Here is a 493,275-nt window from a genome sequence, read left to right as displayed (position 1 = left end):
AGATCTGTTTCGAAGGATATCAATTTATGATGGATATCCATGGAGGATATATTTTCGAAGGATATCCATGGAGGGACCATTTAAGGTTGCTATCTAAAAAAGAGGCTAGGACAAATAATCCCCAGACAAATAATCCCGGACAAAAAATCCCCACAAATTAACCCCGGACAAAAAATCCGCGGACAAAAGATCCCCACAAAAAATCTCCACAAATAATCCCCACAAATAATCACCGGACAAATAATCCCGGGACAAAAAATCCCCACAAAAATTCCCGGACAGATAATCCCCACAAATTTTTTTGGACAAAATATCCCCACAAAAAAATCCCGGACAAAAAATCCCCAAGAAATATTTCTGTCGAATAAAGTTGTCAAATGAATGCTTATAATCCAAGGATCGTACCAAAGATGATAAATTTGGCCTAGGCTGTCTGTCCGTCCGACCGCGAATATTCCTCCGTCACTATACCAGGTAGAATGACAAATGAGGTGTCGAATGAAAGCTTTACTACGATCCTTGGATTATAAGTTTTCATTCGACACCTTATTTGTCATTCTACCTGGTATAGTGACTAAGGAATTATATTCGTGGTCGGACGGACCGACGGACAGATAGCCTTGGTCAAATTTTCACATTTTTAGTACCATCCTTGGATTATAAGCCTTCATTCGACACCTCATTTGTTATTCTATCTGGTATAGTAACGGAGGAATATTCGCGGTCGGACGGACAGACAGCCTAGGCCAAATATCTCATCTTTAGTACCATCCTTGGATTATCAGCCAAGGATGGTACATTATAAGGATTCATTTGACAACTTTATTCGGCAAAAATATTTATTGGATATTTTTTGTCCGGGATTCTTTGTGGGGATATTTTGTCCAAAAAAATTTGTGGGGATTATCTGTCCGGGATTTTTTGTGGGGATTTTTTGTCCGGGGATTATTTGTCCGGGGATTATTTGTGGGGATTATTTGTGGGGATTTTTTGTGGGGATTTTTTGTCCGGGGATAATTTGTGGGGATTTTTTGTCCGGGGATTATTTGTCCGGACCCCCTAAAAAAAACCAAGAAATTTGACAGAATCAACGGTACTGATCTGGTTGTTATTAAGAGGTAAGGGTTGAAGAGCTCATTTATTGTATAATGCCACTGTTTTATCTACATTAAAAGAGAGTAAATAAGAATCGGATCAGGTTTTAATTGTGAGTAGATCAGAAGTTATAGTAGTATGAAGAGTTGCAATATTTAAGTTGCTCCAAATAATACTGGTATCATCAGCCGAGAGAAAAAATTTTCCATAGATTTTTAAGCTAGTGATGTCATTGATAAAGATAAGGAAAAGTAGAGGACCCTATTCTGAACCTTGTGGTACCCCACATAAAATGTTTTTGAAACTAAATTCTGTATCATTTTTTGCTCTAACCAGTTGTTTCTTATTATCCAAGTAAGATTGAAACCAATTCAAAATAATACCTTGAACTCCGTAGAAATTTAGATTTTTTTATCAAAAGGACATCGCACACATCTTATGGAAAATATAATGTCACTCAAATTCAATAAAATTTATACCAATAGATTCGTTTTAAATTAACGATCAAATCTTATCATTGCGCCAACTCTCTATTTTCAAAAATAAGAGCAGAAATTGATATAAATAAATCTGAAATCAAATGGGTAGGTACATAAGTTAGAGAGAGAAAAAATATTTTAAAATACCCAGATTTTCGGTACTCCATAAATCAGCGGATTAGTTTCACTAATCCGCGTAGGTCCAGCGGGATTTAAGCTGTTATGAATAGCACTCAGAGCAATAATGATTGTAAACTAACATTTTATGAACTCCAAAAATGTGATTTCGATAAACTTTAATTGCAATTTGCGCCGTAATTAATCATAATCAAGAGTTGGTGCAATGATAAGAATTGATCGTTATATTAAAACGAATCTAATCGTATAAATTTTATTGAATTTGAGTGACATTATATTTTCCATAAGATGTGTGCGATGTCCTTTCGTGATTTACACAATCAACGCTTTGGCATAGTCACAAAAAACAGTGTCAGTGTGAAAATTATTGTTCAGTACTTGATACATCTCATCTAGTACAGAAAACATGGCATCAATGGTACATTTATTATTAAAAAAGCCGAACTGGTTTTGTGAGAAAATGTTGTTTTCAACTAGCAAGGACCTTATTCGGGCTTTTATGAGTCTCTCAATAATTTTGGCAGAGTACCGGTAGTAATGCAATAGGTCTATAATTGCAGGCATTAGATTTTTCACCACCCTTATGAAGAGGAAAAATGATAGCTCTCTTTAGGCACTCTGGAAATTTTCCTTTCTTAAAAGAATCGTTAATTAGTAAAATGAGGACTTCTAACATATTTTCTGTAAATCATACCTAATAGCAATGGTGGTATATTTTTCTTTTACACATTATTTTTTATTATTATTGTATGATTTTTCCGTGACACACTAGTGTCTAGGTGAAGTAGTTCCTTGTGCAGCTAAAGAAATAGTTAGTATTATGTTCTATATGTTTATTCATCCTATCTAGATCAGTGGTTTCGTCAGTGCACGCACCTTTTTTAAGACCTCTTCCTTTTATTCATATATCATGTCCTTTCAGAACGTTGGTTACGATCGCAGTTATCTTAATTTGTTTCACTGCTACCCTAAATAGCATGCCTGTATTAATACCATACCAATCTCGCAAGTTCTTCAACCATGAAGTTGAACTTTTCCTTGCAGTCCTAAGACTTAAACACTATTAAGTGGTCCTTTCGAATCCCACATTCCAACTCTCCCTTTTTAAAGACAGGAGATGGTTTCTAATAGTCCATTTGCTCACTGTCATTGCAAGCTTGAACGTCACATAGATCTACATAGATTTGTTAATAGTCCGTAGTGTCGTTTATATAATAAGAAGGAAGAAAGAATATGTCCTCTGTCAGTGTACAACCTTGATCAATTTTGGCAACTCTTCATATCGGCGCTTAACTAGTTGAACTAGGTGAAAATGATCCTTTTAAAAAAGTTTGTGCTGTCGTGACTCAACCACTCTATTAACCCTTTCATCCTAATCATCATCACCATCATCCAGCTTCTTCTCTTGTCCACTGCAGGGCATAAATCTCCTCAGCACGTCTCCAGGAAGTTCGATCGTATGCTAATTGCATCCGTCTACCATCTATTATTTTTATGTCATATTAACCCTTTCACTGCTGGCGAAATACCTATAGCTAACGCGACCTGGGTGCTAACTCGATTTTTCGCTTCATTTACATTGTAGTGTTTTGGTCGAGGTGGCCCCCAGGGCCGCCGCTAAACTGTTGGCCACCCGTGTGCAACTTTAATATTTGCCACCCCCTTCTTACACTTTAGTCGTTTCAACATAGGTACTAGTATTTAAAGAAATGTGCAGGATATACATAACATAATAACTTGTAAATAGATACTTGAACATTTAGACTAGTATCCATGATCCAAAGTCCATTCTATGTACATCTTATATCCTAATTTAAACATCCATTTAATTAAAATAAACTATGAATGGATAACATAAATACATAAAAAAACTAAAAACGGAGTTTTCGGGCTTTCGTTTCGGAAAACTTTTTGATAATGTTCGATACAATGACACACTTCATGTTCGATAGATAACGTTGCTGAAGCAGAAAATCGTATCTTGCTTCATTGAGGATCGCAAATAGTATTTAATAATTTTAAGTTTTGAAAACGACCGCTCATACGTACAATTATACCTAGTTAAATTTGGAAATGTTGATATAAGATTATTTTCGTAAATGTATTCAAGAATATCACTAGAGCTGTTTTTCTGTGGTAAAATATGGTTTTTTTTATTTTTAATTGGCTTTTGCATAAACCAATTAGCCAGATTTATTTTTTATTTATAAAATATTAGCATTTTTTTATGATCCAATATAAATAGATTGTTCAAATTCTCACACCCAAGGATAAATTTGTGTGTTTCTGTTTAGTGCATTTTTTATATGTATATTTTTTATTTTTTTTAATTATATTTTTTTAATTTTTATAATGCTTTATTTATGTAGTCTTTTGTTTAGTTTTAATTCCTTTTTTTTTATTGTTTGTTTTTGTTTTTTTTTTTATTTGTTTATCTTTATTTTACTTTTTTAACATATTTGTTTTACATTTTTTTTTATTTTTTTATGTTAATTTTTTCGTGAACACACCTACAATAATATTTTGTATCGCAGAATTGCTTCCAATGATGTTACTTTTTTACAATTTCATTTTTAAACGAATTAAATGATTATACAAACATTGATATAGGTTAATATTATTACTAAAAATTATACAATTTAGATTGGTTGGCAAACAGAAAAAATATGGTTGAATAGCTTTAATTTCTTCATATAAATTGATTGCACCAATGTCAATCTCTGGGCTATTTATATCTCTACGGGCTTGAGACACTTTCTCACAATTGGTTTTAGGTCCACCATCGTTTTTAACTTTAGTTATGCCATACATTACTCTAAAAATGTCTGCGTGCTGTTGAAGTAATTGGAACGGTTCTTCAATTGCTGCTATGGTAGCATCCAAAATCTTAAAATAAAAATTAATTTTAAATGACAATTGCGGAGATGATATAGGTTCATCAGTTCCTTCATACTCAAAATGCACTTTTCTTCTAATTCGTTCGGTAGAGGAGCCAGGAGGAAAATTTTCTTTAATATTAGCTTTTGTAGATATCTCTCTGGATTCATAGAATTATCTAAATCATTACTATCTAATTTTTTTAATTTATTTTCGTTTTAAAAAAAGTATTATCATCAGTTGCCTGCTTTTGACCGCCCCTGTGATCGGCCGCCCGTGTGCGATGCACACTTTGCACACATGGTAGCGGCGGCCCTGGTGGCCCTGGAATTGCTTTATCCATAGTATAAATCTAAACTGATCTTATAAAAACCCTTTTATCTACGTACTCAATATAAAGACAACTCGCTTCCGTCAAAGACAAACAAATACTAATACAAATACAAATCTAAACGAACGTTATGCATATCTGCATATTTATGACGCCTGAAACCGTTATTCGCACCTGACAGTAGTAACGGTATGACGTCTTTAGGCGTCATCAGCATTTAAAGGTTTAAAGGATTAGGTTCTGGTGGTCGACAGTCCTGCCTTCGATCTAGGCCCTTTAATGCAGGTCTTAAGAGAGCGGGAGCCGTGCGAAGCTGGGTATTGCGAACCTCACGCGATTAAGTTTAATTTATCACTAGGGAGTAGGTCACACATTCGGAGGAAATACAAAAGACCACTTACTAAAGGTGGTCAATAAAATCTATAAAGTCTAGTAATGAGCCGCTAACTATTTTAAGAGCGGGATAAAACGGTCAAAACTCCCCCCGCCTTCCAAGAGGCTACTGAACCTCTTGAATCCAGAAAAGAAGCTTTTTTTCAAATTTATTTTTTGGGCGCAATTTTGATTTAAAAATTTGAAGAAATTCAAGGAGATGTATCTTTTGAATACAAAATAGTCCGATTTTTTTTAGATTTTTTAGATATTGAAAATTGAGACTAGCAAATATCATTGAAATTTTCAATAATTTTTAGGTTGTTAATAATTTTTGTGTAACTTTTATAGTAATTTTTTCGTTCTATTGAATGGCTAAGAAAAATCGTTTTTACCATATTTGTCGTACATAACATCAAACTTCAGTTGCCAGTTAAACGTTTTTCAACATTTTTGCTTTTACATTATCAAATACTATTGTAAAAGTTCCCATTGAACTCTTTTACAAGCAAAACATTTGAAAAAACCACAATTTTTTATCTTTCTCGCACTTTTTTGTACTTTATTAAAATTCAGGTTTTCGGTGGTTTTCCACGTACTATTTTCATAAAGGCTATGAATCTTCATTGTTAAAATAATAATTTCAAGCCTGAAAATTCTTAAAATGCAAAAAACAGTTTTTTCGAAAGTGTTCCGACTTCTTCTGCTCTTAAACTTGTGGCTAAGGTGGCTAAAATGTAGTGGCTAAATGAGCGAATTTACGCGTATTTTTGATCGTACCCTTTAATTTTGTTTTCAGTTACCATTTACTTTCTTGGATAGTCAGAATTCGAAAAAATATTAGCTCCCAGCTTTACTCTCCGTTGTGGCTTGTTTTGAACGTTTTTCATCGGATATTGCTTTTCGTGCGCAAGCCTTAAGAGGCTACAGTAGCGTGTCACCAAAATAGAAAACGCGTTCCAAGATTACGGCATTAATTTTGAATATTTTCGAGGGATATTTGGCACACATATTCGTAATATAGCAAAGAATGGCTGAATTTTAAAAATATGTTAGTACTTATGTGGAAATTACTCTATTTCTCTAATCAAATTTCTCTAACTAAATACAATATTAATAAAAGAGCCTGTACCGCCATTAAGAAGCACAAAAAATACACTTTCTTCATATAAAATTTTTTAACCTGTGCCTAGATTTTATGCCACATTGGAACTACTAAAATTTTTTATTTCTAACAAGAAATCGAACATATTTTAACTGATTAGGCAACATATAGAAATAGTCACTGCCATTTGGACAAACCTGCGTCAGATTTCTAAGTGTATTAGCACGATTCTCTTATCTGTTCTGTTATCTGTGTCGATATCTGTTCAGTGCAGTACCTAGTGTATTATTTTAAGAATTCGTTAGTGTTGATCCATAGGGAAGTAGTGTTTATTTATAATAATTTATTATATTTTTGCGTAATAGAACTAAGTTGTTGGACTATTTGAAAAAATAGATTATTATTAATTGTGAGTTTTGTAGGTTAGTATATTTTACGTAAAAATATTTCGAATTATAATGCGAGTATATAAAGTTTTAGGAGGATTTTTTATTCCAGAAATATCATCAGAAGTTTAAAATATAAGTTTTTCTTACGCTTTTAATAAAATTTTCACCTATTTTGGTTTATTTCTATAAATGTTTATTTACTAATAATAAAATTGTTGTCTATTACTTCCATTTAGCGCGCCTATGAGTAAATTGTCACAATTATTGATCTTAGATACAGTAGGAAAAATGAAAGAATACCCATGCGTCATCGATGATATGCATACGAATCAAATCAAAAATTTCTAGTCAAAACAACGTCTAAACTAAGTTAATACTGTAAAAAACGGATGTGACTACTACCCCACCTTACGATTTTTCGCTACGTAAGTGTGTCAAAAATTTTTTGTGATGTTATTCTTTTTCTGATAATACCTATATATTTATTGGTAATAAATGTTACGTTTACTACCGTAATTTGATATAGATTATTAATACAAAAATTACGAGTAAGCAAATTTAGTATTATGAATTTCTCCTTGTTAAAGTTGCCGGACGTAAATAGTAACAGGAATTTAAAAAATGTCGCTTATGTCAGCTGCACTAAGTGACTTAAATGAAAGTAAACTTAATGAATGCAGATCATTTTGGTATCCAGATCATTTTCCAGACATGATCTGCAAATAAATGTACATTAGTAAAAATATACTAATCTGTAATTTTGTACACTATGATTGAAAAGTCAGAGTAATATGTACACGTTTGGCAAACTCATAGACAGAAGTTAACCATATTGACAGATGATTACCTACAAATTTTATTGACTTATTTTAATTAAATAAATACTTACCAAACCAAAAATACAATATAATATCAAAATAGCTTTTATAGGGGAGTGCATATATGTAGATTTTCACTTCGGAAAAATCAAACAAGATATAACTTTTTGTAATTTCATTAAGAAATGTTTAATAAACAACATATCAAAAAGTTCTACTCGAGAAGTGGGTGCTTCATTTTTTATTAAACAAATGAACTACGAAGTTTGATGTTTTTTTAAATAACTCCGAAAATATCAATTTTAGAACAAAACTGACTTGACCATTGAAAAATTCAGAAAATTCTACAAAAAAAATCTTATCTAAAGAATTTTCTAAAATTAAATCTGTATCTTCTATAATTTTTTATTTATAACGCCAAAGTCACCCTTCTTACAAACATTGGCGCACTGTAAACTAGCGTACGGCGAAGTGCTCGGTTGAGTTATTTTAATGTAATTCTTTAACTAATGGTTATAATAATAAGAAATAAAATGTATGGGGATAAGTACGGTGGGGGAGGAAAGTGAGCCTTACCTGAATTTTGTTTAAAAATGATTTAAAAATGTGTAACTAATACAATTTTTCTTATAAAACCGTCAATTTTGCACCACTTACCTTTCAAGCATCGCACTAAATGATGTTTCATTCAAAAACAATTTCAAAAATTTAATTCAAATGACATGACGTCTTATAAAATGTAATTTTTGAAATCTTCGTAGTTTTATAGAATTATCACCATTTTAAGACGGTATTACTCAAGTTTGAACAGATCTATTACAGTTGTAAAAGTGCTTTTTTAAAGCTTAGGATGTAATATTTAAAATGCACTAAATTATTTTACTAGAAATGAATTAGACTAATTCTTTTTGGGAAAATTAAGAAAGACAACAAAAATGTAATAAAAAAGCCGAAAATAACCAGCTAAAAAAATGTTTATATAAAGTGATCAAAACTTTTTTCTGTAAAACTCACCTAAAATACATTTAATAATAAACTTCAACAATAATAAATGTTCAGCAAAAATTTTTTTTTAGCTCTTATACAGTATGTCTGCGTAACTTGGAATCTATTGATAACTTTTTTATTATCAGTTTTACGAAAAAAGTTATTCTTTATAAAATACTCTGCATCGTATATATAATCTAAGACGCAATCATCAAATATCAAATTTAATGAATTTTATACGAGGTATGTAAAAAAATATGAATTTCACTCAAGAGTAAAGTTATCGTTAAATTTCACAATATCGAAAATTGTTATTAACACATTGCCTGCCACAAGGATCACCGGCGATCCTAACTAACAGATTACAATTGTGCCATTAGGATCACCGGTGTTACTTGTGCGTATTTAACTTTCAGAATTATTATAACGGTCGGCACTGTGAGGACGCTCAACTAGTTTTACTGTGGCACACTAGGAACCCATAGTTAACCTTATGTTATTTTGTTAGGCGCGATAATGTCGTAAATAGCTTGTAACGACAGTTGATAATAAGGCGTTGTAGAAACGATTAGTGGCATTCATTATCAAGTTTTTCTACGGAATTAGCAGTTTTTTTGGTGAGTTTGAAATTATATGAAGTAAGTATATGTAGTTTATTCGTTTTAAAATCTTGTTGCTTGAATATTTGTAAGGATAAACAAAATATTACAGTATTTATTTTACATAACCTCAAATGTTTTTGCTTACATTTAATTAATGAAAAATGGTGATAGTAAAGTTACTTTTTTTAATTGGAATTTGTCTTTCAGATCATGGATAATTTACCAAGTACAAGTAAAATGCAGCGTCTGCCAAATAAAAATAAAAAGTTGACAGAGGCGGAGTTGCTCAAATTGTTAGAGGAGGATTCTGATGAATGTGTGTTATCCGGTTCAGAGTACAACCCGAGTGGCGAAGAAGAATCTGATATAGAAGATGAATCTAACAGTGATTCAAGCTTATTAGATGAAAATGCACGACAATCGGTAAAATCTAACGACCAGCAAAATAATGACGATGAATGGTACGAAGTTGACTGTACTCATTTACGTCTCGATATACAGTTTCCTGGTAATGAATCATATGTCTATGATGATAGGTATCCTCAAAATAGAACCGAACTAACTCCTTTTCATGTATACAGAAAACTGATCGATGATGAAATTTTACAACTTATTGTAGAGGAGATTAACAGAAATGCTGCGCAAGTAAAAAATGCACAACGTTATAGCAGATCATCCAGAATTCATGCATGGAAACCTACCAATAAAGAAGAAATTTTAAAATTTTTGGGTTGTGTTATGTATATGGGAGTTGTCAAGCTTCCCAAAATTGCTGATTATTGGAGTAAGTCACCATTGTATAATTTTACTTTTATTTCTTCTGTAATGACTAGAAACAGATTTCAGCTTCTTTTGAGATTCTTGCATTTTGCTGATAACACGGCTGCTTTACCAAACGATCGTTGCCATAAAATTAGAAAATTATTTGAAATGACACAATTACGCTTTGCCCAACAATGTAATCCTGGCTCAATACTAGTTGTTGATGAAAGTATGATTCCCTTTCGAGGAAGACTACTTTTCAAACAATATATACCTTCAAAGCGTCACCGCTATGGCTTGAAATTCTTTAAATTATGTAATCCTGCAGGTTATACTCTAAAAATGGCTAATAAAGGGCAGGATTTATCGGGAAAAATTATACTAGATTTAGCAAACGACTATCTACAAAAAGGAAGAGTTTTAATAACAGATAATTACTATACGTCTGTGCCTTTAGCAAAACAATTATTAGATGCTAATAGTCACTTATTAGGGACACTACGTAAAAATAGAAAATATATTCCAGAAGATATACTTTCCGCAAAATTAAAAAAAGGAGAGATAATTGGAAAGGAACATCGTGATGGCATTGTAATAGGCAAATGGCACGATAAACGTGATGTCCTCTTCTTGACGACCAGACATGGAATCGACATGAAAGAGACAGGTAAACATAAGAAATATGGTGTAGCTATAATTAAACCTGAAGCAATTATAGACTACAACAAAGGAAAAGATGGTGTTGATGTCTCAGATCAACTCGCAAGCTATTTCTCACCTCTGAGAAAAAGTGTTCGCTGGTACCATAAAGCTGCAATTGAAGTTTTATTGAATACGGCTGTAATCAATAGTTTGATAATATATAATTCCTTCAACACACCAAAACAACAAGTTATCTCATTTCGGGAAATGCTAATCCTAAGTTTAGTCAATTACAGTCCGATGCCTGAGCCTATTACTACTGTAAAGCATATGCTTGTTACAGTTGACGCCAAAACTACAAACAATAGAAAGAAGAGAAAACGTTGTAACCAATGTTACACTGAAACAGTTGCAACAAAAGGCAGCAAAGAAGCTCAAAAGAAACCCAAACTTGTTTCTACATTTTGTAATGTTTGTGAAAAATTTTACTGTGTGACATGTTTCACTAAAAAGCATTAAGTTGTTCACGATCACCGGTGATACTAGTGGCACACACGTGTGTAATATGTTAGTGCAGTGCCATTAGGATCACCCGTGATCTTGCTATTTTTTTCAAAAAAATTTGTAAGAATATAAACTTACATTGTATTATTAACCATTTGTATGAATAAATATTGTTTTGTAAGCATTTTTCACTTTGGCACCTGGTGAACGTACCTAACACTCTTATGGTGGCAGCCAATGTGTTTTAAGAAAAGTTGTTTGGAATTAAAAAATTTGTTTTAGTGTTCAATTACATCCTTCTAATTAAAATATTGTGAACAATAAAGGCACTTAGCTCTTCAGAAAAATCATATTTTTTACATACCTCGTATAAAATTAAAAAAGTTTAATATCTGATGGTTGTATCTTAGATGCGAGATGCGAGATTATTAACACAATCAAAGAGCGCAAACTAGAATATCTTGGCCATGTTATGAGGAATGAACAGAGATATGGTTTGTTGCAACTCATTCTTCAAGGCAAGGTATTTGGAAAGAGAGGACTAGAGAGAAGAAGAATATCTTGGCTTCAAAACCTGAGAAAGTGGTTTAATACATCGACAACCGGACTATTCAAAATAGCAGCAAGCAAAGTTAGGATAGCCATGCTGATCGCCAACATCCGGAACGGATAGGCACCTTAAGAAGAAGTATCTCAGATTTTAGACCAGGGAGAGCATTTTATGAAGAATAACTTTTTTTCGTAAAAGTGATAATAAAATTGTTATCATAATTGTAATAAAATGATGATGATTATCCGTAATTTGAGAAAAAATTGAAAAAAATTTTTCAATTAGAGTAATGTAATTGTATATTTAAACATAGTTTTTAATTTCAAACAACTTTTCATAATATCATTTTTTGATATCCTGAAATATAAAGGTACTTTATTCTAACGAAATTCATATTTTTGACATAACTCGTATAAAATTGATAAAATTTGATATCTGATGGTTGAGTTTTAGATTTTAGAGCATTTTATGAAGAATAACTTTTTTTCGTAAAATTTTTTTTTAACATCCTTCGTTTATTGCAATCTGTCTGATCACAAACAATACCAATGATACAAACCAAAGACGTATGACGTAGATATATTAATATTATGTGACACATGACAGAAGCTCGAAACAAATGACAATCTATGAAAAGCCCTATTTTTTCATTTTTCCGACTGTAATGTCAAATAATCCCATTGTTGCCAAAGTTTCGCAAAACTTTCGAAAAAGGGTGTGCTACTATCTCCCGAAGTTATATTGATGAGGCGCTACTGTTGCCTCTTAATTGATAATGCATAAATAATAGTATCAAATAGTGATCAAAATGAATAGGTAATTTTTATCGGTTAATCGTAAAGTCAATAATTAACACTAATTCATATATGCAGCTGTAAAATATTATTATTAATGTTTTACTATTTTTGATGTAGGTACTTTATATGGATAAATAACGCATTATTTCTTATTATTATAAAATTCCATTTGCGCACCCATATTTTAAACTTAATTTTTCCGAAAACTATTATTTACGCAAAAAAATGTGAACAGTTTGAAGTCTTTCATTTTTCATGCGTAAGCGAGTGTTGCTAAGATTTTCTCTGGGAAATGTTTTTGAGTGAGTAACATACGAGCGTAGGCGAAAAATCTCAGACCAATGCATTTTAAATGCATTATTTTTTTTTGAATCATGAGAAAACTAATGAATATTTTTGAAAAATTTAAACGCAGAATGACAGATTACATTATTACCAAGGGTCGAATGTTCCTCAGGATAAACAGAAAGTTTTTTTTACTCTCGGCTAATTAGCAATATACAAGGAAAAGTTATTTACCAGCAATTTTATTGCTGTAATCGAATCTTATGATTGTATATATTAATAATATACGTATGCAAAGTTCGCAGATAGTGTGCTACTTTTTTTATAAACAATATGGCGACCGAAAATCATGTTTTTTTTTTCAATTTTTGCTCTATAACTCCAAAGATTTTAACTTTACACCAACAACATCCAAATAAAAATTCGTCGTAATTAAATTCTGCATAGAGACTTGTTTTCCCGATTTACTTCGACGAAAATTTTCCCCGGAAAATGCGGGATTTTCCAACAAAATCTTTAATTTTCAACTAAAATTTTAGATAAGTAATTGTTCATCTATAATTAAATAACTTGTAAATATAAAAACCCATTTCGTTTAAATTATAATTCCAAAAGACAATTCAAATTTAGTGAGCAGTTTAGCAACAATTGAATTGTTAATTAGAAATTTAGGGTCGCTATAATAATCACAATTATTATGATACATAAGAGTAACTACGATTTTTGTATAAAAAGGCACTGTACCTATCTAATGTACTTTACAGAATTGAAATTGAATATTTCAAAATTATAAACAATTTTTTGGCATATAAACAAATATATTATCTCGGGAAATATTAAATTAAATTAAATCATTAAAACGGAATTGGAAAAAAAAGCAGCAGGGCGCTTCTTTTAAAGAAAAAACGTTTAATTGTAATGAGTGGTTACTGAGATACAACCGGTCAAAGACCGGCATTTACGCCAAAGGTATAAACAATAGGATCATAATTTTCGAACGTTCACCTTTTTATTTTTGTCCTCTTTCTCCACACCAATTTTTATATCTTTAAAATACTCATAACATATATTATTATATTAAAAACTATCGATATAACGAGTGAAAATTGCCAAAAATAACAAAATTCCAATCAAAAATTAGGTTGGAGAAAATGTAATCTCAAAGTTCAAAATCGGTATACGCTAAAAAAATGCATTTTCTCGGCTTCTCATGGAGCAATTTTCTTCATTCTCTTTTTGTTCCCAAGTAACTCGAGTAGAGCCATCTAACTAACGCATTACTAAATGTTAAAGTAGCTTTTGTTTTGTTATAATAGATTGATTTATTTAAAAGAAAAGAAAACTACATATTTTTCCAGTTGTAGACTTTTTTTAGATAAACTTACAAGTGTACCTTTTAACGTTAGAAACACAAATATTCTCATTTGAAAGCTATATAATTATTTAAACAATCTTTATTTGAACAATTTAAAAATTTTTGTTATAATAAATAACTTAATTTATTATAACAAAACAAAAGCAACTTTGACATTTAATAATGCGTTAATTAGATGGCTCTACTCGAGTTACTTGGGAACAAAAAGAGAATGAAGAAAATTGCTCTATGGGAAGCCGAGAAAATCCATTTTTTTACCGTATAGCGATTTTGAACGTATAGCGATTTTGAACTTTGAGATTACATTTTCTCCAACCTAATTTTTGATCAGAATTTTGCTATTTTTGGCAAGTTTCGCTCGTAATATAGATAGTTTTAATTATAATAATATATGTTATGAGTACTATAAAGATATGAAAATTGGCGTGAAGAAAGAGGATAAAAATAAAAAGGTGACGGTTCAAAAATTAAGATCCTATTGTTTATATCTTTGCTGTAAATGCCGGTCAACTTTGACCGGTTGTATCTCAGGAACAACTCATCAAAACCAAACGTTTTTTCTATTAGAAAACGTCCTGCCACTTTTTTTCCAATACCGTTTTCATGATTTAATTTAATTTAATATTTGGTGAGATATTCTATGTGATTATGAGCCAAAAAATTGTTTATAATTTTAAAATATTTATGAAGCCGCTTAAATTGTCCAATTTCAATTCTGTAATATACATGATATAGGTACAGTGTCTTTTTATTCAAAAATCATAGTTATTCTTATGCATCATAATTATTGTGGTTATTAGAGCGACCGTAAACTTTTAATTAACAATTCAATTGTTGCTAAACTGTTCATTCAATTTCCATAGGCTTCTGGAATTATAATCTATACGAAAAGGGATTTTGTATTACCAAGTTATTTAACTATAGATAAACAATTACTTATCTAAAATTTTAGGTGAAAATTAAATATTTTGTTGGAAAAACCCGCATTTTCCGGGGAAAATTTTCGTCGAATTAAATCGGGAAATAGAAGTCTCTATGTAGAATTTAATTACGACGAATTTTTATTTGGGTGCTTTTGGTGTAAAGTTAAAATCTTTGGAGTTCTAGAGCAAAAATTGAAAAATCACGATTTTCGGACTCCATTTTGTTTATAAAAAAAGTAGCACACTATCTGCGGACTTTGCATACCTGTATTATTAATATATACAGTCATAAGATTCGATTTCAGCAATAAAATTGCTGGTAAATAACTTTTCCCAAAACTGGCCTATTCTCCTATAATCTGCACAGACTATTTGAATAAGATAATTGAAATTAAAAATCACGCTAAATTTTCTTTTTTTTTTTCACCCCGGTATCTTATTAAAATTAACATTATAGAAGTGTTCAGGGACTTTCGGACCTCGGTAATAATGTAATCTTTCAAATTACAAATTAAAGGGAAACTCCCCGTAGCTGGCTGTATACCCTAGTTATAAAATCTTACATAGAAGTAAAAACTTCAGTTTTTATAATGGTGAAGTAAAAAAACTACATTTGGACGACACTTTTTTAACAAAGTTTTAATTGGAAAGAAATCCTTTGTAAAAGGTATAAAATTTTTTTATTAAAAATCCCTTAAAAGGGCTACATCACAACAAAACGTTTTCGATTTTTATAAAAAAATCATCATCAGTGTTCGATAAATTGGATGCTAGCTGAGCCACAAAAGAAAAATATTTGGGTAAAAACCCTTTACATAAAATATAGATGCCTTAAAAGTGCATACTTCAGTAAAAAGGCCTGTGATGGTCACATGGCAAACAGGATAATGCCCTAAGGTAAGGTATACAGGTTTCCCAACACGTGGGATCCAAATTGAGTTGATCACATTTCAATGACTTAATGGCAACTCAACGCAACGCAAAGTTTTAATAATAAAATTTTACATATACGAGTCGTATAATTCCAATATCCGCTAACTCCACTTTTTGCATATTTTGAACTATCTTTGTTTTTAGATAGTCTGTGCATGTGCAATTTTTTAGATGTTATTATGTTCGTTTTGTACCTAAAACCACCAGATTTTGACTAAATTTGAGAGTAAGGTTAAGAATTTTTTCCAAAACCCGCCAGCTCCTTTCATTCTGAAGATTTCAATATGGCGGTATACCTAGTTCAAAACGGCGTTATCGAAATGCCTCCCACTTTTTCAGGTAAATATTTTCATACATGAAATGACTCCCAGGTACAATCGAAATGTCTCCGTTTCGTTAATCCTTTAGGCTGATATTTTGTCTATTTAATCTCTGTATAATGACACAATGTTGCCAAATCATAATTTAAATAGGTACGTACTATCTATTTTGATTTTTTAAATTCTTAATACAGTTAATGCATGATTACATATCTGGAAATTCGACATTTCTTCCACATCTTTGGGCTGAGCACTCTTCATCCTTGCAAAGAACCACAAACCCATGCGAAAGTTTTCATTCCAAGTAAAATTCTTCTTTCTGCTGCCCTCATCCTAACATTATTAATTTTATTGATATAATTTTACAATTTCAAATAAATACCTACATTAAAATGAATTCTGTTTCGACAAGAAAAAAAAAATGTTACGGAAAGTACAGCAAAAATAAACTTTCTAAATGAAAAAATTTTAGAATTAAAAAATGTAAAATAAATAGATTAGAATTTGTCAAAGTAGTATCATACAAATTTAGGAAAAATATTTTGTAATTTTATATTTCTATACACATTTTGTAATATTTTCCAAATAATCTTTTTGTAATGTTATTTTTAATAAATCTATAAAATAATTATTATATTTTTGTATTTTTTTGTCAAATTATTGATAACAAAAAATAATGGTTATTAAATATAATGGTTATAAAACTAATTATATAATGTATAAGTTAGTTGAAATTTATAAATACTGCCTAGTGTTAATAATGTTTAATACATAAAGGTTGAAAATAAAATAAATCAAATTTAATAACAAAATACCAATTTTGCCGAAAATTTACAAAGGGACGAAGATGTGGCAACGTTTCACCTTCACATAAAGATTAGAAGCATGTAATTTATTTAGAGCTTGGGAGGCAATTCGTATGTGACCATTTTAGCGACAGGTAAGAAACCCTTCTTCGGGAGGCATTTCATATGCGCCCGTTCAAAACTGTGTGAATATTGTTGTCCGTAATTTTCTTTTATTAATTAAAATATTGGAAGAAATAACTAAACAAGTTGAAAAAGCATGTCCTAATAAAAGAAGAAAAAGGAAAAGTCGTTAAATTTACTTGTAGTTATATCCAAAATTCGCTAATTCCCCGCTGGCATTCCACTGGTTAGTTTCAAAACCTGCTAAATCCACTTTATTATCTTCTTAGAGTACCGTGCCCAAATTTTTAGGCATGGGTAGCTTCCATAACAATTTGCCGATATCGTTCTCGATCTTGTGCGGCATGTAACAATTGATCTGCTGATAAGCCAGTCCATTGACGAAGGTTTCGGAGCCATGAATATTTCTTTCGACCAATTCCTCTTTTTCCGTCGATCTTTCCATTGAGTATTAACTGCAGCATCCTGTATCTGCTACCTCTCATTATATGCCCCAGATATTCAAGTTTTCTCTTTTTTATCATCTTCGTTAAGTCACCTTCGCCTTGACCTACTCTGTTTAAGACTTCTTTGTTTGAAATGCGTTGAACCCAAGATATTCTGAGCATTCTACGATACGATCACATCTCAAAGGCTTCTAATTTGTTCATCATGTTAACCTTCATGATCCAGGTTTCACATCCATATAGTGGTACCCCGTCAAAACAGCCCCGTCAAAAAAGCTCCGACAAAATAGCCCCGACATAATATCCCGCACACAAAATAGCTCTGACAAAATAGCCTGCAGACAAAATAGCCGCGGAATAATAGCCCGCCGACAAAATAGCCCCGATAAAATAGCCCCGACAAAATGGCCCCGACAAAATGGCCCCGACAAAAAAGCTCCCTTCAGAATTCATCATGAAATAATTCCTTAAAAATACATTTTTCCGGAAATGGTAATTATCCTCTATTTAGATGTCTATCTTAACTACATTAAATAAAAATTGTCTTTTCAGAGAACTCGAGTCCTGTCTTCGCTGCCTCTTGGAAGTTTGAACATTTAAGTTAAGCGAAAATTAATGTTTATTTATGATACAAACATTTTTTTCTGTTTTCGGGCAACAGTAAAATGCATTTTAAATTAAATAAATTAAATACATTCTTCGTTTTTGTCAAATAATTTAAATTAAAAAAAAGTTTTTGGACACCTTGTATAAATAACTATGTAATTGTTTATAAGAGGCTGTTTTAGCCGGGGCTATTTTAGCCGGGACTGTTTTGACTGGGGCTATTTTGTGTGCGATCTATTTTGTCGGGGCTATTTTGTTTGCGGGCTATTTTGTCGAGGCTATTTTGTGTTCGGGCTATTTTGATGGGGCTTTTTTGACGGGGCTGTTTTGACCGGGCTATTTTGACGGGTCACGCCATATAGTAATACAGGATACACATAACATTTTAGGAACTTGATTCTTAGTTGTAAATTCAGATGAGAGTTGCTCAGAATAGATCTAAGTTTCATAAATGCTCCTCTTGCAATTTCTATACGAATTTTAATTTCTTAATCCGGATTTAGTGTCTCGTTTATCAAACATCCTAGGTATTTAAAATGGTTAACTTTTGTTATTTATTCATCACTGACAATTAGTTGCATAGGGCCGACGTCTTGTTTACTAACCACAAGTAACTTTGTCTTTGTTGCATTTATGTTAAGTCCGTTATTGGAGCATTCTCTAGTGACTCGATCAATAAGGAATTGAAGATCTTCGATATTTTCAGCCATGATCGCGGTGTCGTCTGCATATCTGATGTTGTTAATAGTTTCTCCCCCGATTCGAACTCCACATTGTCCTTCCAAGGTTTCATTAAAAATTATTTCTGAATTATACTTTACTATACTTAACCTTTAACTACCCGCGCATCAAGTTATAACATAACTACACGCGTGGCGTACTTTATACGCCACAGAAGATACACTTAAAAACAGCGGAGTTGTTAATTTTTTTTTTTTGAAAAAATACACTTAGTTGTTTGTTATAAACCTTATTCGGCATCAGTGAATACTTGGAGTTCCTTCTCAGTAAGCCAATTGGGATTTATAGCTGGAATTATGGAATAACTGGATTCCATGATAAATAAAATAACTAATAAAATTTTTTTTGAAATGTAATTTTTTACAGGAGAAAAAGTATTGTTTATAAAGAAAAATATATTTTGTGCCATAATGACTAAATAACAATTAAAATATTTACTTATATTACGACTTATATTAATATAATCGAGGCGTATATTGTCCACCACCGGACACAACAAATAATAAACTGTAAATTACGATCTTCCCAGAACGCCGATTATAGCGAAACTAAAACCAAATTGTAAATCACATTCTAGTGATAGGTTAGAGAGATAAACAAGGTCAAAAATTAAATTTTTTAATATATTTGCAGTAGAATTCTTATATCTGGCGTACAAAATACGCCAGCGCGAGTAGTTAAAGGTTAAATAAATTTTCATCTTTTGTTTTGTTAACCAAGTTACGTATAGTCCGTCCGCTAAAACTTTTCCCATGAAGTTTTACTTGTATGTAAGATTTTAATGTAATCTTTCATTCTGCGTTTAAATTTTTCAAAAATACTTATAACTTTTCTCAGGATTCGAAAAAAAAACATGAATGCATTTAAAAACCTTTCTGTAAAAGTCAACCATATTTTTACTTTGTTGATATTCGTACCACATGCAGCTTAGAATTATTGTCTATGCTCTGTTTTTAGACCAGGAGGATTAATTCAAATTTACCGCGTCGTAATAATTGTTTGTAATTGGTCCAACCTCAGGCAAGTTTACTACACTGTTATGAAATTTTGACATTATTGACATTTATGAAAATTTGACACTATTGGCAATTCATAAATTACTTAAGTTATATCGGCGATTTTTTGTGTTTTTTTGCGTTATTCCTTTAATTTTTAGATTTTTAGTCTGCTTTTATATAAAAAGCAGTTGTTTTTAGAGCTCTTAAGCGACGTATTAGTATAGATAATATAATTTTTCTAGTGGCTTTCTTGGGTGTGGATATGTCTTTTTAGTTTACTCCTCCTGGTTTAAAAATAAAGCATAGTAAATTTAGTAATTATTTTTTTGCCAAATTAGTTACATTTTGACAGTTTAGAAATGACTGGTAATTACTTGTAACGTTTCAAACGTCACATCGTTGTTTTTTATATATACTTTTAAACACTTTTAATTATTTTTGGCCTTTATTTTCAGTTATGGTATTTAACTTTCGTTTACAATAATTTTCTTTCTTAATTTTCACTTTTATTCCTCCGTTTCTATAATTTCCTATTTCTATCTCCTATAAATGCTCTGACTAGTTTCTAAAGTCTCCTCGTATTCTACTCAGTGACTATATCTGCTTCGGCGCTGTCACATGGCGTTGAAAGCCCCACCAAAAAGAGAGGCTTCTTCTAGGATGAGTACTCGATACAAATTCTTTTCCAATTCTTTCTCCATAGAGAAAATACATAAAATATTAAGTTAGAATTATTTCGTAGCCAGGTCCTCTTGCCAACCTGGCCATTTGGGACCACTTAGAACCGTTTCCAATCAACTTTATGGCAACCTCCGAAGTTAAGGCTTAAAACCAGCCGAACACCACCCTAGGGTGCTGCAGCAGTCAATCAGCAAAGGGAAACCTGCCGAGCATCAAGAACACCACATGAGAAATCTAATTTGAGCTAACTAACACCCACGAAGCAGGAGAAGTCGGCCGAACATCCGTCGACTAGAGTCCACAATAACGGGAACTCCTAGGAAAGTTCAGTTAAGTCCATAGTTTCTTTCCTGGCTTGAGCATCGATCCCTGATACGCTGATATTAATTTTTAAGTTGTCAATTATTAATTTGGTTACATGATAAATATAAGCAATAAGATGTAATTAAGTATTTAATAGTTGAATAAAGAATATGTGTTGAAAACTTTTTGTTCCGTCAATAATTCCTAACTTCTTCATATTAATTATGCCGAACAACACCCCTGAGGGGTTTCAACTTGAAGAAGGGTGAGCTAGCCGCTTCATACTTTACAACCAAGTACACACGTGCTCATAGCAAATATTAAGAATAAACAAACATAAATAAAATAAAATTTCGCCAATCAATCTGTATTTAATTCCAGCATAACATAATGTATTGATATCATATAAGAAAATTATTTATTATACAAGTTTAACTCTTAACCACCGATATGCGGTATGTCATACCTTGCCAAAAATATATTTTGTTGTAACACGTGTTTTATAAAAGATTTCTAGAACACCATCTGTGTAACTTCAAGTGATAAGTAATTGTACCAGCTCCCAACTGCTGCAGTTTTAGTATGGTTTAGTCGTTGAGCTACGTTGACGTAAAATTTTATTGCGATATCACGTACCGCATGTCAGTGTCTATGTTTCTATAGTTAAAAGCAATCCAGTGTATTCTTTCGCTATTAGTATGGCAGCAAGTTCATCCCGTTGTGTCAATCTTCAAGTGGAAAGCACTATTTTATTATTTTTGAGTTACCAATAGTTTTCTGAGCTACCAAACAAGTTTTTTTCTAATTCAAGTTATACAAGATTTTGTAAGAACCTTCACCGTTTTTTTAAATATTTATGCATGCGTTCATAATTTTCTCGAAAAAATAAAGTTTATTTTATTTGGAGGATTATTTTTATTCTACACCAGTGTGAAAAATCAACATATTTATAGGAGATTGGAATGCGAAGGTAGGAGCAGAAAAAGTCGAATCGATCATCGGCCCATACGGTTTAGGAACCAGGAAGGAACGAGGCACACGCTTTGTGGAATTTTGCCAAGAGAACAACCTGATGGTTCTTAACACATGGTTTAAATTACCTAAAAGACTGTATATATGGAGGTCTCTTCAAGATTGCGAAGGAAATATTGTGAGCAACCAAATCGACCACATTACAATTACCAAAAGGTTCCTTAATGGTGTTCTAAAAGTACCCAAGCTGTGACATAAATTCAGACCAAAATCCTGTAGTCGCAACTGTCAGAATAAAACTTAAAAGAGTAGACAAGGCTAAACCCAGTCAGAGAATAGCATGGAGTAGTGCTGACCAAGGATAAAATGATAAAAACATAATATGTATAAAGACATGGTAGACACGCAGACAGAGTCTAAGACGTTGACTCCCACTAAAGAGAAGACAATAAAAGAAAATATTGAAGACATGTGGGGAAAAATTCAAAATACTGTCCTAAAGGCCGAAAACCCTAATATACAGAAAGAAAACCGTAAACAAAGAAAACCATGGATGGCAAAAGAAATATTACAAATTATAGAGAGGAGACGGATGGCAAAAAAAAAACGAAAACCTAACAAGATACAAAGAACTTAACAGGGAAATTGAGGGAAAGATAAATGTAGCTAAGGAAGAGTGGATGAAAGAAAAATGTAAAGAGGTAGAAGAACTGCAAAGGAAGCATAAAGATAGAGAATTACACAAAAAGGTTAATTAAAGAAGTCGCAGGAATATGGAAGCCTAAACATTTATCTATTGTAATAAACAAGAAAAACCAAACGGAATTAGAACCTGAAAAACAGAAAGAAATATGGAAACAATATCTTAAAGATTTGTTTGGTGATCAGAGAACAGAAGAGCCGCCACAAATAGATACAGATGGAAAACTAAATATTCTAACCGACGATGTTATGCGAGCAATAAAAGAGGCAAAGGACAACAAGGCACCCGGCGAAGATCTAACAAGAGCCGAACATTTTAAACATTTAAGTGATAATGCTGTCAGGAAATGAACCTACCTCTTTAACATTATATATAAACATGGCACTCTACCACATGACTGGCTAACATCCACATAATATATATAAAAATAATATATAATATGCTCTTCCTAAAAAAATAAAGCAAGGAAATGTGAAGACCATCGAACTGTATGTATTTTTATGCACGTAATTTATAACCGTATCCACAATAAGTGTGAAGAATACCTGAGTCGTTCTCAATATGGTTTTAGAAAAGGTACAGGCACCAGAGAAGCAATTATGGGATTCGCATAATTCACGACCTTTGACCGCATTAAACACGAAAAATTGATTGAGGTGCTAAAAGAAGTAGGGCTGGACGGACACGACATAGCTATAATAAGCAATAAATACTGGAATTACACAGGATGTGTTCGAACAGACAACGGAAATACCAATTATGTAAACATAGAACGAGGAGTGCGCCAAGGGTGCATTCTGTCCCCTCTACTATTTAACATCTATGCCGAACATATCATCAGGGCTTCTCTTGAAGATCGCCCTGAAGGTGTCAGATTCAATGGCATTATCATTACCAATGTAAGATATGCCGATGACACCGTATTATTTTCGTAATCAGAAGACCAACTAAAAATATTCATGAACATGCTATCAGAAGAAAGTCACATACTGGGCTTGGATATTAATCTTTCCAAAACCAAAATCATGGTATTCCACAAGAACCCCCATGAACAAATGACACCCAACATACAAATCAATGGTATCACCCTTCAGAGTTCCCAAAGATTCATATACCTGGGAAGAGAGCTAAACAGTCAGCTAGACCACTCAAAAGAAATTAGAAGACGCATTGAAATAGCAAGATCTGGCTTCATGAACATGCGTAAAATGCTCTGTAACCCCAAGCTATCAGTCACAATAAGATTGGGAACACTAAAGTGTTATCTGTGGTCTCTATTACTATATGGCTGTGAGAAATGGACATTAAAACAGTATGACGTCAACAAACTGAATTCTTTCGAAATGTGGATGTACCGTCGAATGCTAAAAATAAGCTGGACCAGCAGGATTACAAATGAAGAAGTACTGGAAATAACGAACAAACGTCCTCATCTGGTCAATACAATCAAAATTAGAAAGATGTCATACCTAGGACACATAATGTGCCATAGGGAATTTGAGCAGCTCCAGAGGTAATATTAGAAGGCAAAATCGAAGGTAAAAGGGGTATAGAAAGAAAGAGAAAATCCTGGCTCCGAAACATCAGAGATTGGACCCACACGACAGGGAATGACTTAATCCATCAAGCCCAGAACAGAGAGAAATTTGCCATATTGATCGCCAACCTCAATAGAGAAGGCACTTAGGAGGAGGTGAAAAATCATACATATATAAGGCATATCAAAAGCATCATGTCAAAAAATGCAGTGGTATCATACAAATTCATATTAAAAACAAAGGAGAATTGGCAACGGTATGACATACCGCATGTTAGAGTCTACGCAAGGAAACAAAACCTCGATAAATTTTTTATAGGGTCCACAAATTTCAATGTTATTTTTTAACATGTTCCTGCCATAAGAATGCCACATGTCCATTTTCAATAAAAAATCTCTAATAGTGTTCTATATATTGGAAAAAAATCCATTTTCATTTTGCAACTTCAAAGAGCAGTAACTTTTTTTTGTGCACATTTATAATAAGGTAAGTTAGGTTCAATTGAACTACTTTTGGTCCCAGAATATGTGATTTAACTTATGACCTGCTTTTTTGTTGCTCTCTGTATTGCTATCCTTTTTGTCTATATTTTTTAGGTACCTAATAGTATATGGCTTATATTAATGATTATAAATAAAAAAAATATTAGCGACCACTTTTACCTCCTCAACTTGATTTTTTATTTGTCTAACTAGTCAAACAACTTTCTGCGATGAATATTTAAAAACATTTACATACCGACGAGACAGCAGATGTATTAAGATTTATTGATAATTGCGTTAAACTGACACCAGTGAATCAAATAATTTACAGCAAAACATGGCAAAAAATACTAATTCTTTTATTGTTGACGGTGATAAGTCAGCTATGGAAAATACCAATGACATTCCAAAGAAAGTTACGGTTTTGGTCTACCATAGAGAATGTGAAGAATGTACATAATATTTCTTAGTATTTCTGCAAAATATAATTAAAACGTAAAACTTCTTATTTTAAATCCAAATCTACCATTGTGAAATTTTGTGATCTTCAATAATATATTTCAAAGAATCTAAGCACCAATTTTTTCCTGGAAGCCTTCTGTTATAAACTGGTCATACTGCAGCCAATTGGATATCTTCCATTCCTTTATGATACCCATTCCAGGATTCTGGAACCCTGTACTAGTACTAGTACACGGTCTAGAACCCTGTACTAGTATATGGTCTAGTGGATGGGTACGATATACTTGGAGTCACTTTCTTGCCTCCCAAGTTTGTTTGCCGCCTGTTAGCCAATGCCTCACAGTCATGCAATATATGGTTGACTGTTTCGGGTTCTTTGCTACAGAGTTTGAAGCTGAAGTCTTCATGAAACAGTCCCATTATATGCAGGTGTCCAGTAACTTTCGCATGTCCATCAGGGAAGTCTGTTATGATTCTGAACTGACTCCTACAGGTTTTCCGCACATCTTCAGCCCTACTAGCACATATCCATCCAATGACATGTGCCGGGTATATTTTTTCAGTGTTAGCTGTATTGGCTTCGGATTCAGGCTTTTTCTCAGGCGCTAGACCAAAGTATTTTGTAGCTGTTGCTCTTCTGACACGGGTATCCGCCTTTTTATTATCATATTATATTCCTCGATGTATGATATCTGAAATCCATACCAGTGTAACATTGTTATGTTACGCCAATCTATCAAGTTTGTGTTGACGTTCCCACAATAGCCTGAAGTATAACTTTAAAGCTTATGGGAGTTTTCATAGCTTCTTAGCTATCAGTTCGAAAGCTCTCAAGTTAAGCTCTCTTGGACACTGTTCTATAGTAATAGAAATTTGTAAATTTACATCGATACCGAATCTTCCTGCACCCGATCTTTCTGCAGTTTTAGAACAGTCCTTTTATCAGGTATAACTCTGCAATCTGGATCAAGAGTTTCCTCTATCCTATCCCTGTCCTGACCAAATGACCAGGCAGGCGGGCATTAAATACTGTACAAACTTTCCTTGCATCTCTTCCGTTACCTCCCAAAGGATGTCAAATGTTCAATTTCATATATTAAAAGAACTGGAAGTAAATATTATTGTAGCTAATATGCTCATATTTACAGTGACACGCACATTTGTCAAACAATAATATCATTTTCACAAAAACAAAAACTTTTAAAAGATTAGGTTTTATATATTGTAAAAATAAAATTAATAATTTAACGTACCTACTTGATTGGTACTGACCTAATGGACCGCAGACGTTCGGATTCAATAAGCATCTCTTTGTAAAGACAATGAAGTCGACTTTACTAAGTAACGAGACATTTACTCAACACACACTACACATAACTCCCCTTACCTAGTGATAAATTGAATCTGATTGCAACTGGCTGAATGACCAATGTCAATGCCATTAAGAAAACTTCCTTATTTTAATTAAATTGTTATGTTATTTCTAACATTTTTTTTTGTAAGAGTGGTGGGTTATTAGTAAAGTAATTTATAATACTAAATTATAATAATTTAAAAAGTAATAACTTTTTGGTTATATCAAGGTGTTTTTGGGTGACTCGTAGCTTAGTGAGTTTTACACTTTTTACTTGTCATACCTCCGTTATTAATAAATACCTATAATTTAATTAATTTTTTTTTCTTAGCTATTTGAAGCCACTCTAAATCCCAGCGGATTTGAATTGATTATTGACTAAAAAAAAGTATCGTAGTATGCCCTGGGAATTTAAATGAACATTTTAAATTAAATCGTTAGTAGGCAGAAGTAAACCTTTTACTAAATGATTTAAAAATAATTTGTGAACAACTAAATAGGTTACATTCCACTACTTAGACGTGCCAAACAAAAATTATTTTGAATTAAACTAATTGACACAAAAAGAAGAATGTATGTAATTTATTTTACTCAAAATACATTCTACTGCTGACATAAAACAGAAAAAAATGTTTATTTGATAAATAAACATTGTTCGTTGCTTAAATTCAATATTCAACCTACCGAGAGGCAGATGGGTGGCAGCTTGAACATTGAAATTAAGCGAAAAGAAATGTTTATTTATCAAAAAAACATTTTTTTCTGTTTTGTGACAGCAGTAGAATATATTTTGAATTAAATAAAATATTTACATTCTTTTTTTGTGTTAGTTAAGTTAAATTTTTTTTCTTGGACACCCTGTACAAATAATTATGTTAATATTTATATTACTGAATAGAGAATTGAATAACCTTTTAAATGAGCTAGCACACAACTCCTATTACCTATATAAAATTAAGCGGTGGAGGAAGTATAAGGGAGGGGGTTGACAATTGACAGATGTATGTACCGTAAAGATGTGTTCCCCTTAGATCAAAAATCGATATGTTTCGTCATTTCCTTAAAATCTAATAAATACTGCCAAATATCGAGGTGAGCGGTTTTCTTTAGCCCACTCTGTATAGTTTTTTTGTTAATACTCAATTCCGAAGCAAATTCTATCCTTTTGAACTTTTCTAATTGCTCTAATTGTTTCATCGATCTCTTTTAGAGATTTTAATAGAAAATTCCATTATGATACAGGTATTAAAATCATAATAATTGATAAATATTCAAGTATGAGAGCAGAAAATAGTTTTACAGTGTTATTCTTTCTATTATTAGCAAAACAAAAAGAAAATATTTAAAATGTTTATTATTTTGGTGGAAAAAAAATAGTAATAACAATAATATTATTGTATTAAATAAATACTCTAAACAGAAATTATAACAAAATCATATTAAACTGTCGTTTGATTTATTTCATTTATGTCATTTTTGAGACACAGTGTACATAAATACAAGTCCATAAATCGTGCAAACATATAAAAAGTGAATTTCATCCGAGATTACAGATTACCTATTAGCTATATACATTTCGCTAATCAAAAAAGTTGTATTTCCACTATCGTCATTCGCTCCTTTCAATGCAAATAAAAACAAAAATCTGAAATACCGCGTTTATCGTCGATGAGAGAGCATCTTCCTACCACGTTCGAAGAATCATTATTTTCCGAATCCTGTTTCCGTTTATAAAACCTTAGAGAGCTTCTTCGAATAGTCATTGTTTAAATAGCCAAGTTTGCAAACAGAAGGGGTTGCGTGATATAAAAATAATAATTGTTATTAATTAGTAATAGTTTTAGTGCTTTCTACTGTTTAAGTGAGTGATAACTTGACAACTTAACTGCAACGATGAGTATACAAAGTAAGTTTAATATTGTACTTTATATATTAATAGTAGAGAATTACATAGAAAATTGTTTCAAAGTTTAAAACAAAGATCTAAAATTTGTTTAATTTATTAATGTTTTGAATTTTGAGATCGCTTTCCGAATTGGAAATCGAAACGTTAAATAAACTTAATTTTACACTAAAATTGTGGCTTATTTCCAACATAAATAATTATATTTTATATTACATCGCGATACCACAAGAAAATTGTTTCAGAACAATTAGAAGAACACGTTTCGTGCACTCTCTCTACACATCTTCAGTTTTAACCATTCTTCAGGTAAAATATAGAATATAGATGCACAACAATGTCAAAGTAGGTAGTTCTTGTTAAGAAATAATTCAATTTATAATAAATATATAAAAGCTGTCACAGGGGTTGCGGTACCTATATAAAATTAAAAATTGTTGTTGACTAGTGATAGTTTTAGTGATTTTTATTGTTTAAATGAGTGATAACTTGACAACTTAACTTCAACTATGAGTATACAAAGTCAGTTTAATATTGTACTTTATATTAATATATACTACATAGTAGAAAATTACACAGATTATTTCATTCATAGAGATTCTGATCAATAGAAACCTACAAGAATAAAAATTACAGAGGTAATTTTTTTCGATAATTTCCCTTTACGTCAAATGCGCTTCGTTGCTATGCAAAAATGAACACTCTGTCACATTAATGACAATTAATGTTTTACAACTTGTCAAATAGTGCGCCATGAACATATTTAGCAAATGCTCAGGCAAAGATATCAATAAAATATTAGTTAAAATGATTTAAAAAAACAATTTTATTCATAAAATAATCTTACCGAATTACATTCGAGCTCTTAAAAATTATCGATTTGTTTTGCCCTCGTAACACTTTGGCATAGTTACACTCGGGTCGTGAAATTAAAACTGTCAAAGTGTCACTCGGGATACAAATCGATAATTTTAAAGCTCTCGTGTAATTACTACTGAAAATTTGTTTCTTACTTAGAAATCTAATGAAATTTATATACAGTAGGAAAAATGAGAGAATACCCATGAACGAACATAAGAAACACGCTGTATTTTCCTGTCACTGTGTCACACAAAAAATTGGCCAGCTCAAGTACATGTAATAATTATTATTACATGTACTTGCGCTGGGCAATTTTCTTTGTGACACGGTGACAGGAAAATACAGCGTGTTTTATATGTTCGTTCATGGGTATTCTCTCATTTTTCCTACTGTATTTGAAGTCATGTGAATAAAAATAACCAATTACAGCAACATTACACTGATAACAGATCCCATGGGCTGTTTTCACTTCGATGCTATAGATACGTATGAATGTCAGTTTTGACGTTTCACATAAATTAATATAAATTAAACATATCACGATTAGGTTGCGATAATGATGAGAAGATAAACGAAATTATCGAGTCAAGTACACCCAAAAATACTGTGTACAGTAAGAAATTTGTTTGGAAAGCTTTTATGGACTTTCGCAGTATTAGCAATTAATTGAGGCGCCCAGAGCAACAATGGCCTAACCCCAAAAACGAAGTTTTAAATAAATGCAATCTTTGCATTCGTATTTACATCATGCTTATGGGATGGCGCTACAAATTCTGTAGCTCCACTTAGCCAAATATAGAGATAGGTTTTGTAGACCGTTGTTAATCCGAAGATTTAATGTTACTGCTTTTATTGATATATTAACCAAAAAATAGGCCACTATTGCTCTAAGCGTCTCTAATACGGCGTCGGTCTACTTCCGAGCAAACAACTTTTGAAATCTGTTAATTAATTTTTTTTGCACAATTATCAATATCCTCGGTTTATTACTACTAATAATTTCTTCCAATATTAAAACAAAGATATGCAATGAATGTATCCTTCTTTGTTTGATCTTCGAATTTTCTTTCCAATTGCTTATATTGAAATACCTCAGGCCGTCATTAACTTCATGATTCCATCTGGTTCTAGGTTTTTCTTTCCTGTTTTTACCACCTATTGTAGCGGATAACAAGATTTTTTGCATTCTATCTTGGGTCATTCTGTGGACATGTCTTAAAAATCTAAGCCATTGTGCTTCTTAATACTGCAATTATATTAGGATGCTTAATAAATTCTGCTACCTCTTTATTTGTTCTTCGTATCCGCAGGTTGTTTATTATTTTTCCGCCAACATTCTCGAAGCATTTCTCTTTCCCATACTTAGTAGTCCCAACATTGGTCGCTCAGTTTTTGTCATAGTCCAAGTTTCTAAGATATACGTAACTATTGGTCTTATAGTTTTATACGTTTTTAATTTAGGTGCTTTGCTTATATTTTTGATTCCTAAGTATTTCCTCCCGAATACTTGGTTTAGTCGAAAATATAGTCCCCAGATATTCAAATCTCTCTGCCTGTTCAAGTTTATACATCTTTCCTTCACCCGTTGTTATAATTAAACATTGTCCCTTTTCAAATTGCTTGTCCGTTTAGTCAATACACTTACTTCTTGTTTCGTTTATATAGAGTTTCTTTTTCTTGAACTACCTATTCTAGTTGTTTCACAACCTTTTTTAATTACTTCTTCCTTCTGGACAGTATTACTATACATCACTTGCGAATGTCAAACATTGATGTATTTTATGATACATGTGACCAGATTTGTTAATAAATGAGCTTCTTTTATTACCAGAGAACGGCAGTTCTCGCAAGTGGCGCACACAAACACCCCCCTACTCGCGACACTATATAATACACGAAATTTTCGATTTTCTAAATCTGACTGATTTGACAGATGGGCTAAGTCTCATCTTAAAGTTCCGGAAAAGACTCACCCATTCATATATCAACAATCCATTTTGGTCCAAGCATGTGGATTTTACGGCCCTTTCTATTTAGACTCTGTTTTTCGTTCTCGTCCCCAAAACTCCCAAAAAATTCAAAAATTTAAGTCCAACCTTTGCGGCTTCTAATAGTACTGATCATTATCTTTCCAACGCATGTCTAACTTTGAAAATCGGTTATACAGTTCAAAAGTTACCGAGCTCAGAAGTATGACTCAATTTTTATTTAAAAAAGGGAAAATGTTTGTGGATATGTATGTGTGTTTGAAAGTTAAAACGATTTGAATTTTTTTTTCTGTGTATGAAGAAGGGGTCTGGGCCGATTCAGAACCGGTGTAGTTTGTGACTGTTGACCACCCATAAGCCAGCTATAGGACTTGGTAGGTACAAAACGGCATATTTTTTTGGGGGTATATATATCTTCGGATCAAGAAGAGACAGGAGAACCACAAACACACCAAATCAATAGTGTTGAGTTAAGCTTTTAAATGGTTTTCAAGCTGTCAAGATCAGATATACACACGGCTCAGTATAGTCGAAAAACTGAAAAACTATACTTTAAAAATTTTGGTTTTTCGACAATCCCTCAAAATTTCAGCCTACAAATTGCGCCAATAACTGAGCGTTTGTAGAAGGACTCTAGACGAATCTAACAGTGTATATGTCATATCCGGAAAAATTCGAATTTTTAAGTTATAGGCTTCATAAGTATGATCACATCTATTTCCTACGGGAAAAACAGTTTCTCAAGCTCAATAATTCCTGTAATAGCTTCAGTTATCATACTTGACCTTAAATCCATCAGATACTACTGGTAAATACGTTTCAAACTCATGTTTACTGATAAAAATCGGTTAAGCCTTTTAAAAGTCATTAAGCTACAAAAGTAGGTATAATCCAATTAACGATTATTCCCGAAATGATTTATGTAGTTGTAGTGATTACGACGCTAAATTTGATCTAGCAACGAGCAATCCGACGTCATTTACCGGTCATCTCAATATTTTTTTTCAATCTATTTCGAATAGAAAAAAATCTAGTGTACATTCGATGGACACTAGATCATTTGTGAGATAATGCAACAAAGGTGACCATTTATAAAGCTTAACGAGTAATAGAGGAACATTGCATTCAACTTCATACATTTAGTTTATAAATAACTTTAAAAACTCCTGATACAAAAATAAAAAACCGCTAAACGCCTTAAAAATGAGTGGCGCATACAATATTCCAGCTACAAAAGATCTGATATGAATATTACGTGGCGCGAAAATGTATTTTCATTTTGATGTAAAACAAAATTCTAGTTTTATTATAAAAGATTTTTCCATAATATTTGCTAAATTTGAAGTAAACGCGCCACAAAAGAGTTTTAAAATTCAAACTGTATCAAAGTTACTCTTTTGTGGCGCGTTTACTTCAAATTTAGCAAATATTATGGAAAAATATTTTAAAATAAAACTAGAATTTTGTTTTACATCAAAATGAAAATACATTTTCGCGCCACGTAATATTCATATCAGATCTTTTGTATTTTGTAGCTGGAATATTGTATGCGCCACTCATTTTTAAGGCGTTTAGCGGTTTCTTATTCTTGTTTCCTATACTACGTTAGATTTTATTGATGACAACGGGTCTCTTTTTTGTCGTACCCTTTCTCTCACTTCAAATTTTTCTATGAATTTATATTATGTATAATATAATAAAAGAAGTAAGACTATTATTTTAAATTTTACACAGATACTAGGATAAACAAACTTATCACTTCAATGAGGTTATAATATGTCAAGGAGAAAAACAGTGATAAAACAAATTAAATTTTTTATACAAAATGTTCTAGTATTGTTGTTGTTATTGTTGCGAATAAGCCTTACTTTAATAAGATTAAGTTTATTTGACATTTCAATTTCTACTTTGGAAATCGTTCTCAAAATAAAAAAAAAATTAAAAATTCTGACGAATTTTGTTTTTGTTACTTGATAAACATTTATTAATTATTTGATTTTATCTGACTGATTCATATTGACAATTCAAACATTTCTATACATTAAAAAATAATGTTTTTAAGATGATATTTTAATTATTTTTAGTGGCGTTTCTGGGACGACTTTATTACAAGATAGTTCATTAAATTAATCATTATAATATTATGATACATTCAATATATTAATAATATAACAAAATTGACTATTAACACTCACAGCATTTTAACACAGCCAGTTTTTGTCAAAAACTGTTTAACATTTTGCTATACAGCTCGTTCGTTTTTATTCGATATAAAATGAATAGTCGTCCCCTTTCTTTTTTAATAAGTACCAAGCATCGAATTCACAATTCAATTCAAATATTTTTTCTACTAAACTTGTGCTCTGTCTTAACTTTTCGATAACTATAACCCCTGGATTATTATCTCCAACTATTTCAGTATGGCCTTTTTTAGTTAATATTTTATTGACTTCTAACCTCTTTTTTGCAAGTGACATAATTTACCCTACTCATTAGACCTAGATATATATGTTACCAGCTAAACCCGATTTCAGAACAAACTAGTTTGGCCTAGGCCAAACTACTTTGTCCTAAACGCAATAGGATACTGCAGGACCCACTAACAGTATGGCCTAGTATAAACATAGTATACCTAAAAAGCCAAAATAAATAGATAAACTGAATAAAATACTCTGCAATTGGAAAATAATCATTTATTTATTAAAACGATAACGAATCGTCGTTAAAACTAATGGAAATTGGTAATACAAACAATCATATTATAAAAAATAATACGTGTTTTTTATAAAAGCAATAATTATAACTCAATTATAAAAATTAGTATTTATTTTTCCATGGAGGGTTTTGGTGACACTTATAATTGCGGAGTATAATTGCGGAGTAATTGCCTTTTTGCACTTACATCTGTTTGTGCAACAGTTTTTGTTCAAGCTGCATTTGACAAAACCTTGTCCGATCCAACTGAATCTATCTTAGCTGCAACCCTTGGCGATGTTTTAGAGATAATTTATCGAACTTTTTGGGGTATTAATGCCTCTTAAAGGTTTCTAATTATTTTAACATCACAATTAGACATTTGCTATCAAACTTTTTAGAGGTAGTAGATATAAACTAAGGCACTGAAATATCGTTAAGGATTGCAGGTACTTGAGGTTCAGTTGGATCAGGACAAGGTTTTGTCAAATATAGCTGCAACAAAAACTGTTCCACAAACAGATGCATGAGCAAGAAGGTAATGGTAATCCGCAATTCTAAGTGTCACCAAAACACTCCATGGAAAAATAAATAATGTTTATAAATCATAATTGAGGTATAATTATTATTGCTTTTATGAAAAACACTGATTATTTTTTATAATATGATGATTTGTATTAAAAATAATTGTCCATTATTTTAATGACGAGTCATTATCTTTTACTAAAAATGATTATTTTCCAATTACAGAGTATTTTATTCAGTTTATCTATTTATTTTGATATTGTAGGTATATTATAAAGGACTTACTAGTTTATCCTCCAGCGTCCTGGCGCGCTTGCTTATGCTGAGAGAGCCAAAATTTTAAATGGTAAGTAATAACGACAGAGTATCTAAGATAACTAAATTATATGACATTATTCCACAATGAAATCAACATCTAAAGGAACAAGTTAAGCGAAAAATAGATTTTTTATTTTTTACGGTTATGACACTATTGAAGTTAGGGTGCGATATACATACGTATTTAAAATTTCTGAATTGTGTTAAAACTAACAAGTAATATTTTACATAATTAAAGTGCCAATAAAATAAGTCGTGAAACTAAAAGTTACTATCATAGTGCAGCCGATATGTGAAACAATTGCACATTTAATGAAACAAGCATATAATTTGGATCACATATACTACACATATATAGGTTTAAATTTAGATATGAGGCCATCTCAGATTTTGCCTTTTACAAAAATGGCGGGCATTCAAAATGGCGACTATACATATGTGTTTAATATCACCATAACTCTTGAACGAAAAGTCCGACTTCAACCAAATTTGGTATATAGGTTCTTTTTTTGATTTACAAGATGGATGTGGTGAACCGGAAGAATCGGTTTACCAGAAGTGTTTTTACTGGTTGTTTATGTAAAAATATATTTTTTTTTCAATTTTTTCCCTCTGTATATATTAATTTTTCAAAAAAGTAATACCGCAATTCAAAAGAGCGTACAAATATTTTGTAGAAAATATTTTGAACTTTTTAGTTATGTTAATTACCATTTAATAAATGCATAACGTATCTTCACATGTACCTATGTGTGGCAGATTCGTGCAAATATTATAAGAATTATTGTGAATTTAATGGTAGAATCATATAATTTGGACCACATATACTACACACATCAAGGTTCAAATTTAGATATAAGGCCATGTCAGATTTTACCTTTTACAAAAATGGCGGGCATTCAAAATGGCGGCTATACATATGTGACTAATAGCACGATAACTTTTGAACAAAAAGTCTGATTTCAACCAAATTTGGTGTACCTATAATTTTTTCTTTTGATGTGTAAGACCAAGGTCTTGAACAGAAAGAATTGATTGACCAGAAGTTGTGTTTTTCCTAATTTTTATGTAAAAACATGTTTTTTTACCAATTCTTTCACCCTGTATATATTAATTTTTCAAAAAGGTAATACCGGCGTTGAGAAGAGCGTCAAAATATTTTTTAGCAAATATTTTGAACTCTTTATGTATGTTAATTACCAATTAATAAATGCATAACGTATCTTGACATGTACCTATGAACCTATGTGCGGCAGATTCGTGCAAATAATATAAGAATTATTGTGCACTTAATGCTAAAAGCATATAATTAGGACCACATACACTACACATACAAAGATTCAAATTTAGATATGAGGCCATCTCAGATTTTGTCTTTTACAAAAATGGCGGGCATTCAAAATGAATCTGCCGCACATAGATAGCTACATGTGAAGATACGTTATGCATTTGTTAAAAGGTAATTAACATAACTAAAAAAGTTCAAAATCTTTCCTAAAAAATATTTTTACACAAGAATTGTGGGTCGAAGAATTGAAAAAAAAAAACAACATATTTTTACATAAAAAACAGTAAAAACACAACTTCTGGTAAACCGATTCTTCCGGTTCAAAACCTAGATCTTACTCATAAAAAAAAGAACCTTGGTGCCAAATTTGGTTGAAATCGGACATTTCGTTCAAAAGTTATCGTGATATTAGTCACATATCTACAGCCACCATTTTGAATGCTTGCCATTTTCTCGGCAAAATCTGAGATGGCCTCATATCTAAATTTGAACTTTTGTATGTGTAGTATATGTGGTCCAAATTATATGCTTCTACCATTAAATTCACAATAATTCTTATAATATTTGCACGAATCTACCACATATAGTTACATGTGAAGATACGTTATGCATTTATTAAATGGTAATTAACATAACTAAAAAGTTCAAAATATTTCCTAAAACATATTCTGCCGCACTATCAGTTTTTCTACCGGAAACAGGTACAAATAAACAATTATATCGTTCACAGAGTTCAGTGGTTGATTTTCCGCAAAGGGTAAATAAACCATTAATTTAAACTGAAATTATATAAAAGTATTTTTAAGATATTACCATTACTATTTTTGTATTGTTGTTATGGCAATAAATCGTTAAACAAACAATATTAATTACATATTCTAACCATCCAGCTGGAAAAAATTTATTTAAATTGTTTCGGGTCGCGGATGCATAATGACAGAATATAGAACAAAGCATTTTGACGATTTTATATTTGAGTTCCAAATTCATATGGAAAATATTGATAATTTTTATATACAATCTTAGAGAATTTAGTGACCATTTCTTTAATCACTAAAGCGTGTGACACACACGCGAGTAAGTACGCGAACTTATGGCTCGACGACCTTTTTCGCGCGTGTGTCACAGCAAGTACGCGTACTTTAAGTCCGCCGATTAAGTATGCCGTCGATCCAACAAGTTTGAAATCTTACTCGTAACCCCTACGTGTATCACTGCCACGAGCCGCGAGTCTCGAGCCATAATGTTATTGCGTTTAAAGTTACACTTATATTTTCACTAATTAAGCAAATTGCCTAGAAATAATTCAATTGTTTATTGTTGAAAGGAGGCAAGTTATATTTTATAAATTTTGAGAAAACCGTAAAACACTATATAAGCTATACTAAATTATTTTTGATTATTTGTTTTTGAGTAAACCTAATTATTTATAGGCTGTTTTATCCTCCTGATGAAAATATTACCCTCTTATCTATGATATTTTTTTTTGTTTATGCCTACCTTGTATTAAATTAAAATATATCGTCTTTTTTATTAGTATTTAAAATATAATACGATAAAATTTCTAAATAGCACAAAGCATCTTCTTTTGACGACATCGCAATGAGTTATGAGTAAGTCTGCCGTGTGTCACCGACGGCGAGCCGAGTAAGTCCGCGATCTTTAAACCCGCGTACTTAAAGTTTGCGTGTGTATCACACGCTTAATACTATATAAACTTTTTGTTTACTTATTCGTTCTGAAACAGAATGGAGACAAATAAAAATGGGCCAGGGCATTTAGCACAAAATAAATCGATTGTTAAATACAGCGTCTAGAGACTTACAACTTTTTGCATTATGTTCGGGATGGTGTCAGGAAAAAAGTCTATGATATAAGAATGGGAGGAAATGCATAGCTGCAATTTCATCATCATCATCATCAATCAGCCCTATGCATCCCTAGGCATCCACTGCTGGATACAGGCCTCCCCTATTTCCGTCCACTGTCTTCTGTCCTGATTCAAATTGATTCAAACAGGTTACTCGGGGGGTTTTTGGGGAAAAAAGTGCGAAAAGTACTTAGGATCGGTATTACATAGTAATGGGAAATAATATAGAGATGCATGCATTAGAATTAGAGTTGGATGGATAAATTGGAAGGAAGCGAGTGGTGTGTTGTGTGATAGAAAGATACCAATGAAGCTAAAGGGAAAATTCTCTAATGCGGCAGAAATAAGAATGCTTAGATGAATGAGCGGAGCAACAAAACTAAAAAGGATAAAATTAGGAATGAGTATACATTGATGAGCGCGCTAATAACAGCAAAATATCGCAAAAGATGGAAAACATATTAAGTTGTGAGATAAAAGGAGATGAGACTAGTAGAGGTGGAAAATTTAGCGATAGAAGCCTAAAAATTTACACTATGTTGATTGATTCCCACCTTTAAACGTATCGGACGGGTTTGGCAACTACCTCTGTGGCAATAACAGTTTTAGTTGACACTCCTCTGATACGTCTAAAGGTGGGAAGCAATCAATATAATATAAATTTATAGGTTTCCATCGCTAAATTTCCCACCTCTACTGGTTTCATCTCTTTTTATCTCACAACTTAATATATTTTCTATTTCTTGATTTATTTTGTTGGTTATTAGCGCGCTCATTACTGTATTAGGGGTTGTCCAGGCCAGGGGTGATACAAATTGATGTCAAAATGAGGGAGCATAGGTTCAGATGGTTTGGCCATGTTCAGCATCGAGAAGCTAATCACTCAATACTAAAAATTGCTAAACTGCATGTTGCTGTAAGAAGTACTAGTGGAAGACCAAAGGATACGTCGGTAAAGGGGATTGATGTTGATATGACCCAAGATAGAACTAATGCAATTATGCAATCAAATTAGGGAAGCCGACGTTGCATAGCGACAATGGCAAACATAATGTTGATATACGCTGTGAGCTCGTAGGTAGAGGGGATAATGAAAAATTCGCGAGCGCCAGTAGTGACAAGTTTGTAAACCTTTACTGGAAATTTGCTTTTTGACGTTCTGCATTAAGAGTTGCATATTATAGCTTTTAAATGTCTCACGAAAGTTGTTGTATTAAAGAGTGTCGAAATACTGGTTACAATAGTAACTGTGTATTCTACAACTTTCCTGTCGCTAAGCATAAGGTGATTTAACGACAAAAATGGATTGATGCAATTAGAAAAAGTAAGTAAACACAATTTTAATTTTAAAACGGTAGAAGAGGAGCTAAAGGATCAGTTAGCACACTCTCGAATTTTGACGGTTTTAATTTTACAATCCAATCCTTAAACAAAATTTGAATGCGTGAAGATAACGACCAATCACAGCAAACGTAGGATGCCGTTAACTGGCATTCATAAGTTAATATTTAAGAAGTATTATAATATAATTATATTAAATTATTATACTTTTTTGTAGAATAAATTTTTTCTAATATTAGTTGTCAACATAAACGTCAAAACGATAAGCAAAATCTATGAATAATAAATTCTGTACTTACTGCTATTAATTACCGATTACAATCCAATTACTTCTTTACGTTGTAAATATTACACGATAAGAATCAAATAATAAGTTTGAAACAACTATTACTTGCTTTTCTACTGTCCTCTTTAAAATTCCGGCCGAAATAGGAACACTAGTCAACCATTAAATGGCGATAGCAGCCATACCAGCGAAACTCACAGAATATAGGTAACACTTTTTTCTTTCCAGAAAATTTCCGGTAAAAGTTATACTAGTAATCCTGTAGGTAGGTGGCGATACCAGCGAAGCTCGGAGCGGATAGCACAAGTGAGCTCTCTCTATATACATAACAGATCACGAATCTTTAAATGATCTAAGATCTTCTCAGTAAAAGTTAATGGAACAATGTAACAAACTTCCTTAACCGTTTGAAAAATTACTAAAATAACCAACACAGTTATTTCCTGCATCTTTGAAGCGATTCCACATGTTGTTACTTTGTTGAAATACCTAAAGAAGGAAAAGACTGCAACTGCAAATAGAACACAAAATTTATTGATAATGAGACATTCACTGAAAGATAAGCTTAAAACACAGTTCTAATTCAATGAAAATAACGAAGATATCTACACTTCTTAATATACTTACTCTTTTCTGGTATCGCCAGTATACTTTTGGTTTTATCAACAGCCTCTCTAATTTCTAAGCTTTATTAATCTGTTACAGTGATGAGTGCGCTAATAACCAGCAAAATAATGGAAAAGACCAGCATAATACGTTGTGAAATAACAACAGATGAAACTTGTACAGAGGTGTGAAATTATCAATCAAAACCTATATATATTGATAGATTTCCACCTTCAGACGTATCGAAGAAGTTTGGCATCTGTCACTGTTACAGAAGCATTTTATAAAATTCTCATGTGACAGTTTGACTCCGTCCGTTCCGTTATTTTGCTGGTTATTAGCGCACTTATTACTGTATACAGTGATGAGTGATGACTTGAAGAATATAAAAATGTTGAGTTCGCTACTGATTTGATTACATTTATGAAATTCATTTCATATGAAAATATCATTTCTAAAGCCAGTCCCCTGTATATTCTTCTTGGTTTCCACTATATTCGTACCAATCGCATCATCTTGAAGCAGACCGTGCTCACTTTTTTAAATACATATATATCTCATTTCAAGAGATGTAGGGTCTTCTAATATTGCCATCATTATCACCAGTTGTGATCATCATTAATCAGACAAAAACTCTCAAAATACATTGAAACTAAAATAGGAGACTACCAGCACGGATTTAGAGAGGGAATGTCAACAATAGACGCAGTTCACATAATCAGACAATCAATTGAGAAATGTTACGAACATGATATCAACTTAGACATCCTTTTCATAGACTTCAAGCAAGCCTTTGACAGCTTAACAAGACCCGACCTAATAGGAGACATGAAAAACCTAGATATACCAATGAAACTTATAAAGCTTACGAAAATGACAATGAAAGGATCGAATGCAGCAATAATTACAGATAATGAAACCGCCAAAAATATAGAAATAGCAAGTGGAGTACGACAAGGCAACTATCTATCAACGTCACTATTGAATGTCGCTATAGAAGGAACAAAAAGAGCTACAGAAATAAAAATTACGATTATAACATCGACGTCGCAACTTGTGGCGTATGCTGACGACATATCATTAATAAGCAGAAACCTAAATAGTTTAAAGGAAGAATTTACGAAGTTATGCAAAGAAGCGTCTAAAAGGGGTTTAGAAATAAATCAAAACAAAACAAAACACCTAACATGCTCAAGAAAATACCCAGTTGTGATAAGCTTAAATAATATTGGTGAATATGAATTTGAAAAGGTAGAACATTTTAAATATCTTGGAGTCTCAGTTAATGGAACTAATGATAGAAGTATCGAAATTAATGAAAGAATCCAGGCAGGAAACAGAACCTACTGGAAATACAGTAACTTCCTCAAAGATAAGAAGCTTACTCAGAATACAAAACTGAAAATTTACAAAGCAGCAATTAGACCAGTAATTCCATATGGTGCTGAAGTAATGATCTGACACAGAAAGAGGAAGAAAGATTGAGGATCCTAGAAAGGAAAATAATTCGGAGGATAGCAGGACTACTAGACTTAGGTAATAATGAATTTAGAAAACTCAAGAACCACGAAGTAAAAGAACTTCTGAAAGGAGAAGACATCGTCAGATTTATCAAGGCAGAGAGACTCAGATGGATGGGACATATAGAAAGGAGGAATCCAGAAGCCGTTATCAAGAAAATTTACAAATGGAGACCTGTATCAGACAGACCACGAGGAAGACCCAAAAGTAGATGGGAGAACCAGATAGTAGAGGACTTTAAGAAGATGGGAGTCAGAGAATGGGTAACTGGGTAACCAGAAGCAAAAACAGGAACGAATGGAGGAAAATTGTAGAAGGTGTCAAGTCGCACAACCAATTCTAAAATGTTAATGCGGATTGATTCACCTTGACAAACGAATCGGAAGAGCCCAAGAAGAGCGGCAATCACTCCGCTAGGAGTGTAGATGCCATGATGATGATTATCACCAGCTGTTTTGATTCCACTGCTAAAGAGGATCTTAAATATTTCCATTGCATTCGGTAACTTGAGCACCTTAATTCCAGTTGTGCTGGATTTTGTCTGGGTTTCCACTCTAAAATTTGATTGGCTCATCTTCCATCTCTGTCATTAGAAACATTCTCTTAACTGCTTTCGTAACACCGGTTTTTCTCCTCTTTGATTTGAAACTCTCTGAGGGATATGGTCACTTTGTTGGCTGTTGCTCTGAATAGTTGGAATGAACTACAGTTAAACCATTCTCTAAGGTTCCTCAGCCAGGAGATGCGTCTTCTTCCTTGGATCCTTCCTTGTATAATAATTCTCAGCATTTCATATTTTTCTCCTCTGGTAATGTGACCCAAATATTCCAGTTTTCTAGTTTTTATACTTTTCATAATTTCTAACTCCTTATTTAAACGTCGTAGCACTTCAACATTGGTAATCCTTTTGAACCCACTCCATTGGTGAACCCACTGAATTTTCAATATTCTTCTGTAACACCACATTTCGAACACTTCTATTCTTCTTATGTGTTATCTCTTCAATGTCCAAGCTTCCATTGCGTATAGCAATATGTATAGAAAATATGTAGCATCCTAGAGCCCTCAATCTGAGAGACAACTGAAGGTCTTTGTTTGTAAGCAGTGTCTTCATTTTTATAAATGCTTGCCTTGCAGTTTCAATTCGGACTTTAATTTCTTTGCTTTGGTCATTTTTGTTATCAACCCAGGTTCCCAGATATTTGTATGTCTGGATCTGTCGGCAGATGGACAAAAAGTTTTCTCGAGTGAAAACCCAGACAAGACGGCTTTCGAGATAGAGGACAATCATCAACAATATGGACAGATGACCTGACCAGAAGCAGATATGCCAAAATTGGATGCAAGCAGCTTAGGACAGGGATTTGTGAGGTAAACTACGCGAGGCCTTCGTTCAGCAGTGGACAATTATAGGCTGAATGATGATGACCTACCCATTGCTTTTTGCGCCACTTGTGTTTTATTAATTACTTTTCTCGTAAGGCCAATGTTTCTGATTCATACGTTAGGACTCTGAGTATACACTGATCTAATATTGTAACCATTAATAAATTGAAAACAGATTAACATGTCGATTTTTTAAAATTTATTTAATTATATACAGTACAGTTTTTGTAGATCCAAAAAACTAAATCTTTAAAAATACATTGCTCTTTTCCGATTTGAATAATTGTTAAATAATCTTTTAACTGATTTATTAAAAAAATTTACATTAAAATTATAAATAACTTTATATCTATAAATAATTTATGATAAAAATGTATTCGTATATTTTAAACACAAGATACAATATTTGTATTTTAAAAAAGTTGATAAATCGATTAAATTTACATTTTTCTAGAATATCAAAATTTACTACTACTTGGGTAAGATCTACTAGTTTTTACAGAATAATTCATTTTGGAAAGCTTTTGACACTAATTGTTAAACTATTAATTTTGTCAAACATTTTAAATGTAAGTAGCATATAAGATGACTAAAAAATGTTGAGGATAAAAATGTCTTAAGCATTTAATCCTACATTATTAGCAGAGCTTAGTGAATGAAAACCAGTTTTTAAATAGCCAATAAGAAAAACGTATGCCCATTAGATGTGTTTGTTGTTCTTGATTAAATAATATTTAAAAATATACAAGAGCGACAAACACCTCTAATGGGCATAATTTTTTTAGGCCCATTATGTATCTAAAATATATTTGTCCATTTTTTCTTTATATCTGTGGTAAAGAGGCTAACTGTATATAATCTTGTATTTGTAAACAAGACACGGGTAGGTCTATGATTTGCACTTCACTTTCTGCCTAATTCAGTGTGGCAAAATTCCAACGAAAGCTTGGTCTCGATAGGTACTTAGTTAGCAGTAAAACTAATTCAGAAGAATTCGCCGTAAAACGTAATCAAGAGGCATATTATATTTCAGTTGGTTCAGAGAGCGCCATAAACAACCTTACTAGTTTCACTCTCATTAAATATTATCAGAGAATGTATATACAGAGTGGGCCAAATAAAAGTGTCCACCTCGATATTTGGCAGTGTTTATTAGATTTTAAGAAAATGTCGAAACAGGTCGATTTTTGATCAAAGGGGGACACATTTTTACGGTATATACATCTGTCATTTGTTAACCCCCTCCCTTCCACATCCCCCACCCCTTATTTTTAAATAGGGAATAGGGGTCGTGTGCTAGCTCATTTGAAATGTTATTCAATTCTCTATTCAGTAATATTTACATTGGCATAATTACTTGTACTTGTCCAAGAAAAATTATTTTAAATGAAATTAATTGACACAAAAAGAAGAATGTATGTAATTTATTTAACTCAAAATACATTCTACTGCTGACAGAAAACGAAAAAAAAAATGTTTATTTGATAAATAAACATTGTTTGTTGCTTAAATTCAATATTCAACCTACCAAGAGGCAGATGGGTGGCAGCTTGAACATTGAAATTAAGCAAAAAGCAATGTTTATTGATCAAAAAACATTTTTGCCGTTTTGTGACAGCAATAGAATGTATTTTGAATTAAATAAATTACATAAATTCTTCTTTTTGTGTCAATTAATTTAATTTAAAAAAAATTCTTGGGCACCCTGTATAAATAATTATGTTAATGTTTGTATTACTAAATAGAGAATTGAATAATCTTTCAAATGAGCTAGCACACGACCCCTGTTCCCTATTTAAAAATAAGAGAGGGGGTTGACAAATGACAGACGCTTGTACCGTAAAAACGTGTCCACCCTAGATCAAAAATCGACCTGTTTCGTCATTTTCTTAAAATCTAATAAATACTGCCAAATATCGAGGTGGACACTTTTATTTGGCCCACTCTGTATATTTTCTATCTCTGAAAGAACTGAAACAAACCAAGCCTCCTAGTAACCAATCATGGCAAAATAACTCGATATGGATGCCGTAGCGACATCTGTCTAAAACAATTCGGTATAACAAAGTTTTATTTTCGGAGAAATAAATCCTCCACTGAGAACAAGCTTTTGGCAACGCCTTCGCGGTTTATATTACTTGGAAACCAAAGCTGAATGCAAAAGACACGGAGATGTCTATAATTTTCATCTTACTCCCTGGGTAATTCAGCGTGGCAAAATTCCAACAAAAACTTAGTCTCGATTTACAGTAAAAACTAATACAGAAGGATTCGCCGTAAAACGAAATCAGGAGGCGTAGATATATAATAAATAGTATCATACAAAAAATGGCACTTATACGGTATTGTCTATTAACACGTTGACGGGCAGAATGACAGAACGTCTGTAGACGTCTAATTTTCATTGATGTAATGTCACACAACGTCTATAGACGTCATTTTTAAAATAACGAGTTGTGACAAAAAATGTCACCTTACATCTACATATGCATATTAAATGTGACACGATGTCCATGGTTATTATGCATATTAAATGTTAAAAAACTCAACTCAAAAAATTCAACAATTTCCCTAATCTATTTTGCAAAATACAAAATAGTGTCACAACACTTGCTTATACATTTGGCTCACTGTCCGTCAACGTGTTAATATGAAATATGAGAGAAATTGCTCTTTGTGAGAAATTTTCAGTAAATTATTCTCGTGTTAATTTATAACTTGGTTATGGAGATGGTTTGACATATTAAACTAATAGTAAGTAAGTATTTAATAAGAAAATAACAAGTAACTGTACTTTCTCTTGTTCTTTTTTCTCTTTTTCACTCAATACTTTATGATTTGACAATTAACTTTCTTTGGAATAAAAAACAAGCTTTTTACAGAATACCCTTTTATTTTATTTGAAATTAGAAAGATTTCAGCGATTTTAAAATTTCTTTATGACGTCCGAATAATACGATTCAGAAAACTCTACAAAATAGGCACTTGTTTCTTCGATTAACTCTTAAGCCGATGCCGCACTGCAGGATGCTAGATGGTGGCTTGGTGGGTGGATTTTAAAGGTGGATGGTGGAGGGTCGCTGCATCCTGGACGCAGTGAAAGAGTGAAATGAAGTCAAAGTCAGTATCCAACTGAGGAATCGTCAGTATGCTGAGGAATCGTTTGTTTCATTTGTTACGTTACATTTGGTTTGCTTTTTAGCATATCGTTATATTAGAGGTACAACTCACTCACTAAACTTTTCAGAAAGTGGAGAAAAATCGACTTAAAGGCAAAAATTGTTTTTCTAAATTCACCTGACTTGAATATTGGATTTTTTTCAATGCAACTGCAAAGAATACATAAAACAGATATTTTAAGCCATGTTTCGTCACATAGTGGGTCTGCTGGGTCCCAAATTGCCCTTCTTTTATACACAGTACTTAATACGCTTTCCTCCATAGCGACGCTACTCGGATGGATTATCAAACAGGACTGATAATGGGTGGATAGACGCCTGGCGGACCACCGGATGGTTAGATGGTAGTTGGAGGCCACTGCGGCTACCGCCACGAATAATACAACGACGGTAGCCGCAGTGGCCTCCCACTACCATATACCCACCCGGTGGTCCGCCAGGCGTCTATCCACCCATATCAGTTGTGTTTGATAATCCATCCGGGTAGCCTCGCTATGGATGAAAGCGTAATAAGTGCTGTGTATAAAAGAAGGGCAATTTGGGACCCAGCAGACCCACTATGTGACGAAACATTTCTTAAAATATCTGTTTTATTTATTCTTTGCAGTTGCATTAAAAAAATCCAATATTCAAGTCAGGTGAATTTAAAAAACAATTTTTGCCTTCGAGCAAAGTCGATTTTTCTTTACTTTCTGAAAATTTTAGTGAGTGAGTTTTACCTCTAATATGACGATATGCTAAAAAACAAACCAAATGTAACGTAACAAATGAAACAAACGATTCCTCAGCAGTCAGTTGGATACTGACTTCTGACTTCATTTCACTCTTTCACTGCGTCCAGGATGCAGCGACCCTCCACCATTCATCTTTAAAATCCACCCTCCAAGCCACCATCTAGCATCCTGCAGTGCGGCATCGGCTTTAGTTCGTAATTTTTTTATTTACGATCCATCTCTTCAAATTGGGGAACATATAACAATTGGTGGGGGTAAAATTAGGAGAACAAGCTAGATAAGTAAGCAATTTAAAGCCCAACTCATGAATTTTTTCCATTGTCATAACGGTCTTGTGTGCCTTGGAGAAACAACACTTTTCTTTTGCATATAGTCGTTTCTCACTAAGTTCGTGCTTCAGTTGATCCAGTGTTTTACCCTTAGTTTTACCTTTTTGAAGATAGTCACTTAACATTTTGCGTTTGCAATCCCAAACTACCCAGGCAACCAAACGACGTTTTTAAAACGTAGATAACACGTCATAAAAATGACCAATTGACGTGTTTCTATGACGTAGTACTGACGTTGAAAATCACGTGTATTTGTCTCATCGATTTGACGTCATAATTGTGACGATTTTAAAACGTAATCGTATCTACGTTTTATTCACGTCGAGATTGTGACGATTTTCATACGTCAAAAAGATGACGACCTTTATACGTCGGTAAAATCACGTCTTTAATATGTACTTTCAAAAAGTGACCTCTTTCAGATGTTTCAAAATAGTATAAAAAATAGGTAACATGAAACCTATAGGCCTACGCCCCATGTGTCGAAGATATACTACCACTTGTTTAAGATCGCTTGTGCGCTAGAAGCAACATTGATTCTGCATGATTGTACCAGCTCTCACATTATAGAATTTTCACTAGTTATATATACCTACTTAGGTACTGTGTCAAAACTGAAACAACATATATATGAAACTAATAAATAATTTAGTAACAAATTATCCAGCATACTTAATATCTTAATTTAACGCTTAATTAAAAACAAATAAACATAACCTCAAATAGTCAAAAAGAATTACTGCAATAAACTAACTCACTAAGCAAAAATGCATAAAAATCTCTTAATTAACACGTTTCTTCAACTAAATATCTAAATGAAAAGTCCTATTTTATCACACAAGACACAAACCGCGTAAAAAATAAATGAGAAATTTCTTATGAACATTTAGCGTTATACCTAAACGAAATTGTTTGGAGTCAATACAAACCAGCAAGCTCCTCCCAATTTTGTGACGTCAGACTTAGGCTGCCTGAAATTAAAACGTTTTGTAAACGTAATTTTAACGTCATTAATCTTACGTATTTAAAATCACCTACAAAAGACGTCTATATGACGTAATGTTCAAACACGTGTTATATTCAACCAAAAACTGACGTTTCCTCAACGTTACATGACGTCACTTGGTTGCCTGGGTATAGTACACCTTTTAGATCCAGTGAGCCGTTTTTGACAGCTTCAGAGCGTTTTGGCTGGTTTCAGTACACTGCCGTAGGTCTAGTTTGTTCTGTGGTATGTAGTAGTGAAAACAGATTTCATCACTAGTTCCAACTGACGCCGACGTCAAAAGTCCCACGGATTGTGCATCATAAGGTCCAAACACTGCCGAGAACGGAATGGGACGTTTCATCGCCGCCGGTTCATCGCTGCTGATTCATCGCCAGTCCATTTCATCGCCGTTCGTTTCATCGCCAGTTAGTCAGTTGATTTTATATTATCGGAGATGACGCGACACGACGTTAAATTCAGTTCAAAACTTATGTCAATTAAACAGATAAAAAATATTATTATATTTAGTGTTCTATTTCTACTTCCCCTAAATTTTATACTAAATAGTACTAAATTTGTAGTGTTAAATGGCCTTTGTAGAAATAATATTTTCAAATTTATGTAGTGTTAGGTTCGGTTAGGTTAGGTTGGGTCATTTCCTAGAATTCCTAATTAATATTAAAAATAAATAATACATGTAACTGTCGAAAATTTGTCGGAAATTCGGAAATAAATCAGTTAGCGATTACCTGACTGGCGATGAATCGGCCGGAGATGAATCGGCCAACGATGAATCGGCCGGCGATGAATTGGCGGCGATGAGCTAGGCAATCCATCGACCTGTCAAAGATAAACCACGTGATCTTTGGTTGGCACACAAAACTGTTCTTAACCTAAACTCAATGTAATTATTGATTTTTCTTATTTGTTTTTTGTCCGATTTTGAGGTAGTATAGTACTTAAAGACATTCATTAGATTAACTATTTCATAAACTTTATGTTTTTGGTGATTTTGAGTGCTGACAACATGCCTGTGACTTGTATAGTAGTGAACTGTGGAAGTCCAACTGATCGGGATAATGTTAATTTTAATTTGTTTTTGTCCTGATTTTGAGCTAATATAGTATTTAAAGACATTCATTAGATTAACTATTTTATAAACTTTTCGTTTTTGGTGATTTTGATTGATGAAAACATGCCTGTGACTTGTATAGTAGTGAACTGTGGAAGTCCAACTGATCAGAATAATGCTAATTTTAATTTGTTTTTTGTCGTGACTTTGAGCTTAATATAGTATTTAAAGACATTCATTAGATTAATTATTTTATAAACTTTTCGTTTTTGGTGATTCTAAGTGCTGAAAACATGTCTGTAACTTGTATAGTAGTGAACTGTGGAAGTTGAGCTGATCGGGATAATGTTAATTTTTTTCGTGTTCCCTCTATTGGGCTTTTCATTCATAGTCATTTGTTTCGAGCTTCTGTCATATGTCGTATAATCCGTGTATAGTAATATTATACATGGATTATACAACATCTAACAGAAGCTCGAAACAAATGACAATCGATGAAAAGCCCTATTAGAAACTCATTTATGCTTCCTCACCTAACTAAGTTATCAAAAAAACGGAGGCACTGATGCTAGGAATTAAGGTTTTTATTAATATTATTACAATTATTTATATGTGACACTAACGTAACTAGTGACATTAATTTTAGGCCAATGTGAAAAACCTTATTAATACTAAATTTTAACATTTATCCCCTATTTTGTTAAAACAATATTATTTTGTTTTTAAATACATTCAAAATAAATGCCGTTTTGACAGGGAATTTGTTTTATTATTTATTTATTCTATATAGACCTGGATCCCGCGTACCAAAAAAAGTTGATTAATAGCAAGCTGAAAATTTATTAATAGCTTAACGGTGTCTAGTTCGACAAACTTTGATGTATGGGAACACTGGAACAGGGGAAGTTTAATGTGGAACAGGTTAAAAATTTGGAACGTCAGACTACGAAAATATTTATGTAATTTGTCAGATAAAACTTCCAATTAATTTGCTACCAATTCATTAAACTCTCATGCAAAAACCAGACTGGTGAAAAAATTACCAACTGGGCATTTTAATGAGTAGAACACGAAGACCATGTCAAACGACAGGAATCATGTTGGTTAGTAATAGCAGTCTGATTTTTGCATGAGAATTTAATAAAAGGGTAACAGATCAATTGGATGTTCTGTACGACAAAATATATGGGATGTTTTCGTAACCTGATGTTCCAAATCTGAGTTTCCAAACTGTTTCACAATTAAAACTACCCCTGTTCCAGTGTCACAATACATGAAAGTTTGTCCAACTGGACCCCGTTAAGCTGTTAACAAATTTTCAGCTTGCTATTAATCAATTTTTTTGGTACACGGGATCGGGACCTAATAGGTTTGTTTGTAGTACGACACAAACGATTAGCAACTGCTGCCAACCATCAGACGCATGAGCAGTTAACAGTTAGAGTTGTGCAGTTAACAGTTAGCATTCATAGATTACGAATGCGCATGTGTCTGATGGTTGGCAAGAGTTGCTGATCGTTCGACAAATAAACCTATCAGTAAGCACAAGTTTGGGATATCCATGGGTAGTAACTAACAGAAAGAGGCAGGATTCGATTTTTAAAACATTTATTTTAGAGTCAAAACATAGTCATACCTGAAACGATAAATGTATATTATCATTACAAGTTGATACTAATCACAAAAATAAATACACACTTAAAAACAAATTCATAATTACTCATGATGAAGAATTACATTATAATTGAAAATGAATAACCATTTTCATATCGCTGCAACACAATGCCAAAGCCGTCTTATATTTTAGTTCGTTTAGTGAGCGCAACAAGCACTCTGACCGAACAGTTTCAAAATTCATTAGTTTTTCATCAGAGAATGCATATGTTGCTATCTCCAAACCATGTAGTTGTAACATATGTACATGCACTGGGTTCTTCTTCGTCTGTGTTGCTGTGGGCATACTCAGCTAAAATTAGGATTGCTTCAATATGGCTGCAGACTTCACTATTACTGGCCATACGCATACAATATGCATTTGCTATGTCACCAGAACTGGCTATCACCCCACCCAAGCATTTAGTCATTTAACATTAGCTTTTTAGAAATGCTTCACCTAAAAAAAATATTTTAGCTTTTTGGAAATTCTCCAACTACAAAAATTTATTTTTATTAGAGTATTTGAGTTCTTTACAATGATTGAGAATATTTTATTTAAAATCAGACATTCATATAATTTTAGAACAAACAATCATGACAGTAATTCAAATATATGGCAGTAATAAATCATTTTCAGAGAATTATGGAGTTACGCAGTTTACAGATTAGGACGACGATATGTCTGGTTTCGTACAGATATATAAACGTAAATAAATCTAATATTTAAAACCCATTTATCCGAAAGACACTAATACTGTTATCCATATATTTCTTAATGGTGAATAAATAAAATAAAGACTTACCTTTCCAACAATAATATAGAAATCATCAAAACATCAATGTCAGGGAAACATCCTGGAAATCAGGAAATCATTAACAATTTTTACTCCAACTTTCAAATCAAATCCAGCTGTAAAATATTTACGTGCCTGAAGGCTTTTGTATGCTTTCATCTGCTGCTTAGAGTAGTAACTGTGAGACTCCACCAGATATGTATAAATATCTATAATAATAACTTGATGGAATGCACTTTACTTTAAAATCCAATTCTGACTGAATTGCGTATGGATCTAAATCCCCAATTATTTTCAGCTTCAAGCTTCAATAAATATCTAAAACAATAAAATAAATAATGTTGCAATAATTGCTTGCAAAATTCATTATTATTGATAAATATCGGAGCAAAATGAACAGTAAATAAAAATTGTTTCGCCTATCTTTCTCGCAATATCTGGAGTTTCCAATAATAATTTCCTTAAATAATCACTTTGCATTGTGGTAAAGTTTATAAAGTTCACAAAAAACAGCAAACGAAATCCAAATGAATCCAAAATAGGAATAGACAAAATACGAGGAAAAACAATGAAAAATAGATAAATACAAACATAACCCTTATCTATGAACATAACCTCTGTAACTTTGTGTGCTAACCAGAAGTCACGGGGTTTGGATTGCCTAACTGGCGGCGATGAAACATCCTAGACCCGCTGAGAAGTGTTGACACGATAAATTTTTTGAACCATTAGCAAGTTAATTTTTTCATATGCAAAACTTTATTCAAAAGATGACTAGTACACTATTTACTAATTCTTATGGTCTCTGCCCATTTACGCACCTTCACTTAACGATCAGTTAGAAACATTTCGTGAACTTTCTTCACATTTTTTAATTTAACTGGCTCGGTGGGTTGTCCAGTACGTGCTTCATAAGGTAGATACGATTAGGGCTTACAATACCGAGCAAAAAATTTCAATACCGGTATTTGGTATTTAAAATTTCAAATACCGGGATCCCGGTATTAAAACCGGTATTATGAATAAAAAATATAGGTTATATTTATACTATCCTCAGTTGTTATATCGACTTGTTATTAAATAATATACGAAACCTATTAAATTTTGTTTTGAAATGAGTAGATGTTCTTTATAACATTACATAGAGAGTAGGAATAGATAGATACAAAAAATGTGCAAATAGAAAAACTATATCTTTGAATCTTGGATCAATTTTGCTTATAATAGGATAGTACTTTTACTTATGAAATTTGCTATTTGTAAATTAATTTAACTTTAAAATATATTAATACAAAGATTAACTTACTGTGACAAATATTTTATATGGATTACTCTGTATTTAGACCGCTATATATTTTCAATTATTATTAATAATTCAGACAATAAGTGACCCTAATTTATACACCACAATACACAAAAAAATGAAAATAGATCTGAAAATGTAAAAACAATTCTGATTAATAACTCTTACGGCTTATTTGTAAAATAAAGTAGTCTAATTTTAAATATTTAAGAATTTTTATATAACTCATTTTATGTATTTGTATAGACGAGATTTAATAATTTAATTGTAGAAGCTGATATAACCCTTCGCCTTAAATTAACGACATTCGCGCTCTGGCAGGCCGCACATCAAAGAAACATGAAACGTAAATTACGTTTCATGGAAATAAACCACTGCTAAACAAATATATGTCCGGCCATTTATGAAACACTCCGAAAATAAAAATGTGTCATGAGCATGAATCACACTCGTTTCATTGGTAGGCGGACTTTGAGATTTGTTTAGCAGTGTTTTATTTTTATGAAACATGTTTTTCGTTTCATGTTTCATGTTTTTCGTTTCATGTTTCATGTTTTTCGTTTCATGTTTCTTTGGTGTGCGGCTTGGCTTAGAAAGCGCTATACATACATACTTGACTTGTATGTGTAATAAACGTGTTTAATAAATATTGTTTACAATGATATTCGTTGTATATATTCAAAAATAATTTCTTGGAATAGCAAACAATACCTTAGAAGAAAGTTTATTGTGCATCAATTCACTTTTTATAAATTAAGCTAATACCGAAATACCGGTATTTTTATTATAAATACCGGTATCGAATACCGGACAAAAATAATCCGGGATCCCGGTATTCAGGATCCCGGAATCCCGGTATTGTAAGCCCTATATACGATATTAGTCCATTCATTAACGGTGAAATATTGCAAAACCTTTAAATTTTAAAGAACCGCTTGGATTGACATGAAATTTGGCATACACACAGCTAACAAGTCAAAGAAAAAAAGTGATATTGTGCCGATATGTGCTTTTGCCCTGGGGGTGGTTTTCACCCCCTCTTGGGGGTTAAAAAATATTCGTCCAAACAAAGTCAGGAAATGGGTAAACTGGCTAATTTAAAGTAACTTTTGTTCTATAGAGTTTTTTCACTAAGTCAATACTTTTCGAGTTATTTGGCAGTGAATATGTTCATTTTTTCAACAAAATAACCACGCTTTTAGGCGGTTTTTCGCAAATAACTCAAATTATAAGTATTTTGTCGAAAAAGCATTTTTAGCAAAAATATAGCCTATAAAAAATTTAAAAAAAAAGTGAATATATCACGTTTTTTTATTTAGTAGAAGCAGAGCTATAGCTAATAAAATATAGGTTCATATTCGTCAAATTCCAAGTGGAATACTTTAACGTGAAATAACCAAAAATGAAGCACATTTCGGGGAAAACTCATTTAAACTTATTTAAAGTGTTTAAAAGAAGCTTCATTTTTGTTTTATAAAAAAAATTTCTAGCATCAAAATTAAACAAGTTACGCTCAAAATAAAGTTAGTCCCTTTTGGTTGTGGTAAAAAAATCGAGAAAATCACCCCCTAATTAGTATCTTAAATGAACTTAATCGTAACGACTTCAAAAGTTTCTTGACTCGTGTATATATTGTTTATATGATTTGTAAGTTTCATCGGTTCAAAGTCCTTATTATTGAAACGGCTGTAGTTAAAAGGGGTTAAACGAGTCACTGATCACGAATGTATGCAAATTTAGAAACACCAAATCTTGATCAAATTTTGTCTAACAAAAAAACAAAAAAATACATGATATTCAGAAAAGCAAATCTGACTTTTTTGAATTTCGAGACTTTTGGTATCTCTAACAATTTTTAAGTTATTTTGAAAAAAAGCATATTTTTCAAAATTTAAATTTTTAAAAATTTTATTTTGAAACCAAATTTTTTCAAAAATAAACACTTTGAATCGATGAAACTTACAGATCCTAGAAACACAATATAAGTAAAATAATTTATGGAGCGGCAACGATTAATTTCATTTAAGTTGCTAATTAGGGGGTGGTCTTCTTAATTTTTTTTTGCAAAAACAAAAGCGACCAACTTTATTTTGAGCGTAACTTGCTTAAATTTAATGCTAGAAACTTTTCGTAAAAACAAAAATAAAGCTTTTTTTAAACACTTTAAAAAAGTTAAAATGGGTTTTCCCCAAAAAGTGCTTAATTTTTTGGATATTTCACGTCGAAATATTCTATTTGAAATTTGGTGAATATGAATCTATATTTCATTGGCTATAACTCTGGTTCTACGAGATCCAGAGACCTAACGCGTACACCATTTTTTTTACTTTATTATAGGCTATATTTTTGCTAAGAACCGTTTTTTCGACAAAATACTTACTTTTTGAGTTATTTGCGAAAAACCGTCTAAAAATGTGGTTATTTTGTTGAAAAATGAACATATTCACTCGCAAATAACTCGAAAAGTGTTTACTTGGCGAAAAAGCTCTATAGAACAAAAGTTACTTAAAATTAGTCAGTTTACCCATTTCCGGAGTTGTTTTGGACATATATTTTTTCACCCCCAAGAGGGGGTGAAAGTCACCCCCAGGGCAAAAGCACACGTCGGCACAATATCACTTTTTTTCTTTGACATGTAAGCTATGCGTATGCCAAATTTCATGTCAATCCAAGCGGTTCTTTAAAATTTAGAGCAAAAACCGTGAAAGAATGGACTATATACGACCATTACGAAACTCATGGAACTATAATTTGACAATGTGTCTGAAGGAATACAAGCTCCATAATATTTATCCAGCGTTTCTTTTGTTTCTTCACCATTTTATTTCTCGAATAATAATATTTAATGGTAGATAGAATATCGTTTTTCTCCATAAGTCATTTTTCCTACAAAACATGTCAAAATGTATATTGCATATATGTAATACGGCTAAGGTATTTCTGAAGATAAGGAGGAATCAGTTCGGTCATAACCGACTTCCTTACTAGACATGTCAGTCAAGAGACAATAAATTGAAGATAATGGGGATATTGAATGAAAATCAAAGCTGCTGATTTTGTAGCAGTATATATTACATGCTACAAAAACATTAATACATGATGACACACTTTTTTTAAGCACCAAGTGACACGAAAATTATTTATAGTAGGTACTTGCCACTAGATCTATACAAGCTAGTACAGGGTTCTAGAATTCTGCAATGGGTATCATGACGATATTATTATTATTATTCCTCAAAAAACTGATTCTTGTATTGCATTCAACATTAATCCATTCTTTTCTCATGATTTCCAGTACAACTTGTATCATGTTCAGATAAGATTTGCATCGAATTCAAATCATTTGCAGTCAAATAATTCAAATAGAAAAATTAATAAAATATAATTTTTTTATTCCTCAACATTATGTTTACAATACATACTTATATTCCTCTGAAAGATTATAAAGGTATTTTAATACAAGCTCAAAAGGTTTGACAAAAATTATTGACAAACGTTGACAAAATGTGAGTTAATATTTTTCAGGTATATTAAATGTAACTATGCAAGGTGGACTGTAACAAGGACATTATGATGTCATTACTATTGCATTATTTAAGAATTTAAAATATGCAGCTTTTTAGCTACTACAATAAATCATTTAAGTATCAGCTCACTATATGAATGCATGTTTCTTATCTGTTCTACATAAAAATGTAATCAAATACGGTAATTGGTTTTTCTGAAGGTTCTTTGTAAAAATGGATACTGATGTGATAAATGATATGATTTTTACTTTACAACGAATACCTACGTATATCATGAATAGATAACACACTATTTTAATATATTTGAGAAATATATTACATTACCGTTGTTAGGTTAAATAAATCAGCAAAAACAGCAAGAGTAAGTGGCTTGCCTCCAAGAAACCATATGGAGAAACAAATATCTGACCACGGAAAGCAAAACGAAAGTATACAAGACAACAGTAAAAAAAATCCTAACATATGCAGCGGAGACAAGGACCCATACTGCCGTGCTAAGCCCAAAGGCGGTAACTGATTTTTTATCGAAAATTAGATTTTTGTATTTTTAGGTATGTTTCATTATATTATAATGCTTCTACAACTCCAAAGACTTTGTAAATATATTCTAGATACCCATTATAATACTTCTGCAACTCCAAGAACTTTGTAAATATATTCTAAATACCCTGTTCTACCCTAGAAATACAACAATCTCATTTTCGATAAAAAATCAGTTACCGCCTTTGGGCTTAGCACGGCAGCATACAAGAAAGACGAAACCACAAATCAACAATATCGAAATGAATGTATTAAGATCAATAGCGGGCATATCATTAGCCACAAGAGACAGACAAAGCAACAGAAATATACGCGAACAATGCAAAATTCGAAATATTAACAGGTTGATAAAAACAAGAAAAAACAACTGGAACGAACACGTAAACGGAATGGCACCACATAAATTAACGAACATTATTTGTAAAAACAACAAGCCGTATAGAAGAAGACCCATAGGAAGGCCGCCGAAAAGGTGGAATAGTCCAGAGAAATAAGGATTTTCTCAGGACACTTAAAGATCCAGGTAGCTGACTACTTTTCTGTTATTTTAGACCTATAGGAAGAAAACCTACCTGTTTCCTACCTAGCGTTCGCGTCCGTTTTTTAATTATTAACAATTTAGTGCAAAAAACGCGATTTTTCGATTTTTTGCACCCCATTAAAAAGCTAAATAGTTGACATAAAATTACAAAATTTTATTTTATAGAATTTTAAAAATCTTCAAAATACTGATCTTTGAATTAGGGATGGCGGTTTTTGACAAAACACCGGTTTTCGGTTATACCGGTTTTTTTGCTTACGGTTTAACCTGGCGGTCATAACCGGCCAAAAAAACCAGTTTTTATAAAAACCGGTTTTTGGTTTTTTTAATCCAATAGGTTACAAAGTTACATTTACAATATACTTTAGTTTGCGATACTCCATTCGACTCGATATCAATATGATCAAAATTAGTACTATCGAAAGAACATGTATTACTTTTAACACGTTTGTATATTTGTAGAATAGGTACATTTTAACTCATTTAATACTTCCTGTATGAGTGTATCGTTTTGAAAACGTAGCGAAATTCTTGGAGATTCGTATTCGTAATCAAATCAGAAATTCGATATTCATAGTCAGAGCATTATTTTTGGTAATCAGAAAAAGTCATTCACCCACTTTCAATGTCAAGAGTTAATTGTGAAAAATATATTATGCTTGCGTCTAAATCAACCAGATCACTTCTTATGTAAATATTATGATTACAAATACCTTTTCAAGGAAATATTATAATAAAACTTAATAATTGTTTTTGGCTGATGTGAGATTGCACTTTCAGTTTGCTTCTGTATTTTATAAAATAAAATAAAATTTGAATTATGGTTTTGTTTGGAATAATTACTTGAGAATAATAATTATGATTGGGATCCAAAATAATACCTAACCTAATCCTTATCACCGTAAAAACCTAATAACCGGTTTTAACTTTAAAAAGAAAAAACCGGTTATAACCGGGACAAAAAAAACAACCGGTAAAACCGGTTATTGCGAAGTAAAAAACCGGTTTTAGGTTTAAACCGGTAGGTTTTCCCATCCCTACTTTGAATGTTAAAAGTCAATTTGTTGCTTCGAAAATTGCAAAATAATTGAAAATTGATATTTGTTAATAACTTTTACTAAATTTAACTTAGAATTTTAGGGTTTCACATAATGTTGGGTATTTTGGTACTTAACAAAACCTAAAAATTTGAGGTCGATCCATTAATTAGTTTAAAACTTACTCTATTTGTTTATCCCAGAGACCATTATTTTGAAAAAACATCAGACCTAAAATGATGAACATAGGGCAATTCTGAGTATGCCAAATTAAAGTAGAAGGGTGATAACGCAAATTTGACTGTTAATTTAATAAATGTCTAGACAAATTGCGTATTTGTAATGTACAGAAAAATTACATACAAATTAAAAAAATAAACATAAAAATGTATTCAGTAGATACCGAGATATAGAAAATGACAATAGTTTAAGTTGCCTTTTTTAGTTTTTGAACTCATGCATTAGTCGGCTCCCAGCTACCTACCCCTTCACTTACCACGACTAGTCACCAATTGAACCACATTTTTAAAAATTAGTGTAAAATACCGGCTTCTCGAAAATGTAATAGTTATTTTCCTAACAAGTACAGAAAGTCATTTTTCTCCTCACGCGACTGCAGTTTGCCGAACGACGCGAAGCGGGAGTTCGGCAAGCAGTCGAGTGCGGAAAAGAGACTTTCTGCAAGAGTTAGGAACAATATTTTTTCTAAGAGTCTTTAAAAAATTACCAAATATTAATCAATTAATTTAATTAATATGAAAATACATACACAAAATTAATTCTTTGACAAGGTTGTCAAAACCAAACTAGTATCAAAATGTATTAAAAAAAGATAAAAAAATGAATTAATTTAGTCACTGGATGCTTTAAAATTTTTAAGGCACTGCAGTGAAAAGTAAAATGTCAAATTTTGGTAGCAAAGGTCAAAATAGTTATATTTAATTTATTAAAATTAATATTAATAGTACAATTACCCAACTTTGGGAGAAACAATCAAGTTCTAAGGTAGTTTTATAAAAAGTTATTAACAAATAACCATTTTCACTTATTTTGCAGTTTGCGTAGGAACAAATTAACTTTTTAACTTTAAAAAATCGGCATTTTGAAGGTTTTTCAATGTTCTAAAAAATTAAATTTTGTAATTTTATGTCACTTATTTAGCTTTTGAATCGGGTGCAAAAAATCGAAAAATCGCGATTTTTGCACTAAATTGTTAATAATTAAAAAACGGACGTGAACTCTAGGCAGGAAACAGGCAGGTTTTCTTCCTATAGGTCTACAATAACTAAAAAATAGTCAGCTACCTGGATCTTTGAGTGTCCCGAACATGGTCTAATTCTAGCTTATTTCCCTGGAATATAAAGACAATGTACAGTCAACATCAAGTGAAATAGCGAATAATAATACGTTCTGGGTTGTTATTTATTATTTAAATATTATTATCAAACTGACAATAGACGTAGTATATAATATATGTTTAATTTTTTTATATAGTACTTTTTAATAATACAAGTGTTCACAATAAGAAAAAAAACTGTATAATTAAAAACCCACAATAGTTGTATAATTTATAATGATATATTGGAATGTTTTCTTGTTGTATTTCACGAACCAACATAATAATAAACAAAACATCAATTTACAAAAGTACCTACATTATAAGTATTTAACTATTTATAACCGGATATGGTATTAAATAATTGACCACACGGAATAATATAACCAATATTTATAAACATCCAATATTTGCACTTATAAGGAAAATACTATAAACATATTTAAAAAAGGAAGGAAAACCATTTGAACCGGTTTTTTCTTCATTCCTGGAATTTTGATAAAAGTACGTTTTTTACTTTTTCGCATTTTGATTGATAACAGCATACCTACATATTTATTTTATTTAATAGTCCAGGGCGTATCTGTTTTGAGATGGACGTTGACAGGTGACTCTTTTTGTTACAGAATTTGCTTGGAAACAACTCATAATAATAATTGAGCTATCCTCCCACTCAAAAAGGTCCGGAACATTGTTTAAATAATCAAAATGTTTATTTAAAAAAATCCTTACGCGGTGGTACAGTATTATGGTTATGGTGGTACAGTACGGTTATGAAAGGTACAGTATTCTTCTAAATGTAAAAAAATCAACTTTCTGTCTGCTTTATTTTCAGTCCTGCAATATTTTGGAAAAATTAATTTTTTTTGCGAAACCTATATTGCACAACTTATTTTGCAGAAACTATTAAACCGATCTTAATGAAATTTGGAATATTATTTTATTGTATCATAAAGTTTTTCTGCGTGAAATAAGAAGGTCTCAGGTTTAGCATAAATGGATGAAAAAAGTAAAATACCAATACTTGTTTTTTTACGTTTTTTTTCGCAATTATTGCTATTTTGCAACAAGGGCGACAATGAATAAAATATTTGATGAATGCTATTTTGTAGAAAAATTAATTATGCAACTTTTATGTTAGCGCAACTTTTCTCGAAAATGAACACTTTTAAAGTTATAATCAAAAAACCAAGAAAAAAATCGAATTTTTCCTTCATTTTTTGACATTTTGATTATTTAAACAATGTTCCTGACCTTTTTGAGTGGGAGGATAACTCAATTATTATTATATGATTTATTTCCAAGCAATTTCTGCAAAAAAATGTGAGTCACCTCTCAACATCCAAATGTACTATTATTTTTACAGATTTTATATTTGTTTAATTTACTAAATATACAAAGAAATTTATTATATTGACAATTTACGGCATATAAAAAAATTGTAATTTTACGGCTTAATTACACATGTTTACATGTTTAGTAATAAAACATACTTTGAAAGGAAATTGTTTACATATTTTTTTTATTTTCCCAATTATTTTTATGATTAACCCCTAGAGTTATTAGCGACATACATATTATCATAATTCACAAAAAAAACAAACATCAAATTTTCTTTCTAAAATATATTTTTGGGGTGTTTTATTCGATTGTTCGATTTTCAGTTGTTCTATTTATATGCGTAATCAAATTATTTAATTGGTTTATTTCCACAAACATCGTACAATTTGTTGTTTTTAGATCCAAATATTAATACGAAAATAAAATTTCCATCAAAAATTATATTTGTCTATCCGTCCATCTGTCTGTCCTATCTTAGATTTAAAAAACTATTTTCTCCTCTTCTTCTTCTTTTTGTGCAGACATGACTCTGTCTGTTATTAAATGTGCCTCTAGTAAGTTATCGTTCCATCGTTTTCCTGGTCTTTACACTGATCATCTTTTTATTGGGGAACGACCTCTCGTCGTCTTTAATACTTTATTTGTTTTCATTCCACTTATGTGATCGTTCCAATCTACTCTTCTGTTTCTTATTCAGTCCTTGATGTTACCCTCCCTGCATCTCCGTCGTATATCTGTATTTCTAGCTATGTCCCAAAGTGTCTTCTTCTTGTAGTGCCTATCCGTTTCGGATGTTGGCGACCATCATGGCAATCTGTACTTTGCACACTGCTGCTCTGAAAAGATTTGTAGTGGTTGTGTTGAACCACGTTCGTAGATTTTTCAGCCAGGAAATCCTTCGCCTTCCTGGTCCTCGCTTTCCCTCTACTTTTCCCTGCAAGACCAGTTGCAGAAGTCCATATCTCTCACTGTTCCTCATGATGTGACCGAGGTATTCGATTTTGGCTGTTTTTATTTTGATTAACAGCTCTTTTTCTTTTTTCATTCTCAGCAAAACACCCTCATTAGTAATGTGGTCGGTATAAGATATCTTCAGGATTCGACGATAAAGCCACATCTCAAAAGCCTCAATTTTCTTGCAGGTGGCGTCTGTGAGAGTCCACGACTCAACTCCGTACAACAGTATAGGAAATATATAACATCGTAGTAATCTGACTTTTATGGGTATCGACAAATCATGACATTTGAACAACTTTGCCATTTTTTGAAATGCAGATCTTGCTTTCTCTATCCTACATTTGATTTCTATAGAATGGTCCCAATTTTCATTGACGTTCGTACCAAGGTAGGTGTATGTTTTTACTCTTTCTATTTGTTGACCATTCACACTGATTCGTCCAAATTGCTGTTCATTCTTAGAGATCATCATACATTTGGTTTTCTTAGTGTTTAGTGAAAGTCCGTATCTCTGACTGACTTCTGCGATTCTGCTCATTAACTCCTGTAGGGCTTCAGAACTATCAGCGAATACCACAGTGTCGTCTGCGTATCTTATGTTATTGATACATTCTCCGTTAATTCTAATTCCGGCTTCAACATCATCCAATGCTTCTTGAAAGATTTCCTCAGAGTAGATGTTAAACAGCAGTGGGGATAGTATACATCCCTGACGGACCCCACGTTTGATTTTGATATCGTCGGATTCTCCTGCCTCTGTCCGGATAGATGATGTTTGATTCCAGTACAGATTGCTGATAATCCTTAAATCACAGGTGTTTATTCCAATATTGGTTAATATCTCCATCAGCTTGTCGTGCTTTACTGTATCGAACGCTTTATGGTAATCAATGAAACATGCATAAATATCGCAATTCACGTCTCTACATCGTTGAAATAGCACTTGTATACTAAATAGAGCCTCTCTTGTACCAACTGCATTTCGAAAACCAAACTGTGTTCGGCTGATTTTTTCTTCGCATAGTCTATATATCCTTTGATGTATAATTTTTAGAAATAGCTTTAAAATATGGCTCATTCAGCTGATGGTTCGGAAATCACTGCAGGATACGGACTTTGTTTTCTTTGGTAAAGCAACAAACGTCGACTTCAACCATGCTTTTGGTATTACTCCGCTTAAATATATGTCGTTAAATATTTTGGTTAGGCGTTGAGTACCGTCGGTGTCAAATAGTTTTATGAGTTCAGCATATGCATTGTCAGGTCCAGGAGCTTTGCCATCTTTTAGTTGTGATATGGCTCTTTCCACTTCACCTGATGTGATTGGTAAGTGGTCATCACATATGTAGGATGGAGGTTGTTCGGATCTAGTATCATCAAAAAGTTCCTGTATGTATTTTGTCCATATGCAGATTTCTTGATTTCTGTCTGTGATGATATTCCCCTGTTGGTCTCGCAATTTGCTAGCTGTGTTGGATTTCTGAAGACCAGCTGCTTGTTTCACCTTTTTATGCATGTTAAACGTATCATGTTTTTGCTCTAACGACTCTATCTCTTCACACTGTGATTTTAACCAATTTTCTTTGACCTTTCTTATTTCAGTTCTTATTTGTCTCTGAATCGTGTTGTACATTATTTTGTTGTTTTTTGATTTTCTTCTTTCTTCCATAAGTTGTAGTATATTGTCGTTCATCCAACTTTTTCTCATCTCTTTCTTTTCTATTAGATGTTCTTCTCTGATGTTGTTAAAGGTTTCACATATATTTTGGAGTGATTCTTCGGCATTATATGTTTGCTCCACATTAATTAGCTTCTCTGAAAGAATCTGTGCGACTGTCTCTTTTGTTTTCTTATCTTTTAGTATTCTCATATCGCACTTTTTGTTGCTGTTCTTTTTTGCAACCTTCTTGAATCTAAACCTAAATTTACCAACAACAGGAACATGATCTGATGATACGTCAGCACCGGGGTAACCCTTAACCGATAGGCATCCATTACGGAATCTCTTGTTCACCATTAGTAGTCAATTTGATTCCGTATTACGTTTCCTGGTTGATCTTGCGGGGAGACCCAGGTGTACAAGCGTCTTGGTGGTAGTTTGAAGAATGTGTTTAGTATTGTAAATTCTTCTTCTTCTACAAACAGTTTTAATCTGTCTCCCCTTTCATTTCTCTGTCCTAGACCAAAATCACCTATGAATTCACCGCTTCTCCCTTTACCAATTTTCGCATTGAAGTCACCCATAATGATAGTTATATCTTCTTTTTTAAGTCGTTTAAGTGACTTTATCAACAACTCATAGAATTGCTCTAGATCTTCTTCTGGTTTATCGCTTGTGGGGGCATACACTTGTAATATATTTAATTTGACGGGGCTAGTATTCAGTTGGATTATTATTAATCTTTCAGAAATAGGTATAACATTTGTAACATATTGACGTAATTGGGGAGACACGATTATTCCAACCCCATATATATGTTGACCATCGTCATTTCCTGAGTGGTATACCATATGGTTGTCAACAATACAAGCACCACTATTTGGCCACCTCATTTCGCTTATGCCCATTATACCGATTCCGAGTCTGGTCATTTCTTGAATGGTATTATGAATTTTTCCAGCCTGATACATTGTCTTCACATTCCAGGTACATATTTTAATAATCAACTCTGCTGTTCTTAGAGACACTTTTCCAATTCTGTCACAGGGGTTTCGCTGGGTTACGACCTGGGAGGCCCTGTGGTCTAAAGGTGGATCACCTCCCCTGCCGAATCTTGGCTTCCGTATTCCATGATTAGTAACTATTTCCACTTTAGTTGGATTTGCCATGATAGCTTTTCTAGAGATGTCATCAGGGACCTTTAATGCAGTGGTTTCTCGTTGCCTTCTGCATTCTGATGCCGTTGACCACTTTCTTGGTTCTTCCGCCTTTGAGACCAGTTTCCCAGTCTCAGGACAACAGAGTGCCCTTCCATTTACCAGCTCGTCCGCCCGAAGCCGTTGGCCAGTAAATGGTGGATTGCTTATCCCGGCAAACACTCGGACGTCAGAGCCTCGTTAGTTGTCTAGCCGGATGTACCAGATGACCATGATCTAGATCACCATACGAGCAGGTGAGGTTGGCATTTGAACAGGAGAGGCTATATCTTACGCATCACTATCCCTTAACATCCCTTAACAAAGTGTCTTACCGTCGAATTTTCTAATGGTTTTTATCTCTAATTTTTCTAACATTCTTTTTATTCTCTCTGTGTCAAGTCGTGTTTGGGCCGCGTATGTATATATGGGTTTTGTGACTGTTTTGTAAATTTTGCGTTTCATTTCTTTTCCGATACTTTTATTTCTCCATATTGCTGCATTCAGGCAATCTGCGACTCCATTTTTGTTCTATTCGCTTGATCTTCCACATCTGTTTCGAGCTTTCCAAAGCTAGATGGTGTGACGATACTGTTTCCTAGTATTTAAACTCCATCCCATTACATGTATTATCTGACTATCCAGCTCTAATTTACATCTTAGTCTTTACATTTGCTGTTATACCCATGAATTTTGTTAAATGCCTTTTTAAGATATATAATTTTGTACTTATATCGGAAAAAATACTCCTCCTTCAACTTAATACCTACCCAATTACAACTAACCTTATCCAGATATATACCCCTACAGCTGACAAACTGGACGAGATAATTGAAGCATTTTATAATGAACTATCCAACACCTTAAAATGCCTCCTCAAAAAGGATTTAATTTTGGTTATGGGTGATCTAAATGCCAAGATTGGTAGGGGACAATCGGGAGAATTCATAGGGCAATTTGTACTTGGAGAAAGAAATTAGCGAGGAGACCGACTGGGTGAATTTGTGGCAGAAGAAGAGTTTGTGATTACTAACATTTATTTCAAGCTTCCTTACAGAAGATTATATACATGGAAATCACCTCAAGACACTCCAGGTGAAAATTCAAATAAATTACATCATGATTAATAAAAGATTCCGTAACAGCATAACATCAGTCAAGACATACAAAGGAGCTGATATCAAGTCAGACCATAACCCACTGATTGGCAAAATTAAGCTCAGGCTAAAGAAGGTTAGACCTAGTGTCAATCCAAAATTCGGCATCAGGCTATTAAAAGACCACAACACAGAACAGAGTGTAAAACGGTACAGAACAACTTGAATACCGTTATTCAATCGGATGTAATGGACCAGGAGATACAAAAAAAGTTGCATACAGTTTCACAAGACATTCGTGAGAAATTACTCAAACCACCAAAAATAAAGAAGAAATCGTGGATGACAAACGAGATTTTAGATAAAATGGAAGAGAGGCGAAAGTCCAAAGATCAGGACATGTCATTATACAAAAGAATAGATAACAAGATCAAAAAAGCAATTAGAATAGCTAAGGATACACGACTAAGAGAACAGTGTGCGGAAATCCAGCAATTGCAACATAAACACGATTCATTCAATATGCACAAAAAAGTTAAAGAAGCTGCAGGCTTATACAAACCTAGAAGAGTTGGGTGTTTAGCAGATAAGCAAGCAAACTACTGTTAAGTGTGGAAGAAAAACTAGACACGTGGAAGAAATATGTGGAGGTAACTTTTGCAGATGAAAGGCAGAATACCATTGAAGACACTGAATACCAAACAGGATCCCCGATTACCATTGAAGAAGTCACGTCAGCTTTTAAAACAACTAAAGATGGTAAAGCTGTATAGCCTGATCAGTTTTATGTAGAATTCCTAAAACTTGTGGATAAACAAGGAATAAAATGGATAACAAAACTGTATTCAACAAAATATACGTAATTGGAAAAATAACTCAAAGCTGGTTAAAGTCGACTTTCATAACTGTACCCAAAAAAGTAAATGCCAAAACATGAAGACTAAAGAACAATTAGCCTAATGAGCCACTTATTCAAAACGTTTCCGAAGGTGATACACGGCAGAATATATAAAAAATGCGAAGAACAGGTATGATGGACGCAGTTTGGATTCCGCGGTGCCTTAGGCACCAGAGAGGCCCTATTCGCTGTCCAAGTGCTTATGCAAAGATGCAGGGATGTTGGCTGTGACGTGTTTATTTGTTTAATCGACTACAAAAAGGCTTTTGATAGAGTAAAACATGATAAACTCATAAACATCTTGAAAGAAGCGGGAGTAGATGATAGAGACTTGAGAATCAGACCTATGAGGCAAGGATGCATACTGTCCCCGGTGCTGTTTTATATATGTATACTCTGAATGTATCTTCGGCAAGCGCTGGGAGAACTACAGGAAGGCGTATTAGTCAATGGAGTGCGTCTGAACAACATTAGATATGCCGACGACGCTGTAGTTTTTGCAGACAGTCTAGATGGTTTGCAAAGAATAATGTCGTGCATATCAGATATAAGTAGAAAATTACGACTTGATCTCAATACGAAAAAAACAAAGTACATGGTGGTCAGTAAGCGCGAAGTATTAAATACACAGCTTTTGGTTAACCAACAACTAATTGACATGGTCGACAGCTACACATATCTTGGCACCAACATAAACAGCCAGTGGGACCACTCAAGTGAAATAAAACAACGCATAGGAAAAGCGAGATCAGCAGCGTTCATAATGATGAAGTCTCTTTTCAAAAGCCACGATTTACCTCTTGCTACCAAAATCTCTATCATCAGATGCTATGTATTTTCTACGCTAATATACGGAGTAAAGGCCTGGACACTTTCCGAGGCTTCTTTAAGAAAACTCGAGGCATTCGAGATGTGGTGTTACAGGCGCATTTTGAGAATTTCGTTGGTGGATCGTGTGACTAATGTTGAGGTTCTACGTAGAATAGGCAAGGAATACGAGATTATTAACAAAATCAAAGAGCGCCAACTAGAATATCTTGGCCATGTTATGAGGAATGAACAGGGATATGGCTTGTTGCAACTCATTCTTCAAGGCAAGGTATTTGGAAACAGAGGACCAGGGAGAAGAAGAATATCTTGGCTTTAAAACCTGAGAAAGTGGTTTAATACATCGACAACCGGACTATTCAGAGTAGCAGCAAGCAAAGTTAGGATAGCCATGCTGATCGCCAACATCCGGAACGGATAGGCACCTTAAGAAGAAGAAGATATAATAAATATACCCTAAGAAACATAAATATGCCGTTGTGTTATATTCTCATAATTCATCTTGCACTTGTCTCATTATACCCGCCTTAAACCTTGTTGTTCGTCTACTAGTCTTATCATTTATTTAAGTCTGTTTGTTGTTTATTTTATTGTAGTCATCTCTATTTTGTCCTATTATTTTTTGGGTTATTTTTCATTGTTGTTTGGTCAGATCTGGTCCTCTGTACTTTAAGAGTTCATTCGGTATTCTGTCCTCTCCTGCCGACTTTATATTTTTTGAATTTCCTTACTGATCACTTTACCTCTCCATCCTCAACGTTTATTTCTTCGTTTGTCGTCACTTCTGGTGATAGTGGTTCATTTTCGGTACCTTTAGCAAATAGGGTTCGAAAGTAATCTGCCCATGTTAGACCGGGCAGTATCGTCGCCCCCGCTAGCGAAATTATTCCTATTCGATTTTTTTGCACAAACTTACTCAAAAAGAGGTCCTTATAACATATCCACAGGGTGCCGGGCGGTACCGTGGTCGAAAAATTGTTTAAACAATTTTTTTAAACAAATTCACAAAAATATTTTGTTCATTTCGAACAAAATTTTTTTAGATAAATTGGCTTATTCTGGGCAAAAAAGGTCTCTTTTCATTTTTTTCTAAAATTGATTGTTGTCGAGTTATATGCGATTGAAAATTTGAAAAATGCGAAAATGGACATTTTCAAGGCTTAATAACTCGATTAAACATTATTATTATGAAATTCAAAAAGTCACCAAATCCAGTTTCAAATCCCTTCTTCAGGTCCTGAAGAGATTTTTGTCATTATTTTATTAGAAAGCTGTGATTTTTAATTATTAACAATTAGCGCTATAATCAAGGATGCATCGTCGCCCCCGTTAGTGAAATTATTCAGATTCCATTTTTTTGCAGAAACTTACTCAAAACGAGGTCCTTATAACATATTCACAGGGTGCCGGGCGGTGCCGTGGTCGAAAAATTGTTTAAACAATTTTTTTTTAAACAAATTCACAAAAATATTTTTTTATTGCGAACGATTTTTTTAGATAATTTGGGTTATTCTGAGCAAAAAAGGTCTCTTGTGATTTTTCTCTAAAATTGATTGTTGTCGAGTTATATGGCCATTTTCGCATTTTTCAAATTATAAATCGCGTATAATTCGACAACACTCAATTTTAGAAAAAAATCACAAGAGACATTTTTTACTCAGAATGTCCCAAATTATCTAAAAAAAATTTGTGCGAAGTGAAAAAATTATTTTTGTGAATTTGTTTAAAAAAAATTGTTTAATTTTTCGACCACGTCACCGCCCGGCACCCTGTGGATATGTTATAAGGACCTCGTTTTGAGTAAGTTTCTGCAAAAAAATGGAATCGGAATAATTTCACTAACGGGGGCGACGATAAATCCTGGACTATAGCGCTAATTGTTAATAATTAAAAATAACAGCTTTCTAATAAAATAATGACAAAAATCTCTTCAGTACCTTGAAGAAGGGATTTGAAACTTGATTTGGTGACTTTTTGAATTTCATAATAATAATGTTTAATCGAGTTATTAAGCCTTAAAAATGGCTATTTTCGCATTTTTCAAATTTTTAATCGCATATAACTCGACAACAATCAATTTTAGAAAAAAATGTAAAGAGACCTTTTTTGCCCAGAATAAGCCAATTTATCTAACAAAAATTTGTTCGAAATGAAAAAATTATTTTTGTGAATTTGTTTACAAAAAATTGTTTAAACAATTTTTCGACCACGGCACCGCCCGGCACCCTGTGGATATGTTATAAGAACCTCTTTTTGGGTAAGTTTGTGCAAAAAAATCGAATCGGAATAATTTCGCTAGCGGGGGCGACGATACTGCTCGGTCTATGTTTTATTCTGAATTTGTTGTGCTTTTATTAGCTCATTAATCTCTTATATTTGCCCTCTAATCATTTAACATATTTTATTTGTGTTCCGTAGAAGTCGTGTTCCACCTATTTTGAGAAGCTCTGCCAGCGATCCCGTTTTATTTGTCTGAGTAAAGTATTAGTTACATTTATGATTCGTTTATAGTGGTTGTATGTCTGTTGTGTTTGTTGTGTTCTATGTTGTAAAAAGGCTTTCTTCTTTTCTTAACATTATATCTTCACTTTTTCTTTAAACCATAGTGTCTTCTTTTGAAGGAGAAGAAGCAGGGCCTATTTTACCACTAGGTCCGTGAGCGCCTGCCTCGGGCCCGTATTTGAATGGGGCCTAGAAAGATCACCAAACAAAACATGTTTATTACAATAACAAAACAAATTTTAAAAATTATTTTATTTTACGAACAGGCAATGATAAATGATAACCATAAGAGCTATAATTAAGTGGATAGGCGCAAACTTTCGGCTTCAATGCTCTTTAAATGCATTCATTTTTTCAAATCCTCAAAAAACTAATAAATATTTAAAAAAAATAGAAGCAGAATGAAAGATTACATTACCGAGGGCCGGATGTTCATTAGAATAAATAAAAAGTTTCTTTTGAATAAGATATCTATTTAAAATTAAAAATCACAATCAATTTTCTATTTTTTTTTCACCCCTGTAGCTGATTAAAATAAACATTATCGAAGATTTCAGGAACTTTCGGTACTCGGCAGTAACGTAGTCTTTCATTCTGCGTTTAAATTTTTCAAAAATACTTATTAGTTTTCTCAAGCTTCGAAAAAAACGAATAGCATTGAAGCCGAAAGTTTGCGCCTATCCCCAACAATGTTTAATTGTTTGAATATAAATTTTATTTATTGGTAATAAAAAGTTGATTTTCTTGTGCAACTATTTTTCTATTAAATAATTAATACACTTAAAAAAGTTATTATTATTATTAATTTATATTTAGGGGCCCGAAAATTGTGTAGTGCCTCGGGTCCGATTTGAAGTAAAATAGACTCTAAGAAGAAGAAAAAGAAAAAGAAGAATAAGAAGAAGAGCATATTATTTAGCTGAAAATAGGTCATCATTCAATTTTCCTATGACAACGTCTTAGATCATCAGTACAACGTGTTGGTGGACGACCTCTGCTTCGGTAGGCATCAGCTCTTGGTCTCCATTCCAGTATCCGCTTTGTCCATCTGTTATCTGTCATTCGAGCCACGTGACCTGCCCAGTTCCATTTCAGTGTTGCTATTCTCTCTACTGGATCAGCCACTCCTGATCTTTGTCGTAGCTGACGGTTTGAAGCATTTTACATGTCTGCTCTAATGGGATCAAGAATAAGATTAACTATATAGATACTTTGGGTCGAAATGGGGCTAAAGAAGAAGAAACAGGCATATAAAGCTTCTTGCGTACGACAGCTCATTTTTGTGCGGTGGCAGGTCGTGGAATCGTTAGGGGGGTAAGAGGGTTTAAAGAAGACTAACTACCAGATCCAAATAAGCAATGGATACTTACACAGACTTGAGGACTTTTCTACTATTTAAAGAAATTTGGACGCCGTTTGAAAAATCCTCAAATTCACATATCGAGTACTTACTGGACATATTCCGTACTTATGGGAACCAATTGAGGGACATTCACTTTAGATTCCTCGTTTGGGTTAAACTGGGCTATTAATTACCATCCTATGGCTTCTATGCCATTTCTTTTTCTTTACTTTAAAACTTATTTCACTGGTTAATAATTTTTCAAAAAAAAAGGGTTCAGAAATAAAAATAGGTACATTTTATAATGTTTATTTACACCTTTAGATATTATTTTTACTCTGAGAATAAACATGTTCTCAAACAGGAAATGAATAATAAAAATAACTTTATATTTTTAACAAGACTTTACCATGGACAATATAGATTTTACAATCTTTTCTATTTCCAAAAATACACAAAATTTATTATTACACATTATTTTTACATACATAATAACTTTTTAGAGCAGTGTTTCAAAACAAAGTTTGACTTATGCTGTCAAGTCAAACGTCACTGCCATCTTATCTAATTTACATAAAACTTTCCGAGAATCCATGTCGAAAACAAACTATTAAAATATTCAAAACCTTTACCAAATTAATATCCACTTGTGAATTTAATTAAAATAAATATTATTTCATACCTTTTTTAAAAACAAAATCCATCGTCACACGTCACACTTGGCCAAAATTTTTCCATTCAAAATTGGGGAAGACATTCAATCCTAACCAAACAGGAAACAGGATAAGTTGATACCAAATCAAAAATCTCATCCGGGAATCAGGAATTGAATACAGGACAATGACCATAACATCATAAAAATAGCAACAGCTACACAAAAGACAGGAACCGGGCACTTATTTACCGGCATACCAAACTGCATCACAATAATACTGTTTCACATGAATATATCCAACGTAATGCTGTGAAACTTTGCACCAATATTCCTTAATATTTATTGGACAAAACGCAAGTCCTTTACTTCGTTTACCATAACGAAAAAAGCCATTTCCAAGTCGGCAAGTGCGATTTTCTGCGAGTCTGTTGAGTTCTACCCAAAAAGATGTTCAACCTTCAAACATACTTTTAGAACTAACTCCTCTTTCTTCGTCGCGCAGTCACATCTCTAACGCGTAAAGCCTCGGCCGAATACATTGACCAATAGGCGGAGAGAACTCAACGATCTTTCAAAATTCACACCAATAATACTAAAAGATGCTTCGCGCTCAAAAGAAAGGGAAAAATACTCGGGACTTTCTAAGGAATTCTTCTAGAATAAGGAATGTTTTCACAAATAAACAGGAAATTTCCTAAGTTTTACAATGTTGTGAAATAAACCGTAATACTCAGAACCAGGGGCGGTTCAGAATATTTTAATGATATATAAACTCACAAAATAAATTAGAAAAATAGATATTTTTCTTGGGATAGGATATAAAATTAATGGATACTATTTACAAAACATTGTAGCGGAATTCCATCTGCTACAGGTTTACGATCTTGTGTCGTAGTGAAACGCCCAACATATCACGCTCCATCGCCCTTTGAGACACACGGATCTTTTGCACTGTTCTTCTTGTCATGGTCAAAGTTTCCGCACCGTAAGTCAACACTGGCAAAACACACTGATTAAAGGTTTTTCTTTTAAAGCATATTGATATGTCAGACGATTTGATAATATGGTTCAGCTTACCGAAGGCTGCCCAATTAGGGTGCATCGAAAAAATAAAAGTTGGAGATGTTATATCTAATAGCGTGAAAAAGTTGCTAGTGTTATTTTTCACCATATTAATATTTTTAATTTTTTTTAAGCGAAATTTCTGCCCCACCCCCCAACGACCTTGAATTTTATTATATATCTGATTTTTATGGAAATTTCAATTTATATTATTTGGAATAAAATATGTGCTAAATCGATCTAAGATCAATTAAAGAAAACTTAAAATGTTCTCAATTACTTTAGACGATATTTAAAGTTTTATTTGTTTTTTTAGTCTCCCCAACCCCTTTAAAATGTTCCGCTTCGTGAATCCGTGCGTGTAATTTTCAGTAGTAATTGCACAAGAGCTCTGAAATTATTGAATTATTGAATTATTGAATTGAGTGACACTTTGACAGTTTTAATTTCACGAGCCGAAGGCGAGTGAAATTATGTCAAAGTGTCACGAGAGCAAAAATTCTATATTAATTTCAGAAGTCGAGTGCAATTTGTTGCGATTATATCATGAATAAAACTGTTCAAAACCAAAATTTTATTGTAATTTATTTATGTAAGTACCATTAAACACACAGTTTTTATAAATATTTGACGATTGAAAGTCATCACTTTTATAATTTTTAAAACATTAATTGTCATTAATGTCACTGAATGTATTTTTTCGTAGCAACGAAGGGCATCTCACGTAATATACTTAACGACGGGAGATTATCAAAAATTATCGATTTAATTCAGATTTCTGTAGCTTTCTATTGGTCAGAATCTCCTATGAATGAAATAATCAGTAGTAATTGCACAAGAGCTCTGAAATTATTGAATTTTTCCCGAGTGACGCTTTGACAGTTTTAATTTCACGAGCCGAAGGCGAGTGAAATTATGTCAAAGTGTCACGAGAGCAAAAATTCTATATTAATTTCAGAGGTCGAGTGCAATTTGTTGCGATTATTTCATGAATAAAACTGTTCAAAACCAAAATTTTATTGTAATTTATTTATGTAAGTACCATTAAACACAGTTTTTATAAAAATTTGACGATTGAAAGTCATCACTTTTATAATTTTTAAAACATTAATTTTCATTAATGTCACTGAATGTATTTTTTCGTAGCAACAAAGGGCATCTGACGTAATATACTTAACGACGGGAGATTATCAAAAATTATCGATTTAATTCAGATTTCTGTAGCTTTCTATTGGTCAGAATCTCCTATAAATGAAATAATCACTTATATTTGGTGCGCTGCCTTACTTTGTTATTATTGTTGTTTGTAAATTAAAGATTTTTAAAATAGATAAATCAGGACCATGGGGAATAAAATCAAGATGTACTGTGGACCGCCCCATTTTTGGACAACCACCAAATATACCTGAAAATGTTTTATTGGAACACAAACAAGCGATAAAGTTTTTTGGTTGCAAGAGGATTAAAAGCTCAGCAAGAAAGAGCCAGAATTTTCTGGTATTGCCGAACAGGTTGCAATTAAATTGGAGGAAATATGAAAAAAGGCTTTAATTCCAATAATTTAACATACAAGAATTATTCAGCTTTTAAAAGCCTATCATGACAAATATATTAGACTTATGAAACCATTTAAGAACAGACAAACAGTGAATTTTCCAAAAATACAATTCAATGCTTTAAGAACGAAACTAAAACTACACGTTTCGATCTTGAGGCATGCAATTGTGACACTCTGATTAATAATTGTCTTTGTAGCAAATTTTAAAAAGTGTCTCTGGATGAGTGCGAATTTCTATTAAATCAAAGAGGTCCCAGAAAAATGGCGATAAGCTCGATTGATAGGGAAAACAAAAACAAATATAATCAGAGAGAACAACGGTAAAAGAAGAAAGTTACCGGCACAAAGACAAAACTTTAGCTCAAGTAAAAAACAGTACCAAGTTTTATGGTCAATCGATCGTGGAAGAACACATAACACTTGTGCATGGGCCAGGGTCCAAATGTTTCGGATATGGGTATCCGCTCTCTGGTATATGAGAAAGTATCAATTCTAACTATTGCATGTGACCAAACAGTCGTACAGTACTTTGCTCTACGGTATGGAGTCATGGACTCTTAAACAGAGGAATATTAAAAATCTTGAAAGCTTTGAGATGTGGTGCTACCGCCGTATACTACGAATAAGTTGGGTGGATAAAATTACAAATGAAGAAGTAATACGCAGAATAAATAACGAGCCAGAAGTTCTACGGAGTATAAAAAAGAGAAAACTTGAATACTTAGGCCACCTGATGAGAGGACAAAAGTACACATTCCTACAAAATATAATGCAAGGAAAAATCCAAGGACGAAGAAATCCAGGCCGTAGAAGAATGCCCTGGATGAGAAATTTGAGAGAGTGGTTTGGCTGTACCACTAACGAATTGTTCAAAACAGCAGTAAATAAAATTAGAATCGCCCTAATGATATCCAATCTCCGATAGGACAGGCACTCAAAGAAGAAGAAGAAACAGTCGTAAATACTGGAGCTAAGGGTGATATAATACGGCTGTTAGAAGAACATCTTAAAAAACCGCTTCAGTGGTTTATATGTCTGCGACATTCAAATGATTTATCCCTTGGACATCAAAAGAAGTTTGCCAGTGACCAAATCAAAAAACGTGAGGGTCTTCAAACTTTCTCCTATAAAAATTTTGATTCAAACGACTACGTTAAGTTAATTAATTAACAAGAATACCTTACAGAACCACATATATTCTCTAGATTTTCTAGTGACAATCTGCGAGATTTCTTTAAGAATTCTAACTTAGACCATTGTAACATTGAGATTGAGAAATATCACTGCCACAAACAATGTGTACAACGATGTGTCAAGCTTGTGACACAAGCTTATCTAGCAGTTTGTGGAGCGTATTTGAGGGATGGATTTATAAATACTCGAATTGATTCCAGAAAAACTATGTCTCGCTTTAATGCTAAATCGGAAGACATCTTCGAATAGATTGCTTTTACCATATTTTTTTGTAATATTCATATACTTACCTAATTTTGTACTTTGCTTTATATTTATTTTAGTATTAAAAAACTTGGGTAACGTCAGGGAGACGGATAAGTTAGGCTATTTTGTTAAAAAAGAATGTTTTAGTATACTTTTCTTAAGTAAACTTTTTAATCGCCTTGTGAAACCAGAAAATATTTTCCAATTTAAACCGAATTTATTTATTCAAGTTATGGTAGGGGAGCAAAGTATGCTAAATGTGCAGTCACTCGAGCGCTTTGGGGACCTATTGGGTTGTGAAGAGTAGGTCCTAAAACCAAAAAAAGTTAAGTAAAGTTTTCCATTTTAGTGGGCGCTTGCCATTTTTTAATTTAATTTTCCATTTCCGACAATGGTTTTTTCCGATTATAACGCCATCTATCCATAATTAGAAAAAATGTTTCGAATAAAAGTTACTTATTTTTACGTAAGGAATCCAAATCTACAATAAAAAATGAGGGCTCCTATTTAAGATTTTAAAATAACCCCCCACTCCACCCCCGTGGGGGGTTGTGTTTGGTGCTATTCGATAGATTTTTCAAAAATATTGAATAAGTGTATTTTACAGTTTTTCGATCTGATGTTCATTTCGCGAAATATCGCGGGATTCGTATTTAAAATATTAAATTTACCCCCCACCCCTCTCCGTGGGAAGTCGTGTTTGATATCATTCGATAGATTTTTAAAAAATATTGAGCACGTATTTTTTAGTTTTTCGATCTGTCATTCATTTCGCGAAATATTCGCTTTTTTCTTGTGAAATTTTGGGACTCAACCATTTCCTTACGCCCGGCTCAAATCGTCAGATTTTTTAAATATACACTCTTTTGCATGTACTTAACTTACCTTATCTTAATCTGACAATTTCAAGTTTTTTTAAGGATAGATTTTTTTTTTCGGGCCCCCCTTAACGAACTCCCCTGTGTTAAGAGCCAATATATGGTAGAGGTACATCTGCAGGGTACCAGGTTTCTCCCCATATGATAATCTGACACGCTCGAGTAACTGCAAAAATCCCCGCTTGGGCTCCCCTACCATTATATAAGGTATTACATTTTCCTTACAAGAAAAACTCGCACATTAATGTATTTTTTCTAATTATTAGTTGCCGTGGTGGACAGAAAATATTTTTTTATTTCAACGCAATTTTACTAAACTACTAATAGTGTATTAGGCAACTTTTGTGAACTATTAATTACATTTTCGTTTTGAAATAAAAATTTTTTTCGTCTGTTAACATTTTTTCAAAATTTTTAATTGTCTTGGGGGAGCAGAAGATATTTTCCAATTTCGAAAAAATTTTACCAAAATACTTAACAGTTGATTGGGCAACTTTTGTGAGGTATTACTTTTCCATCGCAAAAAAAAAATTTTCGCCTTTTTCGATATACCCTACTGCCCAAGTCAGTCTTATACGACGGAGTACCTCAACGGTTTGGTTGTCTTTTCCTACGCTCATGACCTAGGTATTTATAGGCCATTACCTGGTATATGGACCTTGTTCCTACGCATATATTTTCGCCGACTACAAGATTTGTCATCACCAGTGGCGGCTCGTCAGAGGAGGCAAGGGAGGCTTAGCCTCCTCATAAATTTTTTACACACGCGACACTGTTTTGTTTAACTTGAATCGCGAAAAACGACAAGCACTCTCACTATTATACAACGTGTAAATTCCATATTATCATTAAATATCCATACGCACGGAGCATTAGCATTAGAACGCATGATTGCGTCTCAGTTTTTTTATTATTATTGTAGGCAGGTCCCTGGGTTATCCCGAGATGCATGAACGGAGCCGAAAAGCCGGCCAACCTCCGTTGCTAATGCTCCGCGCAGCGCAGCAGGCGTTTAAGGAGACCCGGTCTCCTAACAGTGGCATCTACGGTGCCATCACACGCTTCCCGGAGATTTACCAACGGAGGCTAACTAGCTTCTCGGCTCCGTTGTCGTTGCGTGCATCTCGGGACAACCAATTTTAGGGTCCTGACTAAAAATAATGAAAAAACTAACAGTGCGAATTTTGTTATGAAATTTGGTATTTGGGGTTAGAATAATATTTGGAACAACTTGTTCAAATAACTTTTTCCGATATTTGTAACGCAAAGCAAAATATCGGTAGTTTATCATGTTTTTGGATTCGCAGTATTCCGCGTTTAGAATTAAAAAAATTCAGTTGAGTATCTTAAAAAATGTGAATCTTCAACCTGTATGGACTGCAAAACTTCAAATCTGTATTTATTTTGATTTGCATATCGCTCACTGATGTCTATAGTGGCACAACCGCAAAAATGAAGTTCTGAGATAATTGACGATGAAGTTTCGTGACATCATAAAATACCATTCAAAATTACAATTTATGGATAAGAGGTCGACAGAAGAAACCAAATACTTGTCAATGAATGGTTACATACTACTTTTTTGTCCATTGTATGAATTTCGAGAACTTTGATATACATATGCCAGTATTGAATTCAAGTTTTATAGTGTTTTGGCAAAGATGGTCGGTAGTAAGTAGTGGCATAAAAAGTTCATAAAATAAACGTTTTTATTTTTTAATTTGTTAATCATGTTTTTATTCGAAATAAAGATATACTATATGAACACAACAATATTTTTCTTACTAATAACTAAAAAAGAATTTTAAAATGATTATCAGTTATAGAAAAACTTTGTTTGTAGAAACAAGAATAAAAACGTGGAATGTAAGTTGATGTAAAATTCACTTTGACTTTTATTAATTATTGCATTATATCGAATAAGATACATTAGATCTTCATACTTTTTTCTGGAAATTGGAATTTTATTTTGATAGACTCTATTAATTTCAATGTCTTTAAAAGAGAATATTTTGTTACGACTTACGGTTCGTATTTCTTTGAACAAGTTGACCATTTTAAAATAAAATTCATTAAAGGAAGTTTTATACAGGAAGATGCTATGATTATCCTTTTGGATTTCCAGTATTGAAACATCACTTAACAAAGACTTCTCCCTAAAGACCTAAAGTATCTAATACATAAAGTCGAAATGAAAAACACTTTGCACACCCTTACTTTTGTACCTTGTTTAACAAAATAAAAAGCATTGTTATTGGTCCTTCCACCACTCTTTGCTACATTAACCTGTTCCATCAATGCAATTATAATGTTTAGCTGATTGGAAATGTCCGGTACATTGCCTACATTTTGTGATGTAACACGGATCTTTAACTGGTCTGGCTGGAACGTCTATCTTCCTGTTGTACATTCTACATTTGATAAGAATTTCAGAGGCCTTTAATTCTGTTTTGTATCCACTTCTTACATTCTTCTTCTTGTTACATTCTTAGTGAACTATAAGAAAAAGTAAACCTATACTGACACAACTTTGTTCTTTCGTGGCATAAAGTAAAGTATTTAAATTAAAGTAAATTCTATACCGACACAACCTTATATTTTGGTGACACAAAGAGTATGTTTTTGCCAAAAAATTCATTCCATACTAGCACAACTTTTAATGTGCCGGTATAGACTAAAAAATAAAATATTTTTATTGAAGGTTATAAAAATTAAAAAGTGGCATAACATTAGTTTTATGAAAATGTGCCGGTATTCCACGTAGAAGCAACAGAAACGCACCTAAAGTCAACGCCATATTAAATATGTGACAGTATAGTGCTGCCGCTCGAGCGAAATGGAGGGAAATATGCACGTGGTATAACTCTATCTAGGGGATTCTATGCAAGTTACCTTTATGCCGGTTTCTTTCAATTATAAAATGAAATTTCGTGATTTTTAGGTAGTGGTTATCACAAAACACCATTTTCTGAAAATGTGCCACTATAGAACTCAGTGAGCGATATCTACTTACAAAGATGGAATTGTTAACAAATAAACGACACAAACTTTAGTATTAAACTTTTACAATTAGACTAATTATTTTTAAAATGATATGATATTATGAAATTATGAATTATGATGATAATATTATGAAATGTAAATAAAAAATGGTCAAAAAATGGGGCCTTACATTAAATTTTTTGGCGCATTTTTTTGCTAGTGCAAATTTGTCTAGATATTTTAGAGTTAGGTATAGCCTCCCCTATTGTAAAAATCACGAGCCGCCACTGGTTATCACCTGGGTTTTAGATATATTTTTATTTTCAATCCCCCTTCCAGTGAGGAAAGGTAGAGATGATTTTTAAAAGTTCTTTGGCCTCATCTATCCTTTCAAGCGTTTCTCCGTTTATGTTTATGCCCTTGTCGATTAGTTTTGCCCTTATACATATATTCCAAAACCATAGTGAATAGTTTCGGCAATATGGTGTCCCTCTGACCTACTCCACGTTATATCGGTAATTTCTGGGTTTGACGATTACCCATTCTAACACTGGCTGTTGCGTTTTGGTATTATGTGCTTAATTCGTGACCAGACAACTCGTAACGCGACAATTCGTAACCGGACAAGTGGTAACGGACAACTCGTATTGGCGACAGTTCGTAACAGCGACACTTCGTAACGGAGAGAGTTCGTAACTATGCAAATTCGTAACGGACAACTCGTAACGTCCAAATTGAATTATTTTGTTTATTTTTGCTAACATGGAAACTACATAACTGTTATTACAGTTATAGTCGATTTGCTAATCAGAGACACAACTGTCTATACTACAATCACAATAAAGATGCATTAGAAATAGACAAGCACGAAGAGCACTTCCAAATCATGATTTGGGAGTGAAAGTAGCAACACTCGAACATTCAAAGTGTCTTGGTTTGTTTATTTTTATATAGTGCATTTTTATTGTGATTGTAATGTAGTGTAGACGGTTGTGTCGTGTCTCAGATTAGCGAATCTTTTTATGTTTCGTGTTATTAAAAGTTTTTAAACACAAACAAATATTTAATTACATACAAACTTTTAACAATATTTTTAAAAGTTTATCCCTCTTATTGTCCCTTAAATTTGCATATACCTAGACAAAGGAATATAAGTCATGAAATATTTAAGCCGACAACCGTCTTTAGTCCAGGAACCGAAGCGTTTCACCTCGCAATTTTTATACAGAATTGAATGATTTGCTTGAAAATTTGAGAATAAGTAGTGGATAGTTCAAGGATCAAAATCTATATGATTCCGAAAGGCGCTTTTACCATGGGGGTGGTTGCCATCCCATCTCGGGGGTGAAATTTTTTATTATATTTTGACCGCAAAAGTTGATAAAAACGTTCATTCTAAGCAAAAACTGTTCTATACATTTTTTTGATAAAATTAATAGTTTTCGATTTATTCGCTATCGAAAGTGTTAGTTCTGTATAGAAAAATCAATATTTTTCGATATTACGATTCACTCAATTTTTACCGTAGAAAATTTTTTTTTCAAAACAAGTTCTTGGGAATTATATAACCTACAATTTTATATCGAAACATTTTTTCGTATCTCTGACGCTAATCTTTCTATTCTGAAAAAAATGGCATTTTTTACCAAACTACAAAAATTCGTTATTCGCTTTTAACTCCAGTTTTTCAAAAACTAAGACAGTCAAACTTCTAGAATCTATTTATAATACATAAATAAATAAGAATGAATAAGTCCAATGACCAAAAACACCGCTAACTTACATTATTATGCTTCCAATTGGATTTCTCCTTTTTCTTTCAAAAAAATATATTGATGTTTTAACCGTAACTTTTTTATTTTTATCTTAGAAAGTTTGATGAAAATATAATTTTGTAGGTTTTTATAAGGCCTATTAGCCTATTTACATTAAATCTTTTTAAAATCCTCAGTCGCAAAAAGAGGTGACTTTGAAAGGGTTGGTAAAGGTGGTTTTTGCATGTTATTGCTGGATTTAATTGTCAATAGCTCACTCAATTTTTGCCGTAGAAAAAATTTTTGTAAGCCAGGTTCTTCGGAATTAAATAAGCTACAATTTAATATTCAAACTTTTTTTTGTATCTCTGATGTTAATTTTGCAATTCTTAAGAAGAGGCCATTTTTTCCAAACTACAAAAATTCGTTATTCGCTTTTAACTCCATTTTTTTAAAAAACTAATCATTTTAAGCCGGTCAAACTTCTAGAACCTGTTAATAATACATAAGTAAAAAAGGCCAAATAAGGTTAATGACTAATTTTAATTAGAGTGGTGATTAGAGGGTTGCTTGCGATCACTTTTTCGCTGAAAAAAAATGGGGACTGACATTCTTTTCATTATAAGTCACTTAATTTTTGAACTAGAGACTTTTTTGTATTTCTGGTGATAGATATTTTTAAGTGGTTTAAATTAGTTTGAACAAGTTTTCCTCGAAAAATGCATAGTTTTTCCGTCTTTTGACTTTTGAACTACAGTATTTAGCATTTAACGAAGAAGAGCCAATATATAATAAAGTATAGCTCAATTACTACTGGTCCTAAAGAAAATTTAAAAAATTTATTTTGTTCATTTTTTTTAAAGGTACATTTTTGTTAAGTGAAGTTGTTTTGATAAAACGAAAACTTTTGGAGTTATTAGCAGAAAACTTATTAAAAACATTGATTTTTTCGACATAATACTAACACTTTCGATAGCGAATAAATCGAAAACTATCAATTTTATCAAAAAAATGTATCGAACATTTTTTGCTTAGGATGAAGGTTTTTACCAACTTTTGATAAATAGAATTCCCAATAAAGATATAAATAATATATTTAATTAGAATTTAATAATGATTTATCGAAAATATAAATATTTATAATGAACTTGAACTCGACATGTATTTCCTAAATAATAAACCATGCGTTTTTGAACTATAGACTTTATATCCTAATAAACAAGGAATACACTTGCTTCATAAGTATGTAGTCACTAATAAATTTAGTACAGTGAAACCCCGATAAGTCGGCCTCCGATCACCCGGAAGTCCGGCTGACCCGGACCGATGTTCGTCAGACAAAACAAACATTTTTTGACTTTGACTCAGTTTTTTACCAAGAAATAAACAATACTGTTAGGTCTGGATCCCGCGTATGAAAAAAAAGTTGATAAATAGCAAGCTGAAAATTTGTTAATAGCTTAAGGGTGTCTAGTCGGACAAACTTTGATATATGGGAACACTGGAACAGGGGAAGTTTTAATTGTGGAACAGGTTAAAAATTTGGAACGGTCAGACCACGAAAACGGCACATGTATTTTGTCCGACAGAACAGACTTAAACTCTCCGAACAGAGATTAAACTCTCATGCAAAAATCAGACTGCTATTTATCACCAAATGGGAGTTTTAATGAGTGGAACATGTAGAATATGTCAAATGACAGGAATTATGACAGGTGATAAATAGCAGTCTGATTTTTGCATGAGAGTTTAATCTCTGTTCGGAGAGTTTAAGTCTGTTCTGTCGGACAAAATAAATGTGCCGTTTTCGTGGTCTGACCGTTCCAAATTTTTAACCTGTTCCACAATTAAAACTGCCCCTGTTACAGTGTTCCCATATATCAAAGTTTATCCGACTAGACACCTTTAAGCTATTGACAAATTTTCAGCTTGTTATTAATCAACTTTTTTTTCATACGCGGGATCCAGACCTATGTATACAACTGTACGCAGTTTAGACGTACTGTCCCGCTGTCCCGATTAATCCGACTTATCGAGGTTCCGCTGCACCCTATGTTTTTTGCGATAACCCTATGGAAAGAGCTTTTGCTTTTTAAGGCCTCTACTTATCATTGTTTATATTATGTTCATGTCAGTAGGTATTTCCAAACCATGATAAATGACGCATCTGCATTTCGCGATATAATTTTCTTTTTACAATAACTATGGAATACCGTATCACATTCCAAATATTGTGTGGCCCAAATACATTCTGTTAACTATTATGTTAGAATAGAATAGAAATATGCTTTATTGTCATGAAAAATTGTACAATTTTATCGACAAAGCTTATAAAAAGCCAACAAAACAATTTACTAAAATTACATAAATCGTCAATATATTTACAATAATAACAATAATAATGAAGTTAAACAGAATTAATCAATTGCAAAATTTAAGTAAATTGCAAATGCATAGTCTACCTAGTAATTAATAAGTTTAAAAGTTAAGCTGCTACATATGACACCCAATATAGACAAAAAATGATAATAAAAATACTACTTGTGCAAAGAGTACTGTAATTTCTTAGTTATTGATTAAGAAAATCTTCTACTGAATAATATGGTCTTTCAGATAGGTAGACTTTTGTCAGTTTACGGAATTTGGGGAAAGATGCTGCAGATTTAAGTTGTAGAGGGAGATGGTTGTAAAGTTTTTTTGCGGAATATAATATAGATTTCTTTATTAACTCAGAGGACGGGGTCGGCATATAGACGTCAAACGTAGAATTTCTCGTGAAGTAGTCATGATTAGGTCTTGGTGGAAAGACATGTAGATGTTTACGAATTAGGCAAACAGTTTCTAAAATATACAAAGATGGAAGGGTTAAAATTCTGTGATCTTTGAAGTAACTTCTGCAATGTGTTTTTCTTCTGAGGCCAAACAGATATCTAATTGCTCTTTTTTGTAATTTGAAAATAACATCGAATTGGGCAGCTGTACTAGAACCCCAAAAAGGAAGACCATAACGAAGATGTGACTCGAACAAAGAAAAATATGTTATTTTGGAAGATGCTAAATTGAGTTCATTTGAAACAGATCTTATAGCATAGCAAGCTGAGGATAGTTTCTTCCTTAACAAATCGATATGGTGGGACCATTTAAGGTTGCTGTCTAAAAAAATACCAAGAAATTTTACAGAATCAACGGTACTGATCTGGCTGTTATTAAGAGGTAAGGGTTGAAGGACTCCTTTATAAGACAATGCTACAGTTTTATCTACGTTAAACGAGAGTAAATTAGAGTCAGACCAGGTTTTTATTGTAAGTAGATCAGAAGTTATAGTAGCATGAAGAGTTGCAATATTTGAGTTGCTCCAAGTCATACTGGTATCATCAGCAAAAAGAAAGACTTTTCCATCATTTTTAAACTAGTGATATCATTAATAAAGATAAGGAAAAGTAGAGGACCCAATACTGAACCTTGAGGTACCCCACATACAATGTTTTTGAGACTAGAGTCTGTATCATTTGCTCTAACTAGTTGTTTCCTATCATCCAAGTAAGATTGGAACCAATCTAAAGAAATACCTCGAATTCCGTAGAAATTTAGTTTTCTTATCAAAATGTTATGATTTACACAATCAAAAGCTTTGGCGTAGTCACAAAAAACGGTGGCAGTGTGAAGATTATTGTTCAGTGCTTGATAAACCTCATGTAGTACAGAAAAGATGGCATCAGTGGTGCATTTATTATTTAAAAAGCCGAACTGATTTTGTGATAAAATGTTGTTTTCAACTAGAAAGGACATAAGTCGGGCTTTTATGAGTCTCTCAATAATTTTGGAGAGTACCGGTAGTAGTGCAATAGGTCTATAATTGCAGGTATTAGATATTTCACCACCCTTATGAAGAGGAATAATGATGGCTGTCTTCAGGCACTCTGGAAATTTACCTTTCTCAAAGGAATCATTAATTAGTGAGATGAGGACTTCTAACACATTTTCTGGGAGATTAGAAAAAATTTTTATCGATAGACCATCAGTACTACAGGAGGATTTGCTTTTGATACTATTGATTGTTTGGATCAGTTCAGATTTATCGACTGGTTTTATAAAGAATGAATTCGAGACCTTTCTTGAATTAGGGAGATAAGCAATGGGATCTTGTTTTGGCAAAATAGTTGATGTAATATTTTTACTCACATTAACAAAGTATTCATTTAGATTTTCAGGGTCTGGAAGGGAAATTGTTTTAGCAGTGTGGGTTTATTTCGAAGATCGTTTATTATGGACCAAGTTTCTTTTGCAACACTTTTTGAGCTTCCCAAACGGTTATGGAAGTAGTCTTTTTTAGCTGATTTTATAAGTTTAAGATAGGTTGCCCTGTACTTGGTGATATATTCAGTGATAGAAACGTTGGTAGTAAATTGCCTGATATAGAGAAGAGAACGCATATTCTTGGAAGATATTTACGAACGCATAAATTTAGGAAATTACGAAAGTTCCGGGTGGAAAAAATCCTGCCTAAACGTCGGGTTTTCGAGGAGGGTTTGCTCAAGATATTAAACTTCGTATAAACTGCTTCATGATCAGATAGTCCAGCATTAATAATTGTAGAGTGGACATCAAGGGGTGAAAAATTTGAGACAGTATAATCAATTATGGTAGATGAAGTTTTTGTAATCCTTGTAGGAGAATCAACGTGCATGGTTAGACCATACGATTCAAATATGTTGACGAAGGATATTTGTGTAGCACTAGCAGCAGCATAATCAATGTTAAAGTCCCCGCATAAAATTTTTCTACTTTTATGGGCAGGTCACCTAACAAATTTAGCAGGTTCTGAAAAAATAGTTCCACGGAAGAGTTAGGTGATCTATAAATGCAAATAATATAAAGATTAAGATTCTTAGTGTAAATTAACGAAAACTCAAAGAAGGCTTCACTTAGCAGAAAGTCATATTTTGTTACCGAAGAAAAATCATTGGTCGTTTATCATGTTTATCAATTCAAAGCAGTAAATTCAATCACTTAAATCCTTTTCTTCCCCAGGCATAACCTCATCCCCTGCAGCTTGAAGTAATAAGAATTTGACTATAAAAATTATCTTTTCATTCCACTCCGTCTTGTCACAAGTTTAGGTCTATTTCACTTTCTCTGACCTCTCTATCAATGCCTTCCCTCCAACTAAGTCCAGGTCTTCCTCTCTTCCTTTTACCTTATAATTAGTGTTGCCCAAATGCAAGACCAAGACGAGACTTGGACAGTCTTTGTCTTGGTCTTGCACCAATACACCTGGTCTTGGTCTTGGTCTTGGTATTGCACTCCCAGTCTTGGTCTTGGTCTTGGTCTTGCAGCAAGAGTCTTGCAAGTCTCGCAGTTACCCACTAGCATTTTGCTATTTATTAAATATTACTTTAGATCTTAGAACAACGTAAACGTATAGGTACATTTTCAGCTTGACTTAACATAGACATAGTAAAAACCAACCAAATTAATAAATGTCTAAACAACTCACATTGGGTGGGTTTGAACCCACGATCTAAACTATCCCTGCCTATAGTTTAACGTCTAACTAACTGAGCTATCTACCATGTCCCACGGGACGGGAGTCAGTCTGTTTTTTAATAAAAGTTTGCATTTTGTGTTTAATGTCCTACAATTTAAAATTTACCCCCCCCCCTCTCCGTGGGTGGTCGTGTTTAGTATCATCCGATAGATTTTTGAAAAATATTGAACGTATTTTCGATCTGACATTCATTTCGCGAAATATTCGCCTTTTTGTGAAACTGTGTGACTCACCCATTTCCTTACGCCCCGCTCAAATAAACTTACCTTATCTTAATCTGACGTTTTCGAGTTTTTCTAAGAATATATATTTTTTTCGGGCCTCCCTTAACGAATTCCCCTGTATTAAAAGCCAATATATGGTAGAGGTACATTTACAGGGTACAAGGTTTCTCCCCATGTGATAACCTGACGCACTCCAGTAACTACAAAAATCCCCGCTTGGGTTCTCCTACCATTAAATGCATCATTTTATTTCAATTTTTATAAGATATATTTTTGCTTGGAATATTTTTTTCGATAAAATACTTACTTTTTGAGTCATTTGCGCAAAAACCGTCGAAAAACGTGTGTTTTTTTTTTGTTGAAAAATTAACATATTCAGTCGCAAATAGCTCGAAAAGTATTGACTTGGTTTATTTGTAGATGAATAAAATAGAACAAAAGTTGCTTAGAATTAGTCAGTTTATTCAACCTTGCCTTATTTTGAACCTTTGTTTTTTAACCCCCCAAGAAGGGGTGAAAGGTGAAACTCATCCCCAGGGCAAAATCACACATGCATCGGCCAATACCTCTTTTTTGGTGAGTTAGCTATGTGTACGCAAACATGTCAATCCAAAATCCAAGCGGTTCTTTAAAATTTCAAGGTTTTGTATTTAACATTTTACCGTGAGTGAATGGACTATACAGGGTAGCCGGGCATTATCTTATCTAGTGCTTTTTCAGCAAAAAATTTTGTTTGGCCGATTGATCTAATATCTAATTGCACAGTCTGCAAAAAGTTTATAAGTAGGACGTTTAGTCTTTACGATATGGTATTATTCCCACTAACTGATAAGGAAAAACAATTGACTGGGTGTCCGTACATAACAGTGGATATGCTATTCGTTTTATATTTTTATCAACAAAGGCGACATTATATCTTTAAAAGTTTTAATGCGATATTCTTATACTGTCGGCGGCGTCACACAACACAAGCAGATTATTTTATGAAAGGTATTCTCAAAATCTAGTACAATTACTTTCGGAGCGAAGGCGTTGTCTGATATTAGGAAAGAATGAAAACAAATATTTTATTTTTACATTGTAATAATTGACCTCTGAGTGTTCTTATATGGATATTTTAATTCGGTATATATGTTTATCGTATTGTTCATAATGCGCATAAATCCAATTTTCCAAATTTTTGTTATATATTTTTTTGCGTCTCATTGTCTCTAAGCATATTAGGTCTGAATCCCGCGTATGAAAAAAAGTTGATTAATAGCAAGCTGAAAATTTGTTAATAGCTTAAGGGTGTCTAGTCGGAAAAACTTTGATATATGGGAACACTGGAACAGGTGAAGTTTTAATTGCGGAACAAATTAGAAATTTGGAACGTCCGAACACGAAAACGTCACATGTATTTTGTCCGACAGAACTTCCAATTGATTTGTTACCCTTTCATTAAACTCTCTTGCAAAAATCAGACTGCTATTTATCACTAAATGGGCATTTTAATGAGTGGAACACGTAGAACATGTCAAATGACAGGAATTATGACAGGTGATAAATAGCAGTCTGATTTTTGCATGAGCGTTTAATAAAAGGGTAACAAATCAATTGGAAGTTCTGTCGGACAAAATGCATGTGACGTTTTCGTGGTCTGACGTTCCAAATTTTTAACCTGTTCTACAATTAAAACTTTCCCTGTTCCAGTGTTTCCGTACATCAAACTTTGTCCGACTAGACACTTAAGCTATTAACAAATTTTCAGCTTGCTTATTAATCAACTTTTTTTTCATACGCGGGATCCAGACCTATATTCCCGAACTAATGTATTCCATAAAACGACACTCAATACTAACTGCAAGACGCAAGAGTCTCGCAGGCTTAGTCTTGTTCTTGCTCAAGTCTTGCGCGGTCAGTCTTGGTCTTGGTCTTGCTAAAATAAGGCGGTCTTGGTCTTGGTCTTGGTCTTGGTCTTGCTAAAACGCAAGAACAAGACCAAGACTGCAAGACCAAGACCGATTTTGGGCAACACTGCTTATAATGTTAAATGCAATAGCTGAAGTGCAGATTCCTGGAAGGAGTAGGAGAGGAAGACCAAATAAGACTTGGTGGGAGACGATAAGGCAGGACATGTTGGTAAAGGGGATTAACATTGATATGGCCCATGATAGAATTGTGTGGAGAAATGCAATTAGGGAAGCCGACCCCGCATAGGGATAAGGCAAAGAGAATGATGATGATGATGATGATGATGATGATGATGATGATGATGTTAAATGCAATATCTATATTTGTAATTACGTACACGATCTTCACTCACTCTCTACATCTTAGTTGGTTTATTCGTCTTCGGTTATTGTATGTCTGAAATTCATAATTTCTCGGATTATATTCTTCCTTATCATACAACCTCTTCTGTCCACTGCTGGATAGAGGTATCTCCCATTCTTCGCCACTCTTCACGGTTCTGTGCTTCTTGTTGCCATTTCTTGGATATTCGGTTTATGTCGTCCATCCAGCGTGTTGGTGGTCGTCCTTTGCTGCGTTTGTCTTCTCTTGGGCGCCAGTCAATTAGTTTTCTGGTCCATCTTGAGTCTTTCAGTCGCGCTATGTGACCTGCCCAATTCCATTTCAGCTTGGCTATACGTTCAACGACATCAGTAATACCTGTTCTTTTCCTTAAGTATTGGTTCCTTATTTTGTCTTTTTTTGTCACGCCGAGAATCGATCTTTCCATGCGCCTTTGTGCCACTCGCATTTTTAGCTATTCTTCCTAACCCTATCTAATCTTGATTTACCAGCACCTTTTTTAAATACCTTTTCCTTTGTTATTTCTGTGTTTCTTCATCCATCATTCGTAATGTAAAAGCCCATTTTCGTGTTTCGTACATTGTTTTATTTCTTTTTGATATTCCTCAAATACAATGCTTTGTTGATTTCAGCCTATAAACTTGTCTTTCCTAAACTAAGTTTTATTATAAACTTTTTTTTATTATTAAAGTCAGAATTTGGTATTAGTTTTGAGAGTAAACTAAATGTAAGATGAAATACTTACGATGTCGGGATAGTATCATGAGGTTTTTTCCTGGTTTCCCTCTTGATTTACTATGGAATCTCTAACACGGGATTTTACTGTCACCGTTTTATTTGGTTGTCTTTTTAAAGACAGATCACATGCATGTTTTTTCTGTGACGGATATTCTTGAGTTAGGGTTGATTTCATGTAATCGAGTGGACTATCTTTTAGTAAAGTTGTCCCAGAAATGCAACTGATAAATATTGCCAATATTAAAATAAAATAAAAATTCCATTTTTATTCAGTTGCAATGCGAAGGCAAAACAATCTTATTTTTCAATTAAAATACGGAGCGCAGTCCAGCCCTCTGAATCGACGATTTTCGACTCTTGTTGGAGTCTCATCGGAGAGAACGTAGGCCTGCTACTCCATACTCCAATTGACCAACACCGAGAGTTTATCCCCACACCGCAACTGACGTGAATGGACTAGGTGACTAGCTAGTCACCTAGTCCATTTACGTCAGTTGCGGTGTGGGGGATAAACTCTGCTAGTCACCTAGTCCATTCACGTCAGTTGCGGTGTAGGGGATAAACTCTCGGTGTTGGTCAATTCGAGTATGGAGTAGCAGGCCTACGTTCTCTCCGATGAGACTCCAACATGAGTCGAACATCGTCAATTCAGACGGCTGGACTGCGCTGCGTATTCTAATTGAAAAATAAGATTGTTTTGCCTTCGCATTGCAACTGAATAAAAATGGAATTTTTATTTTATTTTATATACTGGTCGTTACTTCTTTAAGTAACTGGGTCCATTTTCTGTTGGAATTTACCAGCTGAACAGACGAGGCCGTGAATTGTAAGTTTTTGAATTCCCTCTTGTCTTCTTCGCTTCAGCATCCATCTGGCTTGCAAATTTTAGAAGCCATGGAGGTGTTACCAAGAAAATAGACCAATAAGTTTTCAATTTAAAAATTTTTAGTAATATTTTAATATTTTTAAATATTATTAATATTGCTATTAGGATTAAAAACTGCTTCATCTTTTTATTGGCAATATTATTTTAAAGTCTTCTACTTTAAAATGTACAATATATGTCTGAATTTCCAATATAATGAGTCAGATTAAATAAATTATTAGAAAAATTTTTTACCAAGTAACAACATTTTTCTTTAATTTGGTAATATTTTGTATTTTGACAACGACATCCGATTTGGGCGTCGAAACGTTAATAAAATAATTTTTTAGTTAAATTGTGGCTTATTTCCCATTTAGAATAGTTGATTATAAAAATGCCACGAGGAAATAACTTCAGAAAAACACAGAGCTATAATAATAGCCTTTTCCTTCGCATTTCGCATCTTCTGTATATTGGAACCTATCAGGTGAAAACAGTAATTTTCATTTTATTTAGACAATGACGAGTAGAATGTTTATGTACTTCTTTTGTACTAAAACAGAACACATAGTAGTACATAGGTACATACACTCTTTTTAAATGACAATTACCTAGAAAATCATTTTTTTAGGAGAAGGTACTATTTATTTATTGTTAGGTATATTATCCATATTGCTGTTATTGCTGCATATTATGCAATTTGGATACGTACTTCAATTTAGATACATAACATTTACTAGAAAAATAGAAGTTGTTTGTCTACTTCTGTTTGCTTGCATTGTTTGTCTATTTTACAAGTCTTTGAAATTCAAATACTCAGTCGTCTAACTAACAGAATATAAATTCACTTATAAAAAATGTATAATTGATATTTTACCAACTATAGTCAAAAAAAGTCGTAATTACAGCATGCCTTGAAATATATAAATAGTCTTGTGGATAGTTAGTCACTAAAATCCTGTTTAGACCAGGGCCCATCTGTAAAATTTGGACGTTGAGAGGTGACTCAAATTTTTTTGCAGAAATTGCTTGAAAATAACTCAAGTAATAATATTTGAGTTATCCTCCCTCTCAAAAAGGTCCGGAATATTGTTTAAATAATCAAAATGTCAAAAAATGAAGAAAAAATTCGATTTTTTTCTTCGTTTTTTGATTATAACTTTAAAAGTATTCATTTCCGAGAAAAGTTTTTCCGACATAAAAGTTGTATAATTAAATTTCCTACGATATAGAATTAGTTAAAAATTAAAAAAATAGTCACCTTTGTTGCAAAATAGCAATAATTGCGAAAAAACCATACAAAAAAACAAGTATTCGCATTTTACGTCTTTCAACCATTTTTCCTGCACTTAGAACCTTCATATTTGACCCAGGAAAACTTTATGATACAGTAAAATAAAACTGTAAATTTCATTAAGGTCGGTTCAGTAGATTTTGCAAAATAAATTTTGCAATCCAGCTTTCGTAAAAAAAAATTCATTTTTTCAAAATATTACAGGACTGAAAATAAAGCAGATAGCAAGTTAAAATTTATTTTGCGCATGAAAGTGTACTGTACCTTTCGTTTTCAATTTGCAAAATTAAAATCGATTAACTACCACGGAATCAGGAATTTTTTTTAAATAAACATTAATTATTGGTGCTACGCGCAGGACAGCGGATATTTTGCTCTTATTGGGCATTCCAATGACCTTTGATAAAGATTGATACATTTTAATTTTTATTACATTTCGATATAAATAAATAAATTTGTTTATTGCAAAATAAAAACACATACTCTATCCTTTGAAATAACACCTTTTTTTAGCAAAAATTTTCTTTGTTCATATATTTTAACTTAGAAAATAAAAGTTTATTATTTTTAAACATATGCCAGTTGTTTAAACAATATTTCACAAACAATAATAAAACTAGTTTGATTTTTGTGGAATTAAAATATTAAAATACAACAAAATATAGAGTAAGAAAATAATATATTAGATTAAGGTTGGAAGAAATTGTGGTGGAAATCAACTTGTGTGAATCGACCACCGCTGTCCTGCGCCTAGCACCAAAAATTAATGTTTATTTAAAAAAATTCCTGACGCAGTGGTAATTAATCGATTTTAATTTTGCAAATGAGAGGTAAAATTCACTTCTATAAGCAAAAAAACTTAACTTGCTATCTTCTTTATTTTCAGTCCTGCAACATTTAAAAAAAATGAATTTTTTTTGCGAAAGCTGGATTGCAAAATTTATTTTGCAAAATCTATTAAACCGATCTTAATGAAATTTACAGTGTTGTTTTACCATATCATGAAGTTTTTTTGTGTGAAATATGAAGGTCCTAAGTGTAGTATAAATGGTTGAAAAACGTAAAATGCGAATACTTGTTTTTGTATGGTTTTTTTTCGCAATTATTGCTATTTTGCAACAAGGGTGACTATTTTTTAAATTTTTAACCAATTCTATATTATAGGAAATTAAATTATGCAACTTTTATGTCAGTAAAAATTTTATCAGAAATGAACAGTTTTAAAGTTATAATCAAAAAACCAATAAAAAAATCGAATTTTTTCTTCATACTTTGACGTTTTGATTATTTAAACAATGTTCCGGACCATTATGAGTGGGAGGATAACTCAAATATTATTATTTGAGTTATTTTCAAGCAATTTCTGCAAAAAAAATTGAGTCACCCCTCAACGTCCATCTCAAAACAGATGCGCCCTGGACTAGTTGGTTACTTCTGCAACATACATATTGGAGTTATTTGTCAGTAATGTAATAAAATTCATAAACAAGTTTGTTCTCAGTCAAACTTCATTTGGCTCTAGGTTGTCTATTTTAAGTGTTTTAAAAAATTTTGAATGGTATGAAAATTTTGCAAAATAAACTAAAACAATAAAATAGCTAATATAGAACGTATAATTCCATTGACGTCGTTTGTAACAAAGCTGAAGCACGAAGCACCTATCTAATGCAACCTAAGGTGATAAGTCTAATAAAGACTATAAAAACAATATAACTAACGGTTCATTAGATCAAACGGTATACGTCTCTTGAGACTCCGTATTTTATCAAGCTACGCGTTGTTATCATAGATATAATAACACATAGATTAGGCAAGGTCTGAAAATAGCGTAACGCGGAGCAGTCGGGTCGGTGGTCTATCTATCTCTCTCTACCGGTGCTTAGCTTTCTCTCTCTCGTATATGACGGCCGCTGCCTCTGTGTCTGTGTTGTTCGATTACTCCCACCTCTTGGTAAATACGCTCACACTCGTACGACATGTGACAGACAAAGATAGCTAGACCACCGTACTTGATATTGGCGTTACACCCCGATGCATTCAGTGGCATATCCCTAGCCTTGTCTATGGTTAATATGTCTGTGGTTGTTGTACGTTTCCGATAACTCTCACAAACTTCTGAAATCGTTTCCCTAATGCAATGAGACTATTGTGGGGCAAAGTTTTAGAGTGTCTCGTGTGTTCACGAGTGTCTTCTCCTCCCTGGATCCCCTCTGCTTTTCTTTTGGATAATTAGCTGTAGTACTATATGTATCTTTACTGTGACCCAAGTATTCTAACTTTTTTTCTTTATCGGTGTTATGCAATAATGTCCTAACCCACACCTCGTACAAAATTGAGATTTTTAGTGAAACAGGTTCCATATGAAGTGTACTGCAGTAAGCAAAAATGTTTTAAGCTGATTGGCGCTCTCAAAGACATCTAGGGGAAAACATAGTAACCCACAAATGTTATATGTGGCGAATGTATAAATAAGCAAAAGTGTTCTAACCCATCAGTAGGGATAGAGATCATTATTGAAAATGAATTATTATGAATTATTTGACTTGCAAAAAACCCATCCTCTTCCCAAACTACCCACTGATATAGTTTACTACAAGAGGCAATTGAACTTCTATAATTTGGGAATTGTTATAGGAAGCACAGGAAAAGGGATGTTTAATGTATGGTTAGAGCATGAAGCTGGCCGAGGAACACAGGAAGTCGGGTCTTGTCTCCGTAAGTATATAATTGAAAATGTTAAACCTCCAGTTACTACATTAAATTTGTGGTCAGATTCGTGCAGCGGCCAGAACAGAAGTATAAAATTGGTACTAATGTTAATGCACGTTTTGCAAAATCATCCCTCATCATTTTATTGTCGGGTCATTCCTTTTTACCCAATGATTCCCATTTCTGAGACGTTGAATGTACATTAAAAACCAACGAAAGAATATACACAGGTCAAGACTATATCAACGTTATGAAAGGCTGTAGAAACAGAAATAAATTTATTGTTAATAGAATGACAAAAGAGGATATGGTATCAGTGGTAAACTTAATAAACGCAGTTACAAACAGAAAGGTTCATATCAATAAACAAAATATTAGTTGGTTAAAAACACATGAAATTCTACTAAGAAAAGATCAGCCAAAGACCGTGTTCATGAAATATAATATTAAAGCGAAAGAGTATATTGAACTTAATATTGAAAAACATGGAAAAGGCCGCAAATTTAATATACGGGAATACCATTGTTGTGGCCAAGCGGTAAACCTTTATCTAAGCGGACGGCTCCACGGGCGAGAAATTGACGCTAGCAGTAGCGGGAAAATTACGGCAATAGCACAGCTGTAAAATCTTGGCTCCACGAGAACGACAATTTACAACATGCATAGCGCCGCATCTGGCCACGTCTTGGTTTGTAGTGGTTCCATGCAGGGTCGGCGATAAAGGGCCTGCGATGGATGCACTGCAGGCGGGCGCTCCTATTTGATGGGCTCCAAAATGAGATTTTTCTGTATACATGTTAAACAAAATATTGTACTAATTAAAAAAAAAACCTAAGGGCTAATTTTACAGACAGTAATTTCCGTCACTACGTGACGGAAACCTTGGGTTTTTAAAAATGCTTTACATTTTTCTTTCGTCTGCGCACAAAAAAATCAACGCTTGTCATCATTCCGTTATTTTTTAAAGATTTGTGAAAACGCTATTTGAAGCCATTCAACACAATCAATTGTTTTCCTTTTTCACTCAGAACAACTTTCACATAATTCATTTTTGCAATCAACTCAAACCGTATCGTATACAGATAGATCTAGCTCTATAGTGTTACCATTCCTTATTAACTTAATTATTTTTAGCATGTAGACAAAACGCTCGGACAGGTCGAATTTTAAAATAATCAGAGTATATTATATCATCAATGTTTCGAACTTTACGCGAACCCTCTTCAGGTGACAGGCATAAATTTGATTTTTTTAAATGGGAAAGTACATCATGTGACACCTTATTTAAAATCTTTTGAAATACTAATTACAAAAATGTATAATACTTTAATCCTTTTTGAAAGCGTAGGTGCAAAATTTCGATCGAATTCTTTTTAAATGCATTCATTGTTTTTCCTATCCTGAGAAGACTAATAAATATTTTTGAAAAATTTAAACGCAGAATTAAATATTACAGTATTATCAAGGGTCAAAAGCCCCTGAGAACTTCTATAATGTTTATTTTAATAAGTCACAGGGGTAAAACAAAGAGAAAATATAGTCTGATATTTAATTTCAAATATATCATTCAAACGAAACTTCTTGTTTATTCTAAGGACTTTCAGCCCTCCGTATTAATGTAATCTTTCATTCTGTGTTTAAATTTTTCAAAAATACTTGTTGGTTTTCGCAGGATTTGAAAAAAATGAATGCGTTTAAAAATAATTAGATCAAAATTTTGCGCCTACGGTCTCAAATAGGATTAAAGTATTATCCATTTTTGTAATCAGTACTTCAAAACCTTTTAAATGAGGTGTCATATGATGTAGTTTCTCATTTAAAAAAATCAAAGTTATGCCTGTCACCTGAAGAGGCATCGCGTAAAGTTCCAAATATTCATGCTATAATATACTATGATTATTTTAAAAATCGACCTGTCCGAGTGTTTTGCTTATGTGCTAAAAATAAATAAGTTAATAAGGGGGTAACACTTATTCGAGCGCACTGTATGTATTACATTTTATATTTGATTATCATAAATGCATAACCAATAAAATACTTACAAATTAAAAGCTATTAAAAGTCAATTAGAAGGATTACGATTCCCGGGATTCAATTCGACCATCTAAATATTTTGACCCTTCTTAATTTAGATATATTTCTGGGACTCAATTTACCTCCGCCCCTGTAAATTACTGTAAAAATAGGTCTGGACTTATCCATCTGCGACATGACCTTGACGACGCATCTTTTACCGATCTTGAGCGATAGTTTATAGCAGTGAGGCTACGGCTCCACGGGCGAGAAATTGACGCTAGCAGTAGCAGTAAAATGAACTTAAGGTTCCGCGGAACGGAATGGGAATAGCCGAACTGTACCGACTACAGGACTTGTGCGTAGTCGGTTCAGTTCGGCTATTCCCATTCCGTTCCGCGGAACCTTAAGTTCATTTTACTGCTACTGCTAGCGTCAATTTCTCGCCCGTGGAGCCGTAGCCTGATACTCAACCTGCGGCCCGCGGGCCGCATGCGGCCCTCTAGCGTTTTTTATGCGGCCCTAAGGCTACGGCTCCACGGGAGAGAAATTGACGCTAGCAGTAGCAGTAAAATGAACTTAAGGTTCCGCGGAACGGAATGGGAATAGCCGAACTGTACCGACTACAGGACTTGTGCGTAGTCGGTTCAGTTCGGCTATTCCCATTCCGTTCCGCGGAACCTTAAGTTCATTTTACTGCTACTGCTAGCGTCAATTTCTCGCCCGTGGAGCCGTAGCCTAAGGCTAACTAAAGGGCCCGATAATCAAGTTATTTTTCTTTCACGTGTTTTTTCAAATTATTTGATAGTGTGCCGATGTGTTTGAGGCGTGTTTGGGAGTGAGGCAGACAATTTAATGACTTTAATTTTAAATTATATTGAAATTTTTAAAAACTCTGATTAAAAAGCAAGGTATTATTAACTTTTAATAATAAATTATTACAGTTAATGAACAAATACTCATTTTAAAAATAATCAATACTTACTTGCTACATTGAAATGACCTATTTAGTAATCACAAGGAAAATTCAGGTCCGGATTAACAAAAAAAAATTAAAATAAATATGACCTGGAAACAACACCCTGTATATTAAAATTTTCAAAATTCGTCTGCACATTTGAAAAGAGCACAAAAACTAAGTTTAATTGCTCGCTTCAATTTTTTTGCGCAGACAATTTAATGACATTAATTTTGAAATTATATCGAAATTTTTGTTTTAAAAGTTCGAGTTCTTAAAAATTTCGACATAATTTCAAAATTAAAGTCATTGAATTGCCCGCGGAAAAATGGAAGCTCCATTAACCCGGCATTGGTCGCTAGGTAGGTTGTTACGCGAGTGGTCGCGCGTGAGATTTTCTCTCACATATCCAACTTTTGTCTTTCTTTACAAAATTTTACAAAAAGATGAGGTTTATTTAACGATAAAGCCATTTGCTTTAAAAAGACACGACGTTTTTTTGTTTTATTATTATTATCTTTATATAAAATGTGACTATTGATGCCGCCAATATTTAACACAGAAAAATATATGGTAAGTGACCATCTACAACTAACCCGTGAAACAGAATATAGGATTTTCATATCATCGAACACATCCTCGGCGCCTTTTATTACATCATAAAAGGATATTATTTTAGGTTTTAAGGGGAAAAATAAAATTAATTTTTATACACAGTTGGTGACGCGGGTGGTCGCTTGATGAGAGAATCTCTCACATGAAGCGCACTGACTCAACAATATGGTGATACTAAGTAAACTAAGTCACTATCTGAGCGGACGAGTCTATTAGATTGTCAAGGGAGGATAATTAGGAGACTAGAATGAACTACAGCGCGTATAATTTCCCAGAAAAAAAGTTGTGCGCAATTTTCTAAAACCGTGAGAGAAAATCTCATATAGCGACCACTGGCGGGTTAAAGCTCTTTTCAAATGTGCAAACGGGTTTTGAAAATTTCAATATACAGGATGTTGTTTCAAGGTCCCGATGGATTTATTATTTTCTTTAATCCGGACCTGGATTTTTCTTGTGATTAGTAGTTGGGTGGTTTGGGTCGTAAATGTGACATATGTGTACCAAATATCAAAAAAATATACAAAGTGGTTCTAAAGTTATGGGTCCAGAAAGAATTGGGCAAAATCAATAAAACACCCTGTAACTCGGTTATAACGTCGGTTGAGCAATAAATTTAGTATGTCTAGAACCGCCTCATTTACCTCTATTCACCATTCAAGTATTTTCGTTTCTCAATGAAACACCCTGTATACTACTTCATCTTGATTGCGGCCCGCAAGCTGTGGCAATAGCTACTATGTGGCCCAGGATAGAAAAAGGTTGAGTATCGCTGGTTTATAGCATCGTGGAGCCGCCCAGTATTATCGCTGTTGGTTTCATTTATCACTCTTCATTTTTCCGCTACTGGAGCCGTACGCTAAAGAAAAAATAAAATACTTAAAAGATATTTTAAAAGTAATTCCTCAAGATGCCGGAGCATTTTACAACTTTTTAAGATTAACCCCAAGTTCCAACTTTGAACAGGATATGGAAGGGCTCGGAAGCGAGTTAGATTTTGACATTGACGAAAGTTTTCTTGAGAACTACATCAAAAAACATATTTAAATTAAATGATTATTAACAAAGTTTAGTGTGTAGATCAGTTTTGCTTGTTTTTATTAAGGTATATAATTGTAGCTTTTTAAAAATGTCCTAACCCGCTTTTGACACTGATTTCTGTCAAATTTGACACTTTATCTGTATAATCTTAGAATGTAGTATTTTTTCGTTGTCGATTTTATAATTTAAAAAATAAATAAAATTATAAGTATCAATAGTCTACTTCTTACTTACTTACTTAGTCCTAAGCCTTTCTACCTTTAGGTGTAAGGCTGGTGGAGTTGAGTTTGGCATTGTAGTCTCCATGCTTTCCGATCTTGCGCTAGGTTTCTTGCACTTTCCAATGTCAATCCCTTCTTCTCGACTTCTTTCCTGATTTCATCTACCCACATAACTCTTGGTCTCCCTCTTTTGTTTTTCCCCTGCACTCTCGTTTCGAACACTCGTTTTGTTAGCCTCTCGTTCGACATTCTACACACGTGCCCGAACCATCTAAGTTGTCCTTCTACTATTTTTTCATTGATTGGTTCTAGTTTTAGGTTTTGTCTAATTGTTTCGTTTCGTATTTTGTCTGTCCTTTTTCTGTTTGCTATTTTCCTCAGGAACCTCATTTCCATAGCATTGACTCTGGATTTTTGTCTCCCCGTCAATGTCCATGTCTCGCTGCTATACATGATTGTTGGTCTAACTACTGATTTAACGACTGCCGTTTTTACTTTTTCCGGTATCCCTTTTTTCCCAAAAAATGTTGTTTTCATAGTGTTAAATAAGCTTCCTGTTCGTCCCATTCTCTCGTTTATTTCCATGTCTTGTTTACCATTTGATTCGATTATTACTCCTAGGTATTTAAAATATTCCACTTGCTCTAGTTGTTTCCCGTCTAATTCTATTGCGTGTGTCTTCCTCGTATTTGAAATTATCATTGTTTTTGTTTTCTCTGTATTAATTTTCATATTTATGTTTGATAGTTCTTCTTCTAGGATTTCAAGATTGTTCTGTAAGTCTTCTCTGTTTTCTGCTATCAATACCATGTCGTCTGCAAATAGTAGCTCCGATAGTTGAGTCTGTTTCATTTGCCAGTATCCTAATGTTAGTTTTCTCATTCTTCTCTTGGCTTTCTTTATCACTTCATCCAGCACCACTGAGAATAGCAGTGGACTCAGCACGCATCCCTGTTTGACGCCTTGACTTGTAGAAAATTCTCTGGATTCCTCGTTATTGGTTCTTACTGTATTTGTATTATTTTTGTACATATCCTTTATTACTTCTATTATGTGTCTGTCGACTCCCCTTTCTGTTAGTGTCTTCCAAACGTCCTTTCTTCGGATTCTGTCAAATGCCTTTTCCAGGTCAATGAAGCACATATGTATCTCTCTATTTTTCTTGATTACCTTCTCACTTACTTGTCTTAATGTGAATATTAGGTCTTGCGTGCTTCTGTCCTTCCTGAATCCACACTGTGTGTCTTCCATAGTTGTTTCTATTAGTGTTTTTATTCTTGTCTCTAGTATTCTTGCTAATACCTTCCCAGGGATACTTGATATGGTGATACCTCGGTAATTATTACAGTTTCTCTTGTCTCCCTTTTTGTGTATTGGTAATATAATGTATTTCTTCCAGTCCTTTGGTAATTCTGCTCTATTTATGATATCATTCATTAGTTCTTTCATGCTATCCATTCCCTCTGTCCCCATGAATTTTATCATTTCCGGGGTGATATGATCCTTGCCTGGTGCTTTGCCCAGTTTTACTCTTTCTATTGCTTTCTCTAATTCCTCTCTTGTTATGGATTCCACTTGTTGTTCTTCATTCCTTTCTTGTATCTCCCCTATGTCAGTGGTGTCATGGTGTGGGAACGCGTGGGAACGCCGTTCCCGCACTGGTTAAGAAAAGAAAAAAAAATAATAGAGAATTTAGGTTTTGTAAACAAAAATTAGCAGTGCGTTCCGGCACTGCGTTCCCGCACTGCTAATTTTGCCATGACACCACTGCCCTATGTTGTCCTTGTCTACATGAGTTAGCTCTTTGAAATGTTCTCTCCATCTTTCCATTATTTGTTTTTCTTCTGTTAGTACGTTTCCATTCTTGTCTTTTATATTCGGCATCGTGTGCTCTTTCTTTTGTCTGAGTTGTTTTAATGCGCCGTAGAAGAGTTTTTGGTTTTCCCTATAATTTTTTGTCATTTTTTGTCCAAATATCTCCCATGACCTTTCCTTTCCTGCTTTCACCGCTATTTTAACCTCTTTCCTTTTTTCTTTATATGCTTCGTAATCTTCCGGGTGTTTTGTGCTTAGGTATCTTTTCCATTTGTCTTTTTTGTTCTTTATTTTCTCTCGTATTTCTTCCGTCTACCATTCTGTTCTCCTCATGTTAGTGTTTGCTATTTTTGCTTTCCCGCAAGTTTCCTCAGCTGCTTTGGTTATGCTGGTTTTTAGATATTCCCATTTTTTTTCTATATTTGTATTTTTTGCCCTACCTTTCAAAGTATTATCTAATTTTTCTTGGAATTTCTTCTTATATATTTCCTCTTTTAATTTGTAACTTTTTATTTTTTCATTTACTACCTTTCTTCTCTTTTCTTCTTTTTCCTCTGTTGTTCTCATTCTCATTATTACTAGATGGTGGTCACTGCCAATCTCCGAGCCTCTTTTCACTTTCGTATCCTGTACTCTTTTCCATTTGTTGCTGCTTACCAAAAAGTAATCTATGATTGATTTTTCGTTTCTGCTGTCTTGTACTCTCGTGTATTTGTGTACTTCTTTATGTTTAAATTTTGTATTTGTTATAACTAGTTTATTCTCCATACATATTTCTATTATTCTTTCACCATTTCTGTTTAGCATTTCTTCTCCTTCTTTTCCCATGCACTCCTCTATTCCGCTGTTGTTGTTTCCGACTCTACCGTTTAGATCTCCCATTACAATTATGTTTTCTTCCCCATTATCAATTTGCATTTGGAGCTCCTGGAAAAATTTATCTTTCTCTTCCTTTCTTGCATCTTCATTTACTCCGTAGGCTCCGTAGGAGTTCGAGTTTGGCAAGCGAGGCGAGAGGTCGTGTGGCAGGTGTATTGGCGATAAGGTAATTTCGAATTCGAAACCTATCACAATAAAAACACCGGTTTTTTAAAAGACCTATCGTTATCGATAATCGTTAAACTTAAAAAGCGTTCTTGTGCGAAATAAAAATAAACTTCTAAGTGTATAATAATAATATTTATATTAGTGCTGAGGTTAACATTTAATTTAAAATGGCCAGTGGCGGAACAGGAACAATCCGAAAGGAAACCTATAGAAAGAATGAAGAACTATCTGATAGTGGCGACGAAGAATCTAAGAAGAAAAAATATAAAGAAGATAAATTATATTTTGAAAAGAGTAACCTGACGAGACGAACACCGAATAAAAGCAACGACACAAATGAAGAGATGATAAAAATGATGCGGGAAGTTATGTGGAAAAATGATGAAATGATGGCAGAAATAAGAACCATACGGAAAGACCAAAAAGAAACGATGGAATATATTAAGGAGCTGAAAGAAAAAAAAAACGAAAAATTGGAAGAAGGTTTAAAAATGGCAAACAATAGAATAGAACAATTGGAAAAAGATAGACGGAGAAATAATATAGTATTAAAAGGCCTAACACTAGATGCTACCGACGGAAAGCCTGTAAAGGAGTCAGTAGAACACTTCATAGGAAGAAATCTGAAATTAGAGGTCAGACTGAGAGGAGCGGTGAAGATCGGCGACCAAATCTTTGTAGCAGAAATGGAAAACCTAACGGATAAGATGAGTGTACTAAAAAACAAAGGAAAACTGAAAAATCTACAGGGACAAAAGGTGTATATAGAATCAGATTTAACAAGAAAGGAAAGGGAAATACAAGCAAAAATTAGGAAAATGGCAAAAGAAGGAAAAGACAAAGGTAATACTACGAAGATAGGATATATGAAACTGGAGATTAATGGAAAGGAGTGGAAATGGGACCATAATAAAGAGAAACTTATACTAACTCACAGAAATATCGGGGAAGGGACTTCAAAAAACTAAAAGAAAATAATGAGACCGGACCCACAACAATGACAACCAAGGCAATTAATGGGAAAAGCGATAGGGAAAAAGATGATGCAAAGGTAAACAAGGATGAAAATAGGGAAAAGGGGAAAGCTAGATTGCAGAAAAAAGGAGAGATAAAAATGGGAACATGGAATGTGAGAAGCATCAATGGAAAAGAGGAAGAACTGGTAGAAGATATGATAAGACAAAAAATAGAAATACTAGGAATAACAGAAACGAAGATGAAAGGAAAAGGTCTTAAGAAAATACACAAAGGATATTGGTTACTTTGGGTAGGAGCGGATACAAAAGAGAGAGCAAAAGAAGGAGTCGGGATAATAATTGCACCGAATAGACTACAACACGTTATAGAAGAAACATATGTTAACCAGAGAATATTATCGGTGAAAATTAAACTGATGGACGAAGAAATATGGACAATAATAAGTCTACTTCTTATTTGAGTTTAAGTTTTAAATCAACTTATCTCCGAAACAACTTTTTGTGGGTTAGTACATTATTGCATAACACCAGCCAGTTATTCCTACCTCTGCACCGAGAGAAAAAAATTCTTGACATAAAGAAACTTTATTAATATTTAAGAAAGATCGACTTGGCATATTGCCTAAGAAATATATCTTTGTATGTAAGATATAATTTTCTAAAATATTTCAAATAAATTCTACTACAGCCAAAGAAATATATCTTAAACATGATTGAACTATCACTTTCTGGCAAACTTCAAATCCATTTATCAGAAAGAAATTACACTTGATGTTAATTAATTTTATTAGTCATAAAAATATATTTTCTACACATTAGAAAACTATTCTTTCTGAGCAATAATATTTCTTAGTAAGGAATATTATTATTTTACTATTAATAATTAATTTATTTAATGTTAAGAAATATATTTCGCAGAGATAAACGTATATTTAGAGTTAAGTTTATATTTCTTGAAAATAAAGTGATATTACATACGACGAAATAAATCATTGTGTTAAGGTAAAATCATTATTTATTAATAAAACAAGATATAAAACGTTATTATTACATACAAATATTTTCTCCACTCTTAAACCACTGACTTCTACACAACAATAAAGGGATGGAGAGGCAAATCCAACTTCCTCAAATTTTCCTTCTTTTGTTAATAGCACTTTGTATATCAGCAATTCACTAAAACAAAATCATTATGTAGAAAGAGTAAACTTACTTTAATAAATTTTTTTTATAAAGCTATAGATATTTATTTTGATAAATTTAGGAAATACAAAAAAAAAAAACAAATACACGGCCCCACATAAGAACTATTAATACTAATAATAATCAATCATATTTAGTTCAAACATGGCATTATTTAACCTATACATCTTTGTTTATTTTTTTTCTTTTTGTTAATGAAATATTAATTATTTATCTGTATAATATTAAGTCACACAATAAACATTGTTTAGCTAAAACAAGAGGGAAAATACAACAGACATAATAAGCAGACATAATAATATGTAATTTTCTTAATTTTTATAATCTAAAAGAGACAGCATACCTAATCATTAAGACATTTTATTACGGGAAAGTATTATTAGTTTACATCTAAGTCATTTAATACATATTAACTAATTCACGGTTTTCGGCAATAACATTTCTTAACCATAAACATATATTTCTTTTAGACTAACTGATTTCTTTATCTCAAATAAATTAACAGAAAAAATCCTCAGCGTTGCACCCGCCATGTTTGATATAGCGTTGTATTGTATATTTTTATAGAAGACGATACATTCAAGAAACCTATTATGGTTGATGCATAAGTATACACATTTTTAAAAAGGTACTTATATGTATGAAGTTCTACCATTTCTGGAAGGCCCCGCAGTTGGTTAATAACTCCTTTCTTAATATTGTTCTGAAGCTATATATTATATCATTCTGTCCCAGCTTTAAATTGTGGCATATTTCCCAGTTAGAATAATAAGCTCCTTTATTTCAGAGTCGTCCATCATTATACCTAAAAAGCATATAAAGATACTATTATGTTTCTATTTTAACCATTCGGATACGCAACAATATTATTATTACATCTTAGATTACTCAATTTACTTTTATTTAATACCTATATATGTACGTACCTTCAAAATATCCGTTAATTTTTAAAGTACACCAATAAATCCAACATCCATCTCTGTACCGTAGAGGTAAAGGGTAGTATATCCATCTAGTAAAGTTTTGAGATAATGGGGAAATAAGATGAATTCCAGAAAATTATTGCAATCATTCTTAATCTGAAGACATATGAAATTATGTATTTATATGATTGTAACGTTGTATATTAGTTAAACAATATTGTCCTACAGTGATAAAAAATTTGTTTATATGTTTGACAATACTGTGACTTAAGGTCTTTTGCCTCAGCATATACCAGCAGATAAAAAGTGTACAAAATAGTAAGTGCCTATACAGTGAGCACGTAAAAGTTGGAATTAAATTCATTTTCTCGAGATTGGATGATTTTGGAAAAATGTCCCGAAACAGGTCAATTTTTATTTTTAAATTGTGACTTTTTGGCATATGTATCATACTAGTGACGTCACCCATCTGGGCGTGATGACGTCATCTATAACTTTTTTAAATGAGAATAGGGGCCGGTATTTCAATAGCTACTTAAGCTTTTGCTTAGCTAAGCCTGTGTCAAAAGTTAAGGAGAAGCTTAAGCCGGGTGTCATATTTCCATCATTTCCTTAACTAAACTGATGCTCAACTGTAAAGTTAATTGGTTTGGTACCTCTGAATACGTCAAAATGCCAGAACTAACTGTTCTGAGGTAAAAACCACTACTGTTGACGTTTAATTTTATAATTGTCATCTGTATCAATGTCAGTTACTTAATTTTGTGTACATGGTACATGTGTTGTTAGTTTATTGTCTATATTTTCTCTGGTTATATTTTTATTGTTATTTTGCATAAGCAATAGATCCGTCTTTGTAATTTTGTTTATTGGATATATTCCTTAAAATGTCAAATTCGAATGTTTATTTTTGTAAAATAAATATACCTACCAAGCATTGTATAAATAAATAATTTCCATGTGCCTACACCTTCCAAAAGGTAGTAAGAATTTTAATGATCGTTATTACGATTAATAAATTAATAGATTTATAGATTATTATTTAATAATCTAATAATAACGTTATTACTCAAAAGTTGGCTTTCACAATAACTCTCTAATTAATAATTTATAGAAATAACCTCAAAAAACAGAAAACAAATTTTAAGCAAAGGCTTAAACCAACTCCCGCGCGAGCTTAAAATTATTTGGTTTAAGCCTAGGCTTAAGCCTCAAATTGAAGTGGAAATACAGGCATCTAAGCTTAAGCAAAGGCTTAAAGTAAGCTTTGGCTTAAGTGAGGTTGGAAATACCGGCCCTTAGAGTTGTGTGATAGCTCATTTGAAAGGTAATTCAATTCTCTATTCAGTAATATAAACATTAACATAATTATTTATACAGGGTGTCAGAAAAAAAAATTTGAATTAAACTTATTGACATAAAAAGAAGAATGTGTAATTTATATAACTCAAAATATATTTTCCTGCTATCAGAAAACAGGAAATAATGTATATTTGACAAATAAATGTTGTTTTTTGCTTAAATTCAATATTAAAGCTGCCACCCACCTTCCTCTTGACAGTTTCAACATTTAATTTAAGCGAAAAGCAATGATTGTTTTTCAAATTAACCTTTTTTGCTGTTTTTTGAGAGCAGTAAAATGTATTTTGGACTAAATAAATTACATGCATTCTTCTTTTTATGTCAACAAATTTAATTAAATTTTTTTTTGGTCACCCTGTACAAATAATTATATAAATTTTATATTACTTATTAGAGAATTAAATTACCTTTCAAATGAGCTATCACACGACCCCTATTCCCATTTAAAAAAATCATAGATGACGTCATCACGCCCATATGGGTGACGTCACTAGTATGATATATATACCAAAAAGTCGCAATTTAAAAATAAAAATTGACCTGTTTAGGAATTTTTTTCCAAAATTGACCATTTTCGAGAAAATGAATTTATTCCAACCTTTACGTGCTCACTGTATAAGCGCAAATAAAAACACATAAATGATAAAAAACATTTTTATTCACAATCGCTATCATCAACATTTTTTGGTAACAACTAAATTTCTATTAAACTCTTGAAACTGACTGGGGATCCACTGTAAAAGGATTAGTAAGTGATACTTTTTCTTTTATGTTATAACTTTCGGTTTTTCATAATGTAGTGGTAATTGTTCTCTAAGATTGGTCGCAGTTGCTTTTATTTTTTGTTACTGTCAACTATCTAGTAAAAATCTCTGTCAATCAAAGTGACTAACATTTTTATGGAGATACTGCTGTTTACCACGCGCGAAATAGCGCGCCCGATAAACAAATCCCACAGCTGATGGAGTTACCACACTTTACCTCGTTCTCCAAAGGATATAATACTTTTTCTTATAAGAATATATAGGCCACCAGTAATACTTCGCATACCGTCTTTTGCCACAAATAAAATTGGAACATGTTAAGCTTAGCAAAAGTATTAAGTCCAAATTAGAAAAAAATGGAGTTACTACCCTTTACCTCTACGGTACAGATCTATATTAACATGAACATATCACGCCATCTTGACAAACACTGACGACTAAATCATAAATAGTTAATCTGCGCAATTCTTTTGTGGAAGAACATCTCTTTGCAAGTAACATTTCGACATTAATGACAAAGTTTTTATTTTATAACCACAGTTACTACAGAGGGTATTTCTGAAGAATTATTTCTTGTGGTTTAAAATATTTATTTGATTGCAAGAAAATGTCTTGTTCACAAATATAAATATGGATTAACTTAACATTATATTTCTTATACTGCAAAATATTTGTAGTTTTCAATTTAAGAAATAAAAACTTTAGGATTAGAAAATTAAATGTAACCATTAATGCATTTCTTAGTATTGAAGAAATTATCTGTAAGAAATTATTGAGGTGTGTTTAAAAAACTCGTTTCTTTATATGTGAACCGGTATGTTTAAGTTAATAGGATATGTTAACTTTTAAGAAATATTGCTCAAAGAAATCGGTGTTTTAGGAGAAAAGAAATTGTTCTCTCGGTGTGCTTCCTTACCTATCAGGCACAGTACCTCCTCGTTGGTCACGTGCTCGGTCCAGGATATACCTAATATAGGTTAGTAAGCCCACATTTCGAGAGCCTCTCTTTTTTTCATAACATTTTCAACAAAACCGGAAATACATCACGTTTGAGAAGTCGGATTTTGAGAGGTAGGGTGAGGCTTTTAGAGGTAAAAATTTGCTTTACGCTAGTGTACGATGCTCTTGCTTTTTCTATTTTTATACGTATCTCCTTAGCTTGATCCCAATTTGAATTAACTATTTTTCCTCAGTAAGTGTACGAATTCACGTGTTCAATTTTCTAGAAAAACAATTTCCTTTGTTTCCGCTACTCGTTTACTTTGTTTATCGAGGAATTTGCAATATGTTGCACTCCTGTATATTTAAATATTCAACTATTTTTACCTAAGAACTAATTAACAACTATTAAAGTAATATCCCCTTTCTTTAAAAGCACGAATGGAAATTTACTCTGTCAGTTACATATTTTAACGTTTATCAGCCCTTTCAATAGGGCTCATCAATATTCATTAGTGGATAAAGTTAAATAATTGGTTTAGAGTTAGACGCTTTCAATATTTATGTTGTATTCAAAATGTCAACAACTAGCGGTGAGTACTTCAGTTGGCTGTATTTTCCTGCTATTAAAGCATCCACAGTGCTACAGTTTTAGTTGCTACAAAAGTTTAAGTTCACGTCAAACTTACTTACTATTTTATTAATTAACACCATCACAATACTTAAGTTAAAGCTTTGATTTTCTCAATTTTCTTAAAAGTTTTATATTTTTATTTTTACTAACAATGGAAATGGTTTGTTCGCTCTTCTGCTTTTGCTTCTTGTCCTTCATTTGGCTCACGACCATATTTTGTACATTGTACATTGTTATGTTTCTTCTTTGGTGCTTTTGTACATCTCATATTAATGAATTGTTCAGACTTTTCGTATTCCCTAACTTTATCGCATTTTTTCGCTCAGCTAAATTTATTATATCATTGTTAACCAACGCCTGATTCTGCCATTACTCTTTTCTTCGTTGTATTTGTATCCATCAAATATGGGTTGGCAGATATGTCGGCAACTGATATTGCCTTAATATACTCAAGTCATTTTACTTGAGGTGTAAAAAATGATGTGTGATATTTTAATATGCAGGTTTTCACTCCTGCAAAATGAAGTCTAATTTGTCATTTTTATTTTCAAGGATGACCAGTTGCTGTGATTTGATGATATTTAATAGCAAATGAAATGTTTACTTATATAGCTAAAGCCCTGTAATTTATTAGATGAAAAAAGTGACAATAAGTGAATATGATAAGTATGCAGTATATTTATATTTACAATAATTGTCCTTTTTAATAATTTAAAAAAATGTTCTAAACGATTTATATACGTCTCAGTGCATATTTCTTTTACTTTACAAGGCCAGTTACAAAGTTTTTTATTTTCACACATTAAGACATTTACATACATAATGACTGAACACCCTGATGTGGGTCTAAGTCGCGGCAGCTTTCTTGATCCTATTTCTTGGGAGGATCAGTCCCTTCTGCTTATGTTATCTTCTTAATTATTTCTTTCCATTTTTTCCGGTCTCTAGTTTTTCCCTGCCATTTTTTGACTCCTGAGTTTCTAAGCCTTCTTCAACATCTAGCTGCCACTTTGATCTTGGTTTTACTCTTTTCTTTCTTGCTCCTGGATTCCATTCTATCATAGCATATGTCACTGCTTCACCTCTTGCCTGCCAGATGTGACCTAACTATCTAATTCTACATTGCTTTATTTTTGTCACGATATCTTCTTTCAGTAACCATCTTACTCTATATTGCTTTACGATATCTTCTTTCAATACTTTCCTAATCTCTGCATTTCGGCTTCTACATTCATTTTGCTCTATTCTGATTGGTCCCAGTATGGTGCTCATAATCTTTCTCTTCACTATTCTTAAGTTTTCTCATATTTTTAGTTATTGTCATTGTTTATGCTACGTATAATAATATTGGTCTAATTATTGTGTTATATATTCTCATCTTCTTTCTCATAGTCAGTATTTTGCTTTTTAGTAATGTTTTATTTGCAAAATAAGCTTTATTCGCTGCCAATTTATTTTCTTTAATTTATCACATTCTTTTACCGGTTTTGCTTATTGTCGCTCCCAGGTATTTGAAATGTTCTACATCTTCAAACTCTGAATTCCCTATTTTGGGTTATCCTTTTATTGGTGTTTTCCCTAGTCTTAATATTTTTGTTTTTTTTTGCCTTAATCTGAGTCCCAATGTCTTTCCTTTTTTTTACCTTCTAGCATTTCTTTCATTATGTTTCTTTTCTTTGCTATAAATTAAGACATTTGGTAAATAAATTTTGCTTATTTAATTATTTCAAGTTGCTCTTGGTCTTCCTCGTTTTTCTTTTCTTTGCTGATTTTTTTTCAATACCATTTTGGCTGGTCTCTATCCATCCTCACCAAATGTACGGTCTGAATGTTTCTTTTCTTTACTTTGATCCGTAAAGATACAATCCTTCCTGAGTTTTAGCCGACTCCATAACATGCCTCTATTCATCTATGTCTTGAGCAATCTCCATCCAGTTCTCCACGTCCATAGCTTTCAGGTCTCCTGCTATATTATCTCTCCACCGGAGTCGAATGCGTCCACGGGTGTCTTCTTTCAGTTGGAACTTCTTCCCATACCAACGTTACTGTTCTTTCATCAGAATGTCTTCTGAGATGTCCTGCCCATTGGAGTCTTCTGGACTTTATTTCTTTTATGATGTTGGCGTCTGGGAACAGTACTTCGAGCTCTTTGTTAGTTCTTATCTTACATTGTTCTGCTGCTTCCTCAAGCACAGACCTAAAGATCTTCTTTAGGATTGTTTTTTTCCAATCACGTAGTCTCTCTTTGTTTTCCTTTGTTATCGTCCGCGTTTTGCTGCCATACATCACTACGGGACGTATGATTGTTTGATATAGTTGTACATCTTGTTAGTTGTTTCGATTTTATAGAGTTTTTAAGGGCATACAGATATGTGTTGCTTACTTGTATCCTATTGTTTATTTCTGTTCATCCGTTATTGTCTTCAGTTATTGTTGTTCCGACACTTAAATTCTCTAACACTATCAAAGTTAAGGTCATCGATGGTTATGTTCTGACCGATAATGTCTCTGTTTTGGTTATTGCGGCTCATATACATATATTTCGTTTTATTTTCATTGATTAGATCTTCTCTGCTTCCTTCTCGAACCTATGAAAGTCTCCATCCTTATTCTGGTGGTTACTATTAGATAGAAATCTTCTGTAAATGCCCACAGTAAGTTTGCTCCTTCTTAATGAAATACTGTGTCGATTCGTGCACTTCTGATTATATGTTCCAAAGCTAAGTTTAAGAGTATTGGTGAAAGTGCATTCCCTTTTTTAGTCTACCCCTCTGTTTTAGTCCATCGTTTATTTCAAATGTCTCCAAGTATTGTTGTCCAATTCTCACCTAACAGCGTAACTGTTTCATACATATCCGTATCAAACTGACTATGTTTTTTGGAAAGCCAAATTCCTGCATCGCTGTTCACAGTCTAGTCCTGCATACTCTATAAGCATTGATTTATAAACGTTAATTTTTTTTTTGTGAGATTAATTTATTTTGGTTATTAAGTCATTGCTCATTGCTTTATCTTATTTCCTATTCTCTCATTTATTTTAGCTTCTATGTCTTCTCTTTGTCTATTAGTATTTTTAGCTATCTGTATTGATTTATTTATTCTATTTCTGTGTTTTCTATTTCTATATTTATTTTTTCATCTTTCTCTGCGTCTAGTGCGATAACCTTTGTTATTATTGTATCCGTGTATCTAGCTTCTTTTAAAATAACTTGTGTTCCAACATGGTCCGTGGTGTTCTTGTAACGGCTTTAAATGGAGTTCAAACAATTTGCCATTGACCTTTCATCATCTTAATCTTTTCGTAGAGTCGAATGCCTTTTCCAAATTTGGTAATGCTAGATATACCTACTCTTCATCCGAAATATACAGTTTTTCCATTGTCTGCTTTATAGTGAATATATTATTATATTCAGAGCTGCTTTACAAAATATATTTCTTTGCGGAATGTATTATCTCTATGTTTTTTGATTGTTTCTTATATTCTGTATAATTTTCCTTTTGGAATTATCCAATATTTTACTTACAGCAAGGCAAGTATTTATTTTTAAACAGTTTCTTTTTCGTTTCGCGTTCTTCTTTTATTTTATATTATTGCTGAGAATGTTTTTTCTGTTTTTAAATTTTCTGTAATATCAGAACTGTCAGGATCAGAGCTTTTATGTCGGTGTTTTGTTCCCTAAAATTAAAAAAGTTCTCACATTTTCAGATCATATTATTTATATCGGTTGTTTTTTTTTTCTGTTAAAAAGTAATTATTTTTACTTATTTGGGTATAGTAGGTTCAATTCGTATTCTATCTGTTTCATGATTTATGTTTTACAATCATCCGTGACAGCTCACAATGATTGAAAATCATGTGTACTTAATAGTTTTCATGTACCAATAGTAAAAAAGAACATCTAAATGGAAAATGTATACTTCTCTAGTTTATAAAAGTATATACGTGATGTATTTTTTGAAATAATCAACTAATATCACAAGTCGCAACCGGTCATCCTTAGAATTTTCCATAATATCTCAGCCACTTCATAGCCATATTTTCAAAATTATTTAATTAGGGGTTTTAAATATTGGATACAATGGATACAATATTGGAACAAATGTCATTTGCTTTATAACTTTTCTTTTCATATTCTAATAATGCATTTTTCAGTTAATTGTATTAACAATATCTTTAGGCCCACTTTTATTGTTGATTTTTTCTTGTAAATACCTTTCATATTATATATTTCAACATCAAATAATTAAGTAGTATTCTGTAATTGTTATTTTAAAACCCTTAAATTATCGTTAGATAATTATTTAATATTCTACGAAATGTATATAGATACATATTATTGTAAATGAAACACTGGACAATACTCCATTCTGCTGAAAGATCTGGAGTATGTGTGATCACCATATTATGCACCAAGTGCAGAAGAATGTCAATATCAGCGTGTTTTGCTTCCAGTAAATGAAGAGAGAAAGATGAGGCCAATATTTATTTATACAACTATTTAAAAACTAAGTTGCATTTTATTGAAAACTACAGTTTTTCCGTATTTAATTTGAAGTTTATTTTGTCTTGTTTTTTTAATATGCGATACAAAAGCAGACAATTGGCTGATAGTTCACTTGCAAATCGTAGATCGAACACAATTGGTAAGGTAAAGTGCAATTTGCAAATGTTATGTATTATTATTGACGTACAAAAATAGGAGGATTAGATACTACAAGAATAATTTGTTTTGTGATCAGTTGTTTATATTTCAGCAAATTACTTTTTTTTACTATTTAACTATTTAAATTTGTCCTCCTATTTATTATATTTTTACATTTTTATACATTTTGAATTGAGTGTCTTAGAGTTTTAAATTTTTTACTTTAAAACATACTCACATTAAGACAAAAAAAATATTGGTTTTTAAAATAGTAATATATTTTTTAATATTTCTGCTGCACAAAAGTTAAGTAAGAAGTAAAATATTATTACCTGCCAAATTTAAATTTGAAAACAGTTCACCATTTTTTCGTTTGAAACTAATTTCAAGCTTTCTTATTTTCCAAAAAAAAAAATAACTTTTAAAACCTTCTTGATAAACCTAGAATTTATTTTCTTTATTCTCCTCGGTATTTTCGATAATATTTTGACTGGCAAATTTTGGATACAAAATAACTCAATTATACTTGCACGTTTATTATTTCTATTTTGCAGATTTAGCCATGCGCGTCTCACTTCCCGTAAGGGGAAAATTCACTCATCATGGATACCTACCTTCCAGTGGCGGCTCGTGATTTTTACAATAGGGGAGGCTATACCTAACTGTAAAATATCTAGACAAATTTGCACTAGCAAAAAAATGCGCCAAAAAATGTAATTTAAGGCCCCATCTTTTGACCATTTTTTATTTACATTTCATAATATCATCCTAATTAATAATTTCATGATATCATCATTTTAAAAATAGTTAGTCTAATAGTAAAAGTTTAATACCAAAGTTTGTGTGGTTTATTTGTTAATAATTCCATCTATTTGTAAATAGATACCTATGCATATCAAAATAAATACAGATTTGAAGTTTTGCAGTCCATACATAATGAAGCTTCAAATTTTTTAAGATACTCAATTGAATTTTTTTAATTCTAAACGCGGCCTACTGCGAATTCAAAAACACGATAAATTACCGATATTTTGCTTTGAGTTAGAGATATCGGAAAAAGTTATTTGAGCAAGTTGTTCCAAATATTATTATAACCCCACATACCAAATTTCATAACAAAATTCGCACTTTTAGATTTTTCATTATTTTTAGTCAGGGCCCTAAAATTCGTTGTCCCGAGACGCACCCAACCACCCAACGGAGCTGAGAAGCTAATCTGCCTCCCTTGGTATATCTCCAGGCAGCGTGTGATGGCGCCGTAGATGCCACTGTTAGGAGACCGGGTCTCCTTAAACGCCTGCTGCGCTGCACGGAGCATTAGTAACGGAGAATGCTGGGCTTCTCGGCTCCGTTCGTGCATCTCGGGATAACCCAGGGTCCTGCCTACAATAATATGTAATAAAACTGAGACGCGATCATGCGTTCTAATGCTAATGCTCCGTACGTATGGATAATTAGTGATAATATGGAATTTACACGTTGTATAATAGTGAGAGTAATTGTTGTTTTCGCGATTCATGATAAACAAAACAGTATAGAGTGTGTAAAAAATTTATGGGGAGGCTGAGCCTCCCTTGCCTCCTCTGACGAGCCGCCACTGCTACCTTCTTATTCTCCATTATTATTTTAAAGCAATTTATGTTTTTTGTCTTATCCGTTTCCACAGTGGAGCATTCTAATTTTATTTTATTTTGCCCTTTTTATTTGGCATTTGAATGCCCTGGCTTTACTTTCTTAGATGCCAATAGAATCGACTCTTTTATCTTCATATTCCTATACCCTCCTTGATTAGGTCATCCATCGCTCTTAATTCATCTATTGTTCACAACGGTGATCCCATTTTTCCACCATGTTAATATGTTTTTTATTCCTATTCTATGAGTTAGCTGCATTTGTGTTATCACTAGTGGTCTTTTGGATATTGATATCTGTATTTGATATTTAATAAAAGCATTTCTGATTGGTTTTACTATTTTGTTCTCATTTTTTCCAAACTGTTTTCATTATTTTTTCTTCTCAAATTGGCCACAGTTTCTCTCACTAGTTTGCTTTGCATCGTGTATTTTTCGTCTGTTTTATTTGTTAAAAGTTTTTTCCGATTTTTCTTTAATTTTAACTCCTTTGATTTGTTACGACCACCAGGCTGTTTGCTTCATATAACTGCATATTGTGATATATTTGTATTGTAAAAATTTATTATAGTTTCCACTTCTGTTGTTTATTTGTTAGATAGCTTTTAGTTTATATATTCGCTTTTAGTTTAAAATTTGACACTTTTGTTTATAGAAATATCGTTGTGGATTTATTTATTTTCTTGTGCTCTCTTTTGTTTATTTTCTTTTTGTCCAAGGAAAATTATATTTTCATTGACATTTACAGGTACATTAAAATATCCGAGGATAATTGTTTCTTTGCCATATAGTAGTTTCTTTAGATTTGAAAATGATTATGTAAATTCGTGGCTTATTATTTTCAGGTGCATAATACATATAATACATAATATTATATTGACAATACATTTATTATTTGTTCACACGTCTTTTTAACGACTAAAATTTTCGAACATAGATATACTAATTCTCGTGGATATCTATTTGTGTTTTTATTTTTATAATAACCCGTTCCTTTGTTCGATGCTCTTCTGTTCCACTCACAACCTATGTACACACTGATCGTATACCGACCTTTTTCTTTTCGGGATGTGCAAAGGATATATTATGTATCTTGACATCTTAAATTTATTGTCACTTAGTCCTTTTATTATTTTTTGGTTTTCCTTCTTAATCAAATTTTTTTATTTGACGAAACAAACAGTTCTATAAATCTTTCATTAAGTAAGTAATAACTTTAATATAAATCTTTAATTTTTTGGTTTATGTTTTGCCTGCTATTGTTTTTTTGCATTATTCGAGTACTCTATTGTTTGCATTTTACGAGTAGGCATACTCGTAGTTTTCCTATGCTTTGTTAAAAATGCACTCGCGATCACAAAAATCGGGTTCTAAACCTGTTGTCTGATTTGAGTGATTTTTTTAGCATGTTATAGCCTTATTATTTAAGAATATCAGTGTACTAATATTGTTGCTAGACAGGTAAATGTCATAACTGGGTGTAACAATCATACTGTGTTTTTTCCTTAAAGTTCGGAACACTATGTGGAATATTATAGCATAGATAAAATATTGAAATTAAAACTCAATTGTAGCCTTATGCTTTCTTAACATTTTCCTTTTTAATTCAAATTCCTATATTGGATAATAAAAAAGTTATGTACTTTAACAATTAGGAATGTTATTCATCAATACAGGGTGTTTCTAAATAAGTGCGACAAACTTTAAGGGGTAATTCTGCATGAAAAAATAATAAACGTTTGCTTTATAAACACATGTCTGCAAATGCTTCGTTTCCGAGATACAGGATGTTGAATTTTTTCTTACAAACTGGCGATTTATTTGTTACTCTAAAACCGGTTGAGATATGCAAATAAAATTTGGTAAGTTTTAAGAGGTAGTTATTGCCCATTTTTTGTCATAGAATTAAGAATTTTATATGCACCATGGGCACACGGGATGTATCTAAAATGTTTATACCCATATGCACGCCAATGGTGAATATAAAATTCTTATTTATATGTCAAACAATGCACAATAACTACCTCTTAAAACATACCAAATTTAATTTGCCTATCTCAACCGGTTCTAGAGCAACAAATAAATTGTCAGTTTGTAAGAAAAAATTCAACATTCCGTATCTCGGAAACGAACCATTTGCAGACATGTGTTTATAAAGCAAACGTTTATTATTTTTTCATGCAGAATTATCCCTTAAAGTTTATCGCACTTATTTAAAAACACCCTGTATTGATGAAAAACATGTCTAGTTGTTAAACTACCTAAATTTTTAATCACCAACATAAGCATATGAATCAAAAAGGAAAATGTTAAGAAAGCCTAAGGATACAATTGAGTTGTAATTTAAATATTTTATCAATGCTATAAAATTTTACAGAGTGTTCTGAACTTTAAGGAAAAAACACAGTATGATTGTTACACCCGGTATAAAATGACATTTACCCGTCTAGCAACAATATTATTACAATGATATTGTTACATAATAATGCTATAACATACTAAAAAATCACTTAAATCGGACAACAGGTTTAGGAAATTCGGGACATCAAACATGTATAATTCATCGAGTGACCCGATTTTTGTGATCGCGAGTGTATATGTATCATTTCTTTTAATATTATGACCCTGTCTATTTTCAGTCCTATTTGTCATTCTAACACGTGATTAGATATAATAATGTTTTCGATATTTTACGTTACTTTGCTATTATCTATGTAGATAGTAATTTAAATTTTGTTAATTTCAGTAGTTGCTTTAAATTTAAATTTTTTTCTATTTTGCAAATGTGCGATTGTTATGACGTCATGTACACGGTTAGCTTATCTTCACGCTTTGCTTACTTCACTAATGTTTTATCCATGTTTTCATTACTTTTACTCATTCATATATTTCATTATTGTTATTACCAGTAAAATTATTTCTACAGAATTGAATTATTATTCTGACTATATTCAAACACTGTTATTATCTAAAATTTGACATCACCATTAAACAAATTTTGAAATGGTAAAAGTCTAAGGTATATAAGGTCGATCTACACCCATATGTTTAATGGATAAAAATTAATGGATATGTAATTTAGTAGATTAGCAAAATAAAGGACAAGGGGTGTCCGATCTAATTTTATTCTGACTACTTATAATTAAAAATGAAAAAATGACTTTTGTTTATAAATTTTAAAAAAAGTTTTGACCCGAGCAGATATTATTTCAGATTTTTTGGATCATTATAAACTAAAAAAAAATTCTCTTAATCTAGTCGTTTTCGAGTTATGAACACTCTAAAACAAAAAAAAAGAACAAAAGATGACGATTTTCAAAGCTCAAAATAAAAAATATCATTTTTGAAATTACGAAGTACCTAAATTCAATTTTAAATCTTATTCTATCAGTTGTTGATAAGTATTTTGGACTTATTTCATTTTAAAATAGTATTTTTTAAGTTGTTAATGCACTCTGATCGCCCGTCTTCCCGTAAGGAACCTTCCTCATTAACAATTAAAAAAATATATTTTAGAATAAAACATGGCAAAAATTCTTATCGGAACCTGATAGAAGGTTTGAACTTGAATTTTAGACCAGGGCGCATCTGTAAAAATATTAGTACCTACATTTGGACGTTGAGAGGTGACTCAAATTTTTTTGCAGAAATTGCTTCAAAATAAATCAAATAATAATATTTGATTTATCTTCCCTCTCAAAAAGGTCCGGAACATTGTTTAAATAATCAAAATGTCAAAAAATTAAGGAAAAATTCGATTTTTTTTCTTGGTTTTTTGATTATAACTTTAAAAGTGTTCATTTCCTAGAAAAGTTGTACTGATATAAAAGTTGCGTAATTAAATTTCCTACAATATAGAATTGGTTAAAAATTTAAAAAATAGTCACCCTAGTTGCAAAATAGCAATAATTGCGAAAAAACCATACAAAAGCAAGTATTCGCATTTTACGTTTTTCAACCATTTATGCTACACTTAGGACCTTCATATTTCACCCTGAAAAACTTTATGATACAGTAAAACAATACTGTAGATTTCATTAAGATCGGTTTAATAGATTTTGCAAAATAAATTTTGCAATCCAGCTTTCGTAAAAAAAATTCATTTTTTCAAAATGTTACAGGACTGAAAATAAAGCAGATAGCAAGTTGAAAATTTGTTTGCTTATAGAAGTGTACTGTACCTTTCATTTGCAATTTTGCAAAATTAAAATCGATTAACACCACGGCGTCAGGAACTTTTTTAAGTAAACATTAATTATTGGTGCTACGCGCAGGACAGCGGATAGTTTGCTCTGATTGGGCATTCCAATGACCTTTGATAATGGTTGATACATTATAATTTTTATTACATTTCGATATAAATAAATAAATTTGTTTATTGCAAAATAAAAACACATACTCTATCCTTTGAAATAACACTTTTATTAGCAAAAACTTTCTTTGCTCATATATTTTAACTTAAATAATAAAAGTTTATTATTTTTAAACATATGCAATTGTTTAAACAATATTTCACAAACAATAATAAAATTAGTTTGATTTTTGTGGAATTAAAATATTAAAATACAACAAAATATAGAGTAAGAATATAATATATTAGATAAAGGTTGGAAGAAATTTTGGTGGAAATCAACTTGTGTGAATCGAAAATCGCTGTCCTGCGCGTAGCACCAAAAATTATTGTTTATTTCAAAAATTTTCTGACGCCGTGGTAATTCATCGATTCTAATTTTGAAAATTGAAAATGAAAGGTACATTACACTTCTATAAGAAAAAAAAATTCAACTTGATATCTGCTTTATTTTCAGTCCTGTAACATTTTGAAAAAATGAATTTTTTTTGCGAAAGCTGGATTGCAAAATTTATTTTGCAAAATCTATTGAACCGATCTTAATGAAATTTACAGTATTGTTTTACTGTATCATAAAGTTTTTCTGGGTGAAATATGAAGGTCCTAAGTGTAGAATAAATGGTTGAAAAACGTAAAATGCCAGTACTTGTTTTTTTATGGTTTTTTCGCAATTATTGCTATTTTGCAACTAGGGTGACTATTTTTTAAATTTTTAACTAATTCTATATTGTAGGAAATTTAATTACGCAACTTTTATGTCAGTACAACTTTTCTCGAAAATGAATAGTTTTAAAGTTATAATCAAGAAACGAAGAAAAAAATCGAATTTTTCCTTCAATTTTTGACATTTTGATTATTTAAACAATGTTCCGGACCTTTTTGAGAGGGAGGATAACTCAAATAATATTATTTAATTTATTTTCAAGCAATTTATGCAAAAAAAATTGAGTCACCTCTTAACGTCCATCTCAAAACAGATGCGCACTGGACTATTTAGGCACTTGACGATTACAAAAATAATATTTTTCTACAACCACTATTCAAAGTGCACTTTTCTGCACGGTTTTATGTTAGCAAACTTGATATTTTCTCACAGTATAAGATATTTGACATTAGTGTGCAGAAAAGTGACGTTTCTGTGCCGCAAAGTGACGTTTCTGTGCCGCAAAGTTCTTTTCTGCACAGTTGACTACCTCATTCTGAGTAACGTTATATTCTGTTTACATCCGTGGTTAAACTTTAGACAAATATATAACCTATAAGACAATTATTATATTTAACTATAGCATAGAAACTAAATTATGGATTTACAACTGTTTTATTTTACAATTTTATTCTTATTAAACATTTTATAATTATCAAATAACCAATAAGGATTTAGCAACCTGTGCAAGAGACGTCGAATGAAGTAGGTTTTGTGTAAATCCGTGACTGCATAAATATAATGTCAATAATGTGTAATAATTGTTTAAACGTAAACAAATTAAGGCAGTGCATTAATTTTTTAACTGATTTCTGTGCAATTTATTTAGGTATAAGGAATTTAAATTGATTAGTAGGTATTAATTAAATACAGTTTAAAATTTATCACATAGGTACCTATTATAATTAATCGTCGTTTGGAAATTGTGATTTTTATTTTTAGGAAAAACTGTGCTTGTAGAAAAAGTATAGTGTGAAACACGTGCAGAAAGGTAATTTCTGCACTTGTTGCACAATATACTATTATCTACTCTACCTCATATTATGTATAAGTTTTTACTTTGTGAAAATTATCATTATAGATAGCAGTGCGTGAAGGATTTAAAGTGTGCGTGAAGTAACAATGTATTTTAAATAGGATTTACTTTTTCTTACTGTTTTTTTCACACTTTCATAATAATCAAATATCCTTAACTTTGGCGTTGACATGGTGATGACATGTGAGCAATAAGCTACAACAAAATTTTGACCGTTTTGTGGTTTAAAAGAAGTTAGAATTTTTAAATGTCAAAGTTCTAAAAATTGTAGAATAGAAATTAATTCCAGTGATGAAGAGTTACAGTTTTTTTTATTTGTTTTTCGTAGATAAAATATTGTATAAAACTGTGCGTGAATTACTTTTTGCGAACTTACGCGATGTATAGGACTCGCGCCGCTGTCGCTTGTGCTCTAAACATCGCGTGCGTTCGCAAAAAGCATACTTTACGAACTGTTTCATAAATAACTATTTTACTTGTGTTTTTTAGCCTCAAAAATCGTCATCTTTCGTTCTTTTTCCAGTTTTAAATTGTTTATAATTCAAAAACCATCAACTTAGAGAAAAATTACAAAAGGGCTTTTTGGTTTAGAATGATCCAAAACATCTGACATAATATCTGCCTAATTTATAAAAAAAAGTAAGTTTTTAATTATTAATTAATTACAGTCAGAACAAAATTAGATCGGGGACTCCTTGTTTTTTATAATTATTAGTAATTTTTTTTTTGGACTGAGGTGGAACGCTCTTAGCAGACTAGGGAAGGTGTCTCTAGTACTGTTCGACTCTGACAGGAAAGGAGAACACGCTAGGGCGCACCAACCACAGTATGGCCCGTGCGTACCGCATGCCCCCCATTACCAGCCGCCTACCAACTAAAACCACCCCCTCTTCCGACCCGGAATATCCCTGGACGTGCTCCTTAGGGAGAGATGCATGGGGATATCCCGAGCTGTCTGAAAGAAAGTAATTGGAAACATTGGGTAATTTAAGGGTCTATTTTCCAGCCTAGAAACGGTAGGACGAAATAGAGAAAAGTCTGATTCCTGCACGAAGGAAGGTGGGCCAAACCCTGCCTGAAAACGGCAGGGCTTGGATGACTGTTCTGTAGTGTGGCGGATAGAATGAGCCCTAGAAGAATTAGGGTCATATTTCTCTAACGCGGATTATTTTTTTTATTATTTCTTATTTTGCTTTTTTTATTTTTTTTTTATTGTTTATACATATTTTTTTATTTTATAACTATTGTGTTGACCCGCCTCACCCATTCTGCTCCAGTCGTTCCAACTCGGATTTTCTCTTAATTATACCGGTTATAATGTCAATTATGGCCTCGAAATCGGCCTTGTTTCCGATCGCAAAATTAATAATATTGTTAGGGCCGATGTCGCCAAACCTACTACGAAGCCTGACCTGCTCGTGAGCAAAGACGCTGTACTGGAAAACGCAGTGTTCTGCGTGTTCCCTCACGCGACAGGTCCGGCATAGGTCGTCGTCCGACTTCCCGATCCTGTGGGTGAATGCAATGAATGATCCATGACCGGTCAAAAATTGTGTAAAGTAAAAAATTACTTTCTTGAACTTGCAGGCGTACCACGACTCTACGTTCGGGATCAGCCTTTTGGTCCACTGGGCTTTGGTAAATTCCGCCTCCCATTCCAGCTGCCAGTCCGTCAGGAGTTGTTGTCGTGCTGTCGATCTTACCTCGAGTAAGTGGCCGTGGCGGTGCTCATATAGGAACTGGCGTTCCTTAGCTAGCAGATGTATGGGAGGGGCGCCTGCGATCACCTGTAGAGCCACGGTTGATGCAGTCTTCTATGAGCTTACTACATTCAACAGAGGCTTCCTCTGTGCCTTGTTTATCATATCTCTGTATTTCTTGTGACGTAGAACCTCCACCCAGACCGGAATCCCATAGAGAAGGGTAGACTGTATTCTCCGGGCACTACTTGGCCCTCCGATATTTGGTGTTATTTTTCGGAGAGCTACAGTTTGTGCCTCGGCCTTCCTCACCACCCTTGCGAGGTGTTTGGTGAATCCCAGCCCTTTGTCGAGGTCAACGCCAAGATATTTGGCACAGAGGCTCGACTTGAGCTCGCTGTTTCCAAAATGGAACAACAGGTCCGGTCTATCCCTAGGTCCCTTTAGGATCCTTATTTTAGGATTATTAGTAACCTACTAAATTACATATTCAATAATTTTTATCTATTAACTATATCAGTGCAGATCGACCTTATATCGGATCCTCTGCTATAAAATAATGTTAAACGTTACTCTATCAAACATTCGATGTCTAAATCTATTTGGCTATTATTATTATCAGGACTGTTACTGTCGTTCTGTTGATTGGTTTACTCCTACTATAATTTCTTAGAGCTAGGAATAGAGCTCCCATTATGGACTTACCGCTATCATTAGTGATCATGACAAAGCTCTATACCAAAGATTTTACTACCGGTGTTTCTATATTTAGCTTATTGTCATGTCATAATTTGCATTGTTATTTTAAAAATAGTTTCTTTATTGTATAATTCCACATATTTTACAGTCTTTTCATTGCTATGTATCGCTATGTAGGAAAGAAAATATTCTAGAGCTAATTTGCTGTAACTCGACATTCGGAGACTCACTATTTTTCATTTCGTGAAAAAGTAACCATAAATACTCCTCTGATGATCCCTAGTGAGGGCGTATGGGCGTATATGGTCGTATCTCAACGAATTGAAATGTAAGATGTCTCTCATTTTCATTTTACAGCGAATTAGTCCAGGAACTGAAGCTTGTCATCTCGCAATTTTTACAAAATTTTTTCAAACTGAATTCTTGGGAATTAAATAACCTAAAATTTTGTATAAAAACATTTTTTCGTATCTATGGTGCTAATCTTTCTAATCTGAAGAAAATTGTATTTTTTACCAAACTACAAAAAATCGTTCTTCGCTTTTAACTCCAGCTTTTTTCATTCCTTCAGTCCTTCCAGCCAGTCAAACTTATTCAATCTATTATTAATACATATATAAATAAGAATAAATAAGGCAAATGACTAAAAACACATTTTGTAGGTTTTTATAAGATCTATTAGCGTATTAGGATTAAATCTTTTTAAAATCCTCAGTCGCAAAAAGAGGACTTTGAAAGGGTTGTTAAGGTGGTTTTTGCATGTTATTTCAAGATTTAATTGTCCATAGCTCACTCAATTTTTGCTGTAGAAAAATTTTTTGCAAATCCGCTTCTTGGGAATTAAATAAGCTACAAGTTCATATTTAAAAATTTTTCGTATCTCTGATGCTAATCTTGCTATTCTGAAGAAAACGCCATTTTTTTTCATACTATAAAAATTCGTTATTCGCTTTTAACTAATTTTTTTTAAAAACTAATCAGTCTAAGCCCGGTCAAGCTTCTAAAACCTATTATTAATACTTTCTTTCTTTCTCTCCTTCCTTATACCCTTTCAGGTGTCGGATTTGGGTTAAGTTTAGCTACATATTCACCCATCTCTTCCATTCTTTTCTGTCTTGTGCTATTAGTTTCATTTCTTCTAGCGTTTTCTGTTTAATTTTTCCTGCTTCTACTATTTGCTGTATCCATTTTTTCCTCGGTCTGCCTTTTTTCTTTTTTGTAATATTCCTTGTTTCGTGAACTTTCCTTGTTAGTCTACTAGGTTTCATTCTCATTAGATGTCCATACCAGTTTAATTGTCTCTTTATTATTTTATTCATTATCGGTTCCTGTTTAGTTATCACTCTTATTGCCTCATTTCTTATTCTATCCCATTTGGTATTTCCGGCTATAGCTCGTAGATGTTTCATCTCAATTGCATTTATCCTACTATTATGCTTTTTCTGCAAAGTCCAATTTTCGCTCGTATACAGTATCGTCGGTATCACAATCGTATTATATATTTTAATTTTTGTTTCCTGGGACAATTCGTTTTTCCTCAGAACTGGCGCTAGTGCGTAGTACAGTTTGTTTGATTTTTTGGTTCTCTTTGTTATTTCGAGGTCTATTTTCCCATCATTGGTAATTATACTTCCAAGATAATCATATGCGGTAACTATTTCCAGTTGAGTATTCTTGCATTTTATATTTACTTCATTTTCTTCCTTTTCGCCGATGACCATTATTTTACTTTTCTCGATGTTTATATCCATTTTTAATTTCTCTATTTCTTCTGTCCATATGTTTATAAGTTTTTGCATTTTTGTCACGGAATCTGCTATAAGGACTATATCATCCGCATACAATAAGGCTTCTATTTTTATTAGTTGTAGTCTTTGGTACCCGTGTTGAGCTGCCCCCCCCCCCCACTTGCAAAAATTAAAAAACAAATAGCCCTGATTTATGAGCTATTTATGAGCTCTCATATTCCGCAAACTAAAAATTTTGAGCTCGTTCCACAGAGCAGGAATTTAATACCCTAGTGGGGGGGGGCTGAGTCAGCCCCCCCCACTACTTAAAAATAGGAATATTGAATCGGTTTTTGCGGCAGAATTACGAGCTATTTATGAGCTCTTGAAATTATATAGTTTCGATTTTTGAGCTCATCCCCTTCACCCCCAAACAACCCTTTAATTGATTTAACTGAAGAGAAAGATGCTGAGAAAACTTAAAATATATCGTATTGCGAATATAATTCCTATAGCTTATATACTCTAAGAATAAACTATTAAATCAAGAGCATTTCGATTATTGAGCTACAACCCCTTCGCCAGAAAACCACCCTATCTTCCCGGCTTAAGAGAAAGTTGTACTTAAAATGCGTTAAACTAATTATTTGGCGACTACAAATCATTTAATAATTTATAAGCTTCCAAATTACGCGCATTTAGATCAGTAAATTGCAATTTATTTTGTATAGTGCAGTCACTGAAGGTAAAAATAAACGATTACCTTCAATTTCGGTGAACCTTCATCGATTTTCACGAAAATTGGTCAGTGGTTAGAGGATACGTCAAGAAACAAAGGTGACATGGTACCACCTTGCGCCTTTACCCTGAGGGTGGATACCGCCCCTTCTCGGGGGTGAAAATTATTTTATAAAAAATAACTGCACAAATCAATAAAAGAACAAATTAAAAGCAAAATTTATTATATAAAGTTAATAAAACAAGTAAATACTTTTTAAGTTAGTAAAGATCAAAGATTTTAATTATTTGTGAAAAAAATGCATGTTTTGAAGAGGTTTTTTGTAAATCACTAAAAAACTGCAAGTTTTTACAAAAAAGTAAATAGTAGTTTAATTCGTATAGCTTATATTCTAAAAATAAACTCTAAAATCACGCGCCTTTCGATTATTGAACTACAACCCCTTCTCAAGAAAACCATCCCATATTCCCGGCTTAAGAGAGGGTTGTACTTAAAATAATTTAAATTAATTATTTGTCGACTATATATTGTTTAATAATTTATGAGCTCGCAAAATATACGCATCTCAATTATTGAATTGCCATTTTCTTTCTATAGTGCAGTCACTGAAGGTAAAAATCAACTATGACCTTGGATTTCGGTAAATTTCCATTCATTTTCACGAAAATTGGTGAGCGGATTTTGATACTATCAACTTTTTCTGGATCTTATTTTTCATAGGTATTTCTAAGTACTTTGACAAGTATTTAGTACCTAAGTGTTATAAAATGCATCTCTTTCCCGTTATTTAAGCTTGAACCCTTAGATTTGAACAGTCGCGGAAAAAAATATACATTTAATTACCAATAACTTACTTTAAATTAACATTAAAGGGTTTTTCAAGTAAGCAATTTATTATATTTTTTATTAGCTTCAATTTTAGTGATGAAAACTTTTTTGTAAAAACTTACAGTTTTTGAGTCATTTTAAAAGTCAATTAAAATATTTGATCTTTAATAATTCAAAAAGTATTGATTTATTTTAATCACATTATATAACAAATTTTGCTTACAATTTGTCTCTCTCTCGATTTGTGGGGTTATCTTTAATAAAGTAATTTTCACTCCCGAGAAGGGGTGACATATACCCCAGGCTAAAACCCCAAGTTGTTATTGTCAATTCGTGAAAATAAATGGCGATTTACCGAAATCGAAGGTAATAGTTGATTTTTACCTTCAGTGACTGCACTATAGAAAGAAAATGGCAATTCAATAATTGAGATGCGTATATTTTGCAAGCTCATAAATTATTAAACGATATGTAGTCGCCAAATAATTAATTTAAATTATTTTAAGAACAACTCTCTCTTAAGCCGGGAATATGGGGTCGTTTTCTTGCGAAGGGGTTGTAGCTCTATAATCGAAAGACGCGTGATTTAAGAGTTTATTCTTAGAATATAAGCTATACGAATTAAACTACTATTAACTTTTTTGTAAAAACTTAAAGTTTTTCAGTGATTTACAAAAAACCTCTCCAAAACATGCATTATTTTCACAAATAATTAAAATCTTTGATCTTTAATAACTTAAAAAGTATTGACTTATTTTATTAACTTTATATAATGAATTTTGCTTTTAATTTGTTTTTTTATTGATTTGTGCATTTATTTTTTATAAAATAATTTTCACCCCCGAGAAGGGGCGGTATCCACCCTCAGGGTAAAGGCGCAAGGTGGTACCATGTCACCTTTGTTTCTTGACGTATCCTCTAACTACTGACCAATTTTCGTGAAAATCGATGAAGGTTCACCGAAATTGAAGGTAATCGTTGATTTTTACCTTCAGTGACTGCACTATACAAAATAAATTGCAATTTACTGATCTAAATGCGCGTAATTTCGAAGGTTATAAATTATTAAATGATATGTAGTCGCCAAATAATTAGTTTAATGCATTTTAAGTACAACTTTCTCTTAAGCCGGGAAGATAGGGTGGTTTTCTTGCGAAGCGGTTGTAGCTCAATAATCGAAATGCTCTTGATTTAATAGTTTATTCTTAGAGTATATAAGCTATATGAATTATATCCGCAATACGATATATTTTAAGTTTTCTCAGCATCTTTCTCTTAAGTTAAATCAATTAAAGGGTTGTTTGGGGGTGAAGGGGATGAGCTCAAAAATCGAAAGTATATAATTTCAAGAGCTCATAAATAGCTCGTAATTCTGCCGCAAAAACCGATTCAATATTCCTATTTTTAAGTAGTGGGGGGGGCTGACTCAGGGTATTAAATTCCTGCTCAGTGGAACGAGCTCAAAATTTTTAGTTTGCGGAATAGGAGAGCTCATAAATAGCCCATAAATCAGGGCTCTTTGTTATTTAATTTTTGCAAGTGGGGGGGGCAGCTCAACACGGGTGTCTTTGGTATCCTATTGTTGTCTGTATTTGGTTCGTTCTTTCTCCAGTATTTCTAGTCAATTCATTCATGAATATTATGAATAGTAGCGGACTAAGACTGTCTCCTTGTTTAATACCTCTTTCCCAATTGAATTCTTCAGATCTTTCTCCTGCTATATGTACACACCCTTTTACTACTCTGTATATACTTTCAATTATTTTTATCAGTGTAATTGGTACTTTCATGTTCTGCAAACATTTCCATATCATTTTTCTTTCCATAGAGTCGAATGCTGCCCTTAAATCTATGAACGCTAGAATGAGCTTTCCCCAGAGTCAATACTTCTTCCTATTATATTTCTAATGATGTAAATGTTATCGTTTGTCTGCCTTTCTGGTCTAAACGCTGCTTGTTTCTCTCCCAGTTCTTTTTCTACCTCTTGGCTTAGCATCTTCTCTACTATTTTCGTGTATATTCTAAAACATACCGATGACAAACATATTGCTCTATAATTTTCGCAGTTGACGTGTTCTCTCTTTTTGTATATTGGCACTATAAGGTTACTTTGCCAGTCTTTTGGGATTTGCTGCTTTTCCCATGCCTCTTTGTATATTTTCAACAACCAGTTTATCCCTTCTTCTTCCACGTACTTGACCATTTCCGGGTCTATGTCATCATCCCCTCCAGCTTTACCTATTTTTACGTTTGGTACTTCCTGTATTACTTCTTCTCTACTTATTTGCTCTATTTCTTTGTTCTCGTTATCTTGATATATTTCATTTCTATCATCTATTGTTTCGTTTCTAAATTTGTTTTCATAGTATTCTTTCCATACTTTAGCTATCTGTTCTGAATCTGTTTGGATCTGGTTTGTTGTATCCCTTACGGCTGTTATTTCTTTACGTTTTCCTTTCTTCATATGTCTGATTGTTGTCCAGAAGCTTCTATTATTTCTTACATAGTTTTCCTGTAATTCTTCTCCAAACTCTTCCCACGTCTTTGTTTTTGCTTTCCTTATGGTGTTTTTCGCTAATCATCTCAGCCTTTTGTATTCTTCTTTATCTTCTTCCAGCTCGGTTTCAATGTATTTTTTCCATGCTATTTTCTTTTTCTTCACTGCTGTATTAACTTCATTGTTCCACCATCTCGTTCTTCTATGGTGTTTGTTATGTTTTCTGATTCCACATATTTCTGTTGCTGTAGACTTTATGACTACTTTGAAGGCGTTCCATCTTTCCTCCAGTATCCATTCTTCTTTTTGGTTTTCTAGTTGTCTTAATCTTCTATTTGTTTCGTTTTTGTAATGTTCACGCACCTGTTCTAATTTGAGCTTATTTACTTTTACTCTTTCGTAATCTTTTCTTTCCACCTCCTTTATTTTTTCATCCTCGAGTTTTGCAGTAACCATCCTGTGCTCTGTAGCTAGTTCTGGTTCCTTTTCGGTTAAGACGTTTTGTATTTTATCTTCTAGGTTTCTCGTATAAATTATATAGTCTTTCAAACTTTTCGCTCTTCTCTCTTCCGCCACGAACATATATTTGTCTTCCATGTTTTGGTTTGTAAATGTGTTTCCTATTAGTAGGTCATTTGCTTGGCAGAGGTCTAGCATTTTGATACCATTCCTGTTCAAACATTCCTCTCCGTATCTTCCAATGCATCCTAATCCTTTGTTGACATCCTTGTCCACTCTAGAATTCCATTCTCCTAAAATTATGATTTTCTCTCTCGATTCTCTTAATTTGTCTAGTGCTCTTTGGAGTTCATTGTAGAATTCTGTCATCGTTTCTTCATCTCTGCCTTCAGTTGGTCCATATAATTGTATAAATCCTATTTTGTCTTTTAGGTCAATTTGGATTGTTATAATTCTAGATGATGATATTTCATAGTGTGTTATTCTTGCTTCTAGTCTCTTATTTACTATTATACCAACTCCTTCCTTTGCTCTTTGTCCCTGCGGTACTCCTGAATAATAAAGACTATATTCCTCATTTTTAATACATAAATAAAAAAAGACCAAATAAGGTTAATGATTAATTTTAATTATGGTGATGATTAGCGGGTTGCTTGCGATTACTTTTTCGCTGAAAAAAATAGGGACTGATTTTCTTTTCATTATAAGTCACTTAATTTTTGAGCTAGAAACTTTGTTTTTATTTCTGGAGATAGATATTTTTAAGTACTTTAAATTAGTTTAAATCAGTTGTCTTTGAAAAATGCATAGTTTTCTCGTCATTTGACTTTGAAACTACAATAAACTATAGCTCGATTAGTATTGGTCATAAAGAAAATTAAAAAAACAACAGTTTTGTTTATTTTTTCAAAAGGTACATTTTTGTTTAGTGAAATTGTTCTGATAAAACGAAAACTTTTGGATACAACTAACACTTTCGATAACGAATAAAAATCGAAAACTATCAATTTTATCAAAAAAATGTGTAGAACGTTTTTTGCTTAGAATGAACGTTTTTACGAACTTTTGTGATTAAAATATAATAAAAAATGTCCACCCCCAAGATGGGGTGGCAAGCACCCCCAGGGTAAAAGCGCCTTTTGGCATGATATAGATTTTCAAGCAAATTGATCCATTCTGTAAAAATTGCGAGGTTTTATTCTATTTTAATAGCTTCATTACTTGGACTAAATTCGTTTATATTAGTTTTTCTCCTAGCTGAGAATAGGGACCAAGATTTCGTTGCAACTAAACCTTGATGAATAGGCAGGTAGCGAAGTGCAACTTTTAGGCATTCTCGTGTCTTCTTTCATTCATCGTTTTTTTTTTGGTTTTCAAGTAATAGAAACCACGAATACACGCTTAAACAGATACTTGTCTAAAGAGAAGTGTTTATTTCTCAGAAAATAAAACTTGAAATTAGTCTATAACTCTTCCTATGGTAGATATTCGAAGATTCTAGATATAGTGTCACTTAGCCTCGTAGATTTTACACACATTGTTGTGACTTTGCGACCTAAATGATCTTCTCTCTACCCCACCTCCATGCTTGTGACTTTTGGATGGCTTTTAGTGTCTGCTGTCGAGCCCCTTTCCGTTTGAAATCTTGATTCAAAAATAGGGTGGTGCGAAAAAAGTCAAGTTGATAATCCCGTATCGCTATAGTGCGGAAAAGTTGCGATTGGTAATTACAGAAAAACAAAACAAACATTATTAAAATCGGACTTTATCTTCCGATCCCGCAAGGGGCCTAAAAGTTATGAAAAAAATGAAATTTTACCTTTTCTTCAGAAACTTTTTATTTATCCTCCATGTACGTTTTATTTATCGCTATAGTAAAATTTATTTACAGTTTGCATGGTTAAGTAATAAAAACAACAGTTTTACGCATCTACGAATATCTTCCGATCCCGCAAGGTCAATCAAAATCTATAAATATTTGAAATTTTCGATGATTTTGATAAATTAAAAAACATTTAGTTATCTCATTTTTCTCCTACATTGTGAAGTTTTTCGCTTGTTTATATATTGTATGACAATACTTAAACAACCCAGAACTCACAACGAGGAGATGGTTGCACTTCTAGCTCCACACACACCCTTCTCTCCAACCAACCAATGAGTGTGATTTTTACATTATTTACATAGTAAATTTCTTTTTCATGCTTGTATCCAGCTTTTAAACGTCAACTTTGTATTGTGATTTGATGGTAGAATCTGGCAGCATGGATCTTGATTTAAGTGTTGCCCTTATGAATCCATCTCTTGATTGGGGCCCACATACATCAGTCCAGGGGTGACCAACTCGGACTCGAGATCTACTGTCTGCCTTTCTAATTCTCTGGGATCTACTGACTAGGAATTTTTGTAATATTTAGGACGGGAATAGATAGGTAGGTAGATAATTTTTTCTTGTCATCGATCGACTGACCTAGGGGTCGCAATCGACGGGTTGGCCTCCCCTGCATTAGACGATGCTTCCGTGACCAACTTTAGGCACCTCTCATCAGCTTGCGTTTGCGTATGTCAGGGATAGTTTTGTACATTCTAGTCTGGTATGTCGCCCGATGTAATGCAAGAACTTATATCTTCATTTGACACTTCGAAGAAGTGGTGGAGAAGATAGTTTTGCAACAGTCTGCAATAGTTTTGCAACATTATATTCCAGTCTATTATTTCAGTTTAGTCCCGTTCTTCAAAATTTCAAGTAGTAGGGAGAAAGAAAACACATTAGAGAGCTAGGGCTAAGGAGAGTGTTAAAAGCCGGATAGACTAAAGCCAAGGGCAAACGTATTAGAAATTTCATCCCTCCTACTTTAAATTTTGAAGCACAGGACTACACTGAAATATTAGATTGGAATGTTGCAAAACTATCTTCTCCACCAGTTCTTCAAAGCGTTTCAAATGAAGATATAAGTTCCTACATTATATTAGGCAACACGCCAGACTGGAATGTACAAAACCATCCCTGTCATACGCAAGCTGTCTAGCGGTACGTAGAGTTGGTCACGGAAGTATCGTCTAATGTTTGTGGGACCCAATCAAGAGATGGATTCATCAAGGCAACACTTAAATCAAGGTCCATGCTGCCAGATTTTACCACCAAATCAAAATTCAACGTTGACGTTTAAAAGCTGGATACAAACAAATGAAAAAGAAATGTACTATGTAAATAATGTAAAAACCACACACTCATTGGTTGTATGGAGAGAAGGGTGTGGGTGGAGTAAAAAGTGCAACCACCTTCTTGTTGTGAGTTCTGGGTCGTTTAAATATTATTATACAATATATAAACAAGCGAAGAGCTTCACAATGTAACAGAAAAATGAGATAACTAAATGTTTCTTAATTTATCAAAATCATCAACAATTTCAAATTTTTATAGATTTTGATTGACCTTGCGCGATAGGAAGATATTCGTTAAGTGCGTAAAACTATTGTTTTTATTACTCAACCATGCAAACTGTAAATAAATTTTATTATAGCGATAAATAAAATTTACATGGAAAATAAATAAAAATTTCCGAAAAAAAGGTAAAATTTCATTTTTTCATAATCTTTAGGCCCGTTGCGGGATCGGAAGATAAATTCCGATTTGAATAATTTTTGTTTTGTTTTTCTTGTAATTACCAATCGCAACTTTTCCGCACTATAGCGATACTGGATTAACAACTTGACTTTTTTCGCACCACCCTATTCAACAAGTAAAGCAGTACCAGCTATCAAAAAGACTTCATAATATTCAGCTGAGCGGGGTGTTGATCCCTTGTTTAAGTAATTTCACAGTTCCAACAATAGCACACCGCTGAGCTGAATATTAATGAGTTTTTTAGATACCTGGTAAGGGAAGATATACTTAAACGTTTTGCCTGTTGCGTTGCTCATTCTCACTTCTGAGTTTCATCGTGGTTTTCCTGACCACTCCTAAGTATTATTGTATAGCTATTTTGTTGAGACATTTTATGCAATTTACTATTTTGATTCGGATAAACCACAATTTACTTTAAAATAGTTTATTTTGACGATTCAAAATACAAAATGTTAATCGATTTCCGAAGTGGAAATCAAAACGTCAAAATAAACTTATTGTATAGTAAAACAGTGGCCTATTACTACTAAAAATAGTAAATTTCAATTCTCACCAGCTTTTTTTTCGAAAATACGACGAGACATAATAAGGTTCCAAATTTTCCGAATGACTGAAGCTTGTTCAGCTTTGCCTTGGGTATGCTTATGTCACCTCAGTAGCAACCATAACCGAACATAAAGAGTCACTTCATCACGACTGCTTCACCTCTCGGAGTGTCTCTATAGTGTACCCTAGTGAGACCTAGTGTTTCTAAAGTTTACAAAACATAATTTGGTTTGCATTTTGCATACCACTATAGTCATTTATGGCATGTTTATGTTTCGTGGATCTTAAGAAAGCATTTGACAGGGTCAAAAAAGAACGTTATCCATTTGTTATACTCAGAAGAGATATGAGATACCTCTAGGAAGAAATAAAACTATCGAAAATATCTACCAAATGGCTGAAAGATTTCGGTCGATGGTCTTTTGGTATATAGTACCAATAAAGTATAATTCTCTCTCTTTCCCTCTCTCTCTTTCTCTCTCTTTCTCTCTCTCACCCTCTCTCTCTCTATCTATATATCTATCTATCTATCTATCTATCTATCTACAAAAACTAGAAGATAAAAGTAACTGACCCAATTGAAGTTAGAAATGGGATTCGGGAGATTCCCTGAGTCTATTATTGTTCAACCTGATCATGGATGAAATAAACAAAAAAGTAACAAATACAAAAGGATATCAAATGTTAGAAAAACAACTTAAAATATTCTGCTATGCAGACTATGCAATCCTAATCTCGCAAAGTGAAGATGATTTGCAACATATGCTGCACAATTTAACATGACCGCCAGAAAATTTAACATGTTAATTTCCCAAACAGACAAAATGCATGGTTATAACAGCAAATCCAATAAGATGAAAATTAGAACTAGAGGGTCAGATAAAAGAACAAGTGATGGAATTTATATATCTAGGCATCACACTATCTACATACCTACGTAAATCTCGAAACAAAAGCGGAAAATCAAGTGAATAGACCAATCAGAGCCGCACGTTTCCTGAATGACACAATATGGAGAAATAAAAATATGGCAAAAGAGATGAAAGGCGGAACTTACAAAACAGCCATCAGACCAATAGTAACCTGACGCAGAGAGGACAAAAATATAGCTCGAAACAGCGGAGTTGAAAACCCTTCGAAAAATCGATGGTAGGACACTATGAAACAATATGGATAGCGAGAGACGTTTCCCCAATAGGAAGACGATCAGTGGAAAGTCCACGAAAACGATGGAAAGACAACTTACTAGAGGCACATTGAAACAACAGACATAGTCATGCCTATAAAAAAGAAAAAAAGAGAAGAAGACAATACTCATTTTCACTTTTACAATTCTCATGAAACTGAAATCTGAAATATCTTGTACAATGTCTTTGAAACCTCTTAATTGTTATAGTTCAATCTGTCCCCTCTTTTTTTTGTGTAGGATCTGGGCGAAAAATTCTAGAGCATCATTCTTTAGGAATTTGTTCTTCATTTCATACTTTGACAATTATATTTTAAATGTAATTTATAGGAGCATTATGTCCTTGTTTACCTCTTTAAAACCTTATTGTTTTTATGACCTATCAGTTCAGTATAAAGGTACGTATAGATATGCGCGCCGGGCACTCCGCGCCATGTGTGCGCTGTGCGTTCGTTAGATTAGTACGTGTTTTCAAGTGGCGCACCACGATTCAACTTCTGTCGGCGCACACATGGCGCGAAGTGCGCGGCGCGCACATTTATACGTACCTTAACATATTATGAAATTTAAATGCCAAATTATTTGGTTCTTCCATATCAAACCGAAAGATTAACATTTCATTGTTTATAATTACTTGATTATGTAATCCAATGTTTTAATGTTTTAATATTTTGTAGTATTCTTTTTCTCATGAGCATCTTTCAGTGCGTCACAGTTTTTCCATTTCTTTCTAACGCATTAAATTGTATGTGACAGTAACAAAGGCAGGTCTGTGATTACAGACATTTATAATATATATTTTATATATACCGGGTGGTGAATTGGAAAACGGGCCATAGGAAACTCAATGTAAAATTCTAAACTGTTGAATTCCTGCTACCCTATTTATTTTATATCAAAAGACATTAGAAACTATTTGTAGAGGATTGAAATCTGTTTTAAAAACAACTGTTAAAATTGTTCTACGAATTAAACATATTCCAAAAATTTTGTAAAAATGTAATACATTTTTCAGTTTTTCAGCCCAAAATTAGGCCACACACAGTGCAATAATGTGTCACAATAAAGTTATTATTTTCACATTTTATCATTTATTGTTTAAAACACTACAGTTGATAAGATACTCTCAGTTGCAGAGAAAGTATTAATAATAAATATTTTTTATTTAGTCAATGGTGTGAGCACTGTCAGTTAAATAGTAACGTGTGGCCTAACTTTTACACACATACCTACTGTGGCAAATGTATTATATTTTTCAAAATTTTGGAATGCGTTTAAATCGTAGAAGAATTTTAACTTTTGATTTTAATACAGATTTCAATTCTCTACAAATATTCTCTCATGTCTTTTGATTTAAAATAATTAGGGAAGCAGGAATTCAACAGTTTAGAATTTTACATTGAGTTTCCTATGGCCCGTTTTACGATTCACCACCCGCCACCTATAACATATAATCGAAAAAAAAATTATTTACGAATTACATAATATATGGCATTTCGTTCGTTGCAATCCGGGACTGCACGCTGGGGGTTTGTTTTGGTTGGATCAGAGAGAGCAGCATATGTGCCTCCTGATGAGAGACTAAAAAGTTTCGAAACCGGTAGAGGTGCTTGCTGCACTCTCTGATTGGACTAGAATATGGTTCGGCTGTGTTTTCGTTTTGCAACGAAATTGAAAATGGTTATTGTTGGAGTATGAAGGGAACCATTCTCGTTGGCACTTTACCGCGCTGAGCAGATGGGACGTGAATTGTAAATTGTAGAATTCCCTCATCTTCCTTAGTCTCAGCATCCGTATGGCTTGCAAATTGTAGAAGCCTCGGAGGTGTAACCAGAGAAGGTTCCCATTGTTTTCATTCTGGTGGGGTGTAGAATAGCATTATGTTGTTTTATATGCCATTAGAGTGAAAACTTAGTCTTTTTACATAATATATCTACGATTATAATCTGTACAATTTATAAGACTATACAAATAAAACAAAATACCATTTTATAAATGCAATAAACACAATTGATTTGTTTTTATGACAAATTGCAAATAAAATGTGACAACTGTCAGATTTAACTAAAATGTCATGTTAGAATAAATGTCATAAATGTTTATTATCAAGGACTTACCTTTTTTTCTATCATTTGTGACGCACTGAAAAATGCCCATGAAAAGGACCATAATATTGTTACTTCTTGTTATAATTCCTTACCATTGAAAACTATGCCCAGTACATTTTATACGCAATGTGAAATCAGCTAAAAATGCACTATAGTTATGCTATTAGAAAAATGACCAAATAGTTCTTGTTAAATATAGGTAACCCATTTGACTAAAATTTTTTAACCTTCGTTGTTTTTTTTTTAGAAAAAGGCCTCTTGTGCCTGCTGTTGACGATATGTTTCTCACAAACATTTTCCCACGGTGTGTCATCATTATCAGATAAATTTAAAATATTGTTCCAATTTAAACAACTGGACTTCGAGTATCCAACTGCTGCGGCAAGAAAGTCAGATATAGATGCAGGTCTCTTTATTCCAGGAAAACCAGCTCCGATTGATACCGATGTCTATTACCCAGGTAAGAACATCTATGATTTCGGATTTCATAAGACTACTCATTTTATTTTCTATTGTTATTCATGTCTCTTAAACTAGAACAGTTGATCAAAATAAGTATGTCACGATGAATACCCACAGAAAATTGAAATCAGCATCAACATTCAACCTGGATCCATACATGACCTCCATGCTAGATGTTGGATGTTGGATATAGGTCTCCTTCAGTCTTTTCCATGAATTCCTGTTTTGTGCTTGTGCTGTTTGCATTCAATTTTTGTCGATCCGTTTTAGGTCATCAGACCGTGGTATTGTGTATTATTCGCTGTGCCCATCTGTTATCCGACATTCTAGCTATGTATAACATGCCCAGTTCCACTTTAGGGTCATAATTCTTTCTATTGCATCTCTCACTCCTGTTATTTGTCTAATTTTCTTGTTAGTCATGCGATCCCTACGACAAATGCCTATATAACATTAAGCGATTCATGGCTTTTTGGGCAACACAAATTTTATTGCTGACTTTACTTTCTTGGTTATTGTTAAAGTTTGTGCACCTTATGTAAGTACTGGCAACACGCATTGATCAAAGACTTTTCTTTTGAGACACGTAGCCATCTCTGATTTAAGGACTTAGCTCAGCTTGCTGTTTGATTATCTCTTCCTATGCGTATCTCATGCTCTAAGTACTTATAAGAGGTAGTTTCTTCTGTGAAACCACCACATCCATAGGCGTAACCAGGATGAGCCTAAGGGGCGGTTACAACTACCTGAAAGGGGAGGTTACAACTACTAGAAGGTCTCTGAGGGCTATGGTGTTAAGCGTATAGAGCTCAAAGTACATCCCAATGGGTGGGTTATAACCCCCAAACCCCCCTGGTTACGCCTATGACCACATCTGTGTTTTTGTATGGTTGATTTTTAATCCAACTTGTAGGGAGGCTAGGTATAATTTCTCCAGTTGCGATACTGCATTACCGATGCTGTCAGCAAAAATAAAACAATATCGTCAGCGAACCTCAAATGACTATTGAAGTATTTCTCCGTTGACATTAATTCCTTTTTCACTCAGATTTGTGTTCTTAAACATGTGTTCTAATAATTTAATAATTTTGGCAAAATTGTGTCTCCCTGTCGCACTTTCCGTTTTACTTTAAATGCGTTGGGCTTTTTATTTACCAGTTTCACGCTTGCTGTCGCATTTTGATATATATTATGTATTTGATCATGTTGATATAGCGATGATCTATACGGCACTGTGTAAAGATTTTAACATTTTTTTATGACTTATGGTTCAAAAGGTTTTTCGTTGTCAACAAATATCAGGAATAATGGCTTGTTATATTATCACTCTTTTCTATTAAGTTCTTAATTACTTGTAAATGATCATTCGTGTCATACCCTGCTCTAAAACCTGCTTGCTCTTGTGGCTGATAAAAATTCAACTTATTTCTAAGTCAGTTTGTAATATAACTCTTATGAATAGCTTTTATGTTTACTTGTGCCAACAAGCTAATGGGTCGCTTGTTGTTTAAAGTATATAATAATTTGAAAATGCAATCCTCCTCCTCAGTCGTTTCCTCATTGCTGAGTGTTGTGATTCCCTATAATACGAGCAACTATCTCTTTCCATCGGCTTCTGTCCTGAGCTTCCCTCATGGATTCAGAGAATGTTTTTCCACTGGCTTTCTGTACTTGATCCGTCCATCGAGTAGGTGAGCGACCTCTACTTCTGCGCCCTTCAACGTTTCCCGAAATTATAAGTCTCTCAAGAATATCATCACTTCTTCTTGCAATATGGCCGAAAAATTTTAAGACGGTGGAGAGGCAAATAGAGGAAAGTCGAGTCTGAATAATAAGCTCTTGGAGGATTTAGTGATTTGCTCTGTGTCCGTCCATGAGATCCGAAACATTCTTCTCCAGCACCACATTTCAAAGGCGTCAATACTTTTTCTGTCGTCCGATTTCATTGTCCATGTTTCGGGTCCGTAATTAAATATGGAAAAAATTAAGGCACGTACTAATCTTATTTTGGTGTTCTTCGACAAGGAGCTATCTTTCCAGATTTTCGATAATCGACTCATAGCGTTTTTGGCCATGCCTATTCTCCTACGTATTTCTGTTTCACAAGGTCCTGTATTACTGATGCAGGATCCTAGATAATTAAACTCGTTAACCACTTCAAACTGGTCTAAGGCTCCTGTTGTCTGAAGTGAATTTGAATAATCTACTATCATAATTTTTGTTTTTTGTTTATTGATCTTGAGACCACATCTATTGCTTTCAGCTTCCACTAGCTGCAGAAGGCTGGACATTTCTTCTTCGGATGCATTTATTTATGTTTTATCATCTGCATATCTGAGAGTTGAGATCTTCTTTACTGCGATAGAAATACCGCCATTTCATTTGTCGAGTGCTTTTCTCATTATATATTCCCCATAGAAATTAAAAAGACTTGGAGATAGAATACATCCTTGTCGGACTCCTCTACCTATTTTAAAAGGATCACCAAATGCAATAGTGTTGTAAAATATTATTTCAATTAACTATGATGACAGTCATCGTATATACTGGTCTAGCTCAGTCTCTCAGATTGTGAGTACGTATTTTCTTAATAAAAAATATGAATTAGATGAATGATCTAGATTGAGGCAAATAAAAACAATAAAATATTTTTTACTTAAAAAAATATTTATTAAATATCTAAATGCTATACAGGGTGCTTCATTGGGAAACGGAAATACTTTAATGGTGAGTAGTTGTCACCGAGCCGGTTCTAGTTATACTGTATACTACATTTTTTGCCCTACCGACTTTTTTAACCGAGTTTTATCGATTATTCCCATTTTTTCCTAAGCCATAACTTTGGAACCACCCTGTAGATTTTTTTGATATTTGGTACACACATGTCTTATTCAAAACCCAAACGACCGACATACTAACCAGAAGAAAAATCCAGGTCCGGATTAACAAAAAATTATTTATATAAGTAATTTTGACCTTAAAACAACACCCTGTATATTAAAATTTTGAAAATCTGTTTGCATATTTGAAAAGAGCATAATAAAATAAATTTAATGGTTCGCTTCAATTTTTCGTCCAGACAATTTTATGACTTTAATTTTGAAATTATATTGAGTTTTTTAAGAACTGTGACATTAAAGCTGGTATTATTAACTTTTAGGTATAAATTATTAAAGTTAATGAATAAATACTCATTTTAAAAATAATCAATACTTATTTACCACATTGGAACCACCCAATTATTAATCACAAAAAAATCCAGGTCCGGATTAACAAAAAAAATATATAAAGTAATTGTGACCTTGAAACAACACTTTATTATATATTGAAATTTTGAAAATTTGTTTGCATATTTTAAAAGAGAATAAACAACTGCGTTAAAAGGTGCATGTCAATTTTTTGCGCAGATAATTTAATTGCCTACGGCAATTTTGATATCATATTGATTAATTCTGTCACGGTGACAAGAAGCTGCAAAAAAATTAAGGTAATTAGAAAATCGATTGGATATCTTTTAAAACGAGCAAGTAAATGCATCGAACAAAATGGCGGACATCTTGGACAACTGCTATATTTCAAATATTTTTAATTTCTGTTAAATTGTTGAATCGTTTAAACAATTTTTTTTATTAGAGTTTTTTTAATTCTTTACTAAATCTTTAAAATATCCCAATTCTCGCAATTATAATTTTTAATGATGTGCATATAGCTTCAACTCCAGAGAATCCATGAAGCCAGCGTAGTAAATAAATATTAAGTATTTTTAAATTAAGTATTGATTCATTAACATTAATAGTTATTTATGATAATATAAGTGTTAAAAGTACACGTTTAAGGCACGCATATGAAAGTTTGCTGAATCCTTAAAGTAGCATTTTTAACACGCTTGTAGAAAAATTATTAAAAGTTAATAATACCGGGTTTTTAATCTCGAGTTCTTTAAAATTTCAATATAATTTAAAAATTTATGTAATTAAATCATCTACGCAAAAAATTAAACTGAACCTTTAATCACAGTTTTTATGCTCTTTTAAAATGCGCAGACAAGATTTCAAAATTTCAATATACATACAGGGTGTTGGTTCAAGGTCAAAATTACTTTATATATTTTTGTTAATCCGGACCTGGATTTTTCTTGTCATTAGTAATTGGGTCGTTCCAATGTAGTAAATAATTATTTATTATTTTTAAAATGAGTGTTTATTCATTAACTTTAATAATTTATAATTAAAAGTTAATAGTACCTGCTTTTTAATGTCACAGTTCTTAAAAAAATCAATATAATTTCAAAATTAGTGTCAAAAAATTTTCTGGCCGAAAAAATGAAGCGAACCAGTAAACTTAGTGTTCCGTGCTCTTTTCAAATAGGCAAACCAATTTTCAAAATTTCAATATACAGGGTGTTGTTTTAAGGTCACATTTACTTTATAATTTTTTGTTAATCCGGATTTGGATTTTTCCAGTGATTAGTATGTCGGTCATTTGGTTTAGAATGAGGCATATGTGTACCAAATATCAAAAAAATATACAGGGTGGTTCTAAAGTTATGGCTTAGAAAAGAAATGAGCAATATCGATAAAACACCCTGTAACTCAGATATACAAGTCGGTAGGGCAAAAAATGCAGTACATCTAGAACCACCCCGGTGACCTCTATTCACCATTCAAGTATTTCCGTTTCCCAATGAAACACCCTGTATAATCTAAATATTTCAATATTCTGAAAAAAAAAACAGGAAATATCAAAACGGACAAGAACATCTTAAAACTTAATTTGACTTCTTATTTTTCTTGTTAATTATTAACAATTGTTGAAGGTCTCAATGTTGTTATTTTTAGGGGGAGGAAGGGCGCCCATGGTATTCGTTACGATGCCAAGGTTCCAAGATGGTATTCCTGCAACGTTGGGCACCATCGAAATCGATAAAAGTGGAAATTCACTTATTAGACCTTACCCTGCTTGGGGTTGGCAAAGAAACCCAAAATTGTGCAACCGATTAAGAATTACGTCTGTATACAGAGTGATGGTGAGTACTTTGATAATTATGATTTTAATACCTGTATCATATTGGGCTTCAGTATGATACAGATTTTCATTACAATACAGAATTTTAACAAAGAGATTCACGAGATGACGTTCTGTCTGCCGAAACGAGCCGAAGACTAGTGTCGTAATTCATCCGATTGAGTAATAGTCATTACAAGCGATTAGATTACTATACTTTCTCTACGTATATAATCTTTATCTTTTCTTAGGTCGACGAATGTCATAGACTTTGGGTATTAGACAGTGGACAACTTGGAGATACTGTTGGATGTCCTCCCCAACTTTTGGCTTTTGATTTAAGAACAGTAAGTATTAAATATTATACAGCAATACATACTCTGTTTGCTAATCTCCCTATAAAATACATAAACTTAAAAGTAATGAAAACGTAATATTATTTCATATTATTGCTATTGTTTAAAATACCTACATACTATAATTTCTTGCAACCACCATTGAGTAGTTTTGATGACATTCTGCAAATAAAAATAAATAAAAACAAAGACCAAAACAATGGGTAATATTATATGGGGCATTTATTTTTCAGTGTTTTAATTTAGAATTTGAATTTTTGCACTGAATTCTAAGTTTTTTAAAATGTTAATTTTATCTTTCAAAGCTAGTGTATATATTGGTATTTTTAGCTACAATATTCTTACAACAGCAGGTAAATATAATATACGCACTTGCACCATAGACGTATAAACGTTTCTACAGTGCTAGTCAAAAATACGATCCCCCCTTCGTATCTTTTGAACGGTAATACTTATAAGAGGGAAATTTAGAGGGACAAAATAAACAAAAGTAGGCTTCTCATCTAGTCGTAACAAGTGACGTAATAGTGACAGATGACGTTACAGAGCCACTGTGACCAATAATTTAAATGGAACCATATGGCAGGTGATATCTCTTTTGAAAGTTATTGAAAATACATATTCAATCATACTAATTTTGTTTGAGTTTAAGCTTGTTTTGATGAATAAATTAAATAAATAAGAGAATCGTAATTTCCCACTTAATTAATAAAGATTCAAACGTCCGCCTATGGCACTATGACTTTTCAAAAAAGTTGACGTTGATGTAAAAACAACTATTGTTTGTTTTTTAACCAAGAGGAGTGATTCAAATTTACCGCGCCGTAATGCTTGTTTCTAATTGGTCCAACCGCGGGCAAGTTTACTCCATTGTTATTAAATTTTGACACTAATGACATTTATCAAATTTTGGCACCTCTGTCATTTTATAGGTTAATTAAGTATATCGGCGATTTTTTGTGTTTTCTGCATTATTCCTTTAATTTTTAGATTTTTAGTCTACTTTTATAGACAAACAGTTGTTTTTAGAACACTTTAGCGATGTGTTAGTAATATATAATATGTATGGATTATCATCGAAAGCTGATATGATCAACGAAAAAAGAAGATGAATTTGGTGACTTTTCTAGTAACTTTCTTGGGTGTGAATCTGTCTTTTTAGTTTACTCCTCTTGGTTAAAAAATCAACTATAGAGAGTTGAACAACGTCAACTTTTTTGACAAATAACCAGCGGCGGACGTTAGGATTTTTATTAATTAAATGCTAAACTAGAATTTTAGTATTTATTTAATTTTTTCATCAAAATCATCCTAAACTCAAATAAAATTAGTATGATTGAGTAGGTATTTTCAATACCTCTCAAGCGAGGTATCACTTGCCATATGGTCCCATTTAAAATTATCGGTCACAGTGGCGCCGTAACGTCATCTGTTACTGTTACGTCACTTGTTATAACTAGATGAGAAGCCCACTTCCGTTTATTTTCTTCCTCCAAATTTCACTATTATAAGTATAACCGTTCAAAAGATACGACGAGACGGGGGGAACGGACTTTTGACTAGAACTGTATAAAGCAAGGTCGTTTAGGTTGTAATAAATTAATTTTTTCACAAATGGTCCATTTTGGAAAAAATCCCGAAACGGGTCGATTTTTATTTTTAAATTATGATTTGCTGGCTTTATAAATCATACCTGTGACGTCATCTATATGGACGTGATGACGTAATCGATGATTTTTTAAATGAAAATATAGGTGGTGTGATAGCTCATTTAAAAGGATATTTAATTCTCTATTCAGTAATATTAACATTAATATAATAATTTATACAGGGTGTCCAATTTTTTTAATTCAATTAATTGAAGACCAAAAAAAGAATGCATGGAATTTTTTTAATTTAAAATACGTTTTCCTTCTTCCAGAAAACAGAAAAAATGTTTATTTGACAAATAAATATTGTTTTTCGCTTAAATTCGATGTTAAAGCTATCACCCCCTGCCTATTGGCTCTTTAAATAGTTAATTTAAGCAAAAAGCAATGTTTATTTGTTAAAAACCATTTTTTTCTGTTTTCTGACAGCAATGTATTTTGAATTAAATAAATTACATACATTATTTTTCTTTTGAGAATTAATTTAATTTAAACACAATTTTTTTGGGCACTCTGTATAAATTATTATGTCAATATTTATATTATTATATAGAATAGACAATTGAACACCCTTTCAAGTGATCCAGCATACGACCACTATCCCCATTTAAAAAAATCATCGATCACGTCATCACGCCCAGATGGAAGACGCCCATATACAGGGTAGCGAGAAAGTATGGAAACACGATAATTTGTCGGAAACCACTAGAACGATTTTTATGGATTTTGGTGGGTAAGGGTCTTTTAATGCGGCCGATATTATAGTGGTACTTACATTGTTGTCAAATCTTCCGTTTTTCTGGAACTCTAATGAACTTTTTTATTTGAAATAGAACAGCTTGTATATTTTTTCTGTTTTGAAGTCCTTAGGACATACTGATTATTTTTCAAGTTGTATTCCCTATACCTAAAGGCCGTAGTTTCGGAGTTATTGCTATATTTATTAAAAAAAATTTAAACAAATTATAAAAAATAATTTTTTTGGCCCGAGTAGACGATTATTTTAGGTTTTTTGGATAATTGAGAACAAAAAAGGTCTTTCTTAATTTTGTTGTAAAGTTAATCTTTTCCGAGTTATAAACAATTTAAAACTGAAAAAAAAAACGAAAAATTACTATTTTCTAGGTTCAAAAACAAAAGTAAAAAATATTATTTTTGAAACTCCGAAGTGCCTAAATACAAGTACGAACCTCATTGTATCAGACACCGATAAGTGATTTGGTCTTATTTTATTTTAAACCATTGTGTTTTAGTTGTTAATGCAGCCCGATCGCCCGTCCTCTCATATGCGCTTCATTATCAATTAAAAAAACATTATTTTAGAATAAAACGTGACAAAAATTCTTATAGGGAGCTGATAGAAGAAAGTTTGATCTTGAATATAGGTTCTTCGTAATTCAAAAAAAAATTTTCTTGTGATTTTGAACCTTGAAAATCGTCATTTTTTCGTTTTTTTTTTCAGTTTTAAATTGTTTATAACTCGGAAACAACTAACTTTACAAGAAAATTACATTAGACCTTTTTTGTTAACAACCATCCAAAGAACCTAAAATAATGTCTACCCGTGCCGAAAAAATTAATTATTATAATTTGTTTAAAACTTTTTTTTTAATAAATGTAACAATAACTCCGAAATCACGGTATTTAGGCATAGTGAATATAACATGAAAAATAATCAGTATTTATTAAGGACTTTAAAACGTAAAAAATATACAGGGTGTTCCATTTAAAATAAGAAAGTTCATTAGATTTTCAGAAAAACTGAAGATTTGACAACAATGTAATTACCACTATAATATCGGCCGCATTAAAAGACCCATACCCACCAAAATCCATAAAAATCGTTCTAGCGGTTTCCGAGAAATTACCGTGTTTCCATACTTTCTCGCTACCCTGTATATGCCAGAAAACGTTGATTGAATACACGGATTATAAAAAACTCGACAAGCGCTAAATTTGTCAACATTGCTTATTATTCACTGTATTATCAATGCGTCATCGTCCGTCGGCAGATTCACATAAATATGTACCACATTTTGTCCAGAAAAATTAATATATTTTTTTACCACCAAAAATGAGATGTTGTACCCAAATAATGCCTCAAATACACTAAGCAGCAAAATTAACTTGCATCTTACTTAACTCATTTGAACTCTTCTACCAGCATGATCAATCAAAAAAGATGTATTTGTTGACTTTTCTAGTGACTTTCTCGGGTGTGAATCTGTCTTTTTAGATTAGGTACTCCTCTTGGTCGAGGAGTTCTAGGAGGAAAATTCTAAGAAATAGTTATTTATTCGGACATAGATTTTTGTAACGAAGACAAAAAGTAAAGATTCAGCGTTAGAATTATTCAAAAATGGATGGTGTCAGCATTTTCATAAAAAGATATGGCAGTATTTTCATAAATAATTAAATACCAAAATATTTGTCTAAACATTTATTATTATTAATAATGTTTTTTTTACTTCTAGCATCAACTTCTTAGTAAATATGAAATACCAAAGGACCAATGGAACATAAACTCAACCTTTGTAACACCTGTCGTTGATATTATAAGCAAACAAGATAATTGCAAAGAGACATACGTCTATATGGCTGACTGTATCGGGCACTCCATCGTAGTATATGACCATCGCTACCGGAAATCGTGGATAGTCGAAGATGAAACTATGAAACCTGATCCAAAATTTGAAAAGTATACGATTGACGGTAAATATTTTTATGTATTTTAATTTTATCTAATATACTTTTTTTATTGTTTGTTTACTGTGCAATCAGTCAAAAACAACAGACCATAAACACGTTTGTTAAAATTTACAATGGCGCGAAGAGAAATATTTCAATAAATATTTAGACATTCATTTCACTTATTCCCCTTAGAGGGCGTTCTAACCATACTACGGTATAAATAGTTTTATTTTTGTACCGAGATCTATGGCCGTTTTGGTGTCAATTTGTCTTCTGCAGAGCCTCCTTGGCAACAGGCAGACCTAGAAATAGAACTATCGGAGGATGTCAGGAGACAGATTTAAATCAAAACGAAACCGTAGATTTTCTAATTTTACCAATTTATTAGAGTACGAACTCGTTTCATACAGGTTCTCTGAACCGCATATTGTAATATTTTCCTAGCGGTGCCTTTTAATATTGTCATATCTGGGCCTGGGTTAAACAGAGAACTTGAATCGAGTCGACATTCATTTCAATAAATATTTACTCTACATGAATATTAAAATTACCTGTACAATAATTAGTGTTTTTTAACTTAAGAATAGTAAATCTAATGGTAATTTTTGCTTAATAGTCCAGGGCGCCTCTGTTTTGAGATGGACGTTGAGAGGTGACTCAAATTTTTTTACGGAAATTGCTTGAAAGTAACTCAAATAATAATATTTGAGTTATCCTCCCACTCAAAATGGTCCGGAACATTGTTTAAATAACCAAAATGTCAAAATATGAAGGAAAAATTCGATTTTTTATTGGTTTTTTGATTATAACTTTAAAATTATTCATTTCTGAGAAAAGTTGTACTAACATAAAAGTTGCGTAATTAAATTTACTATAATATAGAATTGGTTAAAAATTTAAAAAATAGTCACCCTTGTTGCAAAATAGCAATAATTGCTGAAAAACCCATACAAAAACAAGTATTGTATAGACCTTAATATTTTACCCAGAAAAACTTTATGATATAGTAAAACAACACTGTAAATTTCATTAACCTTTAACTACACGCGCTGGCGTACTTTGTACGCCAGATATAAGAATTCTACTGGAAATATATTTAAAAATTTAATTTTTGACCTTGCTTATTTTTCTAAGCTATCACTGGAATGTGCTTTACAATTTGGTTTTAGTTTCGTTATAATCGGCGTTCTGGAAAGATCGTAATTTACATTTTATTATTTGTTGTTTTCGGTGGTGGAAAATATACCCCAGGATTATATTACTATAAGTCGTAATATAAGTACATATTTTAATTGTTTTTTAGTCATTATGGCAAAAAATATATTTTTCTTTGTAAACAATACTTTTTCTCCTGTAAAAAATCACATTTAAAAAAAATTTTTATTAGTAATTTTATTTATCATGGAATCCAGTTATTCCATGATTCCAGTTATAAATCCCAATTGGCTTACTGAAAAGGAACTCCAAGTATTCACTGATGCCGAATAAGGTTTATAACAAACAACTAAGTGTATTTTTTCAAAAAAAATTAAGCAAATCCGCTGTTTTTAAGTGTATTTTCTTGTGGCGTACAAAGTACGCCACGCGTGTAGTTATGTTATAACTTGATGCGCGGGTAGTTAAAGGTTAAAATCGATTTAATAGATTTTTTAAAATAAAATAAAAAATAGAAAAAAATTCATTTTTTTTAATTTTTCAGGACTGAAAATAAAGCAGATAGCAAGTTGAATTCTTTTTTGCTTATAGAAGTGTACTGTACCTTTCATTTGCAATTTGCAAAATTAAAATCGATTAATTACCACGGAATCAGGAATTTTTTTAATAAATATTAATCTATATTTTGTTGTATTTTAATATTTTAATTCCACAAAAATCAAACTAATTGTATTATTGTTTGTGAAATATGGTTTAAACAATTGCATATGTTTAAAAATAATAAACTTTTATTCTCTAAGTTAAAATATATGAACAAAGAAAGTTTTTGCTAAAAAAGTGTTATTTCAAAGGACAGAGTATGTGTTTTTATTTTGCAATAAACTAATTTATTTATTTATAGCGAAATTTAATAAAAATTAAAATGTATAAATCATTATCAAAGGTCATTGGAATGCCCAATCAGAGCAAACTATCCGCTGTCCTGCGCGTAGCACCAATAATTAATGTTTATTTAAAAAAATTCCTGATGCCGTGGTAGTTACTCGATTTTAATACTGCAAATTGCAAATGAAAGGTACAGTACACTTCTATATGCAAAAAAAATTCAACTAGCTATCTGCTTTATTTTCAGTCCTGTAACATTTTGAAAAAATGATTTTTTTTGCGAAAGCTGGATTGCAAAATTTATTTTGCAAAATCTATTGAACCGATCTTAATGAAATTTACAGTGTTGTTTTACTGTATCATAAAATTTTTTTGGGTGAAACATGAAGGTCCTAAGTGTAGCATAAATGGTTGAAAAACGTAAAACGCGAATACTTGTTTTTGTATGGTTTTTTCGCAATTATTGCTATTTTGCAACAAGACCCTAATAGCACAAGGACGTCCAATGGACGTCCATTGGACGTCCTTCACGGACTTTAGGGACGTCCTTTGGACGTCCGTTTTCGTCCGAGGAACGTCCTTTATACGTCCTATTTTGGTCCAAATGTCGCGCTACCGAACGTCCATTGGACGTCCATCTAAGGTCCGAGGGGACGTATATTGGAACTTAATCGGACGCAAATTGGACCTTAATCGGACGTCCTAGGGGACGTAAATTGGACCTTAATCGGACGTAAATTGGACCTTAATCGGACATAAATTGGACCTTAATCGGACGTCCTAGGGGACGTAAATTGGACCTTAATCGGACGTAAATTGGACCTTAATCGGACGTAAATTGGACCTTAATCGGACATAAATTGGACCTTAATAGGACGTAAATTTGACCTTAATCGGACGTAAATTGGACCTTAATCGGACGTAAATTGGACCTTAATCGGACGTAAATTGGACCTTAATCGGACGTAAATTGGACTTTAATCGGACGTAAATGGGACCTTAAGCGGACGTAAATTGTACCTTAATCGGACGTAAATTGGACCTTAATCGGACGTCCTAGGGGACGTGAATTGGACCTTAATCGGACGTCCTAGGGGACGTGAATTGGACCTTAACAGGACGTCCAATTTTGGTCCAAAGGCCAAGTTGTTAAACGTCCAATGGAGGTCCACCTAACGTCGGAGGGGACTTTCGGTGGACGTCATTTGGGCATTCACAGGATGTCCCAGTTTGGTCCAATGTCTTGCTGCTGAACATCCATCTAACGTCCTGGAAGGTCATTCGGTGGACATCTAGCGACGATATTTAGACCTGTGGAGAATGTATTGTGGGAAATAAAAAATATATTTTTTAAGGAACTTATATTTCATCTTATATCAAATTACAATTATTGGATATTACAGTATTTACATTAAATTACAATACACTTCTCCAAGAAATTAACGCACCACCTTAAATATGGGGTATATTTGATGTCTCGTATTTCCTAAACCTGTTGTCCCATCTAAGTGATGTTTTTATAATATTATAGCCTAGGCTATAGGTTACCTCCTTAAGCTTGTCATGCTGTAATATATGTATATTATATCATATCGCTCTCTATAGAAATGTGATATAATATATATTACAGTATAGCTCCCTGTAACATATTCTAGGGCCTAGGCTAGAATATTATAAAAAAAATCACCTAGATGCAACAACAGGTTTAGGAAATTCGAGACATCAAAAATGCCCAATTTTTAAGGTGGTGCGTAATGGGCTGTATATACAGGGTGTAACAAAAATACAGGTCATAAATTAAATCACATTATTCTGGGACCAAAAATAGTTCAAATGAACCTAACTTACCTTGTACAAATATGCACATAAAAAGTTACAGCCCTTTGAAATTACAAAATGAAAATGGATTTTTTCGATTATATCGAAAACTATTAGCGATTTTTTATTGAAAATGGACATGTGACATGTGGCATTATTATGGCAGGAATATCTTAAAGAAAAATTATGGTGAAATTTGTGCACCCCATTAAAATTTTATGGGGGTTTTGATCCCTTAAATCCTCCCAAACTTTTGTGTATGTTCCAATTCAATTTTATTATTGTGGTACCATTAGTTAAATTCAATATTTTTGTTTCTTAGTATTTTTCAGATAAGGCAGTTTTTATCGAGTTGCGACTTCTTTTTTAATATGTCCACGTAAAAATTTTATGGGGGTTTTGTTCCTTTAAACCCCCCAAATGTTGTATGTTCCAATTAAACTATTACTGAGGTACCATTAGTTAAACAGAGTGTTTTCAAAACTTTTTTGCCTCTTTGTATTTTTTCGATAAGGCACGTTTTATCGAGTCTGGAATGTAAAGCATAAATAAGTTTGCATATTATTACCAAGTCTCCATAATCGTACTTAACCATATACAAATATGTGGTGGATTTGACAAATATTCACAATATTTCGATAAAAATTGACTTTTCGAAAAAGCAATAAGAGGCAAAAAAGTTTTTAAAACGTTGTTTAAATGGTAGGTACTACAATAATAATTAAATTGAAACGTGCACAAAAGCACATTGTTTTCGATACATTGGAAAAAATCACTTTTCATTTTGTAACTTCAAATGAGTGATAAAGGCACAGAGACTTAGATCACGAGGTCACATTGAAAGGATGCCAAAAACGAGGACTCCGAAAAGGGTACTAAACTACACTATAGCTTCAAGAAAGAGAAGAGGAAGACCGGAAAATAGATGGAAGCAAGAGGTCGAAAAAGATTTGGAAAGAATGGTGTTACAGGGTCAGAAAAGAAAAATGAATAAGAGGAAGGAATGGAGAAAAATCACATATCAAGCCAGAGAAGATTTCAGTACATAAAGAAACGTGAAAATGAAGAAAAAACAAACTTTTCAAGCCATGGGCCTCTAAGGCCCTTGGTGCTATTAATATATAACTTCAAAGGGCTGTAACTTTTCTTTTGTGCACATTTGTACTAAGGTAAGTTAGGTCCAATCAAACTATTTTTGGTCCCAGGATATGTGATTAAATTTATGACCTGTATTTTTGTTACACCCTGTATATATATAAAGGTTATATTTGGTTCTTGGGACATCAAAGTATATTTTTTAGACATTCCCTGGATATAGTCACTGATGTGACATACCTCCGATTTGTTTTTTCATGAGTTTTGTAAGAGAGACTAAAAACTTTTTTATGGTTACCTCCTGTTTTCATATATTTTTTGACATGTTTTGTAGTAAATTCAACTATCTATTTACTACAAGACATGTCAAAATTTACATGTGAAAGCAGGAGATGATCCTAAAAATGGTTTTTCGTCTCCTACAAAATTCATGAAAAATCAGATAGGAGAATTTGTACATTACAATTCTCTGATGTTTGGGAAAAAGGGCTTAAGTCAGAAATGCACATCGATAATGTTTTGATGATTTCTGGACCAGAAAAATCGGCTCTTTTTATTGGTACATACAGTTTACGTCTACAACAGTTTTTTGCTGGTCCAGAAATCATCAAAACATTAGCAATGTGCAATTCTGACTTACGCCCTTTTTGCCAAACATAAAAAAAGCAATCTGGTCATAACTGACCAATGAGCAATTTTAATTTAACCTAAATTACTAATGTTTCTTAAAATGAAGAGCTTACCCGATAGCGTCTCTTATAATCTAATCTAACAAGATCGTGCACTATTCTAACATACACAGCCACATCACGCACTATGCTCTGCTTTTCACTATCACCTATCACTCAAACTAGTTCAAAAGGCTTTGTCCTCTTCAATCTTCTAGTTTGCCCAGTAGTATCGAGGAGGATTTCCTCAATATTCTTGTACTTATTTAAGTTGTTTGTCGGGATTCCTGCTATCTTCTTGATGATTATATCCAGGTTCCATTCCTAGGTATTAATATTTGTTTATAAAGTAATAACTTATTATGCATGGACAATGTTGTTTCTTCCAATTAGCCAATACACTTTTTATATCTTTATTTTGGTTATATCTGGTTTTTTGTAGACCACTTTCAGCTGATTCTAAAAAAAATTAAAATGAACGGTAATTTTTCTATTCTTTACAATTAAAAATCAAAATATTTACAGGTAATACATGCATAAATGATTCGTTTCATAAAGAAAATTGAAAACGGATTTTATAATACTTACATAATTGTTTAAGAGATCCAGCCATAGCCAAAACTAGCATACTAAACAGTACAGTTGAGTACAGCAAAAAAAGCCACTAATTTCCATTTTTCACCCCCTTATCGATGCATTTTTTTCCAATCAAAATTTTTACTAAATTTTTAGGTTATCTTATGATGAAAATGAAATAATTGATGACTTGATGACCAATGACCACGCGACGCTACATAGATACTCGCGCGGCAAATTTGAAAATGAACGCAAATTGAATAGTAAATGGCCTCTCTTTAGAGTATGGAAAATTATATAGTGACCGACAAGATCTATGAGAAATTTTAAAAACCAACCTGCTGATAATCCGCTATTGATACCTATTGTAACACTAACCCCCAGAGAGACATTACAGAGTTGTACTAACCTGTATCCAACATTTAAATAAAATTACCGAAGAAGTGTTGAATTTTAAATTATTAGACGTTATTAGTTGGTTTAAGTGCTTTTACAAATTGATCTTAACAATGGTTTTTATCAGTAAACAATCTCGCAATATAGTATTAAAAAATACTTGCGTTCATCCTTTTTTTTAATTTAGGACTGGCAAAATAATAGCTATTTGTATAACAAGGAAGCAAAGTGCTATTTTTCCTCCCGAGAATTAAGTTTACTTCATTCAAGAATCATTCAAGGGAGGAAAAGTACGACTATGCTCCCTACAATCAGGTCAGGAAATGAATACTTTCGGTAGAGGTATGTAGGTGGAAATAGCTATTTGTATAACAAGGGAGGAAAGTGTAACTTTTCCTCCCGAGAATGAAGTTTACTGCCCGACGCGTAGCGGAGGGCAGTAATCATTCAAGGGAGGAAAGGAGGAAAAGGCACTTTACTCCCATGTTATACATATGGTTTTTCCACCTTCCTCAAATAACAAGTCATTTTGTCATTTTTACTTAATTTATTTATGTAACTAACCAACAAAATTTATTAGAACTAAAACAACAAGTAGGTACAATATAACTGTCAGCTGTCAAATATAAGTCAAATTATTAATGTAAACATTGTTAAATAAAAATAACAATTTACTGTTTTTTACCATTCTGCAAAATACAGGATGTTTTATAAATAAACGTTAAAATGTATAGATACTCCGTAATAGAAAATAGATATTATACAGGGCGTCAATAAGTTATATTTCATGAATGAAATATTATGACGTCACTTTTACTTTTCCTCCCTAGGGAGGAAAAATATTTTCCTCCCTAGGGAGGAAAAGTACAACTTTGCTCCCTACAATCAGGTCCGGAAAAGTATACTTTCGGTAGAGGTAGGTGGAAAAATATTTTTCAGTTACGAAAATAAGTAGACATTTTGTTTTGTGGGTTCGTCAATGAACACTATTTATCGATATACATAAAAAGAAGTAAAACTTATTCCAAATCCATTAAAAAATATTTTTGTAAAATGTTATACAACATGTCTTTGTTTGTAACATTTAAAAATAATTAAGAGAAATTCCTGCGGTTGACCTGAATACAAATTTATAAACAATTTTATATTTCCGGTAATTGCTAAGTACTTAATAAGTACATTTTCGTAGAATCATTAAATGGGGCGGGATCATTGTCACAATATTTAAATAACGCAATTAGTCATTCTTAAGCAGTATATTTTGTGGTTCTTTCAGCCAGAGTTTGTTGAAAAAAAGCGCGTTGTGATATAAAATTTAGTATTTATCAAAGAACAATAAATGTGGCGGCCATGGGAAAGTGATACGCATTTACCTGACGAAAATGAACCTACGGATAATTTAGAAGATAAAGATGGAAGTGCGGGGTCAAGTACTCACCAAAGGAAGAATTTGTGTGTAACTGAGCAAAATATGGTGTTAGATGTATTTGACGGACTTTCTAAAAAAATGACCAAATATGAAGCTGTTAAGCAAACGGCGATATTAACAAAAATTTCTTGTGTAACAGTGTACCGTTTAATAAAGACTGGTTCGAAATATAGAAAAACAAGAAAGGATTTGGGAAGCTCTTAAAAAATTCAACCTTACCTCTTGGAACCTATTAGTGAGACAATATATAATATGTATGCAGCTAAAATTATGCCTAACCTAAACAATATCATGGCAAAATTAAAAGAAAAACATATGGTTCATGATTGTTCCACAAAGACTCTGGGACGACTTTTGACCAAAAATGGTTTTAAATATAAAACTGTCAATAAGAGACAAACCATAATGGAAAGTAGCCGCCTAATAAAATGGAGGAATGAATATATCGAAAAAATTTTACAATACCGCAGTGAGTGTCGAGAAATTTATTATCTGGACGAGACTTGGTTTGATTCTCACGAAACGATAGATAAAGCCTGGGCAAACGGTTTAAGCAAATGCCAAATAGATGTACCTCATTCTAAAGGCAAGCGAATTTGCATATTACATTGCGGAGGACAACATGGATGGGTGAACGATGCGTTATTGTTGAGTTCCAAAAGTATTAAAGACAGTTCTCTAGACTACCACCAAGGCATCGAAGGGACGCTTTTTGAATCGTGATTTGAGAATACATTACTCCCAAATTTAAAAGCAAATAGCGTGATTGTTATGGACAATGCATCATATCACTCCAGATGCATTAAAAAAATTCCAACCAAACAGAGTAGAAAGGATGAAATTCAAGAATTTTTAATAGCCGAAGACCTATATTTTGAGGATCATTACACCAAAGATCAACTAATTCACGTTCTTCATACAAAAGTCGTAACTAAAGAACATATTGTAGATAAATTAGCCACTAACAATGGACATATGGTTTTAAGATTACCTCCATATTACTGTGTGTTGAATCCCATAGAATTGCTATGGGCTCAGTTAATAAACCATATCCGGAGGAACAACACATCTCCAAAAGATGCCCAAAGTGTTGTCGAACTAATAAAAACGGAGTTCAAAAATATCAGTGCTCAAAACTATCAAAATGCTATAAAACATGTAAAGAAGATTGAAAAGGATTACATGAAAAATGTCCCAGCCTTGAAGAAAATTATTATTAATTTGGATGAGAGTGATGAAGAGAACGATAATGACGATGAGTTGGAATAACCTTTAAATCCTATTGGAAGATCCCAAGTGAATGTGAATTTTTGAAGTGGCTAGTATATCATTTAATTTATGATAGTAAAAAGACCAATTGGTAACTTTTTGTGGCATCGCATGTGACATGTAAGTAAATAAAAACTATTTTTTTCATACCTGTCAGTCTAATTTTAACCTGTTTTACTTTAACTTATGATGGTGTCATGTCCCCCAAAAGCTTTTTCCATGTAACAACGACGACTTTCGTTGCACAGCTTTTTACTTTTTTACAAAATATATACCTCTTACAAAAAATTTTGTACTTTTATTGTGAACAAATTTAACTTCTTTTATATAGTGAGGTCCTAAAATAACGGATAAATTCATTTTCTACGTAAATTATAAGGGCATACGAAAAATCCTCAAATATACACAAAAATACACTTTCTCAATAAAATCATTTAACTACCTCCTTAACCGCCCAAGGGGTAATAGCTACCCATCTAAAAAGTTTAAATAAAGGCGTGTGATACGGAGTTTAAGAGGGTTTTCAATTCTCTATTCAGAAATGTAATATTTTTGATTTTTGGACTTGATACTTAAGAAAGAAGTTATTTTATTTCTTACATAAAAAAGTCCTCGATTCAAATAGTTGTCATGATTGACTAGTATATTTGTTATCTGGTTGACAAAAAAGTAACATCGAATCTTTTTAAACATTTAGGTAAATGTCTCAAAAAGTAGCTATTATCCTTATGGGGTTAAAGGGGTAGTTGAACGATTTTATTGAGAACGTATATTTTTGTGTGTAAAAATTGACCTGGTTCAGGAGTTTTCATCTACTTTATAATTAAGTACGTAAAAATTATATCTATCCGTTACTTTAGGACCTGACTGTATAATATATTAATATTAAGTGTTCATTGACGAACTTGTTAAGAACCGAAGCACGGCTAATAAAAAAACTTGTAAATCCACCAAAGCAACATTTTTATTTTCGTAACTGAAAAAATATTTTATTTTGCCAATCTTAATTTTGGAAAAAGGGTGAAGGAACATTTTTCTAAATACTAGATATATATAATACGAGGTAGTTTACTTGAAAAATAATCAGTATATCGATCAATTGGTAAAAACATTTAAGTACACAAATTAATAATTTGAAATTCAACACTTTCTCCGATAATTTTATTTGAATGTTGGATACAACTCTGTAAATGTCTCGCTGGGGGTCTGTGTTACAATAGGTATCAATAGATACCTATTACCGGATTACCAGTAAGTCGTTTATTAAAATTTCTCATAGATCTTGTCCCTCACAATACCCCTCCAGGAGGACATTGTACTCTTTTCATAGAATATCTTGTGGTAACTTTCCAGCCATAATTTAATCAGATGTTCACGGAATAGAACTTTGATAGTAGAATTCCTGGAATGTTTTGTTGTTAGGGGAAACTTTTATTTTATTTATTCTTGAATATTTCCTGTTGTTAAACATTGTAACCAATAATTTACAAATAAGATTTTCATTACATTACATGAAATCAAAACATGTTTTGGATATTAAACTATATAGTTTTATAATTGTAATAATTTAATATACAATTTTGAATTAAGATTTAATCTTTCGATCTAATCGATTATCGATTTAAACTACAGTAAAACTTGTGTTACCGGCCCCCTGCCAACACCGGCCACCTGTACTAACGGCCAGTTTAAAAATTCCCCACACTAATTACAGTAAAACCTGTCAGTAACGGCCGCTAAAAATGAAAAAGCTATTGGCCGATATATTTTAGAAAGGTGACCGGTATTGCCAGTTTTTGTAGTCTAGATATAATTGGTTTGGGGAATTTTTAAACTGGCCGTTAGTACAGGTGGCCAGTAACACAGGTTGTACTGTATATCTAGGCTACAAAAACTGGCAATAACGACCACTTTTCTATATCGGCCAATAGTTCTTTCATTTTAGTGGCCGTTAGTGACAGGTTTGACTGTATTTCATTAACGTAAAGTTAACGCAAGTTAATATTTTATTGAATTATTTTGCTATTTGATCTCGTAATTGGTATAATGTGTCCAATATAAGCGTTCATAAAACGTCCGTATTTCGTCCAGTATGGACGTCCAAAGTCGGACGTCCAAAGGACGTCCATATTTATTCCGTCCGAAGGACGTCCATATTTATTCCTTCCGAAGGACGTCCAACATGGGACGTCCGTTTATAGTCCATGGACGTTAGGACCAAAAATGGACCTATTTTGGACGTCCAAATGACGTCGTGTGCTATTAGGGAATTGTCCGTATTTCGTCCAGTATATATACGTCCATATTTGTTCCATCCGAAGGACGTCCAACGTCGGACGTCCATTTTTATTCCGTCCGAAGAATGTCCAACGTCGGACGTCCAAAGGACGTCCATATTTATTCCTTCCGAAGGACGTCCAACGTCGGACGTCCATATTTATTCCTTCCGAAGGACGTCCAACGTCGGACGTCCAAAGGACGTCCATTTTTATTCCGTCCGAAGGACGTCCAACGTCGGACGTCCAAAGGACGTCCATATTTATTCCTTCCGAAGGACGTCCAACGTCGGACGTCCAAAGGACGTCCATTTTTATTCCGTCCGAAGGACGTCCAACGTCGGACGTCCAAAGGACGTCCATATTTATTCCTTCCGAAGGACGTCCAACATGGGACGTCCAAAGGACGTCCATTTATAGTCCATGGACGTTAGGACCAAAAATGGACCTATTTTGGACGTCCATTGGACGTCGTGTGCTATTAGGGGAGTGACTATTTTTTAAATTTTCAACTAATTCTATATTGTAGGAAATTTAATTGCGCAACTTTTATGTTAGTACAACTTTTCTCGGAAATAAATACTTTTAAAATTATAATCAAAAAACAAAGAAAGAAATCGAATTTTTCCTTCATTCTTTGACATTTTGATTATTTAAACAATGTTCCGGACCTTTTTGAGAGGGAGGATAACTCAAATATTATTATTTGAATTATTTCAAGCAATGTCTGCAAAAAAATTTGAGTCACCTCTCAACGTCCAAATGTACTAATATTTTTACAGATGCGCCCTGGTCTATAAGGCATCTAAGTTGTTGACTATTCGCCTTCCAGCAACGATACCGGGACAACTCAAAAAAGGTGTTTCGAGAAAATCGAGTTTAAAGTTTTTGGAATTTTGCACAGCCATTTTATGCTTTGAGTTATATCTGTTTTTGACTAAAACTATGTTCTTTGTTTCAGTTGATGTCAAAGATTGCTTTTCAGTTCATTTTAGCAATCTTGTGGTAGCACTCGATTTAATAATTAGCAACTAATTTAAAAAATTTTGAGTTGTCCCAGTATTGTTGGAAGAATCGAATCATTTCATTATTATGAATATTTTTGTGATCATTGTGGCATGCACACTGAGATAATTCAAAAGGTTTACTACGGATTTTAGCGTTAGCCCACTACTCGCGTATTCTGTCTAAATCTTGACCCGAGGCGTAGCGGCGTGTAATTTGGGTTGCCTATATGTATAAACTTAAATCGACGAAATGAGCCTTTTGGGTTATTTAAAACGCTGAAAAGACTATTTGGTGATAATAAAAACCGATATTTACTGCGGTTACATGATATTTAATATTAAAATAGTATTGGATGTGGTAGAATGTAGAGTCTTTGTTTAATTACCAATTGAACAGTGAAGCTGTTAGATAAATTTTCCGATTCAATCATTTCTACTGTTCACAGTTCTGTGTTTGTGTTTGCTTTTGAGTAGGAACCTATTTCATTTTCTTGACAACGAAAATGTTCAGTGTGGAAAGAATTAATAAGTGCGTGGAATGCGGAAAAGTGTATAAACGTACACATGATTTAAAAAGACATGTAAAAAGTTCGCATCCCGACAAATTGGATTCAATTGCCCCTTTAAAAGTGCTTAAAGGCAACGTCTATAAGTGCACACATTGTAATAAACAATTTAGATATGTCAAGTTTAAACTTTCATGTCAAAAAAGTGCACCCAAATGTATCAGTTTCTGCTTCGGTTTCTGCAGAAACTAAAACATTTCAACATAAATGTTCTCTGTGTAATTATCATGCAACTTTTAAAAAGGATTTTATTAAACATTTTGAAATTTCTCAAAGCATTTATATGCAATACGATACAATAGAGTTTTCCAACCATGACGACTTTATTTCTTGGAAGAATAAAATAGAGTTTGAAACAAATGCTAGTTTTATTGCGGAAAAAATGCAGGAATAGTGAACTACAACTACATACATATCGTCGGCTTAAGATGCAAATGGCCTAACTCCAAAAATTTAAATTATTCAGGAGATGCAAAAACTTGTCAGAATTAGAAAATAATAATAAAACAAGGTAAGTTTCCAAAATATTTTATTTTGTTTAATGCTACAACATAGAAAATACTTGCTCTTGTCAAAAATAGGCTTTATTCTTGAAAAATTGGGAGTTAGGTAATATGCGTTCCCTGAGCATGGGTTGGCATCAGGAGATAGGCAATAATCTAATTAATTGTGCAACTTAAGTATAAAAAAAAATTTAAAGACGGCAACACAAGACAAAAGACAAAAAGAAAGAGGCATTTTACAAATGTGGTAAGTTATCATAAAAAAAATGAAAGTCCTTAGGAATTGACGATTTAAGGTACATTAAGTGTTGAAATTTTTCCGATTTAATTGGTATTGGAGTCGGATACATTAACGGCAACTCTTCTAAATTCCAGATTTTTTTATCTTTTTTCGTGATTCTGTAAGGCAAAGGCATCCATTCTTCTGTATGCCTGATTTTAAAGAGAATTCCGTGTTCATTATACTGACGTGCTCTAATGTTTGTTACAGTAGGATCACCTGACGATCTACCAGGACGGATGGAACTAATGTATTGAACTTCTTGAGAGTTTTTGAAATATGTATGATCCAAGTACTCCACCACGTAGGGTTTCGGATTTATACGAGCAGTTTGACAAATATTGACATAGTCTGCTGGGACATTTATGACTCGGTTTTTTAGTTTTCGCTCGATTGTGGAGTGCATTGAATCGCACTCCATTTGCGTATGCCCTTTTTCTAAAAATTTTTGCTCAATTGTAATCCCATGCTTTTGTGCAAAGTTGAAAAGTGCATTGGCAAGAATTGCATTTCTGTTTTGTCCAGTGCAACCATCACTGTACAAAATGACTTTACTAGTAGAGTTTTTTTGGGGTATAATATTAGTCTCTAAAAACTTGTAAATGATGGTAGCAAATGTGTTGGCAGTTAGTCCAGCATGACCCTCATGCCAGAGGAAACAATATCCATCCAAGGATTTAATGTCCATAATTGTAAAATTATGGACTATTAATTTTGTTTTATAATATAGAGCGCTGACATTAGATTTTGGACTCAGTAGAACTGATTGCAAATCCATTGAAAAAACTTTTACATCTTCTTTTGTTTTGTCAACCTCTTTTTCCTTTCGTGCCTCCTGCTTTTTCTTCTGATGTTCTTGATAGGTAGCTTCGTCAATATTACCAGTCTTGTAACCCACACACGTATCACATTCGTCCTTTTTAGGTGAAAAAATTGCTAAATTAAAATCGTCGAAACTGTTATTAAATGCTGCAATAGATAGCGGTTGTGAATCGTTTTTTGTACACCAGTCATTCTTATAAAACCGGTATAATTCCATTTTTGTTTGCCAAGATCTTTCAAGGTATAATTTCTTTGTGCTCTTTCGACAATAATGTGACTCTAGTTTTGGAAGAACTGTAAAGAAATTGCACAAATTTTCTTTTTGTTTGTCGATTTTCGCTTTTCTAGGAATAACTATTTGGGAGGAATTATTATCACGCGTATCATTAAGGTCATCATCCACCAAATCATTTGCAGTGTGTTGTGATTTATTTTTTTCAATCAACCAATGTGCAACAGTTCTTGGTGCAACTGAAAGAGTATTGCAAAACATTGTTTTGCACACTCTTATCTTGGATGTTGTTTGAAGAAAATATATATAGGAAAATTCCCTTCTTGACTCGTTCTCTTTTTTTCGATCCCTAGCTCTTGAAGTACTTTTCTTTTCAACCAGCGTCCTTAGAAACAATTGTTTTTCGTTCCACAAAAAATTCCAAAATCTTGTAAAAATTTCTGTTCTTTGATCTTCTGTTATCTCATTGCACTTCATTACTGATTTCCCATTATTCATTACTGATTTACCACTGCATTTGCATCTCGGTCCTATAGCTTTTGCTTTTTTTTTAATATCATAATTCCATTTTTCTTCTTGCTTTTGTTTTCCAAAATATTCCTTTCCTTCTTGTCTCAAAATCTTATTTTTATTTTTCTTCCATTCCTTTTGATCTACATGACGTCTCTTTCTGCGTGTCCGTGAAGGGGTTTGCATTGGAGTGTTATTTTGTAGCTCTTCTACTACTTCATTTTCATGTTCACTTGAACTTGTTTCATTTTCACTGGGTTCATAAGATTTATCTGAACGACTAGAAGAAGCTTCAATAACTTCTTCTTCCAAAATGGAGGTTGGCACTTCTTCACCATGAATTGATTCTGGAACGAAATTCTGACGATCTTCTGGTTCAATGTTGATTTCATCTTCAGGAAAATTTGAGGAGATAAAATTCAGGTTAGCAACTTTTTCTTCAGCTAGGGTGAGTAAATCATCATCAGTAATTAAATTGTCGTCAGCTAATAAGTGGTGATTAGATGCTGAGGAGCTTGCTAGATTAGTACTATCAGTTAAGAGTGTAGATAAATCCTTATCTTGATCAAAAGTATCACAAAATGTTAACAAATCTCTTGTTACATCGCTTTCGGCATCGCTTTGTCTGTTGGGCTTTTCCTGGATGTTTTGCTTAGCCAATAAAAGCATTTTCATCGCACGGGATTGCGGATTCATTCTGAAATATACAGCGTTAATTAGAAAGTATACTTTTATGTACCTAGCTAAGCAAAAATTCAGAATGTTATTATAGGGAAAAAAATATTAAAGGTAGGTACCTATGTGGTTTATCATCGAAACTATAATGGCCTATCTCCTATCCAAACTAAGTAAATATAAAATGAAAATTGCCTAACTCCAACACGATATTTTAACATCAGATTTACCCAAGAACGCACAAAAATTAAATACTAAATTTATATTCTCTAGATAATTTGAACGTCAAAGGTAATTAAAGCATTAAAAATTATTGATACTTACCTCAGATATTGTTTTATGCACATAAAATTAAGAACAACAACGTTTCACCTGTTATTACCATTACACACTGGGAGTTAGGCCAACTGCGTATTGTTGAAAATCAAGCCGGAGATAGGCGAGTTTCGACTGGTATTTTGTCGCGGCATTTTTGACATTTCGGTTGTTAGGCGTATTTAATTCGACGCGGTTAATTTTTATGAACCAAACCAACCTAAAATGTTAATTTGAGCTAAAAGTGGAGTTAGGCCATTTGCATCTTAAGCCGACGATATGCCACCGATAAACAAGCCCGTTTCGCGATTCAAGTTTATATAGGCAACACAAATTACACGCCGCTAATATTCGGGTCAGGATCTAGATCTAGAATCGAGTCTACTCGCGCCACGGTTTATTACTAATAAAGTCTAATAACCGTGTACTCGCGCCGCGTTTACCTCCTACCAGTCTGAATGTAATAGTGGACCTAGCGCCCTCACTCGGAGAGTATTGCACTTAAAAATGTCCCAGTCATCGCAAATTATAGAGCTTAAAATTCTGTATATTTTAGTGTAGACATCTCAAAACGACCAATTTTGAGTTGTCCCGGTATTGTTGCCGGAAGGCGTATTGTCCAATAAATTTAGCCGTAACACATTTGGGTGGTTTTCTTGTCGCTGTAAATATTTATCACTGTGTGACACTATCACTTCACTCACAGTTGGCACTTAGGACGTAGGATGTATTTGTTGCTTACAAACCACGGCGCATCAGTTATTGCTCGTAACACCTTGTTTTGAAATCGGTCCATATAATATACTTGAGACTAAAGAAATGAGAAGTCCCAAATCCGTAACTCTGAAACCTTTCATGGAACCAATTTCTGATTACATCCTTTAGCTCTACCTTTTACAAGTTATAAGGCAAGGAGACGAAGTATAAAAGAGACGAAAGGGACTCTAGAATATGCAGTCACATTCCGTCTACTCGTCTAGGAAAGTTCCAACGAAAGTTCGTTGCGTGTACTCACAATCTGAGTAAACTGAGAAAAGAAAGACAGCGTATGTTTCATTTTGGTTCGTCAGAGATGATCAATCATCCACGTACGTTTCAGTCTCCCCAGACCTCATCAGAGGGGATACATGATCATATGTTGCCTCTTTGATGAAGTCTGGTAGCCCACACAAAAAACGAAAAATGACGATTTTCAAGGCTCAAAACAAAATTAAAAAATGTATAATTTTTGAAACTCTTCTTCTTCTACGGCACTACAGCTCAAATTGAGCGTTGGCCTGCTTTATTTTTTGCCTCCACCCTTGTTTGTTTGTGGCTGCTCTTCTCCATACACGGACTCCTAAAAGGACTTGTGTGTCGCTGTTTACTGTGTCTTCCCAGCGCTTTCTTGGCTTCCAACTTGTCTCTTAACCTGCATTCTAGCATTCATTTCTGAAATTATTAAGTACCAATTTCAAGTTCAAATCTTCTTCTATCAGCTCCCCATAAGAAGCCCCCATCAAGGTACATGTAGCCTCTTGATAGTAGACTTAGGCAAATAAGCAAATAAAAAGGTATAAAATATGCGCATAAATATGCAGTAATTTACGTAAAAATATGCATATTTATCTTGAAAATATGCATGTCGTAAAAAATGTTGAAAATATTTTTTTATTTACAAAAATATTTACAATATTATCTTCACATGTTATATTAATTAACATGGATGTATGTAGGTTACAAACTAAGTTTATGTAATTAAATATACAGTGTGTCAATTTTAAAACTTACAATGGCTATATCTCACGAACAAAAGCTGAAAACGAAAAATGCTTGAAACCGTTTCTAGAATAATAAGGCGGAACTAAAATGACATGAAAGAGAACTCACCCCCATCAACCCCCTAGGCCCCACCCACCACAACCAAAAAAGTTTAAATTGCAAACCCGTACTTGTGATACATCATTGAAAAGGCTATAAAAAATTCTATCCAATGGTATAAATAATAATTATACAGGGTGAAGCAATAATTGTGAGACTTTGGCTTAAATGAAAAATTTAATGAGGTTTTGTTGAACTACAAATTTGATAAAAATGTAAATTAAGTAAATGTTCAAAGTGGGTTCTGTTATTTTGTAAACAATAATACAGTCTATTTTCAAATTCTGCACGAAATTTGACAAATGTTTTTCTAGTAATAGGGCGACATGCTTAAGTAATTATTTCTCGCAATTTCCCAAGTGACGCAAGTTAAGTTTTATAAACAACTGATTTAAGGCAGAAATGGCAAATTAAGTTTCAATTAAAAAAAAAAGTACGAGCGGACACTTACCATTTAAAATAATAGTCCGGGAGATAGCATTACAAATACAAAAGTCATAGTAAGCCAGCTGATATTAACACCCTGTATCATTATTATTTATACCATTGGATAGTACTTTTTATAGTAGGATAGTATATTACTTTTTCAATGGGGTTACCCTAAATCAGTTGTTTATAAAACTCAACTTGCTTCACTTGGGGAATTGCTAGAAAGAATTACTCAAGCATGTCGCCCTATTACTAGAACACTTGCTAAATTTCGTGCAGAATTTGAAAATAGGCTGTATTATTGTTTACCAAACAACGGAATTTACATTAAGTAGTTACTTAATTGACATTTTTAATAAATTTTTAATTCAACAAAACCTTATTAAATTTTTGATTTAAGCTAAATTTCACAATTATTGCTTCACCCTGTATAATTATTATTTATACCATTGAATAGCATTTTTATAGCCTTTTCAATGATGTATCACAAGTAGGGGTTTGCAATTTAAACTTTTTTGGTTGTGATGGGTGGGGCCTAGGGGGTTGATGGGGGTGAGTTCTCTTTTATGTCATTTTAGTTCCCCCTTACTATCCTAGAAACGGTTTCAAGCATTTTTCGATATCAGCTTTTGTTCGTGAGATATAGCCATTTTAAGTTTTAACACTGACACACTGTATAAGTATTTTAACAAATAAATAATATGATTTCGAATTATGTTAACAATAAATTATCAAATGCTGTTGGAAAATTTCCTTTCCAATATTACCATTAACGGTTTGACACACTTTTTCTTGACACTAATTCTTTTATTAAAAATGTACTATCTAACAATGATATTTATGGAGGATTCTAGTAGTTTTCTGAACAAAACTATAGTTTAATTTTATGAATGACAGTTGCTGTTGAAGAATGTTATTTTGGGATGCTTGCTTAGCTTCCAGTGTGGATTGGCAACTATCATCCGTTAAAAGGTTAATTAATTTTTTCAAATGAACAAAAAGATCAGCATAGAAATTAGTTGCTTCTAACTTCCAACCACTGGCGAAGCGTCCATGTAACCACTGTTACCATTGGTAACAGTTAAAAATCTTACAAATAAATATTTTATGACGATGAATAATTCTATTTACCAATATTTTTACCAATAGAAATATATTATTATATTATGTGGTAATAGTACCTAACTCAGTAAATAGCCAACTACTCATAGACACGAAAATATTGGCGAGTTTATGTGACTCAGTTGCACTTTATTATACTCTGTTACCAGACTCGTTTCTGGTTACAATGGTTATATACCCACGTTGGCGCTCGGGACCGGCTAGTGACTGACTGAAAATTTTGAAGAAGCGACAGCATAAGCGCGCTGTGTATCAGTAGCGCTGTTACCAGATTTAAAATTGGTGACAGTACCTATAAAAAGTGTGCGTGCAGTTAACCATGGATGAGTGTCACTTCTTAATCGACCAATTACTTGAAAAGTAATTCTCCTTGTACAATTTTGAAGTAAAAAATGAGAATAAAAATGAAAGACCTATTTAAAACAATTTAAAAAAGGAATCAACAAAAGTAGTTTGATATTTTAAATTTAGTTGGTACAGTGAAAATCCTTGGTTATATTATGGTTGCAAGAAAAATATACTGTATTGTTGGCCATGTTTTCTGTTTTCTACAGAAAAATGGGTGGACCAGGTTTACGATTTAAATAGTGTTAGATTTTTAAAAAGGAGACATGAAATTTCTCCGTTACCTACATGTAAGATGTATACCCAATTTGATTCAGTTTGGCAAAACAAAAATCAAAAGTTCTCTTAACCAAGCTTTTAAAGCAAATATTGCTGAACATAATGAGTTTGTTAAAAAAATAGATAGGTATATCCTTAGCACACTTATAATTAGAGACTGGAAAATATGCACTAAAAAATGTCTAAAATATGCATGCAATATGCATTTTAAAACAAGCTGAATATGCACAATTAACATGCAAATATGCATTTATATATGCACTTATTTTTATATGAATAATTTTATGGTTTACGTTAAATACATAAATAAATAAAAAATAATAAAAATAAATAAATAGGTTTGAATTTAAACCAAATTGTATTATTATTTCTTAATATATTTTTTTAACTTCAGGTTTTGTGACAAATAAAACGGCAAAATATTTTATTTTGACCACAAGATAAATAAGAGTACAATAAAATAAATGTACATATTTTTATTGTTACAATATTGATTCATATTTTCTAAACTAATATTATAAAAAGAGTACAATAAAACAAATTTACATATTTTTATTGTTACAATAAATAATCATATATTGATTCATATTTTCTAAACTAATATTATGTCTTCTATCTGTTAATATTTGTTTATAGGCAGAAAAAGATCTCTCAACGTCACAAGATGTAATTGGGGCATATTTAAACTTTGCTATTAGAGACGGATCCATATTAATATTTTCATCGAAGTTTCCAAAATTGATTATATTATTTATTGAACGCAATAAAGTGAAACCCTCATTTTTGTTTAAAACGTCATCAAGTTTATCTTTAATTTTTACTCCAATTTCCCCATTCAGATTTGTTATTTTCTGTTTAACCGAATCAACAATAGACATACTATTGTGAAGACATAAATTTTGAGCCTCTAATTTTGTAATTGAACTTTCAATGATATCGAAATTCGATTTTATATACAACAATTGATTTTTAATAGACTTTTCTTTAAAAATATTTTGACAGTTATCAATAGCGGTACAAGTCGGATCAAAACTTGAAATAACGCTTTTGATGTCGTCGTAGTGTTCAGATAAAAATATAGCACTTTTAAGCCAAGTTCCCCATCTGGTTAATACTGGTTCTGGTGGTAAAGGAATATCGGGAAGCATCTCCCTATATACCTGTACACGTAGTGGTGCTTTCAGAAATACTTTTTTTACATTATTTATTAAGGTGTTTACATTGGGAAATTCAATTCTAACTTTCTCTGCAACTCTGTTTAGGCCGTGCGCCAAACATGTACAGTGAATTAAATTAGGGAAAAAGATTTTAAGATTGGATGCAGCTTTCATCATATATGAGGCGGCATCACTAAGCATTAATAATATTTTTTCAAATGGTACTTGATCAGGTAAAAAAAAATTTGTTAGGGATTCGTTAACAAATCTAGCTATTGTAGCATAGTTTGTTTTTTCCAAACATTTTACACTAATTAAGTATGAGTTTTTAAAATCGCCAGAGTCGTTAAGAACTCCAACAATTAGATTCGCAATTTGTCGACCCTTTGTATCCGTTGTTTCGTCGACGGAAATCCAAAGATATTCGGCTTTTAACTGATTTTTAATACTCGTCATCACATCTTTGTAACATGCACTGACATATTTTTTCCGAAGAGTTGAAGAACTTGGTATTTGAGCTGGTTTATCTTTAATCTTGCAATAAGTTTTTAAAAAGTTTTGACACGATTTATGTTCTAACTTGTGCAGAGGGATATTGCAGTTCAAAAAAAAATGGCATAAATCCTTTGCAAAGGTTTCTTGCCCAACTGACGTATTCTGAATCTGCAAACTGTTCTGTAGAATCTGCTGGCGAGGTTTATTATCATTTTTTGATAGCTTAGTTTGGTGAAGTGAAGTTTTTATGTGTTGAACTACTTGGAATTTCTTTTGACATGGAATCTGGAATATAATGATAATGATGTTTTAGATGTTTTCGTAAATAGATACCTACATTAAAATGATCAAACTTTTTAAACCTCCCCCAATTTTTTTTTATTTCTCAAAGTGAAATTGAAATCGTCAAACAATAAAGTACAGTCAGTGTACCGTAGTATACAGGGTGGGCCACTCTCAACACCTCGCTCTGTATAAGCCAAACCGTTGCGAACTTTAAAAAACAGTTTTTGAAGAAATGGGACGGTTTGTCATTTTAGAATAGACAGACACATAGATGTGCAAAGAAGTTTGATAAGTTTAAAAATCTATTGAAGTGGAGAACTTACCTTTTTATCACAAATGGTGCAAAACATACTTTCACTGTCGATAACTTTTAGATGATTGTTACTTCCAATCCAACTTCTGAGAAGACTTGATTTTTCCCTTGCTACTTTAGGCATTTTCACAATAATAATAAAATGATTTTTTTACACAGTATAGTCAATAACTTGCAATCACAAAAGTTGAATAATCGGCGATTGATTTAAGACTAACCATTCATAAAATAAAATAATCTATCCTACCCTTAAAATGCTTAAAATTTCGTTTTGGTTGGTTTTCCCAGAATAATTCATAGTTGGCCGACACCAGCAGAAAGTACAGGTAATATTTGTAATGTTATTCAAAATATAATCGGTATTTACTTAGGTAATTTGTAAATTCTGAGAAGTCTATAAATCTTAAATATCCGGATAATGATACCTGCAGCTATAAATAACGCCCATTATGTTTATGGGTACAACAACAAAGGAGCTTAACAGCAAAATATTTACTTTCACATTTTATTTTAATGGATGTTGATGTTACTAATATATACCTTATTTTTAAATGGGGTAGAGTAAATTCCCATCAAAATATGCATTTATATGCTCTTAAATCTCCAAATATGCAAGGCATATGCATTTATGAAAAACATGAGAAATATGCAGCATATATATGCATATGCATTTTGCATATAATCCAGTCTTTACTTATAATAGATACTGTTTATTTTTGGGCCAAAAAAGAACTAGCGTTTCGTGGTCCTTTTGAGTGCGACAACTCTGTCAATCGAGGCAATTACAGGGAATTGTTAACACTAATTGCCAAAAAAGATCAAACATTTTGTCAACATCTAGAAACATCTATTTTTTCGAGAGTGATATACAAAATGATATTATTGAAACTCACCGGCACAAAATTCCGCCACCCAAAAATTTTTGATTAAGTTTGACAATTTATAACTTTATTATTTGGTATTATTCCGGTAACAAAAAATTTTGCTTTCATGTCATTGTACAGGGGTGAAAGGAAACGTTGAATTTTCTCCTAATTTTAAAAAATTCTATGGAAAAATGAAATAGCTGGTTTTGTTTCATAGTCCTGTCATATTTTTCCGGAGGTATCACCAACATTTTGTTTATTGAATTATCTGAATATCTTTTTTCTTGTAAGAGCTGTACCATTTTTTGTAAATAAAAACATTGATTGACTCATACAATTGAGGTTGGATTGATAAGATTAGAATGGCCCGCATGCAGCCCAGATCTCAATCATATTGAGCATTTATGGGATGAATAAAAAAGCTATTTGCCGTCATCCTAGGCCTCCAGAAAATTTGGTACAGTTATGGCCCTGGTAAAGGAATATCGGGCTATTCCCCAGGCAAGGAAAACACATATTTATTAGATGCTAAACAGATTGCGAGCAGTCGTTGCTGCAAGAGGTGGACATAACCGCTATTGATTTGTTTCGTTTTGTTGTTAAATTTGTTTTGTTTTGTTAATTTTAGTGCGTTTGATATTTTTAATTAAATAAACATTCAAGTCAGTGTTTTTAATTACAGCTCTTACAAAAAAAGAGATATTCATATAATTCAAAAAACAAGACCTTAGTGATACCTCCAGGATAATACAAAAGGAGTATGAAACAGAACTAGTCCTCCAATTTTTCCACAGAATTTTTTAAAGTTAGGAGAAAAAATAACGCTTACATTCACCCCCGTATAATGCCATCTAAGCAAATATTTTTTGTTACCGGAATAATAGAAATTTACATCAATACATGTACCTACAAACTCGTGCAAGAATCTTGAAAATCGAAGTACAAATAATAAAATTTATAGATTGTCAAACTTAATCAAAAATTTTGGGTGGCGGAATTTTGTGCCGGTGAGTGTATATATACATTTAGCCATATCTCCATTTTTTTAAATAAGATTTCTTGCATCTGGGTTTGGTAACACTTGAGAAAAAGTCACGCGTCGCCACTGCTTCCAACCATGTTCCCCATCGTGATAAAACGGGTTGCGGTGGCAGTGGAACAACAGGAAGCATCTATCCATAATATTGTACATATTCTTACGGGTGATTTCAGGAACACCTTTTTGAAGCTTGCTATTAAACTGTTAACTAGTCAAAAAGTTTTTCTTATTTCCTCTGCAGCTCTGTTTATTCCATACGCTATACATGTATCAAGCTTGGATAAAATAGTGTAATACTAAAATAAAACAGTGGCATCTGTTGCCATTTGAAGTCCGTCAATAGAGGTTCTATCCTCTGGACACTGCAACCCACATGGGGCAAAGTTATATGTTGCCTAAAGTTAAATCCAGAGAAATTTTAAATACATATTCTATTAATTTACATTATTTACATTTTTTTATAAACTTAAAACATTTAAAGGGGTTTAACTCTAATATTTTGGTGGCTCAGGCATGCTAACCTGAAGTAAAATCTGATGATGGATTTGTAATTCCGAAAACGTTTATTTTGATGTAGCCCTTTTTAGGGATTTTATAAGTACCTATATACCTTTTACAAACAAATTTAACCATTTTTTGTGATTCATGGTATACAGCCAGCTATAAGAATTTAATTTCCTCTTGGAAATTTTATCAAAATACAGGGTGTAACAAAAATACAGGTCATATATTTAACTACATATTCTGGGACCAAAAATAGTTCGATTGAACCTAACTTACCTTAGTACAAATGTGCACATAAAAAAAGTTACAGCCCTTTGAAGTTACAAAATGAAAATCGATTTTTTCCAATAAATCGAAAACTATTACAGATTTTTTTATTTAAAATGGAAAAATGGCATTCTTATAGCAGTAGCATCTAAAAAAAAATTATAGTAACATTTGGACACCCCATAAATACTTTATGGGGTTTTGTTCCTTTAATCCCCCCCCAAACTTTTGTGTACGTTCCAATTAAATTATGATTTTAGTACCATTAGTTAAATACAATGTTTCTAAAAATTTTTTGCCTCCTAGTACTTTTTCGAAAAGTCAGTTTTTATCGAGATATTTTGAATATTTGCAAATCCACCACAATTTGTATAGGGTTAGTACGTTTATGGTAATAATATGAAAATTTATTTATGATTTACATTTTTAGGTATTTTTGAACCATATTAAAAAATAAGCCACATCTCGATAAAAGATGCCTTCTCGAAAAAATACAAAGAGGCAAAAAACTTTTAGACACTGTGTTTAACTAATGGTACTGCAGTAATAGTTTAATTGGAACGTATACAAACATTTGGGGGGTTTAAAGGGACAAAACCCTCATAAAATTTTTATGTAAAAATATTAAAAAAGAAGCCCCAACTCGATAAAAATTACCTTATCGAAAAAATACCAAGAGGCAAAAAAGTTTTAAAAATATTGAATTTAACTAATGGTACCACAATAGTAATTTAATTGGGACGTACACAAAAGTTTGGGGGGTTTAAGTGAACAAAACACCCATAAAATTTTTATGGGGTACACAAATCTCACTATAATTTTTCTTTAAGATGTTTCTACCATAACAATGCAACTTGTCCATTTTCAAGAAAAAATCTCTAATAGTTTTCGATATATTCTAAAAAATCGATTTTCATTTTGTAACTTCAAAGGGCTGTAATTTTTTTATGTACATATTTGTACTAAGGTAAGTAAGGTTCATTCGAACTATTTTTGGTCCAAGAATATGTGATTTAATTTATGACCTGTATTTTTGTTACACCCTGTATATTTCCAATATTTAAAATCTTTGTTTGTACCACCGTGTAAATATTTAAAATAAAAAAACCAAATAATACGTAGATACATAACATGTACTTATTTTTTGTCACAAAATGAGCAATAAACTCTTTAGTCATATCCACAGATAGCTCTTTGACAGAAGACAGAAGATTTCATCTAAGTTGAAACGCAGTTTATTTTCGGCCTTTCCAAAGTACAATAATTATTCACAAATTACAAAAACACGTCTTTAGGGCTTTAATTTTACAACAGCGAAATTGACCTTTAAAATAAAAATGTTTACCTAGCGTAGAAACTGCCCCTTTTTTGGACCCCTTACATTCAAGGAAAAAACGTGAAAAAACTATACCGCTCTCGTTTATTAGTTAGGCACACTCCGATACCAAAAATTTAAATACCAAGAGATAAAACAAAATTAAATATTGGGTTTACAAGCTATTTGTAAGTTTGAGTTTAAAAATATAGATATAGTTACGACCAAAATTTCAAAGAATATGCATTTTATGCACACTTTTATAAAAATATGCAAAATTTGATATTTTTGCATTTTTTATGCATAATATGCAAAACATGCAATTTGCATATTTGCTTAAGTCTACTGATAACCTCTGATGAGGTCTGGAAGCCAACAAAAAACGAAAAATGACGATTTTAAAGGTTTAAACCACATTTAAAAAAGTGCATAATTTTTTAAATTAGCTCCAAATTAGTATTAATTTCAAGCTCAAACCTTTTTCTATCAGCTCCCTATAAGAATTGTTGGCATGTTTTATTGTAAAACATTCTTTTTAATTGTTAATGAAGTGCTTATGAGAGAACGTGCGATCAAGCTGCATTAAAAAATAAAAAACAATGTTTTAAAATAAAATAAGCAAAAGTATTTATAGGAATCTAAGTTAATAAGGTTCGAATTTAGGCACTTTGCAGATTCAAAAGTAATATTTTTTACCTGTGTTTTGAGCCTTGAAAAATCATAATTCTTCTTTTTTTTTCAGATTAAATTGTTTATAAATCGAAAACGATCAACTTCGGAGAAAAATTATGAACCTCTTTTGTTTCCAATGATCCTAAGAACTTAAAATAGTGTTTACCCTGGCCGACAAACTTGATTTTTATAATGTTTTAATTTTTTTTCTAAAAATCTAAAAATCTAAAAATTGTGCAATACATTTCCGAGAAAATAGAGGCGTTCCATACATAAAACTCACTCTGTATATAATATTAAACACTAACAATATATTTATTTTCTTTTGATTTGCAGGTACATCATTTGAATTACAGGATGGGGTATTAGGAATGGCACTTTCTCCATTTATTCCTGGAGAAGGCAGACGACTTTATTATCACTCATTGAGTAGTGATACAGAACATTATGTTAAAACTTCTGATCTGAAAAATCGGTATTTATGGGAACTCAGAAAACCTTTCCCAACTCTTTTTAAGGTAAATATTGATTATGTTTTTTCAAAATTAACATCATTTCATAAGATGTTTCGTTAAACAACAAACAACTAATATTTTAGTTACTTTATCGTGCTGGTTAATACCGATCTAAAATAAGAAATTTAGTTGTAGATATAATAAAGTTTGCCGTGATGTTTTACACAAAACAGCGAATTACACATTAGAAAAATATAGGAGACACTTAAGAAAAAATCAGATATTTTAAAGCAATAGAAAAAAAAAACAACAACAAATAAGGATTTTAAATAAATAGCCCAATAAATGACCGCTTTGGAGTGTAATTTTCAGGGTCAACTCCGAATTGCATGAAAATTTGTAAGTATTTAGGTTCTACTTACCCTCCACTTCGGAGTTGAACTTTTGCCGTTGGTTGCTTTTACTTGGAAGGTGACAATCACCTCTTCTAGGGGGTGAAAAACCCGCGCCGCGTTTAAAATAAGTAACTTTCGTTCCATAGACTTTTTTCAAAGAAGTCAATACTTTTTGAGTTATTTTCGATTGAAAATGTTTTTTTTTCGACCAAAAAAACACGTTTTCCGGCGGCTTTGCGCAAATAACTCCAAAAGTAAATATTTTATAACAAAAAAATGTTCCTAATGAAAAGGTAGCTTATAAAAAAAAAACGAAAAAAATTGGTGTACCAATGAAGTCTATAAATGCAGTAAGAGCAAAGTTGTAGCTCATTAAATTTACGTTCTTATTTGTCAAATTCCAAATCGAATATTTCAACGCGAACTAACCCTAAAATTAAGCAATTTTCGGGAAAAACTTATTAAATTTCTTTAACGTGTTTAAAAGAAGCCTTATTTTATATTTTATAAAACTTTCTAGTATAAAAAATAAACGAGTTACGCTCAAAATAAAGTTGACCCTTTTTTTTTGGTAAAAAAATCGTGAAAATCTTTTTCATATGAATGTGTATTATTTATACGATCTGTAAGTTCCACCGGTTCGAAGTGCTTATTTTTGAGAAAAATTGGTTTTATGGTAGAAAATTTTTTTCTCAAAAATTGCGGAAAAATGCACTTTTCTCAAAATAACTTAAAAAAGTATTATATGACAAATGTCAAAGAGTAAAAAATGTAAGTTTTTTTTTATAAGCATGCTAGTTTCATTTTGTTTTTATGTAAGACAAAAATTTGTTAAGATATAGCTGTTCAAAACTTTTGTACACTCGTGATTAGTGACTCGTTCAAACCCTTTCAAAAATAAGCACTTTAAACCGGTGAAACTTACAAATCATTTACAAAATATATAAGTAAAGTAAATTGATTATAAAACTATAACGATTAATTTCATTTGGGGTGCTAAATAGGAGAGATTTTCACGATTTTTTTTTATCAACAAAAAGAGACGAACGTTTTTTTGAGCGCAACTCGTTTAACTTTAATGCTAGAAACTTTTATAAAAAACAAAAATAAAGATCTTCTTATACACTTTAAAAAAGTTTTATGGACTTTTCCCGAAAAGGGCTTCATTTTTTGGTTATTATTTCACTTTGGCATATTCGATTTGGAATTTGACGAATAAGAATGTATTTTTCATGAGCTAGAACTTTGCTGATATTGGGTTTGTAGATGACAAAAATACATAAATTTTTTAGTTTTTTTATATGCTCCATTTCTGCTAAGAATAGTTTTTCCATAAAATACTTAGTTTTTGAGTTATTGCCGAAAAACCGCCTGAACACGTGTTTTTTTTGTCGAAAAATAAACATTTTCAATCGCAAATATGTAACTCGAAAAGTATTGACTTACTTAAAAAAATCTATAGACCGAAAGTTGCTTAAAATTAGTCAATTTATCCATTTCCGGACTTTATCCATAAAAGCAACCAACGTCATAATTTCTACTTTGAAATGGACGATAAGTAGAACCTAAATCCAAATTTTCATGCAATTCGGAGTTGATCCAGAAAATTACACGGTATTGCCGTATTTTTCCGGATCATTTATTTGGCTAAAAGAATGAAATAAAAAAATACACAAACTAAAACAAAAAAATGCATTTTTCGGAATAATAGAATTAATATCTTCAAAGAGTACATTCATATAAACAATATGCATCTAAAGAAAATACCTGGAGTTAGCAAAACTATGGTTCGTAGAGTATAAATACAGTTGCACGCCATTATCTACGTTAGATATCTAAGTTGACATATTGCCAAATTACAAAAAAAAATCTGAATTCATTTTAAATCAAATATATCACATAATTATGGTGTCGGCCGGTATGCGCTAGACCGTTTTGCGCCCTTACCTGAAATCGGCCGGTTTGCGCTCTAACATTTTCTTAATGGAGATGTATATCTAATTATTATTTTCTTATATCGACCGTTTTGCGCTCTCTTGTAATCGACGTTTAATTTTATTCTACCATAACGATCAGGTAACGGTTAGGCTAGTAAAATTAGTTTTAAAAAATCATAAAACTATAAAAAAGTGGATATAGTCTAGATGATGTGCACAGCAAATGGAAGGTAGAAACACAAAAAAAAGCCGGAAATACCCGAAAGTTAAGTTAGGACCGAAGGGTTGGGTCTTCCTCCTTCTCTTCTTAGAAGGGCTTTCTAAGTTCTTTCTGACTCAACTTTCACGGGTGGAAACACAAAAAAAGCCGGAAATACCCGAAAGTTAAGTTAGGACCGAAGGGTTGGGTCTTCCTCCTTCCCTTCTTAGAAGGGCATTCTAAGTTCTTTCTGACTCAACTTTCACGGGGTGCAGTTGTCTCAGTCGTGTGTCTTAGTGATTCCAAGTGAAGCCAAGAAAATGGCGTCGTGTACCGCGTGTGAAATATAATGTTCTTGGATGGTATTGTTATGGCAGCAGATAGGGAGAAAATTCTCGCCTTTTTATATTCACACGGGGTATTAAAAAATACTACGAAATGTTGTGGCTTTACTGTATCGGAAAGGAAGGGGACTTATTTTGAGTCAGGTAGGTTCACCAGACTATTATTGTAGAATGAAATTAAAATTATATTGCAAGAGAGCGCAAATCGGCCGATTAAGGAAACTATAGTAGCTAAATATTTCTATTATGAAAATTGCAAAGCGCAAACCGGCCGAATTCCATAATTATTGCAGAAGTGGATTATACAACACAACAAATTAATATTCAATGTAAATAAATAAAACATTATAAATACAAAAAAATTAAGTAATCTTACGTTAAAGTAAATAATAAAAACAATAAATTTGTTGACCTATAAAAAATATAAGAGAGGAAAAGAGAAGAAGTAAACTATCTCTAATCGACCTGTTTTTTTTTTGTGAAATTGTGTCCAATCACAATTATTGTTTGTAGTCTTTTTTTGTTTAGCTTAAAACTAAATGATATCAAATAATGTAAATATCTCGTTTTGTTTAAGACTTATGCTGGAACAAGGAAAACACAAAGTGCTGCAGAAGCAATTGACAGGAACGGAGTACAGTATTTTGGTTTAATGAAAGATATTGAAGTTGCCTGCTTTGTCACTAGAGGAGAGTACGGCATACCGGGCAACTATTCAGATATCGTAGCGAACAATCAAAAAACGTTGCAATTTGTTAGTGGTATAAAGGTAAGAATCATTTTTAATATTATTGTTGGACTGTTAAGAATTTAGTCAAAACGGTAAACAAGTGTATGTTCTCAAAAAAATTGATAAAGTGTAAAAAATGTTTTGTTATCAGCTAAGTACTTTCAACACATATCGTGCCATCATCAGACCTTCCTAAGAGGACATTTAAGATAAGATTTTTTATAAAAAGAAAGATTGAAAAACTTACGTCCTCTTATAAAACCTTCATAGAAGAGCAATTGCTAAACGACACAATAAAAAACATAGATTTGGGGCATAGCCACAGATATCGGGTATAACAACCCCTTAAAATGAATTAATTCACATAAATTCCTTTTTTATTTTAAAAAGACAACATGGCTGAGTCAAACCATTTTGAGCCCACGTGAACTGCTGAGGAGGATTGTCATTCATTAAAATGATAAAGAAGGAACCAAAATCTTAAGCGACCTCTATAATATTCGTAAATAATTATTAATAATTAATTAAAATTGAAAATGATTAAAAAGCCATGTATATGTTAAATGAATTTTAAGTTAAGAAGGTATGGTCAAGTTGTTAGTTGTACTGATATTGTACTCCTAGTTTTTACTAAAAACAAGTGGTAATATTAAATAGTTTTTAAAATGAAAGTGTCATCTATACGTAATTATTACTTTATTATTGTGAAAAGAAAACGTTAAATAATAAATATACACCACCGTACAATCATTTTGTGAGGTTAGCTAGCATGCGATTGGTTTGTCACTTACCAGAGTCGGACTGAAGCTTTCGCCACCGCAGCTTAAGATGACTTCACATAATGTAAACACACCTTCCGATCTTACCAGTCCAGTAAATCAACGTTCGAATATAACAAACAGTTATGCATCAGCCGCTTCACATTCTTTTCCGAGTAAGACCCAAGCAATTGTATTTAGTTGTATCGATAATGCTAAATTGCAGGATTATTTAATTCCGTTGGGCACAATAATCAACCCAAAAAATATCATTTTTTCATCTAGATTATCTCATAATAGAATCTGCATGTATTTGGCAAACAAAACCGTAGTAGATAATTTCATGACACAACATGGCTCTATAGAAGTACTCGGCGAAGTTGTAACAACACGGAGACTTGTCTCTCCAGCAGAAAGACTAGTCTTGTCTGGTGTCTGCCCGTCAATTCCTCATCAAGTATTAGTTGAAGAATTACAGAATATCGGTTTAAAGCTTATTTCCCTAATAACATTTCTGAAAATTAGCTCGAATCTTCCGGAATATAGTCACATATTGAGCTTTCGGAGGCAAGTTTATGTAAGCCCTATAACATCATCAATTCCAGATTCTATTCTAATAAATTTCGACCAAATATCTTAGCACATATTTTTGTCACAAGGTACAGTCACCTGCTTTATTTGCAAAAATACAGGACACATATCATCCCAATGCAATAACAGTTCAGTAACGGAATCAACTCTTATTGATTCAAACAATGAAGTACCAAATCAAACAGCTCCAACAAGTATATTACACAAGGTATCAAACACTCAGCAGTCATCAAGTGATGCATTATCAAATCCGAGCATATCACCTACACCTAAAAATCTCCATGACCAAGCAATTACTAATACTCCTACTCATAGCAACACTTTCAATCAACCACATTCAGCGGCAATACCGTTTCCACAAACTTCGGAAGCAATATCCTCCAATCTATCAGCACCTCTTCCATTAGATATAACTTCAGAAAACTCTAACAAAACTGATACATCACCACAATTTTCTGAAACAACCATTTCAACCAATCTTACAAACAAAACTTCAAGCTCGACTTCTGTCACTACCAATGAGTCTGCTCCAGTACTTCCAAATGTAATAAAGCCACAACATCTAAGTGAAAATTCTAATAGTACTTGCGAAAACGCAAGTTCTTCCATGAAACGCAGTATTGGTGAGGTTGATACGCCTCCTTCAGACTCAGCAATTTCATCACAAAATCTGTTTGCAAAACCCAAATCCTCTAAACCAAACAAACCGCGCTCATCTAATGTCCCATCTACACGGGAAACTCTTGAAAATTTTATTGATAATCATACCCCACCATTCGTTTTAAATTACCACCAATTGTCCTTACTGATTGATAATGTCCAAGGCTCCCCCGACACTATTAGTGTCGTTAAAGAATTTACAACTGATATGGCTCGTTTACTCCATCTTTTACAAAGCAGCTATCAATATGCAAATAATAGATCTGCAAAAACCAAGTTTACAAAACTTCAAAAGAAACTACATAACCATTTAGGGAAAGAGATTTCTGACTTAGACAGTGACTCTTCTGTAGACAATTGTTCAGTATCATCTAACTCCGAATCTGTTAACAATATTCAACTCGATATCTCAATGGAACATTGATGAATTTTTCCATCGTCTCCCTATGCTACAGCTTCTTTTATCTGAACATTCTCCAGATATTATCTGTCTACAGGAGACAAACTCAAAGACCAATCAGTTGTACAATTTAAAATATTTGACTTGCTTCCGCAAAGACCGTACAGATGCAAGCCGTACAAGCGGTGGTGTAGCAATAGCAATCGTTTCTTCAGAAAACAATCTTCTTCTCCGTTTAACTCCAGAATGTAGCACATATTCAGCTGAACTCTACGCCATATACCGTGCTGTGAAACTTCTTAACGAGCTTACACTCACAAAAGCCCTGATCATAACAGATTCTCTTAGCTCTCTAAACACATTAAAACACATTTTTCCGAAACATCCTTTTGAAAAGTTGCTAAAATACCAGCTGTCCCAAGCTCATGAACATGGAAGAAGCGTCCAGTTTTTATGGGTTCCCTCGCACGTCGGAATAACAGGAAATAAAGAAGCTGACAGGACTGCACGAGAGGCAATTTTAGGTGATTTTTCGGAGCCGATAGGCAAGTGTGTTTCCAGTGACTTAAAAGCTTATTTTAAAAATAAAGTGTTGTGTTTGTGGCGAAATGAGTGGTCTCAAAATAATTCTAAGCTGAATAAAATCAAAAATAATGTGTCTCAGTGGATTCCACCGTCGCGGAATAGACGAGAACAACAAATTGTGGTTGCGCGTTTACGTCTAGTACACACCAGGTTAAAGCACTCTTACCTTTCAACAAAGAAAATTCTACCTATATGTGATCAGTGTAACGTTCGATTAACAGTCGAACACTTTTTAACAAGTTGTAGTAAATATGACCAAGAAAGACAGCGTAACAATATTCCAAACGCTCTACCAGAGGCTCTAGGTCAAAACTGTTCCTATGACAATATAGTTAATTATCTAAGATCCATAAACATTTTGTACAATCTGTAGTTGTTTACTTTTGTTATTTATATTTTGTTCCGTCGCTAATAACCTTTTGGTGGATGCGACTTCTTTTTCTAATAAAAAAAAAATTTTAAGTTAAGATACTAAATTTTAAAGTTTTTTCAAAAAATTACTATTATTAATATTGAAGTGAAATGTTAACGTGTATATAAGTTATCAAAATTCTTTAAAAACAAAACTGTTATAGATTGACCAAGTGTGGAAGAAGTTAGATGAAATCAAACCTAGATGAAATCTCATTTGACAAGATCAGATTTCTAAAACTGGTTTTATAAATTAACAACCTTATTAATTAATTTAGACAAATCTCAAATATTTTACTTGTTTACAAATATGTAATCATTGAAAGAAAACTCAAGAATACCTAAAAAGTAATGTTCAAAAAACTTTCATAAATTGTTGGGTATACTGTATACTAAACCAAAATTATTAAAGAAATTTCTTAAATAAAGAAAAGATAGGATCAAATTTACCATTTATTTGAATCTGGGTTGTTAACACAGTTTTGAGGGTTTACTTTCATTTCTCTGCTTATTTCTAGATCTTCTAGTAGGTTCATTTTGTTATAGTTATTATTAGGTATGCTATGTAGGATTCTACTATCTTTTTGGGGACTAAAGCTATGTTTCGATGCATGCAGATGATGACCATTTATCGATCTTTGACCGATGTTCTTTGATACGTGTATCCAATGGTCACATCGTTCTACCCACGTAGGTCACAGGGCAGTCACCACATGACAATTTATAATTGCCACTTTTTGAAGTTTTTTTAATTTTGTCTTTAGTATGAGAAAAAATAGACTTGATGTTATCTTCACATTTAAATGAAAGTTTTAAGTTTGGAATGTTATTTAAGATTTTAGCTATATTGTCTGAATGATAACCTATGTATGATATACTCGTAGATCTATACATAACTGCTGAATTGGAATTGTCCGGGGCCGCAGTATAAGCTAGAGATCTGTTCCTTTTATTCCTTAGTTTGTTGAGTATATTATCAACCAAAGTAGGGGAGTAACCGTTACTATATGCAAGTTGTGTAGTAATATCTAATTCAGAAGTAAAATTTGTGTCTGATAATGGTAAGCTAAGTAAACGATGGATATGATATTAACAATAAAAAGAAGACATCTTTTGTTGAAAAGGATGATTAGAAGATCTACGGATAGTATGGTCAGTGTGAGTTGGTTTTCTAAAGACTGAAAAACTTACAGTCTTTTCCAATGTTAAGAATTTATTTGGTAGAAGAAATATATTAACCCATTCGCTGCCTATCGAATAGAATGGAACTCAACTAAGGGCCATACTGTTGAACGGCTCCTAACTGAAGTAACCATATTAATCGTTGGCCCGTGAACGGCACCTGACTGAAGTAATCATATTATGCGCTGGCGCGTGATTATCAGCGAATGGGTTAAGACGGATATTTTACATTTGATGAAAAACAAAACACAACAATTATAGCCATCTCTATCTATCTACTGGGGACCTAGAGTCACTGCCACACCCCGCATTGTGACCTTCATCTTTTGCGATCGGTCCATTACTCCTCATTTGTGGCTCTATCTCTCATTATTCCTCTAGTTAAATCTGTTCACTGTAATTCTGGCCTCCCTCTTCTTCTTTTACTCCATCGAACATACACTGAGGTGCAAAAAAATCGATCCAATAAAATTTGGTAATTTTTGATGTTTTGAATTTCCTAAACCTGTTGTCCGATTTAAGTGATTTTTACCACGTTATAGCCTTATCCATTGACAATATCGATGTAATAATATTGTTGCTAGACAGTTAAACTGTCATTGTATACCGGGTATGCGAATCAAACTGTTTTTTTTTTCTCAAAGTTCGCATCATCCTGTGGACTATTTTAGCATTTATAACATACTTAAATTAAAACCCAACTATAGCCTCAGGTTTTCTTAACATTTTGTACTTCGATTCATTCGCTTATGTTGAATAACAAAAAGTTAGGTACTTTAACAACTGGCCATGTTTGTGATCAGTACAGGGTATTTCTAAATAAGTGCGACAAACTTTAAGGGGTAATTTTACATGAGAAAATATTGACAATTTGTTTTATAATCATATATTCGTAAACGCTTCGTTTCCGAGATATGGGATGTTCAATTTCTTTTTTACAAACTGACGATTTATTTATTGCTTTAAAACCAGTTGAGATATGCAGATCAAATTCGGTGGGTTTTAAAACGTAGTTATTGCACATTTTTTGACATACAATTAAGAATTTTATATTCACCATTGGCGTGGGTACGGGTAATATTATCGGTTTATTCATCCGTATTATTCGGTAATAAACACCCTTTTGCGCGCTACTGGTGAATATTAAATTCTTAATTGTATGTCAAAGAATGTGCAATAACTACGTCTTAAAACCCACCAAATTTGATTTGCACATCTCAACTGGCTTTAAAGTAATAAGTAAATCATCAGTTTGTAAAAAAAATTGAACATCCCCTATCTCGGAAACGAAGCGTTTGCGGACATATGATTATAAAGCAAATTGTCATTATTTTCTTATGTACAATAACTTCTTAAAATTTTGTGCAAATATTTTAGAAACACCCTGTACTGATGACGAACATGGCCAGTTGTTAAAGTACCTAACTTTTTATTATCCATCATAAGCGGATGAATCGAAAGATAAAATCTTAAGAAAACCTGAGGCTATAGTTGGGTTTTAATTTCAGTATTTTATAAATGCCACAATAGTCCACAGGGTGATGTGAACTTTGATGAGAAAAAAAAAACACAGTTTGATTCGTATACCCGGTATACAATGATAGTTTGACTGTCTAGCAACAATATTATTACAGAGATATTGTCAATGAATAAGGCTATAACGTGGTAAAAAATCACTTAAATCGGACAACAGGTTTAGGAAATTCGAAACATCAAAAATGACCAAATTTTTAGTAGATCGATTTCTTTGCACCGCAGTGTAGTTTTAGGGCCTGTTTTGGATATCGTCTATCTGTCATTCGCATTACATACTATGTCCCTACCATAAAAGCTATTTGTATTCTATTGTAACTACGGTCTTATATAATTTTTCTAAAAAAAATACATAATAATCTAGACTGATCTTTAATTTATTAGTATTGGATAAGATATCAAAATATCTAAGTAGTTAAGATTGTTAGCGTGTAAAATTTTAATAGAAACACACAATATTCTATTTAGTTGGCTATCACTTCGATACTAAACTAGCTTAAAAATTTTATATTAGACTATTTTTATAGTTCCAGTTGCTTTGTTATAATAACTAACCTGAATTTTTCGGTGGAAGAACTGACAAGTATGGTTTTTGTACTACGAGACTGTAACAAAAATATGCTCCTGACAAGGAGAATTCACCATTAGCAGTTACCTTATATGCGGCAACCAAAAAGAGAATGTTAACGGTTTCAATCTACTAGACACGTCTATTACGAGAACCGTTGTTCTAATATGCGACTCTCAGTGACACTAAAGATTAGATACACTTAATTTATTTTCTTCATTTACAATAGTTTGTGTTCGATCAGATTTCTCGTAATCTACATATCCAATCCATTGAAACCGTTCTAGTAAACTAAAAGCTGATAGTAGTAATAACGTCTACTGTAAAAATTATCAGACTAGTTTTCGAGCAAAGTTCTAATAATCTTGTGCATTTTCATTCCTATCATTCCAACTTCAGTAGTTCAGCCTTTTGTAATAATATTTGTTACGTTTGTATATTCTCTGGACTTTTTATACTGTTCATTTGTTCGAGAAAGCATAACTATTATGAAGTTCCTAAACCTAATAGAATTGTGCTATTAATTCATATATAGTTTATGTACTTCTTTGTTACCTACCAGAATAAGGTATTGTGATAAATTACAATAATATGTACTAAACACACACAAATACATATATTTGTTAGTAGAAAACATAAAAATTAACCTATTAGTGTCGGCTCCAGCTAGGTCACGAGGATATTTCTCGGCATCCTGTATGATTTATAATTTTTGAAAATCACGGGTGGTTGTAACCCAAGAAAGTATTCCACCTGTTGTCAATCTGGTGGTATGGAAACGATATTTATTGTCGTTTTCTGTGCTACTTCGATTGATAACTTATATTGTTTTTCGGTAGATGTCTCTAGTATATCCGCGGCATTTCGTTCTTTGCAATTCGGAAAGACCCAAAGCAGGGTACCTGGTGAAATCGGAGAGAAGAGGATATGGGACTACTGACGAGGGGGAAAACCTCCAAAACCGACATAGACTCTTCCTGCTCACTCCGATTTAACTTGAGTATAATGCTGCTGCATTTTCAGATTGCAAAGAAATTGAAAATGTTTATACATTTTTAATTTATAATTATGTTTTAAAGGTTCTAAATATTCACCCTTGATAAAACTTATTTTGTTCCCTATATTTTTATGCAATACATACAACTATTTTAAATAAAAAAATATTTTTGGTTTTCAGGCGATCAAGAACCCTGCTGGAGGAGAAGACATATATATGGTAACATCCAGATTCCAGAGAGTAGCAACGGGTACCTTAAACTCAGCGGAAATTAATTTTAGAATCCAAAAAGCTTCTACTTATGAGCTGACAGCTCATACAAAATGCGATCCACGTTACTCTCCACCCATTCCACCAAGAACCACGGGAGCACCCAACGTCAGTCCAGGACCAGTCATCTTTCCTCAAGATAGATAGAAAATGTACATCAATAAACCAAAAATTTTTATTAATGACCAGTGAATTAATTTATTTCTGTTTTATTTATTGATTACAAAGTTCAAATTTTTATCAAAATTTATCTAATAAGAGATCGTTGATTGTTTATTTCAAATAGCACCTATTTGTAAAACAAGGATATAAAATTACCCACAATATTTAAATTTCTACAGAATAAGCTTATTAAAATTGTTAAAATAAAATAATTTTTCTGCATAAAGGAATCAGAGACAAAACAGTATGTCAGTGATTAATTATCTTATTACATGTTGATAAGAAACCGTGTTACTAATTGAGCTGAGTTTGTTCTTATAATTGCCTCTTTTATTCATTATCCATCGCTTGGGATATGTTTTAAATTTTGAAGTTGCTTCTGTGTTACGTTTCATATTGTGACCAACATCATCTTCAATCCGTACGCGTCCACTGCTGAAGATATGTCTCCCTCATCTCTTTCCATCTGCGTCTGTTTTGTGGGGATTTCATCCATTTGTCCTGCCCAATTCCACTGTAGCGACGCGATTCTTTCGACAGCGTCTGTTGTTTTTGTTCTAAGATATATTTCTTCATTTGGCATTCGGTCTCTCAGGAGACACAAAACATCTGGCGCTCCATAGCCCGCTGAGTCACGCAAATCTTGTTCAGTACCTTTTTTTGTGATTGTTAAGGTAGTTCAGTTTACCAAACGCTGTCCAGGCTAAATAATCCAATTTCATGTCCTCTAAATTTTGAAGTTACTTCTGTGTTATGTTTCATATTATGATCATCATCATCATCAATCCGAACGCGTCCACTGCTGAACATAGGTCCCCTCAGCTCTTTCCATCTGCCTCTGTTTTGTGCGGCTTGTATCCATTTGTCCTGCCCAATTCCACTGTAGCTACGCAATTTTTTCGACAGCGTCTGTTGTTTTTGTTTTAAGATATATTTCTTCATTTGGGATTCGGTCTCTCAGGAGACACAAAACATCTGGCGCTCCATAGCCATCTGAGTCACGCAAATCTTGTTCACTTCCTTTTTTGTGAGTGTTCACTACCTTTTTTGTGAGTGTTAAGATAGTTCAGTTTACGAAACCCTGTCCAGGCTAAATAATCTAATTTCATGTCCCAGGTACTTATAAGATGCAGTCTGATCAATATCCATGTTTCTTAATCCGACCGCTAAGGAAGTGTGATATAATTTATTCAACATTACTATGTATTTCATCATCAATAGATCGGTTATAAGGACGATGTCATCGGCGAAACTCAAATGACTGAGCTTCTCTCCATTTATGTTGATACCATATTCGTTCAGATCTGCCTTCTTAGTAGTTATGATATATTATATTATTTTCGTTTTTCCTTCATGTCTTAGATTCGTTTTTAGTTCTCCATTCCGGAATAATCTTTTACACATTTTGTAGCGTAGCATTTTGACTTTCAACTTTATTTAATGGTGTTTTTTCGTTTCTTTTTACGTATCTCTTTATGTATGTATGTTAACAATATTTTAAATCATACATAATGTAAGTATACTGAGGTTCACATTCAGATGGCAGCGTTACAGAGATAGGCCTGTGCTTTCAATATGGCAGAAATAACTATGTACAATGTTGTAAAAGTTTTTAATTGTACGTTATGAGCCGGCCCTTATAAAATAATTTTAATTTGGGAAATATTTCTGAATGTAAAATGGAAAAATACTACACTTTCGTGAACCTTTTTTGAGTTTGGCCCTGCTTATTTTAAAAAAGTAGCAAAATTTACAATTTTACAACATTTACAACAATTTTAGAATTGGCAACACTGTTATCCTATTTAAGTACAGTGCCATCTGAAGGTGACTTCCACTATAAAAGTTTGATAACCACCAAGATTGCAAAATATTTTTGATGTATTATACACATTTTTCGTGATTTTTTTATTCGTCAGTAGTATGAGTAACAGAATTTTGTCTATTTTTTTATTTTAGTCGATTTTATATGTACATACTGATCTATTACTATATTTTGCTTCATTTTTTGTTTAGTTTTAGTCCCATTACGAGAATATTAACTCTCCGTCTTTTGTTTGAAATACAGATTCTTCCAGGAAATTGGTTTTCATGGAAGACTATATTTTTTTCTTGTTTTGTCCTTATATTCTTTAGTACGAATTTTATTTAAATAATAAAATAATGTTATGTTAATGTGAGATCTATAATTAAAGGTACATTTATAAATAACTGTTCCTTTAATATTAGATATTACATGGATTTAATTAGATAACAATTTTAATTATTTGTTGGCTTATTCTGTAAGAATTTGAATATCTTACACCTCTAAAGCAATAATAAAATGTTTAAAAATGTATTCAATCAAAGTAACTAATTTAAAAATAGGTATCCTAAAATATTACTGTCGGGATATAACTTGTGCATTTTCTACTATTTATAGGTATTTTTATGTTTACTGAAATAAATTCGTGTTTAAAAAAAAATAATCAGTTTTTAAGCTGCTGATAAGGATACTAGTTAATATTTATAATAATTTTTGTCATCGACCGATAATATTCTGAGACGATTTAAGAATATGAAAAAGAAGAAAAACATGTATATTGGCTCTTAGCGTACCGCTATTGTAGGTGTACCTTATTAGATTTATTTATATCTATTTATTTATTGAATAATGCTATTTTACCAAAAATGTGCAGTTAATTGTCATAAAATTTGTAATGTTGCCCAAATTATTATTAAGATTAATGTTTAAAAAATAATGTGATAATTGGGATTAAATTTTCTATTTTATGACTTTTTAACTGTTAAAATAATTGGTTGTTAAAATAAAAAATTGTAAATTAATTATAAGTAAATGTGTCTATTAAATATTTCATTATTTACTCTAATCCAATATTATGTTCTACTATCCGAAATACCAGTAAATAAACATCATTCAGACTAATGGCCCTACATCCGATAAGCCGATGTTAGAGTTAGAAGCGTGGTACGCTGAGGTAGAAAATCTTAAAATTTAATATATTTAAGTGATATTATCACCAAAAGCGAGACCTAGCTTAAGAGTCATTGAACTGGGTGAAAGGTAACACAAGGGAGAGAAACTGATCGAATTGTTTAATGAGAGGTATCACAAAGCTAGCAGATCTTAATCATGGTTTACAAATGCGTGCAACATGGAAACTAATAAAGAAATACAAACCTCAAGACAAACTAGACATAAAATTATTGAAAAACATCAGAGTGTAGAGTTGAAACGAAAACGAAAAATAGACTACCCCAGCTAATAGAATAAAAGTAAGAATCATTTTTAATATTATTGTTGGACTGTTAAGAATTTATTTGGTAGAAGAAATATAATAATCCATTCGCTGCCTATCAAAGAGAATAGAACTCGGCTAAGGGCCATACTGTTGAACGGCTCCTAACTGAAGTAATCATATTAATCGTTGGCCCGTGAACGGCACCTGACTGAAGTAATCATATTACGCGCTGGCGCGTGATTATGCGTGCGATATTACGTGCGAGGGTTAAGACGGATATTTTACATTTGATGAAAAACAAAACACAACAATTATAGCTATCTCTATCTAACTACTGGGGCCCTACAGCCACTGCCGCATCCCGCATTGTGATCTTCACCTTTTTCGGTCGGTCCATTACTTCTCATTTCTGGCTCTATCTCTCACTATTCCTCTATTTCAATCTTTCCACTGTAATTCTGGCCTCCCTCTTCTTTTTCTACTCCATCGAACGTAGTTTTAGGGCCCATTTTGGCCATGGTCTATCTGTTATTCGCATTACATACTATGTCCCTATCATAAAAGCTGTTTGGATTCTATTGTAACTACGGTCTTATTTAATTTTTCTAAAAAAATACATAATAATCTAGACTGATCTTTAATTTATTAGTATTGGATGAGATATGAAAATATCTAAGTAGTTAAGATTGTTAGCGTGTAAAATTTTAATAGAAACACACAATATTCTATTTAGTTGGCTATCACTTCGACACTAAACTTGCTTAAAAATTTGATATTAGATTATTTTTATAGTTCCAGTTGCTTTGTTATAATAACTAGGGAGCGGATTTTATGCTAAATGCATATTGCATGCATATTTCGCATATTTGAGACCTTTACTAAATTTTGCATATTTAAAAAAACATGCATATTTTATGCATATTTAAAAACATTTAAGTCCAAAAAAAAATTTTAATTTTTTAATTTGACACAAAATTTTTCCCCCCACAGGCTGTTCTATTAATTCGAGAACTACCTGAAGAGAGACTGCTCATTCTCTACCTTTTCATTTTTTTTCTTAGAAAATACCCGATCTTTATACAAAGTATTTTAGTGCTTATAATACGCCGTTATAAAATTTAATGATTGTAGGATGTTAAAATGATGAAGGATGGTTTACCAGGAAATCCGAATTTTATTTACTTTTATTATATTTAGTAGGTACCTATAATAATTCTGGTGATCCTTTTAAATCCCCTATTGTTAAGAGAATTTACACCTTTAAACCATAGTTTTACGATTTTCTGATGGAAATTATTAACATTAACGGAACATATTAGGGGTGAATTCCCTGATGTAAATATACTCGTACTAATAAGTAGCGTAAAAAAGAAACAGGAACAGATTACCTTAATATAGCTTTACCTCCCGACCCAGTACTGACTAGGTGGGAACTTGGTTGGAAACTGCAATTTGTATGCTGAACATTTTGTCCCAATTAAGGAATTGCTTTTAGAATTTAACGCCGAAGACAGTGCTGCTATTATAAAGGAATAAAGGCACAACATATTGTTAAAACAACTTCATTGGCTAATCAGTTAACTTTTATCAAGACGCATTATAGTTTTATAGTAAAAACCATAAATAATTTAGAGAAGCGGAAAATATCTTTAACAGAGTCCATCGAAATAGTTAGAAATTTTAAAGCAAACATTTCGAAAGTTCCCGGTGAAATCGGTCATTCAGTTAAAAAGAAATTAGAATTGGTTCTATAAAAATGGCTTTAAAACTTTGGAGGACATACGCGAAATTTTTAATGGAAATTTTTAAATTGATTTTGGTGCAGAATTTTCGGCTTTAACAAGTTATTTTAAATACGCCCCAATTATTTCTGGTGATGTTGAAAGGAGTTTTTCAAGTTATGAAAATATTTTATCTGATCAAAGAAAACGTTTCCTCGTAAAAAAATTGGAAAAATACATTGTAGTGAATTATAATCGAAGATATAATATATAGTGATATTGTTGTTTTATTTTAAATAGGAGATCTTGCAACTATTGGTATCAGTTTTTGTAAAAAATGAGAATAAATTGCATCTATAAAAAATAATGATTTTATTTGAAATAAGTTTGCCGCCCCCTCCTATAAAAGAACCCACTAGAAAAGAATAGAACAGAAAATTTGTGGTTCCTCGAAATGCGCATTTTTTGAATTTTTTTGCATATCTTGCGCATATTTCGTAATTTTTTACTGCATATATATGCGCATATTTCCTCAAAATTGATCGCATATAAATCCGCTCCCTAATAATAACTAACCTGGATTTTTCGGTGGAGGAACTGATTAGTATGGTTTTTGTACTACGAGAGTGAAACAAAAATATGCTACTGACAATAAGAATTTACCATTAAAAATTACCTGATATGCGAAAACTAAAAAGAAAATGTTTTCAAAGTTTATTAGAACGGTTTCAATGGACTAGACACGTCGATTACGAGAACCGTTGTTCTAATATGCGATTCTCAGTGACATTAAGGATTACATTTAATTCATTTTCTTCATTTACAATAGTTTGTGTTCGATCAGATTTCTCGTAATCTACATATCAAATCCGTTGAAACCGTTCTAGTAAACTTCAAAAAGTTTCCCTTCTTCGTTGATGTCTATGAAGAAACTGCTGATGTTAAATTGTTATTGCTAGTAACTGGTAGTGGTAATAACGTCTACTGTAAAAATTTATCAGACTAGTTTTCGAGCAAATAATCTTTTGCATTTTCATTCCGTTCATTCCAACTTCAGTAGTTCAGTCTTTTGTAATAATTTTTGTTACGTTTGTATATTCTCTCAACTTTTTTTCGGTTTTGGACTTTTATACTGTTCATTTGTTCCAGCAAGCATAACTATTATGAAGTTCCTAAACTTACTAGAATTTTGCTATTAATTCATATAGTTTATGTACTTCTTAGTTACCAGAATAAAGTATTGTGATAAATTACAATATGTACTAAACGCCATTGTGGACTGACTAGATTTGTTAGTAGAAATAATAAAAATAAATCTATTAGTGTAGGCTCCAGCTAGGTCACCATGGCCTTTTCAATTCCGATGGGCAAACTCAACGGTTCCTTATGGATTTTTGGCTGCTGATTACGAATTTCGAGAGTGGATTTCGATCCGAGTGGTCAAAAAATTGTTATAACAATTTAATTCTGTATAAATATAAGGTTCTAGCTCATTAACTAAAAGAGTTAAAAAGAAATTTTCAAATAAAATTTGTTCCTTAATAAAAAAAAAAAGAAGAAAACAGCGTCTACCAACCTTAAATCCAATAAGTAACACTCAAGATAATATAAAATTAATGCGTAATCCATATTGAAATTTGCAAAATATTTATTTTTCGGAGCTTTTTCGATCGTAACTCTGTTTCTACGCACGCAAATAAGCTTTAAAAAGTCGCATTTTAGAGCTTAATTCATAGACTTAAGCCATCTTTATTTGTGTTATACCCGTTGGAGTTATAATTAAAAAAAGTTGTACGGTAATTTGTTTATAACGGTTTTAAGCAAATTTGAGCAATAAACATTTATACTTTAATCAACTTAATGATAAAAGAACTCAAAAGAAACATTATTTAGCTTAGGAAAAGGTTCGCAGGTTTATTTTTGGCAAAGATAATTGATATTTTAATAGCTCGCTCTGAGGCGAAGATCGGCTCTCAACGCAAAGATTCGCGCGCTAACCTCTAAAAATTATAATTGATATCTTCGTCACTGAAGGTAGATATGAGCTATTACCTCCGATTTCGTTGAACCTCAATCGATTTGCATGAAAATTGGTGTGGTTAGAGGATATCTCAAGGAACAAAGGTGACATGGTGCCAACTTGCGCTTTTACGCTAAGGGTGGATGCCACCCCTTATCGGGGGTGAAAATTATTTTATAAAAATAACCCCATAACTCGATATAGGGACAAATTTTAAGCAAAATTTGTTATATAAAGTTATCAAAATAAATCAAAGCTTTTTGAGTTATTAAAGGTCAAAGATTTTAATTTTTCTTGAGAAAAATGCATGTTTTTAACCAATTTTTCATCAATAAATCAAAAAGTGTAAGTTTTTACAAAAAAGTTATTATTATGAAAATTGAAGCTAATAAAAAACGAAATAAATCACTTACTAGAAAAACCTATTAATGTTAAACTAAAAGTGAGTTATAGGTAATTGAATATATATTTTTTTCGGCGAGTAAAAAACTCTAAGTATTAAAGCTGAAATAACGGGAAATTGATGCATTTTATAACATAAACTTATTAAACATTTGTCAAAGCACTTAAAAATATCTATCAAATGAGCCCTCGAACCTGTTGATAGCGTTAAAATTTATGCTCCAAAATTTTTTCAAAATTTATCTTTTAAAATTTTTTCCAGAAAATGTTATTGTTTTTTTTTTAGTAACTCCGTTCGTGTTTACGATATCAGGTTCATCTAAAAACTGTTTGAAAGTGAATTCCAAGTGCTATTTAAACATGTAAAACCTAATCTTCTAAACCCCTCAGTTTTTTAAAAAATAAAAGGTTAAATGACCCCGGTTGCATGGTTCCCACAGCAAAATTTAAAATTTAAACGTTTCTATCTCGGTTATTTTTTACCCTATAGAAATAGTAAAACAGGTAGAATATTTGGCACAGAAAACACTAAAATTTAGTTATATATAATTTTTTACGTATATTGAGAATTTTTGGAGTTATTATCAAAAGGATATGAGAGTTGCAATAATTTTAAAAATTATGATTTTTTTAAATTATACCTTTTTTTCAAAAATATGCATTCTAAACCGGTCAAAATTATCGAAAACATTATTTATGCTAATATAAGGAAGTTCTTGTAAGGATTACTATAAATCTTAATTTTTGTGGAAATGGCGTATATTTTATTTTTCACTTTTTCCTTAAAAAAATCGAAACAGTTCTTTTATTTTCATTACAACTTGCTTAATTTTGATGCTACTACCTTGTTCTGAAGCTTATTTGATAGTTTAACAAATGTTTAGCAGGAATATTTTATACATTGCATCGTTTTCCCGTTATTTAAGCTTGAATACTTAGATTTGAGTACTCGTCGAAAAAAATACACATTCAATTGCCAATAACTCACTTTGAACTAACATTAGTTTGGTTCTGTATGTGAGTAATGTATTTAATTTTTTACTATCTTCAATTCTAGTAATAATACCTTTTTTGTAAAAGCTTATAGTTTTTGATTTATACGTGAAAAACCTATTTAAAACATGCTTTTTTTTACGAAAAAATAAAATTTTTGGTCTTTAATAACTCAAAAAGTGTTGATTTATTTTAATAACTTTATATAACAAATTTTGCTTATAATTTGTCCCTCTATAGACTTATGGTATTATTTTTAATAAAATAATTTTCACCCACGAGAAGGGGTGACATCCACTCCCAGGATGAAAGCGCAGGTTGGCATCATGTCACCTTTGTTCCTTGAGGTATCCTCTAATTACTCACCAATTTTCATGAAAATCGATGGAGGTTCAACAAAATCGGAGGTGAAAACCTTCAGTGAGTGCACTAAATTTATGTATACGTTATCTTCATTTTAAATTTTTGTAGATTCTAATACGATTTTATCATATAATCCTTATAATTAAATCATCATCAACTACTTAGTATCATCTTTCATTATATTTACCTTTTCTTCGATTGTTTGTATTAAATGAGAAACAAAAAACATGAAAACTAAGATTTCAGAAATATAATTAAGCAGGAAGTTGTTATTATTTATCAATACTATTTTTACAAACATCTCCTTTCATGCATCTGGTTCCAGTTATAGAGGAAATATCAGGTTCTTTATATCTATATAAGTTTTTAGAGCAATTTGACAGTTACATGTTGGTACTAACTCTGTTGTTGAAGGCATTAAAATTAAAACTTTTTGGGACTTCAGAGTCTCATTATCTACATCATGACATCTATATAAAAGTGGATCGAGTTCTATTGCATCATCATTAGATATAACACGAGGAGTTTATGTGGCAGCGTGTATTACACAATTGACGTGATTTAATGATGCAGCAAAAGAACTAGATCCACTTTTATAATGTATATCATACAGGTAATGAGCCTCTGAAGCCCCAAAAAAGTTTCACAAGAAAAAAGCGAATATTTCGCGAAATGAATGACAGATCGAAAAAATAAAAAATACGTACTTAATATTTGTCAAAAATCTATCGAATAATACCAAACACGACTTCCCACGGAGAGGGGTGGGGGTAAATTTAATATTTAAATACGAATCCCGCGACATTTCGAGAAATGAACATCAGATCGAATAACTGAAAATACACTTATTCAATATTTTTGAAAAATCTATCGAATGGCACCAAACACGACCCCCACGGAGGTGGGGTGGGGGGATACTTTAAAATCTTAAATGGGGGCCCCCATTTTTTATTGCAGATTTGGATTCCTTACGTAAAAATAAGCAACTTTTATTCGAGACATTTTTTCGAATTATGGATAGATGGCGCTATAATTTAAAAAAACGATTGTTGAAAATGGAATATTAAATTAAAAATGGAAAGTCCCCACTAAATATAAAGTGCCGGCATAATTAAAGACTTCAGGAAAATATTTGCAGACAATGGGCCACAATTTAATTCTTTCCTTAAGAAATGGAATGTTCTACATTGCACGTCTAGGCCACACTATCCTCAGAGTAATGGTCATGCAGAAGCTGGAAATTTTTGCCAATGAAATTTAAATAATTAGATCTTTATCGTCTAACTAAAAATGGTTTTATCAGTTTTCTCTTGAGCTAAAATACTTCTTCATTTGTTTCCGATTCGATCCATACTTTTGCGATTTTTAGGTTTATTTTTTCTCTTTTGGCTTTCTTCTTGTCTGCCATTTTATATGAAGATTATCAGCCGTCAAGATTTAGCCTTGAGTATACAACATAGATCTATAATAATACTAGCCTTCTCCTTTGCATTTCGCATCCTCTGTATATTGGACCCTATCAGGTTAAAACAGTAATTTTTACTTTATTTAGATTATTTTCCAGAATATAACAGGATTAACCACTCGATCATCGAAGAAACAATAACGAGTAGAAAGTTTTTGAACTTTAGATGAAAACAGAACACATACACAGTACATACACACTTTTTAAATGATAATTACCTAGAAAATGATTTTCTTAAGAAAAAGTACTATTTATTTATTTTTAGGTATATTATCCATGTTGCTTTTAATGTGGGTAATTTTATTTTTATATTCCTTGTTTATTATCTTCAAAATGTTTGCAATTTATGTACCTATGCAATTTGGATACATATTGCAATTTAGATATGGGCCATTCCACGAACATACGCCTGTTTTGGATTACTTCGACAACGAATATTTTACTGTGCAACATAAGAAGTACGAAAGTAAATGGCGCTAATAATTATTCCAATAAACAACAATGTAATTTGCAATTTACTTTCGTTCTTCTTATTTTGCACAGTAAAATATTCGTTGTCGAAGTAATCCAAAACAGGCGTATGTTCGTGGAATAGAGTGTACATAAAATTTACTACAAATAGAAGTAGACACTTTCGTTTGTCTAGTTCTGTTTGCCTGCTTTGTTTGTGTATTTTACAAGTGTTTGAAATTCAAATACTCAGTCGTCTAACTAACAGAATATAAATGCCCTTATAAAAATATATAATAGATATTTAACTAAATATTGTCAAGTCAACAACAAGTCGTAATTACAGTAGGCCTTGAAATAAGCATTCCGTATTGTGGATAGTTAGTCACTACCAACCAGGGAATTCAAATACATATACGTTAAAATTCTATGACCTATCTCGTATACAAAATTATCTAATAATATGTTTATAACACAATTTATTTAAAACAAAAAAAGAACAGTCTAAATTACGTTTAAATCCTGTTGGTTACTTCTGCAATACACGTAGTGGAGTTATTTGTCAGTAATGTAATAAAATTCATAAACAAGTTTGTTCAAAGTCAAACTTCATTTGGCTGTAGCAGGTTGTCTATTTTAAGTATTTTAAAAAATTTTGAACGTTATGAACTAAAATAAGAAACTAGCTAATATAGAACGTAGAATTCCATTGATGTCATTTTTAACAAAGCTGAAGCACGAAGCACTTATATAATGCAACCTAAGCCAAGCCGCACACCAAAGAAACATGAAACGAAAAACATGAAACATGAAACGAAAAACATGTTTCATGAAAAGAAAACACTGCTAAACAAATCTCAAAGTCCGCCTACCAATGAAACGAGTGTGATTCATGCTCATGACACATTTTTATTTTCGGAGAGTTTCATAAATGGCCGGACATATATTTGTTTAGCAGTGGTTTATTTCCATGAAACGTAATTTAGGTTTCATGTTTCTTTGATGTGCTTGCCTTAGGTGATAAGTCTAATAAAGACTATAAAAACAATATAACTAACCGTTCATTAGATCAAACGGTATACGTCTCTTGAGACTCCGTATTTTATCAAGCTACACTTGGTTAGCTAGCACATTCAGATGCATTGTTATCATAGATATAATAACACATAGATTAGGCAAGGTCCGGAAAATAGCGTAAAGCAGAGCAGTTCGGGTCGGTGGTCTATCTATCTCTCTCTACCGGCGCTTAGCTTTATCTCTCTAGCATATTATGGCCGCTCCTCTGTGTCTGTGTCGTTCCCTTACTCCCACAGCTTGGTAGATAAGCTCACAATTGTACGACATGCGACAGACAAAGACAGCTAGACCACCGTACTTGATATTGGCGTTACACCCCGATGTATTGAGTGCCTGGTCTATGGTTAATATGTCTGTGGTTGTTATACGTTTCCGATAACTCTCACAAACTTCAGAAATCGCTTCCCTGATGCAATGAGAATATTGTGGGGCAAAGTTTTGGAGTGTCTCGTGTGTTCACGAGTGTCTTCTCCTCCCTGGACCCCTTCTGCTTTTCTTTTGGATAATTAGCTGTAGTACTTCATGTATATTTACTGTGACCCAAGTATTCCAACTTTCTTTTCTTTGTAGTTATTCCTACCTCTCCCTCCTTACCTACCCGGCACAGTACCTCCTCGTTGGTCACGTGATCGGTTCAGGATATACGTAATATACGTTGGTAAGCCCACATTTCGAGGGCCTCTATTTTTTTCATAACATTTTCAACAAAACCGGAAATACATAACATGTGAGAAGTCGGATTTTGAGAGGTGTAGGGTGAGGCTGTTAGAGGTGAAAATTTGCTTCACGCTAGTGTACGATGCTCTTGCTTTTTCTATTCTTATACGTATCTCCTTAGCTTGATCTCAACTTGAATTAACTGTTGTTCCTAAGTAAGTGTACGAATCCACGTGTTCAATTTTTAGGGGAGTGTATATAGATTTTCACTTCGGAAAAAATCATGCAAGATAGAACTTTTTGTAATTTCATTAAGAAATGTTTAATAAACAACATATCAAAAAGTTCTACTCGAGAAGTGGGTGCTTCATTTTTTATTAAACAAATGAACTACGAAATTAGATGTTTTTTTAAATAACTCCGAAAATATAAATTTTAGAAAAAAAACTTACTTAACCATTGAAAAATTCACAAAATTTTACAAAAAAAACTTATATAAAGAATTTTCTAAAATTAAATCTGTATCTTCTATAATTTTTTATTTATAACGCTAAAGTCACCCTTCTCACAAACATTGGCGCACTGTAAACTAGCGTACAGCGAAGTGCACGGTTGAGTTATTTTAATGTAATTCTTTAACTAATGGATCAAGTGAAATTTTACAAATTGAACCTACAAGAAGAATAATTAGGCTATATTATGGTTATAATAAAAAGAAATAAAATGTATGGGCATAAGTACGGTGGGGGCGGAAAATGAGCCTTACATGAATTTTGTTTAAACATGATTTGAAAATGTGTAACTAATACAATTTTTCTTATAAAACCCTCAATTTTGCACAACTTACCTTTCAAGCATCGTAGTAAATGATGTTTCATTCAAAAAAAAATTCAAAAATTTAATTCAAATGATATGACGTCTCAAAAAATGTATTTTTTGAAATCTTCGTAGTTTTATAGAATTACCCCCATTTTAAGACGGTATTACTCAAGTTTGAACAGATCTATTACAGTTTTATAAGTACTTTTTTTAAAGCTTAGGATGTAGTCTTTAAAATTCACTAAATTATTTTACTTTAGAAAGGAAATAGACTATTTCTTTTTGAGAAAATTAGGAAAAATAACAAAAATGTAATACAAAAACCGAAAATTACCAGCTAAAAAAATGTTTATACAAAGTGATCAAAACTTTTTCTGTAAAACTTACCTAAAATACATTTAATAATAAACTTCAGCAATAATAAATGTTCAACAAAAAAAATTTTTTTAGCTCTTATACAGTATGTCTGCGTAACTTGGAACCTATTTATAACTTTTTTATTATCAGTTTTACGAAAAAAAGTTATTCTTTATAAAATACTCTGCATAATGTAAGATGCAATCATCAAGTATCAAATTTAATGAATTTTATACGAGGTATGTCAAAAAATATGAATTTCACTCAAGAGTAAAGTATCATTACATTTCACAATATCGAAAATTGTTATTAAGAAAAGTTGTTTGGAATTAAAAAAATTGTTTCAGTGTTCAATTACATCCTTCTAATTAAAATATTGTGAATAATAAAGACACTTAACTCTTTTCCGCTAATCGTTTTCCTTGTTTATCGAGAAACTTGCAATATGTTGCAGTCTTGTGTATTTAAGTATTCAACTATTTTTACCTAAGAACTAATTAACAACTTTTAAAGTAATTTCCCCTTTCTTTAAAACAACGAATGGAAATTTACTCTGTCAGTTATATATTTCAATGTTTATCAGCCCTTTCAATAATAGGGCTCATCAATATCATTAGTAGATAAAGTTAAATAATTGGTCTAGAGTTAGAAGCTTTCAATATTTATGTTGTATTCAAAATGTCAACAACTAGCGGTGAGTACTTCAGTTGGCTGTATTTTCCTGCTATTAAAGCATCCACAGTGCTACAGTTTTAGTTGCTACAAAAGTTTAAGTTCACCTCAAAATTAATTACTATTTTATTAATTAATACCATCATAATACTTAAGTTAAAGCTTTGATTTTCTCAATTTTCTTAAAAGTTTTTTATTTTTATTTTTACTTAACAATGGAAATGGTTTCTTCGCTCTTCTGCTTCTGCTTCTTGTCCTTCATTTGGCTTACGACCATATTTTGTACATGGTACATGGTTATGTTTCTTCTTTGGTGCTTTTGTACATCTCATATTAATGAATTGTTCAGACTTTTCGTATTCCCTAACTTTATCGCATTTTTTCGCTCAGCTAAATTTATTATATCATTGTTAACCAACGTCTGATTCTACCATTACTCTTTTCTTCGTTGTATTTGTATCCATCAAATGCGTTGGCAGATATTTCGGCAACTGATATTGCCTAAATATACTTAAGTCATTTTACTTGAGGTGTAAAAAATGACGTGTGATATTTTCATATGCAGGTTTTCACTCCTGCAAAATGAAGTCTAATTTGTCATTTTTATTTTCAAGGATGCCCAGTTGCTTTGATTTGATGATATTTAATAGCAAATGAAATGTTTACTTATATAGCTAAAGCTCTGTAATTTATTAGATGAAAAAAGTGACAATAAGTGAATGTGATAAGTATGCAGAATATTTATATTTACAATAATTGTTCTTTTTTACAAAATTAAAAAAATGTTCTAAACGATTTATATACGTCTTAATGCATATTTCTTTTACTTTACATGGCCAGTTTCAAAGTTTTTTATTTTCACACATTAAGACATTTACATACATAACAGTGGCGGCCGGTCAGGGTCAGCAGTGGCGGCCGGTCAGTGTCAGCAGTGCCGACCCACACACTTATAGATATTATAGATTTTTTTAATATTCAATTTAATTAGAGTTTATGTAATTTTTTTATCTGTGAAATAAAAAAAACTGTCAGGTAATACAGACTAAATTTTATTCATGGCTTTTAAAAGGATTCGACCAATCCGAGCGTTAAGTGATCCCTGCGCATTTTCAAACACTGAATGATCCGAGCCATTCATCTGACTGTTCGGCTAGCCGACCCCAGTTCCTCCGTAGCTTGACGATTTACACGTAAAACTCAACGAAAAATACAAGTCGATGAGCAACCAAACATATATTTCTCCGTAAGCATTAAGCGGCAGGTACGGCATATTTAAATCTGCCGGTTTCATTTGGAAGCATCGGCAGAAATTGTAAAAAATAATCACGCCGTTTTACGTCGTTTAATTGATATTGTAATTTTTTTAAGTTGTCAGCAATTATCATTTATTTATAGATATATAATATCGTATCTCTTTCTTCAATCCTGACCCCCCGGATGTCGTGTACTGTCCGTCTCCAAAGATCTCTGTCTCTGGTCATTTCTTTTAATTCATGCATAGGTCGAAATGTGGGAAGACGAAGAACATCCTGGCTTAAGAACTTACGGGAATGGTTCGAATGCAGTAGTGCAGAGATATTTAGAGCGGCAGTCAACAGGGTCCGCATTGCCATGATGATTTCCAACCTTCGATAGAAGATGGAACTTAAAGAAGAAGATAGGTCTTTTGCATATTGCTGTAATCTGATCGATCCATCTTGTTGGGGATCTTCCTCGTGATCTTCGGCCTTCCACCTTTCCTTGTGTAATAAGACTTTCCATTTTTCTGTGTTGGCTCTCATAACATGTCCAATGTCCAAAGTATTTTAATTGTTGGAGATGGACTTTACTGGAGAGCCGTTGGCTAACTTTTAGCTCTCTTAAAATCGAATTATTTGTTCTATGGTCGGTCCAAGGAATTCGTAGCATTCGTCTCCAACAGAACATTTCAGTGGCGTCTATCTTTCTTCTTTCCGAATTTCTCAGGGTCCAAGATTCACATCCGTAAGTCAGTATTGGGAATATTAAGCAGTTGATCAACCTCATCTTTAACGCTCTTGAAATTTGACAGTCCTTCCATATTGTGGTCATTTTTGCTGTGGCGACTTTTGCTAGATCACATCTACGTTTTATTTCCTCCTGTAGTGACCCTGTGTTTGTGATTAATGATCCCAGATATAAGTATGAGTTCACAACCTCAAACCGATCAATTGTGGTTATATGTGGATGATTGTTATGTAGTCTATCCACTATCATGATCTTTGTCTTTGATATGTTTAATTGCAGACCAAATATTTGACTTTCGTTTTCAACCAGTCGTATAAGATCAATCAGCTCTGCTTGACTATTTGCAAGAAGGGCTGTGTCATCTGCGAAACGTAGGTTGTTTATTTTATGACCATTTATTGAGATGCCTTTTTCCCATCCTTCAAGTGCTCTTCTCATAATTTGCTCTCCATATATATTGAATAATTGTGGCGATAGTATACATCCCTGTTTGACACCCCGTTCTGGATGAAATTCGTTTGAAAGTGTGTCAAGCACTTTAACTGATCCAGTAGTGTGTTCGTATAGTTCAGTTATAAGCGAAATAAGGTGTTGGGGTACGCCCACTTCTTTTAGTATTTGCCATAAGTGTCTCCACTTGACCCTGTCGAACGCCTTACGATAATCTATAAAGCATATGTACAGTGGATTATTGAATTCCCTAGATTCTTCGATTATCTGTCTTATATTTAACAGGTGTTCTCTAGTACCCCTACCTTTGGTAAATCCAGTTTGCTCTTGTGGACTTTCTCTTTGAAGGAATGTTTTTAGTCTCTCGTTGATTATATGTAGCATTATTTTACTGGCATGTGATATAAGAGAAATAGTTCTATAATTGTCGCATTTATGGTTGAGAAATAGTTCGATAATATCGTATAATCGTTATATAATATAATTATAGATAACTAATAAAATTGTTTAAGAAATACGATTTGGATTTTCTAATGTACTTTCTGATTCTAAGATATTTAGCGGCATCTCTAAAACAGTACAGAATGAATTAATATAGATAATTAATTACTTACATTTTGAATAATGTTATTGGATCTGAGCTTCAGAAAACAATTTGCTTTTCGCTAGAAATAGATGAAACTTCTGATTATCATGTCATTTACAATAATTAACAATTGTTGTCCGATACGCGTTACGTGGTAATATTTATGAGAGGTTTTAAGGTTTTACAGATGTGAGTAAAAGCTATAAGGAAGAATATGTTTTTGGTGTTTTAAAGAACAGATTAAAATTTTTTGATATCAAAAATAAATTGGTAGGGTTTACTGGGGCAAATTTATGACGGCGCTGCCGTGATGTCTGGTGAATTGAACGGTCTCCAGGCAAAAGTTAAAACTATTGCACCACAAGCTTTATTTGCTCACTGTCATGGGAATAGAATGAATTTAGTTTTGCAGGATACGTGTAAAAAAATTAAGAATATCGTCTTTTCTTGCCAGTTTAGCTCGCCCAAACGGACTACTCTTTTTAGAACAATTTGTTTCGAAAAAAATGCAAACAGTTTGTCAGACGCGATGAAATTTTAAACCTCGATTAGTTTTCACTGTAGCAGATTTTCGTGAACAGCCTTCAGAAGTTTTTTAATTTATTATCGAAGGCGACGATTTTGAAAGTTGTGATGTGATATCTTGATCCGTGAAGCAATCGGTTTGAAAACTTTCTTAAATGATTACTCTTTTAATACTCTTTTAAATATTTTTAAGAAAGTGTCTGCCCAAACCGATTTGATATTCATTGTTGTTCAAAATTAGTCAACTAACATTATTTATTTCAAAGATAGAATAAGAAAACTGGTGCAAAATCTCAAAGATTTTCGTAATGATATTAGTTTTCAATATATACGCAGTGACGTTTTGGGTTCGCTTGATATTTCCGAACCACCCCAAGAAAGACACAGGCATGAAACCTATCTGTAAAAATGAGTATATTTTGAAATTTAGGATATCTACTATGTATTATGCAAATAGATAGTCGTTTTTCGAATTTAGAAGATTTGCAAATTTTTGACCTCTTTGGCGATTCAAAATTTAAAAGTTACCTTCGCCAAAGAACTTTTAAGATATTTATTATTAAAAATTACTTAAAAATTTCGATGATCCAAATATTTTCAGAAAGTTAAAGTTACAAAATATGTGTAATTTTATATAGTAAGTACTTAAATTCATTATAGCATAACAAACTGATCATCAGTTCTCTTATTACCACCAACTTCTGCTTTAAATGAACGGGATTTCTCTTGTCTCAAAAGAATCAAAACGTATTGTCGAAACACCATGAAAAAGAGAATGTCAAGTAAACCAAACAAAAAAATCTCCTATGATGATTTAAGCCTTTTAATTAGATGGTATGCCTATATGAGACAAAAAGACCTTGCCGACCCTGTCTCTAAGGCCACGAGCCGCCACTGACACATAAAGACTGAATACCCCGATGTGAGGCAAAGTCGCGGCAGCTTTCTAGATCCTATTTCTTGGGAGGATCAGTCCCTTCTGCTTATGTTATCTTCTTAATTATTTCTTTCCATTTTTTCCGGTCTCTAGTTTTTCCCTGCCATTCTCTGACTCCTGAGTTTCTAAGCCTTCTTCAACATCTAGCTGTCACTTTGATCTTCGTTTTACTCTTTTCATTATTCCTCCTGGATTCCATTCTATCATAGCATATGTCACTGCTTCACCTCCTGCCCGCCAGGTGTGACCTAACTACTAACTAAAATTCTACATTGCTTTATTTTGGTCACGATATCTTCTTTCAGTAACCATCTAACTCTACATTGCTTTACTATAATATCTTCTCTCAGTACCTTCCTAATCGCTGCATTTCGGCTTCTACATTCATTTTGCTGGGTTCTGCTTGGTCCCAGTATGGTTCTCATGATCTTTCTCTCCACTATTCTTAAATTTTCTTCATATTTTTAGTCATCGTCGTTGTTTCTGCTACGTATAGTAATATTGGTCTAATTATTATGATATATATTCTCATCTTCGTTATCATAGTCAATATTTTGCTTTTCAGTAATGTTTTATTTGCAAAATAAGCTTTATTCGCTGCCAATATTTTTTTTTTATTTTTGGCATTCTTTTACCGGTTCTGCTTATTGTCGCTCCCAGGTACATATTTGAAATATTTTACAGCTTCAAACTCCGAATGCGCTATTTTGGGTTTTCCTTTTATTGGCGTTTTCCCCAGTCTTAATATTCTTATATTATCTTGCTTTAATCTGAGTCCCAGTGTCTTCTCTTTCTCTTTTATTTCTTCTAGCATTTTTTTCATTATGTTTCTATCCTTTGCAATACATTAAGACTTTTGGTAAATAAATTTTGCTTATTTAATTATTTTAAGTTGCTCCTGGTCTTCCTCGTTTTTCTTTTCTTTGCTGAGTCTGCTTCCCATACAATTTTGGTTTGTGTCTAATTGTCCATCCTCACCAAATGTCCTCACCAGTATTTTTGGAGCACACCTTTCCAGATACTTCGTTTCTACGGTCTGAATGTTTCTTTTCTTTACTTTACTCCGTGGAGTTACAAGAGTCCTTCGTGAGTTTTAGCTGACTCCAAAACATGCCTCCATTCATCTCTGTCTTGAGCAATCTCCATCCAGTTCTCCACGTCCATAGCTTTCAGGTCTCCTGCTATATTATCTCGCCACCGGAGTTGAAGGCGTCCACGTGTGTCTTCTTAGAGTTGGGACTGCTTCCCACACCAGTTTTACTGTTCTTTGGTCTGAAGGTCTTCTGAGGTGTCCTGCCAATTGGAGTCTTCTGGACTTTATTTCTTTTATAGGGCTCTTCGAGCTCTTCGTTAGTTCTTATCCTATATTGTCCTGCTGCTTCATCAAGCACCGACCCAAAGATCTTCCTTAGGATTGTTTCTTTCCAAACACGTAGTCTCTCTTTGTTTTCCTTCGTTACCGTCCACGTTTTGCTACCATACATCACTATGGGACGTATGATTGTTTTATATAGTTGTATATTTGTACATCTTGTTAGATGTTTCGATTTTATAGGGTTTTTAAGGGCATAAATATATGTGATGCCTGCTTGTATCCTATTGTTTATTTATGTTGATCCGTTATTGTCTTCAGTTATTGTTGTTCCAAGACACTTAAATTCTCTAACACTCTCAAAGTTAAGGTCATCGAGGGTGATGTTCTGACGGATCCTGTCTCTGTTTTGGTTATTGCGGCTCATACACCTACATCTATTTCGTTTTATTTTCATTGATTAGGAGTCCTATCTCCTCTCCTTCCTTCTCGAAGCTGACCAAAGTCTCCTTCATCCTTATTCTGGTGGTTACTATTAGATAAAGTAAATGTCAACAGTAAGTTTAGCTCTTCTTAATGAAATACTGTGTCGATTTAAGCTAAGTGGCGAAAGTGCATCCCCCTTTTTAGTCTACCCCTCTTAGACTGGGAGATATTATACAGAAGTTCAGCCACGATTTTCTAAGTCCTGCCTTTTGCAATACTGGAAGGGTAGACGATGTACTTACAATTTGTGGAAACATCCACAAATTTCCTGTGACATTTTCCTGTACAAATTAGATTTTCCCAAAAAATAAAAATAGGGTTTTGCGATGAATTTCTAAGTCCTGCCATATCCGTAGATAGACAGGATACTATCGATTTTATGAAGAAAATTTTTTGGGCAGGAGGGTTGCCAACGGGGTATATGTATACAAACATGTAAGGAAAATAATGAAATTTTCATGATTTTCTAGGTCCTGCCAACTAAATAAACTAAACATATTTATTTCAAAATGCTCAAAAAAATATTGGCATGACGTCTCCTAATGTTTAAGTATACTTGTCCCTTGGAAAATTCTGCGGAAAATTTTCACCCTGGTTCCGTGATTTTCTTAGTCCTGCCTTTAAAAGGTTATAATACTTTATTACAATCAATACCTTTTCGGTACTCGGCAGGAAGGTTAAACGGTTCTTGTAAGACGGTAGGAGTCCTAGATTTGTAAGAAAATTCGTGAAAATGGCAACGATTTTCTAAGTCATGCCATTTTGCACATGTTTCAAGAATCTTAATATAAGTCTATTTACAAAGAGACAGAATGGTTTTATGGTTATTTTGTTTACAGGGTGGGGCATTAGTGTGACAAAGTCCAATTACTCGTTTGTCATCAGATATACGAAAAAAGTTATTTAGGTAAAACATGGGCCACAGATAGGACTATGATTTAACAGTATTTTCTAATATACAGGGCTACCCGTTTTGACAGGGTGACACAAATTTATGTTTTTTTAAATGGAATACCCTGTATATTTTTACATTTTTGGATTCTACTCGATGTTCTCTTTAATAAAATATAGTGTTTTGAAATATTATACGAGGTAGTTTAAAATATAATTACGTTTTTTTGTTAATTTTGTAGGAACATTCACACCCTATACATATTGTTAGTGATTTGATATCCAAACTTCTATTAATTTATGTTTAAACGATTTTTAATATAGTCTACTATTTTCAGTTATTAATAGTATACCAAAATGTTTAATTTTAGTATACGGGGTTGGTTGAAACTTGGAATGAGTATTTTCTGAGTTTTCTTAAATGGGACACCCGTATTTTAGTATTATAATAAAATCATATTTTATGGTACCTTTTTATTTGTTAAGCATTTTCTATACCATATTTATATACTAATTTTGTCAGTAAATTGATACAGACATATTACTCAGGTGGTTTTTGGGGTTTCTGAACAAGAATGTCACATTAGAACAGATCTGTACCTAGTGCTCGGGTTGACTGATATACACGCCATATTCTTAAATTTTGAGGCTTTCAGACACTAAAGTGATGCAAGTAGATTACTCGAGGAGTTTTGTGGTTGCTGAACATGAATACGCCATCAGAATCGACCTCCAAAAACCCTCTAAATTCGAGATCAGTCACCCTGGGCACCAGGTGCTCCGAGGGTCGGTTGTAATGTCATATTCGTGTTTGGCCATCCCAAAAACCCTCGAATAATTTGTTTGCTTTAATTTATTGCCGATATCCCACGAAACTCCAGATGACGTGCATTAGCAGCAACTCTGGGCACTAGGTGATTCGGAGGTCGGTTCTGCTTGCGTATTCGTAACTCCATAAACCTCCCAAATAACAAAATTTTGCCCTTAATACACTGAATTTTGACAGGTTTATGCACTTTTGGAGGTAAAATGCAATTTCCACCCATTTTTATATTGTACACCTTTTCCTGATGTTATCCTGAATACAATGCAAAAAGTTGCAAGTAGATAAGTGCTGTATTTAAAAATCGATTTATTCTGGTGTTGTTAGTGTTAGGACATTTTGCTATCAAATATAGGAAACAATATCAGGACAATATCTACAATCCTACAATATCAGTAAAACCAGTTGAGTGCGGCAACTTAGCGCCTGTTACATGCGTACATGTGTATTTTGTGTTCGAACAAGTAAAAAGGCGGGATAAAATTGCTATGCAACAAAAATATATTGATAACAAAAAACAACGTTTCATGAAAACAAAACACGGCTAAACAAATCTTAAAGTCCGCCTACCAATGAAACGAGTGTGATTAATGCTCATAAAACATTTTTATTTTCGGAGAGTCGCATAAATGGCCGGACGTCTATTTTTTTAGCAGTGCTTTATTTTCATGAAACGTGATTTACGTTTCATGTTTCTTTGATGTGCGGCCTGCCTAAGGGAGCTAAAGCTCTTTACAGATGGCGCGTTGTAATTAGTTTTTTATATCTCCAGAACGCTTCCATTTCGAAAGACAAAAACTGGTCCGCCTTTTTTTCTTCCAGAGATAAATCGATTCCATCAATTGCGAATCTCTAGTACCGGCCATAGGAATCTTTTTTGTCTTTCCCTTTTAGGTATTTTTGACACTAGATTATTAAATTGTGAGGTATTCTAGTACTAAAAGGTACTCCTGCTTTAAGTCAGTAGGATGCACGGTTTTCTGGAAAAATCCATTTTAAAATTTTTCGTTTGTTGAATTTGAAAAATAAAAAAAAAATAAAAAAAAACGGTGTATTTGCCGACTTAAAGCAAGAGTAACTTTTAGTACAAGAATACCTCATAATTTAATACTCTACTCTCAAAATGTCTAAAAATTTAAAGACCAATAAGTTATGAGATAAAATATCCGTCCATCTACCCAAGACGGATGCCTATGACCAGTACTAGAAATTCACAATTGATAAAATCGATTCATCTCTGGAAGAGAAATAAACGTAGCAGTTTTCGTTTTTTAAACTCAAAAAACCAAAACACTAAAAAATTTTTCAAATGGATTTTTCTAGAAAACTGCGTATTCTTCTGAGTTAAAGCAAAAGTACCTTTTAGTACAAAACTATCCCAGAATTTAATAATCCAGTGTCAGAAATGCTTAAAAGTTAGACAGAAATGTTATTCAATAAAATATCCGTTTCCGTACCCAAAACGGACCCCTATGACCGGTACTAAAAATTGACAATTGATAATTGACACTTGACAATTGACCTCTGGAAGATCAATAAGTGTACCAGTTTTCGTTTTTCCAAATAAAAGCGTTCTGGAGCTATAAATAAACTAATTACAAAACTTCGATATGCTTCTTCTAGACGAAGCATATCGAAGTAGAAGTCGTCCGCCAACCAGATGGTCTGATGACATCAAACGGATCGACCAGAAACTTGATGCAGACAGCACAGGACAGAAATGCATGGAGAAGACTGAGGGAGACCTATATCCAGCAGTGGATAGATCCGGGTTGAATTATGACGATGATCAATTACAAGACGCCATCTTTAAAGAGCTCTAGCTTTCCACGGAAGCATTTTTGAACTAGGTGAATTGAGTTAAGTTTTCTTAAAATTATCTGAGGAATCTCCGGTTTTCGTTTGTTATGAGAGTTTCTGGAGACCCTATAGAATATAATGGGTAGGTAAATTCCCTACTATAACCAGTAAATTGTAAAAATTGTTTATTTAGTTTTATTGCGTTTACTTAGATAAAACTATGATCTAATCACTTAAAATAAAGATGTTACAGTTTGCTATTGGATTTGAAAAGTGTGTAAAAATTCCGAGACATTATTCAATAAAATAATATTTAATAGGATACGATTGTTTTAATGATATACAAATTAATTTTTTGTATTATTCATCTTTGCGGTTATCCTGCCAAGTTTTAAACGGTTTTAGATTAGTGTTTTTTAAGAATAGTCGACATGGCATGACTCAGAAAATTGTGGTGATATGAATATGTTTGTATAACACCCTGAAATAATTTTACAGACACACAATTTAATTTTTTTATACGAAATATCTATACAACCATCCTGCCTCTTTGAAAATAGATTTATATTAACCTTCTTGAGATATGTGCGAAATGGCATGACTTAGAAAATAGTGTAATTTTCCACGAATTTTCTTACACATTTTTTAACTATATATAGTAAAAAAGGTGTAACTAAACATCCTGCCATTTTGAATAATGTCTACTGAAATTATTTATTTTATAACAAAATTTATTTTATGACTTAGAAAATCACGGAACCAGAGTGAAAATTTTATACAGAATTTTCCAAGAAACAAGTGCAGATAAACATTAGGTGACGTCATGCCAACATTTTTTTTGGTCATTATGAAATAAATATGATTAATTTATTAAGTTGGCAGGACTTAGAAAATTATGAAAATTTCATTATTTTCATTACATGTTTGTATATCTGTATACTCCCTTAGTCCTTTTGCATCCGCCCTGCCCAAAAAATTTTCTCCATAAAATAGATAGTATCCTGTTATTCTATGGATATGGCAGGACTTAAAAATTCATCGCAACTCCCAATTTTTCTTTTCATAGAAAATCTAATTTTCACCGGAAAATGTCACAGGAAACCAGTGGATTTTTCCACAAATTGTAAGTACCTTCTCTAACCTTCCAGTATTGCAAAGGGCAGGACTTAGAAAATCGTGGTTGAACTTCTGTTATTATCTCCCGGTTTATCTATTTTAGTCCATCGTTTATTTCAAATGTCTCCGAGTATTGTTGTCCAATTCTCACCTAACAGCGTAACTGTTTCATACATATCCGTATCAAACTGACTATGTTTTTTGGAAAGCCAAGTTCCTGCATCGCTGTTCACAGTCTAGTCCTGCATACTCTATAAGCATTGATTTATATACGTTAGTTTTTATTTTTTGTGAGATTAATTTTTTTTGTTTATTGTCATTGCTTTATCGTATTTTCTATTCTCTCATTTATTTTAGCTTCTATGTCTTCTCTTTGTCTATTAGCACTTTTAGCTATTTGTATTGATTTATTTATTCTATTTCTGTGTCTCCTATTTCTATATCTATTTTTTCATCTTTCTCTGCGTCTAGTGCGATAACCTTTGTTATTATTGTATCCGTGTATCTAGCTTCTTTCAGAATTATTTTTGTTCCAACATAGTCCATAATGTTCTTGTAATGGCTTTAAATGGAGTTCAAACAATTTGCCATTGACCTTTCATCATCTTAATCTTTTCGCAGAGTCGATTGCCTCTTCCAAATTTGGAAATACTAGATATACCTACTCTTCATCCGATGTGTACAGTTTTTCCATTGTCTGCTTTATAATGAATATATATGTATATTGAGAGCGCTGTTTTACAAAATAGATTCCTGTGCGGAATGTATTATCTCTATATTTACATTGTTTCTTATATTCTGTATAATTTTCCTTTCGGAATTATCCAAGTTTCTTTCTCGCGTCTCGTTCTTCTTTTATTTTATATTATTGCTGAAAATGTTTTTTCTGTTTTTAAATTTTCTGTAATATCATAACTATCAGGACCAGTGCTTTTATGTCGGTGTTTTGTTCCCTAAAATTAAAAAAAAAATACATTTTCAAATCATATTCTTTATATCGGTTGTTTTTGTGTTAAAAAGTAATTATTTTTACTTATTAGCGTAGGTATATTTCGTATTCTCTCTGTTTCATGATTTAGGTTCTACAATCACGCGTGACAGCTACTTTTCATGTACCAATATTAAAAAAGAATACCTAAATGGAAAATTGTATACCTATCTAGTTTAAAAAAGTAGGTATATACGTGATGTATTTTTTAAAATAATCAACTAATATTACAAGTCGCAACCGGTCATCCTTAGAATTTTCCATAATATCTCAGCCACGTCATAGCCATATTTTAAGAATTATTTAATTAGGGGATTTAAATATTGGATACATTTGCATCATAACTTTTTTTTCGTGTGCTATAGCCCAATAAATGACCGTTTTGGAGTCTAATTTCCAGGGGCAACTCCGAATTGCATAAAAATTTGGATTTAGGTTCTACTTACCCTCCACTTCAAAGTTGAATTTGTGGCGTTTGTTGCTTTTACTTGGGGGGTGACATTTACCCCTTCTCGGGAGGTGAAAAACGCGGAAAGGCCGGAAATGGATAAATTGACTTATTTTAAGCACCTTTTGTTCTATAAAGTTTTTGACGTAAGTCAATACTTTTTGAGTTATTCGCGATTTAAAATGTTGATTTTTCGACAAAAAAACTACGTTTTCTGACCGTTTTTATCGAAATTTTATCGAAAAAAATATTTTTAGCAAAAGTGTAGCCTATAAAAAACGAAAAAAATGGTGTACCAGTAAAGTCTACAAATTGAGTAGAAGCAAAGTTGTAGCTCATGAAAAATACGTTCTCATTCGTCTAATTACAAATCGAATAATTCAACGCGAAATCACCGAAGAAAGAAGCAGTTTTCGGGAAAACTTTATTAACATTTTTAAAGTATCGAAAAAAGCTTATTATGTTTACAGCACCAAAATTCAACGAGTTACACTGAAAAAAAGTTGGCCCCTTTTTTGGTAAAAAAAATCGTGAAAACCTCCATCTATTTAGCACCCTAAATGAAATTAATCGTTTGGCTTTACCATCTATTTTAACTGTATGTGTATTGTTTATATGATCTGTAAGTTTGATTGGTTTGATGTGCTTATTTTTGAAAACATTTGGTTTTATAGTAAAAAAAATTTTCTAAAAATTTTTAAAAATTTAATTTTTTTAAAATAACTTAAAAAGTATTAGTGACAAGAAAAATCTTAAAGAGTAAAAAAATGTAGGTTTTGCTATTTTAAATAGGCCAGTTTCATTTTGTTTCGCCGTAAGACAAAAATTGGTTAAGATATGGCTGTTCAAAATTTACATACACTCGTGATTAGTGACCCATTCAAGCTTTCTCAATTATAACCCTTTCAAAAATAAACACTTTAAACCGGTGAGACTGGCAAAACCGGTAAGTAAATTGTTTGTAAAGCGGTAGCGATTTATTTCATTTGGGGAGCCAAACACGGCGAGATTTTCATGATTTTTTACAAAAAAAAGAGGGCCAACTTTATTTTGAGAGTAACTTGCTTATTTTTAATGCTAAAACTTTTACTAACAATTAAAACAAAGCTTGTTATAAACACTTTAAAAAAGTTTAAATGGATTTTTCCCAAAAAGTGCTTAATTTTTCGGTGATTTCACCTTGAAATATTCGATTTGGAATTAGACGAATAAGAACGTATTTTTCATGAGCTACAACTTTGTTTTTATTTGATTGATATACTTTACTGATACACCATTTTTTGGGTGTTTTATAAGCTACACTTTTGCTAAGGATATTTTTTTTTCCATAAAATATTTACTTTTTGAGTTATTTGCGAAAAACCGTCTGAAAACGTAGTTTTTTTTGTCAAAAAATTAACATTTTCAATGGCAAATAACTCGAAAAGTATTGACTTACGTAAAAAACTCTCTAAAACAAAAATTGCTTAAAATCAGTCAATTTATCCATTTCCGGTCTTATCTCGAACGTATGTTTTTTCACCCCCGAGAAGGGGTGACTGCCACCCCCAAGTAAAAGCAACCAACGGCACAATTTTAACTTTGAAGTGGAGGGTAAGTAGAACCTAAATTCAAATTTTCATGGAATTCGGAGTTGCCCTGAAAATTACACGGTATCGCCGAATTTCCCGTTCATTTACTGGGCTAATAATTCATATGCAGCTTTCAGTTTATTGCATAACCAATATCTTTAGGCCCACTTTTATTGTTGATTTTTTCTTGTAAATATCTTTCGTATTATGTATTTCACCATTTAATAAGTGACTGTTTTAAGCAGTATTCCGCAATTATTATTTTAAATCTCTTAAATTATCGTTAGATAATTATTTAATATTCTACTAAACGTATATAGATAGTATTGTAAATGAAACACTAAACAATACTTCATTCTGATGTAAGATCTGGAGTATTTGTGATCACCATGTGCACCAAGTACAGTTTGCAGAAGAATGTCAATATCAAGAAGGTGGTCCGGGCATGTTTTACTCCCAGTAAATGAAGAGAGAAGGATGAGGCCAATATTTATTTATACAATTATTTAACAAAAAAGACTAAAAACTAAGTTGCATTTTATTGAAAACTACAATTTTTCCGTATTTAATTTGAAGTTTATTTCGTCTTGTTTTTTTAATATGCGATACAAAAGCAGACAATTGGCTGATAGTTCACTTGCAAATCGTAGATCGAACACAGTTGGTAAGGTAAAGTGCAATTTGCAAATTTTATGTATTATTATTAACGTACAAAAATAGGAGGATTACGTACTACCAGAATAATTTGTTTCGTGATCAGTTGTCTATATTTCACTAAATTTAGTTTTTTTACTATTTAACTATTTAAATTTGTACTCCTATTTATTATATCTATACATTTTTATACATTATGAATTGAGTGTCTTAGAGTTTTAAATTTTTACTTTAAAGCATACTTGTATTAAGACATAAAAAATATTGGTTTTTAAAATAGTAATATTTTTTTTAATATGTCTACTGCACAAAAGTTAAGCAAGAAGTAAAATATTATTATCTACCAAATTTAAATTTGAAAAGAGTTCACCATTTTTCATTTGAAACTAATTTCAAGCTTTCTTATTATTCAAAAAAAAATAACTTAAACCTTCTTGAGAAACCTAGAATTTCTTTTTTTTATTTTCCTCGGTATTTTCGATAATATTTTGACTGGAAGATAATTTTGGATACAAAATAACTCAATTATGCTTGCAGTTTATTATTTTTATTTTGCAGATTTAGCCATGCGGCTCTCACCTCCTATAAGGGGAAAATTCACTCATCCCAGGTACCTACCATCTTATTCTCTATTATTATTCTAAAGAAATTTCTGCTTTTTGTCTTTTCTGTTTCCACAGTGGCGCATTCTAATTTCTTTTATTTGCCCCTTTTTATTCGGCATTTGAATGCCCTGGCTTTACTTTTTTAGATGCCAATAGAATCGACTGTTTTATCTTTATATCCCTATACCCTCCTTGATTAGATCATCGCTCTTAGTTCATTATTGTTCACAACGGTGATCCCATTTTTCCACTATGATAATATGTTTATTCCTCTTTTATTCCTATTCTATGAGTTAGCTTCATTTGTGTTATCATTAGTGGTAGTCTAGTCGCAACATAGGGGGTCCCGTGTACACTTTTAGGTAGCCGCGATTGGATGGTGGTATTATAGGTTTTTTGGGTCGCTGAATCCAATGGAAGTGGTCTGAAAGCCCAAATGTGGTGCGTTTAATTGTTATTAACAAATTATGGCAAAATTAGGTATTTTTCAGGAATTATTAGAAGCCCTGTAAATAAATTGATAGTGTTAAAGTCTTCTCTGGTGTATTTTTGGCCGCTGAATCGAATGCGACTAGTCGGGATTACTCAAAATGTGTTGTTATTTTGTTAATAACAAAATAATTGTTCATTCGCCAAAAAGCTCGGAATGCGTTATCTACAGCAAGTTTATAGTCTTTTTCATAGTATTTTTATAAGCTAAATGGATTGTCACTAGTCGTAATAGCTTAAACCACGTTCCGACTTTGTTATTAATAAATTATTGCAAAAATAACGGTTTATAGTACGTTTACTCACGGTTTTTGCTCTAAATTTTAAAAAACCACTTGGAATGACATGAAATTTGACATGCACGTAGCTAACATGTCAAACAAAATAAGTGATATTGTCCCGATGTTTGCTTTTACCCGGGGGGTGAGTTTCACTTCGTTTCGGGGGTGAAAAAAGAAACCTTTAAAATAAGTCCGGAATTGGATAAACTGATTAATTCTACGCAACTTTTGTTCTGTACAGTTTTTTCACTTACGTCAATACTTTTTGAGTTATTTGCGAGTGAATATGTTCATTTTTCAACAAAAAAAACCAAATAACTCGAAAAGTATTGACTTAGTGAAAAAACTGTATAGAACAAGAGTTGCTTAGAATTAATCAGTTTATCCACTTCCGGACTTATTTTAAATGTTTCTTTTTTCACCCCCGAAAAGGGGTGATACTCACCCCAAGGGTAAAAGCAGATATCGGCACAATATCACTTGCTATGTCAACAAAGTCGGAACGTGGTTTAAGCTATCACGACTAGTGGCAATCGAATTAGCGTATAAAAATACTATGAAAAAGTCTACAGCCTTGCTGCATTTCGAGCTATTTGGCGAATAAACAATTATTTTGTTATTAACAAAATAAAAACATATTTTGAGTAATCGCGACTAGTCACATTCGATTCAGCGACCAAAAATACACCAGAGAAGACCTTAACACTATCAATTTATTTACAGGGCTTCTAATAATTCCTGAAAAATACCTAATTTTACCATAATTTATTATTTACAATTAAACGTATCACATTTGGGCTTCCAGACCACTTTCATTAGATTCAGCGACCCAAAAAACCTATAATACCACCATAAAACCGCGGCGACCTAAAAGTGTACACGGGACCCCCTATATTGCGATTAGACTATGGGTTTTTGGATATTGATATGTGTAGTCTAGTTTCTGCATAACTTTATGATACGTCTTATATCTTTCTTGTAGATTCCTGATCTAGTCTTAATGCTTCTAACGTTTTTGTTTTGCTCCTACATGCTACATCTTCTATCGAAGCTTGAATATCAATGTGGCGATTTTTAATTTATTTATGGCTTTAAGAAGTTAGATTAAGCTCCAAGTTAAACCATTCTCTCAGATTTGGTAACCAAGAAGTTTGTCTTCATAAACAAGGGTCTTGTTCCTTTCCTGGCATGTCAAAAATATTCTCCAAAATAATATAATATGTTTTTGCTATTTATTAAAATATATGTTTTATTCTTCAATAAATTCGTATTGTGCGAATTAGCGTCATTTCTGTTATCACTAGTAGTCTTTTGGATTTTGATATACATAAGTATTTTAGTGACTATATTATTTTATGATAGGTCTTTTAGCTTTCTTGTATATTCGTTACCTGGCCTTAATGCTACTACTTTCTTTGTTTTGCTATAATTCATACATCACGTCAGTCTTCTTCAAATTCCATCTTCAATCAAAGTTTGAATATAAATGTGGCATTTTTACTTTATCTATGGTAGCTCTAAGAAGTTAGATGGAGCTCCATTAAACCATTCTCTCAGATTTCGTAACCAAGTGGTTTGCCTTCTTTGTGTATCTATTTTACCTTTAATTTTACCTTTCTTAAACAAGGGTAGCAGTCTGTATCTTGATTCTTTCCTGATATGCCAAAATATATAAGTTTTTGCTTTTTATCAGTTTGAACAATTTAATCCTTTTCATTAAATCTAGTAAGACTTTAATATTGGCAACTCTGTCTAGTCACAATACAGCGTTCTACGATAGCACTCTCGTTCAAATCTGATCCCTGAATCTCTCTAATTTTGTAGTGTTTAATTGTTTTAGCTTCCTTGCCTCAGATCAGTGAGTACAGAACCGCTAGTAGGTATAGTAGCGTTGTTCAAACTTAGTACTGCAGTAGTCTTATCCTTAGATCCATCTTTATATTAAAAAAAAATATCTACAAATTAGCTATATTTGATACTTTTATTACTTGTAATATTTTACGCCAGTCAATGGGAGCAAGAAGAGGATATTACCTCCGAATTCTATCCTACTGCATGGATTTTAATGAAATTTTGGGTCTAGCCTCTACTTATCTCCTAATTTAAAGTCTACCCTATGCCGATGTGAGGTTTTATCTTGGGGGTGGTTCCCACCCCTTTTTAAGGGCGGAAAATTTTTTCGTTAAAATTACCACGGATTTCACTAGAGAACCTAATTCTAAGCAAAAACTGTTCTATATTTTTTTTTTGAAAACTCAATACTTTTTGAGATATTCGTGGTTGAAAATTGACCATTTTCATTGAAACAGAATACCTTTTCGAACGGTTTTTTGCGAATACCTTAAAAACTATGCATCTAACTAAAAAAACTATATTAAACATTTTTGTAGGTTATAAAAAAAAGAGACACTTGCCTTCATAAATCTTCTAGTTATAATACAAAAAGGGATATGGTAAGTGAAAATAGTTTGTTCTTTGGTACATTCTCAAATTGGTGTATTCAACTTAAAATAACAGAGAAACGGTCGATTTAGGTGTATAATGCTACTAATACCTTTTGTAGTTTTTGAAAAGACCTTTAAAATGAGGTACACTAAAGGTCCATTGCATTAATTTGGCCACCTGGTGTTAACATCAAATGGTCTATAGAATCATCCAATTCTGAACCAACGCTTTCATCTGAGTCACATAAGAATCCGAAGAATCTCAGAAGTCCTGTCAGCTTGCAAAATCCAATTACCAATTCTCGCAAGAACAAAGATGAAGTAGAAAACACAAACATACGTACAGACAAGCAGGCCATCGAAGTTTGTAAATCTAAGAATCCGTTCCATTCGCCTGTAAATTTCATTAAGAAGGATACTTTAGAACCTTCGATAAATCTGGATCCTTTGACCCCACCAAGAGTTAGATTAACCAATAACTCGAATAGTCGATATCTTCTAGCCAGATTAAGGGAACCATTATAGGGATATCTTAAAAGCCATTAAACTTTATCTTGCTTATCTACACGACCAACCAGCTTCAGTGTTTTACGATGGATTTACCAATACAAGCATTAAACTCTTTTTGGCTTCCGAGGGACTTACCACTAAGACTGAAGATCTACGACGAATTCTGCTGGAATTTAACAATGCCTATGGGATTGGTCCAGATGAGGTGGAAGCTGATCTTGATGCTTACAGATCCTTTCTCACTTCTGAAATTAATTATTCACCTGCAGAAATCAAGGGAATGTCACCGAAATTACTATTCCGCGCCTCTCCAAAACGAAGTTTTTAAACATCACGACGTGTCCTGAGGGACTAGAATCCTCAAATTGTTTTAGTGATAACAACTTCAGCATGGTTCTGATTAACATTCGTTCTATAAGGTACAAAACTGATGAATTATTTTTGTTCCTAGAGGAATTAGGATTTCCCCCGGTAGTTGCGGTTACAGAGCACTGGCTTGAAGTCAACGAGCCTTTTTTTGTAGAAAAATACACCACAATTGCTAGGTATGATCGTCCAAGCTCAGCTTACGGAGGCACCCTAATTATATCTACGAGCAATGATTTTTCTTCGGTAACAAAATATGACTTTCTGCTAAGTGAAGCCTTTTTTGAGTTTTCGTTAATTTACAATAAGAATCTTAATCTTTATATTATTTGCATTTATAGATCACCTGCAAAAAGACTACTACCATAACCGTTTGGGAAGCTCAAAAAGTATTGGAAAAGAAACTTGGTCCATAATAAACGATCTTCGAAATAAAACCCACACTGCTAAAACAATTTCTCTTCCAGACCCTGAAAATCTAAATGAATACTTTGTTAATGGGAGTAAAAATATTACATCAACTATTTTGCCACAACAAGATCCCATTACTTATCTCCCTAATTCAAGAAAGGTCTCGAATTCATTCTTTATAAAACCAGTCGATAAATCTGAACTGATCCAAACAATCAATAGTATCAAAAGCAAATCCTCCTGTAGTACTGATGGTCTATCGATAAAAAAATTTTCTAATCTCCCAGAAAATGTGTTAGAAGTCCTCATCTCACTAATTAATGATTCCTTTGAGAAAGGTAAATTTCCAGAGTGCCTGAAGACAGCCATCAATTATTCCTCTTCATAAGGGTGGTGAAATATCTAATACCTGCAATTATAGACCTATTGCACTACTACCGGTACTCTCCAAAATTATTGAGAGACTCATAAAAGCCCGACTTATGTCCTTTCTAGTTGAAAACAACATTTTATCACAAAATCAGTTCGGCTTTTTAAATAATAAATGCACCACTGATGCCATCTTTTCTGTACTACATGAGGTTTATCAAGCACTGAACAATAATCTTCACACTGCCACCGTTTTTTGTGACTACGCCAAAGCTTTTGATTGTGTAAATCATAACATTTTGATAAGAAAACTAAATTTCTACGGAATTCGAGGTATTTCTTTAGATTGGTTTCAATCTTACTTGGATGATAGGAAACAACTGGTTAGAGCAAATGATACAAACTCTAGTCTCAAAAACATTGTATGTGGGGTACCTCAAGTTTCAGTATTGGGTCCTCTACTTTTCCTTATCTTTATTAATGACATCACTAGTTTAAAAATCAATGGAAAAATCTTTCTTTTTGCTGATGATACCAGTATCACTTGGAGCAACTCAAATATTGCAACTCTTCATGCTACTATAACTTCTGATCTACTTACAATAAAAACCTGGTCTGACTCTAATTTACTCTAGTTTAACGTAGATAAAACAGTAGCATTGTCTTATAAAGGAGTCCTTCAACCCTTACCTCTTAATAACAGCCAGATCAGTACCGTTGATTCTGTGAAATTTCTTGGTATTTTTTTAGACAGCAACCTTAAATGGTCCCACCATATCGATTTGTTAAGGAAGAAACTATCCTCAGCTTGCTATGCTATAAGATCTGTTTCGAATGAACTCAATTTAGCATCTTCCAAAATAACATATTTTTCTTTGTTCGAGTCACATCTTCGTTATGGTCTTCCTTTTTGGGGTTCCGGTACAGCTGCCCAATTCGATGTTATTTTCAAATTACAAAAAAGAGCAATTAGATATCTGTTTGGCCTCAGAAGAACAACACATTGCAGAAGTTACTTCAAAGATCACAGAATTTTAACACTTCCATCTTTGTATATTTTATAAACTGTTTGCTTAATTCGTAAACATCTACATGTCTTTCCACCAAGACCTAATCATGACTACTTCACGAGAAATTCTACGTTTGACGTCTATATGCCGACCCCGTCCTCTGAGTTAGTGAAGAAATCTATATTATATTCTGCAAAAAAACTTTACAACCATCTCCCTCTACAACTTAAATCTGCAGCATCTTTCCCCAAATTCCGTAAACTGCCAAAAGCCTACCTATCTGAAAGACCATATTATTCAGTAGAAGATTTTCTTAATCAATAACTAAGAAATTACAGTACCCTTTGCACAAGTAGTATTTTTATTATCATTTTTTTTGTCTACATTTGGGTGTCATATGCAGCAGCTTAACTTTTAAACTTATTAATTACTAGGTAGACTATGCATTTGCAATTTACTTAAATTTTGCAATTGACTACTTCTGTTTAACTTCATTATTATTGTTATTATTGTAAATATTGACGATTTATGTAATTTTAGTAAATTGGATTGTTATAGTTTTGTTGTCTTGACTTTTTATAAGCTTTGTCGATAAAATTGTACAATTTTTCATGACAATAAAGCATATTTCTATTCTATTCTATCTACTAAAACTAAGCGAGATATGCTGCAAACAAAATTGATAAGTAATGTATTTTAAGAAAAAATGAGGAGTAATTTTAATCCCCATCCACCAAAATGTAAATGCATCGTTTTCCTTCCACAACACCTTTTATTATAGTGACATTTTTATGTTCAAAAAGTTGGACGGTTTAAAATTAATGGTTTTAAAAAAAATCAAATTATAGAGAGCATTTTTAAATTTTCTTAAAAATCTTCTTTTTCTCAACGTAACTTGAAAATGATAAAAGATACAGCAATGAAAAATAAAAGGGAAATTTTTATCTGAAAAAGCCCTACATTTTTGTGTGGTATCTTTTTTTCGTATCTCTTATCTTTTTCGAGTTATTTGGAGGAAAAGGAAGATTTTTAAGAAAATTTAAAAATGCGCTCTATAATTTGATCTTATTTTTTTTTCAAAAACCATTCATTTTAATCCAGTCTAACTTTTTGAACATAGAAATAACACTATAATAAAAAGTTTTGTAGAAGGAAAACGATTCTAATGGATGAGGGGTTAAATATACTTCTCATGTTTTCTTAAAATATATTAGTCATAAATTCTTTTGCAGATTATCTCGCTTAGTTTGAATGTAATCGACATTTAGTATTGTTTATTTTAAAGGTTTTTCAAACACTACATAATTTATTAGTATCATTCTACACCTAAATCAACAGTTTCTCTGTTATTTCAAGTTGAATACACCGATTTGAGCATGTAGCAAAAAAAAACAAACTCTTCTTACCTATCATATCTCTCTTTGTATTTTAACTAGAAGATTTATGAAGGCACGAATCTCTTGTTTTTTTATAGCCTACAGAAATATATTGTATAGTTTTTTTGTTAGATGCACAGTTTTTAACTTATTCGCAAAAATCCGTCCGAAAAGGTGTCATTTTTCAATTCAATGAAAATGGCCAATTTTCAACCACGAATAACTCAAAAAGTATTGAGTTTTCAAAAAATAATTATAGAACAGTTTTTGCTTAAAATTAGGTTCTCTAACCTCTTCCGTGGCTATTTTAACCAAAACATTTTTCACCCCCTAGAAAGGGTGGGAGCCACCCCAAGATAAAAGCGCACATCGGCATAGGGTAGACTTTGTTTCTTGAGCTATTCCCTACTTACTGTAAAAATATCAAGTAAATCGATGTAGTAGGATTGAATTCGGAGCCAAATACCCTCATTGACTGACCTATTTTTAACTCCCAGTGCTGGCAGTGTTATTCCTTTATAATTATTTTTCTTTTTTCTCTTCTTTTCTTATGTAGGTATAGAGTAAATTATAGCCATTTCTCAATGGCTGGATTCCTTTAAAATTTTGTGATTTTGTTTATTTGTGCGTGTTTTATTTTCTTCAATATTTGATAAAAGAGTTTCTGATTGGTTTTACTTTTTTGTTCTCATTTTGTCCAAACTATTTTCATTATTTTTTCTTCTCACTTTGATTACAATTTCTCTCACTAGTTTGCTTTGTATCCTGTATTCTTCGTCTGTTTTTTTTTGTTAAAATTTTTTCGATTTTCGCTACGGTCCTGGTAAAGAGACAGTGAGGTCGATTTGAATCTGCTCCGCAATTTAGCTTAAAAATTACTGAGGTATTGCGAACAGATAAATCACCAAAGTCTTACAAAGTGTAAATAAGTGAATTAAGTAATTTAGAGTGTAAACTAAACAAGAATTTTAAAAGTAAGATCCAACCATTATTAACCTAACCTAGCTTTAATAAAAATATATTTTAAATTACTAACAGTAAAACAATAATTATCATTAAGTTTTTTGGCACTGATAAGAAGTCACGGTCGGCTGGGGCGACTAGCCGTTGCTTCTTTTCGCAGTGTTAATGACTAATACATAAATTCAAGTTTTTTGCACCTATCGAAAAATACAGAGTCGAAATATTATTGTTGATATAAATAAATAACAGATAATTAAACAATTTTTAAATAATTTTAAAAGTAAAATAAAAATTTAAAAATTAAATAATTAATAAATAAAATAACAATAATATTCATACATAGTAATAAGTAAATACAGAATTAGGTCTCTAAATAAAAACACAATGAGTGAGCATAGAAGCGAAACTGAAAGCGAGGTAGAAACAGACGAAGAAACTAAACGGAAGAGAACGGAAGGAAACGAAGACAGTTTTGAAAGAAGTAAAAAAGCAAAGAGAACACAACAGAAAAATGAAGCAGACAAAGATACAAATGCAGTCATGATTAGAATGATGAAAGAACTTATGGAGAAAAATGAAGAAATGATGAATGAAATAAAACAGGTCAGGAAGGAACAAGCCGAAAACAATAAGCAATTAATGGAAATGAGGCAAGAGAATCAGAACTTGAAAAGAGAAGTAAAGCAACTACAGGAAAGAATCGAATACATAGAAAAATACAGTAAGAAGAAAAACCTGATAATATCAGGATTAAAAATGGACACAAACGACGATAGAAACATTAGAGAAGAAATGGAAAATTTCCTAGTCAGAGAACTGCAAGTTAAAGTGAAATTAAGGAACGCCACAAAAATTGGAGAGAATCTCTGTGTTATAGAAACGGAAACAATGACTGAAAAAATGGAGATATTGAAAAACAAGAGAAAGTTAAAAAACCACAACGAACGCATTTACATAAACAGTGACTTAACGATGAAAGAAAAAGAAATACAGAAACAATTAAGCAAGGTGGCGAAAGAAGAAAGAGAAAAAGGAAAAATGGCAAGAATTGGATACAAAAAGTTAATAGTAGACGGTAGAGAATGGAGATGGGATGAAGATAAAGAGCAGCTATACGAAATAAAAAAAAGGAGAAGCTGCACCAGGGGGGTCAAAAAAGTAAAAAATAATAATCAACATGAGAAAAATGGTAACGACATGGCTACAATAAGGACGATGAATTCGGAAAAAGGAAAAGAAGATAAGAAAGGAAATAAACAAATTGAAAATGTACTGAAAGTGGGCACATGGAATGTAAGAGGGACCTACGATGAAGGAGCATTAAGAAATTTAGATAAAATACGAGAGAAATATAGAATCGAAATAATGGCCTTGCAAGAGACCAAGCAACTAGGAAGTGAGATAGTAAAAGTTGGGAAAAGTACCCTTTTTAAAAGCGGCGGGCCAAATAGATACCTGGCGACTGGTTTTATAGTATCAGACAGAATAAGACGAGTAGTAACTGACTTCCAAGCAATATCAGAAAGACTGTGCTATTTAAGATTTCGCGGGAAGTATAGAAAAATTAGCATAATTAATGCACATGCTCCTACAGAAGAGAAAGACATGGAAACAAAAAATGAGTTCTATGAACAACTCGGTGAGCTAATTGGGAAAATACCAAAATATGATAATAAAAATAATTGTGGGAGATATGAATGCGAAAGTAGGAAGAGAAAAAATTTATATGAATATAACAGGAGGTAAAAGCCTACATAAAGAAAGTAATGACAATGGCAAAAACTAATAGAACTTTCAATGGAACATAACCTTAAGATAGTAAGTACACAATTTGATCATAAAGATATACACAAAATAACCTGGATCTCTCCTGATGGAAAAACGAGAAACTAAATAGACCATGTCCTCATTGAAAGAAAACACCACAAATCTGTGACTGATTGTAGAAGTTACAGAGGAGCAGACGCGGATAGCGATCATATATTGACAATAGTCAAACTTAAGCAAGAAATTCCCAAGCTAACAAGGAAAGGAACACAACGGAAAAAATACCAATTAGAGCGACTCCAAGATAAAGAGGTAGCAAAAAGAACAGAGGAAGAGATAAACAAGAGATTGGAAAGAATCACGACCGGGAACCTAGAAGAGGAATGGGAACAAATACAAGCAGCTGTGATAGAAGCGGCAGACCTTAGCATTGGGAAAGCAGAAAAAGAAAATAGAGAACAATGGTTTGATGAGGACTGCAAAAGAATTCTAGAGCAGAGAAACAACGCAAAAATGGAAAATATTAGAAACAACACAGAAAAAAGTAACGAGTATTATAAAGAAAAGAGAAGAGAAGCTAAGCGATTATGTAGGCAAAAGAAGAGAAAAGCACTGGAAAAGCAACTAGAAATAATAGAAGAAAACTATGTCCAAAAAGAAGTTAAAAATTTTTATCAAGGAGTAAAAAAAACACGAGGGACTCAAAATAAATGCATAATGTTTTGCAGAAATAAAGATGGTATGTTGTTGGGAGACAAGACAGAAAAATTGAATAGATGGGCAGAATACTTCGGAGAATTATTAAACGATAAAGCCCAAACAGAAACAGAAATTCAACAGCGAGGGCAAGAAATCGAACAACAACAAATACAAGAAGCGGAACCACAACAAACACAAGCACCGACAGAAAGGGAGATAATAACAGTAATAAAGGACCTAAAAAATAATAAAATTGCCGGAGCAAGCGGAGTTCCAGCAGAAATATTAAAGGTAGGAGGAAATATACTGCAGCAAAAAATAGCAGCACTCATCTGCCCAATTCACAAGAAAGGTGATAAGACCATATGCGAAAATTACAGAGGAAGCGCACTGTTAGAAGTGGTGTATAAGGTATTAGCAAAAATTATAAGAACTAGATTGAAAGCTTCTGAATCAGAGATAATAGGAGAATACCAGGCTGGTTTCAGACAGGGAAGAGGAACAACCGATCAAATTTTTTTGCTAAAGTTATTGCAAAACAATAGTTATGAACAAAATCTAGGATTACATATGCTCTTTATCGATTTCAAACAGGCTTACGATTCAATCTCACGAAACGGGCTATACGAAGCAATGAGAGCACTAGGAATATCAGAGAAACTGATACGATTAGTTAAAATGACCAACACAGTCAATAAAGTCATGACAGAAGGCAGTTTTTCAAATCAGTTTAACGTCAACAGAGGATTAAAACAAGGGGACCCCCTGTCAACAGACTTATTCAATCTAGTACTAGAAAATATAATTAAAGGAGCCAATATCCAGACAAGCGGCACGATTCTTAACAGAAGACAACAGTGTATAGGTTTTGCAGATGACTTGATGTTTCTGACGCGTTCAAGAATAGAACTTCAAAAAATGTTCAAGCAATTTGAAGAAGAAGCAAAAAAATATGGCCTGACTATAAACCAAGGAAAAACCAAGCATATGGAAATGAGAGGAGAAAATGCTGAAGAAAATAAGTGGATTACTCTAAGGACAAATGACAAAGATTATAAATCGGAGAAGGTAACTGAATTTGAGTACCTTGGAGTCACAGTTACAAATAGAGGAGACGAAGAGAGAGAGATAGATAAACGGTTGTTAAAAGGTAGCAAAGCAGTAGGTTCATTAAACGCACTGCTGAAGGCAAAAAACGTGTCCAGGGCAGCCAAGATCCGAGTGTATGAAGCAATAGTGAGACCAACGGTGCTGTATGCATGTGAAACTTGGACAATGAACCAGAAAGTAGAAAAGAAGCTAGAGATTTGGGAGAGAAAAATATTGAGAAAAGTTTTTGGTGGTATAAAGGAGGATAACGGGGAATGGCGCAGAAGAACAAACCAGGAGCTAATGGAGATGTATAAGAAACCTAAAATAACTCAGAAAATCAAGCACAGAGAGTTAGATGGTTGGGCCATGTTTTACGAATGCCACAAGAAAGAAACGTCCTAAGAGTTTTATCAGCAGGAGAACAAGGGAAGAAAAGAAGAGGGAGACCACGAAGGAAGTGGTTTGATGCCGTCCGGACTGACCTAGAAGAAATGGGTACAAGAGACTGGAGAGGACAAGTACAGGACCGCAAAAAGTGGAAGAAATTAGTCAAGACTATCGAAGCCAAGGGCCTCTAAGGCCTGTAGGGCTGTTATATATATATATATATATATATATATATATATATATATAAGTTATTCGCTAAAATCCGTCCGAAAAGGTGTAATTTTTCAATGAAAATGGCCAATTTTCAACCACGAATAACTCAAAAAGTATTGAGTTTTCAAAAAATAATTATAGAACAGTTTTTGCTTAAAATTAGGTTCTCTAGCCTCTTCCGTGGCTATTTTAACCAAAACATTTTTCACCCCCGAGAAGGGGTGGGAGCCACCCCAAGATAAAAGCGCACATCGGCATAGGGTAGACTTTGTTTCTTGAGCTATTCCCTACTTACTGTAAAAATATCAAGTAAATCGATGTAGTAGGATTGAATTCGGAGCCAAATACCCTCATTGACTGACCTATTTGTAACTCCCAGTGCTGGCAGTGTTATTCCTTTATAATTATTTTTATTTTTTCTCTTCTTTTCTTATGTAGGTATAGAGTAAATTATAGCCATTTCTCAATGGCTGGATTCCTTTAAAATTTTGTGCTTTTGTTTATTTGTGCGTGTTTTATTTTCTTCAATATTTGATAAAAGAGTTTCTGAATGGTTTTACTTTTTTGTTCTCATTTTGTCCATACTGTTTTCATTATTTTTTCTTCACATTTTGATTACAATTTCTCTCACTAGTTTGCTTTGTATCCTGTATTCTTCGTCTGTTTTATTTGTTAAACTTTTTTCGATTTTTCTTTAATTGTAATTCCTTTGATTTGTTCCAACCACCAGGCTGTTTGCTTTATATAACTGCATATTATGATATATTTGTGTTGTAAAAATCTATTATAGTTTCCAGTTCTATTGTTCATTTGTTAGGTAGCTTTTAGTTTATATATTCCCTTTTAGTTTAAAATTTAACACTTTTTTCATAGAAATATTTTCGTGGATTTACTTATTTTCTTGTGCTCTCTTTTGTTTATTTTCTTTTTGTCCAAGGAAAATTATATTTTCATTGACATTTACAGGTACATCAAAACATTCTAGGATAATTGTTTCTTTGCCATGTAGTAGTTTCTTTAGATTTGAAGATGATTCTGTAAATTCGTGGCTTATTATTTTCAGATGCATAATACATTGCAGAGTACATTGTTCACACGTCTTTATTTTAACGACTACAATTTTCGAACATATATTACATTCTAGTGTATATCTATTTGTGTTGTTTTTATTTTTATTATAACCCGTTCCTTTATTTGATGCACTTCTGCTCCACTGACAACTTATGTACACTCTGATCCTTTATCGACCTATCGACCGAGGTCTTTTAATGTTTTTTGGTTTTCCTTCTTATTCAAATTTTTTTATTTGACGAAACAAATAGTTCTATAAATCTTTAATTTAATAAGTATTAACTTTGATATAAATCTTTAAATTTTTGGTTTATGTTTTTGCTGCTATTTTTTTTTGCATTGTTCGAGTACTCTATTGCTTGCATTTTACGAGTAGGTATACTCGTAGTTTACCTATGCTTTGTTAATAATATGTGTATTTTTTTAAATATTATGACCCTGTCTATTTTCAGCCCTATTTGTCATTATAACGTGATTAGAATAATGTTCTCGCTATTTTACGTTACTTTGCTATTATCTATGTAGATAGTAATTTAAACTTCGTTAATTTCAGTAATTGCTTTAAATTTCAATTTTTGTTTCTATTTTGCAAATTTGCCATTGTTATGACGTCATGTACACGGTTATCTTGTCTTCACGCTTTGGTTACTTCACTAATGTTTTATCCATATTTTTCATTATTTTTTACTCATTTATATATTTCATTATTTTTATTTTTATTACTAGTAAAATTATCTCTACAGCATTGAATTATTATTCTGACTATATTCAAACTGTTGTCATCTAAAATTTGACATCACTATTAAACAAATTTTAAAATGGTAAAAGTCTATGGTACGATATAAGGTCGATCTACAGAATCTACACCCATCTGTTTAATGGATAAAAATTATTGGATATGTAATTTAGTCGATTAACAAAATAAAGGATGTCCGATCTAATTTTATTCTGACTATAATTATTAAAAATGAAAAAATTACTGAATGACACAATATGGAGAAATAAAAATATCGCAAAGAGATGAAAGGCGAAACTTACAAAACAGTTATCAGACCAATAGTAACCTGAGACAGAGAGGACAAAAATATAGCTCGAAACAGTGGAGTCGAAAACCATTTGAAAAATCGATGGAGACACTATTGGACATGGGACAGAGCTAGAAGTACGGATATACGAGGGAATTGCAAGGTGAGAACAGTAATAACTGGACAAGATACAGAAAATTAGAATGAAATGAGCACATAAGTCGAATGGCAACAAATAGAGTAGTAAGGACAGCAAGAGACGTTTCCCCAATAGGAAGAAGATCAGTGGGAAGTCCACGAAAACGATGGAATGACAATTTACTGGAGGAACATTGAAACAACAGACATTGTCATGTCTATTGAAAAAAAAGAAGAAGACTATACTCATTTTCACTTTTACAATTCTCATGCAACTGAGATCTGAAATATATTGTACAATGTCTTTGAAACCTCTTAATTGTAATAGTTCAATCTGTTCCATTTTTTGTGTAGGATCTGGGCGAAAAATTCTAGAGCACCATTCTTCTGGAATTTATAGAGCATCATTCTTCAGGAATTTGTTTTTCATTTCATACTGTGACAATTATATTTTAAATGTAATTTATAAGAGCATTATGTCCGTGTTTACCGCTCTAAAACTTGATTGTTTTTATGACCTATCAGTATAAAGGTACGTATAGATATGCATGCTGCGCACTCCGCGCCATGTGTGCGCTGTGCGTTCGTTAGATTAGTACGTGTTTTCAAGTGGCTCACAAACGGCGCCCACACGACGCGCCACGATTCAACTTCTGTCGGCGTACACATGGTGCGAAATGCGCAGCGTGCACATCTATACGTACCTTAACATATTATGAAATTTAAATGCCAAATTATCTGGTTCTTCCATATCAAAGCGAAAGTTTAACATTTAATTTTTTATAATTACTTGATTATGTATTTTTTTTCTTCTGTGAATTTTATGGCCTTGGCCGAGCCAATTAGCCAGACATTTTGATATTTTAAAAACAAACAAATTTGTTTTTTCAATCAGAGGAATTTTTTCTCTATTTCTAACTCTAAATATATAACAAACTAACATATTACAATTATTATCTAAATAATACACTCTTTTTGTTGTAAATATTTTTTTTTTTAATTTTTATTATTTTTTTTGTATTTTTTTTATAATTTTTAATTTTTTTTATTATTTTTTTATTATTATTATTATTTTTACTACGTTAAGACATAAACCCGACTCAACATCGCGGAGGTTTACATCTTCTTAGTTTTTTTTTCCTTTTCTCTTTTTTGTTCTTTTCTTTTTTCAATTATAATATACAATAATTACTTAAATCTACAGGGTTTAAAAAAAATAACAACAAAACAAACATGTTTGTTTTGTTTTAACAAACATGCCTGCTATGTTTTAACAAAATTTCTTAAATACAGGGTAAATTTTATTGCTACAATAATTTATATTTACAGTTTTTGATATGTTCGTAAATTGTTTTTAACGTATTAATATCTTCAGAAAATATCAAATTGTTCAGGTAGACGGGAAGTGGAATTTTTAATATATTAAGATTATCATAAAATCTATTTATATTTACTGATTGATGTGAACATTCGAGGAGAATATGTAGTAGATCAACTTCTTTTCCACACTCACAGTTAGGTGACTCTGTGAGACCCAAACTGTACATATGAACGGGGGTAAGAGCATGATTACATCTCAATCTATTTATAACTCTTATGAAATGGCGATTTGATACAGAATGGAACCATTTTTTATGGGAATTTCAGGCTGCATTTGTTTGTAATTACTACCAGTTCTCGTGTTTCGATAATGCCTTTGCCAATTTTCCTTTTTGGTGTCTTCTACTAATAACATCAATATCCGAAATGGGTAGTAAGTTCATGGGAAGTTCTTCGCCTATTTCTAGGGCGGATTTGGCTAGCCTGTCTACTATTTCGTTACCCCTAATGCCTGCATGTGTCTTTTTCCATGATATAATGATGTTTTTTCCTAAATTTACAATTTTATTATAAAGAGTTATAATTTCCAGTTCTATATGATTGAGTTGTTGGGAGTTATGTACGTTAGTTAGTCTATCAACTACACTCTTACTGTCTGTAAATATTATGCAACTATAGGGTTCGTTACTAAGTATGTGTCTTAAAGCAAAAAGTATCGCTATCATTTCAGCGGTGTATATCGATGATTAACAAGGCAATTTGAATAATTTTTTAAATCCACTTTGATATTGATTACTGCACATCCTACTTTGTTTTGTACTTTGGATCCATCTGTATAGTAAAACTGATAATTTGGCCATTTATGAAGTATAAATGATTGAAAAATGGCTAAATTTAAATTAATATCCATAAAAAAATTATGTAATCCAATGTTTTAATGTTTTAATATTTGTAGTAATATTGTTACTTCTTGATATAATTACTTACAATTGAAAACTATCCCCAGCTAGTTCAGAGAAATAAGGAAAAAAATATCCTGTTGGTGACACAACCCCCTCCAGGCCGAAATAAAATTTTTTGAGTAGTATGGACATCTATAATAATAACCTATGCCGCCGATTTTGATTATATACATAGTTATAAACAAATAAAAATCAAAAAACGGTAAATTTTCGCTTTTTTCGTCTATAACCAAAAAGTTAAGTATTTTAAACAAATTTGAGAGTGAGAAACTCATAAATCGTATAAAAAAACTTCAAAATGGCGTTCACTGAATATGTCTATCCTTATTGGTTGCTTAGAAAGTTGCAAAATAAATCATAAATTTTGAGTCTTTATAAATATTCATAACTTATGTGAAAATTAACTTAGAGCATTCTTATTACACGGGATGCTAAGACTTCTGGTGCTTAAATCATACCCTAAATTTCAAAGCAATTGGTCAAATAGTTTAAAAGGTATTTAATTTGTTTAACCCAAATTAATTTTTTTTGCAACTCTATAAGTCAGAAAATGATGAAGTTACAGTAGTACTTTGGATAGTTTATGAAAGAAGACGATTTATGCTATTAATTTCATAAAAAAAATGACAAAAGATAATTCTAAATACTGCAAAATTATTTTGCACAAACTTGTAAATTAAAAAAATGGGGGGCTAACTTCGTCCCTAATTGTCCTAGGACAATTGTTTTTCTTTCTAAATGTGTATAAAAATCCAGTCTTTCCAAATATGAAAAAATAATTTTTCTACAGGTAACGGTTAAAAAGTTATTCTAATTGTTTATAAGTAAGCAAAAAATCGACGTGTTTTTGCAAAATCATTTTACACTGTTTAAACTTACTTTTTGTCATTTTTTTTTAATTATGTTCTTCTTCCATAAACTGTGAGAAGTCTTATTTTAAGCTCATAATTTTCTGACTTATAGTGTTGCAAAAAAAATGAATTTGGGATAAACAAATTAAATAACTTTTAAACTATTTGACCAATTGCTTTGAAATTTAAAATACAATTTAAATACCAGATGTCTCAGCAATTCGTGCAATAAGAAGGTTCTAAGTTAATTTTTACATAAGTTATGAATATTTATACAAACTCAAAATTTATCATTTATTTTGCAATTTTTTAAGCAACCAATAAGGATAGACATATTCAGCGAAGGCCATATTGAATTTTTTTAGATGATTTATGAGTTTCTTACTCTCAAATTTGTTTAAAATGCTTACCTTTTTGGTTATAGACGAAAAAAGCGAAAATTTACCATTTTTTGATCTTCATTTCTTTATAACTATGTGAATCATCAAAATCGGCTGCAGGAAACATGAAGGTTATTAATATAGATGTCGATACTACTCAAAAAATTTAGTTTCGGCCTGGAGGGGGATGTGTCACGAGAAAAATCTTATTTCTCTGGACTAAGTACATTTTATGCGCAATGTGAAATCATCTAAAAATGCACTATAGTTATGCTATTAGAAAAATGACCAAATAATTCTTGTTAAATATAGGTATCCCATTTGACTAATGATGAGCAAAACAAGAACAAGACCAAGACCAGGCTAGTCTTGGTCTTGGTCTTGTTCTTGCAAGCTTGGTCTTGGTCTTGGTCTTGCAGCTTAAAGGTAGTCTTGGTCATGCACTAGCCAATCTTGTTCTCGGTCTTGGTCTTGCTGCAAGATTCTTGCAGGTCTTGCTTTTTGTGTAGTGATAATTTGAACCAAACAATTTCGAATAAAATGTACATTGAAATAAATAAAGATGTGAAGAATGAAACTATATTTTTTGCTTTAAAATTTTAACAGAATGTAGAATGTAGTTTCAAACGGATACCAATTTAAACATTATACATTCACCTAATGACCTAATTATTTCTCTCTATATAAAGAGATTAGAGTATATTTTTATAATGGTAATGTTTATCAGTAGGAAAAACCTGCATTTACAACCCTTGTTGCAATTGCCGGACTTCGGTTGTGTCACGTTGTGTTTTGCATGCTGTCGATACCTGCCGCCTGCCTTCAGACCACGTCTTGAGTCTGGATTGTTGTTTACTGCCCCTGTATTTTAATAAAATGTTAAAGAAAAAGAGCTTCTTTAAGGTGCCACAAATGGTCGGGGACCTTCAATTCACGGATTTTACGAAAAGGGATAAACGGTTTATAGTTGTTAACAGGTAACGATCTGCTCCTTTCACTCGAACACTGTAGTATTTATAATACGAGGGTCAAATTTAAGAACATAAATTAATTTTTTTAAGAGAACACAAAAATCAAATATTTTTTACTCTATTTAATCATTATTTAATATAATTAACATTTTTATAAACTAACTAAAACATACTTTCATATTTACTATACATACTATACATATTTACCATACCTATTTATAGACCTAATACTATAACATAATAACTAAACCTAATGGGGAGTTATAAACGCTTCATTCTGTAATTTGTTATCTTGCAGTTCTTTAATTTTATTTGAACTACATTGCTCTCGTAACACGAGTTATTCGCACTTTTTATTTTCACATATTTTTGGATTGAATACCCATTATGACATTTAAAAAGTTGAAAATATTCGGATGTGGGTAGTAAAAACTAGAATTTAAAACACACTGAAATGATGAGGATGCATGTCAAGTGCGGCACATACTATTTGTAATACTGGCCGTTTCTGGGGAAAACCTAGGTTCTTCCAAATAGTTTTCAACTATGAAATCAGTAAAATTCTTTACGCGTTTGTCATCTGGGATTTTCACAAATAATTCAACTTCCAACTTTCATTGATTGTAAAAAATTAATCCAAAAAATAATTTTAAAAATTTCCCAGTATCGAAATTTTTGTCATTATATTTAGAAACTGAACCTAAGCTTTGGATTTTGCGATACCAAGCTTGACACATTACAATCGACAACCAGTTATTTTTTATTCAGGCCACAATGCTGTCACAGCATTCTGAATCCCTTTTCAAAATCTATTATGATATTTTGTATTAATTTTAAATTTAACGACCTACATTTTTCCTCGATTATGCGAAAATAATTGAAGTAAGTGTCAGTATTTTATTAGACAAAAAAGCGAAAACTACTGGTACATAAAAACCGTTTTTAATTGCATTTTTTAAATGGATTACCCTCCCTATAATTCCATTTTTTTGTCTTACAAGTAATTTCAATTGTCCTTGAACTATCGCCGTTTGAAAACTTGTCTTCTGGACACTTTGAAGGTTGAGAAAATGCAAACCGTTTGACTTAATCAAAACGACTTAAAAATATAACCAAAATATTAATTATTTTAAAAATTCGATATTATTTAAGGTTTCTTTCAATGTCAGTATATATTATTGAACTAAAAAAATAAAGTTAAATAATAAAAACCAATTTTTCTCAAAAAAGTTCAAGCGTCTTGCAGGTGGGTCTTGGTCTTGCGTGGTCTTACAAGGTTCGGTCTTGGTCTTGGTCTTGTTATTGCAAGCTTGGTCTTGGTTTTGGTCTTGGTCTTGCTGCAAGACCAAGACCAAGAGCGCAAGACCAAGACCAGCCTCGCTCATCACTACATTTGACTCAAATTTTTTAACCTTCGTTGTTTATTTTAGAAAAAGGACTCTTGTGCCTGCTGTTGACGATATGTCTCTCACAAACATTTTCCCACGGTGTGTCACCCTTATCAGATAAATTTAAGATATTGTTCCAATTTAAACAACTGGACTTCGAGTATCTAACTGCTGCGGCAAGGAAGTCAGATATAGATGCAGGCCTCTTTATTCCAGGAAAACCAACTCCGATTGATACCGATGTCTATTACCCAGGTAAGAACATCTATGATTTCGGATTTCATAAGACTGTTCATTTTATTTTCTATTGTTATTTATGTTTCTTAAACTAGAACAATTGATCAAAATAAGTATGTCACGATGAATACCCACAGAAAATTGAAATCAGCATCATCATTCAACCCGGATCTATACATGGCCTACATGCTAGATGCTGGATGCTGGATATTGGTTTCCCTCAGTCTTTTCCATGAATTTCTGTTTTGTCTTCTTGTTTTTCTTCTTTTTATATAGACATTACTCTTTCTGTTTTTCAATGTGCCTCCAGTAAGTTGTCACTCCATCTTTTTCGTGGTCTTTCCACTGATCGTCTTCCTATCGGGGGACCGTCTCTCGCCGTCCTTACTACTCAATTTGTTGTCATTCGGCTTATGTGGTCGTTCCATTCTACTCTTCTGCTTTTCACTCAGTTTCATTTCATTCAGTTTCATTCAGTCCACCTTGAATCTCCTTCGTATATCTGCACTTCTAGCTCTATCCCACAGCGTCTTACCATCGATTTTTCGCAATGTTTTTTTCTGTGCTGTTTCTAGCATTCTTTTTGTCTTTTCTGTATCAGGTCGTGTTTCTGCCGCGTATGTCATTATTGGTCTGATGAATGTTTTGTAAATTCTGCCTTTCACTTCTTTGCCGATGTTTTTATTTCTCCATATTGTTTCATTCAGGCAACCTGCGGCTCTGCTTGCTTTATTCACCTATCTTCCACTTCTGTTTCGAGCTTTCCGTAGCTTCATAGTGTGATGTCTAGATATTTGAACTCCATGACTTATTCTATTATTTGGCCCTCCAGCTCTAATTTACACCTTATTAGATCTGCTGTTATAACCATGCATTTAATTTTCTTTGGGGAAATTAACATGTTAAATTTTCTAGCGATTATACTAAATTCGTGCAGCATACGTTGCAAATCATCTTCACTTTGAGAGATTAGTATTGCGTCGTCTGCATAGCAGATTATTTTAAGTTGTTTTTCTCCCATTTGGTATCCTTTTTTGTTCTTAATTTTTTTATTATTTCGTCCATAATCAGGTTGAACAACAGAGGACTCAGGGAAGCTTTCTGTCTTATCCCATTGCCAGCTTCAATTGGGTCAGTTAGTTCTTCATCTACTTTTACTTTTATTGTGTTGTTCTGGTAGACATTTTCGATCGTTTTAATTATTCCTAGAGGTACCTCTCTTGCGTACAATAAATGGATAACGTTCTTTAATTTGACCCTGTCAAATGCCTTCTTAAGGTCCACGAAACATAAGTATGGCGGTTTGTTGTATTCTAACGATTTTTTTTAATCTGCCTCATTATAAATATAGCGTCGGTACATGATCTTCCCGACCTAAAACCTTGTTGTTCGTCTGCTAATGTTATAATTTCATTCAGTTTGTTTGTTATCACTTGGGTCGTTAATTTTAATGTTGTGTTTAATTTTTCTCTCTTTTTGAAGAGAGGTATTAGGATGCTTGATCTCCATTCTTGTGGTATTCTGTTTTGTTGTATTATTTTTTGGATTAGTTTTAATAATAATTGTTTGGTCAGGTCTTGTCCTCCATACTTTAGGAGTTCATTCGATATTCTCTCTTCTCCTGGTGATTTTCTATTTTTTAGTTTCCTTAATGCTTCCGTTACCTCTGCTTCTTCAATATTTATTTCTTCGTTTGTTGTCACTTCAGGTGTTGGTGGTTCGTTATCGTTATCTTTAGCAAACAGAGATCGAAAATAGTCTGTCCAAGTTTCCTTCTGAATGTGTTTCGTTTTTATTAGTTCGTTCATCTCTTTTCTTTGTCCTCTGATCATTCTCCATATTTCCTTTTGTGTTCCGTAGAAGTCGTATTCCATCTGTTTTGAGAAACTCTTCCAGTGTTTTATTTTTATTTGTCTGACTAAAGTGTTTGTTTCCTTTCTAATTCTTTTATAGTGGTTGTATGCCTGTTGAGTTTGTTGTGTTCTGTATTGTAAAAAGGCCTTCTTCTTTTCTTCATATTTTATCTTCACTTCCTCTCCAAACCTTGGGGTTTTCTTTTTTAATATATTGGTATTCGTTACTTTCCTCTCTCCAAGTGATTCTGTTGCTGCGTTAATTATGTTACTTCTGAGTTTTTCTGAGTTATCGTTTTCTAGTATTTCATTATCAGCAATCTTCTCTGATATTCTTTTTCTATATAAGTACTCCGTGAATTCCGTACTTAGTCCTTCGACTTTGATTTTTGTTTGTGTTAGTGGCACTCTCTTAAGTGTGAAGTATTTCATGGTGATTCTAATTTTACATAATACTAGGCTGTGGTCACTACCTACATCTGCTGAACTGAGGCATCCTACGTCAATTATTTTTTATGGATGTATATGTATATCTCTGTTAGTTACAACATAATCTATCATTGATCTTTGTCCACGCGTATTATTGAATGTATATTTGTGTTGGTCTTTGTGGTCAAAAAAGGTGTTGTTTATTCGAAGTTCGATATTCGTGCAGAAGTTTATCATCAGTTCTTTATTTTCGTTTTTGATATTCTCATTTTGTTTTTGTTCAATTCCAGGTATTACTTGGTTGCCTATTCAAGCGTTAAAATCCCCCAGTATTATCAACTTTCCTCTAACTTGATCTACTACTTGTTGCAATTGATCATAGGGTATTTCCCTTGTTAGCAAAAGACTAAGTTTTCACTCTAATGGCATATAAAACAACATAATGTTATTCTACATCCCACCAGACTGAAATTGAAAACGGTTATTCATTTTTGATTTCTCTTGTTGTTTGAGGCTTACTATTTTCTGGGCCGTATACTCCTATGATGTTCAGGTCTTCTTTCTTCATTCTAATTTTTGCTGCGACAATCCTTTCTGATACATATTGACACTCTTTGATGTTATTTTGGTATCTTTGGTGTATTAGTAAGGCTACATCCTCTTGGCCCTGTTTTCTTTTGCTACTCCACTGTAGATTAGTATATATTCGCCTAATTTTGACTGGCCTTTTCCTTTCTTTTTGGTCTCCTGCAGAGCGCATATATCTATTTTTTTCTCTTTTAGCTCTTGGGTTATTTCTTGATCTCTAGTGTTGAGCGAACTTATGTTCCAAGTGGTTATTCTCATCTGGGTTTTGGAGGTTTTTCTCGTGTCCTTATTTCTTGCCGTGGTCGTCTTCATATTATCAATACGGTTCCGAGGCTTCACATTGTTTCTTTGAGCAGTATTGGTTTTTCCGATTGGTAGGTTGCTAACCTTGCCAATCAACCCTCCACATTTTATCCGGGCTTGGGACCGGCTGCGGTAACCGCAGAGCTACTCGATCCACCCCGCAATTACCCTAGGCAGTGTTTTGTGGTTGTGCTATTTGCATTCAATTTTTGTCAATCCGTTTTAGGTCATCAGACCATCAATCTTGTTGGTGGACGACCTCTACTTCGATATGCGACTTGTCGTGGTACTGTGTATTATTCGCACATATGGGCATGTTATCCGACATTCTGCTAAATAGACAACAACATGTTTCTATAGATGGAGAAATCGATAAAGGAAGAATTATATCTTACGGAGTACCACAGGGAACAATCTTGGGGCCAATTCTCTTCAATATTTATATTAATGATCTATTTAGACTGAATATCACAGGTAAGATAATAAGTTTTGCAGATGACACAGCTATTTTCTATGATGCAAATACATGGAATAACTTAAAACAAAAAGCTGAAACAGATTTTGCTACAATTCAAAAGTGGTTTCAGTTTAATAAACTTACCTTAAATGTAGAAAAAACAAAATATATGCCATTTACATCATATGTTAATAACCTTCCAAATCTTGGCCTGTTAAAAATTGATGCAAAAAATGAAATTCCACATACATACGAAATTAAATATCTAGGTATAATAATTGATAAGCATTTACGATGGAACACCCAAGCAAATAATATAGTAAATAAATTAAGAGGACTCTTATCAAGATTTAAATTTTTAAAACAATTTTTAGGAATAACTCATTTACGAATTATTTATTATGCACTTATACAATCTCAACTCACATATGGTCTTTTAGGATGGGGTGGAATACGCAATAATTACTTACATTCTATAAATATTATTCAGAAATGGATAATTAGAATTATATACGGGAAAAATTTAAGATATTCTAGTATAGAAGCTGTTAACGAAGCTGTATATAACGAAAGTAAATTTTTAACTGTACGTAAATTATTCTGCTATACCCTTATACATATACATGAAAAATAGTACATTATATACCGCGGGACTGAAGTAGTACATTTAATCCTGAAGGTAAAGTTTATGGCCCGACCGCAGGGAGGGCCATAATTTACCTGAAGGATTAAATGTACTTCAGTCGCAAGGTATATACGATACTTTTCGTACTTCCGGTATGATTTTATTAATTATTTCAATAATTTCAATCAGTTTTTTCTCTCTTCAACTCATTTAATAAACTGTCTTTAAAATAAGTTACCATAGTAACATTGCGTTGTGACAGTTATAATTTAGAAACATTGTCATTACTAGTGTCATTGTAAAGAAACATTGTTATTGATAATTATTGGTATCATGAGTGAAGAAGGTGTATCTGATATTGATAAAAGAGCAGCCGAAGTAGGTGAAGAATTGTTACCACCGAAATCTAGAAAACTATACGAGCAGCAGTACGATGCTTTTAAAAAGTGGTGCCGCTTAAAAAATGTGAGACAACCTACTGAAAATGCGCTGTTAGTCTACTTCGATGATCCCTTAAATTCGTTTGTTTGTGATTTAATCGTTCCGGGAGTTTCGTCAATATTTAATCCCGGAGGGATTAAATGTGACACTTTAGTACCTGTCACAAGGGAGTGAAGTTGTCACTTTAGGCCCGGAAGTACGAAAAAGATAATATTAAATTTTAACAGTCATGCCCATCAAACTAGATATATAAAACATAATGCAATTCTACCAAAATGTAATAAATCCATCCTCCAAAGATATGTTGGTTACATAGGGCCCAAATTGTACAATTTACTACCGGATAATTTAAAACAATTTAAAAATTATAAAAAACATAGGTATAAATATGAAATTAAACAATGGATTGGGAGCAAATCAACAAAATTTTGCGAAGAACTTATTAATGGACAATTCTAATAAATAAACTTAAGTATGAAATAAATATCGAAAATAAAGTTTACATCTATAGAGATTTTTATTATCAACTGCAACATTCCTTGAATTGATGGACACATTTATATCACAAATTACATATAGTAAAATTAGTATATTTTTATTTTTTTCTTATTTAAGGGGGGGGGGGTATGGTTTGAAATATTTAATTTTTTTTATTATTTCAAATAAAAGTGCATACTTTCAAGAATACACTCTGAAAATTTCAAAATAATCGGAGTAAAATTACCAGAGATACAGGGTGTTGAATATCCCTACCTTCGACTCGTTTTGCCGCGACTTCGCGCCAGCACGCTTGAGCGTAGTGAGACACGTTAAACAACTGTTCGCCTTCTCTTTTGTAGATTATTCCTTGATTCAAAAAACATATTCCAATGTGCATCACTTTACGATTTGGCAGACAAATAAGAAGATGAAGATGCAGTTGTCAAAACTTTAAACGTATTTTTCTCAAAACTGCTTTTTCAAGTGCGGTGGACATTGTAACTAAAAAACTACTAGACCGATCTACCTGATATTTTGCACAGATTTTCTTTAGACATTTCATGAGGTAACAACATTGAAATATTTTTCTTGTTTTGTTTATTTTTTGTTCAACAATAATAAATCTGTTGATTTTCACAAAATTTTTACCAAAAATTTAATTTTTTTGATTTCTGAGTGATACCAAAAATTCAAAAATGATTAAAGATAAAAAACTCGACGTTGTGACCTCGTGAAACTCATAAGCTAATAAAATCTTTTTGAATTTTTTGTTTCGTATGATCGAGTGTCGAGTTCTGATGTCCACCGCAAAATCCATTTTTTTGTGAGCTGCCTGTCAAAATTTGTCACCAATGGATTATTTTTCAATATTTTGGATTGAATTTTTTTCTATCATATTCTTTGAATTGTACTTAATATGCTTATTTAATTTAAAAATAAAATAATTCTACCATAGCTTCGAAAAAAATTCACAAAAATGTGCTTGATATGTTGATTTCAAACCATACCCCCTCCTTAATGTTAGAGTTTTTAGTATTTTTATAAATTCCCATATAACTGTATACATTTATACAATTGTTAAATATTTTTTGTTTTTGTTTATATTGTAAGTTAATATATTATATTTTTAAGTCTCACGCACAAGGGGTGCTACTTTTGTATGTATATTAATAATATATATACAAGGTAGCTCAACTTGAGTGAGTTATTTATGTTTATTTAGGTAGTACTCATTATGCTTTTTATTTTTTGTAAATCTTTATTGTTATTCCTAAATAAATATTATTATTATATTCTAGCTATGTATAACCTGCCCAGTTCCACTTTAGGGTCATATGTCTTTCTATTGCATCTCTCACTCCTGTTATTTGTCTAATTTTCTTGTTCGTAATGCGATCCCTACGACAAATGCCTATATAGCATTGAGCGTTCCATGTCTGTTTGGGTAACACAAATTTTATTTCTGACTTTCTTGGCTATTGCTAAGTTTCTGCACCGTATGTAAGTACTGGCAACACGCATTGATCAAAGACTTTTCTTTTGAGACACGTAGCCATCTCTGATTTAAGGACATAGCTGAGCATCTCATCCTCTAAGTATTTATAAGAGGTGGTTTCTTCTGTGAAACCACCACATCGGTGTTTTTGTATGGTTGATTTTTAATCCAACTTGTAGGGAGGCTAGGTATAGTTTCTCCAGTTGCGATACTGTATTATCGATGCCGTCAGCAAAAAAAAAACAATATCGTCAGCGAACCTCAAATGATTATTGAAGTATTATATTTATTTCTCCGTTGACATTAATTCGTTTTTCACTCAGATTTGTGTTCTTAAACATGTGTTCTAATAATTAAATAATTTTGGCAAAATTGTGTCTCCCTGTCGCACTTCCCGTTTTATTTTTAATGCGTTGGGCTTTTTATCTACCAGTTTCACGCTTGCTGTCGCATTTTGATATACAGAGTGATTTTTATGTATGGAGCTCAATTTTCTCGGAAACGGCTTGCACAATTTTTATAAATTTTGGTGGGTAGGGGTTTTCTAATGAAACCGATATTATAGTGATAATTACATTGTTGTCAGATCTTCCGTTTTTCTGAAAATCTAATTAACTTTCTTATTTCAAATGGAACACCCTTTATATTTTTTGCGATTTGAAGTACTTAAGAAATACTGATTATTTTTAATGTTCTATTCCCTATGCCTAAAGGCTATAATTTATGAGTTATTGCTATATTTATTTAAAAAAAAATTTAAACAAATTATAAAAATCTTTTTTTTTTCGACCCTGTCAGACATTATTTTACGTTCTTTGGACCATGGGGAACAAAAAAGTTCTTTTGTAATTTTTCTCTAAAGTTAATCGTTTTCGACTGATAAACAATTTAAAACTAAAAAAAATCGAATAATGACGATTTTCAAGGTTCAAAAACACAAATCAAAAATTTTATTTTTGAAACTGCGAAGTACACGAATTCAAGTTCAAGCCCTATTTTATTAGTCACCAATAAGTAATTTGAGCTTGTTTCATTGAAACATTGCTTTTTAGTTGTTAATGCCTTATATGATCGCCCGTCTTCTCAATGCGCTTCATTAACAATTATTAAAAAGCAATGTTTTAGAATAAAACGTGCCAAAATTTTTTGTAGCAAACCCCTATAAGAAGGGTTTACCTTGAATTTGAGTACTGCGCAGTTTCAAAAATAATATTTTTTTATTTGTTTTTGAACCTTGAAAATCGTCATTATTCGATTTTTTTTTCAGTTTTAAATTGGTTATAACTCGAAAAAAATTAACTTTAGAGAAAAATTACGAAAGAACTTTTTTGTTCCCAATGATCCAAAGAATATGAAATAAAATCTACACGGGCCGAAAAAACTGATTTTTATAATTTGTTTAATTTTTTTTAATGTAGCAATAACTTCGAGACTATGGCATTTTGGTATAGGGAATATAACATGAAAAATAATCAGTATTTCTTAAGGACTTCAAAACACAAAAAACATATAGGGTGTTCTATTTGAAATAAGAAAGTTCACTGGATTTCCAGAATAACGGAAGATCTGACAACAATGTAATTATCACTAGAATATCGGCCGTACTAGAAATCCCCTACGCACTAAAATTTATAAAAATCATGTAAGCCGTTTCCGAGAAAATTGAGCGTTTCCATACATAAAACTCACTCTGTATGTATTTGATCACGTTTATATAGCCATGATCTATACGGCACTCTGTTAAGGATTTTAACATTTTTTGATGATTTATGGTGTCAAAACCTTTTTCGTTATCAACAAATATCAGGAATAAAGGCTTGTTATATTCAACACTCTTTTCTATTAAGTTCTTAATTACTTGTAAATGATCATTCGTGTCATACCCTGCTCTAAAACCTGCTTGCTCTTTTGGCTGATAGAAATCCAACTTACTTCCAAGTCAGTTTGTAATATAACTCTTATGAATAGCTTATATGTATACTTGTGCCAACAAGCTAATGGGTCGCTTGTTGTTTAAAGTATATAATAATTTATTGAAAATGCAATCCTCCTCCTCAGTCGTTTCCTCATTGCTGAGTGTTGTGATTCCCTTATAATACGAGCAACTATCTCTTTCCATCGGCTTCTGTCCTTACCTTCCCTCATGGATTCAGAAAATGTTTTTCCACTGGCTTTCTGTACTTGATCCGTCCATCGAGTAGGTGAGCGACCTCTACTTCTGCGCCCTTCAACGTTTCCCGAAATTATAAGTCTCTCAAGAATATCATCACTTCTTCTTGCAATATGGCCGAAAAATTTTAAGACGGTGGAGAGGCAAATAGAGGAAAGTCTAGTCTTAATATTAAGCTCTTGGAGGATTGAGTGATTTTTTCTCTGTTCCGTCCATGAGATCCGAAGCATTCTTCTCCAGCACCACATTTCAAAGGCGCCAATCCTTTTTCTGTTGTCCGATGTCATTGTCCATGTTTCGGATCTTGAATTAAATATAGGAAAAATTAAGGCACGTACAAATCTTATTTTGGTGTTCTTCGACAAGAAGCGATCTTTCCAGATTTTCGATAATCGACTCATAGCGTTTTTGGCCATGCCTATTCTCCTACGTATTTCTGTTTCACAAGATCCTGTATTAGTGATGTAGGATCCTAGATAATTGAACTCGTTAACCACTTCAAACTGGTCTAAGGCTCCTGTTGTCTGAAGTGAATTTGAATAATCTACTATCATAATTTTTGTTTTTTGTTTATTGATCTTTAGACCACATATATTGCTTTCAGCTTCCACTAGCTGCAGCAGGCAGGACATTTCTTCTTCGGATGCAGTTATTTATGTTGTATCATCTGCATATCTGAGATTTGAGATTTTCTTTACTGCGATAGAAATACCGTCATTCCATTTGTCGAGTGCTTTTCTCATTATATATTCCCCATAGAAATTAAAAAGACTTGGAGATAAAATACATCCTTGTCGGACCCCTCTAGCTATTTTAAAAGGATCACCAAATGCAATAGTGTTGTAAAATATTATTTCAATTAACTATGATGACAGTCATCGTGTATACTGGCCTAGCTCAGTCTCTCAGATTGTGAGTACTTATTTTCTTAATAAAAAATATGAAGAATGAAGATCTAGATTGAGGCAAATAAAAACAATAAAATATTTTTTACTTAAAAAAATATTTATTAAATATATGAATGCTATACAGGGTGTTTCATTGGGAAACGGAAATACTTTAATGGTGAGTAGATGTTACCGAGCCGGTTCTAGGTATATACTACATTTTTTGCCCTACCAACTTTTTTAACCGAGTTACAGGGTGTTTTATCGATTATGCCCATTTTTTCCTATGCCATAACTTTGGAACCACCCTGTATATTTTTTTTGATATTTGGTACACATATGTCTCAATTAAAACCCAAACGACCGACATCCTAACCATAAGAAAAATCCAGGTCCGGATTAACAAAAAATTATAAAGTAATTTTGACCTTAAAACAACACCCTGTATATTCAAATTTTGAAAATCTGTTTGCATATTTGAAAGCAGCACAATAAACTAAATTTAACGGTTCTTTTCAATTTTTCGGCCAGACAATTTTATGACTTTAATTTTGAAATTATATTGAGTTTCTAGTATTATTAACTTTTAGTTATAAATTATTAAAGTTAATGAATAAATACTCATTTTAAAAATAATCAATACTTATTTACCACATTGGAATGACCCAATTACTAATCACAAGGAATATCCAGGTCCGGATTAACAAAAAAAATATAAAGTAATTGTAACCTTGAAACAACACTCTGTATATTGAAATTTTGAAAATTTGTTTGCATATTTTAAAAGAGAATAAACAACTGCGTTAAAAGGTGCATGTCAAATTTTTGCGCAGATGATTTAATTACCTACGGCAATTTTGAAATCATATTGATTAATTCTGTCACGGTGACAAGAAGCTGCCAAAAAATTAAGGTAATCAGAAAATCGACAGAAAATGACGGATATTTTGAGCAACTGCAATAGTTAAAATATTTTTAATTTCTCTTAAATTGTTGAATGGTTTAAACGAGTTTTTTTTTATTAGAGTTATTTTTAATTCTTCAATAAATGTTTAAAATATCCCAATTCTCGCAATTCTAATTTTTAATGATGTGCATACAGCTTCAAATCCAGAGAATCCATGAAGCCAGCGTAGTAAAAAAGTATTAAGTATTTTTAAAATGATCTTAACATTTTTTGATCCCTTAATATTGATATTGATGTATTGATCCATTGATATTGGTATTGATCCATTAACATTAAATTATTAAAAGTTAATATTACCGGGTTTTTAATCTCAGAGTTCTTTAAAATTTCAATATACATAATTTCAAAATTGATGTAATTAAATCATCTACGCAAAAAATTTAACTGAACCTTTAATAACAGTTTTTTATGCTCTATTAAAATGCGCAGACAAGTTTTCAAAATTTCAATATACAAGGTGTTGGTTCAAGGTCAAAATTACTTTATACTTTTTTGTTAATCCGGACCTGGATTTTTCTTGTCATTAGTAATTGGGTCGTTCCAATGTAGCAAATTATTATTGATTATTTTTAAAATGAGTATGTATGCATTAAATTTAATAATTTATAATTAAAAGTAAATAATACCTGCTTTTGAAAGAGTTCTTAAAAAATCAATATAATTTCAAAATCAATGTCAAAAAATTGCCTGACCGAAAAATTTAAGCGAACCAATAAACTTAGTGCTCTTTTCAAATATGTAAACAGATTTTCAAGATTTCAATATACAGGATGTTGTTTTAAGGTCACATTTACTTTATAATTTTTTGTTAATCCGGATTTGGTTTTTCCAGTTATTAGTATGTCAGTCGTTTGGGTTTAGAATGAGACATATGTGTACCAAATATCAAAAAATATACAGGGTGGTTCTTAAGTTATGGCTTAGAAAAGAAATGAGCAAAATCGATAAAACACCCTGTGACTCAGTTATACAAGTCGGTAGGGCAAAAAAATGTAGTACATCTAGAACCGCCTCGGTGACCTCCATTCACCATTCAAGTATTTCCGTTTCCCAATGAAACACCCTGTATAATCTAAATATTTCAATATTCTGAAAAAAAAAACAGGTAATATCAAAACGGACAAGAACATTTTAAAACTGGATTTGGCATCTTATTTTGCTTGTTAATTATTAACAATTGTTGAAGTTCTCAATGTTGTTATTTTTAGGGGAGGAAGGGCGCCCATGGTATTCGTTACGATGCCAAGATTCCAAGATGGTATTCCTGCAACATTGGGCACCATCGAAATCGATAAAAGTGGAAATTCACTTATTAGACCTTACCCTGCTTGGGGTTGGCAAAGAAACCCAAAATTTTGCAACCGATTTAGAATTACGTCTGTATACAGAGTGAAGGTGAGTATGCAGTAATAATTTCGTATATTGGTTTTTCTATTCTCATACTTTGATAATAATTATGATTTTAATACCTGTATCATAATGCGCTTCATTATGATACAGATTTCCATTACGATTTAGATTTTTAACCCAGAGAATCGCGAGATGACGTTCTGTCTGCCGACACGAGCCGAAGGCTAGTGTCGTAATTCATCCGATTGAGTAATAGCCATTACATGAGAGTAGATTACTATACTTTCTCTACGTATATAATCTTTACTTTTTTTAGGTCGACGAATGTCATAGACTTTGGGTATTAGACATTGGACAACTTGGAGATACTCTTGGATGTCCTCCCCAACTTTTGGCTTTTGATTTAACAACAGTAAGTATTAAATATTATACAGCAATACATACTCTGTTTGCTAATCTCCCTATAAAATACATAAACTTAAAAGTAATGAAAACGGGATATTATTCCATATTATTGCTATTGTTTAAAATACCTACATACTATAATTTCTTGCAACCACCATTGAGTAGTTTTGATGACATTTTGAAAATATTAATAAATAAAAACAAAGACCAAAACTATGGCTAATATTATGTGGCGCATTTATTTTTCAATGTTTTATTGTTTAATTTAGAATTTTAATTTTTGCACTAAAGTTCTTTAAAATGTCAATTATATCTTTCAAAGCTAGTGCTTTTTTGACATTTTTAGCTACAATATTCTCACTTAAAACAGCAGGTAAATATGTATATACGCACTTGCACCATAGACGTATAAACGTTTCTACATTGCTAGTCATAAGCGGTTATCTTTTGAACGGTAATACTTATAAGAGGGAAATTTGGAAAGACAAAATAAACGGAAGTAGGCTTCTCATCTAGTCGTAACAAGTGACGTAATAGTGACAGATGACGTTACAGCGCCACTGTGACCAATAATTTAAATATAACAATATGGCAGGTGAGACCTCGTTTGAAAGGTATTGAAAATACATATTCGGTCATACTAATTTTGTTTGAGTTTAAGCTTGTTTTGATGAATAAATTAAAAAATCGTAATTTCCCGCTTAATTAATAAAGATTCAAAATACAAAAATGTATACCATTTTTATTATCCAGTTGCAATGCGAAGACAAAACAATCTTACCTTCAATTAGAATACGGAGTGGAATCCAGCTCTCTGAATCTCGATTTTCGATTCTCATTGGAATCTCATCGGAGAGAGCGCAGGCTTGTTCTCCATATCCTAACTGACCAGCACCGAGAGCTTTTCCCACACATTGCAACTGAAACAAATAGGGTAGGTGACTAGCGTCATATGGTAATTGAAAGATGAAGTTTTGTTGCAATGTGTGGGAAAAGCTCTGGGTGCTGGTCGGTTAGGATATGGAGAACAAGCCTGCGCTCTCTCCGATGAGATTCCAATAAGAATCGAAAATCGCGATTCAGAGAGCTGGATTGCACTCCGTATTCTAATTGAAAAGTAAGATTGTTTTGCCTTCGCATTGCCACTGAATAATAAAAATGGTATACATTTTTATTTTATATTCGTATTACTCCGTAGAGTAACTAGGTGCATTTTCCGTTGGAACTTTACCAAGCTGCAGACGAGGGTTGTGAATTGCATAATGTAGAATTCCTTCCCTTTGTCTTCACTGAAGCATCCATTTGGCTTGCAAATTGTATTGGAGGTGTCACCAGGTAAATGTACCAATAAGTTTTTCAATTTAAAAATCTTTTAATAATATTTTTAATATTTTCAATATTATTAATGTTGATTTTAGGATTGAAAAAATTCATCTCTCTTAATAAAGATTCAAACGTCCGCCTATGGCACTATTTTCAAAAAAGTTGACGTTGACGTAAAAACAACTAGAGAGTTGAACAACGTCAACTTTTTTGACAAATAATCAGCGGCGGACGTTAGAAGTTTTATTAATTAAATGCTAAGCTAGAATTTTAGTATTTATTTAATTTATTCATCAAAGTCAGCTTAAACCCAAACAAAATCAGTATGATTGAATAGGTATATTAAAATAGGGAACTTACATAAATTTTTAAATTCGAAAAAAATGTTATAAATCACAACAAAACATAATTTAAAACATGTATCAAAGATAAAAAAGTTTTGTTTGTCTTTCGTTTGGCCCCTAAAGACGATTAAAAATTCAAATTAAAACAGGTGGTCCAAAATGCGTCGTGACGTCACTTGGTTTTACATTTACATTTTTCCAATAAAGTAAACAGAATTTTAAATTAGACGTTATAAACGTCAGTAGAAAATACATTTATGTGACGTTACAAGTGTTTTTGATCGTTTGAACTATTCATAGAAAAATTCGTACTTTTACAAAATGGTTTTATTTTCAATAGTAAACCTTCGTTCCTTTCCTTTAAAAACAGTATAAAACTACAATTTTAACAAACTGGTATATATTATTACAATGACATACGATAAATGTCATTAGAATATAAATATTTTTGACTTATTCCACGACGATGAGCTTGCCAAATACCCAAGTAGGTGGAGGCCAATAAACTAAAGAAGGAGAAGAAGAATATACCTAAATATAAGGTTGTGTCTAGGTATACGTTACCGTGTACGCAAATAAAAAAGTTAGAGTGTCATTGATTTCTTATTTTTTATTTGTTTAGTGTTTGTTTTTAAATTAACTACGGAGTGTGGACAATTATTTAGTTCTTTTAATGAGTTTAAGAACATTTTAAAACAGTACGAAAAAGATAAGAGACTATAAATTAATATATATTTTTTTTAGTTAAAAATGAAATAGTATGTATTACCGTAAAATATTAAAATAAAAAGAAGACCTAAAGCTTTCACATTAATAATTAACTTGTTCTGAAGCTATTATCCTTGTGGCATTTTTGTAATCAACTATTCTAAATGGGAACTAAGCCACAATTTAACCAAAAAAATGATTTTATTAACGTTTCGACGTCTAAATCGGACGTCGTTGTCAAAATACAAAATATTATTAAATTAAACAAAAATGGTGTTGCTTAGTAAAAAATTTTTCTAATAATTTATTTAATCTGACTAATTTTTGTATTTTGACAATGACATCCGATTTGGACGTCGAAACGTTAATAAAATCATTTTTTTAGTTAAATTGTGGCTTATTTCCCATTTAGAATAGTTGATTATAATAATTAACTTACGTATAAAAATTATTTTAACAATATTTTTTACGTGTTATGTCAACTAAATACATATATTTATTTTGCTAACCTAAATATATACTTAAATTATACATTGATTTATTACAATTAAGTTTGAAACATCTGAATAGTTCTGCTTCCCTTCCTTTAACAAATATTTTTCTATCAAACACACGCTAAACATATCAAAATAGCATGTACCAAAATATACAGTCACTGCGCACGCTAAATAATAACGTCACTGGCTTGATGAAGTTTAATTCGCGTGTACATACCTAACTTTTTTATTTGCGTACACGTTAGCGTGTACCTAGACACAGCGAAATATAACCATAATAATAACTAATGTAAAACTATGTGACGTCACGGGTCGTTTGAACTATTTTATACCGCTGAAGACTTTAAATACGTATTTCTAAGTTATTACGAGTTTTTGAAGCGTGCAATTTTGGAAATCTCATTTTTAAACAAAACTGAACATTATTATGTAATAAAAAAAAATTGTGCAGGTTCCCTATTGTAATTTCGCATTTAATAAATAAATATTCAAGCGTCCGCCTCTCGTTATTTGTCAAAAAGTTGATGTTGACATAAAAACAATTGAAGAATTGAAAAACGTCAACTTATTATTATTATTATATTATATATTATTTTTATGCTACTAGCTCTCCAAGGCGAAATTTTTAAATAATACGACGTGTTCTGAGGAACTAGAAACCTCGAATAATTTTAGTGATGACAACTTTAGTATGGTTCTGATTAATATTCGTTCTATAAGAAATAAAACTGACGAATTATTTTTGTTTCTAGAGGAATTAGGATTTCCCCCGATAGTTGCGGTTACAGAGCACTGGCTTGAAGTCAACGAGCCTTTTTTTGTAGAAAAATATACCACAATTGCTAGGTATGATCGTCCAAGTTCAGCTCATGGAGGCACCCTAATTCTTTCTAGAAATAATGATTTTTTTCCGATAACAAAATATGACTTTCTGTTAAATGAAGCCTTCTTTGAGTTTTCCCTAGTTTATAATAAAAATCTTAATCTTTACATTATTTGCATCTATAGATCACCTGACTCTCCTGTGGAACTATTTTTCCAGAACCTACTAAATTTGTTAGATGACTTGCCTCATAAAAGCAGAAAAATTCTATGCGGGGACTTCAACATTAATTATGATGCTGCTTGTGCTACCCAAATGTCCTTGGTCAACATATTTGAATCGTATGGTCTCTCAATGCACCTTAATTCTCCTACAAGGATTACAAGAACTTCATCTACCATAATTTACTATATTGTCTCAGATTTCTCACCCCCTGATGTCTGCTCTACAATTATTAATGCGGGATTATCAGATCATGAAGCAGTATTTACGAAGTTTAACATCTTCAGCAAGCCCTCCTCGAAAATCCGACGTTTAGGTAGGATTTTTTCCGCTCGAAATTTTCATAAATTTCAAAATTTATGCTCAATTTCTGAGTGGAATTTTCCTTCTGCGGACGTGGACTATAATTTCAACGATTTTATAGAAAAGCTTGTCTCTATCTTCAATAAGGCATTTCCTTTAATTTCAATTAAGCCAAAACATCACAAACCCTGGGCTACCAAAGGTATCCGCATATCAGCCAAAAATATGCGCTATTATATATCAAGAAATTTGCTAATAACGTCTCTGTCACTCAATAGATCACCAATTACAGGGTAACCTATCTAAAACTCATCAAATCAGCTAAAAAAGCCTACTATCAAAATCGCCTGGGAAGCTCTAAAAGTGTTGCAAAAGAAACTTGGTCCATAATAAACGATCTTCGAAATAGAACTCACGCAGTTCAAACATTTGCCCTTCCAGACCAGGAAAATCTAAACGAATACTTCGTTAATGTGAGTAAAAATATAACTTCTACTATTTTGCCACAAAAAGATCCCATTTCCTATCTCCCTAATTTAGGAGTGTTCTCGAATTCATTATTTATAAGACCAATCCATAAATCTGAACTGATCCAAACGATCAATAGTATCAAAAGCAAATCATCCTGTAGTACTGATGGACTAACCCTAAAAATCTTCTCAAATCCCACAGAAAATATGTTGGAAATCCTCGTCTCACTAATTAATGATTCCTTTGAAAAAGGCAAATTCCCAGAGTGCCTAAAGATAGCCATTATTATTCCCCTTCATAAGGGTGGTGAAAAATCTAATGCTTGCAACTATAGACCTATTGTCTTACTACAGGTACTTTCAAAAATTATTGAGAGACTCATAAAAACTCGTCTTATGTCCTTTCTCATTGATAACAACATCTTATCCCAAAATCAGTTCGGCTTTTTAACTAATAAATGTACCACTGATGCCATGTTTTCTGTGCTTCATGAGGTTTACCAAGCACTAAACAATAATCTTTATACTGCCACTGCTTCTGTGACTATGCCAAAGCTTTTGATTGTGTAAATTACGACATTTTGATTATAAAACTAAATTTCTATGGGATTCGAAGTATTTCTTTGAATTGGTTCCAATCTTACTTGAATAATAGGAAACAACTAGTTAGAGCAAATTATACTGGCTCTAGTCTCAAAAACATTGTATGTGGAGTACCACAAGGTTCAGTATTGGGTCCTCTACTGTTCCTTATCTTTATAAATGACATCACTAACTTAGAAATCGATGGAAAAATTTTTCTTTTTGCTGATGATACCAGTATCACTTGGAGCAGCTCAACTATTGCATCTCTTCATGCAACTATAACTTCTGATTTGCTTACGATAAAAACCTGGTCTGACTGTAATTTACTCTCTTTTAACGTGGATAAGACAGTGGCATTATCCTATAAAAGTGCTCTTCAACCCCTGCTTGTTAATAACAGCCAGATCTCTACCGTTGATTCTGTAAAATTTCTTGGTATTTTTTTAGACAGCAACCTCAAATGGTCCCTTCATATCGATTTGTTAAGTAAGAAACTCGCCTCAGCCTGCTATGCTATAAGATCTGTTTCGAAAGAACTGAATTTAGCATCTTCTAAACTAACATATTTTTCCTTGTTCGAGTCTCATCTTCGATATGGTCTTTCTTTTTGGGGTTCTAGTACAGCTGCCCAATTAGATGTTATTTTTAAATTACAAGAAAGAGCAATAAGGTATCTGTTTGGCCTCAGAAGAACAACACATTGCAGAAATTACTTCAAAGATCACGGAATTTTAACCCTTACATCTTACGTCTCTATATATTTTAGAAACTGTTTGCTTAATTCGTAAACACATGCATGTCTTTCCAGCAAGGCCTCATCATGACTACTACACCAGAAATTCAAATTTTGATGTCTATTTACCGATCACGTCCTGTGAGTTAGTAAAGAAATCTATATTATATTCCGCAAAAAAACTATACAACCATCTTCCTTTACAACTCAAATCTGCAACATCTATCCCCAAGTTCCGTAAAATGACAAAAGCTCATCTATCTAAAAGACCATATTATTCAGTAGAAGAGTTTCTTAATGACTAACTAAGAAATTACAGTAATGTACTAGTAACCAAACTTATCTAAACTTATTAGTTCCTATGTCTATAGTTTACTTTGTTATATTATATGTTCACTTTGCAATTTCTATAAATTGTTGCAATATATCGATTTTGTTTTTTTTTTCTTTACTTTATTAACTTATATTTTGTATTTTTGTATTTTTTATATTGACGATTTATCCAATTTCAGAAAATTGTATTTGTTATTGTTATTGTTAGATATTATTTAATTATTTTTTCTGACTTTATATTAAGCTTTGTCCATAAAATTTGTATAATTTTCAGTGACAATAAAGCATATTTCTATTCTATTCTATTGAAAACTAACCTTAGGCGAACGATTGAATATTTATTAAATTAATGCAAAACTACAATTTTAGTCATTATTTAATTTTTTCGTCAAAATCGGCCTAAACTCAAATAAAAATTAGTACGATTGAGGAGGAATTTTCAATACCTTTCAAGCGAGTATCACTTGCCATATGGTCCCATTTAAAATTATCGGTCACAGTGGCGCTGTAACGTCATCTGTCACTATTACGTCACTTGTTATGACTAGATGAAAAGCCTACTTCCGTTTATTTTCTCCCTCCAAATTTCACTATTATAAGTATAACCCTTCAAAAGATACGACGAGACGGGGGGAACGGACATTTGACTAGCACTGTATACAGCAAGGTCGTTTAGGTTGAAATAAATAAATTTTTTAACAAATGGTCCATTTTGGAAAAAAATCACGAAACGGGTCGATGGACGTGATGACGTAATCGATGATTTTTTTAAATCAGAATATAGGTAGTGTGCTAGCTCATTTAAAAGGATATTTAATTCTCTATTCAGTAATATTAAGAGCAAACAGTAGCGATCAACAGGTAGCATCAAACGCGTTCCAATATTGCGGCTCCAATTTTGAATATTTTGTCGAGATATTTGGCACACATATTCGTAATATAATAAAGAATGTCGGTACAGATTCCAATTTCAGAAATATGTTAGTATGTGGAAATTACTCTATAACTAAATAAAATATTGAAAAAAGGAGCCTGTACCGCCATTAAGAAAGACAAGAAAATACACTTTCTTCAAATAAACTTTTTTATCCCGTGCCTAGATTTTGTGTCACATTGGAACTACTAAGAATCGATTTTTTTATAACAAGAAATCGAACTTCACTAAATTGGCAACATTTCGCGCCTGTGTATAAAAATTATTGTTTTTGATAGTATAAACGTCACTGTCAGTATCGAATTACCGACGCACTTTTGCCTCACTTTTGAAAGTTCGCAGAACTTTCGCAATCTTGGACCGCGTTTTTTGCTACCTGTTGATCGCTACTGTGTGCTCTTAACATTAATATAATAATTAATACAAGGTGTCCAATTTTTTTTAATTAAATTAATTGAGGACCAAAAGAAGAATGAATGGAATTGATTTAATTTAAAATACGTTTTCCTTCTGTCAGTAAACAGAAAAAATGTTTATTTGACAAATAAATATTGTTTTTCGCTTAAATTCGATGTTAAAGCTATCACCCCAGGGCTATTGGCTGTTTAAATAGTTAATTTAAGCAAAAGGCAATGTTTATTTGTTAAAAAACATTTTTTTTCTGTTTTCTGCAGCAGTTAAATGTATTTTGAATTAAATAAATTACATACAATATTTTTCTTTTGACAATTAATTTAATTTAAAAACAATTTTTTTGGGCACTCTGAATAAATTATTATGTCAATATTTATATAATTATATAGAATAGACAATTGAACACCCTTTCAAGTGAGCCAGCACACGACCACTATGCTCATTTAAAAAAATCATCGATCACGTCATCACGCCCAGATGGAAGACGCCCATATAATATGTCAAAAAATTATATTTTAAAAAAACTCGACAAGCGCTAAATTTGTCGACATTGCTTATTATTCACTGTAATATTGATGCTTCGTCGTCCGTCGGCAGATTCACATAAATACCACATTTTGTCCAGAAAAATTAGCATATTTTTTTACCACCAAAATTAGATGTTGTACCCAAATAATGCGTCAAATACACTAAGCAGCAAAATTAACTTACATCTTAACTCATTTGCACTCTTCTACCAGCATGATCAACCAAAGATGTATTTGTTGACTTTTCTAGTGACTTTCTCGGGTGTGAATCTGTCTTTTTAGTTTAGGTACAGTCGGAAAAATGAAAGAATAAGGCTTTTCATTCACAGTCATTTGTTTCGAGCTTCATATCGTCATAATATATTGTATACTCCGTTTATATTAATATTATACACGGATTATACGACATTTGACAGAAGCTCGAAACAAATGACAATCGATGAAAAGCCCACGCTGTGAGCTCGTAGGTAGAGGGGATAATTAAAAATTCGCGAGCGCCAGTAGTGACAAGTTTGTAAACCTTTACTGGAAATTTGCTTTTTGACGTTCTGCATTAAGAGTTGCATATTATAGCTTTTAAATGTCTCATGAAAGTTGTTGTATTAAAGAGTGTCGAAATACTGGTTACAATAGTCACTGTGTATTCTACAACTTTCCTGTCGCTAAGCATAAGGTGATTCAACAACAAAAATGGATTGATGCAATTAGAAAAAAGTAAGTAAACAAAATTTTAATTTTAAAACGGTAGAAAAATTTTAGCTAAAGGATCAGTTAGCACACTCTCGAATTTTGACGGTTTCAATTTTACAATCCAATCCTGAAACAAAATTTGAATGCTTGAAGGTAACGACCAATCACAGCAACCGTAGGATGCCTTTAACTGCCATTCATGAGTTAATATTTAAGAAGTATTATACTATAATTATATTAAATTATTATACTTTTTTGCAGAATAAATTTTTTCTAATATTAGTTGTCAACATAAACCTCAAAACGATAAGCAAAATCTTAAAAATAATCATAATGAATAATAAATTCTGTACTTACTGCTATTAATTATCGATTACAATCCAATTACTTCTTTACGTTGTAAATATTACACGATTAGAATTAAATAATAAATTTGAAACAACTATTATTTGCTTTTCTACTGTCCTCTTTAATACTCCGGCCGAAATAGGAACACTAGTCAACCGTTAGATGGCGATAGCAGCCATACCAGCGAAACTCACAGAGTATAGGCAACACTTTTTTCTTTCCATAAAATTTCCGGTAAAAGCTATACTAGTAATCCTGTAGGTAGGTGGCGATACCATCGAAGCTCGGAGCGGATACCCATGAACGATCACATCAATCACTTATTTTGTATTTGCTGTCTTTCTTTATAAATAACAAACGTTTGTTATAAAAAAGACAGCAAATACAAAATAAGTGATTGATGTGATCGTTCATGGGTATACGCTCTGAGCTTCGCTGGTGTCGCTACTAGCGGATTATTAATGCAACTTTCGCCGGTAATTTTTAAATTTATTATTTAATTGTTATCGCTTAATATTTACAAAGCAAAAAGGTAATTAAATTGTAATCGATTTTTTTTAAATTTTGCTAATCATTTAAACGTTCTATTAATGAAATATTAATTTCTTACTTCGGATACTTTCACAATTATCGTGTAGATGGCGTTTGGATTAATTTATAATTACATATTACTATATATTAAAAAAACTTAATTTCAGTATTTAAAACGTAAGTATATTTAAGGTAAAAATATACACCACAGCTTTGACCAACTTTTTTCCTATTAATGTTTTTAATTTCAATGTTTTAAATTGATAACTTTGACATTTATGTCAAACTTCAACCGAACGTTCACTGATTTGTCACTACTGGCGCTCGCGAAATTTTAAATATCCCCTTTACCTACGAGCTCACACCGTATAGGGCGTTTCATTCACAGTCATTTGTTTCGAGCTTCTGTCATGTGTCACATAATATTAATATATTTACGTCATACGTTATTGGTATATACAATAATACAAACCAAAGACGTATGACGTAGATATATTAATATTATGTGACACATAACAGAAGCTCAAAACAAATGACAATCGATGAAAAGCCCTATTTTTTCATTTTCCCGACTGTACTCCTATTGGTTAAAAAATAAACTATAGTAAATTGAAAAGATATATTAAGCTTTGTGAGTAAAATTCTAAGAAACAGTTATTTTATTCGGACATAGATTTTTGTAACGAACACAAAAAGTAAAGTGCAGATTCATTGTTAGAATTATTCAAAAATGGATGGTGTCAGTATTTCCATAAAAATATATGGCAGTATTTTCATAAAAATTAAATACCAAAATATTTGTCTAAACATTTATTATTATTAATAATGTTTTTTTCATTTACTTCTAGCATCAACTTCTTAGTAAATACGAAATACCAAAGGACCCATGGAACTTAAACTCAACCTTTGTAACATCTGTCGTTGATATAATAAGCAAACAAGATAATTGCAAAGAGACATACGTCTATATGGCTGACTGTATCGGGCACTCCATCCTGGTATATGACCATCGCTACCGGAAATCGTGGATAGTCGAAGATGAAACTATGAAACCTGATCCAAAGTTTGAAAAGTATACGATTGACGGTAAATATTTTTATGTATTTTAATTTTATATAATATTCTCGAGACTAAAGAAATGAGAAGTCGCAAATCCGTAACTCTGAAATCTTTCATGGAACCAATTTCTGATTACATCCTTTAGCTCTACTTTTACAAGTTATAAGGCAAGGAGACGAAGTAAAAAAGAGCCGAAAGGGACTCTAGAATATGCAGTCACATTCCGTCTACTCGTCTAGGAAAGTTCCAACGAAAGTTCGTTCCGTATACTCACAATCTCAGTAAACTGAAAAAAAGAAAGACAGCTTATGTATGTTTCATTTCGGTTCATCAGAGATGATCAATCATCCACTTACGTATATTGTACTCTCCCCAGACCTCATCAGAGGGCTACATAATCACATGTTGCCTCTCTGATAAAGTCTGGTAGCCCACAAAAAAAATGACGATTTTCAAGGCTCAAAACAAAATTAAAAAATGTATAATTTTTAAAATTCTTCTTCTTCTTCTACGGTACTACAACCCAAATTGAGCTTTCGCCTCCTTTATTGTTTGCCTCCACCCTTGTTTGTTTGGGGCTGCTCAGTGGCGTAGCTGACAGGCCCGCAGCGCCCGCAAGGCGGGGGCCCCGACGTTAGGAGGGGCCCCTTAAAGTCTTTATGCTGAATACTTCTATATTCTTTAAATTGGGGACCAAAACATATTTCTTAATAAGCATCAAAATTAGGAATTTGGAAGGAACTTATGAAGCGGGTAATAGACCTAACTCTTACTCTTTCCGGTTGCAATTTAGCGTTTCGTGGACATGTTGGTAGTTTAGATGAAAGTGAATCCCAAAAAGGTAATTTTTTGTAGGTGGTTCATTTACTAGCTAAATATGATCCAGTTTTAGCTAAATTAATCGATAAAAACAATAACTTAAAAACAAATTACTTGAGTCCCCAAATTAAAAACGAAGTTATACATTTGCTGGCTCAAGGAACTGGAAGCAAATTTATTAATTTAATTAAAAAAAGTTGTTTTTATTTAATAATTTTTGATACCACTCAGGATTTTTCAAAACACGATCAGCTTAGTTTTATTTTCCGGTATGTAATAGTTATTTATGTACCAAGTCAGTAAAGTGACTCTTTATTGAACGAGTCTGATATTATGAGCCGAGCGAGCGTAGCGAGCAAGGCGAATAACAGACGAGTTCCATAAAGAGTCTTTACTGACGTGGTGCATACAAAATTTTATCGCCAATCATAAAAAAACATTAACACTTACTTAACACTTACTTAATTATATCCCTCTAATGAAAAAAGAGTGTCTGTACTTAGTCCTTATAATAGTCTAAGTATGTCAATATTAAACAAAAAAGTTTTCCTTACACCGAGAGAACAATTTCTTTTCTCCTAAAACACCGATTTCTTTGAGCAATATTTCTTAAAAGTTAACATATCCTATTATCTTAAACATACCGGTTCACATATAAAGAAACGAGTTTTTTAAACACAGCTTAATAATTTCTTACAGATAATTTCTTCAATACTAAGAAATACATTAATGGTTACATTTAATTTTCTTATCCTAAAGTTTTTATTTCTTAAATTGAAAACTACAAATATTTTGCAGTATAAGAAATATAATGTTAAGTTAATCCATATTTATATTTGTGAACAAGAAATTTTCTTGCAATCAAATAAATATTTTAAACCACAAGAAATATTTCTTCAGAAATACCCTCTGTAGTAAGTGTGGTTATAAAATAAAAACTTTGTCATTAATGCCGAAATGTTACTTGCAAAGAGATTTTCTTCCACAAAAGAATTGCGCAGATTAACTATTTATGATTTAGTCGTCAGTGTTTGTCAAGATGGCGTGATATGTTCATGTTAATATAGATGGATGTTGGATTTATTGGTGTACTTTAAAAATTAACGGATATTTGGAAGGTACGTACGTATATAGGTATTAAATAAAAGTAAATTGAGTAATTTAAGGTGTAATAATAATATTGTTGCGTATCCGAATGGTTAAAAAAGAAACATAATAGTATCTTTATATGCTTTTTAGGTATAATGATGGACGGCTCTGAAATAAACGAGCTTATTATTCTAACTGGGAAATATGCCACAATTTAAAGCTGGGACAGAATGATATAATATAGCTTCAGAACAATATTAAGAAAGGAGTTATTAACCAACTGCGGGGCCTTCCAGAAATGGTAGAACTTCATACATGTAAGTACCTTTTTAAAAATGTGTATCAACCATAATAGGTTTCTTGAATGTATCGTCTTCTATAAAAATATAGAATACAACGCTATATCAAACATGGCGGGTGCAACGCTGAGGATTTTTTCTGTTAATTTATTTGAGATAAAGAAATCAGTTAGTCTAAAAGAAATATATGTTTATGGTTAAGAAATGTTATTGCCGAAAACCGTGAATTAGTTAATATGTATTAAATGACTTAGATGTAAACTAATAATACTTTCCCGTAATAGAATTTCTTAATGATTAGGTATGCTGTCTCTTTTAGATTATAAAAATTAAGAAAATTACATATTATTATGTCTGCTTCAATGTTTTACATTGGTTGTATTTTCCCTCTTGTTTTAGCTAAACAATGTTTATTGTGTGACTTAATATTATACAGATAAATAATTAATATTTCATTAACAAAAAGAAAAAAATAAACAAAGATGTATAGGTTAAATAATGCCATGTTTGAACTAAATATGATTGATTATTATTAGTATTAATAGTTCTTATGTGGGGCCGTGTATTTGTTTTTTTTTGTATTTCCTAAATTTGTCAAAATAAATATCTATATCTTTATAAAAAAATTTTATTAAAGTAAGTTTACTCTTTCTACATAATGATTTTGTTTTAGTGAATTGCTGATATACAAAGTGCTATTAACAAAAGAAGGAAAATTTGAGGAAGTTGGATTTGCCTCTCCATCCCTTTATTGTTGTGTAGGAGCCAGTGGTTTAAGAGTGGACAAAATATTTGTTTGTAATAATAACGTTTTATATCTTGTTTTATTAATAAATAATGATTTTACCTTAACACAATGATTTATTTCGCCGTATGTAATATCACTTTATTTTCAAGAAATATTAACTTAACTCTAAATATACGTTCATCTCTGCGAAATATATTTCTTAACATTAAATAAATTAATTATTAATAGTAAAATAATAATATTCCTTACTAAGAAATATTATTGCTCAGAAAGAATAGTTTTCTAATTTGTAGAAAATATATTTTTATGACTAATAAAATTAATTAACATCAAGTGTAATTTCTTTCTGATAAATGGGTTTGAAGTTTGCCAGAAAGTGATAGTTCAATCATGTTTAAGATATATTTCTTTGGCTGTAGTAGAATTTATTTGAAATATTTTAGAAAATTATATCTTACATACAAAGATATATTTCTTAGGCAATATGCCAAGTCGATCTTTCTTAAATATTAATAAAGTTTCTTTATGTCAAGAATTTTTTTCTCTCGGTGTACGGGGGATTCGAACCAAGTACTGACACGTCCGTAGCTAGATAGACATACCGCTAGCCTACGCAACCACTTGCTAGGCACGGCCTATATTAGGTATAAAAAGAACAAATAGGCAAGTAAAAAATGTAAAAAAAATAATTGACATCAAATGAAAAGACATTATACATAAATCATGGTAGATTCAAGGATATGAAAAAGAACTTTACGTACAATATAATATGTAGGTAATAGTAATTTTGTTTTTGTTGAATTACCTTCATCATTAAAAATAATCGTTATCAGGTGCATTTAATAAGAAATTTAGCACTTCTTCTTGCGGCAGGGTTTTTGATTTTTTGGGAATGTAATTCCTTCCTTTTTGTTTCAAAAAACTGTAAGTTTTTTATAATTGCTTATATCTATGTCTTTATCTGTGGTCAAAGTTGCCTTTAACATTAAATAATATAGGACCACATAGCCGATGGAGAATGGAGAATATTCTTTAGGCAATTCAGAGAAATATGCTAGTAAAACACTTTCACTATAATTTGTAATACAATTTTTTTCACGCCATGCTTCAAATATGTCATATTGCCTATTGTATTTTTCGATGGATTTTGCTGGGAGAAGCTCTGAAACTGCCTCTAACGATTTCTTGCGTATTTCAGGTGGCGTTCGTGTACTTTCTTCCATTTCCAAAGCAGCACTACTGTACTATAATTTGATATTCGTTTTAACACTTTTATTATAATAAATACAATTTTCATTTTAAATTTTTTAATTATGACAGTGATGACAGGTGACTTCTGCATGCCGCTTCCGATTTTTAATCGATAGATGGTTATCAATATTGAATAAGTACTAAATCGGTAAAATTTTGATTAATTATATATGAATATAGTTGCAAAATACTACAGAATTTCACTTTTTGGCATAAAAATTAACAATAACGTAAATTGTGTACAATATTTTCAATAATTGCCACGAACACAACATAAAACTCCACATCCTCGTCGTAGACTTCAGACAAGCCTTTGACTGTATTGGAAGAAATAAATTATTTATTGAAATGAAAAATCAAGATATACCAGCAAAATTAATCAGATCAACAAAAATGACCATGGATGGAGCTCGAGCCAAAGTAACAACAGAAGAAGGTAGCACAAAATCAATTGCAATAGAAACAGGAGTGCGACAAGGCGACTCCCTGTCAACCACATTATTCAACATAGCACTAGAAGGAACAGTCAAGGCCAGCAAAATTAAAGGAACTATAGCCCACTCCTCAACACAAATAGTTGCATATGCAGATGATTTAGTTCTTATGGGAAGAGACAAGGAAAGATTAAAAGAAGCAGTAACAATCCTGGCAAAAGAAGCACGGAAAAGAGGTCTAGAAATTAACGAAGGAAAAACAAAATATCTACTCTGCTCTAGAAGAGAAGATAACAGGATGAGAGAAATCAAAATAGAAAACTACACTTTTGAAAGAGTCCAACAATTTAAATATTTGGGAGTAATATTGAATGGCCAAAACAAGAGAAGTGAAGAAGTAACGGAACGAATACTAACAGGCAACAAAACATACTGGAGATATCATAGGCTTATGAAGGACAAGAACTTATCCAGAAATACAAAACTGAAAATATAGAGAGTTGCAATCAGACCAGTAGTTACGTACGCAGCTGAGACAATGTGCCTCACGGAAAAAGATGAAGAAAAATTGAGAATATTCGAAAGGAAAATTCTCAGATGCATTATGGGCCCGATAAGAATGGACAACGGAGAAATTAGAAGAAGAATGAACCATGAACTAAGAGACATAATGAAGGGAGAAGATATAGTTAGATTTATTAAATCACAGAGGCTGAGATGGCTGGGACACATAGAAAGAAGGAAAAACGACCGACTGATTAAGAAGATCACCAAATGGAAACCGGCAACTGAAAGACCAAGAGGAAGACCCAGAGAGAGATGGGAGGACCAGGTCATGAGAGATATCAAAATTCTGGAAATGAGAAACTGGAGGGAACTATGCACATATCGAAATGAGTGGAAGAAAATAGTAACGAAAGCCAAGTCATACAACAAACTTTGACAACATACAAGTGGAATGCGGAGTGATTCACCGCAATAAGCGAATCTGAGAGCTCTAAGTAAGAGCGGCAAACATTCCACCTGGAATGAAAAGCCCTGATGATGATGATTTTCAATAATTAAAGTAAATAAATTTTAAGTTCAGTCAAATAAATAATCGATTACTGCCATCGACCACTTACATTCAATCTCGGTTAATTTGATTAATCGCGGCAGGTAAAGTAAAATTCTTCTTTCAGTACAATAAAGTGTTACTTTACTGCCGCAAATGGCTTCAAATAAGCACAATAATGAATGACTTTAGTGACGGTTGGCGATAAAAATAATTTTCGATAATAGTTATTTGTATAACAAGGGAGGAAAGTGCTACTTTTTCTCCCGAGGATGTAGTTTACTGCGATGCGTAGCGGAGGGTAGTAACCATTCAAGAGAGGAAAAGGCACTTTACTCCCATGTTATACATATGGCTTTTCAACCTTCCTCAAATAACAAGTAATTTTTTGATTTTTACTTAATTTATTTATGTAACTAACAAACAAAATTTATTAGAACTAAAACTAACAAGTAGGTACAACATAACTGTCGAATGTCAACTATAAGTCAAATTATTAATTTGTAAACATTGTTAAATCAAAATGACAATTTACTGTTTTTTACCATTCTGCAAAATACAGGGTGTTTTATAAATAAACGTTAAAATGTATAGATACTTACGTAATAGAAAATAGATATTGTGCAGGGTACAGGGCGTCAATAAGTTATATATTTCATGAATGAAATACCAAGGTGACACTTTTACTTTTCCTACGTACAACTTTGCTCCCTACAATCAGGTTGTAGCAGTCACGTTACTAATTAAATTAATTCAAGTAAAATTGGATGAATAATACCCCTCCGTGACGCCCATGATCGAATTAGAACGACTTGTTACCAGAAGAGGGCTTTCGTTCCCACGTTGTCGATGTGATCGATTTTCGATACGGACAGTAGGTCAGGTAGCTCGCCATTGATACGTAGTGATTTTTGATAATTGTGGACGAATCTGGGAAAAATATGGCATAGAAGTTAAATATTCTACATAAACATCATTGAACAACCAAGAAAAGTTACCAGTAAATCTCTAGAGGGTATTTAGGAAGCCGATTGATATAAAAGAATGTAAAAATATACCACGTGGAATTTGCCGTGAGAGAGGTAGTTTCACTACGTATCATATCCCAGGTAATATAATTAAATTATTTATTCTTATAACATCGCTTTTGGAATACATATAGGTACATCATATTTTTTTTTTGTTTGTCACCAAACATATTAAAATCGTAGTTTCATGTCCTTCTATCATTTTTTGTATTCAATAGCCGGTAGTTTTTGTATCATTTTTTTTCTAAGTACAATAAAAAGTTCTAGCTTTGGGAAACGGTATATACGCGCAAGCGCAAAAATATCTTGAAGTGACACTGACTAAATTGACAAGTTTGACAAGGCATAACCTAATGTTTATTCTAATATTTATTAGTACTTTTACCTAATTAGCACTATTACCTAATGTTTTTGACAGTAATGTTTTGTTTGAGTTCGGTGAGGATGGATGTTAGCTGTTGCAATTATTATACGGAGAGGGCCTAAATTTCTCAAATGTTTATTTTAGGTTCGTCTACATTCTATAGTTGTTACAAGCTATAGTCACCTTTTGTTTTTTTTTGGAATGGTTTGGATAACAATAAGATAACTCAAGCACCATTACCTAACCTTACCGTCACCAGCATAGCAGCCGTTTTTGCTTTATTCCCAACAGATTTCCAAATTCGTTGGATTTTGGTAGCGCCTTGAAGGAACACCCTTATAGGACCTTTTTTTTGTGGAAACTTCTGTTGGATAAGTTAAGTTTTATCTATCTAAATATATTGATTCTTCCTCTCTTGTATTTAGAACCAATGTAAGCTTTTATATGCATATTTAAGTACCTATACTACATATAGTTTTTTGTAGTAAATAAGGGAGTTTTGATGAACAAACTGATACTTTAAACTGAACAAACCAGGTAATGGTAAATAATAATAATAAAGTAAATTAATCTAAAATTTTGTTAAGGGAAGGGGTCATTATTTGTAGAGGTTTTAAATAAAGTGGAAAAGTTTTATGTTATAAATTTTCAAATAATATTTGTATAAAGAGCATCTGACCGTACTCATTTTTTCTTGATAGCTTTATATATCTCCCAGTGTCTGTGCGTAAACATAGTATTTACACACAGATCTGGCATTTAGGTAGTTTGGACACTTGTCAGTCCTATTGATTATTAGATTACATAACTAACCTTAGTGTTAAGACACTCTAGCTTTCTCACGGACTTTGATTTTGTTTTCCCTAGTACCTTTTGGCTTTGCGCAGTAGCAGTGATATTTTATTTGTTAGTGGCTGTCAGGTCGTATTCTACTTTAACACCACTCACTGTTACTGTTAATCAGTTTTATATAGATATGTCAAGTATTGATATATAATATATGTTGTTGAAATAAATAAGAATATATTTGTTGTTACTATTTTTTGCTTTTATTTCAGTTCCTACTAACAGTAACTATAGCAGCACAAGGTAATTATTGAATTTTTTTCAGGAAATTGTATTAAGTGTCATTTATTTAGCTTATTTCTTATTGTTCATTACTTAAAAAAAAAAAAAAAATCTCAACCATTGTTGAGTTGGCGCCCATTCTTCTTCTCTCTTTATCGTCCTTTTATATTGATCTATCTCCAGTGGTTTTATCTAGTTGCCTTCTATTATTTTTTTTATTAAATAGGTCTCATTTTATCCCTTCTTTGTTTCCATATTTCAAAGCCAGTATTCTGTGCAATAAAGCTAGCCCGAATCCCCACTTGAGAGTTCGTGTCTCTCCGTCAGGTTGAAGTGGTTCCTCTGAGCTAAGCCGTTCTTCATTTTATCTGAAATCTTTTCTCTTCTATTTCACCCTCTTGCATCAGTTCTTTTTCTTCCAAATCCCAATACCCAGAGTATTGGGTTACAAGGTCCGGAAAAGTATACTTTCGGTAGAGGTAGGTGTAAAAAATAATTCACCTTCCAAAGCAGAAGTTGTTGAAAGTTTTTTGGAATTTATTTGTATATTAGACCCAAGTGCAGAAGGTCTTGTAAATAAACTTTTAAAATTTATACAATGAAAGCACCTTTTCATACGCAACTGCAGAAGAAAGGGGAATGATGGGGTAAGCGTTATGAGTGGTGTATATTCAGGCGTACAAAGGCGCATAACTGACCTAGAAAAAAGAGCTTCCTATGTTTATTGTATTACTTCCCATAATCTGAACCTAGTGTTAAATGATGCCGTTGCTGGTGTACAGGAGTTGATTTTTTTACGATATAATTAAGAGATTAGGTATAATATGTTTTTTTTAGTGCCAGTATTAGAAGATAAGATGTACTATGTACTATTATAACTTCGTATTCATCGCGTTTGCCAAGACTTAGAAGGTTATGTGAAACCCGGTGGTCATCCAGACATTATGCTGTTACGGCTTTCGCCGAGCTTTTCATTGCTGTCTAAAAAACAATGAAAAATTAGAAGTTAATGCATTATTAGAGCATATGAATAATTTTGAATTTGCCGTTAACATTACTATTCAATCTAAAATACTTAACTTCATTAATCTAACATCAAAACTTTTGCAATCTGAAACGGCAGAGTTAACGGTCACCCTTCAACTTTTTTTAAAAAACTCGTGATAATCTTCGAGAAATGAGAAATTCGTTTACCGAAACTTTAGCAGAAGTAGCAGAAACAGCAGAATAGTGGGGTATTATATCGAAATTTAAAAATAAATGGATAAAACCTATAAAAAATTTTACGATGAGCTCAGTTGCGACGAGAAAATAACTTGTAGAGAAAAAAGGTTTGAAGTTAATGTTTTGAATGTAAATTTAGATAAAATGTTGCAACAACTTACTAATAGGTTTGTCGGATTAAAAAGACATGCATAATAGGTTTTCATGTCTATTCCCAAAAAATCTTTTAACACTAACTGATGTAGACTTATGTATGTAGACCTATAAAGGCCAAATAGTGCCATTTACATATATATTTTAGTAATTATACTGTTATTAGTTGTAGTTATGTTTATAATACTGGGCCCCCCAATCTTCAGCTACGCCACTGGGGCTGCTCTTCTCCATACACGGACTTCTAAAAGGACTTGAGTGTCGCTGTTTACTGTGTCTTCCCAGCACTTTCTTGGCTTTCCAACCGGTCTCTTTCCCTGCATTCTAGCGTTAATTTTTGAAATTACTAAGTACCAATAAGGGGACCTTAATGCCAAAGTGGGTAATGAGAACAGGTACAGGAAGGCCACAGGTGGAAGGAGTAAGCACCAGGAAAGTAACGACAACGGCAAGATGTTGATAGGCTTTGCACAGGAGAATAATATGAGAATAATGAGTACATACTTTGATCATAAGTCAATACATAAAGAGACATGGATTTCGCCAGATGGCCAAACAAGGAATCAAATTGACCATATTTTGATTGAAGCTAAACATGCTAAACAAATAACAGATGTACGAAGTTATCGAGGAGCTGATATGGATTCCGATCATATATTGTTGATAGCAAAAATAAGAGAAAGAATGCCGAAACCGAGAGGTCAATTGGAAAGTCGAAAAAAATACGATGTTGCCAAATTGAACAACGAGGACATTGCAAAGAGCTTTGAAGCGGAAATTACGGACAAGCTTAGAGGTAGGCAGTACCATGACGATATAGAAACGGAGTGGACAGAAATTGAGGAATCTTTGAAGGAATCAGCAAGTAAGCACCTGGGACAAGTAAGTAGAAAACAGGAAAAAGAATGGTTCGATGATGACTGTAGGAAAAGGTTAGAGAAAAGGAATCAGGCACGACAAAGAATGATAGATGAGCCTAGTGAAAAAAATAGAAAGAAATATGAAGAAGAGAGGAGAAACACAAAAAGAATGTGTAGATATAAAAAGCGGGAACACATGAGTAAAAATCTTGAAGATATTGAACAACACTATATCAATAAGAACATTAGAAATTTCTACCAAGAAGCAAAAAGAAGTAAAGAACAGTATTCAAGATGACAAAACTTTTACAGGAGCAAAGAGGGGCACCTAATAGGCGACAAGGAAGGAAAACTGGATAGATGGAGAGAGCATTTTGAGGAACTGCTAAATGAGAGGCAGGAAAAGTGATACAAGAAAACTACAACCAAGAGGATGTAGTGGGGCCGCCAACAGACGAGGAAATAATGGAAGTTTTAAGAAGCATAAAGAACAACAAGAGTGCGGGTATCAACGATATTCCAGGAGAAATGATTAAACATGGAGGTAGAATATTAGAAGAGAGAATATGCAGCCTACTAAAGATGATATGGGATCAGGAAGAAATGCCGAGACAATGGAGTCAGGCTGTAATATGCCCGATATTCAAAAAGGGAGATAAATCTCAATGTGAAAGTTACAGAGGTATCGCTTTGCTTGATGTAATTTATAAAGTCCTTGCCAAGGTTATAAGAGAAAATTAGACAGATATATTAGTGTGCAGGTAGGAGAATATCAAGGTGGTTTTAAGAAAGGAAGATCTACCATCGATCAGATTTTCGTACTAAAGATGTTACAGTGCGGTACCTACGGACAACAGCTAAATATGAAGCTCCTGTTTATAGACTTCAAGCAGGCATATGATACAGTCGTAAGGAAACGCCTTTATCATGCACTTCGGTTAATTGGGATACCGGAGAAGTTGGTCAAACTGGTGAAAATGACACTCGAGAGAACAGAAAATCGAGTAGCACTGGAGGGTAGCCTCTCAGAAAAGTTTAAAGTACGAAGGAGTTTGAAGCAGGGAGACCCTCTATCAACTGTCCTTTTCAATTGTGTATTAGAGGCAATATTCAGGGAGAGCGGGATCAGAACGCTAGGTACGATCCATGATAGAAGAACTCAGGTACTTGCATATGCAGACGACATAGTATTGATAACAAGAACAAAAAGAGAACTGCTAAGAGTATTTAACCTTTTTTAAAGAAAAGCTAAGCAGTACGGTCTGAAAATTAACGAATACACAACAAAATTTATGGAAATGAATGAAGAACAGGTTTTGAAAATTAGAATAGATAACGATGGAAAAGAATATTGTTTCGAGAAAGTAAAAGAATTTGAATACTTAGGGGTCACTGTAACAGAGAAAGGAGATGAAGTTCCAGAAATTGAAAAAAGAATTGCGAAGGGAAGACGAGCAGTTGGAGCATTGAGCATACTTTTAAAAAGTAGTCTCACCTCAAGAGCAGCAAAATTGCGGTTATATAGTACGGTGATACAACCTACAGTACTGTATAGTAGTGAATGTTGGGTTCTGAATAAGAGAGAAGAAAATGCATTGGAAAGATGGGAACGGAGTGTGCTGAGAAAGATTTTCGGTGGTGTGAAAGTGGGAGAGAACGAATGGAGAAGACGGACGAATGCGGAAGTTCAAGAACTGTTTGGGAAGCCAGTAATCAGCCATATGCTAAAAACTAGAAGACTTCGCTGGCTAGGACATGTGGAAAGGATGTCAGGGGACCGATGGGCGAAGAGTATATTGTTAAGAGGTGAGGGAAGAAGAAGGAGGGGTCGACCGCGGAAAAAGTGGCTGGAAGCAGCCAAAGAGGATCTACAAAGAGCAGGCGTTGTAAACTGAAAGACAGCTGCCCTGGACAGAGTAAAGTGGAGAAAGACAGTTGAAAAATTTCAAGCCATGGGCCCCTGAGGCCTGCAGCGCTATTATATAAGTACCAATTTCAATCTCAAACCTTCTTCGATCAGCTCCCCATAAGAATTTTTGGCAGGTTTTATTGTAAAACATTCTTATTAATTATTAATGAAATGTTTATGAAAGAGCGAGCGATCAAGCTGCATTAACAAAAAAAAAACAATGTTTTCAAATAAAATAGGCAAAATATTTATAGGAATCTAAGTTAATAAGGTTTGAATTTAGGCACTTTGCAGATTCAAAAGTAATATTTTTTACCTGTGTTTTGAGCCTTGAAAATCATAATTCTTCGTTTTTTTTCAGTTTAAATTGTTTATAAATCTAAAACGATCAACTTCAGAGAAAAATTATGGACCTATTTTGTTTCCAATGATCCTAAGAACATAAAATAATAATGTTTGCCTTGGCCGGCAAACTTGATTTTTATATTGTTTTAATTTTTTTTCTAAAAGTCTAAAAATCTAAAAATCTAAAAATCTAAAAATTGTGCAATACAGTTCCGAGAAAATTGAGGCGTTCCATACATAATACTCACTCTGTATATAATATTAAATACTAACAATATATTATGGATGATGATTTCTGACCATATGACATCAAGATATATGCCTGAAGTACCTTTTCAAGTGGACATTTGCCCACGAGACGAATGGGACAGAGGAAACTCTCGACACAGACTGCAGGGTTGCACCTGGTATACGGACCGGTCTAAAACTGCAGACGGTTCGGGCGCAGGGATATTCTATAGTGGTGGAAATTTCAACATTTCTATTCCACTGGGGGAATGTACCTCCGTATTTCAGGCAGAGATTTTTGCAATCTTGCAGTGTGCAAGAGAAAACAGCCTGAGGGCATTCGAACTGCAGCGGGTTAACATATGCACAGATAGCCAAGCAGCCATTGGGGCTCTTATAAGCCCTAAGGTGAACTCTAGGCTGGTGTGGGAATGTCGACAAGAACTTGGTAGACTGGCACAACATAACAGTGTTATACTGGTATGGGTTCCAGGTCATCGGGGCATATACGGCAATGAAAAAGCTGATGCACTTGCCAAGAGAACATCAGCTACAAAATACCTGGGTCCAGAGCCGGCCGTGGGAGTGCCAAAAAGCACCGTCCGCGAACGAAAAAAAGCCTGGATCTGAAGCCAACACAACTCACACTGGGAGAGTGTACCCGGTCAAACACATGGCAAGATGTATATCGGACGGACATGTGCTAGTAGAGCTGAGTTACTGCTGAAAACAAGCAGGAATCAGCTCAGAGTCATAACAGGTTTCCTCACTGGACATGCGCCAGTTAAGGGTCACCTACATACAATGGGGCTGTTTCATGGAGACTTGAGCTGCAGACTCTGTAACAGAGAACCTGAAACAGACAACCATATCTTGCATGACTGTGAGGCATTGGATCGGAGGCGGCAAACACTTTTCGGAGACATCGAAATGACTCCAAATTTATATGGCACCCACCCACTAGACCTGTACAAGCTGGTACAGGGTTCCAGAATTCTGGAATGGGTTTCATAAACAATGGAAGATGTACAATAAGCCAAATGGCTGCAGTACAACCGGTTCACAACAGACGGCTTCCAGGAAAAAAAAACAATATATTTATATACTTGTTTTGATTTGCAGGTACATCATTTGAAACACAGGATGGGGTATTAGGAATGGCACTTTCTCCATTTATTCCTGGAGAAGGTAGACGACTTTATTATCACTCAATGAGTAGTGACACAGAACATTATGTTAAAACTTCTGATCTGAAAAATCGGTATTTATGGGAACTCAGAAAACCTTTCCCAACTCTTTTTAAGGTAAATATTGATTATGTTTTTTCAAAATTAACATCATGTCATAAGATTTTTCGTTAAACAACTAATAATTTAGTTACTCTATCGTTCTGGTTAATACCGATCTAAAATAAGAAATTTAGTTGTAGATATATAAAGTTTACCGTGATATTTTACACAAAACAGCGAATTACACATGAGAAAAATATAGGAGACACTTGAGAAAAAATCAGATATTTTAAAGCAATTGGCATCTCGTCTTAAGCAATACGCCCTCTGGGGGCTATTGCAGTAACCGAGCTAAGGGCCTTTTCTTCTTTCACGTTAGGTCATTCTTCTTTCACGTTGAAGGCATGGCATATTTTTTAGGTTAGGAGACTTTGTTTATTAGTAGTAACCTAAACTCAATGTAATTATTGATTTTTCTTATTTGTTTTCTGTCGTGATTTTGAGGTATTTAAAGACATTTATTTGAGGTATTTAAAGACAATCATTAGATTAATTATTTTATAAACTTTTCGTTTTTGGTAATTTTGAGTGCTGACAACTTGCATGTGACTTGTATAGTAGTGAACTGTGGAAGTCCAACTGATCGGGATAATGTTAATTTTAATTTGTTTTTTTGTCGTGATTTTGAGCTAATATAGTATTTAAAGACATTCATTAGATTAATTATTTTATAAACTTTTCGTTTTTGGTGATTTTGAGTGATGAAAACATGCCTGTGACTTGTATAGTAGTGAACTGTGGAAGTCGAGCTGACCAGGATAGGCCAATGTGAAAAACATTATTAATACTAAATTTGGACAACATAAAGTTTAGGGCAACCAAACATAACCAATTTGTAGTTGACATTTGATGTAATCTAAAAGCATTGACAGTGTTGCCATATTGTAAAATATTTCTTATTGTAACATCTAAAATTAAAATTGGATAAGAGAACATAATATATAATTTAAAAATCAAAAACAAATGTTAGATATAAATCAGAAAATATATTAAAAGCATTAAATTTAAAAGCATTAAAATTATATAAAATCAATAGTGGCCATATTAATAGAAACACTTAAAAAATGTAAAGATTGAAATAATTTAGAATACCTATATTTTATAAATCCTGCTTTGTATATATTAAAAAATTATAGCTTTTCATAACAAAAAATATTCAAAATATATTTGCGTAAAAGTCTAACTTTATAATATTTTAAACGTATAAATTATAAAAGAAAACATGTTTTAAACAAGGTCTAAATTCATGCCTAAATTATAAACAGATATGGCAATGGCAACACTGTTCACAAAATTCATGTTGTTGCATGGCCGTTGCCCTAAACTTTATGTTGTCCCTAAATTTTAACATTTATCCCCTATTTTGTTAAAACAATATTATTTTGTTTTTTTTTATTCTATTCAAAATAAATGCAGTTTTGGCAGATAATTTGTTTTATTATTTATTTTTTTCCATATAGACCTGGATCCCGCATACCAAAAAAAGTTGATTAAGAGCAAGCTGAAAATTTGTTATAACTTAACAGTGTCTAGTCGGACAAACTTTGATGTATGGGAACTCTGGAACGGGAAGTTTTAACTGTGGAACAGGTTAAAAATTTGGACCGTCAGACTATGAAAACGTTCCATGTACAGTAGACTCCCTCTTAACCGGTCCCGCATTAACCGGCCACTCCCCAATAGACGTTTTGGTTTTTAAAAAGTGGAGAGATGTAGCTTTTAAAAATTCACTTAATGTCAAGAAATAAAAGAAAGTTACCGATTTTTTTAAAACAAGTTTGTAAAATAGTTAAATATGTACATACATAGAAATAAATAGTATTTTTCAACTGTATACTCCGTGATCTTTATTAATATAGACCTTCCTGTACTTGTGTTTGATATATGTATGTATGTACTTGATTTTTCTCATGAAAATACCCGCACATTGGATTAACCGGCCAGGCTCTGATCCCGAGGTGGCCGGTTAAGAGGGAGTCTACTGTATTTAGATAGAACTTCCAATTGATTTGTTAAAATTTCATTAAACTCTCATGCGAAAATCAGACTGGTGTTTATCACCAAATGGGCATTTTAATGAGTGGGACACGAAGAACAGATCAAATGACAGGAATCATGTTGGTTAGTAATAGCAGTCTGATTTTTGCAGGAGAGTTTGATGAAAGGGTAACAAATCAATTGGATGTTCTGTCTGACAAAATACATGGGACATTTTCATAATCTGACGTTCCAAATTTTTAAACTGTTCCAGTGTCCCCATACATCAAAGTTTGTCCAACTAGACACCATTAAGCTATTAACAAATTTTCAGCTTGCTATCAATTAATTTTTTTGGTACTCGGGATCCAGACCTAATAGGTTTTGTTCATAGTACGATCCAAACGATCAGCAACCGTTGCCAACCATCAGACATATGCGCAGTTAGCATTGGTAGACTACGAACACGCATGTGTCTGATGATTGGCAAGTGTTGCTGATTGTTCTACGAACAAACCTTTCAGTAAGCATAAGTTTGTGATATCCATGGGTAGTAAATAACAGGAGGCAGGATTCGATTTTTAAAACATTTATTTTAGACTCGGAACATAGTCATACCTTATAAATAAATGTGTATTATCATTACAAGTTGATACTAATTACTAAAATAAATACACACTTAAAAGACCAATACATAATTACTCATGATGAATAAGTACATTATAATTAAAAATGAATAACCATTTTCATATCGCTGCATCACGAAGCCAAAGCCGTCTTATTATATTTCAGTTCATTTAGAGAGCACAATAAGCACTCTGACCAAACAGTTTCAAGACTCATTAGTTTTTCCATCAGATAATGCACATGTTGCTATCTCCAAGCCGTGTAGCTGTAAGGGAGCTCGCACACCAAAGCAATATAGTACATCACATGTGGCATGCATTGTGAAAAGATACGCACTGAGTGTCACATCTGGTTTTCGGTGACTTTCGAGTGACCACTCAGTGCATATCTTTTCGCAATTCATGCCATATGTGATGTAGGATAGTGCTTTGGTGAGCGAGCTCACTAACTTCTGTACATGCATTGGGTTCTTCTTCTTCTATCTTGCTTTGGGCATACTCGGCTGCAAACTTCACTATTACCGGCCATACACTTACAATGTGCATTTGCTATGTCATCATAACTGGCTATCACCCCACCCAAACATTTAGTGATTTAGCAATAGCTTTTTGGGAACCCTTCATCTAAAAAAAATATTTTAGCTTTTTGGCATGTTTCACCTACAAAAATTTATTTTTATTTCAGTATTTGCGTTCTTTAGAATGATTAAACATATTTTATTTAAAATCAGACATTCATATAATATAATTTTAGAACAAACAATCATGACTGTTTATGATTATCTTTTCTATCATAGCCAGTACATGTCGTCAACCTAATCTGTAAACTGTGTAACTCCATTTATCCAAATTGTACAGGAGACACAAAAAACTATTTTTCTAAATATGACTAATGCGAATACTATGTACCTCCAATTTTAAAAGATAGGATGCTAAAATGGAATATTTTATAGATAAACATATCACTAACATTTGTATATTGTTTAATGAGTATTTAATATTGTTTCATACAGATATACAGTAAAACCTCCGTTAACCGAAATAATTGGGGGGAAGTGCGTTTCGGATAACAAGAATTTTGGTTAAAAATAACATTGCTTTTTGTATTCTTCTTGTATCAAATTACATAGTTCTTGGTCAAAGTTGGTATTAAAACATACTATGAGGTGAATTCTTAATGTTTTCTTTATTGTAAAATAGAACACAACAATAAAATTAAGGAAAATGAACATGTTTGAAATGTTTTTAAAAAAAATTTCTGTTCTTTTGACAATTATGTTTTGCAGCTATGTTTATTACTTATATGGACGTTTCGGTTAAACAATGTTTCGGTTAAAATGGTTCGGTTAACGGATGTTTTACTGTATGAACGTAAATAAATCTAATATTTAGAACCAATTTATCCAAAAGACACTAATACTGTTACCTATATATTTCTTAATGGTGAATAAATAAAATAAAGGCATACCTTTTGAACAATAATATAGAAATCATTAAGAATTTTTACTCCAGCTTTCAAAACAAAACCAGCTGTAAATTATTTATGTGCCTGAAGGCTTTTGTATGCTTTCATCTGCTGCTTAGAGTAGTAACTGTGAGCCTCCACCAGATATGTATAAATATCTATAATAGTAATTTGGTGGAATGCACTTTACTGTAAAATCCAATTCTGACTGAATTGTATATGGATCTAAATCTCCAATTATTTTCAGCTTCAATAAATATCTAAAACAAAAGAAATAATATCATGGCTTGCAGAATTCATCATTATTGATAACAGGGAAAAATTAACAGTAAATAAAAATTGTTTCGCCTACCTTTCTCCAACATCTGGAGTTTCCAATAATAATTTCCTTAAAGAATCACTTTGCATTGTGGTAAAGTTTATAAAGTTCAAAAAAACAGCAAACGAAATCCAAGTGAATCCAAAATAGAATACGAGGATAAACAATAAACAATGAAAAATCATTGATGAAACCATAACCTCAACTGTCATCAATATACGACTAACTTCACAACGGCCCTTAGCTCGGTTCAATTTGATACCACATTGGCGCTGCGATCTTAATCCGAATCGCCAATAGAATAAAAAACCACAAATAAGGATTTTAAATAAATAGCCCAATAAATGACAGCTTTGAAGTGTAATTTTCAAGGTCAACTCCGAATTGCATGAAAATTTGTAAGTATTTATAGTCCTGTCGCCAGGGGGGTACAAGGGCCTCCTTAATTCAGATGAACTTACTTAAGTTTTTTTTATATATTTTGACTCGTAGAATACGAATTTTTTGGGTAACAGTTGATCCGGATGTCGATAAGATTGTTATAGACAAAGAACTTGAGGAATTACATAACAGCGATTTCTCGCAAAACAAAACATCTTTTTGTATTTTTTGGGTCATTTTAAGCAAAAAATATTCCTACAAGTTTTTTCGTAGAATGCATAGTTTTCGAGATAACCGCGGTTGAACTTTCAAAAAATCGAAAAATTGCAATTTTTGAACCCGAATAACTTTTGATTAAAAAATAAAGTAGCAATTCTGCTTACCGCATTTGAATGTTTAAGTCAAATTATATCGGTTTTGATTCTTTGCATTGCTAAAAATTCATTTTTTTATTGTTAAAGAAATCTTTAAACACATAGTGTTTCCCGTGCCTAATACATGCGTTTTAACGCATGCTACGTAGAAATTGCCTCGCTTGCACTTGTAGCTACTCTACCTACTCGTTCGATTTTAAATGAGAAATCAGTGAAAACATCACTCACGCACTAGGTGTTTATAACTTTGTTTAACAATAAAATAATAAATTTTTAGCAATGCAAATAATCAAAACCGATATAATTTGACTTAAACTTTCAAATGCGGTAAGCAGAATTATTGCTACTTTATTTTTTAATCAAAAGTTATTCGGGTTCAAAAATTGCAATTTTTCGATTTTTTGAAAGTTCAACCGCGGTTATCTCGATAACTATGCATCCTACGAAAAAACTTGTCAGAACATTTTTTGCCTAGAATGATCCAAAAAATACAAAAAGATGTTTTGTTTTGCGAGAAATCACTGTTATGTAAGTCCTCAAGTTCTTTGTCTATAACAATCTTATCGACATCCGGATCAACTGTTACCCAAAAAATTCGTATTCTGCCGGTCAAAATATATCAAAAAAACTTGGGTAAGTCCATCTGAATTAAGGAGGCCGTTGTACCCCCCCTGGCGACAGGACTATTAGTAGGGTGGTTCGAAAAAAACTTTTTTTCTTATTTCAGATCGCTATAGTGCGCAAAAGTTGCCATTGGTATAGACTTGAAAAAGCACTAATTATTATTTTTTTATTAATTTGTCTTCCGGTCGCGCAATGCCATCAAAGTTAGCAAAAATTGTGAAAAACCTTAATTTTTCAAAATTTTTTTAAACAGGCCAGATGGTTTTAATTGCGTTCCTATACCATGAACTAACTACTAAAATTATGTAAAATCTATATAAATGTACTTTTATACATTTGTTTCATACCTTCCGGTCGCGCAACGTAATACAAAATGAGTAAAATTAGTAGTTTTTGCAAAATTTCAAAGTTTGACTGTTTAGTACAATTTAATCATACGACTTCTAGAGATACTATAGATTAATTCAATTACAATAATATATTTAAAATCCAAGTATCTAAGATACATTTTGATATTCAAGTGGAATTAGGTCGCGCAGCTTCGTCAAAAACAGGAGACTACCGAGAGGCGAGGCGAAAGTGACGAATGCCAGCGAAGCTTGCGCAGCAACAAATAGAGATACATGTGGGAAGACCTCTACAATTGAGTATTTGTCTTCTCCATTACAACGAACTGCCATTCCGCCACCTTTTCCAACACGTACATGGAAATACAACAGGCATTATAAGATATCCGGACCGATTGGAAAGGCCCTAAATGATTGTGAAAGACTACCAGTTGTTGTTCATTTTAATCGTTAGCATCGCTGAGCGGTGCAATAATGTGGTTCTAATATAGCCGTCTCTGGAACTGTGTCCACACACTTTACTTGAAGCTACGGTCACTAGCTTAACGCATCTTTCAACTGCCTGTGTATGGCATGGCAAAGTATCTATACTCATAACAGGCTTGAAGTCATCGCTCACATACTGTTTTATCTCTTCATTAGTCAATGTTCTTAGCAGTAGAGGAGAGTCAGTGTAATGGTGTTCCATTTGATAATTTCGTAATACTATTTATCTTCAAAGTTTAAGTTTGGTGGTTTAAAGGTTCTGATAGAGTCACTTTCAGATATTGCTTGCTTTTCCTTCATGATACGCCTAAAGCCCAGCTCTCGGCTATGATTTCTGTCATCAGTTACCATAGCCAAAAGTGAATTTTCGGGATGGGCAAAGTAAGCATTCCGTTGTAAAACGGGATCAACAACTTAAATAAGCTCTTCTGGTAAGTACTTTGAATATTCAATGATTTTGTAATCATGTCTAGGCTCATTAAATCTGTGAATTTGTGGTTTATTTTTGTGGCAAACCACATAGGCATATTATAACATTTGAGAATAAATGTGACAATCTCTCTCAGATTTTCAGAAGGGTAGGACACACTGATGTAGAAACGCAAAATCCAGTTTGCAGTAGTAAGCCATCTTGAATATGACGTTGGGATAGGATCACGTACTCACTACAAAGTCTTCTGAACAATGTCCTGACTTGATGACTTCTGACATCTCAAGCAAGTACAATTATTGGTGCTTGCTAAGAATACGTTTGTCAACTTTTGGAATCTCACAATCAATAGGATTAAAATCAATAAGTGGTAGTATTTCACAATTAGGTAGGGCCTTTCCAATTGGTCCGGAATATCCTATTGGGCCTGTTGTATTTTCATCTAAGTGTTGGAAAAGGTGGTGGAATGGCACAAGTCGTTTGATTAAATCGTACCAAACAGTCCAACTTTGAAATTTTCAAAAACTACCGACCGGAAGATATGAAACAAATGTATAATAGGTGCATTTATATTGATTTTACATACTTTTAGTAGTTAATTCATGGTATAGGAACGCAATTAAAACCATCTGGCCTGTTAAAAAACTATATGAAAAATTAATGTTTTTCACAATTTTTGCTAACTTCGATGCCATTGCGCGACCGGAAGAAAAATTAATAAAAAAATAATAATTAGTGCTTTTTTCAAGTCTATACCAACGGAAACTTTTGCGCATTATAGCGATCTGAAATAAAAAAAATTTCGAACCACCGTAGTATTTAGGTTCTACTTACCTTCCACTTCGGAGTTGAACTTTTGCCGTTGGTTGCTTTTACTTGGAAGGTGACAATCACCTCTTCACGGGGGGTGAAAAAACCCGCGTTTAAAATAAGTAACTTTTGTTCCATAGACTTTTTTCAAAGAAGTCAATACTTTTTGAATTATTTTCGATTGAAAATGTTTTTTTTTTCGACCAAAAAAACACGTTTTATCATATCAATATTTTATCAAAAAAGAAAATATTCCTAATGAAAATGTAGCTTATAAAAAAACGAATAAAATGGTGTACCAATGAAGTCTATAAATGCAGTAAGAGCAAAGTTGTAGCTCATTAAATTTACGTTCTTATTCGTCAAATTCCAAATCGAATATTTCAACGCGAACTAACCCTAAAATTAAGCAAATTTCGGGAAAAACTTATTAAATTTCTTTAACGTGTTTAAAAGAAGCCTTATTTTATATTTTATAAAACTTTCTAGTATAAAGAATAAACGAGTTACTCTCAAAATAAATTTAACCCTTCTTTTTTGGTAAAAAAATCGTGAAAATCTTTTTCATATGAATGAGTATTGTTTATACAATCTGTAAGTTCCACCGGTTCGAAGTGCTTATTTTTGAAAAAAATTGGTTTTTTAGTAGAAAATTTTTTTCTCAAAAATTGAGGAAAAATGCATTTTTCTCAAAATAACTTAAAAAAGTATTATATGAAAAATGCCAAAGAGTAAAAAACTGTAAGTTTGTTTTATAAGCATGCTAGTTTCATTTTGTTTTTATGTAAGACAAAAATTTGTTAAGATATAGCTGTTCAAAAATTGCGTACACTCGTGACTAGTGACTCGTTCAAACCCTTTCAAAAATAAGCACTTTAAACGGGTGAAACTTACAAATCATTTACAAAATATATAAGTAAAATAAATTTATTATAAAACGATAACGATTAATTTCATTTCGGGTGCTAAATAGGAGAGATTTTCACGATTTTTTTTTAGCAACAAAAAGAGACCAACGTTCTTTTGAGCGTAACTCGTTTAACTTTAATGCTAGAAGCTCTTATAAAAAACAAAAATAAATATTTTCTTATACACTTTAAAAAAGTTTTATGGAGTTTTCCCGAAAAGGGCTTCATTTTTTGGTTATTATTTCACGTTGACATATCCGATTTAGAATTTGAATTTTTTAGTTTTTTTTATATGCTCCATTTTTTCTAAGAATATTTTTTTCCATAAAATACTTAGTTTTTGAGTTATTTTTGAAAAAACCGTCTGAACACGTGGTTTTTTGGTCGAAAAATAAACATTTTCAATCGCAAATATGTAACTCGAAAAGTATTGACTTACTTAAAAAAATCTATTGACCGAAAGTTGCTTAAAATTAGTCAATTTATCCATTTCCGAACTTTATCCATAAAAGCAACCAACGTCATAATTTCAACTTTGAAATGGACGATAAGTAGAACCTAAATCCAAATTTTCATGCAATTCGGAGTTGATCCAGAAAATTACACGGTATTGCCGTATTTTTCCCGATCGTTTATTTGGCTAAAAGAATGAAATAAAAAAATACAGAAACTAAATCAAAAAAATGCATTTTTCAAAATAATAAAATTAATATCTTCAAAGAGTATATTCATATAAACAATATATACAATATACTTAGGCTTGCATATCGGTCTTCTCAGAAACTACTGTCAAGACCGATATGCAAGCCTAAGCTGTCCAACAGGAAAAAAGACAAAACATATCACAAAAGGATGTCCACAAGGATCAGTTTGTGGACCTATGTTCTGGGATGTAATGCTAGAGGAACTGTTGGAACAATTGACTATAGATCCTGAAGTGCTTGGAAGCATAGCATATGCAGATGATTTGTTGTTGATCATAGATGCAAACTCAAGAAGAGAATTAGAAAATAAATCAAATGAAGTAATAATAAGAGTAAATGATTGGATAAATCAAGTAAAATTAACAATATCAGATTCAAAAACAACATATAGTTTAATAAAAGGAAATTTAGAAAGAGATCCAATTATAAAAATTAGAGGGAAAACAATAAAAAGAAAAATGGAAACAAGATATTTAGGTATTATAATAGACGAACAAAAATTATTTACAAAACACATGAATTGTGTCTGTGAAAAGACAACAAAGATCATGCATAGCATTGCTAGTCTAGCACAGAAGGAGTATAGAATTTCGTTCCGACAGATGAGAATATACCTAAGTACAATACTTGCATCAATTGTAGGGTACGGTTCAAGTATATGGGCACATAGATTAATAAATAAAAAAAAATGCAGAAAAATTAAATAGAGCTCAGAGAGGATTTCTTGTAAGAATGACGGGAGCATTTGGAACAACTGCAACACAGGCAGTCACAGTTTTAACTGGAGTAATGCCAATGCATTTAGAAACACAAAAAAGAGCATGTAATTATTGGCTAAAAAAAGAAAAATATGAAAAAAATAATACAAATAATAGGATTAGATATAAGAAATAAAAGAGAATTAAAAGAAATAATAAATAGAAAAAGACAAAATGAATGGGAAAATTCAACAAAATCTAGACGTTTATACAATTTTATACCAATATTAGAAAACATTCCAAATTATTTTAATCCAAAACAAGGTTTAATACACTTTTTAACAGGACATGGACCGTACCCAACATATTTGGAAAGATTTAACTTAAAAGATGATGCATATTGTGAATGTGGAGAACTAGGTACACCAGAACATATAGTGTTACATTGTGAAAATACTATAGAAAATGAAGAACATAGAGAAATGAGAAGAAGATTAGAAAGAATTGAAATAAGAGATATATTACAAAATGAAGAATATTTTGAAATATTAAACACTATCACACAAATAATATCTAAAGAGCAACAAGAAATCTATAATAATAGAAGAAGACAACCAATAATCCAACCCTGATGAAGTTGAGTAAGATAAAGTTAAAATAAATAAAATAAAATATAAATTCAAAAATAGATATTTACAATTATAATAATAATTCAATATAAAATAAATAAATAAAAATATTAATTCAATACATAATTCATGAAATTAAAAAAAAAACTACCAACTCTCTTCTGAAAATAGAGGGACTGTCTTTATCACTTAGAAGGGAGTTGATAGTACCAAAAATATTTTAAATTGTTTATTTAAATTTGTTTGTTAAACGTAATTAATAGATGATGGCAAATTGTTAATTGTAAAAATAGATTTAATAGTTGAGTAAAAAATGTAAAAAAATAAAAAAAAGATATCTGTAATCCCATCAGGAAAAAACGACCTGGATTAGTCACTAGAGGCCAGGTCATATGTATAAATAATAAATAAATAAATAAAATAAAAAAATTCATATAAACAATATACGTCTAAAGAAAATACCTGGAGTTAACAAAACTATGGTTGGTAGAGTATAAATACAGTTGCACGTCATTATCTACGTTAGAGTTCTAAGTTGACATATTGCCAAGTTACAAAAAAAAAATCTGAATTCATTTTAAATCAAATATATCACAAAATTATGGTGTCGGCCGATATGCGCTAGACCGTTTTTCGCCCTTACCTGAAATCGGCCGGTTTGCGCTCTAACACTTTCTTAATGGAGATGTATAGCTAATTATTTTCTTATATCGACCGTTTTGCGCTCTCTTGTAATCGACGTTTAATTTTATTCTACCATAACGATCAGGTAACGGTTAAGCTAGTAAAATTAGTTTTACAAAATCATAAAACTATAAAAAAATGGATATAGTCTAGATGATGTGCACAGCAATTGGAAGGTGGAAACACAAAAAAAAGCCGGAAATACCCGCAAGTTAAGTTAGAACCGAAGGGTTGGGTCTTCCTCCTTCCCTTCTTAGAAGGGCTTTTTAAGTTCTTTCTGACTCAACTTTCACGGGTGGAAACACAAAAAACAAGCCGGAAATACCCGAATGTTAAGTCAGGACCGAAGGGTTGGGTCTTCCTCCTTCCCTTCTTAGAAGGGCTTTCTAAGTTCTTTCTGACTCAACTTTCAGTCGTGTGTCTTAGTGATTCCAACTGAAGCCAAGAAAATGGCGTCGTGTACCGCGTGTGAAATATAACGTTCTTGGATGGTATTGTTATGGAAGCAGATAGGGAGAAAATTTTCGCCTTTTTATATTCACACGGGGTATTAAAAAATACTGGGAAATGTTGTGGCTTTACTGTATCGGCAAGGAAGGGGACTAATTTTGAGTCAGGTAGGTTCACCAGACTATTATTGTAGAATGAAATTAAAATTATATTGCAAGAGAGCGCAAATCGGCCGATTAAGGAAACTATAGTAGTTAGATATTTCTATTATGAAAATTGCAAAGCGCAAACCGGTCGATTTCAGGTAAGAGCGCAAAACGGGCGAGCGCAAACCGGCCGTATTCCATAATTATTGCAGAAGTGGATTATACAACACAACAAATTAATATTCAATGTAAATAAATAAAACATTATAAATACAAAAAAATTAAGTAATCTTACGTTAAAGTAAATAATAAAAACAATAAATTTGTTGGCCTATAAAAATATAAGAGAGGAAAAGAGAAGAAATAAACTATCCCTAACCGCCCTGGATTTTTTGTGAAATTGTGCTTTAATCACAATTGTTTGTAGTCTTTTTTTGTTTAGCCTAAAACTAAATGATATCAAATAATGTATACAGGGTGGTTCATCTTATTCGCCTCGGTCTCTGTACGGAAAACCACTTGATATTTTAAAAAAATTTCTTCACAGGAATATACAGGGCCTTTAATACTACAACCTAAAAATAATGTGAATTATACAGGGTGTTCCAAAAAAGAGTGGTATATCAAAGTTATATTTTTTCTTATGGTATGCCCTATATCTGATGACATTATTGAATTGACCTTAAAAAATAAGCTATACTTTCATAAGGGTTCCCTATACCTAAATACAGGGTGTTTTGATTTATTTCGATTTTTATAAAAATGTAAGGTTTTAGAAAAAAATAAATATCTACGAATATAAGAAGCAGTAACAAATTCTTTCTTGGATTTTAATAATAGACTATTTAGCATACTTAAACATATGCTTATTGCAACAAAATTTCTTACAGGGTGGTCAAAATATGAGATTGTTCTATTAACAAATTCAAGCTGTAATAACTTACTTATTTTAAATGGAACACCCTGTATCTTACTAGTCTATCGCATAGAAAATTTGCTTAGCTTTCAATTTGTATTAGGGTTTCCTATACCTATCTTTTTACAGGGTGGTCAAAATATTAGATTGTTCTATTAACAAATTCAAGCTGTAATAACTTACTTATTTTAAATAGAACACCCTGTATCCTACTAGTCTATCGAGTAGAAAATTTACTTAGCTTTCAATTCTTATTAGGGTTTCCTATACCTATCTAGCTTTATTTTTTAAATATTTAAAGATTTCCTAATTTGTAAGCTTTCAAAATTAGAATTAAGTACCTATGTCGTTATTATGTACAACACATCACCAACACCGGCAATATACTTAAATATCTTAGTCAAGATAGTTTCATTAATAAAATTCGCATTTTTATCATTTAATCACACAGAGTGTTCTTATTTTAAATGACATACCCGATATTCTATTCTTTATAATGGAAGATATTTAAAATCTCTTCAATTCCATGTTAACATTCTCAATACACATGTTATTCTGTAAATACCCATTTTTACATATTTTTGTACAATAGGCTCGTTTTCGTCAAAGTAGCCATTGCATTTAATTGTTTGTAATTGCGATTTAAAGATTCAAACAAAAAGTGGCGTTCTTAAATTTACTTAATAACCGTTGGGTTAAGATATGGAAAATACTTATATGGAATGAAATATAATTTAAATATCTTCCAGAATACGGCATCTAATATAGGGTATGCAGTTTAAAATAAACATATTATTCAATTTCACATGTAGGCCAAAATCAACTAAAATAATACAACACTCTGTGTGATTACATGATAACAATGAAAATTTTATTAATAATGACAGTATCTTGTCTAAGTATATTGCCGGTGTTGGTGATGTGTTGTACATAAACACGACATAGGTACTTATGTAATTCTAATTTTTAAAGCTTACAAATTAGGATATCTTTAAATATTTAAAAAATGAAGGGAGATAGGTATAGGAAACCCTAACAAGAATTGAAAGCTAAGTAAATTTTCTACTCGATAGACTAGTAAGCTACAGGGTGTTCTATTTAAAATAAGTAAGTTATTACAGCTTGAATTTGTTAATAGAACAATCTAATATTTTGACCACCCTGTAAAAAGATAGGTATAGGTCACCCTAATACAAATTGAAAGCTAAGCAAATTTTCTACGCGATAGACTAGTAAGATATGGGGTGTTCTATTTAAAATAAGTAAGTTATTACAGCTTGAATTTGTTAATAGAACAATCTCATATTTTTACCACCCTGTAAGAAATTTTGTTGCAATAAGCATCTGTTTAAGTATGCTAAATAGTCTATTATTAAGATCCAAGAAAGAATTTGTTACTGCTTCTTAGATTGGTAGATATTTATTTTTTTTCTAAAACCTTACATTTTTATAAAAATCGAAATAAATCAAAACACCCTGTATTTAGGTATAGGGAACTCTTATGAAAGTATAGCTTATTTTTTAAGGTCAATTCAATAACGTCATCAGATATAGGGCATTCCACAAGAAAAAATATAACTTTGATATACCACTCTTTTTTGGAACACCCTGTATAATTCACATTATTTTTAGGTTGTAGTATTAAAGGCCCTGTATATTTCTCTGAAGAAATTTTTTTAAAATATCAAGTGGTTTTCCGTACAGAGACCGAGGCGAATAAGATGAACCACCCTGTATATCTCGTTTTGTTTTAGACTTATGCTGGAACAAGAAAAACACAAAGTGCTGCAGAAGCAATTGACAGGAACGGAGTACAGTTTTTTGGTTTAATGAAAGATATTGAAGTTGCCTGCTTTGTCACTAGAGGAGAGTACGGCATACCGGGCAACTATTCAGATATCGTAGCGAGCAATCAAAAAACGTTGCAATTTGTTAGTGGTATAAAGGTAAGAATGATTTTTGATTATTGTTGGACTGTTAAGAATTTATTTGGTAGAAGAAATATATTAACCCAGTCGCTGCCTATCGAAGATAATGGAACTCGGCTAAAGCGGGCTACTCACACGCCTGTCGCAGGGACAACCTTGGACGCACGGTTGATGGGACAATTAGTCCTGTCGCCAGGGGGGGTACAACGGCCTCCTGTATTCAGATGGACTTACCCAAGTTTTTTTTATGTATTTTGACTTGTAGAACACGAATTTTTTGGGTAACAGTTGATCCGGATGTCGATAAGATTGTTATAAACCAAGAAGTTGAGGAATCACATAACAGCGATTTCTCGCAAAACAAAACATTTTTTTGTATTTTTTGGGCCATTCTAACCAAAAAATGTTCCTACATTTTTTTTCGTAGGATGCATAGTTTTCGAGATAAACGGGGTTGAACTTTCAAAAAATCGAAAAATTGCAATTTTTGAACCCGAATAACTTTTGATTAAAAAATAAAATAGCAATTCTGCTTACCGCATTTGAAAGTTCAAGTCAAATTATATCGGTTTTAATTATTTGTATTGCTAAAAATTTATTATTTTATTGTTAAAACAAAGCTATAAACAGCTAGTGCTTGAGTGATGTTTTCAATGATTTCTCATTTAAAATCAAACGAGTAGGTAGAGGAGAAAAGAGTGCAAGCGGGGCTATTTCTACGTAGCATGCATTAAAACGCATGTATTAGGCACGGGAAACACTATGTGTTTATAGCTTTTTTTAACAATCAAAAAATAAATTTGTAGCAATGCAAATATTCAAAACGGATATAATTTGACTCAAACTTTTAAAGCTGGTAAGCAGAATTGCTATTTTATTTTTTATTCAAAGGCTATTCGGGTTCAAAAATTGTAATTTTTCGATTTTTTGAAAGTTCAGCCGCGTTTATCTCGAAAACTATGCATCTTACGAAAAAACTTGTAGGAACATTTTTTGGTTAAAATGACCCAAAAAATACAAAAAAATGTTTTGTTTTGCGAGAAATCGCTGTCATGTAATTCCTCAACTTCTTTGTTTATAACAATCTTATCGACATCCGGATCAACTGTTACCCAAAAAATTCGTATTCTACGGGCCAAAATACATAAAAAAAACTTGGGTAAATCCATCTGAATTAAGAAGGCCGTTGTACCCCCCCTGGCGACAGGACTAAATCTAGGAAGCTTACTACATACATTTCTGGATGTTTTTTTATTTTACTGTTCAGGTTACATAAGTACTTACCTTCTTTAACTCCCGGGCGTAGGACACACCCATGTTTTCAAATTTTTTTTAAATGTGGCAAATCAATGTTCTTTTCCAATTCGCGAAATATTTCAAAAGTTTGTTGTCTTGAACAACCGGTTCATAATACCTCGGTTGAAATATTGTTTGTTTTCTTTTAATCCACATGTGAGGCCGGTCTTTATACACTTCAATCGCCCGCGTCCAAACTGCATGCTCTTTATTTTCCATTGTTATGCTCGAAATTAATTACCACAAAAAACAATACCACGCGCTTCGTTGGTTATGTACGAGCTGACTCAAATTGGCCCAATCACACTACACACGTGTAAAGTGGCAGGGCGGCAGGGTCTGATCTAGGGAGCTAGGAAGGTTCGGAGTCCCTGCCGCCCTGCCTAGGAGACGATTTAATATATTGCTCCTGCTTGCCTACACACATCACATTTAAGGAAGCAATTAAGGACCGAAACTCTAGATTGCCCCTGCGGCAGGCGTGTGAGTAGCCCGCTTTAGGGCCATACTGTTGAAGGGCTTTTAACTGAAGTAACCATTTTAGTCGTTGGCCCGTGATTGGGCACCTGATTGAAGTAACCATATTACGCGCTGGCGCGTGATTAACAGCGAATGGGTTAAGATGGATATTTTACATTTGATAAAAAACCAAAACACAACAATTATAGCTATCTCTATCTACCTACTGGGGCCCTACAGCTACTGCCACATCCCGCATTGTGATCTTCACCTTCTTCGGTTGGTCCATTACTCCTCATTTGTGGCGCTATCTCTCATTATTCCTAATTCAATCTTTCCACTGTAATTCTGGCCTTCCTCCTCTTCTTCTTCTACTCCATCGAACATAGTCTAAGGCCTGTTTTGGCCATCGTACATCTGTAATTCACACTACATATACAGGGTGTAACGAAAATACAGGTCATAAATTTAATCACATATTCTGGGACTAAAAATAGTTCGATTGGACCTAACTTACCTTAGTACAAATTTGCACATAAAAAAAGTTACAGCCCTTTGGAGTTACAAAATGAAAATCGATTTTTTCGAATATATCGAAAACTATTAGAGATTTTTTATTTAAAATGGACATGTGGCATTCTTATGGCATTAGTATCTTAAGAAAAAATTATAGTGAAATTTAGACACCCCATAAAAATTTTATGGGGGTTTTGTTCCTTTAAACCCCCCCCCCCCCCCAAACTTTTGTGTACGTTTCAATTTAATTATTATTGTAGTACTATTAGTTAAACACACTGTTTTAAAAACTTTTTTGCCTCTTAGTACTTTTTTGGAAAAGTCAGTTTTTATCGAGATATTTTGAATATTTGTCAAATCCACCACATATTTGTATATGGTTAAGTACGATGATGGAGACTTAGCAATAATAGGAAAATTTATTTATGATTTACATTTTTAGGTATATTTTGAACCATATTAAAAAAGAAGCCACATCTCGATAAAATGTGCCTTATAGAAAAAATACAAAGAAGCAAAAAAGTTTTAAAAACACTGTGTTTAACTAATGGTATCCCAGTAATAGTTAAATTGGAACGGACACAACCATTTGGAGGGTTTAAAGGAACAACACCCCCATAAAATCTGTATGTAAACATATTAAAAAAGTAGCCGCTACTCGATAAAAACTGCCTTATCGAAAAAATACCAAAAGCCAAAATTTTTTTAAAAATATTGAATTTAACTAATGGTATCACAATAATAATTTAATTGGAACGTACACAAAAGTTTGGGAGGGTTTAAGGGAACAAAACCCCCTTAAAATTTTTATGGGGTGCACAAATTTCATTATAATTTTTCTTTAAGATACTCCTGCCATAATAATGCCACATGTCTATTTTCGATAAAAAATCTCGAAGAGTTTTTGATATATTCGAAAAAATCGATTTTTATTTTGTAACTTCAAAGGGCTGTAACTTTTTTTATATGCATATTTGTACTAAGGTAAGTTAGGTTCGTTCGAACTATTTTTGGTCCCAGAATATGTGGTTTAACTTATGTTATTATATATTTATATAACCTGTATTTTTGTTACACCCTGTATATTATGTCCCTACCATAAAAGCTGTTTAGATTCTATTGTAACTACAGTCTTATTGAACTAAAAAAAATACATAATAATCTAGACTGATCTTTAAGCTATTAATATTGGATTAGATATCAAAATATCTAAGTAGTTAAGATTGTTAGCGTGTAAAATTTTAATAGAAACACACAATATTATATTTAGTTGGCTATCACTTCGACACAAAACAATATAAACAATATAAACAATAAAAATATACATAATAAATTAAAATTTATATCGAGAAGCTAGCGCGCGAATCTTTTCGCTGTGAGCCGATCTTGCACCTCAGAGTGCGCGTGATCCGTCAAAATGGCCCGGTCAAAACAGCCCCGTCAAAAAAGCCCCTTAAAAATAGCCCGGATACAAAATAGCCTCGACAAAATCGCCCGTAAACAAAATAGCCCCGACAAAATAGATCGCACACAAAATAGCCCCGGTCAAAACAGCCCCGGCTAAAACAGCCCCGGCGAAAACACCCCCAATAAAAAAATTTACCTTTTAACGGAGTACCATTTATTTTAAATCACTATTCTTATTGGGAAATAAGCCACAATTTAATTTTATGTTTGTTTTTTGTTTTTTTGTTTTTTTTTTGTTTTTAGTTTATGAGCTAGAGCCTTATAAACAATTTATAATTATATTTTAAAAGTTCTAAATATTCACCCTTGATAAAACTTATTGTGTTCTCTATTACCTTATAAATACATACAACTTTTTTAAATAAATTATTTTTGGTTTTCAGGCGATCAAGAACCCTGCTGGAGGAGAAGACATATATATGGTAACATCCAGATTCCAGAGAGTAGCAACGGGTACATTAAACTCGGCGGAAATTAATTTTAGAATCCAAAAAGCTTCTACTTATGAGCTCACAGCTCATACAAAATGCGATCCACGTTACTCTCCACCCATACCACCAAGAACCACGGGAGCACCCAACGTCAGTCCAGGACCAGTCATCTTTCCTCAAGATAGATAGAAAATGTACGTCAATAAACAAAAATATTTATTAATGACCAGTGAATTAATTTATTTCTGTTTTATTTATTAATTATAAAATTCAAATTTTAAGCAAAATTTATCTAATAAGAGATCATTGATTGTTTATTTTAAATAGCATCTAATATTTGTAAAACAATAAAGATTATCGAAAATATTTAAATTTCTACGGAATGAGCTTATTGAAAGGGTTAAAATAAATTAATTTTTTGGCATGAAGGAAGTAGGAACAAAACAATATGTCAGAGATGCATTTTTATATTACTTGGAGATAAGAATAGAATATAATAGAATAGAATAGAAATATGCTTTATTGTCACTGAAAATACAAATATGGACAAAGCTTAATTAAAGTCAGAAAAAATAAATAAATAATATCTAACAATAACAATAACAAATACAATTTTCTGAAATTTGATAAATCGTCAATATAAAAAAATATAGATAAATACAAAATATAAGTTAATAAAGTAAAGAAAAAAAAACAAAATCGATATATTGCAACAATTTATAGAAATTGCAAAGTGAATATACAACAAAGTAAACTATTTATAGACATAGGAACTAATAAGTTTAAGCTGCTGCATGTGATACCCAAATATAGATAAGTTTGGTTACTTGTACATTACTGTAATTTCTTAGTTAGTCATTAAGAAACTCTTCTACTAAATAATATGGTCTTTTAGATAGATGAGCTTTTGTCATTTTACGGAACTTGGGGAAAGATGTTGCAGATTTGAGTTGTAAAGGAAGATGGTTGTATAGTTTTTTTGCGGAATATAATATAGATTTCTTTACTAACTCAGAGGACGGGATCGGTAAATAGACATCAAAATTTGAATTTCTGGTGGAGTAGTCATGACGAGGCCTTGCTGGAAAGACATGCATGTATTTACGAATTAAGCAAACAGTTTTTAAAATATATAAAGAGGTAAGGGTTAAAATGCCGTGATCTTTGAAGTAACTTCTGCAATGTGTTTTTCTTCTGAGGCCAAACAGATACCTTATTGCTCTTTTTTGTAATTTAAAAATATCATCTAATTGGGCAGCTGTACTAGAATCCCAAAAAGGAAGAACATATCGAAGATGAGACTCGAACAAAGAAAAATATGTTAGTTTAGAAGATGCTAAATTGAGTTCTTTCGAAACAGATCTTATAGCATAGCAGGCTGAGGCTAGTTTCTTACTTAACAAATCGATATGAAGGGACCATTTGAGGTTGCTGTCTAAAAAAATACCAAGAAATTTTACAGAATCAACGGTAGAGATCTGGCTGTTATTAACAAGCAGGGGTTGAAGAGCACTTTTATAGGATAATGCTACTGTCTTATCCACGTTAAAAGAGAGTAAATTAGAGTCAGACCAGGTTTTTATCCTAAGCAAATCAGAAGTTATAGTTGCATGAAGAGATGCAATAGTTGAGTTGCTCCAAGTGATACTGGTATCATCAGCAAAAAGGAAAATTTTTCCATCGATTTTTAAGTTAGTGATGTCATTTATAAAGATAAGGAACAGTAGAGGACCCAATACTGAACCTTGTGGTACTCCACATACAATGTTTTTGAGACTAGAGTCAGTATCATTTGCTCTAACTAGTTGTTTCCTATTATTCAAGTAAGATTGGAACCAATTCAAAGAAATACCTCGAATCCCATAGAAATTTAGTTTTTTAATCAAAATGTCGTGATTTACACAATCAAAAGCTTTGGCATAGTCACAGAAAACAGTGGCAGTATAAAAATTATTGTTTAGTGCTTGGTAAACCTCATGAAGCACAGAAAACAAGGCATCAGTGGTACATTTATTAGTTAAAAAGCCGAACTGATTTTGGGATAAGATGTTATTATCAATGAAAAAGGACATAAGACGGGTTTTTATGAGTCTCTCAATAATTTTTGAAAATACCGGTAGTAAGGCAATAGGTCTATAGTTGCAAGCATTAGATTTTTCACCACCCTTATGAAGGGGAATAATAATGGCTATCTTTAGGCACTCTGGAAATTTGCCTCTTTCAAAGGAATCATTAATTAGTTAGACGAGGATTTCCAACACATTTTCTGTGAGATTTGAGAAGATTTTTATGGATAGTCCATCAGTACTACAGGATGATTTGCTTTTGATACTATTGATAGTTTGGATCAGTTCAGATATATCGATTGGTCTTAAAAAGAATGAATTCGAGAACACTCCTGAAGTGGGGAGATAGGAAATGGGATCTTTTTGTGGCAAAATAGTAGAAGTTATATTTTTACTCACATTAACGAAATATTCGTTTAGATTTTCCGGGTCTGGAAGGGCAAATGTTTGAACTACGTGAGTTCTATTTCGAAGATCGTTTATTATGGACCAAGTTTCTTTTGCAACACTTTTAGAGCTTTCCATACGATTTTGATAGTAGGCTTTTTTAGCTGATTTGATGAGTTTTAGATAGGTTAACCTGTACTTGGTGATATATTGAGTGACAGATACGTTGGTAGCAAATTTCCTGATATACAATAGCGAGCGCATATTTTTGGCTGATATGCGGATACCTTTGGTAGCCCAGGGTTTGTGATGTTTTGGCTTATTTGAAATTAAAGGAAATGCCTTATTGAAGATAGAGACAAGCTTTTCTATAAAATCGTTGAAATTATAGTCCACGTCCGCAGAAGGAAAATGCCACTCAGAAGTTAAGCATAAATTTTGAAATTTATGAAAATTCCGAGCGGAAAAATCCTACCTAAACGTCGGGTTTTCGAGGAGGGTTTGCTGAAGATGTTAAACTTCGTAAATACTGCTTCATGATGTGATAATCCCGCATTAATAATTGTAGAGCATACATCAAGGGGTGAGAAATCTGAGACAATATAATGAATTATGGTAGATGAAGTTTTTGTAATCCTTGTAGGAGAATTAACGTGCATTGAGAGACCATATGATTCAAATATGTTGACCAAGGATATTTGGGTAGCACAAGCAGCATCATAATTAATGTTGAAGCCCCGCATAGAATTTTTCTGCTTCTATGAGGCAAGTCATCTAACAAATTTAGCAGGTTCTGAAAAAATAGTTCCACAGGGGAGTCAGGTGATCTATAGATGCAAATAATGTAAAGATTAAGATTTTTATTATAAACTAGGGAAAACTCAAAGAAGGCTTAATTTAACAGAAAGTCATATTTTGTAATCAGAGAAAAATCATTATTTCTAGAAAGAATTAGGGTGCCTCCATGAGCTGAACTTGGACGATCATACCTAGCAATTGTGGTATATTTTTCTACAAAAAAAGGCTCGTTGACTTCAAGCCAGTGCTCTGTAACCGCAACTATCGGGGGAAATCCTAATTCTTCCAGAAACAAAAATAATTCGTCAGTTTTATTTCTTATAGAACGAATATTAATCAGAACCATACTAAAGTTTTCATCACTAAAATTATTCGAAATTTCTAGTTCCTCAGAACACGTCGTGTTATTTAAAAATTTCGTCTTGGAGAGCTAGTAGAATAATAATTTCGGTGACATTCCCTTGATTTTTGTAGATGTATGATTCTTTCTGAACTTAGAAAGGACCTATAAGCAACAAGATCAGCTTCCACCTCAGCTGGACCAAATCCATAGACATCATTAAATTCTAGAAGAATTTTTCTTAGTTCCTCAGTCTTGGTAGGTAGTCCTTCGGAAGCCAAAAATAGTTTCACACTGGTGTTGGTATATCCATCACAAAATACTGAGGCAGGCTGGTCGTGTAGGAAAACAAGATGTAGCTTAATTGCTTTTAATATATCCGGTTCCCTTAATCTTGCTAGAAGATATCGACTGTTTGAGTTATTGGTTAATCTAACTATTGGTGGTGTTAAAGGATCCAAATTTATGGATGGTTCCAAAGTATCTTCTTAATGAAATTAATTTGGGAACGGAACGGATCTTTAGATTTGCAAATTTCGATGGCCTCCTTGTCAGTAAGTATATTTGTGTTTTGAACTTCATTTTTGTTTTTACTTGGAATGGTAATTCGATTTTCCAAGCTAACTGGGCTTCTGATGTGCTTCGGTTTCATATTTGCCTCAGATGAAGTTGTTGGTTCGGAGCATGAGAATTCTGTAGACCATTTAATGTTTACACCAGGTGGCCAAATTTCCTTATTAAATAATAAGTCAATAGATGTTTTAGACTTAATACCTATTTTGAATGAGGACCCTGTTGTTGTGTTGGCATCTTTAAGAAGGGCATAACATCTTATATATTCCTTGATACCTAGCTTCTCTTTAATATAGTGAACTACTTGAATAGGAGTGTAAATTGGGGTTAAGTTGCTAATAACGACAAAGTGGCATTTATCTTCTGCACTTTTTGATTTTGTGACTGGACTAGCTTCGAAATGTTGAGTGTCTTCGGTTTGAGTACTTGAAGTGGCATACACAAAGGAATAGTATTACTAATTGAACAGATTTGTTCTTATATTTGCCTCTTTTATTCATTATCAATCGGTTGTGTTGGGATATTATGTTTACAATTTTCAAGTAACTTCTGTGTTACCAACGTTTCATATTATGATATTTTATATTATTTTCGTTTTCCTTCTATTAGTTCCTCATTCCGAATAATTTTTTACAGTTTTTGTAGCGAATCATTTTGACTTTTAACTTTATTTAATGGTGTTGTTTATGTAAGTTAACAATGTTTTAAATCATACATAACTAAAAGTTTGATAACCAAGATTGCAAAATATTTTTGATGTATTATACACATTTTTTGTGGTTTTTTTATTCGTCAGTAGTACGAGTAACATCATTTTTTATTTTAGTCGATTTTATATGTACATACTGCTCTATCACTATATTTTGCTTCCGTGTTTGTTTATTTTCATTCCCATTACGAGACTATTAAGTCTTCGCCTTTTGTTTATATGGTTAATAACAAAAACATATTTTAAGACTATTTTTAATAATGTTCGTAAATGTGCTTTAAAATATTATATTTTAAATAAATTCTACGTATATAATAATAGGTTATAAAAATGGAATTGATTTTCCTGGTAGACTATAATATTTTTTTCTTGTTTTGTCCTTACAGTCTTTAGTACGAATTTTATTTAAATAATAAAATAATGTTATGTAAGTTTGAGATCTATAATTATTAAAGGTACATTTATAAATAACTGTTCCTTTAATGTTAGGTATCACATGGATTTAATTAGAGAACAATTACCACGAACAGCTACCAAAGTATTGTTTATTCATTTCATAATTTTTAATTTGTTTGCTTATTCTGTAAGAGTTTGAATATCTTATACCTCCTTTTAAAGCAATAATAAAATGTTTAAAAAATGTATTAAATCAAAGTTACTAATTTAAAAATAGGTATCTTAAAATATTACTGTCGGGATATAACTTGTGCATATTCTACTATTTATAGATATTTTTATGTTTACTGAAATAAATTCGTGTTTTTAAGAAAAACAATCAGTTTTTAAGATGCTGACAAGGATACTAGTTAATATTTATAAGAATTTTTGTCATCGGCCGATAATTTTCTGAGACGATTTAAGAATATGAAAAAGAAGAAAAATATGTATATTGGCTTTTAACGTACCGCTATTGTAGGTGTACCTTATTAGATTTATTTATATCTATTTATTTATTGAAAAATGCTATTTTACCAAAAATGTGAAGTTAATTGTCATAAAATATGTAATGTTGCACAAATTATTATTAAGATTAATGTTTAAAAAATAATGTGATAATTAGGATTCAATTTTCTATTTTATAACTTTTTAACTGTTAAAATAATTGGTTGTTAAAGTAAAAAGTTTTAAATTGCTTATAAGTAAATGTGTCTAATAAATATTTTTTTATTTACTCTAATCCAATATGTTCTACTATCCGAAAAGCCAGTAAATAAACATCATTCAGAATAATGGCCCCACATCCGATAAGCCGATAAGCCGATGGTAGAGCTAGAAGCATGGTACGTTGAGGTAGAAAAACTTATAAATATAAATATGACCAAAATCGAGACATAACTTAAGAGTCATTGAACTGGGTAAAAGGTAACACAGGGGAGAGAAACTGATCGAATCGAATGACATGTATCACAAAGCTTCTTCTTAAAGTGCCCTTTCAAGTCTCCTTGACGTTGGCGATTAACATGGCGAAACTGTCTCTGTCTCGAGCTATTCTAAATAGGTGTTCTGCTTTCTTTATTCCTGTCCACTCCCGGATATTCTTCAACCAAGAGGCCTGCTTTCTACCAATTCCTCTGCGTCCTTAGATTTTATTCATCATAATAAGTTGAAGAATATTATACTGGTCTCCCCTTACTACGTGTCCAAAATAGGCCATATTTCTATATTTGATGATATCAAGCATCTCGCGGGTAGCATTTGCTCTCTTAAGGACTGCCACATTTGTCAGCATAGCCGTCCATGGTATTTTCAGTATACGTCTGTACAGCTACATTTCAAAGGCCTCCAAACGGTTAATGGGGGATATTTTTAATGTCCATGCTTCGACACCATACAAGAGGACTGACCAAATGTAGCATTGAATCATGCGCTTTCGAAGTTGAAGTTGCAAGTTATCATTACAGAAGAATGACCTCATTTTTAAAAATGTCGTGCAAGCTATCTCGATTCTACACTTTATCTCTTTATCTGGATCTAGTTGTTCAGTAATATGGCAACCAAGATATTTAAAACTGTGTACTCTTTAAATTAAATGATCATCAACATTATAACCGTGAATCTTGATGGGCCAAACGGCTAAATACCATGTATTTTGTTTTTGAACAGTTTATATTTAGGCCAAACTTTCTTCCCACTGTGTCAATGGCATTTAAAAGGTGTCGTAATCCATTTATATCATCACTTAAAATAACTGTATCGTCTGCATATCTGATTGAATTTATCAGAATTCCGTTAAATTTCACACCCCATTCCAAATTATGCAGCGCTTCCTTAAATATTCTATCTGAATATAAATTGAATAACAGTGGGGACAGTATACAACCCTGTCTGACACCTCTTTGCATTTTGCATATTTCTGTTGATTTTCCATTTATGCAAGCTGTCTCTGTTTGACGCCAGTTTAATTTTTCTATGATTCGTACAACTTGACTATCAACTCTTTTATCCTTTAATATTTTAATTAATTTGTGATGTTGTAGTCGATCAAAGGCCTTCTCATAGTCAATAAATACAGCAAAGACGCCTTTCCTTTGATCTCGGCATTTCTGTAATAACACATTTAGTGCAAAGAGTGCGTCCAGGGTTCCCAGTCCATTTCTGAAGCCAAATTGTGTTTCATCCTGGTCTTCTTCAGATTTATCTCTGATTCTACTGTGAATGATACGTAGAAAGATTTTCAAAGTGTGGCTTCAGTGGCACCAGTCGAATAAGCATCATTGAAAAGTTTGAATAATATTCCAATGTTTTCCTCATTTATGAGCTTTAACATTTCTGTAGGTATGTTGTCGGGACCAACGGCTTTCTTGTTTTTTGCCAATTTTATAGCATGTAGTATTTCTGATTTTGGTATTTCGGTCCTTCACCTTCATCTAAAGACTCCAGTTCTTCGGGTCTATCATCATTATACAGTCACAAAGGTATATATCACAAAGCTAGCAGATCTTAATCCTGGTTTAAAGATGCGTGCAACATGGAAACTAATAAAAAAACGCTGGACGGAAGGGCCGCCCGAGAACTTTATCGTACCGATCTATTATCGTTATCGTACTAGATACTGGCATTCTATAAAAATAACAAAGTTACTCATTATTTTGATATTTTAGAAACACCTTGTTTACTTGAAAATCTTTTATGGTTCTACGCATCATTAATTCCCGCATTTGAGTAAATGTTCGGGGACACACTATAGATTATTGCATAAATCAATAGAATATTAGTCATATTTTCATTTCAAATTAGTCCATTTTCCTGAGAAATTAATAATTTACAATATTTGCATTTTACTGCATGGATTGTAATGAAATTTTGGGAGTAGCCCAAAGCCCAATCTCCTAATTCAAAGTCTATCCTATATACTATGGCGCTTTTATCATGGGGGCGGTTCTAACCACTTCTCGGGGATAGAACATTTTTATTTTCGAATTGCATGGAGCAAAAGGAAGAATTTTAAGAAAATTTAAAAATGCGCTCTATAATTTGATCTTATTTTTTTCACCCGTCCAACTTTTTGAAAGTAGAAATAACACTATATTAAGAGGTATGGCAAAAGAAAAACAATGCATTTAAATTCTGGTGAATGAGGGGTTAAATGTATGTACTTCTCATTTTTCCTTAAAGTACATTAGTCATATATTTTTTTGCACCATATCTCGCTTAGTTTGAATGTAACCGACATTTAACGTTGCTCGTTTTAAAGGCCTTTTCAAACACTACAAAAGCATGAGCACTTTGAGCATGCACCAAAAAACAAACTCTTTTTACCTACCACATCTCTTTTTGTATTATAAATAGAAAATTTACGAAGGAACGAATCTTTTTGTTATTTATAATTAAAAAAAAAAATTTATATAGTGTTTCTAGTTTGATGCATAGTTTTTAAGGTATTCACAAAAAACCGTCCGAAAACGTGTCATTTTTAAATGAAAATGGCCAAATTTCAACTACGCATAACTCAAAAAGTATTGAGTTCTCAAAAAAAAAGTATAGATCAGTTTTTGCTTAAAAATAGGTTCTCTAGCCACTTCCATGCTTATTTTAACCAATAAATTTTCCACCCCCTTGAAGGGGTGGGAATTGCCCCAAGATAAAAGCGCCATAGTATATAGGGTAGATTTTGTTTCTTGAGCTATTCCCTACTTACTGTGAAAATATCAAGTATATCGATGTAGTAGGATGGAATTCGGAGCCAAATACCCTCATTGACTGCCCTATAATAATGCTCTGCTATGATCGCGTGAGAGGGGACACACACAAGATTCTAGCAAAATTTCAATTTTCTGTAACTTTTCGAGTTTTTGAGTTACAGCAACGGGTTTTATGTCATTGGAAAGATAATTTTACATTCTTTCAAAATATGTAAAAATATGCAGGGCGCATGTAAAAAATTAAGATTTTTCTTTCATTTCCGGTTAAACCGGAAGCCATATTGTGGGTAAAATTTATTGTGCTAATAGATAACAAAGTACTATATCGCACACCTAGTTCAATTGTGCCACAACTGCAAAAATTTCGAATTTTGTGTTAAGGCTGTAAAATATTGCCTATATAATGCCCCATCTTATGCAATACAGCCTGAACTAAAATATTGTTTTGGATAAGTATAAAGTAAGTTACTTCGGTATTTCACTGTAGGGTTTTTGGAGGTTTTGAAAATGCAATATGGCCATAACTGGGAGATGTGGCGATAATATACACTGCCACAATACAACCGATGTAATTATTCAATACGTTCAATACGGCCACAACTGCAAAAATCAATTGATTTTTTCATTATATTGCCGCCGTAACTCCTAGGTATCGTTTTATAAATGACTTTCTTCACAATTTTAATAAATTGTAATAAGATCCAGCGAATAACTGTATAATTTGCTACCTAAATTGTAATTTTGAAGCCAGTCATTCTCAAAATAAATTATTTACAGGGCATAACGCGTTTGCTATAGAAGGTTTTGCTCATTTCTCGAGAATATTGTGTTTTGCACTTGTGGCACTATTGAACTAGGTGTGCGATATACGTCTGCCAAATTTCAAATTTAAGTTTCTATTACAGAGGTAGTTACGGGCACTCGAATATTTTTTTATAAAAAATTCATAACTCCCCTCCTATGAGGAGTTAAAAAATCTGACCAATGTTATTCAATTTACCGATAGGATATCAAAAATATATCAAAAAATAAACAAATTATTTGGAGTCATTTTTAAGAAAATCCAGTTCAAATTTATGTCAAATTTTGACCCCTTAAATATAGGCAATTCATAACTTTTTATGAAAAACGATAATATTCTTGTTATAGCCCCATCTTTAGGCTATATAAATGTTTTTTCAAATTAAATTTATCTTAAACAAGTTTTTAGATTGGTAGGGAAATGTATCGGGTGGGCGGTCGGCCATGCTGGCCGCCATTTTGGATTTGGAAATGTCAAATTCCGTATTTCTATTCACCAATCGGTGAGCTAACTTTAAGTTCAATTTAATTCCTTTCGGTCAAAATTTGCAAAAATGGGCCCCAAATAACCCCCCTATTTCGGCCTCCCTTTGAGAGGTTTTTTTCAAAAGCTTAGTTTCTCGACAAAATTCTCTTAAACTTCTTCTTCTTCTACGGCACTACAGCCCAAATTGAGCCTTGGCCTCCTTTATTTTTTGCCTCCACCCTTGCCTCTCTGTGGCTGCTCTTCTCCATACACGGACTCCTAAAAGGGCTTGTGCGTCGCTGTTTACTGTGTCTTCCCAGCGCTTTCGTGGCTTCCCAACCGGTCTCTTTCTTGCATTCTAGCATTCAGTGCTCGTTTTGGTAACCTATCCTCTCCCATTCTTATCACATGTCCGGCCCATTGCAATCTTTGTAATCTAATGAAGTCTGACAGGGGCGTTTCCTTATAAAGTTGATAAAGCTCGTTGTTGTATCGACTTCTGAAGATTCCGTTTTCCCTCACAGGTCCTAGTATTCTCCTAAGTACTTTCCTTTCGAATGTGTCGAGTTTGTTTTTGGATGTTTCTTTCAGCACCCAGACTTCATTGCCATAGCATGTTATTGGTCGAATTAAGGTTTTATAGATTCTCATCTTTGTATTTCGGTGGACACTTTTTGACCGAAATATATGGGAGAGGGCAAAATAAGCTCTGTTTGCCTGCGTTATTCTCTTCCTTATTTCTCCATCTTCTGATCCGTCGGCATATATTTCTACTCCCAGGTATGTAAACTTTTCAACCGTTTCAATGTCATCTTCATGTATAATGTTTTCTGGGACTATATTTCTTCTCGTCTGAGTCATAATTTTTGTTTTTTCTGTGTTAATTTCCAGACCTAGCATTTTTGTTTGTGTTTTTAACTCTGCATATGTTTCCTGTGCTCCTGTTGATGTTCTACTCATAATATTAATATCATCAGCATAAGCGGCCAGTTGGACCGTTCGGTTGGTCAGTAGATTTCCTCGTCCAGTTTGCATTTGCCTAACCGCATACTCCAGTGCCAGGTTAAACAATGTTAGGGCCAGCCCATCTCCCTGTTTTAGTCCCTGCGAAATGTTAAAAAAGTCTGTCCGGTGGTTTTGTATTCGTACACATGCCTGAGTTTCATCCATTGTGGCTTTAATGAGTCTTATTAACTTGTGTGGTATTGCCAATTCAGCCAATATATAGTATAGTTTGTTCCTTTTGACTGAGTCGTATGCCTGTTTGAAGTCTACAAACACGTTGTGAACATCAATATCGTGTTCCCATGCTTTGCTCAAGATCTGTTTTACTGTGAATATTTGATCCAGTGTCGATCTTCCCGGTCGGAAGCCCGTCTGATACTCTCCAATAATATTTTCTGCTAGTGGTTGGAGCCGCTGGTTTATAATATACGTGAGGACTTTATATGCTGTACATAGTAGAGAGATTCCACGGTAGTTTTTGCACTGGAGTTTGTCTCCTTTTTTATAGATCGGGCATACTATACTTTTCTTCCAGTCGTCGGGTATTTTCTCTTCTTGCCATACGTCTCTGATGAGCGCGTGGATGTGACTTGCTAGGTGGTCGCCACCTACCTTATATAGTTCTGCTGGTATTTCATCAACTCCCGGAGCTTTATTGTTTTTCTGGGCCTTAATGGCTTCGAAAACTTCCTCTATGGTTGGAGCTTCTACTCCATTCTCTTCTACGTAGATCATACCCATTTCATCTTCCATGTCTACTTGAGTTCCAAGTAGTGTCTGAAAATAATGCTTCCAGGTTTCTGTGACTTTCTGTTGGTCACTGATTATTTGCCCACTTTCATCTTTACTCTCTTAAACTTACTCATACCGAATTTCATCGAAATCGGTCCAGTAGTTTTTGCTGGGCGGTGACGACATACGTACGTACATACTTACGTACGTACATACGTACATACTTCCGACATGTTTTTTTTATTTGCTTTTTAGACTCAGGGGGACTCAAAACGTCGAAAAAAAGTGAAATTTGAAAAATTTTTTTTGCACGATCCTCTAACTTTATCTATTATACTCATACTGCGTATGTAGTACGATAAAGTGAAAATACAAACCTCACGACAAACTGGACATCAAATTATTGAAAAATGACACTATACATCAGAGTGTAGAGTGTAGAGGGCAGGAGAAGCATAGGAAGGAGATGCGTTTCCTTGTTGAAAAACCTGAGAGAATGGTTTAGTTGCAGCTCAAAGCAAAATCCTAATGCCAAATTTAGAATAGCTTTAAAAATATTGTCCGTAGAAAAAATTCTTTTACATATTAGAAAAGCTGATAGTTTACACGAATTTTTAAAAATGTAGTCAAATTGGTGACTAGTCGTGGAAAGTGAAGGGGGGAAGACTGGGAGCCGACAAATGCACGAGTTCAAAAACTAAATAAAGCAACTTAAAACTACTATAATTTTCTACATCTAGGGATCTACTGAATATATTTGAATAGTTCTTTTTTTAATTTGTATGTAATTTTTGTGTACATTACAAATATAAAATTTGTCTAGACATTTATTAATTAATAAACAGTCTAATTTGTTTAAACAATTTTCGAAAAAAATATTTTTTCCCAAACATCCATGATTTTAATCATAGAAAATTTAAGGTATACTTTAATAAATAAATTATGTGACTTTAACGTGACTTTAAAGTGTACTTTAACTTCTTCTATGATCAATAATAATACTCTGATTAAAAAATAGATTTTTGTAAAAAATTTTTTTTCAAGAAATGGTCCGTAAGACAATTAAGGAAACAATGGCAACAGGCAAGGACTGGTGAAAACAAGAAGAAACTTAATAAAGTAACCAAAGAATTGAAACAACTAATTCAAGAAGAGCTAAACCAAGGCATTCAAGACTATCTAGAAAGTCTTACACCTACAGAAGCAACGGAATATTCATTATGGAAAGCAACAAGAAAACTCAAAACGCAACAACTTCCAAATCCACCAATCAAAAACTTCAACAATACATGGGCCAGAAGCAATAAAGAAAAAGCTTGAAGTCTTCGCGGAACACCTAAAAAATGTATTTAAACCATTTCCTTCCGAGGTATCTACCGCAGAAGAAAAAGAAATAATGGACTACCTAGATGCCCCATTTCAAATGGACTTGCCTCTACATAAATTTACTGTAAAATAAGTCAAACACATTGTAAAGCATGAAATCAACATAAAAAAGGCACCTGGATTCGATCTAATTTCTGGAAAAATCCTACAAGAGTTACCTGAAAAATGTTACAAACTTATAACCTTCATATTCAACGCAATGCTACGGATGAGTTACTTCCCCTGCACCTGGAAGGTTGCACAAATCATCATGATCCCTAAGCCCGGAAAAAAAAACAGAAGTCGTCTCCTCATATAGGCCAATAAGCCTGCTCCCAATGTTATCCAAAGTTTTCGAAAAGCTCTACGCCAGTAGGCTCGAAATAATAATAAATTCAAAAAAATTGATTCCAGATCATCAGTTTGGATTTCGAAAAAAGCACGGAGCAATTGAGCAGGTGCACAGATTAGCTAACCAAATCTACAGGGATCTGAACGGTAAAAGATATTGCTCAGCAGCCTTCTTGGATATATCACAGGCATTTGACAATGTGTGGCATAACGGCTTACAATTTAAATTGAAAGAACTCTTATCCTATCCCCACTATCTACTACTAAAATCCTACCTTTCAGACAGACATTTCTTCGTAAAACAAGGGAGTGAACTTACTGCATTACATCCAATATATTCTGGCGTTCCTCAAGGCAGCGTCTTGGGACCTATATTGTTTCTCCTTTATACAGCTGATCTGCCAAGAACAAGAACCACCACTGTAGCAACATTCGCTGATGACACAGCGGTCTTGGCATCCCACACCAATCCGGCATCAGCTTCAAAGAACCTTCAGACAAACCTTGATAAAATCCAAACGTGGCTAAAAAGATGGCATATCAGAGTTAATGAAATAAAATCTACACAAGTGACATTCACTTTACGCAGAGAAACATGTCCACCAATAAAAATCAACGACTCCTACCTCCCACAAGCTGACGATGCTAAATATCTTGGCATGCATTTGGACCGACGGATGACTTGGAAGAAACATATATTCACCAAAAGAAAACAGCTAGGCCTTAAATTTAGCAAAATGTATTGGCTGATTGGACGCAAATCTAAATTATCATTGGACAACAAAATACTGTTGTGTAAGGCCATTCTCAAACCTGTGTGGACATATGGTATACAACTTTGGGGAACCGCCAGTAATTCCAACATTGAGATCCTTCAAAGATTCCAAAACAGAGTTTTGCGAACCATCGTCGATGCACCTTTCTACATCCCCAACAGGGTCATTCTACACGACGTCAAGTTGGAATCCATCAAGGAAGTGATCTACCAGTTCAGTGTTCGTTAGAGTGAAAGAGTGTCAGTGCATCCTAACGTGTTGGCCAACCGCCTAAACGTGCCCGATGTCAACGAAGTGCGTAGACTTGGACGCCTGCTGCCTGCCGACCTGTCTACAGGACTCAGATAAGTTTTAGCTTTTAAGGACATATAGACACCAATAAGTACTCACATTGTCAAAAAACACTAAATTTAAATTTAGCTAATTCTTTAAAGGAGATCACTCACTGGAGTGATACTCTACATGTCAATCTCACATTTGTCAAAGCAAACGCTTATTGCCCTTCCGGCAGATTGCAGAATCCATTAGGGGTTATCTAAAAAAAAGAATGGTTTAAACAAATTATACTGCTTATTAATTAATAAATTTATAAACAATTTGCAAATTTGTCATGTACGTAGAAATTACATACAAATTAAAAAAAGATAGATCAAAATCCGTTGACTTGATCCGGAAATACAGAAAATTGTATTACATAGTTTGAAATTGGTTTTTCGGTATTTTAACTCGGTGGATTTGTTGGTTCCCTTTAGTAACCGTTTGAACTACATTTTTGAAAATCGTAGAAGATGCTGTAAAGGTACAATGTTTGTACAATTATTTTGAAAAAATACAAATCCCATTCTTTAAAATGGAATTAATAAGATTCCTTAATTATTATAAACAAATTAGCTGTGAATTAAAAAAAACAAACATGGCTAACTTTGTCCCAAATGAACCCAGGCTAAATTTTTTTAGTTGAAAATTATTGTTAAAATACTAGCTATTCGAATATATAAAAAGATTGTTTCTACGGACAATATTTTTAAAGTTATGCTAAATGTTTATAAACTACAAAATTTCTAAAATTTGGCATTAGGATTGTTGACTATATTAATTAATTTTTTTATATTTTTTTAATACATTTTGATACCACCACTCTTCTACTTTTATATTCAGAATTGCGCTATCTTTCTTATTTTCTGTCTTAGGTTATTGCAAAATAAAGATCTCTGGGATAAACAAATAGAATAACTCTTAAAATAATTAATGGATCGGTCTCAAATTTTGAGGATTTGTTAAGTACCCAATACCCAACTTTGGGTGAAACACTAAAGTCCTAAGGTAGTTTTAGTAAAAGTTATTAACAAATAATAATTTTCACTTATTTTGCAGATTGCGTAGTAACAAATTAACTTTTTAAATTTCACAAATTGGCATTTTGAACGCCTTTCAATGTTCTAGAAAATTCAATTTTATAATGTTGTATCAACTATTTAGCTTTTGAATGGGGTGCAAAAAATCGAAAAAATCGCGATTTTTGCACTAATGTGGTAATAGTTAAAAAACGGACGCGAACTTTAGACAGGAAACCGGTAGGTTTTCTTCCTATACGAGTAGGTCTACAATAAATAAAAAGTAGTCAGCTATCTGGATCTTTGAATGTCCCGAGAAAATCCTTATTTCTCTTGACTCTATTATGTATATGTGATGTACCATAAATCGTATAACATGTACACCCGAATAGAAATTGTTCATAAAGAGAAATATAGTTAGATAAAATCTAATAACACCATAAATCTACTGTCTCGTTAATATTGTACTAAAGTTCTAAAAGGATGTCACTGGAAGATTTTATGAATATTTTATAAACATGTTTTAGGAGTCTAAGAATAGAATGATTATAATAGAAAATAGCAAACTTTGACCCTAGTAAAAATACCTAAGACATGAATACTAGGTTCTATTCATACTAAACTCGATCTAAAGTAAATAATGTTCTTGAATGAGACACCAATGAGCGTAGTCAAATTAATGTTCTCGGCCAAATTAAATTAAATTTTACCAAAGGGCAAATTCAATTTAGACGAAGCACTACAAAGCCCAAAACCTAGGTATTTTGTGCAGTAAGATGAAGCGTTATGCAACTTTTTGCATTCAATTCGAGAGAGTGTCAGGCAATTTTGTGAACTAAATTGATCTCCGGCAAAAAATTTTGTGCATGAGAAAATGCATTTTCAAAGTGCATGAACACAAGTTTCACACACAAGTGTGAACACAAGTGAACACAAATTTCATGACGGCGATGGTCTCCGAGGTACCTGGTGCCCAGGGGGAGCTCGGTGCCTGGGACGATCGAATAATTCGCGGGACGATCGTATAATTCGCAAAATGAAGATTGGATCGAAAAACTGAAAATATGCGTTTAATATTTTTTAAAAATCTATCGAATGACACTAAAGACGACCCCCACTCCATCCCCTGGAGGTGGGGTGGGGGTAACTTTAAAATCTTAAACGGAAACGCCCATTTGTTATTACAGATTTGGATTGCTTACGTAAAAGTAAGCAACTTTTATTCCAGAATTTTTTTCGATTTGTGGATAGATGGCGCTATAATCGGAAAAAACCATTTATCGTAATACCATAGGTAAATTATAGAAACGGTCTAATATCTCGAGAAATACACTTCCAAATAAAAGACCAAAAAATACGTATTTAACACTTTTCAAGAACCTATCGAATAACATCAAACACGACTCTCCACTCCATCCCCTGGAGGTGGGGTGGGGGTTAGCTTTAAAATCTGAAATGGGAATCCCCATGTTTTATTGCAAATTTGGATTCCTCATGAAAAAATAAGTAATATTTATTCGAAACATTTTTTAGAATTGTTAATAGATGGCGCTAATAAATAGTGTTATTCCGATTATAGCGCCATCTATCCATAATTCTAAAAAATGACTCGAATAAAATTTACTTATTTTTACGTAAGGAATCCAAATCTGCAATAAAAAATGGGGGCTCCTATTTAACATTTTAAAGTTACACCCACCCCACCTCCAGGGGATGGAGTGGAGGGTCGTGTTCTCTGTTATTTGATAGGTTCTTAAAAAATATAAAAGTCGTATTTTTTGGTTTTTTATTTGGAAGTAAATTTCTCGAGGTATTAGACCGTTTCTATAATTTACCTATGGTATCACGAAAAAATCGTTTTTTTTTCCGATTATAGCGCTATCTATCCACAATTCTAAAAAAATGTCTCGAATAAGAGTTTCTTACTTTTACGTAAGCAATACAATTTTGACGTAATTTCCCTCAATATTTCCTGAGTCCTAAATTTTTTTTTCCGTCACTTCGAGATGCACTTTAAAGAGGCTTTTTCTCATGCACAAACATTTTTGCCGGAGATCAATTTAGTTCACAAAATTGCCTGACACTCTCACGAATCGAATGAAAAAAGTTGCATGACGATTCATCTTACTGCACAAAATTCCTAGGTTTATTGCTTCGTTGCCTCATCTAATTGTGAGTACGAGTATTTGACTGGCTTCACTATGTCTTTGAACATTGGTATTCCTGATAGGTAGAAGTGAATTAAGGAAATTGGACTTATTTTACCTTGGACCTGGATCATGTAGGTTAATATGATGAACAAATAAGAAGCATGCGAGATGTGATCATATTATAGAATGATCAAAAGATCATGGGTTCAACGCATTTCAAACATAGAAGTCTTAAGCAGAATAATAGGTCAAGGCGAAGGTGACTTGAAGAAGATGATAAAAAAGAGAAAATTTGAATATCTGGGGCACATAATGAGAGGCAGCAGATACTGGATATTGCAGTTAATACTCAACGGAAAGAGATCGACCAAGAAAGGGGAATTGGTGGGAAGAAATATTCATGGCTCCGAAACCTTCGTCAATTGACTAGTTCATCAGCAGATGAATTATTACATGCCGCGCAAGATCGAGAACGATATCGGCATATTGTCATGGAAGCTACACACTAGGGTGGGCCGAAACTGGACTTCAGAAAAAAAACGAATCAAACAGGAACGCAATACCCGTAAAAAGATGCGTATATGTGTAAAAAATACTTGTGATTTTTTGTTTTATTTTGAAAAAATGTCTTCAGCCCTCTACCAGCCCTTAAGTGACCTTGAAAAATAAATAAATAAATTAGGAACACAATACCGCTCAAAGTTTGTCTTTTACCGTGTATAAATCTTTTGTTTTTTTCTTATTATTTTAAAATGATTTTATCAGCCCTCTACCACCCTCTAACTAAAATAAAATCTCAATTTTCCAACTTTTTCCAAACACAAAATGTAAAATTAACTCCGTATAACTTTAAAGCATAAAAAGTATAATAATATAATATAAAAGTATTTAATACTGATGGTCTTGGTCGTGAAGCCTCGGATACAATCGAACAGTCCCGGCTGAGATGGATCGTCGAGAGTTATGGTACTTGTCGTCGCTTATCTTCTTAGTGCGAAATAAGCTTTCGGGTGAAACGCATGTTTATTGTTTATTTGTTGAAAGCCAAGACGAATAGATTGTGTTTGTTGTATTTGCGTGAATACCTAGCACGACCATAAATATGGCTGCTTTAAAATTAAATATTACAAGAAGTAAAGTAGAATGTCCAATTTTCGGTAACCCAGTCGACTTAAACTGTCATGTTTTACCAACGATAGAACATGTGCTTCGATGTTATTTGTTTATTCGTTATGAACTGAAGTTTACTAAATATTTTGGAAAGGAACCAAGTTTTAATGAAGTTTGTGAAGTGCTTGTGCCAAAAATCAAAAGTATATGGGAATCAGCGTCAATTCCAACCGTGTCAAAGGACCGCATCATGCAATTATTACGTAAATATCATAATAAATATTTAAACCTTATCAGATATCCAAAAAGCAAAAGAAATGTTCAATATGAGTTAAAGATTACCAGCTTCAAAGAGGAAACAAGGGATAAGTTGTTCGACATTGCTGCCTGTAAGTGTGATTTTTCTGCATGCAAGTGTGATAAATCAAGAAAAGTACCAAAGCAGGAACAGGAATTTCTTTTGGATCAACGGTCCACTAGAGATATGGCTATAGGAACTGTTGATCGTGAAACAACTAAAAAGTTGAATGTAAGGACGGAGAGACAAACAAAAGAAACAGAACGAGTACAAAAATTCAAATCTGAATTTCACAATATTTCTATGCCCAGCTGTTCTACTGAGGTCACTAGGTTATCAACAGACTCTGACAATTCTTCTTCATCTGAAGCCTCACCTAGTGTTGCAAATATTGATTTACCGTCGAAACCATCCTGTAGTCAAATGAGGATAAAGTTGCCCACATTAGGTACCATATGTGACAAATATGGAATTTCTGACAGGTCAGCAGCTGCTGTTGCCACAGCTGTATTAAAAGATGTGGGAATTATTTGCGATAGTGATACCTCAAAAGTAATCGATAAAAATAAAGTTAGAAGAGCTCGTCAAAAGAACAGAAATATCCTTAGTAATGAGTTTCAGTCTACAAATAAACCCATTAAGAGTATTTACTTTGATGGCAGGAAGGACAAAACCTTAGTGCAGGAAAAGAAAGGTGAGAGATATCATAAAAGAACTATTGCAGAAGAACATGTGTCATTGATAGAAGAACCGAATTCTGTTTATTTGGGGCACGTTACCCCATCTGCAGGCTCAGCCAAGTCAATTGGAAAGGCAATAATAGACTTTCTCATTTCAAATAACTTCTGTTTGGATAATTTAGTGGCGATTGGTTGTGACGGAACCATAGTGAATACTGGACATAAAAATGGAGTTATAACATATATCGAAAATGAACTTAAGCGACCTTTGCAATGGTTTGTGTGTGCCTTACATGCTAATGAGTTGCCATTGAGACATTTATTTCAACGTTTGGATGGAGCTACTACTGGACCTCGTCAATTCTCTGGAGTGATCGGGAAATTATTGGAAAAATGCGAACACCTTCCAATCGTAGATTTTGAAATAATTGAAAGTGATCTCCCAGAACTAACAATACCATCTAAAGAATTAAGCTCAGACCAGTCATATCTGTACGACATATGCCAAGCAATATCAAATGGCAACGTCTATGAAAATTTAGCAAATCGTAGCCCTGGAAAGTTAGCTCATTCCAGATGGCTGACAATGGCAAATAGAGTTCTCCGCCTCTACGTTGGAACCGAACATCCTACATCAAGATTGAAAGATCTTGTTCAATTTATAATTAAAGTCTATGCACCAATGTGGTTTTTTATAAAGCTTAATCCAAGTTGCACACAAGCCAGTTTGCATGTTTTCAAATCCATTACACTATCAAGATATTTAAGAGATGATCTTAAAAATATTATAGATGCAGTTATCCAACGAAACTCCTATTATATTCATCCGGAGAATCTTCTCTTATGTATGTTAACAGATAATCGTCAATGGGTACGAGAATTAGCTTTACGGAGAATTATTAAAGCCAGAAAAGAGAAAAAAGTCGGAATAAGGCAGTTTAAAATACCAGAAATAAACTTTAATGCTGCGGAGTATTTTGAGTTAATAAACTGGAGTGAATGTGAAGTAACGGCCCCACCAATGTTAGCTGACATACCAGATGATGAGCTGAAACAGTTAATTGATAGCTCTATAATTGCAGACTTTGACTTTCCAAAATATCCATGCCACACGCAAGCTGTGGAGAGATGTGTGAAATTGGTTTCGGAATCATCTTTGCTAGTTACAGGGCCAGAACGCAGAGACGGATTTATTCGATCTAAAATAAAATCAAAAGACTTTCTTGTAACTTACGATAACAAAGCACAATTTAAAATTGAATGAACGCATTTTTCTATTGATTTTTATTTCGCATTTTAGTGTGTTTAAAAATAGGATATTTATATTTTTGTTTGTTTTCGGTTTCCAATAAACTTTTAGTTCAGTTCAAATTTTGTTTTATTTCCCAACACCCTATAAAATGTGCAGTAGTTTCCCATATTTACACACAATTTTTCAGAAATAATTGTGAATTTATTATTTTTATTTTTGATTCAAGATCATTATCTGTTGGTAGAGGGTAGAATATCTTATTCTAAATGTATAAAAAAAAATAACATGAACTCTTTGCATATAATTGAAACTTTTTACAGGTATTGCTAATTAAATTAAATAATTTTGATTTAGGGTTCACTTTAGGGGTGGTAGAGGGCTGAAGATGTTTTTTTAAAAATCCTAAAAAAAATACAGTGATTATACTTACCAAAAGGCATCTTTTTGGGGGTATTGTGTATTAAAACTAAACAAATAATTTTTTCGGCCCACCCTACTACACACGCCTAAAATTTGGGTATCTACATAGTCGAGGCATTGAAGCACAAAAAAAGTCCTTACTGTCGATTTTTGGCGCAGTAAGACGGATTTTAATGCAGTTTGGTACGTTGGATTCGTGAAAATATCAGGAAATTTTGTGAACTAATGTAATGCATAAAAAATCTGAAATTGCATTTGTGCATAAGACGCATTTTGAAATAGGCAATTATTATAAAGGGTACCCCCCGTTAAGATAGGCAAAATGCCCTCACTCTCAGAATTCAATTTTTTAAATTTTTTCACGTTCTGTGCAATTAAAAAATGAGATAACGCGGATTTTTAGCTCGCCACCCTCTGACCCCTCCCCCACAGCCAAGCACGTAGATTTTTAGATTTAATTTTTTTTAGTTGGGTTGCAATTGATTTAAAAATTTCAAAAAATTCACACGTGTAGCTGAGGATTTTACAAAACATGTCCATTTTTTATGGACCCTTAGGTCGTGTGTACATAACCTCAAATTTTTTTTTTAACTTTTTTAAAACCTATTACTTTTTTTGGAGGGGGGCAGGTCCAATTTCTTTTGCATTTTGTGTATTTTATCAAAAGCTATCTCTCTGATTTTTTTCAGATTTTTATGTCAGGTGCGCCATCTTGAAAAATCCGGAAAACTGTTTTTTTAGGGGGTTTTTGGGGATTTTCTCCATTTTATAGACTGCAACATAAATCAACTCAAGGTTTTGTTAATAGATTATGTATAATTTGAAATAACTGAGTATATTAGCATATTCAAAAATTGGGCGAAACACTTTTAAACCCCCCAAAAACCATGTTTGTTTAAAGTTTGGTAAGGATTTTTGCGGGTCTAATTATATTTTTTGAGGTCGATACAGCCTGAATATTTTTTTTATTTTTTTACGTTCTATATGATTTTAAAAAATTGGGACTCACCGCAATTTTACCCCACTTCCCCTATTCCCCCTCCCCCACAGCCAAAAATGTCAATTTTTCGATTTTATTTTTTTTTTAAGTTGGTTTGCAATTAAATTATGTTGTTCTGAAGCTATTTCTTTGTGGCATTTTTGTAATTAACTATTCTAAATGGGAAATAAGCCACAATTTAACTAAAAAATGATTTTATTTTCCATCTGTAATGCGATAGAGAGAATTCGATAATCTGTGACGCACTGAAAAAATGGTTTGGGACGATCTATATAAATAAGTCAGATTAAATTAAATTATTAGAAGATTCTTTTACCAACCAACAATTTTGTTTTATTAATATTTTGTATTTTGACAACGACGTCCGTAGTGGACGTCGAAACGTTAATAAAATCATTTTTTAATTAAATTCTGGCTTATTTCGCATTAAAATAGTAAGTATTAAATTATAAATTACAAAAAATTCACACGCACAGCTGAGGCTTGTACAGAACATCTATTTTTATGGACCCGAAGGTCGAGTGTACATATTATAACCTCATTTTTTTTGTTTTTTAATAGGTACGTATAACTTTTTTTGGCGATGGCTGCTAATTTTTTTGTGTTTTGTGTATTTTACAAACCATCTACGTTTGGCTCATAATGCAAATAGTCCACGCTGTATGCTTGTCCAGTTAGGTAAATTATTCCGATTAATTTTTTTGCACAAACTTACTCAAAAACAGGTCCTTATAACAAATCCACAAGGTGCCAGGCAGTACCGCGGTCGGAAAATTGTTTAAATATTTTTTAAACGAATTCAAAAAATCAATTTTTTCACTTCGGACAAATTTGTTTTAGATTCTGTGGACCAAGCTGAGCAAAAAAGGTATCTTGTGATTTTTCTATAAAATTGACAGTTGTCGAGTTACATGCAATTTCAAATTTAAAAAACGCGAAAATGGCCATTTTCAAGGCTTAATAACTCGATTAAAAATTATTATTATAAAAGTCATAAAGTGACCAACTCAAAGTTTAAAGCCCCCCTGCAATAGCCTAAAGAAATTTTTGTCATTATTTTATTACTAACTATTATTTTTAATAATTAAAAATGAGCGCTAAGCATGTATTTAAGCGGCCGTCCGCGAGAGAGAGAGATGTACATGTACATACAATATTCATTGGACGTTTTAAAAAAATATCAATTGGAAGTCAAAAATACGTTTTAAAAAAATAAAAAAGGAAATTTGAGTTTATATGTATTGTACACTCGACCTACACGGGTCTATAAAAAATAGATATGTTTTGTAGAAGCCTCATAAAAATTTTAAATTAATTGCAACTTTAAACAAAAAAAAAAAAAAAAAATAGAAAAATTGACGTTTTTGTGAGGGCAGGGGGAGGGGGTGGTGGGCTAAAAATGCGATTAGTCTTATTTTTTAATCACATATAACGTAAAAAAATGAAAAAAAATATTCAGGCTGTATCGATCTCAAAAAAATCATTAAGCCCGCAAAAACCCTTACATAACTCAAAAAAATATGGTTTTTGTGGGGTTTAAAGGTGTTTTGCCCAATTTTTCATAATCCTAAAATACTCAGTTATTTCAAGTTATACATAATCTATTAACAAAACCGTGAGTTGATCTATGTTGCAGTCTATAAAATGGAGAAAATCCCTAAAAACCCCTAAAAAACAGTTTTCCGGATTTTTCAAGATGGCGCAACTGACGGAAAAATCTGAAAAAAATCAGAGAGATAGCTTTTGATAAAATACACAAAATCCAAAATTGGACCTGCCCCTCCAAAAAAAAGTTATAGATTTTAAAAAAGTTAAAAAAAATTTGAGGTTATGTACACTCGACCTAAGGATCCATAAAAAATCGACGTGTTTTCTAAAAGCCTCAACTACACGTGTGAATTTTTTGAAATTTTTGGATCAATTGCAACCCAACTAAAAAAATTAAATCTAAAAATCTACGTTTTTGGCTGTGGGGGGAGGGGTAAGGGGGTGGCGAGCTAAAAATCCGCGTTATCTCATTTTTTTAATTGCAGAGAACGTAAAAAAATTTAAAAAATTGAATTCTGAAAGTGAGGGCATTTTGCCTATCTTAACGGGTGGTACCGTTTGCAACTCGGTAAATTTTCTTACTCGGAGGTTTTTGGGGTCGCTGAAAATGAATATGAGGTCGGCGAGAGTGTGCAAACAACCTGGTGCCTGCAGCGGGTGTAATAAACGTCTTCCTCTGGAGTATTGTGGTAATTTATCATATAATTGGCTTAAACTCATTACTCGGGGGGCTTTTGGGGTCGCTGAAAATGAATATGAGGTCGGCGAGAGTGTGCAAACTACCTGGTGCCTGCAGCAGGTGTAATAAACGTCTTCCTCGGGACTATTATGGTAATTTGTTAAATAATTGGCCCAAACTTGTTACTCGGGAGTTTTTGGGGTCACTGAAAATAAATATCGCAACGACTAAATTCTAATTTCATAGGATATTATAAAAAAACAATATTATTTTGTTCAGGATCTCCATTTTTTTTAATTTGGCGCTTAAAGTTATGTTGGCAGTATTGATACATTCTTGACTAATTTCATGTAGGATTTATTGCCTTTTTCTCTCACACGTTTGTATGCACTAATATAACGGTTATACTGTAAGCAAAACAGAACACGTTTTTTTTCTTATTTTGTTTTCCTGTTATTTAAATAATTTATTATAAAGAAGTGTAAATTTTTTTTTATTTAAATTAACGTGTTTCAGCAACGCAGGCTCTTGACATGGTTACAAAAGTAAGGTTTACAATATGTTTAAATTACAAGAATTAAGAAAATTAAGAATTTAAATTAAGAAATTACAATATCAACAAAATGATAAAAAACAACATTTATGTGGCGTAGTATAACCGAGACTTTTTGAGAAACATTATCACATTATTAAAGTTACTATTATCACTAAGAGTGGTGGTTTGGTCTTCATTCAGTTTATGTTGTCTTCGGGTGTTCGTGTATAGCTGGCACTCAACTAGTATGTGTTTGACGGTGACACGAGTGTTGCAGGTATGACACCAAGGAGGATTTCCCTGGTTCATCAGGTAACCATATGTAAAACGGCAATGTCCAATTCTTAGTCTTCTCATAACAACTTTGTCCCCTCTACAAAGTGCTGGTATTTTTAAGGCCGGTATTCTGGGTTGAATATTATGGTGTTTTGAGTTTGTTCTATTCCAGAAGTTTTGCCAGACTCTCAAGCACATTTGGTTTACTGTATGTTGTACCCCTTAATGAAATTATTGACCACGGCTGCCGACTTCTTATGGATCTGTACAATGCCCCGATAAGTTTCAGGAAACCGAATATTCCTGAGCAGTTTAAAATGAGTAATATCCAATTAGCTGAAACTTACCGATACAGAATTACTTAATGGCTATTGCCAAAAATAAAAAGATTGTCATTGGAAAAATTCTTTCATCTATTGATGCATTTACCCAGCATTTAAAAAGGGTATATTTACAAACACAAATTTGGCTGCATGGAGAGGACAGTAACATTAACATATTAATTCCAGTTTCAGCCACCTGGTCCTCCAAATATTTTAAATTTAATATACTGTAGTTGTAAGTCAGACTGCTGCAACTCATGCGGGTGCAGGAAGCATGGGCTAGTTTGTAATTTAGCCTGCAAAAATTGTGCAGGCTCTGATTGCACAAATATACAAATATTGCATTGTACTCGAGAGAGGAAGGCAATAATGAAGAAGAAAAAAATACCACCCTTTTGGATCACTATAGTGATATCGAAGAAAATAGATTACCCCAAAAACCCACGAGTAACGAGTTTAAACTAATTATATGATAAATTATCATAATACTCCAGAATAAGGCATTTATTACACCCGCTGCAGGCACCAGGTACTTTGCACACTCTCGCCGACCTCATATTCATTTTCAGCGACCCCAAAAACTCCCGAATTACAAGTTTGGGCCAATTATTTAACAAATTACCATCATACTCCATAGGAAGACGTTTATTACACCCGCTGCAGGCACCAGGTAGTTTGCACACTCTCGACGACCTCATATTCGTTTTCAACGACCCCAAAAACCCCCGAGTAAGAAAATTTACCGAGTTGCAAATTTATAATAATTGCCTATTTCCAAATGCACTTTTGAAATGCATTTTTCTTATGTACAAATGCAATTTGAGATTTCTTATTCATTATATTAGTTCACAAAATTTCCTGACATTCTCACGAATCCAACGCACCAATCCATATTAAAATCCGTCTTACTGCAAAAAAATCGACACTTGAATCCTTCAATGCCTCGACTAACAGTACTCAAAGAAGAAGAAGGATTTATTTTAAAAGTATAAATGATAATATAACAGGGAAAACAATTATCTGTCTTGTTGATTGAGTTAGGAAATAAAGTTATGTACATATGCCATTTTTAATTCTGAAACCTATTAGACCAGACTGTGTCGTCGCCCCCGTTAGGTAAATTATTCCGATTCGTTTTTTTTTGCATAAACTTACTCAAAAAGAGGTGCTTATAACAAATCCACATGGTGCCGGGAGGTGCCGCGGTTATAAAATTGTTTAAACAGTTTTTCTAAACAAATTCAAAAAATCAATTTTTTCACTTCGTACAACTTTTTTTAGATTATTTAGGTCATCTTGAGCAAATAATTTACCTAAGGCCTTGTCCATATGCGGGCGGTGTGCCAAAGTCGACTGCGCGGTTTACCTGTTTTCCCCTGGTTTTCTTGGTATTAGGGTGAAACTTCAAAGGCGGCATTAGGGTGAGATCAAGTAAAACAGGTAAACCGCGCAGTCGACGTTGGCAAACCGCCCACAAATGGATAAGCCCTAACGAGGGCGACGATAGAGCCTACTCTATATACAATTTAAGTTAGATATATATTTGTTTTAAAATTTCAGAATAGCATATTTTATACCAAAGTCTGATTTGTACCCCAGTCGAAAGAGGACGTATTTGAAACACTTTTGTTTAAAAAATAATAGTTTAAAATCAAGAACTTTTAATTTGATATGAAACGGGTTTTTGCTAATAATATGAAATTATTGTGGCAATGGTTATGAAACCCCCCTGAACAATTTGGAGGCTGTTCTGAGCCGCAGCATCAAAAAAAATATCTGGAACGTTTGCGAAACTTCACCGGAAAATAAGAAGAACCTTTCCTATCGAGTTTCCTGCCAAGGCGAGGGTTAACCTGGAACGAGCAAAGTCGAGAGGTAAGAGATATAACAGACATGAATAGCATACATTATTTAGGTATATACTACACTTGGAGCAAAACTACAGTATATACTACAAGACTATTAGCGAAACAATAGTAGCGAACAATTATTTTAGTTCAGGGCCCATCTGTTTTCAGATGGACGTTGAGAGGTGACTCAATTTTTTTTGCAGAAATTGCTTTAAAATAGCTCAAATAATAATATTTGAGTTATCCTCCCTCTCAAAAAGGTCCGGAACATTGTTTAAATAATCAAAATGTCAAAAAATGAAGGAAAAATTCGATTTTTTCTTGGTTTTTTGATTATAACTTTAAAAGTATTAATTTCCGAGAAAATATGTACTGACATAAAAGTTGCGTAATTAAATTTCCTACAATATAGACTTGGTTAAAAATTTAAAAAGTAGTCACCCTTGTTGCAAAATAGCAATAATTGCGAAATAACCATACAAAAGCAAGTATTAGCATTTTACGTTTTTCAACCATTTATGCTACACTTAGGACCTTAATGTTTCACCAAGAAAAACTTTATGATACAGTAAAACAATACTGTAAATTTCATTAAGATCGGTGCAATAGATTTTGCAAAATAAATTTTGCAATCCAGCTTTCGCAAAAAAAATTAATTTTTTCAAAATGTTACAGGACTGAAAAGAAAGCAGATAGCAAGTTGAAATTTTTTTTACTTATAGAAGTGTACTGTACCTTTCATTTTCAATTTGCAGGATTAAGATCGATTAACTATCACGGCATCACGAATTTTTTTAAATAAACATTAATTATTGGTGCTACGCGCAGGACAGCGGTGTTCGATTCACACAAATTGATTTCCACCAAAATTTCTTCCAATCTTTATCTAATATATTATTTTCTTACTCTATATTTTGTTGTATTTTAATATTTTAGTTCCACAAAAATCAAACTAATTTTATTATTGTTTGTGAAATATTGTTTAAACAATTGCATATGTTTAAAAATAATAAACTTTTATTCTCTAAGTTAAAATATATGAACAAAGAAAGTTTTTGCTAAAAAAAGTGTTATTTCAAAAGATAGAGTATGTGTTTTTATTTTGCAATAAACAAATTTGTTTATTTATATCGAAATGTAATAAAAATTAAAATGTATCAATCATTATCAAAGGTCATTGGAATGCCCAATCAGAGCAAACTATCCGCAGTCCTGCGCGCAGCACCAATAATTAATGTTTATTTAAAAAAATTTCTGACGCCGTGGTAGTTAATCGATTTTAATTTTGCAAATTGCAACTGAAAGGTACAGTACACTTCTATATGCAAAAAAAATCGACTTGCTATCTGCTTTAGTTTCAATCCTTTAACATTTTGAAAAAATGATTTTTTTTTGCGAAAGCTGGATTGCAAAATTTATTTTGCAAAATCTATTGAACCGATATTAATGACATTTACAGTATTGATTTACTGTATCATAAAGTTTTTCTGGGTGAAACATGAAGGTGCTAAGTGTAGCATAAATGGTTGAAAAACGTAAAATGCCAATACTTGTTTTTGTATGGTTTTTTGGCAATTATTGCTATTTTGCAACAAGGGCGACTATTCTTTAAATATTTAACCAATTCTATGTTGTAGAAAATTTAATTACGCAACTTTTATGTTAATACAACTTTTCTCGAAAATGAATACTTTTAAAGTTATAATCAAAAAACCAAAAAAAAAAATCGAAATTTTCCTTTATTTTTTGACATTTTGATTATTTAAACAATGTTCCGGACCTTTTTAAGAGGGAGGATAAATCAAACATTATTATTTGATTTATTTTCAAGCATTTTCTGCAAAAAAATTTGAGTCACCTCTCAACGTCCAAATGTACCAATATTTTTACAGATGCGCCCTGGTCTACTTTCATTACATTTGTATGATTAGATAGTGTTTAAAATGTTAATTGAAGTTAGGAAACATTTTAGATTTGACATATTGCACTGTAGACCCAAAATAACAGTTTGTTGGGTATACTGTACAACAGGCTCTTTGGCGTTAATGCTGAGCATTTCTCTAATAAATGTTTGATTGTTAACGTTTCTTCACAGTTGTCACATTTTGTTTCTTGTTTGTCGGAAAACACATATGGCTATTAGTTAATCGCCTATGACCCAGTCGAAATCTCGTTAATATTACCTGGTCTCTCCGACTTGTTGGTAATGTTGGCCAGGGTTTTATCGATTTTTTTAATTTCGCGTAGCTTGGCGGATGACACTTTCCACTTGTCTTCCCACATATACCGCACTTTAGGCATTGTTCATATAAGAGCGGTTTGCCAACGTCGACGCCGTGATTTACCTGTTTTCCCCCTATTTTACTTGATCTCACCCTAATGCCGCCCTAAATGCTCAACACAGGTGAACACACAGGGTGAAAACAGGTAAACCGCGACGTCGACGTTGGCAAACCGCCCTATATGAACAAGCCCTTACGTTTGACCGTCGCGTCGCTTTCATATCCGCACTGGTTAAACGTTTCAGTACACTCCGCACTATCACTAGTTGCAGCCAGGCCTGCCGAGAGGGCGGTACAGCCGGTACATTTTACCGGGGCCCGGAGATGTAAGTGGCCCGGCGTCGACCAGACCAATGACGTAACTTTTCCCATTTTTTTGCTCTTTACTATATGTGCATAATGCCTTTAATTAATATTCGGCTATATACAGGGTGTCCCGAAAAGATTGGTCATAAATTATACCACAGATTCTGGGGTCAAAAATAGGTTGATTGAACCTCACTTTCCTATATAAAATAGTGCACACAAAAAAGTTACAACCCTTTGAAGTTACAAAATGAAAATCGATTTTTTTTCATATATCGAAAACTCTTAGAGATTTTTTAATGAAAATGGATATGTGGCATTCTTATAGCAGCAGCATCTTAAACAAAAATTAAAGTGAAATTTGTGCACCCCATAAAAATTTTGTGGGGGTTTTGTTCCCTTAAACCCCCCAAACTTTTGTGTACGTTCCAATTAAATTATTATTGTGGCACCATTAGTGAAACACAATATTTTTAAAACCTTTTTGCCTCCTAGTACTTTTTCGATAAGCCACTGTTTATCGAGATATTTTGAATATTTTTCGAATCCACCACATATTTGTATATGGTTAAGTACGATTATAGAGACCTGTTAATAATCTGAAAATTTATTTATAATTTACGTTTTTAGCTATATTTTGAAAAAGAAGTCACATCTCGATAAAAGGTGACTTATTAAAAAAAGAATAAGAGACAAAAAAGTTTTAAAACACTGTGTTTAACTCAGGGTACCAAAATAATAGTTTAAATTGGAATGCACACAAACATTTGGGGAGTTTAAAGAACAAAACCCCCATAAATTTTTTATGTAGACATATTAAAAAAGGAGCCGCATCTCGATAAAAACTGCCTTATCGAAAAAATACTGAGAGGCAAAAAAGTTTTAGAAACGTTGTGATTAACTAATGGTTCCACAATAATGAATTAATTGGGACGTACACAAAAGTTTGGGGGGTTTAAGGGAACAAAATCCCCATAAAATTTTTATGGGGTGGAAAAATGTCACTATAATTTTGTTTTACGATGTTTCTGCCATAAGAATGATACATGTTCATTTTCAATAAAAAATCTCTAATAGTTTTCGACATATTGAAAAAAATCGATTTTCATTTTGTAACTTCAAAGGGCTGTAACTTTTTTTATGAGCACATTTGTACTAAGGTAAGTTAGGTTCAATCGAACTATTTTTGACCCCAGAATATGTGGTATAATTTATGACCAATCTTTTCGGGACACCCTGTATAATATAGTTTTATAAAAAAGACAAAAAGCAAAAAACTAATAGCCAGAGAACCAACAAGATGCAAATTGGAGTTAGACAATCAAATTATACAACAAGTAATGACTTTCAAATACCTGGGAATTAATCTATCAGCCGACAATAATCGAAGAAGGGGTCCAAATAATTAAAGCCAGTAAAACGGCCAGATGCCTAAACGACACAATTTTGAAAGCAAACACCTAAGAGTGGAAACAAAGGCGCGAATATATAAGTCGGTTATTAAGCCAGTAATGACTTACATGGCCGAAACAAGACCAGACACAAGCAAAACACAAAGACATTTGGAGACCAACGAAATGAAGATATTAAGAAGGATTGCTGGAAAAAAACTACAGGACAGGGTAAGAAGTAAGGAAACCAGACGCATATGTGGAGTAGACAATATAAATACCTGGGTAAAGAACAGAAAAGAGGAGTGGAATCAAAATACGCAGGATATCTAAATCAAGTATAGTAAGAATAGCCAAAACGCCAAAGAAAAAGACAGAACGACAATTTAGGGGCAGAAGAAAAGGCACCGTTGAAAAAAAAGGCAGCACTGCCTATACAAAAGAAAAAGAAGAAGAATATAGAGAATACATCAGTAAAGAATTAATAGATCAAAATTTTCATTTGACTGCGATATACGTGAATCTCAACTTTCTCTAATAGTTTTACTTAATAAAATTACAACATCTCAAATTATAATCATTATTTCCTAACGTCGCGCGTCGTTAATGCATTTAAGAATATTGGTAATATTGGAGAATATTGCGATGACAGTCTCAGAAGTGGAAAGATCCTTTAGTTGTCTTTCTCGCATAAAAAATGCTATGAGATCTACAATAAAGCAGGATCATAAACAAAATTATAAACATATTTGCCAATCAGAAAACTCGAAAAGCACCTGTATTATACACTTTCACTCAAATGAATAAATATAATCAAAATTTAATAAAATTTAGGTTTCTTATTTCTATTAAATTAAACAATTTTTTTTCTCTTCACTTTTTGTCGGGGGCCCGCTCTTCACTTCTTACCGGGGCCCGCTCATCTCTCTCGGCGGCCCTGGTTGCAGCTTCTTTTGCAGCGTTGTCTGTCTCTTCATTTCCTTGAAATCCACTATGGGACCGTATCCAAAAGAATATGATAATTTTTCCATTCAGTTGAGCGGTATGAACTTCTTGTTTTATCTTGATGCCAATGGATTAGATGGGTAGACATATTGGTACGGAACTTAGAGAGTATTGGTATGGGAGCCCAAGCGGGAATTTTTGCAGTAACTCGAGCGCGTCAGATTATCATATGGGGAGAAGCCTGGTGCCCTGCAGATGCACCTCTACCATATATTGGCTCTTAACTCAGGGGAGTTCTTTAAGGGAGGCCCGAAAAAAAAATCTATCCTTAAAATAATCGAAATTGTCAGATTAAGATAAGGTAAGTTAAGTACATGCAAAAGAGTGTATATTTCAAAAATCTGACGATTTGGGCGGGGCTTAAGGAAATGGGCGAGTTAAAAACTTTCACAGAAAATAAAGCGAATAATTTGCGAAATGAATATTAGATCAGAAAACTAAAAAATAGGTGTTCAATATTTTTCAAAAATCTATCGAATGATACCAAACATGACCCCCACGGAGAGGGGTGGGGGGTAAATTTAAAATTTTAAATACAAATCACGTGATATTTCGCAAAATAAACATTAGATCGAAAAACTTAATCAATATTTTTGAAAAATCTATCGAATGGTACCAAACACGACCCTCCACGGAGGTGGGTTGGGGGGTTACTTTAAAATCTTAAACAGGAGCCCCAAATTGTTATTCCAGATTTGGATTCTTTACGTAAAAATAAGCAACTTTTATTCGAAATATTTTTTCGAATTATAGATAGATGGCGCTATAATCGGAAAAAACAATTGTTGAAAATGGAAAATTAAATTAAAAAATGGCAAGCGCCCACTAAAATGGAAAACTTTACTTAACTTTTTTTGCTTTTAGGACCTACTCTTCACATCCCAATAGGTCCTCAAAGCGCTCGAGCGACTGCACATTTAGCATACTTTGCTCCCCTACTATAATATATTATGTGAGTATGATATATTTGGTATTATTGGATGCGTTTACTGCAAGGGTGGCCTGGTAAAGAGCGTATAATTCAGCAGAGTATATATGGAGTACATACTCTGAAGGGAGTTTGTATTTATTTGCTGATGTTGGGGCTCGCTGAATTGTACACGTTAGATTTCTCGAATTTCCTATACCTGTGTCCGATTTGAGTAATTTTTTTAGTATGTTATAACCTTATTATTTAAGAAAACGATGTAATAATATTGTTGCTAGACAGTTAAATCCTATTTATACCGGGTGTAATAATAATACTGTATTTTTTCTTAAAGTTCGGAACACCCTGTGGAACATTCTAGCATAGTTAAAATAGTTAAATTAAAACTCAATTGTAGCCTTAGGCTTTTTTAACATTTTGTTTTTAGATTTATTCTCTTATGTTCGATAATAAAAGAGATATCTATTTTTATATGACAAATGAGGTATACTATTTGGTGTTGATCAATGTCATTCCAAATCTCGAGTGCCAGAGCCTATTTTACTTAAAATCAGGCCCGAGGCACTACATAATTTTCGGACCCCTAATAAAAATTTAATAGTAATAATAATAATTTTTTAAATGTATTAATTATTTAATAGAAATATAGTTGCACCAGAAATTTAAATTTTTAATAACAATAAATAAAATTTATATTTAACATTGTTGAATAGGGAACTTGCATAAATTTTTAAATATTAAAGTAATATTAAAAAACATAAGGTAACATGATCTTAAAACGCTTGCATGCGAAAAAAACAAATATTTTTAACCCGTACGCTAATTACGGCGCTTTGAAAATGCTATAAAATTCAAATATCTTAGGAGGCTCTTGAACGTCCTTCTATTGGTCTGACGTCAGAGGCCCAGTCATCTACGTCTACGATTAGGTATTACGGGTGTATTACAGTTTAATCGTATTTAAATGGATATTACCAGCTATTATTTGTATTCTTGCATAGTTCTACAATCAGTTTATTTACTTTAAAGTCAAATTTATAAATCTTTAGAAATTACTAATGTGTTTATAACGTATAAGTATTATTTATTACTCACGAGGGGTTTTCAAAAGAAAGCGATTAAGTACAACAGTTCATTTTAATCGTCTTTAATTGAAAATTCCTACGTATTATTTATGTTTATCTTATACAGGGTGTCCCGAAAAGATTGGTCATAAATTATACCACAGATTCTGGGGTCAAAAATAGGTTGATTGAACCTCACTTACCTATATACAATAGTGCACATAAAAAAAGTTACAAATTACAAAATGAAAATCAATTTTTTTTCATATATCGAAAACTCCTAGAGATTTTTTATTAAAAATGGACATGTGGCATTCTTATGGCAGCAGCATCTTAAATAAAATTTAAAGTGAAATTTGTGTACCCCATAAATAGTTTATGGGGGCTTTGTTCATTTAAACCCCCCTTAACTTTTTTGTACGTTCCAATTTAATTATTAGTGTAGCACCATTAGTTAAACAAACTGTTTTTAAAACATTTTTGCCTCTTAGGACTTTTTCGATAAGCCAGTGTTTATTGAGATATTTTGAATATTTATCGAATCCACCACATATTTGTATATGGTTTAAGTACGTTAATAATCTGAAAATGTATTTATAATTTACATTTTTAGGTATATTTTGAAAAAGAAGCCACATCTCGATAAAAGGTGACTTATCAAAAAAAGACTAAGAGACAAAAAAGTTTTAAAAACACTGTGTTTAACTAATGGTACCACAATAATAGTTTAATTGGAACGTACACAAACATTTGGGGTGTTTAAAGGAATAAAACTCCCATAAAATTTTTATGTAAATATATTAAAAAGAAGCCGCATCTCGATAAAAACTCGCTTATCGAAAAAATACTAAGAGGAAAAAAAGTTTTAGAAACGTTGTGTTTAAATAACGGTACCACAATAATGAATTAATTGGAACGTACACAAAAGTTTGGGGGGATTTAAAGGATCAAAACCGCCATAAAAATTTTATGGGGTGGACAAACCTCACTATAATTTTGTTTTAAGATGATCCTGCCATAAGAATGATACATGTTAATTTTAAATAAAAAATGTTTAATAGTTTTCGATATAATGAAAAAAATCCATTTTCACTTTGTAATTTCAAAGGGCTGCAACTTTTTTTATGAGCCCATTTGTACTAAGGTAAGTTAGGTTCAATCGAACTATTTTTGACTCCAGAATGTGTGGTATAATTTATGACCAATCTTTTCGGGACACCCTGTATATTGTAAGTAGTTCCCCAATCAGCTTAGTTTCAAACTGAAATTGGTACCATTATATGTATTTGAGTAAACGGTTTTCCCCGTGGGTTTCATCTACCTAACTCTAATCGAAGGATTTCGTATATCCTGGAAAAGATTACGGTGTAATTTGCATAATAATAAAGAAACTAAATTTTTATGAAGTTTATTATATTTGATTGTAATGTTTATTAGTACCTACTGGAGCCTTTCATTATTGTGTTCAAAGCCTTCTGAGAAAAGATTATGGTGATTAGCAGACGTACCGATAGCCAACAAAACCCTTCTTTACAAAGTTACCCTTCTCTATACGCATAAATAAGAAGAATTATTATTGTAATTTTACAAGTTAACATCTTTCTAGGTCGATTTTAATGAAATTTGTTACACGGTTTAAGTAGGTGTGTTACAAAGGATTTCCTAAGCGAATTACTAAGGTTCTGAGTGCCACCAAAGTGGTTAAAAACATTGAATAACAACAGGCATATTTTGACCCCTTATTTTGTATTTATTGCTATATTGCAGAAAAGGTAATACCGTAAGACATTTTTGATCAGTCGTATATCATACAAAATTCAATTATCTTTACTTTATTTCTCTACGACTTTGTTCCAAAACGAATCGTTTTAAAGTTGTAAGCAAAGAAAGCAGAAAAAAAATCGACGTTTTTCGAAATTTTTAAATATTTAAATTTTTTTATTAATGTTCCGGGCATATTTGAGAAGGAGCATAAGTCAGTTATTATTACTGAAGGTGTCACCTAACTTTATCTGCAAAAATCCGAATGCCACCTGTCACATCCAAAAATAGACGTTTTTCACAGATACTTACTGGTCTATTATCAATAATGAACTTTATTAAAAGTCGGTAGAGATCTCACTTAACAGATGAATATCTCAACTCCATAATGAGACTCAGTTGCACTAAACTAACTCCAAACTTCAGACAGGTTGAACATAAAAAATGTCATTTTTCTCTCTGATAATTTAATTTTGTAAAGAGTTTTCCCCCTTATTGTTATACTTACTAATCATTAATTTTGAAATTAAGTAAACCGTAATATAAAATTGTCATGTGAATTTTTTTAAATTCATTTCCTCTCTACTATATGTTAAGTAGGAGTACTTTTCAAATGTGCATTCAATTAAAATAATTTTCAGATTTAATAAGTTTGCAACAAACACCTTGCATTGAAACTTATGTAGAAAATATAACATGTTAATTAGCATTTTGTACTATGATTATTTATTTAAATTCCTCAGTTCCCTTTCTTCAAAATTGAAGATGTCTATAAACTTCATTAGCATTCAAAATATAAATTCCTAATTTTTAAAATATTCTTAGTAACAATTAACAATGCTGCTGTTTTCAAAATATACTGATAATAACATCAAAACAATACACAATGAATTTATATTTTATTTATTGTACCAGGAAAACTTACAGAAAAGTATACAGTAACCAAAAAGCAATCAGATATTATTAGTTTTCCTTTCCATATTAGTCCATGTGTGAGGCCACTTTCGTATGAAAAATGTTTCTGAGTCGATTTCTTTGCGGATTCCTGTTAAAAAATGTCTCCTTTAAACAAATCAGAAGGGTACCGGGTGAAACAATTTTTCAAGCAAATTCAAAATAACTTTTTTGTCTCGAAAAATGTATATTTAGGTTTCTTGGGTAATTATAAACAATAAAGGTCTCTTGTCATATTTCTGAAAAATTGATAGTTTTCGAGTTATAGGCGATTTAAAATCTAAAAAATGCAAAAATATGCATTTGCGATGCTTGAAAACTCTTGTTTTTATAAAATGATAGAGATCTTTTTTATTTAAGATGACCCAAAAATGCTAAAAACACATTTTCTTGGGCAAAAAAGGTGATGTTTTGAATTTGTTAAAAAAATATTAAACAATTTCTACCCAAAAATTTCGCCCGGTACCCTTCTGATTTGTTTATAGGGGATATTTTTTAACAAGAATCCATAAAGAAACCGAATCAGAACAGTCAGACACAGGCAGCATAAATCCGGACCCCGGAAGTGTCATAGGTTTTCGAAACGGACCGTCAGGGAAACTAATTGGTGACCCCTGTGCTAGAATATTCGACTGGGTGTTCCGAACTTTAAGGAAAAAAACACAGTATGATTGTTACACCCGGTTTTAGGAAATTCGAGACATCTAATGGCACGTCCGCATTGGTAAAAATTTGCGTCGAACAAGCTATTCGTCGCAAATATTTGTGTGCTCGAAATAAATTGTGCTAGTGTGGACGTGTTCGTCGCATAAATCGGTCGCAATAATTTTCGACGCACACACCGCACACGCTCCATCAGTTCTCGTTTTCGAGCAAAGATCAAATGATTTGAGCACTGCGTTCTCGCTGGTAAAAATTTGCGAAGCAAATTCTTGGGACTAACCATTAGTTCAATACGCATGAACAATTTACCAATGTGGACGCGCCATAACGTGTAATCGAGTGAGTCGATTTTTTTGTCTTAAGTGTAGTTCCATATTCTCAGATATGTTAGAGTACTTACAATAGCTTATAAACCGTGTCGAGAAAATAGGCAAAGTATTTCACCCAATAATTAATACTGATAAAAAATTTACGATCATAAACAGACAAGAACATAACCATGCCTAAATACTGGTATACATATAGTAAACCTTTCGAAAGGATTGAAAAATAAAAAAATATGAAAAAACATTTTTAAGAAACGCTTTTCTTTAGTTAGTACATACTATCACGGTTTTTGGTCTAAATTTTAAAGAACCGCTTGGATTGACATGAAATTTGGCAGACGTATAGCTTACATGTCAAAGAAAAAAAGTGATATTGTGCCGATGTGTGCTTTTGCCCTGGGGGTGACTTTCGCCCCCTATTGGGGGTGAAAAAATATATGTCCAAAATAAGTCCGGAAATGGATAAACTGACTAATTTTAAGTAACTTTTGTTCTATAGAGTTTTTTCGCCAAGTCAACACTTTTCGAGTTATTTGCGAGTGAATATGTTCATTTTAAAGAAAATAACCACATTTTTAGACAGCTTTTTGCAAATAACACTAAAAGTAAGTATTTTGTCGAAAAAAAAAACGTTCTTAGCAAAAATTAGGCCTATAAAAAAGTAAAAAAAATGGTGTACGCGTTAGGTCTCTGGATCTCGTAGAACCAGAGTTATAGCCAATGAAAAATAGATTCATATTCACCAAATTTCTAATAGAATATTTCGACGTGAAATATTCAAAAAATTAAGCACTTTTTGGGGAAAACCCATTATAACTTTTTTAAAATATTTAAAGAAAGCTTTATTTCTGTTTTTACAAAAAATTTCTAGCATTATATTTAACCTTTAACTACACGCGCTGGATTTGTACGCCAGATATAAGAATTCTACTGCAAATATATTTAAAAATTTAATTTTTGACTTTGTTTACCTCTCTAACCTATCACTGGAATGTGCTTTACAATTTGGTTTTAGCTTCGTTATAATCGGCGTTCTGGGAAGATCGTAATTTACAGTTTATTATTTGTTGTTTCCGGTGGTGGACAATATACGCCACGATTATATTGATATAAGTCGTAATATGAGTACATATTTCAATTGTTTTTTAGTCATTATGGCACAAAATATATTTTTCTTTATAAACAATACTTTTTCTCCTGTAAAAAATCACATTTCAAAAAAATTTTTATTCGTAATTTTATTTATCATGGAATCCAGTTATTCCATGATTCCAGTTATAAATCCCAATTGGCTTACTGAGAAGGAACTCCAAGTATTCACTGATGCCGAATAAGGTTTATAACAAACAACTAAGTGTATTTTTTCAAAAAAAATAATCAAATCCGCTGTTTTTAAGTGTATTTTCTTGTGGCGTATAAAGTACGCCACGCGTGTAGTTATGTTATAACTTGATGCGCGGGTAGTTAAAGGTTAAGCAAGTTACGCTCAAAATAAAGTTGGTCCCTTTTGTTTTGGCAAAAAAAAAATCGGGAAGACCACCCCCTAATTAGTAACTTAAATGAAATTAATCGTTACCGCTCCACAAATTATTTTACTTATGTTGTGTTTATATGATCTGTAAGTTTCATCGATTCAAAGTGCTTATTTTTGAAAAAATTTGGTTTTAGAGTAAAATTTTAAAAAAATTTTATTTTGAAAAATATGCTTTTTTTCAAAATAACTTAAAAATTGTTAGATACCAAAAATCTCGAAAAACAAAAAAAGTCAGCATTGCTTTTCTGAATATCATGTATTTTTTGGTTTTCTGTTAGTCAAAAATTGATTAAGATTTGGGGTTTCTAAATTTGCATACATTCGTGATCAGTGACTCATTCAACCCCTTTTAACTACAGCCTTTTCAATATTAAGGACTTTGAACAGATGAAACTTACAGATCATATAAACAATACATATACGAGTCAAGAAACTTGTAAAGTCGTAACGATTAAGTTCATTTAAGATACTAATTAGGGGGTATTTTTCTCGATTTTTTTACCAAAACAATAAGTGACTAACTTTATTTTGAGCGTAACTTGTTAACTTTTGATGCTAGAAATTTTTTTTATAAAACAAAAATGAAGCTTTCTTTAAACACTTTAAATAAGTTTTAATGAGTTTTCCCCGAAATGTGCTTCATTTTTGGTTATTTCACATTAAAGTATTCCATTTCGAATTTGACGAATATGAACCTGTTTTTCATTAGCTATAACTCTGCTTCTGCTAGGTAGAGAGACGTGATATATACACCATTTTTTTTTAAATTTTTTACAGGATATATTTTGCTAAAAATGTTTTTTCGACAAAATACTTATTATTTGAGTTATTTGCGAAAAACCGTCTAAAAGCGTGGTTATTTTGTTGAAAAAAAATGAACATTATTCACTGACAAATAACTCGAAAAGTATTGACTTAGTGAAAAAACTCTATAGAACAAAAGTTACTTAAAATTAGTCAGTTTATCCATTTCCTGACTTACTTTGGACGAATATTTTTTCACCCCAAGGGGGGGTGAAAACCACCCCCAGGGCAAAAACACATATTGGCACAATATCACGTTTTTTCTTTGACTTGTTAGCTATGTGTATGCCAAATTTCATGTAAATCTAAGCGGGTCTTTAAAATTTAGAGGTTTTGCAATATTTTACCGTTAAAGAACGGACTAAGTTACGAGTGACTAAAATTAAAAATATTATAAAAAAATCAACCAAAAAGCAAAAAATAAAAAAAATTGAAAAATTCTAACACATTCGTTAAAGAAAAGCGTGGCGCGTTTTCATCGAATAAACGGTTTTCGCTCCACGCTTTTCTTTACCGAATGTGTTAGACTTTTTCAATTTTTTTTTATTTTTTGCTTTTTATTTGATTGTTTTTATATTTGTAATTTTAGTCACTCGTAACTAAAGAAAAGCGTTTATTAAAAAAATTTTTTTCATTATTTTTTATTTTTTAATTTCTAGTCTTACACTTTTCAAACATTAAAATATGTCGTCATGTTTATTAAAACTATGATGTACTAACATGAAAAGTAGTCGGAATCGGCAAACAATTTGAAACTTTATTTTTTATTTGTGAAGCATAACGTAAACAATTGACGTAAAAAGTGAAATTATGTATAGTTCATATCATTAGCTACAATCCGTATAAGTTTCAAGTTTTTACATTGTAAAAAAACAAGAGAATTTAAGCATTTCCCATTAAAATTGTTTTTTTTATTTAAACAATTAATAAATATACAAAAAATTTTTTATTGGCTATTCGTGTATTGTTCCCGTGAAAACATATGACTGCAAATTTTCATTAATTTGCATTGGAGAAAAAGAAGTCAAATTAACGTCTAAAAATTTGACGCAAACTATTGAACTAAATAAAAGCGTTTAATAATTAAAATATCTTAGACGCACGAAATAACAAAATATAGAGTGAAGTAGAAATATTGACCACTGACCTTCTTCTTTCTTCTTGTGCCACTCCTATCGGAGATTGGAAATCATCAAGGCTACCCTGACTTTGTTTACAGCTGACCTAAAAAGTTCATTAGTGATGCACTACCTACTGACCTATAAAGGCTTAAAGTAAGAAATATGGATCCAATTTTCCATCGTCTTTCGCAAATCATCTTACAATTGCATAGGTGGTCTTTCTCTGTTTCGTTTACATATTCTTGACATGTTAACTTGTGTGTTCACCTACCATTCTTCATCTTTGACACGTGCTCAGTCCATCTTCATTTCAATCTGCAAGATCTCTCCACAACATCTGAAACTTTGGTTCTTTGTTGTACGTCTTCATTTGTGATCTTTTCTTTTATTGTTACTCCTATCATTGGACGCAACATCTTTCTTTGTACCATTTTTAATTTTGAGGCATTATTTTTTGTTTGGGACAATGTTTCCGCACTCCCTTAACACAAAACATTCCAGGAATGTTCCTAGAAGGTACACACAGGACATTGAAAACATTCCTGGAATGTCCCTAAAAGCACACGAACGTCCCTGGAAAGTCCCAGGAAAGTGCTGTGTCAGCATTTTAAACATTCCTTGAATGTCTTGTTGGAACATTCCATGAATGTCTACGAACGTTCTTTAAACATTCACAGTATATTTTTTAGACTGAATGTCTTGTTGAAACATTCCATGAATGTCTTGAAACATTCCATGAATGTCTACGAATGTTCTTAGGACATTCAAAGTATATTTTTTAGACATTCTCTGAAATATATCGTCAGTGATGTGACAATACCTCCTATATATTTTTTCATGAGTTTTGCAGGAGACGAAAAACATTTTTTAAGTTCACCTCCTGTTTTTATACGTAAGTTTTGACTTGTTTTGTAGTCGAAGATGACCACACAGCGAAGATGACCTCAAAAGGAACCTAATAATGTGGAGAGAGGAGCTGGAAGAGAGAAATATGAAAATAAACATGGAGAAAACAAAGATAATGGTCATGGGGAATGAAGATAAACAAGTAAATATAGAGATAAATAACAAGAAACTAGAACAAGTAACAACATATAAATACTTGGGTGTGAAAATAGAGAATGGAGGAAGATCAGAAGAAGAAGTCAACGAAAGGATAACCATGGCGTCCAGAATGTACCACAGCTTAAACAGAACATTCATTGGAAAGAGAGAAGTAAGCAGCAGGACAAAGATGATGGTATATAAAACAATCTTCAGGCCAATCCTTACCTATGGTAGTGAGAGCTGGGTGCTAACACAATCATCGAAAAGCAGAATAAACTCCATGGACATGAAGTACCTAAGAAAAGTAAAAGGAATTACAAGACGTGATAGAATAAGAAACAGCAGTGTGCGAGAAGAACTACAAGTCGAACCAATAACACAAATACTAGATAGGAACAAGCTTAAATGGTTTGGACATTTGTGTAGAATGAACGATGATAGACAGGTAAAACGCATATGGGAGGCAAAAGTACAAAACAAGAGAGGAAGAGGGAGACCAAAGAAAACCTGGAACGATGTAAGTGGTAGAAATTCTGAGGACGAAAAATACAACGTGGACTGAAGCGAAACGAAGGGCCGAGAATAAGCAAGATTGGAGACGATTGGTATATGATGTAGATGTATGAAATGTATTTTTTAACACCTTACACCGTTAGGTAGAAAGGTTTCTACCTAAGGTTAGGTATATATATATATATATATATATATATATATATATATATATATATATATATATATATATATATATATATATTATGCACAGATATCAAAGTGAGGTCCTGACATTACGCGCACTTAGTGAGGACCGGTAGAAAACGTAGACATAATCGTTTCAACTCTTCATAGTGACCTTGACAAGTAAATAGCAATTAAAAAATGACGAGTATACACAAAAAAAATTACGTATATGTGCCCCGTATTGTTCAAGTATATTGCCACCCAAGTGAGGCCATTATACGCAGCTATTAAAGTGAGACTGTATATACTTTTTCGTTATGCGCACAAAGTGAGGACAACTTTACGTGTATATTTCCTTACAGCTCATCAAGTGAGGACCATACAGTGTTGTCGATAAATATGAAATTAATCGTTTCTACTGCCTTTTTCTGTATAACACAGTAAGAATTATTATTGTTTCGATGTTTCAGTCACTTGTAGTTATAAGAAGATGTGGACTCTTTGTTCTTGCTCGTACTGTTTGTTAATTTTATAACATTTTAGTACCTCAGCATTAAATCACGGTAGCCTTATCGGAGACTAGCGTTAATAAAGAAATAGTTTTATATTTTTTAATAATTTACGTTAAAGATGGATAGGAAAGCAAGAATTTTGAAAATAGCGTTAGTTGAGAACAATAATAATCAAAATGGAGGACACAGTGATAGTTCAGTTATGTGAAATTTATATTGAACTTAAAATATAAATATAAAAGCCCGACTTTTGATCTAAGGGGAACACAGTTTTTACGGTACATACATATCTGTCATTTGTCAACCCCCTCCCTTCCATTTCCCCCACCCCTTATTTTTAAATAGGGAAGAGGGGCGTGTGCTAGCTCATTTGAAAGGATATTCAATTCTCTATCCAGTATTATTAACATTGACATAATTATCTATACAGAGTGTATTTTAGTATAGGTACTGTTGCCCCTGTCGATTTTCATTTTGAAATGAAAATTTTAGAACCTTAATTTTAGTATACAAGATGATTTACTTAATTTAATTAAACTTAATGTACCTTTTTTACTGACTTAATTTTACAGTTATTCCACTAGATGGCAAATACAGTGAATATTTGCATATGTTTTATTTCGAATAATCATTTTAAAATAGTTTTAGTTTTCTATTTTCTCTGAAAATTGTTGCAAGCTTCTTGTTCTTATACTTAAAATCATGTCACTACAAATTTATACGAGACTACATATTAAGAGTATAGAAAGTATTATAATATATGACATACATGCTTTTTTCCATTTATTGAAGATATTTCACCTTATCCTGAAACAATGCAATGTGACCAAGTGTCCTCAACTAAAAAAATATATCCCACTATTTTGATATTAAATGTATATTTTGTACTATAAACCGTATTGAAATAGATTGCAACATGTGTGCGTGGTTGGGATATTGACTGCGAAACCTAAGGCTTCATTCGCCTAATCATATTTACCTTTGATTCTTATAACAATAAATAAAATTGATTAACATTTTATATCAATATTATTAGTGTTTTTAAACAATATCAGTATGATATATCAGTATGATAAAGTCAAGATAAACAATACTATAACAGAAAGCTTTGAGGTCAAACAAGGACTGCGACAGGGTGATCCATTATCGCCTATAATGTTTAGCATATTACTAGAAAAGGTTATACAGGAATCAAACATTAATAGAACAGGTCTGATCTACCACAAAAAACATCAGTGCTTGGCATTCGCAGACGATTTGGTAATCTTGGCTAGGAGCAAAATAGAACTTATAGAAACACTCATGAAACTCGAGGAGAGGGCAGCAACCAAAGGATTGTATATAAATGAAGCAAAAACAAAGTATATGGAATGGACAAATAAGCAATTCGTTCGGGGGCAATACATAACAATGACAACAGCGAAGGGAACACAGTATAAATTCGAAGAAGTTGAGAGATTTGAGTACTTAAGAACTGTCTTCACAAGAGATCCTAACTGTGAAGAAAAAATACAAAAGAGAATTATGTCGGACAACCGCGCTATATTTGCTTTTAATGGGTTGTTAAGAAGTAAACATATATCACGAAGAGCAAAACTAAGAACTTACAAGACCGTAATATGGCCGATAGTAACGTATGCTTCTGAAACATGGGTCACAACAAAAAACATCAAGAGTTGTTATTAGTTTGGGAGAGGAAAATGCTGCGCAAAATCTTCGGTGGGAAAAACTTAAATGGACAATGGGTAAGAAGAACAAATAAGGAACTAACTGAGCTCTATCAAGATCCTAACATACTAGCAGTAATTAAGGCGCAAAGACTTAGATGGTTGGGCCATGTGCAGAGGATGATTCCATCTAGAATTCCCAGAACCCTTCCCAGGAAGACCGAGGTCACGATGGAGTAATGGAGTTAGAGAAGATATGAGAAGAATTAACTTAAGGAACTGGGAAACAAAAGCGACTGACAAAAGGGAGTGGAAAAGAATAGTACATCAAGCCATGGGCCTACTAGGCTCGTAGTGCTTACATATTATAATATCAGTTTTCTAATATTATCCAGTTCCATATCCAGTTCCGAATCCAGTGGTTATATTTCTTCCGTATTGTTTAGTTTCGCTTCCAGTGATTGTATTTTTTTTCTTGTTTTTTTTTTGAAATATTTATTTATTATTTTATTACTATATTTTTTTATTGTGCTCATAATAGATTGCAACATTGTCTACAGACATGAATGCAGTAACAATAAATAAAAAAATCGGAGATCCACACCCCGGATTTGAAATCGAAACCTCTGCTTTACGAATCCGAGATCCGAGGTCTACCCACTAGGTCACTAGGCTATCGCTCTTAGACAATATTTTTTCCTGAAACGGGGAACTTTTAAAGCCGGGTCTAGACTATGTAACAAAACATGCTAATAACAAAGTTGTACAACAAATTTGTTGTACAACTTTGTTATGTAACTTGTTAATAGCATGAGTATCCAGACTATATAACAAAAAACAAAACAACAACATGAGCATAAAGTTTGCAGCATTTTAGATGGATAGCTGGTGGGTTAGGTAGTATATAAAATTGCGTCATATAAGTATGGAGGATCTCTTCATAGCAACAGCAGCTTGTGTAATATTGTGGAGGCGACACCGGCGTGTTAAATTAATATTTTGGATGTGTCCTTCATTAGCAGCTCGAGCAAAATATAGGTAGTGGTACAGCTCTTTTAGCTGATCTGGAAAGAGATAACATAGACCCATCGACAGGAGACATTAAATGTGATGGCAGTTTTAAAAACTTCTTAAGAATAGAAAGTTCTGATTTTGAATTTCTTATAAATGAAATCGGCCATAAAATAGGCAGGAAAGACATTTCGAGATGCAATTCCAGTAAGAGAAAGATTAACAGTTATATTATTAGCAAAGTATTTATTTTTTAAACTTTTTACTCATTGTTTCAGAGAGGAAGTATAACATTTCTGTAGAATTTAATTCCTCAGTATTATCGTCTTCACCTGTTCATGATTGAGTGTCACTGTCTGTTTGAATTGGTGTAGCTGGAGAAGTAGCGGATGTAGGTGTAGTGGACGGAATAGAAAGGCTCAGATATATTGTATGATTGAGTGCCTGTTTGAGTAGCTGATGAAGCAGTCTGCATCTGTGTAGCGAATGAAGTGAATGTTACAGGTTTTATGTCTGAACACTCTGCTCTGTAGAGAATAGTATTTATGTCAAATTTAGAGTTGATTTGCACCGATTTGCTGTTAAGGTTCCGCGTACTGCTTTTCTTTTGTTGGCTTGAGTTATAGGCGTACGTGCATTGCATTAGTTTTAACTACAGTTTCTGTATCTATTTTCACTTCTATTTCAGTCTATTCATCGTGTTTTTTATTTGTTTTTTAAATCAATAAATGTAGCTCATCCCATAGCAATCCCATAATACTCGTTACTTACGAAATAGCTCAATTAAATGAGTAGTCAGTTCTTTCGACAATTTCATCGCGTAAATAACCCTACGTGAACAGAGCAAAGAAAAATCTAGCACAATCACTCCAGAATGAACAAGGCGATATGACTCCAACGGTTGCTGCTCGCGTAGGTACTATGCCAGAGAAATGTTTCAATAACATGTTTTTAGGTGTAGATCAGTCGCGGTGCGGTTTTATAACTTTCTTTGATGTTTACCGACATCTGTTGGATAACATAAAACATGCTATATAACCAGAAAAATGTTATACAACACTGTGTTTTAAAACTTGTTTATTTAAAATTTTGTAACAAGTTACAAAACTTTGTTATTTAACATGTTTTGTTACATAGTCTAGACCCGGCTTAACGGTAACTTCTTATAGGTAATACACTACAATTTCTGAATATTTTTTCTGAAATCTATCGAATGGTACCAAACACGACCCCACGGAGGTGGGGGGGGGGGGGGGTTACTTTAAAATCCTAAATAGGAACTCCTTTTTTTATTTCAGATTTGGATTCTTTGCGTAAAAATAAGCAACTTTTATTCGAAACGTTTTTTCTAATTACGGATAGGTGGCGCTATAATCGGAGAAAACGGGTGTTGGAAATGGAAAATTAAATTAAAAATGGAAAGTCCCCACTAAAATGGAAAATTGTACTTAACTTTTTTGGTTTTAGAACCTAATAATCACAACCCAATAGGTCCCCAAAGCGCTCGAGTGACTGCACATTTAGCATACTTTGCTCCCCTACTATATATGTATTATAAATAATATGCGAAGTAATTATTAACCCAAACAACCATAATTCAACTTTTATTTACTAATAAAGAACTGGACGAAAGTGTCACATCAGCTTTTATGAAACACATGAATATTTACATAAAAAGGTAAGTGATCTGCTTGAAATTGATATTCCCAAAATCATCTAAAAATTGTTTATACTTGAGTACTTTGAGACTCTTGTATGAAATGTGAATACCGAAATACGATTAGGAATCTCCATTATGTAATTTTTAAATAATACATAATTCTTAGGAAATGAAAGGTATTATACAAATGTGTTAAAAAATACTACCTACTGAAATTTTTTGATGGCAATAAATGATGAATTGGTTTATCGAATTTATTTTTAAGGTGATACAGTAGCGATCAACAGGTAGCCAAAACGCGTTCCAAGATTGAGGCTGTAATTTTGAATATTTTTTCGAGATATTTGGCACACGTATTTGTAATATAATAAAGAATGGCGGTACAGTGCCCAATTTGAAAAATATATTAATATGTGGAAATTACTCTGTAAATAAATACAATATTAAAAAAACGAGTCTGTACCGCCATTAAGAAGAACAAAAAAATACACTTTCTTCAAATAAACTTTTTTATCAGATGCCTAGATTTTGTGTCATTTTGGAACTACTAATGAAATAAAAAATTTTAGTAGTTCCAAAATGACACAAAATCTAGGCATCGGATAAAAAAGTTTATTTGAAGAAAATGTATTTTTTTTGTTCTTCTTAGTGGCGGTACAGGCTCGTTTTTTTAATATTGTATTTAATTACAGAGTAATTTCCACATATTAATATATTTTTTAAATTGGGCTCTGTACCGCCATTCTTTAATATATTACGAATACGTGTGCCACATATCTCGAAAAAATATTCAAAATTACAGCCGCAATCTTGGAACGCGTTTTCGCTACCTGTTGATCGCTACTGTTTCCTCTTAAGTAAAATATGTCATTTGGATATTTTTTTAAACTCGATAGATCCTAGGGACATGTCGGTAGATCGGTAGGATCATCACTTTTGGGAGTTTTGGGAATATCCCAATTGACAACGCAATATACACCGACGCCGTCTACAACGAGCGACGAATCAGAGATGCCAGATTGGGGTACTTTCGCCCATTTTTAGGGTAATTTGAAAGCACATGGGAAAATTTTTATAGGTTGAATTGGTTGGGGAATTTTTCGGGAGGAAAATTGAGCAAACTGAATTGCAATATAAATGTATTGTTATGATCTGCTTTTTATTAATTATATATTAATTATTATTTATCTGATTAATTATTTAATTGTCGCAAATCATACATAAAAATGAATAAAAAATCTCAGGGTGCCTTTTTATACTATAAAAAAAATCTAAATTATCTCACGTTATACTTATCTTCTCTCGTGGGTTCAGTATCTCTTAGTTGATCCTAATCGGGATAAAATAGGGAAAAGAAATAAAGCAAAATATTAAAATTAACATACAGAATTGTCTTTTATTTGTCAAAATCAATACTCTAAACTCTATCAAATCTAAAACCTGTGGACACAGATGTCTGAATGAAATCTTTACCACTTAAATTTATTATAGTTAAAAAAAAACAATTTATCGGTTTGTTCCCGATGACTTTGGTAAAACAAACTAAACAAAACAAATTTATGTATTCGCAAGATTAGCTATACTTCCTATTTACTTTTAGAAATATTGGAATTTTAATTCATATGCCTTTTACTCAAAATTTTAGTTTCCGAACATAAAAATATCTTTCACATAAGTTGACTGACCTTTTGCTTCACTCACTCTGATGTCTTCTCGTGACCCAAAACAGCTCTCCCTCGTTGACTATGTTAAAGGCTACTCATCAAAGCCCTCTCCGTTCTCCAGCTTCAAAACTATCAGCATACCAGCACCAATTCTCCAACAAGCCGGACCTCTTTTGACACGTACTCGATTCAAACAAAACTCCAAAAATTCTCTGCTCTCCTTCTCACAATAATACAGAATCAAAGAGGTATTTCGTCTCAATTTGATCTGTCTCTCGTTCCACTTTTCAACACTATTCTCCACTATCAAACAGCCACTGGTATCTGCTAACTATCTATCAACTAAAACGTCGAACCGGTCCTCAGCGATGCCAAAAACATAATGACTTCCCCTTCAAACTCTCTTAATCATTCAAACTACTTTTCCCCTTCCACGTTGCCAAGAATCTGAAACATCGACTTTTCCATTCGACAAACAAAACAGTCACCCTCAAAACCATTCCGACCATCCTAATTACCTTCTGAGAACTATACAACATTTACTCGTGTTGAAACAAAGATACTAAAATTCCAAACTTTCTCCTAAAACCACTTTTCTAGAAATTGATAATTACCTCTACCCTAAACAATCTTTTTCCATTTTAAATCAAAATACATCGTTATTTTCACTTTAATTATTCACAAAAGTCTTTAATGCTTCATCGGAAAACTCATTAAAAAAAGAAATCCACTTGCATCCAAACTAAATTCTAATAAATATTTACAGATCAATATACAGGGTGTATCAAATTTATGTGCCCGCGTTATTAAAAAAAAATTAGTTTAATTTTTATTTTGCCTTTGATTGATAAAATTGAAAACACAATATTATGTAACACATAACATTATATTAACATTATAACCTATCGAGTATTTGCTTCTGATTAAAAAAACCGAAAAATGGTTTTTGGAACAACCGCTTTTTTTGACCAGTTATAACCGCCAGGTTAAACCGTAAGTAAAAAACCGGTATAACCGAAAACCGGTTTTTTGTTCAACAACCGCCATCCCTACCTTGGTTGTTACAAATACAGTTCGCTGGAATAAGTTTTACCCCCCTGATTAACTTATTTATTTTTAGCACATAAGAAAAACGCTCGGATAGGTCGATTTTTAAAATAATCATAGTATATTATAGCGTAAATGTTTCGAACTTTACGCGATCCCTCTTCTTCAGGTGACAGGCACAACTTTGATTTTTTTAAATAGGAAAGTAAGTACATCATGTGACACCTCATTTAAAGGCTTTTTTCTACAACCGTGTTAAAAATGCAATTTTTAGAACTCCATACGTGCGTTAAAAATGCTACTTTAAAGCAGGGCCGGTTTTAGGGTTCTGAGCGCCCCTGGCAAAATAAAATTTGGCGCCCCTTCATATAAGAATATACAAATTTACTGCAAATATAAAAAAATAGGAAAAAATCAAAATTTTACCATAAAGAACTATGTAAAAATATATTTATTTAAAAAATAGTAGGATAGTTATTACTTACAATTTATCCAACATAGGGCATAGCATAGCGAGCACATTTTAAGTTCAAGCGACGAAGAAGCGAGGTAAAAGATAAATGCACATTATCAACAACCAGTAAAAAATGTGATAAATAACTATTTAGATGGAAAATAAGCCACAATTAAATTGAAAAAAATAATTTTATTATCGTTTCGACGCCCAAATCGGGTGTCGTTGTCAAAATACTACTAAATTAAACAAAAATGTTGTTGCTTAGTAAAAAATTCGTCTAATAATTTATTTAATCTGACTCATTTATATCATTTAGTGTGTATAAATCTTCTACAAGACCAAAAAACATGTTGATTGTGCGCAAGATATAGCTGCATCCCCAATAACTAAATTGAGGGAGTGGCATCCACTTAGCATAAAATAACATGCGGATATTCTTTGCAAACGCGAGCTTGTACATCTTTATTTTTTCTCTTCCCTTTAGAGCCGTTGTGATATCCTTGGCCTTACAATCATCTATGCAAATTCAAATAAAATCATTCATTATTTTTTTTTATTATCTCATGAGCTTTTTATTATCTCTATGACTCGATACCTATAGAACCAAGCTATGGTTTTAGGGATCGAGTTACTAGGACAAACAATATGCTGCATACTAAAATTAAACCCGGTACTGTGGGATAAGAACATCAGTATAAAAACAAAAAGAAGAATATAATATAACACCATGACAAAAAGTATTCTGAATAATGGGTGTGAAAATTGAATAAAGAATACGAAAACCAAATGCAAAATAAGAGCAACAGAGATCGAATACCTAAGTAGAAGCTGTAGAAGGGATAGAATAAATAACATAGAGATTAAGAAAATAATGGTAATGAATTCAAGGGATAATAGACAACATAGAACAAAAGAGATTAACCTGGTACGGACATGGCAGAAGAGCAGACCAAAATCGTTGATAAACAGAATAACAGATTGGAGCCCGATAGGAAGAAGGAAGAGAGACAGACCCCGAAAATCTTTTAGAGATAAAATGGACGAAGCAATATTAGAAAAGAAACCTGCAGGACTGGAAAAACAGAAAGAACTGAAAATAACGGTCAAGTGAAATAATACAGGAAAAACTATGGAAATCCAGGGTGGTCAAGAAAAAACAGGATGTTTCTAAATAAATGCAACAAACTTTAAAGGGTAATTCTATATGAAAAAATAATGACAGTTTGCTCTATAAGCCTATGTCAGCAAATACTTCGTTTCCGAGATATGGGGTGTTGACATTTTTCTTACAAACTGACGATTTCTTTATTGTTCTAAAACCGGTTCAGATATGCAAATGAAATTTGATGTGTTTTAAGAGGTAATTATTGCGCATTTTTTGACATAAAATTAATAATTTTATATCTACTGTTGAAATGGTGTGAATTTTTTTAAAGAAAAACATAGTACGCCACTGAGATATTTCAAATAACAAATCATTTTGGAATTACTCGTTCAATTTATGATATATACAAAAATCTATTATTCCTGTTTTTCATACGTCGTTCGTGCCGTTTTTATGCAAAAAGTGAAACATCTTAACGCGTACAAAGTATTCGAAATAAATTTCTATATATTCATATTATTATGAAAAAGAACTTGTCAATTCTAATTCATATAGATATACCTGGTTTGTTTTTTTTTTATTTCAAATTACACACCCACGGACACACGACAATGTTGATAAAGCAAAGTTTACAGAACAGGAAGACAAAAATATCTAACCATTGAGGCTATAATGACAAGTAGCAGTATAATAATATCACTGACTATTCATAAATTTGTTGATACTTCGTAAATCTGATCTTCGTGTATTTTAAGTATGTATGTATAACATTGTAATACCATAAAAGTGATAGGTATTACCTGACAAAAATGACCTTTAAAAGCCATAGCAGTTTTTAGGTTGCATTATTTTTATTAGAGAATTTTTGTGAGCTAGAAATAGTTTTCTTATTGTTACAATTATTTAATATTAATTGTCTTAGGAGTAATCTTAGCCCAAAGATAATCTATAAAGTCCAAAAAAATAGTGAATGTAAAAAATATTATATTTTTTTTTTGTTTAGCTAATGCCTCGACAACTAATGGCCATTGGCATGGTAGGTACGGTAATTTTGAACAGTTAGGTACCTAGTGTCATGTGTAAGTAGTGTGGGTGTTGAGTAAGTGGCTTGTTACTTTGCAATGTCGACGTCATTGTCTTTGCAAAGAGACGCTAATTGTATCCGAACGTCTGCGGTCCCTCCGGTGAGAACCGATCCCACGAGGACAGAAACTATATTCATTTATTAATTTATAATAAATGAAAAATTTCCGACCCTGGTGAGATTCGAACCCACAACCTTTCGGATTTTTTCGATCCAAAGGCAGGCGCTCTTACCACTGAGCCACGGAGGGGGGTAAATATTATATTTATATATCAGCGTCTCTCAAAATTTGGCGCCCCCAAATTCTGGCGCCCCGGGCGGTCGCCCGGCTCGCCCGCCCCTTTATCCGGCGCTGCTTTAAGGCACTAGTGCTTTAAAATTTTTATGGCACTGCAATTCGTATTGATCGTATAGGCAATTTTGATGTAATGTCAAAAAATATAAAAGTCAGTCAAGTTCAAGTAAAAGTTTTTGTAGATATTGTCCTGTAATTACGTTTGTAGAAAAAATATTGCATGATATGCGTGTTAAAAAGTGCATTTTTTAGGCACTCATGTGAATTGCAGAACTCGCTGTCGCTCATTCTGCAAACTTTCACATGCGTGCCTTAAACGTGTACTTTTAACACTTATATCATAAATAACTATTGAAATACTGATTACAAAAATTTATAGTATTTTAAGCCTTTCTGAGAGCATATGCGCAAAAATTTCGCTCGAATTATTTTTAAATGCGTTCATTTTTTTTGAATACTGAGAAAACCTTAAGTATTTTAAAAAAATTTAAACGCAGAAAGAAATATTACTGTATTATCCATGGTCGAAAGTCCTTGAGAACTTCTATAATATTTATTTTAATAAGTCACAGGGGTGAAAAAAAATAGTCTGATATTTAATTTTAAATATATATTACAAAAGAAACTTTTTGTTCATTATAAGGGACTTTCTGCCCTCGGGAATAATGTAGTCTTCTATTTTGCGTTTAAATATTTTAAAAATACCTATTAGTTATCTCAGGATTCGAAAAAAATAAATGCGTTTAAAAAGAACTCGACCGAAATTTTGCGCCTACGCTCTCAAAAAGGATTAAAGTATTAAACATTTTTGTACTGTTTGAATTTATGCGACGATTGACGATCCACTGTTTTAAAGATTGGTTGAACAGATGTTGCCAGTTGTATGGTCCTCACTATGTGTATCGTAAGTTATTCAACAGGGCATAGAATATACATGGTTAGAAAATATACGCCAAAGTCAGCGCCTCTATGCGGAAAATCTCTGAACTAAAAATTGGTGGACCATACAAAGTGAGGTCCCACTTTTTTTTGTAAAAAAACAGTGTTTGCTATCAGTACATGTCTACGAAAAAGTCTTACATTGATTGACTAAGTGAGGTCCGTATACTGGACCTCACTTTGTACAGGACCTCACTTCAACCGCAGTTTCTTTTGATATGTGGCTCACTTCATACGCTGGGAGTAAATATATATATATATAGGTATATATATATATATATATATATATATATATATATATATATATATATATATATATATATATATATATATATATATATATACAAGAAATACTGGATATTAGTGACTGTCGATATAAACAAACAACTAGTTTATTAGGGTTGCAGTCAGAAGGTTGGCCAGGATGTTAAAGAAACACTCTTTTGACTTTTTGTCTAGCTTTCGGAATGGTTTTATTCCTTTTTCAAGACTCTGTAATATAGATAAAAAGAAATATGTAAATTTTTTATAAAATATCACAATTCGTCAGTTCAACTTACTAGTCGTTGAGATTATTTAAAAGCTTTATGACCCTCAACAATACTAACACAAACATAGAATACAGAAAATAATGGACAAAATACATTCTAAAATTTGGTAAGGATGGTAAATTTTTATATTTATTCTATGACATCTTTTGATGGTGTGTTTTAACTCTGATACATAGAGAACAGAAAGAAAAAACAGTCAGATTAAAATGTAATTAGGTGTTTTTAATATTGTATTTATTTTCAAAAAACCAATAGGCCCATACTGGGTAATTTTTATTTTTAAATCTGTCTTAATGGTATGCAACCTGTTATGCACACAGATGTATTGTGTAGTGCATATGTATAAGAAATATTTATTTTATTTTTGATGTTTTTCCAGTAAGTAACAATAAATATTGCTCAGTTTATCTATGTCAGACTTTTTATTTATGCAAGACTTACTGTTTTATCAAACACATTTCCAAGAAAACACGTTTTGAATGGTTTGTTTCTTTGGCCAAAATACATGAATCTTCGAAATTAAACTCATGTTTCAAAGTTAATGCATGTTCTGTAAGTGCACATGCATTTATTTTATTGGTTTTTATATCACTACGATGTGAGATCACCCTACTGTGGAAATTGCGAGATGTTTCCCCGATGTATACGTTGTTACAATTGGAACACGGTATGGAATAAACAACATTCGAAGACTCTTGTCTTGTGAAGGGATCCTTTGTTTTTGAGTATAACTTAGATACCGTTTTCACGTTCCTAGTTGAAATTTTTAAGCCATTAACATTTCTGAATTAGCTTAGGTGTCAGAACTGGAATGTAGGGCAAGGAACCAAAAGTTATTTTAGGTGGTATTACTGATGTGTTGTCGCTGTCTGTCAATGTCAATTGTCGGACCTCATTATTATGAAAATTTTGTTTACCAGAAAATTGAGAAAGAAAAGGAGAACCGAAAATGAGTTTATTTAAAAGCCCTATGGGATATGAGTTCTCTAGTAGTATAGATCTCAACTTTTTTAGTCCCTTGTCCCTGAAATCAATGTGCGACAAGTTTATAACCCTACTATATATATATATATATATATATATATATATATATATATATATATATATATATATATATATATATATATATATATATATGTATATATCAATATTGATAAATATCAGAGAAAAATGAACAGTAAATAAAAATTGTTTCCCCTACCTTTCTCCAAACATGTAGAGTTTCCAATAATAATTTCCTTAAATAATCACTTTACAGTGTGATAAAGTTTATAAAGTTCACAAAATACAGCAAACGAAATCCAAATGAATCCAAAATAGACAAAATACGACGATAAACAATGAAATGAAATGATATTACAAACATAACCTCTGTAACCTGTAACTTTTTGTTGTATGCCAACCAGAAGTCACGTGGTTTGGATTGCCTAAATACATAATATACACGCGCGGCAAATTTGAAAATGAGTGCAAATTTAATAGTAAATGGCCTCTCTTAAAATATAGGACATTGGTAGTATGTTCATAGAATGTTTTGTGGTAACATTCCACGAATAACTTAATCAGATGTTCACCGAATGTTCCTTGAATGTCCAGGACATTCAAACATTAATAGAACTTTGATAGTACATTCCTGGAATGTTTTGTATTGTTAGGGCTGTAGGTCATTACTGGAAGAAGACATTGATCGAAGACTTTTCGCTTAACATTGCTCTCTTTAAATACATTTTTTAGGGACCCATATGCTCCTCATCCATATCATATTCTTCTTGATACCTCAATTTGTATTATTCAAACCTTTTAAAGGAAAACCAAGATGGCGGTTTGTGCTCAAACTCTCTGCTTAAGGACTTAAATAATTTTTGCAATTGCGTTGTCTTACAACTTCTTCTAAGCAAATTTTTTCGTGCGGTCGATATTTTCTAAAATAGTGACTAAGTAGGTATAATTATTGAATTATCTTGTTAAATTTACACGATATAAATGGATAAATGCGCATAAACAAAATTGAGAGAACTAAGTTATACACAATTTTGATTTCATTGATTTTTTGTGCTACATTCAACGTTTAAGGACCTACGTCTATATCAATCCTAACGAGACACAAGCGATTAACGAACCCTAGACGCTGACGTTATCAGCAATAAGTCATAAACAAAAACAAACCTAAGTCCTTAAGTATTGATTTTAGCGAAAAAACGAAAGAGATCAAAATTGTACAAAATATAATTCTCTCCATATTTGTTTATGTACCATTATGTCACAAATATATTAATAAACGAGATTAATTCAATAATTATGCTTCCCCTCCCCTTCCACTATTTCCCCACTTGGAAAATATTGACTGAACAAAAAAAATTGTAAAAAAGAGATTGTAGAAAATCGCATTTGCATCGCATAGTTTCAGTTCCTACCATTTTTGTCGAAATATTGACAATGGCGGATGTTCGAATATTCGACCATGTAAAAAAAATATTTTTTATAAGTAAGTCCATCTTTGAAATGCAACACTGTCAACAGTGTAAATGTAAGGACAATTTAGTGATATGTGTGTGTGTCTCAGCTCAAAAGACATGTGGCTCGGGAAGACTTTCTCTTCGAGACCTCAAGTGCCACCCCCGCTTCCCTCTTGGCCCCATTGATGGACCAGTGCAAAATCGCCTTTTTATGGCAGTGTGCCGCAGGCCGAGGTCCATGCGACATGCCTGTCGCTCCCTCAAGAAATTGGACAGTGCCTCAGTACGAGATCTCAGACTCAGCAACACACCGTTGCCAGACTCGACTCTCAAAAGTGTAAGTTGTGATCCAGTTCAAGGTGGTTGCAACACGCTCGTTTGCTCCCTTAATCCACATAAAAGTGTTTCGATAGGTCCGGTAGGGACCCCCGTTGCCACTCTCTCAAAAACCTCAGAATAACACCCTGTTGCTCGTAGTGCTCACAGTGTGAGCAAGCAGTTACGCTGAAAAATATTGTGCCTTAGTTTCAGCAGCAATCGAGCAGCTTTATGGTGCAGCAATCGAGTGTCAATAGTGCTCATTTTTTTGTGCGAATAAGTGTTTCAGTTTGCATCACCTGCACCTGTGATAGCAATTATTTTTCTATTATCACCAACTGCAACGGTGCAACGTTGCCGTTGCCATACTTCCACAGCCAGGAATTTGGTACCAGCGGATGTGTTGATAGACAGTATAGTGCGCACACACAGACATTTCAAAAGACTCACACTAGTAAGTAATATAGTAGTATATATAGTAGTTTTGATTTCTTTGAATGCTCGTTTGTTTTGATTCTTTTTTATATGTGTTGTTTGTTTTCCCTTCATTTCCATTTGTTATTTTCCAGTTTTTTTTTGTGTTTCTGTACAATAAATTATTTAGTATCCTTCGTACAAACTCTTTTGCACCATAGTTCTAGAAACCCTCTCACCTTTGATTACAGGTACAGGTAGATAACCTCACACTTAATTTAGAACCAGCATCTATAGTAACTACAGTCTCTCTCTTTGTCTAGGACGTCCTATATGAACGTCCTATTGTCATGTTGTGACAGTATTATCTCAACAGCTGATATGTTGAGCAACAACGGTTCTCCTAAAATCAAGATGGTGACTAACGCAAAGGAACAATTCAGTCGCGATTTTAAATTTACACTACTATAGACCCACCCTATAGGTTAGAATAATAAAATTTTGAGCAGCTAGCCATTAAAGGTCAAATGCTATTCCGACTGGACTAGAAGATAAATAGAACCCCTAAAGTACGGAGAACAAGATCTGACTAAAGAACTATTAAAACTAATACAAAAAATAATAGAAAAAAACAGAATACCAGAAGAATGGAGAGCAAGCATCCTAATACCTCTCTTCACAAAAGGAGACAAATCGGTCCCGGAGAATTACAGAGGAATTACCTTATTAAACACAACTTTAAAATTAACAACCAAAGTGATAACAAACAAACTGAATGAAATTATAACATTAGCAGAAGAACAACAAGGTTTTAGGTCGGGAAGATCATGCACTGACGCTATATTTGTAATGAGGCAAGTTCAAGAGAAATCGTTAGAATACAACAAACCGGCATATTTATGTTTCGTGGACCTTAAAGACGCATTTGACAGAGTCAAATTGAACGACGTTATCGATTTGTTGTGCGCAAGGGAGGTACCTCTAGGAATATTTAAAACGATCGAAATCATCCACCAGAACAACACAATAAAAGTAAAAGTAGAAGATGAACTAACTGACCCAATTGAAGCTGGCAATGGGATAAGACAGGGGGATTCCTTGAGTCCTTTACTGTTCAACCTGGTCATGGATGAAATAATAAAAAAAGTAAGAAATAAAAAAGGATATTAAATGGGAGAAAAACAACTAAAATAATCTGCTATGCAGACGATGCAATCCTAATCTCTCAAAGTGAAGATGATTTACAATGTATCCTGCACCAATTTAACATAACCGCCAGAAAATGTACCATGTTAATTTCCCCAAAAAAGTCAAAATGCATAGTTATAACAGCAAATCCAATAAGATGTAAGTTGGAACTGAACGGTGAGATAATAGAACAAGCGTTGGAGTTTGGATATCTAGGAATCACACTATCTAGCTACGGAAGGCTCGAAACAGAAGTGAAAGATCAAGTGAATAAAGCAAACAGATCCGCAGGTTGCCTGAATGACACAGTATGGAGAAATAAAAATATCGGAAAAGAAATAAAAGGCAGAATTTACAAAACAGTCATCAGACCAATAATGACATACGCGGTAGAAACACGACCCGACATGACACAGAGAGGACAAAAAGATTGCTCGAAACAGCAGAGATGAAAACCCTTCGAAAAATCGATGGTAAGACTCTATGGGACAGAGCAAGAAGTGCAGATGATATACGACGGAGATGCAAGGTGGACAATATTAATAACTGGGTAAGAAACAGAAGAATATAATGAAATGAACACATAAGACGAATGGCAAAAAATAGAGTAGACAGGACAGCGAGAGACGGTTCCCCAATAGGAAGAAGATCAGTTGGAAGACAACGAAAACGATGGAACGACAACTTACTAGAGGCACATTGAGAAACAAACAGAGTCATGTCTATACAAAAAGAAGAAGAAGAACATACAGAAGAAAAGAACATCCTTTAATAAAATTTTCTCTCCGGCAATGCAAAAATATTGTATGAGTACAGGTTATTGTCGGTATAGCACTTAATATTCATCATCTCGATTTTATGTTTTTTCTTTATTGAGAACTCCCTGACAGGCAATACAAGAACCAGAATTTTTATGTAACCTTTAAGTGGCTTGCTTTGAACCGGTCATTAAGATTCCTACCTTAGTTGTGTTAAACAGAAAGATAGAACGGAAGTGTGTGTATTTTGAAATGATTTCTTTTACAAGTAAGTAGGTGACTATAATATTGTTTTATTAAATAAACATGATATTAATAGTCGTGACAAGTATGGCTGAAGCGTCATACTGAAACAAAACGAAAATAGTAAAGTTAAACCACCAAAAGTATAAAAGCACTTTACTACTACTACTCCATTGAACAAAATTCATATTTTTTGACATGCTTACCTCGTGTAAAATTAATCGCAATTGATATCAGATGGTTGAATCTTAGATTCTAAACGATGCAGAGCATTTCATGAGGAATAACTTCTTTTCGTAAAATTCATAATAATGAATCTTTCAATAGGTTTCAAATTACGCAGACATACTGTATAAGACCTCAAAAAAATTGTTTTTGAACATTTATTACTGTTTAGGCTTGTTATTAAACATATTTCAGGTAAGTTGTACAGAAAAAAGTTTTGATGACTTTGTATAAACACTTTTTAACTGATAATTTTCGGTTCTTTATTACATTTTTTTTATCTTTCTTAATTTTCTCAAAATGTTTGTTTTATTTTTTAAGTAAAATAATTTAGTGCATTTAAAGACTATATCGGGAGTCTTGTTCTAGTATTCCTACGAGTAAGACGTGTGCCAAGTATAATTAAAATCTAGTTTACCTTATCAGTAGTAATTAGTGTAATTGATTTCGATTTAATGGTGTATTTTAAAAAGGTATTTCTGGACAAAATTTGTACGTATTGTTTTCGTTATATTATTAAACCATTATAAATTATATTTAAATTATAAAAAGTACATACCAGCGGCTGGTTTCACCAGTTTGCTGGTTCTTGCTGACCATCTAACGCTTATGGCGTCAGAAAACCCTCCAGTATGCCATTTCTGCAATACTCTCCTTTCCATTAAACATATAATAATGGACTGCTGTCAGTTTGATTTTTCTAGAAACAAATTCAAGTTAAAAGGGAATCTAAAAGACATCCTCAGTGTTCCAAACGGTTTTGATTGTGTTCTAAAATTCCTAAAATAAACACGTTTATTCCAACTAATCTAACCAGTGCAGTGTTTAATCTATAAGTTTTATTGTTTGGCTTCACTAATAAGAACTGATCATACCAAATGTATATTTGTATTTATAATGTATGTATAATTTGTATCTATATTATTTTAAACTGTTCCCGTGTCAACGACCAGTAGCTGTCCAGACACGTTAATTAAAAATAAAAAAAGACTATATCTTAAGATTTAAAAAACACCTATATAATAATTTAAATATATCCATTTCAACTTGAGTAGTATCCTCTTAAATTGGTAATAATTCTGTAAAACTACGAATTATTGAAAAATTACATTTTTTGAGACGTCGCGTCGCGTCGTGTCATTTGAACTAAATTTTTGAGATTTTTTTTGAATAAAACATCATTTAGTAAGATGTTTGAAAAGTGTATTGTGCAAATTTTAGAGTTTTATTTCTAAACTTTTATAAGTTACACATTTTTAAAACATTTTTAAACAAAATTCATGTTACAGTTTCCGCCACCGTACTTATGCGGTTATGCCTATATTTTTTTTCTTTTTATTACAACTTTAAGACAGTTATGTTTTTTTTTTCATTTCTAATTTGTAAAATTTAATTTGATCTATTAGTTAAATAATTATAATAAATTAACTTAAACACGCACTGCGTCAAACGCTGCTATACAGTGCGCCAATGTTTGTGAGAGAGCCGACTTGAGCGTTATAAATAAAAAATTATGGAAGCTGTAGATTTAATTTTAGAAAATCCTTTATATAAGTTTTTTTTTTGTAAAAGTACCCCGTACAAACCTTATGGAAATTAGGTCCCAGTGGATTTAGTTCATACTTTGGGAAAATACTCTTTGAAGCATTGTGATGAAAAGTTCACATGGGCACAACTCGATCGTATGGAGGATTTTCAAGATATAGAGGCACAAACTCAGAAAATTATAAGATTTACTGGGTATTTCAATTCTCTGAGTTACTGGTTATCTGTCAACATGTAGAAGTTTGGATCAAAGAAAAGTACTAGAAGTCCAGGATTTTTTTCTGGCTATCCAATGGCGACCTTTACTTTGACCTTGACTTTCAACGGACGTCATCTTCTAGAGTTTCGAGGGTTTTCGGTATTTAATTGATGCAAATGAATTACTGGAGGCTTTTTTTGAGGTCGCTAAACACGAATATACCACCAGAACCGACTTCCGGAGCACCTGGTTTCCAAAGTCAATGAAAGGGGCTCCTGGAGTTTCGAGGGTCTTCGGTACTACATTAATGCAAACGGATTAGTTATAGGTTTTTGGGGTTGTTGAACACGAATACGTGATCAGCACAGACACAGGAGCACTAGGTGACTAAGACAGGTTATCATCTGGAGATTCGGAGAAATCAAATGGATGGATCAAATGGATTAATCTTAGGTTTTGGGGTTGCTGACATGCATACACTATCAGATCTGACCCACGAATCACATTGTGCCTACAGCACGTCATCTACTGGAGTTTCAAGGGATTTCAGCATTACATTGATAAAGACGGATTACTCATGGCTTTTTAGGGTCGCTGAATGCTAATACGCCATCAAATCCGACCCACGGAGCACCTAGTGCCTAAGGCTATTCATCTTCTTGAGTTTTGAGAGTTTTCGGCATTAAATTGATACGAATGGATTACTCATGGCTTTTTGGAGTTGTTGAATATGAATACGCCATCAGAACAGACACCGGAGCACCTATACCCTAAGGCACGTCATCTTCTGGAGTTTCTAGAGTTTACTAAATTGATGCAAACGGATTCGTAGATTGGTACACAACGAGTACTCGGAGGCTTTCTGAGTTGCTGTTCAAAGAAAGCGTACAAATTGGTGAAAAGTTTTTTTTCTATTTGTATATTTTTATTAAAATAACTATGTTGTGCTATTCAATTGTTTTAATTATTTATAAATATAAACTCAATTTATATCTGACAATGTTTTTCCTTCATTTATTTTAAGATGGATTTACTTATTCTATTTTGATAGTGTTATTCGTCGTGGTCACTAGATACTCCAGAGTCTTTTATCTAAGTCATATTCGTGTTCAGCAACCCCAAAACACAAGAGTAATCCGCTTGTATTAATTTAGTACCGAAAACTCTCGACACCACAGAAGATGACGTGCCTTAGGCACCAGGTATCCCGGTGTCTGTTCTGATGGCGTATTTGTGTTCAGCAGCCCCAAATACACATGAGTAATACCCATCTGCATCAATTTAATGCAGAAACCTATCGAAACTCCAGAAGAAGACCTGCCTTAGGCACCAATCACGTTCAGCAGCCCCAAAAAGCTGTGAGTAATCAGCTTACATTAATTTAGTACCGAAAGCTCTCGAATCTCCAAAGCATGACGTGTCTTAGGCACCAGGTACTCCGATGTCTATTATGATGGGGTATTCGTATTCAGCAACGCCAAAAACTTATGAATAATCCGTTTGCATCAATGTAGTACCGAAGACCCTCGAAACTCTATTAGCCCCTTTCATTGACCTTGGAAACCAGGTGCTCCGAAAGTCGGTTCTGGTGGCATATTCGTGTTTAGCGACCTCAAAAAACCCTCCAGTAATTCATTTGCATCAATTAAACGTCGAAAACCATCGAAACTCTAGAAGATGACGTTCCTTGCAGTGGCCCTGGCCACCACCTCCTCCGGAGGTCAATTTTGATGGCATATTCGTGTTTAGCAATCCCAAAAACCCATGAATAATCTGTTTATATCAATTTAATGCGGAAAATCCTCGAAACTCTAGAAGATGACGCCCATTAAATTTCAAGGTCAAAGTAAAGGTCGCCATTGGATAGCTAGGAAAAAATCCTAGACTACTAGTACTTTTATTTATTCCAAACTTTTACATGTTGCCAGATAACCAGTAACTCAGGGAATTGGAATACCCGGTAAATCTTATAATTTTCCGAGTTTGTGCCTCTATATCTTGAAAATCCTCCATTCGATCGAGATGTGCCCATGAGAACTTTTTATCAGGATGCTTCAAAGAGTATTTTCCCAAAGTATGAAACTAAATCCACGGGACCTAATTTCCATCAGGTTTGTGCGGGATACTTTTCTGAATTTTTCAATGGTCAAAACAGGATTTTTTTAAAATTTATATTTTCGTAGGTATTTAAAAAACAACCCATTTCGCAGTTCATTTGTTTAATAAAAAGTGAATCATCCACTTTGGAGAACTTTTTGATATGTTGTTTATAAAACATTTCTTAATGAAATTACAAAAAGTTCTATCTTTTCCGGTTTTTTCCGTAATCAAAAACTTCATTGACTACCCTAAATATTAATTTGTGATTGTTGTTAATGTAGTCACCAAAAATGCAGTATCTTTTATAAATTTATGTATAACAAGACACCGCATATAAATCTACATCAACTATACAGGTAAAATTGCTGACCTTCGGAAAAAATTATGCTGAACTAGACAGGTCAACAGTCTGGACTTAAGAATTTATACCAGGTTACACGGAAGTCTGACAAACGATATTTGCTACTGAAATTAATGAACTTTAGTACAAATTGTGTATTACCTTCTTATTTTTTAGGGATAGTTATAATTACCTTCGTAGGTAACGTGGTCGTTTGTTCGACACAAAAACGTGATTTTTCTACTATTTTTAAATGGACCCAACTAGAATTTGATTATCCATCATCATATGAAAGAGACAAAGATATTCTAACAGGTAATTTTTTGCCTGGAAAACCAGCTCCCATCGATGTTGACGTTTATTATAATACAAGTGAGTACCTACCTACACATTTTTTTATAATAATTAATTCTACGTTTATGTGTTCTACGTTAATTAAGTCGCGAAATATTTAATGATTCCTGATTTCTCTTATCATCATCTTCAAATTGTAATTCCTCTTCAACTTATTTAACCCTTTCGCTTTTAAGTCACAGGTTGAAGACGTCTTTCGACGTCATCTGCAGCGAAAGGGTTTTAACATAATCAGACATAATTCAATAACTTCCTTTTTAAGTTTTTCTTGCGTTTCACGAATTTTTAAGTGTTTTAACTGACTTACTTACTTACTTGTTCCCCTTCACTCCATGCGGAGCATAGAGCGTCAACTGTCTGCCTCCATTCTGTCTTATCCTTTTCACTAATCTTTATTTCTTCCCAGGTTTTCCCAATAGCGTTAATTTGTTTCTCAACACTTCTTTTCCACGTTTCTACGGGTGTACCTGGTCTTCTCTTTCCATGTGGCGTGTATTCTAGGCTTGCCTCGCTATGTCTGTGTCAGGTCTCCTTAGTGTGCGCCCCATCCAACTCTATTTCCTTTTGCATATTGTCTTAGATGTAGGTTTCTGATAAGTTCTTGTCCATAACTCTTGGTTTTATATGCGGTTGGGCCAGTAAATGTTAAGAATCTTCCTTACGTATTTATTTATGGACACCTGCATCTGTCCGATACATTTTCTTAACACTTTCCAAGTTTCTGCTCCGTATAGTAACACAGTCTTCACGTTGCTGTTGAATAATCTTATCTTGGTTTTACTTGTCTTCTGACGTGAGGTCCACACTTCTCTTAGAATATTGAATGCGGTTTGAGCTATTTCTAGTCTCCGTTTTACGTCCTTCTCCGTCACTCATTTGTTGTTCAAAATACTGCCCAAGTAGTTAAATTTCTCTACCGTTTCTAATTCCGTGCCTCCCAGTGATATTCTCATTTCTCTTGGTGTATTTATTTTCATTATCTTAGCTTTTCTGACGTTTATGTTAAGTACGACCTTCTTCCCTGCCACTGCTACTTTTTCAGTTTTGCGTTGCATGTGTTGTCTTTTTTCTAAGGCATATGTCATCTGAAAATTCCAAGTCCTCAAGTTGGTTAAAAACATTCCATCTTATTTGTGTCTTATTTCTAGTAGCCTTAGACATGATCCAGTCGATTACTATCAGGAATAAGGTCGGAGAGAGCACACAGCCTTGCCTTACTCCTGTACCAATATCTATTTGTTCCGTTAACTTCCCTTCGTAGACTATGCGTGCTTTCTCGAAGTCTATAAAGTTCAAATATAGCTTATTCTGCCACTCTAATGATTGTTCTATAATCGTTCTTATCGTACAAATGTAGTCAATGCAGGATCTTCGTGCCCGGGATCCAGCTTGGTTTTTTCTTATAACTTTATCAAATTCCTTCTTCATTCTTTCAAGCATGATTCGGGTCATTATTTTGCTTGTTGTGCATACCAGGGTGATCGGCCTCCAATTTTCACATTTGGATGTGTCACCCTTCTTAAGAATTTTTACATTTAAGCCTTGCGTCCATTCTCTGGGTAGTTCTTCGGTTCTCCAAATTTTATTTAAAAGTGTTTACAGTATAGAGATGGACGTTTCGATGTGTGCTTTGATTAACTCAGTAGGGATATTGTCTATTCCGGCAGCTTTTCCTCTTTTTAATTGTTTAATTATTGCCTCTTTTATCTCTTCATGGGTGAATTCTTCGGTGTTCATGTTCATTGGTTGTCTGTTGGGTTCCTCTTCTATTTCGTTTATTATATTCTGTTCTTTATACATTTCTTTGATTTATTCCATCCATCTAGCAATAATTTGTTGTTCTGTTTTTAATACGACACCACCTTTATCTTTTATTTTAGTGGTACCATTTTGGCTTATTCTTGTCAAGGTTCTTGTGGTATCATACAATTTTTTTAGGTTGTTTTCTCTTGCCACATTTTCAGCTTCATTAATGAGTCCGTTGTGGTATGATCTTTTGTTATTTCTTGCACTTCTTTTGACTTCCTTGTTTTTTTTCCAGTATTTCTGTTCTAATCGTTGCTTCTCATCGTCGTCTTTAATTCCTAGTAACTTGACTTTAATTTGTTTACGTTATTGTATGTCCCTAGTTGTTTTTGTCATTCAGGGTTTGCTACTTTTTTTCTTGTATCCAACTGTTTCCACTGCCGTTTTTTTAACGTCTCTTTATACTTGTTCCAGAGTTCCTCAACAGTTGCTTCCTCCATGTCGCCGGCCGTTCTCCAATTATTCTGCAGTGTTCACTACTTGTTTTTAACTTGCTTTTGCTAAACCTCTCTCTCTGTTAAAAAGCTTTTACAGTAATATATATTTAACCCATTTCAGTCTCTTATATATAATACTCTTGTTGGTTTGTGTTCATTGAACTGGCAAGAACCACACGTTCTTATCGAGCAGTGAATCATGTTGTTCTTTGAGCACTCTTAACAAATTTATCTTTTAACATCGACTAAGAGTCGCTACTAACGTCAGGTTATCAACATGTAAATCATATTTCTCGATGTCACCTATTTTATAAGGTTGCTAGTTTCATCTACTAAGCAGAACGTAAGTATTATCCACATTTTTCCTTAACTAGTCATAATTTTTACCTTTTGCATTCATTCTAACGTGGAAATACTTCGTTGTACACAATGAAGATGATCTGTTCTAGATCGGAAACGTTTTGCGAATCCTTTTGGATGACTTTTTAATAGTATTTCAATAAACTTTTTATACCATTGCATTGTACAAACGAAGTTTTTAATTGTAATATACACTAAGGATTTCCACAGTTTTCACTGTATTCCTTTACTCAACCGTTCTCTCCAGCTCTTTCTGTCTTGCCAGTCCCCTTCCTGTAAATTTCTTCTCTCCATTGCTTCGTCTACTTCATCTCAGAAGGATCTTCGGGGTCTGTCTCTCTCCTTTTTTCTTATCGGGCTCCGCTCTGTTATTCGGTTTATCCACCGATTTTGGTCTGCTCTTCTGACATGTCCGTACCAGGTTAATCTCTTCTGTTCGATGTAGTCTCTTATGTCTGAGTTCACTCCCATTCTTCTCTTAATCTCTATGTTATTTATTCTATCTCTCCTTCTTACTCTGCAGCTTCTCCTTAGGAATTCCATCTCTGTCGCTCTTATTTTATTTTTGGTTTTCTTATTTATTGTCCAATTTTCACACATATAAGTGAGGATACTTCTTGTCATGGTATTATATATTCTTCTTTTTGTTTTTATGCTGATGTTCTTATCCCACAGTATCGGGTTCAATTTTCGTATGCAGTCTCTTGTTTGTCCTAGTCTATTTTTTATATCTTCCTCAGTTGTTCCTTTGGTTGATATTATAAAACCTAAATACTTGTACTTATCTGTTCCTCTGATTTGTTTACCTTCGTCTATTTCCAGTTGTTTTATTTCTGTATCCTCCGTTGTTAGGTATTCAGTTTTCTTTAGGTTTATTTTCATCCCATTCTTTGTATATTCCTGTTCCAGTTTTCATATCATAAGACTGAGGTCATCTTCGTCTTGTGCGATCACTATTTGGTCGTCAGCAATACTTAGGGTATATAGATACTCATTCCTTACTGGTACACCCATTCCTTCGCACTTTCTTTTCCATGGTTTCAGGGTCTTTTCCAGGAATATTTTGAATAGGGCAGGGGATGTGGAGCAGCCCTGGAGTAGTGCCTTTGTCGTCTTAAATGGACTGCATATTCGATTGCCCATTTTGATAGCTACTGTTTTATTTTTGTAGAGTGCCTTTATTGCTTTTATTAATATTCGTGGGATTTCGATGTTTTCCATTGTTTCCGATAGCTTGGTTCTAGGTATCGAGTCATACGCCTTCTTAAGGTCTACAGTTTTTAGTTTTAAGTTTTTAATTGTTCTGTATGAAAAATAAAATAAAATACAAATAAATAAAATATTTAATTTAAATACAATTAAATAAAGCTAAAAAAAATTAAATAAAAGTAAATAGAATCTGCTAAAAATAAATAAAATTTAATAATTTGCTGCTTGTTCTTTTCGTGTGTTTAAAATTTTTCCCCTGCTTACGGTTCGTCAGAAAAGTTTCGTCGAAAAAATTCATATTTTGCCCAATTTGAGTTCCAAAGTTAAACTGTTCCACTTCTCTTCTATGAAATTTGTCGATCGTTCTTCTTCTGTCGTCAGAATATTTCTACGGCTTGAGATATTGTATTTCGGACACCGATTGAGCCAGAGAAAAAATTTTAGTAGGTTCTGCTCGGAATTCAGCAAGGCGTCTCCTTACTTAATTTCGTATTTTTCACATCATTATTATGAGAGTTATGGCGTCATCGGCAACCCCCCTTGTGACGTACGTGTATGAAAAATAGATAACAACCTATTCTCAGTCCTGCCGAATATAGACGTAAAATTTCATAAAATCGGTCAAACCGTTTCGGAGGAGCATGGCAACAAACACTGTGAAAAGAGCATTTTATACATATAGATGTAAAAATTTTGGTGGCTACTAAAATGACTATATAAAACCGTATAAACCTTTCCTGAACTTCTACAAATAATTTAACATCAAAATTAGCCAAATCGGTCCAGCCACTCTCGAGTTTTAGCCAGACACACGAACAGCAATTCATTTTTATATATAGTCCATGTGGTGAGACTGCTTCTGCCTGGAAAAATTTCTGATACGGTTTGTTTGTGGATTCCTATTCAAAAATGTCCCCTTTAAACAAATCTGAAGGGTGCCGGGCCGAATTTTTGGGCAGAAATTTTAAACAACTACAAAAAATCACGTTTTTTTGCTCCGGAATATATATATTTTTGAGTTTTGTGGGTCATTCTAAACAAGAAAAGGTATCTAGTAAATTTTCTCAAAATTGATAGTTTTCGAGTTATAAGCGATTTAAAATCTGAAAAATGCGAAAATACGCATTTTCGAGGCCTAAAAACTCATATTTAAATTAGTATTTTTAAGGTTGCCAGGTACTTAAATTGAAGATTAAGCATTCAGCTTCATAATTCCGAAGAGTAATCGCGTCTAACCTTAATTCATACCGTTTTTTTTAATTGTTAAATATGAGTGTTTATCCGATTTTTTTGCCGGTGCGGCGAGCTCTATTTCAAAAATCTCTCATTTTCCTCCGAAAAATGTTTTTCTAGATTCTTTGGGATATTCTAAATAAAATAAGTTTCCTGACATTTTTCTCAAAAGTTAACAGTTTTAAAGTTATAAGCAATTTAAAATCGAAAAATGCGTTTTTTGGCATTTTTCGGATTTTAAATCGCTTATAACTTTAACTATTCACTTTTAAGAAAAATGTCAAGAAATTTATTTTATTTAGAATATCCCAAAAAGTCCAGAAAAAATATTTTTCGGAGGAAAATAGGAGATTTTTTAAAAAGAGCTCGCCGCACCGGCAAAAAAATCGGATAAACACGCATAATTAACAATTAAAAAACAACGGTAAAAATTATGGTCGCACGCAATCACTCTTCAGAATCTTGAATATGAATGTTTAATCTTCAATTTAAGTATCTGGCAACCTCAAAAATACTAATTTAAATATGAGTTTTTAAGCCTCGAATATGCGTATTTTCGCATTTTTCAGATTTTAAATCGCCTATAACTCGAAAACTATAAATTTTTAAAAAAAATTACAAGATACCTTTCTTGTTTAAAATAACCCATAAAATCTATAAATATATGTTCCAGAGCAAAAAAATGTGATTTTTTGTATTTGTTTGAAAACATTGTGTAAACAATTTTTGCCCAAAAATTCAGCCCGGCACCCTTCAGATTTGTTTAAGGGGGTCATTTTTGAATATGAATCCACAAAGAAATCGAATCAGAATTTTTTTCAGACGGGAGCGGTCTTACCACATGGACTATAATATAAGACTAGCTGACCTGGCGAACTTCGTACCGCCTTAAGGTTTCTACATATTATCATACACGCATCGTTTCCGGCACGTAGCGTTAAGTTTCCGAATAATATTATTAATGGATTTAAATATGATCAACTCACACTGTCCGGAACGTATCGTATCAGACACCTTTCAGTAAAATCAGATTTTTCGGAGACTACGCTACGTGCCGGAAACGACGAGTGCATGATAATATTATGTAAAAACCTTTAGAAACAAATCAATAATGTGTAAAAGTACAATAAATAAAAACTAACAGAAATCAAAAAAATACTTAAAAAATATTACGTATTACCCAATATAAAAGTATCAATTTAATTCATTCTGATAAGCAATATTTTTTGCCGTGCGTAAATATAAAACGATGGCGGTTTTTCAGTGCAGGATTAATTTTCCTTGCCTGAAACATGGACACTCACAGTTTATTCCGCAAACTCCCAAAAAACTTGTGATTAAAAACGTCACAACTACGCTTGATACATACATAAACAAATATATTGCTGTTTACTGAGTAAGAAGTGACACCGATAGACGCCTGGCGGAGATTACTGGTCTAGTCATAATCGGTCAATTTATCGAACACGGTAAAAAATTACTAAATTACTGATATGGCTATTAAAAATAGGAATGGGTGATAAAAGGAAGAAAGTTAAGTGTTGTATGTATTTTTACTTACTTACTTACTTAAGCCGTCCTCTTGTACCTTACGGTGTCGAGGTTGTATTTTTAATTATTCTTTTTTTCATAACCATGGATGGGCCTTTGCCTATCTTTCTATGCCATTCCATTTAGACCTTCCTTATGCCCTTCTTATCCAATTGTCTTAAATTCATAGTTTTCAAGTCGTCTTCTATGTCAAACAGCCATCTCGTTCTGGCCTTTCCTTTTTGATCGTCTGCCTGTCAGCTTGTATTGTAATATTTTCGTTATTGTCTTTGTATCTTCTTTTCTCTAGGTAATCCCAGTTATAGCAGTCTTTAACTTTTCACAAATCTTACAATGTCGCACAATTTATTTAATTCTCATAAGTTAATTTCGTCGATCCTCGACCCGTCGCCGCTGCCACCCCCCGCGATAACGACAAATTTGCTTAGGTCATCATATGACGAAATGCATAGTTTGCGAGTCTAAGGTACAGTTACGGCCAGTGAATAGTTCACAGGCTGGCTTATCTAGGAGCCGATTTTTTGAGCCGATTTTTTAAATTTTTACCCCGTTTAAACGCACCTCTTGCGTCAAAGTGACGTTGCCAGTGGTGTACCTAGAACAGGTTGATTAAAATTAAAAAATTAAAATAATAAAAATAAATTTTATAAAATTTATCAAAATGGAAAATATAGAAAGAATTTTTTTACAGACATACATACATACATACATACATACATACATACATACATACATACATACATACATACATACATACATACATACATACATACATACATAATACAAACATTCATTTTCATTTATATAGAAGAGGCAAATTTTAGATGGCTATAAAAAAATAACGTTTGGTGATAAAAAGGTGAAAATTTATCACTGTATGTATCATTTGGTTCTACATTATATAAAATTAAAAAAAAACAGTTTGTACAAAAAAATAAAAAATAATTATGGGGGCCAAGCCCCCTTCTTACTTAGGTTGGTGGTACCAACTCAGAAACCATCCCGAGATCATGTACAACAACTTTGATTAAGGTCATCATATGATAAAATGCATAGTTTGCGAGTCTATAAGGTACATACATACATACAAACATTCATTTTTTATTTATACAGTGCTAGTCAAAAGTCCGTACCCCCCCTCTTATCTTTTGAACGGTTATACCTATAATAGTGAAATTTGGAGGGAGGAAATAAACGGACATAAGCTTCTTAACTATTCATGACAGGTGACGTAATAGTGACAGATGGCGTTACAGAGCCACTGTGACCGATAATTTTAAATGGAACCTTATGGCAAGTGATATTTCGTTTGAAAGGTACTCAAAATACCTATTCAGTCATACTAATTTTTTTGGGTTTAAGTGGATTTTGATTTTGGTGAATAAATTAAATAAATATAATATTGTAGATTCGCATTTAATTAATAAAAATTCAAATGTCCGCTTATGGTTTTTTTTTGTCAAAAAAGTTGACGTTTTTCAATTCTCTAGTAGTTTTACGACAACATCAACCTTTTTGACAAGTAACCATAGGCGGAATTTAGAATTTTTATTAATTAAATGCGAAAGTACAATTTTATATTTATTTCATTTATTCATCAAAATTTGCTTAAACTCAAACAAAATTAGTATGTCTGAATAGGCATTTTCAATACCTTTCAAACGATGTATCACTTGTCATAAGGTCTCATTTAAAATTATCTGTCAGAGTGGCGCTGTAAAGTCATTTGTCACTATTACGTCACCTGTCATGACTAGTTAAGAAGCTTACGTCCGTTTATTTCTTCCCTATAAATTTCACTATTATAGGTATAACCGTTCAAAAGATACGAGGGGGGTACGGACTTTTGACTAGCACTGTATATAGAAGAGGCAAATTTTAGATGGCTATTGGGACCGTGCAAGTTCGGCAAAGCGACCCCTATTTCTACGCTCTATACTAAAATTCGCACTTTTAATTATATTGGCCAATTATATTAGTCCTGGTTACTGGATAATTGTCAAGGCCATAGTCCAAAAAAATAATAAGAAGAAAAAATAAGATTCAGGTTATGTTATGAAAACGTCAACAATTGTATGTAGGAAATAAAATTAGTTATTAAAATGCAGTACTGCAAGCAAAATAAAATTAATTAAATTTACCTCTATATAATAATTGCATATCATATCAATATTGTGGAGCAATATATAATTGTTCTGCTTCACTGACAGAAGGTATGAAATATACGTCAATTTGACAATTTCAATTGACAATATAAATTATTTAAGATAGTTGCAATATTTCCCCGCGACTCGCGCAGCGTCGTTTCTCGTTTCCCCTTCCAAGTACTTGCACACCGCGAATAAAAAAATAACGGTTGGTGATAGAAAAGTGAAAATTTAGGACTTTATGTATCTTTTGGTTCTACATCATATAAAATTAAAAAAGAACAGTTTGTCAGAACAGGATGTCAAAAAAACATTTTTTTAATTAAATTTATTGACATTAAAAGAAGAATATGTGTAATTTATTTAATTCACAATACATTTTAATGCTCTCAAAAAACAGAAAAAAATGCTTTTTTGAAAAAAAAAATCATAGCTTTTCGCTTAAATTAAACACTCAAATTGTCAAGAGGCAGTGAGTGGCTGCTTTATTATTGATTCTGCAAAAAACAATATTTATTTGTCAAATAAACATTTTTTTCTGTTTTCTGATAGCAGTAAAATGTATTTCGAATTAAATAAATTACACAGGTTCTTCTTTTTATGTCAATAAATTTAATTCAAAAAAATTTTTTTTGGACACTCTGTATAATTATGTTAATGTTTATATTACTAAATAGAGAATTGAATTACCTTTCAAATGAGCTATGACACGATCCCTATTCTCATTTAAAAAAATTATCGATGACGTCATCACGCCCAAATGGGTGACGTCACTAGTATGATATATATGGCAAAAAGTCATAATTTGAAAATAATAATTGACCTGTTTCGGGATTTTTTTCCAACATTGTCCATTCTCGAGAAAATGAATTTATTCCAACCTTTACGTGCTCACTGTATAGAAGGGGCAAATTTTAGATGGCTATAAAAAAATAACGGTTCGTGATAGAAAAGTGAAAATTTAGGACTTTATGTATCTATTGGTTCTACATGATATAAAATTAAAAAAGAACAGTTTGTACAAAAAAATAAAAAATAATTATGGGGGGCAAGCCCCCCTTTTACTTAGGTTGGTGGTACCAACTCAGAAACCATCCCGGGATCATGTACAACAACTTTGATTAAGGTCATCATATGATGAAATGCATAGTTTGCGAGTCTATAAGGTACATACATACATACAAACATTCATTTTTATTTATAGATGAAGATATTTAGATGGCTATTAAAAAATAACTGTTAGAGATAGAAAAGTGAAAAATTAGAATTTTATTTATCTTTGAGTTCTACATCATATAAAATTAAGAAAAAAAATTTGTCCAAAAAAATAAAAAAAAAATATCAGGGGGATAATCTTCCTTATGACGTACGGGTATGAAAAATAGATAACGGCCTATTCTAAGTCCTGCTGAATATAGGCATAAAATTTCATAAAAATCGATCAAACCGTTTCGAAGGAGTATGGCAACAAACACTGTAAAAAGAGCATTTTATACATATAGATGTAAAAATTTTGGTGCTACTAAAATGACTATTAGTATAGTATAGTTGATACAAAAGATGGCATAACCCAGACATCCAAAGTGAAAGTTATCCTTCAACACCAAATTGTTCTATATGGTCCACACAATGTCTAGAAAAAAGTCACACTATTTTGAGCGTCGGGTTTGGGGGGGAGAGGGAGGAGAAATCGGTAAATTCGTAGTTTTTTAAGTTTTTCGCCATATGCGGTTTAGCATAACCTTCTATACAAAATTGTTCTACATTAAATTTGAAATAAAAAAGGCCCTACGCATAATCTTTCTAAAATGAATGGTTCCAAAGTTACGGAGGTAGTATAGTATAACTGGTCCAAAAAAAGGACTAACCCAAACATCCAAAGTAAAAGTTTTCCTCAACACCAAAATGTTCTATATGGTCCACATATTGTTCAGTAAAAAGTTACACCATTTTGAGCGTCCGGTTTGGGGGGAGATGGGGGAGAAGTCGGTAAATTAGTAGTTTTTTTTACGTTTTTCGTCAATATTTCTAAAACTATGCTTTAGCGTAAGGAATGTTCTATAAAAGAATGTTCTACATAATATTTAAAACTAAAAATGTTCTATACATAATTGTTATAAAATCAACGGTTCCAGAGTTACGGAGGGTGAAATGTCGAGGTTTTCGCTATTTTTGATATTTTTTGGGCAATATTTATGATACAACTATACCAAAAACCCAGACATCCAAAGTGAAAGTTATCCTCCAACACCAAATTCTTCTATATGGTCCACATAATTTTCAGAAAAAAGTCACACCATTTTGAGCGTCGGGTTTGGGGGGGGGAGAGGGGGAGAGATCGGTAAATATAAAAAGTATCGAAAACCTCCACTTTTCACCCTCCGTAACTCTGAAACCGTTGATTTTATAAGAATTATGTATAGAACCTTTTTTGTTTTAAATCTCATGTAGAATAGTTTTCTATAGAACATTCCTTACGCTAAAGCATAGTTTTAGAAATATTGACGAAAAACTTAAAAAAACTACTAATTTACCGACTTCTCCCCCATCTCCCCCCCCAAACCGGACGCTCAAAATGGTGTAACTTTTTACTGAACAATATGTGGACCATATAGAACAATTTGGTGTTGAAGGAAAACTTTTACTTGGGATGCCTGGGTTAGGCCTTTTTTTTTACCAATTATACTATACTACCTCCGTAACTTTGGAACCGTTCATTTTAGAAGGGTTATGCGTAGGGCCTTTTTTATTTCAAATTTAATGTAGAACAATTTTAAGTAGAAGGTTATTCATGCTAAACCGCTTAGTTTTAGAAATATTGACGAAAAACGTAAAAAACTACGAATTTGCAGATTTCTCCCCCCTCTCCCCCCCAAACCCGACGCTCAAAATGGTGTGACTTTTTTCTGAACATTATGTGGACCATATAGAACAATTTGGTGTTGGAGGATAACTTTCACTTTGGATGTCTGGGTTTGGGTCTAACTATACCATACTATATATAAAACCGTATAAACATTCCCTGAACTTCTAGAAATAATTCAACATCAAAATTAGCCAAATCGGTCCAGCCATTCTCGAGTTTTACCGAGACACACGAACAGCAATTGATTTTTATATATAAGATTTTTAAATGGTGTGTAAATTATTTAAATAGGTATATTGAAAAATATTGTAGTTAAGGATTCCAATTAGTAAAAATATTTTCGGTGAAAATATCGAATGTATTTAGTAAATTCATAAAGCTCCTATAAATTATCTAAAAATAAACATAATTTATAGTTTTTATTGACAATGTTGATTTTTTTTCTCATTTATTATTTTTAGGAGAATGGGAAGGGAACAAAATTTTTGTAACAGTTCCGAGATTCCAGCTTGGAGTCCCAGCGACACTAGGTACTCTATCTGCAAAAACGTTTAACGGAAATCCTGTACTTAAACCATATCCTAATTGGAATTGGCATAGAAATCCAGAACGGTGTAATAGAGATAGAATTATTTCCGTATATCGAGTTCAGGTAAGTTATTACACATGTATCATATTAAACAAATTAAACTGCTCGTCAAAAGTTAAAGATATTCTTCTCCTTTAAGTGTTGCCTCCCAGTCGGAGGTTGGATATCATCGTCTCTATCTTTACTTTATCTACCGTTGCTCTGAAGAGTTATATAGAGCTGCAATTAAACCAGTCCCTTAAATTCTTCAACCATGACACTCTCCTTCTTCCTATACTCCTTCCGCCTCTTATCTTTCCGTCTATCAGACTTAGCATTTCATATCGCTGTTCCCTCATTACGTGTCCCTAATATTGTAACTTTCTCATTTTATCCAGATTTAGCCATACCGCACTCCCTCTAACGGGCAAAATTCACTCATCCCCGATACCTAGGGTATCAAAAGGATTGAACTCTGGTGGAACTCTTTCCGTGTTATCGAGCCCTAGGTGACTTGGTATGCCGGAGTATCTCCCAAAAATTTTCGTACGCATCTGGAAGTCGAGAGTAGCACAGCTTTCTGCATAGTCTTGTAAATATGTTCATTTAAACCCAGCTTTTTGATATTTTCTATGAGGTTCTTCGGAATGACTCCAGTAGTAGAAAGAATAATAGGCATTGTCTGGGTACTTTCCATTCTCCATTGTCTCCTTATTTGTATTTCGAGATCTCTATACTTGGCGATATTTTCGTTGTGCTTAACACGCAGATTATTGTTGTTAGGTATCACCACCTCTGTTAATGTTGTTTGCCTAGTAAGTTTATTAACTAGTATGAGATCCGGTCTATTGTGTTCCACTGTTTGGTCTGTGAGCCCGGTGCGATCCCAGCATAGCTTGTAGTTGTCATTTTCAAGCATTCTATCAGAGACGTATTGATAATAAGGGAGATGGTCGGTTTGGAGAAGTCCAAGTTTGCTAGCTAGTTCTTGGTGAAGGATCTCTCCTACTGAGTCGTGGCGTTCTTTATAATCAGTTCCGACAAACGCCTGGCATCCCCCGGTAAGATGTTGGATGGATTCCTGGGCTTGACATCCATATCGGCATTTGTCGTTTTGGACTTGAGGATCTTTCACAATGTACTTCAGGTAATTTCTAGTTAGAATAACCTGATCCTGAATGGCAAGTAGAAAACCCTCTGTCTCGGGAAACATCTTTCCAGATACCAACCAATAGTTCGACGCTCTATTGTCGACATATTCCTGGTTAACCTCATTGAGATGCCGCCCATGCAGAGGTTTGCCCATCCAGCTGTTCATTTTTTCTTGCTTGATAGGTGATTTATACGCATTTTTTTCCCTTCAGTTTAAGCGGCGTTGAGTCACCTACTGTGCAGATTGCACGATGTAAAGTAGATGTTTCAGCCTGCGCCTGAAAATAAGTTCTGAAGTTAGCCACTTGTTTATCCAATTGCTGAGCCAAATGAGTAGCTAAGCGCGGAAAATGCATATGTATTTAATGCCTTAAACAAATTTTTACTATTGAGATATGACCGATTAAGCTGTCTTACCCTTCGTACAAACTCAGAAGTTAGTTCGGCTTTCATTTGTTTATGATCAATTTTCCGCGCTTGCTTTACACCGAGATATTTATACATGTCATTTTCACCCATGGCCTCAATGTTCTGGCCATTTTGCATATCCAAACCACCGGGCTGAACCTGCCCTTTGACTATATTTAAGATACGGCACTTGTCTAGACCGAAGTGCATACTAATATCATTAGAGAACGTTTCTACAGTTTTTAGCATCTGATCTAAGTGTTTTCTAATGGAAGCCATTAATTATAAATCATCCATATACAACAAATTATTAAGCTTCGCTAAAACATTATTATTATTATTTTTGATGCTAAAGCCTGAGTCAGTGGAATTCAGTAGCTGAGATAGTGGGTTCAATGCTAGGCAGAACCAAAGTGGACTCAAGGAATCCCCCTGGAAAAGCCCCCGGTTAATTGGGATGTCTTCAGTCTCGATATTTTTTTCACCAGGTATTTGGAGGTGAATTTTTGTCTTCTACTCAGTCTTTACATGCTTTAAAAAGGTCACTTTATTATCATCGACTTTATATATTTTCAATATATCTATAAGCCATTCATGCGGAACTGAATCAAACGCTTTCTTGTAATCAATGAAAGCAGTAAAGAGATTTCGTTTTTTGATATATGCCTGGTTAGAAATGACCGATTCGATAATAAGTTGTTCTTTACATCCCATGGAGCCCTTAACGCATCCTTTCTGTTGAGGCTCTATGATATTGTTTAGAGCAAAGTGTTGGTAAATACGCCGGGCAACACAGGATGTGACCAATTTGTACAAAGTAGGTAGACAAGTAATTGGGCGGTACTTGGCTGGATCTTGGGTGTTATTTTGATCCTTCGGTATTAGATAAGTGGTTCCCTTTGTAAGGAATGATGGTATTTCCTGTGGATCAGAAATAACATTAATTAAAATTGACAATCGCTCATGAACACTCCAAAGCTTCTTTAGCCAGAAGTTTTGAACTCCGTCCAGTTCAGGAGATTTCCAGTTGTGAAGCTCTTTGATAGTATTCGAGACTTCTTCAGTCGTGAAGGGTTCGTAAGGAATATTATTGTAATGTTGACAGTTGTTTGTCGTGTCTTCAATCCATCCAGCATTGTTGTTATGAGTAGCTGACGTTGAAAGTTGGTTTCCCCAAAACTCATGAATTTCTTCTTGACTTGGGTATGCTTTATTTTCATTTTCTACAGTGGAGTTAAGCTTCCTATAAGACGCTTTCTCTGAATGCTCAAAAAGTATATTGTCGCATTTTCGGTTGTTACTGACTTTGTACCTTCTTAGACGACCTGAATAAACGGAGAGTTTTTGTTTTAATGTGTCCAGGCAATGTTGAGCTGTGTTGTTTTCTGGATCATGCTGTGAATGCCTCGGCGTATTTCGCATTAGTTCTTCAGCTCTTCTAATTAGTTTTCTACTCGTTGTTCCTCGAATATATTCCGTTATTTGACCAATATCCATACGCAACGATTCAATTTTTCTTTGCAGCCGTCTTTCCCAGGGTGCAATTCTGTCACCAGTCCTTCCGTTGTTAGTACCCCGTCGCATTCTGATCTTAATGCCCATTATATTAGCAATTGCTGTCGCTGCACAGTAGATCAGCATATGCAAATATTCTAATGTTAAAGCTACGACATAATTGGGTAGGACTTCGGTGTTCATAATTTGTAACAGCGCACCTAGTTTCTTACAAGAGTTTATTCTTGGTAGCGGTGGTCTGCTAAGTGGGTTTGTTCCACTAAACACTTGTACGGCTCGTGCCATTTCGTTTAACAGGCTATCGCGCAACTCGTTATTGTTCTCCTGTGTGTTCTCAGGTCGAGTTTCTTGTATGGCAGGCTCAAGAATCTGCTCATGTGTTTCGTTAGGGACTTGATCCACAACTAGCTCTTGGTTATTAATCTCCGATTCGACTTCTTATTTTAATTATTGTGTTTATTATTTAGCATTATTTGATCTTTTCGCAATATTTCCTTGTTCGTTTTCTTTTGTGTCCATGCTATTCTAAGCATCCTTCTGTCACACCACATTTCAAATTACTGTAGCTTATTTATGTGTTCTTGCTTCAAACTCCAGTTTTCAAATCCATATTGAAATATCGAGAACACGTAGCATCTCAAGGCTCTCACTCTCAGTTTTAATCCAAGGTCTTTGTTGCAGAGCATTGTTTTCATTTTTACAAACGCATTTCTTGCTATTTTTATCCTGGTCCTTATTTCTGTTGTTTGATATTTTTTTTAATCCAGGTTCCTAGGTATTTGTATTTATCAACCCTTTCTATCTGTACATTTGTCAAATGTATGCTTATTTGTATGTTTGTTTTATTAGTTATTATCATGTATTTGGTCTTTTTTATATTCATTTTTAGTCCATATTCTTCACAGAAACTGCTTGCTTGGTTAAGTAGTAATTGAAGTTGTGCAGCAGAGCTTGCAATAATCACGGCGTCATCCGCATATATCTTATTTTGTTAATAGATTTTTCGTATTATTATTCCTTCACTTTGAGATAGTAATGGTTCTTCAAAAATGGCTTCACTATATACATTAAAGAATAATGGAGGCATAATATGTACATCCCTGCCTAACTCCTCTCCTGGACTGGGTTCATTATCTATTACAATTTGTGCTCTTTGATTCCAGTAAAGGTTTGTTATTATTCATAAGTACCTTTTGTCTATGTTTTTTGTCTTTAGAATTTGGACTAATTTTTCATGTCTTATTTGTCAAATGCTTTCTCGAAATCAACGTAGCAAACATACACATCCACATTTGTTTCCATCCATCTTTGAGCTAACACATTAAAAGCCAATAACGTATTTACTCCTAGTCCGTTTCTAAATCCAAACTGACTACCATCTATTCCTTTTTCATGTTTTTTATTTATATGACTACGGATAGCACAAAAGGTGGAGGGTAACCATTGTTTTGATATGTTTCCGGTTTTGTACACTGTGTTAACCCTTATCCGGGCAACATATTTTACTTACGTAACCGGGCAACTCGGGTCCGTTAGGCCCACCACTGTTCTTGAATGTGTACTATTCATATTTACCCATATATTTCTAATATTTTTTTTTATTGTTTATTTGATTGATTTGTATTAAAGTTAAATTTAAATTGTCTAGATTAAAAAAATTGGTACTATAGTATGCGGTCTACCTCGAGGGAGCGATTTACCTGAAGGATTTGCACAAAATAATGAAACGCAAGAAAACTTTTGTAGAAAAAATATTTATTCAAAAGTAATAAATATTTGGAGCCAAATAAAAATTTAATTAATAAATAAATAAAAACTTTTGTAAATATACCAGGCTATTTTATTTTTTGAAAATAGGGTTGATGTTTACGCATACGCTGGAAAAAATTACGGTGTTTACTTTGACAAATTAATACTTTGTCATATCGATTTTACTATTTTAGTTGGGACTAAGCCACAAGATTAGCTTATTCCCAAATAGAATAGCAAATTGATCACTATCATCATCATTCAACCCGGATCTATCCACTGCTGGATATAGGGCTCCCTCAGTTTTTTCCATGCATTTCTGTTTTGTGCTGTTTGCATCCAGTTTTTGTCGATCCGTTTTATGTCATCAGACCATCTGGTTGGAGGACGACATCTACTTCGATATGCTTCTTGTCTTAGTCTCCATTATTCGCTGTGTCCATCTATTGTCCGACATTCTAGCTACGTGTCTAGCCCAGTTCCACTTTATGATCATAATTCTTTCTATGGCATCGGTCACTCCTGTTCCACGTCTTATCTCCCTGTTCGTAATTCGATCCCGACGATAAATGCCTAACATTGAGCGTTACATGGCTCTTTGATATGACAAATTAAATTATTATTAAGTATTAGTCATTTATTTTTCTTTATTGCAAACTTACAAACTTTTTTAATTATCGACTTTAATTTTATTCCCGAAAAAACATTAACATCGATATCAAACAACCGATAGCAGATGCATTATTTATTTCAAAATATGTATAGGTACCTACCTAACAATATTATTGTATTCCAACAATGATTATCAGTTTTTAAAAATCATTTAGAATAGATATACCACCTATTGTAAGCATCTCTTTGATGTTCACATGAAAGAGATGTTTACATTGTTTGACCACGTTTAGACTTTGGATTTCCGGAATCATAAAAGTCGTTTAAATAATCCACAAAAACATTACCTGATTACCAGATTAACTTCTGTAGCAAAGATTTAGACTTTAGGTATAAATACAAATAGGGTCCGACGGGCCCGTGCTGACCCTTTACGTGACAAAATTCTTTCGACGTAATTATTTCAACAATGATAATGAATATTTTGAATAGCTCATGACTCTAATTAGTTGCTCTATTCCGAATTTTGTTGCTTAAACCGTTTACCAGGAAATCGCGTTGAAAGTGGGGGGGTGCAGGTTAATGTAAAGCTGCACCCACCCACACCGAAAAAAGCTCAAACTTCTTGATTTTTTTTGGTGATAAATTTAGTGCAATTTATGTGCTAATTAGTTGCTCTATTCCGAATTTTGTTGCTCAAACCGTTTACCAGGAAATCGCGTTGAAAGTGGGGGGGTGCAGGTTAATGTAAAGCTGCACCCACCCACACCGAAAAAGTTCAAACTTCTTGATTTTTTTTGGTGATAAATTTAGTGCTATTTATGTGCTAATTAGTTGCTCTGTTCCGAAATTTGTTGCTCAAACCGTTTACCAGGAAATAGCGTTGAAATTGGGGGGGTGCAGGTTAATGGAAAGCTGCACCCACCCACACGGAAAAAAGCTCAAACTTCTTGATTTTTTTTGGTGATAAATTTAGTGCTATTGATGTGCTAATTAGTTGCTCTATTCCGAATTTTATTGCTCAAACCGTTTACCAGGAAATCGCGTTGAAATTGGGGGGTGCAGGTTAATGGCAAGCTGCACCCACCCACAACGAAAAAAGCTCAAACTTCTTGAGTTTTTTGGTGATAAATTTAGTGCTATTTATGTGCTAATTAGTTGCTCTATTCCGAATTTTGTTGCTCAAACCGTTTACCAGGAAATCGCGTTGAAAGTGGGGGGTGCAGGTTACTGGCAAGCTGCACCCACCCACACCGAAAAAAGCTCAAACTTCTTGATTTTTTTGGTGATAAATTTAGTGCTATTTATGTGCTAATTAGTTGCTCTATTCCGAATTTTGTTGCTCAAACCGTTTACCAGGAAATCGCGTTCAAATTGGGGGGGTCAAGCTTAATGGCAAACTGCACCCACCCACACCGAAAAAACTTCAAACTTATTGATTTTTTTTGGTGATAAATTTAGTGCTATTTATGTGCTAATTAGTTGCTCTAATCCGAATTTTATTGCTCAAACCGTTGACCAAGAAATCGCGTTGAAAGTGGGGGGTTCAAGTTAATGGCAAGTTGCACCCACCCACACCGAAAAAAGCTCAAACTTCTTGATTTTTTTGGTGAAAAATTTAGTGCTATTTATGTGCTAATTAGTTGCTCTATTCCGAATTTTGTTGCTCAAACAGTTGACCAGGAAATCGCGTTCAAAGTGGGGGGGTCGAGCTTAATAGCAAGCCGCACCCGCTCACACCGAAAAAAGTTCAAACTTATTGATTTTTTTTTGTGATAAATTTAGTGCTATTTATGTGCTAATTAGTTGCTACAATCCGAATTTTGTTGCTCAAACCGTTGACCAAGAAATCGCGTTGAAATTGGGGCGGTGCAAGTTAATGGCAAGTTGCACCCACCCACACCGAAAAAAGCTCAAACTTCTTGATTTTTTTGGTGAAAAATTTAGTGCTATTTATGTGCTAATTAGTTGCTCTAATTCGAATTTTGTTGCTCACACCGTTGACCAAGAAATCGCGTTGAAAGTGGGGGGTGCAAGTTAATGGCAAGCAGCACCCACTCACACCGAAAAAAGATCAAACTTCTTGATTTTTTTGGTGGTAAATTTAGTGCTATTTATGTGCTAATTAGATGCTCCATTCCGAAATTTGTTGCTCAAACCATTTACCAGGAAATCGCGTTGAAAGTGGGGGGTGCAGGTTAATGGCAAGCTGCACCCACCCACACCGAAAAAAGCTCAAACTTCTTGATTTTTTTTAGTGATAAATTTAGTGCCATTTACGTGCTAATTAGTTGCTCTATTCCGAATTTTGTTGCTCAAAACGTTTACCAGGAAATCGCGTTAAAATTGGGTGGGTCAAGCTTAATGGCAAACTGCAGCCATCCACACCGAAAAAAGTTCAAACTTATTGATTTTTTTTGGTGATAAATTTAGTGGTATTTATGTGCTAATTAGTTGCTCTAATCCGAATTTTGTTGCTTAAACCGTTGACCAAGAAATCTCGTTGAAAGTGGCGGAGGGGTGCAAGTTAGTGGCAAGTTGCACCCACCCACACCGAAAAAAGCTCAAACTTCTTGATTTTTTGGTGAAAAATTTAGTGCTATTTATGTGCTAATTAGTTGCTCTATTCCGAATTTTGTTGCTCAAACCGTTGACCAGGAAATCTCGGTCAAAATGGGGGCGTCCAGCTTAATGGCAAGCTGCACCCACCCACACCGAAAAAAGTTCAATCTTATTGATTTTTTCGTGGTGATAAATTTAGTGTTGTTTATGTGCTAATTATTTGCTCTAATCCGAATTTTGTTGCTCAAACCGTTGACCAAGAAATCGCGTTGAAATTGGGGGGGTACAGGTTAATGGCAAGCTGCACCCACCCAAACCGAAAAAAGCTCAAACTGCTTGATTTTTTTGGTGAAGAATTTAGTGCCATTTATGTGCTAATTAGTTGTTCTATTCTGAATTTTGTTGCTCAAACCGTTGGCTAGGAAATCGCGTTGAAAGTGGGGGGTGCAGGTTAATAGCAAGCCTGCATCCACCCACCCCGAAACAAGCTCAAACTTCTTGATTTTTTTTGGTGAAAAATTTAGTGCTATTTATGTGCTAATTAATTGCTCTATTCCGAATTTTTTTGCTCAAACAGTTGACCAGGAAATCGCGTTCAAAGTGGGGCGGTGCCAGCTTCTCATTAGACGCACAACGAAACACTTGTATGTTCACTAAAACAATGAGAAATAAAATCAGATAGAAGTATAATTTGATGGTACGTGTTCCCTAAATTATTTTAGTACCAAATAATATGTACGAGTAACTTATTTATTTAACATAGAACAGAGACACATATGTATAGCGCGCAGCCAGGTCGGGTGGGATTAACTAATGCATTTGCAAGTTCTACGGTTAGCAACAAAATCGGATACCGATATATTTCGATAGTACGTATCATTATCATCATCATACAGCCCTTTTCGTTAACCGCTGAACATAGGCCTCCCTCATTTTTGTCCATTGTGCTCTATTTTGAGCACTTTGCATCCAATTTCTTGACATTTTCTTGAGTTCATCAGTCTAACGAGTAGATGGTCTTCCTCTACTTCTTTTGTCTAATCTCGGCCTGCACTCTTCGTCCACTCCCCATCACTGATTCGGGCGACGTGTCCGGCCAAGTTCCATTTCAGGGTGGCAATTCGGGAAATTACATCGGTAACTCTTGTTCTTCGCCTTAAGTCTTTATTTCTAACTCGGTCACGAAGCGACATACTCAGCATTGACCTTTCCATTTTCCTCTGGGCTATTTGCAGCATTTTAGAAGCTGTGCCTGTCAATGTCAAAGTTTCGGCACCATAAGTCATCATAGGCAACACAAATTGGTCAAATATTTTACGTTTTAGAGAAATTGGTATGTCGCTTTTAAATAGGTCTTTGAGTTTTCCATAGGCTACCTATGGTAGGTTTATTCTTCTTCGTATTTTGCATATTTGTTTGTCTCTTGTGATCTTTATTTCGTGTCCAAGGTATATGTATTTTTCCACTAGCTCTACTTCGTTTTCTCCAATATTGATATTTCCGCTAGGTACTAGGTTTGTCATGAATTTTGTTTTGGAGATGTTTATTTTGAGACAACTACACTGGCGTACACTAACTAAAGTTCATGTAGCATGGTACATATCTTCTTGAGGTTGTCAGAGAACAAAACTATGTCGTCTGCGAATTTTAAATTTGTTAATCTTCTACCGTCTGTATTCAGGCCTCGCTCTTCCCAGTTAAGTTATTTACAAGCATATTCTAGTACTGCGGTAAAGAGTTTAGGCGATAAGTTATCGTCCTGTCGGACTCCTCTGCCGATTGGGATATGGTCCGTGTTTTTATGTAGTTTCACCGACATAGTTGCGTTCTTTTATGTATTGTAAATTAACCTTGTGTATCGGTAGTCAATGCGGCATGCTTGTAGTACTTCCAGAATTTTGTCACATTCTACCGTGTCAAAGGCTTTATGGAAATCTACAAAAGCCAAAACGAGTGGTCGATTGTATTCGATAGTCTTTTCTATTACCGTTTTAATGCTCTGTGGGTGATCATTTGTTCCAAATTGGCTGGTAGAAATCAAGTTTTTTCTCAAGACGATTCGTTACTATTCTTGTAAGGAGTTTGTATAAGTGACTAAGAAGACTTATAGGTCTGTAATTTTCTAATTCATGGGGATCTCCTTTTTTGTACAATAGAATTACTTGAGCATTATGCCATTTGTCGGGTATATTGCTATCTAAAAGGCACATATTAAAAAGGTCTTTTATTTTCTTAAGAAGACAAGTGCCTCCGATGTTTTAATTTTTACAATGGGAAATAAGCCACAATATTATTAAAAAGTGATTTTTTATTAACGTTTCGATGTTTATATTGCTATCTAAAAGGCACATATTAAAAAGGTCTTTTATTTTCTTAAGAAGACAAGTGCCTCCGATGTTTATTGCATCAGTAATTACACAATCTTCACCTGGAGATTTTTTATTCTTATCTTTTCTTAGGGCTAGTTTACAATCTAGAAATATATGTTCCAGGGCAAAAAAGGTGGTCTTTTGTATTTGTTTAAAAAAATTGTTTAAACAATTTCTGCCCAAAAATTCCGCCATATATCCTTCTTCTTCTTCTTAAAGTGCCTATCCGTTTCGGATGTTGGCGATCATCATGGCTATCTTGACTGTGTTTACCGCAACGCGGAACAGTTCAGTGGTAGTGGTGTTATACCACTTTCGTAAATTTTGAAGCCAGGAAATGCGTCTTCTTCCCGGCCCTCTTTTACCATTTACCTTCCCTTGGAGAATCAGTTGGAGAAGGCCGTAACGTTCTTGATTTCTCATTACATGTCCTAGATATTCTAATTTTTTTGTTTTGATGGTTATGAGAATTTCACAGTCTTTCCCCATTCTACGCAGCACTTTTACATTATTAATTCGTTCAACCCAGCATATACGTAAGATGCGCCTATAACACCACATTTCGAAAGCTTCGATCCGATTCATAGATGCAACAGTTAGTGTCCACCTTCCATTCCGTAGAGCTGGGCCCGGATTACGTACACTCGATACGCATCGTATCCGCCATGTTTTACCGTAGCGCCTTATGGGAAAACATGGCGGATACGATTCGTATCGAGTGTTCGTAATCCGGGCCCAGAACTGTGAATATGTAGCTTTTCAACAGACGGTATTTTGTTTTTAATGATATGTCTCGACTGTTAAAAATTGGTCTCATTCTAACGTATGCTGCTTTCGCTTTTATTATTCGCTGTTTAATTTCTGTCGAGTGGTCCCATTGGCTATTTAAATTCGTACCCAGATATGTATATTGCTCAACTCTTTCGATATTCTGTTGGTTGACTGTAAGTTGAGCGTTTAATATTGTTTTTTACTAATTGTCATAAATTTGGTCTTCTTCTGTTGCTGACTTCTGTTATACGATTTGTTAATATCTGTAAATCATTCAGATTATCGTCGAAAACTATGGTGTCATCTGCAGATCTAATGTTATTCAACCATTCACCATTTATTAATACTCCCTTCGCACAACCGTCTAAAGCTTCTTTAAATATCCATTCAGAGTAAATATTGAATAGTAGTGGAGATAAAATACAGCCCTGTCGTACTCCTCGTTCTATTGCAATTTTATCGGTTAACTGGTCTTCTATTTTGATTTCTGCCGTTTGATTGTAATATTTGTTTCTGATAATCCGTACCCTTCAGATTTGTTTAAAGGGGACATTTTTTTCAATGAATCCACAAAGAAACCGAACCAGAAATGTTTTCAGACTCACCATATGGACTATATGGAGCGGTCTCACCATATGGACTATATACATACTTCCACATTTTGTAATAAACATACAAACTTTCACCAAGTAACCATCATGTTGATGTAAGATACGAATACGAGTGTGAATTATAAATTTCTAAAAAAAATACAAAATCTTTGTGGCTTGTGAATGTTTTAAAAATAAAACAATTGAATATTAGTCTTAAAGGTGGTGTTGAAGCGGCTGAAGTTTCATTCTTCGGTGAGGTATCTTACAGTCCGACCAGATTCACTTTGTATTTGAGATTTGGATGCGCATTGTTGTTGACTTTCGAATTTTCCAAATTTTGTGATTTTTATTTTGATAACATCTCGTCAAGTAAAATACCTGCACGGTACCAAAATAAAATTCAGAAAATGTGGAAAACCCGAACGCCAAACATTAGTGCACATCCAAAATCTCAAATACAAACTGAATCTGGCCCGACTGTACACTGGTGAGTGTTTTATAGAAATCACTAACATAGTTTTAAAATTTTTTATTACAAAATCTAATACAATATCTTACATTTATTGATTATTATATTAACAGAAATAAAATACATTTTGATATAGCACAAATTATTTGCGGTAAAACTCAAGCAAATCTATTAAATTTTTTCTACAATCACTTGATAAAGAAGACTTTTTCGCTTGTCAATGGCAACGAAAAGTTAACGTTTACTGAGTACCGTCACTTTATAGCGCTAGCGCGTTAAAGTTTGATTACCGCGCGTCGTCCGTAGCAACCGTACAACCATACAATACTCGTACAATTTGAAAATTCAAATTGAATAGTTATTTATGTATTAAGAACGAAAAGTGATACATTATTCCTTGAGAGTAAGAGTTACCACTCGACCGTAGCGGAGAGCGGTAATTACTCGAAAGAAATAATGTCACTTTGCGCTTGTAATACATACATTTTTTCTACAATCACTTAATAAAATGAAACTATTTTTAAATCACTAACTTTATTGTAACTATTTTATATCTGTCGTTATAATGTCATAACATTAACTTTTATATCTTTCAGTTTGAATGTTCAATGTGATTGTATTGTATGGTTGTACGGTTGCTACGGACGACGAGCGTAAAATCAAACTACGCACTAGAGCAGCGTTTCCCAAATGGTGGGTCGCGACCCGGTACCGGGCCACGAAAGCAAAATGCCGGGTCGCCTCGTCTCGCCGTTCCACATGAACATCTTCTTTTAGACTGCGAAGTGCGTTGACTATCAAAAGGGAATGTTTAAAGAAAACTTTTTTGAATTAATTGAATAATTCAAGGAAGAAATTTCAATATTCTTAGAACAACATCCACCAACGGCTAGGGATGCAATATTTCAATTTAAAGACAGTTTTCATGATGCCAATCGGTTAATCAAGGTAGCGTATATTTGTTATATTTTTGACTTCTTCAAGAATTTAAATATGACATTACAAGGTAGCAATGTAGTACAAGAGAAGCTGGAAGCTGCAATAAAGTTTGCAAGTTTGCCATACTTATTTAAAAACACCCTGTATCGATGAAAAATAAGGCGAGTTGTTAAATTATTACCTAACTTTTTTACTATCCAACATAAGCGAATGAATCGAAAAACAGAATGTTAAGAACACATGAGGCTATAGTTGGGTTTTAATTTCAGTATTTTATAAATGCAAGAATATTCCACTGGGTTTGGTGACTTTGAGAAAAAATTACTTTTTGATTGGTACACCCGGTATACAATAACAATGGAAGCCGGAGTGATGACGTAGAAGTGTCAATTTTTATTGACATATGTCATGTCAGAGTTTTCCAAACAAACGTTGTTTAGTGTGGCAAATTTGTATTTTTTATTGTTTTTTTCAGTTTTTACAGAGAATATTTCCGTTTTTTGCAATATTTAAGTATTATTATAATTACTACAACAATTTTACAAGGTTGTGTAAATAATAAAGCATGACGTTTTATATAAATAACAATAAAATGTATGTCTCGGTGAAGTAAGGTTACAATTTATTTGTTTTTTATAAATTTTAGATTTTATATTTTATTTTATTTTTTTAGATTGAATACTAATTAAAAAGTCTTGAGATTCGGTAAAACCTTACTTTTCAACGTGTTTACAATCTTTGTTTGCAAGTGATCATCATAACACTGAATATAGCCGCAGTTGGCTGTGACGTCACACTCCGGTCATCTATTTACCTGTCTAGCAACAATATTATTAAACGAAAATGTTCAAAAATATATCGAAAACAGGTTTAGGAAATATGAGACATAAAAAATGACCAATTTTTAAGGTGATACGTTAATTTCTTGGAGAAATGTAGATATACATAAATACAATAAAGATAAAGAACAGATTATACGAACATACATAATATACCCGAACAATACATACTGTTTCAAATATTCAAAGATAAAGCGATTACAAAAATTGCAATTCGGCATTCTTCAATATACATTATACAATAACTCACACACAGCCAACGGAATTGACAATGAGAGATACCTTGAAAACAATAAAGCTCTGTTGTTATGGGGCAGAGAATAGATAATAGGTAAATATGATTTATATAGGTATATACATATAAAGAATCCACTACACCAAAATGTTGATATCCAAACAACATACACTGTTTCAAAGCGTTTTAATAGTGAAATACCTGCAGAATATTTAGTTCAATCTTTGCAAATGGAATTTTGTTTCGACATGCCGCGATGGGGCCCTTGAATGTCGGGGGCCCCTTGAATGTCGGGGGCCCCGTATAATTGATACGGCTGATACGACGGTAGCTACGCCCCTGGCGTTAAGTAACAATGTATTTTAAATGGGATTTACTTTTTCGCACTGTTTGTAACTTTCGAGTTGTCATGGTGACAATCCTTAATTTTCGCGTTGTCATGGTGATGACAATATGAGCAATGAATTATAACAAGAGTTTTGACAGTTTTGTGGTTTGAAAGTAGTTGTAATTTTTAAATTTCAAAGTTCTAAAAATTGTAGAATAGAAGAGTTACAGCTTTTTTTATTTGTTTATCGTAGATAAAATATTGTATGAAACTGTGCGTGAAGTACTTTTTGCGAACTCGCTCCGTTGTCGCTCGTGCTCTAAAAATCGCGTGCGATCGCAAAAAGCATACTTCACGAACTGTTTCATTAATAACTATTTTAGCACTCCATTGGAGCGTTAAAAATGCTACTTTATAGCACTAGTGCTTTAAAATTTTTAAGGCACTGCAGTTAAAAGTGAATTGTCAAATTGTGAAAAGTCAAAATATTTATATTTCATTTACTAACATTAATATTAATAGTAAAACTTGCACAATTTGAAAACGGTGGTTTAAAAGGTTTTTTAAAATTTAATTTAAATTCTATTATTGCATTTTTAACACGTTTGTAGAAAAAACAAGTTTATATAACGGTATAATATTTTCGCTAAGAATTTTTAGATATTCCCCTCGAGTGTAGACAACCAGTTCTATCTTTTACGGGTGATAGGTTTCATGGTTTCAGCAATTAACAAAAATATTGTATTTTATATATTTATAACGTTTGTAGAAAAAATATTGTATGATATACGTGTTAAAAAGTACATTTTTAAGGCACTCATGTGAATTTCAGAATTCGCTTCGCTCATTCCGACTAAATATATTCTTTATATGCAAAAAATTTGAATGAGTTTTGAATTAATTCGTTTTCAAGTAAGTACATTTATCAGCAATAGTCGTAACGTAATTGTTGTAAACCATAGTTTTATTACTAATTAGCTAATTAGCACATAAATGACACTAAATTCTTCACCAAAAAAATCAAGCAGTTTGAGCTTTTTTCGGTTTGGGTGGGTGCAGCTTGCCATTAACCTGCACCCCCCCACTTTCAACGCGATTTCTTGGTCAACGGTTTGAGCAACAAAATTCGGATTAGAGCAACTAATTAGCACATAAATAGCACTAAATTTATCACCACAAAAAAATCAATAAGATTGAACTTTTTTCGGTGTGGGTGGGTGCAGCTTGCCATTAAGCTGGACGCCCCCATTTTGACCGAGATTTCCTGGTCAACGGTTTGAGCAACAAAATTCGGAATAGAGCAACTAATTAGCACATAAACAGCACTAAATTTTTCATCAAAAAAATCAAGAAATTTGAGCTTTTTTCGGTGTGAGTGGGTGCAGCATGCCATTAAGCTGGACCCCCCACTTTGAACGCGATTTCCTGGTCAACGGTTTGAGCAACAAAATTCGGAATAGAGCAACTAATTAGCACATAAATAGCACTAAATTTATCATAAAAAAAAATCAAGAAATTTGAGCTTTTTTCGGTGTGGGTGGGTGCAGCTTGCCATTAACCTGCACCCCCCATTTTCAACGCGATTTCCTGGTAAATGGTTTGAGCAACAAATTTCGAAATAGAGCAACTAATTAGCACATAAATAGCACAAAACTTATCACCAAAAAAATCAAGAAGTTTGAGCTTTCTTCGGTGTGAGTGAGTGCAGCTTGCCATTAACTTGCACCCCCCCACTTTCAACGCGATTTCTTGGTCAACGGTTTGAACAACAAAATTCGAATTAGAGCAACTAATTAGCACATAAATAGCACTAAATCACTAAATTTTTCACCAAAAAAATCAAGAAGTTTCAGCTTTTTTCGGTGTGGGTGGGTGCAAGTTGCCATTAACTTGCACCGCCCCAGTTTCAACGCGATTTGTTGGTCAACGATTTGAGCAACAAAATTCGGATTGTAGCAACTAATTAGCACATAAATAGCACTAAATTTATCACCAAAAAAAAACAATAAGTTTGAACTTTTTTCGGTGTGAGCGGGTGCATCTTGCCATTAAGCTGGACCCCCCCCCCCCCCCACTTGAACGCGATTTCCTGGTCAACTGTTTGAGCAACAAAATTCGGAATAGAGCAACTAATTAGCACATAAATAGCACTAAATTTTCACCAAAAAAATCAAGAAGTTTAAGCTTTTTTCGGTGTGGGTGGGTGCAACTTGCCATTAACTTGCACCCTCCATTTTCAACGCGATTTCTTGGTCAACGGTTTGAGCAACAAAATTCGGATTAGAGCAACTAATTAGCATATAAATTGCACTAAATTTATCACCAAAAAAATCAATAAGTTTGAAGTTTTTTCGGTGTGGGTGGGTGCAGTTTGCCATTAAGCTTGACCCCCCCAATTTGAACGCGATTTCCTGGTAAACGGTTTGAGCAACAAAATTCGGAATAGAGTAACTAATTAGCACATAAACAGCACTAAATTTTTCATAAAAAAAATCAAGAAATTTGAGGTTTTTTCGGTGTGAGAGGGTGCAGCTTGCCATTAAGCTGGACCCCCCACTTTCAACGCGATTTCTTGGTCAACGGTTTGGACAACAAAATTCGAATTAGAGCAACTAATTAGCACATAAATGGCACTAAATCACTAAATTTTTCACCAAAAAAATCAAGAAGTTTCAGCTTTTTTCGGTGTGGGTGGGTGCAACTTGCCATTAACTTGCACCGCCCCAATTTCAACGCGATTTCTTGGTCAACGGTTTGAGCAACAAAATTAGGATTGTAGCAACTAATTAGCACATAAATAGCACTAAATTTATCACCAAAAAAATCAATAAGTTTGAACTTTTTTCGGTGTGAGCGGGTGCATCTTGCCATTAAGCTGGACCCCCCCCCCCCACTTGAACGCGATTTCCTGGTCAACTGTTTGAGCAACAAAATTCGGAATAGAGCAACTAATTAGCACATAAATAGCACTAAATTTTCACCAAAAAAATCAAGAAGTTTAAGCTTTTTTCGGTGTGGGTGGGTGCAACTTGCCATTAACTTGCACCCTCCACTTTCAACGCGATTTCTTGGTCAACGGTTTGAGCAAAAAAATTCGGATTAGAGCAACTAATTAGCATATAAATAGCACTAAATTTATCACCAAAAAAATCAATAAGTTTTAAGTTTTTTCGGTGTGGGTGGGTGCAGTTTGCCGTTAAGCTTGACCCCCCCAATTTGAACGCGATTTCCTGGTAAACGGTTTGAGCAACAAAATTCGGAATAGAGTAACTAATTATCACATAAACAGCACTAAATTTTTCATCAAAAAAATCAAGAAATTTGAGCTTTTTTCGGTGTGAGTGGGTGCAGCTTGCCATTAAGCTGGACCCCCCACTTTGAACGCAATTTCTTGGTCAACGGTTTGAGCAACAACATTCGGAATAGAGCAAATAATTAGCACATAAATAGCACTAAATTTATCACCAAAAATATCAAGAAGTTTGAGCTTTTTTTGTTGTGGGTGGGTGCAGCTTGCCATTAACCTGCACCCCCCCACTTTCAACGCGATTTCCTGGTAAACGGTTTGAGCAACAAAATTCGAAATAGAGCAACTAATTAGCACATAAATAGCACTAAATTTATCACCAAAAAAATCAAGAAGTTTGAGCTTTTTTCGGTGTGGGTGGGTGCAGCTTTCCATTAACCTGCACCCCCCCAATTTCAACGCGATTTCCTGGTAAACGGTTTGAGCAACAAATTTCGGAATAGAGCAACTAATTAGCACATAAATAGCGCTAAATTTATCACCAAAAAAAATCAAGAAGTTTGAGCTTTTTTCGGTGTGGGTGGGTGCAGCTTTACATTAACTTGCACCCCCCCAGTTTCAACGCGATTTCCTGGTAAACCGTTTGAGCAACAAAATTCGGAATAAAGCAACTAATTAGCACATAAGTAGCACTAAATTTTTTGCCTTGTCCGAACTTTATTCGCCATGGTGGGGGGTGCAGCTTAATATGGGTAAAAATACTCATGGTATAAACTCAAATCAAAATACTCGTATATTCATTTCAATTGAAAACGAAACGAGAATTTCTCATTTTTCTTCAATAGAAATAAGTTTTAAACTTTTTTACCATACAATTAAAACGATTTAAAAAAAATGAATTAGATAGTTCAGTAGTACCTACCAAAATACCTAAACTTTATTAATTATTCCTAACAAAGTTGATAATCTATAGGCTAACATTATTCTTCATCCTATAGGTACATACAGTATATTCTTTTTAAGATATTTTAAAAGTATATACAAGTATGTGTTCAGCATATACTTTGGCATATACTTACGCATATACTAAGAATATTCGATTAAGGTATATTCTAAGAATAAACTTTTACGAACATTCCGAGAAACTACGTACACGAATGTGCTCAGTATATTCGGTGCAAGAATATTCTTTGAATCACATGCAAAGAACATGGAATTTAGAATGTTTTTTATGGTACATGCTATATGCTTGTACTACGCATATACTAAAAAGGATATACTTCAACGAATGTTGGTAGGATATGCTTAGAACATGATACGAACATCATTGTTATGTGGGATAATAACCATTTTGTCTCCGTTTCAGTATTTTGCAGAATTTGTTCTTTAACATTCATAGATCGGTTATTGATTTCATCTGTCAGACGTTGTATTTTGAGTGGCTTTCTTAATTTACTTGTATCGATTTTTACATCTGTTTTTCTTCGTTTTATTGTTTTCATTTAAGCCTAATTTTGGTCACTACTGGATTATGATCTGATCCTATGCCACTTGGATATGTTTTTGCAGATGTAATTGCGTTCCTGTATATTTGTCTAATTAATACGTAATATATTTCTTCTTCTTCTTCTTCAAGTGCCATCTTCGTTCCGAAGGTTGGCGATAATCAGGGCTATACGTATTTTCGAAACTGCTGACCGAAACAATTCGTTGTTGCTACAGCTATACCATTCCCGTAGATTCTTTAGCCAGGAGTTTCGTCTTCTTCCTATGGACCTTTTTCCTGCTATCTTCCCCTGCATAATTATTCGAAGCAGTTCATATCTTTCGCCTCTTGTAATGTATCCCAAGTATTGCAGTTTTCGTTTTTTGATCGTAAATATGACTTCCTTTTCTTTATTCATTCTTCTTAAAACCTCGACATTTGTGACTCTCCGTCCATGATATTCTCAAGATTCTGCGATACATCCATAGTTCGAATGCCTCTAATTTTTTGATATCAATCTTTTTTCAGCGTCCATGACTCCATTCCGTAGAACAGCACAAAAGTACGTAATATCTCATCAGGTGAAGTTTCATTTCAAGGCTCAAATCTGTTCCACAGAACACTCTCTTCATTTTAGTGAATATGGATCTGGCTTTTTCTATTCTTATTTTGATTTCTGCTGAGCTATCGTTGTCTTCATTCATAAAAGTGCCTAAATATTTGTATTTGCTAACTCGATCGATAATTTCATTGTGTAAATATAAATTTTTGGACATTTCGTGTTGATTTCGATAATACCATAAATTTAGTTTTCTTTATCTTCAAAGATAGTCCATATTCTTCACTGCAGTCTGCTATCTTATTCACCAATGTCTGTAGCTCTTCAAGTGTTTCTCCGATCAGAACGGTGTCGTCTACAAATCTCAGACTGTTTAATCTAACACCATTTATTTTAATACCTATGGATTGCTCAGAGAGTGTTCTATTCATTACGTCTTCGGAATAGAGATTAAACAGGGTTGGTGACAGTATACACCCTTGTCTCACACCTCGCTTTATTTCAATTTCTTCAGTGGTGTTATTTTCTACTCTCACTACTGCTTTCTGATTGTAGTACATATTTGCTATTAGTCGGATATCTCGTTTATCTAAATTATTTTCTGCCAGGAGTCTGATTAGATGATCATGCCGCACTTTATCAAAGGCCTTGTTATAATCTATGAAACACATGAATACATCTTGATTTATGTCAAGACATCTTTGAGACAACGTTCAGTGCAAACAACGCCTCTCTTGTTCCGAGTCCAATTCGGAATCCAAACCGGGATATCATTGATGTCCATTTCCAGTTTTCTGTCTACTCTAGTGTGTATAATTTTCAGGAATATTTTCAGTACATGGCTCATCAAACTGATTGTACGGTAGTCACTACATTGTTTGGCATTCATCTTTTTTGGTATATTAACAAAGGTGGATAAAAGCCATTCTTGTGGTATTTTTCCTGATGTATAAATGCTATTGAAAAGTTCAACTAAAATGTGGATCGAGTCTTCTTCTTTCAGTTTAAGGATTTCCGTTGGTATTTCATCTGGACCTGGGGCTTTACCGTTTTTCATTCTTTTTAATGCGTACATTACTTCCTCTTCCGTTATTTCTGGACCTTCGTCTCCTTGTGATGTTACTTAGTTCAGATTTTTGTCTATCATCTGCAAAGAGTTCTTCAACATAGTTTTTCCATATCTTCAACTGTTCTTCTAGTTCTGTTATTATGTTTCCGTTAACATTATACAGGGTATTTGGCTGCTTACGTTTTTGTGTACCTGCAAGTTCTTTCACTTTTTTATGTACATTAAAAATATCATGTTTTGCCTGCAATTGCTCTATTTCTTCACATTTTTTTTATAAAAATCTTCCTTTGCTATTCTGATTTCTTTTCGTATTTCTTTCTGTATTTGTTTATACCTTTGTTTGTTTTTTCTTTCATTATTCTCCGATTGTCCATGAGAAGAGGATTTTATCATTCATCCATCTTTGCTTAATTTTTGGTTTTTCTTTAGTCAGAATTTTCTTCGCAGGACTTGTTATCGCCATTTTTACGTTTTGCCATTTTTTATCTATGTTGTTCGTTGGCTGAGGTGTTTCTTTTTCATGAAGTATTTTCAAATTATTATTAATACATCTTTGCAGTTCCTCCTTTACCTCCAGGTTACATAAATGACTGACGTCTATCTGGTTTGCTCTTCTTTTCTGCTCCAATCTTTTTAGCTTAATACTCATTTGCGCTATTAGAGGGTTATGGTCTGAATAGATCTGCGCCTGGGTAAGCCTTAACCCTTAAACGCCCAACCTTTTATAGGTTCCATGTACGCCCAAGGGTGGGTAAAAATGTCCACCTCGAAAATACCTAATATATTTATTGGGAGTTGTTGGAAATGGATTAAACTTAAGAATCTTACGCTTAATAAACACAGCATCTTCTAAAATATTAATATAAACAATTTACAAACCTTACAACAAAATTACAATGTACATCAAAATTAACATACCAGTAAATGCCATTAATTCAGATTTGTCGATTTTCTCCACATTCTTCCTTTCAGCCTCCTCATTGGCGGATAATTATGTCGATTATGTAATTATACATCGATAATTATATGTATTATGTTCCTACCAACGAGAAATTATAGAGAAACTCTTAGTAACAAGTTTTACCAAGGGTGTACTTTTTATGTCCACCCATATTTAACTCAAGATATTACTTTTATTTTCAAAAATATCGGTAAAAACAAATTAATATTCGATAAAGGGCTGTATTTTTAACAATAAATAATTTTTGAAAAATTTTTAAACGCGTAATAAATATGTTACAAGGGAATAGGCATTAGGTGGACATTTTTTACCCACCCTTGGGCGTTTAAGGGTTAACGGATTTTAAGGAGTTTCTGTATCGTTCGTTTATCAGTAAAAAATCAATTTGGTTTCGAATTATTCTTTGGCCATTGTCCTGGGATGATTTCCACGTATAAAGTCTTCTCTTTGGTAAGTTGAAGAATGTATTAGATACAATCATGTTATTCTCCTGACAGAATTGAAGCAGTCTGTCACCTCGTTCATTTCTTTTACCGAGTCCGTATTCTCCTACATGTTTGCCACTTTTTCCTTTACCAATTTTTGAGTTAAAATCACCTAGAATTACGGTGATGCCTCGTGGTTTCGTCGATTTTAATACTTGATTGATTTCTTCGTAGAATTGTTCAATTTCGTCCTCGGATTTATCTGCAGTAGGTGCATAGATCTGTATGATATTTAGTTTAGTTGTGTTTATTTGTAGTTGGAGAAATAAGAGCCGATCTGATACTGGAGTAAAATTAATGACCGACTGCATCATTGACTTAGATACGAAAACTGCTACGCCGTGTCTGTGTTGAGTACTACTGTTTCCGGAGTAATATGCTATGCCAGTTGTTGTCGAAAAACTGCCATAATTTGTACTGCCAGTAATATATTTAGTTTCTTACAATTCTCCCTTCTCGGTCTGCTGGTGACTTCCAGTTCTATAGTCTTAGCTTTGGCATTTTAAACAATGTATTAGTTATGGCAAAATTATTGTCTTGGCAAAATTCGATAAGCATGACACCCCTTTCGTTTCTGTTGCCCAGACCGTATCGTCATGTACATTCTTCTACGTTTTCTTCCCCAACCTTTGCGTTAAAATCTCCCATTATAATTGTAACATCTTGCGTTTTAATGGATTTTAAAATATTGTCTAGGTTTTCGTAGAAATTTTCAATATCACTCTCTGGTTTGTCCGTAGTTGGAGCATAGACTTGTACAATGTTTAGTTTTGGGTTTATTCTGTTTACTTTTAAGATGATAATTCTGTTGGAGTATGGAGTGAAATTTACCTACAGCTTCATCAATGTTTTTGTTTAGTATTATCCTTATCCCGACACCATATCTGTGTGAACCGTCTTGACTTCCTGAATAGTATATTGTTTTATTGTTGCTTTTCATCTTTCCTGAGTCGGGCCATTGGACATCGCTGATTCCTAAAACATATACATTCAATCTTTCTATCTTTCAATATTTGAAGATATTGGTATTATACAAATAAAACTTTTGCTATCGAAAAAATGTTGTTATTTTTATTATCAAATGGAAGTAAACAGTCCATTAGATCTTTTTTTAATTCACAAAAAGTTATCAGTACATTTTTATAACAATAAGTTAGAAGGCACGGATTAACAATTGTTCAATCTGTCTCTGAACTGTACAGAATTCTAAACAATCCATTCAAATTTTTTTAGTCAAGAGGTATGGAAAGAAGGAAGTTAGAGTTGCAGAGGGAAACATGACTATTGGTATGATACAGGCAAGTGGATGTATGTGAAAGTTTTAAGAAGACGTCTTTAAGAAGAGTTCCACTCACAAGAGCTTGGGCTCTCGAACATCGAAGTTGGCAGGAAGAATGGAAATCTGTACTCTTTACCAGCGAGTGTCGCTATGGAATATATTCCGATAGTCGCCGCTTACGTGTTTGGACCAATAAGTTAATGCCGAGAAATAATCGTTGAGCTGTCTAGGTAATTCGTCCATTTCAAAGAAGTACTGTACAGTGTGGGGTGGAACTTATTTTTGATAGTCGAACAGATATATAAGTATTGAATAGGAATATGACAGTGTAATTTATAGAGGTGAAGTCATCTGTATAAGCCTGATGGAAGGTGTAATAAATAAAACAAATACAATACTATATTAAATAATTATTGTATGTTTAACAAGTATCTTAGTTCACATTTTTACATGCCGGTCACAGGTAACGCTAACCTAACAAGTAACAACCCTGCACCTAAGTCCTGTCACTGTCACCTCGCTGGCAAGTCATCTTGTTACCAACATGAACAATATGAATCCTAACTCTGTATCATACATCCTCTTTTCTTTTTCTTTATAGGTTGAGCTTACAAGGTTTTTTAATTTGTCTCCCTGACCTTGTACAGTAAGTATTAGTAGGATTTGACATTTCAGGTGTATGATTGTCAGGGACTAATACTTCTCTTGATTGAGGGTCCCTACTTTCAATACCCTCATTGTCTGGCAATTCATGACCCACATTAACATCACCACCCAAATGATGGTAGTGGTTACTCCTTATTTGATCATCGCCAAGGTCTACAACATGTTTATTTGCTGATGATCTTATGTGACATCTGTTCCTTCTGATAGAGTTTCCAGTGTCATCTTCCAGGATGTATGATCTAGGTGATTCATGTTGATTCGAGATTTTTGCAGACTTCCAGGTGTTATTACGGTGATCAAGGACTGTTACATCCATGTCTCTGTCCAACGGCTTCAATACTGTTGCATTTTTATTAAAAGTTGTTTCATTTAATTCTCTTTTAGCTTTCATTTTCATTTCAACATTTTCACACAAACATGGATGTAACAATTCAACTGAAATTGGAACCTTTGTCTTACATCTCCTACTACTAAGAAGTTGTGATGGGGAGTATCCCATGCCTTTTAATGGATAATTTCTATAATTTATTAATGCTGACTGAAGGTCTGCATGCTTTCTTTCATCTATGGTTTTCCTTAACATGTTTTTTGCAATTGAGACTGCTTTTTCTGCTAATCCATTTGAACGTGGATAGTTAGGACTACGAAAGATCAAGGTAAAGTTCCAATTTCTGCTAAACTTTCTAAATTTTTCACTATTACAAGGTATGTTGTCAGTTACAAGAAAATCAGGTGATCCAAATCGTGCAAAAACTGTCTTAATTTCATCAATTACTGCCTCAGCACTTTTGTCTCTAATGAGTAATACCTCTAACCAGTTAGAATATGCGTCAAATAAAACTACGTAACTTTTTCCTGCATATGTGAAAATATCAGGCCCTACCCTTTCCCATGGCCTTTTAGGTAGTGGATATGACAATAGGGTTTGTTTTGGGTTTTTTCTAGCAAATTTTTCGCAACTCTTACATGCCCTTATATATGATTCAATATCCATAGCCATACCAGGCCAATAATAAATTTGGCGTGCATGCGCTTTTGTTTTTTCTATGCCTAAATGTCCCTCATGAAGTAATCCTAGAACTTCCTTTCGTAATGAAAACGGGACAACTAATTTATTGTTTAAAAAAAGAAGATCATTAGTTATAAATAGATTCTCTTTTATTTTGGCGAAGTGTCTCACATTCTCTGGAATTTTATATTTTTGCTCTGGCCAGCCACTGATGATAAAGTCAAAAACAACTTGTAGTTGGGGGTCTGCTATTGTCTCTTGTCGAAACTGATTTTTTCGTTCCTCAGATAACGGTAAATCATTGACAATTGAATGAACCGCAAACTCTATCTCTGTATCAACAGATCTTTTATTGTTTTTTAGAAATGCCCTTGACAGTGTGTCAGATATGTACATGGTTTTTCCTGGTTTGTATGACACAACTAAATCATAATCTAATAATTTTAACCTCATTCTCAGGATTCTCGGGGAAACAGACTGTAAATCTTTTTTAAAAATCGATTCCAGTGGTTTGTGATCACTATGAACTTTCACACAAGTTCCATAGACAAAGTAGTGAAATCTCTTTGCTGCAAATAAAATAGCCAGGGTTTTCTTTTCTATGTGAGCACACTGCTGCTCAGTTTTTGTAAGGCTTCTAGATGCAAAGGCCACAGGTCTACCTTCTTGCAACAAGCATGCCCCCAGTCCGTCTTTTGATGCATCTGTTTCAATTTCTATTGGTTTCTTTGGGTCAAATACTGCCAAGATTGGTGAGTTAGTCAACAGATGCTTTAGTTGATCCAGTGAATCTTGATGCTCACTTGACCACTGCCAATCTACATCCAATCTTGTCAAGTTTCTTAACGGGGCAGAAATTTTTGATAGGCTTGGCACGAACTTGGCTACATATTTTACCATTCCTAAAAATCTTGCAACATCTTGTTTGCACTCTGGTGTGGTCATGTCTAATATTGCTTTGATATATTTATCACTTGTTTTCACTCCATCCTTTGAAAATATCTGACCCATGTACTTAACACTGGTTTGTTTGAACTGTACTTTTACTTATTGAACTTTATGTTGTATTTGGTAGCACAGTCAAGAACCCTTTTTAAGTTCCTGTCATGTTCTGCTTCTGAGGCACCAGTGACTATTAAATCATCAAAGTAAAGGCCTACGCCTTCAAGATCTCCAAATATTTCAAAATTCTTTTTTTGGAATACTTCTGGGGCTGAGCAGATACCGAAAGCCAGTCTATTAAATTGGTACCTACCAAATGGTGTACCAAAGGTCATTAACTCTGCACTTTCATCATCCAGCTCCACTTGCCAATATCCATCCTTCATGTCTAAAACAGTGAAGAATTGTCCCCTACCAAGTAAAGTTACAATTTCATCAACAGAAGGAATTTGAAAGTGTTCTCTCTTGATGGCCCCATTAAGTTCTTTTGGATCAAGACATAATCGTAAGTCCCCATTTGGCTTTTCCACAATGACAAGTGGGTGAACCCACTCTGTTGGTTTATCTACCTTTGTTATGACTCCTTGTGCCTCAAGATCACACAGTTTATTTTTTAAACGTTTTCGTAAAGCATGGGGAACCCGTCTTATGGTGCTTATTCGAGGTTTGGTATCTTCCCTCAAGGTTATATGGTGTTTTGTTGGAAATTTTCCTAACCCTTCAAACACATGTGAATATTTTGTTACTAGATCATTTAAACTGTTAAATTTAGAACTTACTAATGAATCAACCCGTTTGATTAAATTTAATTCTAGACATTCCTTAAACCCTAGCAAAGGAACCTGATTTTTTGTATCTGCAACTACAAAAGATATATCTTTTTTATCATTTTTAATAACACAAGTTAATGTAACTTTCCCTACTGTTTTAATTTTAAAATTTGAATCCCCATATGATACTAATGATATATTAGATTTACGGATATGTGCTGTTGGGGCTATTTCTTTGAGAATACATAAAGGCAAAGTGCTTACCTCAGCTCCAGTATCTAATTTAAATGACACAGGCTTATCATTAACATAAATATCAGCTGACCACATATTTGGTCCAAGTTTGTGTTTACATTTAGAGTTTACTGACCTGATAAAATACTGATGTTCACTGCCATCACTTTCACTTCCCGAACTGTGCACATCACTTTCACTGGCTTCTGTCACTTGATGCACTTTCTTCTTCTGCTCTTTCATTCTCTTTCTTGGACTTTCTGGTTTCCTTGTCACACTGCTCCCACTAGGTTTATGGTCTTCTCTGCAAACTTTTGCAAAATGGTTATGCCCTTGACACTTGGCATATGTTTTACCCCAAGCTGGGCATCGATCATCTCTCACATGATTGTATCCACATCTGGTACACACACGAACATGTCTTGGTTCTCTTCGTTGAACTGCGTTTATTAATGACTCATTTTGTAACATTTTAGACTGATCTTTACTTATTAGGGTGGGTCGAAAAACAATAATGTTTCATTTTTTAATCGCTATACCGCGGAAAACTTGCCTTTGGGGTATATAAGTAAAATGCAAAATAAAATAAAGTTATATATTGAACCCCCAGCTAGCGCATCACACTTAAAATTCAGTTTTTTTCAGAAATCAAGACATTTTTCAATAATTTTTACAATTTTTAGCCAATAATATTTGAACGTGCTATAGTGAAAACTGTTTAGTTAATAGTTTAAAAAATAGGAAATAAATTTGAAACAGACAATATCTTTTAATTTGCGGTAGCGCAAAATACTCAAAAATTGTTAAAATTGACATATTAGCACCTTAAAAGAAGGTGTGGTCTAGTATGTTGTGTTGGGTGTTATTAGCACAATCCATTTTTTGTTCTTTTACTTTACACTCCATTTAATTGGAATATAATTATTATAGTGTGTTTAAAGTTATAAAGGATATAAATAAAACAACTTATAATTTTAATAACATATTTAATTGAAACAAAAAAGAAACCAAATTATAGCCAAACAATGTCAACAAATTAAATGAAATTTTGACTTTAGAAATAGTCTTTTACTCACTATTTCTGAGTGGGTACGTTGAAGCTGCGCTTTCTGTCAAACTTTGGCATTGAAGCTCTGGATGCTATGGCAGATCTTATGAAACCATCTCATTACTTAGCACCGACGACTTTTTAGATGCGTCAGTCACTAACTTGACGCAGCGTTTCAGCTTGAGTATGACATGGAAATTTTCCAAAGTTCCAATCCTGGGGTGTTTCAACAGCAGTGATTTTAGCCCAAACGTCATTATCAGGGACTCTCCGTAACAGTGATGGTGGTGTAATTTCACTGGTGATCTAATCAAATAATTCAGTAGAGTCAGTCGCATGAAAGGTGATTTTTGGAGGTGGAAAAACCCTAATTGTTTCTGTTTCTGTAGCTAACATCCTTGCTTTGATTATTCTTCGGAATCCTAATTGTCTTATGTATTTCCTTTCATCCACTTTTATCCTCAGTAGCAAATTTTCTGGGTGGGAAAAATGCATTTCTTTCGATTACAGGATCAACTACTTTAATCAAATTCTCTGGTAGAAATCTGGCTGATTTGATAGCCTCAAAAACGTATTCAGATCCATCTGTTATTTATTTTCTGTACTTTATTTTGAACCATACAGGCATGTATGATTTAAAAATAAAGGATACTAACAATTTATGTTCAACCGAAGACGTTTCCACACTTACATACAGTCTCAAAACTCTGTTAGCTGTAGTCAACCATCGAGAGTGGGAAAGTGGACCCGGTTCTCGAACAGATAAGTCCACAGGGCAGTTGCCTGAGTTTATCGCACAACTTTTGTCTAGAAGATACTACTCATCTTTACTCAAAAGATTGCGATTAACTAACCTCCTAGTGGTTAGGAACATGATGGTTTCATAAGATCTGCCGTAGCATCCAGAGTTTCGATGCCAAAGTTTGACAGCAAGTGCAGATTCAACGTACCCACTTAGAAATAACGAGTATAAGTCTCTTCCTAAAGTCGAAATTTCATTTAATTTGTGGACATTGTTTGGCTACAATTTGGTTTCTCTTTTGTTTCAATTAAACATGTTATTATTAAGTTGTTTTATTTATATCCTTTATAACTTTAAACACACTATAATAATTATATTTTAATTAAATGGGGTGTAAAGTAAAAGAACAAAAAAATGGATTGTGCTATTAACACCCAACACAACATAGTAGACCACACCTTCTTTTAATGTGCTATTATATGAATTTTAACAATTTTTTAGTATTTTGCGCTACCGCAAATTAAAAGATATTGTCTGTTTCAAATTTATTTTCTATTTTTTAAACTATCAACTAAACAGTTTTCACTATAGCACGTTTCAATATTATTGGCTAAAGATTGTAAAAATAATTGAAAAATGTCTTGATTTCTGAAAAAAACTAAATTTTAAGTATGATGCGCTAGCTGGGGGTTCAATATTTAACTTTATTTTACTTTGCATTTTACTTATATACCCCAAAAGCAAATTTTCGGCGGTATAGCGATTACAAAATGAAACATTATGGTTTTTCGACCCACCCTATTACTTATTTCTATCGCTCGACATATGTCAACTGCTTTCATTAGCGTTAAGTCTGACTCTCTAAGCAGTTTTTCTTGTGTTGCTTTGTTGTGTATGCCCATTACTATTCTATCTCTGATCATCTGGTCTTGTTGGTCATACTCTGTTGTTTTAATGGCTTTCCGTAGTTCTGTAACAAATGAGTCAAAGGGTTGCCCTTCTTGTTGGCTAATACTGTTAAATTTAAATCTTTCAAAAATAACATTTTTCTTTGGTGAACAATATTCTTCAAACTTCTTTTTAACACAAGTTACTGTTCTGTCTTCATCTTCGGCAAATGTGAAGGTGTTGTACAGCTCTAATCCCTCATCACCCACCAGACTTAAGAGAACTGCCAGCTTTTTACTTTCTGGTTTGGAGGTTAGGTCCGTAGCTATCATAAATAGATCAAACTTTTGGCTAAATTTTCGCCAGTTTTCAGATATATTCCCGTCTAATATTAGAGATTCAGGTGGCTTAAACGTGGATTCCATGATGATACCAAGAAATAATACTCACGTTTTACAAGCTTACAGTTGAGTATATATCCAAACAAGAAATGGTTTCACCCTGCTAAGGTTATCACACCTGACACCATGTATAAGCCTGATGGAAGGTGTAATAAATAAAACAAATACAATACTATATTAAATAATTATTGTATGTTTAACAAGTATCTTAGTTCACATTTTTACATGCCGGTCACAGGTAACGCTAACCTAATAAGTAACAACCCTGCACCTAACTCCTGTCACTGTCACCTCGCTGTCAAGTCATCTTGTTACCAACATGAACAATATGAATCCTAACTCTGTATCATACATCATCAACAATATTATTCCACATATTCACGCTGCTATTGGACAAGACTTCCTTTTCCTTGATGATCATGCAACTTCGCACCGGTCTGCCACTGTAGTTGAAGCTCGAGAAAATCGAGACGTTTTCATTTCCCATTATCCCCGAGGTTTTCTGGTCTCAACTACATTGAACATGCTTGAGGAACTCCAGTAATTAAGAAACCTATTGCCACAACTTTGGATGCAAATGAGGCAAGATGTGCTTAACAATTTAGTGGAAATAATGTCAATACGTTACCAAGCAGTCATTGAGGCTCGTGGAGGATACACCATCTATTAATCAATATTGTTTGTTGAATTTTGAAAATGTTTCGGGTGTTACAAGAAATTTTGTCAATTTTATTCTTTTATTTTTTTTACGAAACTTTTGAGATGGTAGATCTTTGATAGAAAGAGATGTGATCTTAATTTATTATATAATAAAGAATTTTTATTATTTTTGTTTGAATATATTTGTTTTTAAAGCATTTTATGATAATATATCTAACTTTTGACGAGCAGTTTATCTTATATACGACTTATACTATATACTATTCACATCTACTATATTTATTTAGGTTGACGAATGCGGAAGACTATGGGTTTTGGATACCGGAATATTACTACAAACCATAATATGTCCACCACAGATACTGGTTTTTGATTTACAAACCGTAAGTAACTTATTAAGTATCTTTACACTAGGCATACAGTATATCTTTACACTAGACTACTAGACCTACACACTAGACTAGACATTGTAGTTTCTGCTGTCCAAAAAATTATTAGCCTTTGTTTCTAGCAGAACATTTACCATATAAAACAGCTGGAAACTCTAGTCATCTGATAAATATTATCTTTTCATATTGCACCGTCCACATTCTAAGGTTGGCGATCCAAATGGCAATTGTAGATTTGCAGACTACTGCACGAAAGATTTCTGAGGATAAATGGTCAAACCATATCTTGTATGAGTACTGGCGTTTACTTCTGCTTTTTTGCTACGTAATTTAAATTCTAATATTATTAAGAGTAATCTTTCACATCTTAACACATGACCCGATTATAGTATTTTCCTTTGCTTGATCGTGCTCTGCTCATGCTCACAAGTACCTCATTGATGGTAACGTTTGGATCCGTTTTTGTAGAAAAATATTCCACTATTGCTAGGTATGACCGTCCAAGTTCAGCTCATGGAGGCACCCTAATTATTTCTACAAATAATGATTTTTCGCTGGTAACAAAATATGACTTTCTATTAAGTGAAGCATTCTTTGAGTTTTCCTTAGTTTACAGTAAGAACCTTAATCTTTATATTATTTGCATTTATAGATCACCTGACTCTTCCGTGGAACTATTTTTTCAGAACCTGCTTAATTTGTTAGATGACCTGCCCCATAAAAGCAGAAAAATTTTATGCGGGGACTTCAACATTAATTATGCTGCTGCTTGTGCTACACAAATATCCCTGGTCAACATATTTGAATCATATGGTCTATCAATGCACATTGATTCTCCTACAAGGATTACAAAAACTTCATCTACCATAATTGATTATATTGTCTCAGATTTCTCACCCATTGATGTCTGCGCTACAACTGTTAATGCGGGACTATCTGATCATGAATCGGTTTATACGAAGTTTAACATCTTTAGCAAGTCCTCCTCGAAAACTCGACGTTTAGGCAGGATTTTTTCCGGTCGGAACTTTCGTAAATTCCAAAATTTATGCTTAACCTCTGAGTGACAGTTTCCTTTTATGGACGTCGATTTTAGTTTCAGTGATTTTTTTAATAAGCTGGTCTGTATCTTTAATAAAGCATTTCTTTTAATGACAATTAAGCGAAAACATCGCAAACCTTGGACTACCAAAGGTGTCCGCATATCAGCCAAAAACATGCGTTCACTACTGTATATCAAGAAATTTACTACCAACGTCTCTGTTACTGAATATATCACCAAGTACAGGGCAATCTATTTAAAACTTATAAAATCGGCTAAAAAATTGTACTATCAAAATCGTCTCAGAACAAAAGCTCCAAAAGTGTTGCAAAAGAAACTTGGTCCATAATAAACGATCTTCGAAATAAACACACAGCTTAAACATTTTCCCTTCCAGACTCAGAATATCTAAATGAATACTTTGTTAATGTGAGTAAAAATATAACATCAACTATTGTGTCACAACAAGATCCCCTTTCCTATCTCCCTAATTCAAGAAAGGTTTCGAATTCATTCTTTATAAGACCGGTTGGTAAATCTGAACTGATCCAAACAAGCAATAGTATCAAAAGCAAATCTTCCTGTAGCACCGATGGACTATCCATAAAAATTTTCCCAAAACTCCCAGACAGTGTGTTTGGAGTCCTCATCTCTCTTATTAATGATTCTTTTGAGAAAGGTAAATTTCCAGAGTGCCTAAAAACTGCCATCATTATTCCTCTTCATAAGGGTGGTGAAAAATTTATTGCCTGCAATTATAGACCTATTGCATTACTACCGGTACTCTCCAAAATTATTGAAAGACTCATAAAAGCCCGACTTATGTCCTTTCTCATTGATAACAAGATTTTATCACAAAATCAGTTCGGATTTTTAAATAATAAATGTACCACCGATGCCATGTTTTCTGTACTACATGCGGTATATCAAGCATTAAACAATAATCTCCGCACTGCCACTGTTTTTTGTGATTATGCCAAAGCTTTTGATTGTTATGTGTAAATCACGACATTTTGATAAAAAACTAGATTTCTATGGAATATTTGAGGTATTTCTTTGAACTGGTTTCAATCTTACTTGGATAATAGGAAACAACTGGTTAGAGCAAATGATACAGACTCTAGTCTCAAAAATGTTGTATGTGGGGTACCACAAGGTTCAGTATTGGGTCCTCTACTTTTCCTTATCTTTATTAATGGCATCCCTAGTTTAAAAATCGATGGAAAAGTTTTCCTTTTTGCTGACGATACCAGTATCACTTGGAGCAACTCAAATATCGCAACTCTTCATGCTACTATAACTTCTGATCTACTCACAATAAAATCCTGGTCAGATTCTAATTTACTCTCTTTTAACGTAGATAAAACAGTAGCATCACCCTATAAAGGAACTCTTCAACCCTTACTTCTTCATAACACCAGATCAGTATCGTTGATTCTGTAAAGTTTCTTGGTATTTTTTTATATAGCAACCTTAAATGGTCCCTTCATATCGATATGTTAAGCAAGAAACTATCCTCAGCTTGCTTTACAATAAGATCTGTCTTGAAGGAAATGGATTTAGCCTCTTCCAAAATAACATACTTTTCATTGTTCCAGTCGCATCTTCGATATGGTCTGCCTTTTTGGGGTTCTGGTACAGCTGCCCAATCCGATGTTATTTTTAAATTACAAAAAAGAGCAATAAGATATCTGTTTGGCCTCAGAAGAACAAGACATTGCAGAAGCTACTTCAAAGATCACAGGATTCTAACATTACCTTCTTTATATATTTTAGAAACTGTTTACTTAATTCGTAAACATCTACATGTCTTTCCAGCAAGACCCAGACATGACTATTCCACCAGAAATTCTACTTTTGACATCTATTTATCGATCCCGTCCAGTGAGTTAGTAAAGAAATTTATATTATATTCTGTAAAAAAACTATACGACCATCACCCTCTATAACTTAAATCTGCAGCATCTTTCCCCAAGTTCCGTAAAATGACAAAAGTCTATTTATCTGAAAGACCATATTATTCAATAGCAGAGTTTCTTAACCAATAACTAAGAAATTACAGTATTCTTATGTATAAGTAGAATCTTAATCTATATTTGAATGTCATATGCAGCAGCATAACTTATTAAATTACTTATTAAACTTCTTAAGGTAGATTAGGCAATTTGCAATTTTTTTTTAATTTTGCAATAGATTGTTGCTGATTTTTATTTCACTTTATTATGTTTTATTTATATTGACGATTTGTATAATTTTAGTAAATTGTATTTGTTATTGTTTTTATTTATGATTCTTGTAAGCTTTGTCTATAAAATTGTTAAATTTTTCATGACAATAAAGCATATTTCTATTCTATTCTATTCTATCCACGAAAATCTTAGCAACCCTCTGTATACATACTTTTCAAATACGCCTATTTTTTTCTATTTCTGAATCCATTGTCGAACTTTCACAGCCATAGGGCACGACAGAGAAAACGTAACATGTGATCATTCGGATTCTGATTTGCATACCAAGGTCTGATCTTGTCAAAATACTTTTAAGTTTATGAGTATTTTCCTCGCTTTCGATTCTTTAGAGAATTTCTTTTTTAATTTTTTTATTAGTGTCCTTGAAAATACTAGAAATTAGTTGTGGAAACATTTATATTTAAACCGAACATTTCACTATGGCGAATTACAGAATTTGTTAAGGCACGTATCCATTACGTTGGTGCTCCGTGCTCCGTGTAACTGCTCCACATATAATAGTGGATACGTTGATGCTCCCAGAGCGGCGCTCACCCTCGGGGTTTCCAATCGGGGGCGGTTTATATATAGAGGAGCGCATGCCGTATAGGCGAGCGGGAGATACCCCTAAAATGACCAGGTACTGACCATGACCACGGAGAGGTGAATGGCTAATTTTATTCATACTTTATATTATTGAAGGTGCTGAAAACAAAAATGAGGTTTATATTGAATTTTATGTGGGGGAACATTGTCAAAATCGCAATTTTAACCTAAAAATAAAAAAAAGAAATCACGTTTTTTAGGTTTACCTCGCTACAGCTCTGTTTAATTTTAATATTTTTTTCTAAAGTTTTTACAGTTTATAGATCTAACATTTGTGAAGACAACGGTACCTGCTTTAAGCTTTAATTCTTATCCTGATAAAGGTTATGAATTTTTCAAAGGAAAAGGTGCGGATTTGTGCATTGTAAAGTTTAATCGCAAAAGTTGAGTGACGAAATTTAAAATTTAGCCTTTTAATCACGTTTATGTTAAAGTAGAGAGTGGAGAGAAGTTTTCTGGAAAATTTTAGATCAAAATGTTTTATAGAAAAAAAAAATAGTGCAACTTTTATTATCGACATTAGAAATCCCCAATATAACGGTTATTTTTCGAGATACTGACCATGGGTGATAAATGGGTAATTTTGGTTTTAGATTATGTTTTTAATGGTGCTGAAAACGAAAATGAAATTTATTTTAAATTTTAGGTGGGGAAATATTGTCAAAATCGCAATTTTACCATAAAAATAAAAAAAGTGAAATCACGTTTTTTTGCGTTTAACTCGCTACAACTCTGGTCGATTTTAATATTTTTGTTAAGGTTTGTAAACTATATGTTGCTCACTTTTTTGAAGACAACGGTACCTGTTTTAAGATTTTAGTCTTATTCTAGTAAAAGTTAAACATTTTTTTTAAAGGACAAGGTGCAGATTCGTGAATTGTAAAGTTTAATCGCAAAAGTTAAACAAAATTTAAAATTTTTCTTATTAATCACGTTTTTATTAAAACATAGAGTACAAAAAAGTTTTCTGGAAAGTTTTAGTTAAAAATGTTTAATAGAAAAAATATGGCGCGACTTAATATAGACGTTATACATCCCCAAAATAACGCTTTTTTCTAGATACTGACCATGGAAGGTGAATGGATAATTTTGGTCTTATTTTATGTTTGCGATGGTGCTGACAATGAAAAAGAGGTTTATTTTGAATTTTATGTGACGGAACATTGTCAAAATCGCAATTTCAACCTAAAAATGAAAAAAAAAGTGAAGTCACGAATTTTTACGTTTAACTCGCTACAACTCTGTTCCATTTTAATATTTTTTTACTAAAACTTCTACGGCATATATTTCTTACCTTTTGAAGACTATGAAAGTAATTGTAGTCTTTCAGTCTTTTTTTTTTATAAAAGTTATGAATTTTTAACAATAAAAGGTGCGGATTCGTGAATTGCAGAGTTAAATCACAAAAATTAAGTGACGAAATTTAAAATTTATCTATTTGATTACGTGTATATTAAACCATAGAGTTCAAAGAAGTTTTATGGGGAGTTTTAGGTCTAGATGTGTTATAAGAAAAATATGGTGCAACTTTTAATTTTAAGAAAAACCTGGTTAATTTTTTTTTTATTTTTAGGGCAAAATTGCGATTTTGAAAATTTTCTCCCACCTTAAATTCAAAATATACTTGATTTTCGTTTTCAGCACCGTCAAAAACATAAAGTAAGACCAAAATTAGCCATTCACCACCAATGATCAGTATTTCGAAAAATTAGCGTTATTTTGGGGATTTATAACGTAGATGTTAAACGTTGCACCATTTGTTTTCTATAAAACATTTTGATCCAAAACTTTCCAGAAAACTTTGTACTATTGTTTTATTTTTGAATTTGATTTAAAATCTATATTTCAAATTTTGTCAGTCAAATTTTGCGATTAAAATTTGCAATTCACGAATCTGCACCTTGTACTTTAAAAGATTCATAACTTTTACTAGAATAGGACTAAAAGCTTAAAGCAGAAACCATTGTCTTCAAAAAATGAGCGATATATAGTGTACTGTACAAACTTTAGAAAAAAAAAATATTAAAACGGACCAGAGTTGTAGCGAGCTAAACGCAAAAAAACGTGATTAAATATTTTTTATTTTTAGGGTACAATTGCAATTTTGACAATATTCCCCCACGTAAATTTAAAATAAATTTCATTTTCGTTTTCATCACGGTCAAAAACATAATCAAAGACAAAAATTAGCCATTTTCCACGCATGGTCAGTATTTTGAAAAATAAGCGTTATATTGGGAATTTCGAATGTCGACATTAAAAGTTGCATAATTTTTTTTCTATAAAACATTTTGATCTAAAACCTACCAGAAAACTTTTTCTACTCTTTTAATTTTTAATATTTTTAATAGTTAAATAGTTTTAATAGTTTAATAGTTTTATAGTACCGGGTCCACATATTTGTTCAAGTATAAATTATTTAAAAAGAAGAATACCTTAAAATAATTTGACATAGCCATGTCATACTTGGCAGAAAGTGTAGGCAATGTACACCCTACTAAATTATGTTAAATAATCGTTTTTGACTACTATCAGAGACGTACGACAGGGGAAAGTGAATGGTTGATCCTTCCCAAATTCTACGCCACTGATGAAACTGCTATTTTAGTATAATTTTTAGATTCTCCAGTACTGTCTATGCAAATAATATACTCTTCATTCGTAACGATAAATTCATTAGTTTTCGAGATATTGGAAGTTAAAAATGAAAAGGCACACTCATTTTGATTATTGTATTATGCTCCTTCGTTTTTAGCTTCAAATATCGCGAAAACTAATGGCTTTATCGTTACGAATGAAGAGTATATTATTTACATAGAAAGTACTGGAGAATCAAAAAATTTCACTAAAATAGCAATTCCGCCAGTGGCGTAGAATTTGGGAAGGGTCAACCATTCACGTTCCCCCATCGTACGCCTCTGGTAGTAACCAGAAACGTTTGTTTAACATAATTTACTAGGGTGTACAGTACAAGCACCACTTACCATATTTCGTGTTGTTGTCCCGTGCCTGTCAGGAAATATTCAAAAATAAATAAAATAAAAAAATAAAATAAAAATTTTATTTTTAATTCAGTTGCAATGCGAAGGCAAAACAATCTTACTTTTCAATTAAAATCCGGAGCGCAGTCCAGTCCCTTGAATCGCGATTTTCGGCTCTTATTAGAGCCTTCATCGAAAGAAACGTAGGCTTGTTCTCCACATCCCAATTGATCCGTACTGAGAGGTTTTCCCACCCATTGCAACTAAAGTGAAAATATTAGGTGACTAGCGTCATCTGGCAATTAAAAGATGAAGTTTTCGATCCTAATAGTATTAATAATATTTAGAAAATATTAAAATATTACTAAAATATTTTTAAATCGAAAACTTATTGGTCCATTTCCTTGGTAACACCTCCAAGGCTTCTAAAATTTGCAAGCCAAATGGATGCTGAAGCGAAGAAGACAAGAGGGAATTAAAAAAACTTACAATTCACGACCCCGTCTGTTCATCTGGTAAATTCCAACAGAAAATGGACTTAGTTACTCGAAGGAGTAAAGACCAATATAAAAATAAAATAAAAATTTTATTTTTAATTCAGTTGCAATGCGAAGGCAAAACAATCTTACTTTTCAATTAGAATACGGAGCGTAGTCCAGTCCCTTGAACGCGATTTTCGGCTCTTATTGGAGCCTTCATCGGAAGGAACGTAGGCTTGTTCTTCACATCCCAATTGATCCGTACTGAGAGGTTTTCCCACCCATTGTAACTGAAGTGAAAATATTAGGTGACTAGCGTCATCTGGCAATTAAAAGATGAAGTTTTCGATCCTAATAGCATTATTAATAATATTTAGAAAATATTAAAATATTACTAAAAGATTTTTAAATCAAAAACTTATTGTTCCATTTCCTTGGTAACACCTCCAAGGCACCTAAAATTTGCAAGCCAAATGGATGCTGAAGCGAAGAAGACAAGAGGGAATTCAAAAAACTTACAATTCACGACCCCGTCTGTTTAGCTGGTAAATTCCAACAGAAAATGGACCTAGTTACACGCAGGAATAAAGACCAATATAAAAATAAAATAAAAATTTTATTTTTAATTCAGTTGCAATGCGAAGGCAAAACAATCTTACTTTTCAATTAGAATACGGAGCGCAGTCCAGTCCCTTGAATCCTTGACTAAGAGCCGAAAATCGCGATACAAGGGACTGGACTACGCTCCGTATTCTAATTGAAAAGTAAGATTGTTTTGCCTTCGCATTGCAACTGAATTAAAAATAAAATTTTTATTTTATTTTTATATTGGTGTTTACTCATTCGAGTAACTAGGTCCATTTTCTGTTGGAATTTACCAGCTGAACAGACGGGGTCGTGAATTGTAAGTTTTTGAATTCCCTCTTGTCTTCTTCGCTTCAGCATCCATTTGGCTTGCCAATTTTAGAAGCTTTGGAGGTGTTACCAAGGAAATGGACCAATAAGTTTTCGATTTAAAAATCTTTTAGTAATATTTTAATATTTTCCAAATATTATTAATAATGCTATTAGGATCGAAAACTTCATCTTTTAATTGCCAGATGACGCTAGTCACCTAATATTTTCACTTCAGTTGCAATGGGTGGGAAAACCTCTCAGTACGGATCAATTGGGATGTGGAGAACAAGCCTACGTTCCTTCCGATGAAGGCTCCAATAAGAGCCGAAAATCGCAATTCAAGGGACTGGACTGCGCTCCGTATTCTAATTGAAAAGTAAAATTGTTTTGCCTTCGCATTGCAACTGAATTAAAAATAAAATTTTTATTTTATTTTTATATTGGTCTTTACTCCTTCGAGTAACTAGGTCCATTTTATGTTGGAATTTACCAGCTGAACAGACGGGGTCGTGAATTGTAAGTTTTTTGAATTCCCTCTTGTCTTCTTCGCTTCAGCATCCATTTGGCTTGCAAATTTTAGAAGCCTTGGAGGTGTTACCAAGGAAATGGACCAATAAGTTTTCGATTTAAAAATCTTTTAGTAATATTTTAATATTTTCTAAATATTATTAATAATGCTATTAGGATCGAAAACTTCATCTTTTCATCTAATAAAATAAAAGTTTAACTTTGACCTGTATTTCGGTTATTATCAATTTTTGTACTAAGGTAAGTTAGCTTAAATCGACCTATTTTAACCTCAAGAATCTAAGTTATGGCTCATTCCTTACCAAACACCCTGTATACATACCTTAATTGTACAGGAGTAAAGTTAGACCAGGGTAATAAGCTAGAAATAGACCACGTTCAGGACACTCAAAGGTCCAGGTAGCTGACTACTTTTTTAGTTATTGTATACCTACAGGGTGAAAACCTGCCTGTTTTCTGCCTAGAGTTCACGTCAGTTTTTTAATTATTAACAATTTAGTGTAAAAATCGCGATTTTTTCGATTTTTTGCACCCCATTCAAAAGCTAAATAGTTGACATAAAATTACAATATTTAATTTTTTAGAACATTAAAAAACCTTCAAAATGCAGATTTTTGAAATTTAAAAAGTTAATTTGTTGCTACGCAAACTGCAAAATAAGTGAAAACCGTTATTTGTTAATAACTTTTACAAAAACTACCCTAGAACTTTATTGTTTCACCCAAAGTTGGGTATTGGGGTACTTAACAAACCCTCAAAATTTGAGACCGATCCATTAATTAGTTTAAGAGTTATTCTAATTGTTTATCCCAGAGACCTTTATTTTGCAATAATATAAGACAGAAAATAATGAAGATAGGGTAATTCTGAGTATGCCACATGAAAGTAGAAAACTGATACTATCAAAATGTATTAAAAAACGATAAAAAGATTATAGGTCTGGATCCCGCGTATAAAAAAAATTTGACTAATAGCAAGCTGAAAATTTGATAATAGCTTAAGGGTGTCTAGTCGGACAAACTTTGATATATGGGAACACTGGAATAGGGGAAGTTTAAATTGTGGAACAGGTTAAACATTTAGAACGGTCAGACCACGAAAACGGCACATGTATTTTGTCCGACAGAACAGACTTAATCTCTCCGAACAGAGATTAAACTCTCATGCAAAAATCAGACTGCTATTTATCGCCAAATGGGCGTTTTAATGAGTGGAACATGTAGAATATGTTAAATGACAGGAACTATGACAGGTGATAAATAGCAGTCTGATTTTTGCATGAGAGTTTAATCTCTGTTCGGAGAGTTTAAGTCTGTTCTGTCGGACAAAATACATGTGCCGTTTTCGTGGTCTGGCCGTTCCAAATTTTTAACCTGTTCCACAATTAAAACTGCCTATGTTACAGTGTTCCCATATATCAAAGGTTATCCGACTAGACAACCTTAAGCTATTAACAAATTTTCAGCTTGCTATTAATCAACTTTTTTTTCATACGCGGGATCCAGACCTATTATCTAATAAAGTCAAAAATCCTAATGCCAAATTTGTGAAATTTTGTAGTTTAAAATTATTTAGATTTTTCCCAAAAATCCATGATTTTAATCATATTATCCCTATTAATCATAGAAAAAGTTAAGGTATACTTTAATAAATAAATTATCTTCAATAAATAATTATCTAATAAAAATCATTTATTTATTGAAGTGTACTTTAACTTTTTCTGTGATCATTAATGATACTGCGATTAAAAAATAGATTTTTGTAAAAAAAATATTTTTTCAAGAATGGTTTAAACAAATTAGACAGTTTATTAATTAATACACTTATAAATAAACAAATTGCATATTTGTAACATACGTAAAAATTATATACCAATTAAAAAAGAAAGATCAAAATCCATTGAGTTGATCCGGAGATACAGCAAATTATATTCGTTTGAAATTGCTTTTTCGGTATTTTAATTCGCTGGATTTGTAGATTCCCCCTAGTAATCGTTTGCACTACATTTTTGAAAAATCGTAGAGGGTGCTGTGAAGGTATAATGTTTGTGCAAATTTAAAAAAATACAAATCCCATTCTTTAAAATGGCATTAATGAGTTTCCTTAATTATTATAAACAAATTAGCTGTGATTTAAAAAAACATATGGCTAACTTTGTCCCAAATGAGCCCAGGCTAAATTTTTTTATTTGAAAATTCGTGTTAAAATTATATCTTTTCGATTGTATATAAAAAGATTTTTTCGACGGACAACTTTTTTAAAGTTATTCTAAATGTTTATAAGCTATAAAATTTTGAAAATTTGGCATTAGGATTTTTGACTATGTTAATTATTTTTTATCTTTTTTAATACATTTTGATACTATCACTCTTCTACTTTTATTTGGCATACTCATAATTGCACTATCTCCATTATTTTCTGTCTTATCTTATTGCAAAATAAAGGTCTCTGGGAAAAACAAATAGAATAACTCTTAAACTAATTAACGGATCGGTCTCAAATTTTGAGGGTTTGTTAAGTACTCCAATGTCCAACTTTGGGTGAAACACTAAAGTTTTAAGGTTGTTTTAGTAAAAGTTATTAACAAATAACAATTTTCATTTATTTTGCAGTTTGCGTAGCTACAAATTAACTTTTTAAATTTCAAAAATCGGCATTTTGAAGGTTTTTCAATGTTCTAAAAAACTGAATTTTGTAATTTTAAGTCAACTATTTAGTTTTTGAATGGAGTGCAAAAAATCGAAAAAATCGCGATTTTTGCACTAAATTGTTAATAATTAAAAAACGGACGCGATCTCTAGGTAGGAAACAGGTAGGTTTTCTTCCTATATGTCTACAATAACTAAAAAAGTAATCAGCTACCTGGATCTTTGAGTGTCCCGAGAAAATCCTTATTACTAAAGACTAAGTGTTACTTCTCCCTAAAAAGAAAGAAGTCTAATCGCAACCGCATAAAATATTTACCTATTTTCCCGTGGTAATCTTGGTGATTGGGAAATCAAGAGTGCAAAGAACTTAGAAGTACACCTTTGGGAGTGCAATTAAGACGAGTAATATATCATAAAACTTTGTCAATATTTTGCAGCATAGAATAGTAAATTTTATAATTTTTTTAGGACACACTGATTCATAGATACGAAATACCAAGTAATCAATATGAATCTCGCTCTATCCTCGTTACTCCAGTTATTGAGATTCTTGATTCATACAATTATTGCCAAAACACATTTGCATATTTTGCAGACTGCCAGACATATTCAATTGTTGTTTATGATTTGAAGAACTACAGGTCTTGGAGAGTAACCGATAAGACTATGTATCCTTACCCTGATTATGGAACGTACAATGTACAAGGTAAGCATCACAGTTATTCACAGTTTGGTTTAATGTTTAACCCGGCAGTGGTCGCTATATAAGATTTTCTCTCACGGTTTCTCTAACTATCCTCCTCGACAATCTAAAGCGCGTGATACACACGCAAACTTTAAGTACGCGGGTTTAAAGATCGCGGAATTACTCGGCTCGCCGTCGGTGATACACGGCAGACTTAAAGTACGCGGTTTTAAAGATCGCGGTCGCCGTCGGTGGTTTGTGCTATTTAGGAATTTTATCGTATTATATACTTCGTATCGTATCCTATCGTGTTATATATTTTTAATACTAATAAAAAAAGACGAAATCGAAAAGTGTGGGTAACAAACAAAATATCATAGATAAGAGGGTAATATTTTCATCAGGAGGATAAAACAGCCTAAAAATAATTAGGTTTACTCAAAAACAAATAGGCTCAGATCATAACCCGGTAGTTACTGTGATAGAGGCGATACCAAAAAAGATTAGGAGACCACACAGAAAGACACTAGATTTAGATAAACTTAGCAACAAAAATATACGACAAGAAACAGGAGAAGAAATAAATGAAAACCTCAGTTCAGTGCAACAACAAATTAACGATACAGATAACGTTAACCAAAAAAAAAGTAAAAGAGATAACAGAAAGCATAAAGAAATGCCAAATAGGTAAACTTAAAGACAAAGATGGAAATCTTATTGTAGATCTAGAGAATAAAATAAAAAGATGGACAGAATACCTGAATGAATTATTTGAAGACGATAGAAGCAACTTGACTCAGATAATCAATGCAACTGGGCCAGACATATTGAAAGAAGAAGTAGAATACGCAATAAGAAACGCTAAAAATGGAAAAGCAAACGGACCTGATGAAATCCCTACAGAACTGCTGAAGCTTTTGAATGATAAATCCGTAACCATAATATTGCGTATATTCAATACAATATACAGTACTGGTATAATACCGCAAGAATGGTTGCTGTCTACGTTTGTCACCATACCGAAGAAAACTAAGGCAATGCAATGTTCAGATCATCGAACAATCTCCTTGATGAGTCACCTGCTTAAAATATTTCTTAGAGTCATCCACAACCGAATCTATCAAAAACTAGACATCGATATTGACGATACACAGATGGGATTCAGAAAAGGATTAGGTACAAGGGGTGCTCTCTTTGCCTTGAACGTTCTAACACAGAGATGCCTAGATGTTAACCAAGAGGTACACGCCTGCTTTATAGACTTTATAGAAAAGGCCTTTGACAAAGTACGCCACAGTAAACTCAAAGAAATCCTGGAGAGTAAGAACATTGACACCAGAGACATATAAATAATATTAAATCTGTACTGGAATCAGCGAGCTAATATAAAAATAGAAGACCAAACATCGGACGAAATAGAAATACGTAGAGGCGTTCGACAGAGTTGTATATTGTCACTGCTCTTGTTTAATATCTACAGCGAACAAATATGCCAAGAAGCTCTCTCATATGCAAACGAAGGGATAATAGTCAATGGAGAAGTTATCAATAACATTCGATATGCTGATGATACTGTGATAATATCAAGAACAGCGGAAGATCTACAACATCTAGTTGAAAGTATGAATGAGATATGTAATAACTACGGCATAAGGATGAACGTCAAAAAAACCAAATATATGACCTTCAGTAAGAATCCAATAAATGACACTAGTATCACAATAAACGGTACCCAACTTGAAAAAGTAAACGAATACAAATACTTGGGAACCCTTATCAATGAAACAGGTGACCAAAATCACGAGAAGACGTATTGAAATTTCCAGGTCTACTTTTATAAAAATGAAAAAATTATTTTGTAATCTTGACATTAGTATTCATCTACGAAATAGAATGTTAAAATGCTATGTATTCAGTACTTTGCTCTACGGTGTTGAGTCATGGACTCTTAAACAGAGGAATATTAAAAATCTTGAAAGCTTTGAGATGTGGTGCAACCGGCGTATACTAAGAATAAGTTGGGTGGATAAAATTACAAATGAAGAAGTAATACGCAGAATAAATAACGAGCCAGAAGTTCTACTGAATATAAAAAAGAGAAAACTTGAATACTTAGGCCACCTGATGAGGGGACAAAAGTACACATTCCTACAAAATATAATGCAAGGAAAAATCGAAGGACGAAGAAATCCAGGCCGTAGAAGAATGTCCTGGATGAGAAATTTAAGAGAGTGGTTTGGCTGTACCACTAAGGAATTGTTCAAAACAGCAGTAAATAAAATTAGAATCGCCCTAATGATATCCAATCTCCGATAGGAGAGGCACTCAAAGAAGAAGAAGAAAAACAAATAATTAAAAATAATTTAGTTTAGCTTAAAATAGTGTTTTACAGTTTTCTCAAAACTTATAAAATGTAACTCGTCTCTTTTCAACAATAAACGATTGAATTATTTCTAGGCAATTTGCTTAATTAGTGAAAATATAAGTGTAACTTTAAAAGCAATAACATAATGGCTCGAGGCTCGGGCTCGTGGTAGTGATACACGTACGGGTTACGAGTAAGATTTCAAACTTGTTGGATCGACGGCGTACTTACTCGGCGGACTTAAGTACGCGTACTTGCTGTGATACACGCGCGATAAAGGTCGTCGAGCCATAAGTTCGCGTACTTACTCGCGTGTGTATCACCCCTTTAATAGACTCGTGCACTCAGATAGTGACTCATTTGACTTAGTATTGCCAGATTGTTGAATAAGTGCGCTTTATGTGAGATATTCTCTCATAGCGCAACCACCGGCGCCACCAACTTTGTATAAAAATTAATTTTATTTTTCCATTTAAAACCTGAAATAATATTTTTTTATAATGTAATAAAAGGCGCCGTGGATGTGGTCGATGAAATGAAAACCCTATATTCTGTTTCACGGGTTAGTTGTAGATGGCCACTTACCATATATTTTTCAATGTTAAATATTGGCGGCATCAACAGTCACATTGTATATAAAGATAATAATAAAATAGAAGAACGTCGTGTCTTTTTAAAGGAATTGACTTTATCGTTGATGAAACCTCATCTTATAAATCGTTCGACAATTCCAAACTTAACATTAAGCCGTCGGAATTCTATTGCAAGAATTGCCAAAATAACATTACCGAACTCATCACAACCTGAACCATCAGATATTGAGTAATGTTTATTTTGCCCTCGCTGCAAAAATAGAAAAGTAAAAGAAATTGTAATTCTTGTCATCAACCAATTTTTCCAGAGCATTCTTGTTATAATTGTGTAAAGTGCGGTGCCGTAAATTATGAGATACGGAGATTTATTGATAATATTTTTTTAATTACGATTATTTTTTTTGTATCTTATGATAAATATTATTATGTATATTATGTTATATTACTATTTTCTTATTATTGAAGTTATACTTCTTTACGCGCGATATGAGGGTGAATTTTTATATGTTAAAACCTACGATCCGGGTGCATGCGCATTATAACTTTGTTCTGATTGGATGTTCAAATGACATGTCAAAAATGATCCAATATGGCAGCTGTAGCGCAGCTGTGGTTTGGACGGTTGACGGTTTGGTTATGTATGGTTGTTGCGTTTTAAAATTTGTGGGAAAAGAAACAACAAAGGTTACTTAATAGTTATACTGCCTTTTTAAATAGTTTTCATATTATATTTTTGAAGTTATACTTCAAAATGTTTTAATTTATATATGTATCAGTGCATAAAAGGTGTGGAAAGAATACATTAGTGTTTTTAAATATATTTTTCCGCAAACGTGTTAAAAATGCAATTTTTAGGACTCCATAGGAGCGTTCAAAATGCTACTTTAAGGCACTAGTGCTTTAAAATTTTAAGGCACTGCAGTTAAAATGAATTGTCAAATTGTGAAACGTCAAAATATTTATATTTCATTTATTAACATTAATATTAATAATACAACTTGGGCAATTTGGAAAAGGTGGTTTAAAAGGTTTTTTATTATAATTTTGTGTCTTTGGATTTGTCGTCCTTGGGCGTAAAATAATAAAACATCTATTTTTATATTTCACTTGTCACCGGGATGTATAATTATGTACCTATATCTGAAAGGTAAGTAGCATGCGGCTTGATGGCCTTGTTGGTAGAGCATTGGACCAGAGATCAAAAAATCGCGAGATTGCGGGTTCAAATCCCGGATGATTTATACATTTTTCTTTTTTCTTTTTAATATTTGGCATTGAAGTTTTGGTTCATTTTTGGTAATTATTGTTAATTTTTTGTATTGTAACTGTTAAGTAAGTATATTTATTTCGTTGAAATTATATTATAATAGAAGTATAACTTCTTACGTGCGTACAAAGTACACACTTCTTCTCCTTCTTCTTCAGGTGCCGTCCTTGTTCCGAAGTTTGGCTATCATCAAGGCTATGCGTATTTTTGATACCGTAGATCTAAATAATTGGCAGCTGCTGCACTTGTACCAATCTCTTAAATTCTTCAACCATGAATGTTTTCTTCTGCCAATGGACCTTTTACCTATTATTTTTCCCTGAATAATTAATTGTAGTAGCTGGTACTTTTGTCCCCTCATTATATGTCCCAAGTATTGCAGTTTGCGCTTTTTAATAGTAAGCGCAAGTTCTTTTTCTTTCTGCATCCTTCGCAACACTTTCATGTTTGTCACTCTCTCCGTCCACGATATCATCAGTATCCTGCGGTACATCCACATCTCGAATGCTTCTATTTCCCTTGTATCGATCTTTTTCAGTGTCCAAGCTTCCATTCCATAGAAAAGAACTGACAGCACGTAACATCTCATCAGGCGAATTTTAAGATTTAAAATTAGCTCTCTTCCGCACAAAACTGTTTTCATTTTGGTAAAAGTAGCTCTAGCCTTTTCTATTCTGATCTTGATTCCTTCAAAGTACACACACATTCTTTTAATTAATAAAAAAAAGTTTAAAATCTGTTTTAAAAATTTTATTTTGTAAAGAAAGGCAAAAGTTGGATATGTGAGAGAAAATCTCACGCGCGACAACTCGCGTACAAACCTACCTACCGACCAATGACGGGTTAAGAGAAAAATGTAATATTTATAAATTATTTCTATATATAGGTCACAGAAATACATTTAGATTGAAAACATTCCTGTAAACTTTGAAAATGAACCGATAATCAACTAATATTTCTTAATATTAAGATTAACATTCATTGTATTTATAGATAGGCCTAAACGACCCACAGCTTGAGAATGATTCTCCAGACGGCCAGTGGCGACGCGTGACTTTTAAAAGATCTTAAATTAAAATTAAAAAGATCGAAAGATTTTAAAAAATCTTATTTAAAAAAATGAAGATATGGCTAAATGTATATATACACTCACCGGCACAAAATTCCGCCACCCAAAATTTTTGATTCAGTTTGACAATCTATAACTTTATTATTTGTACTTCGATTTTAAAGATTCTTGCACGAGTTTGTAGGTACATGTATTGATGTCAATTGCTATTATTCCGGTAAGAAAAATTTTTTGCTTAGATGGCATTATACGGGGGTGAATATAAGCGTTGTTTTTTCTCCTAACTTTAAAAAATTCTGTGGAACAATTGGAGGGCTGATTTTGTTTCATACTCCTTTTGTATTATCCTGGAGGTATCACTAAGGTCTTGTTTTTTTAATTATCTGAATATCTCTTTTATTGTAAGAGCTGTAATTAAAAACACTGCTTTGAAGGTTTATTTAATTAAAAATATCAAACGCACTAAAATTAACAAAACAAAACCAATTTAACAACAAAACAAAACAATTCAATAGCGGTTATGTCCACCTCTTGCAGCAACGACTGCTCGAAATCTGTTAAGCATCTAATAAAGATGTGTTTTTCTTGCCTGGGGAGTAGCCCGATATTCCTCTACCAGGGCCATAACTGTACCAAATTTTTTAGAGGCCTAGGATGACGGCAAATAGCTGTTTTTATTCATCCCTTAAATGCTCAATATTATTGAGATCTGGGCTGCATGCGGGCCATTCTAATCTTATCAATCCAACCTCAATTGTATGAGTCAATCCGTGTTTTTATTTACAAAAAATGGTACAGCTCTTACAAGAAAAAAGATATTCGGATAATTCAAAAAACAAAATGTTGGTGATGCCTCCGGGAAAATATGACAGGACTATAAAACAAAATCAGCTAATCCATTTTTCCACAGGTTGCGTTGCTACGAAAAAATACATTCAGTGACATTAATGACAATTAATGTTTTAAAAATTATAAAAGTGATGACTGTCAATCGTCAAATATTTATAAAAACTTTGTGTTTAATTGTACCAATTTGTACTTACATAAATAAATTACAATAAAATTTTGGTTTTGAACAGTTTTATTCATGAAATAATCGCAACAAATTGCACTCGAACTCTAAAATTAATATAGAAGTTTAGAGCTCTTGTGCAATTACTACTGATAATTTTTCGATAATATTTAAATCGATAAAATACTTATTTTTTTGACATATTTGCGAATATGCGCCTATATACCTACGTAGTTTTTTTGTTGAAAAATAAACATTTTCACTTGCAAGTCACTTGAAAAGTATTGACTTAGATAAAGAAGCTCTATAGAACAAAAGTTGCTTATAATTAGTCAATTTATCCATTTCCGGACTTATTTTAAACGTATATTTTTCACCCCCGAGAAGGGGTGACTTTCACCTCCCAAGTAAAAGCAACCAACGGCACAACTCCAACTTTGAAGTGGAGGATAAGTAGAATTTATATCCAAATTGCCAAGCAAATACGTCGTGACTCCAAAACGGTCATTTACTGTGCTATTAGTGTATGCATGCACTGTTTATGACAACTTACATTTGATGACTACATTATTACATTATAGTATTATTCTATGAGATGAACAACTTTCTTCGTGCACTACTAACAGCAAAGATACCTACAATTTTATTAGTACACACAATACATACATACGATACATTGTATCTATCTGATGGGCAACTTCATTTTCAATAATGGATTGCTTAAAAACCGTTGTGTATGTATGCGCAAAATAATATAACAATAACATATTTTTACATATTTTAGACGACAAGATGGGGCCCCTGACATATTGGGGCCCCTGCAAGCTTCATGCTGCGGAGGTCTTTGTTACGCCCTTGCTGAATAGCAATGGCTGGGAACTCAGTAATAGCTTCACAATTAAATGAATTATTAGAAGAAAATTAAATAAATTAAAAGAGAAAAATAATATCTACTGTTTTGAGTCATTTATAGCGTGTATCACTCTTAATATACTCCCTAACAACAACGCTGCGTCGTTTTCGTTTACTAAAGCTATCAGAATAATTATCTATTAAAAAATGATTTGCTAATTGAGATCCTTTCTTCCTTATTTCCGTATTCTTTTTTTCAATAGCTATACTTTCTTTTATCATCATCAAACAGCCAATCGCGTACAGTGCTGGATATAGACCTTCTCCAGTTCTTTCCAGTGTTCTCTGCACTGGGCCGCTTCTAACTAGTCTCCCGCTATTTTTTTATATCGTCGGTCCATCTAATCGGTGGTCGTTCCCAGCTTCTGGGCCTCCATTCCATGATTCGTCTTGTCCACCGTCCATCTTGTTTTCTAGCTAAGTGCCCTGCCCAGTTCCACTTAAGCGTCGTAGCTTTTCGATGACATCTTGAACTCCTGATCTTTGCCTGATTTGTTGGTTTGTTATGTGGTCTCGAAGGCTCACGTTCAGCTTTGCACGTTCCATGGCTCGTTGTGCAACTCTGAGTTTATTCGCGGATTTTTGCGGCAGTGTTAAAGTCTCTGCTCCATAAGTTTGTACTGGTAAAATACATTGGTTATAAACCTTTCGCTTGAGACACATGGGAATTGAACTTTTTAGAATATGGCAAATTTTACCCATGTCAAGCCTACTCGCCTCTGTATATCGACACCTGATATGAAAAACATTGTAACTCTACTTACAATGTTTTTCAACTATGGTTTAAACGACATCTATAAAGGATAACCTTCATTTTGGTCTAAAAGAGTTTATCCTATCTTATATAAATATAAAGTTATTTAACAAAATAATCTCATTGTAAGTGCAAATTTTGGATCACTTGATAGAAAAAACATTGTAACCAATCAATGAATATTTTTTATAAAAACATTGTAAGATCTATATCATTTACGACCGAACTAACTTCAACTGATGTTCACAGTGGATTGCGCGCTCAAGAAACGTCGATAGCGGAAACTTCTACATCTACATGCATCAAAGGTACAAATTTATCATTAGATACTTTTGCTAAGAAAAAACAGTACAAAAAGAAGAAAAATCTTGTAAGGAAGAGACAAAGGGATCCAAGTATTGCAAAATGAATATCTTTAAGAAAATGAGGAACACTGAACACAAAATGAAAGAATTGGGACCTGAATGTAACTATAAATGCAACAGAAAATGTAAATCGGAATTATCTGAAAATAAATAACTCAATTTATTTAACATTTTTTTGGGCAATAGCTTTTCATGTCAAAAAAGCGAATATTTATGTTGATATGACTCAGATAAGAAAGAAAGGTTGAAAAGTTAAAAGAGTCCAGAAAAAACTGGATACATGAATATAATTTGCAGTTAACAGAACATCGACAGCGACTTTAAGTTTGTAAGAAAACATTTTTGGACACTTTCAGCATAACAGATATTATGTGGTTAACTACGCCATTCAAGAAAAAATCAGACAGGAAGGTGGAGGGCAGGAGCGTGTACCTGGAGATATGCGTGGTCGCCATAAGAACAGAGCAAATACTGTAAACAGGAAAATGCACAGCAAAACCATACGGATTAAAAGAGCTAAGTCAAAACGATATCTAGGATTTTAAATCAATATTAAACAAAATACCGGATCGGGATTTAGACATAGATAAATTCCAAGTTTTTTCTATAAAAATATGTAAAGAACAACCGCATATTCTCAATTTTCACTAAATTTTATTTCTGAGCAATTATCATTTCGAAACTTAGAATACAAACCAAAATTGAGCAGAAGGGCTACCAAATCCGGGAATAAAAATATACAATGTTTATGGGAACTTTAAATTCTTCTAGAATAGAATGGATTACTTCCCATAACAACTTCAAAATATAAAGATCTTGTTGCTTTGTGCTCTAGTAAAACTATACCAGAGCAATATTGCAGTTTTTATTTTATTTATGACTCTGAATTAAAGTTTGCTAGTGATCAATTTTGTTTTTTAAATAAAATAATATAAACTGTTTTATAATTTGTGAATGTTTATTTTGTAGTTAAAAAAATCTAACAGATATTATTTTATTTACTTCTTGTTAATATGTATGATGTGAATTTTTAGATACTTGTTTGAGTAAAAAAAAACGTTTGTAAAACTAAAAATTAATCTCTTTTTTTGGACATTTACTCATTAGTTAACATTTATATGCACCTAATCAAAGACAAATACTTTGTTGAAATATCATTGTATATACCACTTACAATGATCTTCACCTAAAATTCTTAAAAAAAGTAGTATTGTAACTAGAACTAAATCAGGACCAGTAATGTTAACAACAATATGATACGTAAAAGTGAAAAGCTGAGAAAAAGTTATACCATATCGATTAAGAACATTACAAAAAATATAAAAGCTGACTCGATAAAAAAATAAAAAGTTGTGTAATAGTTATTTATGATATAAATAAGTGTTAAAAGTACACTTAAGGCCCGCATGTGAAAGTTTGCAGAATGAGCGATAGCGAGTTCTGCAATTCACATGAGTGCCTTAAAAATGTACTTTTTAACACGCATATCATACAATATTTTTTCTACAAACGTAATTACAGGACAATATCTACAAAAACTTTTACTTGAACTTGACTGACATTCCATTTTTATATTTTTTTGACATTACATCAAAATTGCCTATACGATCAATACGAATTGCAGTGCCATAAAATTTTTAAAGCACTAGTGCCTTAAAGTAGCATTTTTAACGCACTTATGGAGTGCTAAAAATTGCATTTTTAACACGGTTGTAGAAAAATTTCTTTAAATCGCTCTCCTGTAAACTAAGCAAGTGAGTTACAATGTTTTTCATATCAGGTGTCGATATCATGCGTTTGATTGTCTATGCGTATTTTGATCTCATGTCCCAGATATATTTTTTTTAATTATAACAGCATCAACCACTTTAAGTTATTAGCTGTACACTATAATTAATACATGGTTACTTAAACCTAATACATATAGTATTTTTGATTATTACATAATATGTTCACAGTTAAGTAACAATATTATAATTTACAAATTAGAAATGGGATTTACAAAATGTTAACAGTGGTTACAGTTTGATTAAATCATTAATATCTTTCAAATAAATTGTAAGCTTATACAGTGTGGTCTTAAGACTGCTTTTAGCTTGTTAAGTATTGAGTGTTTTCCCGTTTGTTTATCACTTTTTCTTTAAGGAACGATTTGTAGTCGGAAACAGACACTAAGTTCACTAACACTGAAAACGCACTTTGTATTGCTTCTCTGGTATGAAAAACTGCTTTTTCGTTTCCTTGAAGTCTAATGTATGATGGAACCCATATAAAGCCTACATGCTGCCTCATGTTCTTTAGTAAATGTAATTGTTCTTTTATTAAAATGCCTATAAGATTACTTGTATATAACTGTTCTATCGTATGTAATGCCCTAAGAGAGTCGGTAATTATAACAGATTTTGGAAATTTTTGAGTTCGAATATGAATAAGGGCTTGCATAATTGAATATATGTAGTTCTCCGGAGTAAATACTGCAAGTGGAAGATAATTTAAATTGTAATATAGTGTTCGAATCTATAACTGCTGATCCCACACCATCAATAGTTTTGGATGAATCTGTATAAATATGACAATGATCTGGGAAAGAAGCAAGTATGTTGAGAAACGATTGAACAATTGTTGCATGGGTGGTATCAAGATTATTGTATTCAGAAAGAGTTAGATCACATATTGAAGGGCGAAAATCCAGGGAGGAGAAGTGACTGTGTTTGTCTGATCAAAAAAATTTTGGGAATTAAATATTAAGGAGAGAGAGATATTTTTCTAGAGGGGGATAGAAACCGTTAACATTCCATTGAAGAATCGGATTGAAGATTTTAGTTTATTTCTTGAGTTGAATTTGTTGTACCATCACTTTCTTGATTATCGGCATCGTCTAGCATTTTGAGGATTTTGTTTATTAATTTAGTGCATTTGGTTTTCATGCTTTTTTCTGTAAGATACGGCTTAATTGTTATCATGCCAATAAAGTTGGGTACATCCGTTGGTATGTTTGTAGTAAACTTAAGGGATCAGTTGAGCTAGTACAATTTTCAAAAAAGTCAACAGTTTGTTCATATGTTAAGTTAAAATTATTTAACATATCGTGAAATATTGTTTTTGTGGGCATCATCATTTCTTGAATTGATGTGGCAGCCTCATTGTTTAGTATTGCGTTAGTAAGACGGTACTACTCAAGTTACTTTGGATTAAAAAAAATGAAGAAAATTGCTCTATAATACCTAGAAAGCCGAGAAAATACATTTTTTAAGGTATACCGATGTTGAACTTTGAATGATTTTTATAATGAATGGTGATTATTGATCATTACATGATGATGAACGTAGTTTATTTTTGAATACTCGTACCTAAGGTATCATTTTTTGCAATGTGATAGCAAAAGAACCAAAAAATGAAATCTACCGAAATTTGACCGAAATTTGAAAAAATAGGAGCAGTCTCCCGAAATTTTGTCCAAGACCTGTGAGTGGCAACAATGCTCAAATATTATATTTTCCAGGTTTAGCCATACGACTCACACTTACTCTAAGGATAAAATACACTATATAATCCCAGATACCTACGGTATCAAAAGGATTGTTAGACAGTTCACGACTATTAATCTCACTGGTCGTTCTTTACCATAAAGGTTAACCTTCCTACCATCAATGGGTAGGTACGCATTGATTTCATCTAGTAAAATACAAATTTTTATATCTTTATTGTATCGCAAATTTGAAACGTGACTTTTTTTCATGAGATAAGGTTTATACCCAGTGTAATGCATTTGCATTTTAAAATATAAATTTTGTTATTTTTTGAATTGAGAAAAATATGTCCGTTGTTTATGGTTCCACCGGTACCCAAACAAATGCACCTGCAGATTATTTTTCAGCGAAGGGTGTTTTATTAGATTTTATGGCTTCTCTCAATTCTTTGGAAACGGTTGTCGTGTAATTTAGTGTTGTACTGATGGCTTAAAGTTTAGAGTTAACAGAAAAAGATAATAAATAATAAAAAAATACTTATAGACTAAATACAATAGGGGGGTACATCGACCCGTTGACCCCCCCTGTATCCGCGCCTGTTGGACCGTCACTTAACCTTACAAACGGTATGTTTTGTAATGTTTTGAATAAATAAAATAATATTAACTTACTGTTTTATTCCATAAGGTAACTGCACTATATAATATTACTTTTTACGTATTTTAAAGTTTATTTGGATATAAATTACTATTAGTACGTTCTTTAACGGTAAAATATGCGTAACCTCTAAATTTTAAAGAACCGCTTGGATTGATATGAAATTTGTCATACACATAGCTAACAAGTCAAAGAAAAAAAGTGATATTGTGCCGATATGTGCTTTTGCCCCGGGGGTGGTTTTCACTCCCTCTTGGGGGTGAAAAAGTATTCGTCCAAAGTAAGTCCTGAAATTGATAAACTGACTAATTTTAAATAACTTTTGTTCTATAGAGTTTTTTCACTAACTCAATACTTTTCGAGTTATTTGCTTATTTGCCAGTGAATATGTTCATTTTTTTTAACAAAATAACTACGCTTTTAGACGGTTTTTTGCAAATAACTCAAATTGTAAGTATTTTGTCGAAAAAAAAATTCGCAGCAAAAATATAGCCTGTAAAAATTTAAAGAAAATGATGTATATGTCACGTTTATATACCTAGTAGAAGCAGAGTTATAGCTAATAAAAATAGATTCATATTCGTCAAATTCCAAATGGAATATTTTAACGTGAAATAACCAAAAATGAAGCACATTTCGGGGAAAACTTATTACAACTTATTTAAAGTGTTTAAAAAAGCTTTATTTTTGTTCAATAAAAAAAATTTCTAGCATCAAAAGTAAACAAGTTACGCTCAAAATAAAGTTAGTCCCTTTTTTTTGGTAAAACAATCGGGAAAATCACCCCCTAATTAGTAACTCAAATGAACTTAATCGTTACGACTTCACAAGTTTCTTGACTCGTGTATGTATTGTTTATATGATATGTAAGTTTTATCGGTTCAAAGTCCTTATTTTTGAAAGGGCTGTAGTTAAAAGTGGTTGAACGAGTCACTGATCACGAATGTACGCAAATTTAGAAACAGTAAATCTTAATCAATTTTTGTCTAACAGAAAAACAAAAAAAATACATGATATTCAGAAAAGCAATGCTGACTTTTTTTGGTTTTCAAGATTTTTGGTATCTCTAACAATTTTTAAGTTATTTTGAAAAAAAGCAAATTTTTCAAAATTAAAATTTTTAAAAATTTTACTTTAAAACAAATTTTTTTCCAAAATAAGCACTTTGAATCGATGAAACTTACAGATCATATAAACACAACATAAGTAAAATAATTTGTGAAGCGGTAACGATTAATTTCATTTACGTTGCTAATTGGGGGTTGTCGTCCCGATTATTTTTGCCAAAACAAAAGGGACCAACTTTATTTTGAGCGTAACTTGCTTAAGTTTAATGCTAGAAACTTTTTATAAAAACAGAAATAAAGCTTTTTTAAACACTTTAAGAAAGTTAAAATGGGTTTTCCACAAAACCACAAAAAGTGCTTAATTTTTTGGATATTTCACTTCAAAATATTCTATTCGAAATTTGGTGAATATGAATCTATTTTTCATTGGCTATAACTCTGGTTTTACGAGGTCCAGAGACCTAACGCGTACACCATTTTTTTTTCTTATTTACAGGCTATATTTTTGCTAAGAACGTTTTTTTTTCGACAAAATACTTACTTTTTGAGTTTTTTGCGAAAAACCGTCTATAAATATAGTTATTTTGTTGAAAAATGAACATATTCACTCGCAACTAACTCGAAAAGTGTTGACTTGGCGAAAAAGCTCTATCAAACAAAAATTACTTAAAATTTGTCAGTTTATCCATTTCCGGACTTATTTTGGACTTATATTTTTTCATCCTCAATAAGGGGTGAAAGTCACCCCAGGGCAAAAGCACACATCGGCACAATATCACTTTTTTTCTTTGACATGTAAGCTATGCGTATGCCAAATGTCATGTCAATCCAAGCGGTTCTTTAAAATTTAGAACAAAAACCGTGAAAGAATGGACTATATGAAAATGATGATTTTTTGGGACTGAAATGTAAACACTGTTTGTGTTACCATGTTCAGGACCGGCCTCCGTCCCAGATATTTGTAAGTGTCTGTTTGTTGTATGTTATTATTTTCAATAGTTATATTTTCACTCATTACGAGATTTGTTATAAGTTTATTTTTCTTAAAGTTTCTTTTTATTCCTATTTTTAATCTCTCTCAGATAGAGCTATAAGCGTATCATAGAAACTGTATCCTGTAAGTTATCTGCGATTAATACAACATCATCCGCAAACTTCAGTGGTACTTTCTCAAATCTCAGATCCGCAAACCTCATAGATACTTTTGGAGATAATTACTTTTACACCAGGACTAATTTGTAAAAAAACGTGTATTTTTGGATGTGAGAGGTGGCATTTGGATTTTTGCAGATAAAGTTAGGTGACATCTTCAGTAATAATAATTGACTTATGCTCCTTCTCAAATATGCCCGGAACATTAATAAAAAAATTAAAATATTTAAAAATTTCGAAAAACATAGATTTTTTCCTGTTTTCTTTGCTTATAACTTTAAAACGGTTCGTTTAGGAACAAAGTCGTATAGAAATAAAATAAAGATAATTGAATTTGGTATGATATACGACCGGTCAAAAATGTCTTAAGGTATTACCTTTTCTACAATATAGCAATAAATAGAAAATAAGGGGCAAAATACGCCTGTTGTTATTCAATGTTTCTTAACCACTTTGGTGGTACTTAGAACCTTAGTATTTCGCTTAGAAATGTCTTATAACTTAGTTAAATGGTCTATCAAATTTCATTAAAATCGACCCAATATATTTTGCATAATAAATTTGCAATATAAATATTTTTAAAAAAGTTCAAATTTTTTAAAATCTTTCTGAACAAAAAGTAGACTATTTAGAACTTGGCTAATTTTTTTACATATAAAGAGGTGCTCTACCTATCTAATACACTTTACAGAATTAAAATCAGATTATTTAAAGGGCCTCAGCAATGTTTTAAAATAATAAAGAATTTTTTGGCTTATAAAAAAATAGCTTTGTTTAATAATAAAAAAAATTAATTTTTAGCAATGCAAATAATTAAAACCGGTATAATTTGACTTAAACTTTCAAATGCTGTCAGCAGAATTGCTATTTTATTTTTTAACCTTCGGATGACCAAGCGGGGGATAGTGACCCCAGCGTATGTTTTTCTTTAATAAATTCAAAAGTATTTTCAATTTTTAACTCATTATTTTTTTATTTGACTTTAATATTATTCTAGATATCCTCATATTTTGAAATAAAAAAAAAATTCCCTATATTTTACGAATAAAAAATATATTCTGAAGTTGATGTTTAGTAAAATAGCGTCTATTATGTGTAATTACAAGTAGTTTTACGCTAATGACGTCGACTTTGCAATGTAACAAGACACTTACTCAACATACACACTACACATGACACTAATACTCATGTTGTGACTGGCTGAATGATATAAAGTCCATGCCAAAAAAAAAATTTAAAAATTAAAAAAAAAAAAAATTATTTTTTTGTTAATTGTCATTTTTCACATTTTTGACCTGGGTCATTTTTCCCCCCTTGGTCATCCGTCTAACAAAAAAAGGTTGGTCATCGGAAGGTTAATCAAAAGCTATTCTCGTTCAGAAATTGCAATTTTTCGATTTTTGAATGTTCCACCTCGTTTATCTCGAAAACTATGCATCCTATGAAAAAACTTGTAAGAACATTGTTTGCTTAGAATTGCCCAAGAAATGCAAAAGAATGTTTTATTTTGCGAAAAATCGATGTTATGTAATTCCTCAAATTCTTTGTTTATAACAATCTTATCGACATCCGGATCAACTGTTACCCAAAAAATTCGTGTTCTACGGGTCAAAATACATAAAAAACTTGGGTAAGTCCATCTAAATAAAGGAGCCCGTAGCACCCCCCCCCCCTGGACACAGCACTAATTTGATTATAAGCCAAAAAATTGTTTATAAATTTAAAACATTGCTGGAGGCTGCCTAAATAATCCGATTTCAATCCTGTAAAGTGTATTAGATAGGCAGAGTGCTTATTTATATGTAAAAAAAATTGACAAATCTTTGTATGATCCAGTGTTTGTTGGGCAAGATTTTTAAAAATTTTAATTTTTTAAAAAAAGTTTAGATTGCAAAATTATTATGCAAAATCTAGTAAGTCAATTTTAATGAAACTCGTTGGACGGTTTTAGCACATTACAAAAATTTTCTAAGCGGATTAGGAAGGTTACAAGTGTAACCTAAATGATGGAAAAACATTGAATAAAGACAGGCTTGTTTTGCCCCCTAATTTTATATTTATTGCTATTTTGCAGCAAGGGTGTTAAATTAAGACATTTTTAACCAATGGTATTTGATATAAAATTTAATTATCTTTGTTTTATTCGTATACGACTTTGTTCCAAAATGAATCGTTTTAAAGTTATAAGCAAAGAAAGTAGAAAAAAAAACGAAATTTGTTGAAATTTTTAAATTTTTTTTTTTTTTTATTAATGTTCCGGGCATATTTGAGAAGGAGCATAAGTCAATTATTATTAAAGAAGTTATCACCTAACTTTATCCACAAAAATCCGAATACCACCTCTCACATCCACCTAAAAACAGATCCTTCCTGGTCTATTTCTTTAGTATTTTTTATCATAATTTTGTGTTCACAGGTACTTTATTAGTATTTATATTACCAATCCAACCTAACATGCTTATTTACAACAAACAGTAAGAAAAAAATGGATACTAATACTGCAAATAGTTACCATATTTTATTTAAATTATACTGTCATAATAAACAAAGATATAATAAAAAAGGTAATCAGAAATAAATAATTTTAGGAGATTCTTTTGAACTTATGGATGGTATCTTGGGTATGAGTCTTTCACCATACTCGGATGGAGGACAAAGAAAACTATTTTATCATGGAATGTCTAGTCCTACTGAAAACTGGATATATACAGCTCACCTTAGAAATGAAAGCCTATCGCGTATCCCACAACCTCAACTGTTCCATGTGAGTATTTTGCATAAAGTTATTGATAAGTAACCTTTCATCTATTTAGGGATGTAGTATGTAGTTTTATTCTCTATGTCATCTCTTTTTTTCCTAGTGAAACATATATTGTAAACAATAACCAAAATACCTTTTTTCCGTCTTGTAAAAACCTATTCAAATCAAAATGATATCAAAAAGTACAAAATAATAAATACAGCCGATAAGGTCATCATCACACAGCCAAATTTGTCCACTGTCGGACATAGGCCTCCTTAAGGTGTCTCCACCCTTCTCTGTCTTGCAAAACTGCAATCCAGTTTGTCGCTATTCTTCTAATGTCGTCGCTCCATCTGGCAGATAAGGTAACAACAGCCAAACACGGATCCCAGCGCAAATAACTTTTAATTAAACAAACTGGACCATGAAGTAAAACCACTTCTATGTAAAAGGTATATTTACTAAAATTTTTAAAAATCCCAATGGATTGAATAAAATGTGTTCATCAGAACGTTTTCGAACCTATCGGTCCATCATCAGTGAATTAGAAATACTTGCAAAATAGCCCCATCACCAAACAATGGTTGTGATTTTAAATCAATCTACATTGTGTTATAATAATATTGTAAAGGCTAAACGCCGATGTTCAAAGATATAACCTCTGGGAGCATGGTGATGCTCTACCCGAGGACCCAATCAACCATCTTAGGTCAACGATGACTACCAAGACTTGATAGTCATAGTCATCGTTGGCCTAAGATGCTCGGGTAGAGCACCACCATGTTCCCAGAGGTTATATCTTTGAACATCGGCGTTTAGCCTTTACAATATTATTATAACACAATATAGATTGATTTATAATCACAACCATTGTTTGGTGATGGGGCTATTTTGCAAGTATTTCAAATTCACTGATGATGGACCGATAGGTTCGAAAACGTTCTGATGAACACATTTTATTCAATCCATTGGGATTTTGAAAAATTTTAGTAAATATACCTTTTACATAGAAGTGGTTTTACTTCATGTTCCAGTTTGTTTAACTATAAGGTATACAGCCAACCCAGGGGACTACCCCTTTTAATTTTAATTATATTAAGTGTAACCGAGTCGAAAATAATAGGTATAGTAATTATTCATATGTAGACAGAAATTCATATTTTAGAACGCAGATATTCCATATAAATTCAATGGATGAAAGTGAGATAATGGCCGGTTTCGCCAACGACAAATATAGTAGTTTATTCTATGAATAAAGTTATTTGACCAATAAACTGACATTTTTACATTTTACTTACGTCAAATATAGCCCAATAAATGACCGTTTTGGAGTGTAATTTCCAGGGGCAACTCCGAATTGCATGAAAATTTGGATTTAGCTTCTACTTATTCTCCACTTCAAAGTTGAATTTGTGCCGTTGGTTGCTTTTACTTGGGGGGTGACATTTACCCCTTCTCGGGGGGTGAAAAACGCGTGTTTAAAATAAGGCCGGAAATGGATAAATTGACGTATTTTAAGCACCTTTTGTTCTATAAAGTTTTTTACGTAAGTCAATACTTTTCGAGTTATTTGCGATTTAAAATGTTGATTTTTCGACAAAAAAACTACGTTTTCAGACCTTTTTTCCCAAATAACACAAAAAGTAAAAAAATGTTTTCAGCGAAAGTGTAGCCTATAAAAAAACGAAAAAATTGGTGTACCAGTAAAGTCTACAAATTGAGAAGAAGCAAAGTTGTAGCTCATGAAAAATACGTTCTTATTCGTCTAATTCCAAATCGAATAATTCAACGCGATATCACCGAAGAAAGAAGCGTTTTTCGGGAAAACCTTATTAAAATTTTTAAAGTATCGAAAAAAATCTTAAAAATTGTTTTTCACAAAAGTTTACAGCATCAAAAGTAAACGAGTTACACTGAAAAAAAAGTTGGTCCTTTTTTTTTGTTAAAAAAGTCGTGAAAACCTCCCTCTATTTAGCACCCTAAATGAAATTAATCGTTTGGCTTTACCATCTATTTTAACTGTATGTGTACTGTTTATATGATCTGTAAGTTTGATTGGTTTGATGTGCTTATTTTGGAAACATTTGATTTTATAGTAAAAAATATTTTCTAAAATTTTAAATAATTTTATAATAATTTTAAAATAACTTAAAAAGTATTAGTGATAAGAAAAATCTTAAAGAGTAAAGAAATGTAGGTTTTGCTATTATAAATATGCCAGTTTTATTCTGTTTCTCCGTAAGACAAAAATTGGTTAAGTATGGCTGTTCAAAATTTGCATACACTCTTGACTAGTGATCCATTCAAGCTTTCTCAATTATAACCCTTTCAAAAATAAACATTTTAAACCGGTGAGACTGACAGATCATATAAAAAATAGATAGGTAAGTAAATTGTTTGTAAAGCGGTAGCGAATAATTTTATTTGGCGAGCTAACACGGCGAGATTTTCATGATTTTTTACAAAAAAAAAGAGGGCCAACTTTATTTTGAGCTTAACTCACTTATTTTTAATGCTAAAACTTTTATTAATAATTAAAACAAAGTTTTTATAAACACTTTAAAAAAGTTTAAATGGGTTTTTCCCGAAAAGTGCTTAATTGTTCGGTGATTTCACCTTGAAATATTCGATTTGGAATTAGACGAATAAGAAAGTATTTTTCATGAGCTACAACTTTGTTTTTATTTGATTGAAAGACTTTACTGATACACCATTTTTTGGGTTTTTTATAAGCTACACTTTTGTTAAGGATATTTTTTTCGATAAAATATTTACTTTTTGAGTTATTTGCGAAGAACCGTCTGAAAACGTAGTTTTTTTGTCGAAAAATCAACATTTTCAATGGCAAATAACTCGAAAAGTATTGACTTACGTAAAAAGCTCTATAAAACAAAAGTTGCTAAAAATCAGTCAATTTATCCATTGCCGGTCTTATCTTGAACGTATGTTTTTCCACACCCGAGGAGAGGTGTGTGTCACCCCCAAGTAAAAGCAACCAACGAAGTGGAGGGTAAGTAGAACCTAAATCCAAATTTTCATGCAATTTGGAGTTGCCCCTGAAAATTACACGGTATCGCCGAAATTCCCGTTCATTTACTGGGCTAATAAGACTTATTTTATTTATCAAATAATTAGTTACTTTTCGAATAAATTGGCAAGTTAATCTCGCTGTAAATATCTGTAAGAAAGTAAATTCGTTAGTTTAACTCGAAATTATCAAAAATATGTTGAAACAAAATAAAACTATAAACGTCTAATAAATTTTATTCGACGAATAACTATTCATTTATTTATTTGTTGTTGGTGAAACCGACCTAAGCGGCAAAATTAACGGAACACCACCAGATGGGACGTGTTAGATGTCTCGAATTTCCTAAACCTGTTGTCCGATTTGAGTGATTTTTTTAGTATGTTATAGCCTTATTAAGAAAATCAATGCAATAATTTTGTTGCCAGACAGGTGAATGTCATTTTATACCGGGTGTCAATCATACTGTGTTTTTTTTTAAGTTCGGAACGCCCTGTGGAATATTGTAGCATATATAAAATATTGAAATTAAAACTCAATTGTAGCCTTAAGCTTTATTAAAATTTTCTTTTTTGATTCATTTGCTTATGTTGGACAATAAATAAGTTTGGTATGTTAACAAGCTGTCAGGTTTTTCATCAATAAATCCTTATTTTCTGCTTAGACAAGCCTAAAGTAGGCTATGAGAAATTAACAATTTAATAGGTGTCAAATTGTTAACAGTCAAAAAGTGACTGGTTTGTTTTGAAAATTAGTAGATTTATTATTTAAAGTGTCAATTGAGTCCGTATTTTTTTGTTGTTTGTGGAAATCGAACGAACTACAAGGAATTTGACCCGCGATGAGTTTGTTCAAGCAGTGATCTTTATAGCGAAGGACTTAGCTAAAATACCATACTATCTGCTCCTTATATTGGTAACAATTTTTTGCTAATGCACGATGATGCAAGACCTTACGTTCACGAACTGTAACCGAATATTTACAACAGGTAAGTAACTCTAGAGATTTGGAATGGTATTGATCAAGACCAAATAGAATCAAAAAACAAAATGTTAAGAAAGCCTACATTGAGTTTTAATTTAAATTTTTTATATATGCTAGAATATTCCACAGGGTGTTCCAAACTTTAAGGAAAAAACACAGTATGATTGTTACACCCGGTATAAAATGACATTTACCTGTCTAGCAACAATATTATTACATCGATTTTCTTAAATAATAAGGCTATAACATACTAAAAAATCACCCAAATCGGACAACAGGTTTAGGAAATTCGAGACATCTTTTAAGTCCCAATCTTTTTAAGTTAAATCTTCGAGTCTCATTTTTAAGGTGGTCCGTTAATTTTGCCGCTTAGTGTATAAACTGAGATTATTTATTTCACTTAACTTCTGTCTTTTTTAGATGACCTACTATATAGGCAACCTAACATACATTTTTTATGCAAGCACAATTTTTGTTAAAATTTTTACTATTTTTATTCTTCTTTTTTTGTAGTTAGATAAAATAAACAATATATGTTACAATTTTTCGATAACAAAGTCACATCAGCAAATAAAAAAAGGACGAATTTTAACGTATCGTAAGGAAACTAGGTAAATGAAGAATGCAAAAAATGGAGCTTGGAGATTTTTTTTTGTTCTGATTCTGGCTTGGTTTGTAACCTTTAGCCACGTAATTAAATATAAAATTATTATTCATTCATAAGTACAAAATTGTCCAGTATATACTTAAAAATAAAGAATAATAAAAAATAAAGCTTACAAATAACAATGTCTACTTACTCTGTTAAGAGCTTGGAGTTCAATACAAAAAAAATCCTTCCCATATGAGCACAATCGGCAAATATTCTACTAAAATTATAACGAATATTCACATATGTATGACCATTGGACATGTTATTTTTATCCATTATTTCCGACGGAGGCGTCAGAGTTTCTAGACCCCTGTTGCGCTGCCCACTTACAGAAATTCAAAAACGAATAGCGCTGATTTACGAGCTATACTTAAAAATAGGGATATTGAATCCGTCTTTGCGGCAGAATTATTAGCTATTTATGAGCTTTCGAAGTGATATAGTTTTGATTTTTGAGCTCATCCCCTTCACCCCCAAACAACCCTTTAATTCATTCAACTTAAGAAAAAAATGCTGAGGAGATTTAAATATATTGTATAGCGAATATAATTTTTATAGCGTATAAATTCTAAGCATCAACTCTTATATCACGCGTCTTTCGATTTTTGAGCTACAACCACTTCGCAAGAAAACCTTACCCAAGTAGCAATTTGTCGACGCGACAACGTTGTCTACCGCGTGGCAACGTTTTGTTACAACGTTGTTATTGCCTAGAAGACGACCCAATTCTGCACTAATTTGGTGGACGATTTTTTGAGTTGTCTTGACGTTGCCTAGGCAACCTTAAGCGTTGCATAAGACAACGGAAGCGACTATAAAAGTGCCTGCGTGCAATGGTTGCTCAAAGAGTCGGGACTGGTTATGTTTTTTTACCTATATAAAAAGTAAACTATTTTGACATTATATCAGGTATTTAAATTTATATAAATACATAAATAAGGACTAAAACAAAATTACCTGATGTGAAATTTATAAACGCATCTCAGATTACCGTCAAATATGGATATTCCACCTTTAAAAAAACACATGCGCTCACTTTTTATCACCTTTTTAACAAAAAATATGTAAATTTAAAAAATCTAATTTTAATATAAAAGCCAGAATTTATGTTAAAGATGTTTTGTATAAATTTAATGTATTGATGGTGCTTTTAAAGGTATTAGAAAATGCCTGCATTTTTTATGTTTTGTGTTTTTATTTTCTTTACATCCCAAAAAAACCAAAATGGTGCATTAAACAACATTACCAATATTACTTAAAATATACCTTATTACCAACCATAGACGGATGAGACAACCGAGAAGTCCAATCGCCGACCAAACACGGCCTGGACCGACTATCCCAACCACTTTAGAACGCACCCTCTTATTGGGTGACAGAGGTCATGTGACCAGTGCAATGAAGTGCATCATTCTCCTTAACAGCGTTGCCACATTTAGTAGATATCTACTGTTTTGGTATATTTTTGATATTATTTAAAAAATTCTAGTAGGCAATGTTTTTTATTAGATGTTTGGTATATTTCAATATTTTGTTATCACTAAAATAAAATTTGCTTTTTAATAGTATTCACCCCATTTCTAAATTAATTTTCAGACATTTTGTTACAATTTCCCCAATGTCATTACCGAATATAAGATTCAGGACGTAGATGATGATAATAGATGGACAGAGAAATGAAACTGGTAAATACCAGATCTAAATAAGGAAATCTTCATATAATTGGTTTGGAGAATTTTCAAAATGATTGTAACGCTCGGTTTCATAATCAGTTTTTTAAATTTTAAGTTGGTACCTACCTTTATCACAATTCATATATGGGTAAATGTCAACTTTAAAGTGAACTTTACTTCACGGTTATTAGACTTTATTACGGTTGTCTTGTCCGACGGTGGTGGGGAGACTTATATTTTTCACTTTACGTCACAAGAGTTTACATTCCCATATTTTTAAATTATTTTCGATCACTGAATGTGTGTTATTGTGTATATATGTGTATTATTTGTGTTATTATGAAATAATAAGACAAATAGTACACATTTTATCTTATACCGGGTGGTGAATCGTAAAAAGGGCCATAGGAAACTCAATGTAAAATTCTGAATTGTTGAATTCCTGCTTCCCTAATTATTCTACATCAAAAGTCATGAGAGAATACTTGTAGAGAATTAAAATCTGTATTAAAATCAACAGTTAAAATTGTTCTACGATTTAAATGCATTCCAAAATTTTTAAAAATATGATACATTTGCCACAATAGGTATGCGTGTAAAAGTAAGGCCACACGTTACTATTTAACTGACAGTGCTCACACCATTGACTGAATAAAAAAATCTTTATTATTAATCCTTTCTCCGCAACTGAGGGTATCAACTGTATTGTTTTTAAACAATAGATGATAAAATAAAAATATTGACAGTTCAAAAATGTGAACATTATTGTATTGTGTGTGGCCTAAGTTTGGGCTGAAAACTAAAATGTATTACATTTTTACAAAATTTTGGAATATGTTTAATTACGTAGACCAATTTTAACAGTTATTTCCAATACAGATTTCAATCCTCTTCAAATAGTTTCTAATGTCTTTTGATGTAAAATAATTATTAGGGAAGCTGGAATTCAACAGTTCAGAATTTTACATTGAGTTAATGCAAAACTTTGACGCATGTCAAAATTCTCAATGTGTTTTAATTGTATTCATTTTTTTCGAATCCTGAGAAAACTAATAAATATTTTTGAAAAATTTAAACTCAGAATGAAAGACTACATTATTACCGAGGGCTGAAAGTTCCGGAAAACTTCTATAATGTTTATTTTAATAAGTTACAGGGCTGAAAATAAAAGAGAAGTGTGATATTTTATTTCATATATTTCATTCAATAGAATCTGCTTGTTTATTCTAAGAGGCTTTCCGCCCTCGGTAATAATGTAATCTTGCAACCTGCGTTTAAATTTTTCTAAAATACGTGGTTTTCTCAGGATCCGAAAAAAATCATATTACGATTCAAATGACAGTAAACTCTCGTGACGTAATCTCACCCTTAATGTTCATTGGTTAGTCGATTTTGGCAACAGTAGTAATGTCTAAGAACCGTGACTACTTAATGTTTACTTTAAGTGATTATGAAACCGGGCGATTTTGACAGGTAACCGTTAACATAGATTTTTACTGTATTTACTGGGCCTAAAAAGAATCTACTGATTTCTATTGATTTTTTTGAAAGCAAAACTACTATCCGCTGCAAGATAATTCGGATGGAATTCAGACAAAATATGTACAAAAAGTACATATTTTGTCGGAGTTTCAGCCAAATTATCTTGCAACGGATATAGTACTGAAAGAGTAAGAACTTGCCTGGCAACCCTGTCTAGCAAAGCTGATACAAAGATTTAAGCTTATCAAATCTACTGATAAAACAATGGACAATGGAGAAACCAGCTAATAAAAAACAAATAAACAGGTTGTTAAATAAATCGAAAATTTCCAGCAAAATAAAATATAAAATAGTAAGAAAAAGGTAAGGTTATAAAGTAAATTTTTTTTGCTCCTGAAGTTGCCGTAAACGTGTCACACATCTATAGAACTATACGTAAAGGCCCTGGGGTCGTGAGAGACAACTACCTAGTCGGCCAGAAAACCCATGGGCGTAAATTAGTTTAGCATTATGACGTTTTTAAGTAGTTGCGATTGTTGAAAAAACTTAACTGTGATATGTACTTGTCACAATAGTAATAACTTAGTTGCCCATATAACTAAAGATATTACTTAACGTTGTAACATCGTAATGTCAGTCGGGTTAGGGGTCGTTGGCCGAAACAACTGAAAGTCCACTGTGGCAACGTTATATACAGTGCATTTGTTTGTACTGACAACCAATGCGTCGAAAAATTGCTACTTGGGTAAAACCCCGGCTAAGAGAGAATTGTACTTGAAATGAATAAAATTAATTATTTTGCGATTACATATCGTTTAATAATTTATGAGCTCGCAAAATACGCGCGTTTTGATCATTGAATTGCAATTACTTTTGTATAGTGCAGTCACTGAAGGTAAAAATCAACTATTACCTTCGATTTCGGTGAACCTCCATCGATTTTCACGAAAATTTGTAAGTCGTTTGAGGATACCTTAAGAAACAAAAGTGAGATGATGCCAACTTGCGCTTTTACCCTGGGGGTGGATACCACCCCTTCTCGGGGGTAGAATCATTTTAATAATAATCCCACAAATCAATATAAAGACAAATTTTAAGCAAAATTTTTTATATAAAGTTATTAAAATAAATCAATACTTTTTGAGTTATTAAAGATCGAAGATTTTAATTTTCGTGAAAAATTAGAGTTGCAATTCGAGTCTAGTGGCCTGAATTATTTTAGTTTGAGTTTAGAGATAGTTTTAATATACCTATGCATTCTCTGATGATATACTAACAAGTTTTGAAACCGATTAGAGTGCTTATAGCGCTCTCTAAGCGAACTGAAATATAAAACTGCTATGGTTTCGTTTTGCAACGAAATGAAAATGTTTATTCAGTTTTATTTTTAATTTCTATTTGCTTACTCCTATTTGAGTATGGGGGTCCATTTTTCGTTGGAACTTTTCCACGCTGGACAGGTGAGATGTGAATTGCAAATTTTAGAATTCCCTTATGTTCTTTTGCTCCAGTATCCGTTTGGTTTGCATTTTTAGAAGGCACGGAGGTGTAACCAGAAAAATTGTCCCAATAAGGTTTTCAATTTAAATATAGGTTTTCAATTTAATATTACATATTTTAAATTTTGTTCGATTGAAAACTTTGACTTGTCTTATTAAATAATTTTAAAAACGTTATTTTTTTTTTAATTTTTCGTATATTTTTTACACGGAATTTTTTTTGAAAAATCTCCTTTTTTATCATTATTTGATGCTATATATGATATAACATTTGAACCCAAAAACCCCCCTGGTTACGCCACTGAGTCGGCCTTCGATTACTCGAAAATCCGGCTATCCCGGACCGATTTTTATACGACAAAACAAACATTTTTTCAGTTTGACAGAGTTTTTTTCCAAGAAATGAACAATACTGATAGTGCAGTCACTGGAGGTGAATATGAGTTATTACCTCCGATTTCGTTGAACCTCCATCGATTTGCATGAAAATTGGTGAGTGGTTAGAGGATATATCAAGGAACAAAGGTGACATGGTACCAACTTGCGCGTTTACCCTAGGATCCCACCCCTTGTCGGGAGTGAAAATTTTATTAAAATAACCCCATAATTCGATAGAGGGACAAATTCTAAGCAAAATTTGTCATATAAAGTTATCAAAATAAATCAAAACTTTTTGAGTTAGGTATTAAAGATCAAAGATTTTAAGTTTTCGTGAGAAAAATGCATGTTTTTAACTGATTTTTCATAAATAACTCAAAAACTATAAATTTTTACATAAAAGGTATTATTACCAAAATTGAAACTAATAAAAAATGACATAAACTCCTTACTAGAAAAACCTTTTAATGTTAAAAAGTGAGTTATAGGTAATTGAATGTATATTTTTTCTACGTTTACCCAAATCTAACTATTCAAGCTTAAATAACGGGAAAATGATACATTTTATAATATAAACTTATTAAACATTTGTTAAAGTACCTAGAATTATCTATCAAATTAGCCTCCGAACAAGTTGATAGCATTAAAATTTATCAGCATTTGATGATAACAGTTTCGATTGAAGGTAAATTCAAATAAACTCTCACCTTCATCAGATTGTAATTTGGGTTGTATAGCCGTGATGACAATGTAAAAAAAAACCATGTCATTTTTTATTTTGAAAAGTTTATTTTTAATTCGTATAAATTTTTCGTTAAAATGTACTATTCTCGAATTATTTTTTAAAAATCACCAAAAATATGCATTTTTTATGTAGCAAGTGAAAAATTTCAAAAACTACCGAGAAAAATCTTTATAGCATTTTGAATATTATGTTATTTAAAGGTTAAATAATATTTTCATCCCATAACTTTTATAACATGTGTGCTATATAACTTTTTGTAATATGTTATGCACATGTCAAATTTCATATCGATCGAAGCGATTCTTTAAAAATTTTACCAAAAACCGTTAAAAAATGGACTATACTAAATTTACAATCAAGAAGCAGTAGAAATAAACAAAAACGAAGACACGTTAAATGCTACTAGAAGCACCCCTGAATATCATAATTTACAGTGTATATTATACACTGTAAATCCCAAATCATGATTTCCAAAGTTTATACATTGTAGGAATTATGATTCGGGGGTCCTCCTAGTAGCATTTAAATTATCTTGGTTTGTTTATTTCTACTGCATCTTGATTGTAAATTTAATATAGGTACTTCTAATTTATGTACAAGGTAAAAGTTTCCGTATATAAACATAGTTTTAAAAGTTATGCATCACTTCAAATTATGCTCATTTTCATACTAGTCGGAGAGATAGAAGCGGATTTTGCTCGTGCTAAGTAATAATGAAAAACTATACGAGGATATGTTGAATCAGTTGTGTATATGACTTTCCCCAACAGGCGGAAACCAGAGTGGGGGACGAGGGTAGTTATAAGGGATCAAAGTCGCGGTTTTTATAATTTTTTTGTGACGCTCATGATCGAGATAGTGCACCAAAATTTGGGAATAAGTAGGTCATGACGTAACTTAAGTAAAATCTCCAGGGGCGGAACGCTGCGTGGCCGACAAAGGAGTGAGGGCAGAGGTGAACATAAAAATCCCCTTTGGGGATTTTACTTAGTTATGTCATGCTCTACTTATTCCCAAATTTTGGTGCACTATTTCGATCAGGAACTCACAAAAAACCCCTTATAATTTTTATATTCACCCCTATCCCCCTTTATCGGCCACGCAGCGTTCCGCCCCTGGACATTTTACTTAATAGTTACGTCATGACCTACTTATTCCCAAATTTCGGTGCACTATCTCGATCATAAGCGTCAAAAAAATAATAATTACCGCGACTTTGACCCATTATAGCTACCCTCATCCCCCACTCTGGTTTCCGCCTCTGAGGGTTTTACTTAGTTATGTCATGGTCTACTTATTCCCAAATTTTGGTTCAGTATTTCGATCAGGAATGTCACAAAAACCCCTTACAATTTTTATATTCACCCCTGCCCCCACCCCTTTTTCGGCCACGCACCATTCCACCCCTGGAGATTTTAGTTAGTTATGTCATGACCTATTTATTCCCAAATTTTGGTGCACTATCTCGATCATGAGAGTCATAAAAAAATAATGAAAACCGCAAATTTGACCCCTTATAACAACCCTCGTTCCCCACTCTGGTTTTCACATCGTTGGGGAAAGTCATGTACACAACTAATTCCGCTAATTTTTTTTACTATCTTAGATTTTTCTTTGGTATTTAGGTACTCAGTCGAGCAAAAGTTTACTCAAACTCCTTTTTTATACTTGTTGTTTTTCTTATGTTTTTCTTATGTGAACTTTGAGATACTCTGTAGAAGTTTGCATAACTTTTGAAACTATGTGTATTATTACTGCATATAGTGAGGTGTAACTAGATCCAAACCCAGACATCCAAAGTGAAAGTTATCCTTCAACACCAAATTGTTCTATATATATGGTCCACATAATGTTCAGAAAAAAGTCACACCATTTTGAGCGTCGGGTTTGGCGGGGAGAGGGGGGAGAAATCGGTTAATTCGTAGTTTTTTAAGTTTTTCGTCAATATTTCTAAAATATGCTTTAGCGTAAACAATGTTCTATACAAAAGTGTTCTACATCACATTTAAAACAAAAAGTTCCTATACATAATTGTTATAAAATCAACGGTTTCAGAGTTACGGAGGGTGAAAAGTGGAGGTTTTCGATACTTTTTATATTTTTTGGGCAATTTATATCTTTACTGATTGAAAGAAACTTTCTTTAACAGGATTTGCTATTTCAGTGGCCGGTGATATGTTAGTGATAAGCCCCTGAAGAAACGTCAACCTCACCACCCAAAATCATCATCAATTGCCCAAAAAATATAAACAGTATCGAAAGCCTCCACATTTCACCCTCCGTAACTCTGGAACGTTGATTTTATAATCTTATAACAATTATGGATAGGACCATTTTTGTTTTTAAATTTTATGTAGAACGTTTTTGTATAGAACATTGTTTACGCTTAAACATAGTTTTAGAAATATTGACGAAAAAACATAAAGAAACTACTAAATTTACCGACTTCTCCCCCATCTTCCCCCCAAACCGGACGCACAAAATGGTTGTAACTTTTTACTGAACAATATGTGGACCATATAGAACAATTTGGTGTTGGAGGAAAACTTTTACTTTGGATGTCTGGGTTTAAGCCTTTTTTGGACCAATTATACTATACTACCCTCCGTAACTTAGGATTATGTATGGGCCTTTTTTATTTCAAATTTAATGTAGAACATTTTTGTATAGAACGTTGTTTATGCTAAACCTCATAGTTTTAGAAATATTGACGACAAACCTAAAAAACTACGAATTTACCGACTTCCCCCCTCTCCCCCCCCCACCCAAACCCGACGCTCAAAAAGGTGTGACTTTTTTCTGAACATTATATGGACCATATAGAACAATTTGGTGTTGGAGGATAACTTTCACTTTGGATGTCTGGGTTATGTCATTTTTTTAATCAATTCTATCATACTAATAGACAAATAGTTCTATTTATCATATTTTTATGTAGTTTACCGCATGAACTGCCAAATTAAAATTTTTATTTTTTACTTCAGGCTCCATGTTCAGAATCTCAATGTTAATGGAATCATATTTAACTCAGATAACGCCTGGTCCAAACAGGGTGTGAGTTAAAAACAACTCACGTGGCGTTTAATGTGTTAATATGCATTGTTTTGACAAATTACTTTAAGAAAATAATAGTATTAAGTTACATTTCTGTATTCTAGACCTTTAGTGGAAAACGACGAACTCAAGCTGTGGCTGAGGCCATCGATTCTAACGGTATAATGTACTTTGGATTAGTCGGTGAAGTTAAAGTAGCTTGTTTTAATACCAGAGTAGGCGACTATGGTGGTCAGGGTTCCGGTACAGTTGCAGATAATCCTGTAACTTTGCAATTTCCTACTGGCGTAAAGGTAAAGCACATATTCTATTTGTTATAATATTTTTAAACAATTTTAAGTAATTTTTACATTTGCATATGAATTATCAATTCGTACAGCACACCAGAAATCATGTGTCACAAAACCAACTTTAAAAACAATCACCAACGAAAGATTAAACACTATGAAGAATATTATTACTGTTCCATGAAGTGGTTGAGTTGCGTGTAATAACCTTATTGTCCACGGAAACAAATAAAATTAAAATAAATGTAAAATAACAAACTGTCAACAATATACACTGCGCATCATAGAAAACGGGCACCCAAAAAAATGTTGTCATTTTTGATGTCTCGTATCTCTTAAACCTGATGTCTTATTTAAGTATTTTTTTTAATATGTTATAGCCTTATTCTTTATCAATATCGCTGTAATAATATTGTTGCTAAATAGGTACATTGTCATTATATACCGGGTGTACGAATCAAACTGTGTTTTTTCTTAAAGTTCGCAACATCCTGTGAAATATTCCAGCATTTATAAAATACTGAAATTAAAATCCAACTGTAGCCTCAGGTTTTCTTAACATTCTGTTTTTTTATTCATACGCTTATGTTGGACAATACAAAAGTAAGATTCTTTAACAACTAGCCATGTTCTTCATTAGTACAAGGTGTTTCTAAATATGTACAACACACTTTAAGGGGTAATTCTGCATGAACAATAATGACCGTTTGGTTTATAAATATATGTCCGCAACTGCTTCGTTTCCGAGGTATACGGGATGTTGAATTTTTTCTTACAAACTGACGATTTATTTATTGCTTTAACCCTCGTAAGGCGTTGCTTAAATTCTTACGTTAACGACGGTGCGGGGTGCATTTGCACCCCATCCGTATATCCATTGTTTTTCATATGTGAACGTCGGGGAAATTGATTTAAAAGATAAATAGGACTTGCTTATTATACTATGAAACATAATTTTACAAACAAAGTACTCATTTCTTCTTAAAAAAATTACTATCGTTGCAAGACAAACACATGAAACTTTTCACAGCGTGAGCAACACAAAGTTTTTACACACAATACAGTTATGTCGGGATCTTCTGTCTTTTTTCTGTGACAAAAGTAACACCGACCTCGTCCCGTAGCTCTATTAGTTCCAGGTAGAACATCAGAAAGGTCCAATTCAGGATATGAAATTTTCATCATTTGCACCCTACAGTCATTTTTCCAAAAAAGCACTTAAACGCAAAGAGTTTTAAATGCTGTAATGGGTGGAGTGCGTTTAGAATTGAATTTAATGCGAATAAAAAAATGGGCCAAAATCAAAAAAAAAAATTATTAAAAAAGATAGGTGAGAAAAACGAGGTCTGGGGTGCAGCTGCACCCCGCACCGCCTTGCGAAGGTTAAAACCGGTTGAGATATGCAAATCAAATTTGGTAGGTTTTAAGAGACAGTTATTGCGCATTTTCAACGAAAACATTTCGTTTATAAATTCGCAAAAGTTTGTGTGTTATTGCGTTGCCGCTCCTGCAATACTCAGATCAGATTTATCGATGGATTCTCATGTAGTTTTTTTCTTCTGAATCCAAATCTGAAAACGGCATTTCGATATTTCTAACCGTCTTCGAGATAATCGACCTCAAAGTTTAAAATGTGACGTCACAATCGTTTTATTTTTCTGCTGACACACTACACGTCCAGCTGAAATCGTTGCTATTAAGTAGGCTAGTTTTCAACGAAAACATTTTGTTTATAAATTCGCAAAAGTGTGTGGGTTATTGCGTTGCCCCTCCTGCAATACTCAGATCAGATTTATCGATGGATTCTTATGTAGGTTTTTCTTCTGAATCCAAATCTGAAAACGACATTTCGATATTTCTAACCGTCTTCGAGATAATCGACCTCAAAATTTTAAAATGTGACGTCACAATCGTTTTATTTTTCTGCTGACACACTACACGTCCAGCTGAAATCGTTGCTATAAAGTAGGCTAGTTTTTTAATCTCGATTTGTTAAGCAAAGCATAGGTTATTTACATTTGAGTTTGACACTTTGTGAATGTCAAAAAATTTTTAAGTTAACCCGGCACCTGCCACGTGGCTTTGCAAGGCGCCAACTGCCACGTGGGGTGCTCACAGCACCCCTTAAAAATTTTCTGTGATCTACTTGTTTAAAAAACAAAATAATGTGTTGAGTAACACAAGAATATAAAAAAACATGTTTTATTAACTTATTAGCCACTAATATGTTATAAAAGTTAAAAAATAAAATGAAAAAGGTGTTATAAGCAAATTAGCAAGTACCAAGCCATAATAAATGAAGTCAAGTAAAATATCTAAAAAAATTAAGATTTAGTGAGTATAGGGTCTATATTAATAATTTAAATCAGTTATTTCAATAAAAAATGTAAATTTGACTTGTTTATTAAAAATACAAAAACAATTTAAAACTTAAAGTGCCAGATGATGACATCCCAATTCGATTTTAGTGCTATAAGTTCAGAATAACACTAAATAACCACTTCAAACACTAACACATCTATGCTATATAATATTATAGAAAGCTACTATGACGCACAGCTCCGTTACCAAACTTGAAATACCAAATATTTGATAAAAATGTGTTATGGGGTGCTGGTAGCACCCCACGTGGCAGGTGCTGGGTTAAGTATTAATAAAACATCAATTATATTTAATAGTGAATTTAATTATTATATAAAATAAATAAGATGTTCAAAAATACAATTTAATTATATTTTAAAAGCAATAACTTATTAACAGCTTTAAAAAGGTTTATACGAGTACACGCTCTCCCCTTTATGATACATGGACTGTTCCATTTGCTATGAAATTAAAATATAGTCGGTTCGCTAAACTCGACAAAACTGGCTAGTGATTTTAGTAGGTAATTTTTTTGTTTTTTGCGAATTTTGCCAAAAATTGGCAAAATTACTAATTATTTAGTAATTATTAACTACTTAGGTAGTAATAATTTTTTTGCCAAATTGGCAAAATTATTGACTAAAATCACTAGCCAGTTGTGTCTGAGTTTAGCGAACCGACAGTATATGAAATAATATCTAGTACGTTCTTTAACGGTAAAATATTCCAAAACCTCTAAATTTTAAAGAACCGCTTGGATTGACATGAAATTTAACATACACATAGCTAACAAGTCAAAGAAAAAAAATGATATTGTGCCGATATGTACTTTTGCCCTGGGGGTGAGTTTCACCCCCTATTGGGGGTGAAAAAATATATATGCAAAATAAGTCCGGAAATCGATAAACTGATTAATTCTATGCAAATTTTGTTCTATAGAGTTTTATCACCAAGCCAATACTTCTAGAGTTATTTGCGAATGAACATGTTTATTTTTCAACAAAATAATCACGTTTTTAGACGGTTTTTCGAAAATAACTTAAAAAGTAAGTATTTTGTCAAAAAAACATTCCCTGCAAAAATTAAGCTTGTAAAAAAGGGAAAAAAATGATGTATATACTAGCTCTCTATGCCTAGTAGAACCAGAGTTACAGCTAATGAAAAATAGGTTCATATCCGTCAAATTCCAAATCGAATACTTTAACGTGACATAACCAAAAAAATGAAGCACTTTTTTAGGAAAACTCATTACAACTTTCTTAAAGCGTTTAAAAAAGCTTTATTTTTGTTTTATAAAAAACATTTCTAGCATCAAAAGTAAACAAGTTGCGCTCAAAATAAAATTGGTCCCTTTTTTTTTGTAAAAAAATCGTGAAAATCACCCCCTAATTAGCACCTAAAATAAACTTAATCCTTACCACCTCACAAGCTTCTTTATTCGTGTATGTATTGTTTATATGATCTGTAAATTTCATCGGTTCAACGTCCTTACTTTTCAAAGGGCCGTAGTTAAAATGGCTTGAACGGTTCTCTAATCATGAGTGTATGCAAATTGAGAAACACCAAATCTTAAACAATTTTTGTCTTACAGAAAAAACAAAAAATACAAAATATTCAGAAGAGCAAAGCCGACTTTTTTAATTGTTTGAAATTTTTGATATCTCTAACAAATAAATTATTTAAAAAAAAGATTTTTTTCAAAATTAAAAATTTTAAAAATTTTATTTTAAAACCAATTTTTTTCAAAAAAATAAGTACTTTGAACCGATAAAACATTATAGATCATATAAACACAACATAATTAAAGCAACTTGTGAAGCGGCAATGATTAATTTCATTTAATTGGCTAATTAGGGGTTGATCTTCCCGATTTTTTGTGCCAAAACAAAAGGGACCATCTTTATTTTGAGCGTAACTTGCTTACATTTGATGCTAGAAAGTTTTTATAAAAACAGAAATAAAGCTTTTTTTAAAACACTTTAAAAAATTCTAATGAGTATTCCCAAAAATTGCTTAGTTATTTTGATATTTCACATTGACATATTCCATTTGGAATTTGGCGAACATGAACCTATTTTCATTAAACATAACTCTGGTTCTACTAGGTGTACCTCATGCATACACCATTTTTTGTACTTTTTTACAGGCTATATTTTTGCTAAGAATGTTTATTTCGATAAAATACTTACTTTTTGAATGATTTGCGAAAAACTATCTAAAAACGTGGTTATTTTGTTAAAAAATTAATATATTCACTCGCAAATGACTCAAAAAGTATTGACTTGGTGAAAAAACTTTATAGAACAAAAGTTGCTTAAAATTTGTTAATAAATCCATTTCAGGACTTATTTTAGACATATATTTTTTCACCCCCAAGAGGGGGTGAAACTCATCCCCGGGGCAAAAGCACACATCGGCACAATATCACTTTTTTTCGATACCATGTTAGCTATATATGGGTATTTGGGTATGCCAAATTTCATGTCAATCCAAGGGCTTCTTTAAAACTTGCAGCAAAAACCGTGAAAGAATGTACTAATTGTTTGGTATAAAAATTATGGTCTGATATGTGCAATTACATCCTTCTAATGGAAAAAAATATTTGAAGATTTTTCTCAAATTATGGATACCAACAACATTTTCATGTATAAATCTTTTATTTTTAATTTGACGAAGAAAAGTTATTCTTCATAAAAAGCTCTTCATGTTCTAAATCTTATGATGCAACCATCATATGTCAAATTTTATTAATTTTATACGAGGTATATAAAAAATATGAATTTCGATCAATAGTAAACTACCTTTATAGTTTAAACTAACATTTAAATTAGAATGATATAATTGCACATTAAAACATAATTATTAATTATAGACTACTTTTCATAATAGCAATTTTCCATATTATGAATTAAAATACGTAAATAAACAAAGTTTTCGTTATGACAATGCTCGCATTTTCAGCTTGTTTGACATGCAATTAAGAATTTTATATTCACCATTGGTGCGCATACGGGTAATGATCATAGTACCCGTATGCAAGCCAGTGGTGAATATAAAATTCCTAATTGTGTGTCAAAAAATGCGCAATAACTGTCTCTTAAAACCTACCATTTCATTTGTACATCTCAACCGGTTTTAAAGCGATAAATAAATCGTCACTTTGTAAGAAAAAATTCAACATCCCGTATCTCGGAAACCAAGCATTTACGGACATACGATTATAAAGCAAACTCTCATTATTTTTTAATGCAGAAATGCCCCTTAAAGTTTATCTCACTTATTTAGAAACACCCTGTACTGATAAAAAATATGTCTAGTTGTTAAAGTACCTAACTTTTGTATTGTCTAACATAAGCGAATGAATCAATAACAGAATGTTAAGAAAACCTGAGGCTATAGTTGGGTTTTAATTTCAGTATTTTATAAATGCTAGAATATTTCACAGGGTGTTGCGAACTTTGAGAAAAAAACACAGTTTGATTCGTACGCCCGGTATACAATGAAAATTTACCTGGCTGGCAACAATATTATTACAGCGATATTGTTAAATAATAAGGTTATAACATATTAAAAAATTGCTTAAATCGAACAACAGGTGTAGGAGATACGAGCCATCAAAAATTACCCATTTTTTGGGGTGCCCGTTTTCTCTGACGCGCAGTGTATTTATTTATTTCGGCAAAAAGGCGTTCTTATTTCTCGAAGAGGGTAGGTATGTTACGGACCGAGGCTTGTAAAAAGACTGAACTAAAAACATTTATGTTGACACATATGGTTTTAAGAAGTTGACGGTGCGAATGCATTTAAAAAGTGATTTATTGACATAAAGAGGCTAGCTGGTCTGATACGGTAATTTATTAAATGTGGAATTTTTGTTTCCCGTACATAAACTGGACAGGCCATTAACATCTGGTTTTGTATAGATATTATGAGCCGAAAAAATGTGAATTTTAAATGGGACGTATTATTTGGGATTGAGAGAAAGGTTATTAAAAATTTAAAATTAAAATTAGCAAAATAGTAATTGAAGCGTGTCGCCACGTTACGTTAAAACAGATGTAGGTAATTATGTATATCGACGGTTGAAAGGCAAAAGTTACCAAACGCCAATTTGGGCGATATTGACATATATATATCACTGAAATCAGAAAATTTTTCTGCGTCGATTGGTTGTATCCTCATGTGGCTACGATGAAGTTTTTGTCGCTTGGTTACTTAAAATAATTGACATTTTTAACAATTTTCGGCGACCAAGCGACTAGAATTTTGTAAATTTAAGAACAACTTTCATTTGGCACCTCTTCCATTTTAATCATTTACAGTTAGTAAGCTTTTATTAGATTGTATTTTAAATGTTTGGGCGCGTAGTGATTTTTTACAAACAATATCTAGAGTTTTTAAAATGCTTAAGAAACTTTACCCTACCCGAAAATTTTGTTTTTGTCATTTATTACTTTTTTCGCACATTAATTGAATACCATTTGTGTTTAGTTAATTATATCGAGATGTAACTTTCTTAAAAAAGATCAATAGTTCCTTCTTTCTACCGAAAATAAGTCGAAGTTGTCGCTTGGTAATAATTTACCTTCCGTTTTTTTATATTTTTGTTGCTTAGATTTAATATTATATTTCTTTAAAAAGGAAATTTTAAAAGGAATTTTATCATTATTGCACGTAACCTGTTCCGCCATTTAGAAGGGCTCCAAATCATTTTTGATTTGTAGTTAGTACTAACAGAATACCTGTCAGTGTGCTTCGAAATTGTGGAATAGCTAAAATCGATATTTTTTACTATTGGGTATTACAATTATAACTTATTTTTGAATCAACAGTATTGTTTTATTAATTTAATGGAGAGTAGAAATCGAATACATAACATCCTAAACCTAGCTTTGGCAAGAGCAGGGGCATCTACCAAAGATTTACCTTCGGTAAGTACCCATATTTATAATATTTTAGTGTTTCTTATACTATATTAGTGTTTGGTGTTACTAACTTCTTCTTCTTCTGTAAGTGCCGTCTCCTAATTGGATGTTGGATATCATCATCACTATCTTTACTCTATCTACCACTGTTCTGAAGAGTTCTATAGAACTGTTTTTAAACCAGTCCCTTAAATTCTTCAACCATGCCACTCCCTTCTTCCTATACTTCCTCCGCCTCTTATATTTCCCTGTATTATCAGTCTTACAGTCTTAGCATTTCATATCGCTGTCCCCTCATTGCGTGCCCCAGATATTGTAACTTTCTTATTTTTAATGTGTTTATTATTTCGGATTTTTTAACCAATTCTCGCAATACTTCCGTGTTCGTTTTCTTCTGTCTCCATGCTATTCTAAGCATCTTTCTGTAACACCACATTTCAAATGACTGTAGCTTATTTATGTGTTCTTGCTTTAATGTCCAGCTTTCAAGTCCATATTGCAGTATCTACATAAGCTAAAGTCTTTGTAGCAGATAACTGTTTTCATTTTTATAAACGCTTTACTGTTATATAAATAGGTCACTGGTATTTAATTGAAATATCTTAACATTTGCAAGTGTAGCAGTATGCCAAGAAATCAGTAATTATTTTAAATAAGAAATGTATACATTTCACTAATCATGCATGTCGTACAGATAAAGACGACACGATTCAAAGTAAGATTTGTTGTTAATGTGATAATTACTGTATATTTAATTTTTTAGTTTTCTTGTTCAACCATTTTACCTGTTATAAAACAGGAATGATTTTCGGATAGGTCATATTTCTGAAAATACATTCAAAAATTTATCAGGTTTAGTCAATTTTACCAGTTCCGATAATAAAAATTATTCACTTTGAGTATTTTTTTCCAGTTGAAGTTAAAAAAAGATAGTCGGTTGGTAACTTTTTTCTGGTTGCGATTTAGCAGAAAATATTACTAACCGACACTATTTCATAAAGTATTAAAAAAATACATAGTCTACAAAGGGTAGTTTATAAAGTATCTAAACTGGATTTAAAGTTCGTTGGAATTATGACAATAAAACCACTTAATCATGTTTTATGAATTTTTTTTCAAAATTTCAAACTTTAAACCGCTCTAGTGTAAAGTTAGCCAAATGTCGCTTGGTCATTTTTGCCTTTCAGCCGTCGATATATAAAAAATAAGGCTACTTAAATGTTACGTGTACTCAGTGCTTCTAAACGGAGTGGAAACGTGGACATTGAAGTCGGAAACTCTATCAAAACTTCACGCTTTTGAGCTATGGTTGTACAGAAGGATCCTGAAGATACCATGGACAGACAAATTCACCAATGAAGAAGTGATACGGAGGATGCACACAACCTCAGATTTGGTCAACATCGTGAAGGGGCGTAAGTTGCAGTACTTGGGACATATAATTAGAAATCAAGGCAGACACGAGCTACTCCAATGCATTTTGCAAGGTAAAATTGAAGGAAAAAGGGCCCCAGGATGAAGAATATCCTGGCTTGTTAACTTGAGAGCATGGTATAGAAAGACCTCAACACAATATTCCGTATAGCAACCAACAAAATCATCATAGTCAGAATGATCGCCAACGTTCGGAACGGACAGGTACCCTAAGAAGAAGAAAAAAATGTAGACAGAATCAGGAAAGACTTGATTAGGGGAAGAGTCGAGGTGTCTAAAATCTCCAAAAAGATTCAAATACTGCAATAGTTTGGGCATATTTGGGCTAAGGAAGAACAAGAAAAGACTGTATTAATGCAAGTGGAGGGTCTTCTATATTTATTAGCGGAAACTTGTATTCAGGCCATTCCTACTTAACAACTAACTTGCATAAATAGCAATTTATATTACACTTGATCATAAACTATTAGATTTACAACAGAAAAATTAGATGATTTTAGCCGTAAATTTCAAAAATATTTAGTAGGGATAACATTACCGAAAACATATTAAAATGTAATAATATTTATAAAACATTATACCATTTTTATTCATTCAGTTGCGGTGCGAAACCAAAACTGTCTTAATTTTTACTCAGATCAGAGAGTGCAGCCAGCACTCTTATCGACGATTTCACCTCTCTTTAGAGGTTCATCAGAGACTGCATAGGCTGCTTTTCTCTGGCCCAGGTAAAAATCTTCGACATATCCATCTCCCACCGCAACTGACGAGATGGTAGTAGGTGCCTAGCGGCATCTGCTAAATAAAAGACTAAGTTTTTCAACCTAATAAAAATATTTGTAAATTAAATATTTTTAAAAGATTTTTAATTGAAAAACTTTATTGGCCCATTTCCTGGTGACAACCTCCAAGGCTTCTACAATATGCAAGCACATGGGTGCTGCAGTGAAGACTAAGGGGAAGGAATTCTACACTATGCAATTCACAACCCCCGTCTGCAGCGTGGTAAAGTTCCAGCGGAAAATGGACCTAGTTACTCTATAGGAGTAATACTAATAAAAATAAAAATGTATACCATTTTTATTCATTCAGTTGCGGTGCGAAACCAAAATTGTCTTAATTTTTACTCAGATCAAAGAGTACAGCCAGCACTCTTATCGATGATTTCACCTCTTTTTAGAGGTTCATCAGAGACTGCATAGGCTGCTTTTCTCTGGCCCAGGTAAAAATCTTCGACATATCCATCTCCCACCGCAACTGACGAGATCGTAGTAGGTGCCTAGCGGCATCTGCTAAATAAAAGACTAAGTTTTTCAACCTAATAAAAATATTTGTAAATTAAATATTTTTAAAAGATTTTTAATTGAAAAACTTTATTGGCCCATTTCCTGGTGACAACCTCCAAGGCTTCTACAATATGCAAGCACATGGGTGCTGCAGTGAAGACTAAGGGGAAGGAATTCTACACTATGCAATTCACAACCCCCGTCTGCAGCGTGGTAAAGTTCCAGCGGAAAATGGACCTAGTTACTCTATAGGAGTAATACTAATAAAAATAAAAATGTATACCATTTTTATTCATTCAGTTGCGGTGCGAAATGGATGGATATGTCGAAGATTTTTACCTGGGCCAGAGAAAGCAGCCTATGCAGTCTCTGATGAACCTCTAAAAAGAGGTGAAATCGTCGATAAGAGTGCTGGCTGCACTCTCTGATCTGAGTAAAAATTAAGACAGTTTTGGTTTCGCACCGCAACTGAATGAATAAAAATGGTATACATTTTAATTTTTATTAGTATTACTCCTATAGAGTAACTAGGTCCATTTTCCGCTGGAACTTTACCACGCTGCAGACGGGGGTTGTGAATTGCATAGTGTAGAATTCCTTCCCCTTAGTCTTCACTGCATCATCCATGTGCTTGCATATTGTAGAAGCCTTGGAGGTTGCCACCAGGAAATGGGCCAATAAAGTTTTTCAATTAAAAATCTTTTAAAAATATTTAGTTTACAAATATTTTTATTAGGTTGAAAAACTTAGTCTTGTAATAATATTTGCCTACTAAACCATGGCTTAAGCGCTCATATTTTAACATATCATCGGTGTCGGGCACCATATATATAGCCAATTATGGAAAACCACAAATTAAAGGCACCACCAAATCTAAAAAGCTATTCGCTGTATAGTCCAATCATTTGGTAGTTTTACCTGGAAAGTTTTCGGGGAATTTTGAAAATTGGTAATATTATGGATTTCGGTATTCTCTTTTCGAATTTCAACTTTGCTACCTCGCATCTCCTCCGCTCGCGCCGCCATATTGAAAAAATAGCGCCTAAGAACAGTTTTTTGGGAATATATCCTTTCCGACGCATTTTACGAAAAAAATGTAGGTATGTACAAAATTAAACTAGATGGATTTATAATTTTTTTATTAAATTAATTATTTTTGCGTACGAGCGCCGCAAAGTATATTTCAATAAACGTTTTGAAAATTAAATTCATTTCCACACCACCTGGAGGTAGAGTAAGCGGCGCGTTTTTTTTTTGTGGTTTCCTTCTTTGTTTTGCTGTTCCTGATGGACCAGGTGTTACGAATTCGTCCTGAGCATCGATCGAGACATCGCATACCGGAACGTCCGCATCATCTGTGATGTGAGATGTGACTATCAGACTCATCACACGTCTTTTCGTTTTCGATTTCATCCAAAGCTTTTTCAAAAATAGTCGCCGTTTCTTCCTCCATCGTAATTATATGATGCAATTTGCGAATTATTACAAGTACCACTACAATTTGTGCGTATAAGGGAGCATTTTAATCCAGCTTTTCTGCATCCACAGGTTTTCTAACATCCTTTTTTACACTTACAAGTAGTGTTGCCCAAATGCAAGACCAAGACGAGACTTAGATAGTCTTGGTCTTGGTCTTGCGCTAGTACACCTGGTCTTGGTCTTGGTCTTGGTATTGCACTCCCGGTCTTGGTCTTGGTCTTGGTCTTGGTCTTGCAGCAAGAGTCTTGCAAGTCTCGCAGTTGCCCATTAGCCTATTGCATATCTTAGAACAACGTAACAGAGAGGTACATTTTATGCTTGAATATCATAGCTATAGTAAAGACCAGCCAAATTAATAAATGTCTAAACAACTGACACCGGGTGGGGTTTGAACCCACGATCTAAGTGATCCCTGCCTATGTTCTAACTAACTAAAGTTAAAACTACCTCTTAAAACCCACAAAATTTTATTTGCATATATCAACCGGTTTTAGAGCAATAAATAAATCGTCAGTTTCTAAGAAAAATTTCAACCCCCTCTATTTGGTAAACAAAGTATTTATAAAGTAAACGTTTATGAAGCAAACTGTCATTATTTTTCATGCAGAATTACCCATTAAAGTTTGCCATACTTATTTAAAAACATTCTGTATTGATGAAAAACATGGCTAGTTAAAAAAGTAGCTAACTTTTTTATTATCCAATATAATGAATGAATAAAAAAACATAATGTTAAGAAAATGTGAGGCTATAGTTGGGCTTTAATTTTAGTATGCTATTGCATGCTAGAATAATAAGTTAGCATAATATTAGAATATTCCACAGAGTGAGAAAAACAATGTTTGATTGGTACACCCGGTATACACTGACAATAATTTACCTGTCTAGCAATAATATCTATTATTACTGCGATATTTATAAAGAATAAGACGAAATTAATAAAAAAATCACTTAAATTGGACAACAGGTTTAGGAAATTTGAGACATTAAAAATGAGCCGTTTTTAAGGTGGTGCGTTAATTTCTTGGAGAAGTGTATATTATCGTTAAAATAATATTTCGGTATTATGTTTACACGATATCCGGCATAATCTCTATACTTTTGTCTGGTTATGATACCTAATATAATAGCCGCGCTATTTCGGCAAATTTTGTTTAGGCGAGTGACCTCATAACACAGGACACAGTCAGTAGAAACAATACATAATAGTCTTACTATAATAATGTATACTGATAAAAGATTTCTGGTTTTTAGGTTTTAAGATTTCTGGTGTTTAGATTACTAGAAAACTAATATTGAAAAAAATTATTTATGTAAATTTATATGTGCTAAGGTGACATATTTTTAAAAAGTTTGGAAACGATATTCGATATTACTGTAGGAAACGCAACGCAGGAATGTTGTGTTATATGAATATGATTAGAAGACGACTATTCTCAAAACCAGGACAATTAATTTCAGAGTAAAGAAGTCGGCTGCTGAGAAAGAATGTACTAAAAATTTTATTTTTACATTATAATAATGACCTCTGAGTACATGTCAAATATGTCGAGTGTTCTTTTAATGGATATTTTGATTCGCTATGTATGTTTATGGTATTGTTCGTAATGCGCATAAGTCCAATTTTCAAAAATTTTGTTACAATTTTTTCTGTTTCTCATAGAGTATCTAAGAATATAGCCGGACATATATACTCCCTAAAACGACCCTCAGTTCTAACTGCAAGACGCAAGAGTCTTGCAGGCTTAGTCTTGTTCTTGCTCAAGACTTGCACGCTAAGTCTTGGTCTTGGCCTTGCTAAAATTAGGCGGTCTTAGTCTTGGTTTTGGTCTTACGAAAACGCAAGACCAAGACCAAGACCGATTTTGGGCAACACTACTTACAAGAAATAAGTTTCAATAACGATTCGGGAGAGAGACGTTGGAGCATCGTAACAGAAATTAGTCCATTTTTGTTTCTTCTCCAACCCCATTGTTCTGCATTTTTTTTTCATTCTCGTACCACTGCTGAACCTGGTGAATCACTGTAACCGTATAATTGAAGGAGGAAACGTTCTTCTGCTTTAGCAATGATCTCTAGTTCAACATTTGGATAACCTCGTTTAAATCAGGATTTTTTCGGACTACATTAATGAATTTCATTTTTCCTTGGTTAAAGAGTGCACATCTTGTATCACAGCCACTGAAGGCATGCAAAAATAAAATATGATCTGCAGCTGTTTTATATATGATGCTTTCAGTGGAATAAAGGACCCCGCGACACTCCTTATGGAAAAGTGGTCCCGGTCAAATTTAACGAAACTTTGGTCAATGATAGACCTCAGTGAGTAGATTAAAAATGTCCATGGCACCTAGGTCTGAAAAACTGTTATTCTAGAGCGACAGACTTCTGAAATTCCTAAATTCAGGTACCCGGTTTACGTTAAGTGCACTACTTTACGGTCAAGTGAATGAAAATATCTATTATTGAAAGAAGGGAGACTCATTTTCTTCATGCATATTTGCTTGTTGCATATGAATTTGTGGTCAAAAATAGATGCATCGTATTTTAGTCTTCAGGAAACCTCTGAAAAATCCTCAGAAAACTGAGGAAGTGCGACAGAACATGTGCTGCTAGAGTGACATAACAATTATCATGTTTTCATGAATGCTTCACGTGTATCCAATACCAGCGTAGCTGCAGTTGCACCATATCTTTAGAAAACTACTGAACAGGGCCTAATTTAGGGGGAATAGGGGAATTTCCCCCGTAACACGGTCCAGAATTAAAGAAAAAATTGTTGAAACATGATTATTAGACGTTGAAATATGTTAGTTTACATGCAATTTACTACAGACAGACAATAGTCGAGGAAATGAAGCTGAAAAATGGCAAAACCTCGCAATTTTTTCGTCCAGCATAGATTTGTACAAAAATTTGGGATTAGGCTCATTTCACCCTCTAGTTCATTTTCTATATTTAGCCGTTGTAAGCTTTTGGTTTTTTAAGGGTGAAAACTACCCCTAATTGTAAAAAATTATAAAATAACATTTTAAACTTAAAGATTGTCAACATTTGGTTCTTATTAGTTACATAATGATTGTTTTATGCTTTAAGATATACTACCATAATATTTCAACCCCTAAAACCACCCTTGTTGGAGCTATATATAAAAAATTTACTTATCCTAAAAGAATAATTTCTACTTGCATCGATTTACATAAAAATTTAGGATTAGGATTATCTCACCTTGTACTTTATATTCTATATCATGCTCAAGGGCGTTGATTATTTTTAGGGGTGTAAACTACCCCTTATTATCAAAAATTATATAAAAACATTGTAAACTATAATATGTGTAAAATTTGGTGTTAATTGGTTAAATAATGATTGTTTTATGCTTTAGAATACAATATCATAATATTTAAACCCTTAAAAACCACCCTTAATAACATTACAATTTTTATAAATAGATAATTTAATTGATCTATATAGAAAAAAAAGTAGAATTAAAGAATTACAAAAACATTTATTTACAGAAAAATATGAATTTACAAATGTACACAAATACAAATACAAGTGGTTTTTAAGTCATCTTCCAGTATACGAACCGGTTCTGTGGTATTATACATACATTGAAAATGTAAGCGGACTATTCGAATTTTTCGAAAAAGAAAAGATCGTTTTATAAACATAGCTCCTTCATTTTTGGCGGCAAAAAGTTTTTTCAAAATCGATTTTGTAGAATTTTTGAAGAGATATAAGACTGTGTAACATAAATTCCGTAAGATCCCTTAGTTTTTAATTGGGGTGGGTTTAAAGAGCTCGAATAAGGGGATGTTTGCTCGTAAATAGAGGTTTTAAACAGCTATATCTCGCTAACTGTCCACTGTTATGAAAATCTATGTAAAACTAAATTTTAGATATTAAAAAAGATACAATTTAGTAATCTATTATTTTTTTCGTAACTCCAGTATTTTCGGAGATATTTTTAAGTAAAAGGTGAATAATACGAAATTGCAAAAAATAAATTTTCTTTTAAACTCCAATTTTTCTAAAATTGGGCCTTTTAAATAGGTCAAACTTTTTGAATGTGTTGGTAATACAAATATACAAGAAATTACAGAAAGGTTAAGATTAATTATTAATTAGAAGGGTAGTTAGGGGGTTGTTTTCACTGATTTTTTCGTAGAGAAAAGCAGGTAGCTAAATTTTCATGCTAGGAACTTTTTATTATTTTTTTTAAAGAACTAATTGTATGCTTAAAAAAAGATTATTCAAATTTTCCTCAAAATATGCAACGGATTCCCGGTATTTGGCTTTGAATATTTCAAATTATATATTTGACGAATAAAGCTAACCTTTAATGTACCGTATCTCGGTTTGTATTAGTCTTAAGGATATTATAGAAAAAGAATTTGATTGGTGTTACTAAAAGATACAATTTTGATATCTACAGTTTTTTTGATTATATGCATATTTTCCGAGGTATTCTCAAAAAACCCTCTAAAGGAGTCGATTTTTTCGTCGAAAAACTGTTACTTTCAAGCGCGAATAACTCGAAAAATATTAGTTTTACGAAGAAAATGCAAAAAAAAATTTTTTTAATAGAATTACTTTTTACATCGATTTACATGGTAAAAATTTAATAAAAAATTCCCACCTCCGAAATGGGGTGGCAACCACCCCCAAGATTTTAGCGTACAGCGGGATGATATAGAAAATGATCCTTGGACTATTGCCTACCTTCTGTGAAAATTTCAAGTAAATCCATGCTGGACGAAAAAATTGCGAGCCAAAATGCTTCATTTCCTCGACTACAAATTCAACTGAATTAACTCGAAAGTTAGGAAAATAAAGGGAACTTATTGCACGTGTTACTACCTATGTCTTTTATGTTGTTTGAGTTTATCTATTTTATATATTTTGGGGTTGGTATTTTATTGGAAGTCGCCCCCCTCCCCAAGGCAAATGTTCCGCCATTGTTACTGAAGTATCCTGATAGGTCGTTAGTTAACACGACATATGATGCATCTAACCAAAATCAGCAAAATCTTAACGTGCAGATAGTCGAAGATGACATAAACCCGATTTTTCCATAGGTAATTAATATTTCGCGTTAACCTACTACCATGTATTTACTTTGTTTTTCCTTTTCGTATTGAGACCAAGTCCATTTTCTCTACTCACATCTGATATGCTGGAGATTATTCATTGAAAATCATCTAAGCGTCGAACCCGCTTATTAGAATACCGTTTAAAGGAATATCCCGGTTTAAGGAATAGAAATTTGAGGACCAGAAACGTTTCTAATAGCCACCAGTGATCGGTTATTAGAATATCCCGGTTATAGGAATACTTTTGCTTGGCACGAAGGCTATTCCAATAAGCGGGTTCGACTGTGTTTGCAAAAACTACTGCTTCGTCGGCATATCTAATGATTTTTAGAGGCATTCTATTCTGCATGCGTAAAAACGTGAGATGTCTTGTTCTGCTCTAGCAGCACTTATTGTGGTTGTTCCTCAATTTTCTGAAGGCGCTTCAGTAGCAATGGCGGAACATTTTATTGGAAGTCGCCCCCTTTCCCAAGGCAAATGTTCCGCCACTGCTACTGAAGCGCCTTCAGAAAATTGAGGAACTACCAAAATAAGTTTTGCTAGAGCAGAACAAGACATCTTACGTTTTCACGCATGCAGAATAGAGCGCCTCTAACAATAATTAGATATGCCGACAAAGCAGTAGTTTTTGCAAATATCTTAGATGATTTGCAAGAAATAATCTCCAGCATATCAGATATGAGTAGAGAAAATGGACTTAATTTCAATACGAAAAGAAAAAACGCTAGACGGAAGGGCCGCCCGAGAACTTTATCGTACCTATCTATTATCGTTATCGTACTAGTTACCTGGCATTGTATAAAAATAGCAAAGTTACTCGTTATTTTGATATTTTAGAAACACCTGAAAATATTTTATGGTTCTACGCATCATTAATTCCTACATTTGAGAAAATGTTCGATGCCATATCTCAGGGTCACACTATAGATGTACAGATTATTGCATAAATCAATAGAATATTATAGTCATGCTTTCATTTCAAATTAGTTGATTTTTCTGAGAAATTAATAGTTTACAATATTTGCATTTCACTCTATTTCTATTACGCCAGTCAATGCGCGAGATTAAGAACAAGATATTACCTCCGAATTCTATCCTACTGCATGGATTTTAATGAAATTTTGGGAGTAACCCAATCTCCTGATTCAAAGTCAATCCTATATAGTATAGCGCTTTTATCATGGGGGCGGTTCCCACTACTTCTCGGGGTGGAACATTTTTATTTTCGAATTACATGGAGAAAAAGAAGATTTTTAAGAAAATTTAGAAATGCATTCTATAATTTATTTACATTTTTTACAAAAACCATTCATTTTAAACCCGTTCAACTTTTTGAAAGTAGAAATAACACTATATTAAAAGGTATTGCAGAAGAAAAACAATGCATTTAAATTCTGGTGGATGAGGGGTTAAATGTATGTACTTTTCATTTTTCCTTTAAGTACATTAGTCATATATTTTTTTGCACCATATCTCGCTTAGTTTGAATGTAACCGGAATTTAATGGTGCTCGTTTTAAAGGCCTTTTCAAACACTACAAAAGGCGTTGGTAGCATTATACACCTAAACCTACCGATCCTTTGTTATTTCAAGTTGAATACACCAAATTGAACATGCACCAAAAAACAAACTCTTTTCACCTACCATATCTCTTTTAGTATTATAAATAGCACAATTACGAAGGAACGAATCTCTTTGTTATTTATAATCTAAAAAATGTTTTATATAGTGTTTTTAGTTCGATGCATAGTTTTTAAGGTATCCACAAAAAACCGTCCGAAGAGGTGTCACTTTTCAATGAAAATGCCAATTTTCAACTACGCATAACTCAAAAAGTATTGAGTTCTCAAAAAAAAGTATGGACCAGTTTTTGTTTAGAAATAGGTTCTCTTGCCACTTCCGTGCTTATTTTGACCAACAAATTTTCCACCCCCTTGAAGGGGTGGGAACCGCCCCAAGATAAAAGCGCCATAGTATATAGGGTAGATTTTGTTTCTTGAGCTATTCCCTACTTACTGTGAAAATATCTAGTACATCGATGTAGTAGGATGGAATTCTGCTATGATCTCGTGAGAGAGGACACACACAAGATTATAGCAAAATTTCTATTTACTGTAACTTTTCGAGTTTTTGAGCTATAGCAACGAGTTTTATATCATTTGAAAGGTAATTTTGCATTATTTCAAAATATGTCAAAATATACTATATATCTGAAAAACTTAAGATTTTTTTTCATTTCCGGTTCAACCGGAAGCCACATTTTGTGTAAAATTTATGGTGATAATAGATAATAAAGTACCATATACGTCTACAAAATTTCAAATTCTAGTTTCTATTACAAAGGAAGTTACGGGCACTCCAATATTTTTTAATAGAAAATTCATACCTCCCGTCAGCATATTTACAGATGCTTGCGTGTGTAGACACCAGGGTGTTGAAATCAGTTAGGGTTTGGAGAAACGGTACATTTACAGATGCTAGCGCGTGATGACACCACGGTGTTGAAACCAGTTAGGGTTTGGAAACACAGTACGTGTACAGACGCTAGCGTGTGTTGACACTAGGGTGTTGAAATCAGTTAGGGTTTGTAAAAACAGTACATTTACAAATACTAACAGATTTGGACACCAGAGTGTTGAAACCAGCTAGCTTTTTTAGTGGTTATACATGCATAGATGCTAACGGCTATTGACTTTGATTTTATATACCTACTGTTGTGGAAAAATATTTAAGTAATTTAGGTATTAATAAATAATTAAACGTTGTTGGGATATAAACAATAATATATTAACACAAAAAACAACATAAAAAATAATGTTGTTCTGAAGCTATGTACTTGTGGCATTTTTATAATTAACTATTTAGATGGGAAATAAGCCACAATTAAATTAAAAAAAATAAAATAAAAATGTGTGTGTACCATTTTTATTTATTCGGCTGCAATACGAAGGAAAAACAATCTTACTTTTTAATTAGAATAAGGAGTGCAGCCAGTCCCTTTAACTGCAGTTTTCTGCTCTTATTGGAGCGTCATCAGAAGGAACGTAGGCACTGTTCTCCTTAATCCAATTAAATTGCATCGAAATGTTTTCCCAAATATTGCAGCCAAAATAATGGTAATGGGTGGCTAGCGCCATCTGGCCGTACAAAGACGAAGCAAGTTTTCAATCCTAATAGCAAATAATTAATATTGAAAAATATCCAGTACAATTAATATTGTACTGGATGTACCAGTAAGTTTTCAATTTAAAAATCTTTTAGTAATTTTTGATATTTTTCAATATTAATTATTTGCTATTAGGATTGAAAACTTGCTTCGTCTTTAAAAAAAATAATTTTATTAACGGTTCGACGCCCAAATCGGATGTCGTTGTGAAAATACAAAATACGTACTACTAAATTAAACAAAAATGTTGTTGTTTAGTAAAAAATACTTTAAAATGTATAATATATGTATGAATTGCCAATATAAATGAGTCAGATTAAAAAAATTATTAGTAGAATTTTTTACTAAGCAACAACATTTTTGTTTAATGTACAGGGTGTTTGGTAAAGAATGGGCCATAGCTTAACCTCAGGTTCCCGAGGTTAAAATAGGCCGATTTAAGCTAACTTACCTTAGTACAAAGTTTATAATAACCGAGATACAGGGTGTCAAAATTAAACTTTTTTTTTTATTTATTTTTGAATCTTTCCTGACAGATAGGAGATAACAACATGAAATTTGGTATGTGGGGATTTTTGGGCCGAGAAAACTAAATTCCCTACCAAAAATTATATATTGCCCAGAGGGCGCCACATACGCCTTTCAGAACTTATTTATTACGTTAAATTTTTTTTATCCCTCACTCTGTATAATTTTGACATTAAAATTTTTATTCTCCTATTAGTTTTATTTAAAAAAGCTATACTTCTTTCATCTCTCTAAACTCAACGGTTTTCGAGATAAACGCATTTTAAATCTGCGATACACCATCATTTTTGCGAAATAAAAATAAACTTCTAAGTGTATAATAATAATATTTATATTAGTGCTGAGGTTAACATTTAATTTAAAATGGCCAGTGGCGGAACAGGAACAATCCGAAAGGAAACCTATAGAAAGAATGAAGAACTATCTGATAGTGGCGACGAAGAATCTAAGAAGAAAAAATATAAAGAAGATAAATTATATTTTGAAAAGAGTAACCTGACGAGACGAACACCGAATAAAAGCAACGACACAAATGAAGAGATGATAAAAATGATGCGGGAAGTTATGTGGAAAAATGATGAAATGATGGCAGAAATAAGAACCATACGGAAAGACCAAAAAGAAACGATGGAATATATTAAGGAGCTGAAAGAAAAAAACGAAAAATTGGAAGAAGGTTTAAAAATGGCAAACAATAGAATAGAACAATTGGAAAAAGATAGACGGAGAAATAATATAGTATTAAAAGGCCTAACACTAGATGCTACCGACGGAAAGCCTGTAAAGGAGTCAGTAGAACACTTCATAGGAAGAAATCTGAAATTAGAGGTCAGACTGAGAGGAGCGGTGAAGATCGGCGACCAAATCTTTGTAGCAGAAATGGAAAACCTAACGGATAAGATGAGTGTACTAAAAAACAAAGGAAAACTGAAAAATCTACAGGGACAAAAGGTGTATATAGAATCAGATTTAACAAGAAAGGAAAGGGAAATACAAGCAAAAATTAGGAAAATGGCAAAAGAAGAAAAAGACAAAGGTAATACTACGAAGATAGGATATATGAAACTGGAGATTAATGGAAAGGAGTGGAAATGGGACCATAATAAAGAGAAACTTATACTAACTCACAGAAATATCGGGGAAGGGACTTCAAAAAACTAAAAGAAAATAATGAGACCGGACCCACAACAATGACAACCAAGGCAATGAATGGGAAAAGCGATAGGGAAAAAGATGATGCAAAGGTAAACAAGGATGAAAATAGGAAAAAGGGGAAAGCTAGATTGCAGAAAAAAGGAGAGATAAAAATGGGAACATGGAATGTGAGAAGCATCAATGGAAAAGAGGAAGAACTGGTAGAAGATATGATAAGACAAAAAATAGAAATACTAGGAATAACAGAAACGAAGATGAAAGGAAAAGGTCTTAAGAAAATACACAAAGGATATTGGTTACTTTGGGTAGGAGCGGATACAAAAGAGAGAGCAAAAGAAGGAGTCGGGATAATAATTGCACCGAATAGACTACAACACGTTATAGAAGAAACATATGTTAACCAGAGAATATTATCGGTGAAAATTAAACTGATGGACGAAGAAATATGGACAATAATAACAGCCTACGGAGTAAATGAAGATGCAAGAAAGGAAGAGAAAGATAAATTTTTCGAGGAGCTCCAAATGCAAATTGATAATGGGGAAGAAAACATAATTGTAATGGGAGATCTAAACGGTAGAGTCGGAAACAACAACAGCGGAATAGAGGAGTGCATGGGAAAAGAAGGAGAAGAAATGCTAAACAGAAATGGTGAAAGAATAATAGAAATATGTATGGAGAATAAACTAGTTATAACAAATACAAAATTTAAACATAAAGAAGTACACAAATACACGAGAGTACAAGACAGCAGAAACGAAAAATCAATCATAGATTACTTTTTGGTAAGCAGCAACAAATGGAAAAGAGTACAGGATACGAAAGTGAAAAGAGGCTCGGAGATTGGCAGTGACCACCATCTAGTAATAATGAGAATGAGAACAACAGAGGAAAAAGAAGAAAAGAGAAGAAAGGTAGTAAATGAAAAAATAAAAAGTTACAAATTAAAAGAGGAAATATATAAGAAGAAATTCCAAGAAAACTTAGATAATACTTTGAAAGGTAGGGCAAAAAATACAAATATAGAAAAAAAATGGGAATATCTAAAAACCAGCATAATCAAAGCAGCTGAGGAAACTTGCGGGAAAGCAAAAATAGCAAACACTAACATGAGGAGAACAGAATGGTGGACGGAAGAAATACGAGAGAAAATAAAGAACAAAAAAGACAAATGGAAAAGATACCTAAGCACAAAACACCCGGAAGATTACGAAGCATATAAAGAAAAAAGGAAAGAGGTTAAAATAGCGGTGAAAGCAGGAAAGGAAAGGTCATGGGAGATATTTGGACAAAAAATGACAAAAAATTATAGGGAAAACCAAAAACTCTTCTACGGCGCATTAAAACAACTCAGACAAAAGAAAGAGCACACGATGCCGAATATAAAAGACAAGAATGGAAACGTACTAACAGAAGAAAAACAAATAATGGAAAGATGGAGAGAACATTTCAAAGAGCTAACTCATGTAGACAAGGACAACATAGGGGAGATACAAGAAAGGAATGAAGAACAACAAGTGGAATCCATAACAAGAGAGGAATTAGAGAAAGCAATAGAAAGAGTAAAACTGGGCAAAGCACCAGGCAAGGATCATATCACCCCGGAAATGATAAAATTCATGGGGACAGAGGGAATGGATAGCATGAAAGAACTAATGAATGATATCATAAATAGAGCAGAATTACCAAAGGACTGGAAGAAAGACATTATATTACCAATACACAAAAAGGGAGACAAGAGAAACTGTAATAATTACCGAGGTATCACCATATCAAGTATCCCTGGGAAGGTATTAGCAAGAATACTAGAGACAAGAATAAAAACACAAATAGAAACAACTATGGAAGACACACAGTGTGGATTCAGGAAGGACAGAAGCACGCAAGACCTAATATTCACATTAAGACAAGTAAGTGAGAAGGTAATCAAGAAAAATAGAGAGATACATATGTGCTTCATTGACCTGGAAAAGGCGTTTGACAGAATCCGAAGAAAGGACGTTTGGAAGACACTAACAGAAAGGGGAGTCGACAGACACATAATAGAAGTAATAAAGGATATGTACAAAAATAATACAAATACAGTAAGAACCAATAACGAGGAATCCAGAGAATTTTCTACAAGTCAAGGCGTCAAACAGGGATGCGTGCTGAGTCCACTGCTATTCTCAGTGGTACTGGATGAAGCGATAAAGAAAGCCAAGAGAAGAATGAGAAAACTAACATTAGGATACTGGCAAATGAAACAGACTCAACTATCGGAGCTACTATTTGCAGACGACATGGTATTGATAGCAGAAAACAGAGAAGACTTACAGAACAATCTTGAAATCCTAGAAGAAGAACTATCAAACATAAATATGAAAATTAATACAGAGAAAACAAAAACAATGATAATTTCAAATACGAGGAAGACACACGCAATAGAATTAGACGGGAAACAACTAGAGCAAGTGGAATATTTTAAATACCTAGGAGTAATAATCGAATCAAATGGTAAACAAGACATGGAAATAAACGAGAGAATGGGACGAACAGGAAGCTTATTTAACACTATGAAAACAACATTTTTTGGGAAAAAAGGGATACCGGAAAAAGTAAAAACGGCAGTCGTTAAATCAGTAGTTAGACCAACAATCATGTATAGCAGCGAGACATGGACATTGACGGGGAGACAAAAATCCAGAGTCAATGCTATGGAAATGAGGTTCCTGAGGAAAATAGCAAACAGAAAAAGGACAGACAAAATACGAAACGAAACAATTAGACAAAACCTAAAACTAGAACCAATCAATGAAAAAATAGTAGAAGGACAACTTAGATGGTTCGGGCACGTGTGTAGAATGTCGAACGAGAGGCTAACAAAACGAGTGTTCGAAACGAGAGTGCAGGGGAAAAACAAAAGAGGGAGACCAAGAGTTATGTGGGTAGATGAAATCAGGAAAGAAGTCGAGAAGAAGGGATTGACATTGGAAAGTGCAAGAAACCTAGCGCAAGATCGGAAAGCATGGAGACTACAATGCCAAACTCAACTCCACCAGCCTTACACCTAAAGGTAGAAAGGCTTAGGACTAAGTAAGTAAGTTTTAGTATAATTTCATTGTAGTTACACCCGAAAAATAACTTAAAACCATAATAATTGTGCCAGTTCTCAAATTTATGGCATTGCATCGCAAATTTCATTTGAAGAAATTTGCGATACATTTTTGGATAATTTTATGGTTTTAAGTTATTTTTCTGATGTAACTACAATGATATTATGCTAAAAATTATGTTGCACCGCAGATTTAAAATGCGTTTATCTCGTAAATAGTTGAGTTAAGGGAGATGAAAGATGTATACCTTTTTTAAGTAAAACTAATAGGGGAATACAAATTTTAATGTCAAAATTATACGGAGTGACGGATAAAAAAAATGGAACGTATTAAATGAGTGCTGCAAGGCGTATGTGGCGCCCTCTGGGCAACACATAACTTTTGGTAGGGAATTTAGTTTTCTCGTCCCGAAAAACCCCCACATACCAAATTTCGTGTTGATGTCTCATGCCTGTCAGGAAATATTCAATAATAAATAAAAAAAAAAAGTTTAACTTTGACACCCTGTATCTCGGTTATTATAAACTTTGTACTAAGGTAAGTTAGCTTAAATCGGCCTATTTTAACCTCAGGAACCTGAGGTTAAGCTATGGCACATTCTTTACCAAACACCCTGTAGTAGTATTTTTTATTTTGACAACGACACCCGATTTGGGCATCGAAACGTTAATAAAATTATTTAATTTAATTGTGGCTTATTTCCCATCTAAATACTTAATTATACAAATTCCTCAAGCAAATGTTGTTCTTTTGTGTTAATATATTATTGTTTATATCCCAACAACGTTTAATTATTTACTAATACCTAAATCACTTAAATATTTTTTCACAGCAGTAGGTATATAAAATCAAAGTCAATAGCCGTTAGCATTTATGCATGTATATTATTTACTAAAAAAGCTAGCTGGATTCAACACTCTGGTGTCCAAATCTGCTAGTATTTGTAACTGTACTATTTTTCCAAACCCTAACTGATTTCAACACCCTAGTGTCAACACACGCTAGCGTCTGTAAACGTACTGTTTTTCCAAACCCTAACTGATTTCAACACCGTGGTGTCAACACGCGCTAGCATGTGTAAATGTACTGTTTTTCCAAACCCTAACTGATTTCAACACCCTGGTGTCTACACACGCAAGCATCTGTAAATATGCCTCCCGTCATATGGGGAGTTAAGAAATCTGGCTAATGTCATTCAATTTACCGATAGGATATCAAAAATATATCAAGAAATAAACAAATTCCTTGGAGCCATTTTTGAGACAATCTGGTTCAAATTTATGTCAAATTTTGACCCCTTAAAAATAGGCAACCCATAACTTTTTCTGGAAAACGATAACATTCTTCTTATACCCCCATCTTTAGGCTATATAACGGTATTTTCAAATTACACTTATCTTAAACAAGTTTTTAGATAGGTAGGGAAATGTGTCGGGTGGGCGGTTGGAAATGTCAAATTCCGTATTTGTATTTACCTATCGATGAGCTAACTTTGAGTTAAATTCCATTCGTTTCGGTTAAAATTTGCAAAAATGGGCCCTAAATAACCCCCCTATTTAGGCCCCCCTTTGAGAGGTTTTTTTAAAAGCTTACTTTCTCGACAAAATTCTCTTAAACTTATTCATACCGAATTTCATCGAAATCGGTCCGGTAGTTTTTGCTGCGCAGTGGCGACATATGTATTTACGTACATACGTACGTACATACTTCCGACATGTTTTTTTTATTTGCTTTTTAGACTCAGGGGGACTCAAAAGGCCGAAATAAAGTGAAATCTGAAAAAAAAATTTTGCACGATCCTTTAACTTTATCTATTATACTATACTACGTATATAGTACGATAAAGTAAAACAAAGTAAATACATGGTAGTAGACGCGAAATATTAATTACAATCTTCTATGAAAAAATCGGGTTTATGTCATCTTCGACTATCTGTACGGTAAGATTTTGCTGATTTCGGTTAGATTTATCATACCTATGTCGTGTTAACTAACGACCTATCAGGATACTTTAGTACCAATGGCGGAACACTTGCCTTGGGGCAGGGGGCGACTTCCAATAAAACACCAACCTCAAAATATATAAAATATATAAACCCAAACTACATAAAGACATAGGTAATAACATGTGCAATAAGTTTCCTTTACTTTCCTAACTGTCGAGTTAATGGGGTTGAATTTGTCTGTCTGTTGTAAGTTGCATGTAAGCTTGTAAGCATGTAAGCAACATACATATTTCAACGTGTAATAATCATATTATGATTATTACACGTTGAAATATGTATGTTGCTTACATGCTTACAAGCTTACATGCAACTTACAACAGACAGACAAATTCATAATATGATTATTACACGTTGAAATATGTATGTTGCTTACATGCTTACAAGCTTACATGCAACTTACAACAGACAGACAAATTCAACCCCATCAACCCCATTTAAATATTATTTCAACAAGTGAACAAGTTTTGCTTTTTATTATTCTGAAGCTATTTATTTGTGGCATTTATGAAATTTATTATTCTAAATAGGAAAGTAGCCACAATTTAACTTAAAAAATGATTTTATTGACGTTTCGACTCTGCCACCTTGGACGTCTTTTCTAATTTTTTCTAATTTTTTCATTTTTTCTGTAATTCTGGACCGTGTTACGGGGGAAATTCCCCTATATCTCCCTAAATCCGCCACTATTCGGTTGTTTTCTAAAGATAAGGTGGAACTGCAGCTATGTTGGTACAGTCGAACCCGCTTATTGGAGTACCGGTTATAGGAATATCCCGGTTTAAGGAAGAGAAATTTGAGGTCCCAAAACGTTTCCATTCAATCCTTAATAAATTTATCCGCTTATAGGAATTGGGTTTAAAGACATAATATTGCTTATTAGAATTTATTTTTCAAATAGACGAACAACTTTTCATGTATAATTTCCTAAAAATTGAAATTATGTCTGGTTTATTTGGTCTTTCAGGTAATAACTACTTTATTACGCACCGCACCAGTTTGACCCTTCTCCGAAATATCCAACAGACCATAAAAATACTTCTATAAAATGCTTTTTACTTTTCTAAAAATTTCTATTGACACGCACATCGTTGCAGTTATAAATTTTATTGGTTAATGGTTTATTGACTTCAACGAGGAAATAGCAGACAATAGAAACGTTCTGTAGTTGTTGATAGATAACCACACTGTTCATAAACCTGACGAGTTTAAATTCATTTTTGCCTGCCATGCCAATTATTCACCTTAAAACCCAGACCTCGATAACATGAAGAACCGAAAATTTTTAAAATTTGTTTCTTTTGACGGTAATTGATTGTTTTCGATGATACAGAATATTTAGAGCAAAACAATGAAACCACCCAGCTCAATATTAAAGCGAAAGATGAGAAAAAGATGAAGATTTTTTCGATGTTGTGGATATTCCATCCAATTCGGCAAGTCTTAACCACTTGTAATATTATAAGTTTTCTGGAGGGCCAATTAAATGTATATTTTTCTAATTTGTCTAACAGAGACTCTTTAAGAAAAACTAAGAAGTTAGTCTGGTGTATGCATTTTAAATAAGAGAATACATACAATGAGAGACCCAGAATATTTACATATTGCACACATTTCATGCTTAATAGTGGATGCATGCACAGAAAATGTAATTTGGTTTTTTAATAAAATAAGTTACACGACTGTATTATTGACATAAAAAGCCTAAAACCATAATACTTAAACATATGTATGTAAATGTAAATGTAGGTACGTAGTATGTAGGTATTACTATTATTATGTATAGTCAGTAGGTTCACTTATTTCTACTAGCCATCAATGATTGGTTATTAGGTTAATGATTGGAATATTTTTGCTTGGCACGAAGGCTATTCCAATAAGCGGGTTTGACTGTATTAGATAAGTGTTAAGCATTCATAAAAACGTGATAATTGTTATGTCACTTTAGCAGCACATTTTTTATCGCACTTCTTCAGTTTTCTGGGGAGTTTTCGGAGGTTTTCTGAAGACTAAAATATAATGCATTTATTGTTGACCAGAATTCATATGAAACACGCAATTATGCATGAAGTTAATGAGTCTGTTTTCTTTCAGTAATAGATATTTTTTCATTCACTTGACCGTAAATTAGTGCACTTAACGTAAACCGAGTACCTGACTTTAAGAACTTCAGAAGGCTGTAGCTCGAGAATAATAGTTTTTCAGACCTAGGTGCCATGGACTTTTTTAATCTACTCACCGAGGACTATCATTGACCAAAGTTTCGTTAAATTTGACCGGGAACACTTTTCCATAAGGAGTGTTGCGGGGTCCTTTCTTATTAAAATTTTTACTTTTCCTGGTTTGAGAATGTACACGTTTGATCGCGTACATAGAACTGGGAAAATAATTGTCTATTCAAAAAGTATGCAGGGCCCCCGTAAGAACTACTGGCGCCTGTGTGCAAAAAAGGATTTTGGTGCCCCGTAGGGCATCTTAATAATGTTTTTTATTTATTTTTTTGAAAGTAGGTAGGTAGGTGCTTTAAATAAAGCAAAATAGGTACAAATAACACCGTAGCAAACCTTAATTGAATAAGGTTTAAGCGGCTTTATTGAATAAATTCGGCTGGACCATCTTGTCACACTTAGAGGGTTTAAACTTAACACAAAAACATCTTTTCTCACCCCACCCACAACATCCCACCTTTTTGTGGATGACGAACCCAGAGTACCGCGATTTTCAAATTTTGTCCATTTAGACGGGTCTGTATCGTCGCCCCCGTTGGCGAAATTATTCCGATTCGATTTTTTGCACAAACTTACTCAAAAAGAGGTCCCTTATAACAAATCCACAGGGTGCCAGGCGGTGCTGTAGTCGAAACATTGTTTAAACATTTTTTTTTAACAAATTTACAAAAAAGAAAATTCATTTCGAACAAATTTTTTTTAGATAACTTGTAGGCCTGAATCTGGCGTACCAAAAAAAGTTGATTAATAGCAAGCTGAAAATTTGTTAATAGCTAACGGGAACACTGGAACAGGGGATGTTTTAATTGAGGAACAGGTTAAAAATTTGGAACATCAGACTATGAAAACGTCCCATGTATTTTGTCGGACAGAACTTCCAATTGATTTGTTGCCCTTTCATTAAACTCTCATGCAAAAATCAGACTGCTATTTATCACCAACATAATTCCTGTCATTTAACATGTTCAACGTGTCGGACTTATTAAAATGCCCAGTTGGTGATAAATACCAGTCTGATTTGTGCATGAGATTTTAATGAATGGGTAACAAATCAATTGGAAATTCTGTCCGACAAAATACATATGACGTTTTCGTAGTCTGGCGTTTCAAATGTTTAACCTGTTCCACATTTTAAACTTTCCTTGCTCCAGTGTCCCCATACATCAAAGTTTATCCAACTAGACACCGTTAAACTATTAACAAATTTTCAGCTTTAATCAACTTTTTTTGGTACGCGGGATCCAGGTCTATTGGGTCATTCTGAGTAAAAAAAAGGTCCCTTGTCATTTTTCTCTAAAATTGATTGTTCTCGAGTTATACGCGATTTAAGATTTGAAAAATGCTAAAATAGCCATATAACTCGAAAACAATCAATTTTAGAGAAAAAATGACAAGAGACCTTTTTTGTTCAGAATGACCCAAATTATCTAAAAAATTTATTACAGTATTTTTGTGAATTTGTTGAAAAATAAATAATTATGAAACAGTTCGTGAAGTATAATAATTTTTGCGAACGCACGCGATATTTAGACGCGAAAAACCCATTGAAAGTGTGCGAAAAAGTAAATCCCATTTAAAATACATTGTTACTTCACGCACACTTTAAACCCTTCACGCAATGCTATCTATAATGAGAGTTTTCACAAACTATACATAATATGGCAGAGAGTACCTAGATAAAATTGTTTAAACAATTTTTCGACCAAGGTACCGCCTGGAACCCTCAGAATTTTTTATAAGAACGTCTTTTTATGTAAGTTTTTTGCAAAAAATCTAACCGAAATAATTTCGCTAACGTGGGCAACGATACAGCCTGGACTACTTATTACTTATAGCGTTAACTGTTAATAATTAAAAACGACAGCTTTATAATAAAATAATGACAAACATTTCTTCAGGATCTTCATGGAGGGTTTTAAACTTTCATTTCACTTTATAATTCACTTTTTGACTTTCATAATTATAATTTTTAATCGAGTTATTAAGTCTTGAAAATAGCCATTTTCGCATTTTTCAAATATTTAATCGCATATAACTCGACAACAATCAATTTTAGAAAAAAATGACAAGAGACCTTTTTCGCTCAGAATAAGCCAATTTATCTAAAAAAATTTTGTTCGAAATGAAAACATTATTTTTGTGAATTTGTTTTAACAATTTTTCAACCACGGCAACGCCTGCCACCCTGTGGATTTGTTATAAAAACCTCTTTTTGGGTAAGTTTGTGCAAAACATCGAATCGGAATAATTTCGCTAACGGGGGCGACGATAGAGCTCGGTCTAATTAGTTATTTGATAGGTATGCGATTTTTAAATCTTGTCGAATTATCATTTGAGCGCCACATAATCGTTCGCTTATCGATGAGATAGAATTACCGCCTACAGACTATTGCACTACGTCTGGAATTTTTCCACGAAATCAGGGTATAATTAGGTATTTGTTATCTACAGAATGGGTGTTTGTTATTTTTATAGCCGGATTTTTTATTTTATATCTATAGAGAGACTAATAATGCCATATGTTATCCAAACAAAGTAAAACTGAACTATTTAATTTCTCAATTTTTGTTTTAAAATTAATTTTTCCTTTTTGATTTTTTTTGTAAATACTTTTGCAATTTTTGACCCTCTGTTTTTGTGCCCCTAAAGGATGGCGCCCGTGTGCATTGCACACTTTGCACATATGGTAGCGGGGGCCCTGAAAGTATGTCTACTAAAGCGGCTATTCGTGATTGTCGGGATCGCTTGCAACTACGGTTGGCTACATCTTTCATTATAATATTACCTTGCAATTTCAATGCGAGTCATGATTTCTCTACCTTGATCATTGTTTTCATTTACCCAGATTCCCAGATATTTGTAGTTATTTACTCTTTCTACTTGTTTTCCCTCGACATCTAGCCTTCCTACTGTATGTTGCTTAGAAATAATCATAAACTTGGTTTTATTAACGTTCATATTTGTAGTCCTGTGATAAGTAGCTCTTTCAGGACGACAGACTCAGTAAAACACATGTTAATTATAAAGTAAATATATTTAGGATATTTATATACAGTTGAAAAATAAAATAAAATAAAATGTAATTCCATCTTCGTCCCGTTACGGACAAAGTTTCCTTGATGGACGTCTGCAAAAAAATAAGATTATATTTATTATCATTAAAAAAGATATCCTTACAATTCACTACAGTGTAAGGCCCAAACGGTCCCATAATCAAAATATTAATAATTATACCGACACACATCTTCTTCTTCTTCTTCTTTTGCCCTTTAATTCGTCCAATTCTGAACATAGGCTTCCCCCAGTTTCCTCCATTCGCTTCTGTTTAGTGCTTTCTGTTTCCAGTGCGTTCCTCCTATCTTTTTAATGTCGTCTCCCCATCTCATCTGGGGTCGCCCTCTTGCTCTCTTTCCTGTCCATGGTCTCCATTGTTGTATCGTGCTATTCCACCTATTGTCCGTTTGTCTAGCGTTATGACCTGCGAAGCTCCATTTTAGCCTGGTTATATGTTGACCTGCGTGTTCGACTTTTGTTCTATTTCTGATCCAGTTGTTTTGCTTTTTGTCTGTCAATTTTACTCCTAACATTGCTCTCTCCATGGCTCTTTGTGTCTTTATTATTTTATCCATGTTTGCCTTGGTAAAGGTCCATGTTTGGCATGCGTATGTGAGAATTGGGAGTATGCACTGGTCAAACACTCGTGTTTTTAAGTATTGTTGTATTTTTTTATTCTTTAGGACCCATTTTAATTTTCCAAATCCTGCCCAGGCTAATCTGACCCTTCTTTTTACCTCCGCTGTTTGGTTTTCCTTATTTATTTTTATAATCTGTCCCAAATATATATAATCATTAACCGCTTCTATTGTGGTGTCGTTTAGTATTACGTTTCTATTGTCTTGTGTGTTTGTCATTGTTTTTGTTTTGGCAAAATTCATTTTTAGACCTATTTGTTCGGATTCATTTGCTAGTTCGGTTAGCATGGTTTGTAGTTCCTCAAAACTAGACACACATACAGATTTTAATTACCGACTATAGTCGGAGAAATAGAAGCGGATTTTGTGCGTGATAAGTAATATGGAAAAAGTATACGGCGATATGTTGAATTAGTTGTGTACATGACTTTCCCCAACGGCCGGAAACCAGAGTATGGGACGAGGGTAGTTATAAGGAGTCAAAGTAGGTCATGACGTAACTAAGTAAAATCTCTAGGGGCGGAACGCTGCGTGGCCGACAAAGGGGTGAGGGTAGGGGTGAATATCAAAAATATAAAGGGTTTTCTCCGACGTTCATGATTGAGATAGTGCACCAAAACTTGGGAATAAGTAGACCATGACATATCTAAGTAAAATCCCCAGAGCCGAAACCAGAGCGCGGGACGAGGGTAGTTATAAGGGGTCAAAATCGCCGTTTTTATTATTTTTTTTGGCGCTTATGACCGAGATAGTGTACCAAAATTTGGGAATAAGTAGACCGTGACATAACTAATTAAAATTCCCAGAGCCGGAAACCCGAGTGAGGACGAGGGTAGTTATAAGGGGTCATAGTTTTTATTATTTTTTTTTGTGACGTTCATGATCGAGATAGTGCACCAAAATTTGAGAATAAGTAGGACATGACGTAACTAAGTAAAATATCCAGGGCTGGCACGCTGCGTGGCCGACAAAGGAGTGGGTCAGAGGTGAATATAAAAAATGTAAGGAGTTTTTGCGACGTTCGTGATTGAGATAGTGCACCAAAATTTGGGAATAAGTAGACCATGAGATATCTAAGTAAAATCTCCATAGCCGGAAATCAGAGTGGGTACGAGGGTAGTTATAAGTGGTCAAAATCGCCGTTTTTATTATTTTTTTTTTGTGACGCTCATGATATCGAGACAGTGCACCAAAATTTGGGAACAAGTAGGTCATGACGTAACTAAGGAAAATCTCAAGGGATGGCACGCTGCGTGGCCGACAAGCGGGTGGGGCAGGGGTGAATATAAAAATTATAAGGGATTTTTTGTGACGTTCGCGATCGAGATAGTGAATCAAAATTTGGGAGCATGTAGATCATGACGTAACTAGGATAACATTCCGCCTCTGGGAATTTTACTTAGTTATGTCATGGTCTACTTATTCCCAAATTTTGGTGCACTATCTCAATCACGAACGTCGCAAAAACCCCTTATATTTTTTATATTTACCCCTGCCTACCACAACTTTGTACCCCAAGCAGCGTTCCGCCCCTGGAGATTATACTTAGTTACGTCATGACCTACTTACTCCAAAATTTTGGTGCACTATCTCCATTATGAGCGTCACAAAAAAAATAAAAACCGCGACTTTGACCCCTTATAACTACCCTCGTCCCTCACTCTCGTTTCCGGCTCTGGGGATTTTACTTAGCTATGTCATGGTTTACATATTCCCAAATTTTGGTGCACTATTTTAGTCATGAACGTCGCAAAAAACCCCTTATATTTTTTATATTTACCCCTACCCCCATCCCTTTGTCGGCAACACAGCGTTCCGCCCCTAGAGATTTTACTTAGAAATGTCATGACCTACTTATTCCTAAATGTTGGTGCACTATCTCCATCATGAGCGTCACAAAAAAAATAAAAGAAACCGCGAATTTTACCAATTATAAATACCCTCGTCCCCCACTCTGGTTTCCGCCTCTGGGGGTTTTACTTAGTTATGTCATGGTCTACTTATTCCCAAATTTTGGTGCACTATCTCAATCACAAACGTCGCAAAAAACCCCTTATATTTTTTATATTTACCCATACTCCCACCCCTTGTCGGCCACGCAGCGTTCCGCCCCTAGAGATTTTACTTAGTTACGTCATGGCCTACTTATTCCCAAATTTTGGTGCACTATCTCGATCATGAGCGTCACAAAAAAAAATAATAAACACCGCGACTTTGACCCCTTACAACTACCCTCGTCCCCCACTCTGGTTTCCGGCCGTTGGGGAAAGTCATGTACACAACTAATTTAACATATCCCCGTATAGTTTTTCCATATTACTTATCACGCACAAAATCCGCTCCCAGGTCTTAGACTATAGTTTAACTAACTTAAGTTGATTGAAGTTTTTGATCAAACACGTTTGTCTTGCAAAAAATTAAAATAAAAAGTTTCTAGAAACATCTCTTTTTATATTACATGACCATCTTATCTCTTTTTGTTTTAGGTTGTGAAAAGTGAACATGGCGATGACGAATTATGGATCCTAACTTCTCGATTTCAAAAAGTTATTACAGATACGCTAAATCCAAATGAAATTAACTTTCGAATATTGGCAGTAAAAACTAAACATTTAATACCAGGGACATCCTGTGGCCTTGGCTATATTGTGGATCCCAGTCACGGGTCCAAAGGATCACAAAGAACCTTTGACATACAAAAAGCAGAAGAATACAACGAATTTATTACATAATATGGTGCACCTAGGTAGTAATTTTACAATATACTTACTCATAGACAAATTTCTGTATGAAGTAAAATAAAGATTTTTAAGACTGAATGTACTGTTTTTGTCCTGTAAACTACCTATAAAAAACAAAGGTAAAATCAACTCATCTGAAATCTCTTGGTCTCCAGTTTTAAGAAAATTCTGGTATAATGTATCACTATTTTGACATCATCCAGGGATATATCCTTTTCGATAAGTTCTAGGCAAAATATACAGGATATTAAATTTTTTAGTGTACACCGAGAGAAAAAAATTTTTGACATAAAGAAACTTTATTAATATTTAAGAAATATCGACTTGGCATATTGCCTAAGAAATATATCTTTGTATATAAGATAAAATTTTCTAAAATATTTCAAATAAATTTTAATATACCCAAAGAAATATATCTTAAATATGATTGAACTATCACTTTCTTGCAAACTGCAAACCCATTTGTCAGAAAGAAATATTAAATAAACAATTAATAATATTATCAATATTAATAATAATAAATATTATTAATATTGTCATAAGAATATATTTTCTTGACATTACAAAACTCTCCTTTCTGAGCAATAATATTTCTTAGTAAGGAATATTGTTATCTTACCATTATTAATTAATATATTTAATATATATTTCGCAGATATAATTGTATATTTAGAATTAAGTTACATTTCTTAAAAACAAAGTGATATTACATACGGCGAAATAAATCATTAAGGCGGGCATGTTTTCGACGCTAAAGTACCTGAGGGTCTTAAAAGTACCCGTGTTTTGGACGCTGCCAGAAAGTAAAGTTAGGACCGAAGGGTTGGGTCTTCCTCCTTTGGGTCTTTTAAATTTAGCGTCCAAATCATGCACATCCAACGGGTTGTATAAATTCCACTGATGTAGAGTAAGAGGTAGAATAGGATTTATTCGGTGAGACATTCTGTATAGTAACATCTGATGACATATTGATAATTTATTTACGGTACTACCGAAACTAATTACTTTCGTTTCCCGCAAAAAACAAACTGGTAATTTGTTTGTAATCCATAAACCTGTGTCTATTTACAATAACTCATGTACTAGACAGGAATATAAACTAATAGTGAATATGGAAATTTCAACGTTAGTAAGTAATCGTGGTAAAATTTTGCTCAAAGTGAACAGTTTTACTTTTTCTCAAGATAAAGTACTAAAATCGGGAGAAACGTATTGGAGGTGCGTAAAATGGTCGTTAAAGCGAAGATATTCACGAAAGGGCCAGAAAAGTTAGTGATTCGAAGTAATCTAGAACATAATCACGAGTGTGATATCAAGACGCTTAATAGACAGATTGTGCGTAGCATTGCCAAAAGGAAGGCTAAGGATAATTTGACCGAAAGGCCGTCCAAAATCATACATAGTGCGTTGAAAGAAAATGTAAATTGCTTGAGCCACATGACTGTTAAAGACGTTAATTTAATACGAAATCAAATATACAGTGAACGGCGAATGGCTCAACCGAAACTGCCCAAAAGTAAAGAAGAAACTATTGCTGCGGTAAATATTATGAATATCAAAACACTTAAAGACGAGAATTTTATATTTGCGGTTGAACCAAGTTCTAACATTATCATCTTCTCGTGTAACACTAACATGCGTTTTCTGTGCGGCAGTGAAACGATTTATATGGACGGTACATTTAGTTACTGTGCTCAATATCTCAAGCAAGTTTTTACCATACCTACATGTATTTATCAACGGACATTATATACCATTGTGTTATTGTTTACTTCCCGACAAATCGGAACAACCTATATAAAACTATTTAATGCTTTGAAAAGCAAATGTGAAGTAATTGGTCTGAAATTCAATCCAAAAATCATTTTCTCCGATTTTGAAATTGCTATCCACAATGCTGCGCGTTTTGAATTTCCAAATGTGCACATTAAAGGGTGCCGTTTTCATCTTATGCAAGCTTGGTATCGTAATATCGGCAGTTGTGGCTTAATTCGGGAATATAAATTGGCAGACAGTGAAATATCTAAATGGCTGAAATATATTTTTGGGCTGCCATTTTTACCTCCCTCAGAAGTCGAAGAATCTTTCATATATGATTTTATGGTTATTCAACCAAAGGATGCAAAAATTGAAAAGTTTTCCGACTACTTATTGGACAACTACATTGGCGACCACGCAACATTTCCGCCGGAGATGTGGGCTACGATGAGTGAGAGTTTAGAATTAACAACTAATGCTTGTGAATCGTTCCACTCGCGTTTTAATGATAATTTTTACCATGCTCATCCCAATATTTTCCATTTTATTGATGTTTTAAAAAATTTTCAAACTGAAACTTATATTAAAATTAATAGTGTCCATGAAAGTAATAGACTTAAAGATCCAAAGAGTAGAAAAAAAAATTATGTTCGTTAGAGATAGGATACATGAGTATCAAACTAACTGTATCGATCGATACCATTTCGTAAAATGTATGTCGTATTTATTTCAAAGTGACAAATAAACCTTATTAAGATTAATCTCTAGAATTTTATTACGTGACTTTCCATTTACATTTCAATTAGACCCAGCGTCCAAATCATGTATGCAGAAACAGGTAATTTTATTTTTCAGCGTCAAATTTTAAATTTAGCGTCCAAATCATGCACGCCCAATCATTATGTTAAGGTAAAATTATTCTTTATTAGATAATAAAAAAAAGGATATAAAACGTTAGATATTAATACATACAAATAATTTCTTCACTCTTAAACCACTGGCTTCTATACAATAATAAAAGGATGAAGAGGCAAATACATATCCAACTTCCTTAATTTTTCTTCTTTTTGTTAATAGCACTTTGTATATCAGATATCAGCAATTACCTAAAACAAAACCGTTTTGTAGAAAGAGTAAACTTATTTTAATAAAAAAATTTTTATAAGGATATAAGTACATAGTTATTTTGACAAAAGGAAATACAAAAAAAAACAAATACACCGGCCCACATAAAAACTATTAATTTTTTGGTATAAGAACGGTAGGTATCAGTAAAACAGTCTACAATCGAAAAACATTTCTTGGCATTTCAACAAATAATAATCAATCATATTTAGTTCAAACATGGCTTCATTTATCCTACCATCTTTGTTAATTTGTTTCTTTTTGTATATGAAATATTAATTATTTATCTGTATAATATTAAGTCACACAATAGATATTGTTTAGCTAAAACAAGAAGAATACAACCAATATAAAACATTGAAGATTGTAATTTTATTTATTTATATAATCTAAAATATACAGCAAACCTAATCATTAAGAAATTTTATTACAGGAAAGTATTATTAGTTTACATCTTAAGTTATTTTATACCTATTAATTTATTCAGTTTTCGGCAATAAAATTTCTTAAAAGCTAAGATGTTTCTTTTAGACTGACTAATATTTCTTTATGACAAATAAAGCACACGCCATGATTGATATAACGTTAAATTGTTGGATTGTATTTAGAAGACTATACATTCAAGAAACATATTATAGTTTATACATAAGTATACACATTTTTATAAAGGAACTTACATACCTGTATACAGTTCTACCATTTATGGAAGCCCCTAGTTGGTTAATAGCTACTTTCAATATTGTTCTGAAGCTTTATATTATATTATTCTCTCCGAGGTGGAAGTCGAAACGTCAATAAAATAATTTTTTAAGTTAAATTGTGGCTTATTTCTGCTTATTTCCCAGTTAGAATAAGATCCTTTCTTTCAGGGTTGTCCATCCTTATAGATTTCTAAAATGCATATAAAGATACTAATATGTTTCTTTTAGAACTACATATTCGGATATGCAACAATATTATTATTACATCTTAAATTAATCAATTTACTTTTATATATCTACGTACGTACCTTCAAACTATCCCTTAGATATTAAAGAAAACCAAGAAATCCAAAATCCATCTATGAAAATGAACTAATGCCACGCCATCTTGTCAAACACTGAGATTGAATCACAAATAGTGAATTATGGTTACTGCGCAATTCTTTTGTGGAAGAAAATCTCTTTGCAAATAGCATTTCGGCGTTAATGATAAAGTTTTTATTTAATAACCACAGTTACTACAGAGGGTATTTCTGAGGAATTATTTCTTGTGGTTTAAAATATTTATTTAATTGCAAGAAAATTTCTTGTTCACAAATATAAATATGGATCAACTTAACATATATTCCTTATACTGCAAGATATTTGTGGTTTTCAATTTAAGAAATAAAAACTTTGGGATAAGAAAATTAAAATGTAACCATTAATGCATTTCTTAGTATTGAAGAAATTATCTGTAAGAAATTATTGAGTTGTGTTTAAAAAACTCGTCTTTATATGTGAAGCGGTATGTTTAAAATAATATGATATGGTAACTTTTAAGAAAGATAGTTCAAAGAAATCAGTGTTTTAGGAGAAAAGAGATTGTTCTCTCGGTGTACTTATTTTTATTAGTATTCTTTTATTAATGTAATAATAAACTACACCGTCGCTATTTTATTTGTAACTTTTTGCTTTCGTCGATAAACGTCACCTTTTTACGTCTGTGTAATTCCACCCTGACATTTTTTTAACTCCATCTCTGCATTAAGGGCACGTTCACATGACAAGCGCTTAACGCGCGTTTTGATAACGCGCGATTACAACTACATACATTTTACATACATTTTATTCAGACCGTTCACATGCTAACGTTCATTAAACGCTGGTCATGTGAACGTGCCCTAATAGTAGATACTTATTAATAATATCGACTGTTGAAAGGCAAAAATAAACTATTTTTAATGGGAAATAAGCCACAATTTTACCAAAAAAAATGATTTTATTAACGTTTCGAAGCCCAAATCTGGGCCCGGATTACGTACACTCGATACGCATCGTATCCGCCATGTTTTACTGTAGCGCCTTATGGGAAAACATGGCGGATACGATGCGTATCGAGTGTACGTAATCCGGGCCCTGGTTTCTTTGTCAAAATACAGAATACTAAATAAAATACTAAATAAAATAAACAAAAATATTGTTGCTAAGTAAAAAAATTCTTCCAATAATTATTTAATCTGACTCATTTATATTGGCAATTCAGACGTATATTATACATTTTAAAGTAGAAGACTTTAAAATGATATCGCCAATATTTATGAGTATCGTTCCTGGGACGACTTTACTACAAGATAGTTCATTTGATTACATGAAATCAATCCCAACTCAAGAATATCCGTCACAAAAAAATCATAGCATGTGATCTGTCTTTAAAAAGACAACCAAATGCAACCATGACAGTAAAATTCTCGCGTTAGAGATTTCATAGTAAATCACCAGGGAAAACCAGGAAAAAACCTCGTGATACTATCCCGACATCGTAGGTATTTGGTCTTACATTTAATTTACTTTCAAAAAACTAATACCAAATTCTGAATTTAATATGTTTAAATTATAAATAATATTAATAATATATAGACATACAACAAGTAATACTAAAATATAAAATTTGTACTAACTCGATATGTTATTGACTTACTAATCGTGGTATTTTCTTTCTGTTGACTTTCTCTTTCAGTATGGGTAACCACATCCTACTGCATTCTACCGAGGAATTTGCGACACAATTGGTTTCATTTAGCATAATTAGAGCCGCTTCTGTGATTTTTCTCTTTTTACTAGCTGATTCTTTCAGGACTATACTTGAATCTCTCCACTGAACTCTATGTTCATTATCCCATGCGTGTTGACATATTTGACATCTCTCAAATTCTCTATTTATAATATAAGACTGATGTTCACTTATTCTAACGCTCAATGGTCTTGATGTTTCACCTAAATAAAATTGTTCGCATTCACAAGGTATTTTATAAATGCAAATATTTGTTCTTTCTTGTTCATTGTTAGGTTCAGTTTTAGATAGAATAGATCTCAATGTGTTTGATGTTTTGAATGTTTTTGAAATGTTGAATTTATTTCCTATTGTTTTAAGTTTCTCGAATAGTCCTTTTATATATATGATATTGATATTTTCCTCGTATTATTTCTTGTGAATGTTAAAGGATCCCGTTCTAAGTTGTTCTGTTCCATTCGATCCAATCTTGACAATTCCTTATTTATAAACGAAAAATAATGGATCGAATGGAACAGAACAACTTGGAAGGGGATCCTACAACATTCACAAGAAATAATACGAGGAAAATATCAATACCATAATATATAAAAGGACTATCCGAGAAACTTAAAACAATAGGAAATAAATTCAACATTTCAACAACATTCAAAACAACAAACACATTGAGATCTATTCTATCTAAAACTAAAACTAACAATGAACAAGAAAGAACAAAGAATTGCATTTATAAAATATCTTGTGAATGCGAACAATTTTATTTGGGTGAAACATCAAGACCATTGAACGTTAGAATAAGTGAACATCAGTCATATATTAAAAATACAGAATTTGATAGATCTCAAATATGTCAACACGCATGGGATAATGAACATAGAGTTCAGTGGAGAGATTCAAGTATAGTCCTGAAAGAATCAGATAGTAAAAAAAGAAAAATCATAGAAGCGGCTCTAATTATGCTAAATGAAACCAATTGTGTCGCAAATTCCTCGCTAGAATGCAGTAGGATGTGGTTACCCTTACTGAAAGAGGAAGTCAATAGAAAGAAAATACCACGATTAGTAAGTCAATACACATATCGAGTTAGTATAAATTTTATATTTTAGTATTACTTATTGTATACCTATATATTATTAATATTATTTATAATTTAAACATATTAAAGTCAGAATTTGGTATTAGTTTTTTGAAAGTAAATTAAATATAAGACCAAATACTTACGATGTCGGGATAGTATCACGAGGTTTTTTCCTGGTTTTCCCTCGTGATTTACTATGGAATCTCTAACGCGAGAATTTTACTGTCCTCGTTGCATTTGGTTGTCTTTTTAAGGACAGATCACATGCTATGATTTTTTTGTGACGGATATTCTTGAGTTGGGACTGATTTCATGTAATCGAATGAACTATCTTCTAGTAAAGTCGTCCCAGGAACGCAACTCATAAATATTGGCGATATCATTTTAAAGTCTTCTACTTTAAAATGTATAATATACGTCTGAATTGCCAATATAAATGAGTCAGATTAAATAATTATTAGAAGAATTTTTTTACTTAGCAACAATATTTTTGTTTATTTTAGTAGTATTTTGTATTTTGACAACGAAACCCGATTTAGGCTTCGAAACGTAAATAAAATCATTTTTTTAGTAAAATTGTGGTTTATTTCCCATTAAAAATAGTTTATTATAAAAATGCCACAAGGGAATAGCTTCAGAACAACATGAAAGGCAAAAGTTACCAAACGCCAATTTGGGCGAAATTGAGTTAGATATATCACTGAAATCAGAAAATTTTTCTGCGTCGATTGGTTCTATCCTCTTGTGGCTACGATGAATTTTTTGTCGCTTGGTAATTTAAAATAATTGATATTTTTAACAATTTTCGGCGACAAAGCTATGGTAGGGGAGCCCAAGCGGGGATTTTTGCAGTTACTCGAGCGCGTCAGATTATCATATGGGGAGAAACCTGGTACCCTGCAGATGTACCTCTACCATATATTGGCTCTTAACACAGGGGAGTTCGTTAAGGGGGGCCCGAAAAAAAAATATCTTTAAAAAAACTCGAAATTGTCAGATTAAGATAATGTAAGTTAAGTACATGCAAAAGAGTGTATATTTCAAAGGTCTGACGATTTGAGCCGGGCGTAAGGAAATGGGTGAGTCCCAAAATTTCACAAGAAAAAAGCGAATATTTCGCGAAATGAATGACAGATCGAAAAACTAAAAAATAAGTGCTCAATATTTTTTAAAAGTCTATCGAATGATAGCAAACACGACTTCCCACGGAGAGGGGTGGGGGGTAAATTTAATATTTTAAATACGAATCCTGCGATATTTCGCGAAATGAACATCAGATCGAAAAACTGTAAAATACACTTATATAATATTTTTAAAAAATCTATCGGATGGCACCAAACACGACCCGCTACGGAGGTGGGGTGGGGGGCTACTTTAAAATCTTAAATGGCAGCCCCCATTTTTTATTGCAGATTTTGATTCCTTACGAAAAAATAAGTAACTTTTATTCGAAACATTTTTTCGAATTATGCATAGATGGCGTTATAATCGGAAAAAACGATTGTTGGAAATGGAAAATTAAATTAAAAAATGGCAAGCGCCCACTAAAATGGAAAATTTTACTTAACTTTTTTTGGTTTTAGGACCTACTCTTCACAACCCAATAGGTCTCCAAAGCGCTCGAGTGACTGCACATTTAGCATACTTTGCTCCCCTACCACTACTAGAACTTTGTAAATTTGAGACCAACTTTCATTTGGTACATATTCCATTTTAATCCTTTACATTTAGTAGGTTTTTGTTAGATGGTATTTTAAATGTTTGAGCGCGTAGTGATTTTTTACAAACAAAATCTAGAGTTTTTAAAATGCTTAAGAAATTTAATCCTATACAAAAATATTTTTTATCAGTTAGGTATTACTTTTTTTCGCACATTAATTAAATACCATTTTTTGTGTAGTTAATTATATCTAGATGTAACTTTTTTAAACAAGCTAAATAGTTCTTTCTTTCTACTAGCGGAGTCAATGAAGGTGGATATGAGTTATTACCTCAGATTTCGTTGAACCTCCATCGATTTTCATAAAAATTGGTGAGTGGTTAAAGGATACCTCAAGGAACAAAGGTGACATAGTGCCAACTTGCGCTTTTTGCATTTTAGGGGTGAAATACACCCCTTTTTTAAAAATTATTTTTTAGATTTCTTAAAGTGCAGTCACTGTAAGTTTTCACTTCCTATTTCGTTGAACCTTCATCGATTTTCATGAAAATTGGTAAGTAGTTAGAGGATACCTCAAGCAATAAAAAATATATAGCATCAACTTGCGCTTTTGCATTTTAGGGGTGCAATACACCCCTACTTTTTAAATTGTAAAAAATGCAGATTTCCGCATTATGGCGCAAGTAATCTTTAATTAAGAAAAATAAATATTTGTTTTATATTTATGTGCATGAATTACATTTTTTTTTTAATTTTTCAAACCTTATAGTAACCAAAAATCCGAAAATTAACAAGTCGAAAATCATGAAAACCTTATTCTTCTATATTTCTGAAAGTGTAGTCACTGAATGTTTTCACCCACGATTTCTTTGAACCTTCATCGATTTTCATGAAAATTGTTGATTAGTTAGAGGATACCTCAAAAACAAAAGTGATATGGCACCAAGTTGCGCTTTCTGCATTTTAGGGGTGAAATCCACCTTTTTTTTAATGATAAAAATGCAGATTTCAGCATTCTGGCTCAAGCAATCTCGTTTAATTAAGTAAAATAAATATGTTTTTACATTTATGTGCATGATTTATAATTTTTATTAATTTTTCAAACCTTATAGCAACCAAAAATCAGAAAATTAGCAAATCGACAATCACGAAAAAAATTATTCTTTTATATTTCCAAAAAGGCAGTCACTGAAGGTTTTCACCCCTGATTTCGTTGAACCTCCATCAATTTTCATGAAAATTGGTAAGTAGTTAGAGGATACCTCAAGAAACAAAAATGATGTGGTACCAACTTGCGTTTTTATCCTGGGGGTGGATGTTACCCCTTCTCATGGGTGAACACTATTTTATTAAAAATAGCCCCATAATTAGATAGAGGAGTAAATTTTAAGCAAACTTTCTTTTATCAAGTTTATAAATTTTTTATTTAAATAATATTTCATAATTTAATAAAATATTATTGGTACAGTAAAACCTGCCAATAACGGCCACTAAAAATAGAAAACAATTGGCCGTTATAGAAATGTGGC

The 493,275-nt window shown here is 32.8% G+C and overlaps 3 protein-coding genes and 1 long non-coding RNA gene across 13 annotated transcripts; all 4 read left to right on the top strand.

Annotated features, from left to right (window-relative positions):
- The first annotated feature begins 28,082 nt into the window (after window positions 1–28,082).
- On the top strand, window positions 28,083–295,591 carry LOC114335683 (major royal jelly protein 2). Of its 9 annotated transcripts, none has more exons than XM_050655703.1 (9): window positions 28,083–28,405; window positions 95,871–95,951; window positions 139,183–139,395; window positions 144,236–144,423; window positions 251,200–251,295; window positions 261,922–262,159; window positions 276,128–276,309; window positions 291,023–291,214; window positions 295,318–295,591. In XM_050655703.1, the coding sequence occupies exons 1-9, from the start codon at window positions 28,393–28,395 to the stop codon at window positions 295,552–295,554; spliced, it is 1,440 nt and encodes a 479-aa protein (XP_050511660.1). In that variant the 5' UTR covers window positions 28,083–28,392; the 3' UTR covers window positions 295,555–295,591. The 9 variants fall into 9 exon arrangements, with proteins under 9 accessions (XP_050511660.1, XP_050511659.1, XP_050511658.1 ...); XM_050655702.1 differs by lacking the exon at window positions 251,200–251,295 and adding an exon at window positions 144,653–144,748 and having other exon boundaries at window positions 28,084–28,405; XM_050655701.1 differs by lacking the exons at window positions 251,200–251,295; window positions 261,922–262,159; window positions 276,128–276,309 and adding exons at window positions 144,653–144,748; window positions 148,881–149,118; window positions 176,859–177,040 and having other exon boundaries at window positions 28,084–28,405.
- Window positions 155,571–159,705, top strand: LOC126887831 (uncharacterized). The gene is made up of 2 exons (XM_050655706.1): window positions 155,571–156,040; window positions 156,611–159,705. The coding sequence occupies exon 2, from the start codon at window positions 157,891–157,893 to the stop codon at window positions 158,386–158,388; it is 498 nt and encodes a 165-aa protein (XP_050511663.1). The 5' UTR covers window positions 155,571–156,040; window positions 156,611–157,890; the 3' UTR covers window positions 158,389–159,705.
- LOC126887832 (uncharacterized) lies at window positions 268,555–270,257 on the top strand. The gene is made up of 2 exons (XR_007699230.1): window positions 268,555–268,935; window positions 269,363–270,257. It is a non-coding gene; the product is annotated as an uncharacterized LOC126887832 (long non-coding RNA).
- A 60,724-nt stretch (window positions 295,592–356,315) lies between the features above and the next one.
- LOC126887830 (protein yellow-like) lies at window positions 356,316–483,449 on the top strand. 2 transcript variants are annotated; one of them, XM_050655698.1, is made up of 8 exons: window positions 356,316–356,589; window positions 361,151–361,345; window positions 373,398–373,588; window positions 404,779–404,874; window positions 416,758–416,995; window positions 434,246–434,421; window positions 448,000–448,188; window positions 483,117–483,449. In XM_050655698.1, exons 1-8 carry the CDS (start codon window positions 356,574–356,576, stop codon window positions 483,360–483,362), a joined length of 1,347 nt encoding a protein of 448 aa, XP_050511655.1. In that variant the 5' UTR covers window positions 356,316–356,573; the 3' UTR covers window positions 483,363–483,449. The 2 variants fall into 2 exon arrangements, with proteins under 2 accessions (XP_050511655.1, XP_050511656.1); XM_050655699.1 differs by lacking the exon at window positions 361,151–361,345 and having other exon boundaries at window positions 356,408–356,589.
- The last annotated feature ends 9,826 nt before the right edge of the window (window positions 483,450–493,275 follow it).

Source organism: Diabrotica virgifera, chromosome 7 (genome assembly GCF_917563875.1).
Source record: "Diabrotica virgifera virgifera chromosome 7, PGI_DIABVI_V3a".
In the NCBI taxonomy this organism is placed as follows: Eukaryota; Metazoa; Arthropoda; class Insecta; order Coleoptera; family Chrysomelidae; genus Diabrotica; species Diabrotica virgifera.
This window is presented reverse-complemented; position numbering and strand designations above follow the sequence as displayed.

Bases quoted from the DNA above. Each gene is read 5' to 3' on its own strand.
- LOC114335683 (XM_050655703.1), top strand. The intron at 251,296-261,921 runs GTAAGTATTAAA...ATTTACTTCTAG, and splicing joins TGGCTTTTGATTTAACAACA to CATCAACTTCTTAGTAAATA. The intron at 262,160-276,127 runs GTAAATATTTTT...TTTGATTTGCAG, and splicing joins TGAAAAGTATACGATTGACG to GTACATCATTTGAAACACAG.
- LOC126887831 (XM_050655706.1), top strand. From the start codon at position 157,891: ATGGACAATGCATCATATCACTCCAGATGCATTAAAAAAATTCCAACC.
- LOC126887830 (XM_050655698.1), top strand. The intron at 361,346-373,397 runs GTGAGTACCTAC...TATTATTTTTAG, and splicing joins TGACGTTTATTATAATACAA to GAGAATGGGAAGGGAACAAA. The intron at 434,422-447,999 runs GTGAGTATTTTG...TCTGTATTCTAG, and splicing joins CACAACCTCAACTGTTCCAT to ACCTTTAGTGGAAAACGACG.